The sequence below is a fragment of the Thunnus maccoyii genome, chromosome 14 (genome assembly GCF_910596095.1).
Source record: "Thunnus maccoyii chromosome 14, fThuMac1.1, whole genome shotgun sequence".
Lineage (NCBI taxonomy): Eukaryota > Metazoa > Chordata > Actinopteri > Scombriformes > Scombridae > Thunnus > Thunnus maccoyii.
Window position 1 is genome coordinate 14,113,035 of NC_056546.1, and position 576,716 is coordinate 14,689,750.

At 38.8% G+C, this 576,716-nt stretch overlaps 15 protein-coding genes, 3 long non-coding RNA genes, 7 other non-coding genes and 1 pseudogene across 46 annotated transcripts in view; 10 read left to right on the plus strand and 16 right to left on the minus strand.

The window, feature by feature from the left end:
• Positions 1-21,545: 21,545 nt before the first annotated feature.
• On the minus strand, positions 21,546-258,120 carry LOC121911392 (protocadherin-15-like). Of its 13 annotated transcripts, XM_042432808.1 has the most exons (40): positions 257,638-258,120; positions 227,297-227,321; positions 221,330-221,387; positions 178,607-178,725; positions 161,338-161,403; positions 129,186-129,346; positions 127,127-127,282; positions 125,847-125,966; positions 125,608-125,718; positions 123,262-123,432; positions 119,341-119,449; positions 119,068-119,180; positions 115,990-116,196; positions 113,380-113,514; positions 111,047-111,196; positions 106,833-107,026; positions 106,058-106,190; positions 104,715-104,794; positions 97,654-97,747; positions 91,763-91,891; positions 85,010-85,315; positions 83,589-83,819; positions 80,013-80,129; positions 76,130-76,270; positions 74,171-74,283; positions 59,171-59,280; positions 57,917-58,057; positions 53,618-53,745; positions 46,639-46,854; positions 44,004-44,092; positions 42,673-42,849; positions 40,482-40,700; positions 39,018-39,026; positions 37,387-37,506; positions 29,774-29,795; positions 29,094-29,132; positions 28,875-28,948; positions 26,230-26,344; positions 23,904-26,046; positions 23,010-23,098 (listed from the first exon to the last, which is right to left on the minus strand). In XM_042432808.1, exons 4-39 carry the CDS (start codon positions 178,695-178,697, stop codon positions 23,926-23,928), a joined length of 6,708 nt encoding a protein of 2,235 aa, XP_042288742.1. In that variant the 5' UTR covers positions 178,698-178,725; positions 221,330-221,387; positions 227,297-227,321; positions 257,638-258,120; the 3' UTR covers positions 23,010-23,098; positions 23,904-23,925. The 13 variants fall into 13 exon arrangements, 11 of the variants coding, with proteins under 11 accessions (XP_042288750.1, XP_042288751.1, XP_042288742.1 ...); XM_042432807.1 differs by lacking the exon at positions 227,297-227,321; XM_042432809.1 differs by lacking the exons at positions 227,297-227,321; positions 257,638-258,120 and adding an exon at positions 230,206-230,224.
• Positions 258,121-280,937: 22,817 nt separating this feature from the next.
• On the plus strand, positions 280,938-290,307 carry plek (pleckstrin). 2 transcript variants are annotated; one of them, XM_042434471.1, is made up of 9 exons: positions 280,938-281,047; positions 284,603-284,758; positions 285,025-285,206; positions 285,349-285,440; positions 285,535-285,719; positions 285,986-286,090; positions 287,491-287,574; positions 287,704-287,773; positions 287,920-290,307. In XM_042434471.1, the coding sequence occupies exons 1-9, from the start codon at positions 281,006-281,008 to the stop codon at positions 288,057-288,059; spliced, it is 1,056 nt and encodes a 351-aa protein (XP_042290405.1). In that variant the 5' UTR covers positions 280,938-281,005; the 3' UTR covers positions 288,060-290,307. The 2 variants fall into 2 exon arrangements, with proteins under 2 accessions (XP_042290405.1, XP_042290406.1); XM_042434472.1 differs by lacking the exon at positions 280,938-281,047 and adding an exon at positions 281,063-282,957.
• A 23,099-nt stretch (positions 290,308-313,406) lies between these two features.
• prokr1b (prokineticin receptor 1b) lies at positions 313,407-321,143 on the minus strand. Of its 2 annotated transcripts, XM_042433968.1 has the most exons (3): positions 321,049-321,143; positions 319,501-320,058; positions 313,407-314,184 (listed from the first exon to the last, which is right to left on the minus strand). In XM_042433968.1, exons 2-3 carry the CDS (start codon positions 319,965-319,967, stop codon positions 313,479-313,481), a joined length of 1,173 nt encoding a protein of 390 aa, XP_042289902.1. In that variant the 5' UTR covers positions 319,968-320,058; positions 321,049-321,143; the 3' UTR covers positions 313,407-313,478. The 2 variants fall into 2 exon arrangements, with proteins under 2 accessions (XP_042289902.1, XP_042289903.1); XM_042433969.1 differs by lacking the exon at positions 321,049-321,143 and having other exon boundaries at positions 319,501-320,237.
• Positions 321,144-323,090: 1,947 nt separating this feature from the next.
• Positions 323,091-328,515, minus strand: LOC121911824. Of its 2 annotated transcripts, XR_006099957.1 has the most exons (4): positions 328,455-328,515; positions 328,032-328,055; positions 325,276-325,353; positions 323,091-324,452 (listed from the first exon to the last, which is right to left on the minus strand). It is a non-coding gene; the product is annotated as an uncharacterized LOC121911824 (long non-coding RNA). The 2 variants fall into 2 exon arrangements; XR_006099956.1 differs by having other exon boundaries at positions 328,032-328,492.
• Positions 328,516-334,437: 5,922 nt separating this feature from the next.
• LOC121911756 (filensin) lies at positions 334,438-344,118 on the plus strand. The gene is made up of 8 exons (XM_042433583.1): positions 334,438-334,811; positions 336,534-336,594; positions 337,298-337,393; positions 338,603-338,695; positions 339,746-339,859; positions 341,388-341,608; positions 342,334-342,425; positions 342,660-344,118. Exons 1-8 carry the CDS (start codon positions 334,438-334,440, stop codon positions 343,640-343,642), a joined length of 2,034 nt encoding a protein of 677 aa, XP_042289517.1. The 3' UTR covers positions 343,643-344,118.
• A 1,693-nt stretch (positions 344,119-345,811) lies between these two features.
• Positions 345,812-376,936, minus strand: pcsk2 (proprotein convertase subtilisin/kexin type 2). Its single transcript, XM_042433584.1, has 12 exons — positions 376,337-376,936; positions 374,440-374,544; positions 369,809-369,922; positions 369,221-369,329; positions 368,159-368,196; positions 361,425-361,501; positions 360,219-360,307; positions 359,394-359,569; positions 356,375-356,590; positions 353,523-353,623; positions 351,865-352,092; positions 345,812-346,944 (listed from the first exon to the last, which is right to left on the minus strand). The coding sequence occupies exons 1-12, from the start codon at positions 376,517-376,519 to the stop codon at positions 346,455-346,457; spliced, it is 1,926 nt and encodes a 641-aa protein (XP_042289518.1). The 5' UTR covers positions 376,520-376,936; the 3' UTR covers positions 345,812-346,454.
• A 7,883-nt stretch (positions 376,937-384,819) lies between these two features.
• On the minus strand, positions 384,820-384,891 carry trnap-ugg. The gene has a single exon. It is a non-coding gene; the product is annotated as a tRNA-Pro (tRNA).
• A 563-nt stretch (positions 384,892-385,454) lies between these two features.
• trnap-ugg lies at positions 385,455-385,526 on the minus strand. The gene has a single exon. It is a non-coding gene; the product is annotated as a tRNA-Pro (tRNA).
• A 302-nt stretch (positions 385,527-385,828) lies between these two features.
• On the minus strand, positions 385,829-385,900 carry trnap-agg. Its single transcript has one exon. It is a non-coding gene; the product is annotated as a tRNA-Pro (tRNA).
• Positions 385,901-386,287: 387 nt separating this feature from the next.
• trnap-cgg lies at positions 386,288-386,359 on the minus strand. The gene has a single exon. It is a non-coding gene; the product is annotated as a tRNA-Pro (tRNA).
• A 925-nt stretch (positions 386,360-387,284) lies between these two features.
• trnap-ugg lies at positions 387,285-387,356 on the minus strand. The gene has a single exon. It is a non-coding gene; the product is annotated as a tRNA-Pro (tRNA).
• Positions 387,357-387,686: 330 nt separating this feature from the next.
• trnap-agg lies at positions 387,687-387,758 on the minus strand. The gene has a single exon. It is a non-coding gene; the product is annotated as a tRNA-Pro (tRNA).
• Positions 387,759-400,937: 13,179 nt separating this feature from the next.
• LOC121911635 (otoraplin-like) lies at positions 400,938-404,438 on the minus strand. 3 transcript variants are annotated; one of them, XM_042433305.1, is made up of 5 exons: positions 404,290-404,438; positions 402,089-402,155; positions 401,768-401,907; positions 401,374-401,484; positions 400,938-401,245 (listed from the first exon to the last, which is right to left on the minus strand). In XM_042433305.1, the coding sequence occupies exons 1-5, from the start codon at positions 404,311-404,313 to the stop codon at positions 401,222-401,224; spliced, it is 366 nt and encodes a 121-aa protein (XP_042289239.1). In that variant the 5' UTR covers positions 404,314-404,438; the 3' UTR covers positions 400,938-401,221. The 3 variants fall into 3 exon arrangements, with proteins under 3 accessions (XP_042289239.1, XP_042289240.1, XP_042289238.1); XM_042433306.1 differs by lacking the exon at positions 404,290-404,438 and adding an exon at positions 404,101-404,218; XM_042433304.1 differs by lacking the exon at positions 404,290-404,438 and having other exon boundaries at positions 402,089-402,727.
• Positions 404,439-404,584: 146 nt separating this feature from the next.
• gtpbp2a (GTP binding protein 2a) lies at positions 404,585-414,500 on the plus strand. The gene is made up of 12 exons (XM_042433303.1): positions 404,585-404,993; positions 406,140-406,166; positions 406,634-406,818; positions 407,011-407,119; positions 407,228-407,425; positions 407,613-407,787; positions 410,798-411,017; positions 411,157-411,292; positions 411,413-411,471; positions 411,565-411,736; positions 412,025-412,189; positions 412,354-414,500. Exons 1-12 carry the CDS (start codon positions 404,790-404,792, stop codon positions 412,534-412,536), a joined length of 1,833 nt encoding a protein of 610 aa, XP_042289237.1. The 5' UTR covers positions 404,585-404,789; the 3' UTR covers positions 412,537-414,500.
• trnal-cag lies at positions 408,807-408,889 on the minus strand. The gene has a single exon. It is a non-coding gene; the product is annotated as a tRNA-Leu (tRNA).
• Positions 414,501-415,310: 810 nt separating the features above from the next.
• Positions 415,311-419,845, minus strand: polh (polymerase (DNA directed), eta). The gene is made up of 10 exons (XM_042433302.1): positions 419,557-419,845; positions 418,634-418,768; positions 418,260-418,492; positions 417,939-418,117; positions 417,738-417,841; positions 417,488-417,607; positions 417,216-417,339; positions 416,968-417,033; positions 416,642-416,814; positions 415,311-416,551 (listed from the first exon to the last, which is right to left on the minus strand). The coding sequence occupies exons 1-10, from the start codon at positions 419,691-419,693 to the stop codon at positions 415,594-415,596; spliced, it is 2,229 nt and encodes a 742-aa protein (XP_042289236.1). The 5' UTR covers positions 419,694-419,845; the 3' UTR covers positions 415,311-415,593.
• A 2,843-nt stretch (positions 419,846-422,688) lies between these two features.
• On the plus strand, positions 422,689-451,437 carry LOC121912134 (annotated as a pseudogene).
• Positions 451,438-454,594: 3,157 nt separating this feature from the next.
• On the plus strand, positions 454,595-457,089 carry LOC121912135 (polymeric immunoglobulin receptor-like). Its single transcript, XM_042434217.1, has 6 exons — positions 454,595-454,708; positions 454,976-455,299; positions 455,405-455,704; positions 456,350-456,384; positions 456,895-456,912; positions 457,009-457,089. Exons 1-6 carry the CDS (start codon positions 454,669-454,671, stop codon positions 457,087-457,089), a joined length of 798 nt encoding a protein of 265 aa, XP_042290151.1. The 5' UTR covers positions 454,595-454,668.
• Positions 457,090-462,387: 5,298 nt separating this feature from the next.
• LOC121912136 (polymeric immunoglobulin receptor-like) lies at positions 462,388-463,846 on the plus strand. Its single transcript, XM_042434220.1, has 4 exons — positions 462,388-462,501; positions 462,769-463,092; positions 463,198-463,497; positions 463,797-463,846. Exons 1-4 carry the CDS (start codon positions 462,462-462,464, stop codon positions 463,844-463,846), a joined length of 714 nt encoding a protein of 237 aa, XP_042290154.1. The 5' UTR covers positions 462,388-462,461.
• A 6,376-nt stretch (positions 463,847-470,222) lies between these two features.
• Positions 470,223-486,365, plus strand: LOC121912137. The gene is made up of 19 exons (XM_042434221.1): positions 470,223-470,292; positions 470,559-470,882; positions 470,988-471,308; positions 471,543-471,633; positions 471,740-471,831; positions 471,921-471,955; positions 472,466-472,483; positions 473,844-473,906; positions 474,369-474,431; positions 474,552-474,617; positions 482,188-482,296; positions 482,522-482,842; positions 483,120-483,416; positions 483,501-483,665; positions 483,820-483,854; positions 484,202-484,264; positions 484,750-484,806; positions 484,921-484,995; positions 485,205-486,365. Exons 1-18 carry the CDS (start codon positions 470,253-470,255, stop codon positions 484,990-484,992), a joined length of 2,232 nt encoding a protein of 743 aa, XP_042290155.1. The 5' UTR covers positions 470,223-470,252; the 3' UTR covers positions 484,993-484,995; positions 485,205-486,365.
• Positions 473,723-475,509, plus strand: LOC121911345. 2 transcript variants are annotated; one of them, XR_006099841.1, is made up of 3 exons: positions 473,723-473,906; positions 474,552-474,617; positions 475,045-475,509. It is a non-coding gene; the product is annotated as an uncharacterized LOC121911345 (long non-coding RNA). The 2 variants fall into 2 exon arrangements; XR_006099842.1 differs by lacking the exon at positions 473,723-473,906 and adding an exon at positions 474,410-474,431.
• A 2,819-nt stretch (positions 486,366-489,184) lies between the features above and the next one.
• vdac2 (voltage-dependent anion channel 2) lies at positions 489,185-495,746 on the plus strand. Its single transcript, XM_042434320.1, has 9 exons — positions 489,185-489,334; positions 490,506-490,577; positions 490,692-490,741; positions 491,580-491,732; positions 491,830-491,882; positions 493,558-493,785; positions 494,727-494,877; positions 494,971-495,028; positions 495,356-495,746. The coding sequence occupies exons 2-9, from the start codon at positions 490,511-490,513 to the stop codon at positions 495,445-495,447; spliced, it is 852 nt and encodes a 283-aa protein (XP_042290254.1). The 5' UTR covers positions 489,185-489,334; positions 490,506-490,510; the 3' UTR covers positions 495,448-495,746.
• A 1,322-nt stretch (positions 495,747-497,068) lies between these two features.
• On the minus strand, positions 497,069-501,553 carry LOC121911953 (neurofilament light polypeptide). The gene is made up of 3 exons (XM_042433932.1): positions 500,455-501,553; positions 500,233-500,357; positions 497,069-499,438 (listed from the first exon to the last, which is right to left on the minus strand). Exons 1-3 carry the CDS (start codon positions 501,394-501,396, stop codon positions 498,109-498,111), a joined length of 2,397 nt encoding a protein of 798 aa, XP_042289866.1. The 5' UTR covers positions 501,397-501,553; the 3' UTR covers positions 497,069-498,108.
• A 2,194-nt stretch (positions 501,554-503,747) lies between these two features.
• On the minus strand, positions 503,748-506,910 carry LOC121912063 (catechol O-methyltransferase domain-containing protein 1-like). Its single transcript, XM_042434124.1, has 7 exons — positions 506,834-506,910; positions 506,626-506,744; positions 505,332-505,437; positions 504,889-505,007; positions 504,356-504,410; positions 504,129-504,262; positions 503,748-504,041 (listed from the first exon to the last, which is right to left on the minus strand). The coding sequence occupies exons 1-7, from the start codon at positions 506,886-506,888 to the stop codon at positions 503,889-503,891; spliced, it is 741 nt and encodes a 246-aa protein (XP_042290058.1). The 5' UTR covers positions 506,889-506,910; the 3' UTR covers positions 503,748-503,888.
• Positions 506,911-516,728: 9,818 nt separating this feature from the next.
• On the minus strand, positions 516,729-542,642 carry LOC121911620. 2 transcript variants are annotated; one of them, XR_006099913.1, is made up of 7 exons: positions 542,489-542,642; positions 539,282-539,444; positions 526,016-526,108; positions 523,939-524,087; positions 519,276-519,419; positions 519,015-519,094; positions 516,729-517,089 (listed from the first exon to the last, which is right to left on the minus strand). It is a non-coding gene; the product is annotated as an uncharacterized LOC121911620 (long non-coding RNA). The 2 variants fall into 2 exon arrangements; XR_006099912.1 differs by lacking the exons at positions 523,939-524,087; positions 526,016-526,108; positions 539,282-539,444; positions 542,489-542,642 and adding an exon at positions 519,687-519,852.
• lrmda (leucine rich melanocyte differentiation associated) overlaps positions 533,766-576,716 on the plus strand; it is a 269,087-nt gene continuing 226,136 nt past the window's right edge. The window contains exon 1 of one of the 3 annotated variants that reach the window (XR_006099911.1): positions 533,766-534,060. Coding sequence is in view for 2 of the 3 variants with exons in the window: in XM_042433268.1 (XP_042289202.1) it covers positions 534,013-534,060 (48 nt within the window). In the remaining variant the exon portion in view is untranslated. The remainder of the gene's footprint in view (positions 534,061-576,716) is intronic. The other 2 variants (XM_042433267.1, XM_042433268.1) reach the window with 2 other exon arrangements.

Below are 576,716 nucleotides of genomic sequence, written 5' to 3' on the forward strand. Positions count from 1 at the left end.
ATTTCCATGCATTTCTCCTTTTCTGGTTAATCTTATTATTTACACCTTTGGGACACCAAATATTTGAAAGTGAAAGGAAATAAAAGAGTTTAATGCTGCTTTCAACCCCTTGAGCTACCTGTCACCTGATCAGGAGGTTTACCTTTTGAACTTCATGAGAAAGATACACAACAGATTTGCTGTCTTTAGGATTAGCGATATCATCTCAAAGAAACACGTTTATACCATCTCATTATGTGGTTAGAACATGATTTGTATCACAAGCAGTCCCCATTCTGTCACTTTCATATCAAAATGTTGACATATTCTTTTTTCCTTTTAGCCACAAGAAACACATTTTTTAATTAATTATATCTGTGGGTTTACTCTGAGTTTTCTTTTTGAATCAACCGCACATAAATATTTTCCATTCATTAAGAATTGACGTTTACATTTGCCAACATTTACAGATAAATCTGATTGGTAATGTCCACACCCCGCTCTCCACACAATAGGCCTTCTTCTCACAACACAACAGCTCCTTGTCTTTAAACAAATTAACACTAATGCATCTTAATGGGGTTGAAATTACAACCCCATGTTGCCCGAGGGCAATTTCTGACAGGGACTCTTCTTGTTTTTCTTGATCTCACCAAACATCTGGAGTTTCCCATGATGCATTTTTATTGGCTTTCTGGCTCCATCTACATTTTTCACCTGATTGGCTGTGTTTCATACAGAGTACCTCTAATGGAATGCCATCACTGTTGTGTATCCAAAGAAGAGATTAACTCTACAGCACTCAAAACACTCAGTTTCTCACACAGGGCAAAAAAACCAGTCACAGTTGTATTGTCTCCTTGCTTTGATGTGGGACTTTGAGCTTGACGGACACATAATATCATTTACAGTCAAAATCAGGGGTGGTCTTTCCCAGTGATAACAGCTCCCCCTGCTTTGTGTCCCACTGATTCCAAAAGACCCGGTTTTTCTCAGGCTGTTGAACGTTCACTGAATGGTTTAATTGCAAGCAGACTCAAAGAGATGGATATTGGAATCGTGCTGAGTAAAATATGGCTCCATCTGGATTTGATAAGCCCATAAATGAATGCCATCTGATGCTGATTTTACACTTTACACTTCAAACAATTACATTAATTCCAGGGCACCTACTATACTTTGACTGTGGAGTGAAAAGGCACTAATCATAGCGTAGGCACGTGGTTAGTAAATATGCAGTTTCATTTTGAGAATACTTCATCCCTCTAGTTGTATCATACCCTGAAATAAAAATGATATACTGCTAAATTTCTAAACTCAATGAACAGGAGATTCAGAAACTGGCCTCATTATAAGTGAGAACCAGTCGGCTTTATCACAGGGATGGATAGTTTCGTCCTAAGAGGAGAGGGATTTAAGCATTTCCACTTTTTAATGCCAAAACAGTTTTTACCCAATGTTTGGAAGCAACAAAAACATTTGCTAAAAGATATACTGCAATCCCTAACCCAATAACATTTACACACACCAATAGCTCTGATCACAAGAGTTCACAAAATGTGTAAAAACAGTCTGCAAAGGAAGCATGAATCTATAATTATATAGATGGTATAATTATGAATCAAGCACATACAATTCATGGTATAATTATGAACCTCTGCAGCTATAAGCCACTAATGGGAACTGGAAGTAAGGAGTTACTCAACACTCAGACAGCTAATTACTGTGTAGGCCTCGTTAATTGGTTATGCCCCCTGTTTAGAATGGGAGCGTGATCAGTTTGGCAGATTTATGGGGCAGTAGCACACGTACACAACATTGATGTTTTGAAGAAGCATATATTTGGGTATATTTCAGCTTTCAGCTTCAGTTTTTTTTTTTTTTACCAGAATATGCTTGAGAAGAGTGTGACAGAGAGATCAACCTCATAATGCAGAGAATTTGGTGGGAGTTGAAGAAATGACTCAGACTGTTGTGACGTTGAGTTTATGCAAGAACTGAGGATGAAAAAAATCTGCCACTGTGTGTGATACAGAGACTTTCACACATGATAAGATGAAAGTAGCAGTCGTGCAGAAACAGCCAAACGATTAGCTTTGTGGTAGTAAAAAAAAAAAAAAACCCATTGGGATCACCAAAGCAGCTTGGTTTTGTATGGAAACAACTGCGGCTGGATGTTTGGTTCTCATGGAAGCCACATGACAGGGAGGTCATGAGAGAGACAGCAGGCCCGGCGCTGTGTGCGATCTTACCACACTCGTTCCCCACCGCACTTTTGATGTTTTCCTCCTCAACTTTTATCATTACTCCTCAAGAGACCCCTACTCTCACTGTCAGGAAAGCACACACACACGCACACACACTCACACACACACACACACACACACACACACACACACACACACACACACACACACACACACTACCCCCCCACTCCCTCTCCATGTGAGCAGAAGCTTGGCTACTGCCACCCCTCTCCAGCTTCATGAAACAATTTTAACAAGCAGAGAAATCATTTAGAGGACACTTTCTTGGATCATAAAGCACCATATGATGGCTTTGGGATCCTGCTCTTTTATTGATCTGCAGGCTCTGATCAAATGTGTACTTCCTGGGCCAGACTCGGTCAGCTTGGAAGAGAGGAAATGGGGGGCAGGAGGATGAAGAATGGGGGGAGATGAAGTTGGGGGGGGGGGGCGGGTGGCTCATGTGAGAATGAAATGTGATCTGGAGCCTGTGTCGCATTAGCCTTAACGGGCCGTGTGGCAGACGCACTGGCACCACAGAGCGGAGAAGACGGTTGGTGGAGGAGGTGGAGGAGGACTAGGAGGAAGACGAGGGAGACAAATCGCCGGACACCCTGACGCAGGAAAAGTATGTGGAACTAAGGCAGCAGGAAGGAATGTTATCATCCCCACTGGAAGGTTTTCTGGCACCTCCCCCCCCAAAAAAGAGACAACAGAGAGGGAGAATGATGCTTATCCCTCAATCTAAGTCACCTTTGTACCCACAGCACACACATCATCACACATCCTCTGTCAGCCTGTCATCCCACAGGGTCACGGTCAAGCTGGCGCTCCCTCTCTCTGTGTGTCTTCTCTCCTGCTCTGTAATTTCCTTTTTTTCCTGTCCTCTTTCCCGGAAAGAATGTGTCTCCTGTCGCTCCACCAGTCAGTGTCAGGGGGCTAAACAGCCCATTTTGGTGTCTGACTTAGTTACGGAGTCCCAGGGGTGCCTAAAGGATTCCAAGAATTCCAGCTTTTGCACCCACAACAGTGACGCCACCTGAGGGAATGCCATAGAGATCACATCAGACACTTCCTGTACACACTCAGGATTCATCCTCCAGCTGCAACATAAATCCCTGTTTCATGTTTAGATGACAATGTTTAAGATCAGGATGAAAACCAAATTAATTGCACATGAAGCATGTCTCTGAGTGGAATATTTTACAAAGCATTCTTGCTGTGCACATGCATGGCTGTGAATGGAAGAAAGAGTGATGATGACAGAGAGGATGAAGGAGCAAGAGAGGCAGAGAGAGAGAGAGCAACAGAGGAAAGGAGAGACAGAGCCAGAGTGAGAAGAGTGGAGGGGGTAATGACTAGGTCTGCTCAGGACAGAGGAGGCGACAGAGGGGGAAGCGTCTCCGATCGTCTCCTCGTGGCTCCTCTTTGGCGTCTGTGATCCTCGGACCCTTCACGCAATCTCCCTTATTACAAGGCTTCCCCTCTCCACACGGGCACCACTACAAAATGGAGCAATTACATTTAATTAGGCTGCAGAGGGTAGCGAGCCTGCCCCATCCCAAAACCTCAGAGAAGCGCAGACTTCAGGTAACACAACGGTCGGGGAGAACTTCAAAGAGATGCAAAATTACAGCGCCATTAGTGGAGCCACCACAGAACTGCTGTGAAGCCAGAGAATCATTTGACCCAGAGAGGTAGATTCAAAGGAGTTAAAACTGAAAAGCAGAGCAGTGGAGACAAAAACATCTCAGCAGCCAAAGATTAAGGGGCACTTCTCTAAACATTGTTTGTGTTGTATGGGAGACTTGAAAAATTAAGTCTTTACAATGCCTATTAGTTATGCCATACCCCTGTTGCCTTTCTGGAAGGATGCTCTTTTGGGGCATGTCAAACATTTTGTGGTTTTATGGTAAAAAATATAAATTTTTGGTTCCAAAACAAACAGACAGGGATTAAGTGTCCTAATAAACCATTCAGGCTGTCCTAGAAAGATGATATGTGAGGCAATCCCACTTTATCTGTCTGCTGTTTGTAGCGCTGGATTTTGGCTCACAGAGGGCATGATGGCCCTAAAAATTTTATTGATGCTGACTCACTAGGCCTCCAACCAGAGTGGAAAATTCTGACTTAAATGCTGTTAGATCTGTTTCTGAGACAGAAGGACTCTTGTTTAAATGCGTAACATCCACGCAGGTAAGCTAACAAACACACACACACAAAACACTCATTCTGCATTTGTCCATTTTTTTCTTTTTTTCAAGTTGTAATGCCGTAATTTGATTAAGGAGACTGAGTCAGGTGATGAGTCAGGGATTTTTTTGTAATAAACGTGACAGAAATTAAGGGAAAAACCTGCATATACAAGCAGAGAAACATAACAAATACAGATGCTTTTACACAGGGCACATGGAATCACTGGATGCATTGATGAGCATGAAATGTATGTGAATCACATACGACAGCCTTTGCAGTCACCACATCTTAACCAAGTTGAACACCTTTGGGAGAGTTGGACGGACATGTTGAGCTAGATTGATACTTGATGGAAGGAGTCCAACCGCAGATACCTACAGCGTAGGTTTCGTCCACTGATATTACCACGGCAACACTAGGCGGATGTATATGTTCCCCGCAGTAATTGTGTTTACATGGTTTTATTTTCTTTGTGATATGAGTGATGGTGGGAGGGTTTTCCTTGTCTCATTACTGAATATGAAACTACTCCGTGCAGTTGCCATATTCATGTTCTTTCCCTTTACTGTGATAAGATTGTGGCTATCATGGTTTGCAATAGTTTGATGTGTGTTACTAACTTTTTAAAACTTTTTCATGTTGTTTTCACTCTCAGCCACCAGCATCGGAAATTAGTTGCAGACAACACAAGCACGCAACCAGTCAGAGTTGTCGTGATCCCCACGCTGCCGTCGTAGCCCCAACGTGTAGCTACATTTTTGAGGAGACCCACGTGAGCTGTGGTGGCTATTTGCGTAGAAACAATGACAGTAAATATAGTTATAGTTTCTGTAACTATCCAGCTTTAGCTTTTGAAGATTTGTGTGTGCCACTGAAACTTTTTTTCACGCATGTTAATGTGTCTTTTGTAGTTAACTGCGACTCCTTAAAGCAAGGGCCAGGTCTTTTTTTTTTCACCACAAATTGGTCTCATGCTGTGTCATGATTTACTGTCTCCGTTATAGTAATCACAACCAGATCCGTGCTTACCGTACACTAGAAGCGACTGCTGGAAACTTCGACAGACAGTCAGTCGTACAGTCTGCTTTTGTCGCCTGTGTCACCAGTGCTCCGGGTAAGACAGAAACGCTAGCCATATTTCATTGGCTGCGCTGATGGTTACCACAATGTTCAAATGTATCCACCCACTGGATTAAATATTTTCTTCTCTTCATGGGGTCAATTAGAATTAGTGATTATAGGAACATTCCTTATAAAATACAGTATGGGAATCATTAAAAAATAAGTAAATGGATACTTCAACTTTATAACTGAGAGAAAAAAACTATTGGAAAACATTAAGGAATGTAACAAGCACACTGGAACATTCACATTAATGGATCAGGAGCATTTTGTACAACAAACTGGTCCCAAAGAAGCCTGACAAGATAATCAAAAATATTTTGTTAAGGTGTCACAGGGGGAATACTGCCTCCCTTTGATAAAATATGGTAAGTGCAGCATATTTTCATCAATTAAATGACAATTAAAGCTTTCAAAGGTCAATTTACATTTGATTATGAACCATAACAGCACCACAATTCAAAACAAAAATGCTCCAGTGGGAATCTACATCTAAATTTGAAAAGTGACATCTTTTTCCCCACATCAGTTGCATGTGTGTGACTTTTAGCTGTGAAAGCATCAGAAGGAAATGTGATTTAAAGCTTGACTCACAGCGTAAGGCAACCCTTTGAGTTCAAGACGGCATCATGTCTCGCTCGTGTGTCCCGAGCCCAGTCTGCTGTGGTGATCGTGATGACAACTTGATAAGACCAAAAGCATTCCAGTATTCATCAGCTCCTATCTGAACGAGGCCTGCCTCCACTTTAGACAGCACGGATGTCTTTAAAGAGAACTTGAACTTAAATGCAGTGTCTGATGATGGGTGCAGCCTTTAGATACAGTAAGTGATATAAATCTTCGGATAAGAGGGAGAGACACAAATAGAAGGGAAGCCAAAGAAGTGAAACAAAGACAGGAACAGTATCTTGTCTCTGAATGGTTCACAGAGGGCATTGAGGATATGAGGCATGTGGTGCCCAGCTGCGTTTTGCCCTGAAGCAAGTAAGGTTTTCCTGGTGAAATATACTGCTACAGTAAAGGTGTAACTAGATTGCATCTATGGGGATATACCCATATATTCAGCTCTATAAACAACAAGGCTAAATCGATATAATAGATCATTAGGATCAATTCAGTCAGGTAACATGTCAAGAAAAACAAAAAAGATAATGTCAGGTGTTCACAGGTAAATTTAAGTTAAAATTTAGAAATTTCAAGGGGTTAGCTTTAAGCTATCAAGCTCTGCTGTATGCCAAAGCCCACAGCCAAACATCTAAACAACGTCTGGTATGTCCCTCCACACAATGTGCTCTTGAATGTAAGCAGACGTCTAACCGCCTCTACAGCTGAGAGAGCGCGGTGGCGCTCACTCATCTATGCAAGCATGTCATTGGCCACATGTGCATGGCATTAACAAAGACACAAACAAGGCAGGGGTGTACCACAACCCTATGATTAGGCTGATTTATGAAGATGTCAGAATGCACTCCACAAAAATATGATCCACTTTCCCTAAAAAGCTAAATGGATGAGCATTTAATCTAGCGGCCTTTCTTGGTGACATCAAATTGCAAATTGCTCTGAATTATGGAGGCCACAGTGATCTTTAACGTGATGGCAGAGTTTGAAAGAAAACTTAAATTTAAAAGAAACTTGAATTTAAAAATATATATTATAAACAAAAAATCACTGAGGTCCCACAGGTCATAAAACTTCTTCATCCTCATCACTGCTGAAGTGCCCCAACAGTAACATCCAGTCTTTGACAAAGAGGCCTAACTGCAGCTCTCCATCACATCACCGATCAATAAAATCTACACAGACACAAAATACACTGTGGGCAGCATTGCCACAAGGCCCTACTGTATCATAAATCACCACTGAGACCACCGTGCTACCAAACCACACAGGGCTTAGATTTAGGCTACTCTTAATGTGAATCACTTATGCACAAACCCTGGTAAATGATTAAGAGCTGAGGTCATGAGTGACATTTTACATGTCGACAGCCTCTTTTTGCCTTTAACAGTTTTGTGGAGTTTCAGATGATGTTCTGCTGCCTCACTTTCCCTGATACCTTGTGGAATTACTTTCTCTCAGCGATCTACAGTACGTCTTACAGCTGTCCAACACTCGCTTTCATTCCTGGAAAACTGTCATTCTGTTCGCCACATTTCAGCCACAGTCAGAGATGTGCAGTTTGGTTTTGTGTCAATATACATCACTGCAGGATCATATCCAAGCCTACCTCTCAACACCTCTCTATGCTATTTCTGCCCACAGAGTTTGAGAAGTGCAAACTCTAGCCCTGATTGGCCAGATTTAACAGCCCTGCTCCCTGGGAACTCTGGACGGTATAGGTTGCATAACTCTCCCTCTCAAACGATCTCTCTCTATTTCTTTTTCTCCCTTGTCCTCCTTTCAGTAAACACCTCTACTTTGACAGGAGTGGCAATTTTCATCTCACTGATTGAAGAGTAAAGCTGCTGCTGGTCCGCCACACAGACTCCTGCCCTGCCCTGCCTTGCTCCCTCTCTCACTTTGTACTATCAGTCATTTGAAGGAACCTCCCCCATAATCTTAATCCTTCAAGTCTCAAGGCCCCTTAAGAACTGAAGTCTGAGCCCTCAGTGTCTCCTATGGCCTGTTTTTATTTGCTCTTGAGATACCAAGTGGCAGAAACTGAGCAATTTTAACTTTAATAAAAACTTCTTCAGTCACAAAGCTGTTTTTTTCCAGGAGCGTGACTCTGTGCACAAATCCCCAAATGCAAGCTAATAAGTATATTTATACTCATGGACAACAAACAAAACTTCACCAACTCAACCTTTTATGAGCTGACTGCTTGCAATAACACAAAGAACCACTTCATTTTTCTTCTCTTAATCTGCCAGTAGCCTGTCCCTTTAATAGCGCTGCTTAATTGTAATGACTGTGTCTGTTTGTCTTGGGATGAATGAGGCTCTTGGATAGAAGGGAGGCGGCAGGCCTAGACCACAGCAACTAGGCTGGGCAGTGGTGACGACTAACAGCTCATCAGTATTGGAGACGGAGGGCACCTCATCAAAGACTACAACAACTAAACTGTCCCCCCACAGATTAGAGCCACAAGTGGCCGAATCCTCGAAGCAATGACTTAGGATAATCTTAACCTCACCAAAGCCTGAACTAATATGAAGAGAAAACACAAAATTAACCACAGATTGTGTCTAGACGGAACCTTAATCTACTCTGATGACTTATTCTAAGAACTTGCAGATGAGGATATTGACATCACTGGTCTAATTCACGAGGAAGATTACACAAAGAGGCACACAAGCAAGTAGAATGTGAATATACACATAAAACAAAAACAATCTATATATACTTCTCTTTTTAAAAAAACTAAATTAGAGAATACACCACATGTCAGTGCAGAGAGAGACATGAAAACCAAAAAGTAGAATGAAGGTTCATAGATCAAGACAATAATGGTTTTAAGAAGACATGAGTTTAACAGTGACACGCATTAAGCCAGCCTTGAGCTCTTCAAGCACTTCATTGCAAAGACTTGCAGCCCTGGTAGCTAAGAGATTGTGTCTTGTTTTTAATCCAGACTTTGTAGCGGCTATTAAAGATTTGCCCCAGGACCCAAAAGCTCTGCAATACATTTTGGTTTCAGACCCATTCGAGGCTCAAAGGTGATCAGTAAAATCTTGGAAATCAATTCTAGCATGAGCTGACCGTGAGGTGACTCGCTATAAAAGTCAACTGGCTTCAAATTGGAACAATTATCTACTTCAGGGAGGGTCATTAAATTAATGGAGTTGGATGCACTATTTTTCTTTTTGTCTCAGTACATTACCTTTCAGTGCTGCAAATCAACAAGGATATAGATAGGCAGCATTAGAACTGTGAGTTTTAAAGGTGACAGATATATTGTTGGCCAAACTGTTATGATAAGTTTGTGCACAATGGGCCTTATTCACATATATTTCACATAATATTTTCTTATTTTTTCTCCTATATTTGGGCATCTGTTGGCCACAGAATCATGTGAGATGTACAAGAAATGCAGCCAGTGATCGGAAGAAGTGGAATGAATACCGGTTTGCTTTAAATACGTATTTGTTTAGATGGACAGGAGAGCAGCTACAAAATAATAATTAGCTCTAAGGATAACTCCAGACTGCAGCATTCATTATGGCATGTGATGATAACACTATGTGTGATGAGAGGAGCAAAACAACATGACTCCTTTGCATTTCCTCTACTGCCTCAGTTGATGTTCCTGCATGATGAAAGCATCCCATAATCCCGCTGGAATGACAGTGGACAAAACATGGATAAGAGCGGGGAGGAAATTGCAGTACAAACAGCCTGATGAGTGCCAGAGACACGGCCCAATGAATGTGGTCTGATCTGTGTTTGCACAGGACCGAAGCATACAGATGGAAGCTCAAAGCCTTGTGTGTGTGTGTGTGTGCGTGTGTGTGTGTGTGTGTGTGTGTGTGTGGACCAGGTATTCCTCATGTTGTGGGGACATAAATCTGTTTACACAGTCATGTTATGGGGACTCGCCTTTCTTATGGAGACAAAAAGCAAGTCCCCTTAATGTAAATCATTAATTTTAGGATGAAGACTTGGTTTAAAGTTAAGCTAAGTTTAGGGTTATGCTAAGGTTAGGGTAAGGGTTAGGCAAGTGGTGATTATGGTTAAGGTTAGGATAAGTCTCCAGGAAATGAATGTAAGTCAATGTAATGTCCTCTAAAGTGATGGAAACACAACTGTGTGTGTGTCTGTGTGTGTGTGCTGCATTGAGCAAACAGTTGAGGTTGGGGTAACAGCAGCGAACGAGGCCAACAGGTGATTCAGAAGAAGACTCTTCTACAGGGATGGATTCCCAAAGGATTTGTGGCCAACTTTTTTCCCCTTTGCCTGTTTCCTGTCATAGATCCCAGAGGTGTGATCAGAATGACTTTAACTAAGATCTTTTGAGGATTATTGACAGGTAGAATCAGTCTCACAACAAACATTTCTATTTTCACACAAATTGAGCAAGGCACAAGGTTTTGGATGATAATCTTTTCTTCCTCTCAGAAAGCATCTAATTGCATTGGCTGGCAAGCCCACACAGAATGGTATGCAGTTATGAATGGTGTGTTTACGCAGGTCGTTTTTATGTGAGTGTATGTTTGCTCTCATATTGCATATAATTTGCCCAATAACACTCACATCTACTATTAACTTACCACAGAGTTACTTCAGGCAGAAACACAAGGGATTAACTCTTTGTGTTCCAGTCTGGACAGCAATGAAATGTTAACAAAAACAACAACAAAAAAAGACTGCAATTTTTCTGCTCTAGAAATTAAATTGTAGGTTTGGAATTAAGAATTCAGCTCTTGTGGAGCTGGAGCGCAGACATCCCAAACATCATATTAAATTGCTGTTCTTTGGACTCCGCATACACCCAGCCATCCAGTGGCTATTCAAACTGTCCCAGACGCCACAGACACAGATATTAAAAAGAAATTCACATCCAAAATCATTGTTAGAGCAGCTGTAATAGGTGGATAGTGTCTATTCCCATGCTCGCATTGTCCCTCCACACTCAGCCATGGCTAAATCAGTGGCGCCACAGCCGCTGAAGCAGGTAGTAATAAAGCTCTGGATGGTGGCCCATAGATGTGTTAGCTGATGTGTTACTCAGAGGGCCCCTATGAAAAGACCCCAGGCGCCTATCCCAGTGCCTGTCTCCACAGCACTAAGCGACCATTAGGCTGGATTTAAAGGGCAAGACATTTAGGCTGCTGTCATCTTGTGTCAGTCCACCACAGGGACCGCGCCGTGGTTAAACAGGCTCGTAAATAAACACCACACACATACAGGCAGGGAGCTGGGTTGTGGTGCTGCTGCTGCTGGTGGTGGAGCAGTCGACCGCAGGTTTGGACCAAGGCTCCTTTCTACGCCCCTCTCCCCGCCCCCCGCCAGCAGCTCCATGAATTGCCAGACCTAACCTTCAGCTTCATAAGTCATCAACTAGACTGACGGCTCCCCACACAGCCACTTTGTCTTGTTCTTGCTTTCTCTTGTCCATCTTTCTTTCATATTCCAACTGTCTTCATTTCCCACACACAAACAGACCTACACACTTTGCATCTGCCTCACACCGTCCCCTGGCTCTGCTCAGAGGCAACACCACCACCATGGTGGTGGCGACAGCAGTGATGGAAAAACTGAGGACTTCTTTCTGAGCAGCCCTGGGGTCCCACCACCCCTCCCCTCGCTTATTCCTCACCCTCTGTCTCTCCCCTGTCTGTCTTCTTCTGGAGTAGGGACCACACAGATGTTCCAAACCACATCCAAGCACTGGCTGTGATGAGCACATTTGCACACAGAGTGTAAGCTAACAATCTGCCAACAGCTAAAATGTGTCTGACTATGGCCTAGCACTAATCTTTGTCTAAGACAACGGCCACTGGAACTAAAACTGAAGCTGCTTACGTAACTCTGGTAGACTTGCTGGGAGACACATCAAAATGGCAAATTATCACATGGAATATGGGATGAGCTGTTGCTTTGGAAACAGGGCGAACAACCTTAATAGTCCTGGGTTGCTTGTTGAAGATTCTCAACTGTCATCAAAAATAAGACCAAGTATAACACTGTTTGCAGAAAGGCTTGTCCACGAAATCACTCAAGAAACGAAGATACTGAGTAAGAAAGCCACGGATTAGGAATGTCTTACAGTCAGGAACAGCTTAAATGGTGTGATTCAGTCAAACTCCACTAAATAAAGAGGAATATAATAAGAGTTACTGCATGCCACGTCCTCTTTGAGTAATCAGCCATCTTTACCAGCCTCACAGACATCAATGCAAGTATGTCTCAGCCCCTGTCATTTAAAACAGCTACTGTTTTAATGCACCAAAAACTAGTCAAACCCCTCAATTACTCTTCATGTGAATACTGAGTGTGTGTGTGTGTATATGTGTCTCTGTGTGTGTGTGTGTGTGAGTGTGTGGCGCGCATACTCATCTGAAGTCTGTGGTTTGGTATGGTTTGGCGGGTGTGGGAAAGTGTGGTTAGAGCTACACTCACACAAATAGCGGTTTTCAGTGTGAGCAGACAGTGAAATTCTCATTTTAAGACAACAACACAGTGTGTACCTCGAGGCTCGCCAATGGCCAAACCGCACAATGTTTAAATCATTTTGGCTTAATTGCTTTTTAACAAGGCTCCCTACTGCGTTGACATTATACATTAACACTGTGGATGCTGAAAGCTTGCAGTCTGACAAGTCTGGCCACGTACAGCTTCGTCTGACTCAGAATAACACAAGTGAGGCTTTTTGTGAAAAACTCCATTATGTGCTGTTATAAAATCAACAACAATGTGAGCAAAAAAAAGCCTCCAAAAAAGCATTAAATTCAATTTGTATGCCTCAAGACCTATTAAAATAGTGGCTTCATGTCCTGGAATAATGTCGCCAATGTGTCTCTAATAGACTGAGCTGTCATTGCAGACTTGCACTGTTGGCAGATATAGGATGAGATATGATCTGACCTTGTATCCAGCGATAGAGCCGTGCATGATACATGGTACAAACACAGGTCTACCAGTCATAAACCCCTTCATTAGGAGAGCCAGACAGTGTGGAGCATGTATTTTACTACACACCCAACATTTCGGATAGAATATAACCTTTGGGCGGGATGTCATAGGAATGGGCTCACTGAGCTGCACTATGTGTGTGTGTGTGTGTTTGTGTGTCTGACCTGTCTGTCAGTTAAACCTTACTTTGGGTTATGAGTACATTTCCAAAATAACAATGTGCAGCATAGAAATTATAAAGCACTCAAAATGTACAATATATAGTTATGGAGACCTAAAAACATCTGAGATGGCTTCTAAAATGGCATTAAATCTTATGGCACACGCTTTGCACACATGACGGTCAACGAAGGTATAGAAATGTCAAAACAAAACATTCAGAGACATCCTAATATCCTCAAATTAGTTTGAAAGCAGGTCCCCAGATAGCTCTGGCTGCGGTCATCGGGCGCCTATTTCTGAGAGGCACAGTCTTAAATAGCTGCAGGAAATGAGGAGATGATGATGGACTTGAATCTACCCTCTGCCTAGGCACCACTCTCCTAAAATAGGAGTGATCTGTTGTCCTCTATATGCCAGAAAGAAGAAAATAATTGGATTGAAAGAAATGTAAACCAATTACGAGGACAGGAGAAATAACAAGTTGCAAAATGTAAACAGTATCATCATTTCCACATTTATATGAAGAGAAAATATAACAAGGCAATTAATATAATGATACCTACAATAATATCTAATTGGCTGCCACCAAAAATAAAAAAGCCATTAAAAACAGATAAACATCAGCAACACGACAGCAGAAACGACTCAGAAGTCATCAGTTTAGATCTCAGAAAGTCACTAAAATGTGACTTTAATCAAACAGCTAGTTTTAAGTATTTTCATGTTCCTATTAGGTCAAAGAGAATTATCAGCATCATCATTTATAAAACATGTCCTCAGTTGAGCAATAAACCCACACAAGATATAACCAGCCATGCTACAGGGCCTCTAATGTCCCAAGAGAGTAAAATACTATATATTATCTTTAAATTCCACTCCGTCAGTACCACCTCTTTATAAGCAATTTTCATCACTTCATTTGCCCTCTCTTCTCCCAGGCAGATGTCAAATCACAGCCGTGAGTTTCAGGCGCCATCTTGTGGCCATCTTTGTGCAGCATCTGTGTTCACATGAGGCAAAAAAAATTCATCATGAATTAATTAAATGCTCTCAGAGCACTCTAGGCAAACATCATCTCATGTTTTGTTTAGTGTTGCATGCTTTCTTTTTTTCTTGTTTCCTTCTAATACAAAATTGGCAAACAAATTCCAAATATTTATGTAAATCTCTACACCATGTTCTTCCTTAAAATGCATTGCAGAGTAAAAAGCTGTTGAAATGACAGCTAGGAACTAGTTGATGTAAAGATGACTAGTGTGTCTGGAAGCAAAACACCACATTTCTATGTCATCACAATATTCCTTTTTACATCTGTGCTGACTCCCTATTTTATAAAGTTGTGCAAATATATTCTGTATGACTGACGGCTGGAATAACCAATGACTGAGAGATAATTAACATTTCATAACTATGACATTTAAAAATATAACATCAATCCTCAAGAGGAGCAAATGCAAAGGAAATACTAGTGAATCCCTGGAAATGTTGCTGCCAAGGTTGGCAGGCTGAGAGAGTACATAATATGATGCAAAGCCTGCATGAGAATAACTTGTGAGCAGTGACTTAATGCAATTTTGCTTTAGAAGTATAGTTCCTGATGTTCTTGCTGGCCATGTATCATTTCTCAGAGTGTCTTTGTGGGATTAACACTTGTGGATGCTTTCACTGGGATCATGTAGGGATTTCTAAAGTTATTCCCAGTTGGTCCCTCCTACTATCTCTCAGATCAGAGTTTTGACTCCATCGCACTCCAGAGGAAATCTAATTAGTAAGCAATGATGTGCTGAAATGTGAAGAAGCTGGGTTAAGTGTGATCTTAACAGGTGGCAGAGCTGCAGGGCAAAACTGAAAAGGTGAGAGCCAAATTGAACAGCAGGAAAATTAAGGACTTCAGGATGCCCCGAAGAGAATTCACAGAATGTTTATGAATTGGACTTAAGTGTGGTTAATCAAGTTATGGCCAATGGGGAAGGTTTGATGAATTTAGCATCGATTAGGAGGCCAAAACTCCTACAATACCATCACTTGTCAGCAGGATTAATTAACTGTCAAGGTTTGCAACAACAACAAAACTCAATATGAGTCTTGGCTGCGTAAGCACTACAGAGAAGGGCACAAGAACAATATAGTACACTATGTAACTTAATCTGGCACTGATGAAGCAATGAAGGACAATACATACTTTTTTTTGTGCTCTTCATCTCTTCATCCCCTGATGTCCCAGTCTTATACTTGGCAACTTTAACCTACAATTTAAAATCCACAAACTAAAATGTAAAATCTATACCAAGGAAACAGAAAATACTTCTGCCATGGAATTTAGTACAAACATTCACATCCCCTTCAGGATGAATTGTAAATGACTTGGATGATCCCTTCGTTTTCATCTACAGCCATCATCATGTAAAAATTTCAATTTGTCCAATATTGGTTTATGACCAAATACCTGCAAAACTAATGACATTCCCATCAGCCTCAGCTGTACTGTGTGTTTAATGATAATTAGCAAATGTTAGCATGCTAACACACTAAATTAAGATGGTGAACCTGGTAAATATTATACCTGTAAGACATCAACATGTTAAAATTGTGAGCATTTTAGATTGTTGACATTAGCACTGGGCTCAAGGCACTGCGATTCCTGTAAGTACAGCCTCACATAGCCGCTAGCAATATTGATGAGCTGCTTGACACGGTCTCCAGCTACATCTGTTTCTGTGGGAAAACTGTCATGCCAACTGTGTGTAAAGTGTTTCCAAATACATGTAACACAGCTTGGCTCTCAACATCAGTGAAGGATGCACTGCAATGAAAAAGAAAAAAAGTGTGTTCTCACAAAGGCAGGAATAAGTGAAAAAGAGGGCAGATCAGCAATAAAGAAAGCTCCAGTTGAAGCAGTTTCCAATGATTTTGACCTGTGACCCCTTTAAACCATTCTATGTCTACCAGATGTTACCACTATAACCAAAAAGCAGCATTATTCAGTGATTCACTTGGAAAAGGCAAAGATTGTAGGTGAATCTGAGAAAAATAATCATAATTTTGTGTGATTTTTCTGGTTCCTTCCCTTTTAATCGTTGCAACACATTGTGGGCAACACAATGGGCTTTTTGATTTTCATAAAGCCCATAATTGGTTATTACAGTAGTCTTTATTTTGAATGGAAAAAACTCAGGTTTGCAATGATTTAATCCTACACAAAATTGTTAAAATCTATAAAAGTAGCTCATTATTTTATACTAGTGAATAGACCAAAGGGAATACAAACAGTAATCAACGTCCTGTGTTTGTGCAATCAAATCTCAGAATCAGGAAAACTACCAGCATGTACCCTGTTTACCTTGAAAGAAAATCCACAAAGCTTCAGCGTGTTAATGAAAAAAAGGACCTTCACCGCACAGTTTGCTGTTTATCAAAGAAATGACCCTACACCAGATGGTCTATGTTTGGTATTAACAGTATGGCACAGCACCCTCTAAAGTGGCTTTTCTGTAATAACCGACCAACCCCGGTCTCCCCTCCAGCATTGAACTCTTCCCATCTGTCCCCATGACGGCTGCAGGGGAGACTGGATCTAGTTGAATGAATAAAAAGCCACAGTTCACTGAATAACAAAAATAATGACACACGGGATGCTTGGCATGAGCTGTAATTTCACCAGTGACTGAGGTGTGCACACACAAAACACACAACCCACTGCCTCTGCATTTGGGCTCAGGATTATAAAATGTAGGGTAACATGACATTTTCTTCCTCAACTAATACTTGCAATACCTTTCAAATATTCAACAGTGTGTGATTTCTAATTGTAAGACTGAAGTAGTGAATCGATTATTTCATTTTGGAGTCAGGTGTTAGAGGAAACGAAGATACGTGCCCTCCAGGTCTGTGCATGCAATAAGCAATGGTGACTGATAGGTATTATGAGGAGTTTCCTCCTGCCTCCGTTGGGGATTTGTGATAATCTCCTTTAGAATGAGTCATGGGTAGATTACCATATTGCCTGCTGAAGGCCAGGATATCCTATATAGGCTATGCTAATAGGTGAAACTCAGGAGGCTCGCCGGTGGACTTGAAATGAGAATAGTGCTTACCTGTACCTGGGAAACACATTCCTGAGAGGGTGGAAATGGTATTATTGTATTAGCAACTCCTCCTGTGCACACAGGAAATCAAATCTGCATGCTTATGTTATGGCTTCAGCTATCAAACACTTCTTTATACATTTATGACATGCAGTATTTACATGTGATAAAAGTGTGGCTGCCCGGATTTGCTTTTTCACACACACTCAGGAGTAAAGATCAACAAACATATACGCACAAATCAAATAGCAACCTTAATACTGTGTCTACTTGGTGCATGACAATGCAAAGAACGGCTGAAAATCTGCTATGTTCCAGAGGCTTTTGAATCAAATCAAAAACAAACCTCAAAATAATTGATGTGCCCTTTTTTCAGGGCAGTTTGCCAGTGTACCACAGAAAATAATTAATAACTCAGCATGCCAAGCTTTTCTCAATCCCTAAAATCTGGATTATGGTTTTGAACATTGGTGATAATAAGAGGAGTTATACTCTTTGCAATGGTATAAGAGTACTGTTTGACACTTATTTTGGGCATGGTCTCCAGAGCATCTTTCTGACATCAACTTCAAGAGATGGCATATGTGTTCATAATACCGCTAGGGAATCATCAATCCACAGTGCCATTACATACAGACCTGTATATTTGAAAAAAGAAAAATCTGAATCCCAAATTCCTATCGAGCTTATGTTCTATTCACTATGAATATTTTATTACAAGGTGATTTCATATTGATGCATTTCTGTGAAGTTGCTCCCACTTCTTCTTCCTGTCAAACTGAATGTTAACATATCAAGAGCTATGTTACTCTATCTGCTGCAGCGACACTACATCTTTAGCAAGCCAATGAATTTGTTCACTTGTTGAAGAGGCATCAGGTGTATCTGAATGCATGCATGAGCTTGTTGCACTGATTAAACTAAGGACCAGAAACAGGGCCTCAAAAGGCCAATTAGAATAAGCAAGCTGTCATGTGCTAGCATAGAGACAGAGCATGACCCTTGTTTGGTGCACACGTAGCACTACTTACTTTGCAGACTCCTTGGTGTATGAATAATCACCCTCCATAAAACCTTTAGAGATTTATGAAACTGTGTGAAGCACAGCAGTATTTCTGTGTCATGATTTACATCCAAAGGTCTATTACAGAATTACTGTTGCAGAAAATGACTTCACATAAACACAAACTGTGGCCGAACCTGTTTAGGAGGGAGTATAAATATATTTAAATGAACCCTGAGGTGAAGATTATGTGACACAGGGGCACATACATACTGTGTGCCACTTCTGTGACTAGCTCATAAAACAGAATTTCTGTCTGATTGACTTTGAATCCATGATCACAGTACAATTTACAGAAACAAAAACTGAGTGGACAGACCTACGATGTATTTAGAAGTGTGCATTGCAGCTGCTGCAGATGTCAACCATTTGTACAAGCTGTCACAACCCCAAATTTTCATGTTTGGAATAACCAGAAGTGCACCTGGATTTCTGCATTCTTGTTACATCTATGGTCTACAACCATGCTAGTCTAAGTATGGCTGTACTTAGACTCAGCAGTGCTGAGCTAACTGCTAACATCAGCATGCTATCATCACAATGACAATGCTATGCTGATAATTAGCAGGTATGATGTTTAACATGTTCACTATCTTTGTTTGGCGTATTAACATGCTAACATTTGCTAATTAGCACTAAATACAAAGTCCAGCTGAGGCTGATGGGAATGTCATTAGTTTTGCAAGTATTTGGTCATAAACCAAAGTATTGGAAAAATGTGGCCTGATGATGGTGCTCAATAAAAATCAAAGGATTACCAAAGTCATTACAATTGATCCTAAGGGGGACATGAATGTCTGCGCCAAATGTCAAATCCAATAGTTGTTGAAATATTTCAATAATGAAATTCAAACAATTCAAACTGCAACTTGAGATAATGAATAGCCCTTCTCTGGATAATTCACAGTACTGAAGATGCATTAGCAGCCAGTAGAAGAGAGACAGAACATCTTGCCTAACTTTTAATATGTCAAACAATATCTTTCACTCCCATGAAGATGAACACAGACTGGAAGATGGAAAAGATATTTGTACAGCCTGAACTATCAAATTAATATTTTAAATCTGATCAGAACACTGTTGTGTTGTCTACGGATGTCTTTGGAAGATTGGTAACTAAAGCAAACAGCTCTGTGGGCAAAATCCTCCCAAAATAGATTTTTTCTCCCAAAGCAGGAGCTCATTCCCTGTGAAAATGTTTTAAACATCAAGTGCTAATGGACCAGTTTGGACCAGAAATCGTCTTGTCTTGCTTAGTGGCTTGTACAGTTTTGTGCTAACTGGCTGTAGTTTAAAAGATTGGACTTAAAAAACATTTTTTCTTTAATAATTTGTGACTTTGCACATTTTATCCTTATTATTTATCCAATTATAATATTATATTAGTTCAGATGTATTATTTCATTCTATCTTATTTCATTTTAATGTACCTGTTCAAGACTTAATGATGTGGTTTTCTGTAGATAGCAGCCAATTAGATCATTGCAAATTACCACTGTTTTTTCAATCATGTTTCTTGCCAAGAACACCTCTATAACAACAGATAACCAAAACAGTGAACATTTATGAAAGATCCATTTTGATATTTTCTGAAGATGTGAAACATTTCACCATTTTTAGATCGTCTTGTTTTATAAATATCAAATGCAAATGACACGTAAATCCTATTTGATGAAACATTGGATTCCAGGGTCTCTCAAGCCTAACATTCATTACCACAGGGATATGTCCAGTCTTAATGCTGTAATTTAATCAAGTAAGTGACATGATCAGGGTGATAAGTAAAAAAACGGCTTGGAACATAATCCTGTGACAGACGGAAATGCTCTGTAGAAACACTTCCATTATTAGTTAGGCCAGCTTTAATCCAATTCATCAGGAGAGTATTCCAAAAAGAGATTGGTGAAGTACGTCCTTGTGTTTGAGAAGATGAGGACAAAGATGCATTGCAAATCTACTGCTAATTATTTTTCCTTCTGTTAGTCTTTCTGTTAACTTTTTTGGAATACACTCACATTATAAGGGTTTGTTAAAAATGCAAACATATGTTTATAAATAAAAAAAACAGCATGATACTGAACTCCATCTGCACAGGGTTTGCAGTGCTGTTTTCCTGTCAGCAGTGCTCCTGTGAGTGTGCATGCAGAATGGAGCTCGTGGTTCTTGATCGACAGACCCTCGTCTTTACTGTGGCAGATGCAAAAATTTATCCATACAAGGTGTCACACATTTAACAGTTGAAAAGACACAACTGACTATTAAAAATGGGCTGATTGTCATACTTTTTTCAGGTCTTGCTGCCATTTTTTCCCCCCTTTTTCCATCAGCACAGTGCAGAGGTTTGTTTTGATCGTTTAGGACACCAGGTTTATTGTGGTGGGAACAAGGTTCCCTCCTGACCTATTTTCTGAGAAGCTTTTTAAGCTACTTCACTCTGGCATTCAGCTCCTACTCCTTTCTGAACTTCATCCTACAAAGAACTCTGTGAACTTGATTGGCATCCTCACAGTTTGATTGACTGCAGGACACTTTTTGTAAATGTCATTCTGGGTGTGTAAGATGTGTCAATCTCTGATAAACCAAGAAACAAATCTAGAGAATGTGCTTGGGATTTCCATTGCCTTCTGCCTTTTTGGTTACAATCACTGCCATCTTTAGAACAACTGTTTTTTTTTTTCTTTTCGTAGTTTGTGTTGACAGGTGAGAAAATGGGCTTAAGAAGACTGTCAGTTTCTCAGACTTCCCCACATACTTCCCACTGCTTTTCAGAGATACAGTAGCTATCCATATCCCCATGTTTGGTGATCTGTCATTGCTCTTCTTTGAAGTGAAAGCCCACTGCATAGTAAAGGCCTCATTTGACAGACCTCTCTCTGCAGATGTTGTATTTTTATGAGCATACTGCTGAGTTACACTGCCATGCGCTACCTTATATTTAACTTTTGTTGCCATTATGCAATTCAAGGATTGTATCTTTATAACCAGACACATTCTTCACACAGTGCTAGAGAGCACTTCAATATTTTCAAAACTTCGAGGTGTTCAATGTTGCTGAATCACCTTGATGTTGGGAGAATGAGGTGGCAGAAATACAATTATGCTTCACAATACACATTAAAATAGGTTAGAACTTTATTGTTGAATCTGGTACATGTTTTTGGTAGTCCTTTTCCCCACGTAAGGGCTCCTGATGTGTCAGTTGATAAGTTATCACGAACAGAATGAATCTGCATCACGTAAAGGGGTTGAAAATACATCTTGTAGATAGAAATGTCCATATAAAAACATTATGATCATACATGTCATATTTCACTGTTGAAATACAGTGATGACAGTCATGTGGGTACTATGTCTTTAATGTCATATGTTATATTTCCCATCTCTGTTAGATACAAAATAGACAAAAATAATTTCCTATATTTTTCATAAATTTTCAAAAACATTGTCAAGTGATCACAACATAAAATAATCAATGACAATCATATTTTTTTTCAAGTAAAATGCTATTATCAAAATAAGTTTCTTTTACTTTATCATAGATATATATATAATCACAATTTCTTTATATTTTGACCATAATTTCTCTGTAAATATCTTTAACATCAGAGTGAAATGAATGACAATCTCTTTGTGATCTGTTTCAAGATAAAAAAAAAGAACTGAAGCTAAGAAAAGAAAACAAAATGGAAACACTTGATGAAAGAGGCCCATCTTTCTGTGCTGAATAAAGAGTCAAAATTATAGTGGTTTACATATAATTTCACATTTCTTGAGGCACTCATTGCCTTGCAGCTCTGTGTTCCCATCTGTAATAGCCCTGTCGGTGATTAACGCTCAATACAAGTAAGCTCTAAAGAAATTATGGTTTCAAAAAATCAAATCATTCACAAGAAAATAAAATTTGACTAAAAGTGAAATCACCTGTCCTTGACAGTGATTGGAGTTTATTCAGTTGAGGCACACCATCGTTTTTTATGATAATTTTCTAAACAAAAACAGCATGACAAAGATAAGAAAATAACAAAAGGGAAATTAATTTTCTGCATGGCCAGTCAGAGTTTTGTCATTGGTATGTGCAGGCTGTTCCAGGGTCCCATCCATAACTCCTCCTCGTCCGATAATGTATGGTCACTGTGGGACTCCAGTGTCTCCCTACTGTCCTTGTGGTTGTCAACAGAAGTCTCTTGCTCCTCATTGACACACGGGCCACTGCTGTTCCTGTCAATCAAGGCCTTGGCAATATTGGTTTTGGACCCAAAACTTTTAAGAACTGTGATACCGGATCCCAGGGAGCCGCAGGAGGACCGGGTGTTAAGGTTAACATCCACATTAGAAGGAACACATATACCCGTCCCATTTTCTGTGTTGTTTTGTGTGCCTTCAATGCTAATTGTGGGAGGGGGCTCTTCATGGGTCACCCCCAACTTGTCTAGTTTTTTAAAATGCTTACCCAGCCGGCATGGGGAGCCCACCTTCAAGTTGTTTGGGTGGGGCGTCCGCCTGGTTCGGACAATAGTGCCATTCTGGGCGAGGTAGATGTTCCCGTTGATGTTGCTGTGGCTGTTGGGGAGCCGATTCCTCTGGGTCTCTGTAGTGCTCTCCTCTCCAGTGGAGCTAGTCTCATTTTCCCGGTCTACCACCAGCTTAATCCGCTTCTTTCTCCCAGGCTGAGGGGGAGACAAGGGGCCAATGTCAATATGCAGTTTTTTTCAGAGAATATGAGCAAATTTCACTGAAAAAGAATCACAAGAACGCAAACACACCTAAAAAGGCAATGCAGATAGTTGGTTTGTATACTGGGTATTGAGATCCTGGTATTTACTGAGAATTCTTACCCCAGGAAAAACATGCACAGGAACCTCAGATATTTTAGCAAGGATTTGTGCTTGTGTGTTTGTGTACTGAGGATACAGTGGAAAAAAGATTCTTCAGATCTCATTCATACTACCATGTCACTCTCATAGCTAATTAATGATGTCTGATCATAAAATGCTGTTATTAAAAGGTATTGTTCAGAGGAATTGTTGTTCTGCTTAAAAGTATTCATAATCAAATGAATTTGAAAGAATAGTTTCAAATAATTTGATTAATACCCATTTTATGATTTAGTATCTTGAGTTCTGTGTTTAAAATCTTAGTGAGAAATCCTGTTTTCTTCTGGGAAAAAAAAGAGTGATTTATTCCCAGAAAGTAATCACATCAAAATGACAGGAAAACATTAATTCCTGGCAACATGCACAATCTCACTCAGCATATTATTATACAGAAAAAGAGGAGGTATAAAAACACACTCAAAGAGAAACTAAAGTCAAAGATTTGAGAAAAGACAGAAAAAGTTTTTTGCAGCAGAAAACCACCAAAGTTTTTCCTTGCTAGGGGGAAATGAGGAAAAGTGGATGTTTGAAACACTGCAGAGGCAAGCAATGCTCTTTTCACTCCCATGCAAGGGTAATTGATTTTATTCACTCTTACTTCACAGTGACAATATATCTCTCTAGAGGGCAGTTGACTTTCCCTCCTCCTCTGAATCAGCATCTGATGTCGTTTCTGTTTCTCCCGAGTCCTTGGACGCACTGCTGGCTTCTGATGCAGAGCCACTGGCTGAAGATTTGTCAGAGGAGATGGCATCTTCATCTACTTCAGTGATAGGGGACAGTCCTCCGTATGTCTCTTCAGAGGTGTCACCGATGCTTCTGATCTCAGAGCTGTATGGGGGACCAGTGTAGGGGACAGATGGCCCAGGGCCTCCAGATGCCACACTGGACCTCCTAGATGCCGCTTCATCACTGAAGTCGCTGGCTGACTCTTTGCTTTCATCTGCAGTCTCAGACTCTTCCTCATCGTCGTCTTCTTCACTTTCCTCTGTGATTGTGTCCTCAGACCCGTGGGTCAGGATGGACTTTTTGGAACGCTGGGTGCCACTAGTGGACCGAGTACTAGCTGAACTCTCTTCGCTAGCCAGGGAACTCTGGTCAGTCATCTGACTGCTTCCACCAGACTCTGACCCAGACGTTTTCCTCTGGCTGGACCCACGAGACAAAGAGCCTTCACTTCCTGATCCTGACCCGGCCTCGCTGCCTGTTCCTGTCCCTGTCCCTGACTCGGCTTCACTGGCTGTTCCTGTCCCTGATTCAGCATCACTGACTTCTTCACTGGATTTCTCGGAGGTCACTGCACTCCCTGATGATCTGGTTCTCTGTGAAGACCTAACACTTGAGCCAGATAAAGAGGCAGCACTGCTAGCAGTACCACTAACACTCTCACTTGCACTTTCACTTCTTCTGCTACCACTCCTGCTCCCACTAACACTGTCACTGCCACTGCCAGTTCCACTCCCACTTCCACTGCCACTGCCAGTTCCACTCCCACTTCCACTGCCAGTTCCACTCCCACTGCCGCTGCCACTTCTGCTGCCATTTTCACTTCCACTGACACTGCCGTTGCCGCTTCCGCTTCCGCTTCCGCTTCCACTGCTCCCCTTGCTGACTTCAGTAGCTGATGATCTCATGGAAGAGCGGGCAGAGGACCCACTTTCTCTAGTGCTCCCTGAGGCCTCTTCCTCCTCAGATTCTTCATCGGAGTCTCTCTCTGTTCCTGAACCCTTTTCTGTGCTTGTTTCCTTCTCTGTTGCCGTGCCGGTTCCTGATTCAGTTTCTTTCTCAGATTTGGATTCTTTCTCTGTTTCCGACTCTTTCTCAGTTTCCGACTCTTTCTCCGTTTCTGACTCTTTCTCCGTTTCTGACTCTTTCTCTGTACCTGACGACTTCTCTGACTCAGACTCTTTGTCTGATTCTGATTCTCTTTCAGTACCAGATTCTTTCTCACTGACAGATTCCTTCTCAGTTTCTTCTCCTTCAGATTTGGACTTGCTTTCCTCATCAGAATCCCCCGGCTCTTCATCAGGCTCTTCCTCTGAGTCCACAGTGCTTTCGTTTGCATCATCCCGGTCTAAATCTACTTTAAGAAAATCTCTGTCAACGCTGCTTTTCTCCGAGGATTCATCATCAGAGCCTTTCTCCTTACTGCTTCCACTCGCACCTGCTTCTGGTTCACTTTCTGTCACACTAATAGACACTTTAGATTTCTTTTCATCCTCACTGGCTACTTGTGAGGCCTCCTCGTCTCGCTCGCTGCCTGTGGCCGAGCCATGACTCACACTACTTTGTGACTTCCTCCGGACCTGCAACTTGTTACCTAAGTTGATTTTCTTCAAAACTTTGCCGAGCCGGCTGCGGGTATCAGACTTTCTGTCGATTGGTCCCATAACTGCTGGTCCGTCAGTCAGACTCTCCTGGCTGTCGATACGGCGGGCTGACATAAGTTTGGCATAATCCTTGTCCTTCCCGGCGCCAAACATCTTGAACATCTTGGCTGTCTTCCATGGAGATGAGCCAGAAGGACCAGCATCAGATGGCTGTTCTCCTCCCTTGCTAGCCGCCAGGAGTTTGCTGAGTTTCATGACAGATTTCAGCTTCTTGGCAGCCTTGGAAGGCTCGCCATCCTCTGCTGGCTCAGCTTGTTCGATTTCATCCCCTGGTGGCGTGTCCCTAAATGCAACCCTCTTGGGTGGACCTCTACCCCGCACACCACCACGGCCCCTTCCTCTGCCTCGGCCCTAAGACAATCATATTTAATTCAGCAACCTTTTGTGATGATAAAGCAACAATGTTTGAATGTCATATAGAGTTGATACTGCTGTTGACATAACAAATTGGACACACAACCTGCTAAGGCAACACTTGACATTCTTGACATGATCACTGAGAGTATGAAATTCATATTTAAGGACAGGGAATACCTCAGGGCCATGTGGACTGTAGTAATAACCATCATCCTCCATAATCACCTCTCCGTATTCATCATACATGGGAGATATCAACCTCCTCCGACTGCCATACTGAGGAAGGTCATACCTGAGAAACAGATTCACACAAAACATAAAATATTATACAATGTTTAGAGTTACTTTGGACTATCTTCCCCAAATGCTTATAGTTGAACATGGAAATATAGTTCAAAGTAAACCATCAGCAACATGAGTTAATGATAATTAGTTGTTAAAAATGTATTCATCTATATGCTGTGAGATAGAGGCCACAAACGTTTTATTTTATTATCTTATTACTAAAAAAATAAATCAAACTTCGTACTCTGTATCATATTAGGCACCTGTTGTCATTTAACATGATGGAGCTGAAGAGTCAGCATGAGGCAATGAAATGAATCATCTATACGTACAAGAATGATATTCTCTAGTATTTGCTCCTGACTTAATGTTATTCATAGATAAAATTATTGTCATCTGCAGCTTTGTGTGTATGGTAGGAATGAACTTGCCCAATAAGTCCAGGCATTAACATCATTGCAGGAGCCATCATAAAGGCCTTTCTTTTTTTCCTTTTTACATTTTTTTGTACTTTAATAGTTTCAATTTCTTTTCTTAAATCACATTGTATTATATCAGGCTGACCTCATTCATCACTGCATTTAGCCTCTTTTTTGCAGATTAGGCAATATCTTTGATCAGATAGGCAGTAATTACTGTGATGATTTGCTGCACTTCCTTGAAATCTAATGAAGATTTTAAAAAAATGAAACATGCAGGGGCCAAAAGAGCTTTTCCAGAACATTTTCCACAGTAGATAAATACAGTGGAGTATATATTTGCCAATGTTTGACAAATAGGGTCTATTAAATTACAAGAATGCAAACACAGGCTGAGATGGGAACCTGGGTAGTAGTAAGTAATGCCTAAAAGCCCATTATGTACTTGAAATGAAAATCTGGTTGCATAAGTTTTCTCTAATGTGCCGTTTTCATTCCCAAGCATATATACTGTATATTTATTTTGGCTACACTGCCTAATCAGGGGAATTTTTAAATGAGACTGTCTATTAAACCTATTAAACTCCCAACCAAACAGTTGCAATAATGTACAATTTTATTTTTTGCCAAATGTCCATAAAATGAAACACAAGGAAGAGATTTAAATATTTTTCTGCTGTTTTGACCAGTGTGCAGAACGTGACCTGAAAACTGAGTGGATTAAAAATTCTGAGCAAAGTAAATCACATTTTAAAAAATTATCCACCATTATATTATCCGCATTAGAGCGGATATAGCTTCAGTTAGCTTTGATATTACTGATGTTGAGGATGTGTATTATTCTTCTTACTTCACAATGCTGAATTAGAGAGGAGCCTCAAGGAAAGAGGCCAATGGCAATTTGTGTCATTGACAGTTTCTGAACATGTGAGTGCAGCTCTGAGGACCACACGGCCCGATGATTGCTGGATTAAAAGCTTAAGTGCTGTTAACGTGTGCCCCTCAATGCAAATAGAAACAGATCAAAGGCATCTGCTCATAGTGATGGTACACTCATTAGCAATAGCTACTTTTACAATGAACTTTGTGACATACCATTAAAATGTAATTACAGCTTGTTGCAAATGAAGGGCAGTGTGATTCAGACGCAGTGAGCACCAGCTGAGGTAATTATGGTTTGTAAAAATGACATGTAAGGTAAGTCTGTGATTAACTTCACAGGTAATTACAACACTTACGTTGAACATGGACAATTTTTTAACATTTGTCAGATTTTCGTGCAGCAATTAAAGCCTGTGAGGTGCAAAAGCTGCTCTGTTGCAGCGTAATTCCCCAGAGTGGTGCAAGTCACCTGCCATGGAGTGGGAGCATTTAATGAATAACAATTTCTCAGCAGCTGTTGCAGCTTTCAGTTCCATGTTTTTCCTCTTTAGACCATATGGGCAATGTAACAGGCAACAGCCAAAACATCCTCTATCCATTAAACTATGGGAAAACACTTTCAAACTCTCAGGTGCCTGAATCAAAGCAGCATAATTGATCTCATTTGATGGGCGAAGAGAGGGTAAACACTTCGGATGGTATGCATTCCTGAAGGGGCAGCACAAGTTACGCTCATCATTGCATTCTGAACTTCTTTGAAATACTCTCCATCCCCCAAGGACCACAGCACTTGGAACTGGACGGCATGATAAATAAGTCATAACTATGTAATTTTTAAACTTTTACATTAACCGATGGAGATCAGTCCCATGGATTAGAGTAAAACTGAGTAAGAACCCCCCCCCATCTTCCATTTCCATTATTATTATTACTACTTATTATTTATTATTCTCTCTACCTTGTTTCTTTTTCTTCTTCTTTTTGTTATTACTCATTAGTCTTCCCCTTTACAAACACGCTTCACCCAGTCCTACATGTCACTACCTCAACTTCTCAAACTCAGCCTCCCAGTTCCTCCCAGTCCTCCCAGTTCAATGTTCACTGTTTTACTGTCTTGTCTTAATGTTCTGACACCCTCCGACTACCTTGTCTTATGTTCTGCTGTCTTTTGTTATGAAGAGAGAAAAAAAAAAAAGACTGATGAGAGATGAGACAGTCAGCGAGCTGCATGCTCACCCTTGGTCGTAATTATAGTAGTCCTGAGTGTAGTAGTCCTGGCCTGGGTCAATACCTGACTCCATGGAGAGTTCCTGCATTTCAGAGAGGCAGAGAGAGAAATTACTCAGCACTCTTTGGTGAAAGACAGAAGAGGAAGAGCAGCAGCAGCATACAGGGTGAGTATACAGCAGAATGACCACAATCCCTGTGAATTAAGAAAAGCAGGAGTGTTTCTACCTCAGGTCTCAGAAGAGATGGCCTCAGCAGTTGCTGTTGCTGCCAAAGATTAGTGCAGAAGAAGGATAAGGTAATGGAAGGAAAGGATGTTAAGGAGAGACACAAACATAAGGAAGAGTTCACTCCACACATTTCAGATTTAAAGTGAGAAAAAGCAGGCCTCTCTTATGTTTACAGCTAAGACAATGTTATACATCATGGAGGAGCAAGGAGAGAAGACTGATGAAACACTGATGGAAACGTGGACAAAGAGTTAAAAAAGCGATGGAAAAAAGTAAGAAATTGCAACAAAAAAATATAAAACATCCTGCGCATGCCGGATGTTGACAGTTCTTAGATTATCTGAAGGTGACAGAGTTTAATTTCAAACATTATCATTTCGTTTGGTGCCTGATTATGTTTTTTTCCCCCCAACAGAGAGGAAAAACCCATCCAAATTTATCTGCTATTTGACAGGAACATTGGAGAATAAAAGAGACGTTCGAATCAAACCAAAACTGTAATGTTAGTGTCAGAAGTCCTATCTGTGGGATCTCATCTTAAGCTCATTCAGTGTTTTCTATCAAGTGAGTTGTAGATAAGAATAATAGGATATAAGCTGCCTCAAGCTGCCTTGAGAGCGAAAAAAAATGTCTCAGCACAACAATAAGATAAAAACACATCACAACAGGAATGCTTACCTGTCTGCCATAGCCTCGTCTGCTGTGGGCCGCAGAAAGGAGGAAATAAGACAAATAATGAATATGGATTAACAGCAACATTTCAAGTTCTTTTAGATAAATGAAATGTAAAGTCTATAGGACTAGCACGTCTACATTCTGCTGACCAGTGAGGAAACTGCAGCTTTACTTACTGTGCATTTTCCATGTGTTAAATTACAGAGTTGCGGATATTGCTCAGTTTTAGAGGGTGCCTAAGGACACAATGTTATCAAGTTGGCGTGGGTTTATTTTTTCCCCCCGTTATCTCATCCAAACAGGGAGATGAAAAAAAACAACTAAAAAACACTACAATAAACGCAAATATCAAAGAGGCTGGAAAGATTGGAGTTTGAAAAAAGTAAGTGTTTATACAAGCATATCTAGAGCATCTCCTAGCAGATATGAAAAGGACATTGTGATTCAGCGATGACTCAAAGAAAGTTAATAAAATTGTCTTTGATTATCACATCATAATGTGGCACTTCCTTTCAACAGACAGCAATGATTTGTTTTGTTATGTTTTTTTTTTCTTTGCTAAACCGAAGTAAGTCTTGACTCTATCAAACACATAAAAAAACAACTCAGATCTGCTCCTGAGGACAACGATGCATCTGTAGTGCGTTCAGTACAAGTCAATGAGAAACGGCGAGTAATGGAGCAGCCCTGCCGAAACCTCCAGGTTCACAAACGTACAACTGTAACCTGTCTGGACCCATAAATAATGACAACTCTCACACTCAGATATATGGCCAAGCAATGATGTGAGCTTCCTCTGGAGAGCTGTAATCTATTATTATGGGCAGGGACCAGGGACAGGGCAGAGCATATGGCCACACCTCCCAGGCAGAGTGGATGATGGGACTGGGAGCTGATGGATGACCTGTTGGCTTGGCTGCTGGCTACTGCTGCTTCATGCAACATCAAGAATAATGGCCCAATGGATAGCAGCCACAGGAAGTTTGCACAAGAGGGGAATTGGAGGAAGATGGCTGATAAGGTGATGTTGTAGAGAAATGAGAGGTGAGCTCAGAAGTACATCAATACTTAAATACAGTCTTGCCTATCATATAAATAACAGTAAGGTTATCTTGGCTTTATGAACAGCTAGCTTAACATGTTCCCATTGCATATTATGTAGGAAACATGTATTCTAGGACCATTATTATTCTGCTGCCACAAATACCAGCAAAACAAAATTACCCAACCCATTATAGGAAGAATCAGTTAAGGGAATAGTTTGACAGTTTGGGAAATATGTTTTTCTTTCTAGCTCTTGGCAAGAAGGCGAATAAGAGAATTTCCCAAAATGTCAAATGATTTCTGGATGTTTCCAGGCAACAAAGGATCTCTCTGAAGAGCATTTTGTGTGGGCATGGATATTAATTAAAAAACAATTTTCTGAATACCATATGGCTTGTGGTCTGCATTTTCTTTAGCATGTGATGTTGACCATTTTGTGATTTAGATCTTGTTATGATACTGGATTCAGAGTCATCTTTGAATTTTCTATTCAAAACATACTTTTACTGCTAAGTCTACTTTGATTTTGAACCATAGTTGTAACTGTTTTATCTAGTTGTTGTTTTCATTTGCTTTTTAAAACCTTTTGGGGGATACTCAATAAGCAATTCATCTGATTTGCTGCTAAATAAGATCTAATGTCGGACTGTTTTGACATGTGTTGCTTATGAAGCAACAGCGGGAAACAGAAAGGCATGTGCCTCAGGTAGAATGCCTTAAAAGGAACACATGAGACCAAAAGTGCAATTATCAGTGGTGCCATGCCAGTGGTTCCTCCATTTTACCAACACAAAACCTTTATGGTCCTCAAATGGTCAATAAATAAGGCCAAATGCAATTTGTTAAGTAAATATCCCCCCCCAATGTTGTTTCATTCCCTGTATTATAGTCATTCTCTTTTTCATTTATTTTTTATGTCTGCCTTTTGTAACTTTTCCTCAGAAAAGTGCAATAAAAACAAAGTTCAGAACTACTTTCATTATTAAAATTGGTGTACCCTTTTCCTTTTGTTCTGTTTTTCATACTACTGTATTGAATTATCAGTCGGGAAACAAAAAGAGTTTGATAAAACCAAGATTGAAATATAAAGAATAGCATCCATTAAGGCTTAGTGCTCTTTGGGTTGAAAGAAACAGTATGTGATCTGCTAGCCTCTTTACAAAAGAGATTACCCCATGTAGTGAACATGGAATACAGAATTAGCAGGCCTTCGATCTGCCCATCAGGGGAATGTGTGATGAATCAAACATTACATTGCTCTGGAAGGGAGGTATGCTAAGACCATTTGCCTTAGGGCATGGAGGCTGAAACAAACACATGAAGGGTATGAGGGGGAAAGATGAGTGGAAGTAAAAAACCTGAGCGCAGGAAAAAAAGGAAGCAAGAGGGGACAGCGGCCGCATTGCAATGAATGTAAAGAAGGTAATAGAATCTCCCGAGAACCACGAGGACAGATTAACAAGAAGAGGCCAAGGATTGGAAAGTATTAGAACTAACTACAAGGGGAGACGAAGAGGGAGAGTGAAATACAGACAAATGGGACAGGCAGAAGGTCAGAGGGACAGAAAAGAAAAGGAGAGGGTAACTGTAGTTGACAGTCCCACAGGCAGCGGCCTTGGTCAAAGATTGATTGGTTCTCTAATTAGCCTTTTCCAGTGTGCAGCCAAACATCACTGTGACTACTTTATCATGCTGCGAGGATCTCTGCTGACATGTGAATAGACAGGTCCCCCAGAGGTTGGCTCTCTTCATTCAACATGAGCCTGCCGGGAACCCTGTCCATTTATTTTTATAGCTGATGCTTCGACCAACATAAGAAGATATATGTTTTCACTTAGAGGCGCCTCGCCCTGCATTCAATTGTATTACATTTAAATAAAGAGATTTCCTGTAGCTTGTTTTAAAACAATATCCAATAATTTTAATTTCATGCAAGGGTTGCTTCGGTATACATATACATATTTTGATATTTGTTTATGTGTGAACTGTCCTACTGTTCATTTGCTCAGGGGTTGAGTATGACAATTAGGAAATTCTCTTGCATTATGCATCAGTGAAGTTTACATCTCACATTCATTCATCATTGCATGTAGGGCCTTTTAAATACACACTAAAAGTGCTTAATTTTATGTGAGCTCAAATAACTGCTACAACTTCCTGAATATGTATAATCAAGAAATACGTGATCATCCTTCATGAATACTCTGAAGCTTCTTTCACAGAATTTGCATACCTTTGGGAAATTTTTAACAGTTATGGTAATTTCCCCTCATTTAAAAAAAACACTGAACATCATAATTTTTTCTTTTGCCTAATTTGGACTCGGCATCCTAAAATTTCATGCTCACATCTTTGTTAAGAAGTAAAAAAACACATTTGAAAATCAGCAAAATGTAGCTATCAAGGAAACAGACCTCAGGGTTGTAGGATTTACAAAATTTTGGTGTTTAGTGTAATTTATTTAAAGCGGTTTGGGTTTTGTTAATATTAACCGAAGTAACATACTTACAACGTAATGAACTGACTAATCTGTGAACTAAAATTAAATACTGGTACCACCATCATAGATCTAATTGTAGTTCAAGTAATTAAAACATGCAGTTAAACTGAGCACAACTGATGCATGCAAGCCTGTTTTATGTTCTAATGCAAGCCCATAAGCTTAAAGCACAGTCATTGTGGCAGAGCTGAGTACATTTTTTGGCAGGTGGCACTAAAATATGATTTCCACACCGAATATCAAGTAAAAAAAGCGTTGCGTTTCTGAAAAACCCACAGTCAAAATTCTTTGACTTGACTAAAGCTTATATACAGTGCTACAAACTGTGCAAAAAAATAAAAACAGTGTTTAGAAACAACAGACAAATAGACATGGGAATGTATAAATGGAAATAATGAGAATATGGAGACAAAGAAAAAGAGTCAGAACATTGTGGACTGAGAAGAAAAGTGTTCACTGGGCTCAGCAGAGTTTGGGCTGTTTGAGTTCAATTGTCTCGCCTGCTGAACCTCTGCGGCCATGTTCAGTTGACTTGTTCCATTTTCATCACAGTTCACACTTGTCGAGTTGATTTGGTCCGCAGAGCTGGAGTTGGTTGGCTTTGGCATGCTCTGCTCATCGTGGAGATCAGAGCCTTGCACTTTATTAGCACCCTCTGATTCCTCAGTCACTTGTGGTTTCTTGTTAAACTTGGGGTTCTTGCTGTTTTTGTCTACTTGGCTGTACAGGTTGGCAACAGACCTCTCTATGTCAGCGAGATTCTGGATGTTTTTCAGGATTCCCTTGAGCTCCTTCCTCCCAACGTCACTTTGTGATGGAACAGGAGGAGGGGGACGTTTCCGTTCTGAAACAGGGCGAAGCGATGACACAGGCGGCAAAGAGGTTGGGACAAACTGGACAATTGGGCGCGACTGATCGCTCGCTGGTGAGGGAGGGGGAGGAAGAGGCGGTGGAGGTGGGGGAGCAAGCTGTTTATTGATAGGAGGAACAGGGGGCTGAGGAGTACAAAGGTTGGAGGGTGTGGGTGGAGGGGGGGGTGGACTAGATGGAGGAGATGTGGGTGGGGGAGGCGGGTGTGGCTGCTGTGGAGGAGGAGGAGGTGGGTTTTCTGGTGGGTCTGGTATAATCTCCACGTTGATCTGACATGGCTGTACTGTCATGTAGTTGGAGATGCTAGAGCTGAACTTCCTGAGGACAGGTGGAGTAGGTTTCTGGCTGGGCAGGGTCCATGAGTCATCTCCCTGAGTAATGATGATGCTGGGGGGCAAATCACTGCCCACACTGGGGCTGTAGGGGTAATCCATGATGGAGAACAGGGCTTCTGAGGTCAGCTCCACAATGTCAGTGCTGTCTCTATCCCTGACAAGGATGGGAGAGAGGGAGCCTTGGGAGCCTCTGTTTTGCCTGAGGGTTTTTTCCTGGAGGGCTTGCTGCTCAAACTGCCTAGCCTGCTCACGAACTGACAACTTGGTCTCTGTGCTGCCACTCAGGTGGAGCGTGCCAGAACTCTCCGGCCTTTGTCTGCCTCTCATGGCTGCTTGGAGTATCTGCAGCTCCCAATCGGCCGGGTCCATAAGAGTTTGCCTCCTTGACACCTCGTAACCGTGCAGACTTCCTTCAACGTGGGCAGGCATTGACCAGCCACACCCTGACCCTTCTGAGTGCAAAGAAGAAAAGGAGAACCGCTTTTCAGAAGGGTTCTTCCCCCCTATAAAGACATCAGGACTGCTGAGGGGACTGTCATCATAGACAGGGTTGTGGGTGGTTAGTGGGTTGCAGTCAGAGAGGAAGGTCACGTTGCTCCCTGACTTGGGTATGCCGATGCGCAGTGTTCCGTTGCTGCGGGCTGCAATGGTGCGACAGGCAAAGGTGCTAAAAATCCTCTGGTGGTCGGCCTCCTCAATGACAGACTTTTTAGCCCTGCCCCAGTAAAGGTGAAGGTGAAGAAGAAAAAAAGACTTGAAACAGGTGAAAATTGATGGTTTAAGGGCAAGCGAAGCAGAGCAAAAAGGGTGAGGTAAAAGCAAAAGCACTATGATTCCTTTCTGCATCTTCACTGAGTATCATTTAGTGTCATGACTATTACTCAGATTCTTAAAGGTAGATTAAACAAAACAATCAGTTGATTGATTTAAGTAGCTCAATACTGAATATGGGTCAGTTTTCAACTTTATACCATATGCTAAAGAATTAAAATGTGATGTAAATTAATGCTGAAATTGTGAAATTATTTTTTGCTTAGAGTAAACCCTCAGCTGTACTCCAAAGCTACAGTACAATACAACTAACATCAACCCATACTGGGATGCATTAGTGAGTCACAACACTAAGAGATGTGAAGGTAAGGGTGACTGAACACAAAAAGGAGACAGATTGTCTCATGGGAAGGGAGAGGGGTGACAACTACAGTGATATCTACTGAAGTGCAGTGCCTCTAAACAAAGGGAGCTTCACTTTTTTCTGACCACATGGGGGTGGGAGGGTTTCACTGCGGTTGAAATGTTGCGTCTGCTAAACTACAAACCTTTCCGACTGCTACCACTATACCAAAGCCAATTAACACAACAGGTTTTGCCAATTAAAAATGTATCCACACACACAAGGGTATTAATGATAAATCAAAATCGGACCGTTTTAATAAAGGTTAAGTCTATGTGCATATGCCCAGCAAAAGCTATAAGCAAGAGAGGGAACAAGGGTGCTGCTCCTGTGCTATATTTACAGATAATACTGATCATATTCATTGATTTTTGTACAACATATATTTTGGGATTACTTACTGCAGTCTGAATCCAGAGAGACAGAGGGATAGAAATGATGGAGAGGATAGAAATACAGACAGATGGTAAGAAGACTAAAGCAGAAATGTCAGAGGTTTTAACTAAAAATGAAGAAACAGATGAAGTGTAAGCTCAGGGGTGCACCAGGTTTTTGAATTCTGAGGGCAAATACCGTACTGTTTTATTTGATGTGTGCATCTGAGATTATGCAGGACTGTTGGCACAAACACAAAGCACAGACACTCACTCACGCACGCACTACACCTTTCTGCTTACAAAAACTTTGCGTTTCACACATAGAGTTTCAATGTGTTTTAATATGGCTGTTTATAGGACCACCTCCTCTTGTTCCTAGTGCAAGCTAGATAATAACCCCCAAACAAACAATGCTCAATCCCCCCGAGAGCTTTTCTCCTACTACAGAATCAAAAGCTTCTGCTTGTTGTTGAGTGTTGGTCAACATCTGTTGTAAACACTGCAAAAGCTCTTTACAGCTTACCATTAAATTTCCATTTTCTTTCTTTCTTTTTTTTGATGGAAATTGTGATGTTAGTAGCAGTATTGCTTTAAAATGCTGTAAATCAAAATTACTAAACCCAGAGGGGCTGCAGTTTCACTTCAACCTCATTTAATCCAAAAACATTAACATTTCATTACACATTTAGGGTAGCATTTAAAATGGAAGGTTATATCTGACTGTGCCAGTGGCAAAACACTCTGGACGTATAGGGAAGCTCATGATGCATTCAGTGTAGGTTTTAATCAAATAAAGGTTTAAAGTAATTTATTGCAAAATCAATTATAAGGCACAGGTCAGAATCTGTACTTGTTTCTATTTCCAGTAAACTATGGCATCTGTTATGAACTTAAACTCTTACCTTGAGAGAAGGTCTTGCAAAAATGCATACGCAGTCAAATTAGAAAGACATACATAAGCTAAAGTCTAATTACCAGCTGTGCTGCAGCGTACAGTGTGGTTTGCAGACATCTAAAGTGGACCACTGTTAGGAAGCCCGAGAGCAGAGAGATACATTGATGCAGTTACTAATATGTCTAAAACAGCAGGTAGACTTCTGAGTTTGAATCCAACACAACTGTTGGTGTAGGGAAGGCAGGGAAAATATCAAGGCAGAAGTACTAGCATTCAACCTCAAGGCATTTCTTTTGAGTTTGGATTTGATATCCAAAGGAAAGAAACTGCAGAGCATGATACAGTACCTGCTCATCATGGGAAAGGGTATGATGGATGGGATGGGAGGGGAGAAAAATAATAAGGGCCAGGGTTGACTCACATGCTGCTGTCCCCGAGCTCTTCATACAGGTTAGCACCGGGAGCACTGGCCGGAGCTGCTTTCCCTCCTGGTGGTAAAGCCATCTGAATCCTGGCAGTTTTGGCACACTCTGCCTGTCGCCTGTGCAAAGCGTCATCAGTTACAGTCACCCAGATAAGTGTTTCTCTAGTCCACATACAAAAATCCATGACACAAACACACCTCATACACAAATATACAAGGAAAATCAACCCAAAATACCACTGTGTCTTTCACATGTTGTTAACAATTAACTCCTTTCTAGAATAGTTTGGTTAAAAAGTGAGTAAAAACCAGTCACACTATTTATGCATGAAGTCTCTACCATGAACTAACCATGTGTTTTCACAGAAATGAGCAACTGCCGGTCACTGGCGGTAAAACTTAAGATACTGCTATGTTCAGTCATGACTAAAAAGATATCGAGGAGAGTATAAGTACAACTTGGAATAGTGGGACAAAATACAGGTAGCATTAATTCTTATCTTATGTAAATGGCATCATGCAAAGAAGATGGCAAAACAAACTTCCAGCAATGAGCATTGATAAAATATTTTAAATTTGAACAAACCAACTTAACAATGACCTATTTCAACATTTCAATATTTTTTAACATGCTATCAAACAAATGTCTGTGAGCACATTCACCAGAAAAAGAGCAACATGGTTATCCCATTGTGGTTGTCTTAGTCTACATGTGTCTACTTGATGTGAGCTCAATATTCACTTGGTCATGGTTTGGTCTGCACACTGGCTCTTGTTAGCTAAATAAACGTTCCAACTCTCTTTACAGCTGACTGTTTACTGGGATGGACCTGCAGTAGTTGATTCTCAGTGGAATTGGCAGGACTAGTCATCCTTTCACACTTCAGGGAAGCATTTGATTAAATATTAATATCAAAAATATTGCTTAATGGAGTTTTAAACATATGTATTGAGAACAAACCAGTGCAAAAATGTTTTAAATTGCAAGGAAGCAGTGAAGTTATAACAATGAGGTCCTTTAATTATGAGCCTTTTTTGAGGTTGTTAAAGACAAAACCGAAGATACCTGCAATTATGGGTGATACCAAAGAACTAAGGTGGTGATTGTAGGTGTTAACTTTTGCTTTTTTAAACTTCACTTTTTACATTAACTTTCTTCAGGATTATACTTTATTGAACTAGTAGGTCTAACATTTATGCACACACAGTTTATGCGTAGGATGCTAGGACTGATAGGGATAAGATCAAGGGTTTGCAACGGAGTGAGAAGTGTAGTGTTAGAGTTGAGTGAGAAGATAATTAATACAGAACTATAAGTGTTGTTGACTTTGGGTTGATTTTCCTTTGAATTTCGTGAGATTTTCCACATGAACTAGAACTGTTTGGCATAATTCAACGTTGATTCTGTAACCTACAAGATGAGTAAGCGTTTCTTTACGTCATTATGCAACAGACATTTCAAAAGGGTGGCATTAGCTAGCATGCATTTTGTTCATCATCTTCACACATTCAACTCATTTTCAAATAACTAATGAATAATAAAGATGAGAGAAACTGTTCTTCGCACACATACTTCAAGCAATGAAAGAGCGATCACTTGTAAAACATGAAAAAGAATAATTACTTACTCTTTGAACCTGGTGATAAGTTTTGATGCAGAGAGGAGAGGAGACAGGAAGAGAGAGAGATGGGGGACAAAAAAAGATGTATAATTATATAATTTGGCAAGATGGTAACGGTAACCCCACACAACATTAATGTGAGGAGGTGTTTCATGTTGAGTGGTCCTTTGGCACACTTTACTGTGCATTGGGGTCCTTTTAAAAGACAGACACACATTGAGTAAAACACCCATTCAGATAACAGAAGATCTTTGCATAACATACTATGTTTACCAATTTAACTACAAAATGGGAGAAAACTTTCTGTATGTTCTCTCCAATTTCTATGCAAAGTAGGAAGCACTCAAGCTTCCAGCAGTGGCTGCAGGGCTACATGCAAAAGTAGCCACTTTTTTCTTAAGTGAATCTTCTGTGCTTCCATATCGCCATCACTTATTCACAACAAAATTCAATTATTCCGCATGAATAAACAGATTCATGATTTAAATATTATATTCATTTCCCAAATTTAGGAGAGAATGAATTACGTTCACACATAAAAACAAGAACATGATTTCCAAAATCATTTAATTTTACTAAAGTAATGTAATACCACCAACAAAGCACCATCTGCTATGACAGTTTGTGCGTTAGGTCTAATGTCACCATCAACAGCTTTCTGCTGTGTGTTCAGCCTGTGCATTTGCAACCACTCCACCCATCTGCCGTGAATAAACATTTCCCAAACATCACCATTTATGGAACACTTGCTGCATACCAACGATTAATGGGGATAGAACTTGACTCCTGCCAACCAAGAGTTCAATTGGTTTACCAATCTGAATGATGCAGTAAACAAAAGGCATCATATTTTTTGTAAACCGCAGTGTGTGCGCGTGAATGACAGAGATAGAGCGAAACAGACAGAGAGAGCGCTGTTTATTGTGTGTGTGTTGGGCAGAGATGATTAAGGAGCGTGAAGACGCACTGTGACGGTCACAATTGGCTGTAGATATTTGTCACAAATGAGTGTTAATTAATCTGCTTTCACAGAGCATGAGCAGGGAGATTAGCCCAGCAGAGTGCGCAGTCAGCATGCCTGATGAGAGAGAGAGAGAAAGAGATAGAGAGGAAGAGAGAGAGAGACACGCACACACAAAAGGCAGCAACCAAGCAAGAAGGGTCCTTGCTTTATCTTAAATACTTGACAAATACATTTTTCAACAGTGCTGTTTGTGGTTTTGCAGGTTCTACTCTAACAGGCCACAGGGTACAGGATGTAAACAACGGTTTACATTCCAACACTAAAATATCTGATTTGTCTGTGAGGAGCAAATTCTTTAGCTAAAAACAAGGAGTGTAACTCAATATCTCCCATGACAATGGCCTGCTTAATTAAAATGTATTTCCCTCTTAATTCCCTGACAACCAGTTAAGGATGATTAATCGATTACAGAGGCCGGTGATTATTACTGAGGCGAGAGTACTCACTGTTTGTAGGTGACCATGACAATGAGGATGGCAGGTATGCAGCAGAGGATGATGATGATGGCCAAGGCAAGGAGAGCTCCCTCTGTGTAGCCCACAGCCTGGGCGGCTTTCTTCACGCTGGCCACGATGTCTGGTGAGCGGATCTTGAGGATGCGGCCACCCTCGCCCAGGTGTGGCTGGAACTCCTTGTTGATATCCAGCACATTCCCATCGAGAAATCTGGGATTTGCAACACATAATGAATACAGAGGAAAAAGCACAGTGGCTGAGTTCCTAAACTCCTGAATATAATTTTTTTTTCTGAAGTATCTCATTTGCTGAGAGCCACTTATTTCATGGTTAGTGGCATCTGGTAATTTAGATCAGCACATTATGAATGATGTGAGAGCAGCTGGGGATCTGCATACTTTTGGAAGAAATGTATTTTTCACAAGTGCTAAATGATTTGTCAAAAGAGGAACTAAGGAAAAGAAATAGTCAGTTTGACCTTTCTTAAATGTATTGATTTACATTTCTACAGTGTTTCAATTACAGACCCGAGGCACAATTTTTTATCAGTATTGTAGTAAAATACAATGTTATACTAAATCAATCCACCCATTGTTGTTCCAGTGTTGTTTTGGAACAATAACCAGTTGTTACAGAGTGGTTCTCAAACATTCTGCAGCGCAAATGAGTGAGCCCACTGCCACATCCAATTACTGTCATTTTTGTTTTTCCATAGGTGAATAAATGAGTGCATATGAAGGTTATTAACTGGCCTCTCTAGCAATCTATCCTCTAGAGAGCTCAAATGGTAGAGAGTGCTGTAGTCAAGGTGGCATAAGGACACTCTATAATGTAAGAATCCCCTCACTATGTTGTCTTCTCTTTCGCCTTCTGTTATCCGTGACGGCAAAGTCGCAGATATATAACATGCAATTACCCCACAACATTGTCAGACATGCACTGCATAAATAAAAAGCCTCTCTCCTCGAGTCTAAATGATTTTCCTGACAGCATCTGCATCTAAGGAAGGGGATTCTTATTAAAGCAGGGATGTAGAAAGCCTCTTTTAAAATTAACTTAGGTCTCTCAAAAGCTGCCACTTGAGATAAGGAGCTATGGTCACTAGTTTTGTTTAAAAAAAAAAAAAAAAGAAGAAGCTGTTTTTTATGATTCAAGTGACATCCCCATGACCCAAGCCTTGATCCCCCCGCTTTAAAGAGTTTATGGCGCTTCTCTGATGGTTAAGGACACAGAGGTTATGTTTATAGATTAATTCAGAACATACAGAAAACACCTCTAAATGTCATTTGTGTGGAGGATTTCCAAATGAACTGAAAGTGTCACAGTGTCTGGTAATAAACTGGTAATAACCATGGATACCGTTAAACAAAGACAGAAGATGGTGTCAGGTAACTCAATATAAGGTAAGCAAGAAAATGGAGAGCAAATTGGTAGAGTGAAGGGGACAACTCAGAAGGGGGAGGTTTCCTATTGATTGGCAACTCTCACGCTCTGATGGAGTTGGCTTTTTAAGATTGGTGTCTGATCGGTCTGACAGAAGGGCTAAAAAACACGAAAAAGGAGAGTGCAAGATTGTCCTCAGGTGCCAGCTAAAGCTAAGGTATTTTTCCTTCTGATGGGATGAAAAATTGTCTTGTAAACACTCTTCTGTGCTGCTTTAGTAGCATGTGAACATGCCCTCTCAGCGCTCAAACTGTCTTAGCATGCTGTCTTAGGCAGACCCTGGGCACATAGGAATTGTCTCTCTATGTCCTCAAAAAAAAGGAATGAAATATATTGCTGGCATATCTCCAGGCTCTTGGAATAACCTTTGAGGTACTTGTATGACGGGTTGATGGACTGATTGAAATACTCCCTGCTCCACTCTCACTTTATTCCCTCCCTAACCTCATCTCCTCCTTTTTCTCCCCCATATATGCCCCTTTCCCCTGACATATGACAGATTTGGTGCACCTGCAGGATAATCAAAGTCTTATGAAGAAAGTTGAAGTAGTGAAAAAGTGGAGACACAGTAGAAGAGTAAGCCAAGGGGAGCCTGAGACAGAGATACTTGCTGACTCACTGTATGGATAGAGGGGGAAGAGAGACTGCAGGGAAAACATGCAGCACAGCGGGGACATTAGAACATCAATTTAGACCAAATGGCGGACTGTACTTCTAGTAATAAAATTCACCCACTCACTTGAAGAGCTCCTGGCGTGAAATGGCCCTGTTCGTGAGCGGGTCAATGGCGTATACCATCAGGTCCGACTTACTGTAGTCCTCTAGCTCAAAGCCATCGCCATGACGCCGTGGCCCGATGGACTCTACAATTACCTTGGCACCTGGAATCTGGTCCTGGACATATTTCTCCAGAATACTGAAACCAGCACAAAACCACAAGTCAGACTTCTACAATGAAGGCAGTTAATATCTAAACTTAGTTCAGAAACGAATGAACCATTTCTGGCACCACTGGGGCTGAAGCAATATAAGAGCCACCAATTTTAAGTACTCCACTCTGGCAATGATTGTCCTATTGGGCAGCATTTTGCTTCTCTCACTGGGCTCTTGGCAAAGCAAGGCTCTGATAATCCTTTTCAGGCAGGGAGAAATCCACACCTCAAATTACAGCCAATAAAGGAAAGCTTTGCCGTCTGCCTTTGCCAAGGTGGATAAACAGTTTGAGCACTCAGGTAAAATGACCCTGGATCATCACCAGCACTGTGCAAAATTGCAGACCTCTCGAATGACATCACCGCAAAGAGCTTAACATGACTAATGTGTGTGTTTTTCAGCCTAAGGAGCAATATCACTTGTATGGGAGAGACACACCAAGCTCTTGAAAAACAACTATTAACACCCATTTGCATTTCAGATTGACTAATTAGGCTAAACACTGTCCCCTGAGAGGTACAAAAAAGATGGTTTCATGAATCATGATCATTAATTAATTTGGACTAGGACAGCAGACTGTTGAGGACAGACTCAACTGTCTCACTGACTAAACCCTGCTTATAATTGATTGATAAATGATTAGTGAAAAACAAAAGAGTTTTACAAGTTTTACAACATCAATTTTTATTAGCGTGTTTATTTTCAGCCATTATTTGCCACAGGTGAGTCATACACTCACTCCCATCATTCAAAAACAATTTTATATGCAAATTAAGATGCCACGTCAAACCATGTTCAATTCGTATCATAGTGGGTAAAACACAGCGCAAAAAGAGGCAATTAATTTCCCATTGTCAATTCTACCAAGGAAATCAATTAACAAAAGGAATATTAGAGGACAAGCAAATGTACCGGAAACACGCTGCACAGACAGGCGAAGAGATGCAGTGATGTGAATTTGGTGGTAGATAAATATTTTCTGTCTATTTCACCTTCAAATTACACAGTAGCTTATTTAATAGAATTAACACAAAAATGTACTCCTAACATGTTGGACACACTGGTATTGGTTTATTCTCATTTAACAGAAATTTGGTATTACTTTAATATTTCAAATCATATGAAATGTCACCTTACCCAATGAGCTGCTCCTTTTTCTCTTCAACTAAAGTGGGCGGGACAGTCGACACAACAACTTGCATGTCCAATGCGTTGACCACGGAAACCTGTGAGCCCGAGAGAGAGTAGGACAGAGAGAAAGAAAGAAACAAAAAGACCAAAAGGTAAAAAAGACAGCAGAGAATAGAGATAGACTGTGATTAAGCCAGTTGTCCATGTGTGTCCTAATGTGAGTTTGGTCGACTCATTCAAATACCTCTTTGGGTGGACCAAATGAAACCTTCTAATTGCCTGCTTGTATTGGTGCCATGTGGCAAACTTAACAGGACCTAATTCGGATGCCACAGTTAAGTGCATAGGCAGCAGCCTTTGTGCTCTGAAGCCAAATCTCCCATGCGGCTCCTGTGAAATTAGGTTTCCCCTTGAAAATAAACAAGCACCATGGTTAAGCTCTCGCCACTCTCTCATATCCAGGCAATGTCCCAGACCCTCCTTCTGTCTCATTAGAGGCTTTTTAGTCAGACATGTTTCACTGAAACGAAAAATAAGCCTGCCCACAGTCAGGGAAGATAAGCATTGAATTGGGGGCAAAGCTGAGCTCAATCACAGCGGGTGCGTGGGGAAATTATTGGGGGAAAAAAGAAATGCACACAGAGACAAGAGCGACAAAGACACACATTTAGACAAACATACACACAAAGACAAAGACAGATGCAAATCAGGGACACGTGTATGCATAGCTAATATACATGGCTGAAAGAAAAAGTTTAATTGCATTATCAGCTAGTGGCAGTGGCCTCATATTGAATGTGCTGTACCCACTGTGAAGAATTCAATAGACTGGATCCAAGACATTTAGTACTGAGCAAACATACAGACAAAACAAAAAAGGCTCATAATGAATAGATTGATATGAAGTGAAACAGAGTGGAGATTTCAACAAAACGAATAAACCTAATGTACTCTTGCAGACATGCAATATGAGACTGTTTTTCACAGCAGGAATCAGTTGATATATTGACAGAATACTTGTGAAAAAAGTAATTTATGCCTACATTATTACTTTATAAAACATTAGTCTTTAAAACAAACAAAGGGGATAATCCCATAATGCAACTTGAAAGTAGCTGTGTCCCACATTCATACTATTCACTGACTCTAAGCAGGTTTTTAGTGCTCACATTGAAAAAGAGACAAAATAAAGTATACTAAAAACAGTCGGTGTGCAGACTAAAAAACTGTTCTCCCACAATGCAATGCACAAAGGAAATGGACGAGCTGCTGATAGCTGAAAGAAATTAAACTAATTGTGGATGAAGAAAAAACAGCTTTTTGAACACCTAAGCAAACAAAAAAAGACTTAATTATTTTGGACATTTTGTTTCTCTTTGTGAAGTTTAATTGGTTGTGTAATTCAAAGTTTCTAAATGTCTTCTTAATATGGTAAAAGTAGGTTGATGTCTTGTATACCAATGGCAAAAACATATAAGTATATATTATAGTATACACTTAGTGTGTAGTATAGAATTGGGACACAGCAAGTGGGTAAATGCCCACATCTTTCAAATTCTAATCCTCCAGTTTGAAAAACAAGCTTTCTGTTCAAGTCAAGTTTGACTAAGGGGGCTTTACAATGCGTACAGCAATACAACATTCTCTATCCTTTGACCCTTGATTCAGATATGGAACCACCCCCAAAAAAACGCTTTAACTGTGAAAAAATGGAGGAAACCTCAGGAAGAGCAACAGAGGACGGCTACTTCTTCCAGGATGGACAGACGTGCATTAGAAGTTGTGTGTATAGTATAGACCACATAGCAAAATTACAGAAATAAAGCATGGAAAAGCAGGATGGCAAAATTATATAAAAATCTGTTGAGTATAAGCTTACACTGAGATCACTCAAATGAAGTCACTTCAGTAAGTTTCTCAGACTTGACAAAGCTTTGACTTTTATATAACAGTTTTCACAGACCACACTAGTATTCCCCTGTGATGACTAAATTGACATTGACATTTAAAATCAGTGGAAAGGCCCCTTTAAAAAGGCTCTTTTGTATCAATGAATTGTAGACAGCTGACATTGCACACCAATTCCATACTTCAAAGGACAGTTCAATGCAGAGATTACATGCTGTGGAAGACACACACAACGTGCAATCAATATGCCACTGGTGTGCGGCTGACATGGGAGTCAAGGACCAAGAGTGTTCGCCATGTGTGAACTGAACAGTAGAAGTAAAGTATTGTGTATCTGTCCACCGGTCCACCATCTGTTTACCATGTATACCATGGTATATTGAGATACAGTATAGTACATATAGTGGGTGTTGATTACAATTGATTAATCTATCAGCAAAAAATATCTGATAACAACTATATTCATGATTGATTAATCAGCTCAGTATTTTTTTTTTTACAGATTCTCTGGTTTCAGCCACCCAAATGTGAGGATTTTCTGCTTTTCTTTGTCTTGTAGGATTGTAATATGAACATATTTGCGTTTTGGACTGCTAATCGGACAAAAAACTTTATATAAATACTGACAAAATGATTAACGATTGAGAAAATAATCACCAGATTAATCAATAATCAAAATAAGTGTCTGGTTGCTGCTCTGCGAATTTACAAACTGTGTATAAAAGGAACTTACCACCACTTCGGCACTGCTGCTGAGACCTTTTCCGTAGTCATCTGTGGCGATAACTTCAAACTTGAAGTAGGACCTGCGCATGTTTCGAAACATGATGGCTGACTTGATGATACCTGTGTATGTCTCGATGACAAAGCTGTCCTGGCCCTCTGCTGTGGGTGGGATAATGAGGCGGTACGCCATGGCACTGTAATTCCCAGTGTCCTTGTCAGTAGCCTATAACACACAAACACGCAAGACACACATATATGTACAATGTTAGACAGGAAGACATCAATGCGCTATACTACAAGCAGTAAGAAAAAGAGAAAACAGACAACATAATGTCTAATGGAAAAAAAATGGATTTTGTATTCTAAGAGAGAATCCTGAGAGAGAGAGCTATTTTGTAACCTTGTAACATTGCTTGGGCTCTTGACCATGATGGTGGCTAATCTGGCCATGTCCCATTCAGTGATATCACAGGAAATGTTTGCCTTGGACAGCTGATAGAAAATACCCAGTGTGATGCTGGTGAATTGGGCCAGAAGTGCAATATGCTTGAAAAATTGAAGAGAACACTGCAGAGGGGGTTTTTTCCTTGTGTGATTCAGTGTTGATTTTAGCCTCAAACTCCTATGCGGTGCATCAATCTTGCTGTTATTTATCAGACATTTTATCAATAATCAAAGTAATTCAATGCTCTTGTGACAATAAACCATCAGAGCTGTCAGATTAAAGAACAGGAGGTTAGCACTGTATTTTTTTTTATCCTGGGGGCAGCATTGTCTTTTGATATAGCCATAATTTGTTGCAGCATATTATCCAATTATGTCAAAACCATTATAATGTTATGTTAAGCTGCAGATGGCTGGAGTGAGAACCACTGACCATTTCACACTAAAAGAATACAGCTTTCAACTGATGTCCTCCTATTGGTGGAGCTAATAGCTTTTTTTTCTCCTCATGCAGGTGTTCTGCTGTACATAAAGTAGCTGCATGAGAGAAAGGAGCTGCAGCTGGAGGCTCAGGAGTTATCTCTACCTGGAGTCGTTTGTTTTACCTGAAAAAAATAAAAAAGTGTTTCCACACGGCTGCTGCAGCTTGTCCCAGGATAACCTACAGTATTGTAATGGGCTACAGGGGAGGAAACATTTCCCATTGTTATATAAATTCTGCCCTTACATTTTTTCTTAAATCATAACAAGAGTATCGGAGGGTTAAAAAAAACATTTAATCTTCAAAAACAATGTATAACGTATAGGGTCCCTACTTTATATGAAGCCTGTCAAACTGCTTAATGCCATTGTGGGCAAAACCAGAGAAAAACCTTTGAGGCACAAATTCTGACTGGCCACTAAGCTCACACACAGGCATCAATTCTCAGAGGGCTTTTCTGTGGCGAGTGACACTGATAAATAGGAGCAATCTCTTTTTTTCTCCAGCTATTGGCAGACGAGAAGGGGGGGGGCAAGCTCCCAATGAAAGGGCTGCATAAATCAACAGAGTGCGATAACCTCATTGGGTAAAGACAATTTTACCAAATATGTGTACCAGCATCGTTTATGTAGGTAAAGGTTTTACAGACACTAGAGGAAAAACCTGTTACTGAGTGAGGTTTGTGACAAAACAGGGGAAAATTTAAGGATTCTGACGGTTTACAATAAAAATACTTCAGCACACCAAAAAGAAGAAGAGATTTAAAAGCTTAAGGCATCTTCTTGTTTAGAAAGCTTTTCACAGAGGCCAAGCACTCGAGGAGGCAACTGACAATAAGTGGCACTCATTTGGCTTACAAGTTCTACCTTGTTAATGAAACATTTTCTACTTACATTTTCCACACCACTGAAAGTAGACTTTAGCAGCAGATACTGTAAGGTGACCTTATGTGGCGTTGATAGGCTGATTTGGTTACATACACTTGTCAGCCACTTATTGCTTGTGACTATATGTGACTATATTATTTGACTACACTATTTTGGACCAAGAGTGAAATAGTAGAAGGTCAAAAGCGTCAGAATATGCCAAATGTTGATGATATTTCTAATGACTATCTCCAGAGAAAAGGGAGCTCAGCTTCATTACCATCTACCTCGAGTACAGACGCTGCACACTCGCCACACTCCAAAGAAGCCTTGGCCTCTGGGAAATTAAAGATAGCACTTGACCCATAATTCTACACTTTGGTGTTTATGTGCCAAGTTAAGGGAAAGACAGGATAGGGATTATGAGTTGGTTGGGTGGGTTACACCACTGCATAGTGTTCAATTGATGATGTCCTTTCAGTGCTATGTCTGAGCCTACATGAAATGGGTTTTACATATAGGTTCTTGAGCAAGGAGCACGGTTTATCAGCTGTTATTTTCAGACATCTCCATCAGTCGTGACTCCAAAAAAGATGGCTTTGCTCTGCATTCCTTATGTGAAAGCTACAATAACTTCCAACCTTGTTTCAGGTTTCAATTTATGCAGAATTACTTCACACACACATACACAAAATCCACAGACATTAATATCGGCTGCATTCAATTTACTGTTGCCAGTATGAAATGTTCAAATGTTTGCTGTGGAAAAGGTCTGTTAGAGGCAGTTTCCTAGATATTTCTAAATGGGTATCTCTTATGGATATTGTTTTACTGTACAACTAATCTTATTCAATGTGTGAGAAACTGTCAGATAGAGTGTCACTGGAGCCAGTCTAACTCTAAGGAACTAAGGCATAATTCAAGTACGGCATTATTGACCAGCTGCATGTGACAATATGGGATCAAAATGAGACAGTATCAACATTTCTACAACTTGTCCACACTGGAGCCAAATTCTGTCCTAGGCTCATATCGTATGCCACCCATTCTAGTCTCACAATACTTGAATTTCTGTTCTTTTTGTGACAAGTATTTGCTACCTGTTTGTTGTCCCTCACACTCCAAATGTATCTTGTTATACTGAAGTGACTTTTGTATGCCTCAAGCATACCAATTTAGGCTAATTACTGTATAATTATTAGAGAATAGTGAATTTCCAGCCTATAATTTAAAGGGTATTCACAAGACCTTCCAGCAAAGCTTTAAGCACTGAACACTGGCTTAAATATCCTGGCATTTTACCAATCATAATGAAAGCCTGTTTTATTTTTATTATTTGTTTTGAAATTACTGATGTGAACACCATCAGGAAACATTACTAACATTAATTTATTTGTGATTCATCAAGTGTTAGTCTCTGCATCAAAGGAGCTGCCAATCAATTTGGGAGCAGATGTGAATTTTGGTGATGCATTTGCATTACAGGTTGGTAAAAATAATAATACAATATAATTGTACTATAATTAAGGTTATATTTCAAACTGAGCTCTTTCTTCCAGCTCTCAAGAAGCCACTGGGGCTGAATGTGAGGTGTAGGAATGTAAAAAATATAGGAATAGTACATGACAATAGTACATGTCACAGCTTGTGTCCATATAGCTTTCTTTTTTTTTATCTTAGGGTGTTTTCACACCTGCCTTGTTTAATTCAATAGAATCGAACCCTGGAGTATTTACCCCCTTGGCGCGGTTCGTTTGGGCAGGTGTCAACACAGCAATTGCACTCGGATGAGGACCAAACCAACCAGACCGAGACCTTGTTGAAGAGGTGGTCTCGGACCGGTTACAAACAAACTCTGGTATGATTGTTTGTGGTATGAACGTGATCCGACCTTGATCCAACTCAATGACAGGAAGCATTGCACAGCTCCCGTGGCCAGCTGTGCTGTATGTATGTGTGTGTGTGGTATGTGCTCAATATGTGTTCCCTTCTTCTCTTCAGCCGACTGAAGGCAGCACGTCTTCTTTGCGTAGCGTGAAGCAACACATTGTTCTCTAGACATTGCCTTGAAGTGTGTTCAAATGTGCCATTCTGCTCATATATTTTAGCTCGGTATATGGCCCAATGATGACTGCAATTATTAAGAAATGCCAATTCTGCCAGTGGTCTATTTTGGATTGCTATACTAGAAGAAAAACAAACTCTCCTATCTCCGCCTGCCAACCCCACAAGATTTCTGACCAATGAACAGAGTAACAGCTCCCACATAGCTTTTGATGATATATTTTGGTTCACTTGAAATTTTGTGGTGTGAAACCAAACCAAAGGGAAAATGCAACAAAGTAAGCAACTCATCCACTGATTCAGACCAAAGCAAACAAACTGTGTGAAAATGCCCTTAGACCCGCACATTGCATGCAAATTATGACCCATTCACCCACACAAAAATCTTGTACTGTAGAATAATGTTCCAAGAATTACAATGTTCTACAGTGTCAGTGCCCATAATGCCCTCCGGTGATACCAGATCAAACCTCAAAGATTTAAATTAAATAAATACAACACACAAACAATGGGAATGCAAAGTGAATTTATAACAGTTGTTTAATCTCTTTATCTGAATTTAATGTACATGCAATGATCAGGTTGAGTGTGAATGTTCAAATAATGCCTAAACTACAAGTTTTGCCATTCTCTTCAGGTGTTTAGAGAATATCGTTATTTTGATAGTTATTTCTTATGATTAAAGCTGCAACAATTAGATTATTTATCAATTTAGTTAATTGAAAGAAAATTAATCTGCAACTATTTTGATAGTTGATTAATTAATTGTTTGTTTCAAACAAAAACAGCAAACATTTGATAAGTTCTATATTCTTAAGTATGAGAATTTGTTGCTTTTCTTAGCCTTACATTTAAGTAAATTTAATATTCTGGACTTTGGGGCTGTTCGTCTGACAGAACAAGACATTTGGTGTCATCACTGTGAGTAGTCAACAATAAAAACAATCATTAATTTTAGTCCCACTAATAATGCCAAACCCCATGTTTAGAATTGTTAAATGCAGTAAAGTCTGATTCACACAGCTTTGCCAAGAATTTAAGGAATGTTTCTGTGTCCTAAAACAGCATGTTCTTGTTATAACATTAAGATCAAGGACAAGCTCATTTCCCCAAGAAAGAGGAACCCTGGGGTTTTATTTTAGACCATAAATAAAATAAGTATAGTCCCAGGCTGCCCCTGTTATTTCTGTCTTTCTGCTTTCACACTGTATCAACATAATTTCCTTTTTGTTAATGAGGACAGGGATATAAAATCAGTGAAAGCTCCCTCTACTATGTCATTTGATGATTTTAGCCAATTTCTACATCTGGTGTTTTCACTAACCTCCCTTCAGAACCTTTGTACTCCTCAATTTGCCCTCAAGATATTACAACTGCTTCGTGTTCTTAAATATTCTCTGGACACCTTTGGCCTTTGTCCAGTTTCCATTATGCTGCAACTTGCTGTCGTTTTTCTGGATGTGTACCAGTTTAATTTAAACACGCTACAGTTCAAACCCCATCCCTTAAAACGAAGTTGCCTTTCACCTTCAAAATATTTGAAAAGTTGTTTATTCAAACCTGTAATATACAATTACATGATGCAGATTCTTGTGGCAGTCTTGGTTCATTTTGGCCCGAACCAGAGTTCAGGTGACAGCGTCCCTATCATCATATGGATGATTCTCAGCTAAACCAAATCTGGTTTGGTACAGATTAGCTGTACAATAAAACGGATTATCTGCTATTAAGGATTAGATAACCATAAAATTTCATCTTAATTGCAACAAAAAAGAAGTCCTGATTAGTGACACTGATAGCATTACATCAAAAGATATGGCACTAAGTCAAAAGTCAAAATCAAAATTTTGGTCTGTTGACTATTCCTGGCTGGACTATTGCAACTCTCTGTTCACATGGCTGAGCAAATCATCAGTGGAGAAACTGCCGTTGCATCAGAGAGCTGCAACAACGTTCTCATGTGCAATAAAACCAGCCGGAGAGTTCAAAACCTGCTCTGTTCTAGCTTCACTTCACAGACTCTTTGTGAAATATAGAATCAAAATGAGGATTCTGCTGATCACATGTAAGGCTTTCCACAATCAAGGTTCTGCTTACATTTGTGAACTTTTAACTATAAAAGCAGGATTTGAATGCCATGTGACCATGGCTCATTGGCTGACTCTTTGTCAAACGTCAAGGCCAAGGGTAACTCAATGGCTGTTGTGACTCACATGCTCTGGAACAGCCTTGCCCATTGACATGAGGTCTGGGAGCGACGTGGACTGTTTTAAACAGCATCTGAAAATCTGTTCGATTCAGTCAGGCCTTCAATTGATTTTTGTGTCACACTCATTTACTATGCTTTTAAACTCCAAATAAATAAACTCTAAATAAATGTACTGTACATAATTAATCATTGTGTACAGTGCATATAAATTAGTGGATGGTTGTAAGGACCCTCTATTTATAATGCAATACAATAATTTAAAACTATAATAGCACTTTTTCACATCCAACAATAATTTTAAAACTTCTTTATATCCTTCATTTACAAACGAGATACCCTGTGGAAAATACAAAAACAAACTAAGAACATAAACCCAACAAAACACAAAAATCTTGAATCCCTGACAAATCTGTTCTCATAACATTGTGTCCATTCACACATAAATGCATGACTGTAAGTATAGATCTGACATTCCAGGTAGGCATTGCAGAGGCTGGTTGTTGAGGATTTTGTACACAAACTCAAGGCTAAGTATACACTAACACCCACCCACACGCATACAGAAAATAGAGTATGGCACACAGGATGACAAAGTGAAATCTCCTTTGCAGTGAAGGCTGATAATCAGACAGGATGTCCAGCCATGCTTCTGTGAACATACTGGGATTACACTGCTCAGCTCACTCTGATCCCACCTGCTCGTGGACAAGGCAGACAGTGGGGAGGGCGAAATTGAGGAAGAGATGTAGAGAACGATAGGGGGCGGGAGATGAAACTGTGCTGCAGAGAGCGGATCGGATGAATTCTCCTACCGTGGCTGCAGGGTAAGTGATGAAGAAGTGGGAGCAGAATCAGGCACTTTAGTTTCAGCCTGTTTCTGTGTATGCTGATACAAAAACAACCACAGTTAATATTTTCTTACCACTATCTTGAGTACAGAGCTGAAGATCTTGGCGTCCTCCGTCACTCCGCCTATGTAGAGCTTCCTGGAGAAGACGGGAGGGTGGTCGTTCTCATCCCGCACCTCAATGAACACCTTGGCTGTGTTAGCTGCAAAGAACAAATGGCACCAGAATGCATTCAAGTACTGTGGAACTCAGTCACTTCAGCCATAAATGCAAAGTTACATTTTCTAGACAGAACAGTATAAAACCAAGACTGAAGCAAAAACACACAGCATTCAACTATAGTGTACTTCAATTTCAAGCATCTGATAACCCAGGGTTGCTGCACTCTCACAAAATAAGAAATGGGACACACAGAAGTTTATATCATCATGGCCACTAGCTGTTGAATAAACACATCTCTGAGGTCATCCGAACTGCTATTGATCAAATGTTGCATAATTTAGACTCAAAAATTGCCACATCAACATAATTTCTTCATGGTCATCAGCGGGTCCTAAACTTCAAACGAGAGCTTGAAACCATTTCCCAGAATGTTCTGCAAGTTAGTCGTTGCTGAAAACATCACAGTATATCAACAAAGGTTTTTTATGATAATATACTCTTGGCTAGCCAACACCAATTTTAGCATAACAATATTTGTGAGCTTTTCTATAATCTGAGAAAGGGTTTTCTTTAACTTTTTAATTTTAAAATTGAGAAATCAGACTCACCTAGCTTTTGAAAACCAACTGAAAAGAGTGAAGTTGGTTGCTTGTTTTCATTTTGACCACAAGTGGATTCAGTGAGCTTTGGAAAACCACTTTTCATTTAGTGGCACTTTTCAGCTGTACTGCAATAACTATTTGAAGTGGATTTGTAATTGCATGCACGGAGGAGGAATATGTTTGTTTAGTCTCAACCCAACCCAGTGTGAAAAGCTATTTTGGTGTAGCTGACAACTAAGAGTCTATAATGAGGAGGTTAATTTTGTTTTGATAACAGCAAATATTTTGAGCTGAGAAAAGCTCAGACTGAGCCATGTTGATGGTTTCTCTCGCTACCCTCAGTAAGAAGATCAGGAAAACAACTGAGCCAGTTTGCATTCTGTTTACCAACCAATTAGTGATAAATCTTACATTCTGAGTGAAATATGACCCTGTAAAATAATAAAAATGATGATAAAATCTTGACTCCCACTTCATTAAGTGAGGCCTACCTCACATAATTTATCACTGAGGAGTTTGTTTTCTCCACAACTTGGTGCAAGACAGTCATTAAAAGGCCCTGAAATGCATTTATAAGACAAGCATTTTGCACATTATTGGAAATAATAATCTACAGGAATTTCCCTTGAGTTAGAAAAACACAGTGAGAAAGACATGGGTAAAGGAGGCAGAACATTTAGCATTTTAATACTAAATTTGCTAGTTAACTGGCCTTGTTTGTGAGGCTTTTGAATCATTCATTGTGTCCCATTAAAAGGAGAACACACACACTGAGTTTAAGCATTCACCCTCCTAATTTGTCACAGTTACACCTATGCAATATACAGCATAAATATGTACAGTGCAAATCCTTCCAACGCTGCAGTTTAGGTAAAGAATATGCAGTGTCAAGGACTATTTTTCTTCTGGCAGTATACAAAAATGTAAAACTATGTGGCGTTAGAGCAAAGGATGCAGCAGGGGAATTTGGAAACACTCAGCACATCAAATTACAGGCACAAAAGCCACTGTCTTCAAAAACTACCCCCTTTTGTAGAAAGTGGCTATTTTCCATTCTTAGAGTATCAGGACACATAGGCATAAATATGGCCTCTCTCTCCCTCCTCCCTGTGTCACTCTCACACACAAGCTCATAAAGATGCATGAAAGAAATGGGCCCATTAAAAGGAGGGATTGCTGCTAATACAGAGTAAGCTTGAGTTTTTGGAAGAGTGCATTATCATTTATAAAACATGTTTAATTAGTTCTTGTTGCAGTCTGCAATTATTAAATGTGTGTCTCCTTACATATTAATGTCCAACTGTGAGCTACACATACTGTACTGGTCCTAACAAGGCTAAGATAACCTATCTGACGAACCAGTCCAGTAAAGATCTGATAATTTAAACTCAATAAAGACTCGATGAGAAGAAAGATGTTCCCTGTCAAGGAGTCCTGATCTACATTAAATAATAAAAGTGAGACAAGTGACAAAAGAAATGGTTTCTCTACAGTCTGCCAAAAGACCTCAGCCCAGAGATGCCAGGGAAGCTCTCTCCCTCGTGTGTGAGAGGCAGAGTCCTCTCCTTTACATCTTTCAGATAAGTGATGTGTGTGTGTGAGTGTGTATGTGTGTGCGTCTGTGCACTTGTACTTGCTGTCATTAGTATGTGAGAGAGTAAGAGGCAGGTAGAGTGGGTCATTGATTAGTCATTGGTAGCTCAAATGGATCAAGAGTAAGGTATGGACCCCATTTATAGTTAGCACAGCATCCATCATTACACAGACTTTTCTTGGTAAACTGGCCATAAAAGAGCCTAGAAATAATCCAGCTGAACATGGCCATCAATGAGCGCAGGCTGAAGGTCTCAGTATTCTTAAAACAAAATGGAATGTCTAACAACGTCCTCTCTGACAACAGGTGCACCTGACAATTTATGTAACTTTCCGAAACTAACAATCCAACAATCATGCTCACTTTATTTTTTTTATTGGGGCAGCTGTGGCTCAGGAGGTACAGCGGGTCATCTACTAATCGGAAGATCGGCAGTTCGTTCTCGGGCTCCTCCAGTCCGCATGTCAAAGTGTCCTTGAGCAAGATACTGAACCTCAAATTGCTCCCAAAGGCAGTGCCATCAGTGTATGAATGTGTGTGTGAATGTAGTGTAAAGTGCTTTGGGTGGTCGGAAGACTAGAAAGGCGCCATATAAATGCAGCCCTTTTACTGTATATAGTGATTGCAGCAGATGTGCAGAGTTGGAGAAGTAGGTTTGAACTTCTCTGTCACGCTCTCTTCAAGGTCTTCCATCACTTTTTGTGTGCAACACCATGAATGCCGTCAGGGAGATCTGGAAGTGTGCGCTGTTATCCCAATATGTATGACTCATCATGTTCAGACAACAAAGACACAAAAAAGTTGAGCGGATATCGGAAAAGCGCAGCCAGGAGGAGGCTGTGATGTGTTTGGACAGCACCTTTACTGTATAAAACCGCTGTGTCAGCATATTGACACAGAGGTTTATACTTTCTACTGACATACTTAAGAGTAGGAACATACAGGGGATATGTGAATTAAACATTCTCTATGATAAACCCTTTGCCCCCTCCCTTGTTTTGGGCGGTGTTCTGCCTAAATTAAAATAAATTGACTCTTGCAATGAATTAGCATTATGATATTGTTGAACTGCTTTAAACATAGGGGGAAACCATATTTTCATAATAATTTTTAAGGTTTTTTTTTTTAATAATGACCATGATTGAAAAGATGAGAGTCTAATCTGTCAATGAACATATTACATGTTCATATTCAAGTTTTCATAGTTTTAGTAGTCTAGCATAAAGTTCTACACAGTGCTAACGTCTTGTTAGCGGAACAGAGGGTGTTGACATATTAACCACAACTTAAAATGAGTAATTCAAAAAATAAATGCAATATAATTGCTGGTGCTGCAACATGGTTACTCAAAGTATATGACATCTCACAATTAGCCAGAATTTATGAAGATGGCATATCAGACAAACAAATGATCAACAATGCCGGTTTTAGGAGAGCAGGTGATTAACCCGAAAAGAAATCAATCAATAAATTTATACTCATCAGTTTGATGTTGAATGGAGAACAGAACAACCAATCACTGGCTATATGCACACTGTGACACAATGTTTTCCTTGTTTTGATCCAAATCAACAGCCTATCAGTATAGGTAGCACAAATGCATTTATTATGCAAAAAGTGGTAGACAGTATTTTTACTGTCATTTGATGTTGTCTGTGCATGCTTATGAGGTTCTAGCAAGAATTTATAATTTGTGTGTGAATTTTGACATTTTTCTTAAATGAGGCTCTGAGAAGGCAGAAGCGTGGAATAATCCAGACATGCGTACAAAACACGCAATGAAAAATAGCTCTACATGATTATGGCAAACATGAAAATAAATATGATGAATAAAAATAGGCTTTGATAGAATTTCTACAACTGCGTTTAATCATAATCTGTCACAGTGGAAGATTATGATTAAATACAGCGCAATACCTGGAATCATATGAAACACAATTTCATCCCTGTCTGCCTACAACACAATCCTCCCCTCAGTCTCCACATTCACCCATTCACTGGCTGCAGTTTCTTACTTTTAGAAGGCACACGCAGGTTGGACATGACAACCAACATAGAGTCTGCCTGGACCCTGAGGATATAGCTGGTCACGTTTTCATAATCCAGAGGCTTAGCTGTGGAGATGACGCCTGTTCTGTTGTTCACCTGAAAATGACCTGGAACCAAACAGAATGGATGTAAGCATGGTTAATTACACAGGTACATCTACAAAAGTACATAAAACCAGGGTAAACAAGCAGCCCCCCTTTTTTTAAAACCACATTCTCTCTCTGATCAGAGTTAGTGTATATGGTTTGCACTGTTAGCACTACACATCTCTGGGTGAATACTGTTTAAATGCCACTCTGCAGGTGTATCAATTGAATGCATTTATACTTCCTCTGAGGACCTTTTACTCTTCATGGCCAATTGTTCATAAGTGCAGCACTCAATGGAGCCTTTTCTAGCACCTTTCTCACACAGAACCTGCAAAAATGCTGTTCAATTATCCAGTCATTGAAGCAGTCGTAAATCTTCACATGTATGTTACAAAAAATTTTGAATAACAGTCTATAGTTAATGGCAGCACTGGAGAAAAAGATCAGTCGTTGCACAATAAGGAAATCACAGAAAAACTGCATTCATTCTAATTTTAATTGCAGGAACACTGCAATTAAAATTTCTTCTATACTCTTCCTTCTCCTACTTACATCTCCTACTTTTGGCTTAAAGATAGCTGACCTCACACCTTTCTGGTGTTCTCTATCTCTCTTCTTGGATGTAATTATGCTCTCCAGACTTTGCCAATAAGTGTGAAAAGTAGTCTATGGTTGGAAGTATGTCAAAACCGTCTTTTCTACTTGGAAAAACAGTATCTGTGGCTGTGACTTGCATTGCACAATTTTCAAAAATAATCTGGGAGCTTTTTCAGCAGTATTTTAAAATATGACAACACAAATTTACCTAAAACACATATTTTCTTGCAGTAATTTCTTTACCATAATGGAAATTTGGTTTGTGGACTTCTGCAGTTGTCAGAGACAAGGCTTTGTAAAAGTTGACACACTGGCACCAAAATATCTTTGCTTTATGCAGAAAAATAAATAAAAAACAGTGACTTGGGGGACTTTGTACTTGAAACACAAAGTCTGTGTCATAATTTGTGTTGGGAAAGAAAATATCTATTGTATTGTGATGCAAAAACATTATCTTGGAGGATTTGCAAAAGAGAATCTTAAATTGTAGTCTTAATGCACTGCACGGTACCGTATATGATCTCGAGCACATACCTAGTTCATTTCCTCCCACGATGGAGTAGAAGATGGTTTGATTGACAGCAGCAGCTAGAATAGTCCCCACTGGTGTGCCAAGTTCAGCCCGCTCACTGACTGGAGGAAACCTGGAAAGACATGGATGACAGATCTCAAGACAAATGGAATAAAGACTTGAAGGATCAATTAAGCTGTACAGTGGCAGATATTCAAATATCATCAATATAAAAACATAGATATAAAGGCAGCTACATTTTCAGAAAAAAAATACATTTTTGGAATCAACTCAAACTTATTAAGTGAGGTTCAACTGAATGCGAGATTAGTGCAAGATAAAATATTTAGTATAGAATACAAGAAGAGTAGGCATCAACTACTGTGATTGTGTAAATGTTTTCTAAATAATTCAACCATTTTTTGCCAGAGGCATGAGTTTTGCCCAGGAGTGAGGTTAACAGCTTTCACTTCTGTATATATCTATTTCTTTATCTATTTTTTTTAATCTTTATTTGCAATATTATTTTTCCTCTTAAGAATGAATTCTTTGAGAGACAAATGGTAAATAGTGTTGTCAAAAAAATATTACTGTATGCATATTTTTCAAATCTGCCTTAAATAAGAAATAAAATAAATAATTAATAATATCTCAATGAAACTGTTAAACAACAGCCAGTTGCTAATAATTGTTCTTGTTTCTTTGACTTTTTGTTTTGGTAGTTGGTACTACAATACAGCATGTCATTTTTTCCTCCTTGGTATATGAATAAGTAAACAATTTTCCTCTAAGAAAGCACAATGTAGTTTGGGAAAAAAACTACTACATTATAAATATAAATAATCCAAAACTGCTTGGACCGATGCCAAATCTCCCTCACATATCCAACAAAAACTTACTGTAGAAGTGAGGATAAGGACACTCACAAGACTACTTGCTAGGTGCATCAGCAGCAGTAATACTGGCTTTTTATCTGAGCGCGGCTGTGAAGAGAGAGCTGAGCTATGAAGCAAAGCTCTCTCAACTATGGTCACAAGCTTTGGGTAGTGACCGTAAGAATGAGATTGAAGATTCAAGCTGCCAACATGAGGTTTCTCTGCATGGCGGCTAGTCTCACTCTATGTGATAAAGCGAGGAGCTCAGCGATTCACAGAAACCTCTGTATCGAGCTGCTGCTCCTTTGTAGCGAGGGGAGCTAACCGAGGTTGTTTGGGCCCTAGTTTCGGAAACGACTGACAGACCCTGCACATTACGGAAGCATTAAATCTTCCAGCTTCTTGAGAATGTGGAGGTTTTCACCAGTAGGAAGGAGGAAGCTGCAGGGGAAAAGCAAGTTTCGGCTTCTTTGCTTGTCCTTTTGCCACCTAATCCCTGACCAGGAAAAACTCCTTGAAAATAGAACGAATAGAACAGTGGGAGGGTAGACTGATTAATTCATCAGACTCTTTTAATATGGTGTCCTTTGAGCAAAGACCTCTCACTTAAAATCTAACTGCCAGACAAATTCACCAGTTTTATGATCAGATAAATAAATAATATCCGAACAAAAGATTTGATAGTAAGTGCAACATGAATTGTTCTGTGAACAGATTTGAGTGTTTTTCCCCTGATAAGTGAGACTTTCATACAGCTAATGACAATGCTTGACTGTCAGGCGTAGAAGTGTGTAATCATATCTAGCAGATATGATTGTCACCACTCTCCACAGAAATTACAGCTGCCATAAATAGCAGGGAACCCTGTCGTGGCATTGTGGCGGTGAGGGCTGATTTAAGCTGATAATGTCATCTCACTGTGACACCCTCTTGTGATACTGTGCTTTCTAGCCTGTTTTCTCATCTCCGTATATGAGGCGTGTATGCGTTTGAATGAGAACTACAAAACCACCATGCATGCACTAAGTTTGACTAACACTCACAGCACCAGAAAGAAATCTGTGACAGTGTTGTGGGAGTAACACTCACACCATAATCTGTGACAGTCAGATTCTATTATACAGTCATTGTCGGTGTTACAGGGTATTTTGGGGAGTTGATGCTCTCTTGGCAGTCCAACATGGACTGGAGGTGTTTAATCGCCTCCAGTCTATGTTTATAACTTGTTTTCAATGCTTTCATCTCTTTAGTCTTCACTGACCCTTCAGCTCTGACAAATCTTACTACAAGAATAATAAAATGATCCAAAGAACGAAAACATGGTCAGACTAAGTTCCCCTTCAGGGTTGATTTTTATTTTGTAGCACAACACCCCCTTATAGGATTGCACTTCACAAGGAACCAATTTCAAATGGTGAAGATGAAGAGCTGTAAGAAGTTTATCCTCACAGAAAAGGTGAAGTGTATTTGCTGAAAAAGATACACAGGTGTTAAGAAACAATAAATGACACTGTCTTTGCTGCTCACTGGAGTACAAAACACTCGGTAACTTTTTGGACAGTTGGCAGGTATAATAGTTACTATAGAATATGTGTTTACCTCTCTCAAAGTTCCAGAGGAAAACAAAGGTGCAATCCGTATGTTCTTGAAGGACAGTAAAAAAGAGCCGTCCATCATCCCGGAGACTACAGTTATTGTCTCTAGAGACAAACAATCCCCAAGGACATCTTGGGTTGTGAATAATTCTGGAAAATATGAGCCATTCCTTTGGACAGAGGATGATATTGCATACCATCTAGAGAGATAATATTGCTGAGTGTATGCTTCAATGAAATAACTTAATTGCATGTGCTCATAAAGCCTTTCATGAAAAATACAGTGCCGTTATTGACATGTGAATAATGTGTTGTTTGGATAATACTAAATGACTTCTGTTCAATTTCCCTCTTGGTGTACTGTAGGGCTGTCACTGAATAATTGCTGTCTCTGTGGTATCCGGGGGCAGGACGCAACACCATGCTCCACTGTGGTGGGAGCCAATTTATTAATGTGGCCTTCACATGAGTAAATTACCTGTTTGGCTGGGTAACAGGCTGACACGAACACAGAGGCAAGCCGCTGAACAATGTGAGCATGGAGGGCTGCAGCACAGCCCAATGTGTGACTCTAGATCGGTCACATAAATGTGCCGTTTATTGGCACCAGGGGTGACACAATGGTTGTCACTAAATGTATGTGCTTTCACTTTTAATACACTTTTCAGCAATCTAACGTCCATTCTGGAGACTAAAAGCCCAGAAGTGGGGATATCATTGGCGAGATGAGACTGTTTTCAACAGACAATAACAACCCTCCTGCTGCTGAGTAGCTTTGGTTGAGACGAATACCCGTCTCTCACACAAAGCCTGTACATGTTACAGGTTATTGTGTGCAGATTCAACTGGTGTTGACTATTCGAACCAGACTAAGGGGTTAAGTTTAAGTTTATAGGCCACTGCTCAAAAGGGTTGTGACATTTTGACGTTGTAGTTGCTGCAACGTTGTTTTGACACAAAAAATATGGGATGATGATGCAAATAATCTGGTAAAACTTTCTTTTTTTGGTAAGTATCAAACACAGAAATCATGCTTGAGATCAAACAACGATTCAAAGATAAGAAGGCAAAAAATCACTGGGGTTTATATAGTAATGTCAACCCTATTCTTACTATTACCTGCTGTACATATCAAAGTAGTATTAGCCTCATGTGAAACCCGTAGACTACATGTGGACGTACGTACAATTTGTGAGGCTTGAAGTTACGTTTTCTGCTCACTCAGTTCTTTGAAGCTTTTGCAGCCAGAAAAACTGAATTGGGTAAAAGTGTGAAGCCTGATTAAAGCTGAGATGAGGGAAAGGAGCAACCATGCCAGCTGAGATTGACAGGCTGAAAGACCCTCCAATCAAAAAAAAAAACTTCTTTTTGAGACTTACTGTGTTGTCACTGTTGTGACACAATCATGTTAAAAAATCACCGCTGGACACACAAATGGTGACATAAGGTACTGAAACTCCAAATTAATCTAGAAAGAGGCAGTGATTTTGTGCAGAGATTTTGGACAAAGATTTCTTGGAGTACACATCTACTGACCAAAATCAGCATTCAGCTTTGATGGTCACAGCTTTGTTAAAACTGTGGTCCGGAGAAGGGGTTCATAACCTGTGCTGACCCATTCATAGATTTCTCTCGGGTTGTTATTTGAGAAAGAATTGGGTTTGAAGGGCTGTGCAGAGCTAGCACCAGGCTGCATGGTGTGATTGCCGGAAAAAAGCAGAGCTGACATGTTATCACTTCCCAACAAAGTGGCTTTGCCTGGAGGTTGTAAGCTGCTGTGAAATGCCAAGGGAGGTGTGAAGGTGTATGAAGTACGCAGATTAGCATAAAGGTGTATCTACATGTAGACAGAAAGGATGACAGAATGGTTAGATACAGTAGATACTGTTGCTAGATAGGTAGACAGATGGAAGAGTGGGCTGAAGGATAAATAGACAGAAACATGTACTCTCGGCACATGAAACATGATAGTGGAGTGATGATCTAAACTGCCACTTGAACACAAGCACTTTAATAATATAAGCCATAATTAAGTGGAAGGAGTTATGAGCTGGCTGATATACTGAGACTTAAACATACCAGAGAAGGCAAATAAGTTGTGTATTCAAGAGTCAAGCAGTAGGCGAATTCAAAGAGTCAATTATACATAATGCAATACCGTGTACTACTGAGCACGGCCAAAGCTACTTTTCATTCCTTTCATATTCAGATGAGGAAAAAAAAAATCCCATCCATAGAGAGAGAGAGAGAGATAGATAGAGAGAGAGAGAGACAGAGAGAGAGAGAGAGAGAGAGAGAGAGAGAGAGAGAGAGAGAGAGAGAGAGAGAGAGAGAGTAGGGGAACAGGCAGCAGCAGAGAGTCCTGGTGTCAACATGAGAGAGGGTGAATGACATGCCACTGAGAAGCGTGGGCGGCACACAGGTGTCAGCGAGCACTCTGCCCCAGAGCCAATGGTGGAGTGATGCTTACTAGACAAGGCAGAGGCATTTAAACCTTGTCGTGCGCCATTGGGACCACTGTTACCGTGTCGACTCTCTTTCTACCTCGCCTTCCCTCTCTATTCACCCATTGCATCACAGAGTGAACAAGCACGATGGACATGCCGAGAGACACGAGGAGTGACCTCGTTGAGTGCGAGTCTCTGCTAAAGTCTGTGTTTTCCTGGTGGATGTGTAGATATGCAATGCTGCATAAAAGGTCTTGAACAAAAACAAAGGCTTACATGAGTCATTTAACTGTAATGTACTCACTAACAAACACCATCATAAACACCATAAATACATACACGCAAATGTGTTGCAGCACATTTCTGCCTGACTGCCGATGGTGGTATTACGCTGCACATTTTGCTCAGCAATTATGAATCAGTCTAATTCGATGATTGTTGGGGGGGATATGTGCTTGAGAATTTGTTAGTTAGTTATTATGTCACCCTGGTGTTAACTTGTTTGTTCCTGCCTGAAAGCAAGTCACACAGAGTGACAAACAGAGACTCCTCTGACTCAAACTAAATTCCACAAAGGGAAGGCATGTCTGCTCCTTCTGGAACAAGCAGACAAAAAAGGAGAAATACCGCTGTGAATCCGAAGCTAATATTCTCTAATAAGACCATAGTTCTTAGTGATTTTGACAGCGAAGGCAAAGTCAGCTCATTAACACAGCATGATTTACACGGGAAATAGCCTTTTACCCTGAATTCCATAATAGGTTTTCAAATTTCATTAGCGTATTTAAAACTCTGAATGACTGGCTGAAAACCTCAGTATTGTATTTAATGACAACATCCTATTGTCAGATGTTGGAGGAGAGTGTAATATATTGTAAATACAGTACGATCTGTAAATACTGTATCACATGTACAATAATTGTTCCCTAAAGTGACTGCTTTTCAATTGATCTCGTCACTGAAATAATTCAAATTACACAATTTTTGCTGCAATTGAGTCCTTAAAAATACTTAAGAGCAAAATGTCATTCTGTGCCCAATGTTTTTTTTTTCCCCTTTTCAAACATGGTAGTCCATTTAAATCAAAGTTCAAGCTGAGATAGAGAGTGCACCACCCCTCTTATAATGTAATATTATTTTAGAGTTTGAGCTGTAGTGATGTATTGACTGAGGGGTGAACTTTAAAGATTACAGGTTGTGTTTGGCAAGACCAACGAGGGACTGAGAAGTGCAGGGGAGAAAGGTAAATGAGAAACAGAGATAAAAAGAGCTATTACAAGATCCTGAAACCACTCCAGATATTCAAAAGGGAAATAGTGCGGGGTCTGACAGCCAGGGTATTACAAAGCTATTTCATTTGGAAAGAGTCAGATTCTCTACACAGAATATACAATACTGCAATTGTCGCAAAAGAAAACACCCAGCAACTGTGAACACAACATCCAACTGGACCACAATGACATGGTGGCAAGGAGGTTACTGCATTAATGTTGCCTGTCAGAAAGTACAGATTAAATTGCATTAACACATCATTCAGGATGCAGGGGCACACATTCTCCACAAGAGCTCTGTGCTACCCATTAAAACTGCTACTGAAATTCAAATGCTCTTTCTACAGTATATTATGGTCTAAACTGTGACGGAAGATGAAAAATCGTCTGCTACAAAAAGTCTCACTGCATTCAGGTGTGGTATATGGAGAGCTTTCTATATGATGCATATGTTTTGAGCATGTACCCTAGGATAGAGCAGTAAACTATTGTACGTGAGTCTATTTTATACCACAAAAAAGTTCCAATGAAATCTGCCCATAGTGAGGTCTGCGGATTATCCAGAGTAACAGCAACATTATATCTGGAACGACACGCTGCTTTTGAGTTTTTCAAATGTCGCCTCACAAAACTGTATTGAAGTGTTTGGTGGAAATCTAAAGGCACCTGTTTTCAACAATAGAAAATACTGAATTTTATTACATTTTTACTTCATTTTCACTGAATGAAATCCTTGATAGCAGCACAACAAAGCCAAATCTCAGAAGCTTTATGTAATCATTGTCAGTTAAAAAGATATTTCTTCTCCTCCTACGTACTGTTTGGTCTTCTTGTACCTTAGTGTTTTGTGCAGTGACCTTCTCTTAAGTGTGGATTGATTGATAAAATAAAACACAAAAATAAAGCAACAGTAGACAACAAAACATAGTAACCCTGGTTTTGCCCTCCAAATCTGTCTTTGTATTGATAAATGTTCAGCAGTTGTCCATTAACCATTTTTAAAGTTTGGTAAAGGCACCTGCTTATGGTTTTATTTGGAAGGTTTTATTTGGAGCTGAAGGAATTCAACCCTACTGCACAGACTATCAAACAAAAACAACAAAATGAGCTAAAAGTTGCTCAAAGCTATGTGGAATTTTGACTCTCAGTGGGATCAGCAGTACTACCAACTGTTTTATATTACAGGGACTATTTTTTCTGGTGTTAATATCTCAAATATTGCTAGGTAAAGCTTTAACATGTGTTGGCATGTCCTGTCCAGTGAAATTAATTTGGCTTCACTATTTGAAACATCACAGATATTCATCTTTTGAAAAGGAAAAAAACAACTGCCCAACAACAAATATCTATACAGTTATAAGTGTGTGCTAATCCCACAGTAAAAATCAACTACAATGTCAGTCTGTGATGCATACGCTGCCATTCACGATTTATTTCACAAATCAATTTTGACAAGAAAAATGTTTGCAATACTTTGCACTTTTTAGTTTTTAATAAGTGCATAAGGTAATATACTCTATAAGTGACTAATGACAAACTGAGTATGTGGTATATGAGGGGAATTTAAACTGAGAGATATTTCATTATTGTCAAGACACCAAGATAAGGCAACGACCCAGTTAGTAAAGGATAGGGGACAATTTCAAAACCATTTTGCATCAAATGCTCATCTTAAAGTGGACTTTGTTATTCTGTTATGAGTTAAGTGTAAATTTGTTCTCCAGCTTCCCAGCATTGCACAGCTTATGCTAAATACGAAAGCCTCCAGCTTACAAACAACATTATCCCTGCTCCTTCAATTCATAACTGTTACTATACATTTTATTCATATCAATCGAGGCTTCCTCAAATTCCTACATTTGTGTACAAATTAACAATTCATCACCTCCTCCAGCAAATGCTTTCTCAGTTGTAAAACTAATTCAACACTAGGAGATATTAGCACATAACGTTTACGAGCTGCTGACTCACACTTGCTAAGAAGATTTAGCAGACAATAATCTGTTGCTAACAAATAATTCAGAAATCCAACACCTCTGACACAAAATAACGCTTAACCAAATATTCACATTAAACTATAGTCTTCTATAAAACAAGAAAAAAAATGTTTACAACCCCTCGTCTGATCATGTTCTTCCCTGAGCTATTCCTCTGATCACTTATCTTGCAACACCAGACCTCAGAATTTCTTTTGTATTCACGGTGAGCCATTTTTCTGAGTTGCATGAGAGAGAAAGAAGCTTCAATCAAAAATACCTTCTGGAGGGCAAGATGGAAAACATTAGCAAAGCTGGAGGAACAACATTTACTGTGCAGTCAGACGGTGTGTACTGCTCTGTGACAGCTTAGCCATGTCAGCCCACAGGACATCACTTCACATATCATCCACTGGGTCATTTAGCACACAAGAGGAGACCTGGCCAACGAATGTTTGGACACTGGTGGATGAGTGTGTTGTCCAAACTGGGCCAACAATTGAGGCTTGCGATGCAGGCTCCCATCCTGCATGTTTTACTGTCAAATTACTGCTACTGACTAAATCATCTATTCTGCAACACCAACACCTGGAGGCCTCCCCTACAGAAAGACATTAGTGCCTCTCTAACTAGCAGAACGCTGCAGGAAATATCAGTAACAGAAGCTGTTTGTTGGACTGGCAGAGACCCTATTTTAATGTTTTATTCTGCTGTGGTGCTTATCATCCCTTGTTCTGTCAAAACTGGGGAATTATAGAGGAAAAAATGACTTGCATGACACAAAAATGAAGCAACGGTGAGAGTAGGCATGTCAGATGTAAGATGAGCACTTTCATTTGTACTGAAGCTTACGCAACACCTCATGCGATAATGCTCTACTTCATCATCACTCTCAGTAATTTAGCATAATGTGACAGCTGACCCTTGTAGCTGGACATAGCTCACCAAACATTTCAGAAATCCAAATACAAACAACATAATTATTCAGCACCATGCATTGCTTTACCCTGTATCCATACATGCTGTTTATGGTTAGTTACCTGTGAAGTTAGTGCGAGTCCTTAATGATAGGTCACATCGCTTTTCTTCCCTAGCTTTCAGTGTCGACCTTTAGCTGATATTTGGGATGTGTGCAATGAGTGTTACTTGGCATGTGTTAGACAGCCAAGTGATGTCTGCTTACTTAACAGAGACAAGTGAAAGGTCAGTGCGCTCCTGGTGCTTAGAGGTTCAAGGCTCAGGGCAGCAGATTCAAACCCGCGGCTGAAAATCAATCATGCCCTTCAGAGGTGTGACAGAGCTCTGCACCTTATAGCTCTGATTTCAGAGGAGGAAGGATATCAGGATAGATAGATAGATTCATAGAAAGATACAGGGAGGGTTGGAGAGGGTTGAGATTGCTTTTTTTAAATGTAGGTTTGCCATGAGGTATGATGACGTGATGATGTGTGGGAGAGCACACTGGGTTTTTTACAGCTAAACCTTTAAATGCCTGGCAATGAGCAAAGATGAGTAGGCTGTGAGCACCTCTATCACTTGTAGACATGTCTAGCAAAACAACAGTTGCAAGACAGCTGCCAATAAAAGAGCTGTATGCTATGAAAGCATGTCATCTGCCTAATTATGTGAGAATTACAGCCTTCTCTGAATTGGAAATACGATATGGATGGATCTGTTTTCTCCGAAAATGATAAATGCTATTTTCCTCCGGATGTCACGAACAGTAGATGGAGGGCACCGGGTTGAGGAACCGTCTCCCTTCTAATTCCTCTAAAAGCAGCAGCATCTTAATTCGCCGAATAATTTATTGCTTTCTGATTACTGGCTAATGGTCACGAAGTCCAGTGTGGCTGGTATTTCAAGCTACAGGACATCTATCTACTTCAGGTATTGTGCAGCCATTTGTGAGTCAGACCATTGAGAACATTAAATCAATGGTCACACTGTGGTCAGACATTCATAGGAAATTTACACAGGCTGTCTCTATGGTCCATTAACGTCAAGAAACTGCCGAAAAGAGACACACTGTACAATATTCCGCAGTTTGAGCTATTACCACTGACATTCACATTAGGGACCAGAGTAATAGGTAAAAACTATGTCTCAAGGTTGAAGAAAGATGTATCCCTATTTCATACAAAAGACAGTTTCAAGAGGTGGTTGAGTGTATGCAGAAGCCAAGAAAACCTAACACGTATATTAATATGCATGTGCATGTATGCATGGGGCAGCAAACAATATGTTTACACAGTAATTTCAGCATACTGCCACTAATTGTGTAATTAGCAGGAAGGCTAGCATAAGTAGTGACAGCATATGGTTGATTGTTGTAATACTCAATGTTGACACTGTTTACTATGCTAACAGTATAACTAAGAGCATCGCTCAATAATGGGCACTAGCGCTCTTCTCAGGATTGCCAGACTGCATATTAATGTGACAGGTATGGCACAACATCTGCTGTCTGCAACTACAGTGAACTGCTGTAAAGGGAATAAATAATGGCGTGACATTTTACTCCCAAATGATATTCTCCTTCAATCAGTAAACAGGGCAACTTTCAAATATGTTGCAGGGGTAGCAGTTATTATAAAGGTCTATCAAGTTTACTTGGATACGCAAACACAAAAACACCTATTTCTTATGATACAATATATGCAGCAATGTATGCTATGCAAAATATAGTACCATTTGAGTCAAAAGAGGTTAATGTACAGAACACATAACTAACAACCATTTAATTACAGTGAGCACAAAACTCATCCTAATCAAGAGAGTACTCTCCACAGAAAAACACAAAAATGCAAGAATGAGCACAGGCACACAGAATCACATACACCCACGCAGACCGAAATTCATCCCTTCGCTGAGCAGAAAATGAAGGAATACTGTACAATGAGGAGAGAAGCAAAGGGAAGACAAAGTGAGAAAGAAACTGACAGAAATAGATATAAGCGGAGAGGGAAAACTCTAGGGATGGGGAGGCTTGGGGTGGGGGGGTGAAAGAAAGAGGATGGGGGGAGCAAAATGACACACTCCAAGGTGGTGAGGCAAAAGTCTCATGTGATTTAGAGTAGATTTAGAAGGGCAATTGCTGTGGGCGAGATAAGCGGCACGGAAAACTGCTCAGACCACAGGTTTGCAACACTGGCCCAGAGAAGTAGCCTCCATTTACGAGGGTGGATTCACATAGTGGGACCATCTTAGACAGCAGCTTACCCCTCCTCATCTCTAGTCACACACAGGGTAAAATAAATATTCATTCCCTTCCCACATGCCCAGTGCTGAAGCCTTCCCCAAAGGGCTGTGTCCGTGACTTCCATATAAAAGAGTCATTCAGCAGTTTAATGATGGTGCTCAGAAAATGTTTTTTTCCCCGAAAAATCTGACCAAAACTTAATATCTTTGTCGATAGCATAAGCTATAAATTATTCACATATTTGATATTAAATAAAAACAGGCATTAGAAAAAGACATTGCAAGAATACAAAATTAGTTAAAACTGCAGTGAATGATTTCTTACTATTAGTCGATAGGGCTGCATGATTAATTATATTATCTGTATGCAATCTCATTCATATATGACCCCAATTGTGCTGTTTTTTAATTCACACCTCCTACTGTAGTTTTTCCCTTGGCAGCATCAACAAATGACATCACATGACAAACCCTGCACAGATGGGGGCAAAAAATGGAGGGGAGAGAAATGAAAACATATTGTTGTACTGTGAGACGGGGTGAAATCTTGATGACAGTCTAAACTACTTTGCAAAATTGCAGCAGATGACACAGCTGTCAAGATGAAGCTAATGCCCTGAAACAGACAAGAAAATCCCTTCCAATAAGCTATAGGTGATAGGAGATTATAGAGGCAATCACTTATCACCTGATATAACTCCAATCGACAGAACTGAATCGAACAGACAGGACAATAGTGTAGTTGTTGATACAATTCTATGGATTTGGGGGGCTGTAGTTTGGGCTGGTGTTGTTACTGGATTGCTGTATAAACAGTGATAGAAAAAACAGTATACATGAGTACTAGTCATTTGATTTCGTTCATTGTGTTTATGTTGTTGAGATGAAAAAGAATACAATTTTTCTATCTATCATGAGCGAAAAAATAACACTTTTCAAATCAGAATATTGTAATTCTTATTTCATGCAAAATCGAACAGCCCTACTATAGGCAGAAAAAAGATATTTCCAGAATCCCCCGTAAGCCATAATATACTGTACAAAGAAACATGAGCATCACATCGGAGAAATTTCTGCCCACCTGACAAGTGTAAGTCCAGTATTCACTCTCCTTTTACTTCTGTTTTGGTCTTCGAACTACTGAGAAAAATATCTTTGCTTTTAGCTTGCTAGATGCTTGACTTTCTTCACCACTAGTGTTTCATGTTGGGCAGGTAGCGTACACTCGGTATACTGAAAGTATTTGGTAAAATTGGCTGCCTACTGTATTACATGGGGGGCTTGATGAGGACAGTTAGAGTCAATAACACAGCCTACTTGTGGTTTTCAGATCGAAAACAGCTTCAGCACCACAGGCGGCCTTTTCATGAAATGAAATGAAAGTCATGAAATTCTATACATTACATTCCTACTTTACAGAAGCAGCACAAGTTGCTTTGCTCAAAAGCCTTGAAAGGCAAGTGGGAGCATGCTGCTACAGTGGCAACTACATTATAAGCCATTTATTTTAGCCAACAATGACTGGGAGCCCCTCATTTCCCTCTGACAGATGGAGGGGACCAACCATAAAGCAGGAGTAGAAATCATTAAGTCACCCAAAGCCCCGCAGAGTTGTTTTAATTGTGTGTTCTGGAGCTGTAGGCACAGCTTACCTGATTGCTGCTATAACTAACTGTCTTCACAGAGACCGACAAGATCTTCTGTGGACATTTAGAGAGTGATTTGTGTTCAGAAGGTTCCTTAGGGAGAGGACGATGTGGAGAGATAGAGAGGTGAAGAATGAGGAGACAGTTCATCATAGAGCGAGCAGATTGGACCCTCTCTGCTGGAGACAATCTTGTCCAGCAGGAGTGGCTCGAGCACCTGGCTAATGCTTTCACGGCTCATAATTTACAGCAGGACTGCCACTGTGTATGGTTAGCATTGTCAGTGTGACACCCTACAGAGGTCTGAGCCTATGGTCCTGACCTTCCGTGTGTGTGTCAGACAAGACGCACATTCAAAGCATTAATCAATGGCATTTCTACGGCTATGCTGCTATGCATGTGTATCAATCACTAAATAAAGCTGAGCAACAGGAGAACGTGAGCACACACACAAAGTGCTGGATTACAAACCACCAAGAAAGGAATGTATTCAATGCACAAATACACACTCACACTCAACCAAGCACACGTTCACAAAAGGTACAGAGACTAAACACTTCACAAACAGCTTTTTCCCCTTAGCTGCTAGGACTCTGAACTGCTTCCCTCTAGCCCCCTCCTCACATACTGCTGGCATGCATTACCATGCACTTACTGTATATGGTAGTGTGTACTATGTTTCTGTGATATGTTGACTGTATCCCTGTATCCGTGTTGTGTCGTGACAATATGTGGATTGTCTGCTGTTGTCCATTTATGTATTTGTGCTGCAGAGTATAACATACTGTACTGAAAAACAAATTCCACCAGCCTTCGTCGTGTGGCTAATAAACTATCTATCTATCTATCAATCTATCTTTCCATCCATCCATCCATCCATAGGCAGAAAGACATGCCTGTGCATAAACAAAAATACACACACCTCAACTGATGTTTTGACAGGTTAGGCAGGACTTATATTCCCTGTCTAATGCATAAAGGCATATCAAATTCTGTTACAGAAGATTGTCTGCCAAGACTCCCTACTTTGACTGACATGTAAGCTAGTAAATCAATCCACTTAAAACAAGCTTTACTTTAAGCTCCCAGAGACTACACTGTGCCAGGCAACTTTGCCATCAGACCTAAAGCTTTACAGTCTGGCAAGAATCTCCTTAATACTTCAGACAGGTAACCTCCTGCTGTACAACATAATGTACTGCAACTGTTAATGCTACTACTCATAATGGGAGATTTTTCAAAGCAGCTTCAGCTGGAGTTTTAATAATCCATGTGTACCTTTAATTATAAATGACTTCTTGGCATCCTCCTGAGTCATAGTAACATCAGTACAGACAAACTCCACCCAGCCCTGGCCCAGTACAGCCGTAAACCTTGTGTATGGCAGCCAATCATCTCGGAGAAATATAGATTATGTTTCCTCGTCCTGCATCTCTCTCTGCCAGTTTAATAGTCTAAACACTTAATCTTGCCAAAAGAGACTCTTAATAAACTCAGAGGGAAGCCGTGCTTTGCCCTCAGAGAGAAACAAATGTGGTTTACAGCGCTGATGATCTGCAGCATCTACCCTGAAGCTCTAATACATATTTATACTCAAAACTCATTAATCAGTCATGCATGGAAAAAAGAGCATGACAAAGACTGAGACACAGTATCAGAACTGGGGCCACTTTACTGAGTGTTGACAACGAGACAATAATAACGCACGGAAAGGGATCATTATTACAAAATGATAAATGCATGAGGAATACTGACTTCACAGCCGTTCACTGCAGTTCAAGGTAGAATAAATAATTTACAGAGTGCTTAAATAATAATTTAACTATTAGAGAAGCTGAATGGAAGATGTAAACACAAATGTAAGCATGTGTCAAGGTGTTCTTAAGATACCTTTGTCCACTTCCTGCAGTCTTTTTCACTCTCTCTCCCTGTTTGGCACTACAGCCTAAGTTGCTGTTTGGTGTGTGAATTTACAGCCAGAGACAGCTGCATAACAGTGTGTTAAGGAAACTTACTTGTACTCTTCCTGCGTGAAGATCGGGATGCGTGAAGGCTGAAGGACAGTGATCTCCACCAAAGTACTGTTAGACTTCACCGGCTCCCCATCATCATAGGCTATCACAAACAACTGCAGTGGGCAAGACAGAATACATGTAAGCAACAAACACACATGCAAACACAAGGGCAAAATTATTACTTTTAACCACACTATTACTAACTACACAAATAATTCCTTTTTTAAGGTTGCCAAGCAGTTTTTTGTAGACATGTTCGGAATCCTAATAAAGACATACTAGCAAAATAGGATCTGGTGAGCGGCCTGCAAAGCTCCCAGAGAGCAAGTATGTATTCAATGTATTGATCTACATTCATAGACTGTGGAGAATGGGCCCTGGGGGCACCATGGGGGGTGGTGGGTGAAGGGGGGGTATGGCAGCAGAGAGAGAGAGATAGGCAGAAAGAGGATAAACAAATATTTAAAGAAACAGAAAAGGAAAATACAAGAGAAAAAAAAGAGATAGAGGCTAGAGGTGTATGAGACACATCCTCATTAGGACCTAATGTCCCACAGCACCTGCTCCGATGTTCACAATCACAGACATGCCAAAGCAAGGTCACCTTAAGTTGGTAAAATGACTTTATGTAACATACTAGGAGTTTAATCTATAAGAAAACTCAATATCACATTGGTCGCAGACACAACAAAAGCAACATGATCACTGAGCCAATTCAAGAAACACAGTGATAACGCCTTAAAAAATGTTCTTCCATTATAAAGAGTCAATATGCACAAACTGGATGTTGACCCTGCAAATGATATCATACTAGAACAAGCCCAGCAGAGCAGTAAACATTAAATATGAGACATGGATGGAGTTACGTAACATAAAAGAACTGCATGTTCTTGAATTTGTAAAATAGGTTGAGATTTTAATGATGATTATGGTTAATATTAACAACATAACAATGACTTGACTTGACAATGTTATTGTCATAATGTTATTATCATCATTAATATGTCAAATCACTGTTTTTAAAACTGATATATTTGTTTTTATACAGACTCAACACTTTTCTTAAACAAGTCTCTTTAATTAAATCAAGCTTAATAATTCCTACCTCATAAATAGTGTCAGCTCAGGCAGAACACTAAAATCGAGTTTGCGTTAGTTGATTGACATCAGCAGTTTCATTCATGCTTCACAATCACTCTGACTCCTACATCAGCTGACTAGTAACTATCAATCATATTCATACAGATGTACAGCATGGCCATGATAACAAACAGTTATCACTGTTACTCTGCTGACACCGCTTGCTGCTACAGCTCCCTCCACCACCCCAACCTTCCCACTCATGAGCTATGTTTCTGGTATTGTTGATTTAAATACGATTTCATGTTCATATACATGTTAATTGAGGGGGATTTAGTTTAGATTCCCTGAGAGCTCCCTCAAAGAGCACAGCCTTTTCCTGCCAAATTTAATGTTATAATCATTTGCTACAAATTGTCAATTCCTAGACATAAATGTCTCTGACTAAGTAACGGAATAAGATTAACATCCTGGAGGACACAAACTCTGTGTATTCAGACAGAATGCTAGGAATGCAAAGACACGTCTGTGCAAAAACTGGAACGAAAAATGTATCCCGAGGATTTATGAATCTGCTTCATAAGAGACAAGAGGAAAAAGGAGAGAGACTGAAGGGAGATAACAGAATGAATCGGAGTCCTGCTGAATTCTGAGATCAGTCGGAGGCTGAGATGTCACGCAGACACACACACAGACACACTCCCACACACACACACTGTGCATCCGTTACTGGCTAGCTGGCTGGGTGAATAAACACAGACTATACAAGCAAATGACGCAAGGATGAATTTCCCTTTGCTTTCTGTCTGAACACAGCTCACCATTACATACAGCAGCAACATCATTACTGCTATTGTCCCCACCATGACCACCACTCACCTTAAAGGTGACACTAGGCTCCTCATTAAGGTTGACTTTAGTGATGACCCTTCCAGTTTCCGCTTCCACATCAAAGATGCTCCCACTGTACGGAGACTTGTCCAGGTCTACTCTGTAGCGGACAAAACTGGCTGGAGTACCCTGGAGGAAGGTGGAAGAAGAACATGACCCACATTAATTCAACAATAATCCGCTTATCTGGACACCACCTTTCAAAATTTCAATTGTAAATGTGAAGTGAGAGAGGGTACGTCAAAGTAATGAGGAACTATAAAATGTATTCAAGCCATAAGGGTTGAGCAATATTCTTTTTTGGGGGGGAATATAACTATTATTGTTACATTTGATCATTTATCGTCACATATTTTCATCATGTGACAGAGATGAAGTGGTTTACATAAGAAAAGTTTGCTCTTCTCAGTGTTTATCCTTAAAAATGTTTTAAAATGTCTCACTTCATCCGCTTAACTTGACAAAGCCCTCATCAGTCTGTCCCTCATCACACCGCCTAATGTAAACTCGCTTTGATTCAGACCTGTTCCCTTTCATTTGGAATAAAAAAGCTTTTCCAATAAACCCACCCCTCTAGTCTCCAGAGTAACACTTATATTCATTAGCAAGAGCCTGGACTTTAATATGACCCTTTGATTAAGATTAATCACGTCTGATTACTAATCATCTCTATAGCTTATCTTACTCCAATTTCATCCCTTTGGACCTCAAATTCATTCTGCTTTTTAATAAGCTTTTTGAAGATCTGCACCCTTGCCTCAAATGATTTTGCTCCCTGGGGACAGGGTAAAACCTGGGGCTAGAGAGAGAGGTAAATCCTGTAGTAGCAGTGGGTCCCTCGGGAGGCTTACTCACACAAATGTGTCTCTAAGAGATTACGAAACTATCTGAGTGAATTCACTAAAGGGATTCTCCAAAAAAGGGTCTCATCTCTAAAAGCTCTTCAAACTGTTTTCTAGCATGTAATGGAAAAAGATGTCAGCACAGGACTATTAATAAAACACACCTCAAACTGAGGAATCTAATACAGTAGCTTCAGTAACAAGACCTCTACAATGATGGTTGAAGCAAAACCTCACAGAGATGGTTAAAAGTGCTTTTCTCAAGACTAAACATACCAGTACAGCCAAGTTAGTAACAGCATTCAGCCTAAAGATTTGTTCTTCCCACTTGTATCATTATTATGATTTTTTATGAAACCAAAATGTCTAATTAAGCCCTAGAATATCTGGAGCACACAGAAGTAAACAATGATAGATGATCTTGATGTTTCAAGATGTGGCAAAGTACATTTTCTTGCAACAACTCACAGTGGCACAGAAATGATATTTAAAAACGAGTCGAGTGCTGAATGTACAGTAGATACAGTAACATCTTACCCCCTCTGTCTGCAGACATTTTCATCTGTACTACACATTTTCTTGTCTGGCTTTCGACTCACAGACTATGAATGTTTTATGTCTGCTGCTGGAGTGAACTCACTGTGTCATAAACAATTCAGATGAGCAAAAAAGAAAAAAAAACAAAACAGACAAAAAAAGACAGACATACAGTACAGTACTCACTTTGGCCTCCTTTGTGCCACCAAAGCAAAAGTATGAAGAAAAAATATTTTCTAATAGATTTTTTGTTTTGCTTGTATTAAAAAAAGAATCTGCTTCTCTTCAGTAAATAATAACAAAGTCATGAACTAAAAAAACAAGCTCAGAAGCACTGGGAAGCACTTCCTGGTGTTTCAGAGACACACAACACAACAGCAAGGCTTGAGGTGACAGTGTAAGACAGCAAAGCCACCACATGAATACTATGTAATGTGGTGGTTTGATGACATGATTAATGATGGATTTGATTTGCAAGTGACTAAAAATAAAAGTAAAAGGTGGGAATCTCTAAAAATGCCAAGAGTAAAATTTCTCTGCTGTGATGAAAAACACAGACGAAGGAGAAAAAATAACCTTTCACTCATAAATAACACACTCTTCAAATGTGCTGTGGAGTAAAGCTTCTTACTGGAACATTTGTCTCCATGGTGATCTCCTCGCTCATTCAGGGTGATATTAACATTGACATTATGGGGTTGACTTGCAATGCCAAAAATACAGTAACTTTAAAAAACCCATTAACATCACTTCTCCCAAGGTAGATATTCCTCCATCCAAGATATACAAAAAATAAAAGAATGGGAACACACTATTATGACCTTCAGACAGAAATATACATAGCTCATATTTGTCACATCAAGACTACAAGCTCGAGTGTGTCTCTTCCACTCTCTCTTTCTTTATGTGTGCAGGTTTGTTTATGATCCTGTGTAATAGAGGAAGTGTGTGTGTGTGTGTGTGCACATTTGTATGTGTGTTAGGCAAGCAATAGCCCTGTTCCACCAAACAGAGGTGTCCATGACAGGCATCCCGTCAATAAAGTGCTTTGAGCTCCAAATCCAGGTCAATAAGAGACTGGGTTAGTCTGCTCCTGTTAAGAAATCTAATCCCTCTGTCTGTCAAACCACTTTGCTGAGTCACACCCATGTCTCAGACACACTGCCTGCCACAAAACTGTGCTCATGATCACATAATGACAATTTTGGACCTATTATTTGTGCTTCAGCACTGCTGGATATTCTCTACTGAACAATATTTCTCAATAGGAATGGTTCAGTGTAAAATCCTGTAATAAGGGAAAAAGACACAAGTTCACATTAAAAAAGAATGATATCAGAGCTGCATAGACAGTGAGGTAGAGAGGGAAGAAAGCAGGAGGAGGGAGAGTCTCCCTCTGAGAGGAAAAGTGAGATGTACAGCCGTCATTGTGGCACTGTGGAGATGTTCTACCACCCACAGCTGATACTGACAGGCATCCATATCCCTCAGCGTTTAAGTGCTGCAGAGAGTACATAAGCTCACCCAGCCCTAGTGAGATCCCACCAGCAGGAGAGCCACTAATGACACGTATCAAGTCCAGGACTTTTTCTGAAAAACACATTCAGACCTGAAGCCATTAGAGCAAGACAGGGAGTTCAGTGGGGGATTCCTAATCCCCTTTTCACTGGGAAAATTTGAAAGTAAATTAAAAAAAATTGTCAAAATGTTATAAGAGAAAAAGGCTGGTTTGGTGAAGTCTCTATAAAGAAAAAACAACTAAGCGAGAAGACTGCTGACTCACCATGTGCAATAAAATATTAAGGTGGGTGGCACTGCCAATAAAAGAAGTTCAGCTGGGGTGCATGACATGGAAGCAAATATTCACAGGACAAAAAAATCCTGTCGTCCAGTGCTCCTCTGTTGCCTCCTCTTATAGTCATATAATTTCTAGTCTCAGCTGGGTGTCACCATTTCTCTACTGCATGGTGTAATTTTGTTCCTTGGTTTGCAGATTAAAAAAAAACAAAAACAAAAACAAAAAAAACCCAAGAGAGAAATAGAGAAAGAAAAAAAAATCTTCATATCTCCAGTCCCTAATTGCCCCTAGTGGGATTAATAGAGTTGTTTTGAGTTTTAAGTCCCAGGAGAACCTGCTCAGATATATTGAGGTAAAGGAGTCTGAGGAAGCATGACGCTGTCTGAGGCAACTGGTAGATAACCCATACAATGCTAAACAAGAACCCTTACAATTAGAACCACTGATGCAGAGCTCTAATGAGAGCGCCAAAGTCGTGAAAACCTCTTTAAAATACATCGTGTGACATGCTGCAGCTGCTGATGTTTTGAGAGCAACATGTAGTGAGAAGGTAAAAATCAAGCAATGCTTTCATCTCTGCTACCTTTATTAAAGACATGCTTCGTGTACTTTGAAATTGAAGCACCAACGTTGTATATGCTGCATATTTTAAACAGAAATTTGAAGTGTGACAGAGGTATTTGTTTGTACTCACTGGTGGGTCTTGGTCCTCGGCAAACACAGTTGTGATGACTGTTCCTTTCTCTGCATTGGGTGCCACCATGCCTTTATACAGATCTTGGCTAAAGATGGGAGAGAAGTCATTCATGTCCTAAAAACAAGAAGAGATAAAATAAATGTAGGTTTAGCAGTTAACTATTGGTGCTATTTCTAACTGTGGTGAGCCTCCACCCTTATGGTGCAGTCATATGCCACTGTTAAGGATTATTGGGTCATCATAGTACAACATTTTCAGTTACTCTAATAGATAGGAAACAGATCTTTGAGGGCTTGGTTGATCTGATACTTGTTGCTTTGAACACTGTTTTTTTTTTTTAACCTGGCCACCTCCCTCCTCGTGATCTGTCAGGTGAAATAAAAACACACAGGCTTTTGGGACCGATTTGGGAGGCTTCAACACACAGACATTATAATGCAGGAAAGTTACATATTATACCTTTCAGTGGCATGACTGACATTAAAAACAATACAGAGTAGATGGGCGAGTTCAAAAACAACACTCCATGTCAATAAATCAGTGTGATACAATCAGCATGAAAAGCAGCTCACAATAACAAAAAGCCATGTGTCCACTTTGTTTCCCGGAAAGAAGCAGAAAGCCATTTGGACTTAAGTTGCTAAACCCCCCAAATTTGTGGCCTCATTACCTGTCCTGCCTACTCCTACGTGACTGACAAGCACGTAGGCACAAGTAGTGGCTGACAGTTTAGCTTTCGCTTTCAAATCATAGGCTCCGCTCAATTGGATGCGTCAATAGGGTGACAAACAACTTTCTATGAAAAAAAACCACAAAACAAACAAACAAAAAACAGTAAGAAAGTGGTTCGCTGGAAATGTTTTTAATGTCTGGCCATCTGGATGACAGCCGGCACATATAGAAATCTCTGTGCTGATGCTGTCTGCATGCTGAAAGAGTAATATTGTAGCAGTGAAGATTTTGCAGCCGCTGCTTTGTTTGATTTCAGTCAACACTTCAAGCAAGTTATTGTGGATTCAGGAAAATTTTCCTTCTGCAGTAATTCACCATGCCCCTGGCTTTGCCCTCACACTGTGAGAACTGTACATCTAAGCTGAATGTAACACATAAACATATACATATATTGTTATCACATGCTTACAAATGAAAATAATAATCTTCAAGTAATTACAGTGTTTTAAAATAGAACATAGTAACTGAAAATGGTGTGTAAATCGCACCAATACAATGTTTTTCTGTCTTTTTTAATTGTCTTTTTCTCAAGCTTTTATCACATATTGGTAATCTGAGAAATAGCTCATATTTAAATGCTTTTTGTGTTTGGTTTATCCTTACCAATAAACATAATCATTCCAATCTGCAATACCTGATGATGGTAAATCAACTTGAGTAACTGCCAAAATAAGATGAAAGGAATAAAAGCTAATAATTTGCTCGCCACTGTGTTAAAAGTTTGGATTTACAAGCAACTTCTGTTCAAAATGCTTTTAATCTCTCAAGAAATCTCAAGATAATGGAGTCTGGGTTGGATGATGACAACCATGAAAGAGGTTTTCTGACCTAATTGAATGTCTGATGTTTAACAGAAGTGTTTTCAGTGTGATTTTACAAGCTGGACCTTTGGAAAAACTGATGTTTCAACACAAGTTTTTAATCATTTCTTGAACAAAACAATGACAACACATGACATCAAGTTCTCAGACATCAAATTGAACTAGAGGTCTAGCACAGTACTGTTCAAAAATATGGTATATGAAAAAGAAATCCCATTGCTGGCCCTTACAACAACAGAACACCAAGACTGATGTGAAACGTTGTGTACGCTGCCTTCTTATCTAATCTTTTTTTTGCTGCATGGAACTCCCTTTAGGTGATGAAACAGTTTTGTTGGGATTTGGTGATTTACAGCTCCCTAGCATACAGTCCAAACTTAACATCGCCACTGCTTTTAATAACCTTCCCCCTGTAAGTGATACACAGCATATCTTATTGTGGGCCTGCAAAGGGACGAAACCTTGTTAACTTTTCAATCTTTGCTTTTCTGTGTGAGAATGAGAACTCAGTCAGCCATTCACACCTCTCTCAGGAATAGCTTGGCTCTATAGTATAACTGCTGGAGCCTGATCTCCTTTTCTTCTGACTTTTCTTTTTACTTTCCACTGATTTGACTGAGCCATGGGCAACGGTATGTGTTCTGTAAACTCAGTGGTGTGGGGCAGTCTCACTTTGATCTATACACAGGTTTATTGTTTCCTAGCAGAAAATCTATGATCCTGCTCTTGCTTTGAACAACAAAGCTGGATCCATGTGCTGCAAGTGTTCACAAGGAAGCTGCAAACAAGATACATGCACAGATACACTTGAGTTTGCTTGAATCATATCACTTGTTGTATGTACGCACACACATATCATATCTCCATCCATGCACACACCCGCATACCCACATACAAACAAACACAGTGTGTCTGTTTTACATTTCTGAAGTGCAAGGATGGAAAGGAAAAAAGTTTGGGAGACTCATTCAGAACAGCAAGACATGCAGGACACTCAATCCATCACTGCAAGGCATCCAACGAAAGAGACAACAACAAAACAAGGGGGAAATCAAACGCAACCGACTTCAAATAACCCTCTGGAGATGTTATATGAGGAAGAAAGTGGAATCAGTGGGATCGACTCAATCTCTAGTCCCTGAGAAGCCTGCGTGAATCCATTAGGCTCATTCTAATTCATGTCTGCCGTTTCAAATAGCAGACATTGGTTTGATATCAGTGGCTGTGCAATGCCTTATCCTATCAAACACTGCTCCTGGGTGACAGCACGAACAGTGCAACAAAGCTTGCCCTTATCGGAGGACAAACTCACTCTACAGGTTGGCGGACCATGCGGTGAGCCTGCTTGAATGAGCTTAGGCCCTCCCTCCCATTCAGTGTAATAAAGTTCTGCAGACTTTGAGACACTCACTAGGGGTGGACTGAATTCATAAACAGAAATACAGTATGTCTATGCACACATTTGGAAGCAAATGCACGCACAGATTTCCTCAGAATGACAACACACATTCATTAACACACACACACACACACACAAACACTCATGCATACACACATGAATGGTATCACAACACAAGGCGTCTAATCCTCTCGTACGGATTCAGCTGTTAATCTCTTGAAAGGTTGGAAAGGGAACACAAGCTTCTGAAAAACCTGACATAATTGCTGTCACAAAGCTAATGAGTCATTCAGATCTGGAATAGCACTGGGTGCATGGCAGTGGCACCTCTCCATCAATTCTCTTTGTCATGGTGAAGCTACAAGGACACAGGTTGGGAGGCCAAACCATGGTTTTACAAAAACACATTCAGCTTTGGCGCTGAATGGTATGATATTGAATTTTACATCACAAACAGCGGAGGTGCAATATTGTATAATATGTCCCCTATCTGTATATGTGAGCTACTACTTATGTATAACTCTGCTAATGGCTCACTACATATTCACTGTCAGTGCTGCAGCTCCTGAGGGACAATGAGGATAGATGGCTGGGGTGGGCTGACTATCCAAAGGCTCTTACCGTGATGCGGACTGTGACGGTAGCTTGCCCTGGGGGCATGACCCCTCCTTGGTCGACAGCTTCTACCTGGAAAGTGTAAGAGGCCCCCATACTCATAGCTGCCAGGTCTTCAAAGTCCAGGGTCTGCAGCACAGCTAACTCTCCCGTGACAGGGTTCAGAGAAAACAGCTGTCTGGCCGATTCAGTCTTGATCTGATATGTGACATTGGAGAAGAGGTCTGAGTCCACTGCCTATAAAGAGGAGGCAGAGGGTGGGTAGAAAAACAAACAAACAATTACAGTAATGTACATTAAAAATAACAGAAAATATGTGTGGAAAAAAAGGGGTGATGGAAGGGGAGTGAGAGCGAGAGCCACATATATTTTCAAAAGCGGAATCTTACATATAGACATATAGGCACTGTGGATGTGCACAATGAATATTCATGATTCTGTTTTAATTTTATGCTACAGGGGTTACTTACATCAATCATTAATATGTTCTGATTAAATTAAACTGCAAAGGAAAGCTTAAGTTGGTCCTCATTGCATGAAATCACAGTCCTTGAAGTAGATATAATTTGGAAAGGCTAATGCTCTGATAGGAGATTATAAGATACAGTATATAGATGCTGGTATGCATGTTGTTTTGTTGATGTACCCTCCATACACAGAAACACACACACAAAGCATTATTCATTGATATACAAAAAAAGATATAATACATTCAGCTCACTCATTAGCTCAGTTTTGCTCTTTAGGTGTTTTGCCAGCCACCCCCTTCTGTTTAGAGTTGAGGTGTCGTTGTCTAGGAGATTAATGGTATCACAGTGCCAGTGTCACTCACACCCCTCACTCTCACCCCCTTCTTCTCACTCTCCCCTCTTGCTTTATCCCTGTGTGGGAGATGTCACTCACGCTATGCCAGCAATTACTCGCCCCTCTACTCTGTGCTCTGCATCCACTAGGTTTCACTTCTGTGCAAACATGTGCACCGATATTTGACAGTGTCAAATCTACCCAAAGACAGATTCCGCCAAGTTGAAAGGTTTAACAACATTTGCGGAGCATTACATTAATGTTTGTCAAGAGAGATGGAAAAATTATCCTCTACCAAAGCCTGGTTATAAATTGAAAAATCCAGCTTTATGTCGTATTCTAAAAATGCCCAGAGAGCTGTCAAGATGGAAGAAAAAAAAAATTCTCTCCGCTGTGTATATAAAGGCTGTGTATGTTTCTGTCTGTGTAAATGTTTCCATCTGGAAGTATTTGACATTTTAAACGCTAAATTGCCTGCACTTGAAGTTAAAAGATGCTAGAGCTGTCTTAATACAACAGTTGTTTCAAACAGCCTTACTGCATGATATGAAAGGAGACAGGAGATATATAGGGATGGAAAGAAAGAGACAACTAGAAACAAACACACACATCCACTCACTTACACTTAGCTTCAAGACCACAGTTCCAACAGGGCTGTTCTCGGGTACGTTCACCACATAAGTTTGCTGGGAGAAGACTGGGCTGTTGTCATCGATATCCTTCACCTGGACTGAGAGGGTCAAGGTGGTCCGTCGTGGGTCCACTGCCCCATCTGAGGCCTCTACCACCAAGTCGTATTGGCTCCTAAGCTCCCGATCGAGTGGCACTTTTGTGTAGATGCTTCCATTAGCACTGATTGTAAACAAATCAGGATGATTCACGATCCGGTATTGCACCTGGCCATTAGCTCCTGCATCTGGATCTGTGGCCTGGGGAGACAGAAAATGATCAGAAGGCTCTGTTATGAGAATATGTGTGATTATCTTTGTGTACTCAGTTTAGGAATATCAGAAGAAACATTTCCCATGTAATATTAATATCTGTGCAAGACACCCTGTAAATACATTGCTCGTCTGTTGTTTGACTTCTATTTGGCTGATCTGATGTCTGACACTTGTGGTTTTTGCTGTGGTTGTTTTAAAACAATTTCAATTTAGTTAACTACAATGGCCATAATTCAATGCACCGTCATATCTGTACTTGTTTGAAAAGTGATGTGTCTGTGCCAACACGAGAGACAGCATGAAATATAGCCTTGATAATCACATGGAGGCATAATAGTCAGCTAATAATGCAATGGCCATTATCTTACAGTGGACTGAGTGACTTCATATGCTGGGGGACCAAAAAAAAAAAAAAAAAAGTGAGTTAGTGGGCTTGCTAAATGAAACCTCAATAAAAAGTCGTCAATAAACCTTTCCCCTCTGATGCTGCTGATGTAAACTGACAATCTGTGGGAAACACTAATAATTCATTTACATATATCAGTAATACTAGAAAGAGATAAATATTCACCAATACACGGCATATGAATAACAGATTTTAAAACTGAATGCAGAGGAATTTCCCTTTAGGCAGACGGCAGCTGTTTTGAGTTTGATGATCCATTAGAGCTTGGCTTTATTTTAACACCTTACATATTTACAGAGGCTTTAAGCACAATCCCATGTAAGCTACAGCACCGCAGCCAAGCTAAAACAACTCTCATACATTTGAGTCTCATTTCCTGTTCCTATACTGAGATTAGAGTCTTTGTCACAGACTCATGAGTAATCATTTGTGGGTTCAAAAGCCACTAACCTTTTTTATGCAAACTCTGCATTTCATCAAAAGGAAATTCTTGAATGCTAAAACAGCCTTGAATATCATGCATGTCATTCTTTAAATAGAGAGAGCAAAATAAAAAAGGTCAGAGAAATGAAGAGCTTAAGAGATGCACACAGTGCTGTACTGTGATGCTGTGGTGATCCTGCAGGGCAAAAAATAAGTTAGTTGCTTTATAAATTTGAATCCCCCTGTGGATATGACAGGTCATTATTATGCATGTGCATATAGTATTTGACTGTGTTTATGTTCATACTTCCACAGTCTGGTAATTCTTTGTTGTATTTGAGAGAGAGAGACAGAGAGAAGAGAAGGGTGAATAAAACAGGGAGATCAAGCCACACTTAATCTGTTTGGCAATCATTTCTCAACCTCAGTGCAACTAAGGACAAGGCAGCTCAGAGATGGGGAAAAAAAACCCTATGAGGAACAGTAGAAGAGGGAGGAGGATACACACACATATGGTTGCTAAAAGCTGCCCCTAATTTGCTTTACATGGAGTGCCTAACAAATATTCAAAGCCAACGCTAACAATTGGACCTCAGCTTTAAGACTTTGCAAAGCAGAGGAAAGCACATCATGTCAATATGTGCACACGGATCACTACTTTCCTGCAGTGATTACATAACAAAAATTGTCATTGCTCGTCGCCTTGTAAGAGGTGTAATCCATTTAATTCACAACCAATAAAATCAAACAACAAATTAGAGTATTACTGCAGCTTCCAATTTAGCCTGCCCTGTGACCTGCAGCAGATGTTGGCAGACATGACAAACATAGGCGGTCAAACTGGAATGCTTGGGTGCAGAAGGCATAGCCTAGCTCACCAAAACAACAGCACCAAATTATTTGGCAATTATAGGGCTATTTGATGATGGTGTCTAAATCATAGCTGACATCTTGGCCTCACTGAAACAGTGGTTATGGAAATCTTTAGCTCTAGCTTTAGTTTTCCAATCAGGAATCCTTTATCCTGGTGGTAACTGGCACAGACTTGTGATGGCGAGCTTGTGGGCTGGTTTGGTTTACATCAATGGTAGGAGCAGTGGAACATCCGGCAGGTGCGGGTGGTTGCAGCACAAAAAGCAGCTTGATCAGGTGGGTGCAGGCTTATAAACCTGCATGTACCTGCACACACTGCGAAATTTGACTCCTTTGTATGCTGCTGGCTGGGGGCCAGTGTTCTTTTCCTTTTTTTTGTATTTACAAAAAGAGCATATTCATCTTGTATGTGTCTTGCTTCAATGTTGAAACCTCAGATTTAGTCTAAATTGCCCACTTATACTGTAGTCAGAATGATGCCTCACTACACCGGAAATTAAGTATTTATGCTTTCTTCTCAAAACCAAACAAAAGGTATAACTGTAAACATGTTAACCAAGTGAAACACAGCACAGCATTATGTTCTGATATATTATGTTCAACAGCCTCTCCATTTACCAACAAGTCTACATGAAGCCTTCATGATGCAGCTGACACAAATGCTTATCGATTTGTCCTCTGGTCATATTGATGCTCAGATTATGGATCCCTGAGCAAACAGAACAGGCTTGCATGGTGAGGGATTTGTCAGTCACAGAACAAATGACTCTATTAGCACAAGCCATGCTGTCGATTGTGATAACATAATGCGTAAATTGTCTTTAATCTACGTGTGTACGTGTGTGTGTAAAATAAGAACAGGTGGGAACCTGTTCCAATTACTGTAATGATAATACAAAATGTTTTAGGTCTAGCATTAACCCATACAATATTATTATGCATTTGCACTGGAATCATCTTCACTGTTGACAATTGCCTGAAGCTTTGTGGTTGGCTGCTTTAACACTCCCTCCCTGCAGGGAAATTCAAGGCAATACAGAAAAAAGATGAACTGATTTAACCTCAACACATCATATTTAAATGTGAAATAACTAAAAAAGTAGACACAAATAGTAGGTGTATTCAAGCAGTCTGTATTTTGCATCCACAAGAAAATGGACAGTATGTTCTGATTGTGGATTATATGTTTTTATTGTATATATTTACTTTATGAATTTTCAGTTAGAAAGACTTGAAACAATTTATTTATTTATTTTTTACCATGGCAGAATTAAAACTGGGAATCGATAAGAACCGGAATCCATTAGCAGAACACACTAAAATTCAAACCCTACTTGTACCAGACATGCACTTGCACACAAATCTCCTAAAAAATCTCCAAACCACAAGACAATATTCAGGCCCGTGGAAAAAGGGCCATTTTTTGGCATGTGGGGTTCAGAATGTCAGGTGTGTTGTTTAGCTCATAAAATCGACAGATATATGAGGCAGCAGCATCTCTTTCATCTCCTTTCATTTTCACCCTACATGACACCCTGTTATTAGTTACAGAAAAGTGAGAGTTAAGAAAATGTGTCATATTTTCATATACGTACATTATAAACACTTATTGGCACATACAATCCAAGTGCCATATATCTTTATTCCTGAAATAGGGCAATGTATTAAAGTCAGAGACCCGAGCTTTCATGTATGAGTGTCTATCTCTCTTGCACTTTGCCTGCAACAACAATTACAAACAGATCAAACTGTGTTATCTATGTTAGATTATTTTGGAGCCTCATGCTGAAGGGCATGGTCTCCCAAAACACTGTGCAATGAGCATCATCTCTTAAAATGCAAAAATGTTCTCTTTACTTGACAAATGAGCAAATGTGTGTCCACCATGTGAGGATTAAGCAAAGGAGACAAACCAGAAAGAAACTGTTACAGAGATACTTGAAACAGGGTGCAGGTGGACAATGAAAAAAAATAATGGTATCGTGGCTTGTTTGGTTAGATTTGTAAGAGTCTATAAACTTGCCTTTAACTGTGGTAACAGTGCTCAGCCTCTTCTTCATGTCAAGAAATTGAAAGTTGGCTTAAGTACTTCATATTTAATTAACCTACCCTTTTCTATTGTACCTTTTAAAGTGCATAAAAGGCATAACAATCAATTAAGCAAGATTTAAAATGGCAATGAAAAGGAAACCAAATTAAAACTGAATAAATTAAATGAAAATACTTCCAGTGAAAAAGATCTTGTACAGTTATAGAATAGTTTCAATGTACTAATAAATGAATTTTATAACAGCAGTGGAAAATATTTTTTTTAATTTAGATTTGAAAAAGGCTAGAATCTAAGACCATCAGGAGGTTTCCATCTGTGTGCAGCATAGAGGTAGTTGTACCACATTTTATTCTGACTCTAGGCACTACAAGATGACTGCTTCCTAAAGATCTAAGGGACCTACTGGGTTGCATTTATGTCCTAAGCCATTAAGTGATTTATAAACTAACAGCAGCACTTTAAAATCTATGGCTACCTGGAAGCCAATGTCAAGATTTAAGAGCAGGAACAATGTGCTCAGTTCTCCTTGTTCCTTTATAACTCTATCAGCAGCATCGATAATAGTGCATCCGGTATGAGATGGAGGCATGCATGAGGACATAAAACCTCACATTCTTGCTGTTCTTTTTAGATGAAAGGCTGATTGATTTATTCTGTTAAGTTTTTATACTGTAGCCCAAAGAAAGAAAGCAATAAGAACTTTCCACCTTATTGATATATAGAATTACAGCATCTCTTTCTTGTCTTCATTCAACTGAAATCACACCCAGTTGTTTATTTGCAATAAGCAGACACAGTAAGTCTGTAAGAGTATATTCATTTGGTGAAAAAGCAATAAAATATGGGTGTCATCTGCACAACTGTGATCTCACCCTTTTTCCAGATTTGTCTTAAAGGTAGCAGTCTAAAAGAAGGTTGTCTGCAATCCACCATCAGCAACATTTCTAATGTGACAAAAAGGTGAAAATGTAATGTATAAATAATGGTTTTGTCATGTAATCTAACTCATATTGAGGGACAATTAAGGTAGCTCATTTGTAGCTACAATATGTAACCCGAGTTTAAGAGATTGTGCTCATTTCATGAGATTTTTTATACAACAGCGTTACATTGAAAAAAAGCCTCCATCCCTTCTTGATCAGCTACAACAGGCTAAGCTGTTGCCTCTCTATGTGCATGGAGAGCAGGATTGTGTTGAGCAAAGTACTTTAATGTACTTTTCTTTTCAGTCTGAAAGGCGCAGTCTCAGCTCTAGTTGGCCATGCGCCAGTTGAGAGAACCTTCCGAAGCAGGACAGAGGGGCGAGAGACGGTGCGGTGGGCTTAGCGCCAATCTAGCTCCTGGCTGCATTTCTGAAGAAACACTCAGGAGTGAGTGACTGAAGGTAGCTTTACCCCACGCAAACACCAAGCTTCCTTCATATGTCCTTTTGTCTTATTTCACACTACATAAACTTGCAACATTTACTGGTACCCCATTTTATTACCCCATGAAAAATGTAATAGGATGGCTAATGTTAAAGATATAGATATACATCCCGAGAGCTGACAAATGAGACTGATATAAGGCTGCCTGTTTACCCTTGGTGTCAGCTGGAATTTTTTGTTTGCATAAGCAATTACAAGTACGTGACAAAGAATGGACATCACACAGAAATGGATGCTCTGATCAAAATATGCTCTATGATTTTCTACAATGATCACAAAAACATTTAAAGTGTTTCACTTTGCTAAAGTGTATGAAGTAAGTTTAAAGCTACAGACATTTGTATCTGCAATGAATAAAGATAAATATATTTTGGAGATATCAACACCTACATGGAGATACAAACAGTGTTGTGAATTACACACTGAATGTGTAGTTATACTGAATGTTGTCCAAGATAGAGTACATCAAAATATCACACAGCACAATTTACTCAGTAATTACCTAATTTACTTCACATGTTCATTCAATGTGGTAACCCATCATTACATTATAAAAATAAATTTGTTAATTATTAATTATTTGCTAAGGGCAGTGGATGAGAAAACTTCCAACCTCAAACCAAACCTTTTTTATAATTTGAAGATGCAGTCTCTGATATTGAACTAGTGCTCCAAACTCCCTGCAAATCCCTCAAAACTTCTCCTGGTTCACTGTTTTGAAACTTAACTCTGTTCTGTATTGTATCTGACTTTCAAAACTATGTTTCAAAATAGTGAGTCAGGAGGAAATTAGGGGATTTGGGGACGCTATTATATTTAAAATAGGAGAGTGAATCTGTAGAGAAATAGAGGCAATAAAAACAAAGACAACTGGATTTTATTGCCTCATCTGCCGCTTAGTGGGCATGTATGTGCATATTCATAGAGGATGTCTCCTTTCATTGTTTCATGATTAATCCACTGACAAACATCAGGCCAATTAATCTACAACAGTAATTAGAAAACTCTGGCTGCTCAGTAGAGCTGAACCAAGCCAGTCAACAGGGAAGCAGCTTTGGGTGACAAATCTGTCCAACGAGATCATCCATGTCTGAAAACTCCAAGTAATTTTTTAATGGACAACAACAACTGGAAGTGAGGTACTCAGTGGTCGGCACAATTTATAAGGAACAGCAACATGTGGATATACAACAGTCGGGAGAACAACAGATGATTTAGATGACTGAAAAAAAGAAAATAAAAAAGTCACTTACCATGACTTGTCCCACAAACAGATTGGTCTTTTCTTCTTGGACAGTAAAATTAGTGGGTATGGTGAGGTTAAACTCAGGGTCATTATCGTTGACATCAGTCACCACTATGTTCACAGTGGCAGTGGATGTCTAATGGAAAAAAAAGGAACACAATTAAGACCAAAGTTATTCACTGCTCATTTGTATTGAGTTTTTTATTTAAATACAAAAAAGACATTAAACCCAATTTAAGCCACAAAAATATAATCATAAATCTGGATATCATTTAACTAAAATGTGGAACCAACATTAAAATACATAATCTATGTGAAGACTCTGGAAAAATTAGATCCTCAATATCTCAAAATGTAATTAAAAGCATCAGCATCAAACAAGATTAACTAGTAAAAACTCACTAATAAGAAACAATTACCAAGTACTTTTGACCCTGATAAGAACTTAAAGACAAAAAGGGATAACTAAGGTGCAGGAGACAAATAGTGCAGAATAGCAGCTATGTTTTTATGAGTGGGAACAAAAAAAGGTCCCAATGTTAAAAAGGGGATTACTGCCTTCAGAAACATCCTTCACAGGAAAGAACTGGCATTTAAAGCCAAAATCTGTACATTTCAAAAAAGATGACAAAGGTTCTAGCGGTGGTATGCAGTGCAAATTTAATCAACCATCCAGGTAAATTGAATGCAAATATGTTATTGACTTAAGCAAGGAAGTCAGGAGGCATTGCCAATTGAGCAAAGCAAGGTTTTACCCCGGGAATTGATTAGCAAAAGTGGTAAGGCTCTATTTTATTCCAGGTGAAATACAGCAGGAAACTCTGCAAAGTATACCACTAGACTCATAAATAATTCCTAGTTTATGAAAGATGTCAAAAGTCATCCCATTACATAAAAAGCTGTATCATTCAGAACAATAGCTCTACCTCTAATGTGTAAAAGCATCATTTGAAATGTCAAGTTGCTCATCAAGATAATGCTTTTCAGTTGTCATAGAGAGAAAAAGAGGTGATATCTAATGCTGTAGAGGCAGATTTACAGTCAATTATGCAAGCTGGCACTGGTTCATGCTTATTTTACTCAGATCCCCATCAGCTGTCACAATCATGACAGCTTTTCTGGGGCCCACAGACTAAAACAATAACGAAATTAAATTAAATAAATTCACTGTCTTTAACAGTATACAACACTGCAAACACTGGATAAACAATGTTGTCATAAGAAGGATATAGCAAGGACATTAGTGTTGTCACTTTCTGCCAGGGATTTTGTCAACAAAATTATAAAGGGACACTGATTAAATTTGTGGATGATAAAGCTTTTGTCAGTATTTCACTTCAAGGGAATGAGATCAGATACAGACTGAAGAAAGAAGACTTGTACAACTGGAAGTCCACCACTTTGTTCCAGACTGAAATATCTCAACAACTATGGATTTCCAGAAAATTTTGTACATACATCCATAGTCCTCAGAGGATCCTACAGACTTTGGTGACCCCCTACCTTTTAAAATATCTCAATAAATAGTGGATGGATTCTCATGAATTTTGGTACATTCATGTCCCCTGACTTTTCATCCATAATTATGGGTCAAAAATTTAAGTTGTACAATACTTACACTAAAAATAGCCTCACAGAACTGTTAGCATGGCTCTAGTCTTATTAACACATAAAAAAGGAAACTCAAAACTACTGACACTCACAGAAATACAGTATTCCGCCATTTCTTGTTTTTAAGAGAAAACTTAATTCAGAGTACATTGTCCTTCTGCATTCTTTGTATGGGCAGATGCATTGATGGTAGTTATTAAAAGCAAACTGTTCAAGGTTGTAAGCCTCAGTATCTGGACATGAAACATGAAATCAGATCCAGCATCTTCCTTTCCCTGATTTTACACTTTTACTTTTAGAGCAGAGGTTGAACATGCCAAGGATGCAGAATTCAGTTAATCAACAAACTTATCTCAACACTGACACTTTGTTACTAGGGTGTGGCCTACATAATATAGCAGTGCCTATGTCCTACTATTATTGTTGATCTTGATGAAGGCCTGAGGGCTGAAACATCATCTAAATAAAAAGAGAAAAGCATCTGGAGGCAGAGTGAGTGACACTTTTTCCCTACTCTCAAACCTTCAAACAATGACACAGTACACCCACCTATAGAACTCCTATAAATCAACATAGAAAAATGGCTGAATATGCACAATCTCTCAGTGCGCTGGGAGGAAGCTGTATGTCAATAATAGAGTAAATGGCCTCCTTTGGGGGAGAAAGGATGGGCGGGTTGTGGGAGGAGTTGGCCCTTGGAAGAAAAAAACTATTTACTATTTCCCAGAAGACAGCAGTTTGAAGTTGCCCTGCCAGATGAGACATTCAGCAGCACATGTCACGAAGGAAATGACTTAGTTACTATCACCTTCATCTCGCTGTCCGTTGGGAAGCCCTTCACCATTGTTGTTTTCTTTGTTCTGGCTTCTGAGACATACATAATCAGTACTTTCATGTACGAACTCACAAGTCAACCCATGCTGAAAACCATCACGCTTGATGTCTCTTTTACCCTTTCACTACTAAAACTAGGATGCAAGGGAACGTAGCTAACCATCAGTGTGGTGATGGGATCCACTTATTTTTCATTTCACAGAAGACCAGAAGCTAATTAGCATCTCCATCCTGGTATAGGAGTTCTTATCAAAGCCAAAAATCCTACCTTTACGGCCACAAGTGTGATTAATGAGCTGCTATTATTTATTTAACATAAAATAGATGGAGCTCTGTGATGTCTTGTCTTCTGTCCTTACTGTCTGAAAGATTCAGAGGTGGCTGATGGTGCTTTGCCTTTCAAGTGACAACCCTGACCGGCAGACATGTGGCAGAGACTGATATGATCAGGCTGTTAGGAGTCATGTACTCCCTCCTCTGAGGGCAAGAAGAACAGCTTTATCCAGCTTCCAAGGGTGAGTTTTTAGCATCTGAGCCTGCCTGGCAGTTATGATTACAGCTAGCACTGTTGAGAATATGAATTTTGAATCGGTCAAACAGATGAGCACAATTTGTTTCATGTGCTTAGAGGATGTAAGAGTTAAAATTCGACAAGTATGAATTTCTGAAAAAAGTTTGTGTGTGTGGATGCAGATTCGACTGTACTCAAAGAGAAGTTGTACTGGGGGGGAGTGGGGGGATGGCTTGCTTAGCTCCTTGTGTCAGGTTACCATGGTTACCGAATTTCTGTGCTAATTACACATCCAAATCCCTGGTGTCTCCCTCCTTTTCTCTGTCGCTTTCTCCTATCTGTCCCCTCCTCCTGTGCTTATTTTCATCTTTTTTTTTCCTGCCTTCCTTGCAGTACTATGCTGCACTGAATGAGTTCCTTACCTCCACTCCTGCACCCTTTACACCCGCTCCCTCATTCAACTCCCCTCCTGTTGTGACAGTATTTCTTCCTAACTGTGACATTTAGCCCAGTTGAGTCAGGCAGTAATTTACTTTGTGGCCAAGATGTTTCTCTATCTCTCTCTCTGTCTCTCTCTCTCTCTCTCACACACACACACACACACGCTATACAGGTAAAGGGTGTCACTTTGTACAATCTGTCCATCAATGTTAGGACAAAGAGCACCAGCTTGTGGTTACCTCATTCTGTGAGGTGACTCCCCATCTTACGCTCTCTTTATTTATTTGCTCTTTATTCTCTGACCCTGTCACTGTCCACCTCGCCTGCTCCACCCCTCCCTTCGCCCTCCTACAGTTCTGGGGCAATACTGGGACACAGCAGTGGCACATATGCTTCTTATACAGCTCCACTTGACCATCACACGTAGTCTGCCAACGGATGACACGGAGCGATAGATCTGAGTGTTTATGCGCACGCAGGTGAGAGGGGGGGCGATCAACATCACTTCTTTGACAGCTCATCAGCTAATGTTCATTACCTATCACAGACAGCGTCTTAAAAAGGAAACGACATTTCACCCCTGCCTGGAACAGAGACAGCTGCAAAAGCTGAGCCAACTGAGGTGATGTCTAATTAAATTAAGACAGTTTATATGATTATCAGCTCTCAGTGGGAGACGGAGCAGCCAGCGTTCACATTCAGTCATAGTGTCTTTTTCTCTTAGCTAAGTTACAAAGACAGCTCAGGGAGTATAAACGCTCAAATGTCACAAATGCTTGTGATGACTGTGCCTTTTGAGGGGTCATGGTTAGTACTATTCAGCCTATGAAAACTGTTGTTCTCCTGTAGCTCTGGAGGAGGTTTTTAAAGTCTGAGCAAATAACTGTGATGATGTAAAGTAATTTCATCAGAGTTCTCTCAACCTGGAAACTACAAATTAAAAACAGAAAGCCTGTGTTACAAAGCCTGTGGTAGAGTTTGAAAGATCTGTGCATTTGCTAGACAGGGTGGGTCTAATTAATACATGCAATCAGTTGCATTAGGAGAACTGTAGGATGCAGTATTTTTGGAGCTTGACCCATATTAGGAACTAAAAGTCAGGTCATCTCGGCTTATGCTGTTTCCATTTTATCCATTCTTTTTTAATCTGTCTCTACGGAGTCATCTAACCTTATGGAAGCGCAATATTAAATCACTGGAGTAGTTTTTTTTTTTTACAAATTAGTGTTCCATGTGAAACAGCAACAGTCCTCTCCAAACTACTATGTGTGTGTGTGTGGATAAAAAAGGAAACTCAATAGCAAGATACAAAACTAGCGCCTCTTTCAACTAGTTTGCGTCCAGATCCATGTGCTAAATTTGCTCTTGCTCTTATTCCTGATCCATTTCAGTGAACGCTGCCCATCCATACTGCCTTAACAACTATTAGCTTAAGGCTAAAATGCCAACCATGAACCTTAACATCCCCTGTTCGAGTCCAGCTGAGGATATTTGTTGCCTATTCTTTCTCACTCATTTTCTGACATTTCTCTACTATAACTATCTAATTAGGGCATTCAATTCCCAAATAATACCAAATCATGTTTTAGCTCATCAGTAAATAATGATAAAAGCCAAACAAGCAAAACCAAAACTCGGCATATTATCTAAATTATGTTCCATCAGATGCTATGACCCTTTGGATAACTAACTGTTCAATATCTGTAAGGTAAAAATGTTTCGCTAGCTCAAACTAGCTCTACGTACACACAAGAAAAAAAAAACACTTGTCAGATTTTTACAACATGTGTAAACAGTGGAGGAAACACTTAGCAAACATAATTTTAGCAATGCTTAAACTAAATGAATTCAAAACTTAAAACTTAAAAAAATAGTTGTACAGTAAGTTAGCATTTGCCAGTAAAAACACTGTGTTACTGCATTGTAGGTTGGTAATTCCCCATAGCCCTAGTAATTGCAAAACTGAACACCTGTTGAGTCAGGGTGTGAATGAGGGGAACTGACTAACAGGCCTGACCTGACTCCCAATGAACACATTTGTGCTGTGGGAAAAAAAACCCCACCTCTAACCCTTTTAAAATTGCACTCACAGCAGTCTCCTTCACTGATTGATAAAATCTACTGAAAAGAACACCCACTATAGAACTCAATAGGTTATCCAAGTCACAAAACTATAATCTCTGTATACAGCATATGGGCTTTAATGAGCAAGCAGCCCTATTTATTCTGGTGCATTGGTTTGGCATGAAGAAGTGGGGCTGACTCCTAGTACAACCACAGATTTTATGAATCTGTGATAAAGTCAAAGGGTATTAAACTCTATGCGTTCAAATGCATTAGATTTTCCATGCTAATGAACCACTTTGGTTCAGTGAGCCAAATTTCAGAGCTAATAAGCTTGTATGAAAGATCTTATTTGAGCTTAATGTGTTCAAAATGTTTGAGGATTGTTGACCCTGAGGAATCAGGCCAATAGTTTAATAAAGAGGGTTATGCCTCACCCCTCCAGGGTTGCCATCAGAGGCTGTGACAATCAGACGGTACTGATCAGTGGTCTCTCTATCCAGAGGCTTCCCCAGAAGTAGAAGGCCAATCCTGTAGAGAGGGGTCAGAGAGGACACTTGTATTACTATTACACATAAACATAGATAGTGCAACTCATTTGAATTAACACAAGCACCTCACAATAGAAGAACTCAATGTGGGTCTTTGTTTAGAAATGTTCCTGCAGTTCTTGTTTGTGTCATATGAAGAAAGAGCATTCATTTACAGAGATTTGTTCAATACTTTTGAATACTTCATTGCAGAAGGTGATGGAGAAGGCTGCATTTCAGAGTTTATTCCAAATCAGACAGATTTATAAAACATGGTTGCTGATAGAAGAGGATGAGTTTAGAGCCAAGAGCAGGTGGGCTCTTAAATACTCCAACTCTGTCTTTCTTTTTTTTGCAGCCCACATCTGACTCCCAAAGCACATGGCCTACAGACAGAAAGCAAAACTAAAGCATGCCAAAACAGAAGGAGTTGGATTGGTGGACAGAGCGACAGACAAAATATGAACAATCAAATCAAACAAGAAATTAAAATACTTGGTCTGACCATCTGTAACAGAGACTGTGGTGAAAGAAACTGGGAGAAAGAAAAATGCGTGAAATTAAAGATCAGGTACAGAAATTGGAAAACAAAGATAGTAATTACAGATCAAGAATAAATATAGTCAAAACCTTCATCCTGTCCAAACTCCTCTTTCTGGTTAACATCCAGCCAACAAAATCATAACAAAAATAAACAAACAGTGTGTTAATTTAATTTGAGGAACAACCAGGGAAGTTATCAAACAAGAGCTATAATATAAAAGCAAGGGATATAGGAGGGTTGGGTGCGATAAGGTTTGGTATCGGATTAAAAATAGCTTTTGTTAAAAATGCTTCTGCCGCCATCTCCAGAAATGTTCTCCAGGTTGGAGATCTTTCCATGTGGAGAAAGGGGAGAGCCAGACATGGTCCTGAGTACAAACTAATATATGGAGATTTTATTACACAACACCACCATTTACAGATAGATTGGAATGGTCTACCAAGTCAAATGATCTTTAAAAAGATTAATGATATTAAATATAGTGGGTTAATTAAATATAAAAACTGATAGCACTGGCACTGAGGCGATAAAAAATTAAAAAAATTAAAAATCTATCAGAGAGCATTAGAGATGTTCAGTGGCTTATTTCTGTTAACAGACTTCCTGTTGTTTTGTGGAGTTGTTATGTAACAGCACGAGAATGTTGCATGATTTATTATAATGAAGATGAAACACAGCAACACCTCTTGATGGACTGTTACAGTCTGGTCTGGTCTGCAAGGTCTTGGACTGGTATTTAACCTACACTATAACTCTGTCATGTATTGTCTGCTGGAAGAAAAAAGGCCTTCCAAATAAAAAGAACTGTTCCAACTGATCATCAGTATGGTGTGTGTCAAACTGTGGAAAACCAGATGTGCCATGGTCAAACAGACTGTGATTGACAGCGATATGGTCATTAAACACAGCTTGCTGACCTTAGAAGGAGGAGAACTTTCGATAAAAATCAAAACTTCCCTTGGCACACGCTGGATCTTTGATTTGAGGAGGAGGTTCCAGACTGACCTGAAGTCACTGAACCCTCTGCACTTTATTCTTTGTATTTGTGATTTGTGCCCTATGTATGCGTTTTTGTTTTGTAAATTGTGAACCTGTTAAAAATTAATAAAGCCTTTTTAAAAAAGCAAAAAAAAAAAAAAAGGAAAGAAAGAGAGATTCATGTTTTCTTTCCAATGACTGCGGCAGACACAGCAGCCCTCCTGCTCATTCACAAGGTATAATTTAGCACTCTGGCATTCCAAACACAAAGTGTGGATGCATTCCCAAGCAGAACGCTGAATTATCTTTGTTTGCACACACAGGCACACAAGACACGTGGGTGCAAGCGCAGACACACACAAACACACACACACAAACGCAGCATGCACAAAACAATTTCACTGCCGCACTCAGGAGAGGCTCTGCCAGGACCGCAAACAGAAGGAAAGACGAATGCATCTGAACGCACTGCTAGATTAATGCCCGTCGCAATTCCCTGCTGTCCCCCCCTGCTCCTTCACATTTCTAATTTAAAGCTCCCGTGGACAAACAGCCCAAGCAGAACCTGACCGCTACTTCCTTCCTACCTCTCTGGCCCATAACATCAAACTATAGAGCCTCATCTTAAAATCTGACAGGCAAATTACTAAAATTTCTATTAACATTGTCTGTTTCTTTAATTAAGTAAGTAAGTAAAATTTATTTTGTATAGCGCTTTCGCATGATGCTACAAAGAAATACACAGAAATAAAGAAATACACAATGTGTAATAAAAATACACAGTAAAAAACATAGAAACATAAAATGCCAACTTCTTACAGGTTACTCAAACGCCTGTATAACCAGGTGTGTTTTTGGCTGCTTTTTAAATGAATAAACAGAAACAGGAGACCTTAAAAGGTGCAGGCAGAGCATCACAGCAGCCTCAAAAGCTTGATCACCACTGCCTCAAAAGGTGGGTGCGTGGGACAGAGAGCAAGTTTTGCATGCTAGACCTAAGACCACTTGCTTAAAGTTATGGTGAACACATTGCTTTGCTTCCACTACATCTGATGATTGGCGGTTCAAGAGGGCAAAAACAACTTTCTAGAAACACTATAAAAATGCAGCATTTCACCCTTCACTGGCTGCTGTCCTCATGCTTATTTATACTTCAGCATGAGATTAGAAAAAAAGCCTCTCTGTGCTCAATGAACCTGAAGGTACAGGAAGCACTGGATGTGAATATGATAATGAGGATATGTTGTGATAATTGTCATAATTACTGTGATAATGATGATGATCTTGATGATGATGATGACAAAGATTAGAGTGATTAATGCCATTTGGTGGGGAGTTCACTCCTTACTACGGCTGTAGTGCCGAACTACACTTGAGCGACGGGGTCTGAGAGGTTCATAGTGTCCTGCCTCCTCTCTCCAGCCACCACAAATGAAAAGATGTTTTCAGGCAGACAGCATCTTGTTAACAGCACTGTCTAGTGTAACAATGGTGTGGGTTGGAGACTATCCATCCTGATAACACGAACGGCTGATCTTTCATTTTGCTCAGATCATGTCTCCATTTGGTAAATTGGACTTGATGTACAGGATGTTTTTTTGCAGCTGGCACGAATGTTTGACTACATTTTGACTTCAACCAGACTTACATTACAGATGTGTAGACTTCAGACTTTAAAGAATAACGTAAATAGACTTAAATAGAAAAACTCTCATTTAAGATAAGATGAACTTTGTTGTTTCTTGACATCTTTGTGACATGGATTTTTACTTGAACTGTATCATATAAAACACTTGTATTGAGTGTATTTATTTATATCTGACACTGCCCGACAGCTTGGTGTTTGGTTTCTCCATGAAGTAAAAAGTGTACCTTCTTCTGAACCCTTTGTCATTTCCAGTTTCAATTTCACTTTCAGGCAAAACAATGGCTGCCAACTGAAACACGGGGCCACAATGACGCACTGGAAAAACTGAAGCATCAAAGTTGGCACAGCTACTAGGTTAGGTTTTTGTGACTTTGAGATGCTACAAAAAAAAAAAAACCCTTTGGCTTGAAAAGTGATGCTGTCATCAATAAAAAAAAGGAAAAGCAGCAAGATCTGCAGTCTGATTTAGACTTGGCATGCTGCAATGTTAAACTCCATACACAATTAAAAACTGTAAATAAAGTTCAAATTGTAGCTGTTCTGTTATTGATATTTGAGAGTTTATGTATCTATATTTGAGATTTGAGAAATATTGGCCATAGTTCAAGTTTCATGGTTCCCTTAAATTAGTCTTTCAATAATTTGGATCAATATACAATATGTACTGAGTGGGATATTTCACAGTTTAAATCATCTCTCTCTGGTGGACTTAACTATGCAGAGAGAGACTGTTTCTTGCCTCAAACAAATCTATGGCATTTCTGTACTGACATAATATCAGCCGAAGCCAATATATCTGTCAAAAGCTATTACCAGCCAATATACTATAAGATGGTTAGGGCTCAAGTTAAAGATAGGTCAAATGACCTTCAGCATATCATACCATATATTTGTACTTGCTTATATCTTGGAACTTTTTTTTTTTTTTGGACCAAATATATTTTTGTTCCAAACCAACACTGGCAATAATATTCAACTTTACTGTAATATGTGACATGTTTTAGCTCATCAGTCCCTACTTACATGGGACTTCACTAAAAATACTTGAAACTTGCTTATGATGTATTAAACTGTGATCCTGCCTCTGCAAGTTAGCATGTCATTAGTGAATGCTAACTGTATAGCAGCTGGCGCTTGACATACCCAGAGGAACTGCTTCAGTGGTGTGTCCTGCTCGCTACCGTAATGGTGAGTGAATCTGAAGCATTTCCACCTCCCTTAGGGGAACCTGCCCCATTTAGAGGGAGTTATAGACTAGAGAGCTCATTATTCATCATAGCTGGATTGAACCAGCCCCATATGTAGTCTGAATCTGAACATGCAGCAATGCAAAATCTCTTCACAGAATCACATCGGTGTTCTGAAGGGTAGAAAAATGAGATTGTGAAGAAGGGCTCTGCATATTGCACAATCATCAAGCGTACCAGCTAATCATTCTTTGATTCATCATGTGCCATATCAGCACCTGCTTGAAGTTATTATATTGCTAGGTTGCTGAGAGCTCGTGATGTGATTGTAATATCTCTGACACACAGTGAATGTACTGAAGGAGAATGCATGTATTTATCTCAACATGATTTCTGTCATGTTTGGTTTAAGAGATCACAGTGGTGACAACAATAACATTCTCTCATTATTGTGATAGTATCCTGTGTATTCTGATACTGTTACTACCATGATACTGTAAAGTTTCCCTCCATAAAACAAACAATTTTAACATAGTGGAGCAGTTTATGAATAAACAAAAGGCAGGGATACAGTGCTGCAACACAGCTTGTCTTTGCATAGCTGGGAGACTGAGGATGCAGACAAAAGAGGCTTTAATCAATTAGCGAGAAACGTGTCTGGCAGGGTCCTGCATTTTCAGTCTCCCCACGTCTCGCCCTCCATATTTATTCCTTATTTAAAAGGGATGGTAAAAAGCACTGACCGCTTTAATATTTGATGCCTTTTTTCTTGCTCCCTACTTTTAGTTGAGTGAGGTGGGTTTTTCAAATGCTGATGTTGATTTTGAGTGGTAGAGTAAGGCGACATGGTGATGTGTGTGTTCCTTTTCTCTCCCAAGAAATATTTGGGGTTTCATGCACTGTCTTTTCTTAGACAGCAAGCTGACAAGGGGAAAGAGCTGGAGAGAGAAAAGAGAGAAGGTCTGGGTGGAACTGAACTCCTGCCACCAAGTAAAGTTTTATTCTGTGTGATAATTTCCACAGAGTTCTGCTGGGTTACATGTCAGCTCTACTTGTCAGTTTCTGATAGCTCTGACTAAATTGCCCCAGCTTGACCCAGCTTCTCTCATTGTTTTCTTTCTGCTTACATAGCAGGCTATAGCAGACTATTAACTGTATATGTCTTTTTCACCTCATCATACAACTGGGTAATATATATTAGTGTGGTAAATGCAATACATTTACCCACACAGTAACAGTTAATTAAAGCATAAAAAATAGAGATTGAAGCATCTTGGTTTCATGTATTTGTCTAAGCCAGTATAGCCAGTCTTTGACAACAGCTGGAAGTTGTTCATATTTGTCATATACAGTATGTTTGCACTCTATTTACCCATAGTAATATTGTCATTCTGTTTCTCCATCGTGTTATTTTACTATAATTGTTTGTCTACTCTGTACATCCAACATCTTTTACAACTCTGTCCATCATCAAAGAGGAATCCTTCCCCTGTTGCTTTTCCTGAGGTCTCTTCTGTTATTTACATTTAAAGGGTTTTTTGGGGGTTATTTGAAATGTGTTTAAGAATTGTGGATGTCTTATTTTGCAAAAAATGCGAAGCCCTTTGAGGCAAATTTGTGATTTTGGGCTTTACAAATAAAATTAACTTGACAAGAGCCCAAGGCAGCCAGTGAGTGTAAATAAGTAAAATCGTGTGGGGTTTTTTTCCAACTTGATCCACTGGAATTCTTGATGGTGCCGATAGCCTGTATCAATGTTCATAAGACAAAGTCAAATACTGACTGATAAATCAGTCCAAACCAATAATTGACAAGTCGGCATCTACTCTCTACCATCCAATTTGCACATCCCCTCTCCTCCCCTTCCTTCTTCCCCATCATCATCACTCGCTCTGGCAGTCTGTATTGTCAGAGGGAAGCTAATGCTGATATCCAGACCCTTTTTGTTTTGAAGGGCCTCTTCCTTGATTATCACAGTGAAGGAAAAAATACAGTGTTTCAACATATTATTGCCGTTTGTCCATGTGTAGCACTATGGAAATCAGCATGAGTCACCAAAACATATCGAAGACTTTTACAGCCAAGTTTTGTTTTTTTGTCACTTAGATCATACCATAGATGGAGCTTTTTGATAATCCAGCCACTATACACAGGAGCTTTGTGTTGTAGCCCAAAAACCTCAACAACTTTCAAACCGATGTCTGCGTTTGAAGAGTGCCCTTGCAGAAATATAATAATTTGCCAGGGGCTGGTTAGTTTCTGTGATCTAGCAAAGATGCATTTTATGTGCATCCATCCGTTTCCCATACCCTTTCATCCTGTTCAGCATGCACTGGGTGAGAGGTGGGAGACACCACGTATAGACGATAAACACATTCACATTAAGAGTCAAGAGTCATGTACAGGAAACCACAGAACCTAGAGGGAACCAATGCAGACTTGGTGACAACATGCAAACTCTTATGAGCAAAATGCTGCTGATTAATAATTTAATAGCCTTTCCATCTTTTCATTCATCCATCCATCTATGCAGCCATAGTGCCATCTGAAATAGGTTGTGGTGGGAATACCTTATGGGGCTCGTCTGTATTTGAGAAATATCTGGACTTACGTTTCAGAGAGGTTGAAGACCTTCTGGGAATCCCCACTCTCAATGCGGTATGTGATCGGGTCGTTTTCTCTGTCTGTGGCCTGGAGGGAGCAAAAAAAATAAATAAAAAAACAGGGCTTGAAGGTCACCTTGTACCATTAAAGTTGAAAGCTAAGAGATAAAACAATTGAGCAACAATGAGTGAAAGTGAGCATATTGTATGCTGAAGAGTGAAATTTGAGAAAAAAGGAAAAAATGTGTTAATTGTGTTAACTGAAATTACATTATACCTAAACTTACCTAATTTTTAATTATTTTATTAAACTTTTTATTTGGTCCTTATTTTAACAGTGTTTCAAAATGCAGATAAACATAGATAAATGATAAAGAATTATTATGCCTACCCTTTAAACCTCAAATACAAAACAATAGTCTCAAAATACAAATTCAAACATTTCATTCACCACTAAGTTTTATATTTGTTTTTTTAATGTACAAAGTGTACTAAACATTTTTAATTCCCTGTCACAGTTATTCCATAAATTAAACCCTTTAGCAGTTACACATCTATTATTTATATTTGTCCTAGCCCTTGTTTGTTTTTTAAACATAAATATTCCCCTAAGTCCATACTGCCTCTCTAATGTTTTATAGACAGTCAAGAAGTAAGTTATTTTCTACTTTGTACATTTTTTGTGCAGTTTTACAGTCAACCAGATTACTGACTTTTAAAGCATGAGAGTTAATAAATAGTGTGCTGGTTGGTTCATAATTATCCCTTTGATGTATAATTCTTGTAGCTCTCTTCTGTAGTATGAAAATTGGTTTTATGTTGGTTTTATATGCATTTCCCCATATCTCCACACAGGTATGGGGATATCTTTAGTTTTATACAATAATGCAATGAATTTTCACATTTTTAATTTAACATGATTTATGTGTGGTTTGCAACAGAGTTTACGATCTATTATCACTCCGAAGAATTTGTTCTCATACACTCTCTCAATTTTATCAACATTGATCATGATTTTAATAGAGCTGATGTTACAATTACCAAACACAATGGATTTAGTTTTATTTAAATTTAATGATCATTTATTAATGTCAAGCCGTTTCTTTAAAGTTTTCATTTCTCTTTTGATTACTTCCAAAAGCTGTTTCATGTTTTTCCCAGAGCAAAATATATTGGTATCATCTGCAAATAATACAAACTTTAATAATAATTTGGACAACTTAATGATGTGCTAAATTTTTCATCAGGATAAAAACCATAGCATCATAATGAATACCTCATTTAATTCCACATTTTCTTACTTTAATGTGCCTTGCGTGAGTGTGTATGTATTTGTGGGTTAGTGACTCACCTGCAGATTGAGCAGAATAGCTCCTATCCTCATGGCCTCGCTGACTTCCAGGCTGTAGGTGAAGAGTGGGAAGCGTGGGGGGCTCTGATTGTTGGGTGGCAAAACCTCAATGTAGACTGTAGTGATGGAGCTCCTGGCAGAAGGAAAGGCATGCATCAGCCCACTGACTACATCACTTTCTCCTTGACAATCTGTTGAGCCATACTGAAGTGCCTTGTCTACAGCATGGTGAAAAAGGTTCATAATATACAGTATATATCCACATTCTCTTGTGCGGAGTTATGAAGGAGTGAAAAGAAAAAAATCAACAGGTTTTGAATTTGTTTTAAGTCGGATCTTTGTCTGAAATCAAAGAGGCCACCTATCACAGAGGCCACCGACTATAATTCCTTGTGCTTAGAACTGAGATCTGAAATTATTTGATTTTGCAGCGCATGAAAACCATTCTTTGCTTTTTATCATAAAAGAAAGAGGACACAACGTATGAAACATCTAGTCTCTACAGTGTTAGATTGATTGAACAAGACCATCTGTTGTTTGACTCAAAACAGCTTGTCACAAATGTTATTTTTCCACAATTCAACCCAGAGAGGACTTTCTATGTCATTCAGAAGCTAACTTGTGAAGAACCATAAGCATAAAAAAGTAATGAAATCCACATCACATTAATCATAATTAAATAATAAACTCTTCATTCTACCAATGCAGAAACCTTTTCATGTGCAAAGAAATCACAAATAAAAGGACAGATAGTGTGGGTGTGAGGTTGCTGTACCTTCTCTGAGTCTCTGGTGCATTGTCAGAGGCCTTGACAGTCAGTGCATAAGATCGCCCCACAGTTAAAGTGACACCAGGTGCCACAGTGATGCGTCCTGTGCGATTACTGATAATGAAATGTCCCTGGGTACCAGCCAGTATCTCATAGGTCACCAGACCATTCAGTCCCTCATCAGCATCGGCTGCATTTAACTGGGAGGGAGAGAAAGAGACATATTATAGAAATAATACCTTCATATTTTTATATTGTAATTGTTTAGCTATGTGTAAGCTGGCATGAGCCATTTGGCATTGTAGTAAGCTGGATTGTTACTTAGATATATCAATAAATTAGGTCTCTACTGGATTACTGTGTTGTAAATGGCAGCATTTACAAGGGGAATCTGGATATAGATGGAAATAGCATATCAGACAATAAGGAAGTGGCTGAACACTTGAATTCACCTTTTACTACAATTTCTAAAAAAATGGTTGATAAATTTCCACAGCTTTCAGGTATATATGGTGAAAAACACATAATAGATTTTTTTTTACACAAAAGGGAATCGAGCCTAACTCTAAGTTTTCTTCAAGGTTTCTGATGCTGTTGTTTTTGGAATGCCAAGTGAATTGAATCCTTTTCAGTCCTCCTGCAGCATTTCTTAGAGATGCTGCAGAAGTGATCACTCCTCTTATTGCTCATATAATATGTCTATTTAGTCAAGTAAAGTTCCAGATGAGCTAAAAATGGCAAGAGTAATACCACCACATAAAAAAGGAAGCAAATGTGCCCCAAGCAACTACAGACCAGTATCCATTCTAAGTGCTCTTTCAAAGATATTTGAAAGAATTATGCAGGAAGAGGAACCTAACAGATTATTCGAAGATTAATGGATGGAGGGAAATCTTGGTATGGCCAAGCGGGATTTGCAGAAAGCATTTGATACAGTAGATAAAAGCATTTTGTTAATGGAATTAAGAGTCATGGGTTTCAGAGGGCTGACCCTGAATTGGATCCAGTCATACCTATCAAGTTGTATTCAAATGATTAACATTAATGGGACCATTTAGGGAGTCAAGAATCATGGGATGTGGGGTGCCACAGAGTAGTATCCTGGGTCCTCTATTCTTTTTATTATATATAAATGACTTAAGAGCAACCGCCTCATGCAATCTTTTTTTTATATGCTAACGATTCTGTTTCATTGGTAGCATATAAAGATAAAACAGTGGTTGAGAACACTCAGTGAGGAACTTCAAAATGTAAGTAGATGGCTATCAGATAATAGATTATCCCTGCACTTTGGAAAAACTGAAGCCATTATTTTTGGTTCTAAAATAAAATGAGCAAGGTCACCAGGTTTTAAGGTCGAAGTTAAAGAGTTCCATATAAATGACAAAGACAATGTAATTAATCTTGGCTGCATTTCAGACAGGTTTTTATCAGGCCAAAATATTTCTTTAAAAACCTTCACCAAGATAAATCAAATAATTCAGTTTTTAACCATAAAACCAACTTTCTGGACAGCTCAATTCTTCACACACTAGCTAGAGCTCTAGTTCAAAGTGATTTTGATTACGCTACCGTCTCCTGGTACACCGGATTATCACAACACATCAAAAAAAACTACAAAAGGCTCAAAATAAATTGATAAGTGTTATATTTAAAGTCCATCCATGTACATATCTTCATTCTGCATATTTTAAAAAGCTTAACTGGTTGATGGTGGAAAAAAAACAACCATTTATATTAAGATGCTGCTCACCTACAAAGTTGTTAAAAATATGGTACAAAAGTACTTAATTATTTCTAGCTACTTTACAAGAGGTAGCTCGACAGACTTCATACCTTTTTGATTCAATAGTCTAATAGGCAAAAACACATTTCTCTACAGTGCAGCAGTACATTGGAATTATCTGCCCACAAATCTGAAATTGAGTGTTTCACTCGTTTAAACTGGCCTTAAAGAAATGGTTACAAAGTACCATGAAGCATATTCAATTTTAATTCTAACTTTTTATGACCAAGAAAACCTGAGCATGTTGACATGGCTACCCTGCTTGTTGTTGTTTTGCTTTTATCTTGTGGTGTGTTAAATGTTATACTAGAGGACCACAGTGGAAATAAGCCCTTGGGCTTTATTGTGTTTTCATCCTCAGTGATTTTTGGTGTATGTAATAACTGCAGTGCAGTGTTATATGTGCTTTTTAAATCATCAAATAAATTCATTCATTCATTCATTCAATCAGTAAATATTTCTCAAAAGGGGGTTGCAATTGACTGAAGTTGCCAACCTAGAATCCATTTTGGTCACCCATTATCATCTAATGGATACATGACCTGTGCTCCATGTATAGATAGGAACAAATAGTTGGCATTTAGCTGAAAGTATACATGCTGCAGATGTTACAATCTGCCAGACTTTTTCTAATGGCTGTAATATCCTCACTCCTAGTGATTGCAGTTTGGTGAGATTAATGATTGATAAAATTTTGATTGGATGGAATTAATTACATGCTATTTTTTAAATGAGACGGATTACAAAATCATGGAAAGACAGCTGCCGAATAATATTGTCTGGGAAGTAAGCAGAGTATATATATAAAGTTTTTCCTGCATGCTCTGTTGTCTGTATTAAGCAGCAACCATTCCCTTCAAACCAATTATTTAGGGCATCCTGCTGCTTGTAATTATGAGCCCTCATGCTGTAGTTGGCTTCATATCTTTAGGGCGCTGAAACTTTAATCCAAGCTACCCAGACATACAAGGAGGGTTGAATCGAGGGCAACTGGACTTGGTTGTAGCTACTGGAAGACATTTCACCTCTCATCCAAGGGACTTCTTCATTTCTAACTGACTGGTGGGGAGTCCCAGGTATTCACCCTCTGTGGAGTCATTATCAAGGTCATCCCCCACCTGTAATGCTGTCCTTTCACCCCTTCCCAAGAGACTTTACAACCATTCGCATTTGGCCTCATGTGACAACTCCAACGACTGTCGTTTACACTCAGCCTCAGGTGACTAACAACTCTAACAACTGTCATAACAACAGCTGGGAGCACTAACAAACCAACCTTGATAACAACCCCACAGTGGTTAAATACCTGGGACTCCCCGCCAGTCAGTTAGATATGAAGAAGCCCTTTGGATGAGAGGCGAAATGTCTTCATGTAGCTACAACTAAGTCCAGTTGGCCTCAATTCAACCCTCCTTGGATAACCATGACCTGGCTGACTGAGAATCTTTACAGACAAGCTCCCCAAACCTCTTTTTTCATGCTCCTAACGTTGGAGTAAAAGCTGTAGCATCAAATAAGCAGCAGCATCCTCTGGGGGCCTGTGGCTCTCATAAACGGCTTATAAAAATCAGTTAAGCGGTGATACCAGACACTTTGTGACCCCTGGCCTCATTTCAGGGAGGGCGAAACGGCTGGTTTTTAAGGCAGATTAAACTTGACCTTTTCAGTGCCTGACATTTTTTTCGGAGAGGCTGTGCTGAGAGGACAGATCAACTGAAAGATGAAAGATCATGGTCCGACTACCAAATGAGAGACAATGAAATGATGGAACTCTGGACATTAATAGGACATAGCATAATGGGTTTATGGATTTACATTTTGAAGACTGTGTGTGCATGCATATATGCCTGAGCATGTCCTTACACATGTCCTGTAGTTGTGCATGGATGCTTGCTTTTTGTTGGCATTAGCATGTTTACTGTATATGTGCATGTAGGACAGAAAAAATAAAACCATAACCTTTAAAGCCATTGTTCAAGTAAATAATGTGCATAATCCTAAAAACTAATTAAAGTAGAATAACATAAAGAAAACAAAATCCTGTGTTTAAACACTCGAATTCTTTTTATGCAAATGTAAAGATTGATAAATGGTCATCTTTAATGCCCATCAAATTGAATTCACTTCAGTCAAAAGAAAGCAGCTGATTTGCTGGGTAAAAGATTTCCTAGAACTGTGTACTGAAGATGGAGTGAAACATTCTCTCTGACTTGTCTGTCATGACTGCAGATGAGAGGAAGGGAACTGTTCCAGGGGTTTGCCTGTCAACACAATGCGCTGAATTGTTGTGGTTATTTGCTGTGAGCATGAAAGAACTTGTGTGTGAGAGAGATTCTGTGTGATGGGGACAAAGACGGAGGCGTAAAGCAGAGTGCCACAGTAAGACACCAAAAGAGAGGGAGAAAGGCAAGAGAACGATTGTTGAATTGATTACCTGTAGTACTGTCTCCCCTGGCTGCATGTCTGTGAAGACTTCAACGCTGTAGGAGACCTCTGTGAACGTGGGCGTATTGTCATTGGCATCAATGACCAAAATGTTGACAGTTACTGGGCTACTCTGCTGGACGCCATCTGATGCCACCATCTGTAAGCACAAGAAAGAGAGATACAATTGTGGCTTTAGAAACTGAAGACAAGAAAACAGTCCTTTAGTTGAAATAAATCACAGAGAACTGATGTTTCATTTAAGCTTATGCTTTCAAAATTGTTTTGCTTTGATTAGAGAATGTGTGAAACATCAACTTGTGTCTGCTACCTTTCTACTTCAGAAAGCCCACAATAAAGTCACTTACACTCTGCCTTTGCATACAGTATGTTCATTTTTCATTCCCTTAACATTAAAGAAGCCTTTAAAGAGAGGAGAAGAGAGAGCCTGTATGAAGCTTGCCTAAAGGACTGTTTGCAAACTGAGCAAACTACATGTTTATGTGTCCCTGGCAGCTCTGATCTCTAGTACTTGGCAAGGGAGAAAGAAAATGGACTGAGCAGAACTACAAATCAAGTGCAGGAGAAAGGAGATCTAAACAACAACAGTGGCAGCAACACGCAATACATGTTTCTGTGGGAGAAATTGCTTTTCCCCCTAAATTTGCACTCAGTACTGAAATGGAAATGACACGAATTGCTGGTTATACTGTACATCAGAAGGGTGACTTTAGTAGCAACTAAACATTCGCAGTGAAGGTATTGGACACAAACACATAATATCATATATGGCAGCAGCTCTTTTCTCTCCCATCAAACAGTGTTTCTGTTCTCCAGCCAGCCACAGGAGAGAGATGCCAGACAATATCTCGGAGCCCAAGGGGGAAAACGGATTTGGATTTACTGAGTCATCACAACTGTATGTATATGCAATCCATGCTTATACACATATGCAAGTACTGACACGTCTTTGCAAAAAACACACATCCTGTACACAACATGGATGTAAACAATGTCACGCCTGCCTCCTCATCCCTCTCTTCCTCTCGCTCTTGCTCTCACACAAACACAAACAGTAAGAACTGAAACAAAATTTAAAAAAAAAAAAAATCATCTTTGAAGGCTATTTATCTAAATTGCATCTGTGTGTTCATTCTCATTCAAGTCCAGGATACCCAGAGTAATTATAAAATTGATTTGATGCTAGCATTTATGCAAATACATGATTTCTCTCAATAACAATCTGTTAAATAACCTCATCTCCATAAAAGCAAATGCACAATCTTCAAAGCGTCTATGCAGTTATCAAGTAAACATTATGTTAACAAGCTTTTAGCAATAACTCAGACAGCCTTGCACTCACTTGCAATGTCTGATAACACAGCCGATTAAGATTATTTGTCCAAGGTGCCGTGGCTTGGCCTTCAGATCAATTTGGCTCATTTTAGAGTTGAAGAAAATTCTCTGACTCATTTATTGGACTCATATGCTCAGGTAGAGAACTAGTTGTATATAAGATTTAGATATAATGGCAGGTTGTGAAAGCAGCAACAGCATTTGAGCTCCTTCATGACCCAAACTGCAGAAAAAAAAACAAAAAAAAAACTATACTGGACATGACCAATATGAGTGGAAGTTGCAAATAAACAAACAAACAAACAAACAAACATGTGCACACACAGGACAAAAAGGGTAAATTATGTACTCAACAAACACATCATACCTTCATAAACTGCTGAAGCTGATGTCCAAAGCAGCTCTACCAACCCAACCAAACCCAGTATTTCATTACAAACTACAGTGAACTGAATCATCATCTCCAGGGATCTATTCCAGCAGAGCTCACTGGAGGCTCATTGTTTGTTTGCTGATCCTCTCTAATCCAGACGAATTACCCTGGATGGAAGGAGCTACTGTATTTCCCAAGGCGCTGTCATACCTCTGGCAGGTGTAGAACAAGTTTTGGTAAAGCGGACATTTTCTTTAAAATACATTCGTCAGTCTGCCTGTGTTTTCTTAAGTTGCAGTATATAACACTATATGATATTGAGATTAACAGGAGATAAAAGTCTTGTGTTTGTATCAAGTGAACATACAAAACTATAAAAGAACTGATGTGCCTTCGGATGGAAATTTGTAAATTCAAGTGAACAGACATTTCACTGCTATTTGTCCACTGATAAAGGTCATATTGCTCTAAAAGTGTCAGGTCAGCTCTGCATCTGCAAGAACGTCTTAGTATAGAGCTAACCTGTGACTTCTATTAATATACACGGAATAGGAGATGTAGGTCACAGGGCTCTAGCGATGTCTTGCAGATAGCTACAGCTGTCTGAGGCCTACCGTGAAAGTATAAGCCATCTGCTTCTCCCGGTCCACAGGTTTGAGGAGCCTCAGGTAGCGGATTATCCCAGTAGGAGTCAGGGCGAAGATCGTGGTGTAGTCACCCAGGGTAATCTTCACCATGGGGTCTTTCGTCTTCCAACAGAAAGATATACAAAAAGAAACACGTTACCATGGCGACATGAGTGTTTCATCATTATTTTCCAAGGCCGCAGCTGTGGGGCTGAGAAAACCTATCAAACAGTACATTTTGATCTGCCAAAGAGTTGAAAAAGTAATCTGCTGGCAGGTCTCTCATCTGTCTTCAGAATACACTGGAGAAGTAGCAGAGGATGGAACCAGAAACCAATGTCTTTTTAACATGATTGTATCAATAAAAAGGAGGAAGAGAGGAAATGACTACAACATACACCCATTATCACCTCTGCTCCTATGTTGGGAAAAAATATTGAGCGAATTAAGCAAGTGTTAAAGAATATCGGTTTTGCAGCTTTTGTTGAAGGTCTCCAGATGCTAAATGAGCTTGAAAGCACTACAAAATGTACCAGAGATGTGTAATCTTTGGGAGTCTCACATCATTGCTGTGGCAGGACCGTGTTAACAAATAAACCTGAAGTCCATTCTGGTTCTTTGCTGTCTGTAGTCTGCTTCGATTCACATCCATCAATGAGTCCTCTTAAGAGAGTTTGGTAAACATCAGGACTGGGTGGCTTATTGATTTTGTTATCTGTTTCCACTTCACTTTGATTTGTTAATCTTCTCCTAAGACTAAGTAAAGGAATATTTTGAAAGATGAACTGAAAGTGGTGGACATTTGTTTGGGCTATGTATGTTTTCCCCCATTTAAATATAACTCTATCAGTGGCTAGGGTGTAGAATTTAAAGCTGTTATAGTGGGCAAATACACACAAACACACATCAGCAGAATCACATAGTTTGTTAATTGTGTCAGATATGTCAAAACACCCCTTTCATCCAACTACACACACAAGAATCAACTGAAAACATTAAAAAATATTTAGAAAGAGTGAAGTTTGTATTCAAAGAGAATAATTGCATGACTTCAGACTTAAGCAAATGCAGACACCGCAACAGAAACACCCATTTGCATATAAAGGAGAGCACAGCACAGCAAAACACTCCAAACACACACACTCTTGTTAGAAAATAATAGTCAGTGCATCCGTGAGATTATTCTATGCACACACTTGTCATTACTGGAGACCTGCTTAGTATTTAATTCATTGTTTATGAAAATTTGAAGTAAAAAAAAACATAATTTCTACTGTTGTGATCTTACTGGAGAGCTCACCTATTGTGTTTTTTCTCCAAAACAGAGTCAAAAAGTACTGTATGTTGTGGATGTCTCCAGCACTGAAGAGTGCTTTCAGTTTGTTTTGACTTTTTGCAAAGTGATTCATGCATTAACAGTGGGGATGTCCCAAGTCAGTTTGCGGATCAAGGCATTTTGTAATCGGCATCAGCTTTATGACCTATTGCACTTCAGGTACGACAGCTGTCAAAGCCGCTCCATTTCATTTTTGTAAAAAAACACTGGAACACTGGAACAGTGCAGCATTGCAGAAAAATGAACAGTAGATATTTTTTCAGTTAATGATATCCACATTGACACTGTGCCACAGCAAGCACGGAGTGAGCAGAGGTACTTTTTTGGAGTTCTTTTTCAAAAACATTCAATTTGCTTGCAATTTTCAGATAAGATGACACAAAGTTTAGCTTTTGGTTGAAAACGACATTTAACCTTCAGTATTTTGTTCAAACTGAAGATGAAGAGAAGTTGTTTAAATCCTATCCAGACCATGTGCAACAACAGTTTCACATTGGCACTTCTCTCCTCAGAGATATACAAAAACACTCCAGGGCACTATAGAAAATATTGTAAGAAACTTTGATGCAGATTTAATGCAGAACTATCACGAGCAGTCAAATCCCTAAATTGAATTGGTTTTCCTGATATAAATGTAGCCCTACTTTAGGACATTAAGTGTGCACAGTGCAGCTGTATTATGCTGGGAAACATAAATATTGGATTAAACTCAATATTTAAGGCCTCTGGAGCGACCTGGTAGTGCATGCCACATAACCGACATGTCCCTGGTTCGATTTCAGCCAGGGACCTTTGTTGCACGTCATACCCATCTCTCTCCCCTTGTTTCCTGTCTGCCACCTCACTATCCAATAAAGGCAAAAATGCCAAAAAAATTATCTTAAAAAAACAAACAAACAAACAAAAAAAACACACACACACTATATTTAAGGCCTCACATCAAAGATTAGTTGCAAAACACGGGACATCCCTATGTTACACTCTTAGATGCAGTGACACACACAAAGCATCCCCTTTACCTACAGGTGTATGACCAGGAGCCAGCTACAACAAGGAAAAAAAATACAGCAGGAAGATGACTCAATGAACGTGTTATTTTCTGTGAGTACACAACACTAACACACGAATAAATGCGGCCCTTTAATCAATGTTAATCAAAGCACTACAAGTGCTTTGTGTTTGTATGCACAGATACATATATGGGTGGACGTGTGCAAAGTGTAGGCAACAGTGAGCATAGGCTGTTAAAGGTCTCTCTCTACCTCCTCAATGTCATTATCCAGAGCGATGATTCCCAGGGGGGCAGTGAGGTTGGCACTGGCTGAGATAGTCGTACCCACGGGGGAGGACTCACTCACGTAGCCCTGATAGGTAGCAAACTGGAAATATGGTGCCTGGTTGTTTTCATCCAGGATTTCTATAATTAGGTCAGCATAAGCGGGAAGGGGATGACCGTTGTCCTGTTCAGCCTATGGAAAAACAAAAACAAAAAAAAAAGAGAGAAAGTCTACAGTCAGCACATCAGATATCAACAATCCTTTAAAAAGTTGTAATTTTCGAAATAAACCAGAAAAAGACTCTGCTTGAAATTCATTAAAAGGTGCAGTACTTATAATGAGTCCGGATGGTGAGAGTAACATGGAGAGTTACTGTATGCGGACCCTACTCTTATGCAGGCACAGGGACAAAGAGCCATAATTTCTCTGAATGTCATTTCAATTACAAAAAAGCTACACTGACTAAATTTAATCAGAGGTCCACTTAGGATTAGGCCTCAGTAATTACCAGGGCACTTAACGCAAATACCATCATTTGTAGGGGGAGAGACAGTAAATAGTGGTGCTTGCTACTCCTTCAAATGAGTGACCAATGAAAGAAGGAATTTCAATGGAAATATTACGAGCCAATTCGGTGCCAAAATTAACCAAAAAACTGTGTTAATGTGTAAATGAATGTACCGGCACTTGCTTCTGATTTGGTCTGTCTATGGCTGATTGTAAACACTCCTTCCTATTCATTTTCCAGTGCAGCTGGTGGGTGACACGACTGCTTAACACAATACATTATCACATATCAAAATGTGTGTTGTCTCATCTCTTTACAAAACATAAACCTAAAAGAATCTGTACTTTAACCTGAGTTGCGTCTGATACAACCACACAGTGTAAGCAGTCCAGTCTGGCTATCATTGCAAGGTTTCCCTTCCTGAGCACACATGCCGCTATTGCCTCCCACACTGCGATGCTTCAGAAACATTAAGGCTTCGAAAACACAGATGGAAAGGGGGAGTGAGATAACATCAGTTTAAGCCATTACCTGGAACTAATTCTTCACATTAGCTCAATTTCACCGGGCTTGTGTTGCAGAGTGCCGATTGTACAAGAAGAACGTAGTTCTACTACTAAATACTAAAGTGCAGGAGCAAAAAACTCTTTAATCTTTTCTTGTTTATTTTCTTGTGTGTATACCGTAAGATTCCACACCACTGCTGCACATCCAGTTGAGTTTCACTCCAGCTGAGATGCACACCTGTTTTTATTGCCACGCCAACGTTACGCCAGACTATCTTTTCTGAACATCTTCTACTTCTTCTTTTCTTCCCTTATCAGAGTGATAATAAAGAACGCCCACATTTCGCTGACCCAAAGATCCAATCTGCTCACACAAACACCTGAGGGGAAAGTGCTGTCATTGACAGACAAAGTGTGTGTGCCAGGATGTTCTCTCTTTGTCTCGACATTCACACACACACACATTCTTGTCTGAGAGAGAAAAGACGGGGTGTAGGATTACAGTGTTCCCTGGTGATTTTGCTCTTTAGCGGTGTCCCTATTTCTGGGAGGCAGTGCTAAATGACCTGCGCTCCACTGTTATAACACACAGGCCTGCAGGAGATTCATTGCTACTCCAAGTCATTGTTTATCACTCACTCTTGATTCTCCCATCCTGACTCCATCATCCTTATCGTGTCATACTGAATCTCTTTGCTTTCTTTTTTCTATATGACCACCCTATTTCTCTACGTCTCCATCTACCTTTGTCACTTGTCTTCATTTCATCCCAGTCATCTTGGTAGATAAGGCTCCGTCAGGATCAGTGATGACTTATAAAGCACAACAGATGTGTTTTCTAAAATGTGCTTGAGATGCTGCAGCTCATTCCACTATTAGTGTGTGAGGATCCTCTCAAGAATTAGCTATGTTAACCACACGCTGAGCTACATCTGAAAACTCTCCAGATACCAAAATCTAATTCTCACTTCCCTGCTCCTCTGAGTCCTAGAGAAATGGTTCCTCCCCCTCTCTATGACTCAGGTAGATAAGGTTCCTACCGTCCTCCACACACATCTCTCTATATATATCTCAGTCTTTTCCAGCTCCCCCTTTGAACTGCCTCGCTTCCTCTAGCTATGCACAATCCCTCCCAAAGACATGCAAAATGCCTCTCGTATGATCAATCTTTCCTCTCCTGCTTCCTCTTGTAGAAATCAGCTCTTCCTGTCATCTCTTTGCTTCCCAGCTATCCCGGTAAACAGCAGGTTACACACAGCACTCAGAGGTGTTCTAGAGGTTAGTGATGGGTGGATGGAAAGTTCATCTGTGCTGCTGCTCTGCACCAGCAGCACTAAGACAATCCCTGACTCTGCTTTATATTAGGATTCATGAAAGCACAGCAGCCTTTCTTCCCTCAAAGTCCATAAATCATAACATCTTTTTCACCCTAATCTCCAAAGCAGCTAAAGATAAGGTTAATGGCCTTCAGGACTGAGGTTATCTAGGTGGAGCCGAGTAAGGGTGCTTGCTAAACTTCTTGAGATATGAGTTAAACTTGATGTGACACAAGCATATTAGAAATACCGGGACAGAAGTGAGATGTTTAATAAAACAACTTTTTTTCCCAATGCAGCAAAGGAATCAATATTTTACCTTGAGCTGAACCCTGAATAAGATAATAAATGGAGCCTTATTATCTAAATCGGGGTTCACATTCAGTAGATGTCTTTGGAAATTTGTAATTTTAGCACTTTAAAAAAAACAACAAAAAAACCCAGCCTAGATTGACTAAGTACATCTGTGGATTCACAGCATCAGGAGATCATTTTTTGTTTGTTGTAATTCTTCACAGCAGTGTAAGTTTCTTTTTTGTTCAGCCTACTCATTGTGTGACCTTACAGCACACGGTGGTTTTTTGAAGCAGGTTTAGGTTCAATCAAAGTTCACACTGTAACTCTTGCCAGCAGCATAGGAGAGCCGTGTACCCTTTAATAAAACAAAAACAGGGCTCTTTCTGGTGATGCAATAAAAAGGAGTTAATATGTCAAATTGAATTTTATTGTTTACCTTGATGATGAGTGTGAACCTTTGATACACGTCCCTGCTGATCGGTTGCAGAACACGCAGCTCTGCAGTGGTTCTGTTCAGGGAGAAATACTCTGTATATGTGACTGGATGACCTGCAATAAAGAATAAAAATATTCACGGATTTGGATTCAGTGCACTTTATGGCACCATGAACAACACCAGAGTGAACATTCAGAAGTCAAGTCATGGCATACCGACAGAGCCAAAGAAGATTAAATACATAAAATCAATGAAGATACGTGATGAACCTACCAACCAGGATGTAGTAAAAAATACCAGGTCTGTCTGATGGGGGCTGTATGTTTCTGTCCATGTCCACTGCCCGGATTGGAGGGGTCACGTTCAATGGGTTCAGTTTATTCTGCAACAAGGAAGGGGAAAATTAGTCAACAACACCGCAACACACTTGCATGCAAATTCATTTATTTCCTGTTGTCTGTGTAGTTGTAGCCTATAGTTACACAGATAAAATAACTGAGTGTATCATTATGCAGAGAGAGGAATTTCAGTGTCTTGTGAACCAGAAATTTTGCTCATCATTAGCTGCCCTGAAAAAAATATTTTGTGTGCTATATAACAATACCTTGGCTTCTGTATAATCTTTTTTGACATGTTGTATTTTAGTTCCTTGCAACTCTGCTCCTCCACATAAAAACAGCACTCTTTAGAGAAGCTGCCCTGGCCTCTCCTCGTGGCCCATTAAAGAAAGTGTTTTCTGCTTTTAAATAGGATGAGAGGAGCTGTTGGGCACTCTTGAAGCTCACCCTATCTCCACCTGCTGATTCTGTATTCCTCCTAATAATGTTATCCTGCCTCAGTCTCTTCTCCATATAGTAGGTAGGATAGCGCTTGGGCCTGTGGTCACCAAAACTGCAGAGATAAGAAAGCTACAACCATGTGTGCTTTCCCCAGTTTGCTCTAGTAGCTACACTTGTCCTAAGTTTCAGGAAAGTAAAGACCACAGTGTCTTTCTCATTGTGGTTTATTAAAAAAAAGGCTAACAGTCATTATTAGGAAATCAAAAGGAACACAGCTGATTTAGGCAAGTGCCTTAGCAGTCAAAATCCATAGCAAACCAGCCAATTATTAGAGTATTTAACGAAAAAGCCAGTGCTATTAGATCTTTTTTCTCATCAGCATGCTTCTAAATATGCCTAATAGAGTTGCATATCTGGGATAATCTGTTTGTGGTGCTGTAGGCTACTTTTCCTGCTCATGCATACTCAGACATCATCAGCACTAATTATCCAGCTTTACCCCTGCACTTTTGCACCAACATATGGCTTAGTGGGAATATGTTTAGCACATCACATTTAAGAATACCTCTTCTCATGCAAAATGCCTCCATATGGCTGATACAATGTGTGTGAGTATGCAAAGAGGCCTGTGCTGAACTTCCTTAGCATAGACGGGGACATGGCTAACAGCTCTCTGGCAGGAAGAATCCCTCCCTGAGGGGGTATATTTATATCCCACAGCTCTGGAGTAATCCTTACACCCCTCCCTAACCAGCCCTCTCGCTTTTACAATGTCTGGAGGTGCGCTAAATCAAATCCCCCTAGCTCTGCACAATGATGATTAGCTATAATACCCTCCTCCAGCAGTCATTATCTGAGGGACTCCAGAGCCCACATTATATCCCCCCAGGGCAAAAAATAAATACAGATCAACTTAATAATGCCTGTCTAGCCATTGTGATTAATTACAATACACTCATCAATTATGAGAAGACAAATCTCCCCGTGGACAGATATGTTAGCATAATGGTTACACTGCAGAATGGAGAAAAATCAAAGACCAGCAAAAAAACTGACTGAAAACTGCAAATCCAATGTAGGCCATTCCTAAAAAATGTTATGAAATTAAATTGTGCACTATTTAAGGAAAGTAAAAAAAGGAGAATATGTTATATGTTATGAAACAGACTTGATGCACTGGATATATTCTGGAAAAACTCAACGTTAGGAAGCAGAGTGTAGGGTAAATATATAGAGGATAAATTATACTGAAAGTTATGTCAGTAACAACAACAGACATGTCAGTATGAAATGTAGCATCTCTGTAACATCAGACTTTACTCGTATGAAGCTTTGAGAGGATGAAGCCATGTGGTGCTCAGCGGTAAAAAGGCAGGAAGAAAAGGACAAAGGCCAACCTTTTCTCACACTGATGTAAAAGCTTTGTGTAGCAAAAGCTTCGGTTTGTTTAGCCGGAGCTCCAAGGTCCAGCATAGCAGTCTGCAAACCTTTTATCATAAATTATATATTACATGGGCAAACTCTGAATGAAAAGCCTGAACAAATAACTGTGACTCACGATGGCTGCTCCCCTCGACCATAGCTGTAGACACACATGCGGCACTGTACATGCACAAATGTATATATACATTTTTTGTCACTCCCTCTTCCACCTTAGGCCTCAATCTATAACATTTGATTTTCTCAACCAATTTATATAGCTCCCACTGTGTTGTTATTGCCGGAATCCGTATTATTTAATCTCTCTGCCTCTCTCTGTTCAATCTCTCTCTGTTAAATCTCTCTGTTCAATTTAATTCAGTTCAGTGCAACTCGTATGTTCACCACAGTACATTTAACTTGACACAGTCTTTTCCCAATACTGCTTCAGAGCAGTATTCTCAGCTAAATGTATCCTGTAACTTCATCACACTCGAGTTGGTGGCTGTAATGAAACTATTATTGGTCTTCCAACCGACAATAAAAAACAAAAAAATAAAGTTGGCAGTTTTTTGTAAAGCAATTCCAGTTATTAGAAAAAGCTAAATGCTCTGCTGTTACAGTAAGCATTTCACATTAACCATATATATTGCATAAAAGTAGTAAAATGTGAAAATATTTGTACTGGCAGGTCTACAAAATTTACAAAACTGACATTTAGTTGGTCAAGAGCTCATACACAGACAACCTAATGCGGGCAATTTAGAGTTTCTAATTCACACCTCTTGTACTTTGTCTTCGGACTGTGGAAGGGAACTGGATCACTCAGAGGAAACCCATGTGATGATGAGGAAAACATGCAAACTCCACACTGAATGGAGTCGGGCTGAGATTCAAAGCCACAACCTAACTTATCTGAGGAGACCACAGTGCCGACTGTAATTCAGTCCAGTCCAATAAATCAAATTCAATCCAGACTACTCCAATCCCATCCACCCCCTATTCAACATAGTTAAATCTGATCCAGTCTACTCTGCTGATGAGGACCATATAATATGGTCGAACAAGTGGAAATTTAATTGAGATTGAGAACTGTTTATTTCCAAGATTATTAAGAATGAACTGTCAAACAAAGTCAAGCAACTGTACTATGTTGGGAATCAGTCTTGCACATATAACTCATTACTGCACATGAATTAAGCACACTTATACAATATACTGCATAGAGCTTCTCATTTCAATTTCTTCTACAGTTTGTTCTCTACTTACTGTTTACTTTTTGTTTGTGTATATAGCTTTATATCAATTTGGATTCATGGATAGTTTTCCCCATTTTTCATTTTATATTTTCATCCCTGCTTGCTCTAACCTTTTTGTACCTTACCTACTGTACGTGGTCTGTTTATTCTCTTATCTAGTCTTGTCCAATTCAATATTTCAGCACATTTCACTTCAGTTCAATTTCCATTTGAATCAGTCCACTTCAGTTCAATTCATTCTAATGTTCTGTCCATGCATAGAAATACACAGTATATACATATTTTAGAGAAATACATAAACTGTGTACAGACATATATGAATTATAGTGGTGCACTACTTTCTATCCATCTCACCAGTGGTGTTTAACCGTCATCCCAGGTCAACTCAGCCTTCAGCTCTAATTACTGGTCCAACAGACCAGAAAATGCCCCTGGAATTACCATGCTGAGACAAAAACAGCAAAGCTTATTCTGCCTCCAGGTAAGCAGGCAAAACAAGGTGTAATCGAACAGTAGGCAGTTTAAAAGGTGTGGCATAGTTAAATATTTATTCTAACAGGAATACATGTAGCACAAATGTATCACAAATCAGGATTATATGTGCACAGCGCACAATCACACACAAAAGCACAGCCAGGTGATACAAATATGCACATACTATTAACAGGAGGAATTCTGTTAAAATGACCTTGTGGAACAGCAGTGTGTTTGCGCTTGCCTGTCTGCCTGGTTCTTACCGGTTCAGTGAATTCAGGGATAGCAACGCGGTAGGTGAGGGGGTTGCAGTCGCGGGTGTTGTTCACCAAAACACAAGGCAGAAACATGGGGCCCAGGTCGTCTCCGTCCAAAACATCCACAGTCAGAGTCGTGGTAGCTGTTCGTCTGTTGGGAGGGTATGGAGCGCGGTCCTGGAAGATGAAACAAATGCTTTCAATTTCAACCTTCAAACTACCAGACGATTTGTTGTTTTGTGCACTGAGGCTATACACTCCTCAAGCTAAAATCAATATAACATGTTAAAACCATAACACATCTCTGCAGCTGTTCTTCAGTATATATTAAAGTGGTGGCCGCTCTGGAAGCTCACAGTCATGCATTAATTCTGTGTTTATACTTCACTTGTTTGACTGCAGGAAAGGATGCTGAAACCCATTTCCTTCTCCTTAAAGTAGAACATTATAGATATGTTTTCTGCTGTAAAAAAGTTACCTTATAATTTAACTTTTAATACAGTGTGTTAATACCAGGTCGTCTAAGGAAATTTAAAACTTGCTGTCATCACAACAGACTATAGTCACTGCTAAATAAACATGCACAGTCACATTTTGCTATCTTAATGCAGTAAGGAAAAAAATATACACAATTTAAAGTAAGGTTGTAGAAGAGCTTAGACATAAAACTAAATGTTATGTTAAAAACATGAAGTTTTGCTACATAATCCATAACCTTGGCAGCTTTTTCAGACAGTAGTCAGGTAACACTGCTCTCACTTGTGCATATATTTGAATGGATGAGACGGTCCTGTTGTGATGCAAACAATGCATCCAAAACCAGACGGATCAGCGCTACTCCTCTATGTTCTACAAAACATCTTCTTTTTAAGGAAATCATTTTTGGTAATAAAATGTATCCTACAGCTTTATCCTTAAAGATCTCCCCTTGGGGTGCTGTTGCTTCCCAGAATGGTACGCTGAGGAAGTGAACACCACACCTCAAAGATACACACCGTCAGTGTAATTGAAGTCTTGAGACAAGCGGCGCAGAGTTCTGTAAATACCATGCATTCTTTCTTTCTCTACTTTCTCATGCATGAAATGTAGAGAATAGGAGATGGGTTGACTGCTAAATAATTATCTGTCCTCTCCTATTCTCTAGTGTAGACTGTAATCTTTCATTATCACTAAGGTCATCATCAAGGTTAATGATTATGTAATCAGTGAATGGGATGTGATTATGATATAATGATAATTGTTGCTTGTTTTTTGAAAATATGGGTTCCATACTGAGACTCTACTGTCAAACAGTATGCCTTTGAATCATTCAGAACAGTCCATGGGAATGTGGATTTCTTAGCCTGGCTGTTTCTCTGATTTAATTCTTGGCCAGTGGCTTTGCAGTGGCTCTTGGTCAACAGACATTTTCTGCCTAATAGCCAGGGGTAGGGACCAGAGAAATGCCCTCATTATAATTCATGCCGCTTTAATGGCATCATTAGGATTACTTGTTTTACAATATTTTCTCGGTCATGTTGCCCCATGAGAGTGTGAAGTAAAATGCCTTCCCTCAAGTAAAATCCATAGTTAAATCAACTCTGATATGCAAATCTGCTCTGGTATGTACAGACTACAAACAGTTATCTCAGAAAGTCTCCAAGACAGCTTCAATCACTTTTAAAATAAAAAATAGAAAGAAGAGAAGTGAGTTGTACTGAGACCCTGAAGGGTTCAGTCTTCTCTGCCTAATATGCTGACTGTAAGCAATTCTGAATTAGTTAAATGTGAGTTAAACAGCTTGTTTTTGTGATGTCCTTACACTTTTAATACAGAAATCTCTAATTACTTCTTGTTAACATATCAAAAGGAACAGACATCTCCCTCTGATGACTGGCAAAACTGAAAGTGAAAAGGATGGTTTGCTAGATGAGAAAATTATTATTTTTCAAAAATACACTACACATTTCCTTAAAACTGCACTTTGGATAGAAATTATGTAGTGTAAGGACTTGAACTCATCGAAACAGCAAACTATTGACTTTTTGTTAAAAACGTCCACCCCCTAAAATAAGGAAAAGATTTGAAATGTGGTGAGAACACTCTTAAGTCAGGAAAGAAAACGAGTCTTGGAGTGTTCCCATTCCATGCTACAATTGAAAATGTGTGAATACGGCTACTGAATACAAAAAACATCTCGGTTTAATGGGATTAAGAGTTCTTTAACCTCAAGGTCAATGTTGAGATACACAATCTCACACAAATGGAGAAAAGCATACCGATCAAGGCCTATTTCTAAACTGTTGATAGTGATAATGGTGTTTACACTTGCAATCAAAAGTAACTTGTGCCCGTGCAGACTTGCTCACTTACATTGGCTTGTACCAAAACCAGGTAGCGAGTTCTCTCCTCATAGTTTAGCCTCTCTGCCAGAATAATGTGTCCTGAAAGGGTGTTTGCAACACTCACTGTCCTATTAGATGCCTGGAAGAGAGAGAGAGTTGATATGATAAGACAGAAAGAAAGGTGGATGTGAGCAATAAGTTGTTGATTGTTGAAGAAATTTACAATGGTGTAGAGGGTGTTTATCATGGCGTGACTTGTCCATATACCGGATCATTGGGGTTGTAAAGAATGCTGTATTCTATATGTCCATTGGGCCCGTCATCAATGTCCGTAGCGCCATTATTTCCTGAGAAACCGGTGAATATGGTTGTTCCAACGGGTGTGAGCTAGAGAAAAATATGAGAGTGAGTCAACAGCTAAAAAAGCCCCTTGTGAGTACAACATCCTCTTACAGTACTGTAGAGAGCTCATGCATATAGCTATTACTGTAGCCACTCTACCCCATTAGTATGCTAAAATAAAAAAATAATAAAAAAAAAAAAATCAAGAAGGGAAATGTTGCAGTCAGCAGCAGTCTGAAGGCTTATGCACATCGCTGACAGAATAACAAAAAGTAAGTATGAGAACCACTGCGGTTCCCCAGAGCCCTCAGTCCACAGTACCAGCCAGTGGGCAGGAGAGCTTGTTCAGGGGAGAAGTTGACAGCAATGTAGAATGAATCACTATACTGCTGGGGCTGCTGCATAAGGCTATGGTAACACACTGTGACAGGAATTTTGGACATGCAATGTACACAAAGAGTGAACACCAGAGACAGATCTCAGCAGGGAATTATCTCCTAATCTCAAAACACATAACTGGAAAGTCAGTGGATTTGATTAATCGTCTTGAATCGTTGCAGGTGATGCAGGTTTTTCTTTTTTGAAGGGGGGAAAAGGTTGTCCTGTATCTTGCTGGTTAGATGTATGAAAGTGAATGCACAGCAGGCTGCAGCAAATTTCCAGAATGCTCTCCTGACCTGCCAGCTTACATGAATACATATGTGACAAACATTGTATGAGCTTGAACAGAACACATATTCTGCCTGCTATATCTTATAAAATATTTATAGATTAGTTGTTAAGGATGAAAATATTTTAGTTTCTATTATTCCACATATTAAAAGTGAAACAATCATTTGTAGTTCACTAGAAAACTAGTAACTAATAGTTGCAGGTGGTCACTTAGTCAAGTTTTTCAATAACAGAGTCAGTGATTCAGCTTGACTTTTCAGGATCACTTTGATAGACAATGGGCAAAGATGTGAAGCGACAATGTGTGGAATTTTAACATTTATGATTTTATGCTAACACCTTGGGGGACATTGAGATGAATATACTGAAACCAAAACATAGGCTGCACCACTTTTCACTGCGATTGGCAATTTTTTCTACAAAAGAAAAACATATGACCTCAGGATAATTTGGAAGATGCAATAATCACATTAAAGTCTTACACAATGTTTTCAGCTACAAACCTTTAATAACCAACAGCGAGAGGTTCTTACCTCATTTACTGCAACATAGTAGCGTGGCTGCTGAAAGCTAGGGGTGTTGTCATTCCTGTCCCTCACAACAATCCGTACCTCGTGCAAAATAACAGTGCCAACCAGCTCATTGGTGCACTGGACCTGAACCACAATGGTGGTGATGTAGTTGGGGGGCTAAGAGAGGAAAGAGAGACAATATCATACAATGTCATACAAATAGTACAATGAATGTTGTTGTCTGTCTTCTTAGTCCTTTTTGTCCAACATATAGTCTGAGAGTTGATGCACTGGGGTATTGAACTGAACATATTCCATACAGACATAGACACAAATGTCTGCATTTATTAATTTACTTACTATATTCAGCAGAAAGAGTAAATTATTATGCTATACTGACACCAATACCACAAACTCTGTTGCTATAGTACTTTTTCTCTAACATCATGAATTCAAATGTGTTATTAAAATGAAGGAACAATGGGGTAATGGGAGACAATAACCTAGTAGTCTAGTAGGAGTCAGGGATAATTGCCTTGTTGTATTGATAATTTTGACATGATTGCTATTATCAGTCAAATTCGCTAATTGCTAATTTAGGCTATCTCACATGTCAAGTTTGATTTATCACCGTTCTTGGCGGTTCGCTGTTTGTAAGCAAGAAAGATGACAAAGAACTGCAAAAGGGAGCAAAGTCACAGTGCAACACAAATAACTGAGACACAGAAGGAACAGTGAAATGAGCTTCTTCCCCAATCCGACTGGGTAACACTTTATTTAAACGCCCCATTTAGCATTTACTTCTAAATTAAACATTCTACTACCTTTAGTATGGTTTAATACATTTATAAACAGTTTTAGACTTAAGATTTTTATATCTAAGTTATCAGATGTGTGACAATGTTTTTTTTTTTCCCCTGTTTTGGACTTAAAAAAGCCTTCTCCAGTTAATGTTTGTTATTTTTATACTGCAGATATAATGTTAGTGACACAACCACTGATTACGTTTGTAAAGATGTTAAAAAATTAAAAGCTACTTTTCTTACTTCACTATATTTATACAACATGAATAAGTATTAATTGGTGAATGTACTATCAAGATAAATACACTAGCATCAGGAAATCTTTCCACCATAATGCACAGAGCTCCGTATAGGATTCACATGCTCAGTAAAAATCAGCAGCCTGTATTGTGTGAACCCCAGTTTCCATCATACACTCCTGACAAGTAATCTATACTTTCTACATTTTATTAGCATTTATCAGTATTAATGTAGCAAACATAGTGAACACTTTACTTTAGGTCCACTTTTCAGGAATTAACAACTATGTTAACATACACTACTATGTATTCATTAGTGCATGATTCAGGTTTACAACGTTATCTGGATACCTTGGTTGAAATAAAATTACAGAAGAGGGAAATTCAAATTCAGTGCAAAACACTACAATTATTTTACTTCACAGCTTTGCAACTAATTTAGCTAAACTTTCAAAACATTTAATGCAAATGAGTCAAAATGACTTAAAGATCACCACAAAAGAAAACACATATTTTATTAGCAACACTATTTCATAATGATGTGATAAACAAAAAATATTCTGAAGCCAAAAAGAAAATCGGTGACTTGTGATATGCTGCCTCGCTCATTTTCTTGTTGTTGATGTTCTAAATTCTTCTGAAAAGTCTGTCAATGCTACTGTAAAAAAACAAAACAGAAATAAACATAACCATAACCTTTTAAATAGCCAATTAAAACATTTGAATAGTTTTATTTCTTCTTCTCTTCCCATTGGCCTCGGAGATTATAAAAATGATGATTAATTAATACATTTACAACGGCCCTGTTAAAATAAATGAGAAAAACATTGACTCAGCTATGATTAATGTATAAACAGATACAACACTTGATCATGGCCATGAGAACAGTGATTACAAGACAGAAAGAGGCCCAGTGGCATCTGTTCACTCTATTCTTTCCTGTGTTGCTTAAAAACTTTTTTCTGAATAGAAAATTAAAGTGCATTTTTTGTTTCCTCGAGTCCTCACTACAGAGTGTTATCAGAGTTTTGTACTTACATCTCTGTCTAGAACGCGCCCAGTGCTGTTGAGGTAGAGCCTCTGCCGTGCTGGTTCCAGTATCACCCAGTACTCATAGTTGTCCAGCAACGTCAGCGAGATGGTTCTGCCTGGGTCTTGGGCACGGCCATTTATCTGCATGTTTTCCACCAAAATTGTACCTGTGTAGGCAGAGTAGTCTCCATTTAGTACACTGTAGAGAGAATGTGGAAGGATGTCCACAGCCATTGTTTTATTTTTACAATGGTGGCAGAAAATAATTGAAACATTATAAGAATTTTCCAAGGACCTGTGCTACCTATTGTAAAAAAGAATACTAAAAGGCAAAGGTGGATGATGAAGGTCATACTTCAATGAGTTGAAATGAAAAAAAAACAAACAAAGGAGGGATGACAGACTTAAGATAGCAAGAGCTAATACACAGTTATGTTGAATATTGTCCCTGTAAAATAGGGGTTGGCAACCTCAGGCAGGCAGATTGATCCACGGGACACTAGCAATAAATATGCTAGATAGGAACTTTTTTGGAAGTTTTGAAGTGCCCTCTCATCTGCATGCCACATTATCTCTTTCACAGCCACTGGCAGTTGGCAGCCTGTTATTTACGGTAGTTTGATTGATGACAACTTTCTGAGAAAATCGTTCCAGCAGTGTTAGAGCGGGCCTGGTAGATGATAGCAGGCCTGCTAGTTAAGAGAGCTAAAGTAAAGGTTTGGGCTTTCCAGCCCTCTTGGACAGAAGAGTGGGGTTCTGTGTTTCAGAGGGACTGTGCTGTATGTAGTTTATGTCTTGAAAATGTTGTTTGCCGAATGTCAAGTGTTAAATTTTGAGACCAAAGACAAGAAAACTTTCAGGAATGAGGCAGACAAGGCTGAATCAATCAAGTGTGCCACATCCAGGTATGGGAAGCAAGCAAACACCCTCAAATTCTTTGCCACTGCTAAAAATCAAGCAAAACTATTGCATTGCTCATTGCATTGCTAAACGTGGAAAGCCATTCACTGACAGTGAATATATTAAGGAGGCTTTCCTCTGTAGCTCAGAGGTTTTGTTTGATGGCTTACCAAGCAAAGACACAATAAAATCAAGAATAAAAAACACTCCCATGTCAGCCAGAGCTGTTGAACATTGCATTGAAGAAATGGCAGAAAATATTAGCGCGCTGCATCTAGATGTGGATGTTTTCACAAGGATGGCAGCATTCTTGAGTAGTGCTCATATTTCTCTTTTTTACACTTAATTCTCCCTTTTTGACATTTGCTGTGATTACACTTTGTAAATGAGGGAATGTCACTGACAGCAGTATGCTGAAATGAGAACTGTGTATATAATTTGTAATGATGGGGGGTAAAAAAAACAAAAAACAACAACTATTTGTTATGTTTATTGCTGATGAACAAAACTGGTGGAAGGTTTCTAGGGTTAATGATTTCAACTCAGATGTGGATGTTTTCATAATGGCAGCATTCTTTTATGATGGTTATATATAATTACTATGTCCTTATTGTGGGAGAAAAATGTTAATTAAAAATGTTGCTATGCATGTTGTCTATATGGATGGAATAAAATGACAGATCTGTTGGAGATTTACATTTTATTGTGGTGTGATAATTAAACTTAGTGTTAACCTTATATGGCACACTGATTAACAGGAAAACTTAAAAAATGGCACTTCATATCAAAAATGTTGCAGAACCCTGCTGTAAAACATAAAACTTATTTGAATGAGGGTTTTATAACAAACAGTAGCACTTTTAAGAAATGATTTTCTTTCTGCATAATAATACTTTTATCTTGCATATTTTAGTAAAACTTTCAGGAGTAAAACTACTTGGAAAAAAAGAAAAAATCTCCAAATTTGATAATTATCCTTGAGGATACCAACACCTTCTGGTTTATATTCAACAGCTTTTAAAGAGTGATTGATTAAACTTTGCCACAGCAGCCCTCTGGGAAAACCCTCCCAATGCTTATTAAATTTAAGGATTGCTTGACTCCTGAGTGGTCAGATTAGTGGATCTATGTAATAACTGGTGGTTAACAAAAATAAAAAAAATCCAGGAGGTGCAGTGATGAGGTATTTTAATTGAGATCAATGGTGCAAAAAAGAATCACAAGTCATACTCAAATAAAAGTACACCGAGCAAAAGAAGAGTAGTGAGAAGTAGTGAATCTGAGTAGAAACATTTTGTCTCTACAATGTTCATTGAGATATTACAATGAAAATCTAATCCCGGTATGTTGCATGAAGTGCATGAATCTTGGCAACATATGCACTGACAGTAAAGTTATAAAGAGGGGCAGTCAACACAAGGCAAGTAATGCTAGCATTAGCAGCTAACGCTACCTCTAAATGGTCTTTACTGAAGCCACGGCCTGTTGTATATACAGTGACATGCGCCTATACAGCTTTACTGAAACTACTAGATTCAGAAGGATGACATTGACAAACTGACTGCCTGTGCTTACTGTTGTTGGTGTGGCAGTGTGAGGAGTTTCTGATACAGTATTTGAAGTAAAAAAGGAAATAATTGATTAATTTTAGCCACAATATCAAAAGTTTGAAAAATATCAAATCCTAATCATGGATGAATCTACTTGGCTTTGAATCACAGTGGATCATATTGTTGCAAATTTATCTGCATTGTTTTTGTATCAAATTGTGAACTGTGTATCTAAATACATATTGAGGCATCTGAGACGAAGAGGAACACATCCCAACCACTAATAACTGTCTTCTGACTTCTATAAATACAAACACCTTTGAAGGAAACAACAGTGAGGTAGAAGTCACAAGAGTGCAAACATTATCCATCTGACAGATTAAAAATAAATAAATAAATAAATAAAATAGATCACTATCATGTCTTACATCCAGTTGAATACATTGTACAAAACCCAGAACCTATACTTTCATGCCAAGATGAAAAATGTTTCAATTACTGTTAATGGCAAAAAGAGAAGAAGTGCTTCAGTTACCAAACACACAGTAATATGTTTTATCCAAACATGTTTAGAAGGGCAATCTATGCCACAGACATAAATTAAAAATAATCTGCTTAGTTTCACTGTTTTCATTGCTTTCCTTTGCAGAAAGTGTGAGTAAAATGTGCCAATTCAATTTGTGATTGGATAAGTAATTGGCTGATCACGTATATAAATAAAATAACACTTAATGCATCGTTACAGATAAGTTACAAGTTATTAATTTAAAGTCAGAAGAAGCTCATTTCAATGGCAGTCAGTACACCTTACAGCTGAAAGGAACAAGAAAACGCTACTTTCTTCAAGTGCTTAGTCAATCACAGGATGACAACATATTTATGAAAGCCAGAGAAGTATATGAAGCTAAAAGCCATTAGGAGTTACAGTACCCATACAGTTTGAACCCTGTGAGAGTTATTACTGAAGCACATGAGTATCATCTGAGCTGCCGAGCATAAAAACTATTCAGTGTTTTCTGCTTTAGAATTCTGACTGTCTCTTACATATCACCTAAATTTCTCCCCTTTGCATTCAATATGTCCCCCGTTCCACCTATAATTAACAATATGCCTGAGGTGCTCTGGTGATCCTTCAAACAAATGCTTTCTCCTAAAGGTAAGTTTAGTTTGTAGGACACAGTGAGGCCTTTTCATTAATTACATGGGAAAAACAACGCTTCTTGAGAAGATGAGTGAGGCTTAGTGCCTCACCCCTGGACCCTTCGACCTCTTTGCCAAAGGTGGGTCTGACACTGACCAAAGTTAAACACTGTGACAAAATGGACACTGAACAGACCTCCTGAGAGATCATTTCTGACCAATAACTAAATTTTGGCCTGAACTAACTGCATAAATGACATTTGGGGGAGAAAGGACTGATAACTCAATATACTAACATAGACAGAGAACCCCTCTCCTTATCTACACAGAACAGTCATAAACTCTAACTCACATTCCTGAAGGACATTCATTGAGTCTCATCTGTATCTGAATTTGTGAATTAAAAGTCTAATCATTATGTAACTCATGTAATGTTGTTTGTCATACAAATACATAAAGAATGGTATAACTTTGATAGTTGTTGATAGTTGTGTGGTAATCTATCGAGATATTAATTTTTGACTTTATTGTAGTTTACAACATGTAACAATACTGCCCTCTATTGGTAAGGCTAGAACTCCAAATTGAATTTTTTTTTAACGTTACAACAGTAATGGCAATGGTATTTTGAAATCACATCAGTGTTTAACTTTTGATCTATTAACCTTAAAACAATCATATTTTATTAGTTAAATTAGATAAGTAATTGTTTTGAATGACTAAAGTTACTTAAGTAATAGAAATGTAAAATATAATGTATGAAGAATCTCAGGTTGAACGTTTTCTTTTCTTATGAAATATTAGTCATATTTAATTGAACTTTATTTAGCATTAGACTAAGATTACAAGAAGGCAGCGAAAGCCTGAATCCTCAACTCAAACTGGCACGTCGCTCTGAAAAAGTAACGCTTGAAAGTGGATCTCAGCCTGCTTGCTGACAGCAGTCACCAACTGGGAGGTAAGCCGATAGAGACTCTTTCACAGCAGCCTGAAACACGGCTTGACTCCTCTTCACTGGTGGTTCAACACCACTGTATCATGAAGACTCATCTGTAACACGACTCAAGCTGGGCCACACTACCCAAGCTGTATAGCCTGATTACAGTTTACTCCAGCTCAACCCAAAACAATGGGTGCATCCCAAGTCTCTTAAATTGCATCCACGTTTCCCTCACTTGCGTCTTTTCCTTGCGTATTAGTCCCTCCCACTGTGGATGCAAGGAGAGATGCAAGGAAACCAAGCGAGGAGAGAGGAAACGAGGAAATTTGTTTTAAGAGACATGAGACGTCCTCTCCTGTGAAGCGTCACGTGAAGCGACGTCCGTTTCTGATGACGGCGACAGCTGATCACAGCTGGATCAGCTGTCAGTCGGCTTTAGCAGCTGTAGAAACTTCTGATGGAGTTTGTGTCTGCACACATGTGCACTGTGCTAATACTAATAAAGGTTCACAGTTATCACCGCTAGAGCAGCTGTTTCCTTTCTGCAGCCTGTTACCTGTTTAACAAACACCTAAATAAAAACCTGCATTCTGCATTATACTGTGTCCTGCTCAGAGGCACAGGAACCATTTCTACTCGCGGAATGCGTTTATACTATTTATTGATTATTTGTATCTGTATTTTGTGATAATCCTGATAGTGAATTCATTATTCAATTACCCAGAATATGATCATTTCTTCTGAACACCGGAAAATATGTATTTGGCTAAATGTTTCAGGGAAAATGGAAATTATGTAACTCATATCAAATCCGACGCTCTGGAATTTTCAGCCTCACGTGACTGAATGGAAATGACGATAAATGATATAAAATATAAATGTGTTTAACTGTTATTATGGATAGAATTAAAGTCAGGAAGAGTCTGTCAGCAAGAAACAGTTTAATGGAGGAAATAATACATCATGAAAAGAAAAATCTTTCTAATACATGAAGAAATTTATTAATGGTTCTTTTGTTGATCAGGTCGACAATTAATTGATTTTAACTATATGATGAATCAGAAAACAAGTAAAGCATAAAACTTGGGAGTGATACATTTAAATTGAATCTATAATCTGTCTCCACTTCGGTATGAAACTGCAGTGATGCATCAGATCAGTCAGATCAGGTGCAGCGTCCAATCAATAAGTGATATCCAATAAGGGAACGTGTCGGCTGGTAAAAGACTTCCGTGAAGGCTGCTCCCATGTTTCCTCGCTCCTCGCTCCTCAGAGATCCCTCCTCGCTCCTCGCTCCTCCGAGCAAAATAAGAGACTTGGGATGCTCATCAAAATGGTGCATCAGGAACAACTTCCAGTTCAGGCGAGGAGCGAGGAGCCATAAAATAAGAGACTTGAGACGTACCGAATGTCGGACCTGCTGAGACGACACCAACTACAACAAAACTTGTCAACAGTGAGGCAGAACATGGCTTTGTGATCAAGGGTTTATGTTGAATAACGTTAAAATTAAAAAGGTTATTTCTTTAGAGAAGTTGAGTAAGCTTTCCCTTAGCAATCCCCGTTGCAATACATTAGCTTCAAGTCACACACTTCGAGCTACTATTTCTAAACAATTTCTATATTATTTTATTTTTATTATCATTTAAAGGCTTTATTATTCTTTTTCTTTATTATCTTGTGCTTTATCATGTATCTTCAAGATGTTTAGCTATTAATAAATGTCTTCATTTATCCTAAGAAGTTGTTTTGATTTCTTTGAGCACAGCAAAAACAGAGGTCACTGCTTTGAAAAGAACTAACGGTTATGAGACTGATTAATTGATCAAATTGAGAATTAAATTCAAGCTTTAATGTTTCCTACGAATATTAAAGTTTCCTTATAGGAGGTGGTGCCCTGATCATACAAAGTGTTGATTAATGCCTAATATTCTTACATTTCAATCCAGTAAACTTGACCATATACTCTATAAATGCTGAAATATTGAAGAAACTAAAAGTACTCGACATGCTTCTCTTATCTACCAGCTGTAAAACCTAAGAGGGCAGTGGTATTTTAATAGGTTTTTTTTAATCACTGCACATAACATCTTGTACTTCATCCTTTTATAAAGCAGGTTTATCCATTTTGCAGAGTCACTCAGACTCTCACATACTCAAGAAGGCACACAGATGGAGGTGTGATGGAAGCCTTTGCATTATAATTACTCGTGCATTTTAATGCTACCATTAATGACTGTGCTCCCTGTTTGCAGCAGACAGGGTTTGATGCATTTCTGTGTTGTGATCACAAGGACCTATAATTATCTGTCTCACTTGGGCTAAACTCCATCTGAAAAATTGATCTTCTAAGAATTTAATTTAAAAGTCAAAAGACCCCCCTGTTGCTGGGTCATTAATCTAAAACACAGCTTTTCATAAATATATTTGCCTCAGTAACTTGAGTGGTGAGCTACATCTTTTTGAAACTCTCGAGTCGTAAATTACATCGCTGATAATATTACAAGGGAGGGCATGAGAGCCTCCTTTTTTTTCTTCAAGTTAATTGAACTTCAGCTTTTCTGCTGTGACAGCTGAATACTCCCACTGTTCTGGGCTCTTCCTCTCTCAATCTCAGTCACACAGAAAAGTTGCTGTCCTCATCAGTCAAGAGGATGCCAGAGTCTGTCAAACCTATACAAACAAGATTTACCCAGAGTTCCACTGTGCTGTATTTGTACTTAATTTCTACATAAATAAAATTAGTCTCTTTTTAGCAACCTGTGAGTCAGTCAGAGTCATCTCTGGTCAGAGGTGCCTCTGATCTGGGCTTCACAGTAGACTAACCCCACAGAGACAGGATAGAGGGCTTACTTTTATCCCAAATATCAATAATGTTGGCATCTGTAGATGATGGCATCAGATGAGTGTGGATGTCCATTTTTGATAGGGTTCCAACTTCAGTGTGAAAGTGGCATTAAGGTTTATTGGTATTAGCGAGGAGTCCCGTTCGAAAAATTCTTTGAGCTTAACCCATGATCTCAATTCATAATAGTCTTAGGGTGCCACAAGCCAGCAAACCAAAATATAAGTATTGGAGAGTAAAAACATGCAGTTAACTCATGACATGACAATTTAAACAGCAACAAGACATTTGTTGCTACCAAAAGCTGCAATTGGTGAGCAGATAATGAGCACACATGTAAAATGGTGATATGTTTTTGAATGATAGGGGGCTAAAATTAATTTTGTCAGAAAATAGCTGCAATAATGTTAAGACCGTTCTGAAAGCTACAGGACATAAATTATTAAATTCTCTTCACTCACGGTTCACTTTTTTCCTTTCTTAATGCATTGTTTCGGCTTTTGCCAAAAGAAGTTTGCACTTGTACCCAGTGACTAACAATTTTGGACCAATCTCAAAAATCCTTCTGCTGGGTAGAAAAAAAAATGTTGCAGGCCAACTTTTCACCTTCATGAATGATAACCCAATATTTGAAAAGTTCCAGTCTAGTCTTTCAAGCTTGTCACAGTACTGAAACAGTCCTGAAGGCAATAAATGAATGACCTTTTATCAGCCAATATGAGAAATACTTCTTTTCCAGTTTTTCTACATCTTGGTGCAGTGTTTGATACAGTTGGATTATTGCTTGGCAGACATAGCGAGCACTGGGTGGGCATTACTGACACAGTGCTTTACTGTTGAAGTCCCAACTCTCTGGCAAAACTTTTTGAAAAGCCTGAATGATTATATAGGTCATTTCAGAACATTTCTGCAAGGACCCCTTATTTTTATTATATATATTTTCACACTGCCTCCTCAACAACTGAATCACACTCATAATATCTATTTCCACCTTTATGTGGATGACACAGATTTATTTGGGCTATGACCAAGCACAAATGTTCTCTAGCTGTGTGCACAGCTGTCTCTAGGACATCCATTAGTGCTGCCGCTTGGTGCCAAAAAGTCTTGAGATCCTCATTACTGGCCAAGATAACCAAATTCCCTGATTTCTAACGCTTGCAGACATCTATCTCAGATTGTCACTCAGCACAGAAGAAATCATGATCAATAAAGTTAGTTGGAATATGCTGACAAGCAGTTGTCTAATCTTGCTTCCTTCAGTTTGGGCAAACTAAAATGATGAAGCATTCCTCTCCAAAAAAATCCTGGATAATCCTGGTTATTGATGCCTTTATTATGTCCCATCTGGATAGATTATTGTATTTCCCTGCCCTCTTGAAATGGTCAAAAGTTTCTTTCTGGCACTAAAACAAGAGTATATTACCCCTATCCTGTCATCACTTCACTGGTTACTTATCAATTTTAGAGGTGATTTCTGATCACTTTTAAAGCACTGAGGGGCCTCCACATGTGCCAGCTTGCTGGCTGAGATTCTGCGATCCTCCCATTTTGGATGTTCCAAACACCTAGACTCTAGAATGAGATCACTGAGGAGATCATGGCCCATTTTTCTGATGAGGATCAGTCCAAGACCATGTCTATCAACAACCATACATTTTTTACAAGGATTTGCTCAAACAACAATTAGTGGCGAATGCACTGTTAAAAGATTTGTGACAGCGGCTGTCTGTGGTGCTGAAGAGGATGACTAATACAAATAACCTGGTTTATTCAACTGTCAGTAAGCCATGTTATAACAAGACAAAGAGTCTATAGCAATGTTAGCAGATCAGTGAGACTGAACTTAGGTACAATGGCATGTTAAGCTAAATGGTAAATGGTAAATGGACTGTACTTGTATAGCGCCTTTCTAGTCTTCCGACCACTCAAAGCGCTTTTACACTTTTATGGGGTTAAGTGTCTTGCCCAAGGACACATCGACATGTGGACTGGACGAGCCGGGAATCGAACCGCCGATCTTCCGATTAGTGGACGACCCGCTCTACCTCCTGAGCCACAGCCGTAAATGCTAACATTAGCATGCTAACAAGCCAATGCCAACACACTGAGGCTAAGCAGGTATGATATTTACCATATTCTTAATTTAGGAAGTTACCATTCTAACATTTGCTAATTAGAACTAATAAAATGCAACTGAGGCTGATGGGAATGTCATTAGTTTTGCAAATATGAGTGGTGGTCAAGAAACAATTATGAAAAATGGTGAGAGCACTCTCTGACACCCTACGTCCTCACATGGGGATATTACATTTTGAGTTTCACTGCACCTTATACTCCACCTGTTGTCCTCATTCCTAGACAGTTTTTTGTGCCATCTAGTGGTAGAAAAAGCACAATACACTAATCACCGACAACATTTACATGCACACTAATATTCCACTATTATTCCGAATATGACAATATTCCAAATTTGATGCTTATCATGTAAACAGCATATTCCGTTTGGATATTACAAATTAAGGCTTATTCCAAATGTAGCATTTTCTGATTAAGACATGTGGGATATGCCGATATTATTCAGGAGCATTCTTTGGACATGTATACAGCACATTCGGAATATGCGTCTCAATTGGGGTTTTTAACCGCAGTTTGCGACACATGGCCCCTGTTTACCCCTGCGCAGGAAAAATTTCATATACTGGTGCAGGAAGGCAGACAGAGAAGAGGAATGAGAGGAGAGTGGAGAGCTTGCAGCGTGGGCTGGAAAAACAGAGTGCGCCTTCTCCACAACGGGGATGGAGGGGATTGATTATTATCCTGACATGCAGCCATTGACTGACAGTGACGACTCGGTGTGATGCACCAAAAACACTAAGCAGTGTAGTAAACATCATGGGACAACCTTGGTACTGGCCTATAACTAAACAGCAAAATATAAGTCATATCAATATCACTTATAAATATCAGGCAGCAGCTCACTAATGTTTTCAATGCCTGTAGAGATCTTGTGAGTCCCGTTCCCACTGGAGCAAAGGGAAACCTTGAAAACCCTCTGCATGTAAACCGGAATAATAGTGGAATCTTAATTTTCATTAGTCATGTAAACAGCTTGGTAGGAATATTGTCTTTTTTGGAACAAAGGCAAAAACTGGAATATTTTGTGCATGTAAACCTAGTCAGTGTAAAAACAAGATGGCGGGCATCTCAGCCAAGTCATTCTACAGTCGATCCTGACACGAAAGTGGACAAGGTGCAAAACCTCATCAAATTTCATGGTTGAAACTTGTTTATTTATGCTTAATAATGTTTGTAGTTTGATATGGCTTTATTATCTTTCATGCAAATTGAAGGTATAAAAGTAAGGAAACATAGCTTGGGAAGATTTGGGAGGAAACCAACTGTTTACAAGAGCGTAAATAGTTCTTGCATGTGGTACATATTAGTCTACATTGATGTTTAGTTTTTATTCTTATGTGATACATTTCCGGGGCATGTTTCTCTGTCAAGAGCAGAAAGATTGCTGAATTCAATAGTAGGAGACAACTCTGAAGTGGAGGATTTGTCTGATTGTGATGCTGATGATCCTGGTGTGGAACAAGTAAGTGATGAAAATTATATTCCACCTTATTCACCAGAATCTGATCAGCAGAGCAGTGACTATAGTGACAGTGAGCCACAACTCTGTCCACATCCATCTAAACATGTAAAGAGATCCAGAGGATGTAAATGTGAGTGTGGTAAAAGTGTTGACATTGACAAGATTGGCAGCCACTTGACTATGTGGAGCAGTACATTGACACAGCATTGATGAAACACATTGCTAATTACACAAATGCTATGTTGGTCCAATGCCATTAATGACTATATCAGGTGTGACAGATTTTTCAAACTGAGGAAACTAAAAGTAGTCACTGATGATGACATTTCAGATGACATGAGGAAATCTGACATATTCTGGAAGATGTGGTCTTTTATGGATTGCATTCTCAAAGGCTGCTTGCTTCAGGCTGAACTGGAATGTGTGTCAATTGATGAGCAGATGATCCCATTTACAGGAGCCTGTCCATTTTGACAGTATGTGCCACTACAACCTGATCCAGTTGGCATGAAAATCTTTGTGCTGGCTTGTGGATGACATTGTGCTGGAGTTTGAAGTGTATAAAAGGTGCAAATGCACTGAGTTCACAGGTTCAGGAAGCAGAGTTTTTAGAGCCTTGGTCATCGAACATCTGGCTAAAATTCTGCATCCTAGTACAAAAGTATACTGTGATCGGGTCTTCACAACCATGAAAGCTTTGGATCAAATGCTGGAGAAGCAGGTGTATCTGAATTGTACAGTAATAAGGAGCCAGTTGACCAAAGCACTGCAGAAGCTACCAAGTGACCAAACCATGAAAAAGAAAAGAAGAGGTGCCTTTGCACCAGTTACCAGGGGAAATGGTAAGGTATGTGTAGTGAAGTGGTATGTCAACAAACCAATGTTGATGCTTTCTGCTGTTCATACCGAAGAGCCAGAAGACAACTGCCAGCAATCGTCCAAGTATTGTGTGCAAGTATAGCTCCAAGATGGGTGGGTTTGACTTGGCAGACCGGACGATGATTTACTACCGAATGTGTATCTCAACCAAGAGGTGGACAATTCGGATGCTGATGCACTTCACTGATCTTGCTTTAGCCAACAGCTGGCTATTGTATCGACAAGACAACACTGAATGCGGTAGCCTGAAGAGAGGGTGTAATACAGTTCCTTGAGTTTCACATGACAGTGGCTCAGGCATACTTGACCAAGTGTGACACTGATGTCGAACATGTACAAGAAGCACACCTTTCGCAACAAGGCAAAAAACATCAGGTCACGCCATTAATCCCATGTCTCAGTCCGCACAACTTCTGCTGCACATCTTCCAGAGATGGTCAACCTGAAAACCCAATGCGTTGCAGAGAAAAAGGCTGCTCTGGGAAATCTCGTGTTTGGTGTGTGACATGTGACGTGTTCCTATGCTTGCAAACTGAACATAACTGTTATGCAGCATTTGACACAGGCCAATAGGTGTGACAGACTATTCCTACAGACAAAAAGGACATTCTTAATTTGGAGTACGGAGCAAGGAAAATTCATACCGAGTTACAAAACGAACCAATCTCAAGGCTTTTAGATATGTTGCATTGTTTGCAATTTTGTTTTTGCACAGCTATATTCAGGCATTGAAATGGACGGTATTGAACAGTTTATATTTGAACAGTGACAATGAGCAATAGCAACAATGAACAGTTTTATACTTGTAATGTGTTCCTATGCTTGCAAACTGAATGCAACTGTTTTGCAGCATTTCACACAGTTACAAAACTTTCAAAAACATTACAAAACGTTGAACAAATGTTGCATTGTTTGCAATTTTGTTTTTGCACAACAATGTTCAAGCACTGAAATAAACTGTTTTATACTTTGTTACACAATGGTGACTTTATCATGTTATACAGCAAAATAAACCCATTGTCCCCATATGAATTTTTTTTCTAAAACTACCTCCTGTTCAAAGACAACACTTAGAGTTTTTTTTAACTTATCAGGTCCTACTAATCCCAAATAGCAAGGAGATATTAAAAATGCATTCTAAACAAAAGCTCTGGTCTCAGGAGGTTAAAATGCAGCCAAAGTATAAGACAGGAGGGAGGAAATGTGTTTCGAAGAGCCCTCACAGAAGTGTTAAACCTCTACTACTTATTCTAAAACTTTGTCTTTCTCTAAACCACAACATATTTTGTGAAATGCTATTGAAGTTCACTGTCCACTTATTATGTGTCTGACTCCCCATCTCACTGATGGCTCAGACTCTCCTAAACACATCCAGTAGAAACATGTGCACCAGCTGTAAAGGGACCCACTCTGCAGCAGACAATGCCAAAACCAAAGTATGTGTGTTACAACCACCATCAAAGACCATCACCACCAAGAGATCTGTTCTATTACAGCCATCTTAGCTCTCCAAATGCTTAATAACCTCTAATTACTTTTGATATAATTATCTCCACCAGGAGTAGCATGGAGGAGATCATGTGTTTGGCCGCGTGTTTCTGTGTGTGTGGGTGCGCGTGTCCATGTGTGTATCTGTCCGCAGCTAATCTCACACACTATTGGACCCATCACCCTAATATTTATTGTGCACATTTATGACTGTATGCTCAAGGACCTCTTGTGGTTGCAGTGATTCACAATTGTTGAAAAGCCTGTTTTATAACGCGTTTTATACTGCCATTGACTGGTGACTCCTCAGTCCTCCTAACCGGCTGTTTGGGGCCAAAAGTGATCAACAACTGCAGCAAAAGGCATTTCCAGCAATCAGCCAGGCTAAAAACAAGTCTGTTGCAGGACACATTTTGGCCTTTGTGGTGGCTCAATAACTGACATCCATAGAAAAGTTTGGTCTCATCTTGAACTGGAGCATCTGAGATTAATTCCATACCCGATATGTTATGATCCAGTTCGGCACAATATGAGATGAATAAATCTCTGTTTTTGTTAGCTTTGCCAGCATCTTGACTGTAAGAGAGCTGGGAGGGACAATTAAGTGAGATTCAACTCTTCTTTGTTTGGGAGGGGAGAGGGAGGTAGGGAGGGGTTTTATTTTGTGTGGTGTGTTACAACAAAATGTTTACAACAATGTTTAAATTGAGAGGTTTGGAATTACCATCCTGTTTATTGTTACCTTACTAAGTTCATACAGTTATGTGAACCCCAGAGGATACTCGGTTCAAATACCATTACACTATTCTATGCATCTTAAAGAAAACTGAGACTATACATGGCTCCAGACACACCTGGCGGAGATCTGCACTCTTCTCAGTGCACTGTTCTAGTTTGACATGAAAAACATTTGTCTGTTTATGCATTTCAGCCAAAGTACACTGGACAAATAGACAAAGAAAAAAAGCAGCAGCTGTTTCATTTGGTAAACAGCTATACTAATAGGCCTTTTCCATATACATGTGCTGGTTTGGCTTGACTCAGTCTGACTCGGCACATCAGCCCTGCACAGCAGGGATTTGCATCTCCATTACAACAGGGTTAGTTTGTTAGTGGAAAGCTTTTAATATGAAGAAGCAGCAGCAGGAAATGTGTTTTCATGTGCAATAACGTAATACGGCTCTAACATGGCTAAAAGCGATCAGAAATGAAACACTAAAATAAAGCAGATATCTGAATGTACAAACAGAAACACAGGAGAGAAACTAGACTTCAAACCACAGAGACTCAGTTAGAAGCTACAAAAGTATTGAGAGCTGAACACACAGACTTTTTAATGTCTTTCTCTCTGGTCTCCAGCAGAGACATGAGTTGAGTCTTGCTGCACAACACAGCTTGTTAGAGGGGATGAAGCGGGAGAAGGGGGGTGGTCGTGGTTTGGCGAGACGTCAATGCAACCTCCTTGGAGGCGGGTCAGGCATGCTCTGGCACGACTCTGGAGATGGTCCATCTCAGGCGCGACTTGACACAACTCGGCGCGTTTAAACTAGTAATGGAAATGCAAATCAGTGTAGCATGGTTTGACTTGGCACGGCCAAAAGTGCCAATGGAAAAACCCTATAAGAAGTATTTTGAGAAATGGTGTTGTAGCAGTCTCTTCTTCTATAGAAAAGAAAGGTGCTTTTTTAATTTTTAATTTTTCCTTTTCATAATGGGTCACATGCTAGTCATACGTATGCACATGGGTTAATTTCTGGGTGAAACTATCAATCTTTTTCCATCACATTGGCAGGCAGCTAATTTGTCACAGTGGACTGCCCAAAATAGACCAAATGCAAACATAATTTCCTGACTCAAATTGCTGTATAAAAATCACTTTGGCACAACAGTGTTGTGTTGTTGTCAAACCTACTTCAAACTAAGTTGCTGCAGTCCTCTTCTCGTGGTCAGTCTTAAACCACACAGTCTCTTCAATGCCAAAACTCTATGCTCAAATGCATTTTAATACATTTAGGACCAACAGAGGTATTAAAACATTTCACATAAATAAAATAAAAAAAATCAACATACTTACTGTACAATAGAAAAATATGCAAAAGAAAAAGTACATTAGACGGATACACACACTTACTACACAAGCATGGCCACTAACTTCACAACAAGACTAAGGCTGCCTTCAGATCATCATCATCTTTAGCCCTGCATGAAAAAACAGAACCCCCTCATTCATTTGAATGAGGCAAGTTGGCAGTGCAGCAGGTATGCAAGGGCATAGTGCTCTGATAAAATAAAATAAAAATACACAAGGTTGTACTACAAAAAAAAGGTGCATTTGCTAATTAGCACTAAACACAAAAGACAGTTGAGGCTGATGGGAATATCAATCGTTTTGCAAGTATTTAGTCATAAACCAAAGTATTGGACAAATTAAATACTTGACTTGATAATGGCACTAGATGAAGAATCATCCTCTTGCAACCATGGATGTCAGTACAAAATGTCATGGCAATCCATCCAATAGTTATTGAGATATTTCAGTCTGACCCAAGTGGTGGACTGACTGACGTACAAATCAGTGGCGGCTGGTGACTCAAAAAATTGGGGAGGACAGGAGGAAAATCAACATGGAATCTTACAACAAACCGCATCAAACTATATCATTGTCCCACCTGATGAAATTGGAGGGGTGGGGGGCAATTTTATATGCCAATAAAACAATTTGCTTGAGTGGTGAAAAGGCTGCTTCTTTAAAGACATTTAGCATACATAATGTCTCTAAACAAAGAAGTGCTCATTTTAGCCATGGAGTGGTTCAAATGTGTCATTTTACCAACAAAGTGAAATTCAAATTTATAGTATTGTTCTATTGTGACAACAAATTTATGTTCTCATCAAAAACAGAAAACATATCACATGATTTAAACGTGTTTCCTATGTATTTTCTTAGTATACAGAAATATATAAAGTAGTACAAAGCTTATAATGTGATACAGATCAGTGCTGAATACAAGAAAGATTGAACACTAAAAACATTCACAAATCTAAAAGTGTAGGTTCACATCAGAAAGTATGAATGCATGTATCAAATACATGACTTACACACTCTTATCTATATGCACCACATACAAAATATAGTCTACAAAGCTGACATGTTAACACTAGGGGTGTTAACATGAACACAAAACTCACGGTTCGGATCGTATCACTGATTTGAGTCATGGATCAGATCATTATTAGGATCAGCGGGAAAAAAAGGGGGAGACAAATAAAACTTTGTTTTCCATTTATTCTATAACACACTTACAGCAAGAAACAGCAAGGAACTTTTGCCCATGGTCTTAAATGAAAACAACATTTAAGATGTCCAATGTTTAAATAAAATAAAATATATAAAATATTCAATGCTCAGTTATTGCAATGTGAGGCATGAAACCTTCCTCTTTTAAACAGTGAATGAAACAGCCTCTGTCCACATCATCAAAACTTGATGATACCAAACATTCAGCGCTAACGTCAGTTAGCAGCTAGATGCTAATTAGCTGCTCAGCTGCAGCACATTAAACAGCAGGTAAACATAACTCAAATGTCACATCGGACCCGTTAGATGCTGGTTTGATCGTTGCTCTTCAAAATCCCTGCTAACGTTAGCGACATGCTGTCTGCCCATGACTTGTACTTACAGCTTTTTGTTTACTTTGTCTTAACTGAGACATTAAATTTTGTAATTAATCCGCAGTTCATATGCCTGCCGAACCATGGGGGGCGATCCGTACAGATCACGGATCAACTACAATCCGCTACGCCACTAGTTAACACTAGTTATTCTAGTTACTTTAAGCTTATTACTCAATATACAGCTCAGCTTAAAAACGAACTAAAGAAACTGTCAGAAGCAAGCAGCCACACCTCCTGCACACTAATCACACAACATCAACAGGTCACTGAACAACCACTCAATTAAAAAGACAGCTCACTGTAACTTCAACAAGCAAACTACCCACAACACATTATATGATCTCTGCTGCATTCTTGTTAAGGAGATAAAAAACACAAAAAAGCCACACAGAGACATTTAACCATCAGAGATGAAATTAGCGACCAAAGAGACAGAGAGAGAGAAGCTGTATCTGACACTCGTTATCTGACGTCTTCTTCTTTCTATGATGGAGATGAAGTATCCATGTTATAACATCCATTTGTGACTGTTGGTCATCTTGTTTGTGAACTTTATGGCTGCTGCTTAACCAGTCTGATATCATTAGCAACAATGACAAACAAGCTAACTCTCCTGGTTGTTTCTCCGGTTGCTTCTTTCCCCAGCCTCCCCAACAGTGTCCTGCTGCTGCTGCTGCGCTGCACAATCCAGATAACTTCTCCCGTTAGCTTAACAACAGTCCTTAACAGTCCTTCCATGGATGTATAAAGAGTCCTTCAGGCTGCTACAACAAGCCAGCTGTTGCATTGGCTAACGCAAGGAACTATCTACTGCTGCTACTCTGCCTTACAGTGGAGAGAATTGAAGATGAAATCTGGAAACTATCATTGGACCAACTCAATGTCAATATTGCATTCTGGTTGTTGATTGGTGAGGGAGGACGGCCTCCCTTGGAGCGTCATTTTACGTGTCATGGCCAATCACAGATTAGCATGAAAAAAAAAGAAATACATTAAGTCCAGTGTAAGAGATCCCGCCCTGCGGAGGTCAGCAGGCACCCGTCCTCCTCTGTCCCCCACTCCACCTCCACCAATTGCGCCCCCCCACCACCACTTCACACACTGCCCTTTCTCCTCCCTGCAGGTATCGCTGTTGAAGCATTTTAAACAGAATTTCAGTAATGGATTTTTTCCAAAGAGGAGAGAAAAAATACTTTATAAATAATACTGAGATTTGGTAATGGTTTATTTCAACCAAATATTCTTTTTTATATTTTGATCTCCCTTTTGCCTCTCAAAAAATAGAGGAGGATCAACCTCCTCTGCCTCTATGGACCAGCCTCCACTGGTACAAATAGTCTATATTACATTAAACAGAAAATACTCTAAGTCTTCCTAGCCCACTGAGTGCACACACAAGCAGACATGTACTGTATACACAGAACATACACTGCAGTATTCCTACGAGAAAAAGTTTGGTATATCACTCCATATATATTTCTAGGCTGAGTTTTTAATCTTTTACATACTGACAGCACTTTGTGTACCAAAAGGTAGGAAACACGGTTGGTCAATGCTACCAACAAAACTTCAATTTATTCTGAGGATAACCAGATGACCTGCATCAAGTCAGTGCAGAGTACAGCTCAGTGAATACACCTGAATGATATGAGATAGAAATGATGCAGCCACACCATTCAGGGCAGTGTAAGTTTGGAGAAGAACTCTAGCCTGTATCCACTGTGGGTGCAGGAAGGCCACAACTAACTGAATGTGAGAAAAATGAAAAACACTTTCTAGTCTTCTTAAGTTTTGTAGCTGCAACATTTTCTATAAACTGGGAACCTTGTGATGGGTAATTCACACAAGCTGAAGTAAAGAGTAAAGAGTGGAACCTAGATGACAGATACCTGTCCAATCCAAAATAACTAATGCGCACACACGCACACACACTAAAGCACGGTAATTTCTTTGACTGTAGCCAGCATAAGGAACTTTACTGTCCATGTTCATCCTCACATATTGCTGCACAATCTTATTTAAGGTATTATTAGTGCACAGTTTCCAAAGCAGCTCCTGACGCCTCCAGGCTAGTTTGCAAATGATTAACATATTCGAAAGGAACCTCTTGGGCTGGTTGCCAAGTTGCAGCTACTGCTACCTATTCCCACACAGATTTGTATCTCCAGTTCTCTATGAAGATATTTTGTTCCTGTTGTTTAGGCTGATTGAAAATACTTGTTTCAATAAAACCAGAGTCCAAGTTCATTAGCACCACCTGTTAGAAATGAAGATGACACAAAGTCAGGTACAGCAATAAACAAGCCTATAAGATTGATTTTATTTGCTCTACTCTCTATGAACTGTATGTACAAGTGTGTGGTTTATAACTTTAATAATTTACTTTTACTTTTTTACTTTTAATAATGGCTACATTAACTATTGGAGTTGAAGACAGATAAAAGATTTTAAAAATTCACACATTTGAAAATGTCAAAAATTAATTTACATTTCAAACTTCAATTTGAACTCTCTGCCTCATTTTTTTCATGAATTTCAAAATAGAACTTTTACTTTGTCAACAGATGTCCCACTGTAATAAAATTAAAACATTGTGTTAACACTGCAACAGTCACTGTAGGTGATATGTTATCCGCATAAAAATCAAGTGATGTCTTAGGCTTTCCAAGGAAGAAACATGGCTGCTTAGTTGCCGGAGATTGTGTGATGAAAGAAAAGATGAACAATACAGAGTAAATTGATGCTGCTGAAAAGTACATTAAGCCATCAGCACTGTTAGTGCAAAGACAGCATTAAAATAGATAGCATCAATATAACGAAAAGTCATGAAAAGTGCAGCCTATTTTCACAGGTTATTCCTCTGCCTTGTAGTCCACTGGATTAATGAAAGCTGCTGTTGAGTATATAGAAATATCCTTATGTAGCCTCTAATTCCAAGATGCATTAACTTTACAACACATTTAGTCACAACCAAGGTAAATATTATAACCTATGTTGGAGATGTAGGCATATCAGTGCAATAACGTTCATTGTATACAATTTACTACTGTATGTCATCTACACCAGAGGCCACAACCGTGTCCTTGTCACCATAATAGCAATCATTGTGCCGTTCGTTTGCTACATTCAATCAAGGTACTGGATTGCATGGAGGAGAGTACATGCTTCATGAACATGTTGTTACCACTATTAAAAGCATTGTACTACCAGTGGAACTGACATTTCTAAGCTGAGAGTAAGCACATACAGTACTGTGCAGAGGTTTGAGGCACTTTATATGCTTAGATTCATATCCAATACCATCACAGAGGCGTCTGATTGGTCCTAAATTCATTCTGCAGCATGACAATGACCCCAAACATAGCTTGAGTCATAAAGAACTGTCTTTAGTGACAATAAGAACGAAGAGTCCTGCAACAAATGGTACAGCCCCCACAGAGCTCCGATCTTCAAGCCAGTGTGGGATTACATGAAGAGACAGAAGCTATTGAGACAGCCTAAATCCATAGAAGAACTGTGGCAAATTCAATGATATGCGAGACCTCGCTCTGTTGAAAACAGAATGGACATTGTGGATCCATGACTCAAGTCCTATCAATGCTTAAATACCAGATAGCTTTGCATCTGTCTACACTACCATGGTGATCCATCTTCGATTACATGAACACATTTTGAGCACATGAATAGCAGGGCACATCTTTAACAGCTCAGTGAAAGCGGTTGCTCAAAGGCTTTGAACAGTCTGGTTGTTCAAAATCAGGAGCTTGACGTGGCTGTTTATAACCATGTGGGACTGTACTGATGTACATTAAGAGTAAAGGTAATTGTATTTATATAGCCCAATATCACAAATTTACCCCATGGGGCTCTACAATCTGTACAGCTTACAACACCTTCTATCCTTAGACCCTCAATTGGGATAAGGACAAACTCCACCCCCACCCCCCCCGCCCAAAAAAGCCTTTAACAGGAAAAACATGGAAGAAACCTCAGGGAGAGTAACAGAGGAAGGATCCCTCTTCGAGGACAGACAGGCATGCAATACTAAAGAGTAAAGGTAAGCAGGATACATACAGTATTTTAGAGATTTGGATTTGACTTAAGTTCAAAGCATGCATTACAGTAATCCTAATGTGAAACTGGACAAGGCTTGAATCATGAATTCTTCCCCAGTATACAGAGGCTGCTTATCTCTGTATGTAAAATTAGAAACTTTGGCCATCATCGTAAAAACCAAATTAACCGCTGCTGCATGATGCTGAAGTGTCTGAAACAGGCTCAGTTAGTATCTGAATCACACATAAATGTCGTCCCTCCGAAGCTAAAATTTTAAGAACTGAGCTTTACATCTGCGATGTCATCCTGATTTACAGCCTGGAGCTGCTCCATTGATAATGAATGGGAGACTGACTTTGTGAATTCTTAGAAAGTTAGTTTGTAAGATGCTCTGAGTATTGGAACTGACTCCTTCACCCATGATTTTTAAGTAATTCTCTATGTATCTGTACATTGGTATAACATCAGAGATGGGAAAATTAATCTTTCTTGTTTCTAGCTTTAGGAGCAAGTGATGAATATTCACGAATACATAGGAATGACATTTATCTTTAATGCTGATAGCTAAATTTAACCCAAGCAACATTTGTTGATCATATTAAATGACGCATATCTGTACTTGTGGAAAAAAAGGCGCCTTCTGAAATTCAATCATTTATACTCCACATATGTTTAAATTCTATCTGAAAAATGTGTCACTTTCTAAGAGTAGACAAAAATAGCCATGTGTGACACATTTTACAAGAGCATGCAGTCTAAACCACATTCAAAACCAAGAATGGGATTTTCTTGTCAACATGATACTTTAATGACTGAATATTTTGCAGTTGCTTAATACATTTTCACTCACTGTCTTCAGAGTTTAAAGTCCCATCACAGCCTTTGTTCGTAAATTAACTAACTAAATTAATTAACGTAAATTAAATTAATTTAGTTACTGAGAAACAAGGTTTCCTTGATTGGGGTAAGGCATTGAGAGAAATCTGGAAAATACAGCTAGATTTCTGTTTTCATGGCCTTAACCTGATTTCACCCAGTAAACTATTTTGTGTGTGTGTGTGTGTGTGTGTGTGTGTGTGTGTGTGTGTGTGTGTGTGTGTGTGTGTGTGCATGTAAACATGGTCATTTGTAAAAAGAGAAGGTATTACTGTGTCTACACCTGCCTACATCTCCCTCTCACTGCTGTCTTTGACAGATATTATATCCCAGCCTGATTCATTTGTAAGTAACTATGCCTTATTAACAGCTAGGGAGATCAAGAATAGTGGTTAAGGAGTGGCTCAGCCTTGGCATATAGATGTGTTGTCAATAGCAATAAACACGTTAATGTCCCAGCAGCATACCTTATTATTCTAATTTGTACTGTCTCAATACAGAACCAAGGGCAATTGAGGCGATTTTTCTCATCTCTGTAACACACATACTCAGGATTTCTGCCAACTCTGTTTCCTAGTATGACGCTGTTAAACATGCTCTAGACTATGAGTCTACAGCACTTAACCTGTACTTCACACAAGCAGTGCTTTCAGCCAACTCAGCAGGCCAACACGCTAACAGTGAGAATGCTCACTGGTAATGTTTACCAAGTTTGCCATAGTTTATGGTGTTGGTGGTGTGATGGTGTTTGGTCATAGACAAAAGTATTGGACAAAGTGAAATTTTGACCTCATGATAGTGCTAGATATTTTACTCAAAACTACAAATGTTAACCTCATGGTGTGGCGTGCACCGGTAGTCTAATGGTTAAGGCGCATGCCATATAACTGCAACATCTGTGGCTCAAATCCAGCTGCAGACCTTTGTTGCATGTCACACCCCATCAATCTCTCCCCGCCAATTCCTGTCACCTCTCCACTGTCCCCACAATAAAGGCATACAATGCCCTAAATAATAAAGGCATACAATGGATTCATCATTTGGAAATCATTTATGTCTGTACAGGATTTTCTGCCAATCCATTAAGTAGATGTTAAAGTTTTTACGTATCTAGTGAAATATCTTGACATGCTGGTTATGCTGGATGAAAAGTCAGGGGATAACCAAAGTCAATAGGCTTCATCCTCTTGGGAATTCAAATGTCTGCATACATTTTCAAGGCAATCCATCCAATGGTAGTTGAGATACAGTATTTCAGTGTGGACCAAAGTGGTTGACTGACCAGCAGACGGACATTGCTATAATTAGAGCTGCTTCTAGTCAGCAAAGGGGGGTGCTCCTGCTGTGTGAGTGTGTATGAATGGGTGAATCAGAGGTAAACTGTAAAGCTATACATACATATTGTATTCTGCTATTGTATTCTGCAAATTTGTATTGCTTAAAAATCAGATCTACGGTAAATATAAAATATGAATGACCAATCATGTTAATGTCTGTTCAGACTAATGTGAGGATTAAACTAATCCAGGATCTCATTACATAGTGCTGGAAATTAATTGATGAATGCTCTGTATCTTTTTAAATGTGGAATGCACTTGGAATGCTGAAATACTGACTGAAAAAGACAAATAAATGCAACAATACAGACAATGTTCAGGCATTTTTCTTATAAAACTGATGCAGGTATATGCAGAATGTTGGTATCTTAAAGAAAACAAATAAGCCTAATGAGCAGGTTTCACTAAGGTTAAAAAAAATACTTGTAAGCACACACACAAACAGTACATTATGCAGTTTATGTGTTTCTTGACAATGAAAATTACAATCTTTATCTGTCGTCAATATACTGTATTAGAAACACAAAAAAAACACCAAGAGGTCCTCAAGTTGTGGTATAATGTACAATATAAAATCAATATTTCACAATGATGGTCATCACAGAAACGAAAACCTTGGTTGTCTCTGTTGACAATGAGCTGCAGTGCAACTCCAAAGACTCAACGAGGTATTGATTAACCTTAACATAGGCAGTCACTGTACAGATTTAGCCTGATTTTAACTCTCAAATCTTAGAATTGAGACAAATCTCTACTAGATCGGTTGTCGTTTGACATGCTGTTTGAGGTGGATCAATGGACTGTTGATCAGGCAATATGACCCCATGACACCCATTACTGCCTCCTGTAGATCATTAGAATAGTGTGAAACCACTGGCAGAACTGTGTGTGTGTGCATATATATGCGTCCTGATGTACATGCATGAGTCAAACACAACAGGGACCACACTCATACCAACCTGCTCCATAGCACTATGGGGTCAAGAACTCCAGAAAGGTACCTTTAATTCAATTGCAGTGATAACAATTATGGGCCAGAAAATGTCGGCATCATTAAAAATCGCCCGAAGCGTCACTATGCTGTCCACAAACTTGGCATTGTTTCAGCAGAGCAGCTCTGGGATTTATCTACTGATGAAGCCATCAATACAGTGTTGGCTCTGCAGCTTTATGGGAGAAAAACTCCTCGAATGTCAAGTGAGCTGCAATATGAACGATGTGTTTGAAAACCTCACTCATAACAGAATCTGTAAGTGGTTTTTCACAGTTTTGTGTATTTGTGGAACAGATTGTGTTGTTACTCACAAGCAAATAAGCATTGCAGTGATATCCTCAGTCTTCTGGGCCACAGTACAGTTTGGAAAAACTAGGAACTATAATTCTGCTTTATAGTCTCTTCACGTATATATGGTGAGATGCCGCAGTGAAAGAACACTGGGATTCCCTTGGAGAGATGTGAATAAAAAAACACATATTCTATGAGGACACTATTAATCTAAGTTGACAATCCCACCATATTCAGGGGAAAACTAGCTGAATAATGCGGGTTGTATGCTCACGCTAGCACCAGCACTTGTTTTAAAGACATTTTTTTTCTATCACTCCCTCCCCCAAAAAAAATCTGTTAAGAGAAAACCAAAAATTTAGCGCAGAACATTTACTTAACATGTTTTCTCTGATCAAGCATGAGGTAAACACATTAAGTTAGATTTTGCAATTTGCCTCAGACACGATTTGTATCTGAGCATGCATTTTACATTGATAATTAAAACCTCACAGAAGACCCACTATGTTCATGCAAATAATGATACAGTGCAACACAACACATGAAAGGCTTGTTTCTATAGCTTAATGAGGATAAGCACACAGTGATTTACAATACGAATGGAAGTAATGGTGCTGACCGTTTATCTCCACAATATACTGTAATTGCTGTCTTTATTTGCACATCAAACACTAAAATGAGTAGCAAAAACAATAGCCTTAACACGACTAGTAGTCCAATTACGGTCAAACAGAGAGGTACACACTGTCGTAGGCCACTTTACTTCTGATAAACACATTCAGCATCTGGAAACTAGGACGTTTACCATAAATAATGGCTTGTTATGCATATAAACCATACAAAAATATAGATGTTGAGCTGGGGTGGTCACAATGCACTTTAGTCTATAATTGAGCCTCACTGAATGTCACGCCCTCCTGTTTTGCTCTCTAATCCACAAGGAGCAGGTGTTGCACACTAATCCTGGCCTTTCAGCTACGCTCTAATTATATATTGATGACCCAGCAATCATCACCACTGGACGTGATCATAGAATTTAACAGAGACCTGTGTGTGTGTGTGTGTGTGTGTGTGTGTGTGTGTGTGTGTGTGTATGTGTGTGTGTGTGTGTGTGTGTGTATGTGCGTGCGTGTGAGAAACACAGAATAGGGAACAGAGAGAACATGTTTAATCCCTAATTAGACATCTGCATAATATTATAAAAAAGCAAACAAGTGCAACATGTCCGCTCTCACGTATCACTCACTCGCACACATACACACATCATAACTGCTCTCCAATCAAAAAGAAACCCACGCGCTTTGCAAATGCTCCAATGCGTGTGCGCACACAAAACAGCAGTGCTCGTTTTGTTTGAGTAACAAAATCACAGCTCCACAAAAATCAAATTGGTCACTTGGGTAACTCTAGCCCAGTCTGCTCAGATGTTTCCTCTCCTGCTAAATTGCTATTATTAAGCAGAACAGGAATGTCCAAAGTTCTGATCAGCAAAATTAAAGATAAGCTTGAAAGCTTAAAAATTCAAGCTGTTAAAATCAACCTGCTCACTAAACCAAATGCATTTGATAAGATGTTTGATGATTCTGCTAAAAAGTATGACTTTTTTTAACATCCTATACCAATGATTTAGTTATTTATTTTTCCTAACAATTATTCCAAATTATTCCTGTTAACCAGTATAGTTAGGCAACAAAATATTTGGTTATAATTGGGAAAAGACCACCGCAGCACACTAGCACTGAACATTGGCACAAGACATGCTGAAATCATGTACTGCAAAACAGTCCGATGTGAACAGAATTTCTCATGCTTCTGAACTATCCCATACAAGATGTACTAGTAATATCAGCAAAATCACATTTATCCAGTGAATCAGTATTAGGCTCTTTGCACTTTCTGCCCAACTAAATGCACTATACATGCAGTTAAAAGTGAGACTTAAATATTTGTAAGAGTGCAGAAAATTGACTTGACACGCTGCTACGAGTGACATCAGTAACTATATTTGTTTGTTTTGTTGTGTATTAATGATTTTAGAGTGAGATATTAATAATCAAAACCTAAATGTTTTGCTGTGAGATGATTGATTGTATATGAATAGAATTTGTCATTTTCATATTCAGCTGATTGGATGTTGACAGAATTTTCTTAATTCAGGTTCATTTGCCTAAGATGCACATCTTCACATGGCAATTGCAAAGTATATTTCCGAGGCATCAAGTAAAAGACAGTTAGGCAGCCAACAGTTAGTTAACCCTGTTCGCTTGTGGTAAATAATGAAGCACAATGCCTTGTTTTTTCTCTTCAGCCAGGGATCAAGACTTTTCATCCCACATGGTAAAAGAGTTATAAATTATGCCTTTGCTATTTGTACAGGGCTACACTGAAAGACCTATACATAAATTTGCTCCCCTGCTGATGACTACTATTGCTTGAAACCAGTGGAATTCAGGACTACAGTTGTTTGAAGATTCATCATAGCGAGGCATAGTGCTACATGCTTGTGGGTGCCTAACTTGAGTATTAGCCCACTGTTGGGCTAACTTTGAAGAAAATGTTACTGCCTTCTGGGTGCACCTAATGGAATAAAAATTTACAGATTTCTCAGGTACGTCTGAGGAAGTTCAGTTTTAACTAGGGAAACTGACCTTAAATTTGAAGTATAGATTTAATTTTAAGCCTGTGCATTGCCTTACAAGTTGAATTTCTTTGAAATCCAAAAACAAGCAAATTCAAAGACAGTCTCTCGTGGATCTCTTTCCATATTTTTAGATTGTATATTTTATATTTATATCGTGTTGTGTTATTTATGTAGGTGAAACAGGCTACAACAAGATCCTAAAACAGGCTAGATGCTGAGTTTGGTAGCAAATGAATGAAAAAAATAAAGAGACAGAAAGAAAGGGAAAGGCTTGAAACAGACTACACAACGTGTTAATGTAAAGGAACGAGGCAACAGAGAGTATGGTCGAACTAATGACAAGCTTGATGGAGAGAAACAGTGTGGGGGATTGAATTAACTCTGAGGAGAGAAGCTAATGAGCCCGTGGTGGCTGAGAAAAACACTCACGTAGGCTGGCTCATCTCATTAATTGTTTAAGACTGTATTTAACACTTTCTAGAGCTGCCTCGAAGCTTGGTCCTGTGTCTACAGGCAAACCTTTTGAAACAAGACCTAGTATGTTGCTCAGAAGGAAAGCCTGCAACATTCTATGAGAGGTAGTCATCCTAGATGAGATGAAAGACCTTTAAAAAGACTGCATGTATTTAGTGTCAGGACTAAATTTTCTCTGTTTTCCATCATTTCAGCTCTGTCAAATCTGTGGTTTATTGCTGTGAGAAGGCTGTCCTGTGGTCAGTTGTCTTGGGTCTAAAAAGAGAAGCAGTCTAAACACAAGATACCAATAACACTGTGAAAGCAAGGTGTTAAAGAAGTCCCCATCCAGGAATCACACAATAGCACCTGAGTCAGGGAGGATAACACAAGCACTCCTGCCAAGAAAGGAACCCCCCACCCCACTTAGGTACAACCACTTCACCTTGATGAGAGGCTATGTGCACCGCCTTCCTCCTTTTGTTCTTTCTTTTTGACCTCAGCCATGTTGTGTGTGTCCTGTAAGTGGTTTTCCTTATTTAATATTTGATTTACCTTTATTGCACACAATTGCTGTTGAGATTTGATGTTAATAACTTTGTTCTCTCTTTGCAGAGCTTAAACCACACATACATATACATGAACCTTAAAAGGAAAATGAAAGTGCTCTGCATTACACTCATAGCATCTTGGGAGTTTGCCTCATCTTTCTGTCATTGGTCTCTCACAGTCACTTCAGCCTTCACACAAGTTTTACAACTTAACACAAAGAATTGATAATAAACCAGAAAAAAATAGCTGAAACACTACAGAAGTGTCAAGTGGCTCATTTTGTTCATCTTCACACAGACTCTGGTGCAGGTGTCACTTCATTTTCTTTCTATCTATCTGAGTGGTTGACTTAGATGCAAGTTTAGAGACAAGCCTGAAGAGACAGAGGTGAGACAAGGTCTCTGTTTCTTCCAAAAAAGTGTATTTTCCATCACATGAATAATTGGTCCGAGTACTTATAGCAACAAAAGAGCATAACGTGATGGACAGGTAAGGAGTGTTCTGTGTTGGAGTGCCTACTGACAATACTGCTCAGATACAGTCTCAATTTTCATCACTATCCTATTCAGATAAAGAGCTGCATTGATTGTTTTATGAATTCACTGTAGATGTCACAATAAAAATACAAAATCCATGCAAGTTGTAATGAAACTGGACTTGAACTATAATAGTCAATAATACACAAATAGTCAATACCTATTAATGTCAAGACAGAAGTGCACAATGACACTATGTTTCATTCATCTGCGCCGCACTTTTTAATAGGTTATAACATTAAATGCTTGACGTGCCAACATGAAGTTAGTTGAAGTTATCATCAGCCTTTCTTTTGCATGGTTTGCGATTGAAGATGACTGTAGCCTTAATGACAGGATTATAATCAATCATCAGAGCATGTAAGTAGAATTATATGTTGAATCTGGACCACTGCATAGGCCAGTACTTGCAATTGACTCATGTTTCACTGACAAAAAAAAATTCAAAACACTATTAAACACATGAATGAATGAAAAAAAAATTAAGCAAAAACATCCAGGCTCCTCTGTGGAGCCTTTGTCTCCACTGAACTGAAAAATTTGGCCGATGGCTGCACCTAATTGCTAACTCCTGCTCTAAGAGTTACTGTGCTAAAGAAAAAGGTGCAACAACCAAACAAACCCCTCCACAGATTGCAGCATTACATTCTTCTACTACTGATGAATCGGTTCGATTAGCGATGAAACCACTTGTTTTGAACTTTCAGTGTATCCAGGGGGTCATGGTTAAGGTCAAGCATGCATTTCAGTGATTGATACAATTACTTGCATCATCAGCCGATGGAGGATTTTACTTTGATTGCCTTGTTCAAATGGCTGTCAGCCTTCCTCAGGATGCAATGATTTATCAGCATTTAGAGTGAATCTACCTTGGCAGATACACTACATAAAAGAATGCTAAATTGACTTCTTTTTAATAAAGCCCTTCAGCAACACTTGTTTCTGGTTTCCTATAAGCTGTTCCTCAATATATACGGAGGGTTGAGAGCATCCTCACAAGCTTAGCTTCAGGCAACAGTTGATACAAATCATGAATTTGCAGAGACAAGATAAAAGCTAGGAGCATCTTCATTTATGGACACACTGATTTCCCACTGCAGTTGTAGAAAGCTTTCTGTCAATGAGAAAAAATCTCTCTCTTTTTTTCCTCTCTGCTCATATCCAGCTACCCCTATCCAATGAGGTAAAAATATCCTCAATCTAATGCTTTAACTGGCTTTGAATTTAGCTCATGGGCTGAATAAGCAAAGGAACCTATAGAAAACAAGCTTTGTCTTCCCAATAGAGATCTACTCTGCAAGTGAGACTTTATGTGTTGTGTCTGGCACCTGTCACTGGGTCTGCAGGAGCAGCAGCTTGGATAAATTAAACATGTTACGCTTCATTTGAGCAAGTGGGTTGCTATCCTCTTGTGACTATCCATTTCTCTAAAGTGAAAACCTCCTAGAATAAAACACAGCAAGCTTAAATGAAAAAAAGTTCGAAGAGAACGGGCTTATTTCTGAATGTCTGTGACAAAGTCTATTGTTTTCACCGATTCAAATATGATTCCACCCCAGACAATCAATGAATGAACAACAGTTGATAAAATATAGTGCCTTGGCAGCTGCAAATGTTATCACGTTTCTGAGAAATGCCCACAGGGAACCTTACACTTTCTTGGCTCTTCTGACTGATGTTAAATTTGTTCCTCAGAGGAGGCAATGGAAACAGGATTATATATTTATTTGTATGCCTACCTTTTTGACCCTGACCAAAAGAAGCCAGACAGACGGGTGATTATGTTGTTTGGTTTCCCATTCAAAGACATGAATGAATATAAAGGCGACTGCTCAGAAAAGATGGAATCTTATTATATGCCATTTGTATGGTTTCTGTGTGACAGAAGAGAAGAGACGAAAAACATTTAGAGGGATAATTGCTTTGGTCAATAACGGTGGGTTGCCTGTTTTACATTCCATTACCGGGAGGACGGGCTCTGGGCCGTTTCATCACACGGAGATAAATAAAAGGACGGTGGAGCCAGAAGAGACCCATATCCCAGGTAAATGAGTGCTTTATGAGGAAGATTAGTGCAAATCCCTCACACACAGAGCAACGGCACATGTGTGGTGAGGGAGGCTTTCGGATGCAGGCTTGGCCACCTCCATCTCATACATTCCCCCGGCAATCGATCAAAGCCCCCAACTCACAGCTCCACACACACACACACACATATACACAGAGTAGGGAGTTGGTGAGACAGTATGACAGCCTGAATTGGAGGCTATTGCATTGATGAATGGTGGCCTCATTTGACACAGAGCCACCCAATCATACTCTTGGGAAACAAATATGCACATAAGGTGTATGCATATGTGCGCACACACAGTCTCTCTTTCTGAGGCACTCACACATCCACCCACAAAGCAGTGCCCCGGAGCGGATACTATATAGCAGGGAAGTGGAGCATCTGTGAAATTGTATTCTGATGTTATAAACAAGCTCTGGATCTTATCTTCAGTGTGAGCTTGCTCATTAAACTCTGTTAACCTGCAGTACTAATATCTGCAGGGAAAGCCGAATGAGACAAACACACACCTGCTCCATTCAGGGAAATACATTTCTCATTCCCTCAATGAATATATAGCTCCTCCCAAAGCAGCAGTCAGCACTCCCTATCACACAAACACACACATACACACATACTCACCAACAAAATGCAGATGACAAACGCTCACAATTCATAGTAAAGAGCCATGAAGGTGAGGGAGGAAAAGAGAAGAAAACTAGAGAGAGCTGAGAAGTGGGTGCAGGTGATGGGAGAGGCCAGAAGAACATGAAGGAGGAAGAGAAACGGAGCAGCAGTATATTTTGACCCACTCAAGTGTTGCGTGTCTGCTCCAAGCATCAGTAATTTCTGTGCTGCAGTAGCACAGGTACACCACAGTAAAGTCAACCTGCACTAGGAGCAGACTACTCATTAATGGAGCCCCATGTCACCTCTGTATGCCAAACACCATCTGTATTCACTCACTCAGACACACACATACACACCCCCCTCTGCTTTACCCTGGGAGAGCAGAACAAATATACACACCAGAACAACAGGAATTTATTTATATTTAATTTAAAACACAATCAAAATGACAACCCAGTGTCAAAAACATCTCCTACTATCAATCTGGCCCAAGAGCCATCAGCGGAGCAACTGTAGCTACTGCAACTACACTACAACACTGAACAGTCCCAATAGGGTAAGTATTAATATGTATTGCATTACCAAAGCAACACTCACTGTAGTACAGAAACAATCTTAACAGTGTAATACATGCCACTTGAGTGCATTTACCATACTGGAATACAGAATGAAGTGGAGTAGGAATATGTGAGAAGTGTAGGTGGGCTACTGTGTTTGTACATACCGTTGGGGCTCTCCTCGTCAATGGTCACTATAGTTGCGGGGGGGCCTGGCCGGGACAGCTTACACTCTGTATGTACAAAGAGAAAAACGTAATTAATATAAAAGAAGCTAAATTCCTGATTGCTAAATTTAAATTATTTATTTTGCAATACAAAAAGTATATTGTGCTTCATGGCAGCTTATGAAAATGACTTAGGGTCCCTCTACATCCAAAAATGTGTTTTTCTTGATGTTAATTCAGTTTAATGTGTGAGCTTCACTGTGCAAAGTGATGTATGTGCAGAGTTTGACACAACAGGTGTGATGTGGAAAGCCTCTAGTGCACAAACACTGAGAATGGACTTTTCAGTGAAGTAGGAGACATCTTGTGTCCAGCAGTGAAACTAAAAATAATTTGCATACCCACAGATTCTGGAATTTTTAATGAGGTAGAAGGAGAAGATATCATTTTAAGGATTTCAACAAGATAATTGAACTTTTTTTGTGGAAAAACCATATCAGACACAAACTATTATTCAAAGTAGAGTGTTTTATATACATCTTAAAACATGTTTGGAGGGGATCTTTAAGTCAAATACAAAAATTACAAATTGATTTAGTATTAAAGCTAAAATGTGTTGATATACAGCAGTGGTGGAAAGTAACTCAGTACATTTACTCAAATATTGTATCTAGATACAGTTATTGCGAGTTATTATATGAGTTATATAGAATATAGAATACTTTATACTTCACTACATTTCAGAGGGAGAAACTTGCAACACTACATTTATTTGACAGAAATAGTTTTTTGACTTTATATATTTTATAAAAAACTTATCAGATTTTTATAAAATACAATGCACTGTTTAAGATTAAAACAGTAGTTCTCAATCTTTTTGCCTTATGATCACAAAAAAAAGCATTGTCTACCTGGGGCCCCTAAGCACGTTTCAGATGTCTATGAGTTTTTAGCAGTTTCACCAAAGGGATATTTCCCATTAAACTTCTCATATGGTTTCATTTCAATGACTGTTTGAGGCCCAAAGAGGTAAAACAATCCAATATTTCAAAAAAGCAAAGATCAGAGAAAAAATATTCCAAAATGTTTCAAAGTTTTCGTTTTTCTTCATTCCTACCTCATTAATGAAATATATAATAATACATCAGTCACAGGGGCCATTTTTAAGCAGAATGAGCACTTTTACTTTTGATACTTTTGAGTACATTTGCCTCTGCTGATACAACTGTCTTCTTTTGATATACAGTATTGTCTGAATACAGCCGACAGCAACGCCAGAACACTGCAAAAACCTGGAATTGTAAATATTTCATTGGTCTGATGAAATAAACCGCAAAATGTTGTTTTAGTGTGTTTCTGTCATGCCATAAGCTGTCACGTTGACACATCTTTTTATAGCAGGTGGCATCAATGACTGCTACTGCACAAACATCAACATGAATGGACTGTACGATACTGACACCAGACAAACAGGGTGGTCAAAGCATGTGGCAACATCATAAGCAGAGCACTGACGAGAGCAGCTTCACAGATGGAGGCCACAGCAGCTAGATGGTAAGAGCACATGGGACACAGGTAATGGCAGCTTGACAGACAGCACCAGATGGGGCAGCAGGAGAGGTGGAGAAGGGGAGACAGGGGGAAGGGAGGCGTCTAGTGTAGAGGAATAGGTGCTGCAAGGAAATGCGTTTTGCAGCTGATGTGAGGAAAGTTCAGCATTAAATGTCTTTCAATGGGGGAAGAGAGAGAAGAGTAGAGAGAGAGATACAGGTAGAGGGAAAGAGAATACAGACATGTAATGAAACAAAAGGAACACAGACAGTGGATGTTTGCCCTCTTACCCTCATACTGCCAGTCTGAAGAGGTCAGGGGTTAGTGGAGCCAGAGGAAAGCAGAGCAGAAGCATGAAAGAAAAGAAAAGCATGAAACAGTTGGTTGAGGTACAGCTCTGATGTTAGGAAAGAAGAAAAAAGATCATTATAAAGAAGAACAGATATTAGAACATAAGGGAAAAGAGAGGTAGTTTCAGGGAGGAAATACATTGGAAGTATCCACTGGAGAAATGCTGAAATGTTAGTAAACCACACACTGTTTTTATGGCCACGACATCTCTTCTTGCTGACAGCTGATGTTACTCCACAAGAGAGGTGGGGGTGGGGGTGCGTCACAAATATGAATCAATTTAAAAACTAAAACACTCCCTCTTGGTACATTAAGTAGTAGTGTGTGTTCTGGAAGAGGAAAAAATCAGTATGAAAGAGCACTGGAAGCCGTGTGCAAGTTCTTCAGCATCCTATCCCTCTCCTTTAAATCGCTCTGGCTCCATCTTGTAAGATATTGAATCTCAAGCAGCTTGCTGTCAGGTGGTTTCCTCTTACATTACATGTAATCAGAGAGGAACAGAAAAAAAGACACATGGTCATTGACACCACATCAACAGTCGGCATTCTAGGGTTTCACACCCACCTTCTGTTGCATGACTTCAGTTGTGCAACTGTGCACCTGTTGCCAGGTGCAAAACAGTGTATAGTTTAAATATGCATGGGCCTTCACTAATGTAATGGTTTAAAATGCATAATAACCAGAGATAAAAACCTTAGGATGTGATGTTGCTGCATTTTTAATCATGGCTTTTCCAAAGTGCAGATACACACATTAGCAATTAAATGGCAATGAAAGCCTGGGGCTAAAACATGTAATATTTCATTGCAAATCATTAATTACATTCATTTTTTAAATTCCTTCTAATTAAGGTTAGTGTCACAACCCTGGCCACATTGTTTTCTACATTTTATCCGGAATAAAGATTTACATCCATGTAAGGAATCTCATCTTTGTTCTATATATGACTGGCAGTGTGAAAATCCATTCTCAGTTAAAGATGTTGAGAAGCATACACTACTTTAAATCATTGAGGAATTATTATCAACACTGCTAATTCCTAAGGTGTACTCCCTGTCCCTTTTCAGGGTTCCATGATTTTATTATAATTAGAAAACCAGTACCCATCTGCTGAAGCAGGATGAGGGTTTCCTGTAATAGCGACAAAATGAACAGAGCAAGTGGGTCACACCTCGCAATCTGAGACATAAACAACAAGCAGCATCAAAATAAGTATGCAAATCTGCTCCGAGAGAATATACCCTGTGTGAAGTAGAAAGAGTGTGCACATGTGTGTGTGTGAGAGTGTGTGGAATAAAAGTTACTTGCACTCATTTTTAGAGGCTTTTTAAAGGATCACAGACGGTCTGTTTTGTTAGTTTTGCATACGTGTGTTCAAGCACGAATATGTGTGTTTGTGCGGGTACACGTGTGTGTGTAGCTTTAAGTGGTCGTTGTGGCAGGAGGAGAGAAAGATGTAAAGAGTCTGCTTTGAAGACAAAAGGCAGAACCAAGCAGAGATAAAGAATATTGCCTCCATTTGCAATGCTAGAGGTCCTGTATTGCGATCAGAGCACAAACATATGTCGCACTGGGGAAGTAAGGCACACGCATACACATGCATGTGAATACAAGCACATACACAAACTCACTTCAAGCAACGCTTGCTCACAGTTGTGTTCACAACAAAACTGAAATGATCTCAATCTGTTGCTACGTTTTTACACCTTTTAGCAGTGGGTGATATTTTCTAATGACAATCTCCATCAAGGTCGATCCTAAAAGGCTACATTCTTGATTTAGGAAGTAAAAAAAAGGTTAAATTGTTTCAAAAGAGAGAATGGTCGAACAGCCAGAGATATGTGGTACAGCAGAAAGATGTTGTTTGTAGAGGAGAGTCAAGCTTTTCATAAAATGCTACAAAAATAAGGAGTATGTTCACAGTAGCTATATGCTGTGGAGTACACATCTCTGGCATATTGAGTAATAAAAACTGGATGAAGAACAAAGTACAAATACTCAGTGAGTTGTGCCCTTCTCAGTGTGCACAGGTGATTTCAAATTTTTATGTTTATTTCAAATGGAAACCATTCAAAAACACCACAGAGTATAAGAATGGGAGCTAGATGAAAGACACAATTAATCACATAGCTGATTGTTTTTTTAATAGTAATTAGATTTAAGAATAGAAAGTATGTGCCTATTATCAACTTTATTTCTTGGGTAAATCCATACAATGTAAAAGGGCTGGCAATTGTTTCAGGTATTGTGTAGATATTAAAGCAGCACATACACCTAAGGATTATTTTAGTGAGGCCTTGATACAAATCATTTGAAAAGAGAAAGCAAATCATGGAACATGATGTGCCAATGGATGAGGAAAATACTACTATTAATTTATACGACTTCATCTCTGTCTTCAGTTGTAAGAGTTTAGGGTCAATATATCAGCTTGTGGTCAATAGGTCATGAAAAAATGCATAGTGGTCAACAGCCACTCAATAGGTACTATTTAGCCTGATCAAGAACAAATAAAAGAAAATGTTGCTGGAGATAATGACAACTGGGGGGCAACATTAGATCACACCATAAGATGTAAGGTCAACTGGTACAAAATTCTATCCGGCAAATTTCCAATCATTTGTTTGTCATCATTTGGTTGGATTCTGTCACTGGTTTAGAGCTGGTAGGTCTGAGGATATTTGTGAGATTCAGCTCGTCAAGAAGGAAATAAGTGGTGCCAACAGGAAAACAAACTGGATTGGATCTTGCAGTTCTTGGAGATCGAAACTCCCACTGACTAGAAAACTGGCTTATTATTGGCGAGCACTGGGTATAATCCTATGATCTGATGCATTTGGAATATTTAGGCATCTACAAATATAAGATAACATCAGGTTTTCAGTGCATCCACAAGTCAAAATGAGGAAGGTTAAGGAGACAGAAGTACATTATAGAGCCCAAACACTTAAGTCCAATCAATATAGCTGGCTAGATTGCACACTGATGTTCATAGAAAGGCTAATCAAGAAGGCAGCCTCATTATTAAAATTTTTCCCCTTTGTGTATTTCAGTAGCTTTTTTGACTGTAGTGGCGTCTATCCCAGTCCAACAGATGCTCAACGAGCTTTTGTTCCCTAAATCTCAGGACGCATTGCTTTTAACGACCTGATCTCTCTGTTCCAAATGAAATGAGCATTGGGTGGTGATGGGATGCAACAAGCAGCATTCAATCTAATACTAATAGGTACTAATAGGTAATCAGGGCACTGTATATTTCAGAGGCCTAAACCACAGACAATCAAATTTTGACCTCAGGGTAATTTGCTCTAACCTAAAGAGATCTTCTCACTAATCAACCTAACAATGTTGACTTGAAGCTGTAATACTTCAATTACAAAATGATTACCGCTTGTGTCACACGGGAGTCAGGCGGAAAAAAATGGATGCGAGCAAGTCTCAATCAATTTGAAGAATACTTGAGATTGAAGAAAACAATTTTGTTCCCCTGCAAAAACCATAACATATTACAAAGGATAGAGAACTGAGAATATTTTATCTGACAATGCAAATAACCCCATGAAATGCTTGTTTAATTTTGTCTGACTGCTTATGACTTGGAAATGATTAAAGGTATTAAAATGTTTACAAGTTAATTTTGGCATATGCAGTGGTATCATGTTTCTTCCCGGTGTTTGAGGTTTACATTTATAGTCAACTGCAGGGTGTTTAGGCGAAAGCACACAGAGTGTCTGTGTGCTTCAAATATTGGAGAAAATTAAAGCTTTGAAATGCACCACCACTGTATGTGTTATTTCTTCTATACATAGATCTTTCATCACACTTTTCAAATGAGACCATCTGAGATGCAGACAACCTCCTAAACAATTCAAGTTTTTACAAGGCAGCTCATCGACCGCTACATTACTGGAGCAACAAGGCGGTGGTGAGATGAATTCTGCTCACTGACATTTAGTTTCAAAAGGCATTTTTACCTGCCACTCGATTCAATAGCCTGCTCTTTCCTGTGGCTTCATCTGCAAAAGCACCTTTTTAGCAACCAATAAATCAAACTGCTGCTCCCTTGGAGTAGAGATCTTAAAAAAACTGATTTTAAAGGACAACTAACCTAACAAGCAATGTGGTCCAGGAGGCTGCACTGTCTCAATCAATCTTGCACAACTTTACAACAAACCTACAAAAGGATCAGGGGTATCTTATTTATTTATATAACTAAGAAATGCAAATTATTTCATATTTACAAACTGTAGCAAAACATGCTTGACCTCCCTAGATGTGTGCAGCCGGTCATTAAAAATTGTCAAAGACAGAGAGGGAGTGAAAAAAGAGAGGAAGATTCAGAAAGGGCAGAGGCAACGAAGAGGAAAGTAGGAACTCATTTCTCATCCTTTAGATGGATGGCAAACTGCCAACTCAACACAAGGTTCCTCTTATCATAAAACGTCTCGTACTGTACATCCATATACAATCATAAATGCGTCTGCCCTTTCATATAAATATCAGGCCTTAGGTGATGATAAGGAAATGTTTAACAGAGTGCATGGAAAGTTGGTCTGGCTAGGACAGGGAATCCAGATGAGGTAATTTCTCTTCCTTCAGCCGCAGCACCGTTGAACCACCTGAGGGAGCATACTCTGCTGATCTCTGGTCTGACAAGTGTCTACTTAAAAAACTTTGAGGTTGGAGGTTAGTGTTATGACTAATCCCTGGGGTGGCAGGCAGCCCAGGACAGAGATGAGTAGAAACGGAGCAAACGGGGACACTCTTAATTTCCCAGTTGGATTGATATGGTTTATTTTGAATGGATCAATGTCCAGTGGGGCAGAGGGGCATTCTGAGATAGGTCCAGCAGGGCCTGGCAAAGGACAGTGAGACAGACAAAGGGAAGCTGTCCAGTGACAGACACTGCCAGGTAATGGCTGCTCATGGGCAGACAGCAGGTCAGAGCAGATGAGCAGTTTGTGTTATAGTGAGGGGGGTTGGGCCAGTTGTCCACAGGGGTTGGCTGTCAAAACTGTGTATTACAGTTCACATCATACAGTAAAAGGTCCCTTCTTGTTCTGAGTAGGCTCCATTAGTCATTTCTTTAAGTCTCAAAGCCTTTAGATGTTTAGATGAGTGATTTTTATATAGTTCATATTGTAGATTGGAGGGGTTTTTTTTTTTGTTGTTTTTTACTCTCAAGTTTTTCCTTAATAGACATGTATTTGAATATGTAAATTCAATGATACTGGGAGGACAAAATAACTACCCTACAAAGTGATGCCATCCAAGACACACTCCCAACAAAAACAAACATTATAAGGTTAGGAAAGATAGAATTCATTGCACCTTTATTGCATAAGATTGCGTTACAGGCATTGCTTTTCTTCTGTCCACCCCTTTAACTATGGGTACAGAGGTGAGACAGCTACCTGATGTTTCCCTTCATTTAAGTAATATGTCACAATAGGCATGGCTTTAATGACACTGTTACCAAATATAGATATCGTAACAATAATTTCATTACATAAATGATTTTTACAAAGAAAAGACCCTCCTGGCTGCCTGCACATATGAAAAGCAGCTGTAGTGTAGCATACACTACATGTTTTATCAGTAACCAAAGATTATAGTTATCACAGCCAGGAATGAGTTACTGAAAAAATTCAAAATAACACACTCCAACTGCAGTCATTTTGATGGAAATGAAAGGCAATTCTGTTTTGAATGGACTTTACTGGCACTCTCAAGTAACCACAAGAGCAGATCTATATTGCTTGCTGGTCGAAGAATGTCTTCAACCACGCTAAAAGTACCACATTGCATGTATTGCAATATTTAACAGTACCCGCCAACACTCCCGATTTTCGCAAGAGTCTCCCTTTTTTGAACTCTTTTTCCCACTGTCCTCCTGATTGGTAATTTCTCCTGTTAATCTCCTGATTTCATAGTGATAAAAAATCAAACTGTTGTTTCTCAGTTTCTGTTTGGGATATGTGTTGTTGTACCTGGCAACCCAACCTAAAGGCAGAGGTAAGCATGCGCAAACACCCCTGCCTGATGTAAGTAACTTGTCACTGTGCTCGCTGAAGTCCTGAAAATGGGAGGAGAGGCTGGGGTGTCTCAGCCAGCAAGTTTACAAGAATTTGCCAAATTTTAAGATACTTGGCAACTCAAATAAACAGTTAGACTACATACAAACAGTTTTTGTGTTATTAGCTTAACTAGCGTGCTGTGGTTGTGTAAAACATATCGGTAGTGGATGGGACACTGTGGTCAAAGCACTTGAATACCACTTTTCTACATGTTTATGCTTGTTGAACTGGTGGATTGACAAAGTAATCACTGGCTTTTTACCCTGGACGGTTTCGTTGCACTTACAGTAATGAGCAAAGTTTTCGTCAGCTCGAGTAAAACGTTATCTTTTACTTCATCCCACTGCCCCCGCCACCAAAAAAAACTCCTGTATTTTGAAACCTAAATGATGGCAGGTATGCAATTCAAAACATGATGAATACCAGCCTTGACCTCAGTTCTGAGTGGTAGATTTAGCCACAGAAAGCCTTCAGTAACCACAGTGTTGGGTCAACAGGTCAGATGAGATTGACTGTTGCTGTGACAACCAACCTCGTCACAGCTTTGCAGCAATCAGTTTCTATTCTTTTATAGGTGGAAACGTGTAAAGACATTTCAAAAGAAAAATAGACTGCTCTATCACTGGACTTGATTGGGAAAGTGAGGCAGAGCTTTCAGGGAGGAAGCATGAAAGCTCTAAATTCTGTTATTGTTTTGTTTCAAATTATTTGCTGTGCTCTCCTTTAACACTGATTATCCAAAGCTCTGGAGCGTAATAAGAGAACCCAAATATAACCAAGCGTCAATTATGTACACACATGACAAAAAAAAGTTCTACATTTTTATCTCTACTTTGTGCTACTTGAGCACTGAGCATACAGGTATGTTTCAATGTCATGCTTCCACACATAGCCCTGCCTTGCAGTTCAATTAGTCAATCACTAAAGTTCAATACAGTTCCTTATTAACAACCATGAGCTCCACCAAAAAGCACTCAGTGGTCAAAAATGCAGTTGTTTTTACAGCTGAATTAGTTGCTTTGAATGCCAGTACTCTTGGCATTGATCTGTTTGCAGTTACAGTACACATACTGTATATTCTACTCCATCAAGTCATTACAGTTATCCTCATATGTTTCATGCCGTTTATTAGTTGCATCTTTTGTGATTTACTGGTTACAATGTCCCTACAGCAGATGTGTTCAGCGAGTGCTGTTGCAGCTCAAACATGTTGCAAGGTAAAACTGATTATTTACAATAGTTGCTTAACATTTTCAAGAATGTCATAATGGCGATCCATCGGCCTTAACCATAAGTCATAGGCATTCATCATGTTCCTTTGTCACACAGAAAATATAGAGAACACATTAAATTCACATAAAATGTCACCCAAATGTATAGTATAGTCTCAGAAACAAATATGATGTAGTCATATCTTTTTAGAGTTAATGCTGAGTTTTTCAATGCATACTGCCTTGTGTACTTGATAAGGTGTTTTTTCTACCCATTTTAAAATTCTCTCGGTTTACTTTTTTAATATGTTTTTCATTGTTTTATTCATTGTAATATTAGTATTCCATTTGGTGGACTAATAATTTACACCTGGAAACATTATGATTGAATGTTAACTAGGTGAGGGCTCAATCTATTTGTCTTATCAAACCACCGAGCAGAAATGATGACTGACAATTTCAAATCATGTTAAGTAGAGTAATTTCACACAGGCTAAGATTGTCACAAACAATATTGGTTTCTGAGAATAACAGTGGATTTATTCAAGTTTATGGGTTTATGTACGATTAAGCTCAGTCTTGCCAAGACCTCTGTTCCTTACACACTTGAACAGAAATGCAAATTTCCAAATGTGCAAAGCAATGGAAGCCAAGTATCTGAATCTAAGAATAATTTGTTTTCTTTACGGTAAAAGGATTGTTGCAGGTTTGAGCTCATGCTCAACAGAACTGATGCAATTACAGAACGATAAGGATCACAGCTGATCACAGTGGTTAACAATCCAAGAATTCAAACTCATGAACTCAAACTCAAAACAAAAATACCTGGAATTCTGTGAGTCATTCTGTTTTGTGAACAACCAACATTCTTACAGCTCACACCCCCTTTTACATGTAGACATCAAACCATTCACCATTCCCTTACTTGAGAGGAAAGAGCATCTAAATCGATGTGGAGACAGACAGTGATGCATGCTTCTTCTTACAGCATGTCTATGTTTGGCACAAGGAATGCAATCACTGCTTCCGTCTCTATCTCTCTCTATCTTTTTCTGTCTCCCTCCTCTTCTCCTCCTCCTCTGTCTCTCCTCCTCTCCTTACAAATCATTAGAAGTGTGGGTTTCTCTGTGGGGCTTCGCTATAATTGTGTGTATGTGCTCATTTTTAAGGGTCACAAGTTGAGGATGTGTCGGAACAAAATGTAAAGCTAATGGGAGACAGGCAGTGGAGAAAGAGAAAGGGAGGGAAAAAAAGAACAGCAATAGTGATTGTAACAGTGATGAGGAATGTCAGTGAGATAGAGGTGGAAATGAATTCCTGCAGCATCATGTAAATCATTAATGGCTGATAATGGAAGAGAGAGAAGGAGATTACTTTACTGATGTGTAATCCCTTGCAGAAGCTCCCCCTCCTACTCTTCTTCAGATTTACCCCTCATTGCTGCCTATCGTTGTCTCTCTGTGAGGTTAACCACACCGGCAGGAGGGCAAAGGTTGCAATCACACTCTCAGTGAACAATTCAGCACATACACACTCATGTACTGAGCTCCAGGATGGGCTTGTTGGTCCTAGTCTTACCAAGAGCGCCCCCCTCCCTTCTTGTGCTGCCTACAGCCTGATTACAGCCTACTGGTGGGCAGATTAAAACCCCTTCCCCCTGTCACTCCACTGCTCCCCCACTCCACAGGCTTCTGCTGCAGCCAGACACAGTCTGCACATCTGGCCCCTAATCAGACAATCCCAAAAATAGACAAACAATTGTGGGTCAGAATGGATGTGCAGATGGGAAGAGAGCGACAGAGAGAAAGAGAGAGAAGAGCAGAGATGGAAATAGTGTGAAAGGGGAAGGCAAGCTGATGCCACATGGCAGAAGTGTCCACAGGCATATTAACTAATCCACACCTCACAACACACACACACACACACACACACACACACACACACACACACATATATATAAATACTACTGAATGTGTTTGTGTGGGGGTGTGCGCACATGCATTTGTCAGACATCTGGATATCGTGACAGAGGGATTCGGAGGTATGGACAGTGTGCATCTGTCCACTGTGCTATGGATTGAAGTCTGACCTTTCATTACCACTTGTAAAACTGCTGGGCTTGCTAGTCCCCACTGACGCAAGGATCGATGGACATACATGAGGTACACTGCAGGGTTTACATGCACATGTGTAATCCAAAATGAATCTCTGTTGAGAGAGACCATCTGAGCCTACAGTACAGGGGAGTCAGATGATATGAAGTAAAGAGGATAACATGAAAAGAAAGGAATTAAGGGACAAGGGTCACAGAGGAAATGCAGGAGAAGGAGAAATATAATAGCGAAACATAAAGAAAGGTCCATGATTTTTCTTAATGGCTGCCCCTATCAGTGGAAACTAATCAGTCATTATTGTCTTGATATTTTTGGTTGAAGTTTTTTTATGTTCTTCTTCACGGGAAATTAACTATTAATCAGTCATTTCTGGAAACTGACACACAGTATTCACAAACACACTTTCATCTTTAATAAACATTACATTTTAAGAGATCCCTCCGCATGAACCATTTGGCACTTTTTCAGTTAAATCGATTAATTGATTCTTTGTAGAAATCTTAATGTTTGTCAAAGGCAGCTCTTCTTTCTCACACGGTTTCTCACACACTTACTGCACATTAGTTCGAAGTCTTTGATTCATAGTCTCTCCCTGATTATTAAATAAAGACTTGAAAGACACTGTGACATCCACTGGAAATGCGCTGCATACATAACTCCAAAGCTCAATGCCATCTAAAAATTTTTGGTTGGTATTTTCATTTGATGGACAAAAAACACGTTGACAGAGCCAAAAGCCAAGGGCTCCTTGAAGTGGGCAGAGCAGGGAAATTTATAATAAATAATGATAATAATATTACATTTAATTTGTACTGCACTTTTCATTCATAGTAAAACTCAAAGTACTACAGTATTAATAACATTAAACTTACAGCATAAAGAAAATAGTAATAAGAGTTAAGATGAAAAAGCCTTCCTGAATAGAAAGGTTTTTAGGCCTTTTTTAACAAGAGTCTAGGGTCTGTGCTGCCCCCAGATGGTTAGGAAGGCTGTTCAACAAGCCTGGTGCAGCAGAGCAGCAGAGCAGAAGGGTCAATCCCCCATGGTGCAGAGCTCAGTACTGAGGGCCCAGAGGTGCAAGCTGCTGGCAGATCTGAGGGTGCAGGTGGAGGTTTGTGGTATGATCAGTGCCTGTAGGTAGGGAGGTGCATGTCCACTGATGGAATTGTATGTGAGTAGCAGAACTTTGTAGTCAATCCTGAAGGAGACAGGGAGCCAGTGCAATGAAACAGACTTGGTGTTATATGTTTGTGTTTTCGCACTTTCAGGAACCTGGCAGCCCTGTTCTGAATGCACTGGAGCGTCTGGATGCTCCTGCCAGGGATCCCTGTGAAGAGCACACTGCAGTAGTCAAGTCTTGATGAGATAAAGGCATGGACAAGTTTCTCTGCATCTGACAGGGTTAGAGAGGGGCGGAGTTTAGAGATGTTTTTGCGATGGTAGAAAGAGATGTCTTATATGGCTATCAAAAGTCAGCTGAGGGTCAAACCTAACACCCAGATTAGTGACTGAGGAAGAAAGGGGGATGTCCTGGCTGTCAAAGTGAGATAAGGTATGGGGAATGACAGAATCTAGTGTGGAATGCCAATAAGGAAATCTTCAGTTTTGCTCCTTTTTAACTGGAGGAAATTTGTGCTCATCTAGGCCTCGATCTCCTTAAGACAGCGCTTAGACATGACATGGTAGCAGAAGGGCTTGAGGCAGTTTTGATGTACAGCTGGGTATCATCAGCATAGCAAGACATCCCATGTCTGCTGATGACACGTCCAATGGGGAGCGTGTAGAGAGTAAACAGGATGGGGCCAAGAACTGATCCTTATGGAACACCACAGGTGACAGGGAGTGATCTAGACCTGCATCCTCCTAGTGAGACATACTCAGTCCTACCAGAAAGGTAGGACTGAAACCAGTTAAGTCTGACTGTCTAATGGTGATGTGGAGGTGCTCTTAGAGGATAGTGTGATCCACATTGTCAAATGCAGCACTCAGTTCAAGGAGAATCAGGAGAGAAGGGGACCCTGGATCACCAGTCCAGAGTATCTGAAGCATTATTCCAGGACACGTCCAGTTGTTTTTCTTTTCAGCAGGTCATGAGTGAACCAGGGGGCAGAGCATGAAAAATTGACCTTATGCATCTTGACAGGGCCATGAAGATCAAAGACACTGCTCAGAGATGTATTGTAGAGTGCAACTAGTTCATCACAGATGCAGAAGCTGGGCAGGTGATGTACTGGGGATCCATAGTCATGATGGCTGGGTCAATGCTTTTCCAGTTCCAAAAAAGCATTTGATGCTTCAGTTTAGTAGAGGGTGATAGGAATGTCAAATCCATTGAGACCACCTCGGTCGGACACACCCAGATCATAGACCTGTGGGTTATTGATGGGGGCGGAGTCGGTGATAACCAGGTCAGATTTGTGCGTAGGGACATCAACATATTGCTTCAGGCCAAGACACTGAATCAGACTCAGGAACTCCACTGCAAAATTACTGGAAGGGTTGTAAACATGTATGCTCATATCACCAACAATAACAATGTTGGTTGACATGAAGCACAGTGAGGTGAGGAGGTTGTGTATCTTGGGCAGGAAAGATGAGTTTGGTCTGGGGGGGAGGGGCAGTAGATGTGAAGCACCATCATGGAGTATGAAGGTTTACATTTTAGAGAGAGACATTCAATAGAGGAAAGATCAGGCTTTGGCAGGGGAGACAGTTTCAGTTCAGTCTGGTGTATGATTGCTTAACCACCATCATGGCCAGAGCTGTGAGCAAGAAGATGAGGGAGTAGTGCTGAGGGAGGTAAAAATCCCTACTAAAACTAAAGCCTCTTTTATACAGAGAAACTGCATTATAGCTGTAAAGAGGATCCGCCTTTGAGCTGCCTTTTTTACACTGAACCACACAAAGCTGCCATAAAGCCGCCTCTGTGTGTGTTTTTACATTGCATGCCGGTGTTCTGGATTCAGAGGTGTGACGGAGATCAAACTGATCAGAGCTGTAAACTCTGTCATGAGGGAGGACAAAGATCTTACTAGGATGAGGGGAGGACATTTCTCTTTACTTGATAACGTTAAAAGTAAAGTTAGACTTTTCTGTCGACTTCCGACTCATTTAAAAAAGAAAAGAGAAAAAGAGAGAGAGAGATCAGCTGTGATAGAGTGAGCTGGAAGGTGAATGAAGAGAGGGAGCGCTGGTAGTGAAGAAGCTGGTGAATCAGATCAATAAAAAGTTATTTTCTGATTGTTTCACAGCGGTTACATTCTAAAGCATAAACACGCCCACACCCCCAAACACCTCTGCTCAACCCTGCAGCTTTACACCGCACCACCTGTTTTGGCTAACACAACAGCTTCAGCTCCCTATCCCACCCTGCTGGCTGTCCCTTCTACACACACAGTCGATCCAGCTCTGTGACTACCTCCGTATTGGAGGAGGGACTCTGCCCCTCCACTCCGTGTCCATACCTTTTATACAGAACAGCGAGGCAGATTAAAGGCGCAGTATTCCCGCCTTGAACGGTCTGTGTAAAAGGGCCTTAAGATCACCCCTGGGTGACACTGGGTGGCAAATGGAAGCAACGACAGCACCCATATGTCCCCTCACTCTTGATATATTCTGTCTCGCCCTCTGCCCCCTTATTACAACTATGACACCGTGGATCATTTTCCAGCAGACTCTGATCCAATCAGCGCTCATTTGCAGGCAGGGTAACTATCACTAATTCCTACCTACCCCCATTGGTAATTTATCTCTGCCTCCCAACAAGTCAAATTACAGGTTGCAGCCAGATCCATAATAAGCAGAATGATGACACACGCACACATGATGACACAGTCACAGGACAATGTCAGATTTGAAGAAAAATGCAGCATCAAAGAGTCATATGAGTAAAGTAGACATTTCATGCTGTAGATTGGTGATATTCCATGAGGCAGAAAGTAAATGTGACGTTATTGAGAAAGCATTACACTGTCTCATGTGAAGCTTAATTTATACTCTGAGATTTAGCTGTAGGTTACACTGTAGCTAACGTGCATCTCCTCAAAAATGTAACTAAACGTTGGCACGAAAGTGGCTCCAGAAATAGTATTGGTGAGCGCAAAAACAGCGATTGGCTGCTTATGTTTTATCCAACAAGTTTCTGATGCCAGTGAATATTGTTGATAGCGAAGACAACATTAAGCAAACTGAAGAAAGGTTAAGTGTCTGACGTGAGCGTTTTGAAGTACACCTATTGCTTTAAATAGCCAAACAAAAGCATCAAAAGCGTAAAGAGGCATGTCAAACTGCCTTAACGCCCATACTCCAACCTTGTTTCGATTTTGGAGTGTCAAATGAGTTTTTTCTGCAGCTGAAAAAGAGAGATAGTGCAAGTGAGCTGAGCACCAGCCAGCGAAAGGGAGAGACAGACAGTGTGGCGGTGGTCGAGTGAGGAGTGAGCGGTAGGACAAGGCAGTGAATGAGGGAAATAATACATTATATTCTGATTATTTCACAGCGGTTACATTCTACAGCACAAATAAATAACCAACCACTCAACAGATGTTTAGATAGTTTCATTTTCCTCCTCTGTATTTGTCCTTTTCATTCAATAAAGACTAATGCAGCAGTAAATACAAAAAACAGGACAAATCAGTGTTGGTTCTGTGGTGTTGGCATTTCAAATCTGATGCCTGCAGTGCACCATAGGAGCATCAATTGACGCGTGTCAAATGAGGCACATCAATTATTGCTTTCAGTGCATTTGGGTCTTGAGAGGAGAGTATGACATATTAGTGCAGTTTAGCTCAAGCAAACACAAGTTTCTTGGAGCAGATTAATTTTAGCTCTAGGTAACTGAACCTAAATTAATATGGATAATTTATCCTGTATGTCAACTAACACCATGTGAAGCTCTGATAAATAGACACTTAAAATGAAAAAAAAGAGTTTGATGGCTTGTTGCAGAAGATGTAAAAGAAATTATCCACAAATACATAAACCATACAGCTGTTCTGAGTTCCATGGCTGTTATTTATGGGGTCAGTGGTTTCCACACACCACACACCAACACTTATCAATTAATGAGGTCAGAGACTCAGAGTGACTTCATCCAAAAAGCAAACCACAAGGTGCTCATTCACCTTCAAAGTCTCTATCAGTCATAAAGCAAGAAATTTCTCTATCTAAATGATATCATACAAACCTATAAAGCAATGCTCTCAAAATAAAATCTTAATTTAAATTACAGAGATTATGCTCTTATCTGAAAATGCTTTTACATTAGTGAGCTTGTTAAAGGGGGCAGGGAAGCAGGAAAGGGATGAAAAGAAAGAAGGCAACAGGGGGATGGGATATAGGGAGTAAGGCATCTTAAAATTGACCTGAATCACGTTCAAATATTGTCACACAGCGGGGAATTGAAGCATGTCTCTGTGCATGTGCAGCTTCCCCTCAGCCCTCTATCTTTAAAGACATGCCAATCTTACACAGCTGAAATTAACTTTTAACTGGCATCTGCTACAAAGTCAGTGAGCTGAGACTATAAATACCAAGATTCCCTCTGTAATGTGGGAACCTAAACATAAAACTACAAGGAGAATCCTCTTAGCACGATCAGTGAACTGTGTAGGAAGAAAGCTGGATTTATGCCCTCTCTTTTAAGTAATGTCTTTTGAACAATATAATTTAAATTTGAAAAAAGATGATAGAGAGAATACTGGGAAAACAAAGTTATTTGCACTGTAGCATTTGAGAGATCACAACGTCTCAACAGTACTGCCCCAACTAAATTCAATCAAACTTTTCTTGAACTCTCATGAAAGTTCTAAACAGAATATATCATCCTTATTATCCATAAATGCACAGACAGCATTTGCACCACACAGTCTTCATGGCATTACAAGGTTTCTCTTGGCAGTGCAGCTACAGTTAACTGAAGAAGGTGAGGCCTGAGGGTCATCGCCTCAGTGTTGGCTGCTCATACCTTCTGTGTCCTGGCCCCAGCTGTGAGTTAGCAAAGAGAGGATTGCCATTCCTGTCCCCAGCCATCTGACGAGCCACCAACCCCGTCGCATCTTCTGTCAAGCCTTATTGCCTGCCCACCTGGACAAAGAAAAAAAAACAAAAAACAGAGTGGATTTTTCAGTCATGTCTCAGCTGGCCCTCACGTATGCACAGCTGTAACCAACAAACACACACACACTTTAAATAAATAAAAAAAACACATATAAATGCACATCTACCTACAGCATTACCATTAGGTCATCATTTTTGAAAAACACATTAATCTCACAATCCGATTTTTGTTTACAGTAAATAACATAATCCAATGGATAATCTGAGTTTATGCAGTTACTTCTGGGTTACTCCAATGTTCACTGAATACTGCAGCAATATTTTGATTTACAATACATGCAGATTTGATAGGGTTATGGTTATTATTCAATTTACATTGGGCTATGCAGTATATCAAAAAATCCCAGCTAGCAATGTGTAAAGGCTCTCACTGTTCTAATTTGCCTTCAACTTTATTTTAGGTGACACCTATCCCAACTTTTCCTTGAAGGGTTCATAGCAAGTAGAACTCATTTCCCCTCCCCTAACAGACAATGCAAGAATTGGAATTGCCATCAATGAGAGTATGATCAATCTTAAGTGGTGCACTCAGGTGAACACTGAGCACCCTTTGCCCAATCTATATGTCTTGGTACCCACTACAGACATGTATCCACACGGCAGACTTGTGTTGTGACTCAAGATAGCTAGCTAAATAATAAATCAGCTAACACATACATCTGCTAGAGAGGTTTACTGGGTCATGCATGAAAACTGAGAAGAAAGCAGTGTACAGAACCTAATTTTGGTGGCAATATGGTTAAAAGGTACTATGCAGAATTTGTCAGTTGGTGTTTGTAAACACAGCATTCAAAGTTTGCCCCTTCTCCCCAGCTCAATTAGCGAGAGAGAGAGAGATAGCAGCGGTGGTCGGGCAAGCTAGAGACTGAATGAAGAGAGCCAGCGGCGCTGGCGAGAGCAAAGTCATGAATCAGATAAATAAAACATTATTCTCTGATTGTTTTACGGTGGTTACATTCTAAAGCACAAATAAACACGCCCACAGCTCCACACAGCTCTGCAGGAAGGTGCCGCATTGCCAAATATTGTGTGAATGCAGAGTTTCATCCTGTCTGCTGTGGCCTCTCTGCTCTGCGTGTGTGTAGCTCAGCCCCACCCTCAGTCAAGCAGACACACAGACCTGCAGCTCTTTATACATCCATAACACAGAGACAGAGAGCAGAGCGGAGCAGAGGAGAGATGAAGACAGCGATGTAACTTGGTCACTACACTACAAAACCCGACCTCACACCCTATGTGCAGTTATTGACGGGGGCTACACACCCACTGTCCAAAGGCTGATGCCCAGAAGTGTCCTGAACACAGCAAAATAATAAGAAAGTAAGAGAATACAGACAGAGGGCAGGTCTCTGCAGATACATACACCGCTACACACTTCTAGCGGGTCACAAGTCATGATTGAGAGGGATTATTTATGTATGAGTCTATACATTGTTTTTTAGGAAAATCCTGCATAGTATACCTTTAATACAAACATGCTCGAACATACTCAGAATAATGGATTATGCTGCAAGTGATGTTTGACAAATTTCTATGAAGATTCTTTGATACTTTTTTCCAGCCTTGACTACTTATGGCTAATGGAGTCCACTTTAACTGTAATCAATTCAAGCTGACCCCAGTTTTCGTTCTCAATATAAATGCAAACTACCAATTTTTTTTTAAATGCTTATCAAGTCTCCAGGGGGTAAATATTTTATACACACAAGTAGAGAGAGATTTCAGGTGGAATTTAATGGCACAACATCTCACAAACAGACATCATCAAAATCCCAATCTGCCAGCACCTGAGAGTGGAACAGTGTATCCACTCCATACTTTATGATTGTGACTGAACCAAACTGACAGGCAGGGTTTATTGTAAGAGCACCTATTCAGGCTCTAGTGAAAATTACAAGCAAAGCGGCACATACAGATTGTATGTTGAGCCTTGCACTCCACAAATCCACGGTACAGCCTCCACTCAGAACCAGTGGAAGGTAAGGTGTCAGTACGAGGAATAGAGGAGGTTTTAGCTTCTATCTGTCTAAGCTATTTGATGTCACACCTTCCTCACAAGGCTTATTCTCAGAGCAGGCGATAAGCTGTGAAATTAGCTTTCATAGCATATGCTGGGGGGACGGGAGGGGACTCACAAGCATCAACACTATCATATCAAAGCATGTTTGACAAAAATCAAAATCTAACTCACACTATCAACACTTCTTTTGCGAGGGTGATTTCCCTCTCTTTTTCACCCATTTTCCCCTCCAGACACATTGTGCCATATGTATTTACTTAATCACTTTCTTTTGCAGACAATCAAACAAATTTTACAAACACTGAAATCGGCACACCCAAACAAACAGACATCTTGCATGAACACTCTGTGGACAGCAGGAGACAGCTGTGTTCTCTTCTCTTACAGTACAACAACAAGAGTGATTTCACACTGGTTTCCTATTCTCTCACTGCCTTCTCATCTCTCCGGCTCCCAGTGGTGTTCCCTTTTGAAGCAGATTTGATTTCCCACATTCATACATCTATCTTTCTTAAGAGGGCTGAGTGAGATTGCTTTGATCCCTTTCACATGAGAAAACTCAGACCTGCACAACCAGCCGCCCTGAAGAGAGAAGTCATTTCTTTCCACAGCTTCTTCCAAATCTCCTCCTGGTTGACATGGGAATGCTGTATCTCATTTACATAGGCTAACAACGATGTTCCTTCAAACTTAATGACAAGAGGAACTGCGGAGATTACTGACCGAGTACTGAAAGAAAAATGGCACAGACAATCTGTTTCTAAAGCAGTCTTCTCATAGTGGCCCATGAGTCACATCATGAACAATACAATGCTTTGATAAAACTCCAAAGGCGATAGTTCATTTCCACTCTGCTCTATGTTAATACATATTGTGTTACCACAATCCAACTACAACTCCCTCCGAGTTAAGTGGTTCAGTTAAAGTAGCTTCCGTTACTTATTTAAACTGCCATGAGATCTCTTTGGCAGCAAGGGAAAAGTGATCAAACTTACAATGCAGCGGGAGAATAAGCAAGAGCAGACCAGTGATTAAATCCAGGTGGGGAGAGGTGAATGAAGCAATCATAGTTATGGATTACACAGAGAGTGAAGATGCAGTTCTTTATCCCCTAAGTGCAAAGGCTTTGCACTCCCTGGTAGAAAAAAGAAAAGAAAAACAGCTTGAATCCCTCTTTCTTCCTCTGTCTGTGTTCCTTCGATCGCCTCCAATCCGGCATTGAGTTCTCGTTCCACCTCTTCCTGTTCATGTGCTTTATTGTTGACAGATTGTCAGAGATGCCTCAACAACAGTTATCATATATTTTTATTAACCCTTTAAGGCTGGACATGCACCAACAGCAGGAATGTTCCTAATAATTTATTTCCTAGCTGATGGAAATGAGTAGAGAGCTTGGGCGGTATCACCGTACTGCTGTATACCAGGATTGCTCCACTGTGATACCGGATGAACGGTAAGAGACAGTGGTAATTGTTTTATCTCTGAATTTTTGCCTTCTACTTCCACGTAAGCACTCATATTCATAGCATATTTTGTGTGCAGTTGGCGGCTTGCGGGTTGGGTAGAGTTCAGGTGGTTGATTGACACATATTTTTGTGGGTCTCATAACGGGTTGGGTGGGTGCAGGTAAAAAATCCTGACTTGCGCATCACCACTAGACATGCTACAATGACTTCTAACACCAGCAGCTCAGCTTTTACTTTTCGGGGGGTTTTCTTTGTTTTTATTTTTTTTAACACAAATACCATTACATACTATATACCCCAGTGAAATATCAGGAAGGTATGAAGGGATGAAAAAATAGATACCGCCCGAGTAGAGATAACCACTTAAATGTGCAGATCCAGTCAATTAATTAAAGTAATGGCACAGTTGCATCAGTACACCAAACAGACACAGATATCATCACTGGAGGTTTGGTCATGAGTTGGGTGAAAAGTGACAAATCAATTGATAATTTGTAGCAAATTGTAACAAGCTACAAAAACAGCACAAAAGTTCAAACTGTGAAGTTTAATTGTAAAGTTTTTGCATTTTTGCTCATTATCATAATTTAGAGTTTAGAGCAGAGAGGGAAAAGGTGAGAATGCTACTCATCCAATTCACAAGACTCAGTAGACTAATAAAGGGAACTTCATTACAGTTTAGGTGTTGTTGAAGTGCTCCACCATTTGCATCATTGCACCAGAGGATGCCATCTGAACAACAAAGCACCGTGACTAGAAGGGTTTCATTCCTATACCTGTTTCCCTGCTAACAGCAGTGCTATTAGTCTCTCAGGTGAAAATGCTGCCTTTGACTCAGCATGATTAATGAAGAAAGTAAGAAATAATGATGTTTGTGCCTTTAAAACTTTGTTTTCTTTAGGATGGTTTCTAATTTTAAAGAGTTCGTCTCAGTTTATAAAGCTTTTAGGGTTTTTGAATCCATATGTCCTCCAATTGATTTGTGCTGAAAAATAAAACAATAACTTGCACACAGGATACAGACATTTTCTGAGGCAGTAAATACTAATGGACTAAAAAGGTCCATCCGCAAAGACAGGACATCTTCATAATCAGCAGAAAAATGCTCCTTTTGTGTGTGGACTGAATGAAACTGTGGAGTGCTGCTTTGTCTCTGTGAATTGTTTTGCTTGTTTTATGTCACAATACGTCTGTGCAGTTCTACAAAAGAGCTGAAATTGCCAGACAGAGAGTGTGGATCTGTGATAGTGACCACTCAAGCAGTGAAGTAATGACACCTCGCTGTTGTTTTCCAGCTGTTAAGTGGAGGTGTAGATGCTGCTTCTCTTTGATAACTGACAGAGGATTTCTGAGTGGGTCAGTGTGATGACCCCGCTGTTTGCTGTGGTCTGTTTTGTTCACAGGTGGGTCATCAGTGCAACTGGGAACACCTGGGGCCTGGTGGTCCCAGGTTCTAAAGTTCTGGCTGCAACTCTCAGCTCTCTCTCTGCTCCTCGCTATAGACACCCGTATTGATTTGGATTATGTAGCCTTAGTTTCTTTTTCTGCCCCTTACAACATGTACATACATCTTTTATTCATCCACACCTTACACTGACTCTACTGACATCCACATCCCATGCTTTGTTAAATATTTAGTTAAGTCTTTAATTCGTTCAATTTGATTAAATAAATTATCTTTTGTTAAAACCTCTGCGTTGGTGCGTCTCCCTTTTGTTATGGCCACTTGAGCCAGGTCATAACAGCCAGTCTGACACCAATGTCTGTTAAATATGTAACAGCACAGGTAACTGCTGAAGCAGAATAAAATGGAATAGAAAGAAAAAAGCCAAGATTCACTGATATGATCTGACTGATGTATCCACAAGAGTTAGCCTATCTCTTTCTTGACTTCTACAAAACTACAGTCTAAATACTCAGGCTGGGCTATATGCTTGAAATCATTAACACCATAATAATAAAGATTTTTTTTAAGACCAAAGAACTGAGAAAGAACAGAAAACTCTGTTCAAACCAATTTTGGTAGTTTTTAAATCACAGTTTGCTCTAAATCATTACTTTGGACGTCAGGAATTTGTAGAACAAGAGCATGTTAAGATCATATAATCACAATATAATTTGGCTAAAAGTTAATAAACTTAAATTATCACCCAGTTTTACTAAATACTGAAAATAATGAAACATTTGCTGCTATTAAAGTCATATACATACAGCATAATCAATGCTGAGAGGGTTGGACAGATGGTATCATCCTTACCAGCAACTACAAGTATTTAAAATAATGTTCAACAACAGCAAATATGATAAGAGCCGTTATTTGAATCACACATTGCAAAACATGAAAGATTTATCAGCTGGCAAAGTTTAGGTCTACTGGGCTTTTGCTGCTGATTTTAAGAAATGAGAACACTTATTCCACTTCTTTGAACATTGAACTATGCTTTGACTTTGTTCTCTTGTGTGATGTATGAAACTGAGATTCATAGATATGGTCACAGGTGTAAATATCAAGGTGTTGCTGGATTGTCCCTACCAATATTTTTAATGATCTCAAACAATCTAGCTGCTCTACCTCCATGTAATGTTAAGGGTAAGCTCTTTGCATAGTTGCCAGGTTTGTGTGTTTGCTGCAAAACTATGCTAAACATGATAAACAGTGAAAGAGCAGGATATGGGGGATACTCGACCTGATGATCTGGCAACCCTCAACTACGCATTGTTGACTAGCAACAGCCAGGCAGCGGCAGCAGTAGTGGGGTAGTAGTGAGGTGAAGAATCTGAAGCACACATTAAATCTGCAACCTCTCAGGTGATCTCTGATGTCATAGTGAAAGATCTAGCCATAAAATAATACAAATAGAAGTTTTTGAGATGATTTGAAGATAGGTTTGAGCATCACTGCGGCTCAGTCATGACACTCTTGAGTTGTGTCGCCCAAATCCACAAACTGAAATGAGGATAGTATCTCAGGTGAGGTTTGAAACCTTACAGCAACTAGTTACAGAGCAGCACATTACCATGATGTTAGTTTTAGATATTAATTTTGGTCTCAGATTAGTTAAGTAGTCTATCAATAAAATAAAATGTAAAAATCAGAGAAAAAAAATTCATGATACAAGTCTGGTTTCAGGTAAGTCAGCAAATGCTTATTCAGTAAAGTAAACATTCTGCAGAGTCAGGCTCTTTCTGTGTGTATGTGTGTGCGCACATGTGTGTATGAAAGAGAAAAGAGTGATAGCAAGTACACATACACAATTATTTTGGCCGTCCAATTAAAAAATTGTCCCTACCAAAGTTATAACCAAACCTATGCCCTTGGTTATGGTACACTAAGTTTATCCCATTTGTTGCAAAGCAGTTGGTGACACAGACTTTGTTGGCATCCCCAAATGAGTTGCACAACCATTTAGCAACAAAGTGCCTCATATGCTTACTGGAGAGAACATTTCTCAAGAGATTTGACGTCCTCATCAATCTCATACCATCCTCCTCCCCTTAGTGCAGGTAATGAAAATTGCAGACTCATCAGTCTAACAAAAGCACCAGATTACATCTTGAGTGGCTCCTCCCCATCTCCATTTACTGTACCAAGACATGTCATCTGATTGATCAAGTGATCAAATGAAAAACAATATGCTATAAATTATGCAAATATCTAAGTCATAAAACCTTGGAGACGCCAGTGGTATGTGGTCTCATAAATTAGATATCAGTGCTATTTTACACAATAATGCTAGAGTGCTCAAACAAACTGCGTAACAAGGACTATTTATTTAATCACCGGGTTTACAATGTTGTTACATCCCAGTTAGAATAATAATGGCAGCAGAATATCCTGTCATACTCGAAATTAAAGAGGCAACATGCTTTGCCCTTTTACAGGTACACAATAAGTTACAATAAACAATAGAATGGAGATGGCTTGTGTCTTATTAAGCCAATATCAATCAATTTAAAAACTACTTTGAATACATCAGCAGACACCATAATTACAGCTTGGAACAAAGCTAGAGAATGTAAAATGAAAAGGGACAGAGGCAGGTACAAAAATGGGTGCTTTGCAGATTATTTCATGATATTAAGAACATTTGATTAGGTAGTGTATGTGAAAATGTGAATGTATATGTGCTAGCTCTGCAGTAGTCCTGACTTTTGCAGAACACATGCATCAGCTGGGCAATACTAATAAGGCTAATTGACGATAAATGCTAAGTAACATCTTAAGTAAAAATATGTCTATCAACATGCTTGTCAACCCTCCTGGCATTCCCATGAGACTCTCAGCTTTCACTACCTTCATCCATTGTCTTCCCCTGTTTCACTTCTAACCTATTTCTCCCATTAACAAATGCCTTAATTTATATGTTTAAAAAATTACATACACACAGTTCATGTATCCACAGTCACACTGTTGCACTGCTTGTGTAGACTCTCACCTGTTTAGACTGACTGAGGTGATGGAGGGCAAAAGAGAGAATAATTCCAGATGTCCTGGAAAGACAAATTTCCTTGATGTTTCTCTTTCTGAATAATTTGCTTACATGTTGTGTTTTGTAGCATATATGTTGTGACTATTCTGATCAGCATGTGGGTTTGAGTCATTATATAAAATAGTACTTTGACAAGCTTTGTGCAGTAGGCAGGACTAAAGCAGTAGAAAATAATAATAATAATGATAATAATGATGATGATAATAATAATAATAATAATAATAATAATAATAATAATAATCTTTAACTATAGAACACTTTTCTAAACTCACTTTACAAAGTGCTTGTTTTGAAGTTTTGCATACAAGGCAACAACTTCAAAACAAGCAGATCATAAAAGTAAAATATGCAAATAAAACAAATAAAAGCTCTCCAACAAAAGTATTTTTAAGAAGGGATTAAAAGAGGTCACTGATTCAGCTGACCTGATTTCCTCAGGCAGCTCGTCCCATAGCTTCAGGGCTCTGACTGTGAATGTTCTGTCACCTCTAGTTTTAAGCAATGTCTCAGGAACAGATAAAAGACCTCTGCCTGAGGATCTCAGACTATGTACCGGCTTGTATGCGACTAAGAGGTCAGATATGTAGCTTGGAGACAGGCCATAAAGAGCCTTAAAAGTCAACAGCAAGATCTTGAAATTATTTCTAAAACATACAGGGAGCCAGTGCAAGGAGACTAAAAAAGGCGTGATGTGCTCACTTTTTGGATCTTGTTAAAGTCTGGCGGCTGAGCTCTGTAAAGTCTGGAGCTGATTAATAGATTTTTGGTTGAGGCAGGTGAAGAGGTTATTACAATAGTCGAGGCATGAGGAGATGAAGGCGTGTAAAATGGTCTCTGTGTCTTTGAAAGATAAAATAGAAATATTTCCAAAATACTTCTAAGGCGATAAAAACAAGTTGCACACGCTTTCTTTGCAACAGGCTCAGTGTTCCAACAGGGAACCAGAAGATGGCTGGATTTGTTTTGCTTTGTGCAAATTACGACAATCTCTAGTTTGCTTGACTTAAGTTTCAGAAAATTTTATGACATTCAGTTTTTGACATCACATAGACAGTCATGTAGTGAACTCAGCAAGCCAGGATCACTGGCTCTAAAACATGAAAAGAAACACCATGGATCCATGGATAATATGTCCCAAGGGAAGCATGTACAGAGAAAATAAAATTGGTCCAAAAATTGACCCCTGAGGGACACCATCCTTAACAGGAGCAAAAGATGACATGCGGTTATTAATGGAAACACAGAACCTCCTGTTTGACAGGTATGAAAAGAACCATTTTAAAGCTGTACCAGATATTCCTACCCAGTACCTCAGCCTCTCTAACAGAATGATTTGATCGTCAGTGTCAAAGGAAGCACTAAGGTCCAGAAGAACAAGGACTGAGCACATCTCGTCATTGGCAGCCATTAAAAGGACTTTAGTCACCCTGAAAAGGGCGGTCTTGGTGCTATGATGCTTGTGGAAACCAGACTGAAATTTTTCAAAAATGTTACTGTTTTCTGCTGTTGCTTGGACACATATTTTTCTAAAATGTTTGATTAAAATTGTTCTATGGTGGGTGGACATTACAGTATGTGCCATTTGGGGTAACAAGTTCTGATGGACTCTACTTTATCAATGAAGTAAGATTAAAATTATATAATATAATAATCGGATTTACCTACTGATTAACAGTCTTGAATTAAAATCTGGGGTTATGCTGATGGGTAGAGGTAAGTTCAGAGAAGTATTGTGCTCTTGTATCTTTTACCATATTATTGTAGTGGAGTAATAACTTCATCATAGCCTTATAATGTCCTTGGAGACCTATTTATTTCATCTCCGCTCTGCTCTCCTACGCTCCGACTTACTATTACAGCTATGAATCCTATGACACATCCAAAGCTACTTTCTTTGTATAGGCTTTGACCTGACTTTAAGAGGGGCAATATTATTCAATATGGACAAACAGAGTTGAAGCAGTTCGTCAATCTGTTAGTATGATAGTGCTCAGACAGGAGTGGGCTATGTATAATTAAAAAGGGTGAAGAACCTTGAGACACTTTACACATTAAAAATGCGAGAGCATGTAGATTGGGGTCGGACAGTGTTAATACTATCTATTTCACAGGTAAAAACTATGTTTTTATAGTCAGATACACTTATGTCAATTGATTCCACAGTGGGAACTCCCAGTTAAAAACATAACATCTAAGTTGGCAGATAAAATAAAATCATTTGAAATGAAAGTTTTACTGGTCAGAGATCTCACATCAAAAAAAGCCATTTTAAGTGCAATTGAGCTGGGAGTCGTAATTGATGGAGAAGCAGTGGCTGTTCGTGGGACAATGGTACAGTTTATGTAATGAAGATTGTTTTTGTTAACCTGCTTCAGGTGATTTTGAGGTTGTGCATTAACAGTAATGAGGTTCCTGGGACATGCACCAGATTGTTTGACTGCAAATCTCATAAGGAATCTATAAGTGATTATCAAAGAGATGTTGAAAATGTCTGGTCTGAGTGCGATAGAAAAGTTACCGGTGTTAGATGTGGAACCAAACAGATACGGACCGGGCCCCGAAGAACATCAGTCTTTGACAGATCGGTCATTTCCGGACACAAAAGTTGTGGGGTGGAATGGTTGGTTTCTGGCATGGAGCACCTGAACGGAGGATTCCATATGCTAGATTGGCAAATAGCTTTGTTTGGGTGGAGATCATATGAGCCAAATCTTCCCCCCTTTCCCAGAAGACGTTAAAATTATAGATAAATCTACACCGAGAGCATCACAAGCAGAGGACAGCTAGGTATTCAAGCTAATCAGCTTGCTGAAACACCCCATTCCAGGGGCATAATTGGGAATCGGTCCGGAAATATAGATTTTACCTTTGAATGAAGGTGGGCGAAATCTAGCTTTAAAAGTTCAGACTGCTGCTTGGGAGTGTCATTTGTGCAGAGTGGGGTGGGGGAGTAGAGCTGGCCAGGACTTTGGGTTTAGCTCCCAGGACGATCCAGGGATCCACAGGCTGGCCAGGGGCAGCCTCTGGAGCTCTGGTGGTGACGGAGCAGGACCATGGAGTAGTGTTGTTATCTGGTAGGCAGGCAGCAGGTTGTTCTGGTCCTGTCCTGGACATCACAGCCAGAGGAGCTTGGGACAGCAAGTTGTTTAGCCTGAGCAATAGTGACAGCCGAGAACTCAAGGACAAGCTTATCTGAGCTTCTGAGTTCAACCACTAGACGAGAAATGTTGTTCTTCAAATTTGATAGGGTAAGCTGGCAAGACTCACACCAGTTAGTAGATAACATAATAGTTCTTAAAATAAACTTAAAATCCATGTGCGATGACTAAAATCCTGTATCTGGTCAAAAGACATAGTTAAAAGCAACCAAAAGTTAAAGCGTGTATTGTAAAATGTGGTTAGAAATTAGCTAAAAGTCAATTTCTCACAGAGGTTCTGGCGGGTATACACAGACACCAACGCATGCAGACTGATGATTGCAATGTTAGTTGCTAAACACAAATATCTCCATTTTCATTTTGTTGGTATATATGTAAAAATCACCATGAGAATGCAAGAAAAAAGGTTGCTTAATCCTACAAGATCACAGCAAGGTTGTTAACCATGTGTTTTTTGTGCAGTTTTCTAATGTGACATCATATAAATTCTGGGCAGTTTTTCAAGTTTTTCTGTCACCTTTAAAATCACAAATTCATGAAATTTAAACAAATCTCTCCTCTCTAACATTCTGCACTATGATATATTGGACAAATTTTTGCCTGTCTTGTCTTCTTGAGTGTGGTGTCCGAGGTTGTTTTCAGTTTCTTTACATACGATTAGTTATGTGTCTTACATGTCATGTTTAATACCAATGATTCTAAACATTACAACCATCTTTTCATTATAGTTGTTAATATATAGAGAAAATCTCATATAGTAACAAACAAAATTACACAGTGCAGCTTTAACCTTTAAACTTATGTATGATTAGGACTTAAATTCATAGCATCTAAACACAAAGTGGTGAGCTAACAAATCTGAAATGGGGTGATATGGCCTCATAGAATAAAGCCACACAGTCCACCAGTCATTATAGACCAAAAAGTCACAATAGGGCACATCACAGGTACGTAATGTCTTACCTGGGGCTGAAAGTTGATCTTAACTTGGCAACAGCCTCAGAATCAAGCACAGAATAAACCTGTCACAGTAACGTAACACTAATTGCTCAACCCTAGAGTGTAACTCAAAACTAGTGAGTGTAACCGAACCTGGCACCCCTTTAAGCAAGGTTGCACAAAGACATACACGTGCATGCATGTTCACAGAATCCACCAAAAGCAAACAAAATGATAAATAAATGAGCCAAATGTTGAGTCAATGTCTTGGTTAGGTGTGCTAGACCTGTGCAGAGCTATTCATTACCTACTGCGAGATGTAATCAGTGGTACCAAGGGAGCCCCCGGTGCTCTAATGACGGGAGTGATTAGCCCCAGCTAACGGGCTGGCCTTCACATGGCTCACACCCAGCTAGAGATCGCTTTCGAATACCAAACAGAAAGAGATCAGGCTAAACATCGAGACAGGCAGCTGGTGCTAAAGCCTTATCTCTCTCCCACTCTGTGTTTATCTATACAACACACCTACACCAGTTCATAGAAACCATAAAAATTCATTAACTGATTACTGTAGGGTATTCACCATGATCACAGAGACAAGAAGACTTGAGAGGACACTGTAGCTCACGGTATGCACTGCTGGGCCACACTGCTTCCCTTCACACTCCCCCACAATTTCAGCTGCACCAGGCAACCTTGTATGTTTGCTGTGAGAGCTAATTGTTTATCCTGGACGTGACATCAGTAGACTGCACACATCATGCTTATGTTTACTAATCCAGCTGGTCAGTGATGTTTGAACCAAAGAACAGGAGACTAAAGGGATAACAGACATAAAAAAGATCCAGATGCAGTTCCCCCTGGATGGAACACTCACTCACTGTGTTTAGGAAACAGCTTTTTAATTTGCTTTAAAAGTCACCGTGAAATAAAAATGACTTTCTCACCTCATTAGTTTTCCCATTTCCCATGCCATGATACACACCTATTTAACAATAAATGCCAAAAAATAATGATAATAATGAAATGTTTTATACATTTTCCTATCTAAACCTCTGTTTTACTTCCTAGGTAACAGTGCATCTTTAATAATTCATCTTGTGCTACAACAGTAGGCCTAAAGAAAGACTTCAATCAATAATGGCTTTTGGCAAATTCAACTCTGACTACCTCATTAAATTTTCTCCCTAACAGATATCAGATTGGTTTAGGCTTTTGAGTGATCACTCTCTGCCCTGATCGTTCATTTCAGTATGACAATTTAGGAAAGCAAGATGTTCTAAAAATGCAGTTTACTGACAATTTAAGTTTTAAATTATTGTTTCTTGAGCACAGAGAGAAACACAACCTGAAGCTGCACTAGAGTTAGGTGATATATCAACATAATAGCATATCATATAGGGCTGCAAAACTATGGCTGAAATTATTATTATCATACCACATTTATTCATCTTTCTTTGAGAAAAGTATTGTTTAATCTATTGTCACATTGTACTAAAACTGCCCCTGTTGTACATCCTTGTAAATCCTTAAAACTGTGCATATCTTAAAATCGAAATAAGTTTTTTCAATATACTTTTTAGTGATGACATGTAAATAACTTCTATCTTCTGTAAACACCCAAGATAATCAGTATTCAAATTATCCATATGGACAGCATTTGTATTGGGGATGGGTTGAAGTAAAACCCATTGCATTGCTCTAAAATTTAATTTAATTTGTTTGCTGTGTTGCCTGCTGTAGGACAATGTAACCACTATTATCAAATGAGTGATTCCCAAGAGTGTGCTCATTGTATGCATGTGGCTGTGGGACAGAGTAGCCCTCAGTGTGAGCAATGATCTCAATGTGCACTTGACACAGAAATGAAAAGCTATTATGCAGTTCCCTAATTATGTAACTTTTTTTTTTAATCCCACCTGTGTCACAAGGTTTATTTTTTCATATTCCCTATAAGGAAGAGTGCTGAGCTGACTGGTGCACCAACACATAGACCAAGAGGTTTGGATATTTAGCCTGGGTATTTCTGCTGGAAAGACTGACCCTAATGGGAAAATGTATAAACACCATTATGTGCTTTTGCAGTGCTACTAGCAGCAAATGAAAGATTTAATGTGGGCCTCAAGTGCTCTCATGATTATTGTGATGGGCTGGGATGGGTTGAACATGATAAACCCCCTGCACCTGTTTATGCAATGTACTTTAACAGACAAAAATATACTTGTTCTAAGTAGCAGAATTACAGTAAAAATGAGGACTCTAGTGTTTGCCATAACTGCTGTATATCTGCACACATGATAAGGCGATATCCTAGATTAATAGCAATGATGACTTACTTCATAAATAAGTAAAGATGTGATGATGATGAATAGTATCCAAGAATACATCAGAAGATTGTGGTTCAGACAAATCATCTAACCATCGAGCTGTGGCATCAACTATTCCTCCCTGCAATATTTTAAATTGATTGGCTGAATATGTCCATACCTTGTTGGGTAGGCATTATTTATTGAATAACAGCACCCCTAACAAAGCTCTGTTAACTTGGTGCACAATACATTGCACTTCTTATAACTGCTTCACAATGAAAGCCTCCTGCTGCTTTCCAGTGGAAAGCTTTTCATGTGAAGCAGAGAAAAATACAGAGAGACTCTGTATTCACATTTGTTGAACTACTTTAGCGCAAGACACAACTCAGATTTGAAGGAGAGAACTTTCCCAAGTTGGCCCATAATGGCTGACAAACAGGACCACAATTGCGCAGGTCAGCAAGGTGTGTGGCTGCACTGGAAACGCATGACTCATGGCTTGACTCATACACGTAGGAAGAGAACAGCACTGCATGACAAAAAATGCATCTCCCTCATTCATTTGAATGGAACAAGTCTGCTGACTCAGGGGGGTGCGGACACAGACGGCTCCGACAATAAAGCGCAGGGTTGTCCAGCAAAAACCCAACGTTTGCCACATTGCAAGGCAACATCTGCTTTTTGCCAGTCATATATGTTGCATATTCCTGGTAGATTACTTTTTAATATGAAGACAGTATTTCTGACAGTATTTAACTCCTGACTGTTGAGAGAGAAAAAGTGATTGCTGCTGTGACAACTTTCCAGAGTTATAAAACACTGTCTTGTAGTATAATAAACCTCTGTGCAGTGTTTTGGCATCTGATAAGCCTCCAAACACACTAATTGGTTACTCAGACCGGACTTGCTGGATCGTATTTTATCATCTTACTGGCACCTAGAGCAACACTCCCCCATCAATGTGGCTCCTTGAATTTATTTATTTTTTTTAGAACAGGGCTGTTTTCTGTCTGAATGCCCACTATGGCAGGATACACCAGCCTTGCAAAAACAGCCAAAACAAGCAGGTGTAGCCAATTGGGAAATGTTCTACTGTGATCACAGAAGAAGAGATGACTGATTCTGCACTACTTTGTTTAATGATGTGGGGTTATGTTAAAGCTACATCAGAAATGGGCAACAATCTCACATTTTGATACAGGCTATTACATATTATAAAGTAAAGCAAGATAACATATGATAAGCAGTAATGGGCTGTTGGCTTTTGTGCCACTGTATTATCTAGTGTCAGGATAAAGTCATGGCTGCAGGACATGAAGGAGCAGCTGGGAAGCGGGCAGGAAAGGACTGAAAAGTCAGCATGATATGGATGAAGAGCAGTGGGGTGCACTTCCATCTTCTGGTGAAGTCAAGAACATATTGTTATTTCTGTATTGTACATTTAAAGTGTCTATAAAATATACAAATTAAAAACTGACATATTACAAAGTTAAAAAGTATAATTCCAAATGACAGTGATTTCTGCTCTCATTTACTATTGAATAAGCTTTAATAGGAAACTGAAAAGTAAACGTATACGCAGTGCAGTAAGCAGATAACATATTCAGCTGCATCTAATGTCAACAGGACCCGGTGGTCCACTAAATCTCTCATTTTCTCTAATTCACTGTGAGTGAGGCACAGATCTCAGAGGTTCTAATCCCTGAGCCTTAGTCATCTCATGACCACATTCTAAATCTCTAAACCCTTGCTGAGCTCAGTCCATGCGGGTGCCATGACCACTCTGTCGCGCTTCCTGCTTAGCATCAACAATGTAGTATCCATGTCACAAGGCACACTGTTCGACACAATGGGAACCACTTAGCCACATGGTCTTAAACACATGCAGCTGACACCAGACAAAAGAGCATTTTGACTTTTTGAAAATCTTTCACCTCAGTGGGTGACTTTTACCCCTGCTAATCTCAGCAAGGTTGTGATCGTCACAGGGTTTGTCTCAAAGCTTCAACACATAATGGAAAGGCTAATCCCTCCACAGAAAAATAAAATCCAAAATGAAGCATGTGGTCATTCTGTTGTGTGAGTGTTGCAAAAACCTTGTAAATGCATAAAATGACAGGGAAAGAGGTCAGACGAGTTGCTACAATAAATGTAAATGAGGTTTTTATTGTCACATACAATCAACAAACAACGTAGTGAAATTTGATCTCTGCTTTTAACCCATCCCTGAGGAGCAGTGTGGCGATCGGGGACCTACTCCAGCTCTAAGCCAGTGCCTTGGTCAGGGGCACTGACAGGAAAATTAACCTAATATACAACTTTTTGGTGTTGGGGGACCACCACCAGAACATGCAAAATCCACTCAAAGGCCGTGCATCAGCCGGGATTCAAACTCAGGACCTTCTTGCTGTGAGGCGACAGTGCTAACCACTAAGCCACCATGCTGCCCGATACAATAACTGGTGAGTCGCCAGCAATAAAAATCTCAATAACCTGATGAAAATATTTCATTGTTCTATCTGGTCTTTCAAGGTCAAGACAGCTGCTCAATCCATTTCGAAAATCTATATCTGGCATCTTCATTATGCCGTATGGATTTGTCAGGTAGCCTCTAAGATTTGACATCTCACTTACTCTTATTATTGCCTGCATTTGTAAAGATGATTCACATGGGCTCTTCCAAGATATGTAAAGTAAAGCCTACATCTCCCCTTTTATAAGCCTGCTTAAGTGGCATGTCAGCCACCACACAATGCAATCCATTCATGTCTGTAACTTCCTTTGACTGCTTCAAATGCTTCAAAGGTTCAGTAATGGCTGGCATAAATGACAGAGTGCACTTATTTGTATTGAGATTGGTCTTTTATGTATCTGTATACCCTGTGAGTTACATTCAGGTGAATAGTAATTCTTTAAAAGTGCAATGAGAGCACAGTAAGGCACTACCTGGAAGCTTAAAGTGTACCGCTGAACCTAGTCTCATAACTTTAAGATACACTGAATATCCAGATAGAAAGGACTACATCAGAATCCAAGTGATTTGAATAACATAACCCAACCACTATACAGTCTAGTAAGTAAAAGGGTTTTTTCCCGTGGTTTTTGGGGTAGTTAAGCCGTGCTGGCACGTTGCAAGTTGTTTGCCTTGATGACATGTTGGAGGTGTGCTGGTTTGCATAAAATGCAGTGAAAGCCTGTTGTCTATACGCAGTATTTATAACTGATCCACAGACCAAATAGCTTCAAATATCTCCACAGCTTGTTGTGTAGTGTTTATTGAAGAATAGCAACCTTAATGAAGCTCCACTATTTCTGTGATAAACACATTTCCCATAACTTCCTCACAATGTTAGTTTGTCAGTGGAAAACTTTTAATATGACGCAGCAGCACGAAATGTTGGGTTTTCATTAGCAGTAACGTCTCCAATATTGCTGAAAGCGATCAGAAAGCAGTAAAATTAGGCAGATTTCTGAAAGTTCTTGAATTATGTGAAAGTGGTGGCTAATCACGGCTATCTCCTGACTATAGTGGAAAAGCATTTCATCACGGGCTGGCTTGGCACGGTACGGCTAAAGTGGACCAACCCAGTGTGACAAAGTGGGTGAGACCAAACCATTTGCCCCCATTACACTTGGATGTATTTTTTCCATACTTGTCATTTGTTTTTAGCTAGTATAACATCTATTGCCTTCGCATATTATCACAGATTTGTTTGTGTTTAGCATTGTTTTTTCTTTACATGTACATCTGCATTTGTGGTTTAATGAAGACAGACAAGTATTGCTTAAGTGCAATTATTATTTATTGATTTAACTGAGTTTCTTGCATTATATAATAGCTTGTAGTGTTACTTACCATACCTACCATGCTTTCCAGGAGATAAAAGGTTGAGTCACCCAACCACTTCTTGCTTTTAAGCCCTCGCTGATATCACCAGTGATGTCATGGGTTGGACCAAGTATGAGGGATTTATTGTATTGAGTTAAATGTTTGATGGGATTACAGGATTTGATGATTGAGATGATTTGTACTTATTTTGGCTTATGGTAAGGACTATGTTGTTGATGGTGTGTGTGTGTGTGTGTGTGTGTAAACAACGTTAACTGATACAAATGATGGGCTAGTGGAAAAGCCCTACAAGCTATCAAAAGGCCAGAAAAATGGTTTGTTTTTTTGTTGTTTAGTGCATCAATGTTTAAACAGATACTGGACAGATAAAAATAGACAAATAGATTTCATTTCCAAAATAGGAAGAGCAGTTTTTATGTAGAAATCATTACCATCAAGTGAAGGAGTATTGGGTAGGGGTAGTGTAAAGGGTATGTGGTGTTGGGTATTAGGGAGGGGATGGATATGTTTCGGTAAAATGTAAGTAATGATAATGTGATCATGTTTAGGTATTTAGTTGTTATGTTTCGGCAGGGGCTTAGTGGGGTTAAAGCCAGGGCAAGCATCTGTGGGGGCGGTTAACAACTAACATCTTGACTCTGACAAGGCTGTGTAATTTTTGCTTGGAGCTGAGTCTGAAATTCAAAAAGGCCTTGGCTCAGTTGCTTTTTTTCCTCATTCGTGTTGTCGTATGTCATCTGTGGAGACTCTGATCTGATACTCCTCTGTTAAACCACTCTGTATGTAACAATTAACACCAATAAAAGGTTGACACATGTATTTTATGCATGGGTGCGTGTGTGCCTGTCCCATCTAATATCAAAGTCAGGGATTGTATCTTTGACTTGCCATCATCCAATACTTCACCACAGCAAGGTGAACTGTGACTGGAAAAGAAGTTTGCTGCTAATTTACATTTTTCATATATAGCATGTCTTTGTCTTAAGAAACAAATAACCTAAAATAATTATGATTTGGTGTCAATTACACATGTCTGTGTAACTTTAATATTGAGAAATATGACTAAGTATAACATTCAGAAAGTTCAGCAAACACTGTTGTCTACACTGCAGAATACCACAGGTTTTAAAGCACTGCTCAAGGAAATTTCTGCAGTGGTGACAGGCACCACAGATGTAATGCCAGCCACCCTCTAGTCAACACACTCACAGCTGGAATACACCCAGTCACAATAAACAAATAAATAATGCAAATGTTCTAAATTGAACTTTCAAATAGAGTTTTTTATTGCTTCGGTGTAGAATGGAGAGAAACACAAATCAAACTTTTCTTTTTCAAAAAACTTCTCATTACAAAGAAAACTAATAATTGGTCAAAGGCCGACGACAACAACAATAGCTCACAGCATCTCATTTGCATTGTCACTAAATGCCTTTCAAGGGAGAAAAAAACATCTAAACAGATGTTGAGTAGCTAGTTACAATTTGTGATATGTGATCTACAGTTAATTAAAGAAAAATATGAAATTGCATGCTTCATTGGTTTTACTGCCTGGCTTCTGTATAATACCTCTATCTCCTGTAAGCCTATTAACTGTGACTTATTTTCCAAACACATCTTATGCTGATTACCGTTTGTTTGCTCTTTTTTTTTTTTATAAGAGAATCCATACTTTATATCCAGCACACTGACACTGATACTGATGCACTGTGCACAGAAAGATCACATTGCAGGTTATATTTAAATTTTCGATTAGTTTTCTCATGTAAAAAGATAGTGGATTGACATGCAAATCTTGTGATAAATGCATAATTGACAGAAATGAGTGCAGCTGCAGCAGGGTAAAAGATGAGAAAGAATGATACGAGGGCAGAGATAACTGAAGGGTGAGACAGAAAAGATCCACAACTCAAGAAAAAGATGTCATCACACTACATAGACACCATCCGCCTGGTTCATCTGTCAATCTCCTGTACAGTACCACACTTGTGTCTTCCTCATTTCCATGTTCACTGCAGACTGTTGTACTGGTTCAGTACTAATGGTTCCCATTCGCTCATTTCATTCCACTACAGGTGGCAGAGATGAAACAGAGAGTTTACTATCTCATATCTGACACTGAGCTGCTGATCTGATAATGGTGCTCTTGCTGTGCAGTACCTGCCCTTCCTCACATGGAAACAGGGAGGCAGACAGTGGTAAATCATAACAGACTTGCAACCCCACAGCTTCTCCTCTCAATCTGCAAAAGAACGTCATTGGAAATTGAAACACCAGGAGAAAGGTGAAAAGTAATAAAAAGTATTTCACAATTGCCCCTGTTTCCTCTTCCTCTCACTATGCACTTGGGCCCAAATCATTTCAGGCATCGCTACCCACAAGTCTCTTATCGAATAATATTGAAATGGTTACCCTGAGGTGTCCATTGTGCATATGAATAAAGTCATATTTGCTGAATGATAAGTATGTATGGTAGCAGTGCACTGTGGGGAAAATATTCTTTATCCCATGATGAAATCCCATTTTTATGCCTCATCTTGTTTCTTCACTCCTGGAGCCTGAAGGCAAAAATTTACAATTCCAAAACACATACTGCTCTACAATCCTAACCTGTAACTATTCACCTAATTTCTTCATTTACCTTATTAGCCATGTTTCCATTTACCTATTTTATGTGCATTTTGAAGTATTGCATTAGAAAAGCTTAATGGAAACGCCAAAATTCAAAAAACTTCCTCAATTTCACCAAAAAAGTTTTTACGCTTGCTTGAGGTGGATTTTGGAAATGTCAAAAAAGAGTTTATGCACAAGCTAAACGCACTTGTCAAATAAATAATAATGTAGCAAACGCAATTAGCAGGCAGCTACACATTTCTCCGTTTTCTATTAATCTGTTTAGTGTCATCAGGTTAGGCTAACCCATTATTGCTAACTTAAGAGCTAATCCCTTCACTTTTCCAGCAGTTGGGGAAACAACAGACGTGACTTTTCATGGTCTTGACAAGCTGCAGCCTTTATTAACTGACACACTGTAGTCTGTACTGTACATTTACTGCCAGAGAGAAAACTTACTGCTAACCTTTTCCTCTGCTGTGCTCACATTCACCGCTATTTTTCCGCCGCTCGATCTCTCGCTTGACACAGACGTTACACTGGTAATATAACTCTTTTGTTTCCGATTGGCAACCTCTACATACACTGAATGTGCTTTCAAAAACAAAAAAAACAACCCTGAGTGGTGAAAAGGCTGCTCCTTTAAAAGACATTTATAGATGTTGTTTCTAAACAAAGACGCACTCATTTTAGTCTTGGAGTCGTTCAGGTGTGCCATTTTACCAACAAAGTCAACTTAAAATTTATAGTATTGTTCTATTGTGACAACAGATTTATGCTCTCATCAAAAACAGACAACATATCACATGATTTACACGTGTTTCTTATGTATTTTCGTAGTATACAGAAATATATAAAGTACCACAAAGCTTATAATCTGATACAGTCACAGATCAGTGCTGAATACTAGAAAGACTGAACACTAAAAACATTCACAGATCTAAAAGTGTAGGTTCACATCAAAAAGTATTGATGCGTGTATCAAATACATGACTTACACACTCTTATCTATATGCACAACATACAGAAAACAGGCCACAAAGCTGACAGTGTTAACACTGTTGTTATGCTGCTTACTTTTAGTATTTAAAAAGTCTTAATTCTAGTTACTTAAAGCTTATTACCCAATATACAACTCAGCTTAAAAACAAACAAGAACGAAGAAATTCTCATTAGCAAGCAGCCAGACCACCTGCACACTCATTCACAAACCACACATCATCAACTGGTGACTGAACAACCACTCAATTAAAAACTGGATAAACTCAAAATGAATCAGGCTCTTTCCATGTGAGTCCAGACAGCTCACTGTAACTCTTCAACAGCTTCAATGTTCAGGCAAACTACCTACAGCACATTATGTGATGTCTTTGCTGCAGTCTTGTTAAGGAGATAAATTCACACAACAGCAGAGCTCTCCATCCACTCCCCAGGGGCGTTCTGCCGCTGCTGCGCCCTTCAGGCCAGGTTTATCTCGCCGTTAGCTTAACAGTCCTTCAGGGCTTCTAGAACAAGCTAGCTGTTGCATTGGCTAACGGAAGTAGCTATCTACTGCTCAATTAAAAAAAAGGAGACGTAATTCTGAAAAAAAAATTGGACTTTGTTGAAAAAGCCTACATGAAATTTTTTTTTAGTGATGTGTTTAAAAGTAGATTGCAATTTGCACATTATAATTTCTTTTCAAATATGCTACTGTATGAATCTATCGCTTTACCGCATACACGTAGAGAATTGAGGATGAAATTTGTTAATTGTCACTAGACCAACATGACGTCAATATTGTATTCTGGTTGACTGGTTAGGGAGATCATCCTCTGCTGGAGCATCATTTTATTTGTTTTGGCCAAAAATGATTAGCATGACAAAAATGAAGTACATTAAATTGATATAAGAGATCCCACCCTAAAGAGGACAGCAGGAGCCAATCCCCAATCTTTTTGTATTTTGATCTCACTCTTGCCTCTCAAAAATAGAGGAAAAGCAACTTCCTCTGCTTCCACTGTTGTTAAAAAAAACTTCAGTGAAGCCCACTGTTGCACTGGGTGACATGGTCCTTCATTACAGTCTATCCTACATACATGACCATACTGCCGCAAATACTCAGCAGTGCACCAAGTCCAAGGCTGGAAATGGTCTTCAACAAATGCACTGTTTACTCCTGTTTGAGCAGTGTTTGCTAAAACTACATTGCCAAGCTGTTACAGGAAATTACTCAGCATTTTTAAAAATGACATTCTTGTACATTCATGTACATATTCATGATGTGTTTTTAAAGATTTACATACTCAGTATGAACAAATGGGCTTAGGGCTGAGAGTCACAGAGAGGGTAGGAAAGTTGGAACATATTAAGAGACTGACATCATTAGTCATCATTTTGGTCTTTTTATGGGAAAACGTACAATCTCACCTGCCTTACCCCTTAACTGGCAGTGGTTTATGTCACACATTTTAGCATGCGCCTAAAATTAGACCAATTTTTAAACTCCCAAGATTATTTTCTGCTTTCATTGCTCAAGGGCTGCAAAATTAGTGCAGACTTATTTGTTACAGCCCTGAAATGAATTTTGTGTGAAACGCTGATGCAACAGACATGATGAGATCATTAGTCAGTCAAGGGAGTGTTGCAGCCCTTGTTAATTACAGTTTTATCACACACAAACGCACACTCAAACATCCGCATTCTGCCTGGTGTGAGCACATGTGAAGAGGTGAAGACTAAATGAATGCAAACTGCTCACCCGAAGCAATCCAAGCATGAGGTGCCTTGAGGTGAGTAACCGTGACTGCTGAGTGTTGTATTTCAATATTGAAAGATAATGCTATGGTGAGATAACACAGAAATCCATCTAGTTCTCTAACAAGCAGCCTGCTACATCTAGTTAAGGCTGACCGCCCAGTTGAATGATCCTCCACCTGTATCCGCCACACCTTGCAGGCATCCCTCTTCATTACTTCTACTACAGTTCACCACTGTCTAATTTATCCCCTCTGGTTCACTTCAGTTACCAGAGTACTTTATAACCCTTTTAGTTCACCCTATTAATACTTAAAGAGAAGAAGCCTTGAGCCTCCTGCCCTGCATCATGACTATAAAAATGGTTAATACTTTTAACCAGTCTTGAAGCTCATACCAGCAGTAAAAACCTCATATCAATCAAGAAAAAAAACTACCAAAGCTGCAGTGCAGCAGTGCCTTAATAAGCAGTTCCTCTTATGGCCAGTAAAAAACACCCCAAAGATATCCCCCAAGTTAGGATCTTAATGATAACCTCACACCTTCTAATGCATATGATCTTGGTGGCCATTTTGAACCAAACTGAAACTGAAAACCCATTTCCAAGTTTTAAAACCTCCCTTCACAAACCTTCAGATGTCACAGATACTAAATCCATATTCCTATACAGTTGATCGTGTCTACAACGGTGATAGGAAAAGTTATATTAGATATTATGACAAACTATTTTGATAATCGATTAATCTAAGGTAACAAAAACAACAATTCTTGTTTTCAGGTGTACACTATTTAAAACATACTTAGGAATATCATATTCCTAAACTTCCACTTTTCCAACAGTTGGGGAAACAACATATGAGACTTGTCTTTGTTTTGAGAAGCTGCAGCATTCATTAGTGACACACTGTAGCCTGTAGTACTGCCAAATTGACAACTTACTGCTAACCTTTTTCTCTGCTCCACTCACATTCACCGTCATTTTTCTGCAGCCCGCTCTCTCTCTCATTCTTAATCAACCACATACTAGCTGCTCAGACACATTACGCACTGCCCTGTTCCTTAAAGGAGCTATGCTACCAAGAATTTCCCAGACAATGACACAGATGTTGACTCACATTTTGGAACAGCACTGCATAGAGGCTCCCAAATGCAAATGATTATTGATTTCCAAATGAATTATTTTTATTCTCATTGGCTTGGTGGCCTGCCAGGCCTGTACAATTATATATGTTATATTTTCTGGAAATTCAACTGATAAGCTGTTTATACGTAAAATATGAGATAACAATGTCTCTTTATTACCTGACAAATCAAGCTACGTCATCACATTGATGCAAAAATCCAGTAAACTCAATATTCAATATATCATGCAATACATATTACATCACATAACCTTTCAGACATTTTCACAATATACCACATACAGTTATAGCATAATTTATTATAATTTCTTTTAAATTACAGGTACACTGTGTTCTCTGGTTTGTTGAATATCCAGGACAGTAAGCAGGGCCCTGGATCCCTCTATCCAGTGTACATGTGAACAACATTTTCCCTCATATCCAGGACTCTGAGCTACCTAGAATGTATAATGTGATTCCCAATAGGCACTGCCTATAGACAATACTGTAACATTTCATACAAGTGTTTCTATGTGTGCTCATCTCAGGCTTTATTTCTGAACAGAGCTTTCTTCTCACATGTTGTGAGTCAGACATCATTATTTAAAAAAAAGGGACAGAAAAACTTTCTACAGTTACACACTAAATGCCAAGATGTACAGAAAAACAATGGCACACACGCAAACTGCGTGAACATATGGTACAGAGGCCATTTGAAGTGTTGATTGCCTAACATACAGGGGCAGATGTCTAATTACGCACTTTCGGAGTTGCAATGCCTGTTAATTAGGATGCCCATGAAGCCTCTAAATTACCTGTGGAACATACTACAAATGTACAGGTTTTCTTGACCTATCTAACTCAACAGCAGGCTGCCTTTGTATTACTGGCTGTCGCCTTTGTGATGTGATGCTGATGGAACGAAAAAAGCAGAACTCAACCGTGAGAGCAGTGCAGCACTCGGACAGTCTACAGCGCACACACACTAGAGTTATCTTGTAGTTCATCTTCAAAAAAGGCAGTGGTGGAAGGCATTTTTTGATTTAATGACTAAATAATTACCTTTGCGAGACAAACATGAAATATATTGTGAACTTTTTACACCATCACCCAGAGACTAAAGTTAGTGAAGCGTAGCCGCGAACTCCAGCAGTTACAAACGAGAACAGCTGACCAACAAACACTGCAGCATTAAATAACTTAAACCAACTCTGACGTGAAGAAATTAAATCGGTGCTCAGTCTGTTTCACCTCAAAAACCCTGCGCCCACTCAGCGTCTTGTACAACGATGGCTTTCCCCAGAGCCAAAGGTGCAGCAGAGAGGCTGCTCTCCACTGCTGAAGACATAACGTTAATAACAACACAGCTGAGCACTCCTCCTCCCCCTCAGTTTGTTATTCTCATACAGGCAAGAGACTGTAAGATGCTTTCAAATTAATTCATTCATTAATTAATGCAGTTAACTTTTTAAAATAGAAAGGCTGCCGACCATTTAACTTATGTGCCAGTTATGTTTCATATTGTATTTCAGTGGAGTAAGGACACCAGTGAATGGTTTGGCACACAGTAATACTGGAGCAAGAGACTGAAAATAATGCCTCCTTTTCTAGTCATTCAATCGAGAATCAGCTTTGAATTGATCGAATCGGCAGCCAAGTATCGTGATATCGTGGTATCATGTCGAATCAGCAGATAAGCATATCCTCCCAGCCCTACAAAATAGACACAGTCATTCGTCACAATCTTTATTTTTCATATTTTTGTTCCATCTTGGTATAAAATTTCAATCCCTATGGACACTTTCGCCTGTAAAATCATGATTTTTTTCACTCAAGCGCACAACACTTAAACTCTAAAAGCACAAACTGTATGCTGCACCATGCACATTCTCCAACCTTTGCCACGTTTGTCTCAAATAAATCTGTGGCTTTCAAACAAGCTTTTACTTTTTTTTCTACAATGGTACAATGGTACAATGTGGCCATTTAGAAAGCATTAAAGTACAGAAACATCTTAACTTCTCAACGTCTTTTTTTTGGAGCTTTTATACTGTACCTTTTACCTTAAAGTAGCAAAAAAGCACTAGAAATACTGCATAGCCACAGCAAACATTTTGATTTGTCATAGCAGGAAAACCACAAGTGTAGCTAATAACATTAATGAGGTCCACTTGATTTAAGTGTCACACTCTGGAACCGGCACTCATAAATGGACAGCAGCTGTCAGTGTTATTAATTACACCTGTGCTTTGCTGCTTTTACATGTCAAATGTCTGTTGAAAAAGCACTAATAAGATCACATGCAACATGAATTTAGCTATATTTTGACAAACAAGAGGCCATAATTTATCATTTATATTCAGGATGGCTGAACTGCAACAGTCTTAACAATCTTTGAGCTGATAAATATGATAAATATGAATATGATTTTTCTGTTTTGTCAATGGGAACATGAGAAACTGAACTATTACAGTCACAGTAATGTAAAGTTAGATTGCTTTGTATGTGATTGCTTTACAAGGGTTCAACTGATGTTTGTGGCATGTTGGAAAAAAATGTATGACAGTGTTGACTCTTTAATTTTCAACCAAACAAATACACACAGACTTGAAGGGTTTAAAGCTGTGTGTGTGTGTGTTTGGGCTTTAAGGGTTTTGTTGAAACATCCATTATAACCTACCTCTATCAGTAAACATCCACTTTAAAAGTGGACAAATCCAGCAATCATTTTATCCTTTTTTAAAAAAGCTCTCTAAAATCTAAAAAAACAAAAAAAAAGTAGACTCCAGGACCAAATAAACCATGTCACATTTCTTTTAGTGCACACTACTATGAGCCTGTGAATAGACTGAGTGAGTGAAGTTTTGGAGAGGCATACATTACCTCCTGCTGCGCGATACAGCTCACACTCACAATGGGAAGTTATCGCATGCCAATCCTGTCCTCGATAAAGTTCTTACTGATATGCATATGAGGCAAGATAGGAAAGTCAACTAATACGAAATGCAGCTGTTAACACTCAGCCTGTGAATTGACCCGAGAAATGACACTCTCATCCAAGTTTCCTCATTTAGAAAAAGACCATACCCGGTACTCGCATACAAACGAACTGCTCATTGAAATATTAAATAAACAGCCACAGTCAGCGGCTGTCTCTGAGTGGTCTGCCAAGCCGACAACTGCATTTACAGTCAACCACAGTCATTAATGGGATATCACCCATGGATAATCCAAAGCGAACGCTGATGCACTCAGTGTTTGAAAACTTCACCCTCTAGAGATTAGCGGTGCAGATCAGGCTAGAGTTGAGGTGGACGACTACGCCTTGCCAATGGATTACTCATTTCACGGCAGGGAATCTACATGATAGGGTGAAAATATTGGCAATGCAAGCGTCCTAAAAAGAGCTCCTATGCGGTGGCCAGAAAGACAATTTACGCAATGAGAACATTAATTGAGCTGCTACGCGTGCGTATCGAAACGACCATGTGGCAATTAACGCCCCTGGAACATAACTACAGCCGTCCCAAACGCAAAAGAAAACGTCTTACCATGTTTTGGCTCCAGAAGTACTCAACAAAAATCCCTTTCGGACGTGCACGGGAGCCACAAATACCGGCTGGCGGGGCAGCTACAGCCTCCTCACATGGGCGCATCAGCTCTCGGCTACCCCAGTGGCTTTAGTCCGACACAGCAAGAGACAGCAACACTTCACCGGAGGGCTGTACTGTTAGTCTAATGTGAGGAGCAAAATGCATGGAGTAGCCCTCTCTCTCTCTCTCTCTCTCTCTCTGTCTCTCTCTCTCTCTGTCTCTCTCTCTCTCTCTCCCTCTATCTCTCTCTATCTCTCTGTGGTCATGACGTGTAAAGCAGGTAATCTTATTACACCGGTCAGTAAAGGTGAGCCTGGCTAAAGCTCCGTGGCCCCTCCCCCACCACCACATATCTGCTAGATATGCACCTGACTATGTACCACCTGAGGCGGATATAGATTATATTCAACAGGGTATCTTTCCTGTGAGATAAACAAGAAGGGGGAAAAAAGTCACCAAACCCACTCATGAAAGTCAAACTAATCCATAACTTATTACAGTGTGTGGACTGCAATGTCACTCTCTCACCACAGTGAACCAGTAGTTTCTGACTGAAGGTCAACAAAAGCTATTTACTGTCAATTATTTCAGAGTTAAATCCATTAGTGTGGTCTGTCAACACCGATTGGTGTGGAGCTGAGAAATAATACCACCAGAGGCAGTTAGCTATGATTCACCTGTCACTTTGCAACAATCACTGGCCTTTTCTTCCCTCTGGCTTAACCAACAACAAAAAGCCTCCCATCAATATACTCTAATTAGCTGCCGTGCTGAATAAGTCCACAGTAAAGGTTGCAGGGAATATTCAATAAAAACAACTTCGACACAAGAGACACAGCTGGGGGTCTTGTTCACACTAGAAATGTCAACAGCAGTAAAATTTCAGTCAGTTCTTCTGACATTATAAAATTACCTTTCTCAAACAGCTGAGGTAATTTGGTGAGGTATGAACAACTTGCCAGTATCTATTTATACACACACACATTAACCTCAACTTACATGCATAAAGAAAATATCACATCCATCCAATTCATTGAAATAAATTTACATTCTTGAATCCATGCTTCATCCAAATCAGCATATATGTTCTGAACAGAGCTGAACAGACAAGATAAAAATTGGTTGTGGTGCTTAAAGCTAATGTGCTCACACTAACGACTCTAACATGATGATGTTTAGAAGGTATAATGTTTAGCATGTTCTCCTTCTTAGTTTAGGGTTAGCCCTTACCCCCTTACACTAACCCGTGTTAGCATGCTAACATTACCTTATTAGCACTAAAGACAAAGTAAAGCTGAGGCTGATGGGAATGTCATTAGTTTTGCAGGTATTTGGTCATAAATGAAAGTATTGGGAAAATTTTAATTTTGACCTGATGATGGCACTAGGGGAGTCAGGGATCACCAAAGTCATTAAAAAACACTCTGAGGGGGACATAAATGTGTATACCAAATTTCAAAGGAAGAAGAAAGGCGTCTTGCCCAAAACGTCTGTGTGGCAAAAAAAAAAAAAAAGAAAATTTGAGTGCTGTCCTAGCCATTGTTTTTCATTATTGACTATTTTAAGGATCCAGCACCCGGTTTTCATTATATTATCATGAGCTGAATGAATTGTATCATATTTTTCATACACCAAATTCAATAATATATTATATATATATTCAATAATAATTAATTCAATAATCCATCCAATAGTTGTTGAATTATTCCAGTCTGGATCAAAGTGGTGAACTGATCAACCAACTGTCAGACTGTCACTGCCATCCATAGAATTATGCTGTTAGCTGCAAAAAGGAAAAAGAAGAGAGACCAAAACTGAACATTCACAATTCCAAGATCACTTCTTGTATGAAAAAAGTATCATAAGAATATCTGACTTTATATAATAGTTTAAAATCAGTTCAAATTAAGTCATTTGGAACGTGACAAGTGTCCCAGAAGGGGTACTTGAGCACCTCTGATAGGGCTGTTAGGGCACCATAGATCAAAAAGGTTGTTGAACCCATTCTCTAAATAATTCTACTGACATGTATAATTCAGAGTGGAATAGATTTCCATTCTTGACCTTTGGGAACAGGAAGAATCTATACACAGAGGTCTGCTTACTAGCATTTGGAGCTTTAAACCATGTCTAACAATCTTTATTGAATGAATGTGCTCAGATTCTCTTCAACATCATGTCAATTTGTGTTTGAGACTGGCGGAGGTATTGACTATCTTCTCAAAAGAATGTAGTCACATTTTGTTTATTTCATCATTGTTGTGATTTGCAACTTCAAAGACTTGGATCACATTTTTAAATGATATATTAGAGCCATTAGTAGGACACAAGACAGGAGAAGTGCATATTAGGCTATCCATCACTCGTGGAAATACCAAACTAAAATTTGTATAAAAATAGCCCTCTAACTGGCATGCATGGGCCCTGGATGAGAATGAGGAGCTAATCCGGGTTAAGTCATCACTACCTCCACTTGGCCTAGCTTGTTTTTGGTACGAGAAAGGCTTTGAGCAAAAGCTCTCTAATAATCAGCCCCTGCCACAGTGCTAATTCTCCCCTCTCATCCTGTCTCTGTTGCTGCAGAGAAAACGAGGGGCCAGGGTTCAGGCAGGAGTGAAGACACTCCACATAGGAGGGTGATTAAGGGATATGCTACTCTTGGGGAAAAAGTCTCGTCTCAGCGCGGCAATGAAGTCCTCTTAGTGAGAAATCACCAAACCGGCAAAATACATATCCAGGTTTGTGTGTATGTGGGTTTGTGTGTATTAAAGGGTTATGTGTGAATGTATGTGTATGTACTAGCATCTGTTAATCAGTAAAAATGAGAAAGGAATGAATGAGAAGAAAGCATAACAATAACTGCAGGCACTTGTCTCATAATATTTCATAACTAGCAATCAACAGATCTTTCACTCTTCATTATTCGATTATTCATATCATTGTTCACATAACTGTACATGTACCCATCCTAATAATGTTTATATATATGAAAACAATCTTTTTTTATTAGAAAGAATTGGTTTCTGTGGCTTGAGTAATACATAATTTAACTAAAACTTCCAAAGCTTTCTCTTTTTAAAACTAATTATGCAGATTCAAAATACTTTTAACCAGGAGTATTTAAGTTAACTTTGAGGTGCCATGTATTCTTCTGAGAATGCTCAGAGATGTATCAATGTTTGTGCCTTTTTTCCCCCCTCTACAACCAGGGAAGCCTGAGGGTCCCATAAAAGATGCACACTGCTTATTTGTATTCAGGTGAGGGTTCAATCACTAAGCAGGCAAGTCATCTTCAGGGAAAATAATTCCTATTAGTGATGTTGCATTAATACAGCACTTTCAGTCACTTCTTTAAACCTCAGGAAACAGATTTTGCCAAGCAGATATAAACGTCCTGCAGTGAAAGATAGAAATGGTTTAATTATTCTCAATGAATGCATTCTTTTCTCACATTTGGGGGCTGCAGTAAGTGTTTATTCATTCTTTTCTAGGTGGAAGGTGCATTATTTACCTATTGAATTTCACCAACCCATTAAATTGGTTTAGGGTTATTAAAATGTTTCAAAATGACTAGTTTTCAAAGAGAGACTGGATGTTTTCAGACTTGGATAGACACTGTTTGGGTAATTGCTTAAACACTATCTGCAACATTATTTAACAATGTCAATTTATTCCACCAATGTGACTCCAACAACCACCCAGTCAACAAAGAACTGGGAAAGAAGTGCAAGTGAGCTGATGCTTCCCTCTCATTTGAGAATGAGTCAACTAGTAGTTTGTGGTTCTTTCTGAGCTCTTTGAATCAATGGCACAATAAATCATTCAGAGGCCCATTTCTAGGAGATCGTGGTCATACTTGGATGAGCAGAAAATGAACACAATTCCTTGGATGCCTTCCTTCTGAAATCTCTTTGATATTGCTTCCCTTCTTTAAGGTGAAATCTTAAAGCGTATTGTCAACAAACTCATCAAACCAGTGCCAGTGATGCCACAAGCCTTGTGAGAAAGAAAAAAATGAAGAGCAAGAAGATACGGACACTACACAAACGCATGCTTCATCTTGAATATTGTTTTTCACTTGGGATAAATTGAACAATTCTTCTTGTTGAAGCGTCATTTCCCTGGACTGTGTGTATGCACTCAGCTGTTCAGTCTCAAAATCCTCTGCCTGCGAGCTCCCTGTAGGCAATACCATGGGAGTGTGTCACGCACACAGAAGTGCGCATCCGCCTACATACACAGACAAACAGATCTAAAGCTGCAAAACAGCTGAGAGGCACAATCTTAGCCCTGCAATTGAACAGCAATTAATGTATCACTTATCCTGTTTTTGGAAGTTGAGGTTGCCAGAATAATAACACAAAAATCAGGAAAATGCCAAAATCTTCTCTCTCTGTCTCTCTCTTTGCACATGAAGTCCTGTGCCAAGTACCACAAGTTGAAAGATGAGAGGACAGCCTCCAGACGTGCTGATGTGTAACACCATGTCTGAAGAAAATCCAGAGTATGATCGGGAGGCCTTTCTTTTTCAGCACAGCACAGCACAGTGCCATGACACATTCTCTCTCATCCGTTCCCCAGTACATTTCTGGAGACATGTGAACTGGACTTTATAATGCAGTCCACAAAAGAGCAACACGCCTGCATTCACTGAGAAAGCACCCACATAATTTAGTGGATAGAAAATAAAGCCATAGTTTTCTACATTACTTTGTAGCTATGAGTTTAGAACTTTGCATGCAATAGAGAACAAAGCAATATCAGAGCTCCAACCAATATTTTCACAAAAATTACTTCGGTGATACTTGAATGGTGAGTTTGTGTGTGGGGTCGTTAGCTATCCATGGTTACACTAATGTGGGCAGCAAGCAGCCTCCCACTCAGAGTGAAAGTATTTGGTACTGTCCATGGTGCTGAAAGATAGCCTACTGTGTCCAGTAGCACAAGAGCACCACATGCACTCCTACTGATGAGCTGTCTGCCATGAGTCTTCATTAGCAAGTTAATTATCTCTTTTTAAATGTTTTTTTTTTATGAATTAGGATAGTTTCTTTAAGTGAAGTAAGAAAAATATCCATGGAATGCTCTTGACAGGTTGGTATTTATTCTTGCCACACCATTTATACATTTATACATACAGAAGGACCTGGAATTTGTCAGAGCTGATTACTATGGGGGAATTTAAGTCACTCTTAAAATAGTCCTCTTGGTCAATGTGATTGCTCCTACATTTTCACTGAAATCATTTTTGAAAATTGAACCTGTCTATGCGTCATAACTGGATTTTTGTCCTTCACCTTGTATTGCATATCAACCAGATATTGTGTTCACTCATTTGTAGTGTATGACAGATGTATTTGTCTGTTTATATTGTCTGTGTTTATTGTTGTAACAATGTTTATGCCTCTCTCTTGGCCAGGTCACTCTTGAAAAACAGATTTTAAACTCAATGAGACTTTTAACTGGTTAAATAAAGGATATACTATTACTGCTTAAAGGATGGCAGGTAGTTAGGTTCAGATGGTGCATTAAGATAGCCTCCACAGTTGAGTAAGTCACCCTTTCAAGGAAACAAATGGAGGAACACACACATAACTCTGCTTAGGGCCCTTGTTTCTCTGTCTTCAACTTTGGCTTATTCTGACTGCTGGCCTTACACTAGCCCCCACCCGACCCACTATGAAAATTGAAATTGGCTCTGCGCAAATGGAAATGCCAAAGGGAGTCTGAGTTGAATAAGTGTCAAGGGACATTCATAGTTTGGCACTGACAGCTTGTGTGATATTGAGAGGTCAGAGCAACTGAGACAGCTAGCAAGCAAGAGGGAGAGAGCGAGAGGGAGGGAGGTCACAGAAAGCCAATGAGACAGGGTTTGTGTGTGTGTTTAAGAGAGAGAGAGAGAGAGAGAGAGGCCAGAGGAAAAAAGTGAGCAAGAGAGGTCAAAGAAAACAAATGAACAAGAGATAGAGTAAGAAATAAAGAGACATGGAGAGCAGGTGAGCCTTACAAATAAACATATTACTTTCAGGGATAACAGGAGCACAAAAGCATCAATACAGACAATTCTGTCCTATTGTAACCTGCCAATTCTAATAAACAGTCAGATGTTTGAAAATGAGTTGAAGAGAGAACTGATACTGCTACCTGAAGTAAACCAGTGTCAATAATCTGAAAATTTTAAACAGCACAGAGTTCCCAGAGTTTACATTTAATCTACTTAAACTGTTATTCTAATCAAAATAAAAAGGGGGGTTTAAAGGCCAGTGCAACGCAGCTGACTCACCAGTTTAGCACAGAATATCCATGGGCTTAAGCCTGCACAGGGGTTGGATTTAAAAATAAGTGTGACTAGTTTGTTCAAAACGCCATGTTGTGGTGTTTCCCTGCTCCTCACTGAGGAAGAAAATATTCTAAGCAGCATGTGAGAATCCAAGAGCTAATCTGACAATGTCCTATTCAATTGAGTCGAAAGTGCATAATTATGCAAAATATGTAACTGCTTACTGATTTGAGTCACTGTGCAAGTATTTATAGTGCAGACCTGGAGTCAATTTATATTTTATTGCTGTCTGAGTTTTTCTGCATGAGAAATCATTCTCGGTGTGAAAAGGCTTAGTGCGGTAAATCCTTGAGTGATGCTACTGTATGGATAGTCATGCACAGGTACATCAGGTCCATCTTCACAATCAAAGCAAGAAACATGAGCAAAACTACTCAGTTCAAGCAGGAAGTTCAGCCATCCATACCATGTATGTTTGTATGTCTTGAGATTTTAAACCTGAAATAACAGCTTATTTGGCTACATATTATCATCTTTTAAGTCTAATCACTCAACTTGTTAGCAAACATTTACCTATTTACACATCCACAGAGACAGACACAGAGCAACATTAGCATTCATTTGGAGTCATGTTTGTGTCCATCTGGCAAATTTAAGTCCAATATTCACTATTTTTGGCTCTGTTTTGGTCTCCACCAAACTGATGGACAGGTAGCATACAGTGGGTATAACTCTGTCAGAGTGAACCAAAACAGAAAACCAAACCAATGAGCTGCAAGACACTGAAACACTCCGAATAGCTGAGGGTAACTGCAGCTGGGAGATAATTCTCTGTGAGTTTGTCACTATGAGTGACTCCTTCCACTAACAAGTAGTAGATGTGATCCATTGATAATCTAAAAATATCAATTGTATCTGCGTTAAGTAATGTCATAATGTAATAGTATGTAATAGTAATAAGAACACTGGTTGCAACTGAAATGAAAACAATTGCATTGTCATTTCTTTAAAATGTGTTTTAATTCTTTCTCTCAGTCGTCCTACAGCAGTGTGACAGCCAATACTGGTAAGACATGATGTTTTTGGGCTGCTCACATGGGCATAGAAACTAAAGGGGTTTGATAATTGGAACACATGGGGAGCAGAGCACTAGCACCAGATCTGTTACGAGGAATCCCAGAGGCTATAGAAACCAACACTGAGGGCTGTAATGAAAATGTTCCCTCTTACTGTTTTTTAACCCCTTCCTGCCTTTTGTTCTCCTCTTCAGAGTATATCTTGGCAACCTTGGGGAGAGAGCTCTTTTGACAGCTACCACAGGTTATTACTTTTACGTCCAGGGGCAACTAGACCTCTAGAGAGTCTATTAGCACCTAGAAGAGCAGTTGACTTCTCCAACAAGCTAGCAGAGACTTAAAACTTTCAACTGGATGGAATCGAATCAACTCGTTATTATCCATCAAAACTTGACAGTTGGTGCAATCTAGGATCAATTAAGTGCCAAAGTGAGTGCTTTGTAAGGGCACTGATTGGTGTCAGAGCTTGCGCGCTGAGTCAGGATTGTATCTTTTGTCACTCAGTGCAAATCAATACCCAAAACAAGACAGCGAAGATGCATTGTATTTTTCCCAAAAGAATAAAGAAGAGAAAGGCCTGGCCTGAACCCTTTGCAAAACAAAGGGCGTTCAATGGATTTTTTCTTTTTGTCTTGCCTGAATTCATGATTGTAAAATGACTTCTTCATTGTGAAATTAAAAAAAAATAAATAATTGTTGAAATTACATTATTGCTGTTCTGCAGAGTAGAGGGAGACTGATGCACACGAACAGACAAAAATGATTTTGTGTGAGCTTAATGGCACCAACATGCATACACCTACAACTTTGAATCTTTCTTTCTCTCACTCTCTTTATCCACCATCTCTCCTCCTCTCCCTAATTCTGTTAGTCCTGCTCTCCCTTTATCTCTCTCTTTTGGATTGCCAGTCCTTGTGTCTGGCACTACAGATAAGATGCAGGAGATAAAGGACGGAGATGCTATTGGGAGATAAGACTGAGATGGAGCTAAGATAAAGAAGTAACTGCTATACAGAGAATGGGGGAGAGAATAAACACTATAAAACTTCCCCTCACTGAAAAATGCCCTTGACATGTGTGCCCAGCATCTGCAGCACTAAATATTGACTGTGTTTATATAAGACAAAAAGACTGTGCAGTCAAATAGCCCCTAACAAATCAAAAAGAAATTCCAGATTAATTTAAATTTAGCCAAATGTGCTTAGCTTCTACTGTTCTCTATCTAGACCTTTCATTTCCACCAGCATAATAGCTAATATAAAATAATTCTGCGATTTCCACCTGCAAACACACCAAGTGGCAGCTGCAAGTTCATTTCCATGCACACTTTCTTTCCTGTTTCCTGAGTGTAGGCGTGTGTGTGCGTGCACGCACATGTCTGATGAATAATACACAATTTCAGACATTTATAAATGCTTTTCACACAGGCGATCAAACAGAGGTGACGTGACAGATTGGAATTGAAGGTGGTGGAGTGGGCCCATTTTCGAGAACTCCATAGGCGCTACATCCAGAATACACTGGAGGCAGAACAGGATGAGAGACAGACAGCTGACAGACGAACAGCAAATGAAAGTGCATTAGAATTTGGCCCTAATCATAGCTTTGGGCTTAGCAGCAAGGACTCCATTTTATTACTTGTCAGATATTGTGTCTCCTGAATATGCCCTTTCACCACAGACAGACTGACTTATTTATGAGTAGACATGCAGAGAGTGGACAAGATTTCTTGATACTTGAAAATATATTTATTTAAAACACCTGTGAATGCAAATATATTGAATTCTTTAGTGCATGGGTATGAAACATGTTTGGTTAACTTGTGACAAACTGAAAACAAAAACCTGACTGCACATTCATTCATTCATTCACCTATATCTGTCATCTTTTGTTCTTATGGGTGTTCACAATTCACAATGTAAGATGTGGTAGGTTGACAAATGATGACACACTCATTCTGCCTTGCGCCCCCGAGTTCACTGGTCAGATGCAAATGTTAGAAGAAACAGCATAACCCTGGAACTTGAACATCTCTTGCGTGTTAGACGCAGTGGAAACACAAGTATAACAACCTGCTTAGTTTCGTACGATAATCTGTGTGAAGTGTTGATGGACTATTCCCACATTCAAAGATTCTCACTTCCTTTCCACATGCCACCATAACTTCAGAATGATTTAAACCGATGCTACAGTGCTGCTTCACATGTACAAGAAATACAGAATAAAACTGAATTGAAATATCCTAAACACAGACATTTTCTGAATACACAGAAACGACCTTCACTGCAAACAGGAAACACAAAGACATTATTCCACATGATTTAATCCTGCTGTGTGCTCTGCACCCACACATCCCTTGTGTTGTATGTTTCCTGAATCTGTTAAAACTGACTTCCAGGTGAACTCTTTACATTCTGTCTACTGGAAACATCCACATTAAATTGAAGATGAGTGACACAACAGTCATAAACATGCCGCAGTTTTTATCAATCCCATCATCCCATCAAGTGTTGTGAGGCCGAGGAAACTGCACACTGATTACTCTTTTGTCAGGGAGATGCATTTGGGGTTGATTGAGGAGGAGATTATATTAATACTACCACTACAACTACTACAACTAATAATAACTTTATTTATACAGCACTTTTCGAAAGCAAATTACAAAGTGCTTTACAAAGACATAAAAACAAGAGAAATTACCAGATAAATAATAAATAAAAGTAGAATTGATACAGTAATAATGACAAGTGAGGTATCAATTACTGAAACACAGTAAAAACAAGTAATGTAAAAACGGAAGAATAACCGAGGCAATTCTGAAAAAGTGCGTTTTTAAGAGAGATTTAAAAGAAGAAACAGAGCTAGCCTGCCTTATCTCCTCCGGCAGGTCGTTCCAGAGTCGTGGGGCGCTGACTCCAAAGGCTTGGTCTCCTCTGGTTTTTAGCCTTGACCTAGGAATTACTAACAGACATCTGCCAGAGGATCTCAAGCTGCATTCAGGCTCATATAGGGTTAGTAAGTCAGTGATATAATCAGGGGCCAACCCCAAATGTACCTTAAAGGTCATCATTAAAATTTTAAAAACAATTCTAAAACATACAAGTAACCAGTGTAGACATGCTAAAATAGGCGTTATGTGTACTCTTCTATTGGATTTTGTGAGTAGTCTTGATGCAGCATTTTGAGCTAGTTGAAGTTTTGACAGGTTGTATTGAGTGAGACAGTAATACAGCGAGTTACAGTAGTTTAAGTGGGATGTTGTGAAAGCGTGGATGACAGTTTCCAGATTCTTAGTGGATAAAAATGATCCAATTTTTCAAGATATTACAAAGTTGCAGAAAACAACATTGAATGACTGACTTCACCTGTTGGTCAAAGTTTGTTATCAAAGATAACATCCAGATATCTGCACTGAGTTTTGATGCAACAGGACAGAGAATGTAAGTGAGAAGTGGTCGCTGGAGGGGTCTGGACCCATGACAATGGCTTCTGGTTTATCTGAGCTTAACTGAAGAAAGTTTTGAGAGAACCAGTTTTTAACATCTGTAAAACAGGACTGTATTTTGACCAGTTGTATTGTGTTGTTGGAGTCAGACAAGAAATAGATTTGGGAATCGTCTGCATAAAAACTGGAAACTGATGTTATACTTATGAAATATTTGACCTAGAGGTAACAAATACAGTAAATGGAGAATAATAAAGGGAAAAGGACTGAGCCTCGAGGCACTCTGTAGGAGAGATGGAAGGTGAAGGATTTAAAGTAACCAATGGCCACACACATTTATTATTAGAAAGATAGGAATAAAAACCAATCTAAAACTGTACTTGAAATGCCAACCCAATGCTTAAGATATTCAATTAAAATGACATGGTCAACTGTATCAAAAGCTGCAATAAGATCTAAAAGCAATAAAGATGTTTGGCCATTGTCAGCTGCCAAAAGAATACCATTAAGAACTCTAAGAGGTGCAGTCTCAGTGCTATGACCTGCCATAAAACCTGACTGAAATTTATCACATTGCGTTGCCATTCATATGATCGATGAGCTGCCCAGCAACTATTTTTTCCAAGACCTTAGCCAGGAGGGGAAGTTCAGATATTGGGTGGAAGTTATTTAAAAGAGATGGATGGACCCTAACCCTAACCCTAACTCAAGAGATGGCTTTTTGAGAAGTGGTTGAACTGTAGCAGATTAAAAAATACTCAGGTGTTAGTGCTACAGTAAAGCTTTAGAAAAGCACTGGACTGGATTCTCTCCTCTACTCCAATGTTTTTAAAGACTAAAGTCATTAATCATGAGATGAGTGGGATGAGGCCAATGATTCTGGTTAGGCTTTATGCCCTGAACAAATAGTACCTCCACAAACTCGTCTGTATGTACAGGCATACAGTGGTCCTTCGATTAAGACCACTGAGCTGAAGCCACTGGTGTGACCTCAACTGTGATTTCACTTAAGGTCGCCCTGCATGTCCAAACTCTGATCACAATCCCCACCTTGGCACCATCTGCAACTGTGCTTGACCGCACATGCAATCTATGAGTATAACGTTACCTTTATGCTCCAACCCCTAGCTCAGCGTATATCCCTGTTCTGTGGTACATGCCCTACTTCAGGCACTGCTGCCTCTTTATTTATCCCACCTCTCTCTCTCTCTCTCCTCCTTGTTCTTCAGTTCAAATACAAACTCTGAACCTGTCACTCAGTATGTGCACTGCAAATCTGTGTGCATAGTCTATCTGTGTGTGTGTGTGTGTGTGTGTGTGTGTGTGTGTGTGTTACTGGGCCTGTTATTTTCAGAAGTGGTGGACCAAAAGACTTTTCCTATTTACACAACAAAGACACAGCAGAAATCCGTGAGAGAGTGAAAGAGACAGTTAAAAACAGAACAGAAAGTGAGACACACACACACACACACACAGAAATTCAACCTATCAACATGTAATTGCTCATTTGCATTAGAAAAAAATCTAAGTACTCACATCTGGCTTCTATGATTTCTTTCTTACCAGGAGAAAAAAATTAAAACCTCCATTAATTATGGTGGGACAAGGATTTTACACCAGACAAAGATCATCTAGAACCTGGTGTGAAAAGCCATTCTTATAATAATTCTGGCAATAATTACATCAATCTCAGATTGAGTGTGGCACCCTCCAGTATAGGCACAAAGCTGTGCTTTACTGAGCTGCTCTTACTAAGCAGAAGACAGTCAAGTCAGTCGATTTGTGGTGTGTCGTTTCTGTTTCTGTCTAGCATGGGTAACACTGAGTTGTATGTCAGTTGCATTAATGTGTTTTTTTAATGAATGTTTAACAGTAAGTGTTTCAACAGTCCAAAATTTCTTTTTAATTAATCTATTAGCAAAAAACAATGTTTCCTCATGACTTCTGCACAGGCAGCAGTTCCTGCTGAATTGACTGCTTTGTCTTCTAAATGCCTCCCTCACCGGGATACAGATATTGACTATCAAGATGTGCTGCCGGATTCGCCCTTTGAGCAACAAAAAAAGACATAATCATCATGGTGAACAGAGATTCTGTTGAGACAATAATGAACATGAGGAATATTGTAAGTGTGGAGCTTAAAGTGTCTTAAAAACCACTGCACAGCAAAATGTTAAGAGTCTTTAATGTCAAGGCCAAATATTTCATAAGCTTTGACTCATCTCTTAAACGCCATTCCTTTTTCAGTCACACCTGAGTACATTGGTACAGCTCCATTAACAAGTAATATTTCCAATTTCAAGTTTCCATCCAAATGTAGTGCAAATTTTAACCAAATTTCCAGGAAATCTGCAAAAGAAAATGCTAATTAATGTACCCACTACTATGTGAATATTAGGAGTTAGACACATTAAGATAAACAGTTGTTAGTACTCATTTTCCCATCTGGTGCCATTAAACCATTGCAGAGGAAGAGCGCCACTACAACACCTCAAACAATGGCAAATCATGGATGTGGCAAACCATGTGGAAAACATGATGGAAATATGGCCTTTATGTTTGTTTCATGTGTTAATTTGAGGAACTTTACAGTCTCCTCATCGGTTAACACAGATCTGATGTATTCATCTTTTGTCTTTTCAATGGAGTGGAAACTTGAGTGATGTTTAAGTCATATGCTTCATTTATGTCATGATTAATTCGCTAAGTCTGTTTCCATTGCACTTTTTCACATTTTGTTTTTATCAATACACCTTTCAATACACACTTTTTTAAAGGGTTTTTTTCCCCAAATTGAAACTGTGCATAAAAACAGATGGATGGAGACGCACTTAATGATTCCCTGTAATGTGAAACAGTTACTAGAATTGTGAATCCCACAGGAAATTAACTCTACAGATTGCAGCTCTATGCGGCTCTTAGCCACTTTCAGCTCATTTTTGGTGTGTCAGGCTGTATGGTTGAGTCAAAACAGCTCAAATGTTTGTTGCTGTGAGTTTGTTTTGTAGAAGAAATAAATTGATTTAGCTTTAAAGTAATACCTTAGTAACCCTGAATAACAGTAAAATTCTTACTCTGAAGGCAACACAATCTGGGCCGCTGACTATCGAAGGAATGGTCAACCCTGATGTGGGGACCCTTTAAATATTTACCAGGTGGACTCTCGACAAGCAGTTTTATGATGGCAAGAGATTTGCTTCAGACAGAGAGCATCAGCAGATGTCAGGGTGAATCATCTAATCATCAATAAAACATAGCAAAGCAATGCTTTAAAAACCTCTACGGTCCATCCTGTCTGACTCAGTATATCTGTGGTGATGTCCCACTCTGGTCCACCAGAGCAAAATCACAGCGTAATTGACTGGCTGGGTAGAACACACAGAGGACACTCATGCACACATGCATGTACGCAGAAGAACACACAGATAGAATCCTTTACAGATTACCAAAAGATTCAAATACAAGAGAGAAATACCTGATTGAAGTTCCTGTGATCACACCACATCTCTCTCTTTAGTCAAATTCACACACACCTATAAAGCAAAAAGAGATCAACCGTAAGCCTTCCGATGTACATTATGTTTGTCACTTCATTACATCTTTGATAGAAACAAATACAGAAGCACACAATGGGTGAGAGAACAAATGCAAAAATTATCTAATCACTATTTTGTGAATGAGTGTAATTCATAATACCTTTCCCAAATAATCTTCTTTCGATCTCCCACACTTCTGTGCAGTGATGCATATGGTAACTGCCCTACAAAAATCTCAGTTTGTCTAATGCAAAGTCTTATACTAGATGAGATCTTGAATTATGGTGGACTCTGAATGAGCTACATATATTTCTGTCACCTTTATCATAATTATTAGCTTAGCTGGAAAATAGACATAATCGGTCTGGTTGATTTGTCTGATTTTAGGGACCAAGGCAATCTTTTATGTTTATCCTATAATATTCTAACAATATACTATAGATCACTCTGAAGCTCAGTTTTACAGGCATTTTGTTTTAGAGACTCAATACAGTGGACACTGTAAGAACTTCACTGTGTGAAATTTCACTCTGTTGTGTACAGTGAGTGTGAAGGTTCCTGCTACAGTGCTTGATCAGATTACATTTTGCAGCATTGTGCATCATAAGATTTGAATTGGATTCAGTTTTAAACAACTGAGTTATGCACCTTCAATTTTGTTGTTATGAAGATGAATGGCACTGGTAAACACCTACTTGAGTGTGTTTATCAGTATATTAGAATGCATACATGTCTGACATGCATATCATCACCATTTCTCAATAAACACAAGGGGAGGAATTTTTATTTATTTATTTTGGAGCTTATTGTCTCCAAGATCATTCTGTCTTTGTGTACAATGAACTCTACCTTGATGTTGACCTTAATCTGTGCATAACAGCATAAAATCCAATATTTCTATGCCTAGTTGTCATAGTGCTATCTAGCCTTGCTTAACACAAAAGGTGGAAAACTTAGGTCCATCAACACTGAAACAATACACTTTTAAACAACTCCATAACTTTCCTATTAACTCATAATTAACAAATACAGACATAGAAAATCCTGTTTTTAGGAGCAGTTAGTGTTTGAGCTAGTGTTACTTCTTGATCAACAACTGCTCGGCACAGTGACTGCATGTAGCCTGCAGCAGTCCTGTAGTCTAGTGAGATTGCCAGCTACAGTCACTTCCTTGCTAGCTAGTATGATCCAATGTATAATACAATTGGGGATAGTTTTGGAAATGTTGGAAGGAAAATTGTGAGGCTAACTGTTTCACTCAGCTTACAATCTTTATGATAAACTAGGCTAAGCAGCCCTGATTAAACACAGTCATGCACTTAACTGGTGGCTTTATAATTTTAATCATATTGTTGCAGACTAACTTCTGGCCACAAGTGGCAGCGCTTGGGCACACTATTACTGAGCAACACTGAGGTCTTTTCTTCTACAAGGTTTACTTGACCATGAGACATTCATGGTTAGCATGAATCCTCTAGTGATCTCCACACCGTTCCCTGGTACCACCAGTAGGCCAAAGTTTTCACTTCCTCTCTGAAATATATTGACATCTCCTAGATCAATTTGCACAAAATGTGGTACAGACATTGAGTAAAATTTCTCAATAACATTTGGATGGACTGCCATGGTACAGACACCTTGGTACCCATAAGATGAATTAAGTGATAACTTTGGTGATCCAATTAATTTGTGACCAAATACTTAAAAAACTAATAACTTTTTCAGCTTCAGCTCCAATTTGTGTTGTGTGCAAAGTAGCAAATTTTAGCATCTGAACATGCTAGACTGGAAAGTTGAACATAGTAAAGCTTACCTTCAGCATATTTGCATGCTGATGTTGGCATTTAGCTCAAAGCACTGCTGAGCCTCATAGAGCTGCTAGCATGGCTGAAGACTGTTAGGGGTATTTACAAAGCATGTCAAAAATGACTGTCAGGTGCACAAACTTTTGTGTCACCACTTTTTAAAATTTTTTTTACTAAGACGTACTAATGTAAATAAGCTCAACCATAGTTCATCTGATTTGCCACTAAGTAAAAGCTGATGCTGGGCTGTTTTGACGTGTGTTGTGCATGTCTGGAAGGCAGGGGAGTGCAAACAAAAGTGTTTTCTGTTGATGAACTTGGAAAACAAATTGAAGAGAAGACACTTTTGGAGGAGGAACCTGAGGGAAACAGACAGGTAAAGACTCTTTGTAATGACTCTTTCAAACTCTCTCTCTCTCACTGTCTCTCTCTGCTCTAGTCTCTCCCCTTCTGTGTGTGTCTGCTAATTACAGTGCAGCAGACTTCACACCTGCTTTTCCCAGATGTTAAAATTCGGATTTCCTCTGCAGTGGTCAGTCTGCAGTGATAAATCAGATGCAGCAGCTATTTCTATATCTTCCATTCTCTTCTCCCATATTTTGCACCTCTAAATAGAAATGCTTATCAATACATGAGCCCAAATATGCAATTTTTAACAATGTCACTTTCTTCTATTTTACTGACACAAAAGCTTGGTGTGGTCCTTTAGCAAATAAGGAGAAACACAATTTGGCTGTTCAGCCCCTAAAAAGGGGCAGCAAATCCTTAGTAAATACCCCCTAGTCTTGTTTGTCACACCTGCTTAACATTGTTTTCCTGCATAGAGTTGCTAAGAAGATTTCATTCCATATAAACAGTTTGTTTTTTCACATTTTTTTCACAGTGTCTGTGTCTGACTGAAATCTCATGCAGGACTAATATACAAAGCTATGTTAAACATATCCAGGACAAAATCTGTGTTTGAAAGAGAAGAAACAGATATGAACCTACTCATCCAACCAGCTAAACTGGCAAGATATCATGTGTTCTATTATTAGCAGGAAAAACTTATTTAGTCAAATCTAAATATCCCTTACAATTTACAAGGCTCACATTAATATCACTTGTGTCATGTCAAGACAATTAGAAATAGTATGTAATCATCGAACTAGTTCTCAAATAAATGCCTTTATGCCAGTCTCTAATACCTTCTACAGATAAATTTCAGTATGGGCTCGACAATAGAGAGCTTAAAGATCCCCTTCAGACATGTTTTAAGATGTATATAAAATACTCTACTTTGAATAATAATTTGTGTCTTGTAGGGTGAAAAAAAATCAATCAATCATCTTGTTAAAATCCTTAACATGACATCTACTCCTTCTTCCTCATTAAAAATGACAGAATCTATAAATATGAAAATGTATTTCATATCAAAAGTTTTCCTGCTGGACCCAAGATGTATCCTAGTTCACTGTAAAGTCCATTCTTAGTGTTTGTGTACTGGAGGTTTCAAGTTTCCACCTCACACTTGTGTAAGTTGAATATTGAACTTGGATTGGCCTTTACAAACTATTTGTGATGTCATAAATTATGCTCATAGGCCCACCCATTAAAATTGGACTTTCAATGAGAAACTTTCCACTTTCAGCAGATGAATGTGAAAACATCCTTCCATTGTTAAACACACAGCATTCTGCACAGTGAAGCTCAAATATTCAACTGTAGAAGAAAAACATATCTTTGAATGGAGTGGTACTCTAAGAATTCAGGCAAGTCTACCTGCATGGGGAGACATTAACGATTGTTCACCGCATCAGAGTAATCAAACAAATGAAACAGCTATTTGACAAAACTGCAGAATCCCACTGAGAATGAAGCCGTCTTCTACCCACATGCTGCACAAAGTGCTTCACAAACATCACTGCAGGTATTCATATGCAGATAAAAGGCTAATGTGATACATATGGTATTTCTACACAGATATTAACTCAAATACTAATATCATTGATGAAAATAAATATGAAATGTCAAGCTGTCATTACAAATCCCTGTGTGGAATCAGTCATGTCACAATGAAGAAGGCGAAGGTATTTGCTTGCATTGAAAGTAGTTGATTGAGGGTGAATTATAGAGTGTGTCCTATGAGAAAGACTGACTCAAGAAACGCAGCAAGGGCCACATAATTGAACACCATGCAGTGTCGGCATCACACATAGCGTGTGTGAATATGACAGAAAAAGACAGACACACAAAAGAAAAGAGGATATTGGAGGGGAGAGAGGCCGTATCAGATTTCAGAGTGTGGTGTATACAGCATAATATGAGTAACTGTGAGGTAGCTTCAAGGAAACGTGGGAGTGGATAAACACACGTCTCAGATGCTTCAGCAGATGATAGTATATGCCCCAGTCACGGATTGCTTCCCAAAGCACTCATTTTGCTTCATTTCCCGTTCCAGCCTTTAGTAATGAATAGCATTCATCACTGCATGGACGTGTCTGTGCTGCATGCAAGCATAAAAGACAAGAGACAAATACAGGAGTGGGAAGACAAAGACAATGGAAGGACGAGTGATTGTATTTCTCCTATACGCTGACATGCCTGACTAATGAAATGCTTTAACTCAATTATTATAGTCAATAGGGTCTTGACGTGCAAATCTTCTGGTGTCTATAATTACACCCTGATAGTTCCATGCACATCTTGTCAAGAAATGGACAGTTGTCAAGGTTTGACAATCAGAGCGACAGAGAAAGATAGGCATGTTCTCTGAAAATGAGTCATTGCGTTGATCAACCATGCTGTGCTGATGTGACTGGTGACGGCTTGGAGGATAAAGGTTCTGTGCAGCCATTGTTGCTGTCACCGCATGCTGACAATACTTCTGATGCTGCCTCCTCCCCTCTCTACCCCCTGTGGTCCCGAGGACAAGATTCTGCTGCGCTGCACTGTGCCATGCAGTTTCAGTCTGGATTTCCCTATGAGCTTAACAGGGAGTGTAGCCCTCTCATTGTTTAGCACTTCAAAGGAAACAAGAGAAAAGAGAAGGGAGCAACAGAGAGAGAGAGAGAGAGAGAGAGAGAGAGAGAGAGAGAGAGAGAGAGAGAGAGAGAGAGAGAGAGAGAGAGAGAGAGAGAGAGAGAGAGAGAGAGAGAGAGAGAGAGAGAGAGAGAGAGAGAGAGAGGGGGAGAGAAATGGAAAAGATAGACACAGGGTGAGAAAGGGAACATGAAAAAGGCAAAGGCAGAGGGGAAGCAGCAAAGGAACAGAGCAAGAGTGGGAAGGAAAACATGAGTTAAATAAGAAGTCAGGAGATGGACAAAGTTTGAATGTGAATAGTTGCTTTCACAGCAGCTAAACTGCCAAGTGCGACATTCAGTATGTCTATCCAAAAGACAAATATTATACATCAGGACACAGGAAAGGTTTATTGGGTTATATTGAAGCTTCAAGTACTGATATGATTTATTTAGGGAGTACAAGCTGAGCGCTTCCTTAAATCTTATATTTTTAACATTTTGCCAAATAACAAGGACAAAGAAATCCCATCTGATGTTTTGTTTTTGCACATAAACCAATATATCTAAAGTGCCCAGCATTTCTGTTAAGACCATATGGTGAATCTCTCTGCCTTCAAAATGTGCATCTAACAGACACACATGAGAGTGATATTGATCTTCTCATCTAATTCTACGCCAGAAAGTGAATAAGCACATTCCCCAAATTGTTGAACTCGTCCTTTACAGGAAAACACTTATCCACTGCTTGGCGGAGAGTTTAGTAAGGCTGACACAATTTTCCTATCTGCTTGTTTAATATAAAGCTACACGCCAGCAGCCGATTAGCTTAGCTTAGCACAAACACTGGAATGTTGTGGTAGTGTAAAATCCGAAGTGTAAAAATTACAGTTTTCTGTTTTACGGGGGGGGGGGGGGATTATTTCTTGGCTCTGAGCAGTTGCCAGGCAACCAGTGGAGATTCCAGGAAGTTACAAGATATAATCTGTTAGTGAGCTTCCCCCTGTTTCAAGTCTTTGTGCTAAGCTATGCTAACTGGCTGCTTGCTGTAGTCTTATAGATCATTGTCACATTAGCAAGGAAAAGAACTGCATCAACTCACCAGTCCAACGTCCAAGTAGTTTGTTCTGGAGAGGACAAAAGGGCGGTCATTGCACTAAACGTGTGTGTGTGTGTGTGTGTGTGTGTGTGTTAAAAAAAAAACCATGCTAAGTAGAACAGAAAGGACATCACTTCAGTGGAAATATCTGCTTTGTGGAGATAATGAAGAATTATGAGGTGCATGAACTTCAACCCCCCGCCGCTCTACCACACTCTTAATTACCTGTCTCACAGTCTGGCAGTTGTGACAATGAGAGGGCATTAGTTAAGAAAGAACAGCACATCTGCATATAATTGCAATTCACTAAGGACTCTTACATCCACAATCCAACCTGAATTTGATGTCTTTTCTCAAGGGCATTTTGAAATAAACAGTTACTTAAAAGGGCATGTTCATGTTGCTTTAAAGAGACACAAAACATACAGGGATCAAGAACTAAAAAAGATTCATGGCAATAATGGCACTTGTTAAAAGCCATAACATTTTTCTGTAAAAACTGATTTTAACATATTTTTAAACATAACAAGAGAGGGTAAAGATTCCAAGTTAAGTATGCCTTGCAGCTCATTCCAAGATTGCGGGGCGTGAAAGGAAAAGGCAGATTTACCCAGCCCTGTTTGAGTGGTTGGGAATATGAGGAGAATTTTGTCTGATGATCTAGTGTTATAGCTACTGGAGTAATATTTCAGTAAACTGGATATGTACTGCGGTAGTTTACCCAGTAAAGTTTTTACAATAAAAATTAACATATGGCTTTTTCACACAGTGAAGTCCATTGAACCATCTCATATACACATTGATGTGTATGTACACTTGCACCAGTTACAAACCGCAAGGCAGCATTATAGACTACATCCAGATTTTTCAAAAGAGATGAAGATGCATGCATATAAATTATATCACCATAGTCTAATGCTGACAAAAAGGTACTTTGGACTAATCTTTTTCTAGCAGTGAAAGTTTTTTTTAGAAGGCTATTATTATGGACACCAAAGTTAAACCGCTCTAGATGAGTGCCACCTAGTGTTAAGACTGTACAATCATTGAGTGACGAACAGGAACCTGTAAAGATCATAAATTAGGCCTTTTTAGAGTTTAAAACCAATTTTAACTTAACAAGTGAAATCTGCAATAAGTTCAAATCAGTCTGTAGGGAATCCATTGCCAACTTTAAAGATGGTGCCACGTTATAAATAATGGTGTCATCTGCAAAGAGGTGTACCTTTGCTAGATATAATCCTACACCAAGATCATTTATATAAATAGAAAATAAAATGCTCCCAAGATAGATCCACAAGGAACATCCGTCTTCACAGTTAGAGGTGCAGAGTTATAATTTTTTATGGACACATACTGAGTTCTCCCAGTCAGAAAATCAATTCAGCACAGGGTAACTAAAGCCTATTTGTTTGAGTCTTTGCAGAAGAAGGCCATGATCCACTGAATCAAACGGTTTGGATAGATCAATGAAAAGTACGGCACATAATTTTTTATCATCCAGAGCAGTAATAATACCCTTTGTAACTGATAGGCTGCAAATAATAGTGCTATGCCCTTGTCTAACTGACTTGACTTAAAATACTATTATCAGACAAAAAGTGTTTTAGCTGTTCGTTTACAAAGGATTCAAATACTTAAGCTGCAACAGACAGTCTGGAAATAGGGCCATAATTATCCAGGGCAGAGGGCTCTCCACCTTTCAATAAAGGAAAGACAAACGCTGACTTCCAGGAGCTAGGAATCTAACCACTGCTTAGACTAAGATTAAAAATGTAGGCAATGGGTCTGGCAATCAGATCTGCAGCTGTCTTTAAAAAATAAGGCTCAATTTGGTCAGGACCAGGAGACATTTTACAATCAAGACTTGATAGAGCCTTGTAAACTTGAGTGGGAGAAATGGGGAAAACTTTAAAACTGTTTCCAGGGCAATTTAAGGTGGTGGCTACACTGTCTTTAACATCTACAAGGAGATTTAAGAGAGTGGCTCAATCTGTGTTGATAAAATGTTAATTAAACACATCTGCTATGTTATGTTTATCCTTAATTTTGCTTTGATTTACCTTTAAAAGATCAGGAAGAGTAAAGGGTGTCATAGACCCTGATGAAGATTTAATCAACTTCCAAAATGGGATCACTGAGGTTATATTTATTAAGTTAAGGTTGTACTCACTTTTTGCATTTTTCTAAATTCAGTTTAATTAATTTGTTACTTAACGCCTTATTCTGTACCCAGTCTCTGGCATCATTACCTCTCTTAGCTTTGGCCCATGCCTTATCTCTTTTTCTGATAGAGGATGAGATAGATTCATTAAACCATGGGTTGTTTTTACCACTGACTGTAAATCTTCTCAGAGGTGCATGCTTATTAATTAGGGCTAAGAAGGGTTTTTTCAAATAATTCCACACCAAGTCAACGTCCGCCATTTCACAGACAAGGTCCAAGTCACTATTATACAAATCATGCAGAAAGGCTTGTTTATTCAAATGTTTATAATTTCTCCTAAAAATGTAACAGGGTTTAGTCTTAGGTAGTCTGCAGTTTCTAACACAGCAACAGTTCATTGATCACTGACAATCATTACTGAATATTCCAACTACAGATGTGGAGAATTTGAAGAATAACATCAAGCAATGAAGACTTATCCAGGTTTTTTGAGTTGGAGAGTTAAGTAATTGTGACAGATTTAGAGCGTTGCAGATGTCCTTAAGTGAGTTTGAGGATGTTGAGAGCCAGTCCTAATTTAAATCTCCAAATAAAACATACTCCTTGTCTGATAACTTATGTAAGAAGTCTGAAAGCAGTCTTACAGCTTTATGTGAGGCCAATGATGGGCAATAGCATCCTACTCCTGTAAGATCGGCACCATCGGGAAGATGTAACTTAATTACAGACAGTTCAAAGCACTTACTGATCGATTCAATGCAGAACAGTTCAATGTTGCTTTAGCAAGGATCACTACTTGTTTGTGCGATCTGTCCTGTAGACATTATATCCATCAATATCCTGAGAAATATTTTTTAAAAGCTAAGATTAAAGGACTTGGTTCTGTAAGAAAACAAAGTTGTGTAACCAGGATACAGAAAGTTGCAACCTTAAGATTCTCAGCCACACACGAAGAGCTATTGACTTGAAAAATAATCTTCAGAAAAAGGACATATGAGGAATAATTATGTGACTCATCTTTACTGAGCCTCCTTGTGTGTGCCTTGCAGCTTTGGTCATGTTTACATAGAAGCACTAACTCAAACAGCTTTATGGTAAATCCCTATACAAGCTTAAAGTATGCATATTAATTCTTGCATTACTCTTTCCACATCTGCCCTCAGTTAAAAGGCTCGTCTATCTGCAGACTTTGAGGGGGAGAGATGAAGCAGCAGTGCACAACAAAGAAACAGTCCATGTCTATAGAAGGAAGAAATGCAGCTGAAAAAAAGAATCTACTGTAAGAGCAGTGTGTGTTTGTGTGTATAATATCAGGGATCAGATCAGGAAGAGCATCTCTACAGTTCAGGCTGTGAATGTGTGTTTATATCTTCAGGGACAGCACTATTTTATAATTGTAATTGCAGTATGTACTGTACTGCTCTGGCTCTTAAGAGCCCTGCATGAGATAAACACTGTAAATTCAAAGTCACAAGCATAAGTCATTTCATAAGCATGAACAAGCTGGAGGGTGCTGCATTTCCATATCCTATACCAAGAAGTGGGTTAGTGATTTTCTAAATGTTCTGGCTAAGGTAATGCATGAATTCAATATTATTTTCAGTCATTGTTTCCAGTATTAAAAACCTTACTGGTACTACTGTACCAGCACTCTGAAGTTTTTAATGTTAACAGTTCACTCAATCCAACCATGCATATCCCTCTACATCAACATAAGGTAATTTCTTTTCAGGGGTTGATCCTCTCAAGCAGCATTCACACACTTCTCCTTGGCTAGGATTGGAAGACTAAGAAACTCCAACTGTGGCCCTAACCCAAGCCTGGGTGTGTGAGGTAGTGTTCAGGGTGAAAGAGGACTTGTTACCTTATCAGTACCTTTCTTAAGCTTTAAAAACATATTTACTGGCAAAGATTATGCCAGTAGGGTTTTTCTTTTTGGTTGCAATTAGGGATTTATTATGTTTGGGTGATGCAGGTGAAAATGTTTAAACAGCAAAGCTACCTGTGCATAGCATAACAGTAATGTGTATCCGTTCTTCTTGACAATACACTGAGTGAAGTTATTCCAGGACTGCAGTAACTTCAATTACTAGACCAGATAATGTTGCACAGGAACAGTGACTGAACATCTGGGCTGTGTGTGTGCTTTTAAGCCTGGAGGTTATCATGCGTTTGATCGTGTGTGTATGTCCGCATGTGTATCTGTCTGCAGCTAATCATGCATACTACTGGACGCATCAGCCTAATATTTTTTGTACACATTTGTGACTGTATGCTCATGGACCTCTTGTGGTTGTGGTGATTAACAATTTTTGAAAAACCTATTTTATAACACCTATCATAAAGCTTAGACTTTTCATCTTTTCAGCAGTATTCACCATTTAATGATACGCGTTCCAACATAGCAAGAGACATTTCTGTCAGTTGGATAGGCTGAAAACAAGGCTTACCTAGTCTGTTGCAGGACACATTTTGGCCTTTGTGGTGGCTCAAAAACTGACATCCATAGAAAAGTTTGGTCTTGAAGCGGAGCATTTACAGATTAATTCCACACCTGATATGTTATGATCCCCTAAAGTTAGGCATGATACAAGATGAATAAATCCCCATTTTTGTTATCTTCACTGCCATTTTGACTGTAGACACCTGGCGGAGATCTGTACTCTACTGAGTGCACTCTTCTAGTTGTCAGTGTTTTAGAGTGGGAAGCAAGTGAGGGATTATGTCCTGACACTGCACTAGCAATTCTAGCAACAACTGATGGTTAGATGTGGCATCTTCAAAGAGTTTGGGATCTGGGGAGTATAATAAGAAACTGCACACAGCGTTAGCAATAAAAGGCACTGCAGTAGAAGGGGATTACATCTCACCAAGCTAGGTGGAAAAGCCCCTCTGTTGATTTGCTCATTATGCATTCAGAAATTGGTACACCTTATTTTTATGTATTTCTCTGATAAAACAAACATGCTATGGATGTAATAGGTATGAAATCAATAACATACAACTTCAAAAAACATTTATGAGTCTGGTTTAGTCAGAAAGTGGTTTGTGACAGTTTCACTTCTCAGTACAATATTTTAAATGTGACCTGTTTTTCTGTGCACCTGTAAACTAATGAAGAATATACTGTCAGCAATGTTAGTTCATACAGTTTGTTAGTGGTGGCTTACTGTATGATAGCAGTTATCACAATGAAACATTTTTTTAAAATAACTCACACCTGTACACATATGCATGTAATGTGACATCTGACTTCATGGGATCATTTATCAGCACTGTCAGTACAGGGTGCTAAAAGCAGCCACCCTTTATGAATTCATTCTGCATGTGACTCACAGTCTGACAGCAATGGACCTGTGGTGGTAACCATTAAGCTGAGACATTCCTTATTATTAACACATGTCATGGCTGATGTGCTTTAATGGACAGTAAAAGCCATAGAGACACTTACTAGTTAGAAAACAGCCACACTCAAACTGCCACTTTGGAAAAGAAGTGTGGATAGATTCCCTAAATGAGAGACAGTAAGACAGAGAGATAGAAGGAGACACAGATCTTTTCATTTAGTCTTGGAAATTACAGCCAATGCCATTAAGCCCAATAGTCAGAGTAAAAAGACTAATGCAATCTATTGAGTTTTATCTTATCTCTCTTGGCACAGCGATGATCAATGATGGCTGTTTTCCAAAGTCTACAGAACACATTTCGAGGGCTCTGGTTTGAGGTGAAGGTCTCAAGCCCTTGCTGCCTTCAAGATTACATCATGCCATTCTATAACTGTATATAAAGGGTCAAGGAAGCAACTCCAGTGCAGTCTGTGAGCTTGCATTAGACCTGTAACAACTTAGAATTGCCTTCAAACTGTGAACCATTGCTTGAGAGGAAGAAAAGGTAGCGCTGCCCTGAGCAGCAATAGCAGAGATGAGCCAGGCTGAAAGCTGCTGTATTTTTCACTGTAGGACTGTCAATATGTCACTTTATTAAGTTTTATTGTTTCAGGTGAAAAAGTAACCATATAGATTCCCAATATGTGGTCAGTTCATTCAAACGCCTGTTTGGAAAGTTGCACCGATGTTGTCGGAGCAGCCAGCTGCTGCTGCAGACTCTGTAGCATTTTGTTGACAATATATATATATATATATGTTGACAATGACGCACAGATTCACTGTAAACAGTAAGGTTTATGCTATATTCAGTGAGTGATAATGGTGGTAGGGTGATGCGTTTGGGGGAAGGATGGGGTGGGGGGGGGGTATGCTGCACCTATTTTTTTTTGATCAGATGGCCAATTCTTACACATTGCACCTTTAACAATGAGAGAGATGAATGTACTGTTATAATACCAGTGCTGTTTTGGGGCGCTATTACCATGCTTTGTTTTCTGTTCTTGCCTGAAGGTGGCGCTAAGGTACTGTGGGGTGGTCGGTGGATGCAGCGAGCTGCTCAGGCGGTCGCATGTTCATCATAGTTAGCTAACTTTTTCTCTTCGTTTTGTTTTCATTTTTCACCGGAGATACTGTATATTTCCCCACAGTGTTCTGTGCTACACAACATACTCACAGAGCTGCTAGCATGGCTGTAGATTAGGACCATATTATTGTGGACATGCAACAACTGGCGCAAGCAGCACTTTGACAGTTTATTATTTTCTGGACCTTGAAATCTCAATACAATGAGGCAATTCAATGCCAGTTGTTTGGTATTTTGGTGAAAATGAGGTCTTGGAGGTTGTGCTGAAAATATAAATCTTAGAATCATGTCTTTTCTGGCCCAATGTCACAAATCCAATTTGATGAATTTGGCCAAAAGAGCAAACTAAATACTTGAGGCAAATGTGCAGCAAAAATGGAATGATGATTTAAAAGGTAAATAAACAATTATAATTAAACACTCTACAACCAGTAGATGTGTTTAAATCTGCATCAGTAACAAAAATATAATTTAATGTGGTTAAAGCAGGAACATCGGTGCATTAAATCCCTGCAGCCATCCAAAGGCAGCAGGACAAATAAGGCAATAAATCTGCAACCCCCAATTTGAGCGCAGCATTACACACGGCTGTTCACTATGTTCACTTTGAATGAATCATGTGCAAACGACACCAAAATAACCCCACACACACTTCTACACACATCATACTGGTCGGGTATAACTCAGTATTATACCCAACCAGTTAAACCAGGGCTCATTAATTCTTTGCATCATAGCCTCCTTTCCAACCTTTTTTTAAAGTGTGTTTTGTTCATGAAATGTATCACGTATACAGACTCTGCTGTCACATTTTACATGATGTGACCATTTACAAAGTGAGATACAGTAGAATTATTGCTGACTTCTTCAACCTCTTAAATACACATACCATACCATACCACATATGCAAAAATTTAAAAAAATGAATGAATAAACTATCCTAATCAGGTTATGCTTACTCATATTATGTCTTTAATTCAAATAAGATCACCTGATGAAGATATTAACATGACAGCTGCAGTAATCAGCATAAGCATCACCTTACATTAGGTATAATTCAATTATTTGAATGTCCCTTTTATGAACAAATGAATGTTCATTTGAATTGCTTGTGGGCCCATTTGAAAAGTATTTGAAAGGAATTTTCAATAACAATAGGGCTGAGATTATCACTTACAGGATAGTGATTATGTTAGTAGTAATTATCGTTGACCTTACTTTTCAAGGAATGAAAGGACTGTGCTGAAAAAGCTTAATACAACATGACAAAGCCTACATCACTGAGAGGAATCCTTATGTTAGTGTGCCCATTTTCTGTCTACACCCTGTAGTTTCATGCCAAAACAAGACCTCGATCTGACCTGCTGCTAAATAAAACAGACACAGCCTTTAGGTGTTCATGTGTTGCACTGCCCTATTCTGGTAAACTAGTAGAATCAAATCTGTGCTTGATGTGTTTGAGCATTGCATTGTGTAACATTTAACATACAAGAGTTTCATGTAAAAATGTCTAGGGCAATACTTTTTTACACTAAAACATTTCCAGTATAAAAGAAAATGCTGACCATTGATTACTTGTTGAGGCATTGGTGGCATTTCTAAAGGTGGCCCAGATTTTTCTCTGTGTTCTGCAAATGAAAATCGATTACAGGACAACTTACAAAACATAAATAAACCACAGCTATTTCTCTTGAACTGGACTGCATTCTATGGTATGAACTTCAGGTTACAAAGGAAAACATCTATAAGCCAGGGTGACATGTCCAATTTTGCTGCATAACCTATCACACTGAACAATAGGGTAAGAAACAAAAGCCTCTAAATGGGAACACATTTAGGAATATAGGAGCTTTGAGCATGGACTGGGTGTCTGACAAACATAATGTATACTGTATATCTGTAATAGAGTGGCAATATATCCTGAGAAATGCTCCAGCCCAACAACTCTGAAAAAGGCTGACATGAGCAGACAAAGTGAATGAATGTCTTGTCATTTTCACAAAAAAATGAGTAGATTATATATGATTTACTTTTAAATTCCACTCTCTATTTGGTTACGCAAAAAAAAAAGAGTACCTTTATGTAGCCCAACCTGACAGTGAGAAAGAAAGGGCTTGAATTAAAACTTGAGATCAGCAGAACTCGATTTCATGGCTAATTTACTTAGATCACAAGGTGTGCATGGCAACTGCACAATCCTGCTGAGTGCCAATAAAAACTCTGGGCTTTTTTTTAAGTTCATAAATCTGTTGATGAAGCCTCTAGCAGTGACGAAGCCTCCTTACGTGACTCTTTCTTAAATGTCACTGTCATATGTCTCTTTGTTAAAGGCTACATTCACTGTATATGTTTTTGTGGGGTAAATGTCATCCCTCACAGGAGCCACAACATAACAGTGATTTTGTCTACTCCGGGACTCCTTGATCTAGTAAAACAGTTTGAAGACATAGATGCAAGTTGATGACCAAGGTAGTCAAGGAAAGAAGAATTTTTCCGAAGCTTACTGGAATATTTGGTTGTGGGTTTTCCTGCTTGATAACAAAACAAATAGTACAATGTACAACCCCATGGAACAACCTTAGCAACAAAGGCTGCGGGAGGGACGACCATTTGTGGGCATGTGCAAACAATCTGATGTCATCACAAGGAGGAAGCAGAGGTAACATTTATGCTTTGACTTTCAGGGAGCATTTTTACAACCTCAAGTTTAGGACTTTTGACCATGTTTAACATAGACAGCCAACATTATAACAGTATATAAATAACAGTGGATCACAAAAAGGATGATATCTCCCCTTTAAGTAGTAAAGACCTCAGACTACACACATGCATAATGACACTCACACTTGCTTAAAACTGCACAAAGCCCTCTGCAGTCTATACTAGCAGCAATTGATTATTAATGATTCCATTTGCAGTAAACTGTGTGTACATAATCAAGAGGCTTGTGTGGTTTCTTATGTGACTGTGTTAAAGTCTGTATGCAATCACTTGAGGTTTCGGCTGAGTGCTGGCAGGTTGACAGCCTGAGAGCACGAGGACTGCACTGGTTCCAAAATTCCTTTTTTCACCACGGATTGCTCATCCATCAGTTTGAGCCCTGTCCAGCAGTTTTATTCTGAATACATACTATAGAACCAGCAATCACCACAAACAAGAAGCTTTATTTCTAACAATCTGAAGCATTCAGTGATAGAATTGTTAAAAGACAGTTGATTTTTGTGGGTGCTGCTGCTCTGTTTGTCTAAATGTAAAGTATTAGGGCAGCAAAGTTCAGCTATGACAGGAGTCTTCAACTTCATCTGGAGCGACATTGTCAAGCGGTGATGAGTAGGAGGGAACATAATTGGTCGTGAAATTGTCACTGCACCTGCAAGACATTCTAACACTGCTCTGAAAGTGATAACCTTCACGATGAGATGCAAGGTTACTCAGCCATTTGCTCCCTCAGCCTGTCCACTGAATAAATGCACTGTCAAACTTGAGGGAAATATTTGTAAGAGGCCCCTGTTGCGGATGTTATGAAAATGGTGATTGTACTCGCCAACTGGCTTTCGGATGCTAATGGCAGTTTTGGTATATAAATAGCTCTGGGGCATCTGGTGTTATCAGGGATGTCAGGAGAATTCATATGGGAGGTTCACGAGGGGAAGGATTAGACAAGAACAGAGCACATTCTGGGAAAAGGTTTGATTTGGTGTCCTCTCTAATGGATGGCCTCCTCAGAGCAGAGAGTGCTGACTAGGACAAGATGGGGAAGAAGTACAAATTAAATGCACAGAGCAATATGTATGACATCAAATATGATAATATCTGAAGATTTATCTAATACAGTTGTGTATTTTTAGTTGGTAGTAATGCTGGCACAATAGAGTAAATCATATATAAAAGTTAGCCCAGTAATCATCAGCTAAAGCAGTCTCACACATCCCTCTTTGATGCTATGCATTTTGTCATTCAAAAAAAGTTATTAGTGGAAAATGGACAGTGGAAATGTTACTATAAGTGGGTTTGCCTTTTATCTACATTAATACAGCATCAACTGACTACTTTAATTAAGATGATATATGTTTTCCTGTATTCATTCCAGTCCACCACCAGAGAGTTATTAATGTTCAGTTTTTGGTTTAGTGATCTGTGTGCTGACTCAGTTATATGGTAGTTTTTGAGAATTTACATTGCTGTGGTAATATCGTGGTGGACTGTTTTATAATTAAAAGGTGTTTCTGATATTCCATCCACCTCACACCTTTGCAAAAGAAATCTAATTTTAGATACCAAATTTCTGTTTACGACTTAATTCTCATCAAATGCAGTATGGGTGTTGGTGTATCTCAGGTGAGTTAAAAATTCTGGGTTACCTGACCAAAAAAATATGAATTGCACAAAGTGCAACACTGTGATCCAAACACTTACTTACATTTTAGCAAAAGTAATCCCTCTGAGAATAATTGATCATCTGCTATAACTTGCTGTTTGTATGTTTACAACTCCTCTCCTGAAAGAGCGCGGCCTTGAGGTTTAATGTAAAAAAATCCCCCAGCAGTTTAGAGTATATATATCAATATGACTGTACAATCTGTCTCTTTTTTCATTTCATAAAATAAATCTGAAATATTTGGAATATGACCCAAACTCTTTTTGTGTTTTCTTTTTTTTAACTCAATGAGAGTCGAGTGTTGCCTTGAGTCTACACAGACTTACAAAATGTAACACTAGTTATTCCAAGTGAGTCTGTTCCATACGCAGCATGAGCTCTCAGTCCACTGCCAGAGGTAGGATTATGTCTGAAATACATAAGATGCAGTCTGAGGGTAATTTTGTTGGAAATATGGATCATATTTAACTAAATCCATTCTTATTATAATGTGTATTCAGTGCTAATGCTTGAGAGATATCTGAAAATCTGCCCAGTTGTGTGGAATCTGCTGAATCGTGAGTGGGAGCACAGTTTTAAATGTATATATTGTTCCAAATAAAATCTACAATGTCAGCTCTCTGCAAAATAATATATTCACTGAAAAAGTGTGCACATCTTGTGCTGTAAATAACAAAGTAACTGCACAAATTTGATTACTGTGAGGTACCTGTATTATAAAATAAGATTTTTTTTTTTATCATGTTTTTGCCTTTTGTAAAATGACTGAAAGAGACTGCTCAGCTGCATTTCCAATCTGTGCCGCAGGAAGAGAGTTTATCCTCACATATGAAGAAAAAATTCACTTATTTCACTGAACCAAAAAGTCATTTTCTCTATTGAATGTACCACCACTCACTGGTGAGGTAATGGCCCTTGACCGTGTGCATTTACACGCTGCTGTCAGCCAAGACTGTCATATCCCACATGCAGTAGAAACACCATGTGGGGGAAACAAGATGCAGTAGCACTGAAGTCCAAGGCATGTGAGTAGGCTCCTCACGCAAAAGGTTAAGGATTTCTGCAAAGCAGAGCGAAGTGCAGAAGAAATTTTTTTTTTTTCAATTTAATTGACATTAACTTCAAAGCGACAGAGAAGTAATTCCCACTCTTTGCTGGTGTTCATTTTCCCAAGCTAAAACCTTGTCCTCTTCATTAAAAGCCCATCCCTCCTCATCCCCTTGAGCCTGACATGTTCAAACAGTGTTCTCAGCTTCTTGCTAGGCAGGATTAATGAAATATTTGATATAAAATGTCAAAATAAGGGAAAAGCAGCTTGGACTAGGGACCACAGTGATTATGGGCTAAGAGAGAGAAAAATATAATGAGGTACAATGTTTTATTCCCTTGCTTTTCCGTAACTACAGCCTACTCTGTACTGTGGAGTTAAATAGTTGAAATAGATTTTAGTAAGAGGAAACCTTGCATCTTTGGAATGATAATTACTGAAACAGGAAACAAATATTCATTTTTCACATTTCTCACATTTCCATTATTTTTGAGAGATACAATATGGATACCAAGAAATTCTCCATTGGTTGTGGTTTTTGCTCTCAAATATTACCTTAAACAGCACAAAAGTTATATTGCTGTCACTTCTTTAGTTTGTGAATAGAGTAAAGAAGAAGGTGAAATAAGTGCCATTTCATTCCAAACATTCTGTCCTTGCTTGGTGTTAAAAAGCCACAACATAATTTGGATCATTGCCCTCTCTCTCTTACTCTTAACAGCCATTACTGATGTAAGAATGTCACAAAACTTTACCTGATGCATTAACACTGAGACGTGCATAGTGCAAAACACACACACACATTTTTTGTCGGAATGACTGACGGAAATAGATCGAGGTTTTTTTGTTGGTGATTTGCTTGAAACCTGACAATCTTAATTGCGTGCAACCAAACAAAAACTCCACCCCAAAGGATTGATGTACAATCTGTGGGCACAGGTTTCCTCAAGTGGAAAATATACAGTATCAAACATGCATTTACAAGACTGAACTATTTCTCAAAATGACAGTGGCAAGCTTGTGCTGTAGGGTCTGCTCGTTGTAGGGCGACTAATGGAGTATGTTATAGATGAGGCTCTACATTGGTTTTGATCAAGTCAAGCTCTACTTCAGCTGACCTGATTATCAGCAGACGTCAAAACAATGATGCCCCTTCTTGTGATGAATGAGTTTATTACTTTTTTAGGCCACATCAGTCACAAATATACTGTGATCTAAGACTTTTCCACAAAACTGTGAGAAGGCCTTGATTAAAAAAATGCCACAAAACAAAGGTTTTGAAATGGACATTAGAACGTTCTCTAGAGCAATGTGACGGAAAAATCCAAGCCAAAATAAATTTCACGGAGTGAAACTGCTCTAAAATCAATAGTCTATATCCCAAGGACCCTAAGGGGTGACGGTGAATGGGCCTCTAAATGGACTTAGTCACTTGGAATGAGGAGGCTTTATTTATTCCCACCTGAAAGTAAATGAAGTCACTTGCAGCTGAAAGCAACAACAGCGGGCTCATTCTCCATCTATTTCTATGTATTAAATCTCCATCTTGTACACTTAGAATTTTTTGCTCTTAAAGGGCAAAATTCTGTTTCTACCATGAGTCTCATTTCTACACTTGCAGTTATACTGCCAGGTAATACTCAAGTGGATAAGTTCAGTGTCTTCTAAGTTAAGGCTAAAAGTTAATGGCTAAAAGGATGAGGCACCACTTACACAATATAATCTACAATGGGTTGAGTTTGATTATTTGTGTGCACCTAAGTGACAAAAATCATGTGATGTTTTGCTAAGAAGTCCTTCTCTGCATGCAGCTAACAGTTGGATATTGTTTTCATGCAGAGAAATCGACTGAGCCCCTCCAGCCAGATCTTTTGAGACTGTCCTCTCCAGAAAAATACCACATTGGTTGTTTGTTCAAACAGCTTAAAATGATATTTTAATTAGGTGCCAAATCATCTAAAAGTAAGTTTTCATTTTGCCAAGCAAGTCTGCCAGTCATTACACTTAAAGGTCACATATCTAATCTGAATTTTGGTCTAAGCACATGTTCAGTAGCTACTACGTGAATATTCACTCTCTGTTTTAAGTTAAATGTTACAATCACTTAAACACAAAAACATTCTGAAAACGTACTTTTATATCCTTGCTACAGGTTTGATATTCATCTAGTTTGACCTTACTTTTGAATTTTTAACATTTAGCAGGCTAATTGGACATTCTCCACAATGTGGAACTCATGGGGTCATTGTCAGAGCATTTCTACACCTCTCAAATTGTCTACATCTGCCAGACCCGCGGATGTCGCCATGTTAATGTTGCCTCCTACAGGCAAAGAATGTAATAGCTACTGCAGTTTTAATGCTTGCACCACCTGCAGGCAATGAGTGTTACAGCTGCATCTTTCCCCCCTTATTATAGCTTCTGTTTTCTGTTTGGGTTTGTGTTTTTGAGGTTTTACATGTACAGTAGCAGTCATACTACCTGCTAAAATCAAATCAACAGAGAACATCATTATATTAATCTCCAGTGGACATCCAATACTCAGACAGAAATACAACTCAGCTTGTGTCTGTGAAACATATGGGAGCTTTTGAAGATTTTGTAAATGGAAAACCACAGTATGCAATGAAATGAGCCGACATGTTAATCCCTCAGCGAACTGTTTTACCTTGGTCGTCCCTTTGCTCACATCAGTTTGTGGTGCAACTTGTACTCATTTGAATTTGCCTCCTGATGTGGGAGTTGGACTACAGGACAGTGACATACAGAAAGACTTTGTATTTGAAAAACTATGTATGAAACATCATTGTTTCCTCTTGAAATACATTCAATGTGTGCTCTAATTGTTTTCAATATAAGTCATATAAAGTCGACAACCCATTGTATTATTTTGTCATTGCTGAAAAGAGGAATATTGTGCAGGGGCATAACATACTGGCCCAGAGCTAACGATTCAGTCAAGAACAGATATGTTAATGAGAGCTCCCACATTTATATTTAAATATTCACCAACAAAGCCAGACCTTTCTACACCTACAGAGCCATATTTTTTATATTGGCTCCTTTTGGCCTCTGCATCCCAAACTCCCCCCCCCCCCCACCATCTTTCTTGACACTCAGTTGCTCAGTTGAGATGCTTAATTGCTGAGTTATAGTGTTAGTAAAAATCTAGGAGGAACATTTTTGCAAAAAACCTGCTTCCCAGACAAACTTATCTCTCATTACATTTCCCAAAATTCAACTGTCTTTGATGTTTTATGAGCACTGCTCATGCGGACACTAATTAGCAAAATGAATAATGTAATTGATTACTTGCCTCGTGTTTGAAATTAGAAACACTTAGAGACAACTGATCATATCAGCCTGGTTTCTTATGCATCAACTGTTCTTGGCACAGCACAGCAGATAGTGAAACAGATGTTAAAACTGTTAAATATAGTAGATTTAAACATGGTTGTGTTATACAAAAGAATATAAGAATTTGCTTATGCATATGAATGTCCACAGGAGGTTGATGTGTCAGCTTTAGAAGGGAAAGAAAAACAGTGGGTAGTCCAAGGTGAAAGATTTTACAGATTAAGTAGACATAGCCGGGATGAAGCCACATGAATAAATACTTTTTTTTTTTGAGTGAACTGCTTCTAACACTCCACACGTTTCCATGTGTTGGCTTTGGTTTAGCCTGAGAAAAATCCAGCAAAGAGACCTGTGCACATGACTAATCTATGCAGATCAATTCCGGTAAGCAGCATATTGTCAGTTACCTTGCAGGATTCACCTGCCTCATCCACATCACCTTTATCGCTTGTACTTGTATTTCATTGTCACAATTACTTTCACTCAAACAAATATGACATATTATGTGGGGTCCCACTGGGGTCCATTCTTGGATCTCTCCTTTTCAACATTTACATGTTTCCCCCTGCTTTAAATTACTGTAGTTAACTTAGTTGCTGAATATGCAACTTCTCCTTTCACTATCCTCTAACGTTACAAATCCCACAAACTTGCTCATCAAATTCTTGGATGAAATGAAAGACTGACTTCTTACACTTGAATAGAAAGATAATGGGTGCTGAAGCTCAAAGGCAGCTGATCTGTGAATACTTGGAGTAAAGATCATTAAAAAATGAACATATTGGCAATCTTTGCTTTCAGAATATCATATTCATATTAACAGCTTCACTAAGGTCGCCTTTCACCTTTTAAGAAATATCTTTCAAATCAGACACTTTCAATGCAAACAAGACTTGTCATGAGCAGGTTTGACTCTTGCAATGGGCCTCACAGCTAAAGTTACTGATAGACTGCAGCTCATTCAGAGAGCTGCTGCACCAGTTCTAACCACATCACTCTGATCCGCAGAAACCTCCACGGGCTACCCGCTGCTTTCAGAATACAATTTAAGATCCTCCTCTTGGTATAAAAAAGCACTTAATGGCATTGCTCCACAGTATATATCAGACATGCTCTCACTTTATAAATCTAGGAGATCTCTCAGGTCACAAGGCACCAATCCCCTTTGTTTTCTTGCAGCATTTTCAAAGTCAGATGAGATTTAGTATTATACGCCTAAAGAATGGCATATAATGATGATCTTAGAACTGCACTGACAATGTGTTCACTTAAGATTTATCATTTCATGAAGTAATTTACTTGTACCTTAGCATTGTTGTTATATGTATATATTTATATATATATATGGTTGTATGTATATGCATAGAGCTAGACCAATAAATCAGATATATATATTGAAAAAAAAAAGTAAGAAAGTAAAAAATGTAAGGGATCCATGCTACTTTTGTATGAAATGGTGCAATACAGTTGAAATTTAAAAAATTTAAACTAGAACTCAACATGTTTTAAATTGTCAATCTTCTAATCAAATATACCAAATCTATAAATTAGAGATTGCTAACTTGTGTTACTTCCATGGCTGCTGGCTGAGTTATGAGTATGATTCACAATTCAAGATGTTTATTGTCACTCTGGTTATACAAGTACAATCGTTTGAAATACTTTGGCTGGGAGGCTCCATTACAGAAAAACAGTAAATAAATACATATAAAAAGACATATAAAACATAATAAAATATAAAAAGTACTAAAAATACATACACACATACACACACACACACATATATACATATATATATATATATATATATACACACATATATATATAAAGACAGAATCAAGGCACAAAAAGGTTGCATATACAATCAGTACATTACAGTACAGTATGTACTGTGATGTCCTGTTATATACAATTTAAGAACTTCATCAGAATAAATGCTTTGCATTGACCTGCACTGAATGTTTTATATGCAGATCGGGTTTTTGTAAGTAATCTTCTCTGGGGGCAAAGTTATCAAGAGTCTGACTAAAAGATGGGATGGTGGTCAGACCTAACTGCTGTTTATATCTTAGTAACAAATGCAAACACTGCTTCTACAATGCACAGCAACATGCCTGCTCATTTATCATGCTAGATCTTGCTGAATGCAAATAAAGCACCAACTTTATTTAGTCACTTTGACTACATTGCTACATTTGCTTTGCCTTACTAATGAATGTTTTCTGTTCTGACATAACTGTAGATCAAGTTTTCTAAAATGTTAAAATGTTTAAATTATGTTTTATTTAATTTACTGTATGTCTTAACACTCATATTCATTTTATTTAGTAATCAGTTAGTAATAATATATTTTAGTCAAGATAGTTATAGTAATAGTAATAGTAATTTTTCATATTGGCATAAATAAATCTGATCAGTTAGAGATAATATTCTCACTATATATCTCAAAGAAACTATGCTATTTTTCAGAAACAAGAATCAGTCTATGTAGAGAAGTTGGTTAAGAAACAATCATCAGGTCAACAAGACTAGGTCAAAACCTCATACTGTATATGGCTATACCGTGTATGGTCAATGAGCAAAGTTGTGGCCAGTTTGTTACAGAGATAGTCAGTGGCAGTGTCTATAATGTGAATTCCTGGATATTAAATGTTCATCTGAAATTTTCTGAAATGGTTCCAGTAATATTTGTTGTTTAAGTATACTCAGAAAGAGTCAGAAAAAGGTTATAAATACAGTTGCAAGAACAATACTTTCCATATCTTGGGATGTTTGATTTGAAAGAGAACTTATTTTCATTGTAACTGTAATTATTCTAATTATCTGTTAACACCCCCTACTCTCTTTCTATCTGCAGATGTCTCTCGTTTTTCTAAGACTCAATATTGAGTGTTTTGTCAGAGTGATTGTTATTTGGGGTGCTTTAATTGTGCGTGCTCCCTCATGCCACTCAGTGCATGGAGAGCTGTTTTCTCTCCTACTCTCCTCTGTGCTGGACTGTTACAGTGCATAACCATATATTTGATTTTAAAGAGAATGTATAATGAAGCAAATGACACACAGTAATAGTTGATGGTAGAGTTTATAAATTATTCAGTATAATCAAGTTGATTTTATATGTATAGTGCCAAATCACAACAGAAGTTATGTCAATGTCAAGGCATTTTTCATATAGAGCAGGTCTAGACCATACTCTTTAATTTAAAGAGACCCAACATTCTCCCATGAGGAAGCACTCGGCGCCAGCGGCAAGGAAAAACTCCCCTTTAACAGGAAGAAACCTCATGACTCTGAGTAGACAGCCATTTGCCTCAACTGGTTGGGTTCAGAGAGAAAGAGAGAGAGAGCGGGAAGAGAGAGAGCATAGAACAATGCACGTTTGACATAGAAAGTACAGCATAAACAGTTTACAGTATTGTATAATATAATAGCATATTATACAGTTAAACACGGTGAAAGGTATCAGCTATTTTTTATTGGCGCATGTGTATTGAAAGAATACATGATATAATGAAGAAAAAAGCAAAAATGTACTAGCGAGACACATTTAAAACAATTTCGGTAAACAAGGACAAGATTGAAGGTTATGATATTGTAACCAAGCGGCAACCTCCGGGGCTGAGATATGAAGCCAATGCGGAAGTGCCAAAAACCTGCATTCTATCTAATAGCCATCAGGGGGCGACTCCACTGGCTGCAAAAAGAAGTCCGACTGTATGGAAGTCTATGAGAAAATTTCCCTAGTTCTCTCTTGATTTATTACCTCAACAAAACTGTTTCCTAATGAGTTTATGGTCTCAATTGCTAGTTTCAAGTTTTCTTCCATACAGCAAGATGTTCATTTTGTAAATTATGGCCCCATTTAGAGTAAAATAGACAATAAAGCAGCATATGCTTTAGTGTGTGGCTACGTTGTGATTGACAGGTCGCCACCACGGCGACAAAGTTGCTTACGCAACATAACCATTGTGTATGGGCGTAGCAGCTGCTATTTCAGTGTGTTTTCAGTTCACTGAAGTTAATTGTAACATTGTGGTCACCTAAAAAAGTATTGTTCAGCATTTGGTTGTAATAAAAGACCCACCAATGAGTCCTATGATCAGTTTTTCTGATGAGCACATTTTGTTTTAACGGTTTTAGGCCTGTTTTTGGCTAGCGAAAATTAGCATTTGCATTATCACTGTTAATCATGGATTGTAAATGCTCCTTGCTAACCAAGCTAGCAGCTAGTGCTATGATCACAGACTGTATGGTCAGCTCCACCCTCTTGTTCAAATATTGCCACTTCTGACTCCAAAAATCATACATGGCAACGGCCAAATCCAAGATGGCGATAGTCAAATTGCTACACTCGAGGCTTCAAAATGGCAGTTCGCAAACCAATGGGTGATGTCACGGTGACTATGTCCATTTTTTTTTTTTTTTTTTTTACATACATATTTTTTGATATCTTCCAATCACACGTACGCAATTGCCCATTGAAATTCGCATGTATGTAGCTGGCCAATCGGGATGTGCCTACCAATTACATGTGCCTCACACACTATGGGCCTTTTCCAAAGTCCGTTTGCACATTCATATGGAGGGTCCGCCATATTAAGTGCCATCCCAAACCAACTAGCAGGGAGTGGAAGTGGGTTATAAAACCCTCCAACAGCAAGCCTGCATCAATGTTGACTTACTGAGCAAGTGCAACACTTATGGTGTTCGTCATGGAGGCGCTGCATACAAATGTTAAGTTCCATGCAACAACCTGTCCAAACATTTACCAGTAAACTGCTCAAACTAACATAGACATTTAATATTGCCATGCAGATGTTAAAAACTTAGGGATACATTGAATTTAGGATCAAATATACAATTCTCTAGAAAATGGTAGATGTGTTTATTTGATTGTAACGTATTGTATATTTACAAGGACTTTCTCAGGACTACAAGGACTTGTTTACAAGCAGCTTGTAAACAAAAGAATGTAAAAGGAGAAGATGTTTACAAAGAAAAGAAATGCAACCAAAGAGGCTTGGGAGTAATTTTGGTATTATAATATATGTATAAGTAGTATTATATATGATGAAGTCTACCTATATGTTTGAAATTAGTGTAATTTTTTATTTAAACAAAACAGGTTTGGACAGGAACTTCTGTAAGTTGTTTAATTTATTTCCAATGGAACATTAATACATTTTTAAAAAGTTTGACAGTGCCTTTGTGTATCCTTCATATCTCCAGAGACAACGATGTTCTCAACCTCTGGTTGTTATATCCCAGTTAGTGGCATAAGCTAAATATACTTCTGACAACAAATATATAAAGGAAAAGGTAAACACGTTTATTGTTTCAGGGGGAAAACATTCATTGTGCACAAATGTCATTACCACAGATAAATTATATTAATGCACAACAGGCTTTTAGTAATACTTGCAGTGAATTGCCATTTACATGTTGAAATTTAGTAAAAGACAATATAACCCAGGATACTGATTCGGTTTACGGTGGTTTGTTTGGCAACGTCGGTGCGCAGGACACACTCTGAGTGCAGCAGGATTGACAGGCACGTGTAATACAGAGTATGACGCCTGCCATATCAAATTTGCCAGTATGTCCATCTCGTAGTGATCACTGAGGTGAACACCATCCTGACACCACAGCTGCCTGTATTAAAAACAAAAGTTGTGTAAGTATATGTAAGAAATATTAATTACAGTACAGATGAACATAGACAACATGACAAAATTTGGTTTGCTCTGAATTGCAACATATTTTGCATACCTATCACATAATGGAAGAAAGCTTCTGATGAAAAGCAGCAGACATTGAGGAGGAATGTCTCCATAACGAATAGGAAAATCCAACAAAAAAGGGTATAAAGAAAAAAACAGTGTTACATCACATTAAACAGAAGTTTGTGTACTCTTAGAATGTAGGGGTGTAAACATTTATCACACATTGGATTAGAAAGCCTACCTGGGGCCAGCGATACAAAGCAGCTTGTAGAAGAGATTTAAAATCTTTTGCGGCCATCTCAATGGTGCAGCTGGACGTCAAGTTGTTGCTTGGAGCAAGTAGGCAAACTACATCAGGAGTGAGAGGAGGGTCATCAACGTGGTATATTTCCTTTCACAAAGCATCAGCATCTCCTCCAGGTGTAGACATGAAACCCAAGCTGAACCGGCCCTCTGGCATGGCAACATAGCCATCCACAAAGGATCTCAAATGCGAGTCACCGGTGACAAGGACAAACTGGAATAGAAGATGTTGTTCATCAATGCCTGAAAGAAAATCAAAACACTTTTGTGTTTTTCAAACTAACACACTGAACAAATACATAATCAGAGCATCTTTACAAAAGTGTCAGAGCACAGTATAGTCTAACCTCTTTTTTGTTGGATCACATTTTGTCTGGGTCAACAGTCTTTTGCACATAACCACTGAGCTCAGACAAAGGCCACTGCAAGACCTTTTGGCACAATCCATACCCTGCCATGGCTGTAAAAAACAAAAAGGGACATTAAACACATGGCAGCTACTAACCATTGGCTTAGATACTGCAGCACTTATTAAACTACAGTGCTCTGTTTCTATTAGACTGTATCCGCCTATTGAAGATCAACATATGCAGCTGTAGCTGTTGTAAGAGAGATGTAAATACTGAGCAATCATAAGTCAAGCTACTGACTGATAAACTTCTAAAATTGTGTTATACCGAAATTACTGGGACTTTGGGAGCAAAATGCGACTACATTGTTCATACAAGCTAAAACACAGTCGTTGTGTAACGTTAATTTCAATTTCTGGTAAATGTGTAACATACTAGCTTAATGAAGCATTTCACTTACCTTGGAGAGATAGACAAAATGGTCAATGAATTCAGAAGTCTTTTGTCTTCAGCATTATATCCAAGAGCAGCAAAATATTAAATTTTGTTTAATTTGGAATGAGCTGCAGCCACAAGAGGCGCCAATTCATGTTGAAAGAGCAACGGCCAAAGGGGAAACTTCAACAATCAGCTGGAGGCACCAATGGTGTAAGATCTTCACTTAGTCAGCCAGTGAGTCAGTCAGTAACGGACAGACATTCAGGGTTACAGGGCTGACTCCTCAGTTACTGTTGACAGCTAGAGCTTTATGGTTACAAGTGTGTGATTATTTTAAGCAAACTTTACATGTGGTATGGAGAGAAAAATATCCAACAGCTTTAGGTTGTCTATGACTTAAAGCATAATGAGTGAAATGTCACCCTAGCATCATATATCCTGCTCCCACAACCTATGATTGCCTAAGAGCTCCATAGCATTGTGTGCATCGTACTATTTTTAAGCTTGAAATATTCACAGAGAGCTGTGTATGTGTGTATCACTGTGATTGAGTGTGTGTTCATGAGAGAGAGAGAACGAGACAGCTTGAGAATTTGGAGATGTTTTAATGGGGAGGTGGGGGCGTGGATCTCATGCGCTTCAATATTCATCCCTCCGAGAATAAAATCCGTCACGGGCCTTAGCAGGTTGCCTTGGGTCTTGATGTTTTTAATTTCTGTGATATTGCCAACAGTGTAACCTAGATGTTAGGAATTGTTTGGAAATTCTGAATGTAAGATTTCAACTCAAGCATCATTATACTGATGGTGCTTCTGGCAAGGCTGTTTAAGTGCAGAGCTCCAACAGCAGTGCATGTTGTTGCTCGTGCTGGGCTTGCCAGACTGTGAATCTATTGAGAACATCCTTGAGTTTACAAGTATCCAAAGTTTCAAACTGAATGACCAGTCAAACATTGCAGCACAGAAGACAACTAAACCAGGTCTAGCAATGTGCAGTGCCGTCTGCCAGTGTCTTTTTTTGTCATATTGCAACTGGGGGAGAATGCCAAAGTGGCTTTAACTTAAAGCTGCTCTAATGAATAGTTTTCTGTTAACAATGGGTCAAATGACCACATGTAATGTGAAAGGGATCGGCTGTAGTGACAAACCCGCAGATCACCTGACTCTGCAGTTTCCCTCAGCTCTACAGAGAATTTTTTACTGTTACTCTTTGTTTTAGTTTTACACCCAGGTTTTTACCGTTTTGATTTACTTTCACCTCTCCCATCGAATTTGTATTCAGCTGCAGCAGACAGGTGTTTTCAGCAAAAAAGCTAAGCACCTAGCAGCAGACAAAGTTAACAACTAGTTGGTGAACACAGTGGAACATTTAGCAGCTAAGGAGCCAGATATTTCCCTCAGTAGCTGGGAAAGACCAAAACACAGCTAAAAGGAAAGCAAATGTACTTTCTTTGCCAGTTGGCAAGAAACACAATTTAAAATGAATGCTAATGTTGCGCTGTGTCTGTTGAATGTGTAAATAAGCAACTGTTTGCTAACACATTAAACATATCAATGTTATAAGGTAAAAGCTGTGCCTTTTACAGTTACATAACAAACATGATGTAATGCAGTTTTGGATCATTCTAGCAAGATTTTTTTTTTTTAAACTTTAAATTTTTCTGTTACAGCAAAATCCATGAAGTATTTAAGACACACTCTCATTTTTATAGCACCAAACAGTGCTTCCAAATACCTTTTCTCACAGCTAACTGCAGATGTTTTGAAACTCAATACACAGTTGAGATTTAAAACAAATCATCAATTTAAGACATCTCTTTGGGTTCTGATAACTTCTGATGGGTTTTTGTCATTATTTTTGACATTTTATAGACTCATTAATTAAGTGATTAAAAAAAAATCAATAACAAAAAAATATGTGTGATGTACTGTGATTAAATAAGGACTTAAACCTTTATGGAAAAAATGTGTTCTATATTTAAGTCATCATTAATAAGTTGTTTGTGTAATATCATTCACAATATCCAAATATTTCAATAATTAAACTGCACATAAGAAACAAGGTCACAGAAGGTCCATTCAGTCATTTCACATAGTAAAGTTAAAGTACATATATCATTGCCTGGCACCGCAGCCACAGATAAATACTCTTACTGAAGTGTGAAATTAGAACATGGCCACAATGTTATCTGTTCACACCTACAAATGGTGCAGTCAGTGTTTAGTCAAGCTGTTATCATAGTATGGTAATTCATATAATTCCTCTCTATTTGCTTTTTGTACAGCAGTATTTATTTGGAGCTGGGGCAAATATTAATTTATGCTAATAGAATTTCAATCAGTAAACATACGGACACTTGCAACTTTCCTCACAAATTATAGATGCAAATAATCTGCATATCAGTTTTTCCCCCCAAACTGGAGCTGTCGGTGGTTCCTTGGGCAAAAATTAAAAATGATAAATTCCTTCCAAGTGCAGCTACTACAGGGAGATGACGCTTAACATTAACTTACTAATGTATCGGTTGGATCCTGCTCATTAGAAAGACTTCATTTGAAAGGCAAGTAAACAACAAACAGCCTTCAGCCTTTAACTAATTATTGATTCAAAGGGCAAAGGCCCAAATATCAACAGCATGACAACTGCTCAATTTTAGCTTTTGCAGCTGGTGTAATGGGCATGCTGGCATTGTAGTTTGCCACCACTATTATTAAAGTAAAAAATCAAATAAAGAAAACACTGTTATGCAGACTCTTTTATTACTACAAACACACTTCTGATGAGAGTTTCACATGGGAGAAATGTTACACATAGCTTCAGTCAGGGGCAGATTCAGTGATTTGGGGGCCTCATGCATGGGTTGTCACCTTATTTTCACCCTTTCTCTAACTGAGAATGTTGGTATTAGCAGTGGTAGATAAAGTACTCAAAATCTTTACTTTAAAACTATTCATACCACACAGCAAAAAGATTTATTGATCATATATTATGTGTAAAATCTGAATTTGCAAAGTAGGAACAAGCTGTCAGATAAATGTAGTAGAACAATATTTTCCTCTGAAATAAAAGGGACTGAATCCCTCCTAGTATACAGTTGCATAACATGATAATATTCATGTTATTAATATTCATGTAAAGTACAAGTAACTGTAATAAAGCATAATACTTTCACCACTCATATTATAGAGGTTGGTGATTGCCATGGACACAATCATTTACCTTGGTTTTCCTCTGCTTACCTGACATGAACTGCTTACTGAATCAGACAGTGGAAAGTAACTAAAATCATTTTCTCAAGAGAAGTACTTGTACCTTACTGACTATTTTCATTTTATGTTACTTTGTATGTTAATTTATATTATTGGGCCACCACATTTGCAAATTAAGATTTTATACAAAACTGATAAAATATGATGCATCATCATAGATTAAACTAACCCACAGTAATGTACATATGATAGTTATGTTAAAATTCACATTAAAATTACTCTTACATGTAAATATGTCTGTAATCATAATACAAGTAACATGTAACATAATATAACACATGTAAAACTCTGAATGCATGACTTGTAATGGAGTGTTTCCATATACATGTAGCAGGATTGCTACTTTAAGGATCTGATCATCTTCTATGGAAGGAAAAACTTGACGACTCGCTAGTTGTTTCAGGTGGAGCAACAGAAAAGAAGTTTACTTTTGAGGAGTTTTACAATTACTTTGCATAACTTCCTTGTTTTTTCTTAAATAATGCTCAACACTGGAGTTTCAGCATCCTTAGCAACAAGTATGTGGTCACAGACCACAGTGGTGGCCACTGACTGAACAGTACATTAATCTGTAGTGTGCAGGACTGTTGGCACATTGAAATTGACAACAGAAGTGCTTCTAAGCCCTTTTGTAAGTTACTGCAAAGTATATATGATTAAGAATACTAACATAATTTTATATCTTTTATATCTTAACAGATTTTTTGGGGGCAGGCAGTTGCCTACCTTGCCTAATAGTGAAATCTGCCCCCGCATAGCTTACACGCTTGCACACCTGGGAACAAATCAACACAGCTCTTCATATTAAATCCATTTCAACACTCATGTCTCTTCAGAAAGATCTCTGATTCCAGTAAAAAGTCCAACATTCCCAACCATACTTGTCTAACATTTTAACCCTCTGTACTTCTACTAGACACTGCTGCCCACATTCAGAAGAGGGTGAACCACAGGAGGTGAGGAACAAAGTGCCCTGCAGCATTCTGTTACCGACTACTTAAGGTCTGTCTGTAACCAAATCTCAAAGAATGGGATCCCAGATGTAATAGTATTACTGCATTAATCTATTACCAAGTACAAACACTTCTTATGTGTGAGAAAGGGAGAAGAACAAGAGAGGACATAACTAGACATTATGTTTGAGAGTGACAAGAAAAAGGAGATAAAGGAGAGTGAATGCACAAGAGAAGGCGAGAGGAGAATAAATCTAATGTGTGCATGTGCACAGCTTTTCATATTCATATCAAGTTCTCTTTCCATTAATGTTGAGACTACTGGTGTTGCCACACTGAGATAACTTATATGCAATCATCTTCTCCCTTCATGCTTCAGTGGAGACCTGGACACAGATTTCTGCTACAGCTGCTGGCCACTACAGTTAGCCAAGCTTTACTATGACCTAATGCAGCACCTTATACAAGCCTCTATAAATTTACAACACCTCGAGAATAAACTGATTAAATGTTTGATTCTTGATCTGTAGGTCACTGCTGCCATGTATCCATCCAAAATGAAAAATAAAATGTCTTCGAAAATCTGAATCTTGCTGTCTGTTTTGACATTTTTAGTCATTTTGATATATTTTTTTTATCATAGAATGACTATAATCAGTTAACTAGTCTATATTGTTACAATGGTGCAGACAAAACTCCAGAATTCATGGCCACTGAGTCTCGAAACATAGCCAAACATGTATACGAATATATCACAATAAGACTTAATAGTCTTCAATAATGAATAAATTTGTCCATCCAAATGTAATCTTTCCAATAAAAGTAATACATGATTTGATATGTAAAAGCACAATCTGATTTACTCTACATAAGTCTTTAAAGCAGCCATAATCAATATTTTTAACAATGTATCAAATGGCTGTGTATAATGTTGGAGGCGACTGCAGTGATAAACCTGCAGAGAATTATCACCCATTTCTGCAACTCCCCTCAGCTTTACAGAGCTTGGCTCGGCTGCAACTTTACTGTTTTGGTTCACTCTCACTGCTCTCATAGAGTCGTTTTTTGGCCACAACAGGCAGCTGTTTTCAGAGAAAAAGCTCTAAAAACCTACTGTACATTACCTGCTCAGCACCAAATAGCAAACAGCCAGTTAGCAACTAACTGGCGAACATAGTGGAGCATTTAGCAGCTAAAGAGCCAGATATTTCCTTCAGGAGTTGGTAGAGATCAAAAACAGAACAACAGTGAATATTGGACATCAGGTGGGCAGAAACATGACTCCAAATGAATGACGGTGTTGCTCTGTTACTGCTGGTGTGCAAATAAGCAACAAGCATTTAACTCAGGTTTTAATTAAATTTTAAATTGTAAGATGTAAATTAAAAGTGGCTTTTACAGCAGGAGGCACTTTGTAAGGTACATACCTAAAAAGTGGGAAAAAATAATCAATGCCGAGCTTAGAGTGCAATCCTCCTACTGCAGCCACATGTCAACTTTTGCACTTCAGTGTGTCAACTTCCATTGCACTCTTCAAAAGTTACCCGTATTTTTCGACTCTGCAGATGAATTTCGTTGTTACTCCCCGGTGGTTGCTCTTTTCTGCTCTTTCCTTTTCTTTTTCTAAAAAAGATCAGTTCTACCTGACACAGAGCACAGGCAGCCATTAGTGCTTGCTACTTTTTTGTGCATGACTCCTCTCTGTTACTTGTTTATTTCCCAAAGCAATGGAGAATCTGTCTCTCTCACAGGCCCTAGACAGAATACTGCAGAGCATTGCAATTTCATGCACTCACGACAAATAAATCTTTCTGCTTGGCTGGCCATGAATCTTCTAGAGGCTCAGTGGCCACACAGTGTGGCACTGTTGCACCTGACATTACAGAAGCTACACCCTTTGAAACTTGGGATGCACCTGTGTCGCTTTATCTGCCATCCAAGGTACAATTAGACAAAATGTAGGAGCCACATGGGGCCCCGAACAACTCAGGTGTTCTTTTGTTAAATATGTCTGCAATTGCAATTCTACTTTCAGTACATCTGGATTTGATCAAGTAAGACTGATGATCTGATCTGATTATCAAACAAAAACAAACTGAACAAATGTTTGGGCTCTTTGTAAAGTGTATCTCATGAAATACAAACCAAACCATCATTAAAATATCAGATGTTATACCTTTGCATATTTTTCCATCTCCATGCAACTCTCACACAGTATTTGCACACATGCAAACTATCAGCCTTTACTGTTTAGGATAAATCTTTAACCATCAATAAATGAACCTTTAGTTTCTTTCCAAGCTGGCTTTCAACCCTCTTCCATACCCCTCAATCATCAGATGCTATCCCACTGAGTGAGCCATGACAATGGGCTGCCTATGGAGCAGGACACGGGCAGAATATCAATGGAGTCTGGCTGGCCTAAGCCACGCTACTCTTCATCTCTCATTTCCCAAATGTGAGCCTCTGGGAAGAACTGGCCCAACCCTAGACTGATGAAGACATCATGCAGCAGTGCTTTTTAAGTATTCTCTGCACATTTTTAGGGCACTACCTGAACCTGTAGCTGCTGGTAAGTGTAGTTCTCATATAGTAAAAGAACATCAGAGAGAAGAGAAGAGAATTTATGCACATCATTCGAGAACAGGAACATATGAGAAGCCATGGTTAAGCAGCATTATGCTGGGATACTGTATCAATATTCAGTATTCAGTCTCACTAATAGATGAATACCTGTCAATCTCCTACAACCTGCCATCACACAAATACTCAAATACAAATGGTTCTGAGCACTGCGTGTGCTATAGTCCTCTGCAAACTGCAGTGAACTAAGCAGTGTCCCTCAGAATGCAAAACCAGATTGTTACAGAGAATATTCCTTTATTCATGCCACTCAATTCTACACTAAACAAATTACAATGGCTTTTGTGCTTATAAACTCGGCATTCAGTAGTTTCATATTGTGTAGATGGTCTGCAAACAAAGGCATATGAGACAGGGGATGACTATGGTGTGCAATAAAGTGAACTTTCTAGTGCACTCAGTTGTTAGGTCAGGAGTGAATGCATGTGCACTCTTACTCCATCAACTCAAAGCTTTTTTATGTATTTTCCAAGGATTTACTGCTTTTTTGGGGGGGCGGGGGAGGGGGTTTAATTGTGAATTCTTTAAAGCTGACTCAGAGACAATCTTCTGTATGAAAGGTCTTTACAGTATGTTCTACAAGGTTTTATTAATTTTGTTGATCCCAACAATAACAGTCTGTCCTATCAGATGCAACTCCATGTCATATATTTTATGATATTAAAAATGTCTCCTTTAGCTTCTGGCGTGGGGTTAGAGCTAAAAATGATGGCACTGTCATAGACGATCCAAATCACATGTGATTCTTAAATAGTGGCACTCCGAGGGAAGATAATCATTTTTGTTACCCTGATCAGAGTAGGTCGAGGCATTTTACACTTGATTTAATCGTGTTACCAAAACGACTACAACACCAATCCCTTAAGTATTGATCGTCCGTCTCTGACTTGGTGCACATTCTGCAAATTGCATTTAGCCTTCATGCGTATGGAGCGCTGGATCTTCATAACGCTTGAGTAGGCTGACGCATGGTGCCTGGATGAAGCCGTACAACGTGCGACATGATAGTTAAAAGATAACCCTCCACCAGCACTATGCCTATCAAATATGTGTCGTGTGTCGATATTATTCAAAAGAATTAAGATGACACCTGCGCGTAACAGGCTCAAATAAAGGATGTTATTTTTTAAATGCCAACTGCGATGTGTTCAGAGTGGGTACATTCATTTTAAAACAACTTCACATAATGTAATGAGTCCCACCATCCTTAAGAAAACTCAGCAGCGACAACAATTATTTTCTTACCTTACGGGCGCACCCGCTGTATTCCAAGTGCACCAAAGGTCATTGCGCAAATATTCAGAGGACAAGATGTAGGAGTGATGAGAAGTAGGTTAGACTGCACAATACCTAATCCTGTTCTTAGTGTCCTTCAGACGTCGTCAACCCTATAATCTTCAAAGCGAGAGGGGTCGGAGCCTCCCGGGCGCTCAGAGACTCCTGGTCATAATCTCACCACTGCCAGTTTATGCGTGTGGCTCACTTTCTCCTGCGCAGCCGGTAAAGTTGTCCGTGTTTATTTCAGTCCTGCAGGCGACCCTGAAACAAATATACGTTTTCCAGCGGGAAAGTAGGAGAGGTCAGCACGGTCTTCAGCAAAGAAGCCCGTTTACCATTCCTGACAGGTGGCAAGTCTAACCACCCGCTAAAAAGATTCACACATCACCTAGCGGGGATGTGGAAACGGCCGAAGCCATAAAGCGATTCTACGGGTAGATTAACCCATGGGTTGAGTTGGTTTCCCCCCCTCTACTTCCTCTTTTCTTGCGCTCTGGCGCCACCCAAAGTTGTGTTGGGGTGTTTTATCCACACACGTAATCTCAAATGACTGTGTGTCCTCCCTCTCTGTAAACAGATTTAGATGAAGTGCCATAATTTGACAAGATTTTGATTTATAGACACACTCTCAGAGAATACTTTTGTTGACTTATATCATTTGCTGCAGAATTTGACATCTGATTTAATTCTAATGTTGAGATTCTATTCCGAGCATGAAATGAATTAAATTATCAGTGAAATGGGACTAATCCAAATCTTTCTGGAGCCCCACTGAGCGCCCTCATTATACAGCTGATGATGTTGTGAATTTATTGACCAAATGAAAAATACCACAAATCATCTCAGACTGTGTGTCATGGCAACAGACAGCTCTTAATATTGCTTGTATCATTTTTCCTGTTGTCAGTTCACCTGTCACCCATTCACCCTGTCACTCTAGAGCCTGCTGTCCTTCCCTACTCCACAGTTGTCCTCAGTGTTTCCTGCCTTTAGCCATCACCTGACTCTCACCTGTTTCCAATTACACAATCAGCCTCCCAGCATGTACCGTTTATACCACTTTTCCCCCAAACCAGATCATCTCTTGTGCATTACTGGCTGTTATGACTATTACCTGTCCTTTTTTGCCTTTTTGGACAGATCACCTGTTGACGAATCCTGTTTTAAATATGCAGTAAACAATAATATTAACCTCTGAATTATGCATTTAATCTTAATGTTCTAGACAACCTGGACCCTCTTCAAGAGCTAAAAAAAATCCATACTTTTATCACCTTGATACTTCATGACTTTTCCTACATTTATGAGAGTTGCTTATAAACCTGAAATCATGAAATGTTTAAGAAGTTGATGAATTACTTTTGTTTCAGGTCTCAGCTTTCAAAAAAGTTAATTACAATGGATTTTTATATGCTTTATACAAATTCTTAAGTCTGTTTGGGTTTATGTCCTCTGAGCTTTATAACGTAACATATAACATATAACATATTACAATTTATACCCCCCTAAGAACATTATGACATAACGGCTGAGTTCATGTTTGACTAAGAAGGAACTACTGTATGTTTTTAGTGTGCAGCATTTCAAGTTTTCAAATCTGCATAATATCCATCTACCAGGCGGGATTGGAAAGAAGGGTTGTGATTTGTTTCTGTCATTACTGCAAATCTGGCTAAGCAGAGTGAAAACATCCTCAGTGTTAAGTGAATCAGAGTTGAGTGCTGAATCTGCACATGGGATTGTTTAGTATAAAGTGCCTACATGTAAAGTCTTTCCTGGTCTTATTCCACACTGATCCCGTGTAAACTCTGATCTGCACATTGCAAACTTCCAACCGGCTGTATGCAAATGCATCAGCATTTTTGACAGTTTCTCTTCTCAACTCTGTCATTTCTTACTGGGAAAGAGAAGATTAGACCTGAACCCAAAATGAAATCCAATTTTAATCAATTTTGTGTAAATAAGACAGGAGGAAAAACACCGATAATTCAAGAATAACTAATTTATATGAAAAAAAGTCTTGATTTATGTTAAAATGATTTTAATGATTTTGTGGAATTATTTGAGGGTCATTTAAGTATTATGAGGCCATAAGCACTGACCCTGTTGCTATTTGTGTCATGTGCACCCATATAATTCAAGTGTAGAGAGGGGCTCAGGTCAAATGGTTTCTCCACATTTCATCAGAATAATCACACCTATCTTGTCATAAATATGTATGCAATCAATACTGTTAGGAGGCTTGGCGTTGTTGCCATGCACATATAAACAACCTTTTTATCCCAAAGTATCTTCAGGATGTCAGGAACATCAGGGTATGTGTGGGTAATGTATGGATTCACAGATTAAGTTTACAGGGTTTACTTACTTTTCTTTTTAATGCAGGGCTCTTCTATTCCCTTAATGCATTGTGGACCAAGTAGAAACACAAGTCACAGGCTATGGCTAAGTCATCTTCTGAATATTTATTTGCAGGAAAACAACAATAAATTAAATCAATTTCACTAGTTCAATAAGTAAATTAACTGTTAAATTAGTTGCAAAATGTCTCTCAATTTAAGATAAACCGCACAAATTCAAATAAACCAATCAATTCCCTGCACAGCATGCTGCACACCAAATTTGAATCACATAAAACCTCCATTAATAACCTCTGAAAATACAATTACCAACTGAAATTCCAATGCTTTATTTGTCTCAAATGCAAAACTCAAATGCAGGGAGTCACAGAACACAACACATGCAACTTTTGAACTTTGGAGAAATCATAAAAGGTTCATGAAATAACTACATTAAACAAACAATCAATTTTAAGATGCATAAACCAAGGAACCATCAGGTGTGGATTGCAGTCTGTCTGTTGTATTGTCATACAGAAAGGAAAAGGTTGGGACTTGTTAGTAAGTGTTATTTTGAAACTGCAGCATCCACAGAAAATCTAATGCTTTCCATGGTCACAAACAACCCTAAACAGGCCACAAGCAGGTCAATTATTACAAAAACTGATTATGTAATAACTGTGTCAAATTACTCTGCTCGCACATAAGTAGCTACAATAAACAAAGATGAGTGGAAGTCAACCTCATGGCTTTGACTAACTATTGTGTGCATATATTTTGCAGTTTATGATAAACAACCTACTACAAACATGATTTTCAGTTGCCATAAATCACAGCCTCTGATAAGGACTTATTGTCAAAACACAGGAAGCAGAGCAGCACTAAAGGTGAATAATGAACTTTTGTCTGAACCAATGTACTGTATGGGGTGTTTGCCATCTGTGAACCCTTGGGGGCCAAGAGATTCTTGCCATATTTAGAACAAGAGGGAAGCTGAGGAACCCTTCAGCAATGGACGGAATATACGGTGTGACAGAATGACTAATAATGTCCAAACAAATATGTGCTTAATGTTATGCTATAATGTCCAAAAGCTTTGGATGTATAATTTTCAGGTGGGACTTTTATTTGAGATTAAAAGCCATATTTGAATCTGAGACAGGTATTAAAGCAGCTTATCCTTCTCTACACAAACTAAATGACTAAGCTCAACACCAGTATTGAACGTAATTAATCACTGGGTAGAAGCTGGAGAAACCTTATTATGCAATGCAGACTACTTCCCATGAAAATGGTCCTTGAGGTGTCCTTTATCGATTTTCAGGTAGGTCAGAGTCATTCGTCCATAAACACTGAGCTTAATCATAATAACTCAATCCGTCTGGTCCAATCAGCAGCTTGGCCAACAACTGCGGAGAGATGCTTAATCTAATTAAAATCCATTTCTGCTTGTCTGACAGATCCATTAGCCAGCAGATTTAAAGGATATAGTATTGTTGTTAAAGCACAAACAATATCAGATATTTCAGGGGGAATTAGTGCTAAATGGCTCAACACACAGTACTTGGCCAAACCACAAATCTCACAGTAAGCTCTCAATGAATAAAACATGTGGATTATGTCAAAGGAATGTTGAGGTTTTTGTCTGTAAGAAGTCACTGTCCCTCCTTGTTATGCAGATAAAGATGTCAGATGTTTGAGTGATTCATAACACTCCACCAGTGCTGAACATCCATCTGACTATGAATCCAGAGCTAACACTGTTCTGATTTACATAAAGGATATTACTGTCACTCTCTCACTCTTTATTTTTCTAGCAATTTGAAACATATTCACAGTTTTTTCCACATACATCTTTTGTAACATGTGCCATTTAAGTCCTTAAAATAGTCCTCAATATAGTGTATACATCAGCTATTTTATTTTTAAATCAATTCTGAATTTTGAATCAAAAAGCATTGGCTCAACATAATTTTTCATGTGTGTAGTCTATCAACTGATGCCAAAGGATGAATGTTCATTTTTTTGGACTGAATACAAACAAAATGTTTTGCCAAAGTGAAACTGAAATGTGGATTCTACAAAAATTGCTATTTATGCAAATGCCATTTTAATATTTCTCATATTTAATGCTTTTGACCTACTTTTTATATTCATTTTAATACAGGGAAAGAAGACAAACCATTGTCTCAGTTAAGCAATCAGCAATCCCTTAATCAGCTTTTCAAAAAATTCAGGGGCATGTTGTCAAAAACTGCTTGTAATTTTTCATAATTAATTAACATATTGGACACTTTGAATATGACACAGATATTGCAGCACAGACCAAAATGTGACACATTTAATTAATGTGCTCAAAGTGAGTGCTCACTGTGTTATGATGAGAAGATTCAGTACACTTTGCCAAATCAGATTCTCTGCCACTAAAATCTTAACTGTTTTATATCGTTATTTCTGGTGATCTCACAAATTGTCTTCTATAATCAGATAATGAACCGTTTAACCTCCCAGGCAGCCTTCTGCTTGATATGCATGAAGCAGCAGACATGTTCGGATGGATTTTGGAATGAGGATTAAATCAAACAAAAGCCTAGCCAATGACAGGTGGTTGCCAGTCACTGTGTGTCAGTGGCAGGTGGTAGTCACTCAGAAATGTGCCAACTGATTTGGCTTCCCCTTCCGCATTATTTACAAGGCAACTGTCAGGACCAGAGAGTGGTGGGATGACAGTGAAATCATGGAAGAAGTCATTATTTAAGTCAAATTACCAGCACTAACTCCAGAATTGTACAAGACGAGTTAATACAGAACAAATGAGAATAGATGTAATAAAAGCTTTATGGATGTAATAGTCAGTGAATTAGAGGAAAACAACAAAAGAGAATTGATCTAAATATGGAGGCAAGAAATGTCTTCTTAATTAAAGAGCAAATGACAGTCAGTCTGAAAGAAACACACTGAGGTTTATGAACTCAGTTAAACTGCTCATATAACGAGGCATTCTCAGAATTCCCTGGCTATCCTGGAAACAGTCAATAAAAATTAAATAAAAACATGGTACATTTTACTTGGAAAGTGTACTGAGTAATCACTCTGAAGCTAGAGCTAAAATTACACTTTTCCCAGATGGCACAAGGGTTTCAGATGAATTAGACTTTTTGGCATTAGATTCAGATATATTGGTATAGAACTAGGGCTTTTTTGCTATATGTTATGCTGTGTACAATCTCACATTAGAGGTTGCATCCCAATCAGCATTAACCAAGCCATTACTTTAACAACGCTTTATGCATCATGAGAGCAGGAGGTTTCATCCACTTGAGGGGATAGAGGGTCAAGGTGCCACTAATATTTCCGGTTAGAGATATTCCAGTGTTGTGTAAATAGGATATACAGTGGAAAACATATTTGATTTGTGGTTGATTAAGGCATACAGTATTCACTGGCTGAAGCTGCACAGGATGAAATAATACATTTTAAATATTGAATTAAGTATTTGTAATGGTATTGTTAGGCCACACTATTCCCATTTAGCATTTATAAGACGTAAAAATAAATGCTTTATATAGTAACACACTGTAATGAAGTGTTAAACACATACAAGGACATTTTAAGTGTAATTAATGTCCTTGTCAACAGCTATAACTCCTCCTATGAAGCATTTATAACTAGTGTATAAACAGTTAATGATGTCTTCAGTTACATCTTCAGTAGCTTTAATTTATCAACATTTATAAACAGAGTCAAACCTGCTTGTACATGTGTATAAACAGTTAATAAAGCTGTTATTACACACAGCAAAATTCCTATCAGTTAATCTTATCTTATCTTATTATGGGTTGATAATAAATATATAAAAAACGGCTTTAAACCCAAATCATACATCCAGGATATACATGTTTGATTAAGGTTTGAATTTATCATAAATATAACCATTTCAATTAAAGATATCCTAATAATTGCTTGCTACTATTTCATATTGTGTAATAAACATTTATTAAGTGATTAGGCACATGTATAAACCCTTTATTAGATAGGGTTTACAATTGTTTGTAATGCCCTGATGTGGGATTCATTTTCTTTCTGAATAAATGAATAATGAATAATTATACAGTGTGATATTAAGTATTTTTTAAATGTGTGTACATCTGGTTTTTATAGGTGTGTTTAAAACTACTGAAAACATATTACTATTTAGGATTACAACTTCATTATACTGCAGCAAGGAATGCGTCATAAGAGAAATTGTAATTGCTGACAAATACATAAATTAATACTTAAAAATATCCTTGTATCTGCTAACAACTACATTATAATGTATTATAATGAGTAATAAATCATATATTAATTGTTCACATGCAGCTTATAAATGCTAAATGGGGGTTAAAATAAAGTGTTATCTATGATTATTGTTTATTAAGTTCATACTGTTATTGTAATTTTATTAGCAATAAAGGCATTGGCATGTTATGTTTAGGTTTTGGGAGATGCACTAGAGTAAGTCTGCAGCACAGTACTAATTTGTGCTGGATAAACAGGAGTACCTACAAAACAATGTCCAGTGTAACACAGCTATTATATTTTCAGGATTCAAGAGTCTGAGTGGCAAGGAGCTCATTCTGCTAACAACCAGTACAATGTCTTGATATGAAAGGTGAACTCATTTTTAATCCCAGCGCTCATGTTATTCATCTAGTAACAATGCTAAATTATGCAGCATGTGACATATAATGTGTCAAATACATGTAATCCATAATTAATCAATTATCAATAATGAATGAAATGCAAATTAGATTACCATCCAAGACTCGTATTATTGTTAGATTTTCAGCCAACACATGTTGCAGTGTGAATGCCATCTGTTACATAATTTGAATTTGTTTAAAAAAAAGGGTAAGGGTAATACCTGTAATATTAATTTTAAGGGTTACAGCTGCCCATAGTATGGTACATGGTTCGATATAGATTCTATATATAACAAGAATAATGTACAAACTAATGAGCAACATCTTTCTTTAAACAATAATTTGACTGATAATGGCAGGACTGATCCATTACTCATTTGGAGTGCATCCTCCGTCATGATTGTCTGTGAAATCTCTATGAAGCCAAAAGTACAGAGGCCTGTGTTTCACCAGCCAGGGGGAGGCTTTGGAGCTGCTGGAGAAGCCAAGGGATATGCATTCCTAATATTGTGGCATATTAAAACCTCTGAGGACATTGACTCTGTGTGCTGGCCAAACCTTTGGCACAGAAGACTATAGAGTAAATGTAATGTGCTCCAAGTACTGGGATCAAATAATAATAATGGTTGCTTTAAGATTAAGATAACTGCTGGTGTTTGCTGAGTTTTGTACACATTGTAAGTTTAGTCATTTATTTGGGACAGATATTCAGATGATGACATGATTCATTTAGCATTTCAGGTGAATGTGAAAACAATCTCACCCATGTACTGTGGATAGAAAGGACAGGCTACATTTCAACAGTTTAGAGGCAAGGTAATCAGATCTGCAATAAGATCTGAAAGGTGGGCTGTGTGAGTTACTTTTGAACAAAAAAGTAGTAGTAATTTAAAGGAAAAGTTTGACATTTTGGGAAATATGCTTATTCACTTTCTTGCCAAAAGGTAGATGGGAAAGTTGATACCACTCTTATATTTGTACAGTGAATATAAAGCTCCAGCAGGGTAGCTTAGCACAGCACAAAGACTGGAAACAGGGGGAAACAGCTATCCTCTGCTCTACTCTGTCTAAAGGTAACAAAATCCACCTACTAGCACCTCTATACAGTAGCTCCCTAATTAACATGTTATAATGAATTTGTTTAAGGCTTACAAAAAACAACACATCATAGTTTTATGTGCTGGACTATTTCTTGGGTGGGCACAGTCACTACTTGGCAAGAATAAGTGTATTTCCCAAAATGCTGAACTGTTCCTGTAACTGTTGCTGTTAGATAATAGTCATGTCCTCTCACTTGTCAATTGTTTGATTTTTTTTATTCAAGCAACTAAAGAACGTGTCCTTCAGTAAACAGTTTATTGACATTAGGTGAAAGTCCATCTCTTGAGTCAATGTTTTTGCTTTTCAGTAAGTTCAGTGTGGGTTGATGACCACTTCAATTTGGCTTACACTGACTCTGTTTAAAATGCAGTCTGAAAGGAAGACAAAACGTCTGTGGGCCTGAGTGAAAAGATCCGTCTTTATAACTTATGGTCTCAGAAGCCAGAGTCAATCAATACTTGTTTTATATAGAACCACAATATGCACCACTTGAATTTCTGCTGGAGGCAGGATGTCAACCACAGAGTTCAGTCTGTGTGGGCTCCCTAAAGAGTTTGCATCTTTCACATGTTGCTGCAGTAACCATCCAGAAAGTGCTTATTAATGGACCAGTTTCACCATTCTCCAAGACAGACTGAAGAAGATTTATAACTTTTACTTTTGCCTGTAGTGGACCGTGGAACCAGACTGTGTTTCAGAACTGGATGACAGCTAAACAGTGCCACTGTTTCACTTGATAGGAAAGGAGGATTCCTAGCAAGTTTTCTCAGGGGGAGACCGTGGGGCAGATAACATATCCCATTAGGTCTGGAAAATCCCCCAGGATAAGTTGTAGGATGTGGCTACTGTAGGTAGAGAACAGACCTCACTAGTCACCAGAAAATGGATAAATGGGTGGATATCAAAACATTTATACTGTGTCTCACTTCAAGAGCTTGGTCCTTTAAAGTCTGCATTTGTTGATTGAATTCTTCATAACAGGCCAACAAGACCTTACACATTTAAATTGCTTCTACAATTGCTGACAAGATCTGCAGCCTTTATTTGCCCGGGACAAATGTGTATCCTTTGAAGCGTTCAGAACCCCACAATTTTTTATGTGTCAGTCAACTGTCTGATGGCATTCAGGTAATCCTTGTCTACTGGTAAAGATGGGAAGTACCTATAAGCACATTGTATTTACCATGTATTTGCACTCAGTTGGTCATAAACACTTCACTGCGTCTCCTTCTTGGCAAGAGAATTTAAATTGAATATACTTATCATTATATTGCACTCAGGTACACTATTTGCCAGCGGTTTAACGTGTGCTGATGTAAAATGTCAAGACTCCTACTGTAAACTCAAGTATTGTGGAATTTATTGCAGTTTCTTAGTGATATGCATGCTTTGTCTGCCATCTGAAGGCAACCTCCTGGTGATAAACTTCAAATATTTGACTGTAAGAGTTGGCTAGGGGTCACCCCAATGCACCATTAAGGTTCGTCTCTGTGAAGCAAGACTCTTGTTTGGGGAGGAGGTGCAGGTTTAGGGTGTTTGTGGCAGCATCAATCCCAGACAAGCTGGTAATTTGTCACAAACTGGCCCAGAGTAAGAGACAAAATGAGACATCACACTTACATTAAGGTTCAAAATCAATTTTATTTTGATTGCAGTCTTAAATAAAATACAATTTTGGTCAGGAAATGGATGAGTGTTATGTGTGCAACACAAAACCTTAACCTAAGCTAGCTGGTGGAGGCCTGGAAGGAGCAGAAGATAGTGAGGTTAGAGGATTAGGCCACTTGAATAAATTGAGGCCCAAGCTACTCAGGTGTGGATCATTTCCTGATGCCCTTCCCTAGGCCTTGCCTATTGGCTCCTGAACCAAATCACACACACACACACACACACACACACACACACACACACACACACACACACACACACACACACACACACACACACACACACACACACAACTGCAGTAGGCAGAGAGAGGAGGACGTCACAGCAATCCTCGAATTTGGACAAAGATTTAATCTGTGGAGACATTGTCATCATGTGTAATTACAATTTTCAGCTGCAGGAGGTAGAGTAAGTCGTCCACTATTCAGAAGGTCGGCGGTTCGATCCCTGGCTCCTCCAGTCTGCGTGTCAAAGTATCCTTGGGGAAGATACTGAACCCCAAATTGCTCCCAATCGGTGTGTGAATGGGTGGGTGAGCATTAGAAACAATGTGAAGCAATATATTGCCGATGAGCAGGTTGGCACTTTGCATGGCTGCTTCTGCCATCTGTGTATGAATCGGTGAATGCTGGCATATGTTGTAAAGCATTTTGAGAGGTCGGTAGGCTAGAGGAGTGCTACCTTTGTATAAATGCAGTCCATTTACCATTCCATTTTCGTCTTTCGGTGGAGATAATGCACACTATTATCTGACCCTACCTAGGACAGACCTGACTGATTACACCTTATTATCCCTACAAATTTCATTCAAATCAAACCTCTTATGCTTTCCATCGCCATTACTATTCTACTGTTGTAATCACTTTTGCATGCTTCTGTTCCCACCGAGTTCTGAAGTCATTAACCTGGTGGCTGGGGTGCTGAAGCTCCGGCAGACCCCAGAAAACGTGTGTGTGTGTGTATGTGCCGTGAGCTCCATTTTCTCCAGAGAGATTTGATTTATATCCCGCCTCAGTCTGTTGTTTGGCATCTTCTCACCCCCTACCACCCTCTGTCCCCCTGAGCAGGAGAGAGTCAGCCCTTCCCATCAAAACATATTATTTCCATGCCAGAGCTCTCACATGGCCACATATACCCACTTTTAATTAAAAGTTCATCAACAACAGTAGAGAGGAGGTTATAAGAAATGTTTAAGTCATTTGATGTGGATTCCAGATTTTATTAACATAAAGTTAATAGTCACCACTATCTATGTTTCTGGGCATTTGTATTATAGAAGCTGTGCCTCTGATGTCTCAAACAATGTGAGATCAAGGCCTGATGCAAATGCATAGCTAGAGCAATCATTCATCTCAGCTTTAAGAAAAAAAACAATTTAACATTTATGCACTAATGATGTGGGCACAAAGGCCTACCCTCGGGCCACAAGCACAAATGTCCACATCCATTTTAAGCAGCTAAAGGGCCGATATCATCCACAGGTGTTGCTGAAACTCTCCAGATCAAATAGAATTTATGTAAAAGCCGGAGAAATAAGAAAATAATCTTCAGGGCAGTGAGATTGAACAGATAGACATATGGATATGCCTCATCAGTGCTTTGGTCCGATGATGAGAAGAAATCACCTCAGTGGCTGGGGGGTGTTACTCAAATCAATAACCTTTAAAAGATTTGATTTATATGCTACCTCCTTTAAAAGGTTTAGACAAGGCATATGAAGGCACTCAAAATATTTCAGCTCCTCCATCAGTGCTGCAACTGTGTGGCTGTTTCACGACAGGTACAATATAATCATATGAAAATCCAAACAAGTCCTCCAAATTAAACGACCACATAGGTCATTTGACCAGGCACTCCACAACGACCCATAGGAGCATTTTCTAATCAGGTGCCTCTATCAGTAGTAATTGGCAGGACATCATTTTTCAAATCACTGTTAAACATAATTATGTTTTATGATGTGACAACACTGTGGTTATGGTCTGGTTAGGTTTAGGCACAAAAACCACTTGGTTAGGGTTAGGGAAAGATAACAGTTTGGGTTAAAATTACTTGAAACACGGTGTGGGTTAAAGTTACTAGTTCCTTAAAGTTATGTAACCTTTGTCGTCATGGCAACAGTAAACACCACAACAATCATGCTAATTAAAGAACTGTCCCGACTCGCAGTTGGAAATGGGAATCGGCCTCCTGCAGCAAAGTCCAATAAGTCCACTTTTTGCAAATTAGGATCTAACCAGCTACCCAACTCCTGCCAACTCTGAATATGTAAATTTGTCACCTTATATAGACGTCATAAGAAGTGTGCCACTTCTCCGGGTCATAATTACTACGGCCACTAGATGGCATCTGTCATTCAAATGTAACTATATGTAATTTCTGGTGACAGACATTATGAACTATTGTCATTTTTCTTGGGAGAACAGCCTAGAAAATCCATAAAGTACAACATTTTTTGAAGCCCTAACCTGGTGTGTGTGTTAAGTAGTCCAGAAAGACATGGCTGGATTTCCAATCCAAAATAATAGGCAGAAATAGCCAGCAGCAATGCAGGTTTGAGGTGACGGATAAGAAGGCTTATCTGCATAAGAGGAAATATTGTTACAAAGATCACATTAGCATAGTTTTGCCTTAGAACTAAACCCTTGAAGGGAGTTGCTGGCAATGGCAAAGAGAGATTAGGAAAAAAACCATGAGAATAAATAAGTTTGCTTGTTTCTTGGGGCTGTTAACAAGACGAGGGTGGTGGCGGTTATGGCGACGATGTGGTGCAGTTTCCTGCAGGGCTCACAGCACCATCACTCTTTTCTGATCCCCAATGAAACTGTTTATCCATTAATTTCCTCTCCATTTAATTGGCAGGCGGAGGCATCCCCCTCCTCCTCCTGAGCTAGCCTGCAGGTTTATTAGTCCCACCACAGTGGGCCACCCTCTCTAGCAGCTCATTCATTTCACTTTGTTGTCAATTCAGGCTGTGAACTTGATGTCTTTGCCCTTTATCTCTCATTTTATTTTACACCCTAACTGATGATTGAATCCAAAGGTAATCAGAGAAAAATTCACTGTAAGGAGGAATTGATGTAACTTAGTAGATCAGAGAGACATGGACATGTTTGAAGAGAGACTGTGGAAAGTCCAGTATGAACATGCCTGCTTTAGCAAGAAACAATGAAAACTTTTGCATGAATATGTACGATTACAATAGCAAGTTGTCATTAGTACAGTATGGTAGGAATATTGTAACTCTTTGCCAGGCATTACTTTTGATGCCAAAACTGTTGTGTACTATTTGAAGGGTAAGTGTAATAAGCTCTAGCTATAGCATTTGGGTGTTTTCCATATAAATATGGATACATTTGCATATCTTGAATGAAAATTAATTTAAGAAAGTAAAAGAAATGTCGCTGACAAGGCTCAGGGTTGTACTACAGCTTACTTGTTTTCTAAAGATATCCCAAGTCACTGAATTGCATTAGATGCCCGCAGACAGCTCATAGAAATGTGTGCCATATTATCATAGATAAAATCTTCATGTGTCAAAATGACAGACTTCCAATGTGCAAATAATCAGCTTTTTATAAAAATATTACCATTTGATGTGATATATATGTATACAGTATATATCAGAGTGAAGTCTTATTACATTTCCCAGTATGATAGTAAAATTATTCTGCAGAAGAACATATCTGATTCATCTAGTATCATAAGATCTGAGTTTCATATAACAGACTGGCGCTGTGGGATGTGTGGAAACAGACAAATGTTACAACACCCTGAAGGAAGGCCAGGGCAATTAATTAGCAACAGTCTCAAATTGATTTACATTTCTGTGTGATCCATGAAAGTATGTAGGCTACTGTATGGTGTAGACTCTTGTTGATTTGAGAATCTTTTCAGCTCTATGTGTGAACACACATACAATAAAATGTGTGAGTCATGTTCTTTCCATGTCATGGTTTTTGTTCATGATCTCCTGACAAAATGTAATCCATCCTCAGAAATCGTGCTGTGCAGTCTAACGATGGGCACTCATTTACAGTAACTCATGATACAATATTATTGTGAGAAAATAGGTTTTTGTGATGTGAAGTACTTTGAATTGCATCAATCTTGACAGGCTGGCAGGCTTGCAATATACTTTATGTTTTTCAAGCACTGATTAAATTCCATCACACATTTTTCAAATACGTCTGCTATCTTCTGCTTATGTTAACTTTCCAACCTTTTTACTGATGAATAATGGCCACTGCTTATGGCTCTTCACAAGCTAAAATAAGCAAATAAAAGCCCTCTTAAGCACCTACTTTGGTTGCTGAAGAGTACCTGCTTTGTGTCAGGACTGAAGGCTGTGTGCCAGTATGTGCCTGTTATCAATACAGCACAAAATGATAAACAGCATTGCAGAAGGTCATGTTAGGAAGTGTGGGAGCACAACAGGAATGGAAAGAGGTAGAGAGATTGGATGTGCCATGGTAAAACCATCAACTGTCCCCCCTCGCCCATCCCCACCCAACTTCCCCTCCCATTCTCAGCTCAGTGCACTAGCAGAATTATTGATGGTGCTTGTGAGGTACAGAGGACTGGGATGAAGACATCTCAATCCCTTGGCTGCAAAACAAGAGCTATGGCAAAGGGTTGGGCAGCAGAAGGAACAACATGCAGTATTTATTGCTGTGTTCAATATGAGGAAAAAGGGAGAGAAATGGAACTGATCTTCAAAGTGGAGCAACACAGAACAAATCCTATACTGTACTGCTGTTACTGTATTAGCAGTGGTAGAAGAAGCATTCAGCTCTTCTACTTAGGGTATGTAAAATGTTAAAATAACACAGTATGAAAATATTGCACCACAAGAAAAATGTAAAAGTCCCGCATTCAAAATTTTACTTAAGTAAAAGTATAGAAGTGGTATCTGCAAAATATACTTATTGTATAAAAGTAATAATACTCATTATTCAGAATATTTCCTTTCAGAGTGTTCTGTTATTATATACAAATGGCAAATAAATATAGTTGAGTAAACAGTATATAATTGGCCTCTGAACTATAGTGGACTCAAAGTAAAAAATAGCCTGAAAAGCAAAAACTCAAGTAAAGGAGTACCTCAATAATATAGTTTAACCTGCATTAATTGATTATGCCACTTGGAGGCAGCAGAAGCTGCAAACACAATACTGACACGTCATCACCCTTTGATTGCAAACGTGTTGCTTAACAGTTGCCAAAAAGTTGCTTATTTACACATGCAGCAGATAGGGAGCAATATTAGCTTTCATTTCTGTCCACTTGACTAATTTATGTTCAATGCTCAGCCTTCTTTTAGCTTTGTTTTTGGTCTCCACAAACTACTGAGGGAAATATCTGGTTTATCTAGCAGAGTGTGAACTAAAACAGCAGGCTGAAAAACCAAAACAAGGAGATGAAAGATGCTAAAATACTCCATAATCATAAATAGTGACGTGGTGCATTGCTAATAAAAAATATTCTTTCAGCTTTAAATAAGGGTGATGAACTTTAGTAAATGCACTTATTATTAATGCCACAATTAAGAATTGAGGGAACAAAAACAAATCACTCAAGTGCTGTTAATTTGATATTTAAATTAAAAACCCAGGACCTATAATGGTTAGCAATAATGTCAGTATGTGACTATTTTTGTTTAATGCAAAAATGATCTCTGACTTTGTGGTTTTCAACCACACTCTGAAGTCAAGTTTCACCCTTTTACTTCAAAGTTTTACACTCTCACAGGAGCGAGTGGGAGAAATGTGGGGGTGACATGCAACAATAGGTCTGGGTTATTTTTCATTCTCATTTCATTTTCCAAACCCAAATGACTCACCAGGACACTGCAAAGAGCTTTTTCTATATAGAAACACACAGGACCTTATAGTAATGGTCATGGTACATTGTGTATATAAGTGTTTCTGGTAGGTGTTTGATGATAGATGTTCATAGGTTGCTTCAGATGTGAAAAAGGTTTTTGAGATTGGGAGGGAGCGGGTGTTTTTGTGTGTGTGTGTGTGTGTGTGTGTGTGTGTGTGTGTGTGTCTGTGTGTGTGTGTGTGGAGTTGTCCTCTTTCGTAGGTTTCATCATGCTTACAGTACCTTACTTGTCTGCTCTTCCAGAGTGCTAACAAATCTGTTTCTTCTCTCTATTCCCAGGGTGCACAGTACATCACCATAATACTGATTTATGTGTATATAATAAGACACAGGGATGAAGAGGAGAGACAGAGACACACGAGTTTAGTAGAATAAACCAAAAGAATGTTTCGACTGTGATTCTTTGAGCTTTTGTTATTGCATCTTCATGTGTATCATGCAAAGCAGACATGGTTTGAGTGTGTTGTTTTCTTCTGGAGCCGTCCTTTGACGACGAGTCTTGATTAGAACAAGAGATTAGAAATGTTCTATAGTGTCCTTTTGCCTCCAACATTGTTTTCCCAGTGAAATTAACATTCCATAACTCGAGCCCCTTTTCAATCACCACCGCTGAGAGATGACTCTTACGTTGACAGTTAATGAAACTCACTCCCTCAAGATTCATCAATAAACTCATAACCACCAGCCCCCCTTGATGTTTATTCATAGTGTGGGCAAGAGGAAAGAGTGATTCAAGGCAGACGGAAAAACAGTATGGCCTCTGTAGTTTTTTGATAAATGCCACGGTCATTGAGAACGTCTCTGTGATCCGTGTTTATAGGAATGAGATCATCATCAGAAGGTGACTTTTGACAGCATGGTCATATCATAAAAAGCGTTTGATTAAAACGAGGCAGCTGGTTTATCATTGGGAGGATTATTGAAATAATCCAATATATGAGAATATTTTTTTTCTCGTGATGCCTCTATTATGTATATCCAATCAAGGATTGATCTTAAACCCCCTCCAAAACAGTTTCAACAACAGGGATAGGCATGAGTCATGTTTTTAAGTTAATTCTCATAAGGTATTCATCTATTTTTTTTCATCATTTTTTATGTTTTTGACTAATCACTCTCAGCTATAATGGTTGGTTTTGTTTCCCATCCTCTTTTCAGTTCAAGTGATAGCCATGCAGCACGCCTCTCAGATGTCATTCATCTTATTGTGTTTTAAATGTGTTTATGAGGCCCTCTAGAGGAACATTAACAGCATCACAAAAATTAACTGTGTTACTGTGTGATATTTGTCAAAGGTCTTTATTCTTCACAGTCTTTATTGTGTGAATGCTGATTCAGCATTCGCTCTTCTAAGCTTTATTATTCTACCATACACTTTTTCCTTGACTATTACTCCTGCATACTTTCAGCTACAGAAACCATTTGAATATCAAAATGTTCAGCTCTGTAAGGACATTTATGCTGTGACTTTTCTTCTTTCTACCTTTTATACTTTTTAAAATATTAAGATTTTTTCAACAGTTTTTTTTACAATGTAAGTAAATGGATGGAATGTTCAAGATCTGAAAATTTGAACATTCAGAAAAAAAAGCATTTTATTTACTGATTCATCACTACATTCCTCTTTATCAGTACACTCCTCTTCATCAGCACACTCTCTTCATCACTACATTCCTCTTCATCACTAGACTCCTCTTCATCAGTACACTCCTCTTCATCAGCACACTCCTCTTCATCACTACATTCCTCTTCATCACTAGACTCCTCTTCATCAGTACTTCAGGCTTGTTTTTCAAAATAAAAGCCTCCAGATGGTAAACTTGCTCTTTAAGGACATTTATGCTTCTTTTTTTCTACCCTTTATACTTTTTTTTTTTTTTTTTTTTTTTTTAAATATTATGCTTTTTTCAACAATTTATTACAATAAAAGTAAAAAACTTTGATGCTATTAGTTTAGCTTTCAGTTTTTTTTAGTAATGCATGTCACCTCTGAACTTCCTTAGATAATGCAGTTCAGCTTCCAATTTTAGAAATTCATTTCACATTTCTACATTTTCAGCAATGCTTTGCAACTCTCAGTTCTTTAGGGAAATGCCTTTTCTGTTCCAGAGTTTTTGGCAATTCAGTTAATGTGTGTGACATTAATACAAAGCATGTATTCTTTCAGCCTATTCTGTAAATTTATTTCAAAGTTTTACTTCTAGCTTTTCTAGCCATGTATTTTAACTCTCAGCTTCTTTAGGTAAAGCAGTTCACCATCCAGTTCTGCCAGTTTTACATTTTTCAGCTTCCAGATTTTTTAGCAGTGCGGTCCAATGCATTTGAACTTTCAGCTTTTTCAAGAAAATTAATTTCAGATGCCTACATTTTTAGCAATGCTTTGTGATTTATTTTGGCTGTCAGCATTCACAGGCATTTTCAACAGGAAATACAATTTTCTAGTTTTTTTCTAATTCCAACCTTGTTTCTTTGGAGCTTAACTAATCCCACACAGTTACAGCTAGAAACAGGTTTCCATTCTAACATGTTGAAAATGTTTCAATGATTTTGGCTATTACTTTTATTATTCCTAGCATATTCTAGTGATTTTATATACATTTTTAAAATATTAAAATTTACAATGACAGTCAATATGAGGATGATCCAACTGAGTTGGAACCTTTGTAACTTTGAAACTCCAACGGCTCTGACATACTTTGGTCTACAGACTCCATTCAAACTTTAAAACATTCAGCAAACTTTCAATATTCGAAATTGTGTTCTGTGTTGTGAAACCATTTGTTCTTCTGGAGCAATTTAAGTCTGAAGTGAGGGTTTTACAGAAGTTTTCAGATGAGTGTGTGATGTCATCAGGCACAGTGCAGAGTGACGATTTTTTTAGACTAGATAAAAATAACCTAAACATGTCTCATTTCCACATTTTTAACTCCACAAAGACATATCATGATGAGATATCATACCTCAAAATGTTGCCACAAGCCTCCTCTCTCTCAAAATGTAAATGTATTTCCCATAGGATTTATAGTTTTTGAGATTAAACCTTAATTGATAGGGAACACGCTGACTGTCTCTCATTAACTGCAATACAAACTGCAGGTGGTCCATTCTGTTTCTTAAAATTACAGATTCTCTCTTCCTTATACTATATATATACTTATATACCATATAGCTGGTGGTGGTTGCTCATTTACGATTTCATAATATTAATTAATTCCTCATCCACATTTGGCCTCCCACGGCCTTTAGTCTCCTTCACAGAATTTCTGTTTCTCCCCTTTTTCCATATCTTAACTCCTAACACTTGTTCATGTAGGTGAATCACTCCTTTCACTAATTATATTTACTGTGTAATTATCTGGTAAGTTGTTTGATGATATTCTCCTTATCTCCTCTCAGAATCGAATCATCCTCGGCATGGTAGGAATGCATTCATTTATTTTGGGTGATCCTGTCCTTTCTCCTATCTTCATAAGGGCTTATGCTTAGGAAGATGCCTCACATCGACTGAGTCTAGTCTCTGTGTTGCTTATCACAATATTGTTACTCACTTTTAATTGATCTCTCCTTATTGAAATAAAGCTTCCCTGTAAGTTCAGTAAGGAAGATCTCTATCATCACACCCTGCCTTTAAATATCATGGGTGAACTTTGTTATTTTCGTTCTATTTCACCATCACTTCCACTTTCCCACGCTATGAAAATCCCTTAATTCACACTTCCACACTGTCAAAATCCCTTCATTTTCAATTCTGACATCACCACACCTGACCAATGATCTTTCTGCACTCTGTCTTCTAGACCTACCATTGTGCAATCCGCCTCCTCCCGATCACCACCATGACATCCATGTTGAGTCAGTAAAGCCTGAGAGCAGAGTCGCACCAGCACGCTCCACTGGGCCCTGTGAAAGGATGCCAGGTTAGTGTGAAAGGCAGCCTGAGGGACTGTACATTTGTGTGTGTTTTTTCCTTTAGTTTTTTTGTCCTTTTCTGCTTTGTTTTTACATTTTGGATTTTTGCTTTTTTTTCTGTTTTGTTTTTCATTTTTTGGTTTTTCCTTTCTTCCTTATTTCCTTTTGCCATTGGCCTGTGATCCATGAAAATTGCACAATTTTGCACAAATCAGGTCACACACAGTAATAAACCATCTGTAATCAGATTCCACCATCCGATTTTACCCACAGTAATCAGATTGCATAGCAGGAGGTAACTCAGTGGCTGCTGATCAGTAAACTTACCTTGTCCAGCAGGTCAGTCTAGCCCATCTCAGCGTCTTCAGTTAAATGTTTTTATAATAATCAGAGGTGCCTTCAGACTTTATGCTTCAGTTCCATCAGAATGATCCTGAGAACAAAAATAAACATTATCCTACTTTTGTATGATTTAAAAAAACAAAACAAAAAAACCCCCATCAACATGCTTCCTAAACCTCCTCCAAACTATCAAAAACATTCTCCAAAACTATCCTAACCTCCTCCAGACTATTCCACACCTCAGTTATTTCATTGGCTATGCTGGTGAGTGAAATCCCTTCATATCATGACACTAGTCCTGCAGCACTATTTTTACAGTCAACTCTTAAAAAGGTGAAATATTTGTATGTAGTCTGGTGAGAGTTCTTAAAGGATTAGTGTGGCCGCAGCTGAATAAAAACAGAATCAAAAGCGGATTTTCTCTGTAAATCAGTGAAAACATACTTACAGTGTGAAGGCTGAGAGACGACTGGACAGATGGATAGGAGTTGCAAACTCTGGGTGTGATCTGATTACTGTGGGTGTAATTTGATTACTTATGATACCTTTTGTACTTCTGAAGCAATTTAAGTCCAAAGTGAGGGTTTTCAGATCTCATCAGTGTGTGACATCATCAGGCACAGGAGAGAGCACAAATACTTTTAGACCAGAAAAAAAAAGTAAACATGTCTCACTCCCACAATTTTAACTCTCAAAGCACATATCTTACATCAAAATGTTGCCTCAAGCCTCCTTTCTCTCTAAATGTAAATATATTTCCCATAGGAGTAATTAGGGTAGGAGGGAGACGTATAGGAATAGTAGTTTTTGAGATCTAAACTTTAATTGATAGTGAGCACACTGTCCGGCTCTCATTGACTGCAATCATAGACTGTAAAAATAATGGACATAGCCACGGTGACATCAGCCATTGGTTTGTGGCTTTGAGTTTGGCATTTTGACCATCTGGGATTTTTGGAGCCAGAAGTGATGAGAAGTGACCATATTTTGATGAGAGGGTGGATCTGTCCCTAATGCTAGCTGCTAGCTTGGTTAACATGGTGCATTTGCAGCCTATGGTTAACTGTGATAATCCTAATGCTAATTTTCACTAGTGAAAAACAGGCCTAAAACCATTAAAACAAAATGTACTTACCAGAGAAACTGAATATCTGACTCTTTAAACAGTGTTTTATCACAACCAAATGCTCAACAAGACTTTTATAGGTGACCAAAATGTTACAATTAATTTTCATGAACTGAAAAACACACTGAAATAGCTACGGCTACGTCTATACTCTGTGAGTCTAGGGTTACGCCATGTTTACGTAACCTAACCAACGCTGTTGCTGTGGTAGCAACTTGTCAATTACAATGTAGCCAAGCCCTAAAGCATACCCTGCTTTATCATCAGATTTAATTAAATGTGAACATAATTTACAAAATGAACATCATGCTGTATTGAAGAAGACTTGAAATTAGTGATTGGGACCATAAACTCATTAGGAAAGTGTTTACTGAGGCAATAAATCAAGTGAGAAGTGGGGTCATTTTCCCATAGACTTCTATACAATTCTATCTTTTTGGAGCCAGTGGAGTTGCCCCCTGCTGGCCATTAGCATTAGAGAGAATGAAGGTTTGAGGCACCTCCGCATTGGCGTTCATTAACTTTTCAGTTAATGAACTACAGAACTACCTGTTTGGCTGCAATACAAACTGCAGGTGGTTCCTCCTGTTTGTTAAACATACAGAGTTTCTCTCCCTTCAAACACTGTGTACAGATATTATATAACCTCATTCTCAGCATATATCATAAAGGGGTTCAAGATACTCCATGAATGTGTGCTTTTGTATGTTGTATTATGAGAAATAAAGTAAATTGGGAAAATAATAATCTATTGATTCAGTCATAATGTTAGTTATTTAAAAAACCTCCCCAAATAACCGCAAAACCCCCCACCAACCTTACACCAAGTGTTTCCTTCCAGTCATATGAGGATTGTAAATTATTCCAGTGACAGAAACTGCTGGGTCATACAGCTGATAAAAGCTGACAGCACAGACTTCCTTTCATGTCATGAAGTGACTACAGTTAGTAAAAGTACATGCTGTGACACATGCTCTGATAAGGAGTAGGGGCATTCTATTGTTTCTCAAGTTAAGTAATAGTCCAGCATGTCTATTTGTTTTTAGGAGTCAGGACCATGGATCTTTATGATTAATAAATAGATAATGTAATATGTATATAATATTGTATCATGTTTATTCTTAAGTGTGTGATCCCTCTGCTGTTTTCTAATGCAACTTTTTAAATAAATATTTATATGTTTTAATGAATTAGTTTCCCCTCTTTTGTTACTCACCACATTCGAAAAAGAGGAATCTTTATTTTTCCAGAAATACATCCAGGTCAGCCTCTGTTATGTACCCACCCACAGCTAAAGCATGGACTCATAGTTAGTCATACTGTAGCTAAATATAAAGTGGATATGCATACACTGAGTCAAGAGTTTTTTGTAAATGCAAGACTGCAATACTAATAATAGCGGAATAATAGTTTATTTACCCAAGGAAAGTCCGGTTACACAACAGCAAAAAGTGCCAAACCAACCATGGGAAATAAAGATCTATGTAATTACATATGAGGGTCACAGGAGGACAGAGAGAGACAAAACACACAGAGATGACATGGAGTGAGTATAAGCTTAGTATAAGCTAAGTTTATTTGAACCTTTCAAACACAAGAGACTGAAAGTGCCATATGTAAGGTATAAAATGACAATGGAAAGATAAAGTATAATAAGATTAAATAACAAGAAATATCCACAAATGTAATAAAGAAAATAAAAGTGCAGTAAAGGAAATCAATCATAGGCACAGGAGGAAAGAAAAGAATTTCATTAGATGTGAAAGCTGCAAAAGTTGAGACACATTTACTGTAAAATTATCAGGAAGTTAGATCAAACTGTGCTTTACTGTGTTTCTTTTCCAGTGGTAGACCAAATTAAACGGGTGAGTTCACCGAAACTGCAATGGAGTAAGACTTGTTAAAGTATTTTTATCTGAACTGTCAACCCTGACACTAAATTTTACACGTCAGCAGAGCAGTAACTGTAACTAATAATACTGCCGAGAAGAGGAAGCTGGTTGACCAGTCATCATTGTCACACACCCAGCAGCACAACTTCCGCTTGTATGTCTCTGTGTGTTCGTGGTTTTGAAAGAACGAGAGGAGAGAGAGAGAGAGGGAGTGAGAGAGAGAGAGAGAGAGAGAGAGAGAGAGAGAGAGAGAGAGAGAGAGAGAGAGAGAGAGAGAGAGAGACAGAGAGAGAGAGAGAGAGAGAGAGTAGGTGGATTCTGTGAGAAATGTTTTCGACAGTTAAAAAGTGACAAAAGTTGCAGCCAACAGCAGCAGAGAGTAGGATAATGGAGCCTCAGGAGATCAGAGAGGGATACCTGGTGAAAAAGGTAAGAATAACAAGAAAACACAATCCACTTCCTTGCATTTTATTGGTAGAGCTTGAACATGTGCTTGACAAGTCTAACATTAGTGATATTATAACAGAACTGACATTACAACAGGCAGATCTGGTGCAGACACAGTCTGAATTACAAGAGATAGATGACGATTACTACAGTGGTGACTAACACTATCACTGTCAGTGACGGTTTTAGTCCAGACGCAACAGTTAACAAACTTGTGAAAAAATGAAAAAGGAAGAGCTAAAAAAAAAAATCCTGACAATACATTGAACTGGGCAAACAGTACAGACAAAGAGGAATATTGGTCCAGGTTAAACAAGCACCAAGAGGAACAGATGTGCACGTGACATTACTCTATATGATCAAACACAACTACACACTTCTGTTCTACAGTTGCAACAAAAAACTCAAGTTCCTGCTTCTGTCCTGAACTTGTTCGCTCGTTGCAATATGTCATAAATATACTATGACCTCCACAAACACATTCCAACTTTGCTCTCACGAACACCAGGGGTTAGACATATAAAGAATATACATGCACAAAAACAACATATAAGTTATTGTCCCACAACATAAACTGTTGTTTAAAAAAAAGAAAAAAAGAAAGTGCAGTGAGAATGTGACCAGTTCACACATTCAGCACCCACACACATACGTTTGTCGAGAGCGAGAGCGAGCCAACTGTGACATGGATAAGTGTAAATGAAAAAGTAGACAAGTGACATCTAATATAAAAACTATAAAGGTAAAATTATAAACTTAAAGTAGTTGCTTTGTGTGCTCAGTTCCATTATTCTTTCAGTTTAGTTTACATTTTGTGTCTTCCATCAGTCATCACTCTATTCCCCATGTTCTTTTTATTAAATTTTTATTGATTACTGTTCTTAGTTTTGATGATGATGATTAACACATCATGACACTATGGATGCTATAAATGGCCAAAGCTGTGCCTGACCGTCATGCCTAAAGATGCTTGGAAGACTTTTCTTCATTATTACAGAGCAGTCAGATAATGGTGCATCTTTGCCCATTCAATAGAAGTGAAATCAAACACCACACTCTAGGCAAAAAAGAGGGTGTAAAAAACAACAACCCCCAAACAAAATCAACGTCCAGCAGTAAAGGCTCTTGCAAAGGACGGACAAGCACCAAATGCCTTCTCGATTATTTATTTCATGTCAGCAGATTAAAAAAAAATAGATGATTCAATATTAATGGATAAATCTGGTGATATTCTGTATTTTTCTTGTTGTCAACAAACCCAAAAAGACCAAAACCAACAATAAACTGATCCTATTAACAAGTATTTCTTGTGTAGCCAAGGGCTGATATCTTAAGGTCTTTGCACACCAAATCCGTTTTTTTCGTATGCGTTTTTTTAATCCGTCATCCGACAAAAATCGTTACGCACAGAAACCTTGCACACTGAGTCCGATGTGTTTTATTACTATATTCGTTGCGAAAATTTGCAATACGAGGCAAGCAGTGAGGGTAATTTTGTGGTCCTCTAAATTCTTGCAAGAAAAAGAAAGAACCACACAGTAAAAAGAAGACCACCAATTTCCACGATCTGGCAGCACACACACATACACACACATACACACACACACACAGGTGATCAGCCTTTCGACTGGATCCGCAGATATTCAGGGCACAGCCTCAAAACGCTGCAACATGCAGACAAGATCATGATCAATAGTTGTTCTGTGATCAGTCTGTGTATAACTTCTCTGCTAAAGCTGATAGTATCAGTGTTTCGAGGCTGTGTTGTTTGCGTGTACGGTGGCTCTGGGTGGTCAAACAACTCTGTGAAGGCTTTGACGGATGCAAAAAACCCCCGCAGAAAATCGAAACTGCTCCGAAGATTTTAATGACGGACGAAACTTTCAGAGTCGGTGTGTAAACGTGATTGACACAACGGACTTGGTGTACAAAGACCTTTATTCCTCGGTGCCACATACCTACATTGTTATTTAAAAAACACATCAATGGTGTTGTAATGCCGATAAATATGGACACTGTAGTTTCTTTTGAGTCAATCCTGCACACTGGCTTGCTACTGTAATACTCACTAGAGCTCCAGAAAATTATTTATTCACAACTGAAAAAAGTCTCCAACAAGTACACTATTTACTCCTGTTTATTGTTCGCTAAAAACTACAGTTCCCAGCTGTTTCATGAAATTACTAAGTCTTTTTAAAAGTGAAAATATATATTTATGATCTGTTTTTAAAGTTTTTTTGTCTCCACAGGGGGCGGATGGGCTGAGTGCCTGAGACAGGATATTGAAAGTCAGAATTGAGAGATTGGTTAATGCATTGTTGGTTTTGGTCTTTTCATGGCATTTGTTGACAAGAAGATAAATGTTGATATGTGTCGGATTCCATAAAGAGGCAAAGATTGGATTACATGTTTCTGACTTTGTGCATACACACACTCAGTTTTTGTATTGAAACTACACACAATGTTACAACAGATCTAAACATTACTGAGACTTTATGGAGCTGTTTGAAGAATGAAACCACATTTCCATGCACCTTATCCCTGGTCCAGTATCCTGTTACACATGGTTAAAGACATGAATAATAAGATTGGAGAATACAGCTGTTCAGAAGTCAAAGGCTGATATTTCACCACCACATTGTTACATGTTTCTGCTATTTTATTTATCCCCTGCATGGTTGAATGCAAAAAGTGCAGTCATCGTTATTCACACAGCTTTGCTGTGATGCTTCAAGGCATATGTCTCACAGTAGAAACATTTTGGGAAAACTTTGGGCTTGTTTCTAGCCTAAGTTACGTAACTTCAAGTGTTATAATATTTTTCACTTTCTCAAAGCAGTTGGTAAGACAACCTGCCTCTGTTCCCTGAGGGGTTGAGGGGAGCAGAGGACACTGCAAGTTCAACGGTGCATATACATTTACTCATAACAAAACTAAGTGAAATGAAGCATTTAAAAATACATGCCCAAGAGTGGACTGCCCCAGTCAGTGATTCCTCTTCCCCATATGTATTACCAGAACTCAGAACTGCAGCACCATGCTTTAGATTAATTTCTGCATTTTCATGTAGCTGGTGCATGGTGCCTAGCACATCATAGATTCATTTAATTTCATTCATTTAAGCCTGTATGTTTTTCTTTCACCTCATGTTGCCAAACGCAGTGTGTGAAATGAAACATGATGCAAATTTAACATTTATAGAGGGAAATTTAGCTTTCATGTTACATAATGTAAAAGTAAACTTTTGTACTTTTGAGTGACGCTGACCTTCAAAGCCTTGTATTCTCCCTCGGATTTGAAGGTCAATGTTGAAAGTATGATGTACGGTGCTACTGTATTCCTGGTGCTCTCGCAGTGGTCAGTTTGGGACTTGAGAGAGGACGAGGAGGATATCAAACTAACAGACAAGAGTACCTTTAGTGATGAAATTATAAAGTAATGTAAATATTTACTGCTTCGTTTCAACTACATTCTTGACCAGTACTTTTGCACCTTTGCTCAAGGCTGCCTGCTGTCACCTGTCTTACTGATCCTCAGGGTACAGTGCTAAACTCCTGGAAAGCTGTGTGGGTGGTGCTGTCAGAAGATGGGGTGGAATTCTATAAAAAGAAAACAGACCGTTCTCCGAAAGGAATGATCCCTCTAAAGGGAGCCACACTCGTTAGTCCTTGCCAGGATTTTGGCAAGAGGACGGTAAGAAAATGTCAAATATACATGTTAAAAAAAGTAGAACTAGTATTCAAGGATAAGAGCTGTGAAAGCAATAGTATAGGATTTATAATAGACTTCAGAATTAGGATGCTGAATTTGAAGATTTGGTTAATTTGAGAAAGCTAATTAAGTTGTTTTTTTTTCCAAATTAGCTTCTGTATTTTGTTGATTTTCTCATATTTAAGGGCAAAATATCAAGTGAAAAAAGAACATATAACAATTTGACTGATTAGTATTGCACCATTCAGTTGGTTTTCAAGATCACCACAGAAAAGAAACAGGATCATTTCTTCCAAGCCTCACATGTGGAGGAGAGAGAGTTTTGGGTCAAGGACATCAAGAGGGCCATTACCTGCCTACAGGGGGGAAGAAAGTTTGCTAGGAAGTCCACAAGACGCTCCATTCGCCTGCCTGACACAATCAACCTGAAGTATGTTCTGAAAAGTCCTCCTGGTTGTGGAAACAATAATTTGAAAAAAACAGTAAACAGACAAATTTTATTCTAAGCATTGCTTGTGCTAATGATAGTATGTGCCAGACATGTTGACAGCATTTACACTGTGTTTTCTCAGTGAGCTGTACACTCTGATGAAAGACCAGGATGATGGAGTCAAAGAGTTAAAACTGGAGCAAGAGAATAGAGTCTTCAACCACTGCTTCACTGGTATTGCCGTCATAGCCTTTTGTATGTTACAGGTGTGGAGGATTTTTTTTAACATCCCTTTTACATTTTTAACTCCTTCTCTATTTTTGCACAGGTGCAACAGTGGTAGAATGGCTGATCTCAAAGGACAAAGCAAGAAATAGACCTGAGGCCCTCATGTTAGCAACAGGGCTCCTGACTGAGGGTTTTCTCCAGCCTGCAGGTGACATGTCAAAAGAGGGAGCTGAGGGTGGAGACCAATCTGCCTTCTTAGATCAAACAGATGCTCTTTACTACTTTGTAAGTAAGCGGAGTATCAGAAAAAAGAAAAAAAAAAAGATTTTATCTTTATTGCAAGTACAAATTATGTCTTTCTCAGTAGGTTTTTGATATCATATTCACTTTATTCACTTTCAGCAAGACAAATGTTGGCAAATATGTATCAGACATTATTAATAAAGCTGGGAATGATCATGAAAAATTACACGTCCATATTGTATATATATATATATACATACATACATATATATATATGTAACATATTGCATTGCTTTGCTTTGTGACAGGCAGACAGCGGGTTCTTCTGTGAAGGATACTCCAGTGATGAAGATGTGCTTGTGAAGGAAGAATTCAGAGGAAACATCATAAAACAGGGTTGTTTACTTAAACAGGTGACTTAAAAAGCAAGCAAAAGCGTTGCAAAAGTCGTGTTTCCATCAACATACTTTTCTGCGCATTTTGAAGTATCACATTAGAAAAGGTTGATGGAAATAGCAAAAATCAAAAAGACTTCACAAGTCACTTTACAGTTTCACAAAAGGTTTTTATGCTCGCTTGAGGTGATTTTAGCCTTTCTTTAAAAAGACTTAATGCACTAAATGGGAGATGGAGACACCTTTGCAAACATTTCACTTTTAAAAAACAAATAATGATAATTATAGTGACTTGACTTGACAAAAACAAGAAATACCTACAAGCCACCGAGGGGCTGCTACACTGGTACTTGCCTCGTTGATGCATTGCCTTTGTGTAGCATATGGGTTAAATAATTAAAATCCCAAATGTCCATATTTTAGCCATATGTAAGTGTATTTATTGTACATAATCAGGTCTATCCATAGCGTAGACAGCAATCCACACACATTTAATGTCAATTAATAATTTCCGTGCAAACAACAAATATGACTCAATGGTACGCTGCACCTGTATGGTCAAAAAAACTGTGTGCCAAAAAACAACACACCTGCTCTGTGATTACTGCCTCACCTATGTGTACCTTCCCCATACTCCACATATCACCTACTAAAAGGGAATTACCACAGGTGAACGCATACTATTCATAGACTGTAAAAACTAATGGACGTAGCCACTGTAATGTCAGCTGTTAGTTTGTGGACTCTCATTTTGAAACCTTGAGTTTGCCTTTTTTGACCGTCGCCATCTTGGGTTTTTGGAGCCAGAAGTGACCATATTTGGATGAGAGGATGGAGCTGACCCTAACGCTGCACCTATGCTCTGCGAGTCTGGGGTTACACCATGGTTATGTTACCTAACCAACATTGTTGCCATGGTAGCGACTTGCCTGTGACAGCATCCACCTGTCACTCAAAGCAGCCATTCCCTTAATTATGCATAACTTTCAGCCTTAATAAAATTTTAACAGGTGAGTTATATAAAAATTCACCCCTTGTACAGTTGTCATGAACAGGGAAATGAGCTATAGAGACCAAAGCTGTTTTTTTGGATCAGACTGTAAACTTGTTTCACATTTCTGCTGTAAAGTTGGGCATTTTCTATAGGGATTGACTCACTTTTGGTGCCAGCCTCAAGTAGCCATTTGAGGAACTGCCATTTTTGGCACTTCTGTGTTTGCTTGATTTTTCAGCCCCAGTGGTTACTGCTTGATACTACTGCATATACACACATACTAATATACACAATACAAAAATGTCTCCAACAATAATCTCCCAATGAGAAGCCAGCTTCTATGCTCTTTTGCTAACACACTTTTGAAAATTTCTCATTCATTGCAAATGCATTCATTGAAAGATGCTATGTTGTTTAATTTCAGGGACATAGGAGGAAAAACTGGAAAGTGCGAAAGTTCATACTGAGAGACGACCCTGCTTATATGCATTATTATGATCCTACAAAGGTAAATATTGTAAAGGCTGAAATAAATTTAGACAACCAATTGAGACAAAAGAATAATGTCAACAGAGTTTCTTCTACTCACATCAGTTGTCTTACTCCTCCCTTGTGCTCCTTTCTTCCTTTGTGTCAGGGTGAAGAACCTCTTGGTTCAATCCATCTCCGTGGGTCTGTGGTTACAGCTGTGGAGTATGTGCCTGATGGTGGGTGAGACCGTTGCCACAGGATACACATGCCTTGTTGCTTCCCCACTGTGACAGTGTGTGAAATATAATTGGTGTTAACTGTCAGCAGCTTCTCATCAGCTCATCTCTTTCAACTCTCTTTCCTCATCTTTTCCTGGTTTCAGCCAAAAAATACGACGTTGACGGCAACCTCTTTGAGATCATCACTTCAGATGAGACTCACTACTTCCTCCAAGCAGCTACAACTGAAGAAAGAAAGGAGTGGATCAAAGCAATACAGGCAGTGTCGAAAAGTGGAAAATAACAGAAGCAGCTGAGCAGTAGTAGAATATTTGCCAGCCACTGTCAAACTTATTGATTGTAAAGTCCCACGTTTGATCAAAATATAATTACATTTAACAGTGTATCAGCTGAGAATAACTGATTAACTTGTATCTTTTAACTTGCAAAACTCACAAACTCTAAACATGGTAGAATGCATAATGCAGTGACACATTAGAGTGGTTACTAAGAAAGAGAAACTGTGTACTTGGTTTCATGTTTGATATTTTTCCCACTGCGGTTTTTCTGATTTGCTCCTTGTTCACTCTTCTTTCAAATGTTTCATTTACTTTGAACTGTCATATAACGACACTCAGTTCCTGAGTGTGGTCGTCTGAATCACACTCTGCCTCCACAGCTCAGTGTCAGTTTATGGCTCACAGGCCTGCTGCATCTGAGACACTTTTTATCAGTGACAAAAATGACTCGAGCTACACCATGACTGCATTAAAACGTCATGTCACAGTTTAAAGTGATAACAATTAAAGGATATTTTTAGTTTGTCACAACTTGGCTGTTATTTTTGTAGTTTTGCCCATCAATCCTTTTATACTGATAATATTGTACTCACCATGTGTTTTGCTGAGATCCGGCAACATGAAAAATAAGTCATTTTACAGCAATGACACTGTCCTAATTAAAGAAACCAATTATCTTTTACTAACAGCTGATGCTGGTGTTGTTTAGCTTAACTCTGCATTTCAGAAAGCTGATTAAGCAATTTTGTTGGGTTGCCTTAAAAATTGGTTGGGTTCAGTGATACTGCCTTAGACTGGTTTCAGTTGTCATTTGAGATGCTTCCTCTTTGGTAACCCCTCTGACCTACATGTGGTGTTCCTTGAGGCTCCATCCTTGGCCTCCTTTTACGGTATTCTCTATATGCAGTAGATGCTCCCACGATGGCACAATATCCGCAAACATAACATTCACCACCATTGACACTCATACCGTATATGACCCATTAAAAAAACAGTGAAGAGGGCAACCTACATCACCTAATATCTTATTTATCAGAAATCAAATGTTGGAAGCCCAAGACCTTTCTCCAGCTCAAAATATTGCACAGTAAATTAGTCCATCCCCATTCTGCAGAGGAGTCTTGACTGCCTCTCTACAAATATCAACTCTGCAGCCAGAAACCTGGGTGACTTTTTGTTTGACAAACAAGTCACAAGTCATCCGATCATGGTTCCTCCAACTGGAGGAAAATCAGGTCTTTTTTTCTCTCTTGTGCTTATTTTGAGAAGAACATATAATATTTGTTATCTTCCTGCCTTAATCATTGTAATTTCTGTTGAGAGATATTTTCAGCTTTGATCTATCATGTTTGCAGTAGTTGTGTACACACAGTTTTCCTGTGCAATGAGAAATTTTAACGTGTGAGAGTTTACTTTCTGTTCTAAACCTCCAAATCCTGTGGTTACGTAAACTAACTGGTTTCCTTTTACTTTTTTTATTTGAGATTTTTGCCTTTATTGGATAGGACAGTATAGAGGCAGACAGGAATCAAGGGGGGATAGAGAGGGGTATGACATGCATGAAGCTGGGATGTTGCAGTTATGTGGTATGCATCATCTCCATCCAGCTACCAGGGCACTTAAAAGGCTTGTTTACTATTGGCTTGCTCTGATTATCTGACCATTCGTGTTTCTCAACCTGCCCAGCTTCATTGTAGTGATGATGCTGTGTTCCCTAATCTCACCAATTACTTTGCTGAGTACAAGGTTATTATAAATGATATGAATGGTGGCCAAAACTTTGAAAACAAAACCCATGTTGTAATAAACTAGAACCACCTTTTAATTTCATAAACACTTTTCTTTTGCAGATATTGACTTTTGCCTTGTTGTCACCTTTTACCAATAAATTCTTTTCCTTCAACAGGGTGTGTTGAATTACTTGGACAGCATTGTCCTTTCTGTAGTGATCCCCATAGGCACCAATCACACACTCGCTTGCTCACACAGATGTTTTATTTTTCATCTCTTCAGTACAGTCTAGACATCACATGTACAGTGTGAGCCAGAAGGCAGAGACAGGTAATTTGTGCTTCAAAGAAAAAAAATGTAAATCTAAATTAGTGATATAAATTAGATAACAATAATACAATTTAATGGATTATTACTATGATTGATGTCTGTACATAAGGGATGTGAGGAGGGCCCCAGTATTTGTATCTGTATTTGTTTAGGCAGCAAAATTATTTGTATTTGTATTCGAGTAAATGTGGAAAGAGGCTTAAAAATACTGTTTTTGTTTTTATTGCGCTTTATTTTATTATTTATTGCCTATTTTTACCACCTAACTTTGTGGAAAGGAGAAGGGGAACAACAGGTTATGGAGAATCCCTTGTAAGCACTTTGCATGCGTCAGTAGCTCAGCTTTATCTCTGGGGAACACCCCAAACTCTGGGAGTGATGTCTAAATTAGGAAATGTGCATCATGCAGCAGGTTGATGTGACTCCCCTCATTGAGACTTGCTGATAGATGTAACAGCAGAGCCGAGGAGACTAAGATAGCGATGTAACCGACCTGCATGCTGTTATTTGACATGTTTTTTTTTTCTTCCTGAAAACAAATAATTTTTAAAATATTGGTATGAAACAAATATTTGTAAAAAACCCACTATTCGTGCTTTGCTGAATAATGTATTTGTATTTGGGCACACCCCTACTGTATATGTGTGAATATGCATTACCAACATTCACTCACTGTCTGATCTGCATCTGTATAAATGTTATAATTAGTGCATCATGAGAAGATTAGGTGCTATGCCTTCAATTGCTGCCTTTCTTTCATTACTATGATCTGTCTTTGACACTGACTCATTATTTTGTGACTGTGTAAGCAACAGAAATGTACTCATTCTGTTTTTAGTTTTTATCATTGTTGACAAGAAGACCAACATTAATGAGTTTGACATTTCTATTTTCATGATCAAATAATTGTTTTAGAAGTTATTGGTACTGAATAAAAAACATCCATCATCGTGCATGTCTGCATGTGTTTCTACATGTGCTCTATGTGTGTGTTTTATCATTTTGACACAGGAGGGCACTATATATCAACCTAAGACTGTTGCTTTGAGTCATACTGTAGCAAAGTGGTATCTTGCTTCCAATGTTTAATATGCAATTTACCATACTTGGAAGAGCATGATGAAAAATAGGTTAGACTAATCAAACAGCTTAATGCATTATATATATACATGCTGTGAGAAGGGTCTACACCCTGTGGTCCATCGCAAAGCTATAGCTGCAGAACATGATGTATGTATGCCTTCCTAAATGAAAAACAAGAACAAATATCATTCATGCGTCTATGATGAAATTTGAAGGAAGCAAACGGCGACCATTCAAGAAAGCAACCATTCAGCCAGAACGCTTGTTAAGTTGTAACTATGATTAAAGCAATCACATGATAACATCAATCAGTATGTATTACATACTATTATACTCTAAGTGGTAATTATAGAACACAGCACCAAGACACGGCACCCATTTCAACTATATTCTAAAAAAATGATCTGGAGGAGGCAACAATCATCCTTCATTGTACAATCAACAAATGCTATCAGCATGGATGAAGGAGACAGTGCGATAAACGTTCAACAGCTGATATACTTCATGCATAAATGACTACTGATTTCTGTAACAATTTGACAAAAGGTATTTTATTCAAAGAAGAATGCAGTGTGCTTAATTGTAATGGCCAACTTGATATGGGCATTGATTAGGAACCTTTGCATTAAGTTGATTAAAACTATATGAAGATACAATACAGCTGAATCTGTGATATAGTAAAATAAAGACTGAGATGTACCCTATAAATAAAAGTGCATGTGTGTATAGGTTTTTACAAGCAGATTTAAAGGATTTTAAAAATGACCCTCTCTGCTAAGAGACAAAGTAGAGCTGCAACAATTAGTTGATAAATCAATTTGTTGATCGACAGGAAATTAATCGCCAACTATTTTGATAATTGATTAATCATTTTGAGTCCTTTTTTAAGACAAAATGCCAAAATTCTCTGGTTCCAGCTTCTCAGGTTTGAATATTTTCTTGTTTCGTTAGTCCTCTATGATAGAAAACCGAATATCTTTGGGTTGTGGACTGCTGGTCGGGACAAAACAAGACATTTTAGGTTGCATCTTGGGCTTTGGGAAACATTGACACACACAAGACACTGCTTTCTCAAATTCTGTTCAAACTAAGGTGGACACATTTGAAAATGCATCTGTAGGCACTTACTTCATACACTATGGAGGGATATATACGCAAGTGCTTAACCTAGGTACTTTTCAAGGGGGAGCAGAGGAATGAAAATAACACAACACCTGCTTAGCTTACTCAGATCATACTGTATAGCCAGCATTCATTTAACAGTGACATTGAACATGGTACAGTGCTCTGTTCCTCTTTTAGTGCAACTGATTAACTAGATCTCAAAATACACCACAAAATCTCCCTTAGTTCAAATAATTTGAGATAGGTTCATTTGGTTTTTCCCCTTTTGCTGTCCTTTAAAGTCATCTACCCAGGTAGGGTGTTTTTTCCTTCAAATGGAGTGTGGTGAGAACTTATCTCTACGAAGTGATGAAGAGATGTGGAGTGAATCAGTCCTCTTGACTGGTAGGACACCCCTCTGCACACCTGCTGTGCGTCCTCTGCTCTTCTGTCGTCCGTCCTCTGCCAGTTTGTTGTATGTCCATCAGCGTTTTATCCAATGAACAGTCTCTTTCTCACAAATCATCAAGTGCATAAAAAAAACAACAATCCGCAACCTCTCTATTTAATGAAAATATTACCAGATCTGGAACTAATCAACTCAAAAATCCAAAGTAAGCCATTTTGGGGTGGATTACAATCAGAAGAACCTTTAAACTAACTTTTCATCTTGCTTTTATACTTTCTACTCTGCATGGTTCACTTCTTTTCTGCTCTAGCTTGCTACCATTCTGCTGTCTCCTTCCACTACTGCCCTCTGCTGGTCTAAAATAACAATTTCAGATGGGGAAAAGACTGGAAATAAGCTAACTCTGATTATAGGCTATTTTGAGTGGGTTACACATCTTTTTCTCTCTTTTGGCACTCCAACATTATGCCGGCATTGTCAGACCACTAAGGTCTAAATAGCGCTTTGTTTCAGAGAAGCACTGATTTGTCCTTAGCCTTTCTCAATGGCAGCATTTACTGTATAACTGTCAATAAAATCACTGTATTATATTCATGCAGTTTTTTGACCAAAGGAGCAGAAAGATGTCTTTGTCGCTCTGCTGTGTGATTGGCACGCTACTATGGAAACACCAAATAAGTGATTGCTGAGTCAAAGGTGACAGACTGGAGTTTTACCCTGCTGAGACCAAGAAGCCAAGACCAAGCTGTTTCAAAACAATCTGTCTATTAAGCCACAAATCTTACCAGTAGTTAGTGTTACTGCAAAATCATGTTGATTTCCAACTGCCCATTAAACACAACGCGTCTATGTGTGAAACGGAAAATGGTCCAAAAACCCTCATGAGATAGAACCCTGTTTGCAAATGTGAACAGCATTTTCAAGTTGATCTGCATTCACACAAAGATAGCGTCAGTGACATAACTCTTGACTCATCCTCATGAGTTTGGCCAAACTGGTATTTTAAGAGCCCTTTTCAACCAGCACAGGACAAAGATTACCTCACCTTCGACTAGACGACTCCACATGAAGTGTTTTTTATGAGTTAGTATGAGTTTTAGATTGGATCTGTACCCTGCTGTTAGATTGTAGTTCACCCTCTGCTCAGGTGGAGCACTTCAAAGCTCCTCAGACTAAAACCTTATCTTCCATCAAGTGTTCAACAGACTCAGTCTGCAAAGATTGAACCTATCACCTATAAACAGCATTTAAAAGAATTGTGTGCTTTTCATATTCCAACTTCAAAGGCTCTCATGTCTGACTCTCCAGCTAACACATTATGTGCCGGAGATGACATGTTTTTGTTCATTAAGGAGAGATATATTCAGGGAACTTCATGATTCATTAAGTGACAGAAATGGTCTTATAAGAGAAAGAAATGTGATGTATAACATAATTTCTTAAAGATTTCACAGGCTAAGTCTTCCTATTACTGCACACTACAATATGCTATATGAACACAATGTTATAATGAAACGCAACCTTGTCCTTGATTGAACAAAGAATCGAGAATAGATGCCGAGCTGCAGTTCAGTTAGAACAAAAGGTCTTTTGTTGGATATACAGGTCTAACTCCTCAGCAGGGATGGAGGCCATGCTGAGGATGTATCACTGAATGGTTTGATGAGTATAAAAATGGCATTCATTATATGCTATGACCTTCCCAGTCAAAAGGATTTTGACTGGTTGAACATCTGTGGGACATTTTGTACTAATGTGTTAGACAGCGCTCTCTACCACTATCATCAAAACCGCAAACGGGGGTGTATATTTTTGAAGAATGGTGTTCTTCCCTCCAGTGGAGAATCAGCAACACAGCTCACTTTATATAAGGTTTATGGTCTATGCTGGAAAGCCAAGGCAATTATTTAAAGTAGCCTAAATCTGCATAGGGCTGCAGAGAAGGGTGTTAATTCTTTGGGTTCAGCATTATGTGGGACCTTTTCAAGTTCAGATGTGATAACAGAGGAAAAAGGAGAAGGAGATGATCTGGTTCTCTCTTGAGAATCTGGAGCAGTTCTTAAAAAGAAACAAGGTCAGATGGATGACAGGCCAATTTGCCCTCCTAAAGGTCTGGGTGTAGCCAGGCTTGGTCTATATTACAAACTCAATATGTCATAAAAAGGTAATAAAAAATGAGACTGGCAATTGTTGAGTCTGTGCCTGTCTTCTCTCCACTGAAATGTATCAAATTATTTTTATTTTAATTTGTTATTCTATGAACTCTGATTCTTTATTTCCACCTTTTCACAATTTCAAGTTTACTTACACACACATGCATTTATTGTATGTTGGTTATAACAACATATAAATTGATATTAATATCCCATCCAAATCAATAAATTCTTAGACAGTTTAAGTCACAAGGCATGCCAATCTAGTGGGATTCAAGCAATAATTTTCTAAAAGCATAATCTACTTTTGTGTAGCAATAACTGGCTGCGACAGAAATGACAGAATAATTACTCAGACAAGAATTGATTATTTAAAAGTCAAACCCATTAACTGTAATACAGGAGCATGACAGCTTCATCAAAGCATCATAACAATTACTATATGCATAAGCCAGGAAGTCTTGTGGATGGCACTGTGAGATTATGAGGTGCCAGGGCCATATGCATCCATCCTTTCATAACCAGAATCAGAGCTATGTCCATTGGGCACTGGACTTCACTGAGGTTGTACCTTGTTGCCAATTCTGTGAGTGTCTGATTTGGTGATCTCACGGTTGCATTTACACTGCTTTTACTCCCAGTCTACTTCTGGTGGATTCATCAGACAGTTCAATTAATATCTTGGGGTTGTTTACAGCCAAGTGTGAAGGGGTTAGGATCAAAGTCCTATGTTGTTTGGGTCAACTTGCCTGTTGCTACCATGATAGCAAAGCGGCAAAGATGAATGGACAGATGTTATGAATTTTTTTTTTCAAAATTGAAGCAGTATAGAATACCTGCATTGTGACAATTAGGACATACCAAATATGGTAACTAAGAGACTTTGGAAATTGTTTTAACAACAATGTCAAAAAGTAAAAGGTATGTTCAACACAAACATCAACAGTGTTTTATATGCATCATCAAGTTTAGGCTTTCCTGACATTTAGATCTAAAGCACCACTTGTAATGAAAGACCACAAAAGCATGGCCATACTTGGACTAAAACTATAATAATAATAACAATAATCAGATTACTAAAATGCAACTAAGACAAAAGGAACACTGTGCTGCCTGTTGACGGTGTATTCAAGTTTGACTGAAAATTGACCTCCTCAATTCTACACTTACATTTATTTTATTGAAAAGAAATCTGTTCCCTAAGCACATTTATATGGTAACTTCAGTCCTAACCCATTCTGACCAAAATCGTTTCATTCTCAAAACATCTGCAGTCCTCCCACAGATCTCTCTGGGAGCACTGTAGGTAATAATAGCTTTTTTGAAACAAAAACACCTGTTACCAGTTCATGAAACAACTTGTGGTCTGAAAAGCCCTTTCCATCATTTTACCCCTTATGGTTAAGTTTAGACAACAAAAATACTTGGTTAAGATTAGGGAAAGATTACCTTGAATATCACAATTCTTCCACCGTCCTCAGCTGGAGAGGATGGTCATTATTGCTTGACCACAAGAAGTCATTTGTCAGGGAAATGGATACAGATTGTTTTAAGGGTTTGAACAAAAAACCAAAGCCATTTTTCTGAGTAGTGCAGTCTCCCAAAGTAATGCACTTAAGCTGTCGTGTTTCATTGTACAAGAAACAAGAAGGTGGACAAGAGGTCTGCAGATCCTTGAAATAATTCACACAGCTTGTCATTTCAAAGGTCATACTGGGCAATATTTCAGTCTGGAGTATTTACTCTCCACACAGGAGATTCTGACAGAATGAAATCAACAGCATTTGTCTTTAATCACTTTACAATGGTTTCAGATTAATGTAGATGTTATAATGATATTTTTCAGGCATCTAAAGAAGTACATTTCATGGTAAGTTTATAATTCATACAGTAGTTACAGTACAATAAAGTACAAGTCAAAGAGACAGCCATAGGTCAAGGAATACTTTGTCATGATTTCACAAATCAGCTAGCTCACTGCCTCACATTTCAAATATTTTTGTGACAAGGAAGTGTTGGTATTTGAACCATTGAACCAGATTAAGAGTGACTAAACCCTAAATATGAACCTTATATGAATATATTTATTGTGATAAATCTATTGTGATGGAAAACTGCCTTAAATTCTTCTGAAACTTACACAAAATACATCAACACTTGCAGGTTGTTGTAAGAATAAGTATATTTTACAATATGTAGATTATAGAAGGCATCCAAGCTTTTAGCATCTCTCAGATGGAACACACAGGGTATGGTCTTTATAAGAAACTAGACAAAAGAAGCTCTTATCCATTGGTCAAGCATCACATCATCCAATGATGTGGATTATTTTAAACATATTGCTATGACAACACATCACAAGATTCTGGGTTCTCTTCAAATCAACAAAGGCCATAGTGTTAACATTGTATGTATTTTCCTTTTGTCTCTTGTATCCCCATGAGGAGAAGGAGAAGCAATTTCCAAAGCCAGCAAACCAGAACATTTAATTTTCTATTACTCTGAGGGCTTCTCCATGGTGCTTTAGAGGCTCATTGGATTTGTACTGCACCTGTCCAGGTCACAATGAATGACTAGTGCAATACAGCTTAAAGAAACAAGGTTTGCCCAGGCACAGAGATTGAATACTAACACAATTCAAAACAGTACTACTACTAATTGTTATATAATAGTTCATATGTCGTGAACAGTTTTTTTTGTTTAATAAATGACTCATATGTTACAATTTTATCTATGTAGCGAACTATATTAGAGAACAGTGTAGGTCAAAGTAAAGTTTTAAGGTCTATATATAGGGCATTTAGAATATCAATGACAAATGTGGTAGATTGAAGTTCATGCACATGCCAATTCAATAAATTAGACTTAACACAAACGGCAAAAGTACTCTTGTTTTCTGGTGTAATATTAATACCAACAACTCTGTCTTCTCTCTCTATGCCCGAAATATTCCATCATGCATATTGGTACAGTACAGTGCCATCATGTCTGACAATGAGCCCTCTGACCTATGCAGACAGTAATCAAATTATGTTATTAACATAGGTCTTAGGCCTGCTGGTATTTGAGCTGGTGAGATTGCTATTGATGGAGCTTATTGGCAGGGGGCTGATAGGTGAGGAGAACTTGTACACATGTTAAGATTTGTTTACCTGTCCTCCTCCTCTTGCTCTCTGCTGTTCCAGAGTTGCAAAAATCCTGACTTTGACAGGCTGTTACAGAGGTGGTTTCTCTTGGAGGCCAAAGGAAGCCTGGCCTCCCCATAAATATATTCTAATAAAGAAAACAAAATTTATTATTCCACGTATGTCTTTTACTGATTTTTGTCAATCCCTTGTTATCAAAACATCATATTTTTCTTCATTAGCTGATGTAGCAAGCGAAACAGCTCCCCTCCGCTGCATGCATTACAACGTGTAGTTGATATGATCTGCCTAGTGGTCAGTGAAATGCATCGCTCAAAGGAGGCCAGCTTTGCCTGACTTCCCTTATAGAAAAAAAGTAAATGTTTTAGCCAATCAGATTGAGACCAGGCTTGACTCAGCTCAACACTGAATGGTCAATTCATCGTCAAAAAAACCCCAACAAAAAACAAGGAAGGCCAGGTTGAACCTGACTTCTCACAAATCAAATCAAAGTCGTCAGGAATATTCTTTTATGATGACAGCTTGTCATCATAAAAAATGACTGCCTGCACTCACTCACTGAGAGTGGAAGGCATTCACTTTCATCATATGCAGTCCATAGTCTGTGTACTAGTGCCACATATTGGGCTATTAGCAGTCTAAGCATTACAGCAACATGCCGCAGTAGCACTGTGTTATTATTCAATTAATTGTGATATTTATATGCAATTGGGTGTGTCTGAAAACCTTCAGCTATGTGTTTATTTTTTGAGATGATGAGAAGAAACTCAGAGGCATCATCATGTTTTAGCCTGTATAGATAGTGTGTGACTGAGCGTGCATCTTTTAGAGCGAACAGCATTGTTGTTTCTTGCCGATTGTAGTTATATTGTTGGAGATGTCCCCTCATAGGGGTATGCACATAATTCCTCTGTTATGTACTAATAACCAGTGCTTATGGCTGTGAGAAGTTTGTATGTGTTATTGTACAGTATTTGGAGAGAGAAAACAAATCGTACCTTGTATTGTTTTGTAGTCAACAAAAGCTTGTAAATGCTATTGTTCCTGATGAATGGGATATACGCATGAATGAGATGCATTATCACAGTAAAGACACTCGTTCGTTCTGGTTTGTGAAAGCAAGTAACTATGTCGTATGGAGATTTAATCTCCATATGATCGCCATCATATGGCGATAAGATCCCCATATCAAGCTGACTGACTTCCTTGGTAATATTTGCCATGTACCACCACTGAGTTGTCACCAACGCTCCGGCCTCATCATGGGAGGGTTAGGCTGCACTAACAACTGATGACACAGTGGAATTGATGGTTTCCTGTTTGATTTTATTCCTGGTTGGGATGGAGTCAAAAGGGATGTATTGCTGCATAGGATGTGTGTGCTGCCTTAAAGATTAGACAGCCTGTCCTCTCAAGAAAAACAACAGTATAGATTGTAAATTCACTAGCCAAAAATGACCTGTAGTTATGTTTGAGTGACAGATGCCATCTAGAGGCCGTAGTAATTATGACCTGGAGAAGTGATGCAGATGACGTCTATATTAGGTGACAAATTTCCACATTCGGAGGTGGTGGGTTGGGTGAATGATAGATGGCAAAAAGTGGACTTGCCAGCAGGAGACTGCTGTTCACTTCCTGTTTCCAACCACGAGTCAGGACAGTTTTTTAAACTGTAACTACAATTGTCATGGTGTTTACTATTGCCATGACAACATAGGTTGCCTAACTTTAAAGAAGAAGTAGGCTAGTAGTAGTAACTTAAACGCACATCACATTTCAAGTGATCCTTTTAACCCAAACCATGATCTTTCCCTAACTCTAACCAAGTGTTTTTTGTGCTTAAACCTAACCAGACCTTAACCACAGTGTCACACCATAAAACAATTTTTTCACAGTGATTTGTAACGGTTTTAGAAAGCTGCCGATAGAGAGAGCATATTAGCAAATGTTCCTATGGGTCGTCATGGAGTGCATGATACAGTCGACCTATTTGGTTGTTTAATTATGAGGATGTGCTGAGATTCGAATGACACACATATACCATACTCAATTATGTCCTGCAACATTATCATGCTGAAGTCTTCCATGCGAAAAAAGCAGATTACACTGTCACAGTGCAAGCAAAAAACCACACAACATGCACACTGGTATTTAGATAGAGCCATGCCATTAGGTATCATATGCTAATTACTACATAAACATGTCCTTGTACATAGACAGTACATGCTGATAACGAAGGGAAATTAAAAATAGCCACTGCTTTACACCACCTAATCAACATTCAGCAAATGGCCATTAACTGAAAAGTTTCCACAACCATGCTGAGATCTTACTGTTGCGGTGCCCTTATAGCTCGGCTTTGTGACTCGTATATAATTGATCATTGAGAGGAAAAATGGAGCCAATTAGAAAACAGACAAGACTATATCTGCAAATACTGAGCCTCATTAATTTGGTTATAAAGCATGTATGTAAATATAATATTTAAAGAGAAGATACGATATTTGATACAGATATTGAGGTTGCAACTAATTTTATGAAGGCATAATAGTAAGATTGTTTTTTTTAAAAACACAGCATCCTCTCAGTTCACATGTTGCTGAAACAGCTGCAACACTGTAACAATTGACAATGGGAACAAATGGACAGTTCTTCATTTAGGCTGTTAAAGGAACAGTATTGATCAAATTGTTCTCCAGTGAGCACAAAGTGAGCTTGAAATCAGAATCATTATTCATGACTGGCCAACGATTTGCTGTCACCTAATGTCCCTTGCCTGCAAAGCTGTGGGCCATGTGAGTGTGGGGAAGCGAACAAACATTAAACTGCTATCTAAGAGAGGTGGCCTAATAGCCGAGGTTTGATGTATAAAAGTCATTTGTACACTGACCATACTAGCTACTGGCAAAACCTACCCACCTGTTGATCTGAGATGGTGTCTCTGTTTCTTCATGAAATGGAAGAGTGTAGCAAGTGGAGAAAAATCTACATTCACTGAGTGTTTTCTGTCAACTCTTTTTAAGGCAATAATGCAGGATGTGTATGTAGAGGTTTATTTACCTTGATTTAATCAAAAAAGTATAGACAAGGGTTGATTATTGTCAATGTGACACACTTTGCAATATTGCACATACATTAAAAAGGAACTAATTTTAGTTTTTGGTGTGTTGCACGTAATCAACATTTCAAGATTTATTTTGCTTTTATTTGATAGCTGTAAGTGCAGAGAAACAAGAAACAGGGGTGGAAAGAGGGGTCTGACATGCAACAATGGTCCATCGACATTGCAGTTATGTGATATGCGTCTTAACCAGGAGGCTACCGACGCACCCCACAGGCTGTAGATTTATGGGGAGTTAAATGTTGTAACTGTTTCTTCGCCGGGGGCAGTGACTTCTTGTTGTTACCATGAGGTTGCCATACTCCTGGACAAAAAGAAATATGATGATGTACAGTAATGCATATACACTTACAATTATTTTTAATCTTCACATTTTTTATATTTCATTGTTTTATCTCTTTGCAATTTTTCCCTTTTTCTGCCAGTTTGGGAGGCCCAAATTCCACTGTAGTCCTTGTCACCACAAATATGCCCTACCTCCATGATACACAGTGTTGCTGTCCGTTTCTTTCACTGAGATTTATTCATGTCAGTTGGACTTTAGGAGTTATGAGAGGATAACGGCGTGACAATCAAGTAGTGTATTAAAGGATTTGGCTTGGATTTGGCCTCTATGAATTTCTCATAGAGTCAAGAGGTTGTGATATGTAACACAATAAGCTAGTGAAACTCTGTAAACGGAACTGCATTCCCGCGCATTGATGTCTGCCTTACAAGGAACTACTCTCCAGAGACTAAAAACGTAATCACTGTTATTTTTCTTAGGAGCTGTTTATAAATAAACTAATGTGCCCAAAACTCTTCATGGTGAATGAACATGTCTCCCAGTGCAATGGCGCAGCTCACTGACATGTTTTTAATAGTTTTTGGACAACATTGGAGTTGTATGGCACTGAGGAATATGATATATCAGGCTTTAGATACACACAAAATACTTGTAAGTAGGATCAGTTCATTGCTTGTTTGGCTTGGCACTTGAGATTTGTTGACAATGAGGAAAATATAGAAAATTTCCAGCCTCATCCTCTAAGCAACACTGTGGAGAATCTGTGCTCGGAACATACTGAACATACTGAACAGATCAAGGGCTGAAATGTGGATAATGCTGCTGGAGTGGTTTAAGGCCATGTGGACACTATAACAGGGTTTGTTTGCCATGAGTGTGGCTCATCATTGGTATGAATCAAAGCTGATGACCCCAGTGAATGAGCAAGCTACAAGCTTTTAGAGCCACCTTTCAAGCCTACAGGCAGTGTGTATTTGATACTCAAAATATAGATTTTTAAGCAGGTTATTTCTTTAAAACAGTATAATATGCCTGGTCCTATCACATATAGTAATGGTATCACTGGGCTCTGAATATGTTGAATCTCATTGACATGCTTAAGTGCAATTTTTGTAAAAAATTGTATTCCCATTTAAGGAAAATAAGGATATCTTTGTTAGGAATGAATAAACAATCATTTTCAGTACAACCCTGGCACCTTTAGTAAGGATTAAAAGGAATAAATATTTAATGTCTTGTTAAGTGTGTCAAGTGTGGCTTTCTAGAGTCATCCTGCTGGATCCGCTTCTGATGAGTCAAGCTGGTCAACCATTTAAGGAGAACTTGTCTACACCAAACAGCATGGTTTCTATATTAGGAATGGGTTAACATGAAGTCTAATGAAGTTCAAGCCAAGCACATTTGGGAAGAGGGAGAGGAAAAGTTAGAAAGAACTTCTTGTTTAGCGCCAGCTTCTCGGATAGAGTCACCCTGCTGGATCTGCTCCTAATGGCAGGTCAAACTGAGGGGTCAGGTGGGCAGACAGGTCAAGAGACAGACACATCACTGCTCCAACAAATGAATATCTCTCTCTCTAACCCCCCCCTCTCTCGCTCTCACACACACACACACACACACACACACACACACACACACACACACACATACACACACATGCATGTCTGAAAAGGGTCAGACTGTATACTGACTGGTGGGAGGTTTAATTACACCTCTTTTAAACATAAAGTTAAATACCATCGTCACAACATTTTTCATTAATTTCCATAATGTCTTCACTGCTTCAGACCTTTTCAAGTACATTTTAACTAAAATGAAAGGTGACATTTGCCTTCTTCAACATGTCTTAAATAATAATTAGCTGTATATATAGTTATTTAAGTTTAATCCAGTGGCAGGGAGTTAAAATGAATAACTGACTGAAAGATGTCAAAGGGGGATGCTTCAAAATACTGATTGCAGCTTTAATGGCAAATTCTTTCTGTAAGAATTGTATGTTGAAATCAGATGTTGTTGTTTGTGAGTTAATATGTGTATATTTTTCATGTTATGATATTGGCACTTCTTTCAAAAAAATATAAGACACAGTTACAATAAGCTAAGGAATAAATGCACTGGACACTAGAAAACCATTTCCTGAGGAATTCATTCCTGCTGTTTATAGTGATGAAAGGAATATGGAACAGAGATAATCCTGAGTTCATGCATACTTCATGCAGTGTATCAAAAGTCTATGTTTGCAGTGATGGTATGGGGTGTGCTTTCATGGCAGATTTAGCCCCTTAATAAAAGTTGAGCAATGCCTGAATGCTACGAGATATCTTGACAGTTAGGTGTGTCCCATCGTGGCAGGAGTGCATCTAACTGCAAATAGATTATTTTTTCCCAGCAACATAATCTCTGACGAACACAGAAAAAAATAAAAGGTTAAAAGATTTGTTCCTGAGACACCAATATAAATTAAGATTAAATGAATGCTGCTCTGGATTTATTGTGGAGCTAAAACTCAATGTTGAAGTATTTATAGCAGGAAAAATCAAATGCACTCAGGTTTGGCTAAGAAAAGAACAGTCAAGTGTTGACTTATTTCAACATTATTCCTGTAATATCCAGAATTCACTCTCAACCCTTTCTGAGATGTGACCTCCATGGCGCCATGATGCCTAACATATATGACCCCTGCAAGCACTGACCATGGCTCCCTTTGGGTAAGAAACAAATCAGTCAAATCACAACCCTCAGGTACCATGGAGATGAGGCTTTTATATGCATAACTTGAATTATAATAGAATTAAAATAACCATAACCAATCCCACTAGGATCTTGTTGAGTTGAATATGAATGACTGAATAATTATAGGGATTGTACAAAACCTGTGGCCATTTTTAAATTCAAACATCCCTATGTTCCTTATTCTTTGTCTGTCTTTGTAAATGCCAACAGGACTCGCTGTATACTGCAGCCTATTTCATAATTTTGCAGTTTCGGGTAAGGGAAATATTATAAAAATATAATGATTACAACTTTTTATACTTCACACACACAAAAAAAAAGAAATAATGGAGTATATGAAAATAACATCATTGTAAATGTCTATGGAGTATAGGAAAATATGTGGCTTCAAGTGGGGAATACGATCTTGAGGAGAAATGGTGATGTGTTAACACCTAGGTCTCAAAGAGAAAGAGCCCATTGGAGCCAAACAATGAGAGGCTGAGGTGCCTGTTGGCAGCAAAATATATGTCTTTGAAAATGTTGTTTATTTGTGCGACCTAATAGCATGTTCTCAAGGAAAGTGAGGTACAGGAAAAAAACACGCCTGTGCTAACTGACACTTCACCCACAGGGGCCAGAGCATAGAGACTAATGGGGACAATAAGCAAGGACCCTTATAATGGCTAAATAAACATTTCCAAGCATCACACAACAGCCTTTAAGAAAATTAGCATAAGACGCAACAATCCTCACAAGCTGCCAACATGCTGAACATGAATCTAATGGCTAAATCAGCAGAGGCATGACTAAAGCTCATTGTAGAGTGACATACAATGTGGAATGAGGTGGATAAAAATAAGGTCAGCATATGCAATTTAAAGTAAATGTGTTTCAGGGATAATATCTCATTACTATTGTTCCTATTTTAGAGTTTAATGGTTTGCAGCCTTTTAAACAACATAATGTGAATTAGAATTTGAATGGACTTTTTAATCCACTGATGTGTGTTCATATAAATGTTATATAAATGTTATAAACAGTCAGCTGGTCAGCATGCTTTCCCTAATGGGAATATACATGAGTCCTCTAATTTCACCACCACATCAGCAAAAGTTGGCAAGTAATTAAATAAACTTTCTACTTCCTGCTTTAAGGCTGTGTTAACAAAAAAATAATTGTTATACTTTTACTTCATTACTTTACAGATGGAAATACTGTACCACTACACTACTTTATTACATTTGTGAGGGCATGTGTAGCTAAGGTGGAGTAGCTACTTTACATTCAAGTGGAAAAAAGCTAAAAACAGCAACAATATTGACATTTCTGATTAAAAGAATCTTTTTCAAAACTGACAGCTGTGGATTTACTCCACTGGTAAGAATTTATGGCAGCAGGAGGCTTGTTTTTATGTCACTTAAGTAGGTGTGACAATCTTACATGTTAAAGGCATTTTACACTGTACGGGATTGGTCTAGTAATATATTGGTCAGTTTTGGTCCTAAGGTTTTGAAACTGTCAGAATTTTGACCCAGACTGTCTGAACAATATCAATAAAACCTAATGGTATGAGCCTCATGTCAGTCTCATGACATTCATATTAAGTTAATGATTAGATTGGGATTTTAAACAGGCTAATAACAAAAAAGGTTATAAAAACTTAACATTATCCCATCGTAAATAAACTGTATGTTTAGGCAAATATGTTTTTTTTAGTTAAATATAGTATAATGTGTCTAACCTGGATCCAGATCTGCATTACACATTGTCAAAGAAAACCATTTGTATTTTTCATTTAGGTAAGCACAATAGTCCATGAAAGAAATGGCAAAAATGATCAAAAGTCTTAAGATCAAAAATGTTCAAACATCTTTCAAATATTTTTTGAGTGTATGATATGTACACAAATAAATGTGTCTTTCCTTGCCTTGAAGGTAAGTGCCAGGTAATTTGACCTCTGTGTCTTTTATACCTTAATGGCACAAATGACAGTTGAGTCATTAAGGTCACATCGTCGTTCAGTGAGAACCATCTGTGTCACATCAAAGAAGGTGTGAATTGCTGTGAAATTCCCTATGGGGTGATAAGTAGTGTCACCCCCTCCCCTCTTTTTTAAAGGAAGGTTGCTCTTGTTTGACCCAAATGGCTTCCTTCACTTCCTGATAAATCTGCTGTCTTTCCAGCATGTATCATGCCCTTTACCCAACATGCTGAGATAGGCTCCAGACACTTTCAAATCCTCTTTTGTCTCTGTCCAACATGTGTGCATTGTAGTCGTCAGAGAACTAATCCCTGTCCTTTAGACATATGGTCTACTACTGAATCTTGACATCAGAAGAGTTTCAGCTGCAGCTATTTCCAGCATGAAAGCACCTCCTTCCAACTTCACCGCACAAGAGAGAAGACCTCAGAAATTGTTCAGCAAGAACTTGGATATCAGTTGTACTCATCACAGCAGACTGTCATCCCAAGCTTCTTGGAAATGTCAGTGCACTGTCACAAACTGGCTCAGGAATGTGAAAAGGAGGGAGTCCACACAAGAGTATACTTAAAAAATATATAATTTATTAAAACTAAAGCTAACACAAAACAATACCAATGTTTTGGAACAAAGTGCAAAACCAAAAGAAGAAGAAGCAAGGTGGATGTCGGCAGGAGGAAGGGGAGAAAAACTGGCCACATGGGCCCGCTTTTATAGCTTGGCAGGCCCAGCTGAACCATATTACATTGATGACCCTCCACTCTCAACCAATATCCAGAAGACAGCATCCAAGACAGTGGGAGGGGTGTCACATCCCCCTTTTTAAGATCAAGGTGATCCCCACCCAGCAACCTTAGATCCTAATGAGCACTTTTAAGGGGGAGTACACAAACCCATCAAAACAGAGAGGCTAGTTATTGGCAAGTAAATATGAAAATGACCAGTTCATTACAAGACCAGTTCATAGCTGCATGGCTTTCCCTGCGACTTTGAGATGAATATCCAAATGGTATAAGGCAATACTCACCTCACAATGATTTGTCTTTGCAGAGAACAGGAAAGTGAGAAAAACAGAATAGCAAAGAATATAGTAAGGGTGGAATGAGTTTCAACCCCTGACCAAAGTACACAAAATTGGGCTGGGCATCATTTAAAAACATTGTAATACCAGTACCAATACCATTACCCTTAAAGTGATATGGATATCAATAGAGTACTTCATTTGATACCATTTTTTTCCGCTTCATTCGATACCCATCATGCGGATGGAAGCATTCAGTTGCGTGAGATGCCACCACTCCTCCCCATCCAAATGATTTTTACACAAATACATTTTGAAAGTGTTCAAATTATTGAATTATTTATTAAATATCTGTATAAAACTGTACAATGAAGTATTATCACCACAGACTGTATGGGTTGTAGCTGCTGTGGTAGTGGGCCAATCAAACGTTGCATTAAATTGAAGAACACTTGCAGGGATTGATTGCCGGCAAAACCATACAAATAGTCATTTTTTTCCAGATCTGGGTACAAAAGGGATCAAATGCAGGTATCATTTGACTGGAGAAGTTTCAATACTACTTGGTACTGGGTTATTTCATTCAATACCTTAAAGGTATAGAGTACTGATACCCAGCCCTAAAATAAAACATCAGAATGAGCACCAAAGCTTATCACAAGTGTCCAACAAAGTGGCCTGCAGCTAGACAAAGCAAACAAACCTCTAGTGCTTTGCCCTCACAAAATTCCAGCAACCAAACACAAAACTGGAATTACCAAGTAAGCACTGAACCAAAGTAGCATACCTAAAGGTTCCTCTAAAACAAAGGCTCACTAGCCAACCAAATTATCCCAAGACGCAGACACAAAGAGGATACCAAGTTGCAACCAAAGTTCATACAAAACAAAAACCAAAGCATGAGCTATAGCACTTTTTGCCAAAGCTGCTTGAACAAACTGCTAACCTGTGGACAGAGTACAACATTTATGCCAAAAGCTTCATCACCGCCAGATATTCTAGGTCCTCACCTACCAAACAAGAATGGTATCACCTGCCTAGCTTTACAGGTGAGCATGCCAGACTCAAAGCAAGTTAACACAACACATCAATACAGGAGGTACTGATTTATCAAGCTATAATAGGAAGTTACAAACCCAACAAGCACTCATATATACTGGGAACATGTACAATGAAATCAAAATAACCACAGCAGAGCCCAAGATCCCCAGCCCTATCTAATCACAGCAACTGGCTATCTAGTCCCAACTCTAGTCAACCAGCAGGCCATCAGAAAACTGGCGACCGTCAGAGAACCAGGGAAATGCTCCCAAGACATAGTCTTTACCCACTTTCTCTGTCACACTAAAGAGAAAACAACAAAAAGGTTTGTCTCCTGTTGAGATCAACCACTTCAGCTGGGTGATGTATTGCTCGTACCAACTGGTGTGTGGCAATCACTAATAATAAAAAAGTACTCACAACTTCTAAACAGGTGATTTTAAAAACAAATTGGGGCCAGATGCTGCTCCCTTTCAACATCCACCAAAACTAACTTCACGAAAGTAATTCAACTAAAACCTTGCATGGTACTCCCAAAAACTCACAATGCTAAATTCTCAAAAGCACATCTGCTCTCCTGAAAAGCACTTGAATTTTATCATTCATAAGCCACAATTGTCATAAGCCAAAATGGTCACACACTATCCATTTCAATCAAATGAGCCCCCCTTTGTCACACTAAAGCTTGATTTAACCTTACCAAAACAGGTTGAGACCCCAAGATGAGATTTGTCACAAACTGGCTCAGGAATGTGACAAGAAGGGAGTTGACGCAAGAGTTTGCTGAAAAGAAATGTTTATTAAAACTAAAGCTAACAAAAAACAATACGGTGTTCAGAACAAAGTGCAAAACCAAAAGAGGATGATGCAGGTTGGATGTCAGCAGGAGGAGGGGAGAGAAAGAGTGACCACATGGGCCAGCTTCTATAGCTTGGCAGGCCCAGGTGAACGTATTACACTGACAACCCTCCACTGTCAGCCAATATCTAGAAGGCAGCCTCTGAGACAGTGGGAGGGGCGTCACAGCACATAAAGCACTGAAGTGGGATCTCACCAGTTACAGAAATAATTGTGCTGCGTAAATGCTTACAGTACATTAACAGGAGAAGGGCAAAGCCATTGAACTCTAAGTTGAAGAACACGCCCCATATCTATTTTGACTCCCCAAGATAGACAGGGAGGGAGCCCCCATTCAGGACCATTGTCAATGACATCAATTCAGTGAGATGTAACTCTGAGTAACATTAAGTACCTAGCCACAGTTTTGGCACCCTTGACTGGCAAACTTGTGCACCAAGAGTGGATGCACAAAACTCAAAGTATCACTCAACAGTGTTGGAGAGATGAACACTCAGGCTAACAAACCTATCAACGCCTTCAAGACAAAAGGTTGAGTTTCACGCAATACCATGCAATGAAAGAGCTTTGGGTAAAAATGTGAGGTTAAAAGCTCGCTTAGGACAAGTCAGATTCTCCAAGGTGCAGTTGCAAACGAACATATTTTAGACCAGGGTCAAGTGGTGGTAATGCTGTAAGGTAAAGTGCCCTACCTTTTCCTCTTGGTCCTGCAATGATCCACCTCTCTTCCCGCAGACTGGTATCTTAGGAATTGTGTTCATACTGGAAAATTCTGTACTTCACAATTTATGTCCAGCACCAATGTTAAAGGTAAAGTCAGTGATTCTAATCCAATACACTTTTTGTCAAATTCAGCGAATATCCTTACAGTGCACTGAAAAAAAATACAGTCCCTTCACAGCCCTGCCTCTGTACATGGGCACGTAAACACAATGGCTCAGACCAAGCCACACAACTCTACTCCGGCCAGTCAGCAGCAGGGGCTGTTCATGCTCATGCACAGGACAGAAGGAAGTCATCAGAGCAACTGTCTGTGTGAGGACATGACAGTGTCCTGTCTCAAGCAACCATTGAATGGTGGTGGTGGTGGTGGTGGTGGTGGTGGTGGTGGTGGTGGGGGGGGGGGGGGGGGGGGGGGGGGGGGATGAGGACAAACTGGAGAGAGAGGCTGTGGCTAATTCACGTAAAAGTGTTTTCTCATGGAACAGATACACTTACATTTTATTCAATGTATCAATCCACACTGAATCTGAGACAGTCTCATGGAGACCCCTCATGGTTTTTTACACTCTGAGTCTGTTTCTGTTGCGTTTGGTGAAGCGTAATCTGAGAAGGCAGCTGTTTCCTGCTGTATATGTGTTTTCAACTTTTTAACTGGATCAATGAATCAATAAATACAAAGACTTTCAATTTCTTCCCGCAGAGCTGACATGCATGGTTCAGTAAATTTCTGCTGTCAGTCAGCCTGGTGAAGGCAGTTTGTCCGGCTGCTGTCCTCTCAGCTCCCCAGGAGCTGCAGCTGACAGACGGCTGTTCCTGTGGACGGAGACGTTGAACGCAGGTCAAGTGAGAAATGGGGAGGCCGCAGAGAGGCTGAGAATGTGGATGGACTGTTGTGCTCACATGAGACAATTTTTTTTCTACTTGTGGTAAAGTGTGAAAGGAACAGAAGTGACTCTGAGGCCTCGTATCGGTCTGGATTTGTCATTGCCTTGGCAATGCATATCCATGAAATTGGGAGGTGGAACTTCTGAAGGAGCACCTAGGGAGAGATGTATTTGTTTGGATGTTTAGTTCAATTATCAACAATCTCTCTCCAGAATACTGGAGAAAGGTAGAATACTCTACCTTTGCCGACACAAGACATAATGTGCCCTTTATGTATTGAGGTGAAAAGTAAGGATGTGGTATTCAGAGTGATGGATGAGTGTATAGCAAGTTGTACTGTACTGTAGTTACCATGCACAGATATTGTAGAAAGCTAAAGATTAAAAAATGTTGCCACTGGATGTAAAATAACACTGAACATAATCCAGGGTGTTTTTACTTGTAGAATTGTCCAATATTAATGTTTATGTCTGGTGATAGGATTTCGTCCCAGTATGCCAGTTGGCTAATCAACTTGACTTTACCACTTGGTGAATACCAGACAGGCTGAATCTGCTTATCAACCTGACTTTGACACGCTCAAATATCAACTATTTGAATTTATTTCAGAACATCTTATGATAAAAAGAAGCAGGCATGAATTTGCTCATTTCTGAGGCAGGCAAAATTCATGAGCTAGCCAGGTTGTTAACACCTGTTTTACAATGGGTTTCAGGATTTCAATTTAAAACCGTGGACTGTCAGTGTATAAAGTAAATTTAGAAAGAAACCCTTTGCATGTTGATTCAGAGACTAACAACAAAACCTGAAGCTCACTGTTTATCTTTTTTTTAAATCATATTTTGTAGCCATGCTGAAATGTCTCAACAGTTGTGCATTTCTCATTCATGCACAAGAAAGATATAAATACTCATCTACATTATTTATAAGGACCCAGAAATTCCAGGTATATCAGTATTTTCTCCTTCATCTTCTTGTCAAAGGTGCAGGAACATCAAGGAATCATGCTGAGTGTTCATTGTGGCACTTATGTCCCAGTTTAAGTGTTTGCCAAGGTGACCAAAGGATCTCATCCTCACCACTCCTGATTCTGAACAGTTATTCAGAAAAAAACAAGGAGCACAAATAAATCTATGCGGAAGTTGAGTTTCTGAAAAAATGCCACTGAAGAGACTGTTGAAGCCACTCGCTATTATGTGCATGCATGGTTTATTCTGATTGTCACAATTTTATATGCTGTAAAGTACGCATTTGGAGATTTACAAGTAATAATGAAGGAGTCCATTGATAGGCAGCTTGCATAGAAAAAAAGCTTTTTCCATTGTTTAATTGTTTATTACCATAGGCGCATAAAATGCATTCATCAACAAAGAAAGCACGTACGTTGTTTTTTCCCCCCCTCAAGGATAAGCAATCACAAAAAGACATTAGAATGTTTCTTTGTTGGCTCACCAGTTCTTCAGAGAAACTCCTCAATACTGTACATTCCACAAAATGACATTTATACTGAAAACGTCTGACTAAGAAGAAAAAAGAAAAATGCACACACAGACATTGAAATACAAAAGCAATTGTCAATGATTTCTTTTGTATCAAGAGTTATTTAACCTAACTAAAAATCAATGTAACAAAACATACAGTCAAAACAAAGATAAACATTATATACTGTAGGTAGTCAACACCATGATGCAATAAAAGGGCAGTAGCAGCTGTTATTTACAAGTTATCCAAGTAATATACCTTATACAAATGTTACAGCATTTCACAATACACAGTTTATAGACACAATATAAACAGCACAACAATGACATTCTCATAATATCTTAGATAGAAGTACTGTGTGAACTGCTGACTAACCGAAGCCCCTTTCACACATGCAGTCTATCCCTGAAATGTTCAGGAACATTTCCTGCATGGGGTCATGTGTGAATGGGAGCAGGGATCGATATTCAGGAAAATCTGTACTGCCAATTTTCCCACCAAAAGACCTAAAATCTTTTCAGGGAAAATGCCGGTACGGTTGTGTTTTGAATGAAAGCAGTAACATTGCAGAGACGAGCATGTAAAGGGTTATGTTTGTTTGACGAAAGACACTTTCATGTGGAGCAAGTGAACCAATCACAAGACTCCACACATGACATATTTGATTCTGCGACTTGTTTGCGGTTGCCTTGCCAATGCTTTCATGGGTGATTTGTCTCGCAAACTTGTTGAATATTAAATACATTACAAGAACATTGGCATTGGACAAAAACAGCTCCTCGGCCGCAGTGTTCCTGAAAATAATAAGAGACGTCTTCCGCCCATTGATGTATTATAAGAGCTGGATACGGTGCTGCCACTCAGCCTTGCAGCCAGTTTTTCCCAGTGGCCTCTTGCGTAAATGCAGTGAAAAATCCCCCTGCAGCCCAAAATGCATCTTCCCTATAGACCACCATTTTAAAAGAGATATTTGTAAAACTGTTGACAGGAAAACTCGAGCTGCAAACAAGGTTAACTATGACTCTTTCTATTATGAATTTTTGATCCATGGAGGTTTTACATTTGTAAAACTTTCCTCAAGTGAAAATCACTAGTGATGCCTGAAAAGTTATCCCAGTAATTTACTGGGAACAATGTGTGAAAGAGGCAAGAGTTCGAGCTATGGTGACCTCTTAATCGCTGTACTGTTAGGGTTTGACCTTTCCTTGTGCTTTATGGTGCTTGAAATCTTTCCGGATGGGATTTAAAAAAGAGAAAAATATTTTATGTCAATGTCATCACTGCCATCTACTGTATGTCGTTTCTTCATATCAACAGTCCAAATCTCAATGACTGTTAGATTACAGAGTTTCTTCCCTTCACCTCAGGTGAATGCATTCAATCTCCTCAGTCACGGGCATGGAGGAGGTCCTCATATCCATCTCATCCACAGTCTTACTGGGGGCATATGTGGACCTCCAGCGCAGCAGTACAATCTTCTTCAGGTACTTAACTGTGTTGTTCTTGACGCTGACAAAGCAGAATGTATTAATCATGCTATTGCTCATGGCAATGCATTCAATGATGTAGAAAGCCACCAATGAGTTCTTCTGGCGGGAGATGAGTGTTGGATGGAAATCTCGCAGGATAGTGAAGCCGTAGTATGGTGCCCAGCACAGGATGTACGCCGTCAAGATCCCTATCAGGACCATCACTGTCTTGCGCCGACAACGCAACCTCTTCCTAATCTGCTCCGTCTGGAAACCTGGGACATTCTTGAACCAGAGCTCACGGGAAATTTGGGCGTAACACAGTGCCATGACAATCACAGGGCCAACAAACTCAACAGCAAAAACAAACAAGAAGTACGACCGGTAGTAGGCCTGTTGGTCCACAGGCCAGATCTGGGCACAGAAGACTTTGTGAGTGGTTGGGGTGGTGCCACCATGAGGGTACATGGTCTCAGAGGCAAAGTAGGCAGAGGGGATTGAGATTAGGATGGGAACAATCCAGACTCCTGTTATCAGGCAGTAGGCAGTTTGATACTTCATACGAGGCCTCAGAGGATGGACTATGGCCATGTACCTGGAGAAACACAGACATTATTGTTGCATTGAGGAGGCAGGAGATAAATTCAGAATAAAGTACCATAAAGCAGCCTATTTAGCAGTCAGAGTGCTGTGCAAAGTCAATAGATTTGGCAAATGGCTCTCAGTCACTCATGGATGATTAAAGTTCAATACACAATGCTCCATTATTCAGTGAACTGAATTTTTCATATTGATAGAAAGTCATGAGCAATATGATTGAGCCAAGAAGTATAGGGGCTTTTTGCCACTTCTGTAAGGCACAATCTGTAATCCAAATGTAAAGCAAGAAGGGGAAGGTCACCTATAACACAAAAAAAATTATTAATGCTGAATTGATTTGTTAACATCCATAATTTATATCCTATATCTTCAATCACAAAAAGCGGAAAAAATGTCTATTTTAATATCATTTGGTCAACTTCAAATACATTTAGAATATTTTCATGCAGGGATAGAAAAGCATATACAGATGATGAACAGAATAATAATGTCAGGCAGTGTGGTAAAATGTTTTTGTTTTTTTCTGACTGAGCAACTGCAAACATGCGCATTTAATTTCCTTTTGAGGACTGATAAGAGAGAGTTGTTGTCGACATCAGCTAAATATTCAGCGATGACAGTTGGAGTGCTGGGAGGAGTTTGTTGTATTGGGAGTAAATAAAGCGTAGCTTAGTGTTATCTAAAAGATTTTCAAAGTCATGATTGAATATTTAGCTAATTTCAATAACAACTCACACGAGATTTCAGAGCAAGATTTCTCCTTGAGCAAGACTTGGTTAGACGTAATAACAAACAGACCGAATCAAACGAAAGAAAAATGAAGAAAGAAAAAGGTTTCATTTCTTTGTATGGTCCTTTCCACAATATTGTCAGACACTTACGATTACAATGTGAGGGTGTGAGTGGCAAAAACAAACACTTTTAGTGGACATACATTGACAGGGCACTATTGCCCATTTCGCAGCTGCCAGCTGAAGCGCCCTTGCTCAATACTGGACCACTTTCAAAAATTGTTGTCCCCATTAGTCACTTATATACAAAAAGATGGGAAAATAGGGTCCAGGTTGAAAAATACCAAAGTTTCCCTTTAAGCTAAATGTCAACTAACAATTAGTAGATACACACAGTGTTACAAATCGTGAATTAGTCCAGTGATTAATTTGTTGATGAAGCAAGAAATGCTCTTAAGATGTGCCAGTTCAGTTTAATTCTTAAACTTAAGTCTTAGTCATAACTAACCAAAACAAGTGATAAAATATTTTTTTGAAAAGGTCATATCATATTTATTTTCTAATGTTGTTCATTTTCACTTCACAATTATTTTTTCTGCTGCAGCATCACTTAACATTTGAGTATGCAACCTGTGTGTCACACTCAAATACAGAGCACCACCCACAAAGAAGTAAATGATCACCCATTACCTTGGCAGCATGCCTGTGGATTCTCCATAACAAGCTCCAGTCAGTAGGCTGCTACTTGTCAATGCTAGAAAGCTCACACAGTGTCAGGAAGATTATGGACTCAATATGGATGTATGATAATTAGTTTGTCACATTAAACACTCATCATCAGGCCTTCATACTAAGTTTTTTTTAGGCACAGATTAAATAACACTGCTCACAAGGCATATTATGCCTGAAACATGCTTCTTTGTGAATCTGTGGGTGTTGAGTGCACTCATGCACTTATGTAGGTGTCTCTTCACATTAAGCCTGTAAGGCAGTGTCACCAAACCAGACTGTAGAGACAGCAAAAATAAATCCACAAAGGGAAATCTGTTTTCAACCCCTGAAAATTAATCAAATATTTCTATTAATCTGGAAATTATAATAATCATAGGGTGGATTTCTAATATAGGGTGTAAATCAAACCAGAAGTTATCTTAGCAGAAACTGTGGCATCTAAAACACATTTTAAAGTTTAGATTACTTCTTGAGTCAGAGCAGTAAAAACTAACATGAAATGGAAGCAGAGAAAAGACCTTGTCCACAAATGACAAAAACCTTGAAGTAATTACTCAACCAACTCTCCTATGAATCATGTTCATATGAAGTTATTATGAATATAATGCATATTGGCACTGGTAATACAGGAAATAGTGTGCTTTTCGTATAGCACAGCGAAAAGAAAGGGGAGGGGATGTGGTGTCCTTGAGTCCTTTGTTCACAAGAAATCAATTCGATTTAGCAAATTTAGAAAATGTTACTGTTTACTCACACACAAAACAGTCTGAAAAGAACCCCAAACAGTCATGTACCTTTACTGCATTGTGTAAAAACACTCAAATGTGCCAACAGTGAGATAAAAACCTTTAGCATAATTGCAACCATTTGAGTCCCTCAAATTTGAATCATACAAAACCTTGGTTTTTGGGTCTTTAAATATGAAAGGTACAGGTGCAGGCAACACGCTAATTAGTTCAATTAATTAGAAAAAAGGAGTACTACTGGAATGTACAAGACAGGTGAATAACCCTAATGATCTTTGAATCTCCCAAAGCATTGCAACAGTGTTGCTGGCTTTAACACAAGCGTTGTTTATGTGTTAGTCATTGTGAATATAGACCTTTTTCACAGCAGACATTTTGACTTCTCATAGTAGGAAAATCATAGGTGTTACTAATAACATTAACAATTCTATTCAATTGTCCCGGTAAGCCATTACAGTGTGACAGTGAGCCAGCATGCATACTACCATGACCCTTAAACAGAAGCAGCTAAAATAATTTTATTATTTACTCCTGCTTTTCCAACTATGACATGTCAAAATGTGAAAAAGGCTCACTGAACATTGTGTGTATCTGTGCTGTTACTTCCACCCTTTAATTAACTGAACTTACTTATTGATTGCACCTGTGACCTGTATGTTTAAAAGCCCTCATGACTCTGTCAGCACTGATGCAAGTCTGGGGGACTGAAATGTTAGCTATTAGTCTTTTCCCCCACTTCTCGTACCATTTTATTTTTTCTCTTAGCTTACACAACTGTTATTTGAGGCTTTTTCCCCAGCTTGTTTTCTTGTCTTTTTTTTAGCTGAAAGTGCAGAGAGAGACAGGAAAATGGGTAGAGGAAGGGGTATTATGTTCAACAAAGGATGAATTGAACCATGGATGTTGTGGTTATATGGCATCGGGCAGGAGGCACCCAGTTATCTTGTCTTTTCCTACCTACGCAACAAACATTCTGTAAGCCCAGTATCCCATTTGATTGAAGTATATTAAAGTCAAAGTTAATTAAAGTACATTATTAGTATGACAAAAGTACACCACATTCAGCAGATACTTTCAATATAAACACTTACTGATAAGTTCATTAAAGCATTTGACCTAAAGATTGAGGTTTGAATCCAGTCTCTTCTCAACAGTTAATATTGGCTTCTCTTACTCATGAATACCTAACCTTAACCAAGTAGTTTTACTTACCTAAACTGGTTTTTTAGTTTGGGAACAAAGACCACGCCTTGTACACATCCTATTTCCGCACAAAGAGTATTTAGGCACACCTTTCCCGTTCCTTTCCCCTTCATCTCAGTTTTCACATCCCTCCCCTGAAAACCCCTTTTTTAACCTCCTCTCTCCATTGTTTGAATACAGGAACCACTGGGGGCTGAACCTAAGCTGATTGCCTGAAGAGGAAGAGATGGCTCCTCCACTCAGAGTCTTGACTCCCTTGGTTCCCTCCTCTTTCCCTCATCCCTCATCCCTCATCCCTTATCCTTTCATCCCTCAACCCTCATCCCACCATCCATTGACCCTCCCCCCATCCCTGTGGGGATGAAGAGTGAAGGTTGTTAGTGATATGTTTATATGGGTTGTTTTGGAATCCATTGAAAGACAACCTATTTAATCATTTAGTCATGAGAATTTTAATGTTGAGTGTTAGCCTAACCCCAGTCTTATTGAATACTGTATGTTTCTGTATGTAATCTGAATGTTTCGCTGCCGAATCAGTGTTTCATGCATGTTTCAGCCTAAACAAGAGGACCAGGGAATAAACAGATAATGTAGCTGGCACAGATACAGGAGGATATACAGATGGACTCATCATGAGAGGTTGTCTACCTGTTGCATCCTGAACAGAATGGCAAAGGAGTGGTTTTCTGTTGAGCTTTTCAGGCTAATTAAAAATCATATTCTGGTGATAGTGTGCACAAACACAAATGTTTCATATTGATAAGTTATACATCAAGACAGATCTGAGGCCCCCATATCTCGATTGCAATATGGTGCCAGCTTATGCCAAGGAAAGGACTGCATAATTAATGAAAGTATCATCAGTAACATCTACTTTAATGTGAATATAACAAGTAACTATGAACCAGGAGGGAGTAGAACCACTGTGATTAAATTTGTAGTAGGGAACCCCCCTCCCCCCCCCCCACACACACACTTTTTTCTTGCTCTTGCATCTCTTAGTTAACAAATCAGATTCTGCCATGATTCCTATCAGCCTATCATGTTCTAGCAGCTGAACTTTAAATCTGTTCTTCCCTTTGTCGCTGTCAGCTGTCATTTCAGTGCGAATCATCATGACCCTCCTCCACCCCATTCACCCCCATTTCATCACGTCAGCGCCCAGGTCCAAGATCACCAGAGGCCCAGCTCCTCTTCTCATCATCCAGATCTCAACATTCCCTTACTCATCACCACCACCACTGTCTGGACTCCATCGGGGGATATCCTATTCTACTCTCGTCTTCAACTCCCCCTTATAAATATGATGACATCATGATGGAATCTAACCACCAAAGACTCTTCATCTTATTATCCATGTTCAATAAAATTATTGTCACTTATAAAATTGAAGTCTCTCCTGATTGAAATTTAAATGTAGTAATGTTTATTATAGCTTGACTGAAACCCATAAAAATGACATGTTTAAAATGGTTTTCAGCACTTAGTCATTTTCTGGGAGAGAGTGGTTATTAGTGGTAGTGGTAAAGAGTGCTGAGCATCTGCTGCCTGTTTTTAATTTTAAAAAAAACATGGCCTCAGTGTCTGAATATCGGAAGAGAAACTTAATTGGAGAAGAAAATTGGATTGGGGAAACAGAAGTAATTTTTCCACTGTGATTTTCACAGCTGAACAGCTGAGGCCTCTGAATTTGACACAATCTCTTCTCACTGAGACGCTCAACAGGAGCAAATGATGACAGATAAAAACCATGGAGGCTTTATTGATTCAGATTAAAACTCAAATCCCTGTAGACAATGCTGGGAGATTTTTGCAAGAAGCAGTGTTTTACTAAATTGAACATGTGCATGCTCACAAGGACACACTCAGACAGAAATATGAAAGAAATAACAGACCCACCTGTCAACTGCAATAGCAAGCAATGCGTTTGTGGACACGTAGAGTGACACAGTCCGAAGATAGTTGACAGAGGCGCACAACACCAATCCATGATCCCAGGACAGCTGTTTCACCACGTAGTAGTCCACCAGGAAAGGGCAGCACACCACTGCTACAATAAAGTCTGAGATGGCTAGGTTTGCAATCAGCAGGTTGGTGAGGTTGCGGAGCTTTTTGTAGCGTGTCAGAGTGGCAATGAATATGAAGTTTCCCAACCCACAGACAAGCATGATACAGACAAGGACCATGCCGATAACAATGGTGGCCACAAAGAAGGCCTGGCCCTGCGTGGTGTCTGGGATCTCATCCGGAGAGATGCCATAGTCCGTATCATAATTGTCCATGTAATGATCCAACTTGCCTGCTGGGAGAGTGTCCTGCATCTCTGTGTAAGCCACTACCATGTGGCTGATGTTGGAGTCCCCCATGTCTTAGCATATACAGACTTATTTTGCTTTAGAAAGAGGATGAATATTTGAACAGGCTGAGTCTTCTTCGGAAACAGAAGCTCATCTTTACCTGGAACAGAAAGTTCCCATCTCAGCATTACTCATCCCAGGTCAGGATTCATAGCAACAAGACATGATCAAAACAAATTAGATGACCTCAGTGCTTCAGGCGTAATCATGCTGGCATGTGTGACATTTCTATGATATTCTCTGATGAAAAATGTTTGTGGGTGAGGTCATTATATCTAACAAAGACCTTTATGTAATTTATTAGGACCTTGTCACTTTACAGCAAGCCAACGTCACAGATTAGGCTCAGCGTGATGACAAGGCATTTAATTTGCAGCAAATGTAGTCACTTAGGTCTCATTTATTAATGCGTATGAGGTAAAAAAAACAAACAAAAAACTATAATTAAAAAGAACAAATTACAAGAAAGAAGTTAACACATTTTACCAGATTTAGAAGATTTGTAATGATACAGTAGCACAAGGCAAATAACCTGGCTGCTATCCAAACACAGTATACACTCAACTACTGTAAATGTAAGCAAGACAGAGAAAGAGAGAGAGATGATGATATTCCCAAAAATTGGACTCATGATTTCAAATAACTTGGTTTTACAATCAGGATTTATGAGACCTTCTCACTTATGTGAGGCAATGCTGGGTATGAATAAATGAAAGAGGTATTACTTAAGGATTTAAGGAGATCAGCAATATACTATCTCTAATGCAATGCAATAAAATAAAAAATTAGTATAAATCAAATGTATTTTCAATTAGGGCTCCGAGGTAGTTTATAAATCCAGGCTTGGCTCTATTCAGCCGCAGGGGGTCTCAATTGGAGTATTAAGCTCCTATAGATCATCACAGCCTGGAGGGGGATCACAATCTGTGAATTTAAATCAACAGAGTAGAAAAAAAGAAACTATAAAGGTAGACCTTTAGGTGTGAGAGAGTGAGACCTTTTACCTTTATTATAAGAAATAAACCATATATAATTTCCAGTGACAGAACGAAGTAAATGAAAACAAATCTGTTACAGTTCAAGCACTTACCCGCAAACGTTGCAGAAGGTTCCGCGAGTCATGCAGCTAATAAAACCATTAAACAGCCATCTGTGTCAGGTGTGTAACGGAGCCGAAGTCCTGTATTATTGGACAATCCTCACATTGGAGACAAAAAGTCGCTTCATCAGCCTCCCTGCACATTTACTGTATCTGACACACTCTCTCTCTCTCTCTCTCTCTCTCTCTCTCTCTCTCTCTCTCTCTCTCACTCTCTCTCTCGCGCTTCTTTGAAAGGAAAAAAAAAGTTGCGTCTGTTTCTCTTCTGCTTTAAGTGATGACGCGCGGCGAAGACGCCACATAGCACGTCTTCTAGGAGGTGTGAACGAGGATGGTGCGTGTGCACGTTCTGGGGGGCATCAACTACAAGATTTGGATGAATAAAACAGATTTATAAAATAACACAACAGTCTCACACTACATGAGTAGCTACACAGTATTATGCATGCCTCTCATTCCACTTTAAAGCGTCTCGTCTACCACCTTACACTTTATATCTCAGGTGATAGATTCTTGATTGAAAATGATATAATTATGGAAAGGTCATAAAAGGTTGGATGGTCCTCCTTAACCATCAGAAGGGATTTGCTTTTAGCTGTGCCCCATGTTCAAACTGAGCTTAGGAAAACTGGTTTTAGTAGTAAGATTAGGCTAATTGATTTTTGGCCCACTTACAGGGGCAGTGCAAACAAGCTGTTAACACAACACTGACATATCACCAAATCTGATAATGGCAGATTTGTTAGCAAACAACCTATTTACACATCCAGCCAAACATGGAGCAACGCTGGCATTCATGTGGAGTCCTAAGTCCAATATTCACTCTACTTTTTGTTTTTCTCTCCACTTCCTCCTGAACAAAATATCTGAACCTTTAGCTGCTAAATGCTCCACTATGTTCACCAGCTAAAATGGTTTGGCCCCATAATGGCCCAAATCCATAGTCCATGCCCAAATCCAGCAGGCCAGAAGACATAACTCGGTCCAAGTACAGTTGCAAGATTGTTGCCAAACCTGGTTTTAATGACACCCCAGAATTGGCCCCAGTACACTGCTGAAACTGAACCAGCATTGCCAGCATAGGGCTGCAATTGCCCCAACAAAAATGGCAGAACTAGCCTATACTGGTCTGAGTCTAGGTGCCAAAACCTGACTGACACTACCAGCATTGGGCTGCAATCATCCCAATAAAATTGCCAGAACCGGTCTGTATGTAAACCAGTTGACAGCCTGTAAAAAGTAATGACTGATCCAGTATTCTGCCAGAGCTACCCCAACACCTGCCTGTGACTGACCTTGTATATTGCCAGAACTAAGAACGGTTTGATTAGCAATACAAAACCACATATTTAATAAAAACAAGGACCTTTCCCTTTACCAATGCAATATTAGCTTCTTTGTTAAATACACTTACATAATGTAACACAGAATTTAAAACATTTTTTGTTCAGCATAACACTGAAACTCTAGTTGTAATGACTTGCTTTTGATATTTAGAGTGAACACAAATTATTCATTTTATTGAACAGAAAAACAATTTTTAAATTTCAAACTACCAAAATTATTGTCAAGTGCACAATGTATGTTTGATACATTAAAGATCCACTCCAGACATGATTTAGGATATATAAAAAATACCTTTTTGAATAATTTGTCTAACATACTCACATATTTCTTAAAATTACATCTACTCCTTGTCCCTCATTGAGCAATCCAGAATCTATTAGTATACAAATATTTTTCATTTAAAAGAAGTCTCCGATTTCACTGAAAATCCATTCTTAGTGTTTCCACAAGTTCAAGTTTCCACATCACACTTGCAAGATGAATGTGAAAACAGCCTTCTAGCATCAAACTCTGCACTTACTGTTCTTCAATCTGCACAGTGCAGCTCAAACATCAAAGTGAAGTAACAAGTGATTTTTTTTCGTGGCATTCCCTCCCCACCCCTGCATTACCCCATGCCTACCCCCATAACACTCATACATGTGTTACTTTTTCAGTTAAAAATGACACCATGAATATCTGTTATAAGGATTTATTTTAACATACAAACAAGTAAACAAGTAACATAACTGCAAAATATGCCCATGAACGAATCTTATGGCACCCTTCTCAAGCAAGCCGCTGTGAACCTTGATACACAGATATACACAAAGATGGACAGACAGACAGACAGACAAATAGAATTCTCCCATGACCATTTTTATATTGCAGTACTTTGAGTTATTGTTCGCTGTAACCGTTCCTCCTGTCTACACTGGCCATGAAGAAATCCCCTCCGGATGTTATTCCAATACAAGACATGACGGACAAATCCAAAGTCCTCATTCTGTGCAGGAATTACTACCAAAGTTCAGCTGATGATAATATGATAATTCATCAGTAGCAGTTAGTACAAAATTCCCTCTTTGTGTGACAATCCTTCTGCCACAGCTCAGCAAGGAAACAGTCTATGGAAACAGATGGAGGGAATACTGCACTAAAAATATTAATTCTGAATAAACCCACTTGATTGGTTTAACTGAAAATGCTGAAGCCTTATATGAGCTTTGGCTAGATTTTGTCCCCCATCACTTACATGGGAATTGCTTTAGAATCTCTTCTCTTCCAGTGTGGACAGAGGGAAGAATTACAACAATCAATCATTTTTTCAAGATACATGAGGACGTGTCAGTATTGTTTTATGACAGACTTGAAAAATGTGAACCTATCCTTTAAGACCTGATGATGGGTAGTGTAAGATGTGCCTTGTGCATGTCTGGAAGGAAATTGATGACAATATAATTATCTGCTACTGAGCCTGAACTATTTGTTAAAGACACAAATAAGCATCAGAAAAGCATATAAATAACTGAAAAAGGAAGAATTAGCTAGTATCCCCAATAATATTTTAGTAGTTTTTCTTCATCCTGTTCCATCTTTTACTATCAGTAAACACTGGCTGAAACTGAAGCTGAGCCTCACTATCACCCTATATTAAAGATTTTTTTAAAAATGAGCACTGAATCAAATGACAACCTCTAATTTCAAAAAGTTGCTTGTACTGTCTATCCAGACAGCTACAGTATACTGTGATTTCATGGAGTATGGCAATCCAAGGGGTTTAGGAACTGCCAGTTTATCATTCAGGGTTCATTCAAGAAAACTGAATGGTGAAATTGAGAAACAAACACACAAAAACAACCCTATATGAACTTCAAACTTCTCATTTTGACAAAACACCAAAAGAGGAAATCTTGTGCTACATGCAAGTCTGCACTTCCCTGTTACAGCATGTCTACAATGACATCCACTCAAAGTCAATAGGTTTTCTAATGAATGTACTTATTGGTTGATATATCCATGCAGCCTCTTTAACTTTGAGCTTGTCTGTCTGTGGGCCCAAGAAATACCTGTAAACAAAAGACAAAGAGGAAAACTTTTAGTTTAATGTGCAGTTGTTGCTTGTTGCCCCAAAGCACATGCAATAGTATTACGTTTGTCAGAACACCCAAAACAGTTAATTGAGAGTGATATTTACATCATTTACATAATCTTTAACTGGCTCCTGGACCAGCCAGCAGGGGTCACTAATGCAGTGATCTGATCTGGTTTCATGTGGTTTTATAATGCATGTTAAAGGATTTGGTTGGCGATTTTCTGTGTTATTTTTACTGTCAGAGCAAAATCAACAATGAACTCATCCTACTTGCAAGTATTGTGTGTGTATCCAAAGCTTGATATATCTTATTCCTTGGTGCTGCAGAGCTCCGATGTTGTCCAAAAACTATTAAAATAACGCCATGAGCCACATTTTTGTGGGTGATGATTTTTAGTCTTTGGAGTCGTTTCTAAACAAGCTACGTAGCCACAGTCTTAAGTGACGAAGGAACATTTCACCCAGAGCAGCGGTGTGGCTCATTGACGTGTTTTTAATAGTTTCTGGAGCAAGAGTTATGTGGTAATAATTACTCTGGTATATGTCGGGACTGGATGCCACCAGGAACTCCAGTCACCCAACCACCCCTAGTGTAAACTGTTGATAAAACTAGGCATAGTTAGCAACAAGCCAAAAGCAGTGGAGACGTAAGCTGGAATGTTAAGAGAACTAGCCAGCACTCATGTACAATATTAATTTAAAGATAATATTAACTTCTGATGAATTCCAAGTGCTTGAGGCATCTTCAGCATAGTGCAAAATGAAATTGTAGTAGCTTATAAAGAATGCTGCCATACCTCTGGTAAAGTCCTGAGGTCTCACGAGCACTTGACCTTAAATAGATGTCATTCAAGACCTCAGCTTCATTATGTCCCCTGAAAAAAACAAGATGTACCCATCATGTCTTACTATACAAAGACCAGCAATGTGAGGTTGGCTATATATTGAATATCGACATAACCTTGGGCAATAAAGCAAGGGTTGCCTGGTGCCACAGTACATTAAACATCAGTGCTATGGCACAAGCCTGCAAAATAAAACTGAACTGTGACATTCCGCACATAGAGTAGCATTTATCTTAGAATTGCAGCAGCTTGCAGCTTTGCCTAAATGACACCAAGTTGAAACAGAGTAGGATCCCAAAGCAAAAATACTAAACTGAGCCAGTATATCCATCATATACAGTACATTTACAGCATTGTCAGAACTTGAACACATGGGATCTACTGGACAACTCCGGTAGAGATCACTCCATTGTAAGATGACTTAAATATACACATAAAGCACGTACCATGTTACGTTAAGCTGAGTCCTTACCACAAAAAAACCCAACCCAGACCCTTTGCTGCATGTCATCCCCTCTGCCTATATGCCATCCTTCCTGTCTCTCCTCGCTATACCTGTCTAATAAAGTGAAAATGCCTTAAAAATAATCTTAAAAAAAAGCCTCAGCAGATGTTTTCAATATGTTATTTAAACTCAGGATAGTTTGTTCTGTTACAGGATCTGTCCACAACACCGTCACCTTCGCCCCTCCCTTTCCTCCATACACACAGATGACAGTGAAGATGGATTTTAACTGTACCTTTTATATTAGTGCCAGGCTAGGGGAACAGAACTAGGTTAAAAATTATTAAGGTGTGTATATGTGTGATTTGTGTGTTACAGAAGAACAGAGCTGTTGACAAGACAAGGAGGACAGGAGACAAGTTTTTTCCATACATTAATTGAGATGTTTAATTTTTTTAATGATTGTTTAAAAGGCCAACAAGATATCTTTGTTTTGCCTTCACTGATATAATTACTTGGCCAGTTTGTTATATGCAACGTCTTAACTTTCATTTTCATTCATTCAGTCCTCATTTTTTTGTTGGCCAGTTGGTTTTGTTCAACTTCTTTAGAGTTAAAAAGAAAAATGTAAAAGTCACAGTATTTTTGAAATGGTTGCCTATGAAATGCAAAATAAATTCCAAATTCAAATTCCAATTGGACATTGCACACTACTGAGCCAAGGTTCACAATTATCATTATTTTGCACCGTTACTTCTCTGCAAAGTTATAGCTACCTACTAATTCCTACTTCTACCTACTTCCATTTTCTTCTTCTTCTTTAGATTATTTTTATATGTATTGATGTTCCTTTTGACAGTTATTTATATTTTGTTATATTGTCCATTACTAAACAAATATTCCATCAGCTTCTTCATTTCAGTCCAGTTATCCTGGCTGAGTAAAGTCCTTGAGTCTCCACTCTCACATTTGCCATCCAGGTGTGTCCCAATCAGTCCACAATGTCCAAGCCTCAACCTGGTTATGACAACTCAATCTTTTCTTTTGCACGTAAAATTGCTTTTTCCGCTATTTTCTATATTGTAAAGTAAGACTTCCCCATATTTTCTTTTTCGCATGTCTTCTGCCACATTTCTTTGACTGACTTGTTTATGACAGCCAATATTGTAGGGCAATTTCTATTCTATCATCGTGAGCAGCATTCTTTGACAAGTAGCTAATCTGCTTCCTTGTTTCCCTCCACACCCATGTATGCTGCTACCCAAATAAAACCCACCTCACACACCACCTTATGAATTCTATTTAATGTTTGATAGGATCTCTGTCAATATATCAGATCTGGACTTCGATTTGATTTCTCTTATTGTAGTTAAAGCTAGTGCTGAATCACTGCATATGACTTCAGTTATCTGGTTTATTGTCCTACTACCAAAGTACCCATAATATTGCCAGCATTTCTGCTGTGAATACTGACATCTCAGTAGAAATTCTGTGTCTGCTTTGTATTCTTCATTCGGGATTGGTTACTCCAAATGCCACTTTCCCACTCTCTGGATCCTTTGATCCATCTGTATAAATCTGTAAATATGAATTCCATTCTTGTTGCAGATGAGACTTTGACTACTTCTCCTGATTTCTTTCTTTTGTTATTATTCAGTATGCATAGATCAACTTCAGGTTCTGGGATTAGCCATGATGGTACAACTGACCAACAGACTGGAGGGCACACATTAATATTAATAATACCAACATTCTCCGCCTTAGATTTTAGCTCTTTTCCAAAGTTTGTTTTGGCCTTTCGCGCTCTACTTCTGTTTTAAGAGACGCAATTGAATTTCTGTCCAATCAGCATATGTTGACTGGGTGGCGCGCAATTTCCACTGGGTGGCAGTACAGGCTGACTGGATATGTGGTGTGCAGTTTGAGTGGGGTTTTGAATGAAATGGCACTCCATAGCAAACTATTGGCACCAGGCACATTTAACCGTAGGATTCTCCACAACAGACACCAGGGTTTTTTTTACAAAAATATCTTTCACAGAGAGATTGTCCTGCACACTTTGTCGATTATTGAGGCAGCGTGGCGGTTGCACCATAGCGTTGGAAACACACACACACACACACACACACACACACACACACACACACACACACACACAGCATTAACATTACTGAGCTGAATTCCTGCCTCTATCCTAAATCATCACAGTTATTCCTTTGGCTGATAAAAATGGTAACATGTCGACATTAAATTTTCAGCTTACCTTACAACTTCATTCACCAGCGGTCTTCAGTTTCCACAATTTCCAGCACAGCAGTAACGCGGTGAGGAAACAGCAGGACAGGAGAGCCGTTAGCACTGACAAAAGCTAGCTAACAGATGACGTTCAAAACATGGCTAACCAGCTAGCTAATGTTTCCTTTCTACAAGACATAATAAAATTAGGTTAATGTTGAAGGTAAGTTAACGTTAGTTATGACCCTGTTTAAAAGTGAGTGTGCTCAAACTTACAGGGCAAGACAGTTAGCTTAGCTACCGTATCTCCCATGTGCTAACTCTTTACTCCTGCTTAAAATACACGTGACAAACAGCTAATGTCAGTTAAGTTACAAGGTAAAATAATATACATTATTAGATCGAAAACCCTGTCAATTAGTTAGATATCAAACCTGATTTTGTTACTCACCATCCGAACCAACATTCCACTGACATGTCAATCCCACAATGCTGTGCGTGCAGGTTCAAATCACAGTATTATATTGTTAAATAAAACGGTTAAATCTGTTTTGTTAATTGTTTAAACTTTATTTTGTTATTTAATTTTAAAATTAATATCAAACGATTAATATTAATTTATCTTTTAAAAACAGAGAAGGGAAATACAATTGTTACTGTAAAAATCTATAATTTTATATTATTATTCCAGTGGCACAGGCTTCATAATGAAATATTAAACAATTCATGATTTATTATGTGTCATGGTTAGTAATTAATATTAAGTCCACACACCCAAAACCTAGCCAAATCTGGCAACCATTACTGGTCCAGAGCCGGCTTACCTTAGCTGCTAGAATAAAGTGTGAAGTGCGCTGACATTTAACCGGAATCAGCCTGATTCAGCTGGCTACCTGGGATGATGACAAGTCTACTGGCCTTGTATTACATTGGCAAAACAATTAGATGTGTCACATGGGGTTAACTTTTCACATTAATGCTGAGAAAAAGAATAGAGAAATCACAGCCAGGTCTGCTCAGGTAACAAGAACATTAATAAAATATAAATGTTTATAATTGCTGTGAATGTTCAAACATTTGTCCACCTCTACATTTCTTTCAATCACTGGCAGAGTGGATATCAACAGTAGAACAGTAGCCTGCTTCTGTAAATACAATACAATCACATGTGTAAATTAATTGTATATAAGTATAAATATATACATATAGAACCACCTAGTCTTTTCTGCAGTAATGTTGGATAGCAGAAAAATCCAAACATACAGCACAACCACAAATTCACAAGCTATGAAATATTTAATGAAACATGCTTCAAGCAAACAGTTAATTTAACTTGTCACATACAAGCGGCAACCTCCGGGACTGAAAAATGAGGCCAACGCAGAAGTGCCAAATGCTGCAGTTCCTTGAATAGCCACTTGAGGTTGGCTCCAAAACCCCCATAGACCCCCATGTTAAAATGCCTAACTTTACAGCAGAAATAAACATGTTCAGGGCCTGGTACAAAAAACAATTTTGGTCTCTATAGCTAATTTCCTCGTTCATGACAACTGTATGTAACTCTTGATTCAAAGTATAGGTGTAGCTATAGCCATAGCTATTTCCATTTTCAGTTCATGAAAGTTAATTGTAACATTTTGGTTGCCTAAAAAAGTACTATTAAGCATTTGGTTGTACTAAAAAACCCTTCAAGGAGTTGGATGCCCAGTTTTTTTCTTGCTAAGTACATTTTGTTTTAATGGTTTAAGCCTGTCTTTTGCCAGCAAAAAATTAGCAGTAGTATCATTACAGCTAACCATAAAATGCACCGTACTAACCAAGCTAGGAACTAGCCGCTAGTGTTAGGGTCAGCTCCATCCTCTCGACCAAATATGGTCACTTCTGGCTCCAAAAATCCAAAAATCCAAGATGGCGACAGTCAAAATGGAAACTTGAGGCTTCAAAACAATGGGTGACGTCATGGTGGCTACATTCATTATTTTTTACAGTCTATGGTCACATAATAGTGTAGCACTTACAGTAACAAAATCAAATTGTGTTGCCACTGGTACTAGCATTAATATATTGCATCAAAGTTAGAAAAAATACATTTTTTACAGAAGAGGATTTTTTTACGGGGGAGATGCTCCTATATCAGAGAAAAAAAGATTAATACTACCTTTGCTAAAGTTACAATACAGTTACAATAAATATCCAAATATATTAAAAGGTATGCCTGAAAAAGACAGTGACTGGCTAACTCATGGAAGTGGCTAGCTTAGCTTAACAATTGTAAAACAAGAGGAGAAGAGCCAAAGGGGGTGCGGTGTGGGTGCTACAGGCCACAGCTGGACCTTATTGCACTGATTCGTTTTGAGGAAAACAATATCAGTTATTTTGAATGCCACTTGTGATTATTTTATTTAATGTGCAACTAATATATTGTGTATGCAAACTGTGTGCTTATGAATCTGTGAATTCTGTGTTTGTCTATGTTTATTCTTGTGCAAAGATCTCTTTGTTTAATGTTTAAATAAACAGGTTAACAAACTATTATTTTCCTTTTAACAAAATATATTTCTTTAACAAAATCTCAACATATTCTTATCAAAATAATATTCTGACTTTGAAAAGTTCCATTACTATAAGGAGGTGAATATTGCAAATGATAGTATTTTACAGTGTCATGTGTCTGGGGTTAACATATAATTCAGATATTAAAATGTACATGTTTTAAAGCTCATCATGACCATCATTCCAACATAATGTTCCAGTCATGAATTACAATCAGTTTGCAAATCCAGATGTCATGTAAGTGTTTATTGCTCTCCTCTCTGCCAGTCTCCAAAAAAAAAACAAAAAAAAAACAAAAAACAGTTTGACTGTTTGACATTCAGACAAGCTATGGCCGTTTCTGGCATTGATTGCACAGCGGCTTTGGGGAAAGTAATCAGTGTCAGAGATATTCAGGCCAGGAATATCTTTGCTCATTACCTTTGAGTAGGTTGAGTGAGATTATGAGAAACTGTAGTATTTCTTTGAAAAACACAGCTATACTGGGGGATATATACGACTTAATATTGGACTGTGATTTTTTTTTTTTTTCTTTTTAGTGGTGGTGGTGGAGTCAATGTATAGACAGAGCTTTGGAGAGCTGTCAGCACAGTATCTTTGTGGTCAGCCATCCTGAACAGCAGATAAACAGACACAGACAGCAGCTCTGATGACTTTTTAGGATCAATTCCTTATTGTGATGGAAAGCTAGCACTGCTGTTTTTTTTATATCGCCTCTGACAATCATCTGTCAATAGCAGCGAGATGGCTTTTTGTGTCCTCTCACACAGAGTAGAGTGGGCTGGCAGATATAGTCAGCACAGTTTAAATATAATAACAGATCACAAAAGACACAAGTGAACCAGCAGACATGTGCCTCTGTCATCTATAATGGACACGAGAGGAGAAAAAACTTGCTTCTTTTCCTGAGCTTGAACATATCCACCTTCCAGCTCGCAAGAGATGAGAGAACTGTCTTTGTATGTTCCTATTAGTTTTTATTACCCTCTAAATATTACTATTTGCTTAGCCTTGCTAGTGTCTGTCACTATAGCCCAGGAGGCCTGACCAGTAGGATAAACACAAAGCTTTCATTTCCAATTCTGGACAGCTCTCTAATCTCACCCAGGCCTCGGATTTACAGCCTCTCATAACAGAGGAATATAGATGGAAAAAGAGGGCAGTGTGTTTCTGGCGTTCTCTCCTCAACCATGGAGAATATGCACAAGACCTATAATCTACAGTCTCTGCATGAGGGTGAACAGATAGTAAGGTGTTTTATTGGTGACAGCGTTATGGAGGAATAACGAGCAGTGAAACAGGATCCATACAAAAATATGTCTGGGGTTTAAATTTGAACAGAGGCTGTTTTGGCAAAATGTTGGTTCTGCTGGGGGACGCTGACTATGTTAGTCAGTATTTGTCCAAACACACTACAACTATCTATTCTAAATAGTGTTTGCCTCATGTTTCTCTCTCTTTGTTTCTCATTCACTCATTCATTCTGGCTCTATATATGTGTGTGCAGTTGTGTGGCAGGCAGCATGTTGTCCAGTTGTGTTTTGTTGCTTCTGTAGGACACAGGAGTGTATAAATCTGATAATTGGAGTTCTTCTCTCAGTACCTTCTCAATTATCAAAAAAAAACCCCACATTGTATGTGAAGCGCGTCTAAATCAACTTTCTTGGACTGCCTGCAGGTTAGAGGTACCCTTAAATGTCACTGCACATGTCCTCCTGGCTGTAGTGCCACATCTCATGATGTGGAAAAGGATTCCAAACCGATATCACAGTGACATCTCAGTGACATTCTTTTGAAAGTAAACAACACATTGATGTACCAGTCCTATAGTACTGATGCGATACCGTCAATATAAGGTACAACATTCTGCAACTTGTACTTCCTATAGATGGATGATGTCTCAGTGTTCTTACTGAAATCAGTACATGTTGTACAAATGTCACATTGGCACTCTGAAGGCTTTGGGAGTTGTTCCATCACACATACATGAGGACAGACGGATTTATAAAGTATGCGACTAGTGTATTAGCGACTGATATAGACAAATCCTTGCATGCACCTGGAGACTCAAACAGGGATGGATTTTGGTATCTTTGGAGAGACTGTGCATTAGTTGGATGGGACATTCCTGGTCTTTGTGCAGTAGGAAATATAGTAGCTAGTGCTGAATGCTAAACGATAGCAAAGCTTTGTAAATGTCATTTAAAATGTGATTTTTCTGTTTCATCAAGAATGTTCATTTATTTATAATGTGTATATGAAAATGCCACACATTTGGAAGTGTGCTGTAATATTCACAGTAGCCATAACTTAGGGGAAAATGTGTAAGAAGATAATTTTGTCTTTTTAACTTAACATTTGTGACTAAAATTGTTACAAAGTCCCTACTTTCTATGTTTGATGGTGTCTTTTGATTGCACTTTTAACATTTTTTTATACTTGACAAACAATTACATTTGCTAATTTTCTGTTATTTTTTTCCCATATGTGGTAATTGTTGGTAGGACCAGATGAATGTCATCACATTATCTATTCTTATATTTATTTGATCAAATAACTGTGAATGTGAAAGAATAAATGAGAAACTAGCTAGTGTATATAACATTATTTCAACTCCATTATGTCCATTAATTTCCATATTTCAGCTGAACTATCACAGTCTGCCCTTGAGCCATGGGGTTTGCTGAAAATATGCTGAAATGCTGATGTAAAGCCATTTGACATAGAGAGACATTTGGACTGACCTTGAACCACAGTCCGCGGAGAGCAAGCTAAAGCAAAAGTCCTCTCTGTCTATTTCTCATTCTTTTATCACTTACTCATCCTCTCACTTTTGTGAAATGTTACACTAAATGTAAGAGAAAGAATGAAAATTCAAAAGGAACATAAAGAAATATGGAGGCTTCAGCTAAGAGCACCTTGATGAAAACAAATAAAGGCTTCTTTGTTATTAAAAAAATTACGTGCTGAGATATTTCAGCTTCAGAGACATCTTCCCTAGAAAACACAAACAACATACTTTGCATTTGACTATGGGCTCTGTGATTGTTTCCATCACAACAAACAGAATGTGTTGAAATAAAGATTTAAACTTTATTAGAAATTTATATCAGGACTATTCCCTTAGTTTCAGTTTCTCAGTTCAATTATACCCAGTTTGTTGCCATTTTAGCATTATTTTTCATTCCATTTTGGCTTTAGAAAGAAATACTATGATAAGACAATTATTAAACATTCATTGTTTTATATGGCCAAGTATCATAGTTTTCCAACTGGGTCTGACTGCCTTTCACCAAATGTAAATACATTTCCATAATGTGGGTTTTTCCATGTAATGCTTTTGAGATTATGAAACATAATTTTTGCCCACTTGTAAGCAAAAAAGAAAACAGTTTTTTTCAGCACAGTGTGTCAACACTAGCCACTTTTGGCAGTAATAGTTCTCCACAGTCCACACAAATTGAACTGCACGAAATTTCCCCTCTGTCCTGTGATGGGCCAACATCCAACCTCCCATATCAAATAGGGATCTAGAAACCAGCTGACTAAGAAGCAAAATAATGGTGTGTGACAACCCAGTGCTTTCGCGGACCGGCCAATTGTTTGTTTTTGTGGTTCTGCTTTGTCATCATCAGCATGGCTTTTCTAATCTCTGCCACAAAGGCAACAATAAACTCTGGAAGGCCCCAGGCTTGCAGCATGTGCGTCCACAGCCAGGGGGAGGTTTTGGGGGCTATTTCGCCGTCAGCCAGTGCTCTGCAGCGTTTAGTCTAGCATGAGACAGCCAAGGGTGAGCACCCCAGTTTTCACACAATAAAGGTGCTGAAGGGGACCTAGCACTCCAGGGATACCATCTGCCCGGGGGACAGAAACGTACCACCATGTTCAAGACCAGCTACCTGCGCGAGGTGCGCAAGGAAAAGTATGAGCGCTCAGATGTCTTCGATGAGGAACCCGAGGACTATGAAAGCTCTGCAGGCATTTCAGCCATCCAGGGCTGGGAGAGCCTTCAGGAGCTCAACAGTCGCTTTGCCCGGTACATCAACCGGGCACGAGTCCTGGAGCAACGCAATGCCGTGTTCCGCAAGCAGCTGGAGACTCTGCAACGGATGGAAGAGGCCAGCGGCCTAGAGGAGGCCTTCACAGAGCAGATTGATGTCAACAGGCAACGCATCCGTGAGCTGTGCTCCGACCATGCCAAGCTGGAGCGAGAGCTGAAGGATGCTTGCTGCATGCTGGATGAATTCACCAGCAAGTAAGAGAGTGGAGAGTGGTTGGTCTTACCTGTGTGTCAAAGGTCAAATTTCTTCTTCAGAGATGGAGTGAATGGAAATGAGTGTGAATGTGCTCAGAATTAAGAGAAAGTGATAAATAACTTTAAATCTATGGAAATTAAGATGTTGGTTCTGAAAAATACAAAATCAGGCAATTGATACTTCATATATGCAATTTTCAAAGTAAAAAATATGTACTAATAATATATTTATTAATGTTATTAATTTACTACGTTATGGTTATATTCAGAAGATAATCAACCAAACTGCTGAAAAATGTATTCTAAAAACTGTAATATGTTCGGACAATATGTTAGACAGACATTCACTTAAAATAATCATAAATTAAAGGGTCAGTTCACCAAAATCTCAAAATAAACCATAAAACAAAACAAAACAAAAACAACCTCATTGTCTCACTTACCATTAGTGCTATTATTGTTTCCATCCCAACATAATGGAGGTAAATGGATTTACTATTTTAATTTGTAATTGAGGAATGTAAAGCAGCATTGAAAAAATGTACTGAACTACAACATCTCTTTCCAGACACAGTCAAACATAGTTCCAGTGAAAACTGATCACAATGAGCTCTGTGGATTATACAGAGTAACAAAATTTGTAGAAAGTTCCCTTTACTTCCATCATATTGATATGGCGCCAGGATTCTCACGGATAGATATCTGAAAAACTTAGGCAATAAAACTATTTTCATGGCTAAATACCAGTAGAGGTAAGTGAGAAAGAAGAACAGATTTAATTATTTAAGCTTACTAATAATTACTAATTTAAGTATCTGCAAATATCAGTTGTGTGCAAGCAGGGAAGCCTCACTACATTATTGATGAGTTGAGAAGAATATTGATCAGCTCTGGCTGTGTCAGCTGGTAAGGAGGGCTTGATTTTCATCATGTGTAGTTTCGATTTTCAGCTCTGTCATATTACAAACACAGTTGTGTGAAGAAAGAGGTGAGTTGTTAATCTGACTATAAGCACACAACACAAACAAGCAATTAAACTGGGGATGTTGATCTTCACATTTTTCACAGATCAAGTAGTCATGTAATATAGCCTACTTGATTGCAGATTGAGTAATTGCATGGAGAAGAACATAATGACTCAAATATTAGACCCTTAAATTCCTTATCATCTGTAATACCGCCAATTCTTGGCTACTTGACAGATGTTTTGGCAGATGATTTTTGACTAATTTTGACTCATCAGGGATTCTTTCCCCCATGGTAGTAAAAGATGTTCTAGAGACATCTTCCTGAACACTTTTAGGGCTGATTAACTCTAAAAGACACACTATAAATGGACTAAAAGGACTAGGAACAATGAGGCTACAAAACAATGTCTTTCTTTACATTAAAAAAAATATCTGATGTTGTGACTAATGCGTAATTGTCAAGTCCTTGAATATAATACAACCTCTACTTTTACCAAACATAATTTACTGAAAAAAATATGTTTTTATATTCAGGCCAGTACTAGTATTCTTCTTGGAGTGTAGCACCATGTTTTTTTCTATACATGAAAAAAGAAAAGAAAAAAAATGAATCTATTATTTTTTACCTATATCACTCAAATAACATACAGATTATTTAAAGTAATTCTCTCTGCTCTGTGTATATAATTTAACATGATTATGCCATGCCTTCTGCTTAATATGAAACATATAACTGTCATATTTTCTGTTGCAGATACAGAAACGAATGTGATTACCAAGAGCAGCTGCGCTGCACGCTGGAGCAGTTAAATAAGGTACTGTACAGATGAAATCAAATAGATCTTTTACACAATCATAAAAACAGAAATAACAACATTTTAATAATTCTGCATTCTCCAACATATTAAGATGGAGAAACTTGTTTGTATGAAACAAGAAACAGCGTAAAACTATTTACAAATTTTGGTACTGAATCAAATGACATTTTTATTGTATTTTTTTTTTTTTACTATAGGCTATTGTTTTATTGTATTTTAAACATATTTATTGAAAAGTGATTTCATTTAAATGAGTGGTGAATATTAAATATCTTACACAATAGATTTAAGTTGAACAAACCACACAGAGAGCTTAACTGATTTTAGATTACTGGAGTTTTCTTCATCATTGTATGACTACAGTGTGTCTCTTCAGGGTCTTTGGCTTTTGTTGATTTTTTTTTTAAATTCAATACAATACAAGTTGGACAATATCACATTGTATGAATTTCTACACAATTATACTTTTCACTGCCAAGTGGATGCTGCTCATGAGTCTTTCTTCACACTGTACTTTTTCTGGTGATTTCCCTTGGGACCTTTGTTGTTCTCTTCTCTTCTCGTCTCTTCTCTTCTCTTCTCTTCTCTTCTCTTCTCTTCTCTTCTCTTCTCTTCTCTTCTCTTCTCTCCTCTCCTCTCCTCTCCTCTCCTCTCCTCTCCTCTCCTCTCCTCTCCTCTCCTCTCCTCTCCTCTCTTGCAGGAGGCTGACAGTGCTCTGCTAAGAAACCTGGAATTCCAGATCCAGTCACAGTTCCTGCAGGATGACATTAATTCCACCAGAGATAGACACAAGAAGGTCAGTTTCACTAAACTAAAAACTAAACCAACTTACTGTGTAACTCTGTGGTTTCAAGCAGCTCCTACAATAACCAACCTTCTAAATTATACTGTACAATAAAGATTTGGGGTATTACTGTAAGAAAATAAGACCTCATTGAGGTCTCAGAATTAATTTTCATTGATCAAAGCAGTTATATCTCTGACATACTGTTTTTAAAAAGGCTATCATATCCTGAAACTGTGCCCATATTGTTCTTTTTACACTATCTTTGATCTCAGGGCAGTATGTATAGCATTTATTTATTGGATAAATCACAGCCAGTTGAGAGACCTATTCCACATCAAAGAATATCAGTTTCAGGTATATTATACAGCAGTGTGTGTTTTTCTTTCGGTTGCTTTTGAACACAGCTGACCTCAGGCCACTGCTCCTCGGATGAGAAGGCAGAAAACCTTGACAAAGGTGCCAAAGGATGTGCTGTGATGTACCTGGGGCTTTAGCAACAATTTACCATCTGTGTTGTGAGTGAGGAAAGGGCTGCAGAAAAAAATGGAACAGTTGTTCACAGGCAGAGAATTATGACAGGAAAGCACATAGGAAAGACAAAAACTGAAATATTGCCATCTGTGCATTAAAAACGACTTGAAGGTGCCACACAATGGTCACAAAAATGCCACAACAAAAGAAAACTACACTGTTACATAATGCATCAGGCTTACTTTCCATAGAGTTTCTTTCTAGTCTGAGCATTTTCTTTTTTTTAATTTTCACCCAATGCTGCGTTTGATGATGAATTAATCTGTGACTGTGCAATATTGAGATAGCATATCAAAGGGCACTGCTGTTATTATGTGGGAAAGAATGAGGAGTCGTCTCACATGAATATTGGGCTTGTGGTTCTGAGCTTTGAAGTATCCCCCCAGAGACAGGAAATATATCCACTCTTTATTACTAAGTCTGAGATCACTCTTGGATTCAATCACAAAAGGAACTCTCTTTGCTGCAAAGAAATGTTAGCACCATTTCTAAACACATATCAGCTAAATGAAAGCCTTCTATTTGATGCTGACATTCTCTCAGTGAATCTTCAATACAAAGTGCAAAATAAACAAGCAAGAGTACTAGATAAAATGGTTTTAGTTTGCAAAATGGAATAGCTTAAGGATGTTCTTTTTCCTGAAATGTATGTTTTACAGTATATTTTCTTTTCTATTATCTTAACAGAACCTTGCAGAGATCCAGACCTATGTAAACATTTTGCAGCAAATCAACCAGACACTTCCCCTTGTTCCCAATGTGTCAGTGGGCATCTCCGAGGTGAGGTCACTAATGTTGTCACTGTGTGTGTGTGCTGCAGTCCCTGCGGGAGAAGATGGTGTTTGCATGTGTGTCAGCCCTGGCTACGTGTCTGGGGTTGATGAGGTTACTGGCTTCTCAGTCCAATTGGTCGCCTGTGCCTGCATTTGTCTGTTTTTTTGTGTACGTGTGCATGTGTGAGAAGCAGAGACAGACAGTCGAGTGGTCCTCAGGACACATAGACAGGCCAGCCATTTGAGGATGTCGTGACACATAATGAACCAAATGCTGGAAAGAACAGCTATTCATGCTAATTTTCTTAGGAACAGTGCCACAGTGACTGTCATTTGTGTAGCAGATTGGAATTTTATTTATAGGGTACAAACATTTCTCAAGAGGCAGAGATGCTCTGGATGCAGAACTTATTTAATTGGTTGAGTTAAATCTCAGAGGACAGCGGCAAAGAGCCACAGTTCTTGCCTGTCATGTTGAGCTGAAACCCAGTGAAATGGGCAAGTGAGGAAGATGTTAATGTTATGAAGCTTTGTAATCTTGCTAGTCTCTCAGGCACAGCTATTGTGTGTATAGAGGGTATAGACAGGTGGCAAATTAAAGGAATAACCTGAATTAATGAATGGAGAAACATATCAAATGCTTCCATACAGGGCATGATGGATCTCTGAATGGTTTGATGAGTATAAAACTTTGAAGCAACTTGTTAATCACATAACTTGTCTCCAGTGTGCCATGCTTTATTATATTGTTAATGGCTCTCCAAACACTCAGTAGGTTCACTTCAAAGAGTAGGCAGAACATGCAGTAATAGAAAACATTACTGCTGTGAGCGACACAATTGTTATTGTGTCCTTCAATTCAAAAATCAATCAGTGAGACTTTTAATACAGAGAGACCTCAGAAAGAGACTTGACTGCAAGCTGTGTGTGTGTATGTGTGTGTGTGTGTGTGAGTGCGTGCGTGCATGTGTGTGTGTGTGTGACTGTAAAAGTCATGCTGTAAAGACAAACTGTACTTTCCCACATGTTCTAATCGATTTCTTCTCAACGTGTGAAGGAGCAGGAGAAGCTGCTGGCCCAGAGGAAAGTGCCAGGACTGCAGAGTCAGCTGGAGGAATATAAGAGCGCCCTCTGTCAGCTGCAGTCCCAGAAACAACGCCTACAGAATGAGGTGGGTCACACTGTCACCATGACAACAGGAGGTTTCATTTTGATTACATGCAGTGTTTCCCTTTTTTCCAGAAAAGGACATTTCTGAGCAAATATTCACAGAAAGACACATTTAAAATGATCTTTCAAAGAGATCAATTTTATTTCTATTAGAAGAGAGACAAACACCAGGAGTACCAGTTCAAACTCCTGTTCTTTGTTGTGAAATACACTCAAAACTCAAAACAGTAAAATATAATTTGTACATTTTGTAGGGCTGCAATTAACAGTTCGATTTATATTTGATCAACCTTAATCTTTCCAGATCAATTGATCAAAAGTCAGGAAATTGTGAGTACAGACAATTGCAACACCAAGATGATGTCCGACTAACAGTCTAAAGCCCAGAGATATTCAATTTACTATCAGAGAAAACTAAAAACAAACAAAAAAAATCACATTTGAGAAGCTTGGATCAGTGAATGTTTGGCATTTTTGTTTTAAAAATGACCTTAATGAATAAGCAATTGCCAAAATAGTGCCGGTCAATTCTGTCGATGGACTGATTTGACTGATCAACTAATCATTTCAGTTCTAAAATTTTGAGGAAAATTCATTGGCTGTGGTGTTATTATCCAAAACATGCTCAGAAGATAACTATTTTGGATTAATTGATAGAAATATAAAAAGAACTTAAATAGAAATGGAAAAATACAATAAATGAATGAAAGAAATTTAATATTTTATTTTCAATTGAGAAATATGTTTTTAGGTATATATACAAAATTGATGGATTTTTCAGGGGGTATTTTCATTTCACTTTGTGTTGATTAATGAATGATACCCAAGGCACTAACTTAGTCTTGACCCTGCAGCTTCTATTATATGCTGTATCATGCAGAAGTACCACTAGATGTCATCCACAACCTTCTTGTGACAGCAGGGCAGTTACATCGTCTCCTCACAGGAAATGAGAAACATGGGATTGACTCTCTATAATATAAATAATAATAATAATAATAAAATGCAGCTCAATCAAATTAAATAACTGCATTGATTTCCAAAGAGTGAGTATTTCTTGATGTGACCGCTTTGTTCCCACAGGTTTTGACTAAAGACATACCTCTACTATCTGCACAAATGATGCTCTTCACTCTGCTTATGTTATGTATCATATATCTCTCATCTATCTGTATCCTATAGAGGCTTACAATGTGATATGTTTTAACCATATTTAGTGGGTCATCACATTTTCTTATTATATCAACAAATTAATATTTTTGCTTTATATGTCTTAAAACACTATTTTAATTTGTACAGTTCCTACAAAACATATTAGTTAGACCCTATTCTAGGCACAAATTGAACTCCTGCTTTTATCCTTATTTATAATTTCTCTTGACTTCTCACTTGCATTACCAACATACGCTAAGCTGGTGTTATTATTAATAACCTATGCATTGCACTGGCAAATCTCCTCAAGGGGCTTTGTAATTTTTAAAAATCATTTAATCAGAATTTCTTAATTAAACCCTGCCTTTGTCTCTCAGACTGCAATGTTGGAGCAAACCATCAAAAGCACACAAGAGTGTTATGATGATGAGATCCAGATGTACAACGAGCAAATCGAATCTCTGCGGAAGGAGATTGAGGAGGCTGAGAGGTCCCTCGAGAAGTTCACCAGTGAATGTCGCCACCTGGCCATGTATCAGACATCCTTGGAGAATGAGCTGGAGAGGTACAAGAGGATCATCGAGAACGAAGATAACAGGTAGACTGCCTCCACCTGGTTGCTGAAAACACATAGAGACACACATGCAGGGCCAGGAACTGAGCTCAGTGGTGCTGAAATACTTGCTGAGAAAGCATCAAGGTCATTAAGACAACTAGTAAATACATATAGAATGAAAAAATAATGCTAAAAATACTGCTTTTATACGACCAAATTATGACCAGGAAAGTTTAATCATAAAATTCACATGAATACACAGATATAAAGATTGACTGTCCTGTAAAATTATCTCATGACAAAGGTATAGTTGTAGCCAGGACTTCAGCAATACTGAGGGCATAAGTCCAGATTCAAACAACGCAACACCCCAGGCTTTTTCAGTAGTCACCAAAAAAGGTTTTTAATTTGATTATATTAGTTTTTGTTGTTGTTGTTGTTGTTGTTGTTTTTTTTTACATTTTATTTATGTATTTAACTGTTCAGTTATAGCTTCTGTAAATTATATCTCCCTACATGATGATCTACAGTCTGTTTCATGGCCTCCATACTGCCAAGAATATAATACTTTCTTTATTCTTTATTTTTGTTTAAAAACAGCAACATTTAAAGGTATTGACTCAAATTACATTGAGATACATGCTGTTGATGTTGGGTTAATGAATTTGCCAGCAGATGGCACTGAGTGGCAACAGATGTTGCATAGCCATGCTGTGAATTATATATATTATTACATATGTGAATTTTTACTGCTCTCTTCCCTGCAGGTTGAATTCAGCGATAATTGGCACTCCCATTACCCTGTTCACCACTAATTACCGCTACACTCACACACCCTCTGCATCAAGCAGGGGTAAAGGTAAGGGCACTGTCAGCACATCACAGCTGGTTTACATTGATAATCTCTGTTGAGCACACATACAATCAGCTGCCATTGTTAGAGAAAACTAAACTCTCTCTGAAAGCTTGCTACCATTCAAAGAAATGCCTTTAGTGTCCCAAAAGAAGAAAGTGTGTGGGTGCATACACTATTGTGATCTTTTTTTGGTTCATTAGTTCCATCTCACTGACCTTTTATCTCATATGTGTCCAGATATCACCCAGGCTATCCAAGATATCACCAGCGTCAAGCCCCGCCAGAAGATCTTGGCCAAGAAGGTCCTGAAGAAGAAAGAGCTGACCCCGAAAGATGTGATGGACAGTGGCCAAGAGGACAGAAATGGAGGAGCTGCTGGAGAGGCTCCAGATGAAGAAGCAAAGGGGATCCCCTCTGAGGGAGTGCAGGAGGACATGGTGAAGAGAACAGAGCAGAGACCTTTGCTCGCTGGAGTGTCTCCACAGGATGTCCCAGACGGAGCTCAGATCAGCAAAGCCTTTGACACTCTTTGTAACATCGTCAGAGACCGAATGAGGAAGTACAAGAAGCCTGAGCCAATCGCTGACTTCTACACAAAGGGTCGTTATGTCCTCGTCACTGGCGATGGCAGCTACCCACATCCCTGCTTCTACACCTCTACACCGTCAGCTGGCCACATCTACGTCACTATCAGAGATGGGATGACGTCTCCCTTCGAGAGTAACGGGCCCAGCAAGCCCACTCCCCCACCTCCTCAGCCCATTATAGACCCCAGGCCTCTTAGTCCCACCGTGCCCTCTAATGGAGGAGGAAAGGAGGATAACAAGGGAACAAAAGGAAAGGACAATGGAGGCAAAGGCAAGCCAAAGAACGGAGAGCCTCAACCTCAATCTAAAGAGCCAAGCCCAGTCCCTTCACCCTCTGGCCCCAAAGATCCCACCCCAGCTGCTGATCAGCCCACCGGACCCAAGAAAAACAAGGATGACAATGGCCCGAGTGGGCCCACTCCAAAGGCTGCACCTCGTGGTGCCAGCACCAGCTCCACCTCCAGCACCAGCACCAGCTCCAGCAGCTTCACCCCAGGCGCCATGAGCTACGAGAAGGTGGAGGTTGTGGAGTCTGTGGAGAAGTTCTCCAACGGCCGCAAGGTCAAAGGTTATGAGGAGACTTCCATGGTGGTGGAGACCATGATTGAGAAGTCCAGCAAGAAGAAACACTGAAACCATTTCATCTGACATGAAGAGTCAGTCAACTCCACTGCGGTCCCACATGGTCCAGGTCCTCAAGAAGACAATACTGATGTTGGCATCAGACTACTTAAATACCACTGTTCCTCAGACTAAGAAGACCGATGTTTTTGTCTCTAAGGGAGACCAACCATGCTTCAAGACCAACTACACATTCCTGCAATGATATTCAATGCTCTTCCATTTGCTTGCAGTCTCTGGTCTTGCGTCCAGAATACGTTTTGCTGGTTCCACAAGTACTGCTGTTGTTGTTCGACTTAACACCCATGCTCATGCTATAGTCCTTTACTGTCTGAAAACTTGGGACATAAGATAAACAAAGCTCCATGCCACCTATAAAAATAACCAAGAAAATAAATAAAAAACCGAGAAGCTGTGCCACCCTTCTGAACTCTGTCTTAGAACTCCGATTTTCCCCCTTTGAGCTCATTTGTTCAATTGGATGCCGATGCCTGCCCTCAGCACAATTTTGCTGTGTATTAATTTGCTTTGATATCTTGAATGATAAAAAATATTCAAACACCAATGAATCCCTTGTTCTGTTTGCTTTGAGTCTGACACTGTGTTCCAAGCATCTCACACACATAGTGTAGGTCATAAAACCAGTCATGCATCAATGTATGTGTTTCTAGTGTGTGTGTGTGTTTGTGTGATAGGATAGGAAGTACATCTCACACAAAAATGTAATATGCACTCAAGTATAGCATTTACTCATTGGCTTTTTAAAAAATTCACCCATGTTTTTGGTGTTCTTCAGAAGTCTTATTAGAGTGCTGCATCTACAGGAAACTCATCTATTTTTGATGTGACCTTTAGTAGTTCACTCTGTCCGCTGCATTTAACTATAACTCATCCAGTATATCTCCAGAAGGGATACAGCATTAGAGGAAGAGGAGTGGAGAAAAAACAAAGATAATCTTGAGAAAGAAAGGTGGAATGAGCAACAGATGTCAGAGATTTGTGAGAATTATTTCATTTGGTGAATGAAATGACACGAACATGAGAGTATGAGTGCGACACATGAAATGATTGAAGGAATAATGGCCCATTATATCAAAAAAACAACCCCAAACCCTATCAAATTACCCGGAAGCATTTGATAAAAAAAAGTTTTAGCCTAAAAACAATGTGTCACATTCAATTTGTGTGTGATAACGTTTGTAATGTTTGAGATGATTAGTAGTCCTTGTAGTCTCCCATGTCACAGTTTTTGCTAGAGTTTCTAAAATGATTACTACATTTCCAATGAATCATGCTGAACCTTTTGCTTAGCTCTTCCTGTTTTTACTATGAATCAATATCATTTTCCTTACCTGTCCTACAACCTGCATTAACTGATTTTTTTTGACTGGGAGCAGCGAAACAAACTTGTTAGCAAACAGGTTCTCATTTACACATCCAGGAGCATTCATCTGGAATTGTGTTTCTGGTCCCCTGATGAATTTAAGTCCAATATTCACACTTTTTCTTTCTCATGGTTGGTCACAATGAGGTTTCTAGAGCTTTTTTTGCTGCCTGCTGCATCTGGAAACATTTTGTTGATGAGAGTGGTGAGAGTAAACAGTAAAACTGTGGGCCAAAAAATTGAGTTGAAAGATGCTAGAATGCTCCATAAAGCTGAAGGGAAGTGCAGAGTCGGGTTATAATTATCTGAGGGTTTGTTACTATGAGAAACATTCACATTCACATAGTCATTTGATCTATTGTGAACCCTAACTGTAACCCTAACCCATGTGTGTGATATTGTTAAAAATGTATACTACATTTCCCATAATACACGTCACCCTCTTTTCCACAGCGCTCTCCAGACACTCTCAAAATGCAGTTTTCTCTGCATGATTTGCTCATCTATACATCACTGAATATTGACACGGCAGTGATTTATGGTTGCTACATGTAGCAACCATAAACAATAGACTGTAACATGTCTATAACATAAAGAGTGCCTTGGCATGAGTAGCTCAGGCTCCACTTTTTAGGAGGCATTTTCCCTTTATTGGACAGCACAGTACAGAGTGAAAGAAACATGGGGAAATATTCAATCTGGATAGACTGCTGGGTCACCAGGATGAGCTTTTTGAAAATTTTACTCCACATTCTCTGTCTTCTTTTGTCTTCATCAGATTCATTGTGTTTCCCTATCAAAGTTTTGGCATGCTACTTTTACACAGTATGTTCAGGAGTGTGTTGCAAATCACTCAAGTGCTTTAATAAACAGCTGAATAGATTTATTACGTCAAAGATTATGAAATATGAATTGAGGACCACAGGCTGCAAAATGAACCACACATTCCTTTCCTTGTTTATATAAACAGTGCATGTCACAAAAATATAAACAGAAAGAAGTATCACTGCTCTGTTTGCAAGATATTAAACTTTAAGTAGAATGACACAGAAAATCATTTACAGTCACAAACTGTACAACAGTTGGCAGAAGAGAGGTGCAGGGCAGTTAAAGCAAGAGCATGAAAGAGTGGATTATATTTGGTTTATGTACAATTCTGTAGAGTGTAAAAATTCAGGTGATATAGTTTGCTTTCTCTATGTAGAACAGATTACTGAAGGTTACACTTTTATTCTGATTGGATAACAAGAAACATTCATTGAGGGTTGGGGGGCTAATTGAAACACTTGATAACAAAAAGCAGAGTGAGGAGGGGCAGAGAGGTAGACAAAAGGGAGAATAACGAGAGAGTGAGAAGAACTGAGGAGATACAGTGAGATTTAGAGAAGGACAGAGCCAGATAAGAGAAAGTGAAAGAGTTGGCAACATGCAGATGGTATTTTAGTTGTTTTTACTCAGCAAGCTCTTCAAACTTCTCTCTACAGCTTCATCCAGCTCCTCCTCCAGCTCCTCCTTTTTCGACATGGCAAGTTTGGACTGATAATCACGCACTATCTGGTCTATATAAGGGGCACTTTGTGTTCCATGCAGCATGAGAGTCCACTCCTTCAGGACTCCGCGCTGTGGCTCCTCGCCTTGAAAGCCCACCTCCAGGACCCAGGTCCCACGGGGGTCCTCGCCCCAGGTGTGGGTGGTCATGAAGGGCCACTTGTCGAAGCCCACCTTGGAGTCGTCGTCACGGGGCCTTCGGCTCAGAAGGATGGACTTTGTGCCCATGGGTGAGGTCATATTGATGTTGAGGTCACCGCGGCGGCTGGCATTGACAGTGACCACTGCCTGAACGTGCTCCAGGTAGCGGACAAAGTTGTCCTTCCCCTGGCAGGCGTCAGTGGTGATGGCCAGCACCAGCTTGTTGCCAGACTGGATTTTACTGTAGAAGCAGAAGAAACAGATGAACATGTTGAGAGTGTGTGGCATAGAGAAGAAGAAAAAAGAGTCAAATATCTGCATTAGAAAGTAAAGTAAGGTAAAAAAGAGTAAAGGTAAGTAAGACAGAATATAGAGAAAATATTGCCACTATTAAATAGCTTTGGGCATCCCTGTAGCTACGACTGAGACACCAAGCAAAACAAGTATTTTTATCTTTCAGTCCACTTACCCCCTGACCTGCTCTTCTTTGAATGCCCCAGTAAACACAGTACTTGACCAATTTTTCCCATGGAACCATCCAACCCTGACAGAGAATCAAGCTTCTTTTTGAACCTGCTTCCTCATAGCAGCAGTGATGATTGTCATGTCTGCTTTCTATACCATGTAATATATCTCCAGTGGGGAATAAAATGCTCTGCTCTTTGGTCTGAAATATACGGCCACCTTTTGCATTGGTACCACATTGTCACATAATGTCCTATCCACCATCCATCAGTTTGAAATTATTTTTTATTGCTTGCTGTCCAATAGTATTGCACACTATTTTGACTTTATTACAAATTCATAATTTCTCATTCATTTATAAATGAAACATACTCATTCAATTACTAGGTATATCCAATAAGGCCACATGAGGAAGAAAAGAAAGGAATTACATTTCTTGTAAACCTACACTGACTACTGACTGATTTTTTGGCCACTTGGGGCGCAGCAGATACAAGCTGTGAACACACCAGTTGGTACGGCGCAAAATCAGCATTCATTTGGAGTTGGTACAAGATTACCAAGTTTGGGCTGGCTGTCCATGTGGTTTTAAGTCTGAGATAATTCAACCCTCTACATAAAGATGACAAGACTATGATATTATATTCACAAAACTTAAAGAAATACAAATTAGAAACAGTAAATAAACTACATTTTACTGTAAGGTAGTGTTTGTAATATAGCCTACATTGTTTGAATATGAGGCCTATGGTCAATAAACTGTGTAACTTCATGCTGGACCACCTCTGAATCCTCAGAGCTCCTCTTCAGTGCACATAAAGAAATTCTTTTCCTTTTTTCTGTCACAATGGGTTTGTTCAGAACAGAGTGTAAATACGGGCTGGTCTTGGTTTTGTTGTTGCTTTGTGGTTGGGAAGACATACTGCTGTTTCCATCTCTTTGGGTGATGCAAAGAAAGAGTGAGAACACAGCAGGGCAGGGGTGGTGGCCAGAGGCTATGAGGAGGTTTCATAACATTATTAGAGGCTGTGGCCACAGGCAGTGGGAAATGGAGGGACGGAGGTATTAGGCAACAGGGACAGGACACAGAAACTGAGTGAGAGAGACGTGTGTGGAACTGCACTCGGTTTGAAAAATGATTAATAGAGCGCAATGCTGAGCACAGAGAGGTGAGTGAGCGGTGAGCTGCTATGGGCTGATGAAGCAAATTACTATTCCCATTAAAACAGAACAGTTCATAGTGGGGTGTGTCACAGTTACACCCTACAATACATGTTGAAAAATTTGACTAAACCAAATACATCATATTTCCATAACAACATGACTCAGCATATGTGAATTCTTATGTGTTAAAATGAAAATACATGTTTCCATTTATGAAAGATTATCATTATTATTAATATTAATGTATTATTTTTAGTTTATAACAATACATGACTGTGGGTATGACAAAATCTCAGAGTGAACATGTGTAGATTTCACTTTTGATCACCAAAATAATTTCGTGTGCGGCAGGTGCAGCGTTCCCATCAGATAATGTGTGAAGAGTAATTACAGCAGTCGGGCATAGAGCAAAGAGAGGGGTGCCTCTGAAGGGCAGGACCAGTGGAGATTAAAAACAACCCCACCGCACAGTGGGGCACTGTGTGCCAGCTCCTCTGATAATGAGAAGTTCTCCTCCAGCTAAGTAAGCCGCAGCCAGCCAGAGCTGCTATCAGATCAATGCTGAGCAGTGTGTTTGCAAGCATGGCTATGTTGGTGTTTATTGCTTTTCTCTCGTGATACACTATCATCAGAGGTGGGCTTGTTGTAATTATATCTCTACCACAATAGAAGCAGCAGAGATCCTGCCGTGCTGCTGTGGAAACAGTGAACTGATGAAAAATACGACACAGCCAGCGACACAGCTTTTAACACACAGCTCAAAATTAGCTTGAAAACCAGAGATGTTACTGTTAGTATTTCTCCCTCGTAAATTTTATTAGTCACCATCCACTCAAAAATGGGTTTTGCTTATTGTTCCTTCACTCACTTGTTTGACCTTCACTGTACAAAATGGAAAGTTTCTCTGTGCTCACCTTAAATCTCAGTTTATGGCATGTACCTACGAGAATGATTTGTGACATCACAACTAGCCTGAGCCAATTATGGTCCAGTATGCATGCATACTGGACTTGTCTAAGTTGCAACTTAGACCAGTGTGGAAACCCTCCAGTGCACATACACTGAGAATGGACTTTTAGTGAAGTAGGAGACACGATACAACAATATAGATTCTGTATTTCTCAATGAGGGAGAAGGACTAAGGATTTTACAAAGTAACTGAATCGGTGAGCACAGAGAATCTTTTAGGTTTGGCCATTTCTAAGCAAAGAGCTGATGCCACTTATTGTAATGGAACCCCAAACGATCTGGGAATGTTTAATGTCAAAACCATTCTGCATAAGAGGCCAAGTCCTCTCCACCATTTGCATGACACATCCTGAGGGATGCAGTAAAAGCCATATGACTCTTGGGGGGCGCTCCTCTTTTTATCTGGCGCTGCAGTCAAGGGAGGCACACAGGCACACTTTCACACCATGTTGTTGTGATTGCATCAATTGTGGAGCACTGATTAGAGACTAAAATAATGAACTGAATATGTTGACGGTGGCAAAAAATACACACGACTCACCTTATTCAATCTGCTTTTTATCTTAGCCTACACATTGACACTTTTACAATGCATGTGAATGCTGAGCGTTAGGTTACACACGTCTACACACATGCACACCTCCACCTGGAGTTCTTTCCTGGCTGTCAGTCAGTCTAATTGACAGTGCTTCCAGGGCACGACATGCTGGGCCATTTGTGGTGCTCTAATTAGTGTGAATGAGAGGGCTAGCGACAGGAAACTACCAGGCGTCACACATGGGAGCTCTAAGCCTCAGGATCTGATAGATGAATGGAAAGCAGAGCCCTAGTGAGGCATGCAGAGGAGGGCGGGAAAGAGAGGAGGGAGAGGTGAGAGTGTAAAGGACAGAGTGTCAGGCAGGGAGGCTGGAAAGCGAAGGAAGGAAGGGCAAGGCTGTGTAGATGGAGGAGATGGAGGAGAAAGATAAGGTGATGCAAGGGGAGATACTGTAAATGTGGGTGGACACAGACAGGATAAGATGAGAAGAAGGATGCCGTAACCACAGCTGCATCTGGGAAAGATAAGGAGGATCTGTCCAAAGGACAGGCCAGATGGCTGGATTTTTATCAAAACGCCACTCTATCTGGAACTCTGATAGATTAAAGCACATGAGAAATATCTAATGTTTAGAAACTCATATGAAACAATAATTTTAAAGGAATCCACATCCAATATGCAGGACATTATCTTTTTCCAGCAAGCGCCTCATGTTCCATGAGTAATTTCACTCTTTTTATCTCCGCCAGGCATAAGCCTGAAGGGGATCATGCGTTTGGTCGAGTGTGCGCATGTGTCCGTGTGTGTATCTGTCTGCAGCTAATCTCGCATACTACTGGACCCATCAGCCTAATATTTTTTGTGCACATTTATGAATGTACGCTCAAGGACCTCTCGTGGTCGCAGTGATTCACAAGTTTTGAAAAACCTATTTTATAATGCCATTGACTGCTCTGTTTCATACCTCCATTGACTGCTGAGTCCTCACTCCTCTTAACCGGCCGATAGGGGACGCAAGTGATAAACAACATGTTTTAGTTTGGAATCTTGTTTCCACTAGGGACAATCAATCATGCCTTGTTGCCACATTAGATCAATCGGTGCCAAATTTCAGTACATGGAAAGCAAGTTGTGTTGTGAATTCAAATAAATATTGATAAGATTCCTTATGAGCCTATTGTAAAGTGTAGATTTTCATCTTTTCAGCAGTCCATTCTATGATATGGATTACGACATAGCAGAAGGCTAAAAACAAGGCTTACCTAGTCTGTTGCAGGCCACATTTTGGCCTTTGTCATGGCTCAAAAACTGACATCCATAGAAAAGTTTGGTCTCATCTTGAACCGGAGCATCTGCAGATTAATTCCATACCCGATATGTTATGATCCACTAAAGTTAAGCATGATACGAGATGAATAAATCCCTGTTATTGTTATCTTCGCTGCCATCTTGACTGTACACACCTGGCAGAGATCTGCACTCTATTGAGTGCACTCTTGTAGTTTCTGCCTATTTTGGTCCAAATTTAGCCTATAACAAACATCTCTTTTAGTTCATGTGGCTATTTATAAGAATTTGATATAACCTTGTTGTTTAGTCATTTATACTACTTGAAGTTTAAAGTTTAGTAGTGGAATGTTTACCATAATTTATCAAACAGAAATCCAACTGAGATATCATAAGAGTAATGTATTAACCCACAAACAGCAACTGTCAGGATATCAAGCTACAGAATGTCATTACGAATATACAGGACCATCAGACAGACTGAGCAGCTAATCTAAATATTACAGGGTTATGAAGTGGATACTCCCTTCGCAGATGTTTTATTGAATTAGGCCTTATTGGGATTACCCAGTAATTGGATGAGTGTGTCTCTTGTAGATCAGCAGTGTATTTTTTTTCCTTCAACATCTTGGTAAGGGCAGTTTGAGGTTGTAGAATATGTAGTGTGTGTATTTTATATGCAGTATGAGTAAAATAATAAACATTACTGATGTTTTTGCTAGTGAAAATGTGACTTACTGGTTCTCCTGGATGGAACCAGCTACACAGTGGAAACGCTCAGGCACTGTCTTCCATTCTTTGGCCATTTTCACCATGCCCCCAGCGTCCAGCACACCATAGCCAAACAGATGGTTGAACTCGAGGCCCACGCCATTCCTCCTCCACTGGTGGACCTCGTCATGGAGCTGGTTCCTCTTGGAGGTCAGGACTGACAGGTGCTGCATGTCTCTCCATGTCAGGTTAGGGCTGGGGCGCACAAACAGTCACCAGAGGACAGAGGCAGGGGGATAAAGGGAGAGTAGAGTGGTGTGGGAGAGACAGAACTGTAAGTTAGTTACAAAAGTTATTTAAAGTTTAGCAACAAGTAGTAAAAAAAAAAAAAAAAGATTAATGGTTTTGCTTTGATTACATGCTTTCAAATATCTTAACCTCGTAGTGTCTGTGCTTTGAAGCAGATGGTTGCCTTTGTCTGCGTCTGCCTCCATTATCTTGACTGTGTGTAGTGACAGCTTTGTTCTGGCTGACTCACTGACTCCTGCCGTTGCATGGTTCAAGTGTGTTTGGGCAGTAAAAAGGCTGTGCACTTGTTCTAACAGCCCTGTGGGTTATTTGTCGCCGGACAGGGTGAGCATCCGCTCCTCCCAATAGCAACATCATTATTGTGTGTGCAAAGCAAACAGTGTCTCTTTACTCAACTCCACTAGCTGGTGTTAGTTAATGGCAGCAGAATCTCGTCCTTTAATGTGAGAAATGAAGCATCTGAGAGAAAAGGAAAGGCTCTCCTCTGGGACATGAGAAGCAGTAATTCATCAGGTTTGAGATTTGTCATATTCTTCTACTAATGTGTGGGTGGCTTTACTTAAGCACCATACAATACCTGTCAAAAGTTTGGACACACTTCAAATGAATGGGAATGTGAACTCAAGTGAACTTTTGATTGGTACTGTATGTTATAAACATCAATAATATAAGCTTTGGTTTCAACACATAGTTTGCTATATATTCAGCAGGTTGAGATGATCAAGTACTGCAGTGTGTTTCATCATTCAGCTCAGAGAGAGTCTCCCTGCTTCATGCATATGGGAAGTGCAGAGATAAATAAAACATAAGTGCTGAGCCCATCTTAACAGTATATAAACTGTGTTTTTTAACCTTGTACTGAGATATAAAGAGCACTGATCCAATATGATTTGTGTCCTTGGCACAAGCACATAGAGTCTGTACTCTGCGGGCAACAGAGTAAGTGCTGTTTTACTTTTCATTTGGCTTATGGTTGTGATAAATAAACAATTTTGTGGAAAGTGGAGAAATGACTTGTGCTTTTAAGGGCTGCATACATGGAGACAGAAAATTAAAATAAAGACTCTGAGGACAGAGACTGACATAGGAAGCCAAAGACATCAATGCAACATCAAAGCTCAAGGTTAGAAAGAAATAGTAGCTTATAAATGAATAGCACACTCTTTCATATTAGTTGAAGTTGCCAAATCAAATGCGGTAATAAAAATGATTATCAAGATTATAATAATAGTTGTATTATAAAATTATACCTTCTGAGCAGCACTCTCCTCAGCACAGAGGAGTTGAATTAGGTAACATAATAATGTTTCATACAGACAGTCCATTTAAATCAATAAACACAATTATTACAGGTGTGTGGACAGTAGAGTACATACTTAGCTTCAAGAGCCAGAGCAAAGACGCCCGCTGCCTCTGGAGCTGCTGCTGATGTTCCAGAGTGACGCAGTGTGCAGTTTCCATACAGGTCTGTTGTGGCCTGAAATAACCAAATCACAGGAAAGAAGGAACCATTATGCATCTTTAACAAGCAATTAGCTTATATGGAGTGGAGTGAGAACAGAAAGAGGAGATATACAGTACATACAGTATATCTAATTATCTGGGGAAGCATTGTCCAATGACGATATAATCTTTTGCTTTAATATGAATTTTGGAGCAAAGATAGGAAAAAGGATGCATAGTGAGCTGTGGTATTAACACACAGCACATAAGTTATGCTTATATTTATTGACTAAACATTTATTTCTTTAATTTGGTGCTTAATTAGAAATGATAACAGATTGACTGCAATTAGAAGAGAAACCCTAGGGAAGATCGGTGACTCTGTCAACAGAGGTGATTTGCATAATCACAAACACAAACACGGTTGCCTTTGTACACTGGGAAACTATTTTTTACACACGAGCATGATATAGAATGTCAGTCAATATTCTCAGCAGGTGTGCTTAGATATAAGAGCATTCAATTTTCCCTAACATTAACTGTCAAGGTTAAGCAATTGTCCTCTGTGAAAAGGAAGTCTGCATCATCTGTCAAGCCTCGCTGTCTCTCTTTTCAAAGATGATATGTGCACTCTGGGTTTATTTGATTCTAGTGATTCATCCACTCATTTATTCAGGGACCACCCACTTGTGACACAATTCTTCAGGTAAATGTTCAAATACTCGTGAGCCAGTTATACAGCTATAGCCCATTTGTGTATGCTTAAGTCAGTCACTAGATTCACTTTGGTGTCTCACGTGTTTGCTTTGTTACTTTTCTTCCCACCCATGCAGAAAAAGCACATACAGTAAAGCAGTTGGTGGAAATTAACTCTTTCTCTCTCCTCATGGTTTCCTTTGTCATGATAATAAAAAACAAGACTAACAGGGTATTTACTAGGCACTGTCAGGGGTGCAAAATTTTTCAATTTAGTGGGGTATTTGCCAGTTCATCTGATTTGCCCTGGGTGGTTTGACGCATTTTGCAAAGTGTGTTTTGAATCCACAAGAAGACGGCTTTGTATATAACAATGATTATTAAATAACCTGAAGTCAGCTCAAGAAAAACATCAGTGATTGAATGACTTTTGGTGAAACTCCTTTGACTAGATCATTTCTATAAATGGAGAAAAAATAATAAATAGATAACAGCCCACTTAATTACTGACTTCTACAATCATATTGAACTGGGCTGGAGCTGCTGTGAGCCATTAAAAGTTAGTAAAAACAAGCAGGAGCTCTGGGAGAAAAAGAAAGGCTCTATATTATTGTGTTGTGCTGAGTGGTGAGCTTCGGTAAAGTAACTTTATGATGCATCTATAAATAAATTTCCCTTTCTCGCTCTCTCTCTGTTTCTCCCTGCTATAGTCTCTGTGTGTATCTGATAAAACAAGGTGGCAGATTTTACACTTTTCTAAGATGCTGGTTCCTCTGCTGCAGTGGTCAGTTTGCAGTGAAATCAGGTGCTTAAAGGGTATTTGTTTAAATTTCCATTTCCTCCTTCAATATTTTTCACCTCTGAACAGGAACACTTTAAAATATATATTTCATGAGACCAAACACACATTTTTTCAGCAGTTCCACTTTTCTTCTTTTCTAACTGGCACTAAACTGTGGTGCAGTCCTTTAGTAAATAAGGACAAATGCAAGTTGACTGTTTAGCACAAAAAGGGGGTGCAAATCCTCAGTAAATATCCCTCCTGGAGTCTACAGCCCTTCTAGCGACTCAGTACTTTGAGCTAAATGCTAATGCTAGCATAGCAACATGCTCACAATGACAATGCTAACATGCTGATGTTTAGCGGGTATGAAGTTTACCATGTTCATCATATTAGTTTAGCATGTTAGCATGCTAACACTTGCTAATTAGCACTATACACAGTACGGCTGACGCTGATGGGAATGTTATGTTTTGCAAAACTTTGGTCAAAAATCAAAGAGATGATGTTGCTTTGTGAAGTCAGGGGACACCAAAGTTTATTTATCCTGAGGAGACAAGAATGTTTCACATTTTATGGCAATTTATTCAATAGTTGTTGAGATGTGTCACTCTGGACCAAAGGGGTGAACCGACCGACATTGCCATCAAGCTTGCCTCAAGCCATGCCACTAGTATTACAGTAGTGTAATACATTTTGGACAATAAGAACTAATCGAGGCAGACCACAAGTCTGTAAAAACATATTTCTCCCATCTATTTTTTCCTCTTAATAACACATCCACTATGCCCCAAATGCTGTGATCAACACAGTATGGTGGCCTCTTTGAGAATCTAGAGCAGGAGAGAAGAGCTATTCCTCCTCCTAAACCTCCGTTTTTCACAACCAGCCGGCAATTACAGCATAACAGCTTCTCAAGTTTTATCCCTGGTTTCTTCTTATCTCCTGAAAGGCCCAGGATACACTGTCTGCTAGGCAAACTGAAAAGAAGCTATTTACAGTTCAATCTGTGAATAAGGACACATCCTTGAAAAACATAAAACATTATCAACAAGTATTGAGTCATCTGTAAATGCTTGAAGTACACATATCCACTGAAATAGTCAACTTCGGGGACCACAACAGAAAAATGTCAAACTTTACAACAAACATTCATTCAAATACATTTAAACTCAGAATGTATTTGAGTTCTGAGTCTAAACTCAGAACTTAAATACATTTTTCACATGTGGCCCTAATCTTCTTCCATACATTTGAGATGTTTCAATCATGTGAAACATCCATTTACTTAAAAATAAACACACTCACAACGCCAGCCTCTGGGTTCCTCTTGCGTCCGTTGCTGAATGTGGACGCAAGGGTGGAGGAGCAGCTCTCATCATACAAGGCGGTGCGTCCATCATTGATGGCTGAGTTGATGGAAATTGTCCACATACTTGAGGCATAACCATCACAGTTGCAGTCGTCATAGCTACCACCATCTCCTGATGCCCAAACGTAGATGCTGCCTTTCCCTCCTCGCCCCTGAAACAACATCATTATCCAAGTTACATCAAAATACATCAAGTGTCATCAGTTCAAGTGGGACTGCCATGGGTGAAATGAGAATTGGGAATTAGGGAATTTCACCTGTCTGTAAGTATACAGCAGGTGTCAGTGTAATTTTTATCACAATTATATAACAAAGACAGATAAAGCCACTGAAAACTGACAAACTGCCTCATGACCTGAAATCCATTACAACTGTGCCCACATTCAAAGTGATTGTATGGAGTAGATGCAGGGTTTGTTGTATTTTGGAGTGTGGGTGCTTTTTTTCTGAGGAAGAAAGAAAGATTTGGGGAAAACTGGTGGAGACGAAAAGAAGAACAGCACAAAGCATCACATTTAAGTAACAGACAGCACACAGTTTAGTTCTAAACTGGTTCTGTCTCCTGCCTACAAGTATTAAAGAAAATCTTTTTTTCCAGGTAGCTCTGAGATAAGCACAATTCTGTGTATCGTGTGCCAACTTATGACAACGTATTTTCAGTAACGGTTGTCCCCATGAATATCAACATTTTGCTCCTGTTTGTCTTTTCCCATAAAATACATTCCCACTAGTATATTCCAATGTATAAGAACAGATTAGAAATGCAAGCCTCACGGGACAACAGCAATGCAAAAACAATAAAAGTCAAAGGTTATTGTAAAGCTGTATTATAAAGTGCACATTTAAAGATTGTGCAACAATGCTGATTACAACAATACTATGCAGGTTGTTCCATATCTCTGATGGCAAAAGCCTGGTGGTTTTTAATCTTGAATACAGTCAGGCTCTGAGGAACACTGGAAACAGCAATTCTATAAAGAAGAATTAAAAATTTAGAAAGATAACTTATGATTAAGATAACCCTTAAAGGTATTCAGTGAAATGCTAAACTCATTTTAAAAGGAAACCACTACAGAGACACAAGCATACAATCTTATCGCTCAGTTTCATCAAAATTCTTGCTTGCTGCACTATTCAGAACATATTAGAGCAACTCTAACTTGTTTATTTACTTTATAGTAGTCAAGGGACAAAAACATCAAATATTTATGTCCTTTCTGCACCTACGTTTTGCAATGGAGCATAATACCTCCTATTTGTACAAACACACAGTAAAAATGTCATCTTTGTTACTGATAGAGAGCCTTGAAACATGAAACAACTGATCCTGCCTCCACACAGAGAGCATCCTCTTCACCAAATGCTGCACCTGTTTTCTACAAAAGGCCGGCCGTTTCCCAACAGAACAAAGGGATCAAGTGGAGGAGGAGTGGCATGTCCTTCCCTTCACGATGCTTATTTATGTCTCTCTATTTGAATTGCAAAGAGAGGTTTGAGTACCGTTAAGCTCAGCTATGAGCTTGAAGCCCTCTGTCTTCTGTCTCCTGCACAATCCAAACAAAGTGCTTTAATTTTGCGCAGCAACCTGTGTCATTTATTTCCATTATCTGTGGCAATTTGCACAGTTATGCTTAAGAAGCAAACTTAAAGACACTCTCCTTGACTCAGTTGTTAATATAACATAATGTGCTCCTTAGTTTTTAATTTTTTTGCACAGTGCACATCATGCTCAGCCTACACAGTAGCTTATATAAGTGATCATTAGAATCAAAGAGGAAGATTGCAGAATAGCTGCTTGATTAGTTGTGTTTACATGATCAGAGATTACAGTCAGTTTTGCTCCTACTCAGCTACCCTGCCTGCAACAGGGTCATTTTAGAGCAACCCACACCTGCCTGCACATGGTGCATATGATGATTAATCAAGCAAGTAATTGGCAGTGGCACTGTTAGCATGGCAACTCTGCGTGTGTGTGTGTGTGTCTAAGAAAACTGCCCTTCAAACAGTGGGCCTCGGAGAGTTTTCACCTTGTTGTAGTGTCCTTGAGCAAGAAACTACACTCTAACTTTTTTGGGGCTATGGTTCAGTAATAAGACAACAATCTTGTGCAGTACAAAGTAGCACACACTTTAGGGATGCATTATCAATAAATCTGTCGATTATATTTCTCTATTAATTGATTAGTTGTTTGGTCTATGAAATGTCAGAAAATGATGAAAAATGTCTATTACTGATTCCCAAAGCCTAAATTTAAACCCTCAAACCATCTTCTTTTGTCCCAACCAACAGTCCACAACCCAAAAACATTCAGTTTACTATCACAGAAGACTAAAGAAACAAGAAAGTATTCACTTTTGCGAAGTTGGAATCAGAGAATTTGGATTTTTTTTTTCTTAAAAAAATGACTTGAAACAATTAATTGATCATCAAAATAATTATGATTTTCTGTAGATTGATTAATCGACTAATTGTTGCAGCTCTAAACAACACAGAGCACATAGCAACCTTGGTTTGTACACCTTTTCATCTTTGTATTAGTCAAGTAGAGGGGAGGAAAGGAGAACTTTAATGACTCATGCCCAAATAGAAATTTGCTTAACACACAGCAGTCAAAAGAGGGGAATGAAAAAACAATAATAAACACAAAGAAATACACAAGTACACAGGTAAATGCCAACGTCACTGTAATCATTTTAACCAAAACATAGAGACAGCAGAAACTGGGGGATAGCCGTGTCCGAATTGCAGCTGTCAACAGGAAACATTCACATTCAGGCTTAAAAGTCAATGATGAGAGCAAATTAAAGTCATTGTGTAGAGAGTGCTGGCAGTCCAGTAAATTTATTTGAGCTTTCTGTGTGTCAAATATTTAAATTTACACCAGTTTCTTTAGGGCACACTTATTATTGACATTATTATGAAACCCTCAGCACAGCAGGTGTGATGCCGCCTTACCTTGTTGACGCCATCAGCCATAGCCTGAAGGGTGAGCTCTCGGGGTCCGTCCACCGTCTTGCCGTCATCAGTTGGTCCCCAGCTGGCGCTGTAGATATCAATAACCTGGGGCATGTGGCTGATGGATGAGGCCTCAATGATGTCAGTCATAAAGGGCTGGTCCAGCATCCTGATACCTGAAGGAGCAGCATCTCCGTGTGAATCTGACATTAAAACTCTGGCTTCTATTGACTTATTGTATCTTTTATTACTCTATGTATTGTTAGTGCTGCTGGAACACTACGTAGCTATAAACAACAGATCTATAAAATCCTTATCAGCTGGTTAGGTTTGCAATAACTACAGTATCAAGAAAGTACAATACAACACCTTTATAGCATCTAAGTCCCTAACAATGGCAAGACGGTGATGTCAGCTTCCTCACAGCACACAAATCAAGCAGTCAATACTCATTTTCTTATTTCTACTTTGTTACTCCCTGAGCAAATTTCAAGAAAAATCAATATGCAATGGACACATGGAGCTGTCTGGATAAATGCTGTTGTCATGTTGCTATGTGGACTCTAACTGACCTCTACTGTTATTTTCAATAATTCCATGAGTAAAGGTATACCATTTAAACGTGCTTCAATACCAAACACTGCAGCAATGTTCTTCCACGATTACCTATATGTTATACGTGATACATACAGCAATTCCCTCACAGTAAATCACCCTTATCATACCACTGATCCTTTCATCATACCATTATCAGAATCGTCATTTGCTGTCTGCTCATTGTTATTCCTCTCACTTTCCAAACTGCAGCTTCAAAATGACACACACCTGCCACCTTGGAGTTGTAGGCGACTCCCACACCGCAAATGTTGTTGTTGGCTGCAGCAGACACCTCTCCAGCACATCGTGTGCCGTGACTGGTGACAGTAAAAAGCAGAATATGCTTAAGAGGATTTACATGACTTTACATAAATTTATAACGAGTATATTGTGGGTTAAGTCTGAGATAAGATTCCCCAGATTTGATGCAACTCCTGTTTTTGTTGATGTCTGACTAGAGTGAAGAAATCTTTAACAGAAAAGATTTAGCATTTTCTGTAGCCATAAATCAATTAAAATTTGCCTCTGTAATTCTATGACCTGAAGGACATTTGCTCATGGAGAGGCTACATGATTTAATTTTGGGGATGTATGGCTTACTGGACATTTGGAGATTTTACTTGATATTGAAATCATGTACATGTGTGTTTGAACACACAGACATCCATCATTCCTCTCAGTCTGACTGAATATGTTTGCACATATCAGTGTTTTGTGTGCACCACGTGATATGTGTCTATCTCTCCATCCCTCTGCTCCCCACAGGGACACTGCAAAGAGTCAACCCTGCTCTCCCAGCATGCTTTGCTACAGACAGGCAGCTATTTATAACAACCAGCTGATTAGCTAGCGAGTTGTGCCCGACAGTCAGCAACTGCTACAATGGCAACCCCAAATACTCCCTTCTCACTCCCACACACACAGATGCACACAGACGCACACACACACATACACACACACACACACACACATAAACACACACACACACACACAAATACATCAGAGCAGATGGAAGCACGGCGGAGGAGGAGAGGCAGAGAAAGAATATATTTCTCTCTGTTACTGCCCTCAACATGTGTTGCAGTGGCAGTGGATCACCCAGTGTGACTGGGAGATGGGAGGCAGATAAGGCGTTATCAGACAGAAGGTCGCCACTGTGAATACTGCGACCCTGTGAGGAGACTAGACTTGTGCTAAATCTCTTTTATCTACCTTATCTCCTCCAAGTGAACAGGTAAAAATAGGCATTATGTTTTCTATTGCGTTCTGTTGAACAATAGCTCTGTTTATACTGCACCATTATGTCTTAATGGAACTATGTGGAGAGAAAATCAATAGAGGAGAACTGCTCGAGGGAAAGCGCACGCATGTGCACACAAAAACACACTGAGTATGTGTATATATAAACAGGGGGGGCAGCTGGGTGAGCTTTACCTGTTGAACCAGTCGTCTGTGTAGCGTGGAAACGGGTAAGGGTCATTGCTGCTGAAGTCATAGCTGGCATCAGCATTCTGAAAGGACCAAATGGATGCATTTACAAAAACAACAACATCGAGACAGAAAAACAAAAGGAGAAAAGGCAGTGAGGAGCATGAAGTGCTGACCTTATCACAGCCAGTTTGGTCACTTGGGCTACACCAGATCTGCGTGATATAGAGTTTTTCCAAAACATAGCTTGCAAGTATGAATACTGCATATCTGAATATAAACATACACTCCCTTACCAGTAGGTGAACCTAGTTATAAATAATGCAGTTTAAAGGAATAGTTTGGAATTTTGGAAACTCTGTTATTTGCTTTTGTGTTCAGAGTTAGATGAGAAGATCGATACCATCCTCATGTCTATAAATATGAAACTACAGTCAGCAGCAAGTTTGGTGGCTTACCATTTGGACTGGAAACAACTAGCCTGATTCTGTGCAAAGAAATGCTCTGGCATATTACCCTCTGTAAAAGCACAACTTGACTTGTTTTTGTAAGGATTAAACAAACAAGATATAAAGTGTTAATTAGTGAGCTTTAGAGGTGCTTGTAGATAGATTTTGTTGCCTTTGGACAGAGCAAGGCCAGCTGTTCCCCCTGTTTAAAGTCTTTATGCTAAGCTAAGCTAACAGTCTTCTGGCTGTAACTTAAAAAAACTTATTCGTACAGACATGAGAGTATTAATCTTCATCTAACTCTCAGAGGGGAAGCAGATGTTTCCCCAAAGGTCGAATTATTCCTTTAATGAACTCAAAATTCACCAAATTAAGGTAACAGTGTTCCGTTTTTGATGAAACAGTTTTAGATTTTAGTTTTTGTTTTAGAAAGGTTGTCAGCACAGGGTAGCTTTTCATAATCTTTCAACTGTATCACACAATCTTTGTCAGCAGATCTGCTGGGGTCTAGATTCAAATTAATGGCCATTTTGGGGGCTGTAGTTTGTAATACTACTGAATTTTACTGTGGTGTTTCTAATATTTAGTCTATGCTTAACTGCTCACTGGTTGAACAAAGAATTCAAAACACCTTGATGCGATACTTAACAACAAATCTTTACTCTGCTGTGATACTGGAATAATGTGTGGTCACAGCAGGGATTTCAAGCTGAGAAAATAATGACCCAATCACTGCCAGCATTTAATTCCACATGGCCAAAAGTAATAGGATCAGAAAGAACAGCAGTGGAAAAGCAGGAGAAAAAAGACAACATAGGAGACACACATCTGCCAGAGAGACATTAATGCAGTCAACATAATTATGAGAATAGCCATGTCTGGAGGACACACACACATACACAGACAGACAGACACAGACACAGTTAGATTTAACAGACATCCTTGGAAAAAAGGCTCACACTTATTGCTCTTTCGGTAACACACTTCCAAAACTCATTCAGGCCACTGCTGTCTGCTGTAATCTCTCCTTTACCTGTCACTCATGTCAGCTTGGAGTGCTATCCATTTTTCTCTGTGTACCCAGTAACAGGTGCATTGTGTGGTCATGAGTATGGAGAAGCAACAGTCGTGTTCATTAGCCATAGAACCGAACACATCAGATCAATCTTGGGGGCTGTTTCCGTGCTCAGGCCTGACAGCTTTGCTGGCTGGCATTTAGAGGAGATGACTCAGTCAGCGACAAAGAGAGAAACGAAACAGCAAAAGGTGTGTGACTAAATAAGCTGACCCAATGGAGGAACACTGTAATTATCAAGACGTGGAGCAACTCACTAGAGGAAAGTAAAAACGCTTTGAGTGACTGGGGTTGCATGATTAAGTGGCCGTGGAGACAGGTTCATACTTTTGTGATTGTTTACGACATTCGACTAAATGTCAGCAAACAACTATTTGCTATGTAAAGATATAATGAAGTAATGACATCTTGGGGAGAGAATGAAGTCACACTCCTGTGTGTGTCGTAATCCGAGCCTCTCTGTTCTTCATGTGTGCATGTTAGTACATGTGAGTACGTCCATCTTCAACATGGCAGTCGGGTCACAAAATTTCTCATATTACAGCTAAACAGTACAGCTAAACAGTACAGTAAAATATGTTCGGAAAACAATTGAGGTGAAAAATGGGCAATTCAGTAACAGAATCTTGATCCATATTTGATCAGCACTGCCTAGTTTGACAGTTTGATCTGAGTTTTGTGAGCTGTCGGTTCAGGGGCCGCTTTCTTTTTTTCCCCAACTTTGTTGAGTAAATGATGTACACATTTGTTTTTGTCTGAGATGCTGGTGCTATAGTGTGACATCTAGTGGGGCTGAATGTTGTATATTGCATCTTTAAAGAGAGGTGATAATAAACAGGCAAATGTCATATAACCTATTGCTCTACATCTATCACTTTCCTTCGTTCCTCTCTTTTTCTTTGTGTCTCTCTGTGTAATGTGTAGGTGTAAAAGGCAATACAACATTTTCAACAGGTAGCGCAATACAAGTAGTCAAGCTGGTTTGAAATGTTAAAATTATAAGAATTGGCTTGAAAATATTATTATTATTCAAAGCAGAACACTTTGGAATAGAGAACATCTCGCTCCCAAACAGGTTTTGTACTCACGTCAGGAGCAGGTGTGTTTATTTTTTTCTTTTTTATTAAATGGAGTGAAAAGTGCTGAGCCTCGTTGATAAATGACAAAGGAGTACATCCATGAATCACTTGCTCTGCCTCTCAAGCTCATATCTTCTGCTATCAATCAGGCACTGCTCTTTCTCTGGTGTCCTGTGAGCAACCAGGGTCAGAATAACGGATTGTGCCCAGCTTCACAACCACCTCACCTTTCCCTGGCAACTCTCGCCTGTTCACCGTCCTCCCAGCAAATGGTAGGCCTACTTGCGAGAGCAATGATTCAAGTTGCAGTAAGGGAGGCCTGTATGTGTTGTTTTTCTAGACTTACATATTGTAACAATTAGGCTAAAGTAGGTTGAGGGTGTCAAGATCAGTTGATAAGATGATGGAAGAAAATAAAAAGGTTTTCCTTTACTAAATACATTTACTCAAGCACTGTACTTTAGTACAAATTTGAAGTACTTTAACTACTTAATTCCACTTCAGAAATATTGTACTTTTTACTCCACTAAAACAGATTAAAAGTTAACTGAGAGCTGGCGTTATAATTCAGATTTTGATTTAAAAACATACTATAAGCTTATAACATGAAATGCATTGCTAAAAAAAAGGTTGGTGAGAGCCAATCCACACTGCCCAACTTGCAAAAATATGTGTTAATCAATGACTTGACCCACAAACTGCCAACATTTTTTATAAGTTGTTTTCACTAAACACCGGTAGGCTCAGTGAGCTGTGGCCGAGCAGCAATGCGCTGCAGTTTTGTTGTGAAATGTTCGCTTATAATCACCTTTGGACAACCAACAGAAAAACAAGAGGGGTACGCTATGTTCTGCTATCGCTCTGGTGCTTGTTTTCTGCTCCTTTGTTGGGGAAATAATGTTTTAGCTGTGTGTGCTCGGAAGTGGGTGACTTGTCATTGCGGTGGTGTTTTGTTGTGAAATGTGTTGTGGTCGATGGAGACAGCTAGCCGTCTCATTAGCTGGAGAGCCAGTATCTGCAGGGTGTTTCGACTCGGATAGCACCATTTTTGTTGTGTTGTGTCATTATGCCGGTTGTTTGTTGACGTTAGCGGAAGAGAGGCAAGGCACTCAGGAGCACACAAAAATGTCACGTCCTTTGGATTTAAGCAGAAAATCCACCCCTGGTCTTTAACAGAGAAATCAGTCCACAGGCTATTACACACAACTAAGAAAATTGGGGAAGGTCTAATTTTTTGCGTTACATTACTACCTGTTCACTGATTAATACATATAAATTGCTTCACAATTCTACATATAGAACCTTTAAATACATGTTTGAGAAGTAAAATTATCAAAAAATTCATAAAAAGCAAAGATTGGAGAAAAGTCAAAAAAATGTTGACAGATTTGTGTAGCTTTCCTTCCCTGTTAATCTTCAGACCTCAGATTTATTTTGTGACTCACTGGAGGGGACCCATCCCCTAGAGGTTGGGAATCATTGGAACCACCTAAAACTACCTAACTGTATATAAAGGAGTTAAAACTAGCTCCACCTCAACCAGCTCCAACAGTAAAATGCTTCTTATGAATTGATAAGTCAGTATTAACAATCTCATAATGTCTATATAATACATTAGTCACAGGGGCCGTTTTTCTACAGAATGAGTACTTTTACTTTTGATACTTTCTTAAAGATTATTCTTTGCCTTCATTGTATAGTTGATAGTGAGGTGACAGACAGGAAACAAGGGGAGAGAGATGGGTATGACATGCATCAAGGGTCCCTGGCTGGAATCAAACCAGAGACATTGCTGTTACGCTGCATGCACAGTAACCATCTGGCTAATGGCGCGCTCCTTCAGCACTATTTTTACCTTGTTGTACTGGTACTTTCACTTAAGTAAAGGATCTGAGTACTTCTTCCACCATGGCTTTTCTTAACTAAAATCTAGCCCTTTCATGCAGTAGTACCATGTCTCAGCTACCAGGTGGTGAACCCCCAGAGTGTTGTCCACAGCTCCATTTTTGGCTCTCTCTGTGATTTTGAGATATTGAATCATAAATCCAAAATGGCAGAGGGTGGAATAAATGCACCAAGTAGCTCAGGAATATCTGTTAAATACTTTTATTGTCGGAGAAAAAAAACAGGTAAAAAATATATTTTCCAACTAAATAAGATGTTAGAAATACTAAGTTTTTAATAATATTTTTCTTGTACATGTTTTTCTGTGACTGAAAATACATCTGTCCACTCTAGTGGACGTTATGCACCAAAGGGTATATTTTGCCTATTGGGCCTGTTTTTCAAATATCCTCTCTATTGTTGTTGTTATTTAATGTTCCTATGTGTATTCATACCAGTAATAGTAATAAAATAATATATATATAAACATATGTTTTTTTTGCTTCTATTGATTTCCATGAATCACTGTTTACTCCGTTGATGCATGGTGTCCACTACAGTGGACACATGTCTAAATATAATATATTAAAAAAAAGTTATTGGCATGATTTTTCATTTGTTTAAGAGTAAAAATAAACAATAAAAAATTATTACTCTATGATTTAATAATTCATGCATGAAAAGGCTAGAGTGGAGTCTGTAATTGGATGGGTTTAATTCCTGAGTTTTTTCTGTATGTCGATAATGAGGGGGACTACATGCAGACAAAACATCCTCATGTATCTCTCTTAGCGCCATTAATCATGCTGGCATGGCTGATTTCAAAAGTCCATTTGGTGCTGATAACCTAATCTATAATCTAGAGGAGTTGCAGCAGGATTTCTGTATAATGTGATCTTGCTTGAAAGTCCTTGGCAAGATGCTTCAAAGTACAAGTACCAAGCCAACTTTGACAAGATTACAGTAAATATGAATACTGTATGTCCATTCTTCCTATTTAAAAAAAAAAAAGATTGTGAACAACATCCTAAATCATTTCTGTCATACTGTGTGATGAGCACAAAAACAATCTAAATCTTTCCTCTTTCACCTCGTCTGTCTACCACACTCAATCTCACATAAACTAATATTTGGTTGTTCAAAGTAGATACACATGCACACGCAAAGATCCACAAACACTAACTGAAAGATGATGTGAACTCAAAATGACATTTTATTCTATCTTTGTGTTTTTATGCAGTTGATAGTGGAGGTCTTTGTGGGTCGGCCATGACGACGGTAACAAAACAGGATTACATACACAGTGTCTCCCTCACATGCGCTCTCACTCACACAACAAACACACACTTTAGATCCATGCACAGCATGATCCATCAATCCAGTGGAGCATGCTCCTGCATCGCCCCAGCTGAGGCTGAGTGTTATTTTTGTGCCAAGGCTCATCTCTGTTCACAGGCAAGAAACATGCAAAGGGAAGGCAAACATGGTGGTAAGTGTACAGACAGAGAAAGAAATGGATTTATGCAGAACACATTTAAAAAGATCACATAGTGCGAGAGCTGAGGCGGAGAAAACAGAAAGCACACTGCACAGAGATAATCTTTATTATCTCTTTCGTAAAATCAATAAATTGGTGGGATTAGTACACAACTGGCAGTTTCTAGTCTTTAGAATAAAATTGTACTGAAAAAAAGCATAGATGTAATTCTCAAAGGGGATGTTTTTAGGCCAATAAAGCACCATGACTCACTCTTTGAAAACACCTCAGTTTCTCTGAAAGCAGGTTTGCATCTGTACATTAAGGACAACAGCATGATGCAGTCTCACTGATGACACTGAATACTTTATGGTCAAATCAAACTAAGCATTCTGCATTTCCTTGTTCTATTTAGCAATCCCTCTTGTCCTTTAAGGTTTTATCAGTATTCTGGAGATAGAGCATCACATTATGCAGCGCCAACTACCCTGGCATTATCTCTGCTTGTGACAGATCGGCCTGCCATTGTGCCTGCCACAGTGCAGTGTGCATTAACATTAAACAGCTTGGCTGGCCGTCTGCCTGTCTCTGCGTCCTCCAGGAATACAAGGAGACTCGGCAGCCATGAAGGCAACTTGGAAAGCACCTGTCACTGCCAACAGCACACACCACACGAAGCCCGTGAAATCCACCACCTGAACCCCTACTTCAGCTACTAACAGCACTTCAAAGAAAAGAAGGAAAGTATGAAATTCAATAAAAACTGAGGTACTCACATAATTTGATGCCAGGTCTGGATGGAGATAGTCGATGCCTGAAATGTGATTTTAACATTAATGTGAGATATAATGAATCATGAGAGGAAGTGCTTTGCAGAGTATATAGCATTCAATTGTCTTTTACACCACAGTTTTGTTATTTCATTTAGTGTTTAGTCACATAATGATTACAAAACATAATGATCAATTATCAGTGATTTGCTGTTTTTATTTGGTTATCTGACAAAATTGAAATCTTTCAGTTTTGAACTGGAAACACATCATCTTTAGCTCTGAAAAATTGCAATAGGTGTCACTATTTTTTGACATTCTGTAGACTAAAAGATTAATTGATTAATCAAAAAATTGTACCTATGCATTATTAGGATTATTTTACTAAATTACTTTATACATATACATATTTCTATTTAGATGTGTGCATTTTTATCTACACCCTTTTTATTTACACGCCTTATTCTGACACTATACTGCCAACAACTTTCCTGCTGTCACTGGTTGCTGTTTTGCGCATTAACACAACCTGCAGCAAGTGTATCTGTTTTTTAAATATTAGCAAAAGACAGGAGGCAAAACCCTTGCATTCACAACTGTCAACACAGCTTTTGACATTTTACTTGTGATGCAGTACTGATAATTCTTCATAATAAATCTTGACCAAGAATGCAGTAAAAATAAGTTTTTTTTAATTCTATAATTTGATGATTTTTATGTTTCCAAAATTCTGCTACACCTAAAAAATCCTCAATTTTTTTCCATATTCCCATTGAATAATCTTAGAAACGCACAGTCACAAAAATACTTAAGTCATGAAAACTTCTGACATTTTGGACAGTTTTAATTGCACAGTGACATGTAGACTGTACAGAGTTTGGTCTTATAATGCATCACAGTTAAGTGTAGTGAGTCACCTTATTCGCAGAATGACAATTCACACATATTGTTAATTAAACTGAGGTGAGTTAAGTAATTAATTGAATCAGCATGATGAATATATGCTGGTATAATTGAGTGTTTTCATACAGCGCTCAAGGGTACAAAACTAAGGTACTTCATACTCACCATCGTCCATGATTGCAATGGTGACTCCTTTGCCCGTGTAGCCCAGTTGCCAAGCTTCAGCCACATTAAGATCCAGCCCAGGGGTCCCGTCTGCCTGGCCTGTGTTTATCTAATCACTCAGACAATATGGAGAACATCCATGACTCATGGCACCCAGGCGGGCCAACATTAGAAAACTAGTCAACATGGAGGATGTGAGTGTGTGGGAAAGGGAAGCTATGGATAAGGACTGCTTGGGGGTGGGAGAGTGAAAGTGAGAAGAAGGGGAAGTAAATGTCAGTAATATGGCACATTGCTAAATCTTTACTGCATTCATCTGACATTCCAGATGAATGACGGCAAGCGTGTCGTGGTGTAAAAGTCACGCTTGCCAGTTAGGGTAAACAAGAGGGGTGGAAACTAGGCGGAATGAATGCAATGACGAGATGGCACGGACAGTATTGGCCAGACTAATTAAAGAATGAATAACAACGTTGATTCAGAAAATAGTGGGGAATATACCTGGCCTCTGAGTAATTGAGATGGAAGAATGTGCGTTGGTCCTAAAGGTCAGGCAGAATGCAGACGGCTGCTTGGCTGATTACTCACCAGATACCACTGTTTGGTGAATAGAGGGTCACTCATGTTGACTTCAATATCATTGATATTTCTGTAGCCCCGCTTCTGACGACTAAAACCCTCCTGCTCATAGACATTCTTCACCTGCGGAAGAAAGCAACATAAATACCAGGTCACTGTTAACTTATAGTCAGCAATGACATCACAAAACATATCATCAAAGGATCATACGCAATACTGCCTGTGCTGGAACATGTAAGTACAAATAGAAATAGGATTTCTTATGATGGGCGAGGCATGTGCTTCTCTGTGCACAGGAAATCAGCAAACCCAGCTGTGCTTTGCTGTACTGTACCATGAAGGCAGAACATCATGTAAATCAATGGGGCTATTCTCTTCTTCCTAATCAGGGGGGTTGCAGCTGGAGCCAAGGCTTCCAAACTCACCTGCCACATGAGAGATTGAGCTTTCTTTTTTTTTTTTTTCTCCACTCTCAGTACATTTTCAACAAACAGCCACTATAATTACACTCGCAAATACGCTTGTGTTTCTTTGAATCATCAAAGTCAGTTAGGCGGATGAACAGCTGTGTTTTGGATTAAAAATGCTTGCTGAAAGCTGCCATAATACCATTATCAACAACTAGAAGATAACATAGGACAGAGCACATGAATGATGGGAATTAATGTCTTAGATGAAATGTAGGTGTTTGATTAGCTGGTGGCTCTCATCAAAATGATTAGACATCTTTTTACAATACAACAATGTTGTATTTACATTTCTGTTACGCTATCATACTTCATATGTCAGAACGTCCATTTAGAAATCATGTCACAGAACAAACAATACACTCACAGCATTTCACTGCCCTCATTTCTGTCAGTTGTTGTGGGGGACAGCCGCAATCGACAGCATCAACTAAGCCATTCTGATTTGAAATTGTGCCCTATTTCCTGCGAGGTGACAGGTGTTTTAAAACAAGCACCTTCACACAGTTGGAAAAACTGGAGAGGTATAGGAAAAGTAAAGGAAGGATGATTTATTTAATCTGTTATATATTGGCGTTAGCTAAACTAAGCCTGAAGTGAAGCACTCAATCCGAAATGTATTACCAACGAGCTGCGTGTCTCAAGGACACTGATTTCATTTGAAGGTTCTTTTCTGTCTCTTGCTGGCGCTTTTTGTGAGTTTGTGTGTTTGTGTGGAAAGACTAGAAAATGATTACATAAAACTGTCAATCCATACCTTACATGCCTCATTTACAAATCTTTCTTTAATTCTATTTTTATACCCAAATTGCTGACTCTAATAATAATAATAATAATAATAATAATAAAGAGTTTATTTAAAATTTGCAGACTTTCAAAGCTCCATTTTGAAAATGGGTTCCTGTGGCTAAATGTTCCTGTTGTGCTTACCCTTAGCAAATTCACTCTAGTATGACCGAGAGAAACAGGCATTGTCCAGTGTGTTTACCACCACAGATAAGAGACCAGAGCAGCACTTAAGATGGCCTTTTAAAATGGCCAAAGCCTATTCATCCAGATATTTCTTTTATAGCATACTCGAAGCAGTCAGGAAGCACATATGGTGTAAATCAACGCATCAGTAAATCCCTCAAAGGTACAGTATTTTCACTGTGCAGTATTTGAATACTTATCTTCTGTCGTGGAGGATTTTAAATCATGATGAAAATAATTTTAACAATGTTTTATTTTCTCTTTTTGAATTGGCCTCATCTTATGTTCGTCATCCATATACTTTCATTCCCATTTAGAGGGAAATGAGCGCTTTCTCAATTATCCCCACATTTCTCCCCCTTCTCTCCATCAATCATCAATTTATTCCATCACTTGGCAGAAGAGCTGGTATTTCCCTTGAGACAGCATGTCATACTGCCCACTCACAACATCAAACAGTGCCCATGCACCGCCATCACTCTCCGCCTTTGCCCACTGCCTGCTCACAGCTCACAACGCTTCAGTTCACTTCAAATCAAAGAGCTGGGCTGCCTTTCTCCTTGTTCCTCGTCCTCATTTCCCCTCTGGCTTTCCCAGGCTGTGTCTTTTAGGGTCAAGGGATGCTGCTCATTCACAAGGATTTATTCAGTTTTTCTATTTGCCACCTTTGTTTATTTCACTCCCACCCCCCGGTATGCTTCAAGCACCTTTTTTTCTCATGTAAGAAATATGCAAGGAAGGAACCATGGATGGATGGGTGGATGGACAGATGGATGGATGAATTCATGGGGTGAGGGCACTGATGTGTGGATGAATACATGTCTCATTTGAAATCAACGTGGGACTCAAGATGTAAAAGGACAAGAGAGGACAAGAACTAGTAAGCATAGAGAAAGATGCAGAGAGGAGACGCAAGGACTAGATAGTGGGTGAGTCAGAAGTGGGTCAACATGCTCCACTAATAGAGTCCTACAAAGAAATGGGCTGCTGGGTCACTAAGAAATCTATCTAATACACTGTCAAGTACATTCAGTGCTGCCATTAAATTACACGTTTTAAGTGTATTAAATGAGAGGTGTAATGACTTCATTGAATTAAAAAAAATATTTAACAGACCACTAGTAGAGGCATTTTTTAATGTCTAAAATGCTGTTTATGTTTTTAGACATACAAACTACTATATTTTTCTTTCATTCTGACAGAAGCGCAGGTATAAATGTGACACACCGTAACCGTACTACCTCGAAGGATGGGAGGAAGACACTTCAGAATGATAAACAGGCAACATTAAATCCGGCTAGCTGACCTCATCCATTCCAGAGATGCGCAGAAATCAATAACTGCAGTGTCGCATATGAGCATGTCAAGCATCTGATTAAAAACCCAGCATCTGGAACGTAGACCTGACCGTGTCCACACTGTCTCACTTCCATTAGCTGTATTAGCTCGGTGGAGTGGCTCACATTTATTTTCATTAGCACCTCTCACAACTGCAATTAGAGAGGTTAGTTGATTGTCTGCAGCAGGACCTCCACTTTCACCGCCTCCCAACAGTGGACAGAGCTAAACACACAGAGCGCAGCATGTAGCCAAACTGTGCTATTTAGACAGGAGCTTCAAGACACAGCACATCATTGTGTTTTATATTATGAAGAAGGACATATTCAGGTATTCATAAAGAAATTCATATTAATACCTCTTATAACTTAAAGTTGGACTTACAATATAATTTAGTTTGAACTGATATCCCTTTTTGGAGCATATTATTAGCATATTAGAACATAACTGTATGATATTTCCTATAATTTACAATGCAAATACAGCACCACTGCTACACCTACTGTTATAACTACTACTTTAATTACGTATCCAATGATAATGCTTCACAACAAGAAAACAAGAATCTTAAAATACACAAGTGGAACATAATATGGAAACACCTTCAAAAGTATAATTAGAAAAAAAACCTATAAACTATAACCAAAAGGCAACTCATAAAAGAACGTTTTAGTAAGTGATTTTGAGCTGGATATTGAATTAGTGGCATTCCACGGGGTTTTGAGTTACCCTGATGGCAGAAAGGCTGTTTTTTTCCTTCAGACTAGACAGAAGGAAATTCAGAAAGCACCAAGGATCTCAGGCTGTGTTGCAGTTTATGATAGCATGATGTCTACAGTTTACTTGAATAGGGACTTTAGACCATGCCATAATTTAAACATATATCTATCTCAGCAGACACTGCCAACAAACAGCTTCCTGGTGCATATCAACCACAACTCATTAAAATCTACATAGGATTATTCAGCTTTTAGATTTTTTTTCCTCAATGAAGCCCCAAATATTTGATTTTAATTGTTCAGTTGGTGGATGAAAACAGTCTTTTTTCATCTCTGTAAGGATTAGTGGAATGATTTCCTGTTGATAACTGCTGGTGCCACTGATGTCAGTTACTGTTCGACATGACAGTTGCTGTAATGAATGCTAAATTAATTGCTGATTGTGATCTTTGTACATCAGAACATGTCCATAATACAGAAAGAAATGCTCACACAGTTCAAACTCTAAACTCAAAACCTAGCCTGGACACTAGCCTTGGAGAATGGACACTCCCACTAGGTGTGGAGACCACAACACAATCAATTTCTAATCTTGCCATTGTAGCTCCATTTGGATCAAATGAAAACATGAATGTACCAGTTTCTGTAATATTTTGTCATTTTGTGATTCCTGTTTTTGTTTCTTTTATTTTTTTGTTTCATCCTCTTCAAAAAAGTCTCCTCCTTTTTTATGTACTTTTTTATTATATCATTCTTATACCATGCTCTTTATTTTTCCTCTCCCTTGCTGCTATTGAATAATATGTTTTTTCTCATGATGTTGTCTTCTCATTACTGTAAGTTCTGTATTTATCTGGTGGCTTTTGATCTCATGTGGTCTGTCCCAGGAGAGCTATTTTTACTCTATACCTTTTGTGATTTATGCAAATCACTTCTTATTCTGCAATAAATATTAAAATTTTTACAAGCTAGGTGCATCCAACCTTCTTACAGTAATGTTAAAGCACTGGTTTTACACTCTAATTTACATGTATAATAGCCTCAGAATAGCCACTGTCATGCAAAGTGAAGGGGGATGCACATGCATACAGGAAACACAGTGTGCTTTTCTCTGTGTGCAAGCGTCTCTTGCGTGTATGCTTACCCTGCGGTCTTTTTGGAGCTGCTGTCTGCTGCGGGCACTGCGTTTGCTCCGCCTCTTTGAAGTGTCCTGAGGATAGAAGTGAAAGAGCCCCTCTCCAAAGGGAAGCTGGGTAAAAAAAAAGAAGAATTGGGAGATGGATCAGGAGCAGAAGCAGAGATAGGGACATAACACAGAGACAATGACCTGAAAGGGTGTAAACGGTGAATCAAAATACAATAGATTAAAAATGTAGGAGAACTATAGCAGGTCATCCTGCAGGTGGGAGCAAGGGCACTGATTCCCTGGCTTTCATTCCCAAGTCTATTTTAAGGCGAGCACAGTGTTGGAATCAACTATAATAAATCATGAGGGCAGGAAAATGAGATGCATCATCCAGAGCTTTTTCCCCCGGCACTGCACTGATTAAAGACCCCCTTATGCTTTAGTAACAGCCAGGGTACAGGTCAATCCTCAAAATAAATGCTTTCAGATATGCCTGTCAGATCTAATGTAAAAATGAATTTCTTATGGAAGGATGAGGATTATTCCTATCTTTCACTCGTGTAATTCTACCGTTGTTGCCAGAAAATAGGCAGACGCTTATGCATTTGATGCGAGGCAAACAGAAATACTGCTCTTCTATTGAATGCTCTTTTAGGAATTAAGGATTTTTCAAATATTGGCTGATTGCAGATCTCTTTCTCTTACGCTCTCTCTTTTATCTGTCTTTATGCTCACATTTGTATGTGTGTCCCTCTTTGCACTGTGTCCCAGTCTAGTTAATTAAGCAACAATAGAAGATAATTCAAACAACACAGACAATGTTTAATGGTGCATATCCCATTAAGACAAATATAGCTGGCGATTACATAACCTGAGAGGCAAGGAGGCAGTAGATGGGGGGAGGGGGTGGAGGGGTGATCTAGTGCCTACAAGAAAAGGAACTAGCAATCAGAGGTAAAAAAAAAAAAAAAAAGAAAAAAAATCCTCATTCAGAGCAGCGCAGACACCTCTCTGCTCACTGCTACGCCTCACTGGCTAAGGCTGCAGCCAATTTCACCCACACATTTATTTTGACATGTGACAAGGCACACACACTGTCAGGAAATTATTTCCATTGCTCTGCCATAAATGGCTCGTTACGTCTTTTGACATGTTGTGATGTGTGGTGCATTTGTCAAGCTATTTAATAAGATGTATTTGTCCCAGGTGAGTAAAACACCATAGGAAGGCCATGTTTGTCTCAGTCTGTAAAGTGAATACACTATGTGTAGATGTTGTGTGTGTGAGAGATAAAGATGTGTGTTTTTACATAATCATCAATGTTTTTATAAATTTCAATAAGAAATATTACTTTCACTCTTTGATGGAATTCATCAACTAAACATTCAAAGATGAAATCTATCAAATACTCGAGTATGAAATCACATCACAACTTCATGTTGAGAGTGAAACCCCTGCTGATGTCATGGATTGTGCTTTTTCACAGGAGTGTATTTTCCTTTACAGCACACTGAAATTGGATGTGTTTTCAGATCTATAATACATTTTGACCAGGACAGATTTGACTCCTCAAGGGCCATGGGCCAACGGGCAACCTACTAACCAGGGCCTTCATTTTAGTGGGAATGACGTCATCACATTAAGCAAAAGTCCAACGAGGTCAAATCAAAAGAAAACCTTGGGAAGCCTTTCAGTAGCCTCTCTGCTGGACTCCTTGTGATGCTAAATACAGTATGTTTGACTTGCTTAATCTGGTAGTGTGAAACGTTTCCAAACAGGCGTATTTTCTTTAGTAGTTAATCTCAATTTTATTTGTTATAATAAATCATTTTAAAATCTTTGGTTCCTTGCAGACAAAAATAGCTTAGCTTATAGTGCCAGAAATGCATAATAATTTTTTTCCGAGCATCCCTACCTTTCGGGCACTCTGGAACCCATGTTGTGTTGCAAGTTGGTGCGCCTCATCCTGTGCGTCCTCATGCAACTGAACCAGAAGATGGTCCGTTAAGACACTTTCTGCAGCCTGCGTCGCAAGCAGCAGCGCGTTCAGCAGCACTATAAATCCCATGGCTGTCCCATGTCGGGGAGATCCGCGCATCGTGTCTGGCTTGTGTCAATCCGCCTGTCTGCCTGCCCGTCGGAGTGAAATCAGAGTGCGGGATGCTCCTCGCTAGAGATGGGAGAAGGAGGAAGAGGAGGAGGAGGAGGAAGAGGACGAGGAGAAGGAAAGGGGGGTCGAATCAAAGCTTTTGCGGACGCATCTCCTCGTCGTCAGCTGATGAGACCACTGGAAGTTGTATTTCACCGAGCTGTAGCCGCTGCTGCTGTGGTTCGAATGGGGAGGTTGTGTGTTGTGGACCAAACCTGCATCCTCAGCTTTCTATCTCGCCTCCTCCTCCTCCTCCTCTCATCTGTAATTCATTTACCTTCCTAGCTCGGGTAGTTTCTGCGCGTGACGTTGTACCAATGGGCTCCGGCGGGTGTGCCCCGTTGTTTCCTCCCCACGGATGAGCAGGGGACACTTTTCAGCACCTTGGAGAGTTCCCCCCATAACCCTCAGAGTTGATAGGATTTTTATTGATTAGTATCTGATGCTAGCCTCATCACATTGAAAAACACTAAAGCAAGGACTATAAATAGATCATTGTGACCTTTTTGTAGGAATATCTCTTTAATATTTCTATAGGATTCCTGTAGGTCGTCAATATATATATAGAGCTATTCTACAATATACCACCCAGCCCATTGCTCTCGTTTTAAAGGTTTGACATACCTCTAGTATGACCAGCCTGATCCTCTTTGTGTAGTGGAATCTAAGAACAGTCCCTTTAAACTATAATTGGTCATTTAGATGTGCACAGCTGGTTGTTAGGAAGGAACCCTGCAAAATGACTGCTAATTAAAAAGACCTGCTTCCCTGCTTCTATACGGCACATGAATGGGATTTGCCACTGCTCTCGACTGATGTAACAGTGAGGTGCATATGTGAGAAAGTAGAGAGCAAGAGGAAGAAATTGGTTCCTGTGAGTGTGATACCACTGATTTCCCTCATACAGACAATGTTCAGAGAAAAGGACTCGGTGTGCTTGCTGCTGCACAGCTGGCAATTATTAGAACTGTGGTCCTTTCAGTGCAGCAATAAGGACTTGATAGTGGTCACCTGATGCGTCAGGTCATTGCTGTGACTTAAATAAAGATGCGCTCTGCTTGAGCTCTTTCCATTCAGTAGCCCATTTCAGAATCAGCAGGCTCTCCAATTAACAGAATTCTGTATGTGGTTTTGCACATGAGGTGACTGAGTGTAGCATGGTTTTTCTCAGTTTTCCTGATCTTGAATAACATAGCTGTAAGATCTGCTGTCATTGCTCATAAACTCTTATTAACTATAAAGTGCTTATATGTTTTAGGTATCTGACTATCTCAACATTATGGGCTAAAACCATGAACAACAAAGACAAGATTTAGAAAGACAGTCATCTCACTAATACCCATATCTGATTATTAGAAGTGTTCACTATTCATGAATGATAAATCGCAGACCATAATACTAAAACCAGTTCAAACTGTGAATTCACTGATGAGAAATGATTAGTTTTTGTGCTCTGCAGTCTTTGTGGATAGTTATTTCACTTATTCTGTAAAAAGTGAGATAAAATGTGCATGGAGGGAATAAGAAGTGATCATCTCTGTTAAATCAGTATGCGTCCTGCTTAAAAGATACTAATCTGTCACCATAATTGCAGTTGTCACGTGCAATGTTCATTATTACATAATGTTATTTGAAAGGCGGTATGGGAGCAACAGAACACGTGGATCAGAAGTCGGGGAGAAATAATGAAGGTGGATTTTCTATAAGTGGATCCGCTTTACTAATCACTGTTTCCATGCTCCCTGCAGACCTCCTCCCACACTCCTGCCATGCTGCAGCCCAGAGATTATTTATTTAGCTTGGGCAAACCAGAATCCTTCCCTTCTCTATCAGTTCAACGGTCTTCACTGCTGGGCCCTCAGGACTGATCCTCACTCCTGTTTTGACTGCTTATTCACAGGTATTAGATCCTCTTCATCATCAGTGTGTCTGAAAGATCTGTGAGGGGAAACTACAGCATCTTCTGCTTGTATTGACAGTGAGGACATTTTCTGACAAATCACTAATAGTTTTTGTTGTAAGAGGAGTGGGTGTCTGTGTGCCTTTAAAGCTGCTTCATCTCCCACTCAAAGATGATCGTGCCTCTACTCTGGGCAGGTAATTTTTACAGAAGGGAACGCATTCAATTTGACATGGTGAAAATCATGTCATTCAAGTGTGCAGCATACAATCAAGTTGCTTATACTCTTATTATTATACTTACACAAGTATAAGACAGTAAGCTGGGGTCTCTAACCCTAATGTTCTGTTTAGAGTCCTGAGGACTTAACATTACAAATATTTAAAAAATCATGAGAATTGCTTCTAAATATAATGTTGAAGTGACTTTTTCAGAAGTGTTTGGGCTCCTAAGCTGTAAACAAAGATGAATGGATTTTCATCTGTTCTTTATCTGTAATTAGTGTTGACAGTGTTTGTCATGCAGAATAACCCTTCTTAAATCCCACATATTTGTATTGCTGTTGCTGAGTTTTAATTTAATAAATTAATTTTTAACAGTTCTCTGAGTCTAATTCACACAAAACATAAGTAATGTAACTATGTAGGATAACATATTGATATTGATATATATATACAAACAGTAGTAGGGTCTGTGGGACCCCAAACAAAGTGTCAACACTAATGTCAATAATACAGAAGGGTTAAATTTGTAATTTTTTCTTTAAGATTTTTTAATGTTTCGCTGATCTTCTTGACTTGGTTTACATTTCACATAAATATATCTAGGACAAGACATAATACTAGCCAAACCAAATATAGAGTAGTACTACTGATGTGTTTATTAGGTGAACATATTACTTGATCAACATCTCTCCAGTGTTATGTAGTGTAAGTGTAATTGTTGTGGCTGTTGTTCAAATGACACATAATGATTAAAGCTTTTAATCAGCTGGCTCTGGACTGATGCACAAGAGGCAAACACAGCCATTAATGTACGTAAAGAGCAAGAGGGATAGCAGAATTGATACTACAGTAATCTTCATGCATTTATCTTCAGTAGACTCGACTACTGTAACCGTGTCTCTACAGGTCTCCCTAAAAAATTGATCAGACAGCTGCAGCTGATTCAGAACGCTGCTGCTCGAGTTCTCACAAAGACTAAAAAAGCGGATCATATCACTCCTGTTCTCAGATCTTTACACTGGCTCCTTGTCTATCAGAATTGACTTCAAAATACTGCTGTTGGTTTATGAAGCACTGAATAGTTTAGGGCCAAAATACATTTTTGATCTGCTGCTATGTTATGGACCATCCAGACCTCTCAGGTCATCTGGGACAGGTCTGCTTTCTGTTCCCAGAGTCAAAACTAAACGTGGAGAGGCAGCGTTCAGTTTTTATGCACCACATATCTGGAACAAACTGCCAGAAAACTGCAGGTCTGCTGCAACTCTCAGGTCTTTTAAATCAAGGCTGAAGATTTTTCTGTTTGTGGCTGTCTTTGGTTAAATAAAATAATTATTAATTTCTTACACTGCACTTTTATGCTTGTATCTTATACTTGCCTAATCCAATTTAGCTTATTTTTGTTTTCCATTCTCTTAGCTCTTCAATGACTGTTTTTGATTGTATTTAAATGTCCTTTTATGGTGTGTTTCTTTTGCACTTTGTATCAATGCTTTTAATGTTTTATGTAAAGCACTTTGAATTGCCTTGTTGCTGAAATGTGCTATATAAATAAACTTGCCTTGCCTTCATGCTTTGCACTGTTTATTTCAGAAAAAAGTTGATTCACTGAATCCATTATTCAAACATGGATAAAGACTGAAGCTGGAAGGTTAATTCTTGATCTTGGAAACAGAAAAAATAATTCTCACCTGTGTCAAAAACTGTCAATGATATCTCATGACCTTTGTAGAGAATTACAGCTAGTAACGTTTCTGAAGAAACATAATTTAGGTCATGCTTAAAAAAAACATTCATTTGAATCATACTTTTTAGAAATTCCCTAAGCTGTAGCTTCTTATCCATCCATTTTTATTTTATTTAATGATCAAATGTACTTAAGTCATCAGTACTCTGCTCTCAGTTTTGCTGCATGCCTGCTGCAACACCACTCACATGCTTGTTTGCTGCTAAGGCTGCTATAGCCGCTGCCATTCATATAGCTTTTCAAAAGCCCCACCTCTACCCCAGCATCCACTTGAAGGCTCTGAGTTTGTCTTCCCCTAGGGGGAAAGTTAGTAACATCATTCCCCGTTCCCCGCTGTGCGAGATCAATGTTCTTTATGGGGAGCGATGAGGTCAGAACCTAGATGCCAAACATTAATGCTATACATATTCTACATTTAAATAATAATCTACTCCACATGGGTTGGCTGACTGAAATTGAATTGTTAAAATGTACCAATGTGTATCTGCAGTAGGGTTGGAGGAGGAGCTGAAAAACATGGATATTTAATTTTTTATACTCGCCTGAGGCTGGAGTGGATGCAGGCTGTCTGTCAGTGTTTCTGCTATGAGTTTCAGTGAGAGCAGCAGATATTAGACCGGCAGCTACAAGCTGATACTCAGCAGATATTCAACTATGCACACACCAAAACACACAGATCTCAAAACCATGACAAAGCCTCGGCAGCCTCTACCACCAACCTTTCAACCAGACTGGAATCGTTCACTTGCTCTCAGACACAAGAGCACTGGTCTTTCACTCCTCTGTAGTGTGTTTTCAATGCTAAATCAAATCAATCCACAAATGCCTGACAAGTTTAAAACAAAGCACTCTTTTTTGTGCATTTGATATGCAGAGTTTCTGAATAGTTCATGATTAAAACAAGATTCTATTCTTGTGCTCTCATTTAGATGCTGAATTAACAACACAATCATTCACAGAGAGAAGAAGTTAGCGCAAACTTACTTGGGAAACCTCAAGAAAAAACCTGCAAATGGAACCGAGAGCCTGTTAAGATGTTACTGTTTCCCCCTATTAGTGTCACAGAAATTAAGAGCAGCACAGAGAGAGGGTGAGATAAAAAGACAAAAGGCTTTTCTTATCCCTCTCTGTAGTTAAGCTGTCATTTCAGAAGCAGCTCTATACTCTATTGCTCCATCAGTGCCAGCTGGTGATGTGGGACAGGATGTCTCTGAGTGAGTGAGGGATTGTGGGTACTATATCTGCATTGATTGCAGTGCGGATAGTGTCGGGAGCTAAACTTCTGATGGTTTCATTCACTCTCTCACTCTGTCTCTTCCTCTGTGGCTCTCTGCTCCACCCTCTCTATATCATAGGAAGCTACTGCCTGCCTCTGGTTCTGTGAGATAAGACGCTGGCCTTCAAAGGTAGACAGATATCAAAACCCACAGACAACACTGGTCTTCATAATGGCAAAGGGTTGACAAGTGATGACATATCATTACCACAGTGTCTCTTGCTTTAGATCATTCAATTTGGCTTTAACTGTGGTGTTGTAGACATTACATGATTCTTGGTTCAGTCATATGAAGCAGTTGTGGAAATAAGTTTTTAATCAATACCACTTCTGTGAAAAAATGGACACAAATTTATTACTCTGTGCGCACAGGCTCTGATGAAAGGTCTCTGGTTTTCATATTCTGAGCATATATGTAAAAGAAGTTGGCAGAGTAAGTCACAAAGGAAGCAGGATTGAATTGCGGCTATCCTATAAGCAGATTGGACTGTAACACTGTGTTGTACAGATCTATTACTTCCATCAGCCCAGCTGGAGAAGCAGATAGCAGGAAGCATAGGGACAATGCAAGGTTATGTTGGGCTTGATGTGCTGTGAGGCATGGCAGACAGCAAGGCCAACTCAGGTGGAATCACCGACTACGATTTGTCATGGACCACACAACTCAGCACAGAGGAAGATTAAAATGAACTCATCACTCTCCTCCTACCAACCCCCCCCCCCTTAATATCGCTCTGCCCTCTTTCTTTTTCCTTCTGGAAATCAGTATATCATTTAACATTTCCTCTCACTTCTGTCTGTTCCTCCTCAAAAGTCATGCTGCCATGTAAATGCTGTTTACATCCTGTTCTGTGGGAATCAGGTAATTCACGTTACCACAACACACAGCTTTCATGTGTGAGGTCCAGTACTACACTCCTGTGATGTTTTGATTTTTCTCTCTGCAGGGTGCTGCCTAATATGGACTGTCTAATATTGGTATTCCTGACTGTGCCTCTGCTTGGACTTGAGCCAACCTTGAGTGCAATATCAATCTTAAAGTAGGCTGCTGCACTTCATAGTCTTTTAGTCTATTCATGAAGTGAACAAGTAGAATTCATTGTTCCAACTTGACATAAACATTTTGATGTGATTAAGGCAAAAACCCACAAAACACACCAAATGTAAAAACATTACCAATGATTCAGCCAATGCTAACATATGAAATGCTTCAGCAGTCTGATACAGTAAAAATATCCAAACGTATTTAAATACATCCATTCCGTCACTACTAAACATTATTGAAACATTTGGGAAGATATCAGGATATTAGGTAAACAACAGTAAATCATCCATCATGCTACTTAATGGAAAAGAGAGGGAAAAGTCTAATCAGTATGCATGCAAGTTTAAAACATCTGACAATTTCACATACCTGGGTATAAAGATAACAACTGAAATAGAAAACATTGTCTCGATCAACTACAACCCCATTTTGGAGTGTTTAAGCTGCTAGAATGATGGACAACATTACCCATTTCCTTAATTGGCAAAATAAACCTTCTAAAACCGCAGAGGAGGAGGAGGACCCATCATGGAGGGACAAGCCCCTACACAGCATGTACCACCGATAGATAGAAGAAGTGGCTGATATCAAGAAATCCTTCCAGTGGCTGGAAAAGGCTGGACTGAAGGACAGAACAGAAGCACTAATCATGGCAGCACAAGAACAGGCACTCAGTACAAGATCAATAGAGGCGGGGATCTACCACACCAGACAGGACCCCAGGTGCAGGCTGTGCAAAGATGCTCCTGAGACAGTTCAGCACATAATAGCAGGGTGTAAGATGAAGGCAGAAACAGCGTACATGGAACGCCATAACCAAGTGGCTGGCATAGTGTACAGGAACATCTGCACTGAGTATGGGTTGGATGTCCTAAGGTCACAATGGAAGACACCTCCTAAGGTGGTTGAGAATGACCAAACAAGATCCTGTGGGACTTCCAGATCCAGACTAACAAGCTGGTGATGGCTAACCAACCGGACATTGTGTTGATCGACAAACAACAGAAGAAGGCAGTGGTGATAAACAAAGCAATCCCAAGCGACAGCAACATCAAGAAGAAGGAACACGAGAAGATCGAAAAATACCAAGGCTGAAAGAGGAGCTAGAAAGGATGTGGGGAGTAAAGGCAACAGTGGTGCCAGTGGTAATTGGAGCACTGGGGGCTGTGACCCACAAACTGGGAGAGTGGCTCCAGCAGATTCCGGGTACAACATCTGAGGTCTCTGTCCAGAAGAGCGCAGTCCTAGGAACAGCTAAGATACCTGACACACACACACATATATATATATATATATATATATATATATATATATATTGGAATAACAGACCCCCAAGGGTAGCATAACCTATACAGATGCAACCTACCATTGCATCTTCATATGTACTCATCCAAGGTGAAAGCTTTGACGAAAGCATCAAATAACCCTTTTATACTGAATATAATAAAAGTGTGGTATGACATCCAAAAATATTTGAAAATTTCCCAGCCTTTATCATATTTCAGCCCGATCTGGGACAATACTGAATTTAAACCTGGGGGAGGGGATGGGGGGTTCGATATGTGGGCAGAGAGGGGACTGATGAAAATTGGCTATCTATACAAAGAGGGCAAGTTCATGTCATTTTGGGAGATAACAAAATTTTGACCTACCAAGAAAATGGTTCTTTAAATACTTGCAATTGCACAGCTTTATCTATCAACTATATACAAGACACATGTACTGAGTGCAATGAATGTAAAGAGACATGTATCATTGTATCCGGGAACACAGGAAAATAATGGATTTTTAGAAAGAAGTAAAGTGAGAATCATACCCCTAGACAAATGAGCTCAGAAAGCATTATCCATGTGATTGCAGCTGGGTCAAATTTCTGAACCTCAGTGCTTATCAGGATTAGAAGCCGAGACCTCTTGCACCCAAAGTGAGAATCATACCTCTAGACCCACGAGCCACTGAAAACACACTGTGTGGGATTTCCCCTGCATTGACTGCTGTTCAAGTCTGTGACTGACTTGAACGGAATCTTCGACATACAGGCTTTTCTTTGACTCTTTGGGCTCGTCCGGGATTTGAACCCGGGACCTCTCGCACCCAAAGCGAGAATCATACCCCTAGACCAACGAGCCATGACAAACACAAGCTATACAATTGCATCTGGCCCAGTGTACCTTTTTCCCACCAACCACTGTTGGATCCGTACATCCATACATCCATTTGTCTTCACTTTCCCGGTCAAGTCGCAGCGGCATCTACTGACTGCCTTCCAAAAGTTTCAACTGGGAACTTCAACATGTAGGTGCAGCAGTTTGACTTTCACCTCCTTCTTAGTATGTCGTGGCCTCCCAACTGTTCCTAAAAGTTACAATTTGCAAAATTAAGCAGACAACCCACAAGGAGCAGTCGGATTCCCAAACCTCAGGGCTAATCCGGGATTTAAACCCAGGACCTCCTGCACCCTAACCAAGAATCATACCCCTAGACCTATGAACCCTAAAAGCCTTAAACATGCGATTGGAGCTGGGTGAAATTTATAGTGTACCTTTTTTCCCAGCAGCCGCCGTTGTATCCATCTATCTATTTGTCTCCACTTCCCAGGTCATGAGGACATGCCCAGCATACCTCCCAACTAACACCTTCAACATGTAGGTGCAGCAGTTCCACTCTCAACTCCTTCTTAGGATGTCCTTTTGGGCTCGTCCGGGATTTGAACCCGGGACCTCTCGCACCCAAAGCGAGAATCATACCCCTAGACCAACGAGCCATGACAAACACGAGCTATGCGATTGCAGCTGGGAGACTTTGGCCCAGTGTACCTTTTTCCCACCAACCACTGTTGGATCCATCCATCCATACATCCATTTGTCTTCACTTTCCCGGTCAAGTCGCAGCGGCATCTACTGACTGCCTTCCAAAAGTTTCAACTGGGAACTTCAACATGTAGGTGCAGCAGTTTGACTTTCACCTCCTTCTTAGTATGTCGTGGCCTCCCAACTGTTCCTAAAAGTTACAATTTGCAAAATTAAGCAGACAACCCACAAGGAGCAGTCGGATTCCCAAACCTCAGGGCTCGTCCGGGATTTGAACCCAGGACCTCTTGCACCCTAAGCAAGAATCATACCCCTAGACCAACGAGCCATGAAAAGCCTTAACCATGCGATTGGAGCTGGGTGAAATTTACACAGTGTACCTTTTTTTCCCAGCAGCCACTGTTGGATCCATCCATTTGTCTCCGCTTCCCAGGTCAGGTTGCAGCGGTTTCATGCTCAAAAATGCCTAGATGCTCTCTTCCCCTGCGTCCTCCTCCTCCTGTTCTTAGGGGATGACGAGGCATTTTAAGGACAGAGTGAATATGCAGCACTTCTACTGAAGTCTCCTCCCAAGGGGACGTGCCCAGCATAGCTCCCAACTGACTCAACTGTTACCTTCAACATGTAGGTGCAGCAACTCCTTCTTAGGATGTCCTAGCTTCCCAACATTTCCAAACTTGGAAAACTAGCCAGTTAACCCACATTCCTCCCTTTGGGGCTCGTCCGGGATTTGAACCCGGGACCTCTCACACCCGAAGCGAGAATCATACCCCTAGACCAACGAGCCCCTAAGCACACTCTGTCTGGGATTTCCCCTGCATTGACTGCTGTTCAGGCCTGTGACTGACTTGAAAGGAATCTTCGACATGCAAGCTTTTCCTTGACTCTTTCCATGCCTTCACTGTTGAATTCAGCTTTGTGATAATTGTCTGGAAATCAGAAAAAAATGTGGCAGCCTTTATGTAGGCTTCATTCAGCCCCTTCTTCTTACTTTGTCCAAGTGCAGTGATTGATCTTTGTTGGTCAATAGCACACACTGCACAAAAGGTTCCGCGGAGACTCAATCTTGGACCACAGGATTCAGAAACCTCTTCACATACTCACAGTGTTCACATCCCTTTGACAATGAATGACCAGTATTAAAACTGGTTAAACAGTGAATGACCCATCCTACAGAGGTTGCCAAGTTTGTAAACCTAAATTTGGGTGATTTTGAATGCATCAAATCTCATCAGCATAGCAGTTAAATCACTGGTTTTACAAAGACAATGAACCCATGGCACTGTGCAGATATTTGTCAGCGCACACACAACAAATGCACCAAATGATTCAAAATCTACAGCAACTCGCATTGGACGTGGGCTCATCTGGGATTTGAACTCTCGCACCTAACTTGAGAATCACACCCCTAGACCAGCCAAAGAAAACTTGAACCATGTGAGTGCAGCTGGGTGAAATTTACATTGTGTACTATTTCTCAGCAACCACTGTTGGATCCATCCATCCCTCTCTCTTCACTTACCAGGTCAGGTTGCAGCGATTGCATGCTCAGCAAAAAAGCCTACATGGTCTCTTCCCCTGCATCGGCCTCAGGCGCTTCTTAGGGGACACTTTCGAGAACAGAGTGAAGCGAATATGCTGAGCAGCAGAGTATGCAGCACTGTCACTCCAAACCCGGTAAACTAGCCAGATAACCTACAGATATCCCTTTTGGGCTCGTCCGAGATTTGAACCCGGGACCTCTCGCACCCAAAGCGAGAATCATACCCCTAGACCAACGAGCCATGACAAACACAAGCTATGCGATTGCAGCTGGGAGACTTTGGCCCAGTGTACCTTTTTCCCACCAACCAGTGTTGGATCCATCCATCCATTCGTCCATTTGTCTTCACTTTCCCGGTCAAGTCGCAGCGGCATCTACTGAAGTCTCCTCCAGCGTCGATGTGCCCTGCATACCTGCCAAAAGTCTCAACTGGGAACTTCAACATGTAGGTGCAGCAGTTTGACTTTCACCTCCTTCTTAGTATGTCGTGGCCTCTCAACTGTTCCTAAAAGTTACAATTTGCAAAATTAAGCAGACAACCCACAAGGAGCAGTCGGATTCCCAAACCTCAGGGCTTGTCCGGGATTTGAACCCGGGACCTCTTGCACCCTAAGCAAGAATCATACCCCTAGACCAACAAGCCATGAAAAGCCTTAACCATGCGATTGGAGCTGGGTGAAATTTACACAGTATACCTTTTTTCCCAGCAACCGCCATTGGATCCATCTATCCGTCTATTTGTCTTCACCCCCCAGGTCAGGTTGCAGCAGTTGCATGCTCAGCAAAAATGCCTAGATGCTCTCTTCCCCTGCCTCCTCTTCCTGCTCTTCGTAGGGGATGGCGAGGCATTTCAAGGACAGAGTGGATATGCAGCACTTTTAAGTATGATCCTGGTGTTTACCGAAGCCTCCTTCCCAAGAGGACGTGCCCAGCATACCTCCCAACTGACTCAACTGTTACCTTCAACATGTAGGTGCAGCAGTTCCACTCTCAACTCTTTTTTGGAATTATTATTAAGAAATGGTCCAATGGATGGATCCATACATCCATTTGTCTTCACTTTCCCGGTCAAGTCATAGCGGCATCTACTGAAGTCTCCTCCAGTATTTATGGACACAGTATACCACCGAAATGTTTCATGTGGGACCTTCACCATGTAGGTGCAGCAGTTTGATTCTCTCCTCCTTCTTAGTATGTTGTGGCTCCCAGCTGTTCCTCAAAGCTTCACACTCGCAAAATTAAACAGACAATCCACAAGAAGCAGTCAGATTCCTGTCCTCTAGGGTCGTCTTTAGCTCAGATTTACATTTTGAACTGGTACCTCTCAAACTTAAATATACACTTACAGGCATGTATGGGTTGCAAGCCAAACGACTCATTGCTCTTATATGGAAGAAAACAAATAGACCAAGCATTAAAGAATAGATCAACAAAATGGCATCATGTATGGCATTAGTGAAAATAACAATAGACAAAATGTGTTTGAGCACATCTAGAATCCTCTCATTACATTCCTTAGAAATGCAAGCATTAGAGATACCCTAACAGAGGGCAATTATCTTATAGTTTCTTAAAAATAGACGAGTATCACCTTTGAGACAAGAATGGCATTGAAAGTTCTAATATATAATTTTTATGTATTTTTTATTTTTGCTTGTGTATTTGTTTTGGTACTGCTCTGTTGCTGCTGTTTTTTGTTTTTCTGTGTGTGGGTTGATGTCACCTATTCGTCTTTTGTTAGTAATATGTTATTGCTAGTGTAATGTTTTGTCTTTGTGTTATTGGGAAGGGTCTGGAGAAGTGGGGTGGGAGGTGGAGCAACATTTTTTGTACTTTTCTTTTGTACTTATAAAGGAAAACTAATAAACATTGTTCACAAAAAAATATCCAAACTAATAGGCTTATAGTCATATGTCATTGATCTTTTTGGCCTCTTGGGTACTGTGAAATATTTGTGTTCCCCACGTCATTTTCTGGTCATTTTCTATCCTGGGAGCAGTGGGTCATGACCTGTCTATTTCAGAGTGGTTCATCTCTCTGTCTGCTGAGGTTGGCTGGGGTAAGCAGCTGTCTTGACAAGGCAAGACATGGTAACCTATGGTAACCAAGGTCAGATGGAGATATGCTTTGCTTTGTGCAGACAGTCAGATTGGTCTCCTCTTAGAACGGATAGCAAGTAACTTGTGTACAGACTACATGACTTCAGTTAACTTTAATCAGCACTGTGTCTTGTTTATAGTTCAATAAGCAATAGAGGCATAGATGTGTGAAGAATAACCTTATTTGGAAGTAGTAAGAGTAAGGATTCGGTTAAGGGTTTAAATACTCTTGTCTGGAAGTAGACTGCAGAAGTGAGTGGCATTGCACAGTGTTTCATTTGTACTGTAACTCTGTTCTCCTCGATCAAGCTTCAGTAAGTGCTCTCACATAAAACATCCTGGTCTCCTGCCAAGTTTTAGGACAAAGCACACACAAGTGAAAGCACAAAAATTAAATGAAATTAAATGATCCAAATCCAGAAATGCAACAAATGTATATGTTTTGGTATGTGTTGCATTTCTGGATTTGTGTTTGTGCTTTTACTCTTGTATGTGCTTTGTCCTTAGGGACACCATACTTGGGTGCAGCAGAAACAAAGTGTGAACACCATGGTATTAAAACACAACGCTGACACATTATTACCCTTTAGGTTAATATGGTGAATGTTTTAGCATATGGAGCAAAATTAGTATTCATTTGTTGTCATGTTTCTGGCCCAGACTGCCCCAGACTGCACTCCCAAGAAAAACAACAGTATAGGTGGTAAATTTAGTTGCCAAAAATGACCTTTAGTTATGTTTGAATGCCAGACGCCATCTAGCAGTTGTAGTAATTATGACCCAGAGAAGTGATGCAATTCAAATGATGTGAATTAGGTGACAAATTTCCATATTTGGTTGGGTGGATGGATGCAGGAAACTGCTGTTCGCTTCCCGCCTCCAACTGTGTTTGTCATGTTTCTAGTCGGGACAGTTTTTTAAAAAACGTAACTACGATTGTCATGGTGTTTACTGTTGCCATGGCGACAAAAGTTGCCTAACTTTAAGGAAGTAGTAACTTTAACCCACACCACGTTTCACATCATATTAACCCAAACCATGATCTTTCCTTAACCCCGCCCAAGTGGTTTTTGTGCCTAAATCTAACCAGACCTTTGTAGCGTTGTAACACCGTGAAACATAATTATGTTTTAACAGGAATTTGTAACGGTTTTGGAAAGCTACCAACAGAGGCAGCATATTAGAAAATGGTCCTATGGGACATTTCGGAGTGCATGGTACAGTCAACCTTTTTGTTCTGGCCAGCTGATGAATTTAAGTATATTCACTCTCGTTTTAGTTCTGTTTTTGGTCTTCACTAACTCCTACAGTAAATATCTTGCTCTTTAGTGGCACTCAAGTATGTTCACCAGCTAGTTGCTAACTTTATCTATCCACCATTTGGTGCTGGGCAGTTAGCTTATAGTGGGTTTATCAGAGCTGCCTGCTGCTGCCACAAAGGACACTATGAGAGCAGTGAGAGTGAACCAAAACAGTAGAGATGCCAAAGTTCAAAATTTATCAGTAAGCCCTATGTGTTATTTATATTAACGAACAAACTACGAGCTACGTCAATAATAATAATAATTAGCAGTAAATATGATTATTATCAGGATTATTGATCTAGGGTAGTAAAGCGTCAGGCATCAGTGTATTACTAGTGTTTTTTATTTGAATAATAGATTTATGGGCATCATTATATCTTTAAATCTTTAATTTTCTGAAAAGCCATGAATAAACCTAAAACCCATCATAATGTGTTGTTTTACAAGCTGTGATAAGTTTTATTCACCAACTGGAAAGATAAACTATGAAATTGTCTTCCTTTCCAGGGATGAAAAACAGTGATCTCTGCTATCTGCCCAGCTCCCTCTATAAATCCCAGTACAAATGAAACATAAACTTGCTGGGTTCATGCCAAGGTTCAGCATCAATATGAGGGGGGGCGGGGGGTTTCTTATATATTATTAATGATCTCTGGAAAAACAATCCACCATCGCAGCCTGAAGCAGTGCAGTTCTCACACAGCTTTCCTTGCAAACAGCGATGGAGGTGCAGCGTGAGCAATGGTACCACCTGCTTTGTTATTCAAAGCATATTCCGAATATAAATTTAGTTTAATTGGAAAAGAAAAACAACTGTGCGAGCATAGATTATGCATAATCACAATAATTATTTCCCTCTGTGTGTTACTTATTTTGAGGTGAGTATTCTGTGCTGCCTAATGAATGCATCACCTAGGAGGGAATAAAAGGACATGCAAATTAACAACAGAGATGAATCACATTCAATTGAGAGAGAGAGAGGATGAAAAACCCCTGATTTGATTAATTGTCACTAACTCACTTTGACTTTGAAGGAAATAGCATTTTTGCGAGAAAAACAATATATGAAAAAATGCATCTAAAGTGACATTCCAAGTTTGACATTCTGTAACATAATTCTTTTGAGAATTGTTGTCTCGACTTACCTCACCAGTTTATAATCCTTTAAGAAAATTTCATCATCATGGGATATCTGAACCTCACTCTATCTGCCTTTCTTTATACTGTAAGGGTCCTTGCTTTGCTGCTAATAAATCATGTCCTAACATGATAGCAACAAGCTGCAATAATTTGATTGTTGTCACTGTAGCATTGTCATATTGGAAATTTAGAAAATGTGTTTTGACCCTGAGTTTTAGGTAGAAACATTGTTTGAGTCGTATTCTGAGCAGAACTGTTTTGCCAGCAGCTCCTGCTCTGTGATATAATCGGATGATTTGTCAAAAGCACAACAGTAATCAGCTAAATTATATTAGCAGGTGCTTACTTTACAGTAAGTTTTAAACGTGGGGATTCATCATTCTCATCTCTGAGGCAAGCGTTCATGCCCAGCATGTATTCAGATATGTTGATGTCATGACTGCAGTGGTTTAATTGCCATTACAAGTGTATCATGCCGAGTGCCCCCCAACATGCCAGAATCAAACACCTCAAACACATTTGCTGCTGATGAATTTGATTGGACACTGTGGAAAACATTACCTCAAAGTTAATGTTTTCTAATCAAGCCTCCTGAGCTGGACCTAGTCCTTGGCTATTCACAGCACTGCCAACTTTCCCATTTCCTTTCATACGCTCATTAAGTCGTCAGCGAAGTCAGCCACCTCCAATCTGATGTCTGAGCAATTATCAGCTTCAGTCGGGCTGTGACGTTTGACGATGCAGTGTTTAACATTGCATGTCTTTTTAGAGAGTCTGACGAGACAGCCTGACCTTTGAGGCACAACAGGGAATAATCACCATGTAACTACAGTCACTGTCACAAACCATGTTGAGCTCCATGTCCTCAGTCTGGACATACATGCACAAAAAAAAAGACTTGCTGGGAAAAGTAGCATTAGCAAGGGAGGTCATCCTTTCTATCAGTTTCTTTTAGGTTACAGCGTTAGAACTCTCTGGTGCATTGGCTAACTCTTGATTCTTATTTTGTCAAACATCTAAATGTTGAGCCTACAGGATAGTATCATGTCCACAAAGCTAAAAAATAAAGTTAAATAGACATTAGGAAAATTGAGAATGAAGATTAAAATGATGAACATCAGCTGTAGAAATGTGCCTGTTTTGCTAAGAGGGTAATTTCTAATGTGCCTGTGACTACAGGAAGGGCACAGACCAAGTGACCTTGGCAGGATATGATGACAATGGGGCTGTATTGCGCAAACAGCATAAATAGCATGCACAGCAGTCTCAGTGTGTGGGCCCTGATGCTCTTTCCATTTTAACAGGACATTAGTGCTAATGGTAATGGTATCTCAGAGGTTTCCAAGCCTCTTTCCAGTACTGCCCTATATACTTGCAGCCATAGAGCATAGTCCATTAAGAAAGCAAACATGATATTTTTCATAGGTCACACAGGGCACAGGGTAAACATGGCTATGCCACAAGCAATTAGGGACATATCGTGCTTTAGCATTTTAGTAATGCTTAAAGTTCCAACATTATCCTTTAGTAAGAGCCAGGAAGGAAGAATGAAAGAGGAGATTTTCTGGGGAAAAAGGTGAAGAGTTAACATTTCCAGCAATCTAGACACAAAGTCATTAACACGACCATGTGACATTTAAGCATCAGTTACTGAGAACAAAGGTTACAATGGATGCAGAGAAATGCTGTGTAAAAATCAATCTATTTTACGTGTGTTCATTTCACGTGTGAATAGGCGTGTTTTTCCACATCCCTCAACTGAAAAGGCTCTTTCTGATTACGTCCTTTGTGTGTGAACAGTGCACACGTAAGCTGCAGCAGTGACTCTCACGGAAACACAGAGTTTGACACCTTTCATCAGACTCTTAACGCAGATGTGAGAACCTGCATCGTTTGATCCAGCCTGGGATTAGTGATGGCCACAGTCTCTTTATGGCTCAGGAACTGCATTGGCTTGACAACAGCTCAGCGATAAGCCTGCCATTCTGCCTACTGACTCTGAAGTCAGCACAGCTAATTAACAGTTCTGTCCTGTGCTGATTAATTTATTCATTGTAGCCTCATTTATTTAATTGAGTAAAGGTAAGTCATTTGCATGTACTTTAATTGTTTTCCCCTCACAACTTTACTAACCATAACCACTCTACATTAGATATTATTAAAAAATGTTCAGTTCATTATAACTAGTCAACTGAGCAGTGGATGATATGCAATACTTCTTTCCAACACCTCCTTTACGGATCCATCAATCCATTGTAAAAACAGGCTGCGAGCAAAGTGTGTAAATAAACCCCACATTGGCCGTTCCAGGAGGGTCAATAAAACTACAAGCTGAAATGCATTTAGAGATCCTCAATGAGAATCTCATTGTTCATTCTGCCCCTGCGATTTGCAAGGATCCCCCAGCCAATCAATACAAGGACCATTAGGCTTAACAAACCTGGTTCGTCTATAAACTGCCCACAACCTCTGCAAAGCAACAACTGGGACAGCCTGCCGATCTGTAATAGCTCAGAGGTAGGTGGTTTGTGCAAAGCAGGTTGCAGTTTTACTCTGACATAGTGTATCGTGGCACACATTTGTCATTTAATACCAAAAACGTTTGACGTCTCATGTTAATGTACATATTGTGACGCAGATAAACCTCCAACTATGTGCAGTATGCTTTCAATCTATGTGTGTGCATGTGCTCTGTTTATACCACACAGTTTGCTATAATTTGACATTCAGCAAATGGAGCAATACATGACCAATTTTTTCCATAATCAGAAGCTCTATTACAGCAGTTTTTTTTTTTATCACTGTCAGTCATGTTACTCTCTGGCAACAAGCTTTGGGTGGCTGCAAGACAGAGATATGGAACTTGAAAGAAACAGGAGGAAACCTAATAGACAAACCACGGCCTTATGCAGTGTGCTGACACAGTATATCAAGATTCAACATTCAAAATGATGTGCTATGCTTTAAAAAAACCCTACAATAAATAACAATTCAGTGATCAAAAGTCACTGCTCTTACTGACAGCAGAGCTATACAGCTTGGAAGAATACATTTACTGTTTATTGTTATTCAATCATTTTTTTGGAAATGTATTGAATTTTGAGTTATTCTATTACAATGGTGTGCTAAGAACCATTTTAGTAATGAGCCATTTAAGACAGTCTTTTCAGTTGCATAACAATGCCTTCTTGCTGTAAAATGACTACAAAACAGAAGCATTTGCAGCTCATTGCCTAATTAAACAATATTGCTACATGATTGCTACCACCAAAGTAAAAATACGTTACAGAAAATAAGGTAAATTTTGACTGCATTATATTACAGTTTGCTGTTCAGATTTCTGGAAAGTATATAGAAATGAACACAAAGTCCACAAAAGAGCACTTTGCTGTATGTTCACATACATATGTGAACAGAAACACGCACACACCGAGGAATCCTGCAACACACAATTTTGTTTCACCACTTAATTGCCTTACTTAGCCTCACTGCTTTTGTAATGGGTAATTGGTTGTCATGACAAACACTCTCAGTCTATTCATAGCTCGGAGGCTTGTGTAAAAACCCCTCTGCAAAAACATTTGAAGACAGGACGTAGGAGATTTCTGATGGAAGCTTGCCTCCACTCCAAAAGCTACAGTAGGAGAAAGGAAATGATAGCCTGTTATTTCTCTTCTGCCCAAGTTATCTGTCAGCCTGATGCAGGGAGACTCCTCAAAAAGAAAGGACAAAACGGACCCCACCTTTTCGTTACATACAAGAAAGCAGTCATTCAGAATGACTATAAGAGCCCTAACTGCACACTTTCATGCTAAAAGGGGACTAAAGCATTCAGTCTTTAAACATCAGAAAAGAAAGAAAAATAAAATAAATAGAGTGAATCATTTTCATTAGCGTCACACTGATGTAATGCAAACGCACTGCCTCTGCTGTAATTTCAAGTGTTTTTCTTTGCGAGGTGTAGACATTGTCATGACATGTAAGCATCAAATAGGCTATAGCAGACAGCATTCTCTGAGACCTCCAGCTACTGTGTTACCTAAACACATGCGTTATTCATGTTACAATAAAGTGAATAGACAAGACTGTGAGATATCAGTGCCCTCTGAGTCACAAACATATAACTAAAGGAATGAATGGAGGAAGGACTTTGCTGACAGCACTCAATGGTTTCATTGCTTTGACCTTGCTGAAAAAGGTAACTGGGCATGTTCAAGAAATCATCAAGGCTTTATTACACCCAGACATGATCTCCAAGGTAATGTGTTTTCTTTCTTTCTTCTACCTCTCATTTTGTCAATGTAGGTTTTATTGTTTTAATGATAAAGGATGCTGTTTATTAGCTTGCCGTACCTAGCAAACACCGAGCCTACTATCGTAACCCAGTTGATGTGTATAGAAAACCGGCAGGCTACCAGCTAAGCTAACTGTTAGAAATGTTAGAAAGTGTATTTTTTATGATTAAAAGTTCTTAAAACAGTATTAATTGAACAACATTGACATATCACCTTGTATTGGCTAAAGCTGTTGTGGCAAACATTAGCCTACACATTCAGCAGATGAAAAGCAGCATTAGTGTAAATGTGTAACATTTGACTTTACATGATCATAAATTTTGCAGATACCATTTTGCTAACAACATTGTAGCTATTTTTCCCTGATACATTTTGTTTCCTGACAATACTTTGCAAAAGAGCAAATAGACAAAACAGTGAAAGGAGTCTGACTGAAAGTAAAACTCCATCCATCCATCCTAGTGACGACAGAGACTTTTATCACTTTATTACTTAGAGCTAATAACTTGCTTGACTTTTAATTATGTATTTATCACCTAGTACATCTGTCACTAATGTGTCAAACCAGTCTCAGAATGAGCTCTCTTGATTAGCATTTTGTTAAAAATCACAGGCTAATGGCTGGACCCAGTGTCTTCATGGTATCATTCATTTCCTGCTTCCAGCTTTGTGACCTTTGAACTGCAAGAACCTCATTAGCCAAATAGAGATGGTTTAGCTGCTGTACATAAAGCAACCCTTGCATCACGGTTGAAGGCCCCCCCCCCCCATCACCCACATCCATTGTCACACACACACACACACACACACACACACACACATACACATAGGAGTAACCTTTCCCTGAATCTTTTTGGTAACCACGGTGATGGGCAAAACAGGGGGAAAAAAGAATGAAAGGAAGTTGGTTTCCTTGTATAAGAAAGGTGAGAAGAGGGTTGTCTTGTAGAAAGAGGTTTATTCAGGTGTGAACAAAATGTAGCTGACAGTCGAGATGAGAAAGAAAAGTGGAACAACATGAAAATCATCAATATCTCAATTACATTCAGCAAATGTGACTTTCAACTCTTTTTCAGACAGTTTCCAGACATTGAGCTGATCCTTTTCCACACAAACAACAATTTTTAGGAGACATCAACAGTGTTCATGGCAGGACTAATGTGTGCATTGATTAGCTGAGAAGGTGAATATTATATGGACTCACTGGGAACTATAGTGACATAACATAGTGAACTCTCAAACCCTCTCAAATGTGTTTTTTCTACCTCTACCAGAATAGAGCAGTAACCCTTGAGTAGTAGATACAATGGAGTCCTGAGTTGTTTAGAGGGTTGAACACACAAGAAATGAAACCAATGGTTTCTTTGTGTGGTTGTGTGACAGAGAAAATGGGTGGAATTACACTAGCTTGTGGAATTATATGAGTCAGAGATATAACAGAGACACACACTCACATGCAGACAGAGAAAAGAGAGTAAGATAGACAAATACTGAAAAAGAAAAAATGTTGTTGAAGCTGCACTTTATTCTCAGCTAATCACTTCTTTTGTTAGTTTATCCTTGAAATATGGCAGCGATGCACAAGACGTGGCCAGCTGGTGGTCAGACATTCTTGACACAAAACTAGACTGACAAATACTATTTGAAATGTAGGAGATATTAATCAAGTGAGAAGGACACCGTTGATCCTCAGGCTTCAGCGGTGATTGATTCATGTTGACTGATTGATTGATTTAGTTCAAACAAGCAGTGAGCTGGCATTTTCTAACACTCTTGAAGAAAATCTATGCTGACAAACTCTGTCATTTAAGCACCTTGAAGACACCATACCGATAAAGTCAGTCACTGCAGATACATACACATGTATGCTTTTGCTTCCAGTCATGCATGCATACATAAAGTACAAAGTCTTCTATCACTCCAGAGGATAAAACATTAAGTTCTCTGCCTGTCATTGTCCTAAATATCTCCTATTACCCCTTGTTATTTGCCCCCTGGACAAAAATGAGCTGCTTCATCAACAACAGCATATTTTCTCTGAGTCATCCCATGTCCGGAAACCAATATGTTTGCACTTCAAATGTTCTTCTATCCCAACACCTCATTTCTGCTCAGTTGGAGGTTATGTATTCTCTCAGAGCCAAACAGGACTCAGTTATTCTCCCAGTACAGTACTCTTAAGTGTTTTGTTTATCCAGGGACTTCTCTCTAACATAAGTTAAAATTGTCTTTTGCTGATTATACTTTATTCTCCTCTTTTCTTGTAATTGCTTCTCATCTTTAAAAAAAATCAGCTGCAGTTGTTTGAATCAAGTCATTTGATTACTCTGATTAAGAGTTTTAGACCACATTTGTTTCACTGCATCACAACATGTTGCGTCACACAGACGTGCCAGATGTCAGTTAAGAAAACAAACAAAAAACAACTCATGTTTCCTGTCTAAAATGTCATGCTCAGATGCTAACCAGACCTGAAGCTGTTGATTTCACAGCTCTCCAGGGTGCTGTGCTGCTGGGTGTAGAGGTGTGGGTGTGACACCGGATGGAAAAAAAACACAAAAGTATCTACTGTAGCCTGCATTTGGCAGCTGCTCCTTTAAGCTCACACACACAGGAAAAACACACACACATCAATCTCTTCTGTCACAGTATCCCTTCTTGTCACCATGGTAACACCCTAAAGCTACAGCTGTCTGACTGAAGATTGACTTTAGACAGGAGTAACTTGCTGTGATTTGTGTATTTTGTGTATAAGCCTACTCATACGCACATACAATTGGCAATCAGCCGAAAAGATGCTGAGCTTTTCACCACTTTGGGACAAATGCTAGTAAACACTACTTTATTTACCATGCATTTCCTCTGTTCATACTGTGTAAAGACACCAATTTCGTTCCAATATGATTATTTATTGAAACAAATGCTTCTCTTCGCTTCTCTTGTTGGCACATGTTTCTGCTTTAATATACATCTTAGATATGCCTGAGGTATGTTTTTGCTGAGTGACATTTTGCGGTAGATGTCTACATTTTAAACAGGTTTGTATTGATCCACATGGAGAAGGGGAACAGGAGATTGATCGTAATATGTGACAGCTCTATTTCCTAAACTGGTAAGCCTGCCTTTCTAAGAATGCCTCGGGTCAGACAAAAATAAACCAATGAAAATAATCAGTTTGTAGTGGCCCCACAAATCAATGCATGCAGCGGTCATGTAAGAGGCTGATGGAAGAGAAATGCAAAGGAAGCTCTGAAGGAAACTAACTAAATCGCTGAATCTTCTTTTATCAAAATGAAACATCTTCGGGTCTGATAATCCGCCGCTGTAAATGAGGAACATTTGATTGAGATGTTGCATTCACCACCGTCTCTGGGTGAGTTGCTGTGATGCAGAAAGATGAGATACCGATTCAAAAACAATCAAAAAGAGATTAAAATCATTCATTGGAAAGAGCCTTAACAGTTACAATATGTCAGGCCATGTTTAATCATGACCACTGTGCGTGTGTGTGTGGGTGGATGGGTGTGTGTGTGAGAGAGAGGGAGACTGGCAGAAAGATGTAGTCCTCATGGGCGGAAACGGAGAAACACAAAAATATACAAGACTTAGGGTGGGAAGTAGAGACTAATGAAAATAACTCTAACATGAACCTTGTAACTTCATCACAATTAAAAGCAAAACTACAAAGGCAAAATTATGCTGACTGGCTGTAAGCAGCCTTTGTGGCTATGTTTCACTTTGATATATTTCAAAGCAACATGAGACATCTAACAGAGCTCCAAAAAGGCCAAATCATGTTAACCAAAACTGCAGGTGCATGTGTCAAAAAAACAAAACTATTATTATTACTACTAAAATTATAATGCAATCACATATGATCCACATTTGTGATGGTGGTTGCAATAATGAGTTTGATATTTAGTTTTTTGTTTTGTTTTTCTGTCCTGTTTGTGTTGCCTTCCCAACAAAAAACATCCCTGTCTCAATCATTCAAATAATTGCTGTCTCATATACAGGGGAAGTAAGCCTCATCACTTAATAAAACAAACACTGAACACTTTATTAGTCATTTGTTTTGTAGACTGCTGTAATTTTAGTTTGATGAATGTTTGAGGATTGGCCATGTCAATAAACTGAATTAACAGAGAAACAGTTGGGAGGTGAGGAAGAAGAAATAATTGAGTCTGTGTGAAAATAAGACTGTTGCTTAGTGCATAAAAAGTCAGTTCTTAAAAAAGATATTACCATTTCCAGCTTTATCACTTTCAACCCTCCTCACGTATAAAGTGCCCACATAAAAAGAGTAATTGTCTATGTCCGTCGCCTTTCGTCTTTCTATTTTCTGTGTGTACTGAGTACTGCTGTAGTCAATAGATTTGTTACACTTCATTTTTCAGCATTGCATCTCATCTCATTACATTTCCATCTCATTGCTGTTGCAACAGATGCCACCATAACTCAGCATTTCACCTGCACTGATGCCACACATATCTTCTCTCTCATAACCCTCAATGTGTATCAGTTAACTTGGTTTGTACAATACAATCAGTTTGTCCATTTGTTTTTGGATGCATGTGTAAGAGAGGGGATTGGGGCATATTAATTGTCTACAAAAATTGAATATCAATGAATAAAAATTAATAGATAACATGACTAATTAGGTATATTCGCTAATGAATGGATTTCATTAAAAAAAAAAAAAGTGTTTTGAAAAAGAGAAGATAAGCAGATCATTTATTTCCTTGCTGCTTAATCATTAATCCTAACTTACTGTGTGCAATGCAGATAGTTTCCAAAAAAGTCTTTGATAACAGTGTCAAGAAGCCTTGACACTGCAATAAAAAGCCACACTAGCATTACAAATTAAATTTCATAATATTGTACAACTAGAGTGGGTCTTCAACCTCTCAACAATTCATTGTGTCAAAAGTCCAAGTTGCAATAAAAACAAATTCTTATCTTTTCAAATAATCAACATTTTGCATTGACATGAAAGAGCTTTATTGAGCAAATAGTCTGTTACTGAATGTAAGACAGAGCAAGACAGATAAGACTTGCTGACTCAACAGCAGGGGTGTCAGACTCTGGGCTATGGACAGCTGAGAACGTCCAGGTTTTCCTTTCAGCCGGAAACAACACCACTTGATGTAATGGCACATGATCTGACACACCTGCTCGAGGGAAGAACTCTGTACTTTCCTTTATAATAGCCTGAATAACTACAACAAGCACAAGACTTGAGAAAAAGAAGCTTCAACCTTTTGTGCCTTAATCACAATAGAAGTCCATTTCCTGCAAAGACAAAACAAAAATTGAATAAAATGAGATAAATGAGGACTAATATCTATCACTATAGAAAAATAAAAATATGCATCTCAGACATTTTCCTATTAAAGAGACAAAGTTGTGTATATACTCACAGTTGTGGGAATCTCCACTGTGTCTTCCTTAAACTTCTGCATCTCCTTCACCATAGTTGCAGGGAAGTATCCAATGATGCCCATCTGATCCACATACCGCTCACCATAAACCTGCCAGTGAAAATAACATGGCCTCTCTTTCAAATTACCATACACCACATTATACAGTAAACACTTTATATATTTAACCCTCCATACAAAACAAATATAATTTAAATGCTTACTTGTTTTGGACAATGAAATCAAATATATAACCAAATGTCTTTCTTGATATAATTGCTCTTGTCAGAAAGGCCACACTCCTTTGTCATAGGTTTCCACATTGTCTTTGCCTTTTGCAACTGACTATAAGTTGGCACTGCTACTCAATAACATGTAACAAAATATTACATACACTTCCAGACCAGAAGACTCCGGCGCCCTCCTCTGGTACAAGTTTAGAGTACACATAAACCATCTGACCCTTCTTCATGTTGATGAATCTGCAGTCAGGAGCTACAAAGTCATCCAAGGCTCTGGCCATTGAGAGAACATCTAATAAAGCACAAAAGAAAAGAGGCAGGGGAAATACAGATGAAAAAAAAATCTACTTTTGTTTTTGCAGAAAAAGTTAACAAGCACATGCGTTCCATTGCATGATCTAATCAATGATAGTTTCCAGAAGTATGTTGCACACATGCAGGTCATGCTACTTTTTCATGCTCTTCTGACTTACATGAGCATTCTGCGTCTCCACAAATCTTGTTGTCTCCTAGTTTATCCATGAGGACAGCATTCGTGGTCTGGTGCAGTAGACCCACACAGAACAAAATCACCAGTGAATAATTCATTTTAACCAAAACAACAGAACCAAGGGAATGTTGTATCTACATGTGAATGTGGGTGTTTGACGGAGCTTAAGGCTAAAAAATCCCAAAACATTTCTCTCAGCCAGGACAGAATGGGCTGAGCCCCTACATCAGAGGTCGCCTGTCCAATCAGTGTTGACTTTCAGTAATGTCACACTCTGGAACTATTCATTCCCCAGAGAGGAGTTGGCTGACTTTTCTCAAAATTTCAGCCTCTTTGCAGAAACAAGCAGTCACAGTTCATGTTAACTGTGTGTCTTAAGCTCTGTAAAACAGCATTTGAATTTCATGTGTTGAAATGCAGTATGTACTTGTATTATGTGAAATACTTTTTTGGATTAAAATGTTCTATGCAAGAGGCAATGAAACCTAACTTTTAAGATATTGTATTCATAAATGTGTGGGGAAGATGTTGAGTTAGGTAGTTGTCAGTCTTATTTACTTTTTAGAAAAGAGTTCTTATGATCCTCTTATGTGACTCTAAAGATCAAACTGCATTATTAAAATGAAAAAAAGGAAACTGCTGAATAAAGCATGAACAAATAAATGAATCCAGACATATAAAACTGAAGAAATCTCTCTGTGGAGGATGTTATAATGTTGGGAAATACACTGTTTGTACCTGAGTAGCCTGAGAGTGACACCACCTCTAAAAACACAGGCTACACGTGAAAAGTAACTGCAGCAACAGGAGCAAATGTGATGTACATCCACTCAGCTGGCAACAACTGGTTTCAGTTCAAACGTAGTCTGGAGGTGAATTTAATACATTTTCAAAACAAATTTGTTGAATGAGTTGAACCAAAGCCATTTAGTAACATTTTCAAATCATTTTCACAATTAGAAAATGGTTACAGACAAATGGAGTGATACACAAATGTTTTATGTCTAGGTGACCAATGTCCACACTTTCAGCTGAATTTAAAGACCACCTGTCTGAATATTATTTTTTCAAAGCCAAAGAGGAATGGTGTCAAAAACTATGGCCAAAATGATTAGTTAATAGTTAGGTATTTTATTATTTAACTTCCAGTGAATAGTAAGAACCAATATAGGAGTCCTGTTTTCAACCAAACACCTGATGGCACTGTTGTCCCCTAGATATGGTAAAGGACTCTCACCACTCAAGTGTCTGTATTTGTTTGTGTGTTTGTTTGTTTGGTCTATGACAGCCAAGTCACAAAAACACAAATATTAAAGACAAGAACTGAAAAAATAATTTCCAGATTTATGTAGCAGAACTATGTTTTTTCTTCTTTCCTACCCAATCTGTAATCTGACAGCCCCTCAGATTTATCTTGTGACTCTTCTAAAGCAGTTCAAAGTAGCTTCACCTCCACCAGCTACAGAAATAAAATGCTGTTTATGCATTGACTGTTACATTTATTTAATATATCAGCAGCCTGATTTTAAGCAAAATAAATAGCCAAACTTTTACTTTAGTACTAGTATATTTATCTTGTAATACTTCTACTTATGTAAAGGATCTTAGTAATTCTTCCACCACTACCATACTGCAATAGTGTATAAAAAATCAGATAATAATTGTTAAGAACTATATTATTTTTATACAGTCTATATGGATAACACAGTAACAGGCCGACAAGCAAGCCATTTAAAAAGATTAATTTCAGAAAGATAAGTGAGGAAATGTGAATGCTTCTTGCTGGTAACACCATTTAATTTACATAATGTAATACAAAGAGGAACAGACGAGTATATACTGTGTTGAACATACGATAATTTAAGATTTTAAGAGGACTTTCTGTTCGTGTTTTCAACAGCTGCCGTCACCACGACAACCACCACATATTCCCCTGAAAGTCACCAGATAACACGGTTAAACCGAAACACCTGCTTTTCTTTAATGGGAACATACCATTTGTTGGTGAAACACTGAAACAACAGTTTTATGAGAATCTAACGCTTATTATTTTGTCTTTGTCTGTGCTGTCTTTGTTTAGCGTGAACATCTTTGAATATAAATGCACAGATATTTTAAAGCCTCAGAATGCCGGCGTACAAGTCAAATTCCATGCCAGAAACTAGATGACTAAGTTGATGACACCTTTTTTCGCTCTTGTGGCATCATATTTTGCAAACAAGCTTTCGACGCTCTTTGTAAACAACTGTGTTATTTCCTTTTTCGTCCGATGCGAAGCGCTGGGAAGCAGTGTAAGTACGATGTTTTTTTAAACGTTGGCTAGGCAGGCGGGGTTTAGACATACACGCAATCTTGTGAGAAAACAATGAGAACCGCTCACTGGCGCTGAGCGGTTGTACAAATCAGACACACCCTTTGACATTTAGGGCTGTGACGTAGGTCCACTGTAAACTCAAAACGCTAGTGTCGGACGGTGCTGTTATTGTTCGGTTTGGAGGGCTTGGGGGTTGTCGGTGCCTTGTTTTCATTTTGGGGGCTGTAAGCTACCACTAGCAGGGTAATTATTACACTCAAATTCAAACACCTGCATGCCTGGACCGAGGCGCATTTTAATATAACATCATATTTATCCAGGTAACGTTAGTGGTAAGCTTGCAAGTTAACGCTAGGTCCCAAAGTAGCTGATGGATGCGCGGGTATCGGAGTTATTTGGCTCAGGAAATGGACAAGGCTCTGGATCTCAAGGTGTTGCGTCCAACGTCAAGCCTGGAAATGCCTTTGGGATGGGAACAGCCCCCAAAAAAGCCTCTGCAAAAAACAAGAAAGCAAAGGCTCGATCTTTCCGCAACTTCAAACCAAGCAATAACACCCCGTATCTACCTCCAGAGGTAAGGCTGAAATGACGCCAACAACACAGTGAAGCTAGCATGCACAGCTAATATTATTTAGCAAAGTCAACAACAAAACAACTTTGCATAAATGTGTGTTTGTCTGCATGTTGTGATGTGTAACGCTGATAAAAGTAGACTTTCCATTTCATTTCCTGTCCTCGGGGTTAGCTGACTTGTGTTTGAACCTGCAGTGACACGTAGCTAGTCGGAAACGTAAACGAAAATGAATGAGAGGGTTTTATCCGGCTAACATTTGCAATCTAATATCTGTTGTTTTACAGTTTGCACATTAAGTGTAGTTTAACAGTAGCAAGCCAAATGTGTGCTAATTAAAAGTCGCTTGCTATCGCTGCGCAGTGTTGTGCTTGCTAGCAGCGGAAGAACAGCTGTGTTTGTAAATATCTAACAGGGGGCGGGTGTGTACGCGGTCGACCAAATATTCAACTAATGCGACTAATACACAACTGACATTCACTCAGCCAAGGACTGTGTTACTACACAGTAACGAAAGACAGATAATTGTGTAGTGACCTAAATTTAAACGTGTTAAATAGTTGATTATTTTCTCAGGAACGTGAAAGAAAGAATGTTGATCTCGATCAAGCTAAGCTAAAGCTCAGCCTAATTTAACCCTTAGCCTAAAAGAAGCAGTTTGGGGTTTGATTTAGAGTTTGTTTTTAATATCAGTGTAAGTAATTGCAGGGAGATGTGCAGTGTCCTCACAGCAACATGTCCATAAACTCTTCATGGGGCAAGTCTCAACATATTCCATAGCTCATGTACAACATGAAACCAGCTCCACTGTCATGCAATGTTAGAATACATGTGAGACATCTGTCCCACTTATAGGAATATTGACCAGCTAACCCTAAATGGCAATTGACTTTTACATGTTTATGTGTTTTGTCTAATAATACATTAAGTAGCTGTGTATTAAGGCAAGCTAAGCAGTTAGTCAGTTTGTATAGCTCTCAGTGACTACCTATTCACAGTAGTGCACTGACCACTCATTCAGTCAGATTGCTTTTCTTTGTGTGTTTTTAACAAATCAATGGCCTGTTGTCTCACCTCTCTACAGTCTGACAGCTGTTGTTCCTGTTCTGTCTCTGTCTGACGCTCTTTGTTTCTCTGTTCATCTCTTAGGCTGAAGAGGGCAATATAGAGTACAAGGTAAGCAAATTAGGTGTCACGGAAGGACCTTGTTGTGTTCAAAAGACATTTTGTCCTCAAAGTGAGTTAATTGCTTCATATAACACCTTAATGATGACGGCTCGTGGTTAGGTCAGCTTCTTCATGACAAGAATGTGGAGGTCATAAGTATATCAGTCATCATTGTAACGAGCTGTCAGCAACATGTGGGTAATACGTGAGAATATTTAAGTGTAGTCTCACGTGGTCTACTGTGGAAAACCAACACCACTGTGGATTAGCAACACCATTTTTAGTATGGTCTGGATAGCTGCTTCCCCCATCACATCAATAGAGATTTATTTCTCATTTTTATCACCTCAGTCCTTTGTGATATTAGTTATTTTCATCAGAATTATTTAACGACTGACTACACCCATTTTAGGTATAAAGTTCTACAGTTTAGGTTTAAGTTCAGCACTGATTTCTGTAATCTTTCCCCTGTCCAGCTCAAGCTAGTGAACCCTACGCAATACCGCTTTGAGCATCTGGCAACACAAATGAAATGGCGTCTGCAGGAGGGTCGAGGTGAAGCTGTCTATCAAATTGGTGTTGAGGATAACGGCATGTTGGTGGGACTATCAGAGGAGGACATGAGGGCATCGCTGAAAACCCTCCATAGGCTGGCAGAGAAGTAAGTCCAGAAAGTATCTAATTCACTTGTTGTTAAAAACTTACTGAATGTGTTTCACATTCAGTTATTGAGTCACTGAGTTAACGTTGCTCCTAATCAGAACCAGATAAATAATAAAAAATAAAAAATAAATACACTATCTAAAAACCATAATTTATTTATTTGTTTGTTTGTTTTTCTGTTTTCTGACAGAGTTGGAGCTGACATCACTGTTCTCAGAGAGCGAGAGGTCGACTATGACTCTGATGTGCCTCGTAAGATTGCTGAAGTTCTTATTCGCAAGGTGCCAGATGACCAACAGGTTAGTAGAACCTCTGTGAAAGCATGCTGCTTTATTGCCTGGAGTTGATTTTTTGTTGTTGATTAGTTGATTTTTAATAATAATTTTTTCTTCTTGTTTTTCCTGAAGTTCTTGGACCTACGAGTAGCCGTACTGGGTAATGTGGACTCGGGCAAGTCTACTCTTTTGGGTGTTTTGACACAGGGTGAGCTGGACAATGGACGGGGAAGAGCGAGGCTCAACCTCTTCAGACATCTCCATGAGATCCAGACCGGACGCACTTCAAGCATCAGCTTTGAGATCCTTGGCTTCAATAGTAAAGGAGAGGTGAGAAAAGATTTAACACTTGAGAATCTGTAATGTGTAGCAACCCGCAACACAGGTTTAATACATTATTTTTACTTTTACTTATCAAGATGTTCAAAGTAGATAAGACAAGAAAACATGTTTTTTTTAATAGTGATATAAAAATATAAACTACTACATCTACAGATTTGGTTCATTTTTTTCTTAGGTTGTGAATTACAGCGAGTCTCGGACAGCAGAGGAGATTTGTGAGAGTGCCTCTAAAATGATCACATTCATTGATCTTGCGGGTCACCACAAGTACCTGAAGACCACCATCTTTGGCCTAACCAGCTACTGTCCTGATTTCGCTATGCTGGTCGTCAGCGCAAATACCGGTATTGGTGAGTACTGATTAATTGATTTAAGTTTCAAATACTTTTTGTGAGCGTCATTGTATGTCAGGTGGAAAGTCTGCATGTCTGTCTGTGTGAACTTAATCCAGTCACTTGACTGTTAAACAGGGAAATTAAATTGAAAGTGAGTCTATCACAGAGACACAGGCTGTCAGGCTCACAGTTGGAAGGGCAGTCTGACGCACAGAGTCAGTGTTTGTTTTCACCGCAACTCCACACTTTGCAAACATGTGATATCTGAGCTTATGTAAGAGACCAGACGCCCCTGCCTGCCACTACTGGTCCCAAAATATCTCAGATACCATTCATTCACATAAGAGTCCTCTGACCCACCGGAGGTAGCTCTGTGCTTGGTCCCATGTGGACTTGGTCAACCTGACACCTGCAAGTGGGGCAGTAAGCTACAGAGTATGTCAATAATGCTGACTTAAGGACAAAACACTTGACGGTCACCATAGAAGTTATGGCCCAAATACATACAGGCTATAGGCTTTTACATCTGGGTAAGGCCCCTTGTTTTCTGTGATGAAATACCCAGATTTTTAAAAGATTGCACCCAGATTGTATGCTCAGACATTTTTAGCGGTAATAGAAATGAAGAGAACAACTGTATTTTTATAACATTATTTTCACCTTTATTTATCTATTTTTTTAATCTGATCTTCACAAAGTTTTCAAATTTTACTTGAAAATAAAAAGAAAAAATAATGAGCCTTACTTTGTCATAACATTTTAACGGCTTTTTTGATTAATAGATTCAGTATTAGTGCGTTATGTCAGAAATATGTCTTCGCCAAGTCAGACTTTTTATAATAGCACAGAAGAAAGGAAGCTTGTATGGTGTCCACTATAGTGTCATGTCCAGCACATACTGTGAAACCTGACCTACTGTTTTCTACATTTTTACTTCTTTATATGTACAATAAGTTGCAAAAGCTTTGAAAGTAGAACACCATTTAGTTTACATGGTAGTTTGTAGGAATTGGAGAAAAAAAAAAAAAAGTTGTTGTCAGAAGTGGGATTCGAACCCACGCCTCCAGGGGAGACTGCGACCTGAACGCAGCGCCTTAGACCGCTCGGCCATCCTGACATGTCTGAAGCTCTGTTTAACTCTGCCAGATGACGGGGGGGAGGAGGGGCTTTGACAGGCACAGCGAGTGCATCCAGATAAGAAGACACCGTTCAACGCTTGAGGCTCTCTGTATAGAATCTGTTTTTGCTTTGCTTTTGAAAGCAATAGCCGAAAGTTTATTAAGAAATCTGCAGTTTTGCTTTCCTTTTGGAAATGGCAAGGAGACATGTAGTTGAAACCTGAGCCTTGGAGATAACACTTGTTACTTTGCATTCCAGCTTGTGATTTGCTGGCATTTTTAGGTGAACTATATTCAGCTGCTGTTAATGTATGGCAGGCAGTTTTCAGGTTTATTAAAGTGCTTGTTACTTGAACATTTCCCTTATTGTGCAAAAGGTTGTAAAAGAACTCCGACCCACGTCCTGTCCTTTGAGACAGCAAAAATTAACAAGGAGACAAAAGTGATATTTTCTACCTGCAGTAGTAGAACAAGTAGATAAACAAGTATAAAAACAGTGGAACGCTGAGTAATGTTCAAAGCATAGTCACAACATAATTTGAAGAGCTGGTATGGCTGGATTGTTGTTATCATTTTCAGTCATGTGAAGAAAAACTAGCAATTCTATGGTTAGTGTACATTGGATTTGGATGTATTGTTGTGTTCAATAAATTACCGCACAGTAATATCTTACCTGAAAAAATAAAATTACATCCACTGCTGTGAAAAAAATAATTTCTCCACAGGGAAAATAGGTTCAGGCCTAATGCTTAGTATGGAAAATACTTTTAGCACTTAAGCTACATGAGGCATAAAAAGGGTATGGATATGAAATTTTAAAAAAAAAAAGTATTACTACACTGCAGACATAAACTGAGATAGGCTCCAAAGAGGACCACTGATTTTCCTCTGGAAGTCTTATAGAGTATGAAACCTTATTCATTGATTGATAATTGAATTTCTTCCCTGGTACCCTGTAGATGTTGCTGTCTTTGTGTGGGTGTCTGTTCTAAAATAGGGCATGCTGGGGGAAATGGGGTCAAGAATGAGGACCACATTAGCTATACAACAGGCAGAAAGAAGACATGGTGTCTGCAACCCAAGAGTCACAGCTTTAATTATGAAACAGAGTAATGGATCTGTGTAATGTATACGTCTTGTCTTAGGTATGTGTGACGAGCTATAGAGCAGGTAATCATCTTGTATCATTCTGTGATGCTTTACCAAATATTTTGGCACCACCACTTCAGCCATCATCACCTTTACAAAGGATGAGGGACTTTGATTTTCCCTGTGCACCTCTACCTCAAGTGAACTGGGAATAACACACAAGAAAAACAATCCTCTGCTCAGCTGACGAGGGGTCAGGGTACTCTGAGTGTCCATTAACCCGTAAATGAATGTTGGGGTCATGTCACAGGACGTGATTTACTATACATATCTCTTTCTCTCACGTGTCAAATTTGTTTACAAAGAAACATGAGCCACTAGGACACTGCTAGTTCTGTGAGAAGACAAAATCAGGCATTAGTAACATGATTGCTATATGGTTGAGTATATTCCTGCACTGCTATCATGTTTACTTCCTCTCATGACATAATAACAAACATACGTCATGGTAAATTTTACCTGCTTTTATCTGTTTGAATACCCTCAGACTCACATTAGATAAGCGATGTTATTTCAGGTCACAACAATCCTCCTCTGCACGGATGTGAATTTCCTTATGTGTCCAAAGGACAGGATCGGTTGATGCAAATTGATCCGTATTTAAATATTATACTCAAAACCAAGAATGAACATTGTGTGCTTACATGTGAAAGCATGATAAATGACGTGCAGCTGATGATTTATCGGTGTGAAATCGACATGTTACATAACCCTCTGACTGGACTTCACTTATTCTCTCCCCACTCTCCTTCTTCCAGCTGGTACAACGCGGGAGCATCTTGGGCTAGCCATGGCCTTGAAGGTACCCATCTTCATCGTCATCAGTAAGGTGGACCTGTGTACACGGGCCACTGTGGAGCGCACAGTGCGGCAGTTGGAGCGTGTCCTGAAGCAGCCGGGCTGCAACAAGGTGCCTATGGTTGTAGGCAGCACGGACGACGCCGTCACGGCAGCACAGCAGTTTGCCCAGTCACCAAAGTATGAAACGCATACATATACATAGTTGAATGAGTGCATAAACCTGTATTCCATTTAATGTTTTATAGTTAAGTAGAAGGTAGAAACTAGCCAGTGATGTCTGTGTGTCCTAATCACATGACTGTGTTCTCCCCGGCAGCATCACACCTATCTTCACCTTGTCCAGTGTGTCTGGAGAGAGTCTGGACTTGCTAAAGGTCTTCTTCAACATCATCCCTCCTCTCAGCAACAGCAAGGAACAGGAGGAACTTATGCAACAGCTAACTGAGTTTCAGGTAGATCTGAGACACACATTTATGTATTTATGGCACATACTCAAACACCCTTACAGATGAAGTGTAAATATACAAATGCCTTTGATGATATGATTGACAGCAGTGTACATCCTGTTACAGGTGGATGAGATCTACACAGTGCCAGAGGTGGGGACTGTGGTTGGAGGGACTTTGTACAGGTCAGTTTGTTGAAATGCATACCTCACGTTCTTCCATTCAAATTGCATTTTTTGGGAAATCTATGTGACCCAGTATTCTCTTTGACTGCACAGTGGTATTTGCCGTGAGGGAGATCATCTTGTAGTAGGGCCCACAGACTTGGGCCAGTTCCACAAGTTGACTGTTGGGAGCATCCAAAGGAACCGCTCGGCATGCAGGGTGCTCCGGGCCGGCCAGGCTGCTACACTCGCACTGGGCAACTTCGACCGGTCACTACTACGCAAGGTCAGACACTCAATGCCAAATTTCTAGCTTGGAACTTTATTACTGATTCATATGGAAGATTTGACACCAAACCATGTTATTATTATTACTGATTAATCAGTTTACTAGATGGGTGTGAATGACTGCAATAAGCAAACTTGCAATTTGAAAAGTTTTTAACATGTGTACTGTATTTTTAAGATTAAGTGGATGGTTAAAAATAAACTATATTTTATTATGTTACACACTGAAAATATTTAAATATAAAATATTTTACATTTACGATGTCCTTTTTTTTTTCTCTCACAGGGCATGGTAATGGTGAGTCCAGAGATGGATCCCACTATCTGCTGGATGTTTGAGGCTGAGATTGTGCTGCTCTTTCACGCTAAGACCTTCCACAAGGGTTTCCAGGTTACTGTGCACATTGGCAATGTGAGACAGACCGCCACTGTGGAAGCTGTTTATGGCAAGGTTAGTTCATCCACTGAGCTACAAATATAAGTATCTGAAATTTGTCTTCTGCATCTAAAACCAGGGCTTGCTCTATCCTAAGAAAATGATGTCCAACTTTACATTTTTGGATTATTCTTTCTTTCATTTCCTCCTGTTTCTTGTGATACATCAATGTGCCACAGGAGGAGCTGAGGACAGGGGAGAAAGCAGTGGTTCGTTTCAGATTCATCAAGCACCCGGAGTACCTGAAGGTGGGAGCGAAGGTGCTCTTCAGAGAGGGCGTGACCAAAGGTATCGGCCACGTCACTAAGTTACAACCCATCGCGCAGTACCAGCCATCCCAAAGCGAGTATGAGGAAGCCTAAAGTTTCTCTGAGAACCACAACAGAAAACACCGTCCCATCCCAAAACAAGGTGCTCTATATAAGTAACCTCCCTCTCTCTGCCCTGTTCCCTGCACAGTAAATCCCTTTCACAGGATTTTGTTGGGGGGATCTTTTTTTTGCCCTTTTCCAAAGCCTTTTCGGCACCATCTTCTGTATTTGTCCTCTTCAGCCTTTTAAAGAACTGCTGATATTTTAGTGTGCTCTCTGGTGTTGAGGTTTTAAAGAGTGTTTGTTTTTCATGGCACTGATAAGAGGTAGTCTTTCAACTCTATAACACATTCACTTAGCACCATCTACCAAAGTGAAATTGAGTGTCAGGAACACCGTTGGCAGATCAATAAGTTGCAACAGCGACATTGCTGTCTCACAACTGCGATGAAGTGCTGCTCACACAGTTTACACCTAAATGCACTCCTCACACTTGCCACACACTTGCACTGAAACGTACATGCCGGTGTTGATATACCTTTGGCAGACGATTGTTTACAAACTCAGCAGTTGCAAGTATGAGACACTTGGACGTTAAGGTGTAACGTATCACCAGTGTCATTGCCCCAAAGCAGCTAGTCTGTGAAACCAGCATAGTGCCTGACTGATGACAAGCCTCTATCTTGCTGTATTTGAGTACTTAAACGATATCTTTTTTTCTTGTAACTGCTAATTAATTGTGTGAGATAATAGCAAATGCAATGAGGGACATTTGTGGTTCTCAGACACAGCTTGTCAGTTGTATGGAAGCAAAAGTAATCTTTTCTTGAAGCTATAATGCTGACAAGGGCACTTTATGAAGGTGAAGAAGAGCATTGCGAGGTATGCAAAGTTAGAACTTGACCCAGTTCGTAGGTCAACCTGCCAAGATTACTCACACTGGCAATCACGTTGTAACTGGTTTTTGTCACGTCAAATCTTTTCTGTAAGAATTATGTTTTTATTCACAAATAATGCCTCACGATGGCGCAGTGAGATGGTAAAGATCTTGCTGCCTGTCTTTCAAGTGCTTTAGTTACTCAGGTCAGTGTAGATATTGTGATAGACAGCATTCCACTCTCACAGAACTACTCCGGTGGAGGTTTCTGTTTTTCTGACTTGTGTGGAGGAGGCGGGAGAGAAAAACAAAGTTGTTTCTCCCAAAGAGATGTGTTTGATTATGCATTATACAGTATATAAAGCTGCCTACTGATGCAGCTTTGTTACAACTGCTCTGTTTAAAAGTAATTATGTTCGAGGTACCTTGACTTCATCTCTTCACTCATGTTACTGATGTCACTAACTTTGAAGGAGGAGTTAACACAGTGCCTGATGGAACTACTATGAACTAGTCTTCCATCACACCCAAAGTTTTACAACTTAGTAAAAAAAAAAAAAAAAAACTTAAGTTGGTGCTACTCCTTGAAACAGCTTTTGATATCTAGAAGACAACTTTGAAAATGAATGTTAATTGCTACTTTGTTAAAGGCTGCTGTTGGCCTTATCATCTGTCTTATTACTGCATGTTGATGTGATATATACATAGATTGTTGTCTCACTGACATCAAGGATAGAGGTCAGTTGAAATGTATGCCCTGTTCTGTTGCATCCACTTTGTTGTTGTTACGCACAGTTCGTGTGCACTCAAAGAGAGGAAAAATAACGCATTTCAACCAAAATATTTTATAGCATTTATGAAGAGGTATATCAGATGTTAAAGTTTGTTTTTATGCGTCTGAGAAGTACTTTATAGATTTCTAGTAGTTTCAGATTTTACAATTCATTCAGTTTTCACTGTTAAAGTCTTCTTTGTGACACCATTACATCTTCACTTTTTTGAAATCAGATTTAAGCCTTTTTTTCCTTTTTAATTGAAAGTGTAATATTTTTGATCATTTGGGTGAAATGCAATATTTATGTACAGATCCAATTTGTGTATTATGGTGTACATGAATAAAACTTTTATTATCTCCTTAGCAGTTGTTCAATTTTGTTGTCTCTTTAGTAAAAACAATGTTTTCAACCATATCATCATAAAAACCAGTTTTCTGTCTGCTGGCTCACATGTCACAGAGCCATGACTCATTACACGCAATTGAGTTGTAACAGGCTTTGTAATTTCATTTTCCTGGTTGTGCTCCTCCTAATCTGCTCTCTGGCTGATGCAAGACAATGCAAGAATAATTTACCCATTCAGTTGTCTTTCAATGCTCACAACAGAACAATAGGTTCATCATGATAGAAAAAGTATAAACAGTGTGACTTATCAGCCAGTGTTGCAATTGCTCTCATCATACTGACAATCATATTAAAGGTCTAACAAACCTATCTAAATAATGTTGCTTTATCAAAGACTAATAAACAAACATTTCTTTTTACAACTTAAATATTTTGCCATTTATAACTCCAATTATGGAGTTGTGTGATGTCTTCATAATAAAACAGCTTTAGGGCTCCTTCATCGTGTATGTTTTTCAGTTCTGCAGGCCTTATCACCAGTGGGGCTGGTGCTCTGTATTGCTCTGATTAGCTATGGACAACCACAAACAAACAAGAAGTACATTTACCTAAAGCTGTGTTAGTATATCTATGCTTCCTGTGTGCATTTACGTTCAATAATGTTTACAATATACTCTTGTCTCACAATAGAAACTTTTCTGTACCTCTTGAGTTTGTAAGAAAACAAAACTTAACACTTGCATGAGGATTCCTGCTGTATCTTCAGCTAATTGGTGGCATCTGGTGGTATGTCAAGATACTACAACAAAATGTACACAACCACAAAATATGAAAAGTATCTTCTTTATACTCTGGTTTACAATATTAAAATAGCTTTTCCTTTTATAATCAAAGTCATGTGTAAAACAAATTATCCAAATAAACTCTTTAATTCTTGGACATTCTTCTAAAATACAACATAATGACATTTATCATTTCAAACAAGTCCAATTGTGATCCTGTTTTAATATGGCTTTCCATTCTTTTACCAAATGTATGTCTATGATATATATGCATTTATCAAAGATCAGACTTTAATTTAATTTAAAAATGCTGTTCTACAGCCCATCTTCAGTTCCTCTTGAAAAAGGAATCCAGAGTGCCCGTACTTCCGCCTTGGGAGCGTTGCCTTTTCGGCTGAGGTCCTGACTGGCCTCTGGTTTTTGTTTTACCACGGGAGGACGCTCCTACTCTGTGAGGAGTTAGAGAGACACCTGAGGTAGAGGAAGAGGCAGCTGCTGAACCTGAGGATGAAGAGAGTGAGTTCTGGAGGTCGAGGGCAAAGTGATAGTCATTGTGTTCAGGCATTTCCCAGACTGACACCTCCTGATCACAGCGATCACATTTTATCAGGTCTTCTTTGGCTACACTAGGAAGATGGTGATTTTTCTCTGCCTCAATGTCCAGTTCATCCCTTAACTCTTCACATGGCAACTGGTGAGATGTAAACCCTGTGCTATGTTTTACATCACTATCTTTTACCTGCAGGCCTGACACAACAGTAACAGTGTCATCAGGGTGTTCTGTATCGACAGACCCTGGCCTTTGTCCCGTTTCAGGCTTGCTCAAGGTCGAGGCTGCAGCCTGTGAGCTTCTTTCAACACTCTTCTTGTGGAAGAAAGAGGAGATGTCACTATGAGGGCTGGCTGAACCATTTTGAGACTGAGAAGAAAGACTGAAGGATGAAACGGGGCAATTGGTATCTACCTCCAACTGACAATCAGTTGCAGAGGTTTTATTAGAGGAGGATGATGGGAGAATTACTGTGGAACCTGCATCTTCATCATCCTCCTCTTCTCCTTTTGTAATCTTCTGTCTTTGTTTCTTAGCTGCCTTTTGAAAGAAAGACTGAATGGTGCCAGGCTGTTTGCATGTGGAATCATTTTTCAGTTCAGCGGGTGTCTGGGTGGTAGAGAAAGGACTTTGGGTTGAGGTGACATCACTGGAAAGGAAGCCGGCTATCCCCCCTGCTGATGGAGCGTCATTGAATTTGCTTGCCGAGATATGTAGCAGGGTGAGGGGTGGAGTCCTGGGGACATCAAGCAAGAAAGAGTGTGATATATATCGCGCGGGATTGATCAACCAATGACTTTAAATATGTTTTTTATATTCTAATTACCATGCTGCCTGGTGGTTTCCTGCTGTGTTGAGACTCTTGATGATGGCAAAGCTGTCACCGGATATTTTGGTCGCCTCGTAGCGAGATAAAGCACAGCAGCGTGAGAAGCTGCTCGGCCTCTTGTCCCCCAGCTGACGTACACCAACTGTCAACAACTTAGCCACTCGACCATTCTGTCAGATGGTGAGAAGTTTCACTGGCGCTGACTTGAAACCACGTTATATTTACTTGATATGACATCAATGTGAAACTCAACAGAGGGAACAGAAACTACTGCTATCATAAGGTCAAATTAAAAAAAGCACATAACCAAAGTTTTTTCTCACCACTTCTCTGTCCTTGGTTAGCCTCTCCTCCAGTTCCAGGGCCAGTTGATGAAGCCAGTACTGCACCTTCACAGAGGTTATTAATTATTAACATGAAAACAATCTCACCAATCATAATTTAATAGAAAGAAACACATTTTTGTTAATATTACAATAAGTCAATATGAGACTAACAATAAAAGACAGATTGGATAATACCTTTCATACACCAGTGTAACAGTGGATGAACATAGACTGACAGCCAGTACCTGCTCTCTTGTAACCAGCGATGTTTTCCCGGGGAAGTTTTTACTGCAGCCAATAGACTTGGGAAGCTGTCTGGGTTTCACCGCTTCAAACTCAATCCCCCTACACAAGTCATAAAGCCACTGACTGCCAAAGGAGAGAGGTTCAATGATGAATGCAGGTGGCAATCAAACGCAAACTAAATGCTCAGAGTTGAAGTCAAGTCCAATTTAAATTGTTCGCCAGTCATCTTATGACGCTTAGGTCTTTTACATGAATATTTGTCCAGTCTTACCCTGTTTTTTCTCCAAAGTGCTGTCCCAGTTGGGCCTGTGAGAAGCGAGTCATCTCTCCCATGTTCTCTATTCCCAGAGTTTCTGTAATGGAGGCACCCAGCTTACCCCCCAGGTTACGGCTGCGCAGGTAAAATAAGCAATACGAGAGTTACAGTATTAGTCAAAATCTGTTTTTACACTTCTTTGCCAGAGTATGAGTGTGATTTGTGACGAATATATTCTTTATAGCAGGGTACACTTTGAACTCACATCTTACTAATGGGTAGAGAGTTGAAAAGTTCTGTCACAGAGTCCAACGGCAAAACAGTTTGTCGATTAGGCTTGTTCAGACCACAGGCTAGTTTAGCGAGTACCTGGGGACAGTAAATTATCACTCCAGCAAATATAACTACAGCTTTTGCACCACCGTTACATTTACATTAGGAATAAACCAATGTCAGTTTATCCTACCTTGTTGTGCGAAATCCCTGCTGAACAGCGGAAGCCTGTGTGTTCCTCCACAGCTGCCCTCATTTCCTCGACAATGATTGCCCCCACAGTTAGCCGTAGTTCTGCAGAGTTCTGCTCTCCTGACAGAGGAACAGATGCTGATGCCAGCCACTGCTGGAGACCTCTGGACCTCTGCACCTCTGTGTGGAAAACATGAAGCTGTTAGAGGAATGCGCACTGCCTGAGTCTCAGTTTTATTCACTTTTCAAACCCAGCCTTCTCTGTAGAGTGCTGAAACAATTAGTTGAGTAATCGATTTGTAAACATTTTGGCATAACCTACCTTTATCCAAGACAATGTCCTCTGCAGATGCCTCCTGTTCTGAAAAAGTTTGCGGGTAACCCTGAATGTATGTCGTCCTCAGCAAATGAGGCTCTATTTGTTTGTCTGTCATGTTCTTCAGCCGCTGCTGGACCGCAGCAGTCAGATCCATGTAGGCCTCATCAATACTGGCTCGCTCAATCACGGCAAAGCGAGACATCACCTCAATCACCTCCACACTTGCCTCCCTGTAACTGCACAGGAGTGGAAGTGGGTTATTTAGCTTACAACTTGTCACAGGAGCGGAAATGTTATGATAACAGATTTTGCAGTTCATCCTATCGAAGAGTAAGTTTAGAGTTGTGGAGATTACATAGCACATCATTAGCACTTACTATGTCAGGTCTGCCTTGCCGTGAGACTCGCGCACTCGTGCCACCTGGAGATCTTGGCACAGTTTCTTTGCATCATCCACCCACATGTTCCTGGTGACACCATGGGCCCTGGCCTCGTAGCTCACAGCTATGATACTAACAGAGGATGATATGTAATTGAAAACCACATTATTTTTAAATCACATTTGCAAACAATGAGAACAGAGTGGTTATCTTTTCATCTGTAGGCAAACCTGTAGGGTGGAAGAGGAAGGCGAGTGAGTTGCCAACACAGAGACAGCAATTTAAATGGTCTGAGCAACTGAACAGACACAGGCTGGACCATACTTAAACGAAGACAGGGGTCCTGAGTCCCCCTACCCCCATGTATAAACAACTGTTATCATGTGAGTGAACCGAAGTAACATATTTAGGCCATTTGATGACACCTAAGCCATCTACATGACAACTGATCAAACTCCTTGATGAAGACAGTGAGGTGCTGCTAAAAACTCTTGTATGTGGACCGGACCTTGTGTTGAGGTTTTACAGTCAAACTACTTCCTCCAAAGTCAAGACGAAACTTTTATGCAAATCTAGTCATTCAAGTCAGTTAGGCCTATTTCCTTACATTTTCAGTTATCTTCTATTTTTGTCTGATAATACTCATCTTTATTGTATTATTTACACCTACTACCTTGCAATACACCAAAGGAGCATTTGGCAATATAGATATCATAACAGTGAGCCTGAATGAACTGTGTTTGAGAGAGAAAGAGGTTTATTTTCGTTTTTTTTGACTGTACTGCTGTCTCATGGACAACAGCACTGAGTAAAACTATAAAAGAGCTTTTTTTGCATCACTTCTAGTTATTGAGGGACTAGTAGATAGTGGTATCAGTTGCACTGATCATACAAACAGTGTCTCTGTGTCAGAAACTCACCTGCCTCCTTTCCACGTCTTGTACTGGGCTACCACACAGGGAGTGTTCCTCAGAGCTGGATTCAGCCTCTGCTCCACCTGGACGTAAAAGCAGTCCATGTCTACTAACGCCACCACTCTATCTTTCCCATACTCCATGAGTGTAGGGGAGGGTCGGTCAGTGAAAGCTTGGTGTCAGCACCGAATACTAGTTTAAGCTTCTCTGCTTCTGTCCGTGTCGCTTTGTATTTCGCGCAGTTACGCAAAGTTACATAAATGCGTCATCGAAGGTCGGCGAAGACAACCTCGGCAATCCGCCATTGTGGTGAGGTCTGTCCATGGGTCTGTCGCAATTATGTAGTTTGTCTAAGTGGTGTTGCCGTAGCCGTACCCAGCCGTCCGAGACGGCGGCCCTGCACGCGCATGCGCGACTTACATCCACAGTTGGTAAACTTAAAGAAATCGTGTGGTGATGATGTCCACCGTCGTTTGGTCTCCAACTGGAGGAAATAAATCAGCATTTGCCATATTTACTGTCTTTTTAGCATATAATTCCCCCTTAGTGTTTCCCTGTTGAGCTGCGGTGGAAGTATAGTAACAAAAAGAGGGACTTTGGCACTGAAAAGACTAACATTAAAAGATATCTAGGCTACTTGATTTGACTAATTTGCACGGCTGAAATATATTAGCCTCAGATAAACTTTTAAATACATCGTAAGTGCATTATGAAGGGATCTTCTCATGGCCAGCACGAACAGGAGGAATGATTATGGCAAGAAAAAAACCTGTTTCAATGTTTATTTGGGCACCTGACTGTTGTTTTAAGAAAGACTTGAAAAATTGTGAATCTGTCCTTTAAACTAGGAATGCCAATGCCTTTCATTCTTAATTATTGTGTAGCTCTCTCTCTCTCTTTCTCTGCCCATTTCTCCCCTTTCAAAAATATCAAGAAAAAAATAAGTGGGACTGTACGAAAAGTATTCAGCAGGGCCCGCAGTGGTGTCAGTGGCAGCCAGTATGGCACTTCCGGTGAGATGCCACAATAGTCGCCACCATGGGGTACGTCTCAAGTCCATGGATGCTCAAGTCTCTTATTTTATGGCTCCTCGCTCCTCGCCTGAACCGGAAGTTGTTCCCGATGCGCCATTTTGACGAGCGTCCCAAGTCTCTTATTTTGCGCGGAGTGAGGAGCGAGGAAACATAAGAGCAGCCTTCACGGAAGTCTTTTACCAGCCGACACGCCCCCTTATTGGATATCAGTTATTGATTGGACGCTGCACCTGATCTGACTGATCTGATACATCATTGCAGTTTCATACCGAAGTGGAGACAGATTATAGATTTAGTTTAAATGTATCACTCGCAAGTTTTATGCTTTACTTGTTTTCTGATTCATCATATAGTTAAAATCAATTAATTGTCGACCTGATCAACAAAAGAACCATTAATAAATTTCTTCATGTATTAGTAAGATTTTTCTTTTCATGATCTATTATTTCCTCCATTAAACTGTTTCTTGCTGACAGACAGACTCTTCCTGACTTTAATTTCATCTATAACAGTTAAACACATTTATATTTTACATCATTTGTCGTCATTTCCATTCAGTCACATGTGAGGCTGAAAATTCCGGAGCGTCGGATTTGATATGAGTTACATAATTTCCATTTTCCCTGAAACATTTAGCCAAATACATATTTTCCGGTGTTCAGAAGAAATGATCATATTCTGGGTAATTGAATAATGAATTCACTATCAGGATTATCACAAGATACAGATACAAATAATCGATAATCGAGTATAAACGCATTCCGCGAGTAGAAATGGTTCCTGTGCCTCTGAGCAGGACACAGTATAATGCAGAATGCAGGTTTTTATTTAGGTGTTTGTTAAACAGGTAACAGGCTGCAGAAAGGAAACAGCTGCTCTAGCGGTAATAACTGTGAACCTTTATTAGTATTAACACAGTGCACATGTGTGCAGACACAAACTCCATCAGAAGTTTCTACAGCTGCTAAAGCCGACTGACAGCTGATCCAGCTGTGATCAGCTGTCACCGTCATCAGAAACGGACGTCGCTTCACATGACGCTTCAGAGGAGAGGACGTCTCATGTCTCTTAACACAAATTTCCTCGTTTCCTCTCTCCTCGCTTGGTTTCCTTGCGTCTCTCCTTGCATCCACGGCGGGAGGGACTAAGACGCAAGAAAAGGACGCAAGTGAGGGAAACGTGGATGCAATTTAAGAGACTTGGGATGCACCCATGGATGTATCATGCAGGGCTGCCACCATTTGTGGCACCCGCAACAGAAAGTGTCATCGAAAGTGCCATAACTTCCTGCCACAGTCTGTCGGGTGTGGTTGTCAGAAAAGGTTAAGGGTCATATATTTTTCTGTTTACTGAAGGGAGGATAGTCTAAATTTGAGGGGAAAGCAGGGAGAGTCTTTAAGCTTATTCTCATCTCAGATTTAGACTATACTTCACTGCTATTTTATCACAATATTCTATTGTGATATTAATTTTGAAAAGCAGAAATATATCATATGCAGAAGACAACAATGCTGTCTCTATATTAGGGCACTGTTTCCCTCTTCAAAATCAATTTATCACTAGGACCAATATGTCAGTTTTGTGAAAGAAGAATACATGTGGATCTTTATAATTATTAGTGAGTGAATGCTTGTAATTGCTACACAAAGCGCATAATTTCTCATCCTGCAGCAAATCCCATTTTCACTTAATTCTGCATCATAACAAAAAATAGAACTGCAGTAAAATGACATATAAAATTTACCTTTGATATAATAAAGATACTTGAATATAAATCTAGTCTTTCGTGAGCTGAGTTGCTTTGTTTTGATGTTCACCTAACATGGAGATTATGCTCAGGATAGTAGGCTATACAAATAAATAGAGTGAATGTGCCACAGGGAACTTAGAGGTTTACTCGTCATAATACACCATTATCTGTCTTTTCCTTTCTTTCTTAAACTTAATTGATCGAAATAAACTGAAAAAATGCCCATTTATTTGTGTAGATTAGAAAGAAAGTTTTGAAGGAAAAAAAATCTTTATATATACATATATATTATTATTAAAATTACATATATAATTAAAAAAAACTTTTTAACAAAAAAGGAATAGGTTTTAGTAACTCATTGTGTCACTATAAATGAAGTAAATAAAACTCATGGAATAATAAACTAATTTTTTTTTTATAATCACTAAACCTGTTACTAGTAGATTTACTGCAGGAACTGCTTGAATGAGGAAGTAACCCAGGTAGAGTCACCCACTGTAATGTTGAAAGTGCTCATTCACTCACAACGCTGAAGCAGACATGAGTTTTATTCCTCACCTAATACTGGCTGGACTCATTGGTAAGTCAGCTAAGATTCTAATATGAATGCTATGCATAAATGATAGTCAAGTTTGTAATTAAAAAATATTGTTGGTACTGATATATGTATTGCTGTTGAGTGATAAAATTTGAGTCTTACATTTAAAGTGACAACTAGCCACTAATTTTAAATTTTTAATATTGTGTTTTAGTGGAATTCATGATACTAACCTGTAACTGATATTGATATATACAATGTATTTGAGGGCATCACTACAAGATAAATGTCTGTTGTTGTTTTGGCAGGAATTCACAGTAAAATTATTACAGTGAGTCGAGTTTCAGTTAAGGCTGGAGGCTCCATCTCTATCCCATGTCTCTATGACCAGTACTACAGAAACCATGTGAAATACTTGTGTCAAGGATATAAATGGCATTCGTGTCATATAGTAGTTGACACAAACCAACGACAAAGTAGTTCAGGAAAGTTTTCAATCTCTGATGACACAAACCAAAGAATCTTCACTGTGACTATTAATAATATAACGGATAAGGACACTGATTTCTGGTGTGGTGTGAAGATTGTGTGGGGGAAAGATGTCGGACAGTATTTTCAGCAGTCAGTGACCACAGGTAAAATGCCTTAAATGTTTTAAACACATTTTAAGTCCTTTCTGTGAACAATTTGGTGGGGAAGAAAACTAAGAATGTGTCTAATTTTGAATTATCTTTTTGAAGGTATGTCAAATCTGTACATGGACCAACAAGAAATTACCGCATTTGAAGGAGGAAGTGTGACTATCAACTGTCACTATAAATACTCAGCAGAAAGAAAGTGGTGCAGACTGGGCCGCACCTGTGTGACAAATCGGTTTGGATCAATAGATGAAACAGCAGTGACCATCAATGCCAGTGTCTCCAATGATTTCACTGTGACTATGAGTGAACTGAGGACAGAGAGCAGTGGCTGGTACTGGTGTGCCGCAGGAGACTTACAGATGCCAGTGCACGTAACTGTTAATGAATTACCCTCAACTACAATGAGCCCCAGTACAGCAAGTAAGATTCAAACCATTTTCTATTCTCATAAATTAGTGACCAGTAAGTGGACGCAACAAAAGTGACAAAAATGAAACCCTGGTATATTATTAATAATAATATTATTATTAAAATTTAACTTGTACATCTGGGAGTTACAGTATTATAATCCATAATATACAGTATCATCAAAATACCGTGATACAATTCTTGCATTAACATGGCTTTTTACATGAATTTACTTTGACTTCACAGGGACACTTTCTACCACTCACCAGCATTCCACCTTGCTCATGAGTGTTGAACCATGTACTGCCCAGCCCACAAACACCACCATAACTGGGGCTGGTGGAGAGAGCTTGCAAGATGAACACAAGAGGTTACTACTCTTTACAACTTCAATGCATTTAAATCTGATTTACAACCTGGGTTTGTGCAAAAACATTTGCCCCTTTATTCTTGATGAAATGTAGGCTACCTCTGCATTTACCTTCCAGGCCCACTACAATGACGATTCTCATCATCACCCTGGTCTTACAGCTGTTAGTTGTTCTCACTGCGTTTTTTGGATGGAGGATGATAAGATGCAGTAAGTCTGTTGTAAGCTAATGCAAACTGAGGAATGAAATATCTGTTTCTGTAAAATAATTTCCTCAGAAATGTATGTGTTTGTTATAGATCAGACCAAACCTCGGACGTCTGACATCACAGCGGTAAGTATAGTCATATATTTCCCTTATTATGTTTGCTAATAAGAAATTTGGATTGGTCACACAACACAGAAAGTAAACAGCATTTAAGGAACTTGACCATGCAAGTGTAACTGTACAATATACCTTATTTAACTACATTAACTGTTTGTTGGCTATAATTTCCTTGATTTACATCAGCATGGTAATTCTGTGAGTTCTGTAAACAGTTATACTATTTAAACCAGAACATAACCTGTCCGGGCCTGTGGATATTACAAACCTGTCTAATACTAGCTAAATACATCAAAATGGAAGAGCTGGAAAATCATGATATTTTAAGGGAATTTTTAGACAACATAAAATAATAATAAATGGCATTGTCCTGCAAGTTAGCTCATTCTTAGAGGTGAAAACCCAGGGCAAAAATGTCACTGGGTTTCAAATTACTGTAAGTACTAGCTGCTACCCAATGCTGTGAGTATCTGAACATCTGGAGACGACCCTGATGAGTATGTGATCTTTCCTCCTCAGGATTATGACAGCCAGACAGTAAGAGGCCACCGCTTAGACAGATTTTAGCAAGTCACTCAGACTAACTGTAAAACTTATACAAAATCTGTGACATGTCAGATTCTGTGACATTAGAGTGTCAACAATGGAAAAAAATATTGATGCATTGGAGGTGGCGGACTCCATCACTGCTATCGAAATGTGTGACCCTAACTAAATATTATGAGATCACCAATTGTGCTAACAGCTACGAAAATAGGTGACCTATGTACATCCTGTGGAGTCACCATTTTAGGTAGCAATCACAATATAATACGTGACCCTGGCAAAAACGTTTGCAGTGGCAATTAAGCCAACTGAGCATGATCAAGTCAGAAAGTCCAATTAAAACAAAAGAATCACTCACCAACAGTCCATCTGAAAGTGAATTTGTTAGTTTGTCATGTTGAGTCAGACTAAGTTGGACCAAAAGCTGTGTCGACCAGGCTTCCAAAATTGACCAAATTTTCATCCCAATCCCCCTCACACACTCGCTTTAAAGAAAGAATTTTTCAAGTCTGTCTGAAAACAAGAGTCATACTACGTAAAGGTGTCCATATGAACATTGAAACAGGTTTTGCTTGCTTTAATGTTTTTTTTATTTAAAAGATTTTAAAATTTAAAAGATCCCATCCTAATGTGCTTCCAATTTAAGTGATGGAGGACAAAGTCAAAGGATTGTTTTGTGCAAATATGTGTTTAAAAGTTTGTATGAAGCTAATTTGAAGCTTCAGCAGACTTAACTTGAGAAAATCAGTCAAATCAAATGTAAACTTTCAAAGTTACAGTCTTTTTAGTAGCTACTGTGGACGGATAATAAGAAAAAGAGGTAATTTGGCACTAAAAAGACAGTAACTTTAAAAGATACCCACTTGATGTGAATCATTTGGTTGGCTGAAGCTTAATATTAGCCTCAGATAAACTTTTAAATACATTGTTGCATTACATTGAAAGTGTATTTGAGTAGGAAGATCTTTCAATGTCCAATATGAAAGGGAGGAATGATTAAAAGAAAAAACTGTTTGAATGTTCATATGGTGCCATATGTTTATATGGTGGTACTGTTCTGTTCCTACAACCTTTGTGCTGATCTAAACAGCAGTTTGACACACCATCCCCCAAGTGTTGTAGGAGTAAGTAGGTGTGCAAAGAACGTTGTGAACTTCACAACTTTCTAAAGGTATGAACTTTATGTCGAATGCTCTTATGTGTGAATGCTCCTTACAAGCAAATAATTGTGCAGTTAGACAGGAGAAAGCAACTCATTGTAAGATGGCATATGATGAGATTGATGCTACATTTCAAATTCGTCCACCGTAGGTCTCACAAACTGGGAGTGATCCTGACGTGCTCTATGCCACCGTTGTTCATGTGGTCAGGAAGGTAAACCAGACAAAAAAATAATATTTTTTTATCACAGTATAATTTGCCCACATTTTATTTGTCCGCCTTCATTTTTTCCCCTGAAATTTTATCACTTTGACCTTGTATTTTGTCCAGCAGGACCAGACACCCAAAGACAGTGTGACATACAGTACTATTAATATAAGGGATGGTGCGAAGCAAATGGTATGTGATTTATTTTAAACTCATATAAGCCTCTCAATCATGGAAGATTTAAAATGCCTAAATTAAAACAAATCAAAGATAGAAATAAAGTGACATGCAATGTGTCAAAATTAAATGAAAAACATATGTTGAAAGGACAATTATTTAGCTTTTTCAGCCAATACTACATGCAAAGCACTGTCACTGAAGCTCCCCTGCACCTCCTCATGATAATGCATATACACAAATGCATACATAAAAGGAAATACATCTAACAATGTGTGTTTTATTTCACTTTGTTTCTTTGGTTAAATTGTTTTAATTTAAGAATTTTAAACCTCCCACAGTTAATACTTAAACTATCTGTTAATAAGGCAAATTAATTTCTGTTGTGTTTTTCATCATTAGGTCATAATTATTCAGCATTCTGTGCTTTTTTTTCTCATTAGACTGAACCAGAAGATGGAGTTGTGATCTACAGCACAGTGGGTCAACACTCAAATAGAATGAAAAAGTTCTAATGAGAAGAAAAGCTGGGAGGACAATAATCCTGCAAGTATGGCAACATTGATGAGGTCATTCTGATGTGTCCTGCATTTTATTAGTTGTATCTCAGTTCACTTTGATAAATTAGTCCTGCAGGCACAGGCATATTTCATGATAAAGATGTGATGTGGTGAATTTGTCTGTATGTCATGTTGAGCAAGAGAAAGAATTGGACCACAAGCAGTGTGGACCACAGGCCTCTAAAATTGACCAAATGAAGGAATTGACCTTGTGGCCAATTTACTCCATTGTGAAATTTCTCCAAAAATGTAAAGAAGAATTTTGAAGTGGCTTGAAGAAGTCTGTCTTAAAACAATAGTCAGTTGTCAGGAGCCTTAATCATTCCTCCTGTTTATACTGGCTGTAAGAAGATCCTAATGTGCTTCCAGTGTAGGTGATGGGGGACAAAATCCAAGGACCTTGTTTTGTGCAAAAATGTGTTTAAAAGTTTATATGCAGTTAATGCTAATTTGAAGCTGAATTAGTCAAATCAAATGTAATCTTCCAAAGTTACAGTTTTTTTGTGTAAAATTCCTTCTTTATGTTTCTCCAGACAGATCTGAATCATTTGCATGGCTGAAGCTTCATATTATCCTCAGACAAACTTTTAATACATTTTTGCAGGGAAGGATGACCATCATTTACATTGAAAGTGCATTAGAGAGAGATCTTTTAATGTCCGATATGAACAGGAGGAATGATTAAAAGAAGAAAAACCTGTTTGAATGTCCGTTTGGGTACCTGACTATTGTTTAAAGATGGACTTAAAAAATCGATTTTCTAATGTCATCTAGTAGTTGATCCAGTAGTACAACCTCAGGCTCTGCTCGGGGTGTGGTGTAATATTAGGCACAAACAAGATATGGAAGGTTCAATCACTTTGTGTTTTGATCATAGACTGTACATTTTTTTTTTTTGTTTTGATTCTTATTATGCTTCATTACTGTGCAAATAAAACTGTTTTTTTAAAAACATGCATCTCCATAGCTATTAATTTTATCTAAAGCATTTAGTTGATATTTAGTTTGTTTGTTTTTTTGCTTGTGATTTCTTTTCATTGTTGTAAAGGACTTTGTCACTCAGATTTAAAAAATCTTCTAATAAAGTTTAACTTACAATGTACAATCATGTAGCTTGTCATTATTTTCTTCATCAACAAACTCGCTACAGCCTCTGAAAGACAGTAATTTCACCCGCAGATGCCGGCATCCTCGGGGAAGAGGAAGAGGTTAAACCACAGTGACAGACAAGTCTTGTCTCTTGTTACAACTACTGTGCTGCTCTGCACAGCACTATCACATACCTTCCATAAAGTGTTGTCAAGTAGAGTAAAAATAGACTTTTTTAGACTCCTGTGACTTGGGTTATGTCCCCGGATCAAGTCTAGTTGGGGACTTTTATTGCATTTCTCTACTGGCTGTAAAAAAGGCATACATTCTTTTTTTCACCTAAGCCTCAACTGGAAACACTATACATATATATGTATATCTCACATTCTGTAAAACTCCAGACCAGGATTCAGTATTCTGTATTACAGATACATACACTCCATAAAACCAAGCATCTGCAGCGCAAAGAGAATAGTCCAGAAATATTCAAATTATGCAACAATTTGTGGATTTGATAGGAGAAAGCAAATAATTTGAAAATAACTGGTCATATTCTAACATAATCAATCAAGAGTTGGTTGAGTGGTTTTAAGGTAGAAACAACTTTTGTCAGATATGCACAATTGTGTGTCATAGGCACACATGACTGCTGTGCATGAACATACACACACAAAGAACTTAATTCTGGAAGCTGCTTTAATGGATTAGTATTTTCTCATTTAACTCGCCAAAAGCAGGATTTCTATCATATACATTTTTTCTTCTTTTAAACAGATAGTTTACATGTTACCTGAAGAGAATGATCAGGAGAGCAGGAGACAATTTAACCAACAAAATACACTTTGGTAGCCCCTCTATGCACCTTAAGAACAGTAGTTAACATTATCGCTAAACTCTGTGGTTTCAACTGCTTATCTCTTCCACTGGCACTATCTAGATTTGATGGTGTTTTCTGAGTGTAATGCAATTATGAGTTGGTGTATGATGGAGACAAAGTAAACATTTCAAATGAACTTCCACCATTTAAAAATATATTTTAACAATAGCTGAAACATCCAGTGAGCTATGTCTGTACACTATGTTAAACCTCAGGTTCTACAGGCCTGTCCTCTCAGAGAGTTGATTTGTCCAAGACAACTCATGAGTTTTCTGCATTCAATAAGATGGTGCATTTATGAGAGACCACAGCAAAGCTCATACAGTAACCTATATTTAAACCATCTCAAAACTGTCCCCATTCTTCAATCACTGAAGCACTGAAACACTATGAAGCATCACTGTTTCACAGCATGTTATACAGTCAAAATGTTCATATGTGCTGAGCAACTCTTGGTATTGCATTTGTGTGGATGTATTCAATCTGAAACCATGATGAAACAGTTTCTCTGTTGGTCATTTTGTTCAGTCAAAGTCTCTATTCTATAAACTGATCACTTTTACTTTTTGGATGCAATTTAAGAGACTTGGGATGCACCCATGGATGTATCATGCAGGGCTGCCACCATTTGTGGCGCAACAGAAAGTGTCATTTGGGGGGAAAGCAGGGAGAGTCTTTAAGCTTATTCTCATCTCAGATTTAGACTATACTTCACTGCTATTTTATCACAGTATTCTATTGTGATATTAATTTTGAAAAGCAGAAATATATCATATGCAGAAGACAACAATCCAGTCTCTATATTAGGGCGCTATTTCCCTCTTCAAAATCAATTTATCACTAGGACCAATATGTCAGTTTACATGTGGATCTTTATAATTATTAGTGAGTGAATGCATGTAATTGGCACACAAAGCGCATAATTTCTCATCCTGCAGCAAATCCCATTTTCACTTAATTCTGCATCATAACAAAAAATAGAACTGCAGTAAAATGACATATAAAATTTACCTTTGATATAATAAAGATACTTGAATATAAATCTAGTCTTTCGTGAGCTGAGTTGCTTTGTTTTGATGTTCACCTAACATGGAGATTATGCTCAGGATAGTAGGCTATACAAATAAATAGAGTGAATGTGCCACAGGGAGATTAGAGGTTTACTCGTCATAATACACCATTATCTGTCTTTTCATTTCTTTCTTAAACTTAATTGATTGAAATAAACTGAAAAAATGCCCATTTATTTATATATATATATATATATATATATATATATATACATATATATAAAATTACATATATAATTTAAAAAACTTTTTAACAAAAAAGGAATAGGTCTTAGTTACTCATTGTGTCACTATAAATGAAGTAAATAAAACTCATGGAATAATAAACTAATTTTTTTTATAGCCACTAAAACTGTTACTAGTAGATTTACTGCAGGAACTGCTTGAATGAGGAAGTAACCCAGGTAGAGTCACCCGCTGTAATGTTGAAAGTGCTCATTCACTCACAACGCTGAAGCAGACATGAGTTTTATTCCTCACCTAATACTGGCTGGACTCATTGGTAAGTCAGCTAAGATTCTAATATGAATGCTATGCATAAATGATAGTCAAGTTTGTAATTAAAAAAAATATTGTTGGTACTGATATATGTATTGCTGTTGAGTGATAAAATCTGAGGCTTACATTTAAAATGACAACTAGCCACTAATTTTAAATTTTAATATTGTGTTTTAATAAAATTCATGATACTAGCCTGTAACTGATATTGATATATACAATGCATTTGAAGGCATCACTACAAGATAAATGTCTGTTGTTGTTTTGGCAGGAATTCACTGTAAAATTATTACAGTGAGTAAAGTTTCAGTTAAGGCTGGAGGCTCCATCTCTATCCCATGTCTCTATGACCAGTACTACAGAAACCATGTGAAATACTTGTGTCAAGGATATTACTGGAATTCGTGTCATATAGTAGTTAAAACAAACCAACGAAAAAGTAGTTCAGGAAAGTTTTCAATCTCTGATGACACAAACCAAAGAATCTTCACTGTGACTATTAATGATATAACGCATAAGGACACTTATTTCTGGTGTGGTGTGGAGATTGTACCAGAGGCAGATGATGGACAGTATTTTCAGCTGTCAGTGACCACAGGTAAAATGCTTTAAATGTTTTAAACACATTTTAAATCCTTTCTGTGAACAATTTGGTGGGGAAGAAAACTAAGAATGTGTCTAATTTTGAATTATCTTTTTGAAGGTACGTCAAATCTGTATGTGGGCAAACAAAAAATTACAGCATCTAAAAGAGGTAGTGTGACTATCAAATGTCCATATAAATACTCAGCAAAAAGAAAGTGGTGCAGACTGGGCCGCACCTGTGTGACAAATCAGTCTGGATCAATAGATGGAACAGCAGTGACCATTGATGCCAGTGTCTCTAATGATTTCACTGTGACTATGAGTGAACTGAGGACAGAGAGCAGCGGCTGGTACTGGTGTGCTGCAGGAGACTTACAGATGCCAGTGCATGTAACTGTTAATGAATTACCCTCAACTACAATGAGCCCCAGTACAGCAAGTAAGATTCAAATCATTTTCTATTCTCATAAATTAGTGACCAGTAAGTGGACGCAACAAAAGTGACAAAAATGAAACCCTGGTATATTATTAATAATAATATTATTATTAAAATTTAACTTGTACATCTGGGAGTTACAGTATTATAATCCATAATATGCAGTATCATCAAAATACCGTGATACAATTCTTGCATTAACATGGCTTTTTACATGAATTTACTTTGACTTCACAGGGACACTTTCTGTTGAACCATGTGCTGCCCAGCCTACAAACACCGCCATAACCGGGGCTGGTGGAGAGAGCTTGCAAGATGAACACAAGAGGTTACTACTCTTTACAACTTCAATGCATTTAAATCTGATTTACAACCTGGGTTTGTGCAAAAACATTTGCCCCTTTATTCTTGATGAAATGTAGGCTACCTCTGTATTTACCTTCCAGGCCCACTACAATGACGATTCTCATCACCATCCTGGTCTTACTGCTGTTAGTTGTTCTCACTGCATTTTTTGGATGGAGGATGATAAGATGCAGTAAGTCTGTTGTAAGCTAATGCAAACTGAGGAATGAAATATCTGTTTCTGTAAAATAATTTCCTCAGAAATGTATGTGTTTGTTATAGATAAGACCAAACCTTGGACGTCTGACATCACAGCGGTAAGTATAGTCATGTATTTCCCTTATTATGTTTGCTGATAAGAAATTTGGATTGGTCACACAACACAGAAAGTAAACAGCATTTAAGGAACTTGACCATGCAAGTGTAACTGTACAATATACCTTATTTAACTACATTAACTGTTTGTTGGCTATAATTTCCTTGATTTACATCAGCATGGTAATTCTGTGAGTTCTGTAAACAGTTGTACTATTTAAACCAGAACATAACCTGTCCGGGCCTGTGGATATTACAAACCTGTCTAATACCAGCTAAATACATCAAAATGGAAGAGCTGGAAAATCATGATATTTTAAGGGAATTAGACAACATAAAATAATAATAAATGGCATTGTCCTGCAAGTTAGCTCATTCTTAGAGGTGAAAACCCAGGGCAAAAATGTCACTGGGTTTCAAATTACTGTAAGTACTAGCTGCTATCCAATACTGTGAGTATCTGAACACCTGGAGACGACCCTGATGAGTATGTGATCTTTCCTCCTCAGGATTATGACAGCCAGACAGTAAGAGGCCACCGTTTAGACAGATTTTAGCAAGTCACTCAGACTAACTGTAAAACTTATACAAAATCTGTGACATTTCAGATTCTGTGACATAAGAGGGTCAACAATGGAAAAAATATTGATGCATTGGAGGTGGCGGGCTCCATCACTGCTATCGAAATGTGTGACCCTAACTAAATATTATGAGATCACCAATTGTGCTAACAGCTATGAAAATATGTGACCTATGTACATCCTGTGGAGTCACCATTTTAGGTAGCAATCACAATAAAATACGTGACCCTGGCAAAAACGTTTGCAGTGGCAATTAAGCCAACTGAGCATGATCAAGTCAGAAAGTCCAATTAAAACAAAAGAATCACTCACCAACAGTCCATCATAGTCCATCCGGCATAGGGCTCACAAACTGAAAGTGAATTTGTTAGTTTGTCATGTTGAGTCAGAGCAAGTTGGACCAAAAGCTGTGTCGACCAGGCTTCCAAAATTGACCAAATTTTCATCCCAATCCCCCTCACACACTCGCTTTAAAGAAAGAATTTTTCAAGTCTGTCTGAAAACAAGAGTCATACTACGTAAAGGTGTCCATATGAACATTGAAACAGGTTTTGCTTGCTTTAATCTTTTTTTTATTTAAAAGATTTTAAAATTTAAAAGATCCCATCCTAATGTGCTTCCAATTTAAGTTATGGAGGACAAAGTCAAAGGATTGTTTTGTGCAAATATGTGTTTAAAAGTTTGTATGAAGCTAATTTGAAGCTTCAGCAGACTTAACTTGAGCAAATTAGTCAAATCAAATGTAAACTTTCAAAGTTACAGTCTTTTTAGTAGCTACTGTGGACGGATAATAAGAAAAAGAGGTAATTTGGCACTAAAAAGACAGTAACTTTAAAAGATACCCACTTGATGTGAATCATTTGGTTGGCTGAAGCTTAATATTAGCCTCAGATAAACTTTTAAATACATTGTTGCATTACATTGAAAGTGCACCATCCCCCAAGTGTTGTAGGAGTAAGTAGGTGTGCAAAGAACGTTGTGAACTTCACAACTTCAGTTCACAACTTTCTAAAGGTGTGAACTTTATGTTGAATGCTCTTATGTGTGAATGCTCCTTACAAGCAAATAATTGTGCAGTTAGACAGGAGAAAGCAACTCATTGTAAGATAGCATATGATGAGATTGATGCTACATTTCAAATTTGTCCATCATAGGTCTCACAAACTGGGAGTGATGCTGACGTGCGCTATACCACTGTTGTTGTATATGTGGCCTGGAAGGTAAACCAGGCAAGAAAATAATATTTTTTTAACACAGTATAATTTGCCCACATTTTATTTGTCCGCCTTCATTTTTTCCCCTGAAATTTTATCACTTTGACCTTGTATTTTGTCCAGCAGGACCAGACACCCAAAGACAGTGTGAAATACAGTACTATTAATAAAAGGGATGGTGCGAAGCAAATGGTATGTGATTTATTTTAAACTCATATAAGCCTCTCAATCATGGAAGATTTAAAATGCCTAAATTAAAACAAATCAAAGATAGAAATAAAGTGACATGCAATGTGTCAAAATTAAATGAAAAACATATGTTGAAAGGACAATTATTTAGCTTTTTCAGCCAATACTACATGCAAAGCACTGTCACTGAAGCTCCCCTGCACCTCCTCATGATAATGCATATACACAAATGCATACATAAAAGGAAATACATCTAACAATGTGTGTTTTATTTCACTTTGTTTCTTTGGTTAAATTGTTTTAATTTAAGAATTTTAAACCTCCCACAGTTAATATTTAAACTATCTCTTAATAAAGCAAATGAATTTCTGTTGTGTTTTTCATCATTAGGTCATAATTATTCAGTAGTCTGTGCTCTTTTTCTCATTAGACTGAACCAGAAGATGGAGTTGTGATCTACAGCACAGTGGGTCAACACTCAAATAGAATGAAAAAGTTCTAATGAGAAGAAAAGCTGGGAGGACATTAATCCTGCAAGTATGGCAACATTGATGAGGTCATTCTGATGTGTCCTGCATTTTATTAGTTGTATCTCAGTTCACTTGGATAAATCAGTCCTGCAGGCACAGGCATATTTCATGATAAAGATGTGATGTGGTGACTTTGTCTGTATGTCATGTTGAGCAAGAGAAAGAGTTGGACCAGAAGCAGTGTGGACCACAGGCCTCTAAAATTGACCAAATTAAGGAATTGGCCTTGTGGCCAACTTACTCCATTGTGAAACTTCTCCAAAAATGTAAAGAAGAATTTTGAAGTGGCTTGAAGAAGTCTGTCTTAAAACAATAGTCAGTTGTCAGGAGCTTTAATCATTCCTCCTGTTTATACTGGCTGTAAAAAGATCCTAATGTGCTTCCAGTGTAGGTGATGGGGGACAAAATCCAAGGACCTTGTTTTGTGCAAAAATGTGTTTAAAAGTTTATATGCAGTTAATGCTAATTTGAAGCTGAATTAGTCAAATCAAATGTAATCTTCCAAAGTTACAGTTTTTTTTGTGTAAAATTCCTTCTTTATGTTTCTCCAGACAAATCTGAATCATTTGCATGGCTGAAGCTTCATATTAGCCTCAGACAAACTTTTAATACATTTTTGCAGGGAAGGATGACCATCATTTACATTGAAAGTGCATTAGAGAGAGATCTTTTAATGTCCGATATGAACAGGAGGAATGATTAAAAGAAGAAAAACCTGTGTGAATGTTCATTTGGGTACCTGACTATTGTTTAAAGATGGACTTAAAAAATTGATTTTCGAATGTCATCTAGTAGTTGATCCAGTAGTACAACCTCAGGCTCTGCTCGGGGTGTGGTGTAATATTAGGCACAAACAAGATATGGAAGGTTCAATCACTTTGTGTTTTGATCATAGACTGCACATTTTTTTTGTTTTGTTTTGATTCTTATTATGCTTCATTACTGTGCAAATAAAACTGTTTTTTAAAAACATGCATCTCCATAGCTATTAATTTGATCTAAAGCATTTAGTTGAAATTTAGTTTGTTTGTTTTTTTTGCTTGTGATTTCTTTTCATTGTTGTAAAGGACCTTGTCACTCAGATTTAAAAAATCTTCTAATAAAGTTTAACTTACAATGTACAATCATGTAGCTTGTCATTATTTGCTTCATCAACAAACTCGCTACAGCCTCTGAAAGACAGTAATTTCACCCGCAGATGCGGGCATCCTCGGGGAAGTGGAAGAGGTTAAACCACAGTGACAGACAAGTCTTGTCTCTTGTTACAACTACTGTGCTGCTCTGCACAGCACTATCACATACCTTCCATAAAGTGTTGTCAAGTAGAGTAAAAATAGACTTTTTTAGACTCCTGTGACTTGGGTTATGTCCCCGGATCAAGTCCAGTTGGGGACTTTTATTGCATCTCTCTACTGGCTGTAAAAAAGGCTTTTTTTTTTTTTTTTTCCACCTAAGCCTCAACTGGAAACACTATACATATATGTGTATATCTCACATTCTGTAAAACTCCAGACCAGGATTCAGTATTCTGTATTACAGATACATACACTCCATAACACCAAGCATCTGCAGCGCAAAGAGAATAATCCAGAAATATTCAAATTATGCAACAATTTGTGGATTTGATAGGAGAAAGCAAATAATTTGAAAATAACTGGTCATATTCTAACATAATCAATCAAGAGTTGGTTGAGTGGTTTTAAGGTAGAAACAACTTTTGTCAGATATGCACAACTGTGTGTCATAGGCACACATGACTGCTGTGCATGAACATACACACACAAAGAGCTTAATTCTGGAAGCTGCTTTAATGGATTAGTATTTTCTCATTTAACTTGCCAAAAATAGGACTTCTATCATATACATTTTTTCTTCTTTTAAACAGATAGTTTACATTTTACCTGAAGAGAATGATCAAGAGAGCAGGAGACAATTTAACCAACAAAATACACTTTGGTAGCCCCTCTATGCACCTTAAGAACAGTAGTTAACATTATCGCTAAACTCTGTGGTTTCAACTGCTTATCTCTTCCACTGCCACTATCTAGATTTTATGGTGTTTTCTGAGTGTAATGCAATTATGAGTTGGTGTATGATGGAGACAAAGTAAACATTTCAAATGAACTTCCACCATTTAAAAATATATTTTAACAATAGCTGAAACATCCAGTGAGCTATGTCTGTATACTATTATAAACCTCAGGTTCTACAGGCCTGTCCTCTCAGAGAGTTGATTTGTCCAAGACAACTCATGAGTTTTCTGCATTCAATAAGATGGTGCATTTATGAGAGACCACAGCAAAGCTCATACAGTAACCTATATTTAAACCATCTCAAAACTGTCCCCAGTGTTTGATCACTGAAGCACTGAAACACTATGAAGCATCACTGTTTCACAGCATGTTATAAGGTCAAAATGTTAACATGTGCTGAGCAACTCTTGGTATTGCATTTGTGTGGATGTATTCAATCTGAAACCATGATGAAACAGTTTCTCTGTTGGTCATTTTGTTCAGTCAAAGTCTATATTCTAAAAACTGATCACTTTTACTTTTTGGATGCAATTTAAGAGACTTGGGATGCACCCATGGATGTATCATGCAGGGCTGCCACCATTTGTGGCACCCGCAACAGAAAGTGTCATTTGGGGGGAAAGCAGGGAGAGTCTTTAAGCTTATTCTCATCTCAGATTTAGACTATACTTCACTGCTATTTTATCACAATATTCTATTGTGATATTAATTTTGAAAAGCAGAAATATATCATATGCAGAAGACAACAATCCAGTCTCTTTATTAGGGCGCTATTTCCCTCTTCAAAATCAATTTATCACTAGGACCAATATGTCAGTTTTGTGAAAGAAGAATAAGTGTGGATCTTTATAATTATTAGTGAGTGAATGCTTGTAATTGCTACACAAAGCTCATAATTTCTCATCCTGCAGCAAATCCCATTTTCACTTAATTCTGCATCATAACAAAAAATAGAACTGCAGTAAAATGACATATAAAATTTACCTATGATATAATAAAGATACTTGAATATAAATCTAGTCTTTCGTGAGCTGAGTTGCTTTGTTTTGATGTTCACCTAACATGGAGATTATGCTCAGGATAGCAGGCTATACAAATAAATAGAGTGAATGTGCCACAGGGAGATTAGAGGTTTACTCGTCATAATACACCATTATCTGTCTTTTCATTTCTTTCTTAAACTTAATTGATTGAAATAAACTGAAAAAATGCCCATTTATTTGTGTAGATTAGAAAGAAAGTTTTGAAGGAAAAAAAATCTTTATATATACATATATATTATTATTAAAATTACATATATAATTTAAAAAACTTTTTAACAAAAAAGGAATAGGTCTTAGTTACTCATTGTGTGACTATAAATGAAGTAAATAAAACTCATGGAATAATAAACTAATTTTTTTTATAACCACTAAAACTGTTACTAGTAGATTTACTGCAGGAACTGCTTGAATGAGGAAGTAACCCAGGTAGAGTCACCCGCTGTAATTTTGAAAGTGCTCATTCACTCACAACGCTGAAGCAGACATGAGTGTTATTCCTCACCTAATACTGGCTGGACTCATTGGTAAGTCAGCTATGATTCTAATATGAATGCTATGCATAAATGATAGTCAAGTTTGTAATTAAAAAAAATATTGTTGGTACTGATATATGTATTGCTGTTGAGTGATAAAATTTGAGTCTTACATTTAAAGTGACAACTAGCCACTAATTTTAAATTTTTAATATTGTCTTTTAATAAAATTCATGATACTAACCTGTAACTGATATTGATATATACAATGCATTTGAAGGCATCACTACAAGATAAATGTCTGTTGTTGTTTTGGCAGGAATTCACTGTCAAATTATTACAGTGAGTCGAGTTTCAGTTAAGGCTGGAGGCTCCATCTCTATCCCATGTCTCTATGACCAGGACTACAGAAACCATGTGAAATACTTGTGTCAAGGATATTACTGGAATTCGTGTCATATAGTAGTTGACACAAACCAATGACAAAGTAGTTCAGGAAAGTTTTCAATCTCTGATGACAGAAACCAAAGAATCTTCACTGTGACTATTAATGATATAACGCATAAGGACACTTATTTCTGGTGTGCTGTGGAGATCGTATCGAGGGCAGATGATGGACAGTATTTTCAGCTGTCAGTGACCACAGGTAAAATGCCTTAAATGTTTTAAACACATTTTAAGTCCTTTCTGTGAACAATTTGGTGGGGAAGAAAACTAAGAATGTGTCTAATTTTGAATTATCTTTTTGAAGGTACGTCAAATCTGTATGTGGACCAACAAGAAATTACAGCATTTGAAGGACGTAGTGTGACTATCACCTGTTACTATAAATACCCAGCAGATAGAAAGTGGTGCAGACTGGGCCGCACCTGTGTGACAAATCAGTCTGGATCAATAGATGGAACAGCAGTGACCATCAATGCCAGTGTCTCTAATGATTTCACTGTGACTATGAGTGAACTGAAGACAGAGAGCAGCGGCTGGTACTGGTGTGCCGCAGGAGACTTACAGATGCCAGTGAACGTAACTGTTAATGAATTACCCTCAACTACAATGAGCCCCAGTACAGCAAGTAAGATTCAAACCATTTTCTATTCTCATAAATTAGTGACCAGTAAGTGGACGCAACAAAAGTGACAAAAATGAAACCCTGGTATATTATTAATAATAATATTATTATTAAAATTTAACTTGTACATCCGTGAGTTACAGTATTATAATCCATAATATACAGTATCATCAAAATACCGTGATACAATTCTTGCATTAACATGGCTTTTTACATGAATTTACTTTGACTTCACAGGGACACTTTCTGTTAAACCAAGTACTGCCCAGCCTACAAACACCGCCATAACCGGGGCTGGTGGAGAGAGCTCGCAAGATGCAAGACACAAGAGGTTACTACTCTTTACAACTTCAATGCATTTAAATCTGATTTACAACCTGGGTTTGTGCAAAAACATTTGCCCCTTTATTCTTGATGAAATGTAGGCTACCTCTGCATTTACCTTCCAGGTCCACTACAATGACGATTCTCATCACCATCCTGGTCTTACAGCTGTTAGCTGTTCTCACTGCATTTTTTGGATGGAGGATGATAAGATGCAGTAAGTCTGTTGTAAGCTAATGCAAACTGAGGAATGAAATATCTGTTTCTGTAAAATAATTTCCTCAGAAATGTATGTGTTTGTTATAGATAAGACCAAACCTCGGACATCTGACATCACAGCGGTAAGTATAGTCATGTATTTCCCTTATTATGTTTGCTGATAAGAAATTTGGATTGGTCACACAACACAGAAAGTAAATAGCATTTAAGGAACTTGACCATGCAAGTGTAACTGTACAATATACCTTATTTAACTACATTAACTGTTTGTTGGCTATAATTTCCTTGATTTACATCAGCATGGTAATTCTGTGAGTTCTGTAAACAGTTGTACTATTTAAACCAGAACATAACCTGTCCGGGCCTGTGGATATTACAAACCTGTCTAATACCAGCTAAATACATCAAAATGGAAGAGCTGGAAAATCATGATATTTTAAGGGAATTTTTAGATAATATAAAATAATAATAAATGGCATTGTCCTGCAAGTTAGCTCATTCTGAGAGGCAAAAACCCAGGGCAAAAATGTCACTGGGTTTCAAATTACTGGAAGTACTAGCTGCTACCCAATACTGTGAGTATCTGAACATCTGGAGATGACCCTGATGACTATGTGATCTTTCCTCTTCAGGATTATGACAGCCAGACAGTAAGAGGCCACCGTTTAGACAGATTTTAGCAAGTCACTCAGACTAACTGTAAAACTTAAACAAAATCTGTGACATTTCAGATTCTGTGACATTAGAGGGTCAACAATGGAAAAAATATTGATGCATTGGAGGTGGCGGGCTCCATCACTGCTATCGAAATGTGTGACCCTAACTAAGATCACCAATTGTGCGAACAGCTACGAAAATACATGACGTATGTACATCCTGTGGAGTCACCATTTTAGGTAGCAATCACAATATAATACGTGACCCTGGCAAAAATGCTTGCAGTGGCAATTAAGCCAACTGAGCATGATCAAGTCAGAAAGTCCAATTAAAACAAAAGAATCACTCACCAACAGTCCATCATAGTCCATCCGGCATAGGGCTCACAGACTGAAAGTGAATTTGTTAGTTTGTCATGTTGAGTCAGAGTAAGTTGGACCAAAAGCTGTGTCGACCAGGCTTCCAAAATTGACCAAATTTTCATCCCAATCCCCCTCACACACTCGCTTTAAAGAAAGAATTTTTCAAGTCTGTCTGAAAACAAGAGTCATACTACGTAAAGGTGTCCATATGAACATTGAAACAGGTTTTGCTTGCTTTAATGTTTTTTTTATTTAAAAGATTTTAAAATTTAAAAGATCCCATCCTAATGTGCTTCCAATTTAAGTGATGGAGGACAAAGTCAAAGGATTGTTTTGTGCAAAAATGTGTTTAAAAGTTTGTATGAAGCTAATTTGAGGCTTCAGCAGACTTAACTTGAGCAAATTAGTCAAATCAAATGTAAACTTTCAAAGTTACAGTCTTTTTAGTAGCTACTGTGGACGGATAATAAGAAAAAGAGGTAATTTGGCACTAAAAAGACAGTAACTTTAAAAGATACCCACTTGATGTGAATCATTTGGTTGGCTGAAGCTTAATATTAGCCTCAGATAAACTTTTAAATACATTGTTGCATTACATTGAAAGTGCACCATCCCCCAAGTGTTGTAGGAGTAAATAGGTGTGCAAAGAACGTTGTGAACTTCACAACTTCAGTTCACAACTTTCTAAAGGTGTGAACTTTATGTCAAATGCTCTTATGTGTGAATGCTTCTTACAAGCAAATAATTGTGCAGTTAGACAGGAGAAAGCAACTCATTGTAAGATAGCATATGATGAGATTGATGCTACATTTCAAATTTGTCCACCGTAGGTCTCACAAACTGGGAGTGATCCTGACGTGCTCTATGCCACCGTTGTTCATGTGGCCAGGAAGGTAAACCAGACAAAAAAAATAATATTTTTTTAACACAGTATAATTTGCCCATATTTTATTTGTCCGCCTTCATTTTTTCCCCTGAAATTTTATCACTTTGACCTTGTATTTTGTCTAGCAGGACCAGACACCCAAAGACAGTGTGACATACAGTACTATTAATAAAAGGGATGGTGAGAAGCAAATGGTATGTGATTTATTTTAAACTCATATAAGCCTCTCAATCATGGAAGATTTAAAATGCCTAAATTAAAACAAATCAAAGATAGAAATAAAGTGACATGCAATGTGTCAAAATTAAATGAAAAACATATGTTGAAAGGACAATTATTTAGCTTTTTCAGCTCTTATGTGTGAATGCTCCTTACAAGCAAATAATTGTGCAGTTAGACAGGAGAAAGCAACTCATTGTAAGATAGCATATGATGAGATTGATGCTACATTTCAAATTCGTCCATCGTAGGTCTCACAAACTGGGAGTGATCCTGACGTGCTCTATGCCAACGTTGTTCATGTGGCCAGGAAGGTAAACCAGACAAAAAAATATTTTTTTAACATAGTATAATTTGCCCACATTTTATTTGTCCGCCTTCATTTTTTCCCCTGAAATTTTATCACTTTGACCTTGTATTTTGTCCAGCAGGACCAGACACCCAAAGACAGTGTGACATACAGTACTATTAATAAGAGGGATGGTGGGAAGCAAATGGTATGTGATTTATTTTAAACTCATATAAGCCTCTCAATCATGGAAGATTTAAAATGCCTAAATTAAAACAAATCAAAGATAGAAATAAAGTGACATGCAATGTGTCAAAATTAAATGAAAAACATATGTTGAAAGGACAATTATTTAGCTTTTTCAGCCAATACTACATGCAAAGCACTGTCACTGAAGCTCCCCTGCACCTCCTCATGATAATGCATATACACAAATGCATACATAAAAGGAAATACATCTAACAATGTGTGTTTTATTTCACTTTGTTTCTTTGGTTAAATTGTTTTAATTTAAGAATTTTAAACCTCCCACAGTTAATACTTAAACTATCTGTTAATAAGGCAAATTAATTTCTGTTGTGTATTTCATCATTAGGTCATAATTATTCAGCATTCTGTGCTTTTTTTCTCATTAGACTGAACCAGAAGATGGAGTTGTGATCTACAGCACAGTGGGTCAACACTCAAATAGAATGAAAAAGTTCTAATGAGAAGAAAAGCTGAGAGGACATTAATCCTGCAAGTATGGCAACATTGATGAGGTCATTCTGATGTGTCCTGCATTTTATTAGTTGTATCTCAGTTCACTTTGATAAATCAGTCCTGCAGGCACAGGCATATTTCATGATAAAGATGTGATGTGGTGACTTTGTCTGTATGTCATGTTGAGCAAGAGAAAGAGTTGGACCAGAAGCAGTGTGGACCACAGGCCTCTAAAATTGACCAAATGAAGGAATTGACCTTGTGGCCAACTTACTCCATTGTGAAACTTCTCCAAAAATGTAAAGAAGAATTTTGAAGTGGCTTGAAGAAGTCTGTCTTAAAACAATAGTCAGTTGTCAGGAGCTTTAATCATTCCTCCTGTTTATACTGGCTGTAAAAAGATCCTAATGTGCTTCCAGTGTAGGTGATGGGGGACAAAATCCAAGGACCTTGTTTTGTGCAAAAATGTGTTTTAAAATTTATATGCAGTTAATGCTAATTTGAAGCTGAATTAGTCAAATCAAATGTAATCTTCCAAAGTTACAGTTTTTTTGTGTACATTTCCTTCTTTATGTTTCTCCAGACAGATCTGAATCATTTGCATGGCTGAAGCTTCATATTAGCCTCAGACAAACTTTTAATACATTTTTGCAGGGAAGGAGGATCATCATTTACATTGAAAGCGCATTAGAGAGAGATCTTTTAATGTCCGATATGAACAGGAGGAATGATTAAAAGAAGAAAAACCCGTGTGAATGTTCATCTGGGTACCTGACTATTGTTTAAAGATGGACTTAAAAAATTGATTTTCTAATGTCATCTAGTAGTTGATCCAGTAGTACAACCTCAGGCTCTGCTCGGGGTGTGGTGTAATATTAGGCACAAACAAGATATGGAAGGTTCAATCACTTTGTGTTTTGATCATAGACTGTACATTTTTTTTGTTTTGTTTTGATTCTTATTATGCTTCATTACTGTGCAAATAAAACTGTTTTTTTAAAAACATGCATCTCCATAGCTATTAATTTGATCTAAAGCATTTCGTTGATATTTAGTTTGTTTGTTTTTTTTGCTTGTGATTTCTTTTCATTGTTGTAAAGGACTTTGTCACTCAGATTTAAAAAATCTTCTAATAAAGTTTAACTTACAATGTACAATCATGTAGCTTGTCATTATTTGCTTCATCAACAAACTGGCTACAGCCTCTGAAATACAGTAATTTCACCCGCAGATGCCGCCATCCTCGGGGAAGAGGAAGAGGTTAAACCACAGTGACAGACAAGTCTTGTCTCTTGTTACAACTACTGTGCTGCTCTGCACAGCACTATCACATACCTTCCATAAAGTGTTGTCAAGTAGAGTAAAAATAGACTTTTTTAGACTCCTGTGACTTGGGTTATGTCCCCGGATCAAGTCCAGTTGGGGACTTTTATTGCATCTCTCTACTGGCTGTAAAAAAGGCATACATTCTTTTTTTCACCTAAGCCTCAACTGGAAACACTATACATATATATGTATATCTCACATCATGTAAAACTCCAGACCAGGATTCAGTATTCTGTATTACAGATACATACACTCCATAAAACCAAGCATCTGCAGCGCAAAGAGAATAGTCCACAAATATTCAAATTATGCAACAATTTGTGGATTTGATAGGAGAAAGCAAATAATTTGAAAATAACTGGTCATATTCTAACATAATCAATCAAGAGTTGGTTGAGTGGTTTTAAGGTAGAAACAACTTTTGTCAGATATGCACAACTGTGTGTCATAGGCACACATGACTGCTGTGCATGAACATACACACACAAAGAGCTTAATTCTGGAAGCTGCTTTAATGGATTAGTATTTTCTCATTTAACTTGCCAAAAATAGGACTTCTATCATATACATTTTTTCTTCTTTTAAACAGATAGTTTACATTTTACCTGAAGAGAATGATCAAGAGAGCAGGAGACAATTTAACCAACAAAATACACTTTGGTAGCCCCTCTATGCATCTTAAGAACAGTAGTTAACATTATCACTAAACTCTGTGGTTTCAACTGCTTATCTCTTCCACTGCCACTATCTAGATTTTCTGAGGGTAATGCAATTATGAGTTGGTGTATGATGGAGACAAAGTAAACATTTCAAATGAACTTCCACCATTTAAAAATATATTTTAACAATAGCTGAAACATCCAGTGAGCTATGTCTGTATACTATGTTAAACCTCAGGTTCTACAGGCCTGTCCTCTCAGAGAGTTGATTTGTCCAAGACAACTCATGAGTTTTCTGCATTCAATAAGATGGTGCATTTATGAGAGACCACAGCAAAGCTCATACAGTAACCTATATTTAAACCATCTCAAAACTGTCCCCATTCTTCAATCACTGAAGCACTGAAACACTATGAAGCATCACTGTTTCACAGCATGTTATACAGTCAAAATGTTCACATGTGCTGAGCAACTCTTGGTATTGCATTTGTGTGGATGTATTCAATCTGAAACCATGATGAAACAGTTTATCTGTTGGTCATTTTGTTCAGTCAAAGTCTATATTCTAAAAACTGATCACTTTTACTTTTTGGATGCAATTTAAGAGACTTGGGATGCACCCATGGATGTATCATGCAGGGCTGCCACCATTTGTGGCACCCGCAACAGAAAGTGTCATTTGGGGGAAAGCAGGGAGAGTCTTTAAGCTTATTCTCATCTCAGATTTAGACTATACTTCACTGCTATTTTATCACAATATTCTATTGTGATATTAATTTTGAAAAGCAGAAATACATCATATGCAGAGGACAACAATCCAGTCTCTATATTAGGGCGCTATTTCCCTCTTCAAAATCAATTTATCACTAGGACCAATATGTCAGTTTACATGTGGATCTTTATAATTATTAATGAGTGAATGCTTGTAATTGCTACACAAAGCGCATCATTTCTCATCCTGCAGAAAATCCCATTTTCACTTAATTCTGCATCATAACAAAAAATAGAACTGCAGTAAAATGACATATAAAATTTACCTATGATATAATAAAGATACTTGAATATAAATCTAGTCTTTCGTGAGCTGAGTTGCTTTGTTTTGATGTTCACCTAACATGGAGATTATGCTCAGGATAGTAGACTATACAAATAAATAGAGTGAATGTGCCACGGGGAGATTAGAGGTTTACTCATCATAATACACCATTATCTGTCTTTTCCTTTCTTTCTTAAACTTAATTGATTGAAATAAACTGAAAAAAATGCCCATTTATTTGTGTAGATTAGAAAGAATGTTATGAAGGAAAAATAATCTTTATATATACATATATATTATTATTAAAATTACATATATAATTAAAAAAACTTTTTAACAAAAAAGGAATAGGTCTTAGTTACTCATTGTGTGACTATATATGAAGTAAATAAAACTCATGGAATAATAAACTAATTATTTTTTACAGCCACTAAAACTGTTACTAGTAGATTTACTGCAGGAACTGCTTGAATGAGGAAGTGACCCAGGTAGAGTCACCCGCTGTAATGTTGAAAGTGCTCATTCACTCACAACGCTGAAGCAGACATGAGTGTTATTCCTCACCTAATACTGGCTGGACTCATTGGTAAGTCAGCTAAGATTCTAATATGAATGCTATGCATAAATGATAGTCAAGTTTGTAATTAAAAAAATATTGTTGGTACTGATATATGTAGTGCTGTTGAGTGATAAAATTTGAGTCTTACATTTAAAGTGACAACTAGCCACTAATTTTAAATTTTTAATATTGTGTTTCAATAAAATTCATGATACTAACCTGTAACTGATATTGATATATACAATGCATTTGAAGGCATCACTACAAGATAAATGTCTGTTGTTGTTTTGGCAGGAATTCACTGTCAAATTATTACAGTGAGTCGAGTTTCAGTTAAGGCTGGAGGCTCCATCTCTATCCCATGTCTCTATGACCAGGACTACAGAAACCATGTGAAATACTTGTGTCAAGGATATGACTGGGTGTCGTGTCATATAGTAGTTAAAACAAACCAACGACAAAGTAGTTCAGGAAAGTTTTCAATCTCTGATGACAGAAACCAAAGAATCTTCACTGTGACTATTAATGATATAACGCATAAGGACAATTATTTCTGGTGTGCTGTGGAGATCGTATCGAGGGCAGATGATGGACAGTATTTTCAGCTGTCAGTGACCACAGGTAAAATGCCTTAAATGTTTTAAACACATTTTAAGTCCTTTCTGTGAACAATTTGGTGGGGAAGAAAACTAAGAATGTGTCTAATTTTGAATTATCTTTTTGAAGGTATATCAAATCTGTACATGGACCAACAAGAAATTACAGCATTTGAAGGACGTAGTGTGACTATCACCTGTTACTATAAATACCCAGCAGATAGAAAGTGGTGCAGACTGGGCCGCACCTGTGTGACAAATCGGTTTGGATCAATAGATGGAACAGCAGTGACCATTGATGCCAGTGTCTCTAATGATTTCACTGTGACTATGAGTGAACTGAGGACAGAGAGCAGCGGCTGGTACTGGTGTGCCACAGGAGACTTACAGATGCCAGTGCACGTAACTGTTAATAAATTACCCTCAACTACAATGAGCCCCAGTGCAGCAAGTAAGATTCAAACCATTTTCTATTCTCATAAATTAGTGACCAGTAAGTGGACGCAACAAAAGTGACAAAAATGAAACCCTGATATATTATTAATAATAATATTATTATTAAATTTTAACTTGTACATCTGGGAGTTACAGTATTATAATCCATAATATACAGTATCATCAAAATACCGTGATACAATTCTTGCATTAACATGGCTTTTTACATGAATTTACTTTGACTTCACAGGGACACTTTCTACCACTCACCAGCATTCCTCCTTGCTCATGAGTGTTGAACCATGTACTGCCCAGCCCACAAACACCACCATAACTGGGGCTGGTGGAGAGAGCTTGCAAGATGAACACAAGAGGTTACTACTCTTTACAACTTCAATGCATTTAAATCTGATTTACAACCTGGGTTTGTGCAAAAACATTTGCCCCTTTATTCTTGATGAAATGTAGGCTACCTCTGCATTTACCTTCCAGGCCCACTACAATGACGATTCTCATCATCACCCTGGTCTTACAGCTGTTAGTTGTTCTCACTGCGTTTTTTGGATGGAGGATGATAAGATGCAGTAAGTCTGTTGTAAGCTAATGCAAACTGAGGAATGAAATATCTGTTTCTGTAAAATAACTTCCTCAGAAATGTATGTGTTTGTTATAGATAAGACCAAACCTCGGACGTCTGACATCACAGCGGTAAGTATAGTCATATATTTCCCTTATTATGTTTGCTGATAAGAAATTTGGATTGGTCACACAACACATAAAGTAAATAGCATTTAAGGAACTTGACCATGCAAGTGTAACTGTACAATATGCCTTATTTAACTACATTAACTGTTTGTTGGCTATAATTTCCTTGATTTACATCAGCATGGTAATTCTGTGAGTTCTGTGAACAGTTATACTATTTAAACCAGAACATTACCTGTCCGGGCCTGTGGATATTACAAACCTGTCTAATACCAGCTAAATACATCAAAATGGAAGAGCTGGAAAATCATTATATTTTAAGAGAATTTTTAGACAACATAAAATAATAATAAATGGCATTGTCCTGCAAGTTAGCTCATTCTTAGAGGCAAAAACCCAGGGCAAAAATGTCACTGGGTTTCAAATTACTGTAAGTACTAGCTGCTACCCAATGCTGTGAGTATCTGAACATCTGGAGACGACCCTGATGAGTATGTGATCTTTCCTCCTCAGGACTATGACAGCCAGACAGTAAGAGGCCACCGTTTAGACAGATTTTAGCAAGTCACTCAGACTAACTGTAAAACTTAAACAAAATCTGTGACATGTCAGATTCTGTGACATAAGAGAGTCAACAATGGAAAAAATATTGATGCATTGGAGGTGGTGGGCTCCATCACTGCTATCGAAATGTGTGACCCTAACTAAATATTATGAGGTCACCAATTGTGCTAAGAGCTATGAAAATAGGTGACCTATGTACATCCTGTGGAGTCACCATTTTAGGTAGCAATCACAATATAATACGTGACCCTGGCAAAAACTTTTGCAGTGGCAATTAAGCCAACTTAGCATGATCAAGTCAGAAAGTCCAATTAAAACAAAAGAATCACTCACCAACAGTCGATCATAGTCCATCCGGCATAGGGCTCACAGACTGAAAGTGAATTTGTTAGTTTGTCATGTTGAGTCAGAGGAGTTGGACCAAAAGCTGTGTTAACCAGGCTTCCAAAATTGACCAAATTTTCATCCCAATCCCCCTCACACACTCGCTTTAAAGAAAGAATTTTTCAAGTCTGTCTGAAAACAAGAGTCATACTACGTAAAGGTGTCCATATGAACATTGAAACAGGTTTTGCTTGCTTTAATCTTTTTTTTATTTAAAAGATTTTAAAATTTAATAGATCCCATCCCAATGTGCTTCCAATTTAAGTGATGGAGGACAAAGTCAAAGGATTGTTTTGTGCAAATATGTGTTTAAAAGTTTGTATGAAGCTAATTTGAAGCTTCAGCAGACTTAACTTGAGCAAATTAGTCAAATCAAATGTAAACTTTCAAAGTTACAGTCTTTTTAGTAGCTACTGTGGACGGATAATAAGAAAAAGAGGTAATTTGGCACTAAAAAGACAGTAACTTTAAAAGATACCCATTTGATGTGAATCATTTGGTTGGCTGAAGCTTAATATTAGCCTCAGATAAACTTTTAAATACATTGTTGCATTACATTGAAAGTGCACCATCCCCCAAGTGTTGTAGGAGTAAATAGGTGTGCAAAGAACGTTGTGAACTTCACAACTTCAGTTCACAACTTTCTAAAGGTGTGAACTTTATGTTGAATGCTCTTATGTGTGAATGCTCCTTACAAGCAAATAATTGTGCAGTTAGACAGGAGAAAGCAACTCATTGTAAGATAGCATATGATGAGATTGATGCTACATTTCAAATTTGTCCATCACAGGTCTCACAAACTGGGAGTGATCCTGACATGCGCTATACCACTGTTGTTGTATATGTGGCCTGGAAGGTAAACCAGACAAAAAAAAAATATTTTTTTAACACAGTATAATTTGCCCACATTTTATTTGTCCGCCTTCATTTTTTCCCCTGAAATTTTATCACTTTGACCTTGTATTTTGTCCAGCAGGACCAGACACCCAAAGACAGTGTGACATACAGTACTATTAATATAAGGGATGGTGCGAAGCAAATGGTATGTGATTTATTTTAAACTCATATAAGCCTCTCAATCATGGAAGATTTAAAATGCCTAAATTAAAACAAATCAAAGATAGAAATAAAGTGACATGCAATGTGTCAAAATTAAATGAAAAACATATGTTGAAAGGACAATTATTTAGCTTTTTCAGCCAATACTACATGCAAAGCACTGTCACTGAAGCTCCCCTGCACCTCCTCATGATAATGCATATACACAAATGCATACATAAAAGGAAATACATCTAACAATGTGTGTTTTATTTCACTTTGTTTCTTTGGTTAAATTGTTTTAATTTAAGAATTTTAAACCTCCCACAGTTAATACTTAAACTATCTGTTAATAAGGCAAATGAATTTCTGTGTTTTTTTCTGTTGTGTTTTTTATCATTAGATCATAATTATTCAGCATTCTGTGCTTTTTTTTCTCATTAGACTGAACCAGAAGATGGAGGTGTGATCTACAGCACAGTGGGTCAACACTCAAATAGAATGAAAAAGTTCTAATGAGAAGAAAAGCTGGGAGGACAATAATCCTGCAAGTATGGCAACATTGATGAGGTCATTCTGATGTGTCCTGCATTTTATTAGTTGTATCTCAGTTCACTTGGATAAATCAGTCCTGCAGGCACAGGCATATTTCATGATAAAGATGTGATGTGGTGAATTTGTCTGTATGTCATGTTGAGCAAGAGAAAGAGTTGGACCACAAGCAGTGTGGACCACAGGCCTCTAAAATTGACCAAATGAAGGAATTGACCTTGTGGCCAACTTACTCCATTGTGAAACTTCTCCAAAAATGTAAAGAAGAATTTTGAAGTGGCTTGAAGAAGTCTGTCTTAAAACAATAGTCAGTTGTCAGGAGCCATCATTCCTCCTGTTTATACTGGCTGTAAGAAGATCCTAATGTGCTTCCAGTGTAGGTGATGGGGGACAAAATCCAAGGACCTTGTTTTGTGCAAAAATGTCTTTAAAAGTTTATATGCAGTTAATGCTAATTTGAAGCTGAATTAGTCAAATCAAATGTAATCTTCCAAAGTTACAGTTTTTTTGTGTAAAATTCCTTCTTTATGTTTCTCCAGACAGATCTGAATCATTTGCATGGCTGAAGCTTCATATTAGCCTCAGACAAACTTTTAATACATTTTTGCAGGGAAGGAGGACCATCATTTACATTGAAAGCGCATTAGAGAGAGATCTTTTAATGTCCGATATGAACAGGAGGAATGATTAAAAGAAGAAAAACCTGTTTGAATGTCCATTTGGGTACCCGACTATTGTTTAAAGATGGACTTAAAAAATTGATTTTCTAATGTCATCTAGTAGTTGATCCAGTAGTACAACCTCAGGCTCTGCTCGGGGTGTGGTGTAATATTAGGCACAAACAAGATATGGAAGGTTCAATCACTTTGTGTTTTGATCATAGACTGTACTTTTTTTTTTTTTGTTTTGATTCTTATTATGCTTCATTACTGTGCAAATAAAACTGATTTTTTTAAAAACATGCATCTCCATAGCTATTAATTTGATCTAAAGCATTTCGTTGATATTTAGTTTGTTTTTTTTGCTTGTGATTTCTTTTCATTGTTGTAAAGGACTTTGTCACTCAGATTTAAAAAATCTTCTAATAAAGTTTAACTTACAATGTACAATCATGTAGCTTGTCATTATTTGCTTCATCAACAAACTCGCTACAGCCTCTGAAAGACAGTAATTTCACCCGCAGATGCGGGCATCCTCGGGGAAGAGGAAGAGGTTAAACCACAGTGACAGACAAGTCTTGTCTCTTGTTACAACTACTGTGCTGCTCTGCACAGCACTATCACATACCTTCCATAAAGTGTTGTCAAGTAGAGTAAAAATAGACTTTTTTAGACTCCTGTGACTTGGGTTATGTCCCCGGATCAAGTCCAGTTGGGGACTTTTATTGCATCTCTCTACTGGCTGTAAAAAAGGCATACATTCTGTTTTTCACCTAAGCCTCAACTGGAAACACTATACATATATATGTATATCTCACATTCTGTAAAACTCCAGACCAGGATTCAGTATTCTGTATTACAGATACATACACTCCATAACACCAAGCATCTGCAGCGCAAAGAGAATAGTCCAGAAATATTCAAATTATGCAACAATTTGTGGATTTGATAGGAGAAAGCAAATAATTTGAACATAACTGGTCATATTCTAACATAATCAATCAAGAGTTGGTTGAGTGGTTTTAAGGTAGAAACAGCTTTTGTCAGATATGCACAATTGTGTGTCATAGGCACACATGACTGCTGTGCATGAACATACACACACAAAGAACTTAATTCTGGAAGCTGCTTTAATGGATTAGTATTTTCTCATTTAACTTGCCAAAAACAGGACTTCTATCATACACATTTTTTCTTCTTTTAAACAGATAGTTTACATGTTACCTGAAGAGAATGATCAGGAGAGCAGGAGACAATTTAACCAACAAAATACACTTTGGTAGCCCCTCTATGCACCTTAAGAACAGTAGTTAACATTATCACTAAACTCTGTGGTTTCAACTGCTTATCTCTTCCACTGGCACTATCTAGATTTTATGGTGTTTTCTGAGTGTAATGCAATTATGAGTTGGTGTATGATGGAGACAAAGTAAACATTTCAAATGAACTTCCACCATTTAAAAATATATTTTAACAATAGCTGAAACATCCAGTGAGCTATGTCTGTACACTATGTTAAACCTCAGGTTCTACAGGCCTGTCCTCTCAGAGAGTTGATTTGTCCAAGACAACTCGTGAGTTTTCTGCACTCAATAAGATGGTGCATTTATGAGAGACCACAGCAAAGCTCATACAGTAACCTATATTTAAACCATCTCAAAACTGTCCCCAGTCTTTGATCACTGAAGCACTGAAACACTATGAAGCATCACTGTTTCACAGCATGTTATACAGTCAAAATATTCACATGTGCTGAGCAACTATTGGTATTGCATTTGTGTGGATGTATTCAATCTGAAACCATGATGAAACAGTTTATCTGTTGGTCATTTTGTTCAGTCAAAGTCTATATTCTAAAAACTGATCACTTTTACTTTTTGGATGCAATTTAAGAGACTTGGGATGCACCCATGGATGTATCATGCAGGGCTGCCACCATTTGTGGCACCCGCAACAGAAAGTGTCATTTGGGGGGAAAGCAGGGAGAGTCTTTAAGCTTATTCTCATCTCAGATTTAGACTATACTTCACTGCTATTTTATCACAATATTCTATTGTGATATTAATTTTGAAAAGCAGAAATATATCATATGCAGAAGACAACAATCCTGTCTCTATATTAGGGCGCTATTTCTCTCTTCAAAATCAATTTATCACTAGGACCAATATGTCAGTTTTGTGAAAGAAGAATACATATGGATCTTTATAATTATTAGTGAGTGAATGCATGTAATTGCCACACAAAGCGCATCATTTCTCATCCTGCAGCAAATCCCATTTTCACTTAATTCTGCATCATAACAAAAAATAGAACTGCAGTAAAATGACATATAAAATTTACCTATGATATAATAAAGATACGTGAATATAAATCTAGTCTTTCGTGAGCTGAGTTGCTTTGTTTTGATGTTCACCTAACATGGAGATTATGCGCAGGATAGTAGGCTATACAAATAAATAGAGTGAATGTGCCACAGGGAGATTAGAGGTTTACTCGTCATAATACACCATTATCTGTCTTTTCCTTTCTTTCTTCAACTTAATTGATTGAAATAAACTGAAAAAATGCCCATTTATTTGTGTAGATTAGAAAGAAAGTTTTGAAGGAAAAATAATCTGTATATATACATATATATTATTATTAAAATTACATATATAATTTAAAAAACTTTTTAACAAAAAATGAATAGGTCTTAGTTACTCATTGTGTGACTATAAATGAAGTACATAAAACTCATGGAATAATAAACTAATTTTTTTTACAGCCACTAAAACTGTTACTAGTAGATTTACTGCAGGAACTGCTTGAATGAGGAAGTAACCCAGGTAGAGTCACCCGCTGTAATGTTGAAAGTGCTCATTCACTCACAACACTGAAGCAGACATGAGTTTTATTCCTCACCTAATACTGGCTGGACTCATTGGTAAGTCAGCTAAGATTCTAATATGAATGCTATGCATAAATGATAGTCAAGTTTGTAATTAAAACAATATTGTTGGTACTGATATATGTATTGCTGTTGAGTGATAAAATTTGAGTCTTACATTTAAAGTGACAACTAGCCACTAATTTTAAATTTTTAATATTGTGTTTTAATAAAATTCATGATACTAACCTGTAACTGATATTCATACATACAATGCATTTGAAGGCATCACTACAAGATAAATGTCTGTTGTTGTTTTGGCAGGAATTCACTGTAAAATTATTACAGTGAGTCGAGTTTCAGTTAAGGCTGGAGGCTCCATCTCTATCCCATGTCTCTATGACCAGTACTACAGAAACCATGTGAAACACTTGTGTCAAGGATATAAATGGCAGTCGTGTCATATAGTAGTTGACACAAACCAACGAAAAAGTAGTTCAGGAAAGTTTTCAATCTCTGATGATACAAACCAAAGAATCTTCACTGTGACTATTAATGAAATAACGCATAAGGACACTGATTTCTGGTGTGTTGTGGAGAAATGGGGGGAAGATGTCGGACAGTATTTTCAGCTGTCAGTGACCACAGGTAAAATGCCTTAAATGTTTTAAACACATTTTAAATCCTTTCTGTGAACAATTTGGTGGGGAAGAAAACTAAGAATGTGTCTAATTTTGAATTATCTTTTTGAAGGTATGTCAAATCTGTACGTGGACCAACAAGAAATTACAGCATCTGAAGGAGGTAGTGTGACTATCAACTGTCACTATAAATACTCAGCAGAAAGAAAGTGGTGCAGACTGGGCCGCACCTGTGTGACAAATCAGTCTGGATCAATAGATGGAACAGCAGTGACCATCGACGCCAGTGTCTCTAATGATTTCACTGTGACCATGAGTAAACTGAGGACAGAGAGCAGCGGCTGGTACTGGTGTGCTGCAGGAGACTTACAGATGCCATTGCACGTAACTGTTAATGAATTACCCACAGCAAGTAAGATTCAAACCATTTTCTATTCTCATAAATTAGTGACCAGTAAGTGGACGCAACAAAAGTGACAAAAATGAAACCCTGATATATCATTAATAATAATATTATTATTAAAATTTAACTTGTACATCTGGGAGTTACAGTATTATAATCCATAATATACAGTATCATCAAAATACGGTGATACAATTCTTGCATTAACATGGCTTTTTACATGAATTTACTTTGACTTCACAGGGACACTTTCTACCACTCACCAGCATTCCTCCTTGCTCATGAGTGTTGAACCATGTACTGCCCAGCCCACAAACACCACCATAACCGGGGCTGGTGGAGAGAGCTTGCAAGATGAACACAAGAGGTTACTACTCTTTACAACTTCAATGTATTTAAATCTGATTTACAACCTGGATTTGTACAAAAACATTTGCCCCTTTATTCTTGATGAAATGTAGGCTACCTTCCAGACCCACTACAATGACGATTCTCATCACCATCCTGGTCTTACAGCTGTTAGTTGTTCTCACTGTGTTTTTTGGATGGAGGATGATAAGATGCAGTAAGTCTGTTGCAAGCTAATGCAAACTGAGGAATGAAATATCTGTTTCTGTAAAATAACTTCCTCAGAAATGTATGTGTTTGTTATAGATAAGACCAAACCTCGGACGTCTGACATCACAGCGGTAAGTATAGTCATGTATTTCCCTTATTATGTTTGCTGATAAGAAATTTGGATTGGTCACACAACACAGAAAGTAAACAGCATTTAAGGAACTTGACCATGCAAGTGTAACTGTACAATATACCTTATTTAACTACATTAACTGTTTGTTGGCTATAATTTCCTTGATTTACATCAGCATGGTAATTCTGTGAGTTCTGTAAACAGTTGTACTATTTAAACCAGAACATTACCTGTCCGGGCCTGTGGATATTACAAACCTGTCTAATACCAGCTAAATACATCAAAATGGAGGAGCTGGAAAATCATGATATTTTAAGGGAATTTTTAGACGACATAAAATAATAATAAATGGCGTTGTCCTGCAAGTTAGCTCATTCTTAGAGGCGAAAACCCAGGGCAAAAATGTCACTGGGTTTCAAATTACTGTAAGTACTAGCTGCTACCCAATGCTGTGAGTATCTGAACATCTGGAGACGACCCTGATGAGTATGTGATCTTTCCTCCTCAGGATTATGACAGCCAGACAGTAAGAGGCCACCGTTTAGACAGATTTTAGCAAGTCACTCAGACTAACTGTAAAACTTAAACAAAATCTGTGACATGTCAGATTCTGTGACATTAGAGGGTCAGCAATGGAAAAAATATTGATGCACTGGAGGTGGCAGGCTCCATCACTGCTATCGAAATGTGTGACCCTAACTAAATATTATGAGATCACCAATTGTGCTAACAGCTATGAAAATATGTGACCTATGTACATCCTGTGGAGTCACCATTTTAGGTAGCAATCACAATATAATACGTGACCCTGGCAAAAACTTTTGCAGTGGCAATTAAGCCAACTTAGCATGATCAAGTCAGAAAGTCCAATTAAAACAAAAGAATCACTCACCAACAGTCGATCATAGTCCATCCGGCATAGGGCTCACAGACTGAAAGTGAATTTGTTAGTTTGTCATGTTGAGTCAGAGGAGTTGGACCAAAAGCTGTGTTAACCAGGCTTCCAAAATTGACCAAATTTTCATCCCAATCCCCCTCACACACTCGCTTTAAAGAAAGAATTTTTCAAGTCTGTCTGAAAACAAGAGTCATACTACGTAAAGGTGTCCATATGAACATTGAAACAGGTTTTGCTTGCTTTAATCTTTTTTTTATTTAAAAGATTTTAAAATTTAATAGATCCCATCCCAATGTGCTTCCAATTTAAGTGATGGAGGACAAAGTCAAAGGATTGTTTTGTGCAAATATGTGTTTAAAAGTTTGTATGAAGCTAATTTGAAGCTTCAGCAGACTTAACTTGAGCAAATTAGTCAAATCAAATGTAAACTTTCAAAGTTACAGTCTTTTTAGTAGCTACTGTGGACGGATAATAAGAAAAAGAGGTAATTTGGCACTAAAAAGACAGTAACTTTAAAAGATACCCATTTGATGTGAATCATTTGGTTGGCTGAAGCTTAATATTAGCCTCAGATAAACTTTTAAATACATTGTTGCATTACATTGAAAGTGCACCATCCCCCAAGTGTTGTAGGAGTAAATAGGTGTGCAAAGAACGTTGTGAACTTCACAACTTCAGTTCACAACTTTCTAAAGGTGTGAACTTTATGTTGAATGCTCTTATGTGTGAATGCTCCTTACAAGCAAATAATTGTGCAGTTAGACAGGAGAAAGCAACTCATTGTAAGATAGCATATGATGAGATTGATGCTACATTTCAAATTTGTCCATCACAGGTCTCACAAACTGGGAGTGATCCTGACATGCGCTATACCACTGTTGTTGTATATGTGGCCTGGAAGGTAAACCAGACAAAAAAAAAATATTTTTTTAACACAGTATAATTTGCCCACATTTTATTTGTCCGCCTTCATTTTTTCCCCTGAAATTTTATCACTTTGACCTTGTATTTTGTCCAGCAGGACCAGACACCCAAAGACAGTGTGAAATACAGTACTATTAATATAAGGGATGGTGCGAAGCAAATGGTATGTGATTTATTTTAAACTCATATAAGCCTCTCAATCATGGAAGATTTAAAATGCCTAAATTAAAACAAATCAAAGATAGAAATAAAGTGACATGCAATGTGTCAAAATTAAATGAAAAACATATGTTGAAAGGACAATTATTTAGCTTTTTCAGCCAATACTACATGCAAAGCACTGTCACTGAAGCTCCCCTGCACCTCCTCATGATAATGCATATACACAAATGCATACATAAAAGGAAATACATCTAACAATGTGTGTTTTATTTCACTTTGTTTCTTTGGTTAAATTGTTTTAATTTAAGAATTTTAAACCTCCCACAGTTAATACTTAAACTATCTGTTAATAAGGCAAATGAATTTCTGTGTTTTTTTCTGTTGTGTTTTTTATCATTAGATCATAATTATTCAGCATTCTGTGCTTTTTTTTCTCATTAGACTGAACCAGAAGATGGAGGTGTGATCTACAGCACAGTGGGTCAACACTCAAATAGAATGAAAAAGTTCTAATGAGAAGAAAAGCTGGGAGGACAATAATCCTGCAAGTATGGCAACATTGATGAGGTCATTCTGATGTGTCCTGCATTTTATTAGTTGTATCTCAGTTCACTTGGATAAATCAGTCCTGCAGGCACAGGCATATTTCATGATAAAGATGTGATGTGGTGAATTTGTCTGTATGTCATGTTGAGCAAGAGAAAGAGTTGGACCACAAGCAGTGTGGACCACAGGCCTCTAAAATTGACCAAATGAAGGAATTGACCTTGTGGCCAACTTACTCCATTGTGAAACTTCTCCAAAAATGTAAAGAAGAATTTTGAAGTGGCTTGAAGAAGTCTGTCTTAAAACAATAGTCAGTTGTCAGGAGCCATCATTCCTCCTGTTTATACTGGCTGTAAGAAGATCCTAATGTGCTTCCAGTGTAGGTGATGGGGGACAAAATCCAAGGACCTTGTTTTGTGCAAAAATGTCTTTAAAAGTTTATATGCAGTTAATGCTAATTTGAAGCTGAATTAGTCAAATCAAATGTAATCTTCCAAAGTTACAGTTTTTTTGTGTAAAATTCCTTCTTTATGTTTCTCCAGACAGATCTGAATCATTTGCATGGCTGAAGCTTCATATTAGCCTCAGACAAACTTTTAATACATTTTTGCAGGGAAGGAGGACCATCATTTACATTGAAAGCGCATTAGAGAGAGATCTTTTAATGTCCGATATGAACAGGAGGAATGATTAAAAGAAGAAAAACCTGTTTGAATGTCCATTTGGGTACCCGACTATTGTTTAAAGATGGACTTAAAAAATTGATTTTCTAATGTCATCTAGTAGTTGATCCAGTAGTACAACCTCAGGCTCTGCTCGGGGTGTGGTGTAATATTAGGCACAAACAAGATATGGAAGGTTCAATCACTTTGTGTTTTGATCATAGACTGTACTTTTTTTTTTTTTGTTTTGATTCTTATTATGCTTCATTACTGTGCAAATAAAACTGATTTTTTTAAAAACATGCATCTCCATAGCTATTAATTTGATCTAAAGCATTTCGTTGATATTTAGTTTGTTTTTTTTGCTTGTGATTTCTTTTCATTGTTGTAAAGGACTTTGTCACTCAGATTTAAAAAATCTTCTAATAAAGTTTAACTTACAATGTACAATCATGTAGCTTGTCATTATTTGCTTCATCAACAAACTCGCTACAGCCTCTGAAAGACAGTAATTTCACCCGCAGATGCGGGCATCCTCGGGGAAGAGGAAGAGGTTAAACCACAGTGACAGACAAGTCTTTTCTCTTGTTACAACTACTGTGCTGCTCTGCACAGCACTATCACATACCTTCCATAAAGTGTTGTCAAGTAGAGTAAAAATAGACTTTTTTAGACTCCTGTGACTTGGGTTATGTCCCCGGATCAAGTCCAGTTGGGGACTTTTATTGCATCTCTCTACTGGCTGTAAAAAAGGCATACATTCTGTTTTTCACCTAAGCCTCAACTGGAAACACTATACATATATATGTATATCTCACATTCTGTAAAACTCCAGACCAGGATTCAGTATTCTGTATTACAGATACATACACTCCATAACACCAAGCATCTGCAGCGCAAAGAGAATAGTCCAGAAATATTCAAATTATGCAACAATTTGTGGATTTGATAGGAGAAAGCAAATAATTTGAACATAACTGGTCATATTCTAACATAATCAATCAAGAGTTGGTTGAGTGGTTTTAAGGTAGAAACAGCTTTTGTCAGATATGCACAATTGTGTGTCATAGGCACACATGACTGCTGTGCATGAACATACACACACAAAGAACTTAATTCTGGAAGCTGCTTTAATGGATTAGTATTTTCTCATTTAACTTGCCAAAAACAGGACTTCTATCATATACATTTTTTCTTCTTTTAAACAGATAGTTTACATGTTACCTGAAGAGAATGATCAGGAGAGCAGGAGACAATTTAACCAACAAAATACACTTTGGTAGCCCCTCTATGCACCTTAAGAACAGTAGTTAACATTATCACTAAACTCTGTGGTTTCAACTGCTTATCTCTTCCACTGGCACTATCTAGATTTTATGGTGTTTTCTGAGTGTAATGCAATTATGAGTTGGTGTATGATGGAGACAAAGTAAACATTTCAAATGAACTTCCACCATTTAAAAATATATTTTAACAATAGCTGAAACATCCAGTGAGCTATGTCTGTACACTATGTTAAACCTCAGGTTCTACAGGCCTGTCCTCTCAGAGAGTTGATTTGTCCAAGACAACTCGTGAGTTTTCTGCACTCAATAAGATGGTGCATTTATGAGAGACCACAGCAAAGCTCATACAGTAACCTATATTTAAACCATCTCAAAACTGTCCCCAGTCTTTGATCACTGAAGCACTGAAACACTATGAAGCATCACTGTTTCACAGCATGTTATACAGTCAAAATATTCACATGTGCTGAGCAACTATTGGTATTGCATTTGTGTGGATGTATTCAATCTGAAACCATGATGAAACAGTTTATCTGTTGGTCATTTTGTTCAGTCAAAGTCTATATTCTAAAAACTGATCACTTTTACTTTTTGGATGCAATTTAAGAGACTTGGGATGCACCCATGGATGTATCATGCAGGGCTGCCACCATTTGTGGCACCCGCAACAGAAAGTGTCATTTGGGGGGAAAGCAGGGAGAGTCTTTAAGCTTATTCTCATCTCAGATTTAGACTATACTTCACTGCTATTTTATCACAATATTCTATTGTGATATTAATTTTGAAAAGCAGAAATATATCATATGCAGAAGACAACAATCCTGTCTCTATATTAGGGCGCTATTTCTCTCTTCAAAATCAATTTATCACTAGGACCAATATGTCAGTTTTGTGAAAGAAGAATACATATGGATCTTTATAATTATTAGTGAGTGAATGCATGTAATTGCCACACAAAGCGCATCATTTCTCATCCTGCAGCAAATCCCATTTTCACTTAATTCTGCATCATAACAAAAAATAGAACTGCAGTAAAATGACATATAAAATTTACCTATGATATAATAAAGATACGTGAATATAAATCTAGTCTTTCGTGAGCTGAGTTGCTTTGTTTTGATGTTCACCTAACATGGAGATTATGCGCAGGATAGTAGGCTATACAAATAAATAGAGTGAATGTGCCACAGGGAGATTAGAGGTTTACTCGTCATAATACACCATTATCTGTCTTTTCCTTTCTTTCTTCAACTTAATTGATTGAAATAAACTGAAAAAATGCCCATTTATTTGTGTAGATTAGAAAGAAAGTTTTGAAGGAAAAATAATCTGTATATATACATATATATTATTATTAAAATTACATATATAATTTAAAAAACTTTTTAACAAAAAATGAATAGGTCTTAGTTACTCATTGTGTGACTATAAATGAAGTACATAAAACTCATGGAATAATAAACTAATTTTTTTTACAGCCACTAAAACTGTTACTAGTAGATTTACTGCAGGAACTGCTTGAATGAGGAAGTAACCCAGGTAGAGTCACCCGCTGTAATGTTGAAAGTGCTCATTCACTCACAACACTGAAGCAGACATGAGTTTTATTCCTCACCTAATACTGGCTGGACTCATTGGTAAGTCAGCTAAGATTCTAATATGAATGCTATGCATAAATGATAGTCAAGTTTGTAATTAAAACAATATTGTTGGTACTGATATATGTATTGCTGTTGAGTGATAAAATTTGAGTCTTACATTTAAAGTGACAACTAGCCACTAATTTTAAATTTTTAATATTGTGTTTTAATAAAATTCATGATACTAACCTGTAACTGATATTCATACATACAATGCATTTGAAGGCATCACTACAAGATAAATGTCTGTTGTTGTTTTGGCAGGAATTCACTGTAAAATTATTACAGTGAGTCGAGTTTCAGTTAAGGCTGGAGGCTCCATCTCTATCCCATGTCTCTATGACCAGTACTACAGAAACCATGTGAAACACTTGTGTCAAGGATATAAATGGCAGTCGTGTCATATAGTAGTTGACACAAACCAACGAAAAAGTAGTTCAGGAAAGTTTTCAATCTCTGATGATACAAACCAAAGAATCTTCACTGTGACTATTAATGAAATAACGCATAAGGACACTGATTTCTGGTGTGTTGTGGAGAAATGGGGGGAAGATGTCGGACAGTATTTTCAGCTGTCAGTGACCACAGGTAAAATGCCTTAAATGTTTTAAACACATTTTAAATCCTTTCTGTGAACAATTTGGTGGGGAAGAAAACTAAGAATGTGTCTAATTTTGAATTATCTTTTTGAAGGTATGTCAAATCTGTACGTGGACCAACAAGAAATTACCGCATTTGAAGGAGGAAGTGTGACTATCAACTGTCACTATAAATACTCAGCAGAAAGAAAGTGGTGCAGACTGGGCCGCACCTGTGTGACAAATCAGTCTGGATCAATAGATGGAACAGCAGTGACCATCGACGCCAGTGTCTCTAATGATTTCACTGTGACCATGAGTAAACTGAGGACAGAGAGCAGCGGCTGGTACTGGTGTGCTGCAGGAGACTTACAGATGCCATTGCACGTAACTGTTAATGAATTACCCACAGCAAGTAAGATTCAAACCATTTTCTATTCTCATAAATTAGTGACCAGTAAGTGGACGCAACAAAAGTGACAAAAATGAAACCCTGATATATCATTAATAATAATATTATTATTAAAATTTAACTTGTACATCTGGGAGTTACAGTATTATAATCCATAATATACAGTATCATCAAAATACGGTGATACAATTCTTGCATTAACATGGCTTTTTACATGAATTTACTTTGACTTCACAGGGACACTTTCTACCACTCACCAGCATTCCTCCTTGCTCATGAGTGTTGAACCATGTACTGCCCAGCCCTCAAACACCACCATAACCGGGGCTGGTGGAGAGAGCTTGCAAGATGAACACAAGAGGTTACTACTCTTTACAACTTCAATGTATTTAAATCTGATTTACAACCTGGATTTGTACAAAAACATTTGCCCCTTTATTCTTGATGAAATGTAGGCTACCTTCCAGACCCACTACAATGACGATTCTCATCACCATCCTGGTCTTACAGCTGTTAGTTGTTCTCACTGTGTTTTTTGGATGGAGGATGATAAGATGCAGTAAGTCTGTTGCAAGCTAATGCAAACTGAGGAATGAAATATCTGTTTCTGTAAAATAACTTCCTCAGAAATGTATGTGTTTGTTATAGATAAGACCAAACCTCGGACGTCTGACATCACAGCGGTAAGTATAGTCATGTATTTCCCTTATTATGTTTGCTGATAAGAAATTTGGATTGGTCACACAACACAGAAAGTAAACAGCATTTAAGGAACTTGACCATGCAAGTGTAACTGTACAATATACCTTATTTAACTACATTAACTGTTTGTTGGCTATAATTTCCTTGATTTACATCAGCATGGTAATTCTGTGAGTTCTGTAAACAGTTGTACTATTTAAACCAGAACATTACCTGTCCGGGCCTGTGGATATTACAAACCTGTCTAATACCAGCTAAATACATCAAAATGGAGGAGCTGGAAAATCATGATATTTTAAGGGAATTTTTAGACGACATAAAATAATAATAAATGGCGTTGTCCTGCAAGTTAGCTCATTCTTAGAGGCGAAAACCCAGGGCAAAAATGTCACTGGGTTTCAAATTACTGTAAGTACTAGCTGCTACCCAATGCTGTGAGTATCTGAACATCTGGAGACGACCCTGATGAGTATGTGATCTTTCCTCCTCAGGATTATGACAGCCAGACAGTAAGAGGCCACCGTTTAGACAGATTTTAGCAAGTCACTCAGACTAACTGTAAAACTTAAACAAAATCTGTGACATGTCAGATTCTGTGACATTAGAGGGTCAACAATGGAAAAAATATTGATGCACTGGAGGTGGCAGGCTCCATCACTGCTATCGAAATGTGTGACCCTAACTAAATATTATGAGATCACCAATTGTGCTAACAGCTATGAAAATATGTGACCTATGTACATCCTGTGGAGTCACCATTTTAGGTAGCAATCACAATATAATACGTGACCCTGGCAAAAACGTTTGCAGTGGCAATTAAGCCAACTGAGCATGATCAAGTCAGAAAGTCCAATTAAAACAAAAGAATCACTCACCAACAGTCCATCATAGTCCATCCGGCATAGGGCTCACAAACTGAAAGTGAATTTGTTAGTTTGTCATGTTGAGTCAGAGTAAGTTGGACCAAAAGCTGTGTCGACCAGGCTTCCAAAATTGACCAAATTTTCATCCCAATCCCCCTCACACACTCGCTTCAAAGAAAGAATTTTTCAAGTCTGTCTGAAAACAAGAGTCATTCTACGTAAAGGTGTCCATATGAACATTGAAACAGGTTTTGCTTGCTTTAATCTTTTTTTTATTTAAAAGATTTTAAAATTTAAAAGATCCCATCCTAATGTGCTTCCAATTTAAGTGATGGAGGACAAAGTCAAAGGATTGTTTTGTGCAAATATGTGTTTAAAAGTTTGTATGAAGCTAATTTGAAGCTTCAGCAGACTTAACTTGAGCAAATTAGTCAAATCAAATGTAAACTTTCAAAGTTACAGTCTTTTTAGTAGCTACTGTGGACGGATAATAAGAAAAAGAGGTAATTTGGCACTAAAAAGACAGTAACTTTAAAAGATACCCACTTGATGTGAATCATTTGGTTGGCTGAAGCTTAATATTAGCCTCAGATAAACTTTTAAATACATTGTTGCATTACATTGAAAGTGCACCATCCCCCAAGTGTTGTAGGAGTAAATAGGTGTGCAAAGAACGTTGTGAACTTCACAACTTCAGTTCACAACTTTCTAAAGGTGTGAACTTTATGTTGAATGCTCTTATGTGTGAATGCTCCTTACAAGCAAATAATTGTGCAGTTAGACAGGAGAAAGCAACTCATTGTAAGATAGCATATGATGAGATTGATGCTACATTTCAAATTTGTCCATCATAGGTCTCACAAACTGGGAGTGATGCTGACGTGCGCTATACCACTGTTGTTGTATATGTGGCCTGGAAGGTAAACCAGGCAAGAAAATAATATTTTTTTAACACAGTATAATTTGCCCACATTTTATTTGTCCGCCTTCATTTTTTCCCCTGAAATTTTATCACTTTGACCTTGTATTTTGTCCAGCAGGACCAGACACCCAAAGACAGTGTGAAATACAGTACTATTAATAAAAGGGATGGTGCGAAGCAAATGGTATGTGATTTATTTTAAACTCATATAAGCCTCTCAATCATGGAAGATTTAAAATGCCTAAATTAAAACAAATCAAAGATAGAAATAAAGTGACATGCAATGTGTCAAAATTAAATGAAAAACATATGTTGAAAGGACAATTATTTAGCTTTTTCAGCCAATACTACATGCAAAGCACTGTCACTGAAGCTCCCCTGCACCTCCTCATGATAATGCATATACACAAATGCATACATAAAAGGAAATACATCTAACAATGTGTGTTTTATTTCACTTTGTTTCTTTGGTTAAATTGTTTTAATTTAAGAATTTTAAACCTCCCACAGTTAATATTTAAACTATCTCTTAATAAAGCAAATGAATTTCTGTTGTGTTTTTCATCATTAGGTCATAATTATTCAGTAGTCTGTGCTCTTTTTTCTCATTAGACTGAACCAGAAGATGGAGTTGTGATCTACAGCACAGTGGGTCAACACTCAAATAGAATGAAAAAGTTCTAATGAGAAGAAAAGCTGGGAGGACATTAATCCTGCAAGTATGGCAACATTGATGAGGTCATTCTGATGTGTCCTGCATTTTATTAGTTGTATCTCAGTTCACTTTGATAAATCAGTCCTGCAGGCACAGGCATATTTCATGATAAAGATGTGATGTGGTGAATTTGTCTGTATGTCATGTTGAGCAAGAGAAAGAGTTGGACCAGAAGCAGTGTGGACCACAGGCCTCTAAAATTGACCAAATTAAGGAATTGGCCTTGTGGCCAACTTACTCCATTGTGAAACTTCTCCAAAAATGTAAAGAAGAATTTTGAAGTGGCTTGAAGAAGTCTGTCTTAAAACAATAGTCAGTTGTCAGGAGCTTTAATCATTCCTCCTGTTTATACTGGCTGTAAAAAGATCCTAATGTGCTTCCAGTGTAGGTGATGGGGGACAAAATCCAAGGACCTTGTTTTGTGCAAAAATGTGTTTAAAAGTTTATATGCAGTTAATGCTAATTTGAAGCTGAATTAGTCAAATCAAATGTAATCTCCCAAAGTTACAGTTTTTTTTTGTGTAAAATTCCTTCTTTATGTTTCTCCAGACAAATCTGAATCATTTGCATGGCTGAAGCTTCATATTAGCCTCAGACAAACTTTTAATACATTTTTGCAGGGAAGGAGGACCATCATTTACATTGAAAGTGCATTAGAGAGAGATCTTTTAATGTCCGATATGAACAGGAGGAATGATTAAAAGAAGAAAAACCTGTGTGAATGTTCATTTTGGGTACCTGACTATTGTTTAAAGATGGACTTAAAAAATTGATTTTCTAATGTCATCTAGTAGTTGATCCAGTAGTACAACCTCAGGCTCTGCTCGGGGTGTGGTGTAATATTAGGCACAAACAAGATATGGAAGGTTCAATCACTTTGTGTTTTGATCATAGACTGCACATTTTTTTTGTTTTGTTTTGATTCTTATTATGCTTCATTACTGTGCAAATAAAACTGTTTTTTAAAAACATGCATCTCCATAGCTATTAATTTGATCTAAAGCATTTCGTTGATATTTAGTTTGTTTGTATTTTTTGCTTGTGATTTCTTTTCATTGTTGTAAAGGACTTTGTCACTCAGATTTAAAAAATCTTCTAATAAAGTTTAACTTACAATGTACAATCATGTAGCTTGTCATTATTTGCTTCATCAACAAACTCGCTACAGCCTCTGAAAGACAGTAATTTCACCCGCAGATGCCGGCATCCTCGGGGAAGTGGAAGAGGTTAAACCACAGTGACAGACAAGTCTTGTCTCTTGTTACAACTACTGTGCTGCTCTGCACAGCACTATCACATACCTTCCATAAAGTGTTGTCAAGTAGAGTAAAAATAGACTTTTTTAGACTCCTGTGACTTGGGTTATGTCCCCGGATCAAGTCCAGTTGGGGACTTTTATTGCATCTCTCTACTGGCTGTAAAAAAGGCTTTTTTTTTTTTTCCACCTAAGCCTCAACTGGAAACACTATACATATATATGTATATCTCACATTCTGTAAAACTCCAGACCAGGATTCAGTATTCTGTATTACAGATACATACACTCCATAACACCAAGCATCTGCAGCGCAAAGAGAATAATCCAGAAATATTCAAATTATGCAACAATTTGTGGATTTGATAGGAGAAAGCAAATAATTTGAAAATAACTGGTCATATTCTAACATAATCAATCAAGAGTTGGTTGAGTGGTTTTAAGGTAGAAACAACTTTTGTCAGATATGCACAACTGTGTGTCATAGGCACACATGACTGCTGTGCATGAACATACACACACAAAGAGCTTAATTCTGGAAGCTGCTTTAATGGATTAGTATTTTCTCATTTAACTTGCCAAAAACAGGACTTCTATCATATTCATTTTTTCTTCTTTTAAACAGATAGTTTACATTTTACCTGAAGAGAATGATCAAGAGAGCAGGAGACAATTTAACCAACAAAATACACTTTGGTAGCCCCTCTATGCACCTTAAGAACAGTAGTTAACATTATCGCTAAACTCTGTGGTTTCAACTGCTTATCTCTTCCACTGGCACTATCTAGATTTTATGGTGTTTTCTGAGTGTAATGCAATTACGAGTTGGTGTATGATGGAGACAAAGTAAACATTTCAAATGAACTTCCACCATTTAAAAATATATTTTAACAATAGCTGAAACATCCAGTGAGCTATGTCTGTATACTATGTTAAACCTCAGGTTCTACAGGCCTGTCCTCTCAGAGAGTTGATTTGTCCAAGACAACTCATGAGTTTTCTGCATTCAATAAGATGGTGCATTTATGAGAGACCACAGCAAAGCTCATACAGTAACCTATATTTAAACCATCTCAAAACTGTCCCCAGTCTTTGATCACTGAAGCACCGAAACACTATGAAGCATCACTGTTTCACAGCATGTTATACAGTCAAAATGTTCACATGTGCTGAGCAACTCTTGGTATTGCATTTGTGTGGATGTATTCAATCTGAAACCATGATGAAACCGTTTATCTGTTGGTCATTTTGTTCAGTCAAAGTCTATATTCTAAAAACTGATCACTTTTACTTTTTGGATGCAATTTAAGAGACTTGGGATGCACCCATGGATGTATCATGCAGGGCTGCCACCATTTGTGGCACCCGCAACAGAAAGTGTCATTTGGGGGGAAAGCAGGGAGAGTCTTTAAGCTTATTCTCATCTCAGATTTAGACTATACTTCACTGCTATTTTATCACAATATTCTATTGTGATATTAATTTTGAAAAGCAGAAATATATCATATGCAGAAGACAACAATCCTGTCTCTATATTAGGGCACTATTTCCCTCTTCAAAATCAATTTATCACTAGGACCAATATGTCAGTTTTGTGAAAGAAGAATACATGTGGATCTTTATAATTATTAGTGAGTGAATGCATGTAATTGGCACACAAAGCGCATAATTTCTCATCCTGCAGCAAATCCCATTTTCACTTAATTCTGCATCATAACAAAAAATTGAACTGCAGTAAAATGACATATCAAATTTACCTATGATATAATAAAGATACTTGAATATAAATCTAGTCTTTCGTGAGCTGAGTTGCTTTGTTTTGATGTTCACCTAACATGGAGATTATGCTCAGGATAGTAGGCTATACAAATAAATAGAGTGAATATGCCACAGGGAGATTAGAGGTTTACTCGTCATAATACACCATTATCTGTCTTTTCCCTTCTTTCTTAAACTTAATGGATTGAAATAAACTGAAAAAATGCCCATTTATTTGTGTAGATTAGAAAGAAAGTTTTGAAGGAAAAAAAATCTGTATATATACATATATATTATTATTAAAATTACATATATAATTTAAAAAAACTTTTTAACAAAAAAGGAATAGGTCTTAGTTACTCATTGTGTGACTATAAATGAAGTAAATAAAACTCATGGAATAATAAACTAATTTTTTTTATAACCACTAAAACTGTTACTAGTAGATTTACTGCAGGAACTGCTTGAATGAGGAAGTAACCCAAGTAGAGTCACCCGCTGTAATGTTGAAAGTGCTCATTCACTCACAACGCTGAAGCAGACATGAGTTTTATTCCTCACCTAATACTGGCTGGACTCATTGGTAAGTCAGCTAAGATTCTAATATGAATGCTATGCATAAATGATAGTCAAGTTTGTAATTAAAAAAATATTGTTGGTACTGATATATGTATTGCTGTTGAGTGATAAAATTTGAGTCTTACATTTAAAGTGACAACTAGCCACTAATTTTAAATTTTAATATTGTGTTTTAATAAAATTCATGATACTAACCTGTAACTGATATTGATAAATACAATGCATTTGAAGGCATCACTACAAGATAAATGTCTGTTGTTGTTTTGGCAGGAATTCACTGTAAAATTATTACAGTGAGTCGAGTTTCAGTTAAGGCTGGAGGCTCCATCTCTATCCCATGTCTCTATGACCAGGACTACAGAGACCATGTGAAATACTTGTGTCAAGGATATAAATGGCATTCGTCTCATATAGTAGTTAAAACAAAGCAACGACAAAGTAGTTCAGGAAAGTTTTCAATCTCTGTTGACACAAACCAAAGAATCTTCACTGTGACTATTAATGATATAACGCATGAGGACACTGATTTCTGGTGTGGTGTGGAGAAATGGGGGGATGATGATGGACAGTATTTTCAGCTGTCAGTGACCACAGGTAAAATGCCTTAAAAGTTTTAAACACATTTTAAATCCTTTCTGTGAACAATTTGGCGGGGAAGAAAACTAAGAATGTGTCTAATTTTGAATTATCTTTTTGAAGGTATGTCAAATCTGTACGTGGACCAACAAGAAATTACAGCATTTAAAGGACGTAGTGTGACTATCAACTGTCACTATAAATACTCAGCAGAAAGAAAGTGGTGCAGACTGGGCCGCACCTGTGTGACAAATCAGTTTAGATCAATAGATGGAACAGCAGTGACCATCGATGCCAGTGTCTCCGATGTTTTCACTGTGACTATGAGTGAACTGAGGACAGAGAGCAGCGGCTGGTACTGGTGTGCCGCGGGAGACTTACAGATGCCAGTGCACATAACTGTTAATGAATTACCCTCAACTACAATGAGCCCCAGTACAGCAAGTAAGATTCAAACCATTTTCTATTCTCATAAATTAGTGACCAGTAAGTGGACGCAACAAAAGTGACAAAAATGAAACCCTGGTATATTATTAATAATAATACTATTAATAAATTTTAACTTGTACATCTGTGAGTTACAGTATTATAATCCATAATATACAGTATCATCAAAATACCGTGATACAATTCTTGCATTAACATGGCTTTTTACATGAATTTACTTTGACTTCACAGGGACACTTTCTGTTGAACCAAGTACTGCCCAGCCTACAAAAACCGCCATAACCGGGGCTGGTGGAGAGAGCTTGCAAGATGAACACAAGAGGTTACTACTCTTTACAACTTCAATGCATTTAAATCTGATTTACAACCTGGGTTTGTGCAAAAACATTTGCCCCTTTATTCTTGATGAAATGTAGGCTACCTTCCAGGCCCACTACAATGACGATTCTCATCATCACCCTGGTCTTACTGCTGTTAGTTGCTCTCACTGCATTTTTTGGATGGATGATGATAAGATGCAGTAAGTCTGTTGTAAGCTAATGCAAACTGAGGAATGAAATATCTGTTTCTGTAAAATAATTTCCTCAGAAATGTATGTGTTTGTTACAGATCAGACCAAACCTCGGACGTCTGACATCACAGCGGTAAGTATAGTCATGTATTTCCCTTATTATGTTTGCTGATAAGAAATTTGGATTGGTCACACAACACAGAAAGTAAACAGCATTTAAGGAACTTGACCATGCAAGTGTAACTGTACAATATACCTTATTTAACTACATTAACTGTTTGTTGGCTATAATTTCCTTGATTTACATCAGCATGGTAATTCTGTGAGTTCTGTAAACAGTTGTACTATTTAAACCAGAACATAACCTGTCCGGGCCTGTGGATATTACAAACCTGTGTAATACCAGCTAAATACATCAAAATGGAAGAGCTGGAAAATCATGATATTTTAAGGGAATATTTAGACGACATAAAATAATAATAAATGGCATTGTCCTGCAAGTTAGCTCATTCTTAGAGGCAAAAACCCAGGGCAAAAATGTCACTGGGTTTCAAATTACTGTAAGTACGAGCTGCTACCCAATGCTGTGAGTATCTAAACATCTGGAGATGACCCTGATGAGTATGTGATCTTTCCTCCTCAGGATTATGACAGCCAGACAGTAAGAGGCCACCGTTTAGACAGATTTTAGCAAGTCACTCAGACTAATTGTAAAACTTATACAAAATCTGTGACATTTCAGATTCTGTGACATAAGACGGTCAACAATGGAAAAAATATTGATGCATTGGAGGTGGTGGGCTCCATCACTGCTATCGAAATGTGTGACCCTAACTAAATATTATGAGGTCACCAATTGTGTGAACAGCTATGAAAATACATGACCTATGTACATCCTGTGGAGTCACCATTTCAGGTAGCAATCACAATATAATACGTGACCCTGGCAAAAACGTTTGCAGTGGCAATTAAGCCAACTGAGCATGATCAAGTCAGAAAGTCCAATTAAAACAAAAGAATCACTCACCAACAGTCCATCATAGTCTATCCGGCATAGGGCTCACAAACTGAAAGTGAATTTGTTAGTTTGTCATGTTGAGTCAGAGTAAGTTGGACCAAAAGCTGTGTCGACCAGGCTTCCAAAATTGACCAAATTTTCATCCCAATCCCCCTCACACACTTGCTTTAAAGAAATAATTTTTCAAGTCTGTCTGAAAACAAGAGTCATACTACGTTAAGGTGTCCATATGAACATTGAAACAGGTTTTGCTTGCTTTAATCTTTTTTTATTTAAAAGATTTTAAAATTTAAAAGATCCCATCCTAATGTGCTTCTAATTTAAGTTATGGAGGACAAAGTCAAAGGATTGTTTTGTGCAAATATGTGTTTAAAAGTTTGTATGAAGCTAATTTGAAGCTTCAGCAGACTTAACTTGAGCAAATTAGTCAAATCAAATGTAAACTTTCAAAGTTACAGTCTTTTTAGTAGCTACTGTGGACGGATAATAAGAAAAAGAGGTAATTTGGCACTAAAAAGACAGTAACTTTAAAAGATACCCACTTGATGTGAATCATTTGGTTGGCTGAAGCTTAATATTAGCCTCAGATAAACTTTTAAATAAATTGTTGCATTACATTGAAAGTGCATTTGAGTAGGAAGATCTCTCAATGTCCAATATGAACAAGAGGAATGATTCAAAGAAAAAACTGTTTGAATGTTCATATGGTGCCATATGTTTATATGGTGGTATTGTTCTGTTCCTACAGCCTTTGTGCTGATCTAAACCGCAGTTTGACACACCATCCCCCAAGTGTTGTAGGAGTAAGTAGGTGTGCAAAGAACGTTGTGAACTTCACAACTTCAGTTCACAACTTTCTAAAGGTGTGAACTTTATGTTGAATGCTCTTATGTGTGAATGCTCCTTACAAGCAAATAATTGTGCAGTTAGACAGGAGAAAGCAACTCATTGTAAGATAGCATATGATGAGATTGATGCTACATTTCAAATTCGTCCATCGTAGGTCTCACAAACTGGGAGTGATCCTGACGTGCTCTATGCCACCGTTGTTCATGCGGCCAGGAAGGTAAACCAGACAAAAAAATAATATTTTTTTAACACAGTATAATTTGCCCATATTTTATTTGTCCGCCTTCATTTTTTCCCCTGAAATTTTATCACTTTGACCTTGTATTTTGTCCAGCAGGACCAGACACCCAAAGACAGTGTGACATACAGTACTATTAATAAAAGGGATGGTGAGAAGCAAATGGTATGTGATTTATTTTAAACTCATATAAGCCTCTCAATCATGGAAGATTTAAAATGCCTAAATTAAAACAAATCAAAGATAGAAATAAAGTGACATGCAATGTGTCAAAATTAAATGAAAAACATATGTTGAAAGGACAATTATTTAGCTTTTTCAGCTCTTATGTGTGAATGCTCCTTACAAGCAAATAATTGTGCAGTTAGACAGGAGAAAGCAACTCATTGTAAGATAGCATATGATGAGATTGATGCTACATTTCAAATTCGTCCACCGTAGGTCTCACAAACTGGGAGTGATCCTGACGTGCTCTATGCCAACGTTGTTCATGTGGCCAGGAAGGTAAACCAGACAAAAAAATAATATTTTTTTAACACAGTATAATTTGCCCACATTTTATTTGTCCACCTTCATTTTTTCCCCTGAAATTTTATCACTTTGACCTTGTATTTTGTCCAGCAGGACCAGACACCCAAAGACAGTGTGACATACAGTACTGTGAATAAAAGGGATGGTGCGAAGCAAATGGTATGTGATTTATTTTAAACTCATATAAGCCTCTCAATCATGGAAGATTTAAAATGCCTAAATTAAAACAAATCAAAGATAGAAATAAAGTGACATGCAATGTGTCAAAATTAAATGAAAAACATATGTTGAAAGGACAATTATTTAGCTTTTTCAGCCAATACTACATGCAAAGCACTGTCACTGAAGCTCCCCTGCACCTCCTCATGATAATGCATATACACAAATGCATACATAAAAGGAAATACATCTAACAATGTGTGTTTTATTTCACTTTGTTTCTTTGGTTAAATTGTTTTAATTTAAGAATTTTAAACCTCCCACAGTTAATACTTAAACTATCTGTTAATAAAGCAAATGAATTTCTGTTGTGTTTTTCATCATTAGGTCATAATTATTCAGCATTCTGTGCTTTTTTTATCATTAGACTGAACCAGAAGATGGAGTTGTGATCTACAGCACAGTGAGTCAACACTCAGATAGAATGAAAAAGTTCTAATGAGAAGAAAAGCTGGGAGGACAATAATCCTGCAAGTATGGCAACATTGATGAGGTCATTCTGATGTGTCCAGCATTTTATTAGTTGTATCTCAGTTCACTTTGATAAATCAGTCCTGCAGGCACAGGCATATTTCATGATAAAGATGTGATGTGGTGACTTTGTCTGTATGTCATGTTGAGCAAGAGAAAGAGTTGGACCAGAAGCAGTGTGGACCACAGGCCTCTAAAATTGACCAAATGAAGGAATTGACCTTGTGGCCAACTTACTCCATTGTGAAACTTCTCCAAAAATGTAAAGAAGAATTTTGAAGTGGCTTGAAGAAGTCTGTCTTAAAACAATAGTCAGTTGTCAGGAGCTTTAATCATTCCTCCTGTTTATACTGGCTGTAAAAAGATCCTAATGTGCTTCCAGTATAGGTGATGGGGGACAAAATCCAAGGACCTTGTTTTGTGCAAAAATGTGTTTTAAAATTTATTTGCAGTTAATGCTAATTTGAAGCTGAATTAGTCAAATCAAATGTAATCTTCCAAAGTGACAGTTTTTTTGTGTAAAATTCCTTCTTTATGTTTCTCCAGACAGATCTGAATCATTTGCATGGCTGAAGCTTCATATTAGCCTCAGACAAACTTTTAATACATTTTTGCAGGGAAGGAGGACCATCATTTACATTGAAAGCGCATTAGAGAGAGATCTTTTAATGTCCGATATGAACAGGAGGAATGATTAAAAGAAGAAAAACCTGTTTGAATGTCCATTTGGGTACCTGACTATTGTTTAAAGATGGACTTAAAAAATTGATTTTCTAATGTCATCTAGTAGTTGATCCAGTAGTACAACCTCAGGCTCTGCTCGGGGTGTGGTGTAATATTAGGCACAAACAAGATATGGAAGGTTCAATCACTTTGTGTTTTGATCATAGACTGTACTTTTTTTTTGTTTTGTTTTGATTCTTATTATGCTTCATTACTGTGCAAATAAAACTGTTTTTTTTAAAAACATGCATCTCCATAGCTATTAATTTGATCTAAAGCATTTCGTTGATATTTAGTTTGTTTGTTTTTTTTGCTTGTGATTTCTTTCATTGTTGTAAAGGACTTTGTCACTCAGATTTAAAAAATCTTCTAATAAAGTTTAACTTACAATGTACAATCATGTAGCTTGTCATTATTTGCTTCATCAACAAACTCGCTACAGCCTCTGAAAGACAGTAATTTCACCCGCAGATGCGGGCATCCTCGGGGAAGAGGAAGAGGTTAAACCACAGTGACAGACAAGTCTTGTCTCTTGTTACAACTACTGTGCTGCTCTGCACAGCACTATCACATACCTTCCATAAAGTGTTGTCAAGTAGAGTAAAAATAGACTTTTTTAGACTCCTGTGACTTGGGTTATGTCCCCGGATCAAGTCCAGTTGGGGACTTTTATTGCATCTCTCTACTGGCTGTAAAAAAGGCATACATTCTTTTTTTCACCCAAGCCTCAACTAGAAACACTATACATATATATGTATATCTCACATTCTGTAAAACTCCAGACCAGGATTCAGTATTCTGTATTACAGATACATACACTCCATAACACCAAGCATCCGCAGCACAAAGAGAGTAGTCCAGAAATATTCAAATTATGCAACAATTTGTGGATTTGATAGGAGAAAGCAAATAATTTGAACATAACTGGTCATATTCTAACATAATCAATCAAGAGTTGGTTGAGTGGTTTTAAGGTAGAAACAACTTTTGTCAGATATGCACAATTGTGTGTCATAGGCACACATGACTGCTGTGCATGAACATACACACACAAAGAACTTAATTCTGGAAGCTGCTTTAATGGATTAGTATTTTCTCATTTAACTTGCCAAAAACAGGACTTCTATCATATACATTTTTTCTTCTTTTAAACAGATAGTTTACATTTTACCTGAAGAGAATGATCAGGAGAGCAGGAGACAATTTAACCAACAAAATACACTTTGGTAGCACCTCTATGCACCTTAAGAACAGTAGTTAACATTATCACTAAACTCTGTGGTTTCAACTGCTTATCTCTTCCACTATCTAGATTTTATGGTGTTTTCTGATTGTAATGCAATTATGAGTTGGTGTATGATGGAGACAAAGTAAACATTTCAAATGAACTTCCACCATTTAAAAATATATTTTAACAATAGCTGAAACATCCAGTGAGCTATGTCTGTACACTATGTTAAACCTCAGGTTCTACAGGCCTGTCCTCTCAGAGAGTTGATTTGTCCAAGACAACTCATGAGTTTTCTGCATTCAATAAGATGGTGCATTTATGAGAGACCACAGCAAAGCTCATACAGTAACCTATATTTAAACCATCTCAAAACTGTCCCCAGTCTTTGATCACTGAAGCACTGAAACACTATGAAGCATCACTGTTTCACAGAATGTTATACAGTCAAAATGTTCACATGTGCTGAGCAACTCTTGGTATTGCATTTGTGTGGATGTATTCAATCTGAAACCATGATGAAACAGTTTCTCTGTTGGTCATTTTGTTCAGTCAAAGTCTATATTCTAAAAACTGATCACTTTTACTTTTTGGATGCAATTTAAGAGACTTGGGATGCACCCATGGATGTATCATGCAGGGCTGCCACCATTTGTGGCACCCGCAACAGAAAGTGTCATCAAAAGTGCCACAACTTCCTGCCACAGTCTGTGGGGTTTGGTTCTCAGAAAAGGTGAAGGGTCATATATTTTTCTGTTTACTGAAGGGAGGATAGTCTAAACCATGATGAAACAGTTTCTCTGTTGGTCATTTTGTTCAGTCAAAGTCTATATTCTAAAAACTGATCACTTTTACACAGCCTGCAGCTCAGAATTCAAACACTGTGCCATACTAAGAAGCTGAATGGCTGAATTCCATTTAGCTGCTTGGCTTTCAGGGTCCTCGTATTACGCACAATGGCTCACTAGAACACAGCCTCTAATTCTAATAATGTTATAAGTAACACTTGTGCTTTTCCATTTATGACAAGTCACAACATTTCTGTGAAAAAGGCCATTTGTTTCAAATTCATTAAGGTCTCACAACCAAGGTGTGATTGTGAAGTGCTCTATGCTACTGTTATTCATAATCAACATGTAGCAGTTCAGAAGGTAAACAAGATGACATAATACTATTTTGTGCAGTGCTGGTGCTTGAATTGTCTGTTAAAAAAATCTTACTGCAAGGACATTGATATTGTTGTCATGATTAGTCCATAGTTTTTATCATCAAATACCTCATAAGATTGAACCAGCAGAAGGAAGTGTGACCTATAGTGAAACATGTAACTGATATTTACAGACCCTCAGTCACAGATTCATGCAAATCTGCACATACAGTACATCAAATAATTTTGAAAAAATATTGAGATTGTTCTTTTTTCATACCTGCCTAAATGTGAGAAGTTCAGAGGGGTAAGAGTGTCTTAATATTAATAAGACACTCTTATGTATTTAATATGTATATAATACAGCATTTAACTGTTTCTATTTAAATTTCTATTTTAAATCTGAATGGAAGATGGAACAAATAAGTTTATAACTCTTCTACATTTTGGCACTCTAGCCCTTAGACCAGAAGGTAAATACTAATGTTCAGAGTGAATGATGTGAGATAAATTTGTCATTGTTTTCTGTAACTCTCAAAACACGAATTTCTTATATATAACTGAAGAGAATTTCCTACCTGTAACCTTCATAGTGGTCCGCAAAGACAAAGACAAAATACCATTTTATAATAAAAGGATTTACACACATCTGTTCTGATTCCCCAAGTAATAATTAGTAGAGTATATAGGAGTATTAGAAGCTGAACTAAAATCAATAAAAAGGAGGCGTGCGTATTGTCCTCCAAATGCTTGATAAGATGGGTCATGCTATTAACTGTGTCATTGGTGCTTCTCCATTGTCTTTATAAAAATGTTTGGTGCATAAATGAATCTGTCACTAGAAATGTGTTTATAGAGACAGTATTGCAGTGCTCAGTTAAATCTTGGGGTTTGCACCTGAGGTAGAAATCATTCAGTTCATTAGCTTTCTTAAAGGACCAGTGAGGTTGCAGATTGCAACCAAATGAATATCCCCTCCCCACTCACCCTCCCTTTCCAAGCATGTAGAAGAACCTTTGGTGGCCGCAAAAAAAATGTGAAAGGCTGTCTCTAGAGCCAGTGTTTGATATGTCCGTTCTGGGCTACTGTAGAAACATGCTGGTACAACATGGTGGGCTCCGTGGAAGAGGACTCACTCCCTATGTAGATATAAAGGGCTCATTCTTAGCTAATGAAAACACAATAATTCTTATTTTCAGGTGATTAGACACTAATGAAAACATACTTATGAATATTATATTCCATTTCTCCCAAGTCCGTTCCACTAGATGCCACTAAATTCTACACACTGCACCTTTAAAGATCATCTGTAGTGTTCATTGTAGTAAAATGTTGCTCAATAATGTCCTTTTGTTGTTTCCTGGCCTCTTTTAGCAGCTCATAGCTGAGCCCTCTCATGATTTCTGAATGCTACTTTTTCCTCTTGATGTAATTATCTCTTTAGTAATGTGCGGTTTGGTGGCCTTTTTGGGAAGTGTCTTATTTACACAGAAATTTAGGGAACCAGTTTTTCTCTCTTGGTGGCCTCATCAGCGTTCATGTTATGAAAAATGTTCCAGTTATTGCACAGGATGCAACCTTTCAGTGTTTCTACCATAAACCTGTAACTTGCTAAGTTAATGCAAAGTTTTTGTATCGGGGCCAGTTTTTCCCAGAGGGGGTTCTGATCTAATAGTGTAGGCATTTTTAACATTTCCATAGCATCTAACTAAAATTCTGTTATCACATGTTTTTCACGTGACGTGGTCAAAAAAATGGAGTGACTGTTCAAGTTTGCTGTCAACAAAACTGCCCAGAATAAAAACAGGAACACCTGTTGTGCACTGCAGCTGGAATGTAAACAGTGCAAACAGCAATGTTACAATGATAATGTAAATTACAATGACATAAAACTTCAACATCAGGGCGACAGACAGTCTCTCTGGTTGTGTTGTATGCACTAGTTATCACTTAGAAACACTGCCGTAGCACCACCTCCATTTTTCCCTGACAAGTTGTTTCTGTCCAGGAGAACCCCTTGACTTCAACCAGTGAGTTGGGGATGCCCTGGCATTGTTCCTCTCTTTGCTTTGGAATGAGGCATTGGAGGTCTGCCCCCATGTCGTCTTAGCAAAAGCTTTAAAAATTTAAAGTAGGTACTGTTTTACTCTTCCTCGCCTGCCTTTTTACCGCAACTGCTTCACATGCTCAGGGTGCAGCCTTACAACTATGGTTAGGTCCTGGAATGAGAGTGAACCCAACATGAAGCGCTAGCGACGCTGTAGCTTTTCAGCAACAGTCCCAAAATAATCATTACCAGGAGGATAACTTGAATGTACATTGACATTTGGACTTCAGATGTTTATAATAATAATAATAATAATATATTATACATTAAACGTAGAAAAAAAAACCCACAATAAAACAACTCTAAAACAAACAAAATGCAGCACCATGTGAGGCTGGGCCGCAAGCAGAGCAGCACCACCTGAAGCTTGAGCACAGGTGCAGAGTTGAGTAGTGCTGTTTTAAGACTCTAAAATTAAAGATGTGATGTGGGGAATTTGTCATTGTCACTTTGACTTGTTGAGTCACAGCAAGAGCAAGACTTTAAAGCTATAATATGTAACTATTCTGCATTAAAATGTCTAAGAACAACTAGACCTATGTTAGATATCTTGTTGAGTTGTGTACTTACATTATCCCAAATGTTTCCAATAATTTTCAAACCCAGAGAAATCAGTAATTTTAATCAAGGTAACAGTCTGTTTCATTTGGTCGCCTGTCAATGGCATCATACCCCATCTACCAAAGAGAATATACATACAAGATGCAGGCGTCAGCGTTGTGGTTGTCCGCTACAATGGCCTCTATCGAAGTGTACACACATACAAGATAATTCATCATCAGTATTGTGGTTGTCTGTCTTGTATGTGTACACTCTCTACCAAAGAGTGTACACATACAAGATAAAACATCGGCATTGTGGTTGCCTGCCAGTCATAAATTGACTTTTACTCAGTTTTAAGCCACATTTTTATGATAAACTTTTTAGATCTTGGTTGTTTTTAACTGTATCTTTTAACCGGATGAAGGATTTTAGTCACTGGACATCTGGATCTTAAGTTATCAGAGAAACAAGCTGAGCAAACGTTAACAGCAGCTCGGCTTGCAGCCCCTACCGGACGTCCTGTGTCTACTGAACAGCGTCAAAGACACACTGATTTGTTACGTGAAACCGCTTTATTCAGTGTTTTTACCCATTTTAATCACGGGCTTTGTTTGTTTTGGAGAGGAGGAGACCTCTGCGGATAATTTGACTCCTGATAAAAACATCCTGATATGAACACTGAAGTAATCCTATCTCAGAGAAGCTGGTTGTTTAACAATGAAGACAACAACTCACATGATCCCACGCTACTTCACACTGTCATCACACTCCGTCTTTTGTTATTGTTTTGATTGAGAGACCCCTAGCAGCAGAAATTACATATTGTGCCTTTAAATATGCACCAAAAGCAGATCAGATCAGAAGTGGCTTTTACCCAACCACTGAGTTGACATCTTTCCATTGAACAAGATCTAGATTGAGGGAGAAACTTAAAGCATCATTATCCCTCAACCCCCCAACAGTTTTAACAAAATCTTCCATGTACCTGATTATCTAATAATTTTCATAAATGATCTCCAGTGTTACCTGGCTAGCAGATATTGTGCAGAATGTTGGATTTATAGGAAAACACTAGGACAACAATCAGCTTGCCAGAAAATGGATGGGCAGATTACTTAGCAGGTACAATGCTCACTTGTAATTACTTACCCAAACCACCTTGTGGCAACATGCCGAAGTCAGACAGTTGCATTTCACAAGTTCGCTCATGATGTAAATAAGCCAACTTATGAAACGTGACTGTCTGACTTAGGAGGAGGAAAGATTGTAACAGCTGCAATTGCATATTTAGGAAGCTCAGGAGGTAGAAAATCAGTCTCTGTGCCTCAGCTCATGTTCAGTTCTGCTTTCTGACATGGCTGCTCCTCTCCACTTTCTCCTCATCCTCACTGGACTCACAGGTCAGTCACAGGGGCAATTTTTAACTGTCAAATGATGATAATGACAGCGATAATATAATCCCTTGTAATTACATACCAATGTTTTATTTCATTAACTGTGGAGACAACTCTAATTTAATATCTCACACAACAGTTAATAGAAATATCTAGTAAGTAAATTAATATGAAAGAAGAATATTGGTAGCAACTATGTGCGCTGAAATGCTGTTCTTATTTTTGTTGCAGGAATTCACAGCCTGACTACAGTCAAAAAAGTGTCAGTGAAGCTTGGAAGCTCAATCTCTATCCCATGTCTTTATAGTTTGAAGTACAAGAACCATGTGAAATACTTGTGTAAAGGATATTACAGGCACTCCTGCTCTTATGCAGTTAAAACAAACCAAGACAGTAGTTCAAAAAGGTTTTCAATCTCTGATGACCCAAACCAAGGAATCTTCACTGTGACTATAAAAGATCTGACAACTGAAGACACTGATTATTGGTGCTTTGTTGAGATCAATGGAGGAGCAGATGTTGGAGAGTATTTTCAGTTGTCAGTCACCAGTGGTAAGATCCCTTAAAGCATCTTTAAGCACATTTGAAATACTTTGTGAAATTTTAACGATTTAGAGGAAAAACACTGAAGAATTTTTGCTAAAATTATTATTTTCTCACATTTACTTTGTAAGTCAAACGTAATGACAATAAATGTTAAGACAGAATGAATTATTTATCTGCTAGATGTTATTATATGCAAAACACATACATTTGAAACATTACCAGCATGTATCAATTATTAGGATACCCACAATTTTCTATTGAATATTATTCATCTTCCATTAAGGTACACCCCGTCTCTCTGTGACTCATCAGAAGATTATGGGATTTTATGGAGACGAAAAAACCATCAATTGTTCTAACTGTATCACTGGAGTAATTAAGTGGTGCAAGCTGGACAGGTCCTGTGTGTCAAATCAGCCTGGATCAATAGATGGAACAAACGTGACCATTGTCACAGGAATCTGCAATGACCGTGTGACTATGAGTGGACTGAGGATAGAGAGCAGTGGCTGGTATTTATGTGTTAAAGGAGACTTTCAGATGCCAGTGCATCTGACTGTTAATGAAAAATCTACCACTAGTAAGTATTACACCATTTGTAAATGTTTTGGTGGATTTATTGTTGTCATATTACTCTACAACATTGTCTTATTTTGAATTATAGCCAAGGCCACAGCCATAGTCACAGCCACAGCCACAGCCACAGCCACAACCGGACATACTCAAACTTTATGCTGCAGTGTTGCAACGAGCCTCATCATCACTCTGAGTTTGTTGATCTTCATTGTTACGGTGGCCTTGTTCATCTGTTTTTTATTGAAAAAGCACAGTAAGCCCAACCTGAATTTTAATCCAATTCATGCCAAAAGACTTGTTATTCTTCAATATTTTCACTTTAAAGTTAGATTGTTGTGTATTATACTGTATATTGTGCATTGCACATTGAGTGTCAGTTACAGGACTTTTCATTGTTTAACTTTTAGAACAGACCAAAGAAGACTCATCAGCTACAACAATGGTAAGATATGCTGATTAATTTCCCAATATAATTTTTCATAGAGAAGACTGTAAGGTTCCACAGTATAAAGGTAAAAGTGCTTTCCTGATCATGTGCTTCAGTGATGCCAAGATAATTGTATAACTGAATTAAGTTTCAACATTTTCAGTGAATATGTTGTCTCTTTGCATCACAGAATAGGTGGCAGGACTAAACTGTATAATTGTACAATTGTAAAAATGGTTTACTTGATTATTTAAAAAAGCATGGTAATGATAGAATCTAATGTAAACTGTGAGAAACAAAATCAAAGAGGTGAAAATGAACGGCTTCAGACTGCTAACATTTGGTTTGCTCCTTCAACACAGGCTGAAGAGGAAGTAACTTACAGTACTGTCAATGTTAAACACAAGAGAAAAAGGTCTGGCCAGGTAACTCCAACTTCAATGTTCAGAACATTTTCAGAGGATATATTGCCCCTGTACAGTCTACAGGACTATACTGTGCAATTGCAGATGGATATCTATCTATCCTATAACATAAAATACATCCTAATATGCAATATTAAAATAAATTTTAATGGGGCTGCAACTAACAGTTATTTTCATTATCAAATAATCTGCTGATTCTTTTCTCGATTAATTGCTTAGCCAATGAAATGTTAAAAAATGGAGGAAAATGATGATTATTATTATTATTATTATTATTATTAGTAGTAGTAGTAGTAGTAGTATATCCAATTAACTGTCATATATGAACATCTTCACATTTGAGAAGCTGGAACTATCAATATTTGTCATTTTTAATTTGTGATAGCTCTATTTAATGTTTATGGTAATTCCTTGATTATGATATGTTTGCCTTAAAATTAAAGTATTTCTTATTTCTGTGAATGACATTTGCTCTTTCAATGCAGGCTGTACCGGATGCAATATATGGTAATGTTGATAACACGAGAAAAGCCTCAGTCCAGGTAACCATAACACATTAAAACTATAATTTGTCTTACATTATACAAGTACAACTTCACCCAGTGCAACTGTATAAAACAAAAACTTTTCATATCTATCTCCCCTTCTTTACCCAGAGGCCATGTGCTGAGAGTGATGTGAATGTGATATACACTGCTGTGGTTACCCAGAAGCAACAACATGTTTGAAAGGTAAATATTTAGAGACCTGCTTCTAACCTCATATTGTTTCTCTCATCCTGTAATTCAGTCGTTTCCTATCATTTTGTTGGCGATCTCATTATGTCTGAAGATTATGCCTTGTCATTGAACAAGTTACTTTTTTTTTTTTAGTAGACTTGAACAGGTTTCATTTTTGCTGTTCCTTCCTTATTGTCATATCCGCTTCTGTTTCACAACAGGTTGAAGCAGAAGATAAGGATGTTACCTAGACCACATTGCCTCAGCGCTGCCAAAAGATGTAAATGTTTATATATGTTTGTCCATCTCACTATTACTGGACTCTTTTTGTAAAGTGTTGCAATGTTGTGCAGTAACTTGAGCTGTAGCACATTTTGTCCTCTTCTGCATTGCTGCAACACATTTCAAAGAATTATTAACTACACCATTGACAACATGCATCTGTCTTCATACTTTAATGTGCATTCAGTCATACTGTGTGATTAAAGAATAAATTACTATGCAATGTAACTGAATATTGCTGAAAGAAGAAACTTGCAGTGTACAGAGTAGTTCTATGACCACCATCAAGATAAAACTAAGCAAGAAAACAGTTGAAACTTGCAGTACTGTAAAGATTTTCATTCTCATCTCTCTGTCACTGCACAGATAGTGATAAAATGATTTGTTAGGGGATTTAATTATCACTATGCCTTCAGTTGCCAATTAACAAGAAAAGAATGCAGGCCTGTCTGAGCCCCGGTGAACTCGGCTAATTTTCCACTGTTTTGAGGTTGGAAAATTAACCAATCAAAACACATGGCAACCTGTGACTGTGACACCTTCAACATGATATGTGGTTAATGAAACACATTTTTTCGATTGAGGATCATTCCTTCTCTCTCAACCGTCAAACTGAGGGTCTGTTTCAGAAATCATGATCTTATTTCACCTTCTTTGTGAACACAAGGCGCTATAACCATAGATATGTTAAGTACAAACGGGGTGGTATATAACACATAATCTTACATACATGATTAAGTGTTTAAATTCAGTATTTCTTGGTGATCTTAGTATCCTGGGCAGGGAGACTATCCAAAAATTCAAAGTATGTCAATCATATTTTTTTACTGTACAAGGATTTTGACTTAATTCTTCAGGCTTACTGCGCTTAAAATAAAAGATTATCCACTGGGACCAATGAACATACAGTTTCCAGTGATTTGTAAACAGATTTCCATAGTTCAGATAAGGTGCATCACAATTCTGTGTTTCTACTATCAACATAGAACTTATCCAAAGGTTGAAAAAGATATAAAGTTTGATTGATGACAGACACCAGAAAGTATTCAATATTTTCAAGTGTTTCTGGGTATTATCAGAGCATAATGAATATTGATAAAGAATAGAACTAACAGGGCAAACATTTTGTTGCTACTGCCATGTTTTAATAAATGAACACATTTCTGTCCATACACCAGGAGCGCTGATCTTTTATTTATTTATTTAGAATCCACTGCACCTTGCATCTGGTCTATTGTTCAAACTATATTCTGAAAGTACACTCTAGCTGCATAGATATTTAAATATTTTCTAACCAGTGTAAAGCAACTTCCCTACAGCAGGAGGAAGAAAGATTGTGACAGTTAACTTGCGTAAATAGAAAATTGCTGCACTTTCTTCTCATCCTCATTGGATTCACAGGTGAGTCACAGGGGTCAACTTTCATTGTTAATATACTGTATGTGATATCTTACCATTGTGATGGTTATTTCAGATGATAACAATGTTTTTATTTAATATATTGTGGAGACAAGTATAACTTAATATGTAAAACAAAGTTAATATGAATATCTAGTCATAGGAAGGACAAATATTGTTAGCTTAAATAGCAGGCTCTGTTTGGTCTTGTTACAGGAATTCACAGCCTAACTACAGTTATTAAGGTGTCAGTGAGTATTGTGAACACTTGTGTAAAGGATGTCATTGGTTGTCCTGCTCATGTGTAGTTACAACAATCAAAAGTCATTCAGGAAAGTTATCAATCTCTGATGACAAAAAACAAAGTCATCAAACAAACAAAAAAAACTTAGCAGTAAATATTACTGATCAGATGGATAAAGAAATAAAAGATAAAGACATTTGGTTGGCTGAAGGGGAAGTGACATATACTGTACTGTTAAGCACAAGACCAAAACTTCAGGCCAGGTAAGGGACTATATGGAAATTATTTGTGTGGGGAAGGGGGGCTGAACCTTCTTTCTTTGGACCCTCCTCTTGACTCAGAAGAAATATTTTACTGTCCCTTTGCAGAACAGTATACAGTAGGCCGCAGAACTACAACTGCAGATCACACCAGAATTTCCTCATGGACACAGGCAACTGGGATAATGAGGGGCTGCAGCATTCCCTAAAATCAGGCATGGGCTTTCATACTTATTTATTTACAATTGTGAAGAGCTGCAACGATCAGTTGATTAATCGATTAACTGCCAACTATTAAATTAATCGGGAACTATTTTGATAATCAATTAATTGGTTCTGTCTAAATTATCTGATTCCAGCTTCTCAAATATGAATATTTTCTGGTTTCTTTAGTGTTCTGTGATGGTAAACTGCATATCTTTGTATTGTTGGGCTTTGGGAAACAGTGATCGACATTTTTCACCATTTTTGTGACATTTTTTGGACCAAACAACTAATCAATTAATCAAGAAAGCAATCGACAGATTAATCAACAATGAAAATAATCATTAGTTGCAGCGCTACAGTTGTGCACACATCAGTTACAGTTGATCCAAATTGATTTACCTGGCAAGTTTTTTTTTTCTTTTCTTGTTGCAACATAGGAACAGAACAGTACAAACATACAGGTAGACAAAAGGCTCAACATTGCATGAAACAAGAGTCACAGAAACAAAAGAGTCAGATATAAATATCAAAACAAGCATACAAACAAAAATAAAACAAACAGGCAATAGATTTGTAAAAGTTAATAAAAGCAGCAAGAGGATGAAAAGTGGGAAAACAAACAAACAAACAAAAGGCACATACGTATGAGGCAAAAATCAGATATGTCATAATACAACATTAGTCATTCATGGAGAAAAATAAACCATATGAGCCCAGCATGGACTTAAGATAAGACTTTACTGAACCCCAGTGGGGAAATTCACATGGTACAGCAATGTAGAAAACAAGGAAACAGATAAAAACCAGAAGTTATAAATGCAAACAAAATAAGAAGTCAAGTAAATGGAATTCAATCTATATACATTATAAACATTACAGTACTTAGGCTATGTGCAGAAGTAATTGCTCTGGTAGGTGTAGCTGTAGTTATATATTTATATGTTATAAAGGTGAGGTAGTGAATACAAAATATGAATGAAATATGCAGCAGTGTTATCTAAAAAGGCCAGCTATATTTCTACTTATTGTATATTACTATTTATTGGGCCCTCACAGCTGTTTTATCCTGTTGTCACAGTTCTCCTGTTCTCACAGTCTGATGGCAGTGGGACTTCTTATTTTTAAGAAATTTAACAGTGGTGAGTAAGGAATCTATTTCTGCCAAGAAATGAGGTATGTTTGGTACACATGTCAGTACTCTTTGGTTGTGTAAAAAAAAGAAAAGAAAAAAGACATTGACCACATAATCAAGTATTAGATTGTAAATGTGTATGTGCAATGAGAGATATATAAATATTCTAAATAAGTAGAAAAATAAATGATGATGATAATAATAATAATAATAATAATAATAATAATAATAATAATAATAATAAATTAATTAAATAAATAAAAATCTCAAGGTCAGACATTAGTAAAGAGCAATTGACCTGACTTCAGGGGGTTTCATCAAATTCTGTCATATTCTCAGAACCTGTCGCTTTTTTATTATTTATAAGAGAGTTAAGCATTGAGTTCAATTCACTCAAAAAAAGAGGGAAAGAGGGTTGTGAAACAAAAAACTTCTGTTTATGAATAAAGACAAAAAAAAAGAGGAAAAAAAACTATATAGTTTACAGATTTGTTACTCATGTTGTCATGGTAACAAATTATTTATTTAAGAGTAAAACGGTGGTGGAAGCTATTTCAATCAGACTAAAATGTCATTGTTATTTTACACTGATATCTTATTGCTCATCCTGACGTCTAGTCATGCACTGTGTGACGTAAAAGTCTTTCTACTCAGGCACAGCCTTGAACGTCCCTGGTCCTCCGCCGGAGATGTGATAGGTCTGGACTTCGTTGCGGTGCAGTCTCCTTCAGCTCGCCCTCCAACCGGTGACGCCTCCCTCGGCCGTGCGGTGTGAGGAACATCTCTAATAAAGTCGCTTTTCGTGTACCTCTAGCCCTTCTTCTACCGGTAAGAGACGTATTTTAATCTTTTTGACACTGTTAATCCACTTAATTATGCGAGAAACCGGCGATTTAGCTTTGCTTTACACACACCGGTACTCTGCAGGCTAGCAAAGTTAGCTGAGCTAGCTATACTCGGCACGCTGCGTCTGACACATCTCATGATAAAAAACAGGGCAGCTTTGCGTTGTGTTACATGTATCATGTTGCTGAAGTAGTGGCGTATGTTCTGCAGAGATACCCCAAAGAAAAAAAATGATAATTTTCTTGTATAATGTCAGCGAATATTATGTTATCCTCCCTACGGCCTAGTTAACAGGAGTGTGAGTGAGCACAGATAATTAACACATCCTGCTAATTGGCACCGGCATGTGCCTCGCCACGCCTGGCCGTGCAGGCCAACTAATGTGGAGAAGTTAAATAAGAAGAAGCAGGCCCTGACCTAGGTACACCAGTGCGGCAAAATGGCTCCTCTACCTCGGTAACCTTGTTCACAGGCTGTCAGGCACTTGTGCTGCTGTTACTACCTGGAGCTCTGTAATACTGGCGTGAAATGCAAAGTGAAACCAACACTGTCAAATAAGACTTCGAAAGTGGACTGATTAACACTTGTACCCTCAGATTGTTAAATTGATCCATATAGGAGAGAAGAGTTTGATGTGCAGTAGAGGATGTATTTTCCATAGTTTTGCAGTAAAAGCTGACTGGTACAGGAGATGCAGGCCAGTCTGTGCAGTGAGGAAGGCCCGTGTGTCCAGTCATCCACAGGGCAGCAGCCTCGTATAGGTTGTAAATGTCAAACCCTATAATGCAAGGCCTAACTGTCTGCTCAGCAGTGGTGGCAACTGTAGGAGGACCATATACTGTTGCAGTTGACATGTGAATCAGTTTTCTTTTTCTTTAGGATAAATGCATCAGCTATATTAGCAAGAATTCACACACTACCTTTACGGCTGTTCACTATAATCTCTTTTGCTATAATTTATTTCTTTTCGTCATGCAAAAACACTCACCCATTCAGATATCTCACTATTTTCTACTGTCAGAACTTGCAATTGCAGCTGTTAAAACATCACCATGTCATTATTATTTTTTCTTTAAAAATGTACACAGTCTAGTGGAAATACATTTTAAATCAGGAGAATAATCACAATTTATTATTTTTCTTCTGTCTACAGAAACGATGGCTGTGCCTCCCTCATATGCTGATCTGGGCAAGTCTGCCAAGGACATCTTCAACAAAGGCTATGGTATGGTTTCTCACAGTTTGACCGCAGTGATGTTAAAATGTCTGTACTGCCAAGTCTAGTTGATATTGTAGAGTAGCTCTGAAATAATTTGAGCAAAATATTTCTTTCTTTCAGGATTTGGCTTGGTGAAGCTTGATGTCAAGACGAAGTCAGACAGTGGAGTGGTAAGATAATTTCTCTGAAAAATACAAAACTAGAACTTAATCTATAATCATTAAAGTGTTGAAACTGCACATTAAAGTCACATAAGATGATGTAGGTTTTTCATTAGGTGACAAAAATTTGTTTGACACTTCTGTGTGATGGCTCTGTTTTGAAAAGATTTACTTTTTTTTACTATGGCATTGTCAACCATAAAGGTAGCAAGTCATCACCCAGAACAATGGAGTTCAGCCTCACGAACGTGTCAGACCTAATATCTAACAAAACCCAGCCATGTTAATTTTAAGGGCTGCAAATTAAGATTATTTTCATTATCAGTTAATCTATTGACATCTTCATGATTATCTGTTTTGTCTATAAAATATGACGGAGTGAAAAATATCCATCACAATTTGTTGTGTACAAAGTATAGAAGTGTAAAGCCTCACATTTGAGAAGCTGGAACCTGCAACTGTTATGATTTGTTGCCTGATGAATTAACTAATCCATTATAGATAGTGTTGTAAGTAGTTAGTTGATGAATCATCCCAGTTCTATAGATTACAGGCAATAATATTTGTTGTTTTTAACTTTAAGGGAATACATGCTTATTGTGATTTTCTGTCATTTATGTACTGTTATGTCAGATGTCCGTGTTAAACATGGTCAAACCTCAAAACCTTTAGGTGAAAGTCGTGTAAAAAAGCTCCAAAAGACAAAGGCCCAGGTTTCAGTCTGCCCTGAACACTTTGTTTCCAATGTTGTAAATATAATGAGAGAACATTGAAAGAACCAGTTTCTTTGTAATTTGTCTTTACATTTTTCTTGTCATTGTCATTTCTCTAAAATTGTCTCCTGCAGGAATTCAAAACATCTGGTTCCTCCAACACTGATACCAGCAAAGTTGCAGGCAGCCTGGAAACTAAATACAAGAGGTCAGAATATGGCCTGACCTTCACTGAGAAGTGGAACACTGACAACACCCTGGGAACAGAAATCACAGTTGAAGATCAAGTGAGGAAAATATTCAAACATTTTCAACATAATAGCCAAAATTGTCTTCTCAACATTTTCTTTCTTATGTCAAATGGTTTGTAATTGATTCTCACAGATTGCCAAGGGACTGAAGTTGACTTTTGACACAACCTTCTCACCGAACACTGGGTAAGATGATTTGTTACATAAAACATGAGATTTACTTCTTAGAATATACTGCAAATGTTTGATGAAAATTTAATTTGAACTCACTGGTCAACATACTTAAAGGACCAGTGTGTAGGATTTAGGAGCATCTAGTGGTGAGGTTGCAGATTGCAACCAACTGAAACCCCCCCCCCCCCCCGTGTAGGAAAACCTATGGTGGATGTGAAAAAGGTGAAAGGCCTTCTCTAGAGTCAGTGTTTGGTTTGTCTGTTGTGCGTTGTAGAAACATGGTGGCCTCCATGGAAGGGGACCCACTCCCTATTTAGATATAAAGAGCTCATTGTAAGCTAATGAAAACACAACGATTCCTATTTTTTAAGGGATTATACACTAATTAAAACATATGAATATTATATTCCATTTCTGCAAAGTTCGTTCCACTAGATGCCACTAAATTCTACACACTGCACCTTTAACAAATGTAGTTTACTCTGGCTGCTGCCTCTCTACAAGACTAGTAGTGGCAACCTGATCTGTGCTGCACATGCTTCTGACAAGTGTCGTTGCAGGCCATCTGACCCCTGTCCCCATATGGAGCAACTCTGTTGTAATACATGACTATGATTTGCTGTCATGTTTTTCACCTTTGTTTGCTTGAGTTATTACAGTTTTTTTTTCTTGGAGGAATAGAAATCTGCCTTACTAGCGTGCCCACATGCTCAGGCAATCCTGTGTATTTTGCTTTCTGTGAGGTGTAAATCACTTGAGGAGTATGGCACACAGCCTATAGGAAGCTTGTCCTCATGTTGAGTGCGGGGTGGTTTGTGAGGGTGGAGTTATGTGACTACATTGAGACAGCATGTTCGAAGCTACAATGTCATGCTAAGACTGGGAAATAAAACACCAGCATCAAGCCAAATGCCGGTTAAAAATAAAAAATAAAAAAAAGAGATTCTCATCGTGGTGGTTACTCAAGCTGACAGCTGGTAGAGAGCCAAGGTGTGGAATTATCTCGGGGATCGTAAAACCTTGGCTGTAGACTATATGTTATCTCATACTGACTGAATTGCAATCAGGTGATTTACAGTCACAATTTGGATTTGGAGCATTGAGATCATTTGTGTTTTTATTGCATTTACGTAAGATGTTTCGCAAAAGATTTTTTTATATCCATTTCCACCAGGTAACCTGTCAAGATTTGTTCATTTAAAGGCTTTGTAGTAGCATGTTAAATGGACTAATGGCGTACTGAAGGAAATGTAACTTATCCCTTGTACAAATTATTTTTTTAATAGCTAACCTGACTTGTTCGGGATTAGGGCTGCAGCTAACAATTATTTTTGTTATTGATAAAGTAATCTGCTGACTATTTCCTCGATTATTCGTTTGGTCTATAAAATGTTAGAAAATAGTGAAATATGACTAATTTTCCAGAGTCCAAGGTGTGACATCTTCAGCCCAAAACCCAAAGATATTCAGTTTACTGTCATTTGACAAAGAAACGCATTCTTCACATTTGAGAAGCTGAAACCAGCGAATATTTGACATATTTTGCTTAAAAAATGACTCAAACAATTAATCAATTATCAAAATACTTGCAGATTAATTTTCTGTCAATTGATTAATTGATTAATTGTTGCAGCTCTAAACGAGCTTTCACTTTACGATTGACCAAAGCCATATTTGTCATCAACAGCAAGAAGAGCGGCAAAGTTAAGACCGCCTACAAGCGCGAGTATGTTAACCTGGGCTGTGATGTCGACTTTGACTTCGCTGGCCCCACCATCCACGGAGCTGCTGTCGTCGGCTACGAGGGTTGGCTCGCCGGTTACCAGATGACCTTTGACACTGCCAAATCCAAGATGACCCAGAACAACTTTGCTATTGGCTACAAGACAGGAGACTTCCAGTTGCATACCAATGTGTAAGTAGAAAACTTTCCAAATAAAGTTTGGATTTGTACCATCTAGTTGGACCTTTTCAGTTCAGTAATTCAGAGGCACAAACCTAAATTTTATCTTGATCTAGAAAGTCCTTTATAATCTACAAATACCTATGCATGTGATGTATTGTACAGTGCCTGAAGTTACCAAAAACATGAGGTAACATGGTATTTTTAGTATTATATTCAAATGTATCAAAGGCCACGAAGAACAAGAATGAAACGACCAAAACGTAATTAAAAAAAAAAAACAAATACACAAAGCTCAGGTTGCTAAGGTGATGCATTCCCCATTGTGACTCAAAGATCAAACAACCATAGGACCTTTTTAACATCCGGAAGCAAAAATGTCGCAGAGCAGCTTCTTGTTCAACATAGAATTTATTTACTTGTGCCAAATGCTCACAAAACATGAATACAGGTGAGAGAATACAATAGCTTTAGCTTAGTTACGTGCACCAAACTGAATAAATAAGGCAACCCAATAAATAATAGGGCCTGTATTTTATTGTATGTCTGTAATTAAGCCAGAGGGAAGGCAATGGACACATTTAAACATTGTACTGTACCAGTAAAATATGCGGTGTTATTCTGTCACTGACACTTTTTTATTTGCACAAAATTGTCTGTTGCTGAGCTCAAAAAAATGTCAGCAAGGCCAGTTGGTTTTGAAGCTATTGATTACCAACTTAAAAGTGCAATTCAAATGTGCTTATTGTCATTGTTAGCAAAATCCAGCAGAATGGCAGGTTGTTTTTTTGTTTTTTTTTCAGATTTCATGCGCAGCCCGGGGAAGAGCAATATTCTGCAAATAAAACTAAACAGCTATTGAAGACTGCAATAAAAACCTGTTTAGTCAGAAATCCCATTGTTTGTGTTTCTTGTTGTGTGAAATCTCTCTCTGTCTCTTATGATCTTTAAAGCAACGACGGATCTGAGTTTGGAGGCTCCATTTACCAGAAGGTGAGCGACAAGCTGGAGACAGCAGTCAACCTGGCATGGACCGCTGGTAGCAACAGCACACGCTTCGGCATCGCAGCCAAATACCAGCTGGACAAGGATGCCTCTGTCAGCGTAAGTAGTGCAGCCAAGACTTCAAGTGGATGAGGCCAAAGAAGAATGTACTGTAAATTGTCAACAACTGACTGTCATGTTTTTTTTCCATAGGCTAAAGTGAACAACAATAGCCTTGTTGGTGTTGGATACACCCAGACTCTTAGACCAGGTAAGTTGGGTTTTACAGGTTAATGGAAAGCTTAAGGATGTTTACAAAATGTGTCAGTTAACAGAAGTTCTACAGTTATTTACCTCTGTTTTTAGTTGATTTCCTGTATCACAACTGTAGGCTCTACACTAGTCTTCCCACACAGCAGTTCACTTTTGAGCAGATGGTCTATAAATGACTTGACCTAGAATAGAGTCATTTATAGCAACACTAAACAGCCTACGTTTCCAGCTAGCTCTCATTCTCAGAAATCTAACCTGTGTTTGAGAATAGTAATGTTTTGTTTACACATGTAATGGCTAATGTCGGTTCCTCTTTCCTGCGCAGGTGTGAAACTCACCCTGTCTGGCCTGGTCGACGGCAAGAACATCAACGCTGGAGGCCACAAGCTGGGTCTGGGCTTGGAACTGGAAGCCTAAACTTTCGTCATACTGCAAGGGACTAGGGAATATCAGAAGAATCTGGCCTTAAAATGTATTTCCAACCAGCAAGGGGATATCTTGGAGAGATTGGTTCAAAGGCTACAACAACAAACTGAGTACCACCTTAAGTTGGTGCTTTTGTCATTGGTATATTTTACCTCTGTTGCTTTTTACTTTGTAGTTGCATCTATTCAGGAGTCAGTGGGTGGCATATTATTTATAAATCATGTCGTTGTTCCTGTCCAGCACTGCCATAATAATAATGAAATCAATACAATCCCATTGCCTGTCATCAACTCTGTGTGGCTTTATTGTGATAATCCCAGACACTCCGTTTTTTTTTCATCAGTTGACGGTTTTGTGTGGTGAGCGTTGTCCTACCTTCTCTCTGACTTTTACAATCACTGATCATCTGATATTCCTTTGTCATCCAAACAGTTTTCATTTGCAAACCTCGTGAAGTACACTAGACTATTTGTGCTATTATTTAAAAACTGCTGCAACCTTCCTGTTCATGCACACAAGGACAAGCTAAAGCTCTGTTATGTTTTGTTTTGTGTCGGCCATCGGGGTTTGTGATGTTCTGTTAAAGCTGTACACGTGACCTTCCCTTAAACTGGGCAGTTTTTGGGTTGCTTAAAGTTTGGTCTGTAAGTTTGAGAGGAACCCATACACTTGGCCGACCAAGCAGAATTAGTTTTGTTCATTCTGTACTAACAGACAACTGGGGGCACATAATTATTGTTCACAGAAATGCCAAACTATCATGTCCGGAAGAGGTGTAACCAAGAGTTACATGTGTGCACTCTCAAAAGTGCTTCCCTGTGCTGGGCGGAGACAGAGCCCACAGGAAGTCTTGGAGGTCCTTATGTGTATGTATAAATTTTCAATAAAGACTTTGAACTCCATAAATGTATTTTTATTATGTGGTGATGCAGTACAACTAACAACTAGACATGTAATGACTTGCTTGGTTCGTCACACGTTGTATGTGTCAGTGTGTTTGTTGGTACATGTCAAGAGTTCACATTGCAAACACATCTAACATGCTTAACTACTTCATAATGAAAACTGATTTCATTTAAAAATCTGTTGTCAGCACAAAATGTTCTCAGTATATCTCATTTTTCACACGTTTTGTGTAATAATTAGAAATGTTACACTGTCCCATAGTGACAAAGTAGAATTTCTGTGATCTTTTAAAAAAAAAAATAGTCAAATTTGTTTGTACAGATGGTTGACAAATTGAAGGAGAAACAAAAATGAAGTCTCTTAGCAAACAGCTTCAGTGCTCCTTGAAGTCTCTGGAACTGTACTAAGAGGCCCCATACTTCCTCGTATAGTTTTGATGATGAAGGTGATGAAGAGTAATGTTAAACATTCTGTCCAAAATCTCCCACAAATGATAAACTCAGTTGAGATCTGGTGACTGTGAAGGTCACAGCATATGGTTCACATCATTTTCATACTCAACAAACCATTCAGTGACCCCTCTTGCTGTGTGTGGAAACATCCATAAAGCAAGAATTTGTTCTTACTTTAATTTGGCACTTATCTTGTATGTTTCAATTATTGATTCATATTTTTATAGTGGCCCCACTGACAGCAATCACAGCTTGTCACATCCTTCCTTGCGTATCCTCTCCAGTTCTGTCAAAACTGATACTCTGAGGTTGTTTAGGTCTTTAAATTGGGGTTGAATCACGGGGCTTTGACTGTCAAGAATTCTCAGAAACTTGCTTTGAAGCCAATCAAGCAATGTTCTGACATGTAGATCAGGTGTTAGAAGTTATTTTTGGCAAAAAGATGTATAATAATTCCACCGCCCCCACTGAGATTATGCATAATGTTGGTGTACTGACTTTTAATGCAGTTGTCAAACTTTTGTGATTTGTGTGGAATAGCATTACCTTTGGCTCGTGTTAAATTATTATTATTGTAATTGATTCAGTGATCTGATATGGATGTACAGCATTTGTTTTATTTAGAAGACAAACTATCAGCAGTTCAGTTAGTCTCAAGATTTGATGAATGGAGGTTATTTGGATACAGAGTCATGAGGGTAAGAGATGCTGGTATTGACTTTGATAGAAAGTTAAAACCACAAAACTGCAGTAAGTGGACTTATATATTGATATCAGTTGAGTTATCCATGCTAGAAACATGAGCAAGTTTTATTCGCATTATAACTGTGTGAGGTGCGATCAACAAAATATGTAGAATCACAGAATCATTTGATATTGTGTTTATTTGTCAGCACATACCAAAGCAAATAAATATAGATGCAAATTCAAAATTCACCCTGCATCTTTTACTCTCGTAATTGCAATAGTTGAAGTAGTGAGTCAAAAGATTTGAATACATGACAAGATTTAAAGTTCAAGGGCAAAGCTGTTGCAAACGTTAGAAGAATCATGCTCTCTTCTGTTGAAATGGTCTTTCTAAAGAGAAGAGCTTTCCCTTCACTTGGCTCTGCTGATGACTTGACTTTGATTGGATCAGATGTAACCTGTAACTCAGCTGCAATGGTTAAGCTGTTAAGCTGTGTTTAGCTTCACTATTTGATATTTGATATATGTCCCTCAACTGTCATATATGTCATATGAGGTGGAAATGATCCTTGCTTCTTCAAATATCCTTCTGTTTGATATTTTCTTCTTATTTCTCTGACTTCTCAGTTTCACCTTGGGGATCATTTATGTTCTCTGAGCCTTCAAACTGCTTTGATTTCTGAACCTGGCTGCTCTCGGTCGCCCTCTGATGTAACTCTTTGACTTCTGCAGTTACAGTTGTCTTTTCCTTTGGCAACATAGTTTGGACTGTTTGGATTTTGTCACCACTGTCTGGCTTTTGATCGCCCACTTCAGGAAGACTTTTTACATCAGATTTAAGCAATGGCTCTTTATCTTGGCCCTTACTGCCATCATCCCTGGCATCTTGAATGCTTTTTGCAAGTTTATCCTGATCTTTTAGAGGTTCAGATTGACTGTTTTCCTTTGGCTCTGAATGACTGTGTTCCTTTCCCTCACTCTTTGGTAGTATATTTGAGGTTTTTTGAGCCTTATTTTTTGAAAGATCCTCAGTCTCTGCGGTCAAAGTGCTCTTTGGCTCTGCTGTAAAATCTGTGGTTTTCTCAACTGTTTCTGAAGCCAAAGTGTGAGCCTTATCTTTCACTTGAACACTGCTGCTTAGAATTTTGTCTGATTCCTTAGACTCTTTGATCGAAGTCTTATCAACATGCTTCTTCGCTTGAGCTGGGGTCAGACTATCTTTTAGATCAGCCTTCTCAGCGTCTTTTTCATCATCCTCAGATTTTTTCAGAAGTTTTTCCTCCACAGGGACCTCTAGTTTTAAATCCTCTGGTTTTGAAGGGAAATCTTTCTGAACTGTTTGCACTCTTGCTGCATCTTCTTTCTCTTCTTTTGTGTTTTCAGCTACTTTTTCATATTGCTCATTTTCTTCTGTATTATGGCTGTCAATTAACTCGACCTTGCTTTGAGTATTTTTATCTACACCATTGTCCTCATTGTCTGCTCCTGTTTCTTCTGACTCCTCTTTACTTTTGTCACCTTCATCATCCACCTCACCAGGACTCTCCCCATCCCCATTCACAACAATTTCCTCTGATTCTACGTGATTCTGCTGACTATCAGACACCTGCTCACCTCTGTCCTCTCCACCATCTTTATTATTATCCTTCTCTTCTTCGCTACCCCCTCTATCTCTTTTAGTACACTCCTGCTCATCTTTTCCCATTTCCGTCTCCTCTGATCCTGTCTCCTCAAATTCTGACATCTCAATTTCCCTGGTGGTCTCCGTTATGATCTCCTCTACAAACTTGTACTGGGGCTCTGCTCGCCTTTGTGGGCCTCCAGGCCGACTGAGGCAAGGGAGGGTATACACAGGCGACTGGTGGTAGATGTAGGGCAACGAGATCTGGGTGTCCGACATTGTGGACAGCCGAGCCTCTTCGCCACAGAGAAGTTTCCTGCAAGATAGGAGATTGTTACAATATTTATTTTGATCCTTATTAATGAAAATACTTGAGACAAGGAGACATGGGTGACTTTTTCCTTATCTGAATCAAGGATGTTCAGATTGTAAAACCCTTTGAGGCAAATTTGTGATTTTGATTTAGGGCTATATAAATAGAATTCAGATGATATATTAGTATATTTTTGGTTTTTGCAATTACGATTCCCATAGTGCAACACTGTAGTTATTTGCACCAGAACCTTCCACCAGTACCTTGTGGATTGTATTGTACTTTAAATGTTAAATGGGCGGCTGTGGCTCAGAAGGTAGAGCAAGGTCATCCACTAATTGGAAGATTGGTGGTTCAATCCCCAGCTCCTCCAGTCCCAAGTGTCCTTGGGCTGGATACTGAACCCCAAATTGGTGTGTGTGTGTGTTTGTGTATGTGTGTGTGTGTGTACATGTGTGTGTGGATGTGCATTAGGTTAGATCCTGATAAGCAGGTTGACACCTCTGCCATCAGCATATGAATGTGTGTGTGAATAGGTGAATGTTGTCATGTATTGTAAAGCACTTTGATTGGTCAGAAGACTAGAAAGGTGCTATATAATTGCAGTCCACTAACCATTAAACACACAATTTATGATAGTCTGTATACCTAGATGATGACAGTGAAAGCAGAAGTGGAAATGTCTGTGCAACAAGGAAATTTATGGAAAACTGATATTTTTTCACCCCAAAAATGTTTCCCATACCAACTGTTGAAGAGTTCCTGGGCCTACTGTATCTGGATTTAGTGCAGCTTACCTGTAAGACAGTATCTCCACATCCAAAGCCATCTTCACATTTAACAGGTCCTGGTACTCCCGCAAATAACCAGACATATCAAATTTGCAATTTATGAGCTCATTTTCAAGTTCTTTGATTGTGTTCTGGAGGAAGAGAGGAGAGAACATTTGTTACTGGATACGATATGCAGGTCTGAACACTGAAATAACTTTTTTTTAAATCCACTCTATCTAGTGTTACCTGGTATTGAATTATTTCTTCTTTGTGGCGATCCTGGACGTCATGAAGTTGCTTTTCCATTGCTTCCCTGGTGCCTTTAGCGCAGTCCAGTTCGATGTTCTTGGCCTGCAGGAGCTTCCTGTACTCCTGAATCTCTTGCTGGGTCGCTTTTAACGCCTCTCTCTTGGTCTCGGCTTCTTCGGTTAATTTTGCAAACTGAGATCGGAAAGTTTCTCCTGCTTGCTGGACGTCGGACACGGCATGACCTTCCAGTTGTGCCCTGATGTCCCGAAGTGCCGCAGTGACGCCAGGGCTGCCAAATTCGTGCGCCCTGACGGTCACCTGCGCATTTTGGATTTGGTCAAACATCACTTTCACCTCGGCCTCATGGTTTGTCTTCAGAAAGTAGATTTCATCCACGAGAGACTGCGCTTTCTTGTCAAGCTGTAGTTTGGCCTGATACGCGTCACTGATGTCCTTCTTCAGGACCATAATATTGCTCTCTGCGTCTGATCTGCTGCGCGCCTCCTTTTCATGTTTTCTTCTCAACTTGGACAATTCTTCCTCCAAATTCTGATGTTCTATTTCAATCTGATGCTTCTGGTGTGTAATGTCCTGGATCAGCTCTCTCAATTTTCCGAGCTCTGGTCCATACTCCTGCTCCAAACAAGATGCGGGTTTTGCTTTCCCTTTGATCTCCTCGATTTCACTCTCCAGCAGGTGATTGTGGTGCTCCAGCTGGTGCACCTTCTCTATGAATCCAGCAAGACGGTCGTTCAAGCCATGCAGCAATTCTTTCTCGTTGAACTTTCCAGATAACGGGCTGCTCAAATCCATACCCGCGGATGTCCCCCTAATCATGACACCGGTATCGAATTCCAGGTTTTTTGATTTATATTGTAAATACTCAGATTGAGTTTTTCTCTGCGGAAAGTCGAATCTGTTCTCCATGCTGTGACTCATGCTGTGTGCTGCTGTGGGAATGTCTGCAGATTCGCTCCATGCGGACTTTTTATACCCGTCGCCATCTGCTCGGTATGCAGAACGGAGCTGTCCGCGGTGCTGAAAAGGTGTAGCATCAGCTGCTGGTTTAATGAGAGCTTACACTACGTTTTGTCGCAGACAGCAGTGACGTAGATGAGCTGGCTGTATGTCAACAATTATCAATTAACTCTCTTGTATTATTATTATAACAATGTGTGACATGTGTTTTAATTGTTATTAAACCCCTTTTCTAATACTAGACCACAGTCAACCCGTTTTAGTGCTTTTAGCAGATGACGTCATTTTCTCATTCAAATCCTTCTTCTTCTTCTTCTTCTTCTTCTTCTTCTTCTTCTTCTTCTTCTTCTTCTTCGATTTTCTCCCCTCCAAAGTTTTTCACAATAATTCTTTGTTTTCAGTGGTGAAATGTAACTAAGTACATTTACTCCTGTACTGTACTTTGTTTTTATAAAACTGAGGTACTTGTGACTTACTTACATTATATGCTACTTTATTTCTACCTCGCTACATTTTGGAGGGAAATACTGTACTTTTTACTCCACTACATGTATACACCCACTGACCACTTTATTAGGAACACCTGTGCAATCTAATGCAATCCAATAGCTCTGCCATAAATTCTACATTTATGAAGTTTATACATTTTCAGTTTCTTTTGACATTGTCAGAAAGGTGATAATTCTACTTAATGTTTATTACTGAGCTTGTAGTAGGTGGTGGTGGTGGTATACTACAGTGCATTATATTGAAAAGTGTTCCTAATATTTTGCCCTCCTCATGTATGTTAATGGAGTGGACAAAATATTAGGAACACTGTTCAATATAATGCACTCCAGTACACCACCACCACCCACTACAACCTTAATAATAAACATAAAGCAGAATTATCACCTTTCAGACAATGTCAGCAAAAACTGAAAATGTATAAGCTTTGTAAATGTACAATTTATGGCAGAGCTGTTGTATTGGATTGCACAGGTGAACCTAATAAAGTGGCTGGTGAGTGTATTACAGCTAGAGTGGCTAGTTACTTTGCATTTTCAGGTTTTACATGCAAACAGCTTAAAATATGATGCATTATTGAGTAAAGAACCAAACTTTATGTAGTAAAAATGAGCTCTTTTTTGACCAACTACAATGTTATAATGCTGTTTACATATTAGTGCATCAGCAATAATAATTCAATAAAATTATGTATAATGTAAAACACTTACAGGGGCTGTTCTGCACAATCAGTACTTTTACCTTTGATACTTTTACTTTTAGTACATTTCGCTGATAATACTTTTGTGCTGACTTAACTTTAGAATGCAGTACTTTCACTTGTCATAGAGTATTGCTACTTTTATTTTAATTAAATGATCTAAATACTTCTTCCACCACATTTGTTTATCTTCTAATTTAATGCTAGCATGTATATTCTGTAATTTTCAATTAATTTAAGAACATTGGTATAACACATGAAATATGATTGTTATTCAAGATTTTACTGTCTAACTGTACTGTGTAATGTTCTCTGATTACATGGTCTTTGAAAGCATAAAATTATGCTTCATTTTGCCCTACTGCTAATTACACTTGTAAATCAAAACTTACATTTCATACAACACTCATGTTGTGAAGGCTTTCTATGTGTATTTACATGTGTCTGTACTAATAAACTGTAACACCTCAGGCCAGTGTAGACTTGAATCATGCCCTTGTTTTTAAAGACATGGACTCCTTGAATGTGAGCTGCTTGCCTTCAGCTAGTAATAGAGCAAGAATGTAAAACATCCTTGCCATAGTGTAATTCAAGTGGAATGTTACAGTATTTCAGACCCAGCTGTAAAATGGTACATAAAAAGCGTAATGTATATTAAAAACTAAAGATCACAACAATTAAAAACACTCAACTGTGAAATAACATATGCAAAGGCTTCTGTGTTCATCTTCCTATAAAGAGCTTAACTGTAGCGTCTTTAAAAGATTTAGTCTTGAGTTGTTTTCAGCTTTATTCCCCATACATCATATTTGTTTTTTGATGTGTGAGATGTTGTGGTTACAGTAATGTAGCCACAAAAAGAGCTGATCATATCAGCCTGTAAACAAAATGAGATGTTTCATGTTCTGTTACAATAACAAGAAAACTACTATTTTTTATGTTTATCTGATCCTGAGATGCACAGGTATTTATTGATTTGGGGCATTTTTGATGCTTGAAATGGTATATTTGTTTTATTTAGCACTTTTATGATTGCTGTCCTTGTGAAGACATTCAACACAGTGATAAGAGGAAGCTGTTTTAATGTTTAATCTGCAGTTGAAAAAGCATTCCTTGGATGATTGTTGTAGCTGACAAAAAATACAGAAGGCAATATAATCCACATATGACATTCTAAGCTTATATTCAATATCAAAACTAATGCACCATTATAACAAACATGTAACTTTTTTTTAATCTTGTGATTTTATCGTTTAATGGCTATGGTCAGCCCATCACCCACAGTGAGCATGCTCAGATCAATCCTCTCGTCCTTGTGCAGCTTCTTATTGAGTGCATCCAGAGCCTGGGAGGTGTGGTCATCAGCAGCAGGATTCACAACCTTTCCGCTCCACAGCACCTTCAAATAGTAACAGAGCAGTCAAACACCTCTGAATAACACAGCATATGTTCTCTAACACAACCTACCTGTGTGAGGTGTACTTACATTGTCAATTGCAATAATACCCCCTTTTCGTATGAGCTCAAGGGACTTCTCATAGTAGTTGTCATAGTTCAATTTATCAGCATCGATGAACACAAAGTCATATGTTCCAGCTTCGCCGGCTGCAATCAGTTCATCTGATGAAAGGAGATGATAATTAAATTGCAAAAATGAGTGAGTCAATTTCTTTTTAATCAGAAATCATGACTGAGATTTATAAAAGCACTTACTCAGTGTGTCCAATGCAGGTTGCTGCCGTATGTCTATCTTACTTTCAACCCCAGCCTATACAGAAGGTTACATTGTGTGAATAGAGTGTTGTGCAAGGTTTTTAAGTAGTTTTTCTTTTTTTCTTAATTGTTTTTGTTGTTTTTTAAAGGATGTTAGGTAAGGCAAAAACTGATTGATTGATTGATTGCTTGGCTTTGCATCTTTACGTGACTGAGCAGGCACCTTTTTACTCTCAGGCTCACAGCATTGAAGACATACTGACAGAAGGTGGATATACAGTATGCTGTCTGCAGCACAATTTTGCTCTGACAGAAGCAACAATCAATCAAATGTTGTATAAGTACAAAGAACTGGAAATTATTTAGTTGTGTAATATATTTATTATGGAGTTTTTCAAGATTTCTTGAACAAATCGAAATTTTAACAAACAAGTTTTAACAATTTTAACATCTTAACATATTTTCTTTTTTCTTGTGTAGACAACTTTTTAATGGATGATTGAATATATGTCAATCTTTGTACTTTTTCTCACCTCTTTAAAAAATGGTTTGGCAATGTCGATATAGGTCTCTGATATTTCACAAGCCACCACATGTCCACTCTCTGGCATGGCCAAAGCCATGCTCAGTGCATTATACCCCGTGTACATCCCTGCAGAATAAATAGAGTATTAATCACTTTAGATTAATAGTTTTAGTCATTTAAAGATGGTTAAAAAATTAGAGAAGTTTCTATGGGAGCAGAGAAAAGTTGTAAATTCAAAGAGAGACTAAATAGAATCAGATCATTGCCTTTCAGGGTGAAACATTTCAGTGCTATAAAGTCAGTGGTATTTAATTTTCAACATTACATAATCAGCAGTGGTTTAATTTCACAATTATATGGTTGCTTCTAAATTTCCAGTTATGTCAGCTTTTCTTTACTGCTACAGTTTTCCATTCAATGTGTGTGTGTGTGTGCCTGACATAGTCTTACCAATTTCAATAGCTTTAGTTGCATTGATGAGTCTAATAAGATTTGCCATTAACTGGGCCTGTTCAATGGCAACCATCATTCTATTCCACTCATCCTCAAGGGTTCTCTAAAATGAAAATTAACAATCATGTAAAATATATCATTATATTCTATCGCGACAGGGATAAACAACATATTTCTCTTGGTGCTGGAGGTGATCTCGTCATGGAGCTGTGTAGTCTCCTCTGGCACTGTTGTGCCCTCTAGTGGCCAAAGATTGTACTGCTACTCAGGCTCTGAAATCATGTATTGTAGTAATTATATATTCCTGATAAGTTAGTAGCTGTATAAAAAGTAAAGACTTAAAAAATTACACAAAAGCAGAAACAAAAGCAAAACTAGAAACTAAATAAATGCAGATGTCTACAAATGTTTAATACAGTGGCAGTGAGATCCAGAGTTTAGAAGTTACAATTTAAAAGTAGGGCCTGGATTTTTGGGGCCGATGCCAATACCAATATTAGGGAGTAAAAAAATTCTGATATCGATATATCAGCCGATAATCTTATATATACATAAATATAAATACACATTTTTTGCAATGATCCCTCAAATGTGAATGTGACAAAGATATGTAATGGGGGCAGTATATTTTACAATTTAACAGTAAACTTTATTGTATAAAATGACACCAGTGCACTGAAACAGTAAACTTCACTGGGAATTTAATAATTGTAAATTACTATAAATAAAAAAACATATGTACATATATATTAAGCTTGACTTAAGAAAAAGGATCAAATATACATAAGATGCTGCTTAAATAACTTAAAAAAACAAAGCATTTTTTAAATATTGGCTCATATCAGACAACATATATGCTGATACCGATATATCTGTAATAGGCCGATATCGGCCAATACTATCAGCTGACCAATATATTGGTCAAGCTCTACTCAAAAGGCACAATCACCTTTAGTTTGTAACCTTCATCTCTGACCTAAATCTTTCTGGTTGCTTCAGCATGTTGCTTAACGTTGGCAAGTACCTGACCATACTAAGCCAAAGGTAATCGAAAGAATCCTACAATGAATTTAAAATTTGACCAGGAACACATGGGTTCATTTGTTTAAATCTTTCAGAAGCAGAGCAGCATTATTCTGAACCACTTGCAAACAGTCCAGCTGTATTGCTGCGGCAAGTAAAAAAGCAATGTTACAACAATTAATGTGATATGAAAGTGTTTAAATTATCATCTCCACCTCCAAATGAGACACAAATATATGACAGCTTGCTGGTTCTTTATATCCCTTACCAGTTTGAGTTTGGTGAGGACTGGATGCTCCCTCAGTGAGTTGTTAACAACATACTGCAGCAGGACATCGTCCTTTCCATCGCTGTGGCTCTTCCCAATAAGCGCAGACTTTCCCACACCTGACCGACAAGAAACAGAATACTATTACAAGAAATCTCTGTCACCTACCAGATTATACACAGAACTTCATCCATGCATCATCTCATACCTGTTAGTACAACAGCAAGTCCAAAGCAAAAGAGCATTTTAATATCTGCTGCCATTGCTGTATGTGCTCTGCTCTGGGTTTAGTTAAAGAAAAAGTTGAATGGTTGGTTGTTTGAGCCCAGTGAATCTCTCTCTCTGAGTGTCAGCTCTATTTGTACTGGAAGGGACATCAAACAGTCTGTGTTTGTTGTACTTAACCTTTGAATGGGAGGCTAAACCTCTTGATTTTTTAATCATCTTGCAAAGATAGGGACTTCTTTTAAGTTGATTTCTTTAGGAATTTAGAGAAGTTAAAAAACAAAATACATCTATGCAAGTGTTAAAATTTAGTTACAATAAGTTTAAATAGATGAAAATCACAGTAGAGTTCTCTGGGAAAAGTCTTTAAAAAATCTGCAGATTGTCTGTTGGTTATTTTGCAATCCAAACAAGCACATGTTCAAACTATTTTATCTGTGTGTGTTGTTCTGACACACTTCCTGAGTATACACTATATCTAAGTACTGTATATCAGTGCAGTTCATTTGTCATGTGTTTCAAATTTTCATGTATTTAACAAGGCAGCATTTCCCTCACTGTGAAAATTCCACCATACTTGGTCATTTGCAAGTTTATCCAGCTGCAGTTTGTTTTTAAATGTGATCATAAAAAAGAAAAAAAATAACAAACTGCAACCAGGAACCTGAGAGAATAAGCTAGCAGCTGTGCTTTCAAAGAAGCTGGAAACTTGAAAGAGGTTTTGTTTGATGTCAGATGAGCTACAGCACTGTGAGTATAAGTGGATAATAACTCTGAAGGGCTTTCTTCAAAGTGGTAAAAATAGCACAATTTTACTTTTGAATGATTTCAACTCAATGAAGCAAGACTACCACACTCTTTCTCTGTTCATAAAAGCTTTATAAAGCATCCAAAATTAGTCCCAAATTTATGCTGGCAGAGTGCATAAATCATCATGAGACATCATGAGTGTTTGGGGCCCAAATAGATATGTCTAATTTATTTTCATGAAATAGTGAAGAAAATTACATGAACCAACACTTCACTGAAGTCGTGGCAGTTACATTTTGTGCCTTCCAACACTGCCTCCTAGTGGGAAAATGGTGAATTACAGCAATGTCTTTGTCCAGCATTTTGCTGAACTCACAAGAAAACTTGTTTCCTCTTAAAGGTATGGCTGTGGAAATGGCTATGTAGTTTCACCGCAAAACGGACAAAAGTCGTCAGCATTAAAGAGCCATTGAACTAAGAATTTATGTTATTCCTTTGATCCCAGAAATGATAATGTGCAGAAATGTGCAGAAATCAGAGATAAATTAACCAAAATATGCAAGATCACCAAAAGTTAAATACTGGGTTGTATGAAAAGCAGTTCCATACTTAGTGAGACGTGCTGTGTGTTCACAAGCATTGACTGAGTTGTCTTGGGTCACAGGAAGTCATTTAAATGTCCAACATTTGAATTTGTAAAACAGGTGAGGAGGAGCTGAGCAGGTTGTGAGTGATGGTATGAGTCCATAGTCTCAGCTGATGCTTATTATAGTATGTGGACCAGCACTGGTGTTATATTTCAAAGGCAGGTGTGTGGACAAACCATTTAAACCATTATGTGCAGTCTGAAGGTCAACAAATATGAGGCAAAACAAAAGTTTGTTCAAATACAGCAGGAGCCTTAGCTATAGAAGTACATGGACATGTTTTCAGATTGTTTGAAATGACTTTTAACACAACGACCAATCATAGCCATCTACAAAAGAAGAAACGCTTAAGACCACTGAGGTTTCCATGCTCTCATATGTTTGATATAAAACTGGACACACTGCTTTAGAGACAGAGGTCATCATGCACACTTAATCCTGTCAAACTGACAGCAACAGCAATAAAAACTACAGGAAATTAAGAAGCCGGTGAAATAAGTTGAGCAGTGATACTGAAATCAAAGCCAGGGCTTTGCAAGAAGAACTGAGTTTAAGACAGTTGCACAGAAATGTAACACCTATGGAGGGAGCGAACTACATAGAGACACTACAGCTGCATGAGCTCTAAGACAGTGGCTCTCAAAATTTTTCACATCACGGACCCCTAAAATGACACAAATTAGACCACAGACCCCCATCTGATAAGATTTTTGCTTTAAAATGTTTTATTACAGAAAGTGTATGAAACCATGACCAAAATAGTCATATATTCTGTCATTGCATTACTTATGGTTGGAATTATAGTGAAAATTAATTATTGCCCTTTTTGCTGGGGACCCCCTGGAACACCCTCAAGGACCCCTGGGGGTCCCTGGACCCCACTTTAAGAACCCTTGCTCTAAGACATACAGTGCCTTGAGCTGAGACTGGTGCTAATTTCTTTGAGTCGAACAACAGTCATATAGTAGCAGATTACTTCTCTTACAAGCAGAGTCATTGAAAAATTTACTTAGAAAACAACAGTAGTGCTGACTGAAGTACATATTTATCCTGCGGCATATGATCAATGGTTAAGGCTGATAATATTCCCCAACTTTTGGTTTGTTGCATTTGAGTTTGCTTTCACATCTCCATGATGTGATTTAAGAGTGAAGGTGAATTTCTTTTCTTTTTTTCTTTTTCTTTTTTTTTTTTTTTTTTTTTTAGCAAAAATGCACTAATTGTGTTATTATCATACTTTGGGGCCTACATTGGAAATGCACCCCTGTTGACTAAATCTCCACTGGTTCTGGCTTGTCATCAGCCAGCAAACAGCCCATGGCTTCACTACACAATATCACGTCTGTGACGCAATGTCCTAAATGAAGTATAAACTTCCGAGAACCCTGAGAGTCTGGATGATTAGGATGGGGCAAAATAATCCCTGTCCTGCTCTACTAGTTTCAGAGTTCACATTTTTGGGTACAGGTGTAATAAGAGAATTAAATGTTGCTGCACAAATTCTTATGTCTGTGTGTGACTGTTTGACCCTGAGGCACACCTGTGGTCAATACCTGTTGGTTGTTTTTTTTAATTGTAGCCACAGTAATAAAGAATTTTTAAAGCAAACAAACAACAACAAAGCAATTTACCATGAATTTTTGGCGTAATCCATCTCTTTTACTGTGGATAGTAGCCCACCTGATCATCAGGAACACCTGATTTGTGTTTTATTCTTGTCATCCAAGTATCACTTCCTACTTTTGTTTTTCATTTTGACTTAAAAGGAGTTACCTTTTTGAATATAACATTGGTAGAAATCAGTAAAATATACAATACAATATACAACATTTGCAGGAACCTGTCAAGGTTGGTATTGTGTGGCTTGGAAGATGTGTTTAAAAAAAAAGTAAATATTATTCTTTTGATTAGAAAAAAATCCAAGTACAACACATTTACAGTAGTGTCAGCGATTGGCTGTCTGACTCTTGTGGACTTTATCAGGGGATGGTTTTGGTGACCAGGCTCTACTTTAACCTTTTTGAGCTATATGTCTTGCAACACGATCATTAAGCCTATTTCTACTCATCTACATTGTTGTGTGATAGTTCACCTTGAAAATGAAATATTTAAAGAGTAATTCAGCCTTCTAAAGGTGACCCTCATGAGCTTCCTCCAATATTCTTACATCAGATCATGTCATATTAACCCGCATTAGAAAGGAAGTGTGTTTCCTGATTCTCCTTCCATGAGTGATTGTTTTGAAACACTGAGCAATTTTAAGATTTTCCCTAAACTTATCTGTCAAGCAGGCGAAGACTGGTTCCATACTTTCAATCACCTCATGCTGCAACCTCAAAACGGAAACAGGGAAGATGGTAGCCAGGAATGTTCAAAAAGGAATTTTGGGGATGTGAGTGGGATGTGAGGTCTCCCCAAGGACACAGAGCTTCCTCTGTCTATTCCCCAATTAAGAATGCACAGATACAAACAAAAACACGCCGCCGACAAGAACACATCAATTAAATGAGCCATGACACAAACTGTCTCTAAAAAAAATGTTCGAGTTGTGACGAGGAGAGGAAGGGGATGTCTCACAGTGTGCACACAGCTCTGCTAAGGTCCTCTCAGTGAAAATGAGATGCCGTGTTTTTTCCACCATCCTCTCTCCCTCTTTCTTTCTCTCTCACTCCCGCTGCTTCGGGCCTCTGCTTATGTGACGCTAATTGTTTCTGCTACTTGTGCCAAGTACCTACTCTTCCCCAGCACATTCTACAGACAGGCCCTGGTCCCTCAGCTGCTTTTTGTGTCTGTTTAAGGAATGAAAAAATGTGTGCTGCCATCTGCAGCGAGCACACCACTGTTCCTCCTCCCGGCCGTGACTGTCAGAGTGCCACAATGATACACATTCACACACTCTCTCGGAGGTAGAAAAAACTGTGTGGTGGAGAAACAAGAAAACAAAACTGACATATACAACTGCTAATATGAAACAAAATAATTCAAGAGGTTCCTGTTTTGATGCATTTAGCGTACAGGAGGGAGCACACTGTACATCTGAAAAAGACCTTTAAATTTTGCAAAACATTCAGAGAAAAAATGTAAGCATGGAGTTGATTTAAAGCGAGACACATTTAAACTTATGTGCTGGTCTGTTTCAAGTATTAGGTAGAAAAACAAAATCCCTCTTTCATCACAATTAAATATTTTACTTTTTAGGCCTTTCAATACACCCAAATGTGTTTTAGCTGCATTTTCCCTTTATTTTGTTGTTTAGTACCTAAATCTGAACAGCAAGTGGCAGTGTTGTTTAGCTAATCCACAGTCTGCTCCATGCAAACACATGCTCATGGCACAAAGAGAGTAAGGCCTTCACTCCCTTGTCTGGGAGGTAATATCACTTTCCCCTTGTTGAATTGACCTGTGACACCATCACAGAGTACACATATTGACATGCTTGTAATGCCAAATGGCTGTTACATCATCCGTATGTTTATCACAGGGAGCCCGCTTGTGATGCACTCTAATAACAGCAGTCAGCTTGGCACAGTCTTAGCAGTCAGATAAGCGCGCATGAATATTAAGTGATGCTAATCACAATGGAGAGACCAACGTCAAGCCGTCTGACAGACGTTTCTCGGCATTCAATTGACATCCTCAGATTTGTCCTCCATTTGACAGTAGCGTCTCCCAACATGACAAGTCTGTTTAAAGCTTCCGGAAGAGGCTCGCACACGTGCATGTGCACCAGCACGCACGATTAGAGATGCACTGACACTGATTTTACTCGAACTGGGCCACTGTGCTGCTGTGCAAGACCCAACCAAGTGTCTCTCCACACACACACACACACACACACACACACCCGTGCAAACAAAGAGTATCAGTTTATGTAGGCCACTTGAAGACTTGCAGAATGTAGATGAGGACGTAACAAAATATTCTCAAAAACTGTTTTTCAATCATGGAAATCTGGATTTATCGCTGCTGTATTAAACCATAGTGTATTTTGGAGCGTGAATGTTGAGGATAAGCCATTCAATTCATTATCATCCTCTCTTTGTGCATTCAAGCCACACAGAACAAAACAGGATCTGCTTTGGCAAAGAAAAAAAAAAAACAGAAATGAATGGCAGGTGTGGTTGTTTGACTTTCAAATCACCTAGGCATCTATTCTATTAACCTGGCGTGTAAATAAATACAGAATTCAATTTCCATGGAGTCACACACTAAGTTGACAGTCCTCAAAAAGATCAAACAGGCCGCTGCAGGGCACGTGAGCCACAGTAAAAAAAATCTTGGGTGTATGAAAGGTGTTGACACCTTGAGCAAGCCACAAAAAAAAGACAAATGTCATATCCTCAGAGACAATTACTGGGTGAACCACCGGTTTTTAACCCAGCAGGTCTCCCAGATATATTATTGTGTGATTGGAAATACACATACTGGAATGTATACAGTAGAGCTCACAGTGGTTGTCAGTCAGAGAAGGGATGCTCTCTCTTTGTAGCTGCACTGAATACTAATATTTCAACTGCCCATTTCCCTCTTCACCATGTGCTTCCTAAAGTGTATTGTGTATAGAAAGTCTATCTCATCTTTATTTGCTTGTATCTCCACAAAGACAAACTCAAATCTTTGCCTCAGTTCCTGTCCAGAGTCACTACATCCTCCCTTCCTGTTAGTCTCACTCTCATCTGACTGCTGTGTCCCATTGTGACCACACTTGAGGCACTAATGATAATGTTATAACCCAGACCAATTTACCATGGCGATCAGACTCACTTAATTGAGTTGATTATAAGCTCTCTGTCTGAGATGACCCCTCTGGACTCGAAAAAAAAAAAATGGAACAGAGAGAGACGGAGGGTGTGGATGCAGGGTTGCAGTGTTTCTTCAGGCGTTCCATCACTGCGCAGGAGACACATGGGATATGACTGTTTGGAGAGCAGAGGCATATGTGTGTGTGTGTGTGTGTGTGTGTGTGTGTGTGTGTGTGCGTGTGTGTCCGTGACAATGCTTCGTGTGTGTGGGCTGTTGGGAGTTGGCGTGTAGGGAGAGAGCAGGCCTTCAGGGAGGTGTAAAGGAGGAGAGGGGTGGGACAGTGGCTGGAGGAGGCCGAGTGGAGGGGGTCGGGCTGGAGGTTCGAAATCACAACACAGCCTGTGTAATAGACCCGGACACACACCACATCTGAAGTTAATCCAATCAGGGAGAAGCACGGCGCTCCTATCCGCTCAAGACACACAAACATAAGGTCAAGAGCAGCTTGTATTAGCGTGATGATGTCAGGGAGAAGTGGTGTAGATAATTGACTTTCAACATGTTTAAAAGGCTAAGAGAGATAGAGAAATGAAGGAAAGCAGAGGGTTTGTAGCAGGTCCAGGCAAGCAGATGTGAAGTGAAGGCCAAATGAGACAGTGTTTTACCAACATTTTAGACTTTGACCGTTTCACTATTTGGCTTTTGCAGTTCTGTAGACCAGTATCTGGTCATTTCTGGTACAAAGCAGCTGTGTCTGTAGTGCCAAGTATTCAAAAGATCACTCCTGATTTAAATCAAAATTTTAGGCAAATTTCTTGTGTGGTTGCTTGTATTCAGACAACATTTGACAGTTTGGCTTTGAAGTTTGGCTTCTTTTGTAAAACAAAAAAAGGGTTTTGCAGAAAAATAATAATATTCCTCAGATTAAAATATCATAAAAAGTTGTTGTTGTTTTTTTTTCTGTAATTCAGCTATTGTATCAGCACTATATACATTTTTTAAATGATACCCAGCCTTTCTCATCACAGGAATGAGCTGTGAATAGTTGTAGTCTAGTAGTGATTTTACCCTAAAAGGAAATAAGCAAATATTAGAGAAAAGTCAAAAAAATCACCATCATTTTGTGTAGCAGAATTTGGTTATTTCTTGCTACTCCTTTAGTCATCACTTGACCCCTTGTGGGGGTCCCAACCACTGATTTAGAGAAATTACAGAGACACAGGAAACAGTTTTACACACTTAGTCACCTACTTTATTGCATTTTATTTATATGAGCAAAAAATAACAGAATAATTCAACATATAACAGACAGCTGCAATTATTCATCCAGTGTCATTTTGCTGAAGGTGCTTTGGTTCAGTTGGGTCTGTAATATATATGCATTATATTGTGTACGAATATAATGCATACACATCACCTTCTAACTCGGCCACATTACTTACTGCTTTAGCGCTAAAACCAAAGTACATGAACCTAGTTACATCTCTGTACGTGTAAATGCTTGTTTAGATTATAACATTGGGGGACAACCATGGCAGGACTGTGCTGAGAACTGTACTGTTTCATTTACAGTAAAAGGAGGACACACTAATAAGGGACACAGAGCACAGTGCCATAATATCTGGGGTTGGAAAGCAAATGTGCTTTTGAGAGCTGAGTATACTGGTCGCTTTCATAGGCGACTTGGTTCCACCCATGATCGAATGCAACATTCTAAAAGGACTATTTACTCTTTTCATTTCCTCTTGTGTATTACAGATGAAGGAGCGTGTGGCTTGCTGTATGAAAACAGGGCCTGGCCTAATGTTGCATGAAGACCATGGTGAATTCATATTGATGGGAAAGCAGCCTCTGAAGCCCAGCAGCCATGATTTTTTCATAAGCCACCAGGAACAAGAAGTCAGTCAGCTGACAGGTGCTAACGCCGCCAATTGTGCCGTGGATAAGAGATGGGACATGGAGAAAAGAAGGAGAGAGAGAGAGAGAGAGAGAAAGCAAAGGCAACAACTGGCTCCTCTTTTCTAAGCACCTCTGTGTGCAGAATGTGTACGTGCTGCGTTGTGTGTGCTCCCTGCACCCTGTTCCCTTCTGTAGCTGGAGAGGATTTTACGGAGGAGACTGTGTAAACACCAGAATGCATGTCAAATATGATGAGTCTTGATAGCTGTAAAACATACCCAAGGACTGCTCCTCACTTATTATCTACAACCAGAGCCCTGGAGCTATGTCTGCATCCTTCTGCCTTCCCTCCACGCATGTCGCGCCACAAGTCCCTCTCTGGAAAGCATTGATTATTTTGGCATGAGCCAGGGAGAAAGAGAGGTGTGATTTCTTTTGTGTTTCCTCAAGAAAAATCAGCAAAAATAAATATTTTTGTGAGCATGTTGCAGCCACGAGAAAAATATGAGCACATTGGGGAAGAAATAAAGATGATGGATTTGCTAGCTGATGTGTGCGTATGCTTGTGTAACTGTGTGTGTGTGTGTGTTTGTGTGTTTGGGCTCTGCAGAGCTTTTTGGCTGCCACAATTGGTGCATTGTTTTTGCTCATGTGCATGTTGTTTTCTGAACTCTACATCTAGAAATGTATTAGCTGTGTTTAATTGTGCACCTCTGTTTGCTGTGTCCCTGAATGTGTGGTGTATATGTGAAAGAGGCCAAAAAAAAAGAGCACGTGCAGAAGAGAGTGGCCGAAGCTGCAGGCGGTGTGAGGCTCCAGGGAACCACTTGAGATTGCAGGCAGAGGGACTGATAAGGCAGCTAGCCATTCATCAGGCCAAATGAAGGCAGTAAAGTTGACTGGATGAACCCAGGCATCGCCCCAGGATGGCAGTCGGCCTCTCAGTGGAGACCTGTGACTAACACATGCGAGCAGGCGTGCATGCATGTACGTACACACACAAATAGCTGAAGAATGGGGAGAGAAAGAAGAATGAACTGGGAGGAGGTGTAGGATTCAGGACTTGGGCTCAGGAGAGGAAGAGGATAGAAGTATAATAGACCTCCAGGAGCAGAGGCCCCATCTCCTCAGAGCTACACCCAGCGACTGAGGCTCCCGTCTGGGGTACACGTGGCCCGCTCCACTCAGAAAACATCCATCAGACAGATATTACTGTAATCCAGAGGTGATACATTAGCTTGGGTGCCAGGGGGACAGTGTGTGCGAGTGATGGATACCTCTAGAGCGCCCTGCCGTTGTCAGAGAGAGCTGCTGCTGCTGCTGCTGCTGCTGCTGCTGCTGCTGCTGCTGCTCAACTCAGCGCGGCTAACGCTTTTTGAATTTATTCCATAGTAATGCTCCTTGTATTTTATTCTTAATCACACCACCCAAAGGATGGAGACATATTTCCGCCAAAGAAAGTGCTGCAAAGTTGCACACTTATGAAAGCAATACATTATTTAAGCACTTAGGCCAGCCAAAGAGGAGAGATGAAGCTACTTTAAAGTGTTGCCCGTGTGTTTATAAGACTATATTAGTGTCTCACTGGTGCTTTGATAGAGCTTGTACCATCAATTTGCACAAAGACTCTATCTTTGCTTACACAAATCCCACCTCGGGGTTATTATGAATCTGATTTATTTGCTCCGCTTATGTTTATTATTGTGTTTTATGGTTTATATTCTGTGTTAAACGCCATCAATAGGACTGCAGAGCATGTGTGTCTCATCCTGCAAGGGATGAAAATGGTTTATGGAGCTTTGAGTGCCAATAAACAGGCAGCCACAGCCTTTTGGATGTACATCTTTAATGTTTTATGCATGATGAACTCAATAGTTTAGCACAGGTTCAAGGCCAAATGGTAAGCGCTGACAGGACTTCCCGAAGGCAGCTGCACACTACAGGCACAGAACAGAGATTGAGCTGTGTGCTTGAGCAGGGATCCTGTCATATTTAGTTGATCTGTCTGCATGTGTACCTGCCAAACAGACAGAGTGAAGCAAGACACAAACCAAACAAAACATACAGGTTAGGCAGAAGGAGCCAGTGTCTCCTCCTCTGCCTGTCCAGTGGTGATCTGGTCATCTGGACACAGTCATCCTGATGCTGTCTTGGACCAATAAAGAGGTGTGGTGTGAGAACTGTAGGCCATGTAAGTGATCTGTTTCAGACAGGAAGAAAAGCAGACAGTCAACCAAGGACAGCAGGACAGATTGATGTTATCACCAAAGCAGTGTGCACTGACATGCACTCTTCAAAATGTTCTGTAGCAGCCAGCAGTAATAGGAAAATAAAAAAGCAACCAGCAGGATTTTCTTTAAATAGATCACCGCCCAATCGATCACAATATCGACCATTGGAAATATACAGCTGTACTGTTTTCTGTTGAAATGTTTCACCTGCTGAAGTGCTTTTGATGCATGACTAACCAGTCAAACATGTACTGCAGAATGATTTGTCTTTTGTAGTCTAAGAGCTACTAAAATTGACCAAAGGAAAGCAAACAAATCAGACCATTAGGAGTGTTGTTTGTACTGGAGACATGTTTTATTCCACAAATATCAGCAATGTAATAGCAATATCGTGTGTTTCAAGACTAGTTTCACAATTACCCCTGTCCATGTGGTTCAGTAGCTAGTAGTTAGGAATTTATTAATGCTTTATAGATCAACAATAAGACATTAATAAGAACATTGTGAAAGTCTCTTTAGCTAGTGTGTGTCCTACTCTAATTTAAGTTTGTGTGTTTAATTAGCTCTTTAATTAATCATCCAGGACAGTTTGACCACTTGCAAAACTTAAGAAAATTTGGACCAACATCCATTTATTATGAATGTATCAACATTTATAACTGCAGTTTTTTTTTAATGTTATTTTTTCCACCGCCACCACCCCTCTTTGTCAAACAGCTATTTGAATACCTATTATAATTACTTTTAATATTATTTGTAACATATGAATGAATATGAATATTATCAACATTTATCGGACTGTTTGGTTAAACAATTATGAACAAATTGTAGTGGAAGTACCCTATGAATGATTCATGATTCAGACAAACATTTATAACTGCATACATCATGGCTGATTATCAACTGATTGTATTATGACTCTTGATTAATGACTTTCTAATAAGGCAGCATGATGACATAAAGAGACAGCTAAAAAGAGAAGGCGAGGAGAATATTCACCAGACAAAGGGACCTGGCAACACTAATCTGTAGCTCTCTACTAATCTATAAAGCATTACTAAACCATTTATTAACCATTAATAAAGCCATTAGTTATACATGAATAAAGTATGCTTTACTAGAAAGTGGCATCATGCAACCTAAAGTCCTGAAATAAACAGAATAAAATAGAATGCAGTGCTATGACTATGAAAGCACAGTTAAAATATTTTTTCCAAACTGCCAAATCACTTCAACATATTTATTGCTTCAAGGCCAGGTGAGAATGATAGCATCCATCATAATTCACAGACCCAGATTTCACAAAGTTTATATGCCAGGTGTAAATGAGAGAATGTGTGGATTTCCTCGTGTTTCCACCCTGGCGCCTGTCTCTGCTGTGAGTGAGTCTTTGATAGCTGTTACACTGTGAGACAGACAGGCCTGTGCCAAGACGATGGCATCAAAAAGCCGACGATTGACAGCTACTGACAGCCATCTTCCTCCTAAACACACTTCAGGTCCCCTGCGCGCGCGCTCTCTCTTTCTCTCTCTCTCTGTCTTTTCTCTCTCTGTCGGGGGAAATTGAGGAGACTCTGAGATAAAGAGAGGGATGTCGTAAACTGGCACCTGTCATCGTGTTTTGTTTTGGTCAGGGTACAGAGAACACTTGGAAAGTTTTAAAAGACATTTTGAAGGATTTAGTACTTTCACAGCTACAATTTGAATCTCCAGGTGATCTACACAGTCCCTGACACTGGTTTGTGTCATTTTTGGGCTTAAGTTTAAGCATAAGTGACGGTAAAATAGAAATGTACGTGTAGGATATATAATCAATAATTTTGCATGCACACAAATGAACAGCAATTAATTTTTGTCATTAATTTGCCTAAACATGCTAAGACAAAGTATTTACCGGAAATATTTAGCCGTCTTAGTTTTGTTTTCCGAGACATGCCACCTCAATGTGAAATGCTGTCACCAAGACCGAGATGCCTGACATGAAAGACAAAGAAAGTGAGATCTTTGGCAGGCAGATATGTACATGCAATCACACATATACCTACAAAAACAGGCATGGCATTCACGCGCGCAACCACACATTCAAATTCATACACGTTGCACGCCACATTTGTGCTAGCATCTAAGCAAACACAACACATAAACATGCACGCACCTGGATTTCTCAGGTTGTTGCTGTGTTTCATCAGCTTCAGTCGCAGGAGCCAGTGTTTCTTCACCATGTTCAACCTGTGAAGCCATTATCTTCCGACACACTTATCTTCCTCTAAATGATTTCTCTTCATCTTCTGCAAGTCACCTAATCAAAGTTGAAAGAGGAGAGCTTAATGCCATTCAGAGATCTCCTTGCTTTCAACTCCATTCACTGTCATTATGAAAATGAATGGCGGCAGCTGAGAACTCAGATGTTCTTTCATATCATGACAGAGTGTCTCTTATTGTGTCTTATGATCTTTACTGTTGCTGCCTTTGACTGAAAGCCCTGGTTGGGGACTCGACTAATCACGTTTCACATCTTACACATTACATTTGGTTTCTATATCTGCTTTGTGTCTCCCTTTCTCACCTGCTCTCTGTCTCGCCGCCATATGTGTTGCTCATCGAGATCATTAGTACGTGTTGAAAAGAGCACAGACAGAAGGGAAATATAAAGTTTCACTTGTTTTGAAGCTGGTGGTCTCTTCGTGTAATGACAGAGCATCCAAGGACTCTAATAAGGCGGGAATTGTCAAGTTCCTCATTGGGCAGAGGAGGAGGAGGAGGAGGAGGGGGAGGAGGGGGAGGACTTGAGGTAAATGTCTCTCTACTCTGGAAACCTGGCATGGATGTTCACAAATGTTACTGTTACATGTCAGCACTGCAAAAACAAAAACAATCCACAGTAGCTGCAAAAAAGTGAAGTGACTGACTTATTTCGAGGTATTTACGAGGATTAAATTCAAGGTGTCCTCGTTTTTAGAGTGTTCCATTAATAAGATATTATACTGAAGCAAGTAAAACTATCTCAGTATAAGCTCAGTGTGACACGTTAATTAGTTTTCGAGGTCGTCATGTTTTTTTGTTAAGTAGAGGTGTTGACGTTTCTCAGCACAACTCTGTGAGTTTGTCTTTGGGTTGTCAGTGCTGTTCAAGCAGTAACTTCTGCACAGTGGAAATTTATTTAGAGACTTTTTTTTTTATTGAAAGAACCTATCACCAGCTGTATTTTTTTAGAGTTATCTTCCAGATGTGCCATTGTGAGGATGGGATGACATCTCCATCTCACCCCTAATCCGCGGCCGTCTGCTGTGCGTGTTTGCTTAGGTTTTATATGTGTTTACAGAGAATGTAATTACCTCTTTTAGACATGCAGCTGTTAGAAAAACTGATTTTATGGATCATGGCCATTGCCAAAAAATGTAAGCTCCATGGGCTTAATTTGTCAATTATTAAATCATAATTACATTTCCTTTAAAGCCATTAGCTACAGGGTTTTAACAATCCTTTTGTGTTAGTACGTTTTAACTTTTTTCTGTGCTTTTCACAAAGAAAAAATGTAAATCTTAATGATATGTCTGGATTATTTCCCCCAATTTAGCTAACAAAGTGCAAAGATGATTCATGGCAGATGAAGGCATACTTCATAATTAGATTACAGCTTGATGGACTAGAATTTATTAATTATGAAGACACATGCACACAGCCTTTAACGCAATTTTTCTCCACAGTTCCTTTTTCCCCCTACGACCTCATTGGCACATTGCTCATTCATCTGTAGTCAGCTGCTGGGTCGAGTTACCAAGTTGTGGTAACACATTGTTACAACAAATTATGCAAGAGCACGGACAGGGCCAGCCTCTAAGTGATGGCCACAATATGCATTTGCCTTTAAAACTTAAAGGGGGAGTTTAATTTATCGAGGGTGTCACATGGCAGGAGTGAGTAATTATTCCCAACACCCCTGTGGACCACAGTGGTTAATGTATTCCAGGGCCCTAGGGGGAGCTGTCAGGAGGAGGACACCCTCACTGCTGCTCTGCTCACTGACCATGTTGGATGGTTCAGGACAACGTTCCCAACACACAACCACAAATCACTGTCGGATGGTATATAATTGTGCTTTTTCCCCACTGAAACCTCTTCTCTGGTTTTCAACGTCTGCTGCTCTGAATTAACACTAGGGTGTCGATTTTATGTTGCTTAGGATATGCTTTCTAAAGTTTCTTTGAGATACTTTCTACTGCTTGAGAGGCATAACAATTGCTGGATGAGTATTTATAGTAGGTTTGTGTTTGTACACCTGTTTTTTTGGTTTTGAAGTTTGAGCAATCAAACATTTGTGTTGAGACAACCATTGTTTTGTCGACTTCCTGCCTACTGTTCAATCTGAGTTTCTGGCAACTGGTCATTTCTTGTTCGAGCAGCTGTTGACAATAACTTATCAAGCTGGAAAATACAAACTCTCCCTTTGATCTCTGCATTGTCTAGGGAAATGGTCAGTAACTGGGTCAAATTGGTTTTACAATTCTGCTTCCCTTGTAACCCACTTAAGGTAACAAATGGGTCGACAATATAAAGGTTCAGTTATTTCTGTGTTGTTATCTCTGCCTTCTTTGTTTGGCCACAGCATGTGTATAATTTATAATAATGATGCATTCAATTATCTTTTCTCAGCAGCTTTAAAGCTTTTTATGTATCAATGGACCAAAAGTTCACCTCGGCTCTACAGAGCATTTTAGCGTCTTTCAGCACATTGCATTTATTGAGTTTGTGGAGAAAAAAACAGAGCTAAAAGGAGAGTGCACGTTTTAATGGTGACCAGAGATGCAATTTCAAATGCTCCATCTCTGCTGGTTGTGTAAGTTTAGAAACTCTTTGCTAAGTTTCAACTTAATGGGTAATAATATGTCAGTGTTGTGTTTACCGCTTGTTTCCACTGCCCCCAAGTGGCCAAAGGAATACAATTAATGTAGGTTTAAAGTATAAATACTTGAAAGCAACTCAAAGCATTTGTTTCTGAAAGACTAAAATAAGACAAAAAAAAAATTATTCTGCTTGTGGATCCTCATCTGCATCTAAATACAGTACACATAGTGACAGAAAACCATTAGGACACATGCAAGAGATTTTTTAAATTCAAGTAAGGGATTAAGTTTATCACAAAATAGTGAAAATATTCTTCTTTAACCCATAGCCTCACCTTATTTCTCTTGAGAGTTTTATGCTGCTAACTGACAAGTAAGCACTGAACAACCCGTCGTCATGAGTTGACACGGTTTAGAACAGGGTGTCGGGGGCATTTGTCTGGAAACCACTTTCACAGGGTTCAAGCAAAGTGTAAGTTTTATTTCTAGTCTCTGCACTACCCATGAGTGTAGCTTGAAGACAAATAAGAGGCTTTGCTCTTTTAAACAGCACTGATAATAACTGTGCCTTTTGCATCCATGAGAAATCTCCCATTATCTATTGATTCAGTCTCACCCTGTGTCTCGGTGACTTACGCCTCCCTCTAATTCCCATTACCGGGAACACTGTACCCTTATCAAGGGAAACAATAAGCCACTTGTCAGCGCAGCAAGAAAATATGAGGAAGCATCTGTCCGGTCCAGAGGAACTCATGACTCTGTGGTGTAAAATTGCTCCGCCTCCCTCCTTCTGTCTGCCCTCCCTCGCGTTAGCCCTCCCCCTTTGTCAGTCCTCCCCATGACCTTTAGGAAGGCGTGGTGGCAGGGTGGCAGTAGTGGTGTGGAGGCAACTGAAAAGCAAAGTAAATCTGATCATCAGGGGATATGTTTGAAATTGAATTTTGCTCCCTCTACGGGAGGCCGGGTTTTCACGTGCTGCAGTTTGGGGATATGTGTGGGATGCACAGGTGGCAGACAAGGGAGGGGAAAAACCCACGCTTTCTTGTCTTCCACCCCCAAATAGAAGCCCTGCTCCTGAGCTGTAAACCTGTCACAGAGATATGTCTCTGTCGATGATGGCATCCAACTTCTTTTTTTTCCAGCCGCCTGTGTGCTGCATGGACTGGCTGTTATCTCCTTCCTCCCTGCTATGTCTCCCTGCTCTTTAAGACAAAGGGTAATAAAGCTATAAATTGTGTGGTCTGCGGAAGGTATGGACATTCTGTCTGGGAGACGCTGTAAGAACTGCCATAAAGCACCCTCAAAGTCATAGCTAAAGATTTACAGTTATTTAACATCCTCCTCTTCCCCTAAATCACAGTGATAAGAGAATTAAGTGATGGCTATAGGTTCTTTGTCCTTAGTCTATTGATTTTCTTCGCCCCTCAGAAGGATCCTGAACATTATAATTATTGAGCCCTGCAGTTTGATGCAGGTTTACAGAGTAGGAGAGGTGCCCTCAGTTCGATTCTAACACAGTTAAAACAAAAGGCACCCGTTTTTCAATTTGGTAATGGGCTTCCAATTATGCTTCATTTACCTTGTTTGGCCAGAAAATGGTTTATCTGAGGCCTCTGTGCTATAAACAGCTTCTTAGTGTGGTGACAAAACCCCAGTAACAGCTCTATTTATCTTGAATCCAGGGCCCTGCTTTTTCAGCAATTATTCAGCCGTGCGGATAGAGGGATTTTTTTGCAACATGGTTTTTCATTAAGAGCGTGTCTCCTGTTGTTGGTCATTTTCTCGATACAGTGATCTGTGACATCATGAAAGCCTCTCTGTTAGATAAAAATCAAGATCAACTGATGTGTGACACTGTTTATCCCCACATTATGAAAGCTTTATCCTCAGTGCACACTCTGGATCTGAAGATAGAACATAACATCATCTTGTCTCTCTGCCTGTGTGTGTTTTAATATACGTGGCTTTACCCACCTCAAGTGTTGACTCCTTGTTTATGAAGGTGAGTGTTCTGCCAATAGAAAAGCTCTCATCTCCCATGAGCAAGGCATCTGATGCAATATGTCATCAATATGTTTCATCCACAGCAGACTAAGGACAATTCAGCAGCTGCAATCTTTCTCCTGTAGTAAACAAAACACATTTGATACAGTATTTCTCCATTTCAGGACAAGTGTGAGTCTATTCAGAGGTTTGGGTGAACATGGGCATTTTTGAAAATGCATAATATTTAGATGGAATTTGCGTAATTTTGGGACCTTGGATCTGCCCATTATTCTTGGATTAGGAAGTTGTATTTTTTTTACATTCACCCATTTTGGTGAATTTCAAATGATGATGTCTAATTGAGCCTGAAATTAACTGTTTACCATGTAACTAAGAGTCCCTATTTTAATGTGACATATGAACACAAACTACTGTAGATAGCAGCTTCTCATGTTCTTCCAACATCGGTTAGTCAAAAAAATGCATGTTAAAGTCAGTGTAAAGCAATGATATATATTAGTTTTTCACACCACAGAATAATGTGTTATTAACCACCTGGCCAAATTTGAATGGTTAAAAAAATCACAGAGTAAATAAAATTAGGTTTCAAAATCATGGAAAAACAAGCAGCATTCTGACCTCTGAAATACTTGGGGCGTGTCTGCTGAAGGCGCTGAAAACGCGTCCCCAACTGAACAGCCTCTACACCTTTGAATTTAACAATGCTCATGCTAAGACAAGCAACATGGATGATATTTTAAAAATAAAGTAGGAGTGCTAGGAGCTACTGTTTAATCTGGAATCTATTTTATAAGTAAATGTGGATTTATTTTGGTAAAAATGTAACTTAAATGACTAGTCAACAAGTGATCCATCACCAATGGATCAAATGACTTCGTACAGGCCTAACATGAAATGGGTTGGTAGTAATGGTGAATCTACCAAGAAATTCAGCAATTTTAAGCCATGATAAATTGACTGTACACCATCTTTCCAGCACTAAACTATATACAGACAACAAACTGGTGAACATGGTAGGTCATAGTAGTCTACATAGTAGTATCTAGCAGCTAACAAGTCAGATAATTCCCTCAGGAGTTGGTGGAGACTTACATTCATCAGGTGTCCAGAAGCACGACTCTGTACTAATGCTGTTGCTAATGCTTCACATCCTACTGTTAATAGGCAACTGTTTGCTAACACCATGTCAACATATCAACTTTATATGACGATATGTCAATGTTGTGTTTACATCGTGTTCTACTGCCCCCATGTGCCCAAAAGAAAAAAAAAATGCTGGTTTAAGGTGTGGTTAAGTTTAGGCAACAAAAACTACCTGGTTAAGGTAAGAAAAAGACTGTGGTCATGTTTAAAAGAAACCATCATTGACTCCACCCAAGAGGTTAAGTGCTTTTACAACGTCATACTACTTCTGCCTTTTCATTCTCACACAGGTCGGTCTGTATGACTACAAGAGGTCAGGAAAACCAGTGCTGTAGTTTTTTTTTGTATGAGGGCAGTCTCAAACTAGCAAATAGATAGCCACAAGTACATTCTTTTAAGTATACACTACGCAGATACGCTATCTCTCTCTTTCTTTTAATTTTCTATCTCTCTTTTTTATGTAAAAAAACACACACAGAAAAACAAACATGCACACACACCCACACATGCCTCAGGCGCCACAGAGGGCCACAGCCCCACTTAACAGAGACGCAGGGAATATAATTAAATCATTTACCTTTGATACTCAGCCAGCTTTGTAATTAATTAATTCACCCAGGGTGTGCAGGAATTACATTCGCAGAGAGACGGGGGTGGAAGAAAAAAAAAAGTCTTTCTACTGCACACTTTGGGGACAAAACCCAGCTCTGTGCCCTCCCCCGTCTACCTTGCCGCAGAAGCGTCCTCAGAGACAGGGAGTAAAGAAGTTAAGTGCTTCTCTAGTTGAAATAATGACCCTGCTCTGATGTTGTAGGCCTCATCAGCCAGAGTGCCTGAGGCCAGTGCAGGCTATGGCAGGAGGACAGGCCTTGCTTACACATCCCTCTCATTTGGACCTGACCTTTGCGGTGGCTGTGATGTGGGAAGGCGATTGCTGTCAACATCATCAGTGTCACACGGCACCAGAAATAGCCTCTGTGCAGATCCGCAGTACCTTTGGAAGAGCAGGGCATAATGAACACTGGAACATGGATACAGCTTATGATGTAAAATCCAAACAACATGTCAAAAGTTGCCTTACGTAACAAACAATAGTGACAATGTCTGCATGGCACTGCAGTCAATAAAATGTTTATTGTTTCTGCAATAGAAAATGATTGTGTACAGTTCTTTGTGTTTTGTTTGCAGGTACATTTTGCAATGAATTATGAATTATGCATTATGAATAAGTGTTTTTTTGTTTCTTTTTTTGGAATGTACTTTGTGCTGTCTCTTAGTTGTTTGCCTTGGGTGTGTTTTTGTTGCAATGATTATCACATTTTTGCATTGGATCTGAGTCAGTGCACCTCTGTAGCACTCTGTAAGATGCTCAGAAGGCAGCCTGAAGCAAATTCTTCAGTGTCATCCTTTTCCCTTTCCAAGAACATCAAGCATTTGAATCAATGAGCCTTCATCAGCTATCTAATTTTTCCTCTCCTCCATATCGCTTAGCTGCTGCACTGCCAGTGAACTAGAAAAAATACAGCAGTGTTGTTTTCATTTTTTTTTTCTCTCCAGGTTTGTAAATTACTGCTGCGGCAAAGTTAAAAGCATCTGAAAACCACTTCTGTAAATTATTGTTGATACATTGTAATGAATCATATGGACCTGCGAGAAGTTTGATTTATAATTTGGGGCTGACTGCGTGAGGATATATTGCCCTGGGAGCTGCTGGGAGGATTTGGTGGGCTCCATAGTCACATTCATCATTCTATACTGAAGTCATTTTTTAATGTGTACCACTATTAGGTCTTGTACCATTCTACCTATAATATAACCATACCACCTCTTGACTGTCAGCCTTTCAGTCAGCTGTAGTTTCTTTAGGGGTATGTAATGTTTCTGATGACTACATCAAACTGTTTTCTCAGGGAGCTGCATAGTTTTATTTTCAAATACATGCTGTGCCTGTGGTGTGTGGTGATAGCAGGCCTTATTTTGTGCAGTTTTCCATTCTGTTATTGTTTTTCATCAAATGAAGACTTACATTAATGCCTAAGTGACAATTATCATTAGTTTTATGATAACATAATCTTAACACTTTCCAGAGTTTTCATGGGCTTTATCAGCAAGACTCTAAAAACAAACAAACTAAACAAAACTCCATCCACTGATGAAGAATGTGAGATGCAACTGAAAGGAAAGCTCCAGAAAAAGTTTGTAAGTTATTTTGTAAACTACTATTTCCAAGGTAAAGAGTGAATCCATGCACCATAAGTCGTCTGTTCTATTCCTCTTAATTTGTTGAAAACACTGGTAATGCTTTATTTTATCCACTATTTAGCATTTTTAATCAGTATGTAAAGAAAATGCTAACATTATAACCCATTTTATAGTAGTTGCATGCACATAAAAGGATACATCTTCATTTTTATTCATACATTTGGACCATATATAACTCTAATATATAACTATAAGTAATTCTTATCATGCTTTTTGTGATATTCTGTTCTGTTTTTATACTGTTATGCTGTCAGATGTCTATTTTAAACATGTTCAAAGTAGCAAAACTTGAGGTGAATGTATGTAAAAATGCTCCCTGCAAGTCAAAAGCCATGGCCTGCTCTGTATGCTGTGTTTACAATGTTACAATTCTACTCCCTCCTCATGATGACATCACATTGTTGACACATACCAACAAATGACAAAAGCCTTTGTTGCTAATGTTGTACCACAGGATGTTTATGTTGTCCATTTGCATATTTCAGATCAGATTCAGGCTCAAACACGTATGGATAAATTTGATAAATTTATATTTCAAGTAAAGAACGGGAAAAAACAAGTAAAATCTTACTACTACTGTTTGTTTATATAGCCTTTTGAACTGCTGGAAGTCTACCAATGGAGCTAGCCAATCAGAACAGAGTGGGCTCATTGGGAGGGGAGCTCTTAAGGGTGTACTCTGCAGGATTTGTCGGCTGCTGAAAACATACTGCACATGCTCTATGGACCCAATGTGCCCATGGAGCATGCTCACTAGAGGCTTCCACCGGCCGAGACAGCTAACCTTTGGTTTTTGGTTTAGCTTCGGCTAACTTGAATGGAGATAAAACAGTTCAATTGCGTGGCTTTTCCAGACTTTGGAAATGTGATCGGACCGAATGGATCAAATTCTGATAGAGTAACAAGTCATATCCACTGATTTACAGGTGTCTCTTTCACAATGTAAGTCTATGGGAAAAAGTATTTTTGAGCGCAATAGCATCACATGACATTGTAATTACACAGTTTGGCCACTATGTCAAATTAGCTTCAAACCCCAGCGCTTTTCCTGTGACCAGTTCTCTTTATACATCCATCGATGTAACCTGGTCGCTAGATAGTGAGTCCCGACCTCACACCCGCGCACTGTTATTTAAAGGGGGCTACACACCAACTGCCCAAAGGCAGATGCCCAGAAGCGTCCCGAACACAGCAAAATAATAAGAAAATGTGAAAATACAGGCAGAGGGTAGGGTCTCTGTAGGTATATACATCGCCACACACTTATTATTTTTCAGGAATCCTGCGTAGTATACCTGTTGAGACAGGAGCTGAAATGGCTTGTGTCAGACAGAGGCTGAAATGAGGGGCTGCATAGGGCAGTACAAGATAAATAACAAGGTTTTTGAACTGTAAGTCATGCAAGAACATTCCTGTAGAGCCCCAGAATATAAATATATAGAATATATATAAACCTGAAAAGGGACATAAGAGAGTCCTTTAGGGTGACAGACATGCAGTGCAGATGTTAAGTTGTCATAAGTTGACATTTCAGCAACAAAATGCATTCCTTATGTTTACAGTTCACTGCTTTTTAGATCTATAAAGATAGACAAATAAAGGAAAAGGCTGTGAAACTGCATTCAGATGTTTGCGTGGGAAACAAAATATAAAGAAAATATAATTAAACAGTTAACTGAATATTGTAATTAAAATATGAAAAATCCAAATATTAAAAAAAAAAATTCAGTGTGGCACGGATGTGATGCAGGTAGTCTTTGACTCATGCATGAGATATATGCCATGCATGACAGCCAACAACCTGAATAGATTTCTTTGTGACTTTGTTTTCTTTGTTTGGTTACAGCTACAAGCTTTGTCTATTAGAAAAGAACACAATCCTAACCTAAGCCTCCAGGTCAATTAATGCATGTATCAGATGGTAAAAAAGGAGGGCTTTTATGCCCTGTGGCCATGAGCCTACCAAGAACAGTCATGTGGTGAGAGTATTTACATCCTTGTGAGATTTAAAGAGCATTTACCCAAACCATATGCTGCCTTCATAATGGTTAGTGATATTTGTGTGAATGCGCCCAACAATTAACAAGGGAGAAATGGGGCTGGCGTTAACCTCCGGGTGTTCCTTCAACATTAACACCCCTCTCTCTGAACCTCATCTCTCCTTCTGCCTGCCCTTCTCCCTTCCTCCCTCATCGAACTCCCTCCATCCTCTCATCCCCCACCTCCAGCCCTCTTCTTCCCTTGTGCTTGAGGTCCAGTGGAAGTGATTTATCTTAGCGTGAAAAGACTTGTGATGACGCCGAGACAGGAGGCCCTTGGCATTGAATGCTTCGATGGCGTTTGCATGAAGTTCACGGCCCCGGAGCCACGATAAATGTCAAGTGCAACAAACGTCCTGTAAATAAGATAGAGCACTGCCAAAGCCACAGTCTGCTTATTGACTGCCCGAGCAGAAGGTACTGTCTGTGTGTGTGTGTGTGCATGTGTATGTGTGTGTGTGTGCCAATGTATAAACCCAACCTTATCCTCCTTTTATAAAAGGCAACAAATCTTGGATTTCATAGACACAGGCTATACTCTCTGAGCGGTTATGAACTTTCCTCTGCAAGGGTTTTATTCGACAGCTATGTAAAAGTGTAATGTAAAATGTGAAGGTGAGGAGCAGTATGAATGTGTCAGTAAAAAACTGTATGTTCTCCACATTGTTCAGCTCAAAACCTGCTTGCTTCAGTGTAAATCGACAGAGTGGTATTTTTATTTTGCATCATTTATGACAGAAAACTGCTGAAAGACACATTTCTTTCTTGTCAGAGGTAGGAAGATTGAAGAGTGGCTAAAATCTAAAGTTTCTCCCTTTCACACAGCTTGATTTAGTCAAAATATGAAAGTAATACAGTTATTTTCAAAGAAACACCTCCAATTTTAGATCATGCTCACTACTGCCATCTAATGGATTCACCCCAGTTGGATGGAATATAATTTAGTAGATGAGGAAATTTATGAAAATGGCCCCTGAGTTGTTTCTGATCTCAGACATTCTTTAAAATTACAACAGTAATAGTGATATAAATAAACCACTGAAATGTGATATTTGTTGAACAATGAATGCATGATATTGTCAGTCCAGAACACAGTGTACATACAGTAGGAGCTGCATGTGCCTCTGTACTGTAGATTACGCGCATACTTCTGCCATGTGCTCATCCTTTCTATACAAGCCCTCATGGCCTGAGGCCCTCTGCTATAATACACACCATGACTGTTCTTTAATTTCTTTCAGATCAGTTCAGTCCACACTGCCTCAGTCTGTATTTGTGTGGTAGTACACCTTTATTTATACAACATCACCTACCAGAGATAGAGGCTGAATTCCCCCTCTTTTTTTTTTCTTTTTTTTTTTTTTACTGAGTTGACAAGGTGCCTTTATTTAATTCCAAAGATGTCATTTGAGGACTTGGCGAAGTCATCGTGGGACTCGAGTGCATACTTCAAAGTATTATTTTATTTGATCAACCTCTCTTACTTCAGGAATTTCCCTGTTGGTTGAAAACGAGGAACAGAGCAGGAACAGGGCTCCGTGCTATTAGAGTTATCTGGGGAAGTACAGTCCTGCATATATCACCTCCGCCTGGTGTCATCCCCAGTTGATAAACTGCATTTCCTGTCAGAGGAGGACACTGAAGGTTACAGCTGAGATTAAAAAGAACAAAACAACCTCCCAAGCTGGAATGGTGACACATTCTACTTGCTGGAGCGCTCCAAATCATGTTGATAATTCAGACGAGCAGGAGTGTATGAACCCTTGATGAATTCTCCAGCGGTCCCTAAATATGGATGTAATGACAGCTTTTAACATATTTGAGACTTTCAACATGAGTGAGAGCATCCAAGCATGGGGACATGTATTCACACACTTACGTCTGACATAAAACATGCAGCAATATGCAAACATTTGCCTACATGCACTCAGCTGATTAAACAGGCGCATAAATTATTGTTCTTGTCATTTTTTTGATATAAAGGCACAGGGTTGTTCCTCTCTCTATTGAATTGACTCACAAACATCACCACCAGTACTCAGAGTTGGTTCTGCTCAGAGAGTGTGGCCTGCTGTATATCCAAGCCTTAGCAGGGACCATAAGCTCCGTTTGTTCTCCAGCTCCAGACACACTGATGCAATTTATGAGCCTCTGGCTGCAGGCTGATTAGAGCAGTGCTTGTAAAATGTATTTTGGCATGTATGCAGGGTTTTACTGGAGCTCCCCCTGTCACACATATCACCCAGACATCAGCACTGAAAGAGAGAGGTGAAACAAGAACAGCAGAGGGAGGGTGGTGGTGTCAGTGTCGAGGGAGGGCATTGTTTAATCCTCAAGAGCCTCCATTTTGGAAATGGTTTCCCTCAGCTGTCAACGCCTTGTATTTTTTAGGGACAAACACTAGATGAGGTTTGATAATTATCTATTACCTTCATATTACCTTCACTGTCCTTCAGCTCTGGTAATGCTGAGTTTACACAACAGAATTGTAGCCCTGATTTTCCACTCACCAACCGTTTTAGGAGATTATGGACAAAAGCCCCAGATCAGAGGCAAATCGGTGCTCGAAAATCGGTGCTCAATCACTATGTGTGAACTGTTCAAAGACGCAATCCAAGAGACTTGCCAACGCATCGTGAGTCTAAATATCTGGACCTGTCAGGGTGTCCAAATCCTGTAATGTGAAAAATGTTGTAACTGACAGTGAGGGCGGCGACAAGCTACAGCCAATGAGAGCACAAGACACGGGATAAGGGGAAACCTGGGGGAGGAGTCGTAACACCTGCAACACGACAATATCAACAAGCATTGCTACAACAAGTGATCTGCGGTCTGCTTGGACCCAAGAAATGGAGGAAAATTTAGCTGAACTTTGGTACGAGCACCAATGTATTTTGGAAGAAAAAAATTCTGTCTCATACATGGTATTGGGCCATTTACTGTGTCACTTCTCGCATGTGTTTTCGTGACAAATCATAGTTTGGAGACCAGACACACTCGTCGGGGATTCCTCCTGATGAAAGATCTCGTAATGTGTGACTTCCTGTCGCCCATCAGTCATGTAGTGTGCAAACCACAACAACTTCAAGATTCCTGATTACAGGACAGAAAGTTGTGTAGTGTGAACAGTACAGTGATCTGATGACTTTGAAAGTCCTGTAGTGTGTGCTTGGCATTAGGTTACTATACATGTGTCCAGTTTTCTGTTTGTTGTTGTTTTTTCCATGACACTACTATTCTCAATAAATGTGCTCTGTGAGATCATATTTCTTCCTCTTCCTCAACAAATACTCTGCAGCTCTTGATTTTCTTTTCAACCAGACAATACAACAGCATGTGCACGGCGTCCTGGCCTTTATCCAAAACTTGTCTCAGCTTCTCAGGAAGTATCCATGAGCTCTGCTACCTGTCACCCAACTTTCAACATGATTTGTGACAGCACCGTCTGACCAGAACAATTGCATTAACAAGCGCCGGAAGGCCCTGCCTGTCAGGCCCTGCTGATACCATGTGAGATCTTTATTAAATTACAATTATGAGACGACAAATCCTCTCATTGTTCCACCTTATGGACCGCGCTTGGACACGTGCCACTGTCACATGAACATGGGGTGAGTCATTTCTCAGGGACGGGTCTTTACCCTTCTGGCGTCCTGTTCTCCAAAGCAAAAAAAACCTGCTGGGAGACATATGAAGTGAGTACACGCTGTGTCAAAGACAATTAGATTTGCAAGAGAAGCAAAGTGATTTTCTTAGACAAAACCATATTTCTGTGATACCATTATCTTGTAGGTTACTTATTTTGATCAGTGACTAGCTATAGCTTCATTTTTGGCCATGCACCTTCAGAGGTTAGTTGCCGCAATACAGTTTACAATAAAACTTGTTCACAGCAGATATTTTGACTTTTTATAGCAGGAAAAATACAGATGTAATTAATAGCATTAATGATAGCTGCATTCTGTTTAAGTGAAGTAATTCCACAGTCCTGGTATCATAGCCTACATGCTGTCTGACTGGGTAAATGAGTAAAAGACAAATGTGAACCAGCTGCAATCACATTTGGGGATAATCCAGCCTTTGAAATCTCCTGATTAAAATATATGGGTATATAAAATATGGGTCAAAATAGATTATAAATGATATTCCTGTATTGACTGAAGCTGGCTTTTTAACTAGCTTCTTTCCCTTTTAAAACAGAAGTTTGAAACTAAATGTCTAATTCAACATACTGTAAATATCTAATAATACCCTGAAATTTTACTTGCACTACGCCCAATAGTGTTATGATGTCTTTAATTTGTTAGATTGGGTGCATGCCTAGGGTCAGCACTGACATCACTCATGGGATCAGGTCTAACTGTAATTAGGCACTGATGCAACACACCTGTGAGATCCCAAGAGAGCACCAAGCGAGTTGTGTTATGTCAAGACATTCAGGAAGGGTGAATTTTATGTTGTTGTTTTGGTCTGTTTAACAGTTTGGAAACTTGACAGCTCTTTTATCCATTAAAAAAACCTGAACTGTGGAACGGGCTGGCTAAAGACAGAAGAGGCGTACCAAACAGACAACTACTACCACCGAAGGCCTTCTAGGATGACATGGCGTTGCATGATGATACCAAGTCAGGTCCTGTGGCTATGGGTGAGTCAAATTTGTTCTCCCCACACCAGGAAACATAACACACTCACAAGACACAAAAGGGAATATCCTCATGTCAAACTTTAAACACAGAAGTAGAAGGTGGGTCATGTTTTCAAGTTTCCCACATGAGCATAATATCTCACCATGTAACAGAAGTGTCAAATAGCAAAGTTTGTAGGCTAAAGAAGCAAGGTAGGTAGTAGCTAGCAACCAAATAGCTATCTTAAACTTTCAATATTCCCATTATATGGATTATATTTATATATTTAGTTTTAACACAGACACAAGTTGATAAATATATTTTAAAAAGTTACTCAAAAAGTGCTTGCTCATAAGCCACAACTGTGAAGTACACAAAGTGACGTTCTCATACATGTTCAGCATGTAACAGAGTCCCTCTGATGTAATTCCAAGCTAGACATTCAAGTGTTCATTAGCAATATTGTCAAGCAAGTCCACTAGGAAGCAAATAAACAATTACTCGGACCAAACTGCCTCGGTGCATTAGCGTTATTTATGACCCTCGTGTAAATATAAATTAAGGTGAATAGGAAATGAAGTCCTCTCTAGGGTGTCATTCAAGTCATGCTGGCAAGCAGTAATTCACAGATGCAGAAAACAATGCAGTCTGCATATGATAATGCCCCCAGTGGATAAAATATGCCTGATACTTGGCGCGTGTGCGGGCCGAGGCAATCACATATGCAGAGAAGCAGCGAGCACTGCGGAAGGATCAATAAAGTGCATAGGATTTGGGATTTATGATGACGTCCTATCGATCAATTAGAAGCTGACTGTTCAAGGCACTCAGAGATGCCAATGGGTATTATAACTAAATCAGAGGTTAGACAGAATTACTGTATAACAGAAGATAAAGTATAGCATTTCACTCTGACAATTACTGTCCCACCTTTTCAGAGGCTGATGATTATAGACAAAGTGAGTGTTTCTATGCATCTTAGTAAAAATTGTAAAAAGGTTGTAAACCAGTGTGATCCAGAGACAGATTTAACCCCACAAAGCTGAAAAAGACTATGAAACATGAATTTATTTGATAGTAAAGCCTATGTTGCATACTATGCATACCTTGATTTAAGTTTTACTCTGCGAAGCTTCATAGATTTTTGGTCACTGCATTTCCACTCGTCTTCAAGAACATACCTACAAATGTCTGCGAGAGGGCCAGAATGAGATAGACAGAGATAAAAACCCTCTTCCTGTGACTTCTCAGGGGGAATGGAGTCATTTAGTAGATTTCTCTCCATGCGCCTATCACTCAAACTGAGCTGCTTTCACCACACAGCTGATAATCATACATATTCTATGCGCTGGAGCACCATAAATCTCTGTCCCTGTTTCATCCCTCCGTCATTCATCAATCACGCAGGGAGCAGGATGAAACACCGCCTGCTCGAAAATATATCATATTAGTACCTGGGATGTTTACCAAGATAATGCGAGACAACAGCAGAGGGTGAAATATAGCATAGCTGCATTCCTTAAATTAAAACCACTCCTCCTTGCCTTCAGACCACCCTCTGCTGTGGGAGTCTGTGTCTCATGTCTACAAGGCATCCTGAAGAATGTGCCCAAGTGCCCTTACCCTTCCCTCACCTTGATATATAACTAAGTTTTAGAGGGGACAAGATGCCTGAACAGAAAAAAAGCATAAATATGAGACAATATAAATTAAATATTAGATTTGTATTCAAAACAACAGTAACTACTGTACTATGGTAGTTATTGCATACGTTTTGTCCTCAAATTCTGACTATTTTAGAACCTCATCCCAGACACCACTCAAGGGCAAATGGGTTACAATAAATCGGGGATCAGAACTAAATTGGGCTACATAAGGCCAATACTGATCAATTAAAGAAGGTCTTAATTGGCTCATACCTGATTGAGCAGACATCCCTACTAGGTATCCCACCAGCAAAATTGCAATTAATCATCAACGTTTGAATAGGCTTCTAATACTGTACATCTATAATTCACTCTTCTTTCCTTTCTTCCATTTTCTTTATTGCTTCTCTGATGACATGATTTTTTTTCAATATTAAATAAGTTTCATGGAACTTTGACTTAAATGTCACTTTTTCATTTAATAAGCTAGTCCATCAATGTTGAACTGTACCTGAGTTACCTGCCCAAGTGCAACCTGTACAACTATCTCCCATGCCTATATTAGGTGTACGTCATAATCATAGATGTATTAAGAGAGCTGGATATAGAGCAGGAAAACCAGGTTTGCTGAAAATTTTTCTCAGCAACATACAGTATGTAGACCACCATGTATTGCTATTATATAATGGGGAACTGTAAAACTGTTGACACCACACATCGATCAACACACAAAGACAAATTATTAATGTTTTATAAATTTTCCAACCATGACATTTAATATGTGTTAAACTTAGGTAGTGTATGAAAATAGTATGTGCGTGCCACCTCTGCTAGGGGAAGAACACCATTGTAATGGACAGCACAATGCAGAAGCCAAGCAGGAAGTTCATTTGTAATATGCATTCAAGGGTCAGATTTCTTCAAAGATAAGTCAAAAGAGACACAAACAAGAGAACAAATCAGTAGTTTGTACGACATGGTGTTCAACCAAAGTGGAAAGGAAAAGAGTTCATCGTGAACTATGAAATGTATTCATAGTGTTGTTTGTAAACATAAAATATTTCTGAAATAGTTTTGTAAAGAATGAAAAAAGAGTGTTTTAGAGAGAAGTTCTCTACAAACCTGGCTTGAAGTGGTCGTGCTTGTCAGTTCCAGAAAGTTACAGAAATTGTCAGACTGATCCCAAAGTTTGGTGTCTCTACTGCTACAGCCATCAAGGCCTTAACATGCAATGCATACTGGTAAATATGGGCACTTGAGTAAGCAGGAGTCAGTTTTTCTGTCAGTGTGAAATATGACAAAGTGATAAAAGTTTTAACAGATTACATAGACTGTCAGGACAGACCAGACTGGACGTCCTTATTATCTCACTTGGAATTTCTCTCTATATATTTTTTATCCGGCTTGAGCATTGCGTTAGCAGAGATTTTCTGTCCACTTCAACTGACAAGTCAATGAAACTTACATTACACTGCATCTTGTCTCACATTAACAACACTTATACTATTGAATTTCCATTGGGATATGCTGATGACATGTATCATTCTGAAAATCATTAGATGCAATTACCTCAGGGTAACAACTCTTAGCCTGAGGTTCAGGCTAAGATTCAACAATGGGGAAAAAGATGGAGTTCTTCTATATCAGTGCTGTGCATCACAGTGTAAATATAAAACTGGCCACATTTAAACCAAAGGTCAGTGTATGTTTTGAGAATGTTGCATGGATTCTCTAGATATTTGGGTTTTGCACAGGTTTTCTATATCGAAGTTTACCCAGTACAGTAAGCTACAGACTGTTTATAGTACTCCACTCACACTGTAGGTCCTTTCCCTCTCAAGTATACCCCCTTTTAGATTAGAAATGTAATTTGGGGAGATGAATGTATTCTATTCCAGTTTGCTGTGATCAGGAGTACTGCTGTGCGGAAAACAGCATTGCTTCCCGATTATTGAATTTTTATGGCCAGGTAATTAATTGCAGATTCCCTGTTTTGTTCTATTTCTTCCTCTCTGACATTTTAATTTCGACAAAAAGCCACGGTCTCCACACGGCCCTTCTCTGGATATCCTAATGGCCTATAAAACATGATGACTTATAGATATGGCAGAGACTTCACTTCGCCAATGATTGTTTGAAACCTTGCTGATCACACAGAATTTAGTCCCCCTCTTGCTTCCTCCCTCCCGCCATCTCATCCCTGCCTTTCCTTCCCAACCTCCTGAATTCATTTCTTGTCAATTAAACTGCAGCTACAGTGTCTCATCTGAAGAATAGGAATCTATCAATGTGTCATCGACCGGGAATTCATTATTGGATGCGGCCTGGTAACATTTCAAAAGCAGCGTTTGGGCCATTACTCCTTAAAGACGATTGTCATTACTTGACCAGGCAGGCGAGTGTCCTTGGCTTGCATTGCAAGCACTGCATTTAAGGGCAAGGGGGAATCAATCGTAGTGGAGGGTGACAGACGCCATATCTCAAGGCAGACAGGTTTGAATGCTTATATCAAATCAGAATCATTTGCCGGCAAAGGGAACATTAGTTACCCTGGTGTCAGGAGCACATGTAGGCCACAGCCAGCCATCCAGGAAGAAAGAGAGGGAAGGCGGTGTGTTATTTTATGCAGGTATTCTAAAATGTCCTGTGATATTGATGAGCGACTATAAAGTATTATACTTCTCTTTGTGTAATATAAGCATATTTAATGCTTTGATTTGTACACTCTGTATTTTATTCTTTAAAAAAGATGTGGTTTTATTTTTTATTATATACAGCGTGTAGTGGACAGAATTGGTTTGCAGAGAAAAAATATTTCGTAATAAATTGGTAAAAATACTGCATGTTCTAATGCAAATTCAGCAAGATTATGCTAAGACTGTGGCTCATTACATTAGGCACTGACAGACAGAATTACCATTTAACAATAGATCCCTATAACCCTGTAAGGTACAGAGAAGAGGTTGATATGAATAAGTCTAGTCTTTGGCTGAAACACTAATCTTTCTTGTGTTCCCCGCTACTCTAATATGTCCACAGGATAGTGTTTATTTATCATCCCTCCTTTGCTTCTTTCTGCTGTCCCCTCGTCACGGCGCTCTTTTCTGCTGTGTAAGCACAAGTCTGCACAACATATCACTCCTGAAGTGTACCCCCTCCTAACCTTCAAGAGTTCTCCCCGCACAGTCTCCACGGCTCTGTAATGGCTGACGCAGTTACCATATTTCAGCCCTAATTGGGTCGAAGCTACAGAGCCAATTTGGGAAGGTAGTTTGGAATAGAGTTCCTCTGCGACATTGTTAGGCATCGGGATGTCTTCTGTGTTGCCAGGTGTGGATTGTAATTGCCACTGAATGAAAAGAGCACCTCAGAAGCGGAGGGCCGTAGTGGTTTGTTGGGTGTATGGGGGTGCTTTATCCACAACAGTGTTTTCCTCTGTTTATGCTCAATAAGTCAATACAGACAAGATGAGATTAGGTGACTTGTCTTGTTTACATCTTTTAGGTTTGTTTTTGGGGAGCTCGGTTGTCCTGAGAGAACAACGTTAGTTCTATGCAGCCAAGTTGCGCACTCATCAAAATGACATATTACTTACCAAGCATCCGCTGTATTCTATTTTCTGCCTCCATCCTATTTTCTTCTGTGTTGCAAATGTGCTATATCGTCCATGAAGCATTGCTCAGAGATGAAGATGCGTCTCACTGTCTGACCTTACATGCCGCTCCTCAGAGCCAGGATCTATGGCAGCCATTTTCTCTCTAGCCAGTCATGAAGAAGCAAGAGATGTAAATGTCAGTCTGTGTCTCCTTAACACTCAATAAAGGGCTGGGATTCGGCCCTCCGCTCCGCCAGTCGATTGGCCATCTAATGAGGAGGGGCCTTACCATAACTCTACAAGATTCACTACTGTTTGTGTTTCACCAGAGGCCCTCGCACAGTAATAATTCCAAGTGGATAAATGTTTTCCCGATAACAAGCTGAAATAACCTGTCGGCCTGAAGTTGATGTAGACAAGAAGAATCGCACAATTAGCGATCAGTGGGGATTTATCCTGGTAGCAGGAGACACAAGGCAGGAGGAGCTTAGTCCTTTTCTCTGTCTGGCAAATATCAAAGCTACCTTGCTCAGATGTGCTCTCTCTTCTGTATTTCCTCAACCTGTGTGTCATCAGTCACAGGCTTTACCTTTGTAGCAGCCGTCTGTGTTTTTACCTCTAAATGCCCCCTCACAGTAGCATTTAGCTTGTTAATGTAATTGAAGTCACTCTGAGGGAAGGTGTTATGGATGATGCTCTTGAAATGAGACAATGCTCCCTAATCTCCGTTTATCTAGAGGCTACTTCCCACCTTGAAAAGTAGAGGTTGCACAGGAATCAATTTAGATTTGTTGAAAAGATAATAATAAGGAGGAATTTAAATTAAAGACATCAGTTATTTCAAATAATGTTAATGGTTCAATCTTCAACTGCTTTTTAACTGTAATGATTACACAAACGCAGACAAACCTGTCTTTTATAGCAGCATATTTGAAATTTTGATTTAGTTTGCTAATTGGCACTTTTCCTGCAATAATTTTCACATAAAGGTCTTATTTAAGTATCCCAAAAAGACAGAGACATTGTGTCAGACCATTATGCGTTTCCACACATTATAATGTTACAAGGCACTCTAAAGTTGATTAATAACAACCAATTTCGTCATAAAGAGGTAGGACTACTGTGGCTATTGTAATTAACCTTTAAGTGTGATGGACTTTACCATATATTGCCCATTTCTATTACTGACCCACATATATCACGCTAGAATATGCAGTCGCTCCTTGCATTTGAGGCCTCCCAGGAGCCTCAGCATATTCTGTGTGTCCCATGACATCATATCCCCGCGGGACTCTGAATTATCTTGTTTTCGCCAGATCTCTCGTATGTATTTTCTCTGCTGTTCTTGCACAAATGTATCATTTAAACCATTAGCAGCACCTAGCTCTTTCATTAGAATGAACTATATCATCCCCTCCCCAGAGGCACCCGCAAGCCACCAGACTGTGAGAATACATTTCACTGAGAGGGAATATTGAAGGCGGCACCATGCCTAGGTAAAGTATTACTTAATTTATACTGCTAATGTATAACATTGATTCTCTGTGGGGAAAATAAAGGACAACATATTTTCAGAGCCCACATCATTAAGGTTTAATAATTTAGACCCAGTTAGCGTGATAATAAATATACTGAGGGAACTTAAGTGAGGGTTTTGGTGATGAATGCAATTAGAAAACGTTGCACTTACATAGAAGAGTAATATGAATGGGGTGTAGAAATTAATTGGAGATGGAGCAATGGTGTGGCCTGCGGTGTTTCACAGGAGGGATAAAAAACAGCCTATTTTTCCATGAGCCCTTCCAGAATACTAACTATCCCCTGTACGCTGAGTTTCCTTATCGATATCTACATAACTAACAAATGTCTGGCTTAAAAAATGGGCTCCAATTCTTCTTCTTTTCCAGGCGCAAGTTTACCCTCTAGAATTAACAGACGATGATAATGTGCATTTGGGATTCTTGTGAAGCATTTCATTTTATTGCGGTTTGGAGGCATGGCTCCATACATTACCCATCGTGGATGTATTACGTCATTAGCCCTGGAATAATGTGATGCAGACCCCAAGATTCATCTGCTTCATATGTATAAGCAGGACTGTGATAACTATCCAGAACTATTTATTTCAATGCACAATTCCAACTCCCTATAATGAAAGTGTATGATAAAATGGAAAGCAGTAACGAAAGTCAAAAGGCAAATCAAAGGGTTTAACTTGTGTCATTTTAAAAAGTGGTCAATATTTTACTTCTGTTTTAACCAATGATTACTGAAAACATCTGCTTCCTAAAATGTTATAGCAAAGGTGTCTTTAAATTAACTGCTATCCTGGATAATAAAATATACACTAAATGTAACACAAAAGTTCGTAATATGGCATGTTTTTGGTACAGTAAGTAAATTAAATCTCCTTACAAAAAATCCCATTGCAATTAAACCATGTGGTCCAAAATGCACCTTATGAGGTGACATCTGATGTTTAAAATTCTGTTTGTTTCATCATAGTGGTTATCTTGACTCAGTTGTTATCTTGACAACTTATTTTTATTCCAAACAAACCTCCAATGTTGCTAATAAGATATATATTCTTAGTGCCAAGAAATTACTTAAGTTATTTTTATCTAAAATCCCTTTCAAATGCTAATTTTTTTTGTCGGTTTGCATGTAGGCCTGTTTATCTGTACTTGTTTGCAAGCTTAGAATTATTGCAGATATTATTTGTTAAACCTGCAGTACAGAACTTTTATATATAAATGAACATTACATTCAAGCCCTTGCCAAACAAGTCCACACAATGCTGATTAGCCTATCACCGCCAGCTATATCTCTCTGTATTTCACAGTATAATATAGTGTCAGGTTTGACATTGGCCAGATGAATACATACTGCGCATGCTCTATGGACATTTTAGAGACTTGAACCGGCCAATCCAGCTAACTTCTGTTTAGCCCTCTGCTAACCTGAATGGGGATAAAATAATTTAATCACATTAAATGCCACAAAATATCCTAAAATTTGATTATTTCGATCTATCAATGCTAATAACCATTCTTTTAGCAGAATCCCTGGTGTGAACGTGAGGGGGGCAGTTTCTGTCAAGTTATAAGTGTTTGAAATTCGGGTGAGTTGAAGAACAAATTTCTTATGCTAATACTGAACACTAAACTAATTGCCAGCCACTGTGAGAAGATATTACACCATACTTACTGTTTAAGTTCAGATACTTTCGTAAAAAGCAATCAGGAATATTAGAATGTTGTCCTAATGTTTCCAGCGTACTTTGGTGCATATTGTATCATTGAATTAATGTCCTAAAAAGATTGCTAACGCTAATCGCTAAGCTAATTACTAGCTTTGGTTGGTGGACAGCTGATAGTGTTGTGAAGAATTAAAGGTGCAATGCACTTATATTGTGACATTCTAGCCATTCGGTTTTAGTGAGATTAACACACCTTAATGGTTTGTAGTACAACTATATTGTGATTGAACAGATTTTGGTTGTTAAAATATAAATATTAAGTAAGAAAGTAGTGATAATACAATTCATGTTAAGGTGGAACACATTAAAATTATATAAAAAGGGTTAAAAAGGATTGTTAAAGGGAAAAAAAATAGGGGGGAAAATATATTTTTCATTTATTCATTCAGTTTCATTCAATTCACTCAATTAATTTGTTAATGCTAAAATACCAATTGTTGTGATATATAATAATCCATACCGTTGTAATTCATTTATTAGTGCTAAAATACCAGTTGTTATACATTATAAGATGTTCTAAATGAAGAAGTTAATGAGGTCTAATGTTAGAAACAGAGAGTGAACTGAATAACTTATTACTCTATACTATTTGTGTAGGTTGGTTTTTTTGAACTACCATATAGAATCTGAAGGATTTCATGATGGCGAGCCCAGCCCAGTGAGACTGTGGACGGTCGTGGAAGCGGTGTGGCCTACCATAGAATCTGTCCACAGAAAGCATCTGACAAGCCTGATTCATCCATTCAGACAACAGATAAGAACACAGACACACTATTACCTCTGCCTGTGTAGAAGCAGTCATAGTAGTATTACATTCAACACACACAAGGACAAGGAACTGAACTCTTTGGATTTCAAATTTCTTCATTTCAAGGAGCATTAGTTGAAGGTTTCAACTCAGAAGAGACTTATTATTTTTACTATTTTATTTGTTATTTTAAGAGCTCTATTTTTTTTATTTTTTCATATACAAAAATCAGCACCGCATATGTTGTGTTATTGCTGTAGGGCAATAAAACTAACTGTTCAAATCAACACCAACTCCTCTCGTGAAACATTCAAGGCATACCATTCCCAAACCTAGGTAGATGTTAGCATCCTTATTTCTATCATTGGTTAGGACTAGAGGTGATACACTACAAAGAAAAATTTAAATTACAAGAACCATCTGATTGCAATTAGGCATTTGTTTCAACCTCAGCTGGGTTTTAAAGGTTGTGTTAAATTAATAATACTAAAAAATACTAAACTATTAACCAACGTTTTACAGATCAGTAGTAAGTCCTTAGGAAGAACACACTTTGTGTTGCCAGGTTGTGAATAGTCTCTTTTGATGGTGAATATTCTCATCTACAGTTACCCATTTTGTCTTTTTTGCTAATAGCAAGTCAGCCCGAGGACCATCATTGGATGCAGTAATGTTACACTGTCACTGGAAAAACAACAATGGCATACCCCAGAATCAAGTGAAAGTGATTCTTAGAGGCACTGACAAGCAGATCTTCTGCTATGTCTAACTGTTTACCAAAAAGGTTGAATAAATTTATTTTATCCTAATCAGCACCATGTGGTAGCAATGTTGGCATTTAAGAGAATGTCGTTACTTAGCATATGGTTGTCATATTGAGCCTGATTTTATCAGGCATACACCTGCATTACTGCTCTTTATTTGTTTTCTCGCTGACTAGTTTGCACCAAATAAGAACTTCCAAGGAGAATGAGGTATGATAAGGAGAATGCAGTTTGTAACATTGATAATGTTCCAGTCAAAGACCTTGCTCTTCTGAAAAAACAGTGGAGAGCTTGCAGGTTTTTGAAGAGCATTCCCAGAGCTAGTTTTTACACCCCACCAAAAGATTAATAGTATGCCGCCCTTGAAAAATGAAAATCAAAGGTATCAAAAAGCTCCAAGGGATTAGAGCCAGGGAGTCTGATCTCAAGCCCAGTTTACTCTTTATGATGTCATTTTCTTTTTATGGAGGAAGCAGGGGGTGAAGGCTCAAGGCAGATATGGAATTCAGGTTTGGGGGTAATCTCCCATATACCACAGTGCATAAATCTGCTCCATTGATCTCTGGAATCATGCTTCTATTGACAAGAGCCAGTCTCTCTTTCTGAAAAGTGATAACTGCACAGGGCAGTTGCTCTAAACATTTATGGATGACATTCCTGCCTTGGTATGGACCCCTGCTCTGTAATAGCTTTTAGCATCATGTAACACTCCTACGTGTGAGTGAATGCACAAATGTGTCTGAGACCCTGCTGAGTAAGTTTACGCTCGCTGTTAATCATTGTCTGGGCCAGCTGGCTGTAGCCACTGGGCAGGTGGGCCTGTCAGGTTGACAGCCTCAATCATGCAGCACTGAAACCGGAGCCATCAGGAACGACCATGTCCCTGGTGTCTCTCAAGTCCCACGTCAACTGGTGCTTACCAAGTGCTATTTTGACTGATACTTTAGATAACAGTGCAGTGTGTTGAACTTGCCCAAGAGCAGTAATTAAATCCCAATAAACAGACACATAAAATTGAAAAGGAAGACATGATGTTTTTATTTTGTCTCTGGTTTCGTAACAGTGAAACTTTAGTTGGATTAATACACAGCCCAACAGAATCGGATATCTTTCCCCTGTGTTGTAAATGTGGTCTTGACTGAGTGCTGTACTTGAAAGGGAAATTCCAGTATTTGTCTACCTGGGTGCTTTTTATGTTTTTGTCCATTATGACTACAGGTCATGAAGACATTTACTCCATTGTAGAAAACGAGGACTATGGCAAGAGACCCTGAAACACTTAACTCTTAAACACTTGTCTTTTGAGTCCAACCGAAAAAACCAAGTGGCACCCACCACAGCTTGAGGCTGAAGCTGATGCAGTACTTCCGCATTGGCTTCACCAATGACTGCAGCCACCAATGACTGCTTGATGCTGGCCCTCAAAAATCCCTGGCTCCAGCTGACTCCCATTTAAAAAGTGTTAACTTCTCTCTAGAAATTCAATAATTTCTTTCAATGAGTCATTATGGTCTCTAAGGTCGCTAAAGTGTACTGGTGGTCATTTTGGAAATCATTGCTCCATTAGTAAGATTTGAGGACTTATAGTAACTTTAATGTCTGATGTGTGGGTGTTGATTGACAGCTGTGATTGACATTTCGCTCACCTGCTGCTCTCCTCGGCTCCGAGTCAGACTATTATCGCAACATTTCAGTAGTTTTAATGATTCTTGATTATGATACCTGCTGTGCTAGCACAGTTTAGCTAAAGTAGCTAACGTTAGCCCAAGTGTGCCCCACTAAGCTAGTGTTTGCTTCAAGAGAAGTAACAACAAACTCGAGAGGATGTTTTTTTGTCTGTAGGTTTTTCAAATTACACAAGTAAAATGACAACCCTGCAGTTTTCATTAACTACTACTACACAATTAAGTTGTAGTTTAATGCTGTACTTGTGCTGTGCACTTTACTTCAAGTGCTACAGGAAATGCCAAGGAACTCATTTGTGTGTTTACTTTCTGGCAGACAGTCATCAGCATTGTTCCTTCCAAGGTCGGCATTTCTAAAAATCTCTTAAACATTGGTGGTAAGTAAAATGCCATCATGATCAATAGTCATAATGTCCAAACAATATGAGAATAACACCAAGGTTGAAAAAGTACCAGAATTTCCTTTCAGGATATTAGACTACTAATGCGTTTGTTCCAATATATTTACCTGGAAAGACCTTGCTGATAATAACTTAGTATAATATGATTGTCACACACCCAAAGTTTCCTCATCTAAAGGTCTTCTTTCAAACCACAGTGACATCTGACTATCTCATTGATGGACAGAGGGTCAAAGGCATTTAGCATTTTCCACTGTAAGTTAACACTGAGGAGACAGAAAGCACTACGCAGCCTGTTCTTCCATCCATCGCCCTGAAGTGGCTCTGACAGGCAAGCATCTGTGCCCTGAGGAGCTGACAAGTGTCCTGTGAACTGGAGAGGAATGCTGGGACCCAGGATTAGCACCATGGCCCAGGATGAGGATGTTCTGTGGGCTGTGAGGTTGAGGACAGTTTGGGGCATTGTGGACTAAAAATGGACAGAGGAGGAACTGAGTTCTGTCTGCTGCAGTATGTCACAGAGCAGGAGTTAAATACTGTACACATGAGACGCAGACAGACAATGATGTTTTCTTGTTGTTTATTAATAATAATAATAATAATAATAATAATAATGAAGCAGAAGAAGATAAATATTCATAAGATTCGGTCATTACCATGGCAATGTCACATGATACACTCTTCTTACCCTGTGCTTTCATAGACACCCAGAGCAACTGCTTTGGTCGTCAATCCACTCCAATGCTAACCTGACCAGGTGCTATAAGAGCATCAGTCCCATTGGAGAACGGAGGGTGGGAGGACTGGAAGTACTTTCCCCACTGTCAATTCTCAAGGTTTTCTTTTAATAATATGATATCCTACACCTTCCTAAACTGAATTGCAAGAACTGAATTTGAATTGTGAGAACTGAATGTGGAAGTGGTCGAATTTTCAGTGAGGATCAAACACAGTTTCAGAGCAACTGAATTAATTTTCATAATATTACATTCAGTTTCAAGTTTATTGGAATTCAGTTCCAAACTAATAAATTCAGTTTCAAATTATACTATTCAGATTCAGTTTTTCAATGCAATTATTCAAGCTGAGCCATACAAATTCAAATTATGTGATTCAAATTCAGTTTTTTAATGCAATTATTCCAGTTAAACAATACAAATTCAAATTATGTGATTCAAATTCAGTTTTTTAATGCAATTATTCCAGTTAAACAATACAAATTCAAATATAAATGATTCAAATTCAGTTTCTAGTGACATGTTTCTGCCCATACCTACTGGATATGCTTATATCCAGTCCAGGCATCTTTGCAGCCTGGTTTCTTCGCTCAAAGATGATTAAAGTGATTATAACTACTCATACGCTGATACTGATGTTTCTAATTTGATAACATAGCCTGTGGCATTTTGTTGACAACTGGCCATGGTATAGGCAAAGTGGGATAATAATAATAATAATGAATAATAAAAGTAGTTAATGTACAATTAATTCATTCATACTACTAGTTTTTGTTTATTTACACACAATTAGAAGTAGAAGTACATTTGTATCTTTATTGCACATATTGTCCTCCAGATGTTTATAAAACAGGTTTTGGATAGCAGAAGGCTCTACAATACCCATGAGCCGCAGTCACCTTTGCTATGGAGAAGAAGCCAGTGCATAATGCAGAAACTTTTTTCAGTTTTAAGGTGAAATTGTCTGTAGCACAACATATGAATACAGAGGACACGTTTCTACCTAGAAATTCTCATATATCACAACTGAAGTTATCCTTTTAACCTGTGTTGTGTGTGTTTATGTGTTTTTCTTTCATTTCCTGGCACTGGCAAAGTGGGATGACACCTGGGTGCCAACACAACAATATATAGAGCTGACAACAAGCCCACAATAACTACACAAGCTGGAGTTCACATTTATTTTTCTGTTCTGGTGGGTCACGGTGGCCCAAAACCTGCGTTGTCATGTTTATACACAATTATATTAATTAGACATTCTTTCATATTTCAGATTTTTTTTTTAAATAATTTCAAAAATAAAGGTTGACACACTTACTGATTAATTTCTTTTTTGTGTAATTTTTTTTCTTAAAATTTCATATCAATTTCAACAGGAAGTTGAATTGAAAACTAGAAATATTTATTTAGGTTTATGCAAAAAGATTTTGATAATAGAATTCATGCACAAATCATTCATTCATATTGCTTGCTTTTGTTTATTTGCACACAATCATTGGTTACATAGAGACAAATCATATATAAATATAATGCCTTTGGATCCTTGTGTTGTAGGAATACAGATAAATGTAGTTTGTTACTTATGAAACAAGATGTAAGAAGTATATTTGTATCTTAATTGCACATATTGTGTTCCAGATGTTGATAAAAGGGTAGCCCCACAACTGAAGGACCTCAGCCAATAAAGTGATGGCAGCTAGTTAAGTTGTTTGTAATTTGTTGTTTATAGCTTGTGTGCGCTGTGAGGTCACCTTTAATTATAGTCAAGGGAAGCATAAAGGCATGTAAGCATATCCAGTAGGCTTCTGACAGAAATGCATAGGCTACTATTTACACAACCCTGGAGATTTTTTGGATCATTATGATTCTTGGCTTTGGGATTATATGACAGCATGACATAGCCCATTCAACCCTGTTTTCATCCCATTTATGTGGCCACTGTACAAGATTTGATGCAATTTAGTGTAAATACAGGTTAGGGTTAGGGAAGGGCATTGTGCTGTGGGTGGACTTGGCGCATTCGACTCCTGTTTTGGGTTGTCTGCCGTGGTTAGGCTTCATTCCATTTCAAATTGCCACCGATCGGCCACAATCACAACCATCCCAATCCAAATGCCACTATCTCTGTCAACAAAAGGCGTTTTATAGCCTGTGATTGTAAAATGGGAAATTGCTAATTTAATTTTCCATGAATATGTGGCTGAGGATATTTGAAATGAAATCATCACTCTTAAAACGTAAGAGTCTTCCTCACTTAATATTGAGCCATGTTATCCAATAAAACACTCCAGCATTGTGCGTGTGTGTGCGTGCGAAGTGGGGACTCCATAAAGCACGTGCACACTAAATCTTAATCCGTTTGGAATAAATTCTGCAATTACAATTTTGTGACATGTAACATAAAGTGGACTAGCTTCTTCTCCATAGCAATGGTGGCTGAGGATCATGGGTAATGTAGCCCTCTGCTATCCAAAACTGACAGAAAAAACTTGATTTCTCAGAATCAAAGGAGAAATAATTCAAACTGATGACCATAACATTGACCTATCGTTTTGGTGAATTATCAAACAGACTTTTATGTTTTTTGTGTTGAGAAATATTGAAAATATCATATCATTAAAAGAAAACTTTAACATGGGAATTGATAGTGGGGAAAATACTTCCAGACGGTGGGTCCTCCCACCCTCGGTTCTCCAATGGGGCTGATGCTCAAAGCGTCTCATAGCACCATGGTTGAGTTAACACTGGAGTCAATGGCCGGCCAGAGCTGATGTTTTGGGCATCAATGAATGCCTTGCAACAAAGTACAGGGAACCACAAATATTTATTAAACACAGATGATGTTGGAGCTCTAGTATTCACGTGATTTCAAATCACATCAAACTGAATTATTTGCAAATTCACAATAAAGCAAAAGGTCACGTTAACCACGCATGAGCATTGTCATCATATCATAGTTAACAAAGTCATCATTCCAATGCGGGGGAGTGGTCTTCACAATCGTTTTCATCATCAACATTTTTTGAATTATTATTATTAAAAGGGAAATGATAGAAGAGGAATATAAATACCTTTTCAATAACGTAAGGGGAAAAATCTATTTGGCACATCTAAAGCTTTGGCATTCCTTCAAACCTCCCTCATATCAAAATTACAGTTATATCACACACAATACAATGATTTTAGAGAACAAAAAATTGTAACTAAGGAAATTCAGTCAAATGACAATAAAAATAACCATAAAAAATTTCTAGACTAGAAAACATTAGCCACCGCCCATTGCATGACATTGTTGAACCAGGACGTTTGTGTGTCTACTACGACAAAGAATGCTAATTGATTTTCCATTGGCATTGTTTCCACAGTACCAGCACGTAACTCTAACACTTTATGCACCACCACCACATAATGTGGTGTTAAGAGTTCGTGGTCATTTCACGTATTTCTGTGAGATCAGGTTGTAAAAATGATTTCTTCATTCTGACCCTGTTATCACAATAGATTGTATATAATAGAGTAGATTAGTACAGCTGAAGAACAACATCCTAAAAGGATTAGTTCAACTTTGTGGGAAATGTGCTTATTCACTTACTTGCCAATAGTTAGATGAGAAGATAGAGTCCACTCTCATGCCTGCCCATTGTTCTAGAGTGAGGACACAATTAAATTAGCTTAGTTTAGCATAAAAACTGAAAACGAGGAAACGGCGAGTCTGGCTTTGTTCAGAGGTAAAAAAAATAAATAAAAAAAATCCACTAACCGACACAGCTAAAGCTCACTGAGTAACATGTAATATCTTGTTTTTTTAATCCATACAAATAAACCAAAGTGTAAAACAAGTTGTGGTTTTACAGGCCATTATTTTGTTTTTTGAGCAAATTAAACAAGTAAAAGTGTTAATTAGTGAGTTTTAAAGGTGTTACTATGTTGTTGTTTTTTTAATCTTGGGACATAGCCAGCTAGCTGTTTCCTCCTCGTCCATTCACACCTGTTATCCACCCTCAGTAGATACAGGCGTTCATGTATACAAACTCTTATCTCTAATACACATGAAAACTCACGACTGTGTTGTGAGAGATCGCAAGATGAGTGATTAAAGTCAGCAATGAATTAGCAGCTCCAGTGTGCTGGGAGCACGTTGGCACAGTTTATAAACGGCTTGAAAACAAACCAGCTTGGCCTTTCTTGAGTTTCACACGGCCATCAAACTGTCAGGTCCAGGAACAGGCATCTACCCTTTAGTGTCTCCTCATCCCTTGCTGTGCCAGTAAATTCTCTAAAGAGCACTTTACTTTACTGCAATCCTTTAGCATTACACTGACAGCTATCACAGCCCTCCTCTTTCTCTCAACTTACGTGTATAGAATAGCTGCTCTCATAAATCTCTAAGAGACATATTAATTAAATAGTCGAGGATGATGGGTCATACTTACTTTCAGTACTCGGTGTAGTTTTGGAGAATACTCTAAAGCTGTTCTTTATTAATGTTGCATAAAAGGTTAAAAAGAATCAAGGGTTTGGACACATAAAGCTACGTATTCCTCTGCACAGATCTTGTTCCTTCACACTCATCTCAGCATGAATTCTTTGCGGCTCACAACAACAATAACTCACCCCGGTCTTGATATTATCTCCTGAGCCCAGTTTCTCCACCGAAGTTACAGTGAAATTTGTGATCCTGTGTAATGAGAGTTGGGGGTGCCACAAGAAATCACACTCATAAAGCCAGGCGCTGTAGATTATATTGACAGCATACACACATGCACATTGCACAAATATTCACATCACTCACAGCTCTGTTTCCAGTTTTCTGTTCAGTGCTTCGTTCCTCCAGGCAAGATTTAAAAAAAAAAAAAAAAAAAAACGTCAGTGACAACACATCCTACTTGGCCTTTAAGACCTACATAAGTGGCGCTGTGCTGAGGCCAGCTGGGTATTAATAGTTGGCATGGGAAAACATAAATTATTGCTCTCTTACCAAAAATGTCATCCAATCCCTACCTCTACTTGTCAGGCTTGTCCTCTTGAACTGCTCAGTAAATCAAACCATATGTTCTACTCCAAGAAATATTCCAAATCCACAGGCTCAGCAATTACCAAATCAACTTATCAACCAATCCCCATGCCTATCAAAGGGAATAGAGAAGTAATTGTTTCTCTAATGTGGCCTGTGTCCTCGACACTGTCCTCTATTCTGTAACTGGTGTCCACTTTTTCCAACTGTTTAATAGACACTTTCTGTCTCTAAGGCATTCATTAGCTGCCACATCCTGTTGTCCGGCCTGTCACAACACCAGTGTTAAAAAGAGATACCCAGGGCCTATTTTGAGCTGGGATGACCTGGGGGGCAGTTGAGCATGAGGGCAAAGTGTGAAGGAAAGGACTGGCATTGTGTGAACACAAGATCACCATGCGACTGCCATGGCCTCAGCTGCTGTGCACAGTTGGTGCCTCAAGTGGCGGTGGCCATCCTGATACACCAAAAGCTGATGGTTGAGAGTGTATTTCAACCTAAATCAGCCAGTTTGTATGTTTTTATGGAGCCAAAATGTAATTAGATGTGTTGGGGAAAAGAAGACTGGTTGTTTAATAGTGGTGCCATTAAGAGATATAGCCCATAAGTCGCATTGATCTATTTTAAATTTCCTCCAACCATTTTCGGATATGTTGATTTTTATACTGTACTCTGAAGGGAGGAAAGGCAAGAGAGGCAACCTAGGTAACTAAATCTCTGTATGTTGCATTATCAGCCATGGGCGAAGATTTGGATATGGATGGTAGGGACATGTTCCTACCAATGTTAAGGTGTAACTGAATTGTCCCTACCAATATTTTCACCAATTCCAAACGATCTTGCCATTTTAAATCCATATAATGTTACCAGTTAGATCTCTGCAAGTTGCCAGGTTTTTGTGTTTTCTGCAAAAAAGTGGGTTATTATGATAAAGACTGAAATAGGGGGATACTCGACTTGATTATCTGGCAACGCTTCAAACTGTATTACACGTTTTCGACTAGCTGCAGCCCAGCAGAGGTCTGGTAGTGGTAGAGTCTATGATGAACAATGGTGAACTTGAAGCAGTTAGTATTTATTCATAGCTTAAATGTTTTAAACATAACAATTGAAAACTTCTTTACTGGGCAAAACTAACATCATATTTACATTTCAGGCATTAGATGATTTACAGTTCTTGGTCAGACATGTCGTTTAATCAAAGAACTATTACTCTGGACGGCAATTGCTCCCAAAAGCAAATTAAGACTTCAAGTCCTTTTTAAAGAACCAAAGTGTAAGTATCAGCCAGGCTTAGCTAAAAGAATGTTCTGTAATCAGTGACTAATTTTCTTTGACATTATTAGGAGAAATATTTATATAACCCCATCCTTCCCCTGTTCAAAGAGCGGATAAGTTATTATTGCATATGGGTCATTATAACATGGATTATTTATAAGATAAATTAGCTGTAGCTTGTCCAACTGTTTTGTTTGTGACTGTCAGGCATCATTTAGTCAGCAGCAGCCTGAGCAGTACAGAGACACACTGACAGGTAAACTGCAGCCTCTCAGGTGAGCTCTGACATCATAGTGAAAGATCTAGCCATAAGTCCAGGAGCTGAATGAAAAATAACACAAGTAGGAGTTTTTGAGATGATTTAAAGATATCAATCAACAAATTGAAAGAAGAGCTACAGAATCACAGGTGAGGTTTGAAAGTCAAAACTAGATCTACGCCCTTGTTATCAGCATTATATCTTGAATTAGGTATAAAATACATGTTTCTGAACCTATGTATGTCAACTGTAAAGAAAAAATGTATAAATAGATATCAAACATTGTGTCTTTTATATAACCATTATGATCGTGCTGCAGGTTATATACACCTTGAAAATCATTACTCTGCCAAGTACATTGAGATCAACAAGGTTAATATCTGAATCCCACAAGAATTTCTTTTCTCTCCAAACTGGGCTAAAAGAGCCAAGCATTATCTGGTCCATGGGAAATGAGGGGTCGTTTTAAATGCAGTTAGCACTGATGACACCCAGAGGAATTGTTTACCTAAATATGATTTAGTGATAAATGAACTCAAATGTATCGTCGTCCACCGCCTCCATGTGTAAATCCTCTCAGCATCACTGCTGAAGCGGTCACAAGGACAGAAGCGGATTCCCTGGCTGGCATGTGAACATCTGCTGGGCCATTTAGCCGGCTAATAGATCAGCCTGGAAGGAGATAGAACAGAGGAGGTGCAGGTGTTCCTGGCCAGAGTCAGAAGACATCAAACCAAAAGCCCAGTCCAAATTCACCAGAGCACAAGCTGAATGACTCACAGCCTCTCACAGATAATAAAACAAGCATAAAGTTTGCTTAAGGTACAGGTGGGGGTATTTTGCACCATACTCAAGAGAGACCAGGCATTGGCCCGATACAGGGAGAAAGGTAATTGGATGCATATGGGAGGAGGTAAATGAAAGAATTTGGAGAATATCTCTGTGGAATACCTAATGGGGACAGGACAGAAAAGGAAATTAAAAATTATTCGAAGCAGATGGACTGTTCTTTGAGTTTTTCAGGGAAATTTATTAGTGCTGTGAAAGAAATGTGTCTGTTTATTTTGTGCTGCCATGAAATGAATGGCCTGCTGAGTTGTGCTTGTGTTAGTTTATGACTGCCCGGCCATTATTCATAATTTAGAATGCATTTGTTATCGATTCATGATTTAGCGTGATTTATTGGTGCTTGTCAGGTTTCATTCAAAACTCCACCAGTTTAATTTCAGCAGCAGGCCCCAGAGTTTATGAAAAATATAAACAAAGTTTGGTGATATGCGGATACAGTTTCATTTGTGCTTTATTACATAACAGCCTTGGCTTCAAGTGGTGCCTCACAGTAATTCATTTGTTCCTGTTATTTCCTTATTGCCAACTACAATAAAATGTTCTAGAATACAGTATCAGTCAAGAAACACTTTGTAATGGAAATGTTGATGGGAAAACGTCAAAATCCCTCCAAGTTCACACACTGTTTAAAGTTCAGTGTGGTCAGGTAGGAACATAATATTAACAATTGATCAGGAACAGCAGTTATGAATTATGAGTCTATCCCAAGAGGATTTGTTAGGAAGCTGTTTTGTTCCTAAAAGCAAGCATTATTAAATCTACTGGCTCTGGACGTCTGGGAACATAAAGGTTAGCACTGATATTAACCCAGCATGTGGTTCAAATTTGGAAGAAATATCTCAAGATTAAATGTCTTACAATACAAGAGGGTCGGTTCAATCTGTTGCAATACATTCTGTCGTAAATTTAGCCCCCACTTATAAATTAACCTTTAATTTCTCCAACATGGACATTAGAGCATGAATATCATCATATTCACTGTCACCTCAATACTGATTTGGTTGCTCATGAAGATTAGCAACAACAAACACTGTCATTAATGCAAAGCAACTGAAACCAGGCTCAGCCAATATCGTCAGATTACAGAGCTGCAGCGCTAGCGGTTTCAGACTTGTTGTTTGAGTCTAACCTGCATCAGCTATTAGCAAAGCAGCAGCAACCATAGATGTAGATGTGCCATCTACAGGCAAGAGACATAATAGATATTCCAATGTTGGCACTTCCACCACCTGCAGGCAAAGAGTGTTACAGCTTAAGTTTTTTTTGTTTGTTTTTTTTAATGCATGCTGTGAGTTTTCTGTGAGTGTGTGCTTTTGGCACTGCACATTTTACATGTTGAACCAGCAAAATGTTTTGTTAAGTGGGTCACATTGTCTAGAAAGAGTGCAGAGTTCGTACTATTATCACTGTGTGTCCATTATCCTCCTGGTTACTTTAGAGAGAGAAAAATGGAGGGAAAGGGGTCCTAACATTGTGTTTTCCTTTTTGAAGTTTTTCCAAATTTAAAAAAGGAGAATGCAGGGATGCAAAGAAGAAAACTTCTCCACACAGTTACGTCTCAGGCTAATTTTCTGATGACCATGTGCCTTAAAAAGCTCAATGCTAAGAAACAGAAATAAATTATATCTATTCACAAAATTTAACATTTTGTGTTAGATATAAAGGCCCTACATGCTCATGATCCACTCACACAGCTGTTTGGCCTCGTCTAAGGGCTGTGTGGGTGTTTACAGATTGTTTTTATCAGTCTGACCCTCCTATAAGTTATGTTGCACCTGGTAAGTTGAGGTTATGCCTTATTGATTCATGAAGTTTGGTAACCTCACATAATTCCAGCATAGCCCCACCCCACTTCAATCTGAGCAGAGGTCTAATTAACCAGGATAAGTGGAAAAAAAAACATGCATTTGCAGGGTCTGTAACATGTCTGTATCTGCAGGTCTGGACTGCTGTTTCCTTTCCTGTAGGTGGCGCAGGTTTGCATGTGTGGTCTGACAATAGAAATTTTCCACAGGAGACATTTTGGACTGTCATAATAGAAAACAGGTCACAGGTGTTACCGATAACACTGACAATTGCTCCGTTCTATTCAGGTGTCCCAGTAAACCATGACAGTGTGACAGTGAGCCAGCATGTACAATGCTAGGACCCTGCAACAGAAGCAGCTAAATGAAAGTGTTTTATGTCTTCCATGAAAAAGCCATATAGGTCCCGTTGTGGAGAATATGCAGCTGGCTTAATGTGAGTGAATGAGTCTATTACAAGCCAGCTTCATGAGGTGATCTGCATCTAAAATCAAATCAAAGGATGAGCAGTACACAGCTTCACTGTTAGCACACTCAAACTGTAAATCATGTTACAAGTTATGATAAAGATTGTGTGTAGCTACTCTTTAATGTTAGATAACCATTGCATGCTCTAAGATAAAGATTATACCTAAAATCTAGAGCAAGTATTGAGCGAAAAACACACCATATATCTTTGTCAGGATCAGATGTACTATTGGAGATATGAGACCCGAAAGGACTTCTCATTTCTTCACACATAAAAAATGCACACACAGAGACACACAGAGACGTCTCCGTCTGAATCATTCGCCTGCTCTTTATATGTGCCCCTCGGAGCTGCAGGCCAAGAAGGGAGATATGTTGTGAGAATTGTGAGAACAAAAACAATTCTCACCTTGAGATAAACAAGAAGCATCACCGAGGCCTGCTCCCTTCCCGCTGTGCTCAACGAACAGTTCCATCCAGGACAATGAGGAATTCAACCAGCAGTGGAGTTCACCCACTGTCAGTATAAATAAAAAATTAGATCCAATGAGTTCTGACAAAGCAGTGCGTAATGGGATTTGATGTCTGTGGGTGTAGATGAGGAGACAAAGTTGAATCAATCGAACAAGTAAAACAGATAGCAAAAATCAAAGAAAGGAATGAATCATAAACTTGTTTGCATAGTTGAAGAAAAGCTTTGTTCTCTCACTCAAAACACAGCCAAATCATCCAAGTCTCATTTTGTTTGTTGAATCCCTAAATGTCACGCAGCCTGAAATAGATACGCTCTCAGGAACAATTAGCGTTTCACTTAACTTGAAATTTTATCAGAGCCAGATTAATTTAGGTAAATGTAAGAGCAAGTCCGGCCCAGTGGTTTGACTTGTGCGATTATCTCTCGAGCAGTAAGCGCACACCCTCACATCACTGGACTGCGCCTGTTTCATCTGGATCTAAACCGAGCTGTACCTTTCAAGTCTCAGATCGGCGCAACTGACGGAAACAAACAAAACCCCTCCTGACAGCTCAAAAGCTTTTCTGTGTCTGTCTGAGGTTAGTGACGCTCCGCAAGCTGACACATGGTAGAGGAAACAATTGCTTCATTAGTAAGAGGTGAGATAGTTTCAAAAAGACCTCGTTCACTGCGCTGAGAGGGAATTAATAGGCTCCAGATTGCTGCTTGAAGTGAAGTAAATTAAGTTCATGGCTGACAAAATCATTTGGTGATAGAGCTTCTTCTCTGTATTTTATAGGTCTTTGGCATTGCTGACGAAAAGGGCAGCGACTGTTATGTGTGGATTGACCCCCATTAGAATGTAAAATGATGGAAATTAGTTTAATTGAGGGTGAAGCACTGGGAGGTGTCAAATTAAAAAGTATAGATCTGATCAAATAGACCACATATTACTACACTGACACTTATTATGGAACAATTATGATAATGTTGCATTTACAATAATTAGTTACTAATGCCAAGAGAAGTTCAAATGTGGAGCTGTCATAATATACAGATCTAATAAAAAAAAAAAACATGGATATATATAACTCTATTTTCATACTACTCAGAAAGCCTGTAATTGCCTCTCTATATAATATTTTTTTCTTACGTGATTTTAATTGCCTACTAAGCAGGAAACAACTTTTTATCACTGTGTTCAGTATCACCGTGTCATATTGTTGATGGTCCCCTTCAGTCGTTTTTACTAAAACGCTGTAATGTGATGAATCCCCTCGTCCACAGTTTGTTTCAGTGCATACACCAGTTGTTCTCTTTCTGTTGCATTTCTGAAAGAGCAGCTGCTCGAGGCATGTTTCCTGCCCAATACACGTGTCATTTGGAATGGATCTGTAAGATCTGTATTATTGAAAAGCACTTGCCATTACCAGTATTAACCACAGGTGGTGCCAAATCAACCGGGACTGAAATCTTAAAGCTGCTTTAATAATATGAATATTAATAAGATCAATATTTTAATATTCTGAAATTGATGTAATGGCTAAATATGATATGAAAAGGGTTGCTTGTAGTGATGAACTTACAGAGAATTATCCCCAGACTCAGAGCGTTTTAGTGTCTATCAGCTCTTTTTTGGAGTGTGGGGGGGGGGGGGTTACGGCCTGCAAGTTTAATGTTTTGGTTCCCTTTCGCTGTTCTCATCAGGGCTTTTTTTAGCAAATAAGCTCTTATAAACCCCACTGTACTCTCCCTGCCTTAGATCAACTAGCAAACAGACAACCTTGAACATAAATTCGCCAGGTAGCCAGAAAAACAACTCCAAGTGAATGCTAATGTTGCTCTGTCTGCTAGATGTGTAAACAGGCAACTTTTTTAAGGATTATAACTTTAATTCAATTTGGAAACTGTAGACAACTTCCTCAACAATGAATCATCTCATTGTTCTGTTATTTCATGGGTCACTTGACGATATCTTGAAACCACTCGCATCATAAAGCTTGAAACTGTCCAAACCCACTTCCATCACTACCCCACCCCCCTATCCCATAATGAATGAGAAGCTTACTTGAATTGAATTGGCATGTCAGCGGGAGAGCAGGGCTTTGCCGTTGTAACAGATGCCAACATACTTAACCCCACCATTTTAGACATTAGCTTCTACCACTGGAACTCCTGAGAGGGCTGCTTCTGGAAACACTTTTCATACCCAGTCCTCTTATAGCCTCTCCCTCTCTCTCCCCCTCAAACACTTGGCAGAGACGGAGATCTTATGATTATACCAGCTTTTGTTTTTACCCTCACCGTGCCTGGATGAGTTTGGATTTCTAAGAAGTTCAAGATGTGGCAGAGAGATAAAGAGGCAGATAAGGTGAGAGGGATGAGAAAGCAGAGTAGAGAACAAGACTGTTTGAACTGAGAGTGTAATGTAGTCAGGATGGAATCTGTCACTCAGCTTATTGCATGTTGATGACTCAGGGTAGTTTCAGCTGTAAGCAGCTCCTGATTTATGGACAGTCGGTGAACTCCTGCGGGCAGCAAGGTAGGGAGGAGAGGGAGATCACAGCCCCACAACCGCAACAGGGCCCCCTTTTTTCAACGGAGCAAAGCAACAGAGAGAGAAGGACTGAGAGAGAGAGGCAGGGCCTGCATTTTTCCCCATCATGCCAGACTGCTTTGCACGGCAATTAGCTGTGTCCTCATTTAGTTTGCCCCGTCCCAAAGGGTAATGAAAGTCGTTCATCATCTTCAGGGCCTGCTAATTATCCAGCTCAGTTGCAGGTAAGCTTTGTAACCATGAGAAGGCCCTGTCGCCCAGATATTTATTGCTCTTCCAATAAGCGGGTAAAAAATACTCTCTTGAAAGGTTGCCTGTACCAGACACCTCACATCCTTGACATACCTTTTTGCAAATGTGCTAGTCAAAGGGGAAATGTCTTCATTCCACATAAATCATCTCTTCTGGTGCGGCAACAAAATGTTCGGCCAGAGCAGTGCACAAGTGCTGGAAACCGGAGAACATAAACATTTTGGGGGTCAGCTTGTCTGTGTTGATTTACATGCAGATGGCTAATGGAGGAAACACAAGTGAAATACTGTACTCAGAAATGGTATAGCTGGGAGATCTGGCCTTCTCCTGCTGTTTCAGTACCTATTATTGAGAGACATGCATGTTTGGATTGTCCAGCTTAGCTCTAAAATGCATTAGAGTTTCCTTATCATACTAAATAAACTTATTTGGTTAACAAAACCAAATATTTGCAGGATATCTTGACAAATAAAGATAAAATACTACAGAATATATACAATCCTAACACACCTTTAGAAATTAGAAATATGAACATATTTTCCAAAGTTGTGTGTATTTGAAAGCAAAGTGAAATACCCACACTGCATGATGAGCTCAAAAATGGTTGCAAGGTATCAGTAGTAGTCTCAGTCATACCAAAAACCTGTAAAATACTTTAAGTGACTCTATATAATGCTGAATTTGCAAAGAATATTCATGAACATCCACATAAAAATACAATCATATATTGTAGTCTCTCAAAATGTGATATTTTTCGGGTAAATTGGAACTGGTGTGACAAGACACAGTAAATACAAGGCAAATGAAAAGTGAGTAGAGATTTCACTGCCGTCCCAGAAAGATGACACTATAAATCCAATGTGATGCCCTGACATGTTTGGATGTTTGGGCCCACATCCACTGTCACCTACATATACAGATAGGGAATCTGTCTTGGTCCACTGATTGCGGCCCCCATTCCTTTCTGCCTTCCTGCTGCCATCCTCACCCCAGCATCCTATCCGCTTTGAGCCTGGCAGCTAGTGCAGTCTGGGTATTGGAGTCTAGAGAGCACGGGGTGAGAGCTGGAGGCAGAGAGGAGACTAATTGTCAAGGTTATGCCTCGGAAGATGATTGATGTCAGGCTGGGCTTTCCTGTCAGCCTGTCAGGAGGCAGGAATGTTTAATGTTCTCATTATTGGTTACGCTGTTGTGTATATTTCTCTGTCAGCGCCGCCGAGCCATCTGAACTGCCAAAGCACTTCAAAGGCCTGCAGGTCATTTATCTTCCCCTGACGCTCCCAATGCTCAGCCTCAGCTGAGTGCCAGTGATTTGTTATGACTTGAGAGCTGGCTGACAGACAGTTCCTCAGTAAGGAGGGGGAAAAAAGGAATCCTTTTTGTCACACTGTGAAAACATCAATGTTCCTGTAATGGGCTACAACTGTCAGTGGAGGCCAGCACCTGACAGTTGTGTGGCCTCACTAATTTGCAGTCCCGGTGACTTGCACTCTTCCCAGTTTAGATTTGGTTGTGGTGTCACATACAAACAGGCCGCCATCTGTTGTTCGCCGCCGTAGGGAGGGCGGAGGAGAAGAGGGAAGGCTATGCTAATTGAAGACGCTGCGTCATTTCGTATTAATCATCAAGCCTACGTATCCTTTCTTTTGAAGTCAGGGCCGAGCAATGAAGAGAAAAATAACTGTCTCACATGAAGACAGGGAGGAAGATATGGCTCAGGAATGCTGTCCACAACATGGGTGGAAAATAGAGCGAATGGAAGGCGGAGGATAAGAGATAGAGGAAGGAGGTGGGGAGGGGGGAGGTCTTATGAAGGGGATGAGAGGAGGCTAGAGGGGAAGAAAAGGAAGAGGTGAGGGAAGGGGAGGGGCATGGGTGCAGAGAGAGAGAGGGAAGAGAGGAAAATCAGATCTTTGTTTCCTTTCCCAGGCCATGACATGATTAATCGTTTTCTTCTGATCTAATTTTGGAACATGAAAAACAGCACATTTGTCTTGAAGAAAAATGATGTGCCGCACAGTGCAGATGGAAATTTCAAGCCCTGAAAATGATTAAAGTGAAATTCCACTCCTTAGACCTAATCATGAGTTGTAGATTATACTGTCGTCTTAACCAGATGGTGGGTTTGATTCCCCGGACCCTTCCTCATATTAATGAATGCTAGACTGTTATATTTGACTTTGGTAAGTGAAATGTCTATCAGGCCTAATGGACTGCCAGCCAAACTAACACACGCTGCACCTCTTTCTGCTCTTCCTGCATTTTTCATGCCTTAGACTGGTGCTCTATGTAGAACATTGTGCTTCCCCTTCCATTTCTCACAGTGTTGTCACCCGCCCTGCCTGCTAAATATTTTCACACAGAGGGTGGAGAACAAGAACAAACTTGTGTCCACAGCTAATTTCCTCCCATAGGTTAGGGCCATAACTCTGGACTTACAAGCGTCACCTGGGGCAAGCAGGGACGGGAACTCAATAGTAATGTGATTAAGCTTCCAGTCAATATGACTGCATACACGGCAGTATGTTAACCAACCTAATTATGAGAGGGGTGATAAAAGGAGAAGAGTGGGTGGCCGGGCATTTCATCTCAGCACACATACGGTCGCCCTGTGGCACTGTCCTTACCAGAGACTCTCACACACATGCACGTATAGACACACAGACAGTCCTGTATTTCATTTGAAGAAGAGCCCATTAATCACATGCCACAGACAAATTGGGTTGCATGATTAGTTGTAGCAAACTACCCCCTGCAAAACTAGCGGTTGTCTCTAATGTTACAGTTTTAGAGGAGAAATGGATACATCTGTTGCATCACATCATTTTATGACATTATATTCCCATCCGAGTAGGATGATGACAGTGCACAGTATTTATTAAGTAACAGTGATACTAATTTCAGAATCTGTGGGACTCTCTAAACTCAACTGCAAAACAACTGACATCAGCTTTACTTAATGTTGCTATCCATTATTCTTTTGCTCCATCTGTTTACCTTAGGGGAATAGTCCCACCTCATGAAAGTACGGAGACAAGACTTTGGACGGCTGTGTGGGTCGTTTTGGCTGCTGGTGGAGAACTTGGAGGCCTTTTCATCCTTTTTTCATGCCTAAGCTAACTGCTCACATTTTGTCTCATAAGGAAAATCCAGTGTAATGCTGTCCACTTTCTGGCCCGGCTTTATCTCTCCTGTCTGTCTCTGGACAGCCAGAACTGTAAAATCTGGTAGTTGACGAATTCTCGTGGCAGACCGCCACTCTCCTTGTACGCTAATATAGAAAATGCAAATGTTTGGAAGAAAATCTACGAACAGGGGAAAAAACCAGGGGGAGCAAAGGGAGGGAGCCAGCACAAAACTTTATTCATGAATATGCCAGGCGCAGACTCAAAACAACAGCCCCCTGAAACTTGGACGGCATCACAAACCACGAACATGAACGGAGGGAGACAGAGAGAGCACAATGCCAATATGTCACACGCTAAATAGTTTTAAATTAGAGCCTGTATACGCCTGTTGGAGACTACATTCATCATACTCAACGTTGGTCTGTTTCTTGCAACCCTGGCAGTAAGAGCTTCCACATGCCAATGTCGGCGCTGGGGAGAAACAGAATCGGGTTATCAGCAGAAGTTTACTTGTCTTTAATCAGCCTGTAGCTAATTACCAGGCTTCCACACAGCGTGGCCATAAGTCATTAATCATACAGGGCGTCTGGGAGCTCTCAGCTTTGTCCCAGACCACTGCAGCAGACAGGAGCTCCCTTTTCCATGATGGAGCTCTTTCCCTCTCTCTCCTTCTCTCCACGTCTCCCTCAGAGCAACGCTGCCTCTAGCGGCAATGGCATCAGCCATTAGGGTGTAAATTACAGGTCTCATCATAGATACCCAAACAAAGCCCGTCTGTTGTACTTCCTGTTTCTCTTCCCAGTGGCCTTCTCTATGCCTGTCTCACAAAGCATTACTTAAACAAAACTCGCAGTCAAAATGCCAAAATGTGCTGCGTTTGTCTGTGCTTGTTGGCATGTATTGTCAATCAGCGAATCACTGCTTGAGCCAAGCGTTAGAGGATGATGTCAGTGTTTTTCACTCACCCAACAGTTAGCTTGACTGACGTTTGGTTCAATCAAAAGTTGCCATGGAGTAGTAATATTTCGTAGTGAAAGTGGAGGTGAGAAATAAAATTGTCATTTAGCCGGACCAGGTGATACATCATTCTGTCCGCACTGCAACGCCCTCGCTCACTGGTGACTAAATGGGCCAGTGCTGTTTTCAAATTACAACACAGAGGTGCTGAGGTCTCCACAAGGATCCATCCATGGGGGTCTGACAGTAACATTTTTAATCTGCCATCCATAGAGCTAAAAGGTTCATCTGTGTGACAGTCAGAGACAGATTATTCTGTTGAAATGTTTCCAATGGTTACATCCAACCAGCCAACACCTAGCGTACAAAATAACAGCACAGCGAGAATGAGAAAGGAGACAACGAAGGACATGGACACAGACACTGAGAGAGATGTCTTCTTCCATCACTCTGATCCCTCGGACAGCTCCATTCACCATCCTCCATCATTCTTTGACAGGGGATATTTCCTGCCACCCAACTCTGTTTCCGTGCTACTGAAATTCCATGTTCAAATATACATACAAGCATCAAAAGTCCTGAAAGGAGCTGGCAACTGCAAAGTGAAGCTTTCAGCTGCTTTTCATGCTACTGCATGGCAAAATCCCATGGTTGGCTGAATGTCTACCATCGACCAGGTTGAACAAAACATCCCTTTGTGCACCTTGGAGGTCAATCTGTTTCCCATCATGGTTAACACATACTGTACATGTAACATGCAAAATATGTGGTGTTAAGTGAAATTCTTTGTGTTGGATGTAAGGATTCTTGTTGAGAACGAAGAAAGGCCGCCATTTCTTCCTTATACTCTTCAACTATTTAAGCACAAGGTTGTGAAGACAGACGGCGCGTTATGTAAAAGTAAAAGACGGGCATCAAATGAAAGATTGTTTTAAGTCAAAACTGCCAAAGCTTTATGCCCATCATTTATCTTGTTACCGATAGATCAAATTCACTTCATGGCAGAGTCATAAAAATGCATAAGAATGTAAATGGCTGAGTGACCCATTCATCTTGTTTAAAGTGGCAAATGTAACATGCTTCTCATCCAGGGTGATAAACTCATACTTCACTCTTTTATGAAGGATTCATTGTTGATGGTGAAACGTCCTGAATTTCATTACGGCGGCAGGTAGAGTGGCTCTGCCAAGGTACTCGCGGTGCAGTACAGTATCCGTAAATCACTCAAGCTGTCTTGTGCTGAGGACAGACCGGGATGCTGTTTTTTTTGCAACAAGCACAAATTAGACCTCAACATTTTCTTGTGCCATTTTGTTAAAGCTCGCAGTGTTTTACCCAAAAGCCAAACTGAATCCTGGCTATTTTTAAAGCCAGCTCACCCCTTTAAAAAAAAAAAAAAAAAAAAAAAAGATAGTATGTGACATTTTTACTTCATGTGTTTTTCTTTGATGTTGTTTCCTGAAAAATAACATCAATCATTCTGATTTCCTCTCTAGAAGAAAGACTATGTGCGAGTGACTCCCATTTGGCTTACACTGCCTGAAAAGTTGTATTTCAAAAACCTCAGAGGACAAAAAAATGCAATCATGCCACTAAAACTCAATATTTCTGCTGGACACAGTGAGTGGTGAGTGAATCAAAGGGCAGGTTTTTCCCTCACACCGACCCACCCACATACACACACACACACACTCGCATACACACAAATACACTGCTAGACAGAAACATACACACATTAGTCGACAGGGCAGTACACTGAGGTGGTTTATGCTTCTTGTCAGTTGGAGGGCGTGATGAAGTAATGATTAATATGGGGGATGTTTGGAAATGTAAATCTGTGCTGCAGCACAAATAAACCAGGGGGGTTTCTGGGTATGATTAAATGGACATTTCACAGTTGATTGAGCATGCAAAAAGTCATCCATTTCCCCCTAACTCTGTAAACAGCAACAGCTACCCCCTTTTCCTGTGAAGTATATGATGGTCGTTGTGGTTTTATATGCACACACAGGCCATTGAAGACGAATGAGTGGCTCAATTTATATAACCACTGGGATCTCCTGATTAGGTAATTTATATGGAGGACAGGTTTATAACTGCTAACTCACCGTCATGTCCCGCAACAATTATTTCTGAAATCCGGCTGTAAAAGCAGACAGTAAATTCCGCATTTTTCTTTCGCTGTCATCAGGGCCCATAACCTGAGATCTGATTTTCAATAAATCTTTTTTTATGAAATGGAGGGCAATTACATCAAGAGAGAGAGAGAGACTTTCCAAATTGATCCAAGTAGTGAAGAGTGGCGTGTATAATGCCAAGATTGCCCTCAGTGGCCTTGGTGGATCTAAAAAAGCTTCCCATTTCATGTATATGTCCCATATATATGGAAAAATTTGAGTATCATCTCTAAAAGGGTCAGGAATTCATCAGCTTATTCATCAACCAAAACATATTCACACAAAATAATATAACTTTGCATTAGAAGTATTGAATGAAGACTAAACCCTCAGAAATATGATCAATAAAGGATAACAAACAGTAGGAGGTCATCAGACATAATGTACGCTCCTGCTACTTGGTTTGTATACCAATAAACATACATTGCAGCTGTAGGCTATAGTATTGTGATTACAAAGCCAAATATAATCACTGACAGTATACATGACTGTCAGGTAGTTTGTTTTGCTGACAGAGATTCAAGAGCTTCAGGTGCAGAGGCATCAAGAAATATAAGATTAACTATATAAATGTTTATACACATCACATTTAACAAGAAAGAAAGCCATTAAATAAAAGAGGGAAATGCCGTTAAGATATAAATATCAGGATATAAATATGAAAGTAGTGTAGTAGATAAATACGGTGACTTGTGAAATATGAATGTAGTAATAAAAGTGTGGAATAGATACAAATGGATAACAGCAGTTCAAAATTAGAATGTCAAAACAGGCTTAATAAAGTTAATCATGATTTTACCTACAGTTGACAGAAAGATAGTTTGGAAATTTGTAAGTAAACAGTGAAGTAAGTGAAGTGAGAAGCCAGTGTCTTTATGACACAGAGGTGCTTGGCTGAAGCACAGAATTAAGATTTCCTGGACCTATAATTTATGTTTTTGGCGAGACAGAGTAAAACTCAAAGTAAACCTGACTTTTGATTTATATGTATGTAATATTTTAAAAAGAAGATATGAATAATATATTTAAAAGTGTGTGATATTTTGTGTCTTTTTGGTGTGTTTAGTTTGTATCGATTTAAAGTGTAAAGTGTTAATGTGGGACTCCAACTGAATAAATTTTAAATTTTCATCTTATTTTATTTTAGTTTAGCTTTCATAAGTGATTGCATTATTGGAAAACCTAAAGAGATTTTGGTTGGCTGATTATTCATCTGCACCAAAAATCTATCACCTGACTGTCAGATTACTTACAGTATTTACAATGAGCTAATAATACAGTTCTCATGTTTGCCTTTTGACGTCTGAATAATAATGTGTAGCCAAAATTACACAACACTTCTTTTATACTTTATTCCTAATTTACTGTATGATGGCGCCAGATGAAAAAAGAAAATGAGAACATGCAAGTTACATTAAAACTCCTTTAAAATTTAACACTGTAGTCAAGCATTCATAGAAAATTGGTTTCGACATCTCTCTCAGTATATGTTGGTTTGTTCTGGACAGCATCTGGTGAGAAGTGGATGTGTGCTATTAACAAGACCTTTGGTTGGGGTCCCACCCCAGCATGGCTGCTTGTAAATGGCACTCTCTTATGGAGACAAATCACCCACTGGTTAGGGTTTCAATGAAAGGGGATACAGTTAGAGTACATAAATATAGCCCTAGGAAGCACCACTAACCATGTGATACTCAAACGATAGACTTTTTGTGGCCAAGAGCCAGGTTTCACTCCAAAGAGACTCAGCTAACAGAACAGCTAAAAGCTCACAGTGTACAGTGTGTATGGAAATTAAACCTGAAGCAAAGCCCAGACTTCAGATAGTTTTCAACAAGCACATTTAAGCTGAACAGATGAGATGGATGAACCATTAAACAGCACACAGAAAATACAGGGACAACTGTGTTTTGGCACTGCGACGCGTAGAAAGACTGCAGCTTTCACTGGGATTTTAATGTGTATTTCAGCCAAAAATAGTCAAAGAGATGTCTGTAGAGGAACTGGGAAAGGACAAGAAAGATATGTATATCCCTGTGCCCTGTGAGTGCTTATTAAAACCTAACAGGCAGAAACAAGTGTGACGAGAGTGTCAAGTGTGAACATGCATTCCTGTATGTGTAGAATTAATAATTGGTACAGAAACACAAAACTAAATGAGAATTGCCAGGAGGCTGCAGGTTGAGCACAGATTAGATTAGGCAGTTGCCTGCATGATAAGGCGTGGAGGAATTTAACTCTGTAATCAGTTAACTTTAAAACTTTACATACATTTACTGTACGTTGACATTAACGATGTGGACAGGAATAAAACGCCTGTTTTCCCATTAATGGCCGTGCTCATGTAGAAGTGATCCATATATGATTAAATGGATGATTGAATGTTGTAATGATAATTGTTACTAATTAAAAGCAGTTTTCTGGTTGTCTTCATAGCCTACAATGAATCCAGTATGATGCGTGATGTAGTCTCTGCTCTCGATTGTGATCATCTTGAACTCCTAACCGACGCGCTGACAGACAGCGGAGCACTTTACCATGAGACAGTGTATCACACAACTCATGGATCAAATTAGCAATTACAGCTTTGAAGTTCATGAGATTTAAGGGGAAAAAAACATTTTGCATCTCACATGGTTGACTTCCCCATCATCTTCATATTTGTTCACAGCTGTCACATTGATTCTCTTTCTTTTCGCCAAGAACAAGGGGATATTGTTCTATCGTTTCAGAGTGAAAGCATGCAGGCACTCAACCTGTCGAAACCATGCTGGGCTGTGTTGAGCTCTGAACTGGAAAATGCTGGCTGCCTCCCTGCAGTTTTGGACTGTCTAGAGCAGTGGTTCTCAAACATTTTCATGTCACAGACCCCAGATAGACAGACATTAAGCTATAGACTCTGCAGCCACTAAGAAACTCCTATATGGTCAAATCTTTGCCATTGATTTAATACTGAATTGTGTCTGCAGTGTGTGGGAAGACAGTTGTGAGAATTAAACCAATAATTACTTCATCCTGACACACCCTTCAAATGAGATCATTTCTAATAAATTATAACTCAATAAAAATACATTCCAATACCTGGAACTAACCTCTGGTCTGAAAGGTGAATTAAATTAATGCTATTAAAGAGTGTGAGTTCAATGAAGTGTACATTCATCAAAAGAATGGGTGGCTAATTTTTTTTTTATCTGAGAGCATAATCAACAGGTGCTGAATAAGGTAAACACTGTGATGATTAACACTTTGCATATCAAGCCTCCTTTTTCAAAAGAATAGAATAATGCCAGAGACATTAATCACTAACTATTAATACTTAAAAGAACAATACCTTTTTATTGGCGACATCCCTGAAATGAAGATTAAGTGGCATAACAATGAATACTATTCTTTGGCTTTGTTTGCCGACCAATAGACTGGCCTCCCACAAAGAACTGACGTGTGTGTTTCTTTGAACTAGCATTTAGAGCGACAAACACAAACATTTGCTAAAAAAACACACCCATTCATATTTCATAATAGGGCTCCCATGTGTGCACTGAGGCTAAATCACACATCAAAATTTAAAACAGATCAATTTTTCATACATCAGATCACTTGCATTACCTGCGGAGCCCGGCACTGAGGCCTATTCACAAATGCATACAAAGCACACAACACATTCAACCGAACCCTCGGCTGCTTCTGGTTATGCAGTGTTTCATGACACCCAGTTTGCAGTGAAGTACTGAGCAGCTTATTAATCAGTGCTGAGAGGTCTCCCATCCATCCAGGCATATGGCTGCTTGCCTGTGGAACATTTTAAAGGCAAGCAGGTCTATACAACAACCATTAAAGCACAGAGAGCCATATCCCTGTAAATTATTTAGCTGGGAGAGGGTAGTAAATCAGTGTGAGTGTCATACACTGAACATGGCACATGCCGGAGTGAAAAAATGCATACAGAGCAACTATTCACACATTGGCGCTGAGCATGGCATTTAAAACCCTGTGTCGTCCGCCATCTCTCCACAGCCCTGTCAACTTCAGTCACAACTAATTTATTGAAGTTGATTGTGAATGATCCATTTTGGGAATTTGGACAATTGCACTCTGCTGAGTATTGAGCTCATGTACTGTACACTGGAAGCTGTGGCTTACGTTACGTTTCAAATCAATGCTTTTCCGCATTGTTATTTCAAAAAATGAGGCTCTCCAGTGCATCATAAATAGAAAAATATGTTCAGTCTGAAACACATGATGAACAGAATACTGACTTAAAAACATTTTGTGGCATTAATGGTTATGTGAGGCCTTGTTGAAATTTGTATTTTCAGAAATACTAAAGCCTCAACACCCCCAAACTAAACATTTTGTAGTTTGGCCATAATCAGTCTTCCTTCACGCAGCTGCTCAAATATTCCATTTGTAATTTTTGAGGCAAGAGTTATTCCTGAACGTCAGTGCTTGAGATCTGGCTTGTCGACAGGCTTCACTGTGACTGACACACTCATCAAAATGAGAATCCTTCTTGCCTGGGGGAACTGTGATACCTGTCAAATAGTGGATATCTTTTAATGTTCCTGTCTCAAATGCATGTCAGAGCAAATGCCAAGTCATAACATCAGTTATTACCTGGATGTTCAACGCCTGATTCCTCTTATTTACCTAGGGTTTCAAAAGATCCCTTCACTTGTCTTCCGCGCTTTCTTTGTGGTGAGAATCATCCTCATGACAGTTTTTCTATCTTCAAACTTTCAGTCGATTTCATGTATTTATTTTGTGATTGACTCCTTGGGTGTGCTGCGTGTGTGTATGTGTAAGTTATGTGTGCATCATTTTTCATAATATTTAAAGCCTGTTTGATAGCTTGCATTTGCCAGCTTCCATACTAGAGAAAATCAACTATTATAGACTTTAACATCACAGGCATACTGCAGGCTCCTCTGTGTTGTGCAACCTCAAGCTTACTTATGTACTGCCTGTCTACAGGGGGAGCAGTTCAGCATGCGACTGTCCCAACACTATTGGCATTCAACAAGCACTGTAACCTCAAGCCACATAGTAGAGAGAAAAGCCAATTTCTTGTCACACAAAACAAATACGATCAATCTTAGCTCCAGGGTATGTTGGTCATCTTGCATGAATATATACTGTTTAAATACTGTGTATTATACATGCAACTCTTATTTTGAGCACCCTGTGTGCAGTCAGTGGATATATTTGTGTCCGCAATGAAAGGAATTCAAACCAAATTAGATAAAATATAAATAATTACAGATGATGAACAGAAGTTATCCTGCCATCACCCATTAAACTCACTACTTATAGTGTTTACTATGTCCACTACCTTGGACAATACAGGTAACAGCTGCAGGCAGACACTGTATCATGTCATGCGCAGCCGAGGTGTGCTGTATATGTGACTCTGAACATCTGTTTGACTAGCCGAGTACATAAATATAGACAGCACCAGTCTTTTTTTTATCTGTCTCTGGACATGGTACTTTTTGACAGATGTAGAAGGACAAGCAGATATTTTCCATGTACGGAGACTTATCACCTCAGTATATGTACCCACAGCTGCATAACATGACTTGATATTGTGCATCACTATTTATAAGGTAGAAGCTGAGTGAGTAACACACTTTAATGATAAGATAAATGAGTGTCTAAACAAAACATGAGATCATCAATTTGAAATAGGACTAAAATTAAAACACAATTTGTGGTTATTGCTGTATTATCTCTCTGCTTTTCTTTCTTATTTTCTTTAGATGTAATCACCTAAAATATATGCAGTGGTTATATTGTTTAGTCCCAGATTGTAAGTTTAGTTACATTTTCCCTTTTCACCATGATATAATGTCCCTGTAATCATATTAAAGGCAATACAAAAGAGCCTTTCTTAGACTTTAAATTTTCAGATTATAATATAGTATGCTATTTTAAATAAGCAACTTATTTCAAAAGAACAACACAGAAAGTTGCTTGTTCAGCATACAGTCGCCTGTAATGTTTTTACTACCTTCTGCAGGGCAGGAGACAGCATAAAGAAGAAAAAACAAATGGATTGTAGGTAATTTGAGGTTCAATTTCACAGTTAACACTAAAATGCATTAAAGCAATAAAAGTGATGCGAGTCCCCATATTTCCTAGGGCTGTGTTGCTGTATGTCTGGCCCAATTTTTCTCCCAGTCAGGCCCATTAGTCTACTGTGCTCCCTTCTTAATACGCTCAGCTCCCCCAAATGCCTCAGATCAATGTTTGATACATCGCAGCATCATCACTTACTGCATGTGGATGAGTTGAGAAATGTCCTTCTCTCCTCTTATTTCCTTGGAGAAGTCTCTATTGAAAGTCATATGGGTGCAGGCAGGGAGAAGTAGTTTAGTTTGGGGTTGGCAGTGTAGAAGGGAGGGAATTGTTTGGTCCACTGACATGAATGAATTGCTGGAGTAATGTGGAGGCTGGTAATAGTTGAATAGTTTATATCAATGTGATAAATATAGCTCTCATAAATCACATAGGTGTTATATATTGCTGTTTTTCGTACTTGGCTCAGACCAGGAAACTCTGGAGAATTTCACTTTGGAGAGTACACTTCCTCCTTCTCTGTATATAGAAAGTTCTGGGTCTTCAGTGGTTTTTTAACCTGGATAATGGTGCAACGGAGTACCACCAATACGCAAAGAAGTGTTAATGTCCCCATATGGTTCTTTACAAGTTCATGACTGATTCTGTTTGTCGAAAAACAGCTGCTGAGGTGGGAAATTCTGCTCAATGGTGCAATGGAGGCAAAGGTAACCGTGTGTTTATTTGTTGAATGATATTGAGTGAAACACTGTAGCCACCCAGTAGCACATAGCTCACTTGATTAGAGAAGTTGAGTGTTTGTTTTACAGTCATCTTAGTTGGTTAAATGTAGTCATATATTGTATCTAGATGGAGTAAAGCATAGGGAAACTCTCTGACTAGTAGTCTTGACCTCAGCTGTGTCAGAGAAGATGGTGTTAGCTAGCTAATATGCTAATTTCAGCTGGCAACCTTTCACACAGGAAAAACATTTTATGTAGCAATGGCATTTGTTTGTTACCATTTCATAATGATAATTTGCTGTGTTGTGTATTAGGTTTGACCCACAAAAATATGTTAAGTTCAGTTTCTTCATAATTTATTTAAATGCATAAAACAAAAGTATCATACATTGTCGGGACTTATTGGGTTCAGGTTGGGTAGCAAGACTCTCAAAATCTCTCAGTTACAAGTTTCTCTTCACATGTTTTCTTGGCTTACTTATTGTTACGTCAGTTGAGTCAAATGAAAGATAAGGGCAGTGTGTGATTAAACAAACGGTTTTAATTTGCAGTTTGAACAGGCTGCTTTTGAAAACATAAATGGCCGCAACAGCTGGTGACCCTGCACTACTGATAAAAAAAAAAAAAGTCCCAAGAGCCAAACTCAACAGTATGCACACCACTGCCAGGAATGTGATGAAGTTTTGTAAAGTAACTTTTGGCTGTATCCACTTTCCTTCAACTTCACTCATCTACGCCTACGTCAGTTTGTGAATGTCTTTGAAGATCCCTCACAGACTTTGTCTTAGCTTGCTGCATCCAGCCATTACTTTCACTTGTAGGTGGATGTAGGTGGATCAAGCGACGACAGCACCTTTGGAGCAAGATTTTCACTAGAGGAAAAGTCAAAAAGCCAAATAGTCACACCCTTCCTCAAAGTACAACATATCCTGTGGCTATACAGGACTGTTATTCACTACGGGTGGTGCAAATCGTATCTCACCCTAATCTATGATGTATATCTCACAGAAAATAACTAAAAAAAATGTACCCAGCAATATGGTACAACAGCAATAATCAACTGAAGACCAGATTTTTTTATGTTAGCTTATCTCGGTGTCCTGTGGGTGGAGTAAAATGTTTTAGCATAGAAACCAAAATGTTTAGTGACGCAAGTGAACAACATGTACAAACCTGTTTTTTGTTTTTTTTTCTCAAGCTAGCTAGTATGGGAGTTTTTTAACTAGTACAGTGTAAGTACACAAAGCTTTTGACATTTTAGTAAAACTACCCAGGATCTGTATTTTTTTATGTGTTTGGTTTCTGCTCAGGTGGTGAATTACTCCAAGTACCTGCCAACTTTAATAATTTTAATAAACTGCAATATAAAATCAGTTTCCATCAACAAATCCTGTCAACACATGGAGTGGCAGTCTTCACACATCTTACTTGAACCCATCTCAGTGTTCAATTTATTTATTGTAAATGGTTCGGAATTTGTTCCATGTAACTCTTTCATATGTTAATAGTAATATGTTTTCATTTTATTTTATTAAGGTAATTATGAAATTGGCACATGTGCAAGTGAAATATTTATTTCAAAATAGATTTTATTCAGTTTTTTATTTTTTGTGTTTACTACATGATCTTAACATTTTTTGGACAATGAAATTAGATACAACATATTTTTACATCATTAGTGAACACTTAATTTTAAAAAAGAAAAGAGAGTTTATAAAAGATGGTGTCATTCTTGAGCATTCAGATTGTTATTTGTATAATTTTAGCAATCCCTTGGTAAGAAATACAGGCCATAAAAAGTGGCCTCTACTGTGCCTCTGATGAATCTAGTGATGCTGTAAAATACACATGTGCTTGCAAATGGTGCTAATAATCTTTAGGGTTGGTATACCCCAAAATACCAGTTTTAAAAGCCTATTGTTGTTAGCATGTACTACTTAATACAGTAACCCCAAAAGTAGGCCTAACCTTCAGACAGTCATCCAGTAACATAAACAGCTTTAACTTTGTTTGGCTTTAAATAATCAGTCACTTACAAATGATAAATGTTGTTTTTTTCCCAGCTGTACAAATTGGGGACAAGCCATGGAAGAGATATCACATGGAAGAGTATTGACCAATCACCACATTTTCATCCAATACAAGAGAAAACCTGGGTTTATGCAGTTAGTAAGCATGTGAGTCATGGTAAATTGGTGGCCCACACCCATGGAAATGACATCATGTGCTCATACTGTCATGTAAGGTTGGTGACACACCATCAGGATTTACTCATAGAAGGGAGAGAACAGCAGAAGACAGCAATTATGTGGTAGACTGAAACCTCAACCTGTCAAAAAAACTTGGAAAGCAAATGCCTTTATCTCAAATTGAGTTGGATGACTCTGTCTTTGATAGTCCACAGGGTTGCTACACAAGAAGACACATGCCATAAGATGCCTTGTATTGGATTCACACAGCTTCAAACAATTAGAATAACCTTGTGATTGTGTGCCGTAACGCCCTGAAGATACAGTGCTTAGGCATTGCTGATTTCAAATGAGGGCTAAAAGCCCTTTGGAGCCGAGCCCATCCCTGACATTTTCTCTGCTTTTTACATTTATCAGTGACAGACAACAACCTCATCAGCTCGAATACTAGTCCAACATACTCCATTAAGGTGCCTGGAATAAGGGTGCATTTCCATAAAATATTCTTTGTCAGAATCAGAAAATGGGCAAATTATCTGAACACTAAAACACCCCAGCGCACCGTAGATCCCAAAGCAGACAGAAATGACCCCAATTAGGCTGTCTAAGCACAAGAAAGTGTCTCACTGGTTAGAGATCTGAGTGGCACAGATAGATCAACACTGCCACTTCTCTCACATCACCTGGATGAGCACTTTACATTTGTAAATCAATGAGGAGGGTAACCACATGTAAAAGGGCTGGGAGGGATTCCTGTCTGCCTTGGCACAGATTTTGAGAACCAAATTACCACTATTACGCCTCTCAGTTGGGGACTGCATTCTTGGATCAATCTGTCAGAAAAGGGTGCTTTAGTGTTGATGGATATGACACGTGACCAACATCAATGTTGATTTTTTTTTTTTAATCTCCTGGATAATAAGCAGATTTAGAGCGAATTTGCCCGAAGCAGTGGATCTGTTTACGACCACTGAGTCCCTGCTTTGTTTCATGCTGCTCACTTTATGGCTTCATTACTACAATCACAAAGCTGTGGACACCTCAACAGCCCATATCATCATAAATCACACACTGAGATAATGACAGTCGGGTGTTCTAGCTAAGATGACACCTTTTACTACAGTTGGAGTGCAAAGGCATAGCTAAGATATAGGTACATGAGCAGTAGTAGATACACATGAATGTCAGGATGATGATAACAAAGACTATTGTCGTAGGAATCTTAAGTAAATATATATCAAAATGGATTTGAAAAACAGCAATCTGTACTTGTAAAACATAACTGCAAGTAAGAAATATCAAGTGCCCATAAAGTAAACACTGGAAACAAAGCTGATATTGATAGGTCTCTTTTTTCCCCATCGCTGAGAGCTTTTATATTGTAATTGCAGCCTGATAAAACAACCGCACATACATAAAAGATAATAATTGCTCTTTGACTTATGTCTGGCATGGGGTTGAACATTATAGCAGCTTCCCCTTATTGACACAGCTGTTACACAAACTATAGACTTGCCGCTGCAGACGACGGCATGTCTTTATATTATGCCACACACCCACTAATGACAGCTTTAGTGGTGGTAATTCAGTAGGGTTGAATATGGGGTTAGGTGTGTGAGTCATGTCCTGGGCTCCCCCCCTGTTGCCAGATGTCCTG

Bases quoted from the DNA above. Each gene is read 5' to 3' on its own strand.
- LOC121912136 (XM_042434220.1), top strand. From the start codon at position 462,462: ATGAGTTTTATTCCTCACCTAATACTGGCTGGACTCATTG. The intron at 463,093-463,197 runs GTAAAATGCCTT...ATCTTTTTGAAG, and splicing joins TCAGCTGTCAGTGACCACAG to GTATGTCAAATCTGTACGTG. The intron at 463,498-463,796 runs GTAAGATTCAAA...TGTACTGCCCAG, and splicing joins TAATGAATTACCCACAGCAA to CCCTCAAACACCACCATAAC.
- prokr1b (XM_042433968.1), bottom strand. From the start codon at position 319,967: ATGGGGGACTCCAACATCAGCCACATGGTAGTGGCTTACACAGAGATG. The intron at 314,185-319,500 runs GTGGGTCTGTTA...GTGTTTCTCCAG, and splicing joins CTTGCTATTGCAGTTGACAG to GTACATGGCCATAGTCCATC.
- LOC121912063 (XM_042434124.1), bottom strand. From the start codon at position 506,888: ATGGCAGCAGATATTAAAATGCTCTTTTGCTTTGGACTTGCTGTTGTA. The intron at 505,008-505,331 runs GTAAGACTATGT...TTTATTCTGCAG, and splicing joins AACTAAAGCTATTGAAATTG to GGATGTACACGGGGTATAAT. The intron at 504,263-504,355 runs GTAAGTGCTTTT...TCCTTTCATCAG, and splicing joins ACCTGCATTGGACACACTGA to ATGAACTGATTGCAGCCGGC.
- polh (XM_042433302.1), bottom strand. From the start codon at position 419,693: ATGGAGTATGGGAAAGATAGAGTGGTGGCGTTAGTAGACATGGACTGC. The intron at 418,493-418,633 runs GTAAGTGCTAAT...ACTCCTGTGCAG, and splicing joins GGCAAGGCAGACCTGACATA to TTACAGGGAGGCAAGTGTGG. The intron at 417,034-417,215 runs GTACTGGCTGTC...ACCTCTGTGAAG, and splicing joins CGCTGGTTACAAGAGAGCAG to GTGCAGTACTGGCTTCATCA.
- LOC121911756 (XM_042433583.1), top strand. From the start codon at position 334,438: ATGTTCAAGACCAGCTACCTGCGCGAGGTGCGCAAGGAAAAGTATGAG. The intron at 338,696-339,745 runs GTGAGGTCACTA...CAACGTGTGAAG, and splicing joins TGTCAGTGGGCATCTCCGAG to GAGCAGGAGAAGCTGCTGGC. The intron at 341,609-342,333 runs GTAGACTGCCTC...TCTTCCCTGCAG, and splicing joins ATCGAGAACGAAGATAACAG to GTTGAATTCAGCGATAATTG.
- LOC121912135 (XM_042434217.1), top strand. From the start codon at position 454,669: ATGAGTTTTATTCCTCACCTAATACTGGCTGGACTCATTG. The intron at 454,709-454,975 runs GTAAGTCAGCTA...TTGTTTTGGCAG, and splicing joins AATACTGGCTGGACTCATTG to GAATTCACTGTAAAATTATT. The intron at 455,300-455,404 runs GTAAAATGCCTT...ATCTTTTTGAAG, and splicing joins TCAGCTGTCAGTGACCACAG to GTATGTCAAATCTGTACGTG.
- LOC121911392 (XM_042432807.1), bottom strand. From the start codon at position 178,697: ATGCGACGGGGTTGGTGGCTCGTCAGATGGCTGGGGACAGGAATGGCA. The intron at 125,967-127,126 runs GTAAGAACCTCT...ATTTTTCTCTAG, and splicing joins ACTATGTTGCAGTAAATGAG to CTCACACCCGTTGGAACAAC. The intron at 119,181-119,340 runs GTAGGTTCATCA...TCTTTATTGCAG, and splicing joins TTTTTACTACATCCTGGTTG to GTCATCCAGTCACATATACA.
- gtpbp2a (XM_042433303.1), top strand. From the start codon at position 404,790: ATGGATGCGCGGGTATCGGAGTTATTTGGCTCAGGAAATGGACAAGGC. The intron at 407,120-407,227 runs GTTAGTAGAACC...TTTTTCCTGAAG, and splicing joins AGGTGCCAGATGACCAACAG to TTCTTGGACCTACGAGTAGC. The intron at 411,018-411,156 runs GTATGAAACGCA...TCTCCCCGGCAG, and splicing joins CAGTTTGCCCAGTCACCAAA to CATCACACCTATCTTCACCT.
- LOC121911953 (XM_042433932.1), bottom strand. From the start codon at position 501,396: ATGAGTCACAGCATGGAGAACAGATTCGACTTTCCGCAGAGAAAAACT. The intron at 500,358-500,454 runs GTAACACTAGAT...CTCTTCCTCCAG, and splicing joins AAGAAATAATTCAATACCAG to AACACAATCAAAGAACTTGA. The intron at 499,439-500,232 runs GTAAGCTGCACT...CCTATCTTGCAG, and splicing joins GTGGAGATACTGTCTTACAG to GAAACTTCTCTGTGGCGAAG.
- vdac2 (XM_042434320.1), top strand. From the start codon at position 490,511: ATGGCTGTGCCTCCCTCATATGCTGATCTGGGCAAGTCTGCCAAGGAC. The intron at 490,742-491,579 runs GTAAGATAATTT...TGTCTCCTGCAG, and splicing joins CGAAGTCAGACAGTGGAGTG to GAATTCAAAACATCTGGTTC. The intron at 491,733-491,829 runs GTGAGGAAAATA...TGATTCTCACAG, and splicing joins AAATCACAGTTGAAGATCAA to ATTGCCAAGGGACTGAAGTT.
- plek (XM_042434471.1), top strand. From the start codon at position 281,006: ATGGAGCCTCAGGAGATCAGAGAGGGATACCTGGTGAAAAAG. The intron at 284,759-285,024 runs GTAAGAAAATGT...TGCACCATTCAG, and splicing joins AGGATTTTGGCAAGAGGACG to TTGGTTTTCAAGATCACCAC. The intron at 286,091-287,490 runs GTGACTTAAAAA...GTTTAATTTCAG, and splicing joins AGGGTTGTTTACTTAAACAG to GGACATAGGAGGAAAAACTG.
- LOC121912137 (XM_042434221.1), top strand. From the start codon at position 470,253: ATGAGTTTTATTCCTCACCTAATACTGGCTGGACTCATTG. The intron at 470,293-470,558 runs GTAAGTCAGCTA...TTGTTTTGGCAG, and splicing joins AATACTGGCTGGACTCATTG to GAATTCACTGTAAAATTATT. The intron at 482,843-483,119 runs GTAAGATCCCTT...TCTTCCATTAAG, and splicing joins TCAGTTGTCAGTCACCAGTG to GTACACCCCGTCTCTCTGTG.
- LOC121911635 (XM_042433304.1), bottom strand. From the start codon at position 402,203: ATGAATTATTCACTGGTGATTTTGTTCTGTGTGGGTCTACTGCACCAG. The intron at 401,908-402,088 runs GTAAGTCAGAAG...GTGCTTTATTAG, and splicing joins TGGAGACGCAGAATGCTCAT to ATGTTCTCTCAATGGCCAGA. The intron at 401,485-401,767 runs GTATGTAATATT...TTTCACTGGCAG, and splicing joins GAGTCTTCTGGTCTGGAAGT to GTTTATGGTGAGCGGTATGT.
- pcsk2 (XM_042433584.1), bottom strand. From the start codon at position 376,519: ATGCGCGGATCTCCCCGACATGGGACAGCCATGGGATTTATAGTGCTG. The intron at 359,570-360,218 runs GTGTGTGTCATT...CTGCTCCTTCAG, and splicing joins CTACAACTCCAAGGTGGCAG to GTATCAGGATGCTGGACCAG. The intron at 356,591-359,393 runs GTAAGGCGGCAT...ATGTTGTTTCAG, and splicing joins TGGCTGATGGCGTCAACAAG to GGGCGAGGAGGGAAAGGCAG.